This window comes from Platichthys flesus, chromosome 8 (genome assembly GCF_949316205.1).
Source record: "Platichthys flesus chromosome 8, fPlaFle2.1, whole genome shotgun sequence".
NCBI classification, from domain to species: domain Eukaryota; kingdom Metazoa; phylum Chordata; class Actinopteri; order Pleuronectiformes; family Pleuronectidae; genus Platichthys; species Platichthys flesus.
Genome location: NC_084952.1, coordinates 15797133 through 16322102, shown reverse-complemented (window position 1 = coordinate 16322102; position 524970 = coordinate 15797133). Strand labels below are relative to the sequence as shown.

General features: G+C 43.0%; 17 protein-coding genes and 2 non-coding genes across 37 annotated transcripts; 11 read left to right on the top strand and 8 right to left on the bottom strand.

The window, feature by feature from the left end:
* Nucleotides 1-30648: 30648 nt before the first annotated feature.
* Nucleotides 30649-40152, bottom strand: dctn4 (dynactin 4). 2 transcript variants are annotated; one of them, XM_062393904.1, is made up of 14 exons: nt 39946-40152; nt 39242-39312; nt 38964-39142; nt 38191-38234; nt 37920-38027; nt 37232-37252; nt 36742-36815; nt 35530-35642; nt 35334-35443; nt 35156-35229; nt 34988-35042; nt 33949-34056; nt 32370-32467; nt 30649-32044 (listed from the first exon to the last, which is right to left on the bottom strand). In XM_062393904.1, the coding sequence occupies exons 1-14, from the start codon at nt 40078-40080 to the stop codon at nt 31825-31827; spliced, it is 1410 nt and encodes a 469-aa protein (XP_062249888.1). In that variant the 5' UTR covers nt 40081-40152; the 3' UTR covers nt 30649-31824. The 2 variants fall into 2 exon arrangements, with proteins under 2 accessions (XP_062249888.1, XP_062249889.1); XM_062393905.1 differs by lacking the exon at nt 37232-37252.
* A 3748-nt stretch (nt 40153-43900) lies between these two features.
* On the top strand, nt 43901-48293 carry gpx3 (glutathione peroxidase 3). The gene is made up of 5 exons (XM_062393230.1): nt 43901-44062; nt 45641-45791; nt 45891-46008; nt 46787-46886; nt 47793-48293. Exons 1-5 carry the CDS (start codon nt 43916-43918, stop codon nt 48015-48017), a joined length of 741 nt encoding a protein of 246 aa, XP_062249214.1. The 5' UTR covers nt 43901-43915; the 3' UTR covers nt 48018-48293.
* Nucleotides 48294-48412: 119 nt separating this feature from the next.
* Nucleotides 48413-59082, bottom strand: tnip1 (TNFAIP3 interacting protein 1). 6 transcript variants are annotated; one of them, XM_062393223.1, is made up of 20 exons: nt 58704-58892; nt 58193-58259; nt 57935-58035; nt 57657-57839; nt 56932-57096; nt 56727-56812; nt 56485-56544; nt 55727-55936; nt 55262-55356; nt 54654-54840; nt 54376-54468; nt 54191-54256; nt 52761-52892; nt 52339-52467; nt 52091-52225; nt 51878-52003; nt 51698-51778; nt 51016-51231; nt 50685-50769; nt 48413-49924 (listed from the first exon to the last, which is right to left on the bottom strand). In XM_062393223.1, exons 4-20 carry the CDS (start codon nt 57802-57804, stop codon nt 49791-49793), a joined length of 2148 nt encoding a protein of 715 aa, XP_062249207.1. In that variant the 5' UTR covers nt 57805-57839; nt 57935-58035; nt 58193-58259; nt 58704-58892; the 3' UTR covers nt 48413-49790. The 6 variants fall into 6 exon arrangements, with proteins under 6 accessions (XP_062249207.1, XP_062249206.1, XP_062249212.1 ...); XM_062393222.1 differs by lacking the exons at nt 57935-58035; nt 58193-58259; nt 58704-58892 and adding an exon at nt 58945-59081; XM_062393228.1 differs by lacking the exons at nt 57935-58035; nt 58193-58259; nt 58704-58892 and adding an exon at nt 58945-59081 and having other exon boundaries at nt 51016-51141.
* Nucleotides 59083-63998: 4916 nt separating this feature from the next.
* Nucleotides 63999-74920, bottom strand: anxa6 (annexin A6). Of its 4 annotated transcripts, none has more exons than XM_062393216.1 (26): nt 74763-74920; nt 73815-73868; nt 72081-72165; nt 71786-71880; nt 71548-71661; nt 71374-71464; nt 71218-71297; nt 71036-71092; nt 70542-70635; nt 69863-69958; nt 69671-69729; nt 69388-69510; nt 69237-69295; nt 68880-68958; nt 68234-68315; nt 68041-68135; nt 67774-67887; nt 67000-67090; nt 66833-66912; nt 66566-66619; nt 66379-66472; nt 66196-66291; nt 66019-66077; nt 65678-65815; nt 64378-64460; nt 63999-64285 (listed from the first exon to the last, which is right to left on the bottom strand). In XM_062393216.1, exons 2-25 carry the CDS (start codon nt 73815-73817, stop codon nt 64401-64403), a joined length of 1998 nt encoding a protein of 665 aa, XP_062249200.1. In that variant the 5' UTR covers nt 73818-73868; nt 74763-74920; the 3' UTR covers nt 63999-64285; nt 64378-64400. The 4 variants fall into 4 exon arrangements, with proteins under 4 accessions (XP_062249200.1, XP_062249203.1, XP_062249199.1 ...); XM_062393219.1 differs by having other exon boundaries at nt 65693-65815; XM_062393215.1 differs by having other exon boundaries at nt 63999-64460.
* A 4813-nt stretch (nt 74921-79733) lies between these two features.
* On the top strand, nt 79734-85886 carry LOC133958437 (cationic amino acid transporter 2-like). Its single transcript, XM_062393220.1, has 12 exons — nt 79734-79881; nt 80123-80611; nt 81231-81386; nt 81483-81648; nt 81784-81920; nt 82785-83007; nt 83770-83906; nt 84006-84108; nt 84209-84336; nt 84426-84592; nt 84828-84936; nt 85034-85886. The coding sequence occupies exons 2-12, from the start codon at nt 80242-80244 to the stop codon at nt 85174-85176; spliced, it is 1839 nt and encodes a 612-aa protein (XP_062249204.1). The 5' UTR covers nt 79734-79881; nt 80123-80241; the 3' UTR covers nt 85177-85886.
* A 359-nt stretch (nt 85887-86245) lies between these two features.
* On the top strand, nt 86246-90036 carry LOC133958438 (platelet-derived growth factor receptor-like protein). The gene is made up of 7 exons (XM_062393221.1): nt 86246-86787; nt 86962-87128; nt 87222-87364; nt 87449-87600; nt 87729-88022; nt 89122-89261; nt 89666-90036. The coding sequence occupies exons 1-7, from the start codon at nt 86706-86708 to the stop codon at nt 89870-89872; spliced, it is 1185 nt and encodes a 394-aa protein (XP_062249205.1). The 5' UTR covers nt 86246-86705; the 3' UTR covers nt 89873-90036.
* Nucleotides 90037-91041: 1005 nt separating this feature from the next.
* n4bp3 (NEDD4 binding protein 3) lies at nt 91042-115218 on the top strand. Of its 2 annotated transcripts, none has more exons than XM_062393214.1 (10): nt 91042-91434; nt 109713-109993; nt 110115-110283; nt 110882-111088; nt 111469-111590; nt 111702-111897; nt 111977-112069; nt 112166-112417; nt 112562-112814; nt 113453-115218. In XM_062393214.1, the coding sequence occupies exons 2-10, from the start codon at nt 109746-109748 to the stop codon at nt 113854-113856; spliced, it is 1944 nt and encodes a 647-aa protein (XP_062249198.1). In that variant the 5' UTR covers nt 91042-91434; nt 109713-109745; the 3' UTR covers nt 113857-115218. The 2 variants fall into 2 exon arrangements, with proteins under 2 accessions (XP_062249198.1, XP_062249197.1); XM_062393213.1 differs by lacking the exon at nt 91042-91434 and adding an exon at nt 97770-97883.
* Nucleotides 106268-106339, top strand: trnaa-ugc (transfer RNA alanine (anticodon UGC)). Its single transcript has one exon. It is a non-coding gene; the product is annotated as a tRNA-Ala (tRNA).
* trnaa-cgc (transfer RNA alanine (anticodon CGC)) lies at nt 109557-109628 on the top strand. Its single transcript has one exon. It is a non-coding gene; the product is annotated as a tRNA-Ala (tRNA).
* A 1061-nt stretch (nt 115219-116279) lies between the features above and the next one.
* On the bottom strand, nt 116280-122555 carry rmnd5b (required for meiotic nuclear division 5 homolog B). 3 transcript variants are annotated; one of them, XM_062393790.1, is made up of 11 exons: nt 122044-122417; nt 120855-121039; nt 120553-120695; nt 120328-120465; nt 120083-120183; nt 119548-119714; nt 119177-119342; nt 118894-118996; nt 118655-118809; nt 118110-118194; nt 116280-117186 (listed from the first exon to the last, which is right to left on the bottom strand). In XM_062393790.1, the coding sequence occupies exons 2-10, from the start codon at nt 120991-120993 to the stop codon at nt 118131-118133; spliced, it is 1176 nt and encodes a 391-aa protein (XP_062249774.1). In that variant the 5' UTR covers nt 120994-121039; nt 122044-122417; the 3' UTR covers nt 116280-117186; nt 118110-118130. The 3 variants fall into 3 exon arrangements, with proteins under 3 accessions (XP_062249774.1, XP_062249773.1, XP_062249772.1); XM_062393789.1 differs by lacking the exons at nt 116280-117186; nt 122044-122417 and adding an exon at nt 122453-122555 and having other exon boundaries at nt 117284-118194; XM_062393788.1 differs by lacking the exon at nt 116280-117186 and having other exon boundaries at nt 117284-118194; nt 122044-122415.
* A 3138-nt stretch (nt 122556-125693) lies between these two features.
* si:ch73-43g23.1 (serine/arginine repetitive matrix protein 2) lies at nt 125694-134403 on the top strand. The gene has a single exon (XM_062394503.1). The coding sequence runs from the start codon at nt 125765-125767 to the stop codon at nt 133874-133876; it is 8112 nt and encodes a 2703-aa protein (XP_062250487.1). The 5' UTR covers nt 125694-125764; the 3' UTR covers nt 133877-134403.
* A 38670-nt stretch (nt 134404-173073) lies between these two features.
* On the bottom strand, nt 173074-176528 carry hbegfa (heparin-binding EGF-like growth factor a). Of its 2 annotated transcripts, none has more exons than XM_062393982.1 (6): nt 176240-176528; nt 175272-175508; nt 174975-175170; nt 174724-174876; nt 174528-174614; nt 173074-174418 (listed from the first exon to the last, which is right to left on the bottom strand). In XM_062393982.1, the coding sequence occupies exons 1-5, from the start codon at nt 176298-176300 to the stop codon at nt 174542-174544; spliced, it is 720 nt and encodes a 239-aa protein (XP_062249966.1). In that variant the 5' UTR covers nt 176301-176528; the 3' UTR covers nt 173074-174418; nt 174528-174541. The 2 variants fall into 2 exon arrangements, with proteins under 2 accessions (XP_062249966.1, XP_062249965.1); XM_062393981.1 differs by having other exon boundaries at nt 173074-174422; nt 176240-176527.
* A 3888-nt stretch (nt 176529-180416) lies between these two features.
* Nucleotides 180417-187017, top strand: rufy1 (RUN and FYVE domain containing 1). The gene is made up of 17 exons (XM_062393885.1): nt 180417-180772; nt 181048-181227; nt 181501-181618; nt 181706-181807; nt 182396-182519; nt 182625-182686; nt 182805-182940; nt 183055-183156; nt 183241-183357; nt 183970-184137; nt 184217-184314; nt 184408-184527; nt 185032-185161; nt 185472-185566; nt 185644-185692; nt 185794-185871; nt 185965-187017. Exons 1-17 carry the CDS (start codon nt 180442-180444, stop codon nt 186103-186105), a joined length of 2151 nt encoding a protein of 716 aa, XP_062249869.1. The 5' UTR covers nt 180417-180441; the 3' UTR covers nt 186106-187017.
* Nucleotides 187018-187083: 66 nt separating this feature from the next.
* Nucleotides 187084-192688, bottom strand: LOC133958868 (heterogeneous nuclear ribonucleoprotein H-like). The gene is made up of 11 exons (XM_062393886.1): nt 192609-192688; nt 191480-191576; nt 191212-191376; nt 190985-191128; nt 189947-190085; nt 189021-189202; nt 188709-188863; nt 188453-188588; nt 188281-188364; nt 188031-188123; nt 187084-187841 (listed from the first exon to the last, which is right to left on the bottom strand). The coding sequence occupies exons 2-11, from the start codon at nt 191559-191561 to the stop codon at nt 187744-187746; spliced, it is 1278 nt and encodes a 425-aa protein (XP_062249870.1). The 5' UTR covers nt 191562-191576; nt 192609-192688; the 3' UTR covers nt 187084-187743.
* A 2693-nt stretch (nt 192689-195381) lies between these two features.
* ankhd1 (ankyrin repeat and KH domain containing 1) lies at nt 195382-218891 on the top strand. 4 transcript variants are annotated; one of them, XM_062394589.1, is made up of 39 exons: nt 195382-195822; nt 198844-198997; nt 203249-203372; nt 203612-203759; nt 203911-204058; nt 204146-204379; nt 204463-204557; nt 204944-205099; nt 205611-205692; nt 205941-206132; nt 206254-206363; nt 206602-206689; nt 206828-206955; nt 207068-207211; nt 207331-207433; nt 207545-207807; nt 207955-208236; nt 208954-209371; nt 209475-209611; nt 209694-209805; nt 209918-210063; nt 210149-210291; nt 210751-210964; nt 211128-211303; nt 211563-211725; nt 211816-211911; nt 212019-212135; nt 212238-212406; nt 212531-212730; nt 212845-213194; nt 213432-213584; nt 213758-213907; nt 214805-216362; nt 216524-216713; nt 216949-217065; nt 217262-217513; nt 217692-217876; nt 217966-218133; nt 218260-218891. In XM_062394589.1, exons 1-39 carry the CDS (start codon nt 195544-195546, stop codon nt 218317-218319), a joined length of 8004 nt encoding a protein of 2667 aa, XP_062250573.1. In that variant the 5' UTR covers nt 195382-195543; the 3' UTR covers nt 218320-218891. The 4 variants fall into 4 exon arrangements, with proteins under 4 accessions (XP_062250573.1, XP_062250572.1, XP_062250571.1 ...); XM_062394588.1 differs by having other exon boundaries at nt 203597-203759; XM_062394587.1 differs by having other exon boundaries at nt 203216-203372.
* Nucleotides 218892-221744: 2853 nt separating this feature from the next.
* On the top strand, nt 221745-223048 carry higd2a (HIG1 hypoxia inducible domain family, member 2A). Its single transcript, XM_062393890.1, has 2 exons — nt 221745-221964; nt 222479-223048. Exons 1-2 carry the CDS (start codon nt 221790-221792, stop codon nt 222640-222642), a joined length of 339 nt encoding a protein of 112 aa, XP_062249874.1. The 5' UTR covers nt 221745-221789; the 3' UTR covers nt 222643-223048.
* A 76-nt stretch (nt 223049-223124) lies between these two features.
* On the bottom strand, nt 223125-228230 carry cltb (clathrin, light chain B). Of its 3 annotated transcripts, none has more exons than XM_062393887.1 (6): nt 227782-228230; nt 227142-227188; nt 226773-226890; nt 226029-226140; nt 225128-225181; nt 223125-224768 (listed from the first exon to the last, which is right to left on the bottom strand). In XM_062393887.1, the coding sequence occupies exons 1-6, from the start codon at nt 227984-227986 to the stop codon at nt 224597-224599; spliced, it is 708 nt and encodes a 235-aa protein (XP_062249871.1). In that variant the 5' UTR covers nt 227987-228230; the 3' UTR covers nt 223125-224596. The 3 variants fall into 3 exon arrangements, with proteins under 3 accessions (XP_062249871.1, XP_062249872.1, XP_062249873.1); XM_062393888.1 differs by lacking the exon at nt 225128-225181 and adding an exon at nt 225550-225570 and having other exon boundaries at nt 227782-228229; XM_062393889.1 differs by lacking the exon at nt 225128-225181 and having other exon boundaries at nt 227782-228227.
* Nucleotides 228231-229852: 1622 nt separating this feature from the next.
* Nucleotides 229853-263200, top strand: pdlim7 (PDZ and LIM domain 7). Its single transcript, XM_062393720.1, has 13 exons — nt 229853-230018; nt 232593-232691; nt 241299-241450; nt 246410-246437; nt 247322-247518; nt 251703-251857; nt 252233-252269; nt 258139-258191; nt 258435-258678; nt 259484-259664; nt 259782-259902; nt 261643-261758; nt 262082-263200. Exons 1-13 carry the CDS (start codon nt 229989-229991, stop codon nt 262166-262168), a joined length of 1500 nt encoding a protein of 499 aa, XP_062249704.1. The 5' UTR covers nt 229853-229988; the 3' UTR covers nt 262169-263200.
* Nucleotides 263201-264695: 1495 nt separating this feature from the next.
* Nucleotides 264696-460672, bottom strand: unc5a (unc-5 netrin receptor A). The gene is made up of 17 exons (XM_062394356.1): nt 460064-460672; nt 337929-337953; nt 337602-337817; nt 314687-314830; nt 312977-313080; nt 311604-311784; nt 306525-306692; nt 299568-299732; nt 293991-294179; nt 292883-293182; nt 286268-286355; nt 285635-285803; nt 283413-283646; nt 274382-274531; nt 271613-271777; nt 271276-271454; nt 264696-268542 (listed from the first exon to the last, which is right to left on the bottom strand). The coding sequence occupies exons 1-17, from the start codon at nt 460670-460672 to the stop codon at nt 268377-268379; spliced, it is 3252 nt and encodes a 1083-aa protein (XP_062250340.1). The 3' UTR covers nt 264696-268376.
* Nucleotides 460673-524970: the final 64298 nt, after the last annotated feature.

Sequence of the window (524970 nt, the reverse complement as noted above, 5' to 3'; positions counted from 1 at the left end):
GATACATTGCACCAATCTTTTAAACGTTACCTTCATCCTAAAACACAAAGGCCCCCCAGTGAGATGAGGCTCTGGCCGTGAGCACTGGATTACAACTGCATGGCTGGGAAAATATGTACCACCCAGAGTAATATCCTGGTGACCTTTCAGTATATGTTTACTGGTGCTATTACTTGTGGTTCACAGCAGGTTACACAAAGTTTACCAAAGGGGCAAAAAACAAAATCATGGGCATCATTTCTGTATCTTTAGTCATTCCGAAGGTGTTGGCTGGTGTTGGGATTTTACTCTGACAAATGTTTGTCTGAACTTTTCTCCTCAGCACCTTCCCTCACCTGATGGATGGATGGTGCTGCCAGGCGGCTCAGACGATCCATCATGCAGAGTCTACTTACAGTAAAGTCTCAGCGCTGCCTCCGACATCACTTTCCTCCCACTCCCACTCTCCCTCTCTCTGTATTCTTCTATCATTTTCCTCTCTTTCCTCACACGTCTGTCACCAGATTGATTTTTCCTTCTCCTTATCTCTGTGGGTCCTCTCTTCACAGTCTCGCTATGGGCTACTCACTCCAGATTTTTCCCCTCAGTGTCCCTTCTCTCCATCGCCATTCCTGTGTGCTCTCTCCTTTGACCCAACCTCTCCTGACATGTTTGTATATGTAAGACCCCATGCAGCTGGGAGAGCAGCCATTAGCTGCGTCTACGTTTTTTTTCTTCTTCCGTATCCCTCTCTGCATCTCCAGCGGCCGGCTTGGCTCTGCTCCTCTGGCCTGACTCTGAAGGGCAGCTGTGTGTGTGTGGGAGACCAAGGAATTGAGGGGAAATGTTTTTGCACATTCCTCCAGAAGAGGGGCTTTTGCTGCAAAGAGAGGGCCGTGGAATGTCCTAAGTGATCTGGTTTGCATTCCCTCTCAAGTCGGATCCATCTACAGAAGTTATTAAAGAGACTTTGCCACAGCGAAGGCCTGAATTGATTAGAATCATACACAGGCCCCTCTCCGCTTTCTCGCTCACCATGCCATCCCTCGGCACATCCCTCTGGATGTAATGGGATACAGCCGTGGGGCTGTTCAAAGGCCCGGCCTCAGTATAAACACAGTGAAAGGCAGAGAGAGAATGGGAGATTATTCAGCATGCTTGTGGATGTTTTGATGGGTAGATGTTCCTCTGTGATTACCATGGCATATGAGGCATGGTGCGCTTGAGAGTACAACTCCATACCAATTGTGTTCATTACTGATCTTCTGGACATGTATGTAAAACTAATTTGGTGAGGGCGCAGCTCATGTTTCAGCTCTGCCTCTGTTTATTTTCAGTCAAGCAGACATCTGTATTTCTCATATGCACAACCTCAGAGGGTGTTGTGGTCTGGAGCAGTGATGAATAAAGCCTGGTAGATTCAGGGCGTGTCCACTTGTGGTTTGATGATGTATACTACTGTAAGGCCACATTTGAAGAGTGGCAGTTGGTCCTACAATTCCTTTCTAGTATCACTTCATAGAGTTGCCTTATAGACAACTCATTTTAACTGTTGAAGTACAAGCAGGCCGGGATGATTACCTGGCGCCGGCTAATACATTAAAACACACGCAAGCTTTTCTGAATCCAATCTATATGCTAAATATATTCCATGGCACATGTCCCATTACGACAGACTTTTGTGGTCTCAATTTCTTCCACAGGCTGGGAAAGGCTTCTGAGTTGCTTGTGGACCCTGGAGTCCATTTTTGTTGTGTGTGTGTGTTCATTTATGTGTGTGCCAGACTTGGACCCACACCACCATAAGCATATGGCGGGAGCCCCAGTGCATTAATTCACCGACTGAGACTGAGCCCAAACCACAATCAGCTGGCTCAGTCTCTGTGTCTGGGTATACTGTCGAAACACACTCACACACTCACACACTAACTCAAGGAGCCAGCTCTGCTATTTACAAATAAAAAACACAATCAGCTATAGCACCATTGCCTCCTTTAATGTGTTTTTGGCTACATCATTGCTCAGACAGGAGGGAATCAGAAATAATTGCGAGTGATTCTCTGGGGATTTGCCCTGGATTCAATCACTCTTTCCTTCACTAACAGCTCATCTGGATTTTATTTATAATGTTTTAACGTGATAGATTTCTGCAGTTATGTAGTTTAGAATCCCACTCCACTGTGTTCACACTGCTGCAGTGGCCAAAACAAACAAACAGCGGATGTTGCAAAAAGTTTTGAGATTATTAGTGGAAGAACAAACAGACCTGCTGTGAAAATACTGTGAAATGTGATAATTGTCAGCTGAGACACGAATTGTTGATGGGACCCTGCTACCACAGCTTCATCCACCCTATTTTGTCTTCTTTTTTGGATAGTGGGAGCAAGTGGAGACACGTAGTCCATCTTTAAATTCAATCTTTGGACAATTCAGCACCAAACAGACCATGTTAAAGGTCTAAGCTGCATGACAAACTGGATTAATACTCTGGGTCTGTATCACAGGTCAGTGGTTTGGGTGTGAATAGCTACATAACAAGAGGTAGACGTCTTGCACATGTAGTCTGGTTGTAATCTGTACAGGACATTAGATAATTCAATGGAATGTCAGGCAACACTTTTACACCCTTTTTGCTCCATTGTCATGTTAAGTGTTAAAGAATAAGGGGAAATGGGAGGGGAGCAAAAGATTTATAAAAAATAAAAAGTCCAAACATACTCTAGCCCAGACATTACGGACCATTGGGCTTTTAAATCCAGCCCGCCGAACTTAATCAAATATTAATAAAAAAAAAAAAAAAAAAAAAGGGTTATGCATTGGCACTTACTTATAGCACTTTGTAGTTTTACCTAATTTTTGAGGAAATTGTACTTTCTTGCTTCTTGTTGTACCCTCGGATCAAGGAAACGGAAAAGTGGACAATCATTGCAGAGTGTTTAACACGGAGTGGACAACAAAATACTTTTTCACTGAAGTCCAATCGAAGGCTGTACGCCTGATATGCCGAGAAACTGTTGCAGTTTTCAAGGATTACAACATCAGCCGGTTAGAGTCTAACCTGTCACTTTGCTGCAGCCGGGCCCCTTTTCCCATGCTGTGTTGTTCTGGCCAATGAGGTTTAAGCACCAAAATAATTAAAACCGACCGTTTCACAGCAGCATTTATCCATCTGATCAGCATTATGCACAAGCTTATGTCACAAACGATGTGACATTTCCATCTGATTCCGTTTGTCTCAGCCCATTTCCATCTAAATGTCTTTCAGCCTCGTACTGTGGCCGGGCCTCTCCGCAGATGTGACAGGAACAAGGCAGGAATTATTCCCCCAACAAGAGGCTCGCTGTTTGTCTTTGGATCAACGCTCCGTGGAACGTAATCAAAATTTACAAAAACAAAATGCCAAAAACACCGATCTGGGTCACCGCCGCACAAGCTAAGGACTTAACCTGTGTTGCACAAAGCAGGTTTCCTGACAAGATATCATTTCAAACTTACCTCCTGCAAATTACATTAGTTAGTGAGGCAAAAATATCTGCCGAAGTTATTGTGAATTTGTAATGTCAGGGAAATCAGAGGCCCCAGTGTGTGTGAGAAAAAGAAAGAGTCACAGAAAGAGAAACATGAGAGAAAAGCAGTGTTTCTTTTCGTGATCTTATTTCCAGCTCCGGCTCGTTAACAAAACCAGTGGCACCGCACAAGCTGGTTTTTAATGAATTAACATACACACATTTATATCCTGACATACTGTCGTGACTTGTAACAATGTTCATGAGGAGTCTCTCATGGTGGATTAGTGCAGTTACAGTGTGTACCCTCTCTTCTCACACGGCGTCTGGAAGAAATTAAATCCATACCTTCATACCTTCTGCCATCTGGGCTCTGCAGGGCCCTCTCACTTTTTTTTTTAACTCTCTGAATAAAGAGAATATGTTGGATCATTTTCCGTTCTGTGGGCCCATATTCCTTCTCAGGACACTAGAGGCTTTGTTGGTTCAATTATTTTTTATTCGTCTTACCCTCGTTTCTCCAGTTTTCTCAGCGAAAATAAGCCACTGGAGAAGGTTTAAATGTCTCACCTAGGGATAACTCAATGTAACACAAAGAATTGCTGATAAACGCACAAATAACGCAGCTGCAAAAACATTCATGTCAATTCATGTTGCTAATATTGGAGCCACAGTAGAGAATGATTTCATTCAAAATGCAAAAATCAGTTCACTGGGCTTTTTTTCGGTGGGAAACGGGATCAAAGTGCAACAACTGAAGCTCAGTGTCACTTTACCTGCCAGTTAGTTGCCTGGAGGTTGGCCAAACGGTGAGTCAGGCTGTAATAGGTGTTCCTGCTGTTCACATTTAAGCGGGGTCTCCACAGTGTGCTCTGCTCATCACTCATCCCTGCATTGGTTTAATGGTCTCTCTCCGGCCCGCAGTGGATCCCAGAGCCCTCTGAGGCCGAGCGGAGATACTGGCAAGGACAGAAGTCTTTTTCCGGTTTGGAGAAAGTGTCGAAGAGCCTGCAGAGGCCAATGGATTGGTCATGGTACAGCGGCTTCACCAGAGGGTTGGAGACGGTTATTCATGCTAGTCCGGCCAGGCTCAGGAGACCACAGGAGACAGTTTCTGAGGAGGACCCCCTCCGAGCTGTCCAGCAGCCGCTGGACAGATGGGACAGAAACAGGAACACAGACCGCTGCCCCTGCATCCTGGAAAAGACGCACTCAGGACACGATAATGAGCAGCATCAGCTCACTGTCACTGGCTTTTCACTTCTTTCATGAAAAGAAAAAGTTTTCCCTTTTCAGTTCTGCCCCACAGGAAGCGATATGTTGCATTAGGAATGACAGGAGGAGAACATAGTCTTGTTAAGCCCGAGACACAGATGAATTCATGCTTCTCAGTGATTAGTCCGTTTGACCACAAATACATCTCTAACTAGCTATCTCAGTAGAGCGCAAAACATCCGCCAAGGCCAAAGAGTCCCTGTCGCTCCAAATTTTGCAGGCTCATAGATAGCAGTCCTCTAAACATGCCTGATTTTTGGCATCAAGATCCATGACTCAAATATTGCGAAAATGTGGAAAAAATGCCCTAGCTCACAATGTTAAAGCAAGTGAGATTTTATGGGTTCTTCCCTGATCAACACTGCATCCTTCCACTGAGTTTCATGGAAATCCATTCAGCGGTTTTAGTTTAAACTTGCTTCCAATCAAACAAACATACAAACCAACCAACAAATGGGCCGGGGGTGAAAGCATAACTTCCTTAGAGTTGATAAAAGTTTCTTTCAGGGATAGAAATTCAAAACTCGTTCAAGCCCCAGACAGTCTTAGGAAAGAAATTCTTTTGTAAAAGTTACAGGCAACTCGATCACATTTGAGGGAAAGTTTCTCATGAGAGGTCACATGCAAAGTGAATCTGTGAGAAATTCAGTTTTCAAAAGAGAGTGAGATCCCCAGGTTTCATGGGACTTGCACAAAGTGAAAGAATGCTGGAGCGTATTGTGGAAGTGGTGGGCAGCCGCATTGTCAAAGCATTGGCCATCACTCTGGGGTTTGCAGTGCGTGTGTAAGAGAGAATTGTTGTGGATGTGTGTGTGCGTGTGTGGAGGCTGTGAGGATGTGTGGTCAGACATAACCTTCTTCCATTTCTTTAAATTTAATAGTGCAGGATGTGAATACTGTTCTTGGTTGTGGTTTCCAGCCCAAACTCTGAGAACTGGTCTGGCTGCACAGTTTTTATTCATTAGTCAGTGATGGGAACCAATCATGACTCTGTACAGATGTATTGAAATGACTGGCTTTACCCCTATTGTGTGAAGAGAAAATTACTATTAAAAACTTTTGCATGGTGAATGACGTCCCCAGCACAGGGGGGTAATATTGAAAGGACAGTGACTATCTGTGTTTGTATCTGTTGTCTCACAGTCGATTACTACACACCAGAATCTCTATGTGGCTAATCTGGCTCATTAGGGGGCTAATCAGCCTGATTTGCCGTGGTGTGTTGGGATGCTGAGAGGAATTAGCTTCTGTTCTGTTCAGTGTCCTCTTCTCTTGGTGCCAGACACAGCTCAGTGATCGTGTACACACTGGTGACCATGCTCATGATTTACATCACTCTGAACAGGAATACTCGTGTAATCGTCACAATAGACTGTCTCTATGATTTATTGGACACAAGACGATGCTGTTTTAAACTTGTGCTAACTAACGATTGCTGCACATTTTAAAGGAGACAATGTCGGTCTATGAATTATTTGGTAGCGTTTGGTATAGTTAGTCTTTATTGGGGTTTTTGATCTCTATGCAAAATCCCAAACAAGCCAAAACAGGTGCGGTGAGTAAGTGCTATATTTGATTTGTGGTTCCTAAAGATATAAACTGCGGGAGACTCATAGGTGATGTGATGGTTCAAGTCCTTATTTTTGAATTATTACTGGACTTGGGACATGTGTAATTAAGCGGCTACGTTGATCTGTGCAGTATTACCTTATATATCGTAACTGTTACTACTTTTTTCCTGTTATAACCTCTGCCAGGTCAAAAAGTATTTTTAATAACAAAATGAGTAATGTAGTGACAAAGTAAGAACAAGTAGCATATCGTGATACAGCATCTATACCCCTTATCCTTTGAGGGTGCGCAAGGGAAGCTGGAGCCAACCGAGCTGATATTGAGCGAGAGGTGGGCTTCACTCTGGACAGGTGGCCAGTGTATCGCAGGGCCAACAGACAGAGACAAACAATCAGACACCTACATTAACACCTCAATTCAGAGTTGGCCATTGACTTAACTCCAATCTGAGTGTGTTTGGACTGTGGCAGGAAGCAAGAGTATCATGAAGCTCACTGTGCTCATGATGTGCCAGTTTAACAAAAGTAATGGGTCATGCAACCTTTACTTATGCAATAAAATGTATTCCTTTTAATGAAAGTTAAGTGTTATCATCACAGCCCTAAAATATTCCAGGGGAAACACTGGATAGAACTACATGTATAATTGCCTGTTATATTAGGCAGGAGGTTTATTTGATTTATATAATTTTTTCCAGAAATCCCTTTAATTCATACGTTTTGTTTGCCTTACTACGTGAGAAAGATGTAAGAACTGGAGAGTCTCAATATGTCAGCTCTGTCTCCTGGTGTGTGATAAGAGTTACAGCCGCACAGGGCCACTTGTGTGGTGACAGATTTTTTTGTCTTGTTTTCTCTTTTCAAATAAAGTAAGAGCGAAGCAGCCAATGAACCTCCTTCCTTGGTTTTACTCCATCAACTGTGACTCTTAATGACACATCACTCTTTCAGTAGCTCTCTCGGTAAACAAAAGACCAGACGGGACTGAAAACATTCTTCAATGCCACAGGTGCGTGATACAGTCTGTAAAAACATTATGTGGAGGAACATTAACTCTTTGAGGTTGGTGCACCACTTTTCACCAGATCCCCGTGTGAGTTATGCTCGATTCTGGCCAAGTGATTCAGATGACTGGAGCTTCACTCTGCACTGTGTGTGTGTGTGTGTTAGTTTATGAATACATGTGTACTTGTCTGTACATGCACACACCCACGCACACACACACAAACACATGAACACACACAACCCCTGCTGCGCCTCACTGATGGCAGACGTGGCCTCCGACACATGTCTGGATGTCTGGAGAAGATGCTGCCGCTCTGACATCACCGTCTCTTCCCATAAATAGCAGATCCTGCATCACGTCCGCTCCCGCCCCTGACAGGCACGAAGCAAGACAGCACAATATGGAATCAATACTCAAATTATTCACACAGCATGCAGAGGAAATGTCCTCTCCAAGTCAAAGTGAACACATTTGTTGTTGTAAAGAGAAGGTTCCACCTAAGGGCCATCCTCGTTGTTTATCTACGAATGCTGCTCCGGTTTAATCCCATCTGCTCAGCATGTGGTTTTAAGAAGATAAACGCTCTTCGCTGTTTACAACAAGCAATTAAGAAAACATGTTTTTTTACCTGACACAATTTGTAATGGAAAACCAATCTATGCCTAGAGAAAACCAGTCATCCACTACTGTTACCAGCCACCCACCTGGACGATACCACCGCAGCCATTGCGTGCGTGCAGCACGCTAAATGAAAGCAGACACAAGAGGATCTTTTATTAACTATCTCACCAACGCTTGTTTTTCAATCTTTGGCCCAACTGGCATGACTTAATGAGTAGTATAGTTCATGCAAAGTGCTGATTCCCCATAACCTCTCTTGTGCGGATGCCGTGTATAGCCTGCAGCTCTTTTGATTACTGCTCTTCCAGCCATCGCAGACATTCCAGACAGAAGCAATGACTGTGTTGTAAATAGACAAAACATGCTTCAACAGGCTTCCTACATGGTCTCCCATTTCTCTGACAGTTCACTTTTCTCTATATTTTGACTTTTTTCTTGCATTTTTCCTCCTCCACTGCCTCTATTAGTATTCTTACGACCACAGATATGCTCTGTGGACCAAGCCAGTTTGGTTCAGAAAATGGAGAGCCAAGGTCTGAGCAGTTAGAGGTTGAAAACTCAGTGCTGCTTTCCCATGAGTTCTTTGTGCATGACCTAGGGTTGTTTTATGTTAATGGGAGTTAAAGTCCCGGCTCTGTGGTTTTCCTGTCTGTTCGAGTCAGAGAGGATGCAAACAAAGCTTCAGACTGAGACGGTAGTCACCACAAAAGATTGTCACCCTCCAGACGGGCAGATGAGTAACAAATGAGGGAAAGATTCTTCTTACGGATGCATGGCATGCACCCTAATTTGCGCATATCTGTCAGTCTCCATGGGTGTGTATCTTATTCTAAGTATCTCCGTGTGGGGGCATTTGATTGTGTGCTTTCACAAACCTGCATGAGCGCAATGCGTGCCCGACTGTGTGCCCGTGTGTTTAGTCTGCAAGCAGAAGAAAGGAGCTAGTGGTTTGACAAGGACGAGTAGCCGAATCTGTTCCTCCTTTGTGAACGTGCATCAGCACATGATCTCATCACTTCCATTTTCATGTGGTCGGCTGGCTGGTGGTCAGTGTGCTCTGGGCATGCAGGCACTCAGATATACTGCATAATAAGTGGGATCATTGACAAACAGAGGTAGAGGGAAAAGACAGAGTGCGGTCGGCTACAGCGGGTGATTAGATAGGCGGTATGCCATTGTTACAGGACAGAGTGAGGTACTTTGGGGTATTAGAGTGTTAACTAAATGTGCAACATCAGCGCAAAAAAAATTTGCTGAGCAGAGGTAACCGCCTCTGTTGGTGAGAGAAAATCTTGAAACGGAAACTATAACACATACACGGAAGTGGCAGACAACAGTAAACAAAAGCCAAGATTGCCAACAGAGCTGGTCAGTAAGCATCAGTACAAACTCAATGCTCAGAGCTCAAACCTCATGTGCCTAATTCTTCTCAAAAATTAGATTTTTTGTGGAAGTAGGAAAATTTGTTCAGCCACTTAATCCTGCCACTTCCTTTAGCTCTGTTTTAGTCCCCACCAACTCTTGAGGGGAAATGCTCATGACACAACAGGCTCATTAGTTAGCATTAGGGATATTAACAGACACTGCCTCCTCCAGTATGTAGGCTAATTGTTTCCCTGCGCTAAGTACATACTTAAAAATTTTGCTCCTCAAAACGACAAACTGTTTTCAGACATGAACCCCAGAGTATGTTCGCACAATGGCGTCCAGGTTTTCTTCAGCGTCCAGAGATTCTCTGGTCAGATGTGTTCACTACATCAACAAAATCTCCAGAACGTTCAAACGCGGAGTGGCCCAGCATGCAGGAGGCAGGACATAACAGTTGCAACGATCACATATTTTTGTAATCAATGCAGGTATCGGCCCTCATCGGCAAAAACTGTTGAATCTTGTTGTCCTTTCAAGTAGACTTCTTCTTCTGCGTTTTCTATGTGTATAACTCCTCCTTTTCATTCCTCGATAATTGTATTCGCTTTGTTTTTGTCAGATTAATGTCCGTCGCTGTTAGAAACATCATCTACTCGCGGGGAATCCCAGGAGTTTTCCAGAGAAACTCCTGCTGTGTTCTCACATGAGCTCAATCGGACATCAGAGGTTTCACATTATCCGAACATTTATATTCTTACATTCAGACCCTCTCAGGAGAATATCTGCACTTCAGTTCATGTCTGAAAGCAGCTTTAGTCTGCTTCATGCTGGTCAACTCGAAAAAGCTGCCTGCTGCTGCTGTGGAAAACAATGTCATGAGAAATGAGAGTGAATCAAAGCAAAAACAAGGGGTCAAAAGAAGCTAAAGCACTTTTTAAATCTGTGGGGAACTGCAGAGTTCAGTGATATTTGGCTGTTGGCTCATCACTAAAAGAGACCCCCTTCACATTATACATAATCATTTGCTCTTTATAAACACTGTTACTTTAACAGAAAGGTACATCAGAACTATTAATTTCCATTGCTAATATATAGGATCAATAATAGCCACTACGAAAAAAGATCTACAGCTTGTCCCTGTTTACAAGCTAGTTTGTCTTTGCTTCCCCACTGTACAGCACCAGGTCTGTCATTTAACACCACCGCATGACCATGTTCCCAGTGGAAATAAAATCAACTCTAGGCTCACAGCTAATTTGTTAGTTGGCTCTGAAGTCAAGAAGTGTAATTTGTAACTGTCGTTCAGGTCTTATCACAGTTCCTGTAGCCCTGTTGCTCCTCGCTGGGGCTCACTAACATTTCCCGCCATATTCCTTTGATTAGAAGCACATCTGACTCCTATTAAAACTTCCACATGCAGATCCAGGGCTGCCATGGAGCTGGATGGAAAAAGTACTTTTCTTTTTTTCCTTCCACCCAGAGGCCTAACTGAGCAATCAGAAGAGAGGCTCTCAAAGTGAAGCTTGAGGCTACTGATACAGTACAGTGTTTAAGTAAGTGTTTTCTCATCAACACGTTGACATTTTAAAGTCAAATTTAATCATTGAGCTTCATTTAGGCTTTAACCAACACCATACACGGATGTGGTTTTGAAAGATTTTATAAGTGCTGTCTGCCTTTGGTCACACATGAAAAGTACTCTGCCAAATGCCATTCAAAGCCTGGGAATAATGTTCCAATGGATGACAGTTCCATTGCGCTCCAATTTCTCAATTTAATTTTCCAACAGTTTAATAGTAAAGGAAAAAGTAAGGGGAAAGAAAATAATTTTGACAGTCGAGGACGTGTGCTGACCGTGGTTTAACCATAAAAGCGGCCGTGGACAAAGGAGAGCTGTGGCTTAATGAGCCACTGCCTGGCAAGGACAATAGGAAGTGATATGACTAATCCATGGATTCCAGGGAGGAAATGACACACTGTGGAAAGCCTCAGAGGCCTTGAATCCCACAGAATATCAGGCGACATGGAGTCCACCCCTGAAGGAAAGGAAGTTATTTCACAAACTGGGCACATATTTCGATTCCTGTGTAACTGTCCCTCTGCCCAGATTGTCACTCTGATAATATACAGTGCTTGATATAAGATATAAACTGGGATGTCTAAAGATGACACAACATTGGCTCAGCTCTGTAACTCCCTGCTTTTTCCTTTTCTTCTACATGGTCCAACACTTTCATCCCAGACTGAGATATCTGGATTGTATTGACATTACAGTTTATCTTGGTTAATCAGGTTGATGTGGAATTTTCACTCACTCATCGTCATCCGCTTATCCGGGGTCGGTTCGCGGGGGGAGCAGCTCAAGCAGGGGGCCCCAGACTTCCCTTTCCCGGGCCACATTGACCAGCTCTGACGGGGGGATCCCGAGGCGTTCCCAGGCCAGTGTTGAGATATAATCTCTCCAACTAGTCCTGGGTCTTCCCCGAGGTCTCCTCCCCACTGGACATGCCTGAAAAACCTCCCAAGGGAGGCGCCCAGTGGGCATCCTTACCAGATGCCCGAACCACCTCAGCTGACTCCTTTCTAAGTAAAGGAGCAGCGGCTCTAATCCGAGTTCCTCACGGATGACTGAGCTTCTCACCCTATCCCTAAGGGAGACGCCAGCCAACCTTCTGAGAAAACTCATCCCGGCCGCTTGTACCCGCGATCTCGTCCTTTCGGTCATCACCCAGCCCTCATGACCATAGGTGAGTATAGGAGCGAAGATCGACCGGTAGATCGAGAGCTTTGCCTTGCGGCTCAGCTCTCTTTTCGTTACAACGGTGCGGTAAAGCGAAAGCAATACCGCCCCCGCTGCTCCAATTCTCCGGCCAATCTCACGCTCCATAGTACCCTCACTCGCGAACAAGACCCCGAGGTTCACTTGGGCTAAGGACTCATTTCCTACCCGGAGTAAGCAATCCATCGGTTTCCTGCTAAGAGTCATGGCCTCAGATTTAGCGGTGCTGATCCTCATCCCAGCCGCTTCACACTCGGCCGCCAGCCGATCCAGTGAGTGCTGAAGGTCACAAGCCGATGATCGAATGAGGACCACATCATCCGCAAAAAGCAGTGACGAGATCCTCAGATCACCGAACTGCAACCCCTCCCCACCACGACTACGCCTCGATATCCTGTCCATGTATATCACAAACAGGATTGGTGACAAGGCGCAGCCCTGGCGGAGACCAGCACCCACTGAGAACGAAACTGACTGGCTGCCGAGGACCCGAACACAGCTCTCGCTTTGGGAGTACAGAGATTGGATGGCCCTGAGGAGAGACCCCCTTACCCCATACTCCCGCAGCACCTCCCACAGTTTCTCCCGGGGGACCCGGTCATACACCTTCTCCAGATCCACAAAACACAAGTGGACCGGATGGGCATACTCCCAGGCCCCCTCCAGGATCCTTGCGAGAGTGAAGAGCTGGTCCGTAGTTCCACGTCCGGGGCGAAAACCGCATTGTTCCTCTTCAATCTGAGGTTCGACGATCGGCCGAACCCTCCTTTCCAGCACCTTGGAGTAGACTTTACCAGGGAGGCTGAGAAGTGTGATACCCCGGTAATTGGTACACACTCTCTTGAACAGGGGAACCACCACCCCGGTTTGCCACTCCTTTGGCACTGTACCCGACTCCCACGCGATGTTGAATAGGCATGTCAACCATGACAGCCCCTCAACACCCAGAGCCTTTAGCATTTCTGGCTGGATCTCATCAATCCCTGGGGCTTTGCCACTGCGGAGATGTTTGACTACCTCAGTGACCTCCACCAGGGAAATTGACGACGAAACACCATCAACCTCGAGCTCTGCCTCCAACATAGAGGGCGTGTTATTCGGATTCAGGAGTTCCTCAAAGTGTTCCTTCCAACGTCCGACGACCTCCTCAGTTGAGGTAAACAGAGTCCCATCCTTACTGTACACAGCTTGGATGGTTCCCCGTTTCCCCCTCCTGAGGTGTCGGATAGTCTTCCAGAAACACTTTGGTGCTGACCGAAAGTCCTTCTCCATGGCCTCTCCGAACTTCTCCCACACCCGCTGCTTAGCCTCCGACACGGCAGCAGCTGCAGCCCTTCGGGCCTGTCGGTACCCTGCAACCGAGTCCGGAGTCCTCCAGGATATCATATCCCGGAAGGCCTCCTTCTTCAATCGGACGGCTTCCCTGACCACCGGTGTCCACCACGGTGTCCGAGGGTTACCGCCCCTTGAGGAGCCTAAGACCCTGAGGCCACAGCTAGCCACCGCAGCTTCAGCAATGGAGGCTTTGAACACCGCCCACTCTGGCTCAATGCCCCCAACCTCCACAGGAATGCCAGAAAAACTCCGCCGGAGGTGTGAGTTGAAGATACCTAGGACGGGGGCCTCCTCCAGACGTTCCCAGTTCACCCGCACTACTCGTTTGGGCTTACCAGGTCTTTCCGGAAATTTCCCCCATTCCCTGATCCAACTAACAACCAGATGGTGGTCGGTTGACAGTTCCGCCCCTCTCTTTACCCGAGTGTCCAAAACATGCGGCCTCAGATCAGATGACACAATCACAAAATCGATCATTGATCTTCGGCCTAGGGTACTCTGGTACCAGCTACACTTATGAGCACCCTTATGTTCGAACATGGTGTTTGTTATGGATAATCCATGACTAGCACAGAAGTCCAATAACAAACGACCGCTCGGGTTTAGATCAGGGAGGCCGTTCCTCCCCACCACGCCTCTCCAGGTGTCTCCATCGTTGCCCACGTGGGCGTTGAAGTCACCCAGCAGAAGTACGGAGTCCCCTACTGGAGCCCCATACAGGACTCCATTCAGGGTCTCCAAGAAGGCCGAGTACTCTGAGCTGCTGTTTGGTGCATACGCACAAACAACAGTCAGAGTTTTCCCCCTACAACCCTTAGGCGCAGGGAGGCGACCCTCTCGTCTACCGGGGTAAACTCCAACACCGCGGCGCTCAGCCGGGGATTTATGAGTATCCCCACACCCGCCCGGCGCCTCACGCCCTCGGCAAACTCCGGAGAAGAATAGAGTCCAACCCTTATCCAGGAGTACGGTACCAGAGCTGAGACTGTGCGTGGAGGTAAGCCCCAGAAGATCTAACTGATAGCGCTCCACCTCCCTCACAAGCTCCGGTTCCTTTCCCCACAGCGAGGTGACGTTCCACGTCCCCAGAGCCAGCTTCTGCCGCCCGGGTCTGGTCCGTCGAGACCCCTGACCTTTGCTGCCACCCATGTGGCTGCGCACCCGACCCCAACGGGTCTTCCCACAGGTGGTGGGCCCATGGAATGAAGAGAGGGGGGGTGCCACGTAGTTTGTTCGGGCTATGCCCGACCGGGCTCCGTGGCAAACCCGGCCACCAGGCGCTCGCCATCGAGCCCTCCGTCTGGGCCTAGCTCCAGACGGGGGCCCCGGGCTTCCTCCGGGCCGGGTCACATCTCCTCTCCTTCCGTTATTCATTGAGGTTTTTTGAACCATTCTTAGTCTGGCCCCTCACCTGAGACCACTCTGCCATGAGAGACCCTACAAGGAGAACAAGGCTCCAGACAACACAGCCCTCAGGTTCATAGGGACACGCAAACCTCTCCACCACGATAAGGTGACGGTTCCAGGAATTTTAAATGAGACGTAAAAACGCTTGTCAGGAATGTCTTTATATATTTTACAAAAATGTACGTCCTCCTCAAGATAAATTGTTACTCAGAAATCCCTTTTGGTTCTTATCTAACACAATCAGTTCAAATTCCCTTTGACCAGTTTGCCTATTTAATAACCATTTACATGTCCAATACTGGTTGCATTTCAAATTGGCAAATGTAAGCATGCCACCAGGTCTGTAGAGGCTGTTGTTATGGTACAGTGTTGCATTGAGCTAAATGCCAACAGCATGCCAACATGAACACAGTGACATTGCTAACATGCTCGTGTTATGGCACAATGTCAGCCATGCTAACCATTTTAATTCAGCAATTAAAACCAATTAACATGAACATTGAACATGATAAAAATTACGCCAATACATGAGCAGCTTAGCATTGTCACTGTGTGCATGTTGGCATGCTGTTAGCATTTAGCTTAAAGCAACACTGTACCATAACAACAACCTCTACAGACCTGCTAGTATGGCTACAAAGTTGAGAATATTATTCTCAACTTTGAAACATTCAAACCATCTGGGGTTTAATGACAATATTTTGTATAGAGGACAATCTTGACAGGACTCCCTTCTCTATGTTTGAATATTGTAAGAATGCATAAACATATATATCTACTCAGCTATATGCAGATATATGTACATGCCTTAGATTAATCTGGGTTTGTTTAATAAATCTCGACAGGAGTCTGACACATTAAGACTCTTTTCTGGATTGATCAAAGTGAGGAACACCAGATGGGATATATTACCATTCACGCCCTGTTTCATGTTGGCTACCAACCCCTGTATATCATTTCAGATTCATGGCCCTGATAGACCAGCAATTTTAGGTCATGCACCCCTGCCACAGCAGCCCAAGCATGTTGTAATTTGAGCCTGTCGCCAGGAATTAATTGTTTGCTTTTTTGCCAGAAAACATAAATCAGTTGTCTGCATCCTTTCAGTGTCAGCCCCTTTTGCACAGAGCAGCAGCCAGGCCTGTGCACTCCTGACAATTATAACGCTGGGGTGAGCCAGAACCAACCATGAAATCAGCGGCTCAGGATTTTCAGAGAAGAGATACTAAGGAGGGAAAGGTGGGGTCCAAAACCTTAGCTCTGTTCTCAAAGATAAAAAAAGCATGGATGGGAAATAGCACGCATTATTATTCAATATGGACGCAGCAAAAAAATCCTTATATTTCATATTCTGTTGCACTGTTATGAATTATTTTCGTAGATTATATTTCATCGTAGTCAAAATGAAAACAAAAGGTCTGATAATATCTGGACACATAATAAATAGTAACATATTTCTAATGAATGAGACATAATAATAATGCCATACCGGTTGCTTGTTTTTATAAGTCCCTATTTCCTCCATGTCTGGCTCTTTTCTATGATTAGCTAAGTGTTTGCAGTGTCCAACTAAAACAAAGATGACGTTGGTAGCCAGAGTACTGCCCTAAACCACAACACAATCTATCTGCTGATCTCAGCCTAGATCCTGTCCAGACAATACCCTGTTTCCCCCCGCTGCACCAATCAAAACACATGCCATTATATGGCAGTCGGGTGAGAGGCCTGGAGACGAAAAACAAGGAGAAGGCAAGGTGAAAGAAAGAGAAAGGGAGGAGGAGGAATGAGGGGAGAAATACCAGAGTAAGCTGTTAGTGCTGACAAGCCAAAGTCATCAAATGAAGAGAGGAATTTGTGTCGTCTATTTCGACCACCCTCTCAGCCTTTGTTTAGTCTTTTGTAATTTTTCTCATGCCCACAGAGCTGCTAAATGCATCGCCTCTTCTCTCCAGTGCTCTCAAAGAAAACCCCCACAGTGAGATGGAGAACAGTCCTCAGATGCTGCTGCTGTGCGGACCAGTGCTCTGATGAAGTGAGGCGACTGGGGCTGCTGGTCGGGGGCAGTGAACTTGGTCCTCCCCCGGTGCTCTCTGACAGAGTCTCTAATCCATATAGGTCGAGTCCTGGCAGACAATCTGAGGTCTGACAAAGCCCAGCTCTGTCTCAGTGATCCAGCCCAATGGGTTTTAAGCTTCTGCAGATGTGTGGAGAAAGTGGGCATGGAGCAGGATGCGGCTGAGATGGCTGGCTAACTGGGCCAAGGGTGCTAAGTCTGCCTTTCAACAACCGCCTGATGATTCTTCTGTGTCTCTTTCTCCTCTCTCCACAGTGTGAATCGGAATCTCACAAACAGACACAATAAACTCAGCCTGCCAGGGCCCGGTGTTTATTTCCAAAACTGATATGGCAAAAATTGGATGTGAGCTTATCCAAAGTTATTTTTGTTGTGTACAGGGGCAGACAGCCAAACGTCTCAGTCCTGATGTTGTCTTTCCTGGTTTCTGTCACAATGCTCTTCAGAAATAGGGGGGCCGTGATGGGGAATGTAATTATTTTGACTCAGCTTCCTACTAAGATCACTGATGGGCAATTGTGACATTGTGCCATCAAGTGAACCATGGGAAAATCTTGAGAATGCATCCTCTCTCCGATCATCTCTGAAGTCATGGCAGCCGTTACGCCAAAAATGATATGGACGAAATCAAAGCAGACAGGAGAAGTTGACTTGGATGAGGACAAGCACATCCACATTATGTCCTGGCAGCTGAATACAAAAAGATTTATTCGACATGATGCTGAAACAGATGTCGGCAGTATGCGGTGCCATGTGTGAATGCCCTTTTGTTTCTTTTTCCAGTCAAGAAGATGAGTGAGGGGGGTGACTGTCATGGCGAATTCCAAATCCAGCTACTTTTTGAATCAGTTTCATTTTGCTCTCATCAAGGACAAACTTGGAGAGACGGGGCACATCATGAATGTATTAAAGTCGAAGGAAAGAAAACAGGATACTCCACTGTATGAAAGTATAATCAGACATAAAGGAGCTGCAAATAGTTATTTCAGTCAAAGCCAAACCAATGAGCCAAGATACACTCCTGCTAGAACGGAGGGGTTAGTTATATGTGACAGTGTTCAGGGGGGAGTAGAGATAATGGATGAAAGACAGGCTAATTAGAATTGGACAGTGTAGACAGAGGGTGTGTCGTAAAAACCACGATGATAGACTGTGGGTGTGTGTTTAAAGAGGTGGACTGCATCAGGATGTGGTAGTTGGCAGAATAAAATAGGAGTGTGTCAGGTATGATGGCAGCAATTTCCGTGTGTGTGTTCCTGGCCACCTGTTTGCCAGATAGCATGAATAGGAAGGTACTATATTAGCGTCCCACACTACACCCTTTCCTCCCCCTCCTCTTCCTCCAGTCTTCCTCCTCCTCATCCTCATCCTCCTCCCTTCTGCTCAGAGCAGTAAAGCACAGACTAGGTCAGACTCCATTTGAGAAAAACAGTAACACGCAAAAGTCGCTCTGCCAAATATTTCCTGAGAAACGGAGCAAGACCTGAATGATGTGTGGGCTGTGTTTTCAGACCTTGGGTCGGGGCCAGCGCGCCTCACAACTCATATGTTCCATTCAGACCATAAACAGTTGTGGAATTAATGTTGAAGAAGTCACTTAAAGAGCAGTAGAAGTTTATCAGAAGTTCAACAGCCAATAAAAAAAATCCCATCTGGCTGCTTAATTGATCTGTCTTTGCTGTTTTAAAGTCAGTTGGGCATTTTGAAAAACAAGTTGATTCACTTTCTTGCCAAGTATAAGATGAGAATATTGATTTCACTCTTAAATCTGTCTGTTCAGTATAACACTAGCCATTGGTTAGTTTAGCTAAGCATATAGACGGACAACAACTAGTCGACGGTAACAAATCCATGTATCACTATCCTCACGAATACATTTCTAAAACAAAATAGGACTTGTCTTTCAGGGTGGTCCCTCCAACTGTAAACCTGTCACGTCACGGTCTGGGTGAAGGAAAGTAGCTGTGAAGACTTATTTATACTCACTGTATTGAGCAGTACCACCAGATATCGTGGGGGGGCAGTGAATCCGATAGTTCAAGCGAGACAATGAGGAAGAAATTTATAAAATGGCTAAACTTTTTTTAGAAGAGACTTTGCAAGTTGGATCACAGCTGTTCACGACTCGGATGCTTTTTCAGCTTTGTTGAGCTACATAATCACAATCTCCTCCACTGTCGGCATGTGTGTTGTTTTCAGATACTCTCGCCTCTGCCTCCTAGTGGATGTATTGTTTAACTACCATCCCAACATAAATGACGCATGAAAGTATGTGGACAGTGATGGTTACAGTGTTTGAAACTGATGTTTCTCTTTTCATACATCATGGTGCAAGCATCATGTGACTGTCAATGAAACAAATGGTAATGCAGAAGGTTGCGCTTATAATCATATTCCTGTCGAGTTAAAAGACATAAAGCAGTGTCTCTTAGTTATGGGGACACACTCACAGTGTCAAATCACATGCTGCAACCAGCTGGATGAGTTGTTAGGACAAATGTAATTAATTATCATCGGTAGGGTTTGTGTGCCCAACAAGCAGCTTTCACTGGAGCGTGCTGTGACAGGGACCCTGTTCTGTGGTGAGCCAGTTAATGAAATCAGTCTTTAAAAAGTTAACCCATTTGGGCCAAGATAATGAACAACATAATGTAGAAAGTAAGCACTGAGGGGCACGGCACACTAATGGGGTTTGTCGTTGTTTTACTAAATGAGTTAAGAACAATTCAGGTGGAAGGGGAAAACATGTGTGTAACTAAGTTACCTGTCAGAGCATTTCCCCATGTTGCAAGAATATCTGGAATAACATTTGAATAAGCTATGAGTCCTTGAGGCATTTGGTTGGAGATTTCAGGACCTGAAATGTAAAGAAAAGAAACTTAACAGATTTCTTTAACCCGTTATTGTTGACCAGCTATTCTGCCTCACCTCTGACATGTACTTAAGATTTGCTCAGAGCTACAACTCCCTCCCTCCCTCTGCTCAAGCTTCCTAAACTGTGTACGTCCTAAGAATTCTGAAGTTTGCACTAGACTTGTATTTACAAAACTGCAAAGACTCAACTCTGCTCAAGACTGACCCACCCAAACCTCGGAAACCAGCTGCGTGTAACATCATCCTCATCACTACCATCTGACATCAGACGCCCCACCAAAGAGAGGCAGTGCCAGCCACAATACGGGTATGTGGTTGTTTAGTAATTTGGTAAGAACCTCTGCAGTTGTTATAGAAACTGATTTGATCTTTGACAGAATCTGTACAATCAAAGAAAGAATTTCTTCTAATCGAAACCAGCACACCGAGTCGGTAACCATCATGAGTGTTCCAATGGTAAATCTAATGACTGGGCTAACTGACAGTTTGGGTTCTTCCATGTTTCCCCTCATAAACCTTTAGTAATGGATGGTCCGACCACAGAAGTCATTAAAACAAGCGGAGAAATGTGTATATGACAAATGCCTCTTTTTGCAGAAACATTCCCATAATATGCAGAGGACGAACGTATTCTGAGAAGAAATGTGTTCACCTCAGGCTATTTGATGGCATAAATAAAACATTGTGTTATGATACAGTTATATATATTTTACGGACTAATACCAGGATTGTCCAGGGTGGATCTTATAAAGGAGAAGCTCATAATTTGAAAAATTTAGCTCAGGTAACATCCTTGGCAGTGCCGTCTTATTTGTAAACAGATCAGGTATTGATATAACAGCCAAGTAAGTTATGAGCGTGTCCCCGGAGACACAACCAAATATAAACAGCTTGAAATAAACGCCTGCCAATATCCCCAGCGGCCGCCATCTGGGCCTCTCTCTCGTTACAGTGCTGAATAAGAAAATGAGAAAATAAATAGCCGGCGGTACCAGGTTCCTGTTCGGGGCTGACTCAAGAATACCAGCTTCTCCTGTTCCAGCCCACAGGTGATCAAGCCAGTGTAAGTGCTCGTTAATGAATTCAGCAGCGCAGTCCCTGGGGTGTCTGGGATGGCGGGGGTCCCGATTAGGGGGGTGGGTGGGTGTCTGACCTTCTGCTTGGATTCTGCAGTTCTCTGCCTAAGCACGGAAAAGCCCCTCCCTGGGTTTCAGTTCCGTGACCCACTTAAAGGCTGAGCGCTGGCAAACGTGCCCGAAAGGCTTTTTTCTGCTCTGGCGGCAGCCCTGGTTTGCTCAACTGCTGCTTTGCCAAACTCACAAGCTTTAACAACTCTTGCCTTATTTTAAACTCCCTTCTTATTAGCAGCTGGTTTGACTGGAGGAGAGAGAAAGAAAGGAAGAGAGAGACGGTCAAAGAAATGAAGAAAAGAGGAGAAGGATGTAAAGATGTCAATAAAAGCTGTGAATAACCGAGAATTCACCGGGAGAATTTAGGGATAGATGATATTTATTCCGTGCAGGAGAAGGAATTCTTTGTTTAACTTTGCATGAGGTCATGTTATGATAACCCTCAGCATGAAAATATTTATGAACTCGGTGAAGTGAGGGAGAAAAAAGGCTCTTAATAACAGTTTGTGCTGGACGTTTGCCGGCAGAAGTTCCTGCTAACAGCGTTGTGCAAGCTGCACCAGAAACATTAAGTCATTGCCGTCCTGAGGCTTCACACCCACACTAAAATCCATCTAAGATGCATGTTGTTTTACTCACTCTCTCAATTTAAAGGAGTAGCTCGACACCATCACTCAAGCCTGACTACAACCACCCCTCAGAGATGCTCCTTCTTTCCAGTGGGAAGTTGCTCCAGCGAGGGAATATGTGGCTCCTGCTTCAGGGTGAACAAGGTCAAGTACACGGGGGTCAAGCTCATCCATCGTCGTGCAAATGGGAAGTTGTCAGGGCTGCAATACTGCTGCTGTGTGGACCTGGAGCGCGCCGCCATTTAGCTGTGTGTGAGCTGCTGTGTGCTGATAGCAGTGAGTCACCACTTTCCATTTCGTATAGCCCTGCTCATGCTGACATTACAGTAGATCGGATGCTGCCCGCTGAATGCCATTAGCACAAATGATAGTTTACAGCTGCTGACACACACGGAAAGAAGGCGCACGTAGGTTTCAAATGATGTGTGTTTGAGGAATTAGGTGAGGAGGCCTTGTTGTTGAGTCTCAAACGTTATCACGTTATCAAAGGAATCAGATTGGTCCCAGACTAAAATATTGCTCTGCTCTGGAGACATAATGTAACTCTGTCTGTCCTCAATCTTCATTATTCAAGCTCTTTGCTTTGACCTCTTTCCAACCTCCGATCAGGTTTAAACACTTCCACTCCCCTGCAGTACAAATTCGCGATGAAAGGAAAGACTGGGTAAAACCAAATTGGTGTTGTTGTCAGCAAAAACGTTTTTATAAATGTTCTCAACTGTGGACAGTGTTCGAGAGTCATAACTCAACAGCAAAAGCCAAAACACAAGTCAAACAACCAAAACACAACTGCAAGTTACGGTACGGGTGCTCGCAGTGCCCAAAAAAGAAGCACCTGTACCGTAAGTTCTCTAATAGAAGAGCATCACGTTTTAACATCTATTGTCACCCCCTTCCGTTGTGATCATGCTTCGGTTGTGTGACTTTTGTAGTTGTGCCGTCACATGTGCCAACAGAGAGGGATTTATCAAGTGTGCAAAGTTATGTAATAATTTGTGTAGGCTGTTTCCACAGCTGAGCCTGAGTCTCAATAAAACTCTTTTGAACACGATGTTCTCATTAACGGAGACAAGGTGAGAGTTAGCAGTGTGCAGCGAAACATCCAAATCACTTTGGACTTCAATAAATATGATCGTCACTGAATCAAAAGGCAACCTAACGACACACGACTGCATAAGAAGATAGATGACTAATTTGCAGGGATTAATGAAATCACAGAATCTCCTTTTGATAAAACATCTGCTCGAAATATACTCTAATTAAGTGTAAAGTGAAATGCTTTATCAATCAATTAGTCAAACATCATTTCCGTAGCATCTTGTAGTTTAGAGACGCTCAAAGGGCCGATGAGCTAAAAACACTGACAATTAAATAAGCCAAACAGTTTTTAGAAATGTTCTCAACTGTGGACAGTGGTCGAGAGACATAACTACAAGAGCCACAACACAACCGCAAAAGCCAAAACACAAACTCAAAAAACCAAAACACAACTGCAAGTTACGGCACGGGTGCTCGCCATGCCCAAAAAAGAAGCACCTGTACCGTAAGTTCTCAAATAGAAGAGCATCACTTTTTAACTCTGTTGTAACCCACTTCCGTTGTGATCATGCTTCCGTTGTGTGAGTTTTGTAGTTGTGCCATCACTTGTGCCACCAAAGAGGGATTTATAAAGTGTGCAAAGTTATGTAATAATTTGTGTAGGCTGCCACTAGGGCTTGGCTAAAAGACAATATCATTAATGATCCCAATTTAATTTTCAACGATAGCAACATCACAAAAGTCCAATATATGTTTTTATATTCATTCTACAAACTCAACAAGGAGATGTAGCACATAATTGATCAACATTAGATTTGTAAAATGTTTTGCCGTTTATCGAGTGTTTGTTATTTTCTGCTCATAAAAAAAACCCGACAACCTACATTCAGGAGCAAAAATATATATTTTCCAGCCCTCATGCCGACACTGACTGTTTCTCATTTTCAACTTTTCCTCTCCACATGTCCAACCAAGTCTTCTCAGAACCAAGTTATAAAATACAAACAATCCAGAGAGGCCTGTCATCCGAAGAGAAGGTGGTGCTGGGGTGTTCTGAGGATCGCAGATAAAGTCTTTGGCAACAAGATTATCTTTCCCGCGTCAGCAGGAAATCCAATCTGTGAGCCTCATCAACAGGAAATTAAAGAGAGCAACATAGTTTAGACAAAAGCCAACGGCCCCAATCTAGCCTGTTCCTCACAGCAGAAGATCGACCAGTGACAAGATCTGGCAATGACTCAGGATGTCCTCACTGTGAGACCTCTGTCCTCAGGCGGGTCCACTTTGCAGATAAACAGCAGCCAGAACCACTGCACAGCACACATCCACAAAAGTGTCTGGAGAGTTCTACTTCTCCATCCTCTCACCAGGTCGGACAAGGCTCATTTCATCTGGATCTATGTTTTGAAAGGAAGTTTACCAGTGTTGATAAACTGTCACAAGAAAAATGAATTCACTTCAAGCACCCAGAGACAGAGAGAACCCATGCAGTGGTTCCGAAACTAGGGCCTGGGACCCCCTGGGGGGTTGTCAGATAAGATCCATAAAATTTAAAGCATTAAGAAATAAAAGTTTTTGTCATTTTAGTTTCAAGAGTTAAATCTAGAAGTGACTATGACAGATTAGAACTAGCATCAGTTGCAGGTCATTTTGCAGAACCCCAGGAAGCAATGAAACATGTGCATTTTATTTAGTTACAATAAATATCCTTTGCATGCTTCAACCAACTCCAGGGATAGTGAGGGTCACGCGTCTCTGGCACCTTTATTATAACCTACTGCGCACACAATCAGGTTGTTCTGATCCCCGTTATAGTCGAGTATCATAAAGTATATATACATATATTATACTATAGTATAATTATATATATATGTATAATATAATTTAATTATGTATAATTATATTATATTATATTATACTATAGTATAATATATTAGTATAAACACATATAACTTTGAGTTGAATGTTCGATGTCAAGTGAACATACAATGAAAACAGATTTGAATTTTGAATTAAAACCAAGTGAAAAGTGGTTGATATTCGAATTTCTCCTTGAGAGTGAATAACTTTTCCCTAATCATGACTTCCCTACGTGTTCCTTGTTTTACTGCTCCAGTAAAGTTCAGTCTGTCTGAAATTCCTAAGGCATGACTTCAAAATGTGTAATTCAGTGCTGTGTTGTGTGCCGTCAGACTCTGCAGGATCTCCAGTCCGACTGTTTCCACAGCTGAGCCCGAGTCGCCATAAAACTCTTTTACACACGCTGCTCTCATTAACGGAGACAAGGTGAGAGTTAGCAGCGTGCAGCGAAACATCCAAATCACTTTGGACTTCAATAAATATGATCGTCACTGAATCAAAAGGCAACCTAACGACACACGACTGCATAAGAAGATAGATGACTAATTTGCAGGGATTAATGAAATCTCTGAATCTCCTTTGGAAAAACATCTGTTCGAAATATAGACGCTAATTAAGTGTAAAGTGAAATGCTTCATCAATCACTAAGTCAAACATAATTTCTGTAGCACCTTGTAGTTTAGAGCTGCTCAAAGGGCTGATGAGCTAAAAACACTGACAATTAAATAGTGTAACAATTGGTTGTATAAGCCATAACAACAATATAATGATATTTACAACAAAGGTCCAATAAAATACAGTAAGGTTTATAACAAACTTAATAAAACAGCCAGTCTTAAGAGAATCATATCAATTATATATTATCCCTCTATAAATATATTTGGTTGTGCATGACTATGGGCACTTTACAGTAGATAAACACATTGAATAACAACTGGTCTCACACTGGTAGGTTAACTTTCAAATAAGATACTGGTTTTACAATATTTGAAAGTGGAAGAAGAACGGGGTCTGCTGAGCACTTCTTTAGGGGTTTGTGTCCACGTGCGAAGCCCCCTCTAATGTCTCTTCATGAGGAAACATGACGTCATGAAGGTGGATGGTTTGAATACAGTGTAGAAATGCTCTGCAGTGGTCCCACATTAGGGCGGTTGCGGCTGTGGTTCGATCCCCGCGGCTCCTCCAGCTCCCGCATGCCTAAGTGTCTATGGGCAGGACACTGAAACCCTAAATTGCCCTCGATGGTTGTTTGAACGATGTGTGATGGAAAAAGTGCTGAATTTAGAAAGAAGAAAATGGGACACATTAAAGCCCTGAATGAAGAACAACAGAAATGAACATATATACAGAGTAAACAGGAATATGTATAATTAAGAATTGTACCACGTTCACATCATATTTTAAAACCACGATCTCAAGCAGCTGAGTGGGAGAAAACATTAACGTCAGCCTGCGACTTCTCATTCTGAGTCTCAGACTTGGTGAATTTCTGACACCATGATATTATGACATCTCCCTCCTGGTGAAAAGAACTGCAGACATGTCAGCAAACTGTGGGAAGAACATTCACAGACGCACCATGCTGTCATTCACTTCAAGTCAAAGCCAAGAGGAACTCTAGTACAAACCAGCCAGCTGATTTTACAGGATCTGTACAATTACACAGCACGTCTCATCCCTCTGGTACAAAACAAAGTGATATTACCTGTGAAAAAACACACAAACACTACATGTTAATAAAAAAGGGGACAACAATCATACGCTCCACAAGCTCCCCCTGCAGGGGTCTTTATTGTCCTCTGTGCTCATGAGGGGCTCCTCAACCTGTGAAATTCAACACTGATAGAGTCCACAGCAAATCCACATCTCCACTTTGACATTTCATGTGCCTGCACCACACACCCAATGAACATCCCATCGATCCCCTGCATCGATTTAACCCTCCCCCGGGTGAAACATTCCCAGCACTGCTCAGCGATGGGAATTACTCTGAATGTATTTATATGCCAGGATATACAGTATCTGTGGTGTGCTGGAGGGGGGGGCTGGGTCGTGATGGACCGGGCCGCTGCGCGATTGGCCGCACGCCACTTGGGCGGCTGTACGGCGAAAAAAAAAGGAGTCACCACTGTCTTGAGCATCAATCCACACATTCTCAGCTGCCAGCGCCCTTTCAGAAGAAGCTAATGGGGCTTAGCTGCCCAAGGAGCCCGAGGCTATACCATCCACTGCGAGCCAGCAACAGTGCTTCTACAAGTGTCGCCACTAATTGAAATCCTCTATTTATTGAACTTGTATTATTGCTGGCGTGTGGCTGCATTTCCGCGGGGCATGTAATTCATTTCGGTAATTAATTAACCTCGTTTTGGGTGGCTACGCGTGGACCACAGAGGATTATCCTGTGTCCCGGACACTGACTTGAGATCTTGAGCGTGGCGGGTTGAAGAGATTCATGACTGTTTTTGCTCTAAATGTCAGGGGGATCTCAAGCTCCGCTCTGTCGGCTAATACAAGCAAATAAACGAGTGTCATTTATGTCTCAGGGCAAAATGTCCCGCCAGTAGAATTATGTGTTTGTGCAGAGATAGGTCTTGTGGAAAGTTCAGGTCAAGGTGTGAGCGGATATTGGCGGCTTTACTGTCTGAGCTGAACTTTATGGAACATAACACAGTGTAAATGTCACAGTAAAAATCTCGTCTTATTAAAAGAATGGTGTTTTGAGAAATACCCCTATTTACTTTCTGGCCAATAATTAAATGAGGACATTGATACCAGGCTCACAACTGCTAAGCAGAAAGACTGAAAAACAGGAACGATGTTGAAAATTGACTTGTTCATATTAAATAGGTGAAGTATGAAACATTAAGCAGCTTTAAGCAGCCTGTACGCTTCTTCAGACATCCTGGTCGAACAGACTTGGGAACCCTTTGTCTTTGCACCTTTACAATGTTGGATTTAAGGGGTATGTCCCACTATTTCTCTACCTTTCCCCAAATTGAAAATCCAACCATTTGATGACATACTTTGACTGCTGCACACACCCTGTGGTCTGAACCATTTCTGATCGAGTACCTGGTCCTGGGAGGAGCTGCTTGTCTCACCAGACAGAACCGCAGGGTTTGTTTTTAACGGTGTTCTGGCTCCAGCCTCATATTTAGCAAACGCATCCTCTCATCGAACTCTCGTCAAACACGTGGAAAAGGATATTTCCCAGAGGTTACTCCATGATTCGATCGCAGTGCTGTCTTCTTCAGGTGAAAGTCAAATGTGTGGGTTTTTTTAACCTGTCATCCAGCAGAGGGTTTGATATTTTCTGGGTGATTTCACTGATATCTACTTTTTGTCTGAAAAAATCTAATGTTTGTCTGGGCTGAAAGGCTGAAACCCTTTAATCCAACATTTCAATTCGTCCTCTATTCATGCCTGCGGGGGTCGGCTCAGTCTGTATAAATATTGCCTTATCGCTCTGTACTGATGGCGGTCATCTGCAGAGTCACAGAAACACTATATCGTGGAGTTACACAGGGCTAAGGTCACACAAACAGTTTAACTACTCCTTTAACAGTTTTATTTCCTTATCCTGACAAGACTAGCCCTGCATTCTTAATTATATTCACTCTGTGCTCTTTTTATTGAGTGGGAAGTTATTGAGTTTCAGTTTTCCTCCAGCTCTGGTGGATCCACTGAGGCCCCAATGTGGGACAATCAGCTCAGGTTGCCGACCTATGACTGCACAGGAAGAATAAAACCTATACATGCACAGAGTCATTGGTGCAGACATACTTGTGCCCTTACTCACATAAAACTCTCAGTGAGCAATTGAGCAAATAATAAATGAAGGCCCAGACTGGGCCTGCAGTCAGGCGGACAGGGGCTCCGAGGGGGTGTTGAGAGTCAGAGCGATCTTTTTCAACCGCTCGTCCAAAGTCAACATTCCACCCAACCTCCAGCCATCCAAGCTCAGACTGAGAGAGAAAGCAAGAGGAAATGGATGGAGGTGGAAAGTAAATGACAAAACGAGCACCGGCGGAGGAAGAGGTTTTTTTTCTTCTCCTCCCTGACAAGCTAAGGTTTCACAAGAGTTGGCCTCCCCAGCTTTTGGAAGCCCACATGCCCACTGTTATTCACTTAGGTACACATCATCAATTACCTCTAATTAACCAGATGATGGTCTGGTGAGCAGAAAATGAAGGAGGTGATTAATCAGTGAGGGCCGCTCGGGGCCCACCTCACAACCTTAAACACGGGGACGAGTGAAAAGGGTCTCTTAGTTCGGGTGCTTCTGGTCCTCCTGCCCACAAACAGAACGGGTCCAAACCCATTGTGGTGCATAAGCAGGTGAAAATCCAGGTTATATATCAAACTAATATGTGTTTAATAGAGAAAACACCCCTCTGTCCTGTCACAGCATGCACAGCTGATCCAGGAGAGGGGCAGTGCTTGGAGAGATATGGTTGGTCAGGCTTCTGCTGTATTCCCCCTGTTTTCATTAGATGGGAGTGGATTTACTGCCTCTGTTGAGGTGAGGCTTTTTCCTCCTCTTTTGCTTGCCCCTGTCATCCTCTGCGGGTGAGTTACCGGTGGTTGGGCCATGACGTAATTGTGGAAAGGTCCCGGGTGCAGTCAAACTTGTAATTCAGTGAGGAATGTTTCATCTGGTCAAGGCTGGCCAGCTCTGTCTTTATAAATAAAGATGTTAGTCTTCACAAGTGGAAAACGGAAGAGGAGGAGGAGGAGGAGAAGTCCTTGAATAACCTACTTACCGACCCAACGCTGCTGATATTAATTATGAATCCCCTGAAACGTGGTCGCAAGTCACATTTCTGTGCTGTTTACAGTGCGAGGTTCTGCAAATAAGAACACGCAGACGCCGAGCATGAAATAATTTGAATTGTGATACAGGAAAATATTATCCTGACGGGAGGCGTCCAGAGTGTGAGTGTTGTTTTTGTGTGTGTGGGGGGGGGAATCACTGGTCATGAGTCAGTTCTGAGGTTGCGTAAATCTCCATCTGCCATGTGCAGGTCCAGTCATTTTCAGTCGCTGCCTCCTCTATTCATTCAAATGAATCATGGCCGTGTCTGTGTGCACAAGTTCAGCGCAGCAAATGTTCATCTTTGTCAATAGAACGTGCATGTCCCAGCTGTGCAGCCACCTCCCCACCAGCAAGAGCACGTGCGCACAGTGGCACCAGTGACAGGCTCCAGCTCCTGCTCTCTCTCTCTCCCTCTCCTGGGCTGGGCGTCGGAGTTGGAGTCCGGGCTGTTTCGCCCCATGTGTGCTTTATTACCTCATCTTCGGGGCTGATTTATGGCTCTCGACCAGGCCACTCTTCTGAGCGGATTATATCTGCGGAAGATAAAAGAAAAATCATGGGCTTTATTACCCAGACAGAGGCGCTCTGTTTGTTTACACAGGGCCGGCCGGGGGCCTCGCTGGAGAGACGCAACAGGCCTTCATCACACGTATATCTGATCCGCCTTTTCCAGAGGCAATAAACTGTCCCTCATGTGTGCGAACCATCATCGCGCCGAGCCGCTGTGTGTGAGAAACAAAGCGTTATCTGCCGGGACACAAATTCCATTACTGTCTGCTCCCAATGTTGAAGGATGTTTTTTTTTTTTTTTCCAGCCTGAAGAAAAAGGCACCAGCTTTGTTTGGTCCTGTGTGGATCAGACAGCGCGGGGTCCAGTGCTGCAGCATCCAGACACACGGCGATCAACAGATGCACTGCTTCCGCTTGTGAAGTCATTTAAGATCACCACGGAGGAGCACATGTCCCTGAACGCTCCAACGTCTACCCCAAATTCTCTGCCGCTGGGCAACTCTCTTTAAAAAACTCTTTGCCTACAGTGCCATCCAGTGGTGGCAATGAAAACAGCCTCAACATGAGAACAGGACATGCAGTAAAGTGGCGAACTGGCCAGGACGCACCCCGCCCATCGCCCAGTGTCAGCTGTGATTGGCTGCAGCCTCCCTGCATAGATACTCAATTGATAAAGGATGGATATAAGACATCCCATAAGTGCTTTACAAAGTCACATCAGCTCTGCGTTTCAAAAACAGTCAGCTGTGATTGGCTGCAGCCTCCCTGCATAGATACTCAATTGATAAAGGATGGATATAAGACATCCCATAAGTGGTTTACAAAGTCACATCAGCTCTACGTTTCAAAAACAAAAAGTCAGGAGGTGTGTTGCAGTATCACATGGTTTTATTAGCCGGTACAGAAGATTAACTGTGTTGCTTTGTTTTTACTAAGTTTACACACCAGAGACCAGAAATGACAGCAGCATTACGATACACACTGAGAGAGGTCAGTGATGCCTGGAAAACAAAACAGATACGTCTTTAGATCAGGTATGGTGATAGTGTCTCAACACGTGAAAATCATAACACTGTAATTTACAGAGCTTCCTTATACATCGTCTGTGCAAGTTCTGACAAGAGTAAAACTATGGGGCAGGTGTCACCTTCCAACCAAGATGGTCAGATGGGAAAGAAGTACAGGATCAAAACTTGTGATGACCTGGTTTTATGTGTGTGATGTTTACTATAGCTGAAGCATGCACGTTTATATGATGCTACTGCAGAAAATGATATTGACAAGGATACACAAGCTAAAAGCACAGGTGTGTGTGTGTGTGTGTGTGTGTGTGTGTTGTTCAGATCGTTGTCAGATATGGTTTCTGATTCTGCTCAAGGACTCCACTTAGTTATTCTCTCCCGTTTCTATAATCTCATTATATTAACGTATGGCCACTCTCACCTTTCAACATAGCTGTTAATGCATTCAATGTACGTTAAGTGCAAATACAGATGCTGGGAGCTAGAAGTTGTTTTGCCACTTAAGAAAAGACTGTTACTGGATGTAACAGTGATAAATCCTTTTATATATTCATTAATCAAAACAACTTAACATTTATAAATAATTACATGCACTGTAGATATAAGCTTTTGCTTCCTGTAAATAAACACAGTAAAACTAAAACAGTTTTAAATGACACATGGTTCAGTATTTAAATTGAGAGGATGAAATATAGCACATCACCACTTTTCTTCATTTAGCATCATTCAAAAGAAACAACAAATGTGAAACCAACTAAAAGTTGTATCGGTCAGTCTGCAGTCAGCCATTATTTCATGTAGTTTTATACACTGAAAGTTCCACAATGTATCTGATGATGCAACTTGGGATAAAACAAGAGAACTCTGAGCCTGCCAAGTAGATCTCTTACTGCTCTCACACACCGATGAGCAGAATCAGAAATCACTTTAAAATTAATGAAATCCCACATCTTAAAGAAACCGGCTCAAAAGAACCCAACACTATGACTGTGGGACTGATTGAGAGTAAATGGAGTATTGACGTTCAGGGAGCGAGGGGTCCCAGCCTCAGCTCGACGTGGTGTGTGAGCCAAGTGGCGTCGGGGGTGCTGTCGCCTCCCTCCTCGCTTGGCCTGATGGGAGCGGCGAGGTTGCGGAAGTCGTGTCTGATCTTAAATGAGACGACGACATCCCCATCGTCTTCCTTCTGGGGGATCACTTTGATGAAGAAACCAATCTTGTTGGATTTCCTGAAGGCAACAACACTGTGGAGAGGACAGAGATCAGGTTAGGAGTTACCGCATACTATCAATTCTGTATTTCAAAGTCATAGGCGACCCTAAGGACACATCTTCTGCCCAAAGACGAGTTGGTTGGGGACGGCTTCTTGAACTAGGGACGAGGGCTATATCTCTAATTAGGTAAAAGAGCTGCTTTTTGGGTCAGTGGTGGAGGCCAGGGTTACTTCAGTTAGAGCAAGGATTAAGGAAAGTGGTGGTTATGGTTCAGGAAATGAGTGCCAATCTATGTAATGTACCCAAAAGTGCCCTGTGGCAATGTGTGTGTTTGCTTGCGTGTGCATTTACGTACTCTGGGTCGTCCTGGAAGTCTTGAGGTTCAGCCAGTTCATCGTACTCAGCAGCAGCATCTTTCCCTGCCAACACCAGCTCCTTGCTGGGAACCATGACCTGAACAGAAAGGCAGAGGCAATATTTTCAGGCTATGTGAGGGATCGATGAGACTTTAAATGAGCCTCTCCCACATGAAATTGTACAGTAAACTAAAGAATATGTCTGAAGGGCAAAAATGTACAGCATTCACCAACATTGCTTGAGCTCTGTCCAGGGTTTTCACTTTTGAAAAAATTAGGTTTGAATGAGTTTGAAAAATTACCGGAAATGCGATTCCAATGGTAGAGCTGATATTGAGCGCCCTCTGCTGGTAAATGAGGCAAAATACTTCAGATGGTCTGATGCACTTCTATGTTTCCTTGAGGAGTTTTTTAAGCAGCGGCAGCAGGCCAATTTATTAAATCTGAGCACTAATTTGAGTCATCAATATTTCAATTTTAGTATTTTCTGCATCTGTCTTGTGCCAAAAACCTTTGCACAGATAATTAACCCAAAACTTTGCAAGAAGTTGCATGAAAAACAACTATTGGGTTATTTTCATATTACAGGCCTACAGTAAATGCAATCATCCGAGCTTGGGGCTTGGACCACAGTTTTTCTATCCATCAGGTGTAACTGCTGTGTCAGTTTTTCTAATATTCACTTATCACTTTACTAAGTTTGAATAGATATTTCCACCGCTCTCAAAAGGACTGAATGTGTATCACATTCATCACAGCAGATGGAATGTGTCCAAAATCTAAATTGGTTCATCTGATTTATGCGTTCGCCCCTCTGAGTCGACCCTCATTTCTGTCTCAGGCACAAGACTAATTAAATATAATTTACTGGTAAAATCAGTGTACCCACACAATCATTAACAACCAATGTACAGGTATGACACAAACAGTAATAGGTGAGTGGAGCATGGCTGGATGTGGTTCTCACAGCCCTCCAGGTTGTTTCAATATCTGATCAAGCAGAATGACCGGACTGTGCACTCTGTTTGGCCATAATGTGAATGGAAATGAGTCGTGAAGATGCTCCGATTTGGCCAGGAGCTCTTCTTTACCCAGTCTGGCCCATGACTTCATCCCTGAAGAGGCCAAGACAAACAGCCTGTAGTCACAGAGGGACCTCGCAGCAACTGCTGGCAACAGGCAGCTCATGTAACATTTTCCACAGGAACACAGCACTCTGAGCTGCGCCGGTGGCAGCTGACAGATGGAGGTAAAAATTGGACCCAACTGCTCTGCATAAGAGACGATGTGCAGGCTGACTATTCCGTCAGTAACCAGCAGTATGAAAGAGCTGACCGCTCTGATCGCTGAAGCTCGCCGCAAAGAAAGCAGCAACACCGGTGGATAAATCATGCAATATTTAACAAGAGGCAGGGGAGAGCTGTGCTAGGGCTTTATATTATTCAAGTAAAAACGAATTATGTTCTTTTCAGCCGTTCAAGCTCTGTTTGTTGATGTTCGGCCACCGTGCGGTGCTGGCTACCAACCCCGCTCACTGACTCACGGCCCTGACATCTTTGTGAAAGTATAGACAGAAACCTTGGCAGTGCTGTTGATGTCATCAGGATCTTCCTCCTCACAAGCGGTCAATGAGACGTGGGTGATGTTCTCTACTGGGTTGGTCAGAGTCAGCAGCACTTGGCTCTCCTAAACAGACATCCGGAAAAACATTTAAATTAACTTCTCACAGTTGTCCAAGTTCATTTTGGGGTTCTTAAAATAAACTAACATGGAGCAGTCTTAATACCTCACTTAATATCTGGGGGACAGGGATACTTGCGGAGGAATGTGGAGCAGCAATTTGTCCTGACTAGGGATGTTTGTGTCAAGCAGCTTCTTTGGACGGCTTAATGCCTTCTTGACTGTCCCCGATATAAGCAGTGTTTCCCAAATATTACTTAAACTGGGCCAGCCCGCCATAGTCTCCCTTGCCACCCTCTGAAAGGTCATGCAGTTCTCAGCAAGAGGGAGACTGCATCCTTTACCTGTCCCTGCAGGCTCTCATGCAGGCACGCACGCACGCACACACAAACAAACAAACAAATACACACACCCTGTGCACAGCTACTGCGACAGATTGATATAATTTGATGGGAAACACTGATATAAGTATATTAGTCTCTTTGCATTAGTGTTTTTATTAACAAACGACGCCATCCCTCTCATCACCTAGTTTCTCAGGCTTAAAATAGTGCAACACACTCTCCATTAGAAATTTTGATGTATCTCTGTTCTTTGTGTACATTAACTTTTATTATCCTGTTCCCAATGTGATTTTGTTTTATTGCTTTTGCTTGTTAATAGCTTATGTACTTTTTTACGGCTTTGTTTTGTAGTCTCATTATTTAAACGGCAGTCTTTACAGCGGTTGGTACAGTCCTATTCATCTTGGGTATAATGTTGTTGGCCTGCAAAGCTAATTCCACCAAAGGACGATAAAAATTGAGACATGTTGAAGTCACTACAAAGTTGTTTCAGCATCATTTCACACACTCAAGGTCACGTGGTTAAGATGATGCACAGAATGAATAAAACATGTAAAAGATATATTCCTGTCAGAACTTGTGAACACACTGACCTTCACGAACCGGAGATTTGGAATGGACATAATTCTCACTTCAGGGATATAACTCCTGTGAGACAGAAGGACAATCAAGACACTGGAACACTCAAACACAATCAAATGGAAATGGTGTTCAGCATCATGAAAACCCTTTTGGACAGAATCGTGATGACCAATACTCACACAGCCACCAGCTGAATCTTAAACTTGATTGAAGTAGGATTAAACTCTGGCTTGCTCAAATTGTGCTCACATTTCTGGTGGAGGAAATTAAGAAAAAGGTTATTACATAATTGTGATATTTGTTAAAGCAATTACCTATAATTGATAGAGAGGACTAAAACCCTGAGGTGGTACTGACCCTGCAGCGCAGTGAGCGCTTCATCAGGAGGTGTTTGTGTCGGGGGTGGAGCTGAGACGCGCCTGCTGGCTGGAAGTCAGGCTGCAGGAGCCGCTGCCGCAGCGTGGTCACTGACGTCGACAAAACACAGATTAAAATAATAATACTAATAATAACTTTATTTGTATACATATAGTTAAGGAAACACAAGTCTTACCCTCCGGTAAACTGATGGGCCTGGTGTAGCAGTCTTCAGGCAGGGGCTCCACTTCATCAAGGGCCTGGGCAGGTTCAATAGTGATCTCCTTCTGGTCCTCACCCTCTTTAAGGCTGGTGGAGTCAAACAAATACTGCTGTCAACAATCTGTTGTATCTATGGTAGTTAACCCCTCATTAAGTATATGATAAACAAACCAACAGTACAGGTGGCTAGGAGGGTTTCAGCAGATTTCTCTCATTATCGTAACCTGTATCAAAGACCCTGTTCAGACCTGGTATTAATATCGGTCCTAAGAGATCTGATCACAAGATGACAGATTTAAGTTCATCTGTTCCCACCTTCCATTATAATGCATCATGAATGTGTCTACTGCCTTATATGCAAATAATTATGTATGTCATTTGTGTTCCCTGAGACCAAGTTATGTTGTTTTCACCCTGTCTGTGCCACAAGCAATTCAACATATTGACACTGAGAAGCTAAAAAATACAAATAAACTCTGGTGGGTCAGTGACTTCACCTTGATATAAGGTGCATTTATGTTCACTGAAATAAAATAATATGTCCATGTGTATCCCCGACCACCTCAAAATGTCTGACTGGCGTCTTACAGCACATTAACACTGAAGATTTTCAAAGGAGAGACATGAAACTTACTTAAGGTCAGTAACCCAGTAAACAGATCTATTATATTTTTAGTAAAATAAACATTGAAGTTGCAGATGGACAGAGACTTTTAAGAAGTCACTGATTGGGAATTCAAAGAAACTTAGAAGTGCACGATTTCAGACTTGACTACTAAAGTGAAAACTCTTCACATTTGCCTCCAGGATCTGACAGCATACTCTGTCAATACACAGTCAATTATACAATTTCCAGATGTCCTTGAATACATTCCAGTGTAGAGGCTTACAAATGATCCTTGCTAACAAGTATAATGCTACAAGCTGATGATGTAGCTTTGAGAAGAAATAAGGGTGATGAACTGCTCGCTGTGATGGATTACCGATGTATCTCAAGCCAAGTTTCAAGGCTCCAAATTGATTTTCATGGCACATTGAAATAAATGAAACAATGGCTGCTGGGGGGTAAGAAATCAATTTATCTAAGTCACCGATATTATACAGTGTGTTACAAGGGGGAGAAAAAAGGTCCACGTGTGGAGTCAAAGCAGCGGTAATTCCCATTATAAGACAAAAGAGCACTCACGAAAGGCCTGCCAGGCTTGAGATGGGAGCTCCAGACCTCTGCCTCTGCAGTCGGGTTCCAAGGCCATATTTTTCCTGATTTAGGAGAAATAGAAAGTTTAGCCGTTTTGACTCCTGATAATTAAGTGGGAGTGAGGACAATATATGAACTGACCTAATCTACAGGTACTTTTCCACATGAGTGCATCTAACATGAGAAAGACAATAACAGGAGCCTTTCTGTTGGGGATAGTAGGAGAGAATCAGCTCTGAAAGAGTTAAGGCTCAGGACTTGGTATGAAAAATATTTGTTATATCTGGTTATACAGTCTCCTCTTTATTCTCTCCCTCTATCCAACGTGAAGGCTCCCATTGTGTGGATATCGGTCACATTTACCCGAGGAGACATTCATGTGATCTGTGAGGTTACTTGGCAACAGATTAAGACAGGAACAGATGTAAAGAGATGACAGTGATACTGACTACTCAAATTTTTGAAAAATACAACTCACCACCACATGAATAGTGTGTTGCTGGGGAGTAAAAAGCAAGAGATCAGAAAGTGCACAAGCAAAGAAAAAAGGAGAGAATAAAGAACCAGGTGAAAGCAAGTTAGCATTCAATAGTGACATGCAACAGCAACAGAAAATCATTAGTGAATGAGAGCAACAGCAGAACAATGCAGCTTAAGTGTTTACGATGGTGCTAAAAAAACACAAGAATGACTACTTTGCATTTAATTATTATAAAAGCAGAACGAAAGAAGGTGTTAAACTGCGCCAACAAGCTCAAGAAGCCCGAAGACCATGTCCACACCAGGCCGACTCAATTTGAAAGTGTACAATAAGAAAGACTTGTGGTTTTCCTGTAACTTAAAAAACAGTAGGTTCATAAGGATCCATAGCATGGACATGGTCTGAATCTTGCACTCCAACCAAAATCAAAGCAGCCACTACAGTAAATTAATGTTATTATATTAATGTAATATTTCTGATGACACCTACACACATAATAGCAGTTTACTCTAATATTACTTAGATTTCAGTCAAATATCTGAATCAAATCGATCCTGAATAAATTTAATCTGTGGACTCTAATAGTACCTACATATTTCATAATAAATAACACTGAGATAAATAGCTGTTTGACATAAAAAAATGTTAGGACATGGAACTGTTGTGTTCTGAGGAAGCAGAATACCGAGAATGCCAGTGGCATGCACTGTCGTCTCCTGGCCAACTTCTTCCTGTCTCTCTCTTGCTTCTCTCTGTGAGCCAGCTGCTGGTAATACTCGATCAGCTTGTTGATCTGCAAAGAACCAAAAGATCAATTAAAAAAAATAATATATTATTATAAATATATAAAACAAGAGTAATTCCCTGCCTTCCCCACATCTACTGAAAAGTAATGCATGATCAGGAATCATGTGAGCAAGTGAAGAGAATGTAGATGGCCAGAGGCAAAATCTTACCCGCTGAGTATGAGAGTTCTCTGGTTCCTGCCATCCACCGCTGGCTGCAGTGAACAAAAACATACAAAAACATCAGACAAATAACCAAGTGCAGCAGTGAGACAAGTTTAAGAGACATGTTCCCTCATCCTGAAGCAAGGTTATATACCTGTAATAAGGCCTGTGGTTAACACAAGCTCAAGATCTATTCACATATTCCTCTGTGATACAAAATACATCAGTAAATACTCCACTTGTAATTTTTTTTAACTATTACTTATAAAGAGAGTTAATGCAAACATGATGAATTAGAATGGAAAGGTTGTCTGGTCACGATGCCAAACACTACATCTGACACATTTCTCAGCCTTTATACTAACACTCACAAGAGGAAAGTCTTATGCAGAAGAGGTAAGAACACTTACTGAAATTACAAAGTGGAAGCTTAATGTGTGACTGTGGCACTGTAGCCAAATATTAGTTTTTTACTTCTGGCAATTGTATTTTGTGTTCAAAAATAATTTATGTGGTGTCTATTTGTGGAGAATGTCTTGCTGGAAAAAGTTTGTCTGTAATAATGGAAAAAATTCCCATTGGGTTTTTGTTGAGGGAACCATTGTCAGGCATATACATCAAGTATACAAAACAACCAAAGCCATCCTTGCAGAGCTCTACAAGAAGCTAATGCAACACAACATTTACGGCATTACAAAAAACCTTCCACACAAGATATGCAGTGCTCGTGGTTTCTATACAAAATGAGAGCTGAATGTGAACGTTACATAAGTACCCACCGACTGATTTGTCAGCCATTCCCACATCCCTGGAGGTCCAGCGACAGAAACCGCAGGCCAGATAGTAGGCCTTCTTCATGGCTGTCTTGGTGGGATCATCAGGCAGAGGAGCCGGGATGTTGGTGGCCCGGGTGGACAGTGTGTGCATGCAGCATGGGCAGTCGAAACAATTGACACACCTACGATGGAGATAATCAGTTGGAAATTAGAGTTGAGATGAATGCAATGAAGTAAAGACACCAGACAGATGGGTGCTGATTAAAGACGGTCAGTCTCACCTGTTCTTTTTAAGTTTCGCCTCTGCAGAGGGCATGTTCTCCAGACAGCTGGGACAATAGTGGGAGTCCACCTGATCACCAGACATATGGGTGTGTGAGAGGAGTAAAAACTATAAGTCCACATCTTCAGGAATATCAGTGTGTCAATAACAGCAACCTCAATAAATCCGTGTTATTTATTGAAACAGAGAGTTACTTAGAGAAAGAGGGTATCTTCAAGGTTTATAGAATTACCTGTCTCATGTCTACAAAGAAAAGTCTCTCTCTATTAATGAGAAATGCCATGGAGGATTAATCTTTTTCAGTCTGGGTGTGGTGTCCATAACATTGAGCCACGTTAACAAGCAGCTCTCTGAAGGTGAGGACGTCAGTCATAATGGAGCAAGGTCCGGAAAACGTTTCATCACTTATCAGATATCACGATCATCTTCAATAGATGACAGCTAACCGGTTAGTTTGATCTGAAGTTGAAGAATAGCAAGAGCTAATCAGCGTTAGCTTGTTCTGGGCAGAACGCGAGCGGAAGTGAACCCCTTGCTTGCTAACCCAATGAGAGGAGGCCACTGGCCTGAGTGACAGGCACCTTACCCATACAACGCGCGAGACGGCTGGGATAGCCCCGCCTACCCGTGACAGCTGCTTCCGGGTAGCCGAACAACAAAGTAGCTAGCAGCTAGCTCGTCTAAAGCCTCGGGTGAACGTACCTCGTGAGACACACACTCCAGAGACCGCAGCTCGCTGCAGTAGCGACAGAAGTAGAGTTGAGATAAAGGAGCCCGGATCCGTTTCTCTCCACGGACCAGATACACAACTTTTTCCGGCTGCAGGAGAGACGCCATCTCGGAGCGCAGCAGATGAGACTGAGCTCTCAATGGGGGACCGACTGCTGCTGCTGTCACCGCCGATCTGAGATGAACCAAGTGTGCTCAATGTCAGCCTCCTGTGGGCAACACTGGAACTGCATCTTCTTCTTCTTCTTTGCGGCCGACTAGGCACTATTTAGCGCATTTCTGCCTCCCACCGGTAGAGAATAATCACATCGTTCATGCACAACACTGATCATTACTTAGGTTCCCATGGCTGTGATAAAACAGCTGCACTCAAGCTGTTGTCCTGAATGAGCTTTGCTAATGAAAGAATACTGCATAGTCACATGCAGTATGCGTTGAGAGCAAAGCATCCTGGTTTAAATGTTACTATTAACACATCTCCTTTGGTACTCTGTGTGCAACAAGCATACTGTGTCAGGGTGAAAATTTAAATTAACTCCACTGCATACAGTACAAGCAACACAAAGGTTTTGTACTAACTGGAGAAAACTTCCTTCAAAGTCGTACACAACACAATATGGATGATGGGTTCACGGTTGTAGCGATGGTAGATGTGTATTCAAAACAATGAGCTGTTAAAAGACCTACCTCTTACATAAGTAACCGTCAAGTAGATAAACTACAGGTATATTTGAAGAATTTAGATAAACCATTAATATTAGAAGAAGAGAATTTCCTTCTCAAACAGAGAAACTGTCTTTGTTTACACCTTTATCCTAATATAGCTTAAAACCCCAAAGCAAAGAATTAAAGCATTTCAACATGCATCAGTAAATATTCAATTATCTGATATAGTTTTAATAAAACATGTACTTGTCAAAGTGTAGGTGTGCTATGTCTCAAAAAACAGAGCTTCAGATTCCAATCACTTGTGCACATGTATCAACTTTCTGGAGGCCAAGTAGGAATTACGAAATGTGAGAATGGATTTAAAAAAAAGAACTCTACTTGTGTAACAGTGTATTGTATATAGGTGCATCATTGTCAGCTGTATAGCCAGTTACAGTTTTTAAGTGGGTCGCATCAATAAGTAATTTCAAGTCAAGTTGAAAAAATAAGAAAATCAAACTATTCACACAATGTGCTTCTGTGCCAATATCAGCAAACAGCTCCAGAAGATTTTGAGGTACGACCAGACACTTTGAAGGGACATCAAATGGAGGGATAGTCCAAAGGAAGCGGAGAAACAAAACATCATGGCATAGCACGAGAGATGGATGGAGTTGATGTGCTAATAGTCCAATAAAACCAAGTATATTTCCTGTCAGCTTCCCTCTTTAGCAATGTGCAATATTCAATTAGCTTGGACACCGAAAGAATGTTTGTATTAAACTATGAAATGGTCTCAATCTCCTTATTCGCCTTCCCTCAATGTTTCTCCTCCCTCTCCCTCTCTCAGCAGCAAAGTGACAGGCGGGAGGTGGGATCACACCTGATACCACCTGATGTGGTACCACCTGATGTGGTATCTGCCAAGTGGCAAACAGAACCTGTCCCGTTGTGTGTCAGAGTGAGGCCATGGCGGGTTGCACTGGGTTGGCATATGCCGTTCCACTCGACGCCGCTGGATGCACATAAAGAGAATTACAAACCTTAACAACAACAACAACACAACAGTTGCTCATAGCAGCATGATGCATATGAAGAGAAGTATAATAACCTACTCATTTCAGCAGCATTGTAGGGACACTTGCTGATGTCACCACCCGTGGCTCCTTGGACAGGCTCCCTGTGTGAACAGTCAGGCGGCGGCTCGCACAGAATTTCCGCCTCAGGTGTGTCCCTGACGTACACCCTGCTTTGATAGACGCGGTTAGAGTCAAAGATGAATCAAAAAAAGGTTAAATTATCAGGTGCACAATTCAGAAAGCACAGCAAAGTAGAGCGAAGAAAGAACAATGTAGAGGTAAAAATCAGCCCGATTGTGGACATCATTAATGTTTATTTTTGTCGACATGACATGATATGCTTTCAGTACAGCTGATTTCAAACTCTTTATATTTGTTATATTTGTTATTTTTATTGTTTTTTATAGCTTAGAATTTTGTCTGCCTGTGTGTGCATCTGTATACAGTCCAAAAGTTCTTGGGGATGCATGACAGTTTGCGTGTGTATGTTGGGGGGGCGCCAATTTGAAATCTCGCCTAGGGCGCCAACGAGCCTTAACCATGTCAATTTGATACCGTCTATTCGAGTCATGGATATTTGTTTAACTGATGCTTGGATGTTGTATAGCTGTTTTCCTCTGATGTCTCCATCCCACTCTTGCTGCCATTTCTGATTCAGCCTCTCACTGATGACGCTACGACGCTCCATCCTTCCAAGTGGCAATTGGACATCCACTGTATTTCTGCCCTATCCGCCACCTCAGTGCCCTCAACTCCAACCTGTGCTGGCACCCATAAAGAACCCCACGCTACTCCCCTGCCTCTCCAATTTAGAGACCATCATTAACATCTCCCAAACTATATCTGGCCTAGCTCTGCTTCCCTCTCCCCCCACCAATGCCACTAGGGCAGATAATTAATCTGTGCACAGTACAACTTTATCCCAGCCTCCATCTCGCCCCACAATAAAGTAATTAACTCTGCAGTGAATATTGAAATCCCATCTGGTAGTCTTCTACTCTGACAGATTTGAACATTGGGGATGTATGAACCAAATCCCACTCTTTTGCTTTCTGGATCCCTTGAACCATCAGTGTTAATATTTATATTGTTACTCCATCGGTCCAGAGGTCTACATGGGCTGCCAGATCTACTATTTCACCTTTCTGCTTTAAGTCTTTAATAGACAGATCAACATCAGTTTCTCTGAAACTGCACCAAGACAAGGCAAGTGGCACCGACCCATACAACGATGACCTCTGCCAAGAGGCTTTTGGCACCTGGTTAATTGAAGAGTGAAAGGGTCAATTCCTACCCTGATCTTTTTCTAAACCAATCCAACCCCAAAAGTTAAAGTTCTACCAGTAAGGAATTTTAGCAGAAAGCCCTGAAGGCAAAATTGTCCCACGTTCCCTGAAGCCAGATCCTCTAGTTTAGGCTGTTTTGTTAATATTCAAAAGACAGACGGAAAAAAAGGTCTCAGTGGAAAATAGGGATGGCCCCCTATTTTACTACAGGAGTGCAGTGCCTGTCCAGCTGGAGCATGACCGCTGATAACGTCCTCAGTGAAATATAGCGAAGTTATCAGTCTGAACTTAAAGAAATCATGCTAAAAGCAGTGCAGCTTACAGTTGAAGGTATTTTGTATAGTATCCTATAGGATGTTGTTTATTTATGAAAGGGCTGATCTGTCGTGGCAGGAGGCTTTTGAACACAGCTAACTATGATCCTTATCCGTGCAAATTCAAGTAAACAAAAATACGATATGGATAGAGTCCTTAAATGCAAACTACCTGTATTTGATGCCACTCTTCTTAGCGGCCATTTGTCACAAGGAATTTGTTCCATATATCATCTATGGAGCAGCTCCAGTGACTCACAACATTTGTCAAGTCAAACACAAAGACATTTACACTTGAAAATACAGGAAATCTAATATTTGTTTGAAATTTGCATTCAAACCAGTTTCTTGAATCCATCCTTCCACGTAACCTGCATGAGATCAGTTTGGGGAACAAACAACGTGTGTCTCAGATGTTGTGAAGGGTTAGGGTTAGGGTTGGAAGATGGGTGTCATTAATTTAGCTTTCCATCCATCTCAGACCTACTATTAGGACAAATGACTCACTCACCCATCCATTCATTCATGTGTGTGTTGTGTGCTCGGTCTGCGTCAGCAGGGGGCGGCCTCCCTGCCAGCTGTGGCTCGCTCCACCCCCCCAACCACCCCCAGGAACATGACTGTTATCCTGAGGGAGACGCGGACACGCAGCCACAGTGAGCGGCCACCGCGTTTGGGGAAGATCGGGATGATGTGGCCCCTCGCATCGCTGCTGCTGCTCGGTCTTCTGCGGCCCTGCACCGCCGGAGCCCCGCTCACACAGGTAGGTGTCCACCTGTTGATGCCCTGTGTTTGATGCCCTGTGGTTTATGCCCTATGTTTAATGCCCCTTGCTGTATGCCCTATGTTTAATGCCCCTTGGTGTATGCCTTATGTTTAATGCTCGCACACAACCCAATGGCTCAGTGTGGATCCAGAGTACGAGCTGAGGTGACATCACTGTTTTCTTCTAACCTGCGCACTGTGAGGATTCATGATGGACAATGCGATCTACTTGTTCTGAGATGTGACACCAGAACAGTTTTAGAGTCATGATTATACATAATGGTTTAAATAAGGGTAGAAATAATAATATACTCAAAAAAGGGCGTGTGTGTTACCATACAGAACTCATGGGAAACACAGCCTGTTCCTACTGAGGCCACAATAAATGTAAGCGTTCCTGGTTAAGGTGAAGGGTAAGATGTGAATTGTGGTCAGGGGGACAAGGTTGGGTATGAAGTGGTCATGGTTAGGGTTAAGGTTTTGGTTTGGCAGTACACAATTAATGGAAGTCAAAGGAAAGTCCTGATAAGGACATCAGAGCAAACCTGTTTGTTTGCTTGTGTCTCTGGAAGGTTCATTTGGGGTGTGTGAGGAAAGAGGGTCAGAATGAGGTTTAGGTCATATAAGAGCTAGGGCAAAGGTAGGACATGCATGATGCCAATGAGTGTCCTAAATAAAAAACTACAAAAAAAAAAAAAACTACACATAATGTGTAGTACACACTGCGTGTGTATTTGTGTACATCTTTCTGAGGAATTGGGAGCGCATTATTAGAATATCTGACGATGTGAGGATGTTTACATTTATAATGTAAGTTAAAGATATAATGGATCTTATTTTTCAGTGTGAACAGATAACCTGACTCTATGATAGCAGCGCACTGCTCTGTTGACACAGGCCTTGTGTTTTAGTGGGGGCAGATCTCAGTTGTGTAACCATCCGACATGTCAACAACAGAGGTAAGAGGAGAGTGTGGCCTGGGGGATAGAGCGGGTGTTCTGCAACAAGAAGGTTGCTGGTTCGAATCCCTCTCTTTCTCATCTGCATACCTAAGTGTCCTTGGCAAGATACTGAACCCCTAAATGGCCCCTCATGAATGATGAGTGTACTAAAAATGGACAAAAGCGTCAGCTAAATGACATGTAATGTAATGTAAGAGGAGGAGGAAAGTGCTGCATCCACCAGTCACCTTAAAAGGTCATGATCTAAACGTTTTTATTAATTATCAAACACCCAACAAACACTTCAGTCGTTTTCTTTTCAAATTTACAAATTTTCTGAAAAGGAGTGGGTGACTGAAATGGTACAAACACACCATTCATGATTCAGCAATTGTGTTAATAGAGAGTAGTCAAATCCATGTAGTTGTGAATCTAAAAGCAAATAATAAACACAGATATCTCCCACAGAATGAGTCCTTATTGAAGGTATTTTCTTTTTTCCACATATCGCAATCTACAAAAGCATCATTTAAGAGCAGAAATACTACACCTCCGAAGACGTGGAGAACTGTTTTCAATAGTTTAAACAAATATAGCCTCCAATGATCTGTGTGTGTTTGTTTGTGTACCTCCAGCACTGTGACTCATCCATCGATGGCACCATATTCAAATACCAGGCAAAGTCCCTGAACGGGAGCCACAATGTGAGCTTCAGCGACTACAGAGGCAGGAGTGTCCTGTTCGTCAATGTGGCGACATACTGAGGTTTAACCTATCAGTATGTGGGTAAGAATCTGCACCTAATCCACCGGCATCCTAATTTACTTTATGCATAAAAAGCTGGTTCTCCACATGAAGACACTTCACTGCTTCTTCCGTTGTCAGAATTGAATGCACTACAGGAGGAGATGGGACCACATAGACTCACCCTTCTTGGATTTCCCTCCAACCAGTTTGGGAAACAGGAACCAGGACAAAATCATGACATCCTGCCAGGTTTAAAGTGAGAAACATTTCCTTGTTCAGTGCTGTTTATTCTCAGCTCAGCCCAAATGAAATAAATAACCGCAGTCAGGTCATAGTTACATGTATGTTTTCCCCAGTAATATAATATATGCTTCCGTGTACGACATGTAAGTATCACAGGTGAAGAAGAAGAAGATGAAGAAAAGAAAGAAGTAGCATCATCTGCAGCATTACCTTGAGTTTGTGTGATTCTTGGGGTATAAAGTATACAAAAGCTAAGTTAAAGATGTAGTTGCATGAGGGAACTTGACATACCTTTACTTTCCAATACCTTCGTTTTGAAAGTATTGAGAGTTTGTATATTTAAAAGCAAGTACTTACTCCAGTTACCTATACCTTACTTCCATAACATTCTCCACCACTGCATGAATCTCAGTCACAAGCTTCTCATAAGACACTACTCATTGTAATGTGAGGTAACGTAAGAAGCTTCATAGGTGAATGTACAGAGGAATTTGTAATTAAAATAAATCCTTGGTCAATCAACAGAGCTTCATTTAATGAGGGAGAAACATCATCTGGACATGAGATTAGTTTATCTTAGCATCCTCTCTCTCTCTCTCTCTCTCTCTCACTCTCTCTCTCTCAGACACAGACACACACAACCATAGAGAATTGATGTCTCATGTTCCATCGTTCATCTTAAATCTATAGCGAGGGCTCTGCTCAGCTTGCACTTGGTGTAGGACAGCTGCCAAGTCACAGAGTGCTCTGAGGCACGTCCACTGATAAGCTGCCCTCTCTCTGGATTCCAGACATGTCAGACCAGGCAACGGATTCGTGCCAAACTTCCTGCTGTTGGAGAAGCGGGATGTGAACGGAAAAGACGAACAAGAGGTTTACACATTCCTTAAGGTGAGTTCTGATCTGTTATTATATGCATAAATCTTATTTCTCTGTATCTTCTACCAAAGACTTGGAGCTATTGTAGATTTTTGAATGAGAGAGACTACTGTGACCATTGACTTGATAAGTTATACTAACCAAGTGAGTGTTTACTGAGTATTTTATAAATATGTTCACACCCTGAACTAACACAGACGAACCTTGCATCAGTTTTCATAGTAAGTAGGATTATGCAAAAACCAGGATATCGTTTCAATTTCTTTAACATTGTGAGAGGTTTTTTTTGGAAATTTTTAGAAATTCAGGGATCTTGATTGAAAAAAAATCAGGAACTTTAGTGGACATTTCGGTCCAATATAATCTGGATCCAGAGAGGTTAATGTGGTTTCATGAGGGGAGTGGTGAATGTTGGACCTTGTTTACTTATTATTTAGCAGGATTAAGTGAATTCTACCGGACAGATTACCATGCAATCTGGAGGAATGATGGGTATTTTTTTTTTTTTTTTTACACTTATTTCCTTGGAAATGATTCATGGATCTTGATTTGAAAAAATCTGACACATTTAGGGAACTAATATCTATGGGTGTGGGATATTTGGTGCAGCCTATTTAAGTTTAAGGGAACTGTTGGGCCTTGGCGGAGGTATGCGCTCTACTGAGTGCCATGTAGATATTACAGCTATTAATAGTTATTGGAGTTTGTCTGAGCAAATGGAAATTCTCACTGGGTTTGCTGGTTGCACTTGAAGTAGTACATTGTATCTTCATGTATATGGTTATTTTATAAAATAAACGTCTTTTAAATCAAATTCAGCCTTTTGTTGTGACAGATCAACAGGATGGAGGTAATTCATGTGTCTGTACACTGTGGCTTTGTTGCTCTTGTTATATTCCTGTGCCTTGTGCCACACAGAACTCCTGCCCTCCAGTTGGAGACGACTTTGGCAACCAGGCCAACAGATTGTTCTGGGAGCCTCTGAAGATCAGTGACATCAAGTGGAACTTTGAGAAGTTCCTGGTTGGCCCAGACGGGAAGCCTTTGATGAGGTGGCACCCAGGTGTCCCAGTGTCTGTGGTCCGAGCCGACATCCGGAGACACCTGCTCCAACGCCGCTACACCCAGAGATCTTACACTTAGATCTTGTAACGATATGTGCTGGCATAGTAAAGGTAGAATGTAAAATGAGAGTAATGTTAACAGATTCTGATACACGTAGGTGGCATGTTGAATGAAGAGGAGGCTTGAAAACAGGAAGTCTGTGGTGCCTCCTCGGAGCGTGGGGCTCGGGGTCAGCTCTTCAGTGCATTCAGGCTGCCCTGCGATCCCACACCACCATGTCATCTTCTCACCACAGGACCCGTTAGCCATTACTGCCTACTTATGAATTACTTTAAATAAATCAAGAATAACTCACTGATGCGCAGCGTGCATTCCTTCTCCGGAAACAACTGTTACACTGCGAGTCTTTCTATCCTACAATAAAAATAGGGAAAAAATATATGGAGATGAATAAGGAGGGTAAACTAATAACAGACACTTAGAATAGATTTATTAAGCCAGTCAAATACAAAAAGTCTCACATGTGCTTTTGCCAACAGCAAAACAAAAGGGGGCTACAAACCAAGAAAATACAACTGCCAGTAATTACAGCGTACCTCTCAAGGAGCAGGTCTGCTAACGTCTCATGTCAGCTCTCACCCATCAGGAGTTTGTTCCCTGTAACTCAATCACCAGTTTGATAAATTCATCTGGACGTATTTTGAAGCCCGACTGCCTGATTTAAATTACTCCGAGGACGGGTCTTCAGTTTGAGATTAATTGACCTCTTTTAAAGTAGTAACATAAACATCTCTGTGCTGTCAGATCTCTTGACAGTGAGCTAAGGCTTTGACACTAGATCTAGGGCCTCCACCTTCCTGCCTGTTTGAGCAGAATCGGAAGGTTTCAGTCCTGCCACCCATTCAGTTCACACGATATATATCAGGTATTTGAGGCGGATGGCCATCTCTGTGTTGGGGCTAAACTGTGGGCGATAGTACAGGATGCAGCGAGATGAGAATGACTATCGGAATGAGCGATCAAATCAATTGTGGTAAAGTACAAGTGTTGTGTTTAATGAGATTAGGTCCATCGGCATGGGGAAAAAAAAGGTTGTGTATGTATTGTGCATTGTGTATTTTGATACAAACATACAATGTCAATAGCTACAATATATTGGGATTACACTAACAACATAGAAAGAACAGCATTACTAAAGACAATGATTTACACTTAGTCAATGCAAATATCAAAACAGAGAGAGTTATAAATAAATTATCAAGAATCACAATCATGTTTTTTGGTATGATAAGATCAAAAATTAATTTCCCCAAAAATATTTGTATTTCAACAACCACTTTTGAACAGTTACACATAAGGGACAGTTCTATTACATCGATGGTACTGAAGAAATCTTCATAAATCAAATCAACATTCACGTCGTTAATTCTATGATTCAATGTACCTATATCATTCATTGTTGGAATTAGTATATGTAGTATTACTGGGGAATGGCTTCCTGTAACCCCACAAGTAACAAACCAAGTGTCAAGTCGTTACAGATTTGCAGGGAGATAATCACATAGGTATATTTCCTGAAAAAAAATAACAGAGCAATGATAATTATTCAAACCTATTTAACAAATGACTTCAGATCCTGAAAAAAACAAAACAGAAAAGATCCAAATAATATTTCATTCAGAATAGCGAAGTGTTTCACAAATAGCCTTATAAAACGCAAGTATAAACAACATTACAATAGGATATCTACAGTTCAGTAGGAAAATTATAGATCAAATCACACCTTGTCAACTCAAAAACAAACTGATTTCATGCTACTACCCAGATCAATCAGTTGGGTACGGTGATGCTTTAGTGCTTTCCAGGGTCGATGTTTTGTCGCTCCCTTTTTCCATATCCTGCTGCGATTGCTGCGGTTGCTGCTGCGGTCGCTGCTGCTGCTGTTGAAGCTGCTGCCGCTGCTGTGACTGCTGCTGCTGACTGATCTACAATTCCATAAAGGAAAAATACCATTTTATCATTTAAAGTCAAAACAAATTTGCTGCGCCAAGCTTTTAAAATTAGATACAGTAGAAATTACCAGTGTTGTTTCATTTAATGATTCAATATGCATAAAGTATGCAGCCATGCCAATATTACATGTTTTTATTAGTGGCATCTAAATCATTTGTGCCAATGACCTTGATGGTCGTCACTGCGTGATGCTCATTCACACAGAGGCTCTAATAGAGAGGACAGGGAATAGTGAAATGCATCATGGACACATGATGCACGAAAAACTTTCAATTAATAATAACAGTGTATTGTTGCTGTTGTTTTTGATTATCTAATCCCAGCAGATGCAGATCATTTTGACTCGCAGTCCAGCAGACATTGTCCTGATGTCATAATATTACATTATCAGGCAAAATGTTATAAAAGTTTAAGTTATTTTTGCTAAAAGTAGAGCGCCCAACTATTGTGTGAAATATATAGTATTTAGCCTTTTCACTAATTTCACTATATATTTGGGATTTATATTTATCTGCATCTTCATAATGGGCCATGGTTTGAGAGTCACATACGCTCCAGTGAAATCAAAGTATTGCGAGATGGATCTCGACTATGACTACATTGTTGGTTCTAATGGAATTTGGCAAAATACAATCTAACAGCCATTACCTTTGAGCTGTGAAACTGAGTCCCAACATTTTGATTTTCAACAGACTAAGCATTAAATATTGTACTGGTTTTCCTGAACTATACCTGCATTCTCTGGTGGTGGTCTTGAACTCTCTCCAACTGCTCTGGTTCCTCGGGGCTGTGGGAATGATGACTGCCACGGAAAACCCTGACCAAAAAACAAAGCATCACCTTACACAGTGTCCTCATTCATTTTAAACAGCAGCCCTTAACTTTGCTATAACCCAACAATTGTAATGAACGTGGCTTGAGTGAGCTGCAGTATGACCTAATTATATCTGCTCGCTGTTCGAAAAGATAAGGGGAGGAGCGAAAGAGGGGAAAAAAAGCCTTGTCTCCTGTGAACAAGAGTCACTCCAGAGACAGAGACAGAGGGGCCTTAGAGGACCCTTACCGGGGTAACAGGCTGGAAGTCTCGTACAGGGGGCGGTGCTGCTGCGGCTGCGGCTGCTGCGCCTGCTGTATTGGGCATCCGGGTAGGGAAGTGTATGGGCCAGCCCTCAAGGCCCTGCGGTCCCACCTGCACAAAGGGACCACAGTAGGGAGGGCTCAGCGGGCCGTTCACTGAGCCTGACGTGGGGTCTGAGGTACGTCTTTTCTGCTGCTGCCCCTACGAGGGATCATAAGTACACACGTGATCCTGATCCCCAATCAGTGCACGGCTGCTACTCTCAGCGAGCACAGCAGCCCTGTGACCTTCAACCCTACTGCCACTGCCTCCCCCTGGTGAGAGTAAATGTTCCACCTGCTGATCCCGAATGCACTGACAAACATGCAACTGGAGTGAGGCTCTTGTCCTGGAGTACCGATTCAATATTGACTGAACTAAATACAGTCAACATCTGAGTGACTGCCTTCTGCCACAAGGGGATGCTAGTGTGCAACTTTTACCACAACCCCCATCCTTCTACAAAACGCTTCCCAAAGGCTTAGAGAGGCGACTTTCTTTGAATGCACTGGCCCTGACTGAAAGCACAGCCAAACATAGCACCTATCCACACTGACAGCACAGCTTCAGTCAACATTTCCCTATGACTGCACAATTACCAGGCTCAGACCTGAGCTAGAGCAAGTACCTGTTTGTGATGCATCTGCAGTCTCTCCAGCTTACATCTCTCTGTGCGTTCTCTCTGACACTCATTCTGTGCCTGATGAAGCTGAACACACAAAAAAGTTAAAAACAGTGTAAAAAGTTTGTTACATGCAACCACATATTTCCTGAATATGCCACTTTATACTGTATACCCATATCTTACCTGATTGGTCAAATTCGTAATCTGACCCTGGAGTCTTTCAACTTGTCGCCTCAGATCCTCTTTTTCCTCATTCATTCGCTCTCTGTCACTTCTCTCTTTTCTGAAGTCTTCTTCAAAGATCTTCACCTGAATTACAAAACAGCGATTAAAAGTCATTTCGGAAATTGACATGCCGTTCCAGTAGAACAATGTACGACTTGTTGCACGTCTAACCTGCTCTTTTAGTACAGCAATTTGAGTGAGCAGTTCTTGTTTCTTCAGGTTATTGGCTGGGTCTGCAAAGTTAGCCTGGCCAGGTGGTTGTTGAGAGGACGAAGGGGTTTTAAGGTTTAAGGCCTCCTCTAGAGCCTGACATAAGACAGACAGAAAGAAATATTAGGTAGAATGAAATGTAAAAAGAGAAGTTTAAAGAAATGTCTCTATTCCTGATTGCTCCTTAATTCCATCTCATCCTCACTCACCCGATTGAGACGCTGGATCTCCTTCTCCTGGTACTCTCTCTGTTTGCTGAGGGGCAGCAGCTGATCCTGCAGGTAGCGAACCTTCTGCTTCAGCTCAGTGGTCTCGGAGTTGAGACATTCCTTTTCACCCTGAAACACCCGGGACATTTTCAATAAAAGATCAGCAAATTAGCCAAACAAGACCATTGTAAAATCTCTACCCTGTCCGTCGACAAGGTTATTTGGTGTCTGAGCTTTCTTCTCTGCAAGATTGTCAACAATCATGGGAATGACCAGACTGTAAATAGTATGTGCGACAGTGAATAGCTCATCCCACCTAGGAGGAGGCCAGGTACAGCCAGCATTCTGTAACATGTTTTTTTCTTCTGCGTTTCCTGGCTTTAAAATGTTTACACCTGCGTATTGAGGCCTTGTATTCTCACCTGTACGTTTTCTATCTTGGACTTGGCTAGCAGCAGCTTCTTGTCATAGTCGCGCTGCCTCTGCTCTCGCTCGGCCTCCAGCTCAAGCACAGTTTTCTGGGACTCCGCCAGCCGTTGTCTGAGATCTGTGATCTGGGGAACAATGTTAAGTATTTAGTTGAGGACAGCATTTACCTAATCCACAAATCACAAGTGTAAGATGCAATTCTCATAAGCACACACTAAAAAAGTGATATCGAGTCTCTGGTAAAGACAAACATCAGCAGGTGCATGTGTATAGCACCCTCAAAAAAAGTGTTATCATATCATAAACGAAGCCACAGCAACAAGGACGTATTTGCAAACATATAGCTTTGTTTTTGTGTTAATACGAACAAACCTACTGACGTAAATGCATATATCTAGTGTTCTGTGGTTCAAAGCCAGCACGATGTCCCTGCCTCAACAAAATGTGAATGTAGGCTTGTTCATGATTGTGGGTGTGCACAGACGTAGGTGTGTGAGTATGCGAGTGTGAGAGTGTGTGTACATTTGTGTCTATGCTGCCCGCTGATTGCACCACAACAGGAAGTCAGCGGGTACCAGAGAGGTGAGGGGAATTCTGGCTCTGAAGTGTGACGGGCCTTGTGGTTGAGTATGCTCAGATAGCGAGCTATTGCAAGGCTGTACCTTTTCCACTGGACAGGCATAGAGAAAGCCTGCACACACATGCATGTACTCAAACAAACAAATACACACAGCAGCCTCATTGCCAACTCATACATCAGTCATTTAACCTCAAAAAAATCTCAACCCTAAGAGCAGAACAAATATATTATTAATATTACATTGATGTCAAAATGCCAAAACTATTATTTTAAAGTCGGGTGGTTTAAGTACTTTTTCTGTTTAGCTTTCAGTAAATTGACCTACATTATTTTATGACCTAATTTTTAAAGATAGATTTGTTTTTATATAAATTAGGTTTATCGAAACTTTAACATAATTGTATAGATAATATTAGCAATCGTAGGAACAAACTTATTTAAAGCAATATTATATAAATTTAGTTAACAGGACACAAGGTGAACAAAGACACCTGCAGCGGCTGAATTGATTTCAGAGGAAGACCGTAAGGGATTAAAAGCAGCCTCTTCCAAACTCATACATTATTTATCCCGAGCAAGGACATTTTTATGGACAAGACAGAATAAAAGCGCCCAGACATGTGAAAGATGAGCACTGTACATATTTAAAAATAAAAAGGGAGACAAAATGGACAAACATACTACACTTTTAGTTTTGATCTTAGACACATTAAAAAAAGAAAATGTTTTTCAACGGAATTTGGAGAGAAGGTATTAACTCTCTTACAAAAGTTCTATATCAGACAAGGACACATCTGGGTCTACCCACAGTATTCATAAAAAGCAGTCAAGTCATTACTGTACCTTCTGCTCAAACTGTGACTTCATGGAGTTCCACTGAATGTCCCACTGCTTGTTCACCTCCAGTACCTGTCAGCGGCACCAGAAAGTGAAACAAATGACACTCAGCCTATAGGAAACTAATACACACACACACAGAGACTTTCCTCTATGGCAAAAGAGGATGATCACTAAGAGTAAAGACTCACATCCTTTCTCTGCTTCTCCAAAAGCTTGATCTTCTTTTCGTACACCTCGACATCACAAGGTTTAGTCGGGGTTTTCTCTGTGGCTTTTCCACTCTGGGGGCAAAAAAACCATACATGAAATCCGAAAAATTCATCAAGAGAACATCACTGAATGCATTTCCAAAAGGAGAACAAAAATACAGTTTAAAAAAAAAGACAAAGTAATTGTATGATAACGGACAGTTTTATTTACATGAATGTATAATAATGATATTAATCTGCTGCGTTATTTCAACTACCTTCTGTGGTGTGACAGCCTCCATCTTAGATCGCACCGCAGCAGATTCCTCCTTCACCGGCTCCTCTTTGGCCTCTGGAGCTTCAGTATCAGATGTTACAGCAGATGATGATGCTGCTGCTGCTGCTGCTCCTCCTGCGGCTGATGCTTCTCCTGTGACGAGCTCCTTAAGTTTCTGGTTCTCCAGTCTGAAGCAGCAAGAAAGTGAAAACGATAGTACATGTGAACAATGACCCTTACTAGAGCTGGCTGTAGTGTTGGGTCAGTGACAGGATGAACTTTGGGAAGAACCTAAAACTCGCTTGGAGATAGGGATGCCAAAAGAAAGGATTGGAGCACAAAAGTAATCAAAAGTAAAAGTGTGGTCATCAACATCTTGACACAACTGTGTGAAACAAGATTCATGAGAAAGTGAGTTCTCCAATAGTTTAAAAATGACCAGAGGAATAAGAATGAGATACAAAGTGCCTGTATTGTTTAGTTACCTTGTAAGAAATAAATAGATATTAAGATATTTTTGTTCCTTAAGATTTTACTAACAATGAGGTTCCTGCTCTGGAAGAAGCAAAACAAAAACAAGTCAAAATAACAGAGAGGTAAAACGTTCACCTCAGGTGTTCCAAGTCTTGATTCCTAATATGATGGTCATCCTCCATTTTCTTTCGAAGGTCATTGTTTTCCTGTCTGAGTTGCTCACAGAGAGTCTGGAAAACAAACACAAGGATCACCATATTTAACAGCATTCTGTATAATAATATATCGATAACAACAACTTCTCTCCTTTATGCCCGGATAGAGCCAAAATCAACTGCCTAGACCACAATGGTGCAATATAGATGTACTGATGTATACAAGTAAAGTTCGCCAAAAATACAAAACTTGGGAGGAATTACTTCATACGTCTATGCCTCAAAATGTATGATTTGGTCCAATAATCTTTATTATCATTCCACAAACGGAGAAAAATAATTTTGAAAGAGTTAGGTTTTGAAAAGAAAGACAAACAAATTATAAAGTGCACAACATTTTTTTTTATTTGTTTTACCTATCTCATACAGTCGCTGTGTTACATACCTGTAGGAGGGAGGTCCTCTGTTCATTCTTTTGGACCTTTGAGGAGAGATGGTGAAACTCCACAGCCATGCGGCCGAGGTGAGCCAACAGCTGGTTCGGGTTTGACTCCTCTGCGAATATGCTGAAGGAGCTCTCTAGTCTCTTCAGCTGGCTCACTAGCTCGATGTTCTCCTGAGGCAGGGGGGGGATGACTCCCGTCACTGAGCCGGCCTGGAGTAAAACCACACAGGTAAACAGGCGGTCGTTCCTCTTAAGCTGAGGGCAAGCTTACAATGACACTTCAACCAGTTCAAGACCGACAGACTAATTTTGTTTCTGTGAAAGACAGCAACTAATATATCTGGAAATTCAAACCAGTTTGTCCTGTTCTATTTAAAGTTGGCACTCAGACTACAGTCTACTTATAAACTCACAACAGTCGTTGTGATAAGTGTCAACTCCAAATGATATGAAAAACTAGTAATATTAGTTTTGCCAACACGTAAGCCTGAAACCTTCTGGTACTGTTACATATTAACACATCCCCTAGGATGTCTGTGTGAATCAGCTGTGTAATTCTATTCAGTTATAATCCCGGACTTTCCCACAGCTGACTCAGGCTGGAGCTATCAGTATTGAGTTTGTTGGTGAGTCACCGCACCAAGGATATGTTTTCATTACGGAGCAAATATGTAAACAGTTCCACAAAAATGGGACATCCTGTGGTTCTCTGGGACATTATTTATCTCATTTTGTGCCAAAAAAAGTAATGTACGTACTGTCAAGGCATTTGGAGTCTTCCCCTCCATATTCCCTTTGTCAAACTCTGATAAGACCTCCTGGAAAGACCAGAAAGTATATTTGTAGCCCCCTAGTACATGCAGTGTCCACACAGTAACTGATTCAATAACCTTGCAAGAATAAAGTAAAAATTTAGTTGAGAGCTGCCAAATGTTAAATACTAATATTTACAGTTGTTTCTGCCTCAAATCAAAGCTCTCACACAGAACAATGTACTTACATTGGGCTTCTCAGGCTGCAAGGTCTTCCCTAAACAGTTTGTCTGCTCCTCCTTCTGCTCTGCAGTCGTGTGTAAACAGGGTTTACCTGCAACAAGCCAAAGCCTTAATCAAAGTTACAGTAAAGTAGAATAGTGTTGTAATATGGATACAATCCTCTACGGATTATGATCCACACATATGTAAATACGCAAATTGCATCTTTACCATCAAGTCTCTGGAACCTACTCGACGTCTCGGATTGGACCGCCCCTCCCGTACACAGACTGGCCGCGAAGCTGGAGGATTTCAGGGCTTCGTTATCTCTCACAAGTTCCTCCACTCGTTGCCGAAGCTTCGATGCCTCCGACTGAGACTCTTCCAGCAAATCTCCTGAAAGTTTCAGACAATTCCTTAAATTTCACTTCATATAGCACTTAACTTATCTTTTAAACATTTATTTTGTCAACACAGCATGAGCAGTCATTGAATAGAAGTTTGGTGGGACAATACTGGCAAGTAGCTCTGCCTTGGTGAAGGACAAAAGGAGCAGCCAGCTTGGTCACAACATTGACACGCAAGTTTTTCAACACACTGCCAAACAAGATCCAGTTCTACTAGATTCTTCTTCATTTACTGTTGAATGCGCTCCCTTCCGCATTTCTATACTTCGACTACGAACTCATTATGTAATTTGTCGTTGTTATTGATGCTTTATTGTTTGTTGTCCTCCCTAAACAATAATTAATTTAGAGCTGCTACAATTGCAGACTGAATACAGTTCTCTGTAGTTTATAAACATAATGAAGAAAACAATATCCATGTCTGTCAGATCTGGGAAATAAAATCCACAGGATTGAAGACAAACAACAGATGTGCAACGCCAAAGAAGAGCAGGAAATAAACTCCATGTCCAGAGCGTTTGGGTAACTCTGCTGTTTTTGGGAACCCACCTAAGCTCTTAAGTCCCTTCATCCGCTCCCTCAGTATGCTGTTCTCCTCCAGTAGCTGTCGATAGCTGCTTCCTCCTCCGGCCTCCTCTCTGGCCTTGACCTCACTCCCACCTGGATCATAGATGCGGTATGGGCCTTTCCCTTCCATCGCCGTTGCTCACTTCCTAAACATGGTCCTCTGAACTGTGAGGGGAAAAAAAGACAGTTATTTAGAACTTGATTTTTTACTACACGGAAGATTAAAAAGCATGACAAACACAAACAAATGAGCCGCTGACCTTTACAGAAAATAGCGCCGATAGTAAAGTCTCTAAACATAGAGGACCGGAATCTTGTTCCTACAATCCTTGGTGACATGAGACGAAGCTACAGAAACAACCTATTTTCGAAAACAAACAATCACAATTGAATCCTAGATTAAAAGCACACCTCTTTATAGTGCCAATATGAAAGTACGAGAGGATCAAATTTCAAAATGAATTTATTCATACAGAGGGAGGTGCTCTACAGAAGCACTGTCTGAACAGACAACAAACCTGCACACATCACCTCTTCATTCTCATGGTCCTACAATAGAGATCCCTTCAAACAATAGCTGACAGCCTAGGAGTAGCACAACCACACAGAAACACAGCAGACGGGGGTTAATGCTAGCTTTTGTTTTGCAGATTAAATAAATGTCATCTCGTGAGACGTCCCACTGTAGCTGCTACACCCACTTTGTCTCAGCTTACAATATCCCACTGCTAAACTAGCGCCGAAGCTAACTGGAGAAAACCCCATGGAATCCAATGAAACAAAAACATAGGCAGCTGTGCGAGGACAAAAGCAGCAGCAGCATCCCTCCCCCCCTGCCAGAGAGGAACATATGGCAGCAATGTGCTAACCTGTGTCAGAGCTAACATATGACAACAGCACATCCGAGAGCGGAGGAAAAAGGCACAAAAGCAGGGGAGAGGAAAGTCAAACGTCAGGTGAACAACGCTAACGGACACCTAGCCGACCCGCTGGAGTCCAACACAGCCCTATGCAGCTAGTGATAGCTACCTCGATTGGCTGGAGAAGGCTAATATTAGTTTTCGCTGTTGTCATGCAAATCGCTAGCAACATCCTCGTTAGCTGTGGGCTAGAGCTAACGCTGGATGACAGTGCGGGACCGGGAGCCGCCGCCTCGCTCCTGTCGCTCGTCCGCGGACGGATAAAGACGCCTCGTGTGGCGCCGCGGTGAAGCGGCCCCGGGAGCGGAGCGGCGGAGCGCGGAACAAAGAGGGCTCTCTGAGCCGGGTACCTTGTTGCTGGCGGCGGCCTCTCGTCTCTCTCATCTAATGCGGAAGTGCTGCTGCTCTGTACTGTAACCTGGGAAATTCCACCTCGCGACGTCTGGTGTGCGGACTGACAGCGGTGCGGGCCAATCGGCGGGCGGCGCTCAAGCCAATGGCAGTGATGTAAACACCGGAGCGAGACGCCGCACGTACTCGCACACACGCGCACGCACGCACACACGCATGGTCACACACACACACACACACACACACACTGAGTTTAACTAGAAGCGTCCCCACATCGTGGTGTTTACGATGTGTGAGTAAAAACCTCTATGTAAGGTTTCATTTAACACAAGGTCATTCAGGTGAGTCGGTCGAATTACAATAACGCTTTAAAGTTATTCTTGTTTTAAACCATAGCCTGTTTACATTTAACCACGTATCTCTCCTTTTAACTCTACAACACCCCCTCCACCCCCAGTTCTAAAAACAACCCAGACATTTTCTCTGAAAGACTTTATGCTTCATTGATAAATGTAGAGTAGGGGCTGTTGTGGGGGGTTTCTGGGATTGCATCACACATTTCCTGTGAACGAGGATGACTGTTGAGGCCCAGGTCAAGTTACATTGAACTGCTGAAGTCCACGCCATAAGTTCACTGGAAACATTTGGTCTGAGAGCCGACAGATGTGGTGTTCACTTTGTGAATGTGGCTGCAACTAATACTTATTTTCATTGTTAAATTGTCTGACGTCAGGTTCAAGTTTCGAGTTGTATTTGTCACATGCAGTGAACACAGGGTCGGGTACAATGAAAGGTGTTAGACAAGAAGAAACCGGTCAGCTCAGCGGTGACATAGTTAAATAAAAAATAAAGCAAGGTAGATAGAGCTCACTATAAAAATGTCTTAACTAAAACTTCATACATTTAAAGGTGGAGTGTGACATGTGTTGCAAAGGATGTAACAACTTTAACCGGATGGAGTTTGTGTGAATACTTAATGCACACGTGTATGTATAGTTATTGCAACTTGTGTGTATCAGTTGTTTCACTTTTTCAGGAGAACAGATGTGCAGAGGGTTCTTAGTTATGAGCTGACTGCGAGTTTAGGACCCTGACAGCCTGCTGGTAGAAAGTGTTCTTTAGTCTAGTGGTGCGTGCAGCCCTGCTCCTGTACCTCCTGCCAGATGGTGACACAGTGAACAGTCTGTGGGCTGGATGCCTGTGGTCCTAGACGATGTTGTCAATTTCTCAATTAAACTTATTTTTGGTCTGACATCCATTTTCTCAATGAACTTCTTTTTTTTTTTTTTTTTTGCATATCATGAGAAAATTGTGAAAAATGTCAATCAGACTTTATTCAAGCTCAGGCCCACACATGCTTAGTTCTGGCTTTGTCCAACAAACAGTGTTTAAAGTCAAAGATAGTTAGTTTAATACCACAGAAGATAAATCAAGTAAATAGTATTATCTGAGAGGGTGATGTAACAAATAATCTCTTGAAAAAAATACTGCTGTGTTTTGGCAGCAAAGTGGATGGCAAAATGTAGAGAAAAGATCAAAATAAATAACAAAAAACGAAATAATAGGTAGACATGCATGTATTACATGTATGTACACATTTATAGAAATACAAACAATCATTTTAGAGAATTATAAAATTGGCCAAAAATCTAAAATTTCCAGGATTGCAGAAGAAGAAAAAGCTAAAAAGTGAGGGAGAGCTGCTGCAACCGGCTGCTACTGATTAAACATCACCTCGGTATGATTTCATGTTGATTTTGTCTTTTTTTAAATCAATGAATAATTTCAGTAATTCCTTAGTTTGTTCATATTAATTATTATTTGTTTCTTAATATATTAGTATATTGATATGTTTGTTAATAAGTATATTTATAGAAATGTTGTTTACCATCTGCGCTCTGTGAACATATTTCTAGGCGTTAGTGTCCAGATTATATTTTTACCTCAGACCACACCTCAATACTAACCTAGTCAAATGAAAAAAAGATAATAACACATTGCGGATAAAATGTAGCATAATCCATCAAATATGAATAAAAGTTCAGGTTTGTGACTTTTTGGAGGGTTTTACAGGTCTAACACTTCTCAGAAGCCGTAGTTACCTGATGCTATTTGAGATAATGTTTGTCATATAAAACATATATACTATGTTTTATTTGTTTGGCACACAGGTTAAGAAATGTTAGTTTAAGAATAGTATGTCACACAGTATAATAATACAACAATATGTCTGAGTAAATTGCCAGAACTTTATTACAGGCCCTGACTGGAAAAACATAAATCATTTAGGGCAATAGTGACATCTTGTGGGAATTAACAGACGAGAGATCTTTGGCCATACTTCTTCCTCATGGAGTTAACGCGACCATTTCTTAGTCAAATGAGAACAGAACTGAATAATCAATTAATTGTGACCACACACACAATATGCTGAGTTAAGGCAAGTTTCTATAAAGGGTCACAAAAACTATTTTGAATACCCAAACGGCTCACATGAATCACAAGTTAAAACAAGTTGAGACAAACAATCGGCCTCAATAATGATTTCTTTCAGCATCAGCCTGAGAAACATTCAGGATGTGATTCACAATCGAACATAAAATAATCATAATCACAGGTGTTTTCTCTTTATGTAGCCTACAGTATTCTACTTCCTGTATGTGCACAGTAATACTGATATACTAACATACAACTAACCCTAACTGCTGTCATAGTAAAAAAAAACAACAGCCTGGTTACAACTTAATGTTATGTTAACTAATTTGTTTCTTTAACCCAATGGATGAGAATGCAAGTGAGAGTTGGTATGCAATGTGCTGTGGGTGCTTTAGCAAACACATTCCTGTTTTAAAAGGTATATAATATATTTTCATATACTAAAATGCTGCTTAGACGTAGTGATGATAAAAGTGATGACCTACATGAATCAAATATAACCCCTCACAACAACTGACAATAACGTGTTAGACCATATAGTGTGGACCAGTGACCACAACAATCCGCTAAAATGTCTTCTACAGAAGCTGCTGCATGAAAAGCTGAACCTGAGGATACAGGAAATGTCAGCTATCCTTTAGTTCTAAGGGCAGCAAACCTTGCATTTATTTTTCTCGTCTCACCCACTTAGAAAAAAAAAAACGGTTTCAAGCATTTGCCTCGCAGCACAAAGACGTAAGAGTGAGCAGATGACATGTGAGAGACGGCAATTATCAGACTGGAGCACACACTGTTGCAAGCATGCACGTCGCCCTGCAGGGACACATGTCCAGTCCGCAGCTGATAGTCATTAGTCGTGAGCTACTTAAATCAAAATGTGCTTTTGTTTGCCGACCACTGACTCCAACTGTCCTCTCTTCTCTTCTTTAAACCAGGGACATCGTCGCTGAAAATATCTCTAATAACAAGTAAAATACATCAGGCAACGCACATGCTTCAGGTTTAACTCCAACAGGCGCTTTGCAGCATTTTTAACGGCAAATGTAAAACCCAGACACCAAGAAACCTGTAATAGCACATTTCTCTCAGGATCATGTTAAATATATATTGATGATATAAATACAGTCTTTAAAAAGTACATTGAGTGTTATTTCAGTAGATATTTCATAGATAGGTAACATTTCAATGGGCTGTGATTTAATGGTTTGCTATAAAGACTTGAAAAAGGAAACATACAAATATACATAACATAAAAAATACAGAAATATTGAACTAGATTAAAAATACAATAAACAGAAAAACACCTTCTAGAATTAAATGTCAACTAGTTGAGATTTCCTAATGCATGTAGAGCACAAATCTATATTTTCCCTGTGCTATACAGTTGGCGTCCATGTTATGCTCCAAACAGGAAAACACAAATTTCAGTGACATCACCAAAATGGTCATAACCTACTTTGTATCTTAAGAAGACAATGCCATAAACAACGATAACACGTCAAATATGTTCCGTGGCTGCATCTCAAAATGTTAAAACAAATAAACAACAACTCACCCACACAGCTTGTGTCGGAGAGGCAATTTTTAAGGAAACTGGTGAATCGGGGGGGGGAGCAATTTCACTGTGAGGCTCGGGGAATTCCCATAACCCAGTAAAATGGCCTGTACTGTACAGTCTGAACAGAACCCGGTGTGTGTCCGACTGTGCGGCTCCTTCGTGCACCAGCAACACGACTCATGGAAAATGTATTAGTAACAAGTCAATATTGTATCTGTATGTTATAATCTGGACATTAGCAGTACGCACACCACACTGCATACAGCAGAGCATGTCAACAGAACTGAGTGACTCGAGGAGGCCACAAAAAACTAAGAGCACCATTTAAGACAATTATGCGTATGATGTAAATACAGTAAAGTACATGGTTTGTTTGCACGATCACATCTCGCCGCCGTGAGACTCAGAGGCTGCAAATTAAAAACGTCAGAGACTGAAGCAACACCCATAGTTCACACTGACATAACAGCTTCAGTCTGTTTAGTTCACGCTGTCCTGAACAACACCACAGAACAAAGTTCCCCCGGCCATCAAAAAAGGGAAATTCAAAGAAGTGTATGTTTTGACATCCCCTGAGTTATTAACAATGTGCCATTGGAGTAATCTCTTGAATCTTTTATAATCAACAGCAAATGGAGCAATTTCAGGTTGGGTGTGCCAATAAAACCAGTGTGTGTGTGTGTGGTTGTGTGCGTGTGTGTGTGACTGCTGCAGACTTTGTTGCCTTGGATTTTGGCATAGTGCAGGGGATTTCCTTGCCACATGCGTTTTTTTTCTTCCCTTTCCTCTTTTAACTCAAAGATGGCCTGACAACAGCTGCACTCACAAATACACAATGAACTGAGACACAAAAAAGAACAGACAGCTGTGTTGTACGTGTATAGTTTACAAGTTCAAAATGTGACACATGAAATTAAGTGTTATAAGCATTAATGACATCTTTTTATATTATATTATATTATCATTACATGTGTAGGTGTTTAGATAACTGATTAGATAATTGAACATCAGCGCTGCTGTTTTATATTAAACATGTAAGAAGAAAGAGAAAATACACCATTCTTTGTTTGATTTATTTATTTGATAACTTAAAATCACAGTAATCATTGGGTGGCCAACAATCTAAAGGCACTGCTTGAGTTCTTCTAGTCTCATATGCTGCACATGTGAAGCTCCTCTCTAAGCTAATGTGGACATTTAAAAGTTGCATATGACGTTGTAAAAAAACTAAAACAGAGACATCATCCAGACAGGTGGGACGATCAGACAGGTGAGCAGATAACTGGCATTGGAAGGCTGGGACAGGAGGTCACAGGCCACCTGGTTTGGCTGAGGAGTGGCAGTAGCTGGGAACAAATAAGATGCTGACGTTAACCGCTGCAGTTTCACTCCGCGATCACTCTTTGTGTCTTGTGGTTTGACACCGAACTCTGCTTACGAAGCTGCAGGGACGTGACGTGTTTAATCTTCCCCTCCGCAGAGCATCAGCAGCGTTTTACGGTAGTCTCCCGAAGTGTCACCCTGAAACAGATGACAAAAAAAACACACAAACACAGGCGGGAGCTTAAACTCATGGGAAACACTACGTTCATACGTGTGCTCCTGACATTCAGCACACAGCTTAAACCAAAAATCTGGTTTTACTTCTCCCTCTCGCACAGAAGCAGAACTCTTGAAGTTACTAATACTGAAAAGAATGAGAGTCATGGGGGAGAAGCAGGACTCAGTCAGTCTAAGACACAAAATCTATTTAAATAAGTGAGTTAAAGCTGGAATTGCCCTCCACATCAGCTGACACCCACACTCCCCCCTTTTCATCATCATCACAATTCAATAAAGATGTTATTTTAAAATGAAACGTTCCTCATTTTGAGAATTGGGCTTATTTGTGAGTTTGGTGAGAAGACAGATCACTCGTTTCTGTGCGGAACAGATATACAGATACACACAGCAGCTGGTTAGCTTAGCATAAAACAATGGAAACAGACAGAAACAACTAGCCTGTGAGTGTGATTTACTACAAAAGACATTTTATTTGTTTGTAACCTCAATTCCTGGTGTGTTTCTCAAAATGTCAAAATGTTAAATTATATTTAAACTTTTTTTGTTTTCTGTTTACTCTGGGAGGTCAGTGACTAACTCAATTTGTGTACATTTGTAAAATTGCCAATTTATTAAATGAATCCACAAATTGCTTGAATCTATCAATCTCAACATATGCTATTTAATTGAAGCAGTCTCTCTGAACAGAGCTACACAGATAAAAAAAACCTCAAAACTTAATGGATGAAATATTGTATTTTTTGTCATTTAAACACTTGAGATTAAGCAAGATATGGCAACCTTTGCTGTTGCATAATCTGAGAATATTCCTGTTCAAGCCAATTCAGGGCATTCTGCTTATTTTTGATGTGTTAGTGTAACGATGATTTCATTCGTGAATTATTATAGAACTGTTTCTGGGTACTTCCTGCCTCTGCGGCTGTCAACCAATCATGCAGCGGATATAGAGAGGAAGTTAAGCATGCAAGGGAAATTCCTAAACAGCTGTGCAGTGACCACAGACCTATAGTCCACCGCAGGAAGCTATAGATTAAAGCACCGCACCACAGCAGCAGAAGAAGGATGTGCATCACACACACAGCTACAGAGCATGACACAAACTCCACAGAGACTCACATGAGATGAGACCACGACAAACCAAACAGGAGTGTTAGTAGACAAGGTCTCGGACTTACGATCATGGTTTCTACCTTGATGAATTCATGCAGGGAGGTGTCGTGTGTTTCCTTGAACTCTTTGCGAATGTTGAAAAGGTCGATCTCACTACGGGACACCAAGATGCGGATCAGAGCTCTGTCGTCTGTGCCAAGGCCCTGCGGGGGAGATCAATTCAATTTGAACTGTGCTCCAAATGAAGAATTCACAGAGTAAGACCTAAACATATTACATGCACCAACAAATCAGACTTTATCACTTGCTTCTAGTGCCAAGGCCCCGGTAATGTGCATTAGGCTAGATATAATAAATATATACTAAAGCGTAAGCTTTCAATCTTTGAATCACTATCAATAAATACCTTCATGGCTTTGTACAAACGGTCGGCTAAATAAGAGGGCTGGTTCTTCACACTGCGAACTGCAAAGCAAAGAGAGAGCAAGCAGGGACTGAGAGGGAGTCACAGAGTCGAGATTGTCAGCAGTTTGAATTGTGCTGAAAATTGTGCAAAAAGTTACATGTCAAAGTTGGTCATTACCTATAGCATAAAAGGAATTTTTCACATCGCCCGACATTTCCTTTTTGATAATCTGTTCAATGTCCTTATTGGTGTATCTGACAAACTCCTGGAAAACTGTGAATAGATAAGAGAATGGTTTTTTTAATATATTTCTTTAAAAATATTGGTTCCTCGCTGTGATCCATCTGTCTTAACCTTTACCTTTCCTGAGATGGGGGAAGCTCCTGGTGCACAGGACACTCATGAACTTTATCTCCATGTCATCAGAGTCAGCGTTGCATGCGTCGGCAAGTTCCTGAAAGAGTTTAGGGCGAACAAGAACAAAACATTTAAACCCATTCTTCTATTACAACATTTTAACACAGTCAAATGTCACAGACTAAGTCACCTGAGCATCTGTGTTGGCTCTTTCCATGTCTGCAGATCCCTCCTCTCTTGCACCCTGAACAGAGTTAAAAAAAAGAGTAATATTAATTTAATTATTCATAGTTAAATATCAGTAGGTCACTGCCAGACTGTTTAGTCTTTTCAATGAGTAATTGTGAAAGAAAATTGTGGAGGCGATCAAATCTGCTACTGTCATCAGAAAGACTGCAGACAGTGAGTAGGTGTGGAAATCAAACACAGTCGAAGTTCTCATGATGGCAAGATTCACCTGCACGAGGGAAACGAGGATGCGGCAGAAGAGGCCTGATGTGTCTGACTGTATGGCATCTTCCAGAGACTTCTTATAGGCTGTGAAAGGATGTATATATAAATATATATATAGTTATCTCAAACAGGGAAGCGACTTTAAAGCCGTTGGTGAGTTTTAAAGCTCACCGTTCCGATAAGCAGCATTCATGGCATGTATTTCCTCGTTGCTCCTGGTGACCAGAATCTCGATGAGAGCGTGTTCGTCTGTCCCGGCACCCTGTTGAAGTCCATTTTTATAAAGTGAGTCCCCACAAAAAGCAAAGAAGTTTCACAGTTGTAAGCCTCCACCGACGAGTGCTTTTTCAGGCTACAGACACAGGCGTCAGAAAAACAAAATTTCACCATGACCTTTGATCACTGAAATGTAACCAGTTGATCTTTGAGTCCAAGTGACAGAAGAAAGGAAGAAATGTCCTTAAGTCAGAGATGAGATATCACATTCAAGAGGCCAAAGACATTTTGACCAACCTAATCTGATAAATGAATCCATACATCTATGTGAACATTTGTGCCAAATTTGTAAGGATACTCCTTTGGCATTGAAAGGTCGCAGTTACCTATGACCAAATTCGAATCAGTTCATCCGTGAGTCCAATTGAACATTTGTACCGAATTTGAAGAAATTCCCTCAAGGCGCTCTTGAGATATTGTGTTCACAATGGGACGGTCACAAAACATGGTGTCTATGGCCACTGGCTGTGTTGTATGTTGATTTGTATCAATGACTTCTCATAAGCATATTCCTCTGAACCCAATTCTTCTCTGTTCAGAGTAAAGGGTGAATCATGGTTTCTATATGAGGAAATGCAGTCAGTGTCTGATAAGTTATAAATCCATAAAAATGCAAATTTATTTGACTTTCAAATTCGCTCTGTGTTTGTTGATTTGTGTCTGCTGTACCTCCATTGCTTTCCTCATCATTTTGGCATCGAACTCTGCGGGAGTCAACATGAGGCCGATGATCAGCCTCTCTAGGTTCTTGGACAGTTCAGACTTCAGGTCCTTCATCAGATCCTGAGACCACAATACAACTCAAATTAGAGACTTGACAGTTTTTGGGATTAAACAGAAGTTTATCTGCAGCAAACAAATTAAGAGGTACCAGATGTGCAACGACTTGAATCCTCATTTATTTTTAATTTATTTAAAAATAATAATTTCTCTCACCCTTCCCAGTAGGGATTTGAACGTCTGCCGGATCTCTTGCCTCTGGGCATTGCTTCTCTGGGCAACAATGTCAATGATTGCATCTTCATCGGTGCCTGTGGTTGAAAAAGAGGTGATAACCGTTTAAAAATGTGTCTTTAAGAAATTTGTGGTACCAGTGTAAATGTGCTGTAGTTTTCAGGGGGCTGCATACCAAATCCTTTCATTGCTTTCCTCAGAGCTTGTGCATCAGCAGCAGGGTCAAAGTTGTGTGTTGGGCCGATTGTTGGCCTTAGCTAAATAGAGAAAAGGAAAAAATTGGAAGAATGAGAATCACTTTTCCACATAAACTCAAATATAATGTGAAGTGGCAAGTTGAGACTGTCAAGCTTGAATTGAATATAGCAGTTAAACATGAAGAGGCCTGCAAAGCATGCAAAGTGTACATTTTAATTAATGGTTTACTGTTAAAAGGGTATTTAGATAAAAATGATCCTAAAACTGCGTGCTAAGCTTTATGGTAATTATCTCCTGACATTTGAGTGGGATTGCACCCTCTTGAGGTTAGAAGCCGCGACACCACCAATAATTAATAGGTGGGCGGACTGAAACCCAAGTCAGTCACGAACAGCGTTCTTGAGATTGCCTTTTGTTGACAAATATGCTGAGATCTTTTTGACATTCACCAACTCCTCGGACGAGGTGACGTGAGCGGTTGCTTTGGGAGAACATTATGACAAAAAATTTTTGTAATGCAAGACGCAGATCACTGAAGGGCAGGCGTACAATTCAGGTGCATTCCACGGCCAAGCCAAACATGCAATGACACATCTAAAGTGAGAGCAAACGGGGGCCCCAACCTGCACTTTGGTCATGGAACTTAATTCCCACATCTTGTAGGCCATCTGAGCGGCTTCAGGGAAGAACTCTCCAGCTAAACTGTAATGATCAGTTTGACACAGCACAGGAGACTCAGCAAAGCCAGAAACCTCAAGTTGTAAAAGGTGGATACATTTCTAGGAAGGGGAGACTATGATACAATTAACTCAACACTGTTTTTACATAGAAAAAATGGCTCCATTGCAATGACGACAAACGTCTCCCTTTGTGATGATAAACAATTTCTGCAGCTTTAACATTTTAGTAACTCTTGAATAGTGGTGTTCTAGCACCCCCCTCTGGTGGCTGCCTCGGTCTGCAGCCTTACTGTGACTTACTCATCATCTCCTCCACACAAATTCAGCAGAGTCCTCTTGTAATCCCCTGATGTGTCATCCTGTTTGGTTTAAACGTAAACAAAATTATATTAGTGTCAAACTTTATCGTATTCTTCGAGCATTTGGAAATCTTGGTAGTTTTTTTCCTCACCATAATCATGTTATAAAGCGATTTCTCGTATCTGAGGCGGAAAAACTCGCGAATGTCCAGCATGTCTAACTCAGAGCGAGAAATCATGATCCTGATCAGGGTGTTGTCTGCTGTGCCCAGACCCTGGAAATGAGGGAGGCAGAATAATGTGACAATGATAAAGAGTACTGACCAATTTCAATACAGAGAATACAAAATGTGTTCTAATGACATTGTAGCTCAGGAAGGTCTGTAAAAAGCTGTAACCAGACTGAATGTCTCTTTTTCCATAGTGTGTGTTTACCTTCATTGACTTGTAGAGGCGCCCGGCAAAGAACATGGGGACGCTCCTTATGCACTGGACTGTGATAGAACATCAGGAGAGAGGCCGGCATTAGTTGACAACTTGACATCACAGACCAAACTCCTGTCATGAAGCGGTGCATTCACTGCAGGAATGTCTGAAGCTTGTCGCGTGTGCTGAGTGTTTCATTACCAACGGCCAGCATCAGCCTCTCAAAGTCTCCAGACAGCTCGCTCTTGATGCTGTCTTCGATAGACTTCTCTGCAATCTTCTCGTATTCATCAAAAACTAAACCAATCAGAATCAGAATCAGAATCAGAATCAGAAAGGATTTATTGCCAAGTAGGTTTTCACCTACCTGGAAATTTGTTAAAAAAGGTGCATACATTGAACATTAAACATAAAAACACAATAAGTACTTCAAAAACACAATAAGTACTTCACAAGAAATAACTATACATAAAACAAAACTAAATATATACAAGATATAAAAATTAAAATGCAAAACAGGAGAGAATGAGGATGTGCAACAACAGACAGCGAGGCAGCAACTGTGTTTCAGTTGTATTGGTTACACCGATGGATTGTTGTCATTTCACTCTTCTACATGTAAAAATACAATCTCTCTTTAAACACAGTGCATTCAAGAAACACAATGTGTTTCACCTAAAAACATCTGTGATGATCATTTTTCAACTTCAGCAGGCCTCAGTAGAGTACGTGTCGCTGTGATGAATTTCACTACTACTTGACATCACTCGACAATTACCCTCCTTTAACCACCTTTAATGAGCCATTACCTCCTGAGGTCAGTGTGGGAATGTGTCAAATGCCTAGGTGTTGTGTTAATTTCCCCGAGAGTCGTACTCACCCATGTGGAGGTGGGTCATGCTGCGGTTTCCCAGGATCATGATGAATTTGGACTCGTCGGTCCCCCACTGCTCCTCTCCTGCTGCAAACAGGTCCTATGCAGGGGTGAGTGAACACAGCATGACATGAGAATGAGTAAGGAAAATAAAGTTAGAGAAAATCCCCTATGGTCTTTCATTGTATGCAGGGCATGTCTAACTTAATATTGCATTTATACAGACAAAAGCATATCAACATCTTTGGTTGAAGTGCCTTGAAGATCCATACTTTCGATTAGTCAATTCAATTCATTTGATTAAGCTTTACTGGAACGACATTTACATGTATTGCCATAGCAAATGCAATATTGAAGACAATGAAAGACTCATCTTAACAATAACAATGTAAATGTATGATGTAACGAGAGAGAGGTTGGATGCAAATGTTTTTTTGTTTGTTTTTATAAAATAAAATGAAATAAAAAAGAATTAGTCATTAAATGTTTCAAATTCTCACTTGTGCATCCTGCTCCACCAGGTCTGCATCCACCACACCTGACTCGTCTCTGGTCCCCTGAAACCATGGCAACACAGTCACCATCAGACAATAAAAACAGCACAGTACTCTGGCTACGACAGGCGCTGCAGGACTGACTGGATATTCCACTGTCGATCACATCAACTCCTGGGTGAACCGACCTGAAGTAAAACAACCAGCATCTTCTTAAAGTGACCCGAGGTGTCCATGACTATGTCCTCCTCCATGTCTCTGCCATAGGCTACAGACAAACACAGATGTCAGTGTTAAATGTTGACAGAAGCGAAACAAATGACATCCCTTTAAACATTCCTTACCATCTTTGTACGCTGCAACCATCTCGTGTATCTGCTTGTTGTTTCTAGATGCCAGGACTTCGATCAGGCACCTCTCGTGTGTCCCAGCTCCCTGAAAACAGAGCATGGCCTCAAAAAATACAAAGTAACCTCTGGAGTATGAGCAAGAATCTGACAATGAGGTAAACGTCTTACCTTTACTGCATCGTGGATCTCTTTGGCATCGTGGTAGGCTGGAGTTCTCATCAGACTGACGATGAGCCGCTCAAACTTGCCTGTCAGCTCATACTTCAGATCCTCAATCAGGTCCTTGTGAAACAACATTAGATTTATGTCTAACAATGAAGGAAATAACTACCTGGCGTGAACAGAGAATTTAGAACAAACTTCTAATTTGGATGAATAACGTGATGATGAGATGTATTTTTGGTACCTGTCCAAAGCTGCTCTTGTACGCTGCAATCGTTTCCTGCCTCTGTGCGTTGCTTCTTGAAGTGACCAGGTCCAAGATGGCCTCTTTGTCACTACCTGAGAAACACAAGGCATCCTTTTTAAGCATCGAAACTCTGATCTCTGATTGTGTCACTGTCAATCACAAATGGGTGCTGTTGGGTTTTTTGATAAGATTTGAAATAATGTATCTTGTGATTTGGCGCTATACAAATAAAATTGTAGTTAATTGTACTGAAGTTGAAAGAGGACCACTCGTGGATCAGCAAGGGACTCACCAATGCCTTTCATGGCATTGTAAAGCGCCTCAGCATCAGCGCTGGCATCAAAGTCTGGAGCATCTGTTATTGTGCCTCTGAACACCTGCAAGGGAAATAGTTTGAACTTTTTTCAGAGGTGAGACATTTCTAAGTGAGAGGAGTCTAAGACAGAGAACACAGTGATGTGACATAACACGTGTGTAGAAATACAACTTTTTCACTCTAAAGTTCTCTCTCTAAAATCTAAAGCTTTGTTGGTCATGTTGGTTTGAACCGCAGCCAGCTGGACTGTGGTTACGGATGTGAGGCTACTAGCCACAGTTTAGGTCATGGCCTCAAAATAGTGGTGGGAAAAACATTTTAAATATGTATGTAGGTCTTGGTATAGGGTAAATATGTTATTTACATTTTTTCCACACTAGCCACATGTCTTTAGGGATGTCCATTCATTCCCTGTGTAATGTGAATTTGGTAAACCCAGTCATGGTACCAAGAGGATAAAACCTAATAAGTTTGATGATTCTGTGAGCATGTTTCATTGTGACCACGTTAGCACTCTGTTACTTTAACAACTTTTGAAAACTCATTCTGCTATCACCCCGTTTGTGGCCAACTTCTTCTTCCCTTCCTTTTTCATATTATAGAGTTGAGAAAGAGGTTGGATATAAACTGGTTGGATATGAACCTTCTCAGGGAATTAGGGTGTCTTTCAGGGTGGGAGTAGAGGACTGTGTAAAAAAGTGGAAGAGCCAAGGAGAAGAGGCCAAGTCTGCCATGACAGCAGCTGCTGTATGTGTATGCATCTGTGTGTGTGTGTGTGTTTGTGTGTGTGTGTGTGTGTGTTGAGGTGGGACAGTGGGTGTGTACGAATGGCAGGGAGTCAGGTTTCACATCTCTTTGCAGGGGTCTGACATACAGTTGCTCAAATACAGTGAAACAAGTCAGAGTTTACAAACACACCACTGATAATTCAGGTTCCGCATAAAGACGCTGTGTTAAATATAAAGTTACTGCTCACATTAAGACATTTTAGTTATGAGTTAAGAGCTTTGACAAATAGGAAAGCTTGGCCTTTACGTGCAGGAGCTCAAACTGCAGCTGCTGCCGTAGAGATTACTGCATTGAGGCAAACTGCCAAAGTGTTCCCTCCACCCTGCACATGCTCTGATCCTCTGCTTCACGACAAAGACCATCACTCCTCACGACAGCTGGGAAGCTTCACCCACATAGTACCAGGAACACAATACAACCGCCAAGCAACAGAGATCTCCGCCCTAACGAAGATTTAACATCGTGCAATTCATTTTGATCCATTCCTTCCTTCCTTCCTCTCTGAGTGTTGTTTGTCTCCTCTGTTGCCAGGGCCGCAACTTCCCAGAATACATTTACCGGCGAGTGCGTTTTTCACGTCAGGTAGGAGAAGAATGGCGGCGCACTGACCTATAGCTTGGACAATAACGCTGGATACCTGCCAAATGGTTTTAAATAACTCTACGAATCCATCAACTTTGCTAAGGTGCAGTCAGGTGTGTGGGCCGCTGGTATCGTTGACACCCTACACTGCTGCCTGTATGAGGAGGAGGGCTCACATGGTGACAGGTGGCAGAAAAAAGACCTGACTCTGTCCCAAACCTCATTCAAGGGTGCACAAAACCACCAAGGTTCCATAGCCACGAGATCTGCTCTGCAGCACGATATACATTCCACATCATACTTACATAATGCAAGAGGAGAAAGGATCAGATCACTTACCATTTCTATATTTGGTCTTCTGTGTCAACACTGCAGGAATCAATAGTTTGAGGCCTGGAGAGAGAGAGAGAGAGAGAGAGAAAAGCTGATGTAGGTCTGGGTGACACCCTTTTCAAATCATCCATCTCTGATCGAAGGTGTCCTTCTCCTCCGACGTGTGGGGAAAGTGTGTTGCAAAGAGACATGGAGATGAAGCTAATAAGGTGGTCCTGTTCAGTGTGTGGCACTAACTCAGAGCAGGAGCACGGCACCAGGAAAAGAACAAGGAGTTTCTCTTATACTTCACCTCCCATTCACCTAAAATGGAATTAGCAGTAAACCGATTGGCAGGGAAATTGTCTCGCCCCTTTTTCCGGACACACTCAAACCTATAGTGCGGCCTTTCAGGAGAGTATGGAGGCACAGCTAGTTTGAACAAGCTAGTTCCAGATCAGCTGACTTTCACATATTACACACATTAGAGTTATAATGTAAATCAATGAAATCTGGATGATATCAGTATGACACATGTTTGACTCTGTTCAGATTCTCTAAGTAGAGAGAGGGGGTTAAACTCCATGCTGGGTTTAAATGTTGTACTGTTTGTTTAAGAGAGAAGATAAGCTCTGTAAAAATAGCTTGCACACTTTGAATTCATGTCATAACCATGGTCTGCTGTGGGGGACCATGGGGACTTGGCCTCTCTATACTCAGAGCCACACCCTTCTTCTGTACCCCACTTTGAAGAATAAACTCCACATCCATATATCTAACTAAAGATGTCTTTGTCCCCTACTTGTATGTTTGGATACACTAGAACTATCACTTTTACCTATAATCCTAATTAAATCAGGGGTATGTTGCCGGCTGCAGCAATGCATTGGCACAGACGGCAATAATGACTCATCAGCAAACTTGAAGAGGCAGCCGAGATACGACTGGTGAAGAATCACAGATGTGAAAGCTTACCTTCGCTGTACAGGAGGTGTGTTGGGTTGTAGTGGTCCTGCTGTCTCTGCTCTGTCCCCGCTAACCCGCTCTGTCTGTCTGTCTGTATGTCTGTGGGCCTGTGTGTCTCACAGCTGTGAGGTCCCGTTACGTGTCCACCTACTCCGTGACGCAGCGACTGCAGCGCACTCTCGCGGCGCATCTCCAAAGTGTGCTTGTGTGTGTGTGAGTGTGTGTGTGTGTGTGTGTGTGTGTGTGTGCGTGTGTGTGTGCGCGCGTGCGTGCGTGTGAGTGTGCGTGTGAGTGTGTGTCTTACACAGTCAGTGTGTCTCAACTAAAGTGGAATACCAGATGAGGCCGGCGCGCCTGAATTACGCATGGTTTTACGCACACGTTTTTCTGCATCTTAAAAGACGCAGACAGCAGCAGTTGCCTGTCTTGCTTTCTAGTTTCCCCTTCCAACTGAAGACGTGAAGCAGCAGTAACTCATAAAAAAATGATCACATTTCACTTTCCCTTTGACACATGACAGACCTTAAATGTAATTTTTTCACGGGGGGCGGGCGGGGGCACCGATTCTGCGTGCTCTATTTCTGTCCTGTCATGCCCCTATTCCAGTAAACGGGGGAGAGACATCAGCATAGCCTGGTGGGAGGGGTGGGGGGAGGTGTTACTGTCAGCATTGTTGGCTACAGAAGGCTCAAAGTACCAAATGTGAAAGAAATGTTCCAGTAGCTTTCACAACCCCACTTAAACGCTCAGTGGTGGTTTGATGGAGGTCACAGACAAGACATATCCCACAGTTTAGGTCTGAGGGGCTGAGACCAGATAGAGATGGCGCTCTTCAGGCAATGATACAGCCGTTCTGGCCTTTTTGTGGCCCACACGAAATGGACATGGGCCTAAAGTGGCCTCCGTTTAAAATACCAAATAACTCAAAAGCAGTGTGGGACTTTTAATAAATACAATTATTTGACTTCTTTCTCCCTTTATTCTGATGTCTTCGTCTCATACTATCCCGGTGCAACTTTAATTTTGCCTCCGCCTGTATTCAGACAGGGGACCATATGAGGTAGTGAAAGGTAATTGTTATGTACTGCCCTCTTGTGCTTTGAAAATGCATTGGACGCATCAGGAAAGCCATTAAGGAAATTGTTAGGGCCACCGCATATATACAGTAAAATATAACATAGTTCCTTGCTTGAGGTACACTGCATAAGTCAGTCCTTCAGAACAGTGCTCATTGGCTCTACCAACAGGATTTATTATATTAATGTTGGTAATATTCAGGTGAAAGGGATCTATTGACAGAAATTGTACATAAAATAATGAGTGACCCTTACTCCTTGTGCTAGTTGATGGGAACAATATGTCATTTATTTGATCACCGAATATAAACTATAAGGTTTTGCATGAATTTTCAGAATTATATTAAATGAAATGTGTCCCACACTGTGATTCTTGTAAGGCGACAGAAGCCATGATTGGATACTGGGTTATTCTCTGACAATAGGTTTTTAAAGCATGTTAAATCATCCACTATCTAAAATCCCAAAATATCAAAGTAACTTTTAAGTAAGGCTGTCAGATATATGTAGTAAAGTAGAAAATACAAGGGTTTTCTCTGAAATGTGTCTCAAAAGCAGCATGGAATGACACAGACACACTCTCACACAATAATTCCATGTCCATCTTCTTACTGTGCTTAGTTTCTCATGGGAATGATCAGGTAATCCAATCCTTAATGGTAATGTGTAATTTGAAAAACTGGAACTTTTATGTTTTTTGACACTTTTTCCAGAGTTGATCGATCAGTTGTTCAATCAGAAATGTTCTGACAACCAAATTATTGACTACTGTTGTAGCTCTTAGATATTACCGTTATGAAATCAAATATATACTTCAACCAGGATTGCTAAACCCTTAAAAGTACCAACTGTAAAATACAATTAAAAAAAATTCTAGGACTGCAAAGCAGCTCTGAGCGAGCTCAAGCACATGCATTTTGAAGCGTTGCATGTGTTTTGCCTTTTGCCTGAAAAAATAAATAATAATTACAACAACTTTATTTTCACACTGATCTTTAAACTTTTTTACTTATTGACTGTCCAAAAACGTGATGTCTGTCTGCTTTATCTTCAAAGGAAATGTGTGCAAATCAGTTTCCTATGTCTTAATTCCTGTCTCAAACTGCACATACAGAACCAGTCTGAACTGGCTCAGACAAACAGCCTTAGTTCTTCTATGTATGATCCTCACATTTGACTGTTCCCCATCATCACTCTGAGATCACTCTGAGATCACTCTGAGATCACTCTGAGGTTTGTGTTGATCTCATGATCAACACATTACTACATATGCCTCTCTATATTGTGTATATAGTATTATTATTATGATTTATTACATTATATCGGTACACCATTAGGAGTAATAGTGGCTGTCTAATTTCAGATACTCCCTTCTCTCCATGCTCTATCTCTAAGCTTTATCATAAAGGCAGGTTTTAAGCCTACTCTTAAACGTACCGAGGGGGTCTGCCTCCTGTACTGAAACTGGGAGACGATTCCACAGGAGAGGAGCTCGATTGCTGTAAACTCTGGCTCCTACTCTACTTTAGAGACTTTAGGATCAACAAGTAAGCCGGAATTCTGGGAGCACAGATCTCTGGTAAGGTGATATGGTACCCAGAGCTCTTCAGTGTATGATGGTGCCATATTATTTGTGTTTTACTTGTAGGGGAGGAGTACAAACATTTTAGGCCACGTGGGAAACCCCAGACATATTCAATGTGACTTTACAGAGCAGGGATGAGAATTAATCTCTGTGAGAGTTGCTCTCAATTTATAAGAATGAATGTCCTCAATGTATGAAATTCATCTCTTTATGAAAATGTTTAATTCCAAATCATTTAAATTCAGGTCCCTCTTATTGCATTTACCTTATTTTATCAGATTTTTACACTCACTTTTGTCAACCACAAACAATTTATTTTATGAGTGAAATGCCACTCTATTGAAAGATGTCCAGTATGATCATGATAAGACCTGTCACATGATCAGAGTCCAGGCCTGAACAGCTCCATTTGTCAACATTAACTCAGGGTCATAGCGCCTCCTACTGATTCGCCATGAACAGGAGTTTTTTAAAAAGTCCATTGTACATTGTCCAATCAGCCCAAAACCTTACATTTTCACAGTGTGGTCTGCACTTGATGGCATGGACTGTGTTGCCTGATTATGCATCTTTTTGCATAGTTAAAACAGCAGCATTACACATTTCTCCTAAAATACACATTATTTAACATCTACTTATCCATGCTACAAACCTATACATTTGAAAGTGTTGAATCAAAACTCATGAAAACCAAACAAAATAACAAATGGAGTGAGCACAAAAGCATTTTTGACATTCTGAATAGGATTTGCGGTTCACAGTTCTCACCCTGTGCTCTCAGTGCAATAATGAGCACATTATGATCCCAAGTGGTCGGCGGCGAGAAAGGCTACTTTGTAAGTAAATCCATTGAGTGGGAGGGTCACTCAGGCCTGTGTTGTAGATATCGCAGTAAAAATCATGTTTCCCTCATCGGAGTCAACAGAGTGGATATTTTTGTACCAGTGCGCTGTTTACAACTCACCAGTTACCAGTAACTCCTCGTGGACCTAAGGACAAGGTAAATATCTGTCTATTTGAATATTATAGCCGCAAGCCAGATAGATTCAAGTCAGTATCTTGTGCTCTAATCTTCGTCTCTTACTTTTATGTTGTGCAATATTACATCTGAGCTGTTTCTTTAATGTGCTCTGGAAAGCGATAAAAAACACTTCATTGACTATTTACTGATCTTCACTCTGATTACCATCAACCCTCTGATCATAAATCGGCACAGCACGTGTGTAGTAGCTGGTGTAAAGTTAACTATTACCTCCCCATTGTCCTTCTGGTAACAGTATATCAAGAAGCAATATCTGCAGATAGGTAAGCCACAAGCTTTATGTTTGGTCAAAGGTACTTTGGCCGTGGATGCAGGCGGCGTTCCCACTCGCCTCCTGCCAGCTGAGGTAGATGCCAGGAGGGATTAGGTGAGCCCAAATCCCCTGATGGGAGATGAGAAGGTGAAAGCTGCCTCTCAAAGAGTAAGTGTGCAGCCTGCTGCATGTATGTAAGCCATGAAAGCTGCTTTGTCCTCCACCATTTCATTAACTCACAGTATGGCGGGGGTCACACTTTCAGGTAGAGAATTGGACATGGCAGGAAAAACTCCAACATAGCTGCAGTGATAAGTCCCCAGTCTTGATTTTGAGCAACACATGTATGTAAACATACAGTGACAACATACAGTAGAGTTTTTAGGGGCATGATCTGAAGAGGAAACAGTTGCAGGCTTCCATATGTGTGTACAAAATGTTTCTATTATTGGTACAGACTTTTTAACTGGTTCCCATTGTCATAGAAGAATCTGTAACATAAAGTCCCTAATTATCTTGAAGTCCTAATCATGCGAAGATTATCAAACCAGCAGCTCTCACTTGTATTACAAGTTGCCCACGGGACTAGTCCCTTTCCTTTTCTGTACATAAGAACCCAAAGAACTAAAACAAAAACTGTCTTTTTAATGTCATCAGAGGTGAGTTGCTTTTCTCTGTTTCATTATTTTCACCAAACCCTCCCACTCTTTAACCCAGCACAGTGTGGAGGGATGAGACGGAAGAGCAGGGGACAGGTGTAACATTCATTTCTAAATTGTATTCTTTCCACTTTTCCTTTAGCTCTGACTGACCTCAAATTACTCCGAGAGGAGGGATTGTCTCGGACAAGATGCTGCTCCAATGACGTGAGAGGACACTTTGCAAACTAAATCTTTTATTTTATTGCCAGGTGAAGAATAAAATGACGAATGTTCAGGGAAACATAATTGTGTAAGGAATTAAAGGTTGAGTAAAGTGCAGTTCTCCGGGAACAGGGGCGTTGTTTTCTGTGTTGTGGGCGGCAGTGAAAAGTCAAGGCATCAGCACTATCATATCAGAGGGGTTATAAAGAAGGACACGTATAAAAGAATATTGGGATTTATTGGAGATACGAATCCTATTATTTATTCTCTTCCAAGCACACCTGTGAGGCAGGGGACCACACAGAGGAGGTGAGTGAATCCATTCATCTTTTTATTTTTATTTAAAGTCGTAATATTCGTATCGCATGTCATTTGAGTTACATTTATATCTTATTAGTCCTATTTTTCCAATCTGCCTTTTGCCTGGGGCCACTGTTAGAGTAAAAAAAGATATATTTGATTTGGAAATGTTCTACCGAGAGGATGACCTGACAATAATTCACTGACATGTTCACTTATCTACCCGTCCTTCCTCATTCCTTTCCCCCAGCTCTTCCTTCCACTCACTCTGTCAACAAAAGCGACCCTCGCTCCCACCTGTCTCGTCCTCCACAGTGTGATTCCCAACATCTTTCACACCAGATATAAACCCCCCTCCACTATAGGAGCATGCCGTGCGGCTGGGTGAAGTCCGTTCTGGTGAGCCTGTCCCAGAGAAAGCCCCTGGAGCCCGAGGGAGAGCAGTCCACTTTTGACCGATGCCTGACCACCCTGGACTTGGTGGCCCTCGGTGTGGGCAGCACCCTGGGGGCCGGGGTCTACGTCCTGTCTGGAGAGGTGGCCAGAGACACCGCTGGGCCCAGCATCATCATTTCGTTCTTCATCGCCGCTGTGGCCTCTATATTTGCCGGACTGTGCTATGCAGAGTTTGGCGCCCGGGTTCCCAAAACAGGCTCAGCGTACCTCTATAGCTATGTGACAGTGGGAGAACTGCTGGCTTTCATCACCGGCTGGAATCTCTTACTCTCCTACGTCATCGGTGAGTTTGATACACAATAATTATTTATCATTGAGAAAAGATTATACAGTCTTTCATTTGCTAATATGAGAACTAGTCCTGTTCTAATCATTATTGCGCCGAATCAAGATTGTTTTTCTTTGTCTTCATGTACAAAACTATTAGGAGGAAATCATTTCTTCAACCTAGTCTTTTTCTAATATTGATATATGTGACTTGTGATTCCCATCCTCTGAAAATAAAAACCTGTTATTATCCTCTTATGTAACATGTTTGGTTCATGGGAAGCCAATAAATGATCAACATGAGACCTTTACATGCTCCTTGACCTTTTACCAGCTGTCAAAACAGACTCTTAAAGTTACTTCGTTGAAAAAGCATATTGGAAGTTTGACTATTCAAGTATGAACATTTAGCTTTCATCAACTCAAAATGCTATTTGCCTTTTTTTATGATCTGCATGGGATTGCATGTAAATGACCACTAAAAATCTGGTGAGTGGTTTTAAATGACTGAGCCATAAAAGTGTGAATCACGCATGAGAGGGTAAATCACCATGAGTGTTTTCTGTTTATGACTACAGTTACACAATGACTCAGGGTAATTGCTTTATTGCATGTGTCTCTCACCATCTGTGCAGGGACATCCAGTGTTGCACTGGCATGGAGCGGGACATTTGATGACCTCATAGGGGGCGTCATATCAAAATTCTTGGAGGCAAATGCAGCCATTGGCCTTCCTGGCCTGGCACCTTACCCAGATGCCTTTGCTGCAGCTCTCGTCTTGCTACTCTCAGGTAAAATGAAGGCGCCGGTGTCATTGCGATGGTGATAAGAGGGTGTACTCCAAAAATCATACACCTCATTTGTTTGGTTTGGTTTTTCGTCTGAAGGTGTTTTGGCCTTTGGAGTGAAAGAGTCAACGACAATCAACAAGATCTTCACAGCAATCAACATCCTGGTTCTGCTGTTTGTGATCATCGCTGGATTCATCAAGGGAGACATCTCCAACTGGCAGATCACTCAAGAGGCTCTGATAAATGCCACTGCAGAACTCGAGTAATATAAGAGTGATATAGCCCTGTGTGTTCTCCAGAAGGCAGAGCCCTGTCTTACATGATTACAAGAGCATTAGTATCCAGGTTATTTCTCATTGCAAATAACCACATTGTGATACTGTCCCCCTCTGTGCAGCAACCTGAACTCCACTGCTGGAGTAACAAGTGTATTTGGAGACGGTGGATTTTTCCCTTATGGCCTTTCTGGAACCTTGGCTGGAGCTGCAACCTGCTTCTACGCCTTTGTTGGATTTGACTGCATCGCTACCACAGGTGAGAGGAAGACTTTTTAAAAAGAGCAAAACTGACGCTCAGTATGATTTTTATCAAATTTAAAAGTATGCCCAACTTTGTAACAATATTTAATTGTATTTTGTAGGAGATGATGAATGGAATATTTGTTATATCAAAAATGAACAGCAGAAAATAATTCCCAAGCAATGTTTTCTGTGTAATGTAAAAAATCCACCAAAATGTTATGGATTCTATTCAGTGAAGGAAACACCTATCAATACTTGACTAGAAATGAATGAATCATTTAATAAATTCCTAGAAAAAGGACAATTTACTGGGAATTTACAAAGCTTTCAGCCTCATCGTATGGCCTCAACTTACTTTTGATGGTAAAAATCCTTCTGTTACCTTAATGTGCATTTTTGTTCTTGCGATAGCGAATTGTCTTACATGGTGGGGAAATGTGTGTATATTATTTACAATCACATATAAATAACATGAGCTAAATCTCCATGATAAAGACCATGGGAAGGTGTTGACAGCTCCAGAAACCCTCATTTCACTCATTCATTCAAAGGCCCTTTGCAGACCATCATTCAAATTTCACCACAGTCACACATCAATATTCTAAATACCTGTTTTGGTGTCTCATGATACTCAGTTAACTCAAGTTTATGTTTTAAGCACATTTAAAATAAACACATTTGATTAGAAGTGTGTACAGTAAAAAAAGAGGAAATATAACAGCATGACAAAAACAAAAGACACAACTTAACAAAACAATATGAATACACAGGCATTACAAGCAGATTTTTTATTAACTATCAAACAAATATGTGACAAGCAGCTGAAGAAGGACCAACATTAAAAGAGTCACTGACTTCTTGGTATCTTGCTCCACAGGTGAGGAGGTGAAGAACCCTCAGAAGTCCATCCCTATTGGCATCGTGGCCTCACTGCTCATCTGTTTCGTGGCCTACTTTGCTGTGTCCGCTGCGCTCACCCTGATGATGCCCTACTACCTGCTCAGTGAGAAGAGCCCTCTGCCTGTGGCCTTCGAGTATGTCGGCTGGGCTCCCGCCAAATATGTCGTGGCAGTGGGATCCCTCTGTGCCCTGTCCACCAGGTAGGAAGACACTGGTGGTGTCAAACCACTTTGGTCCTAACAGCACATTGATGCGAACACATTTAGGTAACGTGTGATTTATAATACTGTACATCACCAACCAATATATCCAATGAAAACCAAGTGAGACCCACATCTGAACACATGTGGATACGGAAATATTAGATGGATACAGTCAGGAAAGAATGAGGAGTCATAATGAAATGTTCATGTTCAGGTGATTGTGTGTTTCTCCAAAACTCTGGAACATTTGACCTTTTGACAAATGACTGGTTTCACCTCCGCAGATGTGTTTAAACTGCAGACCCATGTGTTCTCTCAAGCTTTTGTCTGTTCTTGGTTGTTTTTTATTCACTTTTTTGCATTTTGTTTACTTATTTCTATTGAATTTTATTCCTATATTCCTGTTTATTTATTATACATCAATTTCAACTTTGGTGTTTTAAAATGTGCCTTATTATTTCAAGTTTAGGGGGAAATAGTACAGCCAGCAGTAACTGTACCAACGACTACATCAACAAATATAAATAAACTTGACTACTTGACTTAAAGAGCCATCACACATGATGTTGAAATAAAGGGATCCTTTTTAAAATCCCTGCTTGAGTTCTAGGTACTAACTAAGTGTGTTCCTGTCGCAGCAACATTAACTCAGAAAAAAAACTTCATGCAAAACCTGGAAAGCATTCAGGGCTGCTACGTGTGTGCAAAGGGACACAAGGACATTTGACATCATTCATTATATTCTTCTCGTGTGTTCAGTCTGCTAGGATCCATGTTCCCAATGCCCAGGGTGCTTTTTGCAATGGCGAGAGACGGCCTGCTTTTCCGGCCCCTGACCAAAGTCACGGCCAAAGGCAGCCCCGCCATAGCTACGATATCATCTGGAATTGTGGCAGGTACAGATGTTCCAGCTGTTCCTCAGGGTCTGTGCACATGTAGTGAGGTTTATGAACTTGGGAGTTACTCTGTATTTTCTGTTTCGTCTTCCTCTTTAGCCATCATGGCTCTGCTCTTTGACCTGGAGGCCTTGGTGGACTTGATGTCCATCGGGACACTGTTTGCCTACACCCTCGTGGCTATATGCATTTTAATACTGAGGTAGAAAATGATTTGTTTATTCTCCTGCAGCCTTTACAGAGAATGTTGAGCTTAAAAATTCTCATATTGTTTTTATCCTATATTTCACTTTGCAAACAAGGTACCAGCCAAGTCCATCTGAAGAAACAGACCTGCAGGTCAAAGAGTCGAACACTAGCTTCCTGAGGCCTCCATCACTTCCTAACTCCTCCACTGGACGAACAGTCACTTACATGACCGTTACCGCAGGTAAAACAAAGTAAAACACTTGATCTAGTATCTTTAATATCTCTGGCCCACAAACCGACGTCTCTCGTTTATCTCATCTTTTTCTGAAGTTGCGTGTGTGATTGGACTGTGCGTCACCCTGTCTCTGGGCCTTGGTGCTCTGTCCCGTGTGGAGCCATGGAGTGTGGCGCTTGTTTGCATCCTCGGCGTCAGCGTGCTGCTCCTCTTATTCTTCATCTGGAGGCACCCACAGAATCCAACCAAGGCATCTTTTATGGTGAGTATTTTCAATTGTGTATGCTCAGTCAACTAGAACTGCACATTATTGTTAACCAATTGCACACTTGCACGCTCTATATCTTTATATTCATTGCGGTTGGATTTTTTCTTTATATCTATCTAGCTTTCTACCTATCCAACCACACACCAATCCAACATTCAACTGATCCATCCAATCCACTCAACCATCTCGAAAAAGTCTTACACACTACACCTTTTTTCTCCTTTCATAGGTCCCACTCCTTCCTGCTCTGCCGATAGTGAGCACATTCATCAATGTCTACCTGATGGTGCAGTTGGGTGCAGACACCTGGTTAAGATATGCCATATGGATGTTAGTGGGTAAGATACAATTTCAGCTTGAAGGGTTTAATGGAGTCATATACTGAAATGTAACAAGTGTAATGAATATAATGGCCAATCTCGGTCCTCTGCGCAGGGTTAGTCATCTACTTCGGCTACGGGATTCGTAACAGCGTTCAGAAGAAGCGTCTCTCGGGCCGCCAGGTGAATATTGAAACGGTCAGCGGCGTAGAAGACAGTTCATTCAACCCAAACGTCATTAAAGAAGAGAAATTCTGAGCCTGTGTGGAGCCAAGAGAGTCTGACTCAGATGTTACAGTGAGTAACTGGGCTTAAAGTTTGTAAATATGATCTGCTGCTGCTGACCTGTTTCTGCAGTGTTCAGTGTGAGGGGGACAGGGTGACAGGTGTACAGTGTTCAAGGATGAAAAAGCAAATCTGCTAAATTTGAGTGCGCACACACTTTCATATATGTAGATGGCGTTTGTAATATATGTGATATTTTCAGACCTTTGATTCATTCAAGGGGGGAATTGGGCTACGCGTGCATGAGTCATTACAGATCTGGAGGCACAGATTTGAGAAAATTAAACCTCTCTGCACATTTACATTTATCACATTTACCTGTATGGGTATCCTGTATCAGCTTCACAGCCATGTAAACCTACCCCCATGTTTTAAAATGGCTCAGAGTATTTCATAACATATAATCAACACGTTTACACTTTTCATATCAATTGTAAATGATAAATGGGCATTTCAAGTTTATACAATCGTAATAATGATTATAAATGTGTTTTTTTTTACATATAAATTCATACCATGAGACTGATGACGTCCTATTTGTGAAATGTAATATTTTGTTAGTTTAAATGTTCGCTTCATTAATTACGTATTGTTTCAAAGTGTAAATATGAAAATTGCTTGTTTTTGTAATTATTTGTTATAAATGTATTCCTTAATTAAAATTGAAATAATCCAACCTTTAAGGCAGTCTGCAGTTCATTCATCTACAGAGCATTATTGATAAAAGAAAGGAAAATAAATTCAAGTCACATTTATAATCTCATGGATGAAGTGCCAGAGACGGCTCAGTACCCAGAGTTCACAGGGAACAAAAGGACCTTTCACAACAGCTTACCTGTGTCATGTTCTAAATCGAGGTCCCTGAAACATCAAGGATTGCGTTGTTCACCCTTTTATAGCTTTTCCTTTGCAGAAACATGTCATTCATGGGGGGCAATTAGAAAATGATGGTGTGTGTTACTTATCTCTGAAGGCTTTTTACAGTGGATAGTTATGTTTTTTTTAAAGTTGGTTTAAGCTGTGACCTTGAAAGCTTGTGTTTTTTTCAACCTGTAAAAAAAACATTAGTGTCAGAACACAAGGTTTATTGGGCACCAAATGCTTTCTAATTACCCTCTGCCCACTGCCCCCATCTGGGCTGGGTGGTGTGTTTTTCGTTCCTCGCACACTTCCAGTCCAGCAGCTAAGCAAACAGGCAACGCGATTCCACACAGTTGGGGCCTCTGCCTCTGGACCCTCATTGGTCCGGCGAGGCTTGAAAGCCTCCATTGAGCCAGTCAGGAGGAATTTGGGGTACTAATGCCACTCTCAGGAGGAGGAATTTTGTGTGATTCTGGTAAACAGCTGACGGCTCACTTTGCAAGCTCGGCTCTCCTCCTCCTCCTCCTTCTTCTCTCTCTGTCGTTCCTTCCCTCCTTTGGTTTCTGCAGTGCGTTCTCTGTGTTGAACTGTGTGAACTAACAATCTGTACAGCCCTCTGATTATTCACTCATCACTGAATCATGCCTCTGGTGAACTCGTATGGATCAAAGTGGAGGCTGCTGCTTTGCACTCTGCTTATTTGTGCAGTAATCGTCGAGTTGGGTAAGTGACTTTATTTCCCTTTGCTGAGCCGTTCTGTCAACATGTGTTCCTGGAAGTACCAAGATGGCTTAATGCATGACATGGCTTACTTTAGAAGTTACCATCTGATAAAATAAATCATAGTGTTACCACCCACTGCCATCTCACTGTTTGCGAACTGTTAACCCTGTGTAGCTTATTGCCAAAAAGATGCCCAGAAGCAGAAGGCTAGCCCGGGGAGGAAGTCCAAGCCGAGCAAAAACAAACCAGAGAAGTCAACAAACGAAGGGTCCAGCACTACAACAGCCAAACCAAAGACCAAAGCCACACCTGCTGCCAAGGCACAGGCCTTCCTCACACAGGTAGTTCATATACGCAAGACCTTCGACATCAAGGGTGCGTCAATTTATGGGATTTCATGTATAACTGTTTGATTTTGTATCTAACACGTGAAGGTGCTAAACAGAGGGAAGTTTAAGAAGGTGGGTGAGACTATAAGCGTGCAGACAGGAGATACTCTGGAGCTGAGGTGCAGGGGCAAACCTGTGCAGTGGGGCGTCCCCTCATACCTGGAGGAGGATGATGAAGGAAGGCTCAGGTATGCTATTCCATTTTTATTGATTCATAAATCCGATTGAGATTCTGTATGTCCCTTGACTTGGTCCTGTTTTGGCTTCAACAGGATTGTCCAACATGAGCGATACGGCGTTCTGACATTAGTCAACACCACTGGCGCAGACACAGGGGAGTACACCTGCTACCCAATGTACTGCGAAGACACAGACTGCAGGAAGGAGTACGACAAAGCTATCAAGATCTTCGTCTTCTTTCCTGGTACTATTTATAAACTTTATTGATGCAGACACACGCCCCTTTCACCACCATCTTGATAGGAAGCCTTTTCACATCCACGTGATATCTTATCGTCAATTTGCCATATCTTCATGTTCTGTATCAACCAGACCCACAGGAGCTATTTGTTCCATCATCGGACTACTATAAGGCGATTCAGCTGAGAACCAACTGGCCCACGGTCCTCCCCTGCCAGGTGACGTCACCGGAGGCCAAAGTGTCTTTGCACCGCGAGTTTCCACCTCTGGAGGTGGCGGTGGACGGGAAGGAGATCTCCTTTAATGTCAAGAAAGGCTACACCATACACCGACCCCGGCCTTATCACGCTGGAGCCTTGTATTGTGTTGCCAGTCTGGGCAACCTGAGGCAGAGCTCCACCAAGTACATGCTCATCTATGTCAACTGTGAGTTGTCCATCTTTTCAGATATGCTTGTATTTGTTGTTGCTTTTACCTGCTGATTTTTGTTCACAGACATAGCTCATAGGAATCCCAGAATGCATCAGGCAGACAGCAGGGAAAACTAAGAGGCAACCAAACTAACAAAAGGCTAAAAGAGCAGATGATCACAATCACACCTGAGTCACAGAGCGACCAGTCAGTCTAACTCAAGGTTGTAAGAAGTGTTATAACTACTGGTCCATTATTATCATGCAAACAGGCCATTGAAGTCAACCTCCTTTCATTTTTTGAAAACCTATACACTTTCAGGATCACCAGGATATTTCTTCCAGCTCAGAACTTCAACTGAATCTTTTTCTCCACTTTATTTTCAGCCAAGACTTTATCAATCATCGATCAATCAAATTTAATTTATTTTGAATCACAATCACAGTTTGTCTCATAGGGCTCAACAAGATGTGACATCCTCTGCCCTTAACCCTAAACAAGAGTGAAGCAAAACTACCAAAAACAAACCTATTAACAGGGGGGAAATATTAGTAACCTCAGAGAGAGCCACGTCCCTCTCCCAGGACGGATGGAAGTGTAATAGATGCCACGTGAAGCGGAACTAATCTACAAAATAACAAGATTTACAACATTGATAAGAAGAAATGGTTTTCAATTTGAATGGTGTGTCAATCATTGACGTACTTATGCATAATAAAATGTCTGATAGAGATGATTGGAGCAGCACTGTCCCCTGCTCTTAAAATTGACTGTTCAAAATTAACACATAATTTCAATCACGAGTTCAGCTTGATATGATCTGATCCAGATCCAAACCAAAATGAATGTGTTCTTCTTTGGGTCATGCCCCATCCCTCCTCGAACTTTCAGGAGTATCAAGTAGTTTTTGTGTTATCCTGCTTCCAGACAAACCAACCAACAAACAAATAGATTAAATACGTGTGAATATTTTTATTAGCACTCATATTACTGTCATTGGGTAGTTTTTTATGTACATTATGTACACTTTTACATCACGTAGTACTGCTACTTGACGAGGGTACTGTAGTTATTTATTGATTTTCTGTCACATTTTAACTTCGTTTTCCATTAGACCCCATGGCACCTCCTGCTCCAGTGATCCAGGCCTCATCCAGTCAGGTGGTTGTGGGGGAGAACTTGCGTGTCAGCTGCAGTGTGGTGGGAGAACAGGATGTGGTTGTGGAGTTCACATGGGACTACCCAGGACAGCAGGTCAGGCACTCCTGGAGACAGAGATATTAAGCTTATCATCTTGATAACACAATATACCTTCAGTGGCTTTATCTTACGTGGTTAAATGTTAATAAGTCATTTATTAATTCTCTACACATCAGTATTGAGCCATGTAGCCTAATGAAAAACATGAATTGAAGTTTGGTTGTGAAACAAATTACACAAAGGATCCGTACAGGTGGTCTACACCCTCTGTCCTTACAGCTTACTGTGTGCTAGCTCATTATCAGTTAAGAGGCATCCAACCTATGGACTGTAGAACATGCAGGTCTACTGGATCACTAATATGTAAGCTATAAACTGAATGGCTTGTTAGTGAAGAGGTAATTTCCTGTTGTGGGGTATGTGTGTATTTCTGAACGGAGCGCCTCTGCTGGTTGCAGATCGGGAGGCCTCTGTACACACAGGAGAGCGTCACTCCGGTCGGCGGAGGAGCGGCTCGTCAGCAGTCTCAGTCTGTCCTCCTGGTGGACGAGGTGAGGGACGTGGACCAGGGGACATACACCTGCACCGCTCAGAACCTGCAAGGAGCCAAATCAGTGTCCGCCACTGTCAAAGTGGTCCCCAAAGCCAAACCTAAGAAACCGTGACCCACCACAGCTATTTCACAACACCGAGAGAGAGAGAGAGAGAGAGAGAGAGTGAGAGAGACATAGCATTTTCCTCTGCCACAGAACTGAAGTCTTTTATCATCTTTGAAAAGCTACTGTAATCATACATATATTATCTTCTGAGCTTATAAAACATTCTTTAACATTCAAATCATACAATCAATCTGTTGTTTACATGAATGTATGAGGCACATCCAGTTAATAAATGTGTTATTAACATTTCCAAGCATTAATGTTTTATATACAGACAAGATGACACTATAAAAATAAAAAAACGAACTGTTGATTGATTTCACATGGTTCATTTTTCCTCAAGTCAGACCTGTTCTATTCATGAGTCACTTCATCTGAAATATCATCATGTAGTTGCAGTATGTGATATTTTGTATATAATGTTGTTCTAGTCTCTAATTATGAGGAACCAACTTAATTTTGTCATAACACATGTAATTACATAAATTGTGCTCGAAAACAAATCCAACCTGATAAAAATAATTATGACACTGATGTTTTTCAAACTATTTAATTATGGTCAAACTAACCTGTCAGGTGACAAGGGCATACAATGGCAGGCCCCTACTGAGGCAAAACGAAAACCAAAACAAATCGTTACATCTACTACTATCTATATACAAATAAATAATGCATAAATACATAAATAAATAAATAATTTTAAAACAAATAACGTGTAGTAAGCCATGTAGAGCACATGGCTTCCAGGGGGTACACGGTGTGGTGTTTTCTATTTAGAGCAAGAAAGTACAACTTCTTCAAGAAAGCCAAACTACTAAGTGCTATAAGTAAGTGCCATTTAGGTGCTACTAAGTTGTTAGTTTAAACTTTTATTCAAGGTATAGTTGGAAGAGGTGTGTTTTTAGTTTGCGGCAGAAGATGCAACAGTTGTGAGTTTGTTGAGCAGCAGTTCCTCATGATTCTTATACAGAAATATGAGATGTTCTGTAATAAAGCTTTATAAAACTAGTGAAATTATAATGTTGGACTTAACTCATGTTGTATTGTTTCTAGATGCACCAAATAAGCATATGTCTATTTAAACAAATAATATTTTATTTAGAGGTGTTTAAGAGGTGTTATCACAGTATTATGACACATGGAGGGACCATGTGTCCCCTACATTAACCGATGAAGGTGGGACAGCTTTATCTCACGTCGCGTTCATGTGACCCCAGGGTCTCCTCTGCATGGGACCCATGTTCTAGCCACTTCAGCTGAAGCCCTGCAGATGGCGCTGTCCCGCTGTACAAATCAGACAGTGTGTCCGTGCAGTCACCAGGGGGAGGTCAGGCACACACCTCCCATGTTTCTCTCTCCGCTGTCTCCCCCTGTTCAAACCTCGGAGAGGGAAAACACTGTGTCCCAGTCAGCGCTGCTCTCCACACCGCCAGGCCGCCGCGCCGAGCCCCGTCCGCGTCCTGGAGGAAACCACCACGTCAACACACTTTTCATTATATAACCAACGAGGGACTAAACCGCTGCAGAGCTCCGCTGTTGACCGAGAGATGTTCTGCATGCTGGACATGGTGAGGATTCTTTTAATCTCATCTTTTTCGTGATCCGCTCCCCTTGTGTGCACATGCAGCGCTGCAGCCGGGCCGGGTATGGTGCATGGTGTGTGTGTTGTGCTGCGTGACGGAGGCACCTTAAAACTTTGTGCAGAGTGAATGGAACTTGAGGATACATAAAGTCGACTGTGCAGATTAAGAGCCTGTGAGCTGCTGACACATCCAGCTGGAGCACAGAGTTAATGGGCTCAGGTCAGCCTTGTTCCACTGTTATCCCGACATTTGCACAGCGTTTTCTCTGTTGTGTGTGTTTGTGTGTGTGTGTGATGTGTGTGTGTGTGTGTGTGTGAGTGAGTGAAGACATGCATGAACAGGGTTTTTTCTTCTGCCATGTATCTCCTGTCACTATGCAGCACTGGTGGTCTCCAGCACCTCCACACTGTATTGAAACGTGTTTTGTCCCTCTGGGCTGTAAATGTTTTGGTTGTTGAAGCTCACACTCCAGGCTCCCCCTTTGATTCGCAGGAGTCTGGGTGGACAAAAGCTGTTTCTGTGTGTGACTGTGTGTTTGTGTGTGGGTGAGAAAGGGGGAGTGAGACTCCAGCTCCCAGTTTTGGGGACTGCCTTGGCTGTTGTCGTGGCGACCAGAGGCCACAGGTGACCTGTGACCCTGACCTGAGGACTCATGGAGCGTTCCAAAGAACAGTCCTTTTTAGTTTGAGTGTGGTGGGTATGGGTGCGTGCCGATGACGCAAGTGAAGGAGCGGACCTGACAATGGAGAGACAATAGATGTGTGAGCTGACGTTTGGACGCTGCGTGGTGTTACATTCCTTTTATTTAAAGGAATGGTTAATAGGAGAATTGAGAGAAGGGGGCGGCAGTGGGGTGGTATACACTTCTGTCTCTGCTTGTGTGTGTGTGGATGACTGAACACTGAGTGGCAATCACTTTGACAGCCTAAGTATTGTTTGGGGTTGAAGTCACCGTGAAAAAATGCATCTCTCCATCACGTTCCAGCCCACGTCTCCATGACACAGAGCAGGTCACTGAGGGCTGGGGCCAGCAAGTTTGATTTTGTAATAACAACTCCAATATCCATAATGGCATTCTCTTATTTACCATAAACATTGCAGATAAGTTTGGGGTTATTGTGCAGACTAAGTGTCTGGAATGTCTGCAACCACACCCTCATGAAGATGAGTCAAATTTAATTTCGCATTTACTCCATAATAATTAGCTACAGGCATGGCTAGATAGTGTTATCTCAAAAAATGTGTTTGTGTTATATCAGTGACCTGGCCCTTTAAGATTCAATTAAAGCAAAGTGGGGTGAATCCACTTTAATTGATCGGAGCTATAATAATAAAAAAAATCATTGTTTATAAACTCTAAACAATAGACTTGTGATTTTATAATACAATGATTATTTTTCAAAACAGACTCCAATATATTATTGTAGGAACCATCACTTCTTATTAAGTGTCTCCGTATTTCTTCATAAACGATTTGTTAATAATTTATAAGTCTAAATAAGCAATTACCTCCATCAAGGCAAAAAAATATCCTAAATATCATAAAACGTCTCTCCTGGCACATGTCCCATCGTTGCATGAAGTTTCTTGGAAATCTGTTCGGTCATTTTCTTTGACCTTTAATTCCCTGTGGTGACCACATGTTGTCATTTGTAACATTTCGTAGACTGATAATCAATCATTTCATAATAAAAATCCTTGCTATTTATATATCTCGTCAAAACTCACTTGAGATGTTTGCTTAGTCAATATGGCAATGTCCTTAATTTGGTCAAAAGACATTTCCAACGACAACCCTAAACGCACAGTTTCTTTACTGCTCTTCACTCAGCAGAATCAGCCTGACAGCTGCTGTGATGTGTTCCTTCAACTGTTTGAGATCCCAAAGGGGGGGCTGACACTCCCCTGTGTGTGTGTGTGTGTGTTTGCTGCGCTCGCATACATGCGTCCTCTTAAAGCTCAAACAGCTGATGAAACACAGATTCTGCTGACCGTCAGGTATCTGCTGACCATTTGCTCGGTGTTGCCTGATTAAACGATGAGAGGAAACCGGCTCCTCCTCGTGAAGTGGATGAACTTCACTCCTCCGTGCTCCCACTTTATGCTTGTTCTCATTCGAACGTTCACAATAGAGGCGCCTAAATGTTCTGCCTTGCCCGAGTCCAGTAAATCAAACCCTGTCCCTGTCACTACTTTAAACTGCTGCACAGTAACAGGCCTCCTGTCTTGTTGCATTGCATTTAAGTGACGGCAGGTCACTCATGCATACTACAGTGTAGCAGATGGTGCAGTGAGGAGAGGGCGGCCATAATGGCAGTGCACTGGTCGACAGAGTTTCTCCCTCAGGCCACCCGGCTAATCAAACACTAATCAGCCCTTCTTCCCCTCAGTGGTTTCAGTCAGTCTCCCCCCTCCTCAGCCCTGTTTCTTTCTCTCCTCAGTCCCCCCCCCCCCCCGCCCCCTTTTTAGCACTGTTTGCTCCTAATCTCGGGATTATCCTGTTACACTATTCTTTCTCTCCTGCAGTCACTCGTAGACTCTTCATAGACAAAGCCATGCCTGATCACTCTGAAGAGAAAGTGTTGTGCTCATAGACTTAGTGTTTTAAAGCCTCAGTCGTCAGATCCAGGCCGTGACCGGCCGTCTTGATCCGCTGTCTGGGCCGTCTGTTGCTGCGATTAAAGTCTGACCAGGTTAGGAAAATCACTGCGGGGCCTGGCCGAGCGCGGCAGGGTTTTCTGCCTTTATTCTGAATGTAAGCGTGTTCAGCTTTCAAAGCTCAGAGCTATCCCTGTAAATCGTCAGCGGAATCCAAAAGACAGCGTTCATCTCCGTAAGTATCTGCAGGACACGTGTAATTCTGCAGCAGATGTTCAGCTGTGCAGCCCCACAGACCAACCAGTCCACACTCACACGTGGTTAACCTCACGCTCAGAGTCTCAGCGCAGCTAGGATTAAACAAGCCTCGATAAAACATTGATATATTCTACACGGATGCAGCCGGGTGACGTCGCAGAGGTTACAAGCTTCAGCTGAGTTATTTACCAAGTGCAAAGACAGAGGACACACCTCAGTTAATCATTTCCCCCAAGTGACAGGTGTTTCCTTATAGCCGGAGTTATGTTGACATAACGAAAACATCAACTTCATATATGTAGTATTTTTTTTAACAGCCGTCATATATCGTTCAGAAACTACAAGCTTTTGATCAAATCTATCTACTTCATCTCATGGTTGAATCAAGGAGTTGCTTGTGAGAAGAATTGTCTCCAAACAACAGGTTTTCTTCTAGCAGCAGAAACCAAGCTGTAATCAAACCTCTCTGTGAGTCTCAGGAATGTAGCGTAACAATGTTCACCAGCGTGCAGGTATCTCTGCTCCGATCGCCTTTCTTTCCATGGAATATTTGCCGACCAACTGGAATGACGCCTTGTCTTAGCGGCAGTTACTATATGTCCATCACGATTGAGTTCTGAACGCATCAAACATTATCTGCCAGAAAACAGAGGCAACTTTATACAATGTTAATATAAAAAAAAGTTATATCACACAGACTCTTATACAGTTTTTATAAGAGTCTGTGTGAGTGATGAGTGTGCATGGGTGGATTTGGCTTAACAAGGAGATAGCTCTGGGCCCACACACTTATTTCTATCAATCAAAATATCTCCCACGGCCAGATTAACCACCTGCCAGATTATTTAATCATGGTAAAATCTAGTGTGCAGCCGTGTTTCCTGGGTTTTCACTGTTTCCTTGGTCCTCTGACCTTCCACCTGAGGGCTGAACAATGGTGACATCCTCAGGAGACGGGCGGGACCCCCTGACCTTCAGAGGGGAAAGGTCTGAGAGTGTCGTAGGCTGGACGGACCCCATACGGGGGCCTTTGTCTCTGAATGTCACCAGCTCAGGGACAAACGGAAATAGCTGATCTCTGCCATTAACTCCGGCAGAATCTCCTCCTGGGACCATTGTCTTGTTAACGAATGTATAGCTCTTTATTCCTGTGAGTCAGCTGTGGTGTGTTCGCCTCAGCTCGGCCTTATCGTTTCCTCGTGTTTGTTTATCCGCATATTATATTGTCTTATCTCCCCGAGAGGAGCTCCCACAATCTCCTGCCCCTCTGTGTGTGTTGTGTGTGTGTGTGTGGGGATGAATTATGCGTGTGCAAAGTACTCGGCCCTTGTCTCTATCTTTCAGTCTGGAGAGTCGTAGCGCTGTGGAACAAAAGGCCACGAGGTGAAGCCCTCCTCTGCGAGTGGGCACTGTTGCTTATTTATATCTGCCCGTGCGAGTTGTGGCCGTCGAGGCAGCTGCAGCGTTCTTCTCTCCGACAGTATTTCAGTTTGGTGCCACATCCTGTTCTTTTACATAAAATCGATACAGATATTTTAAAGGTTAGAGTCAGTTACAGTGACCTTCTCCTGTCTCATGGTCACAGTGGCACAAGAACTGGAAACACAACTGGGAACAAAACCTGACCGCACCATTTTCACACTTTGGATTTGGTGTAAATTAAACATATGAATAATAAATTAGTTTTGAATGTTCTGGTAGGAAGGTTTTCCTTGGATGACTGTTGAAAAACAGCTGCCAAACACATAGGAGACACTGACGAAGATCTTAACGTGAAAAGACGAGTTGCGAGAGCTCAGCAGCAGAGATTACACGTCATATCCTGCCTCTTGCACCACCCCTCAGGCACCACCCTTCACCTGAATATTAAAGAAATGTTCCTATTTAAACGTGTCTGACCTGGACAATCTCCTGCTTCGCTCTTTATATGTGAAAGGAAAATGTCTGGACCCAATTTCCTTGACATCTCAGTCTAAAAACAGGTTAAAATAGTCAGACCAACTTCTTTACAACAACTAAAGCCAAGCTAGCAGATGCACTGAGCTGAGGCGAGTGTCTGACCCTGCAGGGTAATGTTATTTCGGTAGTTCCAGACAGCATGCCTCCCATAGCTGCTTCCTGCGATGTTATTGTCCTCAAGAGCTTATAGGCAGAGGAAATGAGTCTAGCCCGGGTTGTCGTCTCGTTTAGATGTCTGGTCAGACAGGTACAGTATCTGTAAGCAGGCTCTGACTCGTCCCGCTCAGTCACTCCTGCCTCTTTATCTCCCATCTGCAGTCACTTTTCCATCCGTTCACACACAAAATGCACCAACATGAAAACACCTCAGCTGCTCTGTCCGCTCACTGGGAAACTTCCAACGGAGAATCTGTGGAATCTGAGAATGGACGTGCCCCTCGGGCCCGGAGCTAATGACAGGGGTACAGCAGCACCTGCTCAGGTGTTAGACTGGGCCGGCTGGCTTTGATGGGGTCATCCCCGCTTTTCATTTTTCAGCAGATTTTTCTTCAAATTGCGCTCAGCGGGCCAGAAGGCACAGTAACACATCACATTCTTTGCCGTGGAATGTCTTTCATAGCTTGCCAATCTCTGCATCTCTGGTTGGCAAGGTGCTTTATTAGCTGAGAATTCTTGTGTGCCCACCTATTGGTACCAGCTTAAAGACGTCCAGATACCTCCCTCACTCGCCTCAGCTCTTTGGCCTGCATCGCATGGTGAAGACAGAAAAAAGGGGAGTCGCTTTCCTCTGGTTAAGGAGCAGAGAACAATGTCCTCTCTTTTCTCTATCCTCAGATGCGTTTGAGTTATGTAACTTGATACGATGCAGAGCCTGTCCAGTAACTCCGCCTCAGGAAGGCAGACTTACACTCAGGCTATTGTCCTGACGGTCAGCGCGGAGACAACCCCCTGCCAGCTCAAATTTTCCACTCCTTCCTCTCTTCATTTTTTTCCACCCCTCATCCTTCTTTTTCTGTGTACCTGCCGCCTGAAGTCTGTTCCCTCATTATTGTCTGATTCATCCACGAGCAAACAAGACGCATTGAGCTGTCACTGTTTGTTTGGTGATGTGGGCTCTGGGTATCAATGCAGGGTTTGGATTGACCGCCTCAAAGCCGGTCAACAAGCTGGGCTTTTGTTTCTGGAACTGGGAGAACAAGTCCGACTGCGCCGGCCCCTGAGTCTCAAAGTGCACAAAAAGATGAATGGGTCAGGAGTTAATAAGAAGAGGTATAGGGTGAACAGGGAAGTACCAGGCTCTCTCAGGGGAGTAGAGACTGACAATCAAGCCAAACTTCCACATTCCAAACAAACAGGTAAATTCCCAGTGAGTGGAACTGGCACGTTGCTAAAAAAAACAGCCTTGTCCTCTATTTAGATCAATGCAATGTCATCCTGTTGTGGCCTCCAGGTTAGTTGGTGAGATCGGGCCGCTCCCTCCCCTCCACACTCCTCCCTGTACTGCCATCACAGAGCGAGAAACAGGAAGTCATGTGGCAGGATAATGAGAGAGACAGAGAGTGAGAGTGAGCGTGGGATCAGGCTCAGGGCAGTGAAGTCTCAGGTGTGCAGACACACAGGTAAACAAATGATCTCTTATTTTCCTATCTGCCATGATATTCAAATGATCCTGTGATACATCTTTGCATCTCTCATGTCATCGAATAATTTGGGTTTTTATTTGCTTCCACCGTGTGATTCTCTGTGATACTGGGCATCGTATCAAAGTAACAACCAATGTGTGTATATTTTGTAAAATCTTCTGATCGCCTCTGTGCAACTTTGAATTATTTACATGCTGGCAGGCTCAACGTGGTCAGGAGTCACACTGTGATGTAGCTGGTTCAAAGAACAGCTTAAACTGCACAGAGAAGAAGAGGAAAGCAGCCTGATTGTTAATTAGTCCGCCCACAAGGGTGTTCTTCTTCTTTGCAGTGGAGCTGAATTGGAATTAGTTAACTTTTTAACTAAATCTTTTCTCCTGGGCGAATGACGTCACGCTGAGCATCCGCCTCAGCTTCTCTTTTCACTGTCACAGCACAGAACAAATATGCTAATTAGCCATTGAATGTCTCAAAATGGAGCCACGCAGTTCTTAAAGATTATCTGCACGGCTGAGTGGGGCCTCTTGGTTTGCTGAATAAACCCTCTTTCCACTTCATCTGTCGTTTTCTCTTTTAATGACTCCTGGTCTGATGGTCTACTTGTGTTCCTGGAATCCCCTCTGAGGACTGATTATTGTTTTCTGTTGTGCACCCCAGCTGAGCCACACGGTTTCATGTATCTGACTTTCTCGTTGCGGCTGGGGTTAAAATGTCCCTGATGCACTGGGTGAAACTCGTCCTGTGTTGATGTTTCACTGTCGCTTCCAGTTGCGGTGTTGTCACTGTAAACTCTGCAAAGGAAAGCGGAACAACGCGGTGTCCCACTGTGCTGCCTCCCAGCGCCAACAAACAACAAACATTGACTTTATTTACAGAGAAACCTTACTGGTGGAAAAAAGTGCTGATGGTCTGACTCTGGATCAGCGAGCGTCAGCAGCACCAGTGTTTACTGGCTGACGTGCTGACATGCAGCCCAGCTCCTTCTCTGCTGTGTCGGAGTGCAGGAGATCCAAGCAAAGATTTTTATCTATTGCATTTTTTTCCGGCCTAGTCACACAACGGTTATTTCATATGTCTGTGTGCCTTTGATTACCGCTCGCTGTTCCTCTAGCAGTCCACACGTTTTCCTGCAGCAGTACCGGTTCAGGTGTGGGTCGATGTGGGAACTGCTCGCTTTCGATTGCTGTGTTCACAGAACAGTGACTCCTACATGAACCGCTCCAGGAAACAAAGAAGCCACAGAGAGAGAAGAGAAAGAGCCTCAGCCCCTTTCCTCGCTATAATTAATTTAAAAAGAAGCTGTCTCTCCTGTGCTTTTGTCTTTATCGGCTCAATTTAACACTAAATGGCTCTCTTGCTCTGGTGAAATGATCAGTCTGATATTGCGCTCATGGGAACTAAGGTGCTTCGGATTATACACATGACCCACACCACATGAGGGCCTGGAGCGGAGCGGGGGCCGTCCACTTCGCCCGTATCAGTGGCTTTTTATCTGTTTATGTTTAAGGCGCATTAATAATTAACCGGCGAGACATGTAAGGAATGTGAGTTTGTTTCCTCACAGCGCTCTCTCGCTTTACATTCCTCTCTGTGAAGGTCTGCTCTGCAGGGAACATGGCTCTGCTGATAGCGCCGGTTGGCAAACACTGCGCAGGCTTCGCTCCCTGACAAGGTGAATGAAATCCAAATGCAGAACTTGAACACGATTAGGGCTGAGGTTCAAATAAACAGCGTGTCATCCTGTTGTTTGCTCACCCGCAGATTCCTCTGACGCTACTCAAGGGAAATGTTTTTGCCATGAGTCCGTTTTCCCAGACTTCCTGGGTGATGAGACATGTGTGAGGGTGTTTATCCTGTGGGAAATCGGACTTTGCAAGTGGAATCGGGTAAATAAACGATCCGGGGGGTAAAACTGGAGGAAAAAGGAAAACATCACTCTAATATTATGACAAGGTGTTTACTTATAATACTCTTATCCTGAGAGGCACTTCACGTAAATTACCATCTAAGGTCAGGATAAGGGAATGGCAAGTGGATTTCACTTAAACAACACTGGGGTAATTTACTTATCCTTATGCTGCCCACACTAATCTCTTTATCACACAAACACACACACACACACACACAAAGCGAGGGATTAATCAATTAATCAGTCCTATTTCACACCACAAGTTGAAGAATCTTTGATACTTACACTAAACAGACTTTGTACAGTGTGAGCAGAGCAGGAGCAGCAGGACTGTTGTTTGGCCGTTGATTGATTTCCCCCATACTCGACACTAATAATACATTTTGAGATAAGACAAGCTGAACACACTCACTGTCATCTTCTCACACTGAAGCCGCTTTATGTAACAACCGTCAATTCCCGATCAATGAGGTTCCATGAATCACCAGTTCAACCAGTCACCCCAGATGACCCAAGCACGGCTTACAGTAGAGTCCGAGCCAGTTATCGAATTTTGTGCAGAAATGCAATACAGTAATGTCAGCAGTAAAAGTCCGAGGCCCCACACTGCCATCAATAGGCCAACAGACACAAAGTGAGGAAGGCCACCTGCACGGGTCCACCCCAGAGGGAAAACGAGACAGCTGATGTAGTGGAGTGAGTCCAGGACCAAGCCAGTCATCATGGTCAGGAGTGTGAATTATAATAATAATGAATAAGGCTGCTGTGGAAATTATGAATGAGAATTTGTAGCATTCAAATTGTAGTGTTTTATTTTCTCAAAGAATTATCATAAACAAAAAGGGTTCTACTCTACCAAGTTGTAAACGACATGTCTGGCAGCATTTTGGAAGAGAGCATTTGTCCTTAGGAAGCTCAGGATGAACTTACATAGATAGTGGCTACTTCTGTTAATTTATGATAGATTTGATCCATCCTTCCATCTTCTACACCGCTTATTTTTGAGGGTCAACAAAGGATTGGAGCCATTCCCAGTGGACATTGGCTGAGAGGTGGAGTTCACCCTGGACAGGTCACCAGTCCATCACAGAGCCAACATACAGGGAGAAACATGTGATAATCACGGTAATGGACTTTATTTATATAGGCCAGTGTTTTTCCAGTCTTACTTACTACTCACAGTGCTTAAGTGTCTTGCCTAAGGACACTTCTAAATACAGAATTTATCATCTCCACAGTGTACATTTTAATGTTCTACAAAACACTCGTGCTTTCAGCTTTGAGAGGACACATTCCTGTAACCAATCCATTGGGAGTCTAATTGTTAAATATAGTGAATAGATGGTAACATTTCTACAACCCATACAGAGAACAGCTACTCTTTCTCTTCGTCTGACTTGTCGGAATAAAACGTCTGCGTCTGCTCTCGACTGTCTGAGTGTTCAATAGCGCTCTGTATCTGCGGCAATGGCCAAATAAGCCCTTTGACCTCCGTAAAGACCGAAGTGTTTGTAATCAATGGAGACAGTGTGAGACCGAAACACTGTGCCCTCAGCTTCTGCACCACCATATACAACCGGCAGTGATTTATGAGCCATGAGACCGACTGCCACGAAAAGAAAGTCGACCTTGCTCTTACATTGAAAAGTCTGACCAAATCTTTCCACGTTACCGTCGCTTGTATGTATGTGACATGACACAAACTCCATTCAGACGCAGAGAAGAAGGAACATTTCATGGCCATTTCTTTCAATAATCTTGGCTCCTCTGAAAAGCCTCAGGGTGGAGAGGAATGAGCACTGTCTGCCTGATCGTCTCCCATCCATAATGAATAACCTGTGAACAATTAGAGGGCTTCTACCGAGCACTCCTCTGCTGTCATGCCCCACAGCTAGAGACACGCTCCCACTCAGTCATTACATGCTTGTGTGTGATATTCAATCAGAGAGTGGAGCGCTGTGCTTCACGTGCAGGACGGCTGCTTCCCAACGCTCGCCCTGCTGCCTCTGCTGTTGAGGACAGATGAGATCGTCGACACTCATTCATATCAGACCAATCGCTCCTTGTTTTACAATAACAGGATTTGCACCTGAGTCGTGTGATTTTCATCTGCAGTGCTGATGAAGACAACAACTCCCACGAGCCCCTGCAGGTCTTTTGTGATTGTATTGTTGCCACCTCTTGTGAATGGTCCTCCAAAGGTCCTATTTCTCTAGTTATTAAGTTATTGTTCATACTTCGATGTGTTCAAGTGCTTTGATTGTGGGAAAAAAACATATTTAGCAACATGGGTGATTTAAAGTGCTCGTAACAAAGCATGTATTGGCTAGAAAGTGTGGCATGCTTGATTGACATGCATTTGACAAAGGTTTGTTGTTTAGACTTGAGATGGCGCTCACGTGAATTATTTTCCGGTTTGGAACAACTTTTTTCAATTATTCAACATCACACAATGCACAATTCATCTTTTGTGGGGGAAGATGTTTCCACTTCTTACATTTTGGACACTTATTTGGTTGAGAAGAAGTTTGGGTTTCTGCTTGACCACAGTTCACAGAGATCCCTGAACAGGTAACAAGTACAGAACCTGTGACACCGCAGGCCTTGTTTGCTGATAGGAAGTGTCCTGTAATGTCAGGCTGTCGGGGCTATCAGTGTGGGAGGCAAATATAAAACCACAGGCCTCTGTAGAATAGATTAAATAAGGATTGTGGCTGATTTGGTAATCGCTCCGTAGTGTTTTTCAACTAACAGCTGTGAAAGCCAGCGAGCGTTGCTTTGATAGAGCTTATATAACATAACAATGTGTGTGCTGTGTGGGAGTTGGGAGATGTAACCTGCAAAGTTACCCCACAAACGTAAACAAACTTTGATCGTGGAGCAGGGGAAGAGAGAACGCCGAGGGAAGAGGGCAGAAGATCTGGCGCTGCGAGCCGAGCGTATATATATATATATCTGTTTTCGGGGCCGTGTGGAGTGACACACCAGTGTGAGTTAGCGTCCGTGGGAGTGAGAGCGTTCTGCATTTAAAAACAAACTGACGAGCCTGAGCTTGTGTTCTGTGAAGCATCTTTGGAATTTTGCTTTCCATGTCCTCTCCTGCGTCACAGTCCCGGTGCTGCTGACCTGTGTGTCTCTGAGGGGACGAGGTGTCCTCTCTCCACGCTCAGGCATTTCGTTGAAAGCTTGGTTTTTCTCACAGATGATAGCCCTGATGATGATGTTTTAGGAGAGAGTGTCCTCGAGACCCTCCACTTGAACCCTCCACACACAAGAATCTTTTATTTTCTGTGTGACGGTAGTAAAGTTGTAGTTGCTGCTGCTTTTCCAGAGGAGTGAGTTTATCATCCTGAGAGGACTCACATCAAACCTATTGGATCACTGAAGGGCCTTCGGAGGAGACGCACAGCTCCCAGCAGCCTGTTCATATTTTTACCCTGTCGTATGCACTGCTCTAAATACTTAAGAAAATAAAATTATTTTATATCATGAATTATCATTTCAAGGTCATTGTAAGTAAAGAATTTTAACTTCCCTCAACAACATTGTTCCTACAACATCCTAATCTTATTCCCATTGGTCTGAGCAAGAATAGAAAGTTCATATTCAAGGATAAAGGTTGTTAACTTGTACCTGAAACATTTGTATCTTATTTGTTGAAATCCTCTTCACGTCCCGACAGCGATAAATAAATTAAAGTGTCTGAAAAAATAAAGAAAAAAGTCGCAGACCGCGGCCCTTAAAGGACTGTTATAATAGTTTCATTTGGACCAAATAAAATCATTGGACAGATGCACGTTGATCTGTTTTTCGGGGGCCGAGGTTTGATGAGAGGGCTGATGGGAGGGGCTGGGATGTGTCGTTGCATATATTAGTGTAGCTTCCTCCTGCTGCATTTTCCAGGAATACCCTTTAATGACCTTTTCAGTTTGGGAATTACAGTTGGCACCGTTTCGCAATCTCAAGATATATTTTACACAATCTTACAAGGTAATCATACTGATGTTCAGCCTAACAGTTTGAGCTGTCTAGCTATAGTCAATAAATCAGCGAATTTATTCAACTTGCACTTATACTGTCGCCGGATACATGGCCACATACCCAGGTGCAGTTTGTGTTCATCTGTGCCTTTGCAGCGCAGCACTTTGATTCACTGATCAAACGTTTACATGTTTCCATCAAAGTTAGCAGCTTTTCCAAAAAAAGCTCATCATTGCTTTGAAAGAAGCATAAATCAAGAACAGAACAGTTTTCAATTAGACTGTAGCTGTTCAAGGCCGGTTGTACATATGGCTTTGATCCGTGTGTTTGTGTGTGTGTGTGTGTGTGTGTGTGTGTGTGTGTGTGACTGTGTGTGTGTGCGCGTGTGATTTAAGGAGGTGTGTTGCGTTTCAGGGCCCCCTTGGCTAGTCACGGCTGGGCTGTAAATCTTGCCGTGTCTCCTAGTTTACTTGGGGCCATAAACTAGTTGGCAATTATAGAAAACAACTGGATTCAAGATTTCTTCAGTCCTGCAGGTTTTGTGGCTGCAGCCTAAAAGGATTTTGACTCTCCTATCTCCCAAGAAGGAATTACTTTATATCTCACCCCCGATCCCTTTCCCATCAAACAACGATTGACCTCTCACGTCTCGAGACCAAAACTCAGTTTAACAGCGGATATAAAAAATCCTGCGTCAGACCGTGGTTCGTGACCATTAGGTTTGTCACACTCATGATTTATTCATGTGGTATCAGACACGCACACACTCAACATGACTTGCATTGACTCACATCCATCATGTCTCACTTTAACCCTGAAAGCAGTAAGACAGTAAACACTGAGATATACTTGCTGTTAACTACGTGTACGTGTGCGCATGATGGCTGCCTCGTGTATCCTGCTCCTCAGAAATGAACGCTACGTTTGAATCTTTTTTCTGTCGTGATCTAAAAATGAAGTAAATAGTAACCTCCTCGAGTTTTGGCATGTTTATTGTTTACTTCATTCAAATCCGGAAGTTCCGAATGCTCTGATTTCGCCGGTGTGCCCTCTAGTGGTATCCTCCGGTAACACACATATTATGTCGGCAAGTATGTGAACTACTACGTTCATGACGCAGCAAGTTGTCTACACATGTTTAAAAAGAAAGTATATATCCGTCCTAGTTCCTTGTTGGACAGCATCAGAGCTGATACACTGATTCATAGAGTGCTCCATTATATTTAATTATATTCATCATTGCGGTTTATCAGGTTCCTTTGCTCAGTCTGACTTCAGCCTGTGTTATATTGGCTTATTAGGAGCCGGATGCTTTAGTGGAAAGTTTTACATTGGGGGGAAATAGTGCCTCATGAATATAAACATGAGCAGCTTGGGCTGGTTTGATCTGGGCCTGGCCGAGAGCCCTGAGTGTGGAGTGGGCTGGAGCTGCCGGTGCACAGCTCTCTCTGCCTATTTTAACCATTTGCATAATTGTTGTAACTGTCGAGGCCAGCGGTGCAACACACTTGACGAGTGTGGATTGCATCAAAAGCAAGAGGAGATGACTCTGCAGGAGCCTGTTCTCTTACACAGGGGATTTGTGTCTGATGCTGAACGAGAGAGAAATTGCTTTAAGGTGGCGTGTGCGCCTCAGGAGTGTGTGTAGACACACAGGAAGCATGACGGCCCATATATTAGGCGATATGACGCACAGGTTTGATCCCTCAGGGGTCCTCCCATGATGACATCAGTTCATTTCTGACATGTTTATATTGGATGTTTACTAATTCATTACTTTTTACTGAGGTTTCTTATTTCACCATCCCCTTTGCTGCTGGGACAAATTTCATCGTAGTGGGACTAACAAAGGATTATCTTCTATTATCTTCTCTTCCTTAATGCTAATTGAAGAAATCCTCACCAGTGTACTCAATAAGGAAGCTCAATTCACATGTATGTTCTGGTTTTTCATTCCCAACATCTCCATTCTATAAGGTGATCAGCATGTGACTGTCCTTGTCACCTAAAAATGTGTTATGTTAATTTTATGTTGCCATCAAAATCATTTTGACCATTATTAATTATTAACAGTTTTTTTCCTGGCTATGGTCTTTCAACTCATTTTGTTCTTCTCCTATTTACAGACCAATATGATTCCATATCTTAAATCATATGTACAATTCTGTTTCGGCTGTATAGATTCTGTTTACTTTGTGTCAGGTTCTATCTTTTTTTTTAACTAATCGAATAATGAGAAAATCATCCAGTGTAATCAATAACAATCCCCCTTTCCATTAAGTTGTTCCTTGCGGTTTCTGACCAGTGGAATAATGGAATAGCAACAGGAAACAGTCTGAAAACTCATTTCGTTGGTGCACTTAAGGTCTCCCAAACAGTATCCTAAAGTGAGCTGGTCTGAGACACACATAATATTTTACAGCATTAATGATCTGTTGTTTTTACATCGATAAATCTAGACAGGAAGTGTGGGGATGTAGCTCAGTGGTAGAGCGCATGCTTTGCATGTATGAGGTCCTGGGTTCAATCCCCAGCATCTCCATTCTTGTTAAGGAGTGACTGAACTTGGTATGGTACTGGTGACTCACTTTAGTCAAAATGTATTTAGGTATTTATATGAAATGTTGCTATAGAGAGGACTGTCATCTTTGTGATCGTTATTAAATATAAACAGGTTTATATCTTGATATGGTTACTCAACTCATTTTGTTCTTGTCCGGTTTTCCACCAGATCTTAATAATTAAATATCTTAAATCTTATTTCCAATAAATACTGTTTACACTGTATATATTCTGCACATCTTATCTTATCTGCACATCTTAACTTATCTGCACATATTGCATACATTGTAAACTGTACTGTTTTTTATCTGAAACTTGCTTGGAATCAATAATAAATCCACACATGGGACATTTTATTCCTTTACTTACATTACATGAAGTAATACCTTGTTGTTTCTGAGCAATGGAAAAATGGAATACCAGCGTTCTACCTAATGCAAGGAGATTTCTGATTCACATAATATTTTACAGCATTAATGACACTTTATGTTGACTCTTTTTACAACATACCTGTACAGTAAAGTGTTTTTTAATAGCCATATCTCAAATATCAGTTGTATGATCTCTTTGAATGTTTTACTGCTAAAATAACATATCTTTGGGTTACCTTTAAGCGTGGTTTTAAGAATTAACGTAAAACCAATAGTTGTCTATAAGGTAGGAAATTACCATAAGATTTGTGGTCGGGTGGTGGTGGCTTTCAAACTTTGTTGTTAACGTGTTAAAACACGTGCAACGTCTGCTACAGCCCTTTAAACTTTAACTGTTCTGTGGGTGCCACACACACGAGCACAAAGGGAGAATTCGCCTCCTGCGGGTTCTGTTTATAGTCGGAGAGGTTGCAGAGAGTGTGTGTGTTTTATGGTCTGGAGAATGTTATATGGCTACCGGAGGTGTTTATGCACGGAAAGAGAGAGAGAGGGTCAGAGGGGTGAAATCAATAGTTATCCTTAATGAGGTTGTCTGAAAAGAAGGAAGAGAAGGGGATATGTGGGTGATTGGATGACGCCGGTTGTGTGGAGGTTGTGCAGAGACTGTTTGCTGTGTGAAGCTGAAGAGGCTCAAACGGAAGGTGACAAGACAATAGTGCCTGGTAGGTAGGTGTCGGGGTAACTTGGCAACAGGATTAGTATTGTGAAAGTCGAGAGAAAGTGGTCAGTCGAGAGAAAGTGGTCATCGTTATATTCTTACTTCGCTCTGTAGGATGTTTCCTGCGGCCTGGACAACAAGCTCAACTGAACTCGGATATCTTCTTGTTATCTGCGTTCAGTGAACCTAACATCAAGCTGTGGTTGTGATGTTTTTATTCAGTGAATATCCTGAATGGTAGTTTTAAAACCAGAGGGGACGCATGAAAAGTCTGGAACAGCTAAATGATTCCACCCATTTCTAAAGACATCTGCTGCTCTTTATTATTTCTATCTCTAAACTATTTTGTCCCTGTCAGGATCCTGTAGACCACTGACTTTGATTTTCCACTGATCTGATTGGTCAATAGTTGGGCCATTGACAGTTTTTGACCTAATGACCTCAATCTGCTCTGTGTATCAGGTGAGCTGTTCAGCAGGAGTTACCAAGGTGAACCAGATTCATAGGACCAGAGTTAAACCTGACGTTACCGCGATAACTGCATATCCTGCTTTGTGGCTCAGGCCCCTGTTGGAACTGACATCTAATGTAATGCAAAGAGCGATCATATCTCTACATGTTTTCAATTCAGGTGCCTGAAGACATACCTTGAGATCAGTACATTAAATACACTTGATTAACATGGGAGAAAGGACATTTGCAGACTAAGTCTCCATAGCACTTGATTAAATCAATGTGTATATGCCAAAGCTTCTCCATGTGTTTCTTTTTCTTTTTTTTTCAATGTAGCCCCCCTATAGTAACCACATGGAATCAGTGTTATGTAACAGGCTTACAATGTGACATATGCCGCCCTAACTCAGAGTGAACAACGTGACCCTCACAGAGTCCACGGTGCAACCTGCAGTCTTTTCATTTGCTGTTGGGACGAGCTGCAAGGAGATTCTGAGAGGCAACAGAGACTCTATGTGGAGGCGTTCACAGCTCTCCTGTCACAGGGGGGTCAGTCTGTGTGAGTGTGTTTGTTTTGTGGTAAGCTGAGGTGCTGTTTTGGGAGTTATTGTAGCTGTGCTTGGAGACAGCTGGTCTGTGCGGAGAGACACAGCTGATGAAACGTCTCACAGCTCCCACTGTTCCTCCGGAGGTCAACATCCATTCAGGAGAGTAGAACAACAAGAGGTGGAGGAAACACAGACGTCTTCTACATCTTGTCTTACAGCAGCACGGCCTTAAGGATGGTGATGTCACTCAGTCCACAGTAAAATACCTCAAATACTGTACGGACTGGTGATCCCCAGACCATTTTCTGATATTTTTCAGGAACAACTAATCGATTAGTATCAGACACTGTGAAAATCGTTTTGTTGATTCAAAGAAAACATTTTTGTGGGAGGATGGGATATGACTGAAGGAGCTTTATATTTTATATTAATTCTACATATATATATATATTAAATACATTTTATACGAGTTTCATTCACAGGTTCAGATGCAGGTGAATGACTTCTTATTGTTTTTTTATTTAATGACATGTATTGATCAACGCAAAGAAGATAGGAGGTGGACGATATTGATTTAATGGAAACATTGTGAGTGAGTGGGGTCTGTCTCCGCCCCTTCTCCACCACCTTACTTTTTCCTACTGTCTTGCCATTTCTTGCTTCTGTTTCTTAACAGGCTTGTTTGAGATCATCAGCCTTCAAGCCTCTCTCCCCCAAAAATGTCAGCACCATGCAAAACTTCTATCCTTCTTCCAAGTCAGAGGATGTGGGCCTTTTGGGCCACCGTAGGGATCCCTTACTTGTGACTCCTTGGAGTTTGTTTTTTTTCCCCCCTGTTCAAAGTTTTATCTCACTCTAGTCAATGACTCATTAAGGACAGAGGATGTGGTACCATGTACAGATTGTTGAGCCCTAAGAGGCAAACTGTGATTTGTGAATAATCATCATCTATATCGCTTTTCCTCTTGAGGGCTGCAGGGGAGCTGGAACCAATAGATTTATGAATATGGGCAACACAAATACCATTTGATGTGATTTAACAGAAAATCCTCAGCAGTGTAATCATTAACGAGCGACAGAACCAAAGAACTTCCTGACGGGAAATGTGGGGATGTAGCTCAGTGGTAGAGCGCGTGCTTCGCATGTATGAGGTCCTGGGTTCAATCCCCAGCATCTCCATTCTTATTCGGCAGGATAATGTGTCACCAACATTATTTTTCACTTATTTATAATAATTAATTGTACATTTCCCCTTTCCTACAGATCACCTCATCCCTCACAAGAGCCCTGTAACCAATGGCAGCTTCAGTCCAGACTCTTCCTCTGACCCGTGGCTCCGACAAAAACTTCCGTAACCCTTTCCCAGCCCCGCCCCTCTCCTCCCGTTACGGCATGGGAAGCGTAGGCAGTCTGGTGGAGAGGCCCGATGTGTCTCCGACTAAAGGCAGCCGCGCCGTCCCCCAGGTGAGACCCAAGCAGACCAACGGCCTCCTGAAGAAGGGCTTCACCCAGAGAGAGCTGCTCAACTACCTCAACATCACCAGGTGGGTGCTGTGTCCCACTGCGTTTCACATGCTGCAAATGTGAAGGCGAATAATAATTCTTTAAGGTACGACGACATGTGATCTCAGTTGACCTCAGCTGACCCTCTATGCTCTCAAACAGAAAAGAACCTAAAACCCACCCAGGCAGGGATGGAAAGACGGATATTATCTCAGGCCTCAGCTCTGCCAGTGGCCGTGAAGATGACATATACGCCAAGGTTTTCCATAAAGACGGCACCGAAGTAGATCTGACAAAGAACTCACTGCCAAGTGGGGGCAAGTATGAAAAGGTGAATTTTATTAACTCCATGTCTTCGTTCATTCGTTGCTTTGTTTGATAGTTAGAAGGATTGTACAAAAACTACAGACCTCATTTTTGTGGGAGGGTGGGACATGACTGAAGGAAGAACTTTCAATTTTATATTATATATATAAATATATATATATATATAAGATACATTTTATACGAGTTTCATTTACTGGTTCAGGCTCAGATGCAGATGAATGACTTCTTATTGTTATTTAATATAAATGACACATAGCCTGTGGCTGGTTGAGACTCTTTTAAATTGATCTATATCACATTTGCACATCTCTGACAGGATAAAACATCCCTAGAGTCTGTTACCTGCATAAATCAACCTGAAATCATTTGGAGCTCAACAGCACAGATTGAGAATCTGCCACTGGCTGAGTTAGGAATTTATAGCTGCAATCGAATCACTCTTGTTGTTTTTTCGCTTGGATTGATCAACGCAAAGAAGATAGGAGGTGGACGGTATTGATTTAATGGAAACATAGTGAGTGAGTGGGGTCCGTATCCCCCCCTTCTCCACCATCATTATTTTTCCTACCATCTTGTCATTTCTTGCTTCTGTTTCTTTACAGGTTCGTTTTAGATCGTCGGCCTTCAAGCCCGTCACCCCCAAAAACTTCACCTCCATGCAAAACCTCTATCCTTCGTCAAAGTCGGAGGATGCAGACCATGTGTCCAACGGGCTGCACAGAGCTTACGCTCATGTCTCTAAAGCTGTTTCCACATCCTCCTCGTCTTCCTCACCCTCACGTCCTGGACCAACATCCAGTGGTAACAAGGTAACTTCATCCAGTTCCCAGTTATAACGACAACTGATACATTTAACTAATGTTCACATCAAAACAAAGTGAGTAAGTGCCAGGAAGTATCATTTGTTTTATATCCAGAGACCTTTTTATTTGAAATTAAGTTATTATTTGCCTGAAGACGACGTCATTGTATTTGGATTGTAATTTGATGTAACACTACAGCTCATTTCGTTTTCCATATTTTTGATACGACTGCAGTAAATACCAGTTACAACCACATTTACCACAGCTGCTTTAGACTTTCTACATCTACACTCTGTTATTCAGCCATAGTTTGTATCTTAGATATATTTTTTCTCAACTTCATTCATGTTAAACTGAGGAATAACAGCGTAAATATGTGTGTGCAGGCCGTCTCTACTGTGCGTGGGCTGAGCCAGGAGGATGATAACCTGTCAGACTCGGGTCATAACTCCATGAGCAGCCTGCCGCCCTACCGACCTCCCTTCCGCCCACACCTGTCTCACATCAGGTCTGCTGCAGCCTTCTCCTCTGAGCTCTACTTTATATTCAATGGGGCGTGGCCATTATTTGAGACATAATGACATTTTAATGGCTTTCATGTTTGTTTTTTTCACTCTAGTGCGTCCATGGGACACATCAACACCATCGGCTCCCTGGATCGCACCTCTATGAAGGCGAAGGCCATAGGGTCAGAGGGCGTGGCTGTAGGGGAGGTGGTGTGTCGGAGCATGGCAACCCTGAGCCGTCTGGCTCCATACGGAGGGGAGGCTCCACCCCCTTATGAATGGACACTGTCCCTGTCTGTGGAGGAAGTGGTGAGTACTGGTCAAAATGGACGAGCGGGTTGGTGCGATTTACAGCGTGCTCAGTCAGTTGTTCTGCTGTCCTGTCCAGGTGCGGGATCTGGAGGAGCGGCTGGTGGAGAAAGAACATGAGCTGAAGCAGATGAAAAGAAACCTGGACGAGAGCGAGGGCGCCATCGTTCAGGTGAATCTCATTGTGTTTGTCTGTTCTTCGCCATTAATCTTTATACGTGTCTGCCTCTTCTCCGAATTCTAACCCCCATCTGCTCGCCTCATGCAGGTGTTCGAAGGGAAGCAGCGTCTGTGGGAGAAGGAGGTGGAGGAGCTGAAGCGCCTGTACGCCGCCAAGCTGCGTCAGGTTTCCCAGCATGCCCAGCGTTCCCAGCGCAGCCTGCAGTTGCAGTTGTTTAAGGCCCAGCAGGAGAAGAACCGACTGCAAGAGGAGCTCGACGGCCTGAGAAAGGAAAGGAGCCAGGAAGCTGGAGCCACAGTAAAGTCAACCAGCCCAACCCTGGAGGAGACGCAGTGGGAGGTGGGTCCCTACTGACAAAATATCTGAATTCCTTCCTTGTTTGTTTGTCCTGTTAAAATACATTACAACTAGTTCTGTAACATCTGTAAACCTCTGTTTCATCTGCCTCTATCACTTCTTTTCCCATTGCTCCGTCTCTCTCAGGTTTGCCAAAAGTCCGGGGAGATCTCCTTGCTGAAGCAGCAGCTGCGGGGCTCACAGGCAGAGGTGACCCAGAAGCTGAGCGAGATCTTCCAGCTGAAGACGCAGCTCAGGGAGACGCGCATGGAGCTGCGCAGCCGGGAGGACCAGTTCGACTCCCTGAAGCTCGCCCTGCAGGGGACACAGCGCCGCAGGTGTTCCTCTCAGAACGGTCGTGAAGACGGAAAAGGAGCGGAGGAGACCACTTCTGCTACAGGTAGTTTGTATGTGTCGGTCAGTAAATGTTGCACTGATGGTGTCAGGGTCATGTGATTTGAGGATTTAAAGGTACACAGAGCCCGGATGAGTGTTGACATTGCAACCCATTTCCATCATTTGCCAGAGCCGTCAGCAATGCACCCACTCGTTCACAGCGAATATTCCGGATAATCTCCAATGACATTTGCATTCTGTCAGACAGCCCCTCTGGAACACTTCAGGAGATTATCAGTGGATGTCTGAAAGAAGCTATAAAGACTTACGTAAAGCTTAATACATCTTACTGTTCAACACCAAATCATATCAAAATATAGTTCATGGAAATCTTGTTACAAAACCATAATTAGTTGTTATTTAAATTACGTAAACCTGCAGAAGCCAAGTACATGGAAAGTGTAAAGAAGATGATATTGACATGCTACAGATGTGCCTTGCAGGAGCTTGTCTGGTTCTTCTGAGTTGGAGTGCTCACACGTTTGCACCCAAAATCAGGTTATTTGAGTAACCAGGTCGGGAGCAGGGTTCACAGTGTGTATATATGTGCGTGTGTTTTAAAAGCAGCCTTAGTCTTTCATTATATTTGCCCTATGGCACTGCCGGACTGTAGTTGAAGCCATGTGAACCTCTGTGTTGCAGGAGGGTGCGGGGGGCCCACGGAGGAGCGACTGCGGGCAGAGCTCCTGCTGGAGCGACGCCAGAGCGAGGCCCAGGCCATGGCTTTCGAGGACGAGAGGCACACATGGCAGACGGAAAAGGACAAGGTCATCCGTTACCAGAAGGAGCTGCAGGCCGGCTACCTGGAGATGTACCACCGCAATGAGGCGCTGGAGAGGGAACTGCACCAGCTGAGGGCGGGCAGAGAGCAAGGAGCAGGAGCAGGAGGAGCAGAAGGAGGAGGAGGAGGAGGAGGAGGGAGCAGAAATGGAACATTGGAAAGAGAAGTGCCAGAGCAGAGGAGTGAGAGTGTGGGAGAAGACCAAGAGCAAAGACCTTCCTCTGCTCTGCCGTGGATAGAGAGGATCGAATCCTCTGAAATTTGAATGGGACACATTTGCGATGCAAACTATTTTCTCGCTGAAGTATGGAAGCTACGGAAGAACAGGTTACCAGGAAAAGAAAAAAGAACATCCAAAAATATAAATGAAATCTGTAAAGACCAAATTTTACTTGAATAATTAGTAAAGAAAATTGTAGAAATTAGGAAAATTGAGGATCACAACTTCCTGAGAGGAGATTATGTGACTTTTACAGACTGTAAAAAAACAAAATTAATGATTATTAGTATCAATAATACTAAAATTGTACCTAAAATACCCAAAATCATGAGTAAAAAAATAAGAAATAACCAGATAAAATGAAAACATAATAGGTGATAATAAATTAGAGTTAATAATGTCAGTCAAACAATTTGACTCAAATTAAATGTAAGTAAAATTAGGCACAATCTCATTGTTATGACCAGAAAGTCAACATTGTGACAAATTTCCCCTCCTTTTATCTGAAATCATCTTTGGATGCTCTCACTCTCATCATCTCATCCTTTTCTTGGTGAATTACGTTTCTAAGGGTCCTGCCAGCTTCTGCCTATGCACCCTAGTTTATTGTTCAATGCTGTTTCCTATAAGCTCGTACAGAAACACAGCAATGGCTGAACAGGAGTACAGTCTGTGCCTCGTCTGTAGAGTTCCGATTGTGATAGCATCAGCTTTATATAAAATGCTGCTGAGCTCCAGCAAAGCCCCTCAACTGTCCCGCTTCAGACTTCTGTCCAAATATAAATCTGTAAATGTACTGTGACTGATTTGTGTTTATTTGGTTGCTACTGTTTGGTTTGGACGGTAAACTTAGGATGAAAAGGGAAGCGCAGGAACACCCCTGCTCCCGTGTGTGCAGTCGGTCAGCTCTGTGGATTCACCTGGGCTCTGGGAGGAAAGCTGCGTCTCTGGGTTAAGTATGGAGGATTAAAGCTGTCTGGTGCCAAGGTACTAATGCTGCCTCTGTTTAGCCCGCTGAAGAAACTGGAAATGTCCGACTTCTGATACCAATATATTTTGTACATAACTGTCGTTTGATTTGCCTTCTCTCATTGTACAGCACTCTGTTGTCTTAAACGGACCTTCTCCATATTTTCTGATTGCAATGAAAACAATCAGCAGATTCAGATGATGAATACGACTGCTCTGCTTATTGGGGCGACCTGTTGCACGTCGCCGAACCAACAACATAAAATGCATGACCTGGGTGGAGTTGTTTTTATCGTATTGTTTATCATTAATATAAGAAAGTTCAGAAACCAGCTCTCAATCCGCCTTTCAACAAACTGTGACTCTCGTGTGTTTACTGTAATTAAAACTGTATTCTTTCTAACTGGATTCATAATAAACTGCTTTGAAGTGGTGAAACAGGAGTTGAGTTGGTGGCATTTCTGGTGTCAATCAATGCTTTACGTTGGACTCATCTGTCTCCTGAATATAACAGCTAGAAATGTCAAATTGTTAGAGGCCTAACTGATGGCGTTCACCCTCCGAGACGCCCGGCTGATCTGAAGGGGCTTAAATCTCCAGAGCGTGCCAATAAAACCCAAGGACGGGAGCTTTATGGTGGAATGGACAACAGAGCGGCAGAGGCTTTTGGGACTAATGTGGCTTTTAGAGGTTTAGCCCTGGATCCTTATCTCTGCCTCTCCCAGTAAGGCCCTCCCTGCTCCACCCCTGCCAGCTCTTACATACCATCCTCTGCAGCACAGACGGCAGAGGGGTGGAAGGTCGGCTGAGATAGGAACACAGGAAGATCCTTAGTTGCTCAGGAAAATAAGCACTTCAATGGAAACCATCAGATGTATAAACCAGAACACAGCTTCAGAGAGAACCTGGCAGCAGCGAGGATTTAGATTTTTTTTAAAGGTGTTGCATGTGTTGTATTTATGGGTCTGCTCAAGTAAGCATTTATATAAACATTGCGTGGACAGTGTGAAAACACAAGCAAGTGTTTTTCTTTAGGGTCTTGTTAACTGAATAGTTATGGGCTGTGTCTGACTCACGTCCTTCTACCTTGGCATTTAAAACATTATATAAACTGGGGCTTAATATAACTGCACAGATCAGGAGAGGTTGAGTGACTTACTGAAGTGGGATGAGGAGAGATTCTTAGCAGACGTGTTATCACTCCGAAGGAGGACAGCAGAGCTTAACGGCGTCAGCAGGACTGCTGTTTATCTGATGAAGTGACAGTTGTTTAAAACTAGTGAATTATTTATTAATACAAATGTGAAAACTTCCATTAGAAACCCCTGACTTGAGATTTATTAGACTCTGAGGCTGTAACTATACAAGTGTAAATGCACTAGCGCCATCAAGTGGTGAAGATGGGGAAAAAATGGCAGCGCACCTGTAGTCAAGTGAGTCATGGTAGGAGCAGTCCACCACCAAAGGCCAGTCCAAGCCTCTAAAACTGCATTGGAGTATACATTTTCATTTTTTTTATTTTCAGATGCAAGTATATGAAACAGGGTCGAGGATAAATATTTACAATAAAGGCTGCATAACACACAAAAAGCAGGAAATGCAAACATTCGACAAAAACTTAACAGAATGTATGGAGTGCTAACAGTCGATCCAAGGCAACACCCGAGAGAAGCGATGAATGACTGTAAACATAAGGGGGGGAAAAAAAACAATGTGGGAAACTAGAGTTCCACACAAAACAAACGTTAAACCAGGATTCGTCTATCTTAAACTGTCACTTCAAACAAAGCGTAATGTTGCAATAGTCGATTTGAGCCGTGCTGGTGCAGTGCTTGTTGAACAAATTTGCCTCACTGGAGTGTGAGGGGACATCACCATTTTCAAGAGGACACTTGCACAATTAGTGTGAATCACCTTAAATGTATTGTACATCCAGAAGCCTCGCTGGTGACACCCTTTCCCAAAGTGTTGGCTTCATCACCAGATGAATAATATATACAAACTCCCAATCTATCAGCCTCAATAGTGAAATGTATAATGTTTCTTGTAACTGCCAGGTGTGGTATGAACTGTTACAATGAGCCCTGAGGAAATGTATAGATTTTTTTTTTGTAATTCTTCATCTCTTCTGACTTCAACTCAAAGAAAAGGCAAACCTATGCAGCAGAGGCATTTTCTAAGTATATATCAAACAGCCATAAAGATCAGAGGACCCCACCCCCTGCACCCCCCCCATCCAAAACCCACCCACGACGAGTAAAGCTGAATCACAAGCCTACAGTCACTGCAAGTCAGGCCGTACGGCTACTGTCACACACTTCACATCTCTAAGTCACATGGCGTGCAAGCTCAGGGAACACGATGCGGGGGTCAGACTGAGGCGATGGCGTGCTCCAACCATTAGCTCTGAAAGTTACACAGGAGAGTTGATTACACACGTGGCTCCTCAGTTTAATTTACATGAGCTGGTGCTGCCGGTTGCAATGAAAAATAGAAACGAAGCACATTTCACAGTAGTATATATATTTTTTGTTTCCTTTTTGTCATCGTTTGTTAAATACATACACAGAACAAGACACATGGCTTCTATAATGAGGGAGATCTTGCTGGTGCAGTCAGTCACAAAAAGAAAAGAAAAAAAGAGCTGATCCTCCATTGATGAGTTAGTTAATCATTCCTCTGATCAAATGGATACATCATCCGACTCTCCAGCTACGAGTGGCCTGTATATCATCATGGAGGAGTAATCGGTCAACAATCAAGACTTTGATTTCAGACCTCCACAGTCCTCCCTCGCCATCAAATAATAAACCTACTATACAGTTTGTAACTCTGTTGTTCTCATGTGTAACAGAATTTATTACCATCCTGAAGTCAAAATCTGCTTATCTATGCCTTTGCCCCCCACACACCCATAGTCATTTCACTGCTTCCGTCAGGAAAAAAGAAAAAAGAAGCAGTCATCCAACTCAAGCAAACAAACACTATAAAGTATTACATATTTAAAAAGATAAGCCAATAACTCTGCAGGCATTTGCAAATGAGTATCAATGAATGATCCTTTTTCAGAGGTGCTTCTTTGTGAGGATGCTCTCATGACTGAGAGACTCCTCACTCTACGACAGGTTGTAGTTCTCGCTGGAATCTGTGAACTACGCAAACTTGAGGGTCCGAGGTGGAAACGGGGCGGCCAAGGCTGTCCAGTGAAGCACTGGGGCAAAACCTTAATGCTTACAATAACAGGCCCGAGAGGCCAGGGGCAGAGGATAGTTGCCAGAGCAAAAAATGGTCCTGGAAATGTGAAGAGCTCCAGGGAACTTCATCCTTACTCGTGAGTAGAGTGAGCGGTATCAAAAGTAGATCTGCTTGGCATGTGACGGGTTCTGCTCCATGGGGCAGTACGGGCATTTCAACCTGAGGAGGAGGAGCACAGGTACAGGATGTTAGATCTTATACACTTCATATCACCTTTCCTAAAGCAATTTGGGATTCTCCAACTTAAGGTTGGTCTCAATGAAGAAATGTATCGCCTCTTTTCTTATAACTTGATTTTTTAGGATGCGTTTGTGTTCTTGTCTCTTTAATGTGGTGTCTCTATTTGTATATTTTTCTAGAGTGTTGTCTAATAGTGGCTATTTCCTCTAATTTGAGTCACCTGCCCTGTCTATTTTGATAATGTGCCCATGATGTCACTTGACCTGTCACCTAATATCACCCAGGCCCATATATGTCTTGTTCTTCCTTTGATTCTGGTTAGTCAACCTCATTGCCATGCATTAGCCACTCTAACAGAGGTTTATAACTTTTTCCACATCAAGATGGCATTAGTTTATTTCCTTTTTTGCACAGGAAGCCAGCTGCATCTCATACTTACTTTCCAGCGTTAGTCAGTTTGTTGAGGGCATCTCTGGAGATGACGTGGCCACAGATGAGCTTCATAGGAGGGTTGCTCTCTGAGGTCTGCTGCCGAAGGATTGGACAGGCGAAAACCGAGTGGTACCAGCATTTCTTCCCGAGGTCAATTTCGATCTGAATGAACAGACAGGGGTGAATTTAGTGAATGCTGAAAAAACAAGATCGTAAGGTCTTTGAGGAAATCCAGAAGAGACTCACAGGCAGCTCGTCTTTGTGTGTCCAGACTCCGCTGCACTGTCTCTGCTCTATCACCTGCTTGATGTTCATCAGCACTGGCAAAGCCATACAGCCTGATGCAAAACTGCAGAGAAATATCAAGCAAACAGGATAAATAATGCTGCATAGTGACAATGCAGTAGTATTGTTTATGTTTCATCTGGACCTTACAAAGAAAATTGACTAATTTTCTGTTTCAACTTTAGTCTCGACTTTGGTACGAAGGTAAAGATATTACAGGAGATCCGAGATGAGGTCTTCATACCTAACACTAAGTGGAGACTCTACTGAGAGGCCCAGTAAAGCGCAGGCATCTCTGGTGAAGATGTTGCAGATCTCTGCCCACTGATTTGTCTCCAGCAGACTGCGGTACGGCGAGTTGTCGATGCCATGACGCAGATACACCAGACTGCCCATCAGGATCTGGATGTCTGAAGGGACAAATAGGGGTGTGTACAATAAGGAAAATAATTAATATTTCATCATGAGGAAGGCTTTGTTATTGTGATTGCTATTCAACGAATACCAAATAATTTCATGGTCCTTTATTCTTTAAAAAAACAGTTCAACTGGTCAAGCATCTTAAGTGGTTGTGTGGGGAACGTCACAGTGATTATGGCTCTATTTGGCTCCTACCTCTCTGGTGCTGAGAGGCGAAGGGCTGAAAGTGCCTGGCATACTGCAGGGCCTCCATTTGGTTGCCGATTCCTCCACTGAGCAAACTAATGAAGTACAGGCGGTGCAACTTGAACTCTAAACTGCTGTTTAGGTCCAGGAGGCGCTGCCGATTCGTCACAGCCCACCTCGAAAGACACAAACATGAAGTACAGTCAGATTTAAAGTCAATGGGTTGGTTAGGCGTATCATTCTAAAGTTAGTAATTTATCAGCATCACTATCATTGGTTTAAATGTAATATATTTGACATTAAACAACTATCAATCATAGATTTAGAAATTCTGTAACTGTGTTAATCGTCTAGAGTCCACTCCATTATTTGAGCATACAAAAAAAGTATCATAGAATTTTTTAAACTATGAATGAAGTTATTTTGTCTTCCTTTTCTGAGGCATACAATTTTGATTCAACAAACCTATACAGACTCATCTCTACATCTCAAGTGTGAGAAATCAGTTAAATTTCTTAACAAAGCAAACATAAAGAAAACATACTCTAGTGCCGGCCGGAGGTCCTGCATCCTCAGAGCTTCCAGGATCCTGTTCAGCTCCAGGAAAGGCTGCTTCATACTCATGTCTATAACTACACCAGACTCCTGGAAAATGACACAACTTATATCTTGAGAAAAGCAGTGTCAACATTGAATTTAACTTGCGACATTCAGAAGGAGGTTATCGCACAGTCTTGCAGGTAAGTTTACACCAAACAACATGACATTAAAAGTATCACTGTTATTTACCTGACACAGATCCTCTGCTACACTGAGCATCCCTTGTCTGTACAGGTGTTCCACAATGGTCTCACTCAGGTATTTCTGTCTCTCTGGGGTGTCCCACACCGTCTCTGCCACCACAGCACTGATTTCTGCATCAAAATTCTGTAACGATGCATTTCAGAAATGAATCTTTGTGTAACGAACGTGTTCGATTATTAAGTTAATTATGAAGTCGTTGCCTGTCCTTACTCTGTCAATGGCTTTGCCCACTTTTGACACACTGCCATGGATGTCCTTATGTCGGGAGGCGAGCAGCTGGACTGTTTCTTTGATATTCTTACAACACTGGGCCATAGTCTGAGACAAGACCGACAAGTCTGCATCTTGTACTCCTAAGAGAAAAAAAGGAGACATTTGCACCGTTTACAATAATATGTGTCGGTTTTGTTATGATGAACAAATAAATCCCCCAAAATTTGATTTAATGCATTCAACTTACAAACGTTGTATCTTAAGTATTCAGTCACTGTATGTGTCCAAGATTTTCTTACCAAAAGCCACTAGTTGTCCTCGGATCTCACAGACGCTGCGCAGGAGTTCGTCTAACCTCTCCTCAGACTGGTGGCCGTACATAACGAAGCGATGGAGCACTTTCTCCAGCTCCCGCTCCACACATGCACACTGTTCCATGATTCAGGCTGGAACACTCACACACACACACACACAACACTGACACCTAGATTTAAGAGGAAAGGGTTCATGGAATTACCAGCATAACTCTACTGATGCAGGACTTTTGACATTTTTCAGTAGCTATGTGTTCGATAACAGTATATCCGCTGATGCTAAGTACTTCTGGAACAACATTATATTTATTATATCCATTTTCATTGCAGACATGAATCTTCTAGTTCACACAATTTTAGGTGGATGTCTTCCAATTACTTGTCAAAGGTTACATGAGAAAGAAACGCCAAAAATATTTACTTTAACTCCTCAATATGAGGTTATTTAAAAAAAACCACTTGTAATTTACCTAATTACATTAAACAATAAATCATTTTTTTAGTGATTCATGAAAAAACAAACCTACAGTCAAAGAATATCCTAATTAAATTACTTAGTATAACACATCAGACATAGGTTTGGTATTTCCCAACAACAATATCCTCTCTCCAGCCCAGCCGATGTCTCAATCAGGCTCTAGATTGTGTTGTTATTGTTTTTTTCTTTACAGTTTATGTGGTTTGTAGTTTGTTGCAACACAAAATAAAAACGTACGAATTCGCTCCATGGACCTGATTTTAGGATTAGGGATCCCATTGTGTCTTATACAGAGTTAAAGCCCATGTTGAAATGAACTGATATGTTATTGCCAGCCTGACTGTCACGCTGCTGCTGTCAGAAGCCCTGAGGTACAGTGATGCGTTTAAAGACAGTTGACAGTCGTTATTTTCAGCGGAGATAAGGAAAAGACGAACTTATCATTCGCTGCCCTGATTCAAAGTTTGGCCTGGTGTGGCTCCACTAACAACCAGCAAGGCCTCAACATAATGACAACCAGGCACACAGTGTACTCTGCGGCCTGGTGTTTACTAACGTGAGCCGCCGCTAGCGTCTCAAAGTTTGATGAAATCCCGAGGCAGAGAACGACAAATTGACCTGGGATTAAGTTGTTATTACTGCCGTGTCATGTCAAAACTATGAATCGTTTCGGGCTCAGCTTTGCAGTTAACTCACCGTCTGTGAGCTCAACACGGAAAATGTCCACCTACGGCAACAACACAAACGCAAGCAGCACTGATGTTTCACCGACCAAACTCCACGTTACGTAGTTTTACTAACCGCTACTAATGGTAGACTTGAAGTAGCACCAACCGCCGACAATATGTTTGTTTTCCACGCGCACATTGACAATATTTAGCAACAGCAGAGCTAACATAAACAAACGCTATCACGGTCTCTAGCCACAAAAGCTCGCCATTGCTAGCGGCTAGTTAGCTAGTTGACATTAGCAGCTGCTCCCTGACACGGTCCAAATTATTTCAGGAGAGAATGACAACCCGCTCTTTTCGTATCATCCTAACATTTAAAACATCCTGAGCCGTTTAATTCATTTTTAAGATGTGGTGGAATAAAAAACACTCACCTGTCGTGCTGATTAGTTAGCAAACATTAGCGTTAGCCACTTGCCTGTAATGGCAACTCTTCACCAGCAGTTGTAATGCGGAACTTCCGGTGTCGCATTCAGCCTCAGCTGGATGTTTCATAATAAAAGTCGTACTTCCTCCGGGACATTTAAGGCTAGTAGCTTTCATCACGATTTTTTTCTCACACGTGAAGTCATGAAGCTGTGTCAAAATCGACTCCCTGAATGTTGCAACAGGATATTGAAGCATCAGTGTGTAAATATCCTTTTCATTTTGTATTTGGGCATAACAAATGCAATGGATCTTATTTGTAAATCAATATCATTTAACGAATTCATTAAAAAAATTACTTGCAATTACTAGTAGCATACTACTGCTACAAGCATAATAGTAGAAAATATTCTAGTCCACCAAAATTAGAATATAGCCAATATTTTGGATTGTGTTGCTTGTCTAGTCTTTGCTCATGCAGATCATCACACCCTAAAAAAGCAACTAGGTCAGTTAGAAAATACAGAGTTGCAATGTGATCCTATGTTTATATTCTTTGTGTTTGTCATGAATACTAGCACCTAAATAACTCAGTCATGAGTCTGGACCCTTGTTGGGAGTCAACAACCTCAGACAGAGCCTCTGCAGGAAAAAGCAGCTGTGATGAATTTCTAAAAAGAAAGTCATGTTTATTTATCTTCACACAAGGAGGTGTCACAGAACATAAGCATCCCCGCCAAAACTTTGTTCACTAATAGCTGCCCAGGCACGGCTTCTTGGTGTGTGTTGAGGGTGAGGCCTTTAGACTTGGGGCAGGCTGGTGTGATCTAATCTCTCAGCGATGTAGACTAAAGCTCCCCATTGCTGAGGTGCTCATCATTCTTTCCCCGTGAGTCCTCCTCCAGTCTGCTGTGCTGCCATGACCACAGAGGTTAAAATGTATCAGCACCTCTGTGCAGTTTAGTTTGCACTCTCTCATAACTCCGTACCCATCTCATGTATATACTGTATGCATTTCATCCTCTGTAACCATTTGCAACTGTATTGTGCTCAAAGGCAACTGTTTTACACTTTTACGCCATAGTACCCAAGTGATACCAATGTGTATTTACAAATCGCAATGAAATATTGTGTATTGTTGTTTACTATACACGCTTTAAATCCATCTACTCTACTCAGACTTCAGAGGGTTGATCATCCCCGCTTGTCATGCCGTTACGGCCTCCAGTGAAATCTGAAAATACTTACCAGAAATTTTTGAAAGTGGATCTGGAGTCTATAAACATCAATTGATTCAAAGAGAATGAATGGTGAAAAGACTTATGTAGCTGTTGACAAGGTCTGCAAGTTAAAAGACGTTGCAATAACCGCACCAAGGTCAGAGACTCATGTCCTGACAGCTACACCGACAATGTATGCACTCGTGACAATGTTGGACTCTTCAGAGAGAAGATTCGGCCAAATTACAAATGCATGATGACACACATACCATAGCTTGTTTCCATACTACAGAAGTAATATACCCACAGTGGCAACTTTATGCAACATTCAGTCCGGGCTGCAATCGAAGATTTTCCATCGGCTTGTCATGAATGACTTCATAACTGATGATGAATGGTAATGTTATGAGGTGTTGGGTTAGGGACAGAGGCCTAAACTCAGTACCATCAAACATGTTCAGACAGACTCAGTGGGGCGAATAGAGTACTGTTATTCTCAAACGTACAATAACTGTTGTGACCCTATTTGTTGTGACCGTTTTGATTTCATGTGTTGTTGTGCAACAGTCAGTCAAGCTTAAGTGTGAAAATTGAAATTATATTTTGACTCTTGAAAAAAGAAGATATCCAGACATTGACAGAAAAATGTGAGTGCCACAACATAGTTATGCAAGTGTTGCTACCTTTGGAGTTTATCATGTGAGCTCTGTAAGTCGGGTGGTCTTTCTTAACCTTTGACCTGTTGTACATCAGTTACACCATAGCATTCACACCCTCACCCATACACACACATATACACATATGCATACATGTGTACAATAACTGTAGCGTTGAAGCGTTGATGCTTAATATAGCCTCTTAGTAGTAGTGGTCAAGTGGACAATGTGTGGCTGCACTTTGAGTCTGGTATTTCCCCCTTCTTTCCCCACCACCGTGCCCAGCTAAAGCTATGGCTATCATGGCCCTGATAATATGGGTCTATATATAGAGGAGCCCTGTGACTGAGCCGGCCCTAAGTGTCAAATTCCAGGCACACTCATCCGTCCTGGCTGGATCAGCACCTGCTTCTAACTATAAACCCACCCACCCCCTGCGCTGCACCCCAGGCCAGCTCCCACTGAAAAGCCAATGCCCAACCAAACTCCAGTTTGGAGAAGAAAAAAGATCCTGGTTAGAGTCAGTGAGTGCTTACCCTGAGGCCAGCTTAGAAGGGAGGGGCAGAAATAGAGATGGGAGCATTGGAGGATGTAACATGTCTGAGCGAGATGCCCGTGTTTGCTTTTTCTATTCAAGTCTGATACATGGCAGCGTGGCACTGCCAGACTGAGCGGAGCTGCTCAGTCCTGGATTCTGCATATGCACTGAGGTCTCGTAAACTTGGAGCGTGCTGGTGATTTTGAGAGGCAACTCACTGGATGACAGACAGACATTGCAACACAGAGCAACTCAATGCCCATGGGAAAGATTCATCATTGGCCAAAGGTACAGTACCATTCATTCTGTCTCTCTCTACTTGTGCATTGAGCAGCCCTTCTTTCTTTTGTCAGTCTCTCACAAAGGCAACGTGGAGAGCACCTTGGAGAGGTATGTACAGTATCTGGCAGAGAAAATAATGTAAGATTAATTTATCTCAAATTATAATGTAATTCAAATTGATATAATATGCATTTATATTATTCTTATATATATAATATTATCTTGATGATTAAACTTGTGAACCTTTAAGCACATGTGGCAAAACACTACATATCTGGTATGTTACTTAAGTTTTTGACAACTTTTAGTGAACATTTGTATATGCTCTTCAGTTCATTCATTTCAGTTTGCCTGCTGCTGCTTTTTAAGGCATAGTGACAGAGTGAGTTATATTTATGTTCTGAACCCCTTTTGGAGGTTGAAGATATTATTTTACTGCTGGCAACTAAACAGAAACACTTGTCTGCACCGTTGCCTGTCAAATGTTGCTCTTGGTTTATATGAATGAGATACACATCCTCCAGGTGACCATATCTTCTTTCCAGTCCAGGAACAGATCCCAGAGCAGACTCAGAGAGTGGAATGGACTGGCCACAGTGATAATTTGAATTTTGTGGACTAGCGATGGACAGCTGGACTCTTCAAGGAGACAGCTACTCCTTCCTGCGCAGTGCGCCCCGCACCTTTACCCTTTGCCATCGTGACGGCACCCCCAACCACGTAGAACTTTTTGACATCATCAACGTCCCCACTCAGCGCAGCGCCATCTCTGAGACCACTTGCCTGTGTGACATTTTTGGAGACGACTGTGAGTCGCCCTCCCTCTCAAGCAGCCCTGCTGTAGGGGCCTTTGTCCTTTCTAAGAGGGAGGTGGACGGGACAGCTGCTGCATCACCTCTGGTGGATGATCTGAATGACTCTGGTTCCTACCACACTGCACACGGCTCCAGTGAAGGAGAGGAGGGATCTGAAGATTCAAGAGAAAGGTTTTACAGCCCCCCGTTGCAGAGCCCGTCTTCAGAGAGGTGTCAGTTAGAAGGAGAGGGACTGAGTTCAGAGCTTCTAGACATCTCTGAGGACAGTAGCCCAAATTTAGAACGAAAAAGCAAATCACCAGTCCCTCAGCTTAGTAGAGCTAGCCCGCCACCTGAAGCCCTCAACACTGGTGAGAGAACGCCCTTTCCTGGAGATAAACGCTCCTACACCATTACTCCAGAGGGGAGAACATCCCCCTCCTCTTCTTCTGCAGAGGAGATAAGACATTCACCGTCACCACCTAGTCCAAGACAAAATCAGTTAGAGGCTGAACCAAAGAGACTCACTCCTGTTTTGAAAGACACACACAACAGCCCTGCACAGCAATTCTTAAATCCTAGTCCGTGCTCTGAGCCGAGGACCAGTGTCAGCTCAGCCTCCACTGAATCAGTGAACACCCAGTCTTCACTTGACCTCAGGGTGACTCAAAACTCACCTCATCCGAGGAACGAACAAAGCAGTCCCTTGCCCAAGTCCACACCCGAACATTTTTCGCTAGATTTTGCACAGTCAGCCTTTGAATCTAAAGCCCATCTTTCATCTCCAATACCTGGATCCAGTAGTACAGAGTCCCATTCAAGAGAAACTTCAGTCACACCTGAGCGGAAGAATAAGCAATACTCCCCCAATACTCAAGCATCATCTCCTTTTCTTGAGCACAGTAGGAGGGTTTCCCTGCCTGATCTTTTCAGCAGAGGCTACACACCAGATATAGAAGAGCCTCCCCAATCTCCTGAGCTGATTTTAAATACTTCATCTGCAGAAAGAGACACCACAACTACACCTGAGAGGCCAAAAACAGGGTTATCATTTGAAGGAGGCAGCACTGTTTCTACACCTGCTCCACGATACACACCTCCCTCACCTGTCATTTCAGTAACAACATCTCCTGAGCTGTTGGAGACCAGTGTCTCACCTGAATTTAGACACAGGGCTCCCTCACCTGGGTTGCTCAGTGCTGCCTCTCCGGTTACCACAGGGACGAGATCTCCCTCCCCTGGCCCCTCACCGAAAATAAGATCCACTTCAACGTCTTCTGCGAACAGGAGCCAGGTTTCCTCACCTGTGGTAAGTTATACTTTATCTCCTTCACCTGGAGCTAGGAGCTTCTGCTCTCCTGTAGAGCACAGACACACCGCTCCTTCACCTGAAATCAGGATTACAGCCTCCTCACCTGAGCTTCTCACTCGCTCTTCCTCATCAAGAAGCCTCGACTCATCCCCTCACATCACAGGGATTTCTTACAGCATTGTTCAGCCAGAGGAGAGGGACACACCACCTTTTCCTGAGCTCTCTCGTCTCTCCACCCCTGAGCCTCACAGGACACTTGTGTCCCAAGAGGCAGGGAGCCGTACTCACAGCAGAGGCAGTGTACAGAGCAGCACAGCAGGGTCCACTGGTACGCCACGAGACTCACCTCATACATCAGGCTTCCCAAACTCTGTCTTGCAGCCTGAAATTACTTTGTCATATGAACCCAGGTACTACACACCTTCACCTCAGCCACAGCAACAGACTCCAACACCTGAGCCAGGATACCAAACCCCTTCATCTCAAAAGCATCAAAGTCCCTCACCTCAGCATCTCCAAGGTAAAGAGCTATCACTTGTTTTCCCCTCTCCTGAGCAGAGATCACCAGCAACCCTATTCGCAGAGTACCGCTCTCAGCATACACAGCCTACTACTCCTCTGAGAAACACACCAGAGTTCGTGAAAGAGTCCTCTTCAGGGGATATTACAGAAATACAGTACCCCACACATTCTTCAAAAGACGTGTCACCCTTGTTTGAATTAGACAAAGGACTCACAGCATTTCTTCCTGAAATCAAAAGCAGTTCGCCAGTGGTCATAGTTAGTTCACCTGTATTTACTTCACCTTTCTTAGCAGAGGACGAGATAGCAAGTTCATTTGCGCAACAAAGCACAGAGATAGAAGCACAAACAAAGGAAGTAAACATTCACGATAACTTGAGTTTAGTCTCCTTCTCTGAGGAAAAGCAAAACTTGAGCTATAATTTTTTTCCTAAGGAAGATCGTTCTAATAGTCCAACAATTGAAATCAAGTCTCATTCCCCTAATGTTGTAGTCTCGAAGGACAGGAGCCCAATTATTTCACCTGTCCACAGGGCTACATCCATCTCACCTGTGCAGAGACTGGAAAAACCACAGCCTCCAATCACTTCTCGTTCACCAAATTCTGAAAAGAGCAGTTTCTTGAAATCATCTTGTACACCTGAGCTTTCAAGAAGACATCCATCAACAAAAGTTAAAAACAGAGAGAGTTTCACAGAGAACATGGCCCATCGTGCGCACAGAAGAAGGACTCCCTCTCCACCACTCACCAGGTTTACACCTGTTCACATCATAGCCCCTGAGAAACCATACCGACAGTGGCAGAACAGAAGCCACAGCCCCTCTCAGGTTGTAGCGTCCTCACTTAGTGGTAATTTGAATACAGCGGTGACAAACAGGGAAAACCCCAATGTTGCCCCAGGTGACAATAATAGCCAGGCCTACTGTGGAAGAGGAGGGCCATTGGAGATGGATAGGGAAATGCATCTGGAGGAGGAGAGAGCAGTAGTTAGGGAGAGGCAAAGGGATAGGGAGATGAAGAGAGAGAGAAAGAGGGAGGAGCGCGTCCCTGAAAAGGGGGAGGGGTGGCAGGGGGACGCCAGTTACAGAGGGGAACAGGTTGAGCTGTCATTCAATGCCAGGAATAGAAAAGGGCCTGCGAGTCGCAGTGCAGCTCCCACAAGCAGAGAGACCCGTCAGGGACTGCCAACAGTGCATTCCTGTTCAGAGAGCTTACTTGCCACCAGACAGCTACAGCAACAACAGAGTCTCCTGAGACTTTCCTCTCAACAGGACCCCAGAGGTGGTGGTCCAGGCAGACGGCTTCAACCTCCTACACACCAGAACAAAAAAAGTGCTCTAGGACGCACAGCTGCAAGCAGGCCCTGCAGGAGTTCCAGCTCCAGCATGGGAAGTGAGCTGGATGAAGCAGATGATGAGGTGAAATGGTTCACAGACTCGGCTTTCCGCAGCCTGTCAAGTCCTGAGGTAGATTACCTTGACATGTACAACTCCAGCCACCGTTCATCAACCAACATTTCTCAACCATCTACCCAGGAAAGCCCCGCCGGGGTAAATCCCACCTGGCAGGCATATGCTGACTTCAGGGGTTCTGCTCCAAAACTGGACAATGATGAACTTTCCTTCCAGCAATCATCTGCATACTGCTCAGATGGACTAGATCCATCAAGGCGCTATGAGCTGGGCAGCTTTGAGTGCGTAGATGTGTCTCTGGAAAGAAACGACACCAGGAAGTCGAGAAGAGGAGTTCCAAAGAGACAGATCCAGTTGATGAGAAAGAATAATGCTGATGGGAAGCAGGATGAGAGTAGTGAAAATAGTAGTCCTGGAATACCAGTCATGGTGGAAAGCCCGTCTCTAGAGAGTCACACCAGAGAGACACTCATGAGACAACACAGTACACCAGCGGTAACACAAGATCGCTACCGCTCTGAGTGCAGCCCTGAGCCTAATCCAAAAAATGAGAGAAGATTAAAGCTCCAAAAATCTGCCTCACTGGATGAAACATGCTCTAAAACCAAGTTGGCCACCTGTCTAATTAAGAGTGTGTTGTCCAAGAAGATGCAATGTGTTGACAAAGAATCTGATGACCAAGCAGAAGACGTGAGCCCTGCTTTTGATGAAAACAGCCCACCAACAGAGAGCACAATACAGAAAGTATCCCCAAATCCTGACAGGCATAATCTTAGTTCCACGCCACTGTCAGATTATGGTCTCTCACCTGAGTGTCTTCCTTTGAGAGGAGATCCAAGCACAAAGGACGAAGCCAAATCACTGAAAAGCTTTGGAATGAGAACCAGTAACAGGCCAAGTTCATCCAGCAGCAGCAGGAGTGTCAATTTATCTCAGACTGACAGTGAAGATGCTGATCCTCAGAGCAGGAATGCAACGGCCTTAAGATCTGACATGAGATCAGAATTGAAAGTTCCATTTGATAGTAAAATGGCTAGAAATGGAGTACAGCGAGCAGATGGCATAAAAATCTGTGAAGAAAGGGAGGGTGGTGACTCGGCAAATTTCGCTTCCGGGAACACAGGAGCTGCTTTTGCTACTGGAGCTGGCAGCAGGCAGGCCAGGACGACAAACAGAGACCGGGAATGTGAAAACACAGAGGACCATAAACAACTTCAGGAGGGGGACGAGGCTGCCTGCACTTCAAGACCACAACAGCGTACACTCAGAGCTGTGGAGAAAAAGAAAACATCTCTAAATGTCTGCCTTACACCTGAGGTAGAAAACAAACTTCAGGCTCCTTTACTGGATATAACTAACAGGGTAAAGGAGGACAGGGCAGAGACTAGTGTGCCTGAGAAAACAGAAGAAGATGAAGGAAATGCCAATAATAAAATTAAGGCCCCCATACACAAAGTTAGAGACGTGAGGCAGCTTGTAAAAAATACTTATAATCTGTCTTTCAAGGCACCTCCTGCTGGGTTGCCATCAGATGTGAATGACGAAAAGATGGAAACGTTTATTGAGGAAAGGAGGGAGGAAGTAAAAGAGAAGAGGAGGAAAGACGTCATTGTAGGGAACGAGCATGGAGTAAGCCAAGAAATCAGGATGGAAGAAAGGGAAGAGGCATACAGGGCGGAGAGGGAAGAGGAAAAGAAAGAGGAGGTAAAAGATTCAAAACTGCTAACCTTTCCTCCACCTCTTCAAAGCAAAGCAAAGCCTCTGCATCGTCCTCAGCCAATGCAAATAGAATACAAGGCTGTTTGCTGGAAAGAAGACAAATATAAAATGTCATGCAGCAAGAAAGCAAACCCAGATGACAAACCTCAGGCTTCTCCAGAACGTGTCACTGAGGTGAGCAGAGAATCACAACGAGAGAAAAACACAATAGGAGACACAACAAATGGCAAATCCTGTCAACATGGTCTAAAAAAGGCAGCAGAGACACAAGAGGCTGTGGCAGAAATGCACAAAATGCCAGACAAAGCGGTGGAACCTATTGTTGTGACCACTGACAGAAAACCTCCCCTGCTCGGAAGCCTTCCCAAACCGCCCATTAAGGAAAGAGAGGTGTCCACTGCTGTGGTGTTAATAAGAGAGGGATCCAAAACATCTGCATCTCCAGTGCAGGAAAAGATTCCCACCCCAATCCAAGTCCCTGCTCCTTCACTTTCACCAGGGCCCACCACCCCTGGTAGCAGGGGCCACTCAGTCTCCTTGTTATTGAAGGAGAAAGGCTACCAAGCTGATATTGGAGCAGTGGTGGGGGGCGATGTTCAGAATTCTGCTGGAGGGAAAGGGCCGCCCCGTAAGCATGTAAACTGCATGGAGATCCCCCTTCAGACCACCCTGTCTTCAATTGGTGGGAGAGGCGAGTCTCAAAGAGAGAGGACGTTCTCCTCATCCTCCACCATGTCTGGCCTCTCATCGGTGTCTGAAAACACAGACACGCTTACAAATACCATAGAAGCTGAGGTAGTTAACATTAAACCTCCAATCAGAGATGTAGGAAAACAAAAAAGCACTCCTCCACCACTGAGGTATTTGCAGGAGCAAACGCCATATCTCACCAAACAGAAGAAGGATGTAGGAGATTTTGAAGCAGTGAAAAGACTAGATCCTACCTTCCCCCCGAGGTCCCCCGCAATAAGGAGATTCAGACCACAGCCAATTGAGGTGAAGTCACTGTCTACAGAAACACAGAAACAGGAGATGCCAACAAACACCACGGTAAACAATAGACTTCAAACCATTGAAGTTAAATCCATAGCTAAGAATTCTGCAAAGCCAATTGTGCCTCCAAAACCAAGTTGCAAATTTAAACCTGCTGATGTAGGAGCAACACCAAATGAAGCAGTAACAGTAACATCGACTGTGAAACCACAAGTTGAAGAGAGGGCTCAGACAATAGTGGTGTCCTCACCGACTATTTATAGAAAGATCTCTAATGACTCCACAGCAACATCAAACTATACACGAAAACTGGCTGTGTCTGCAGTGTCCAGCCTCAAACCTCCACCAAGCAAAACAACAGCAACCACCATCTCCAATCTCTCAAACCAGTCGACAGCACCAACAGAGATAGAAGCATGTAATGACAGAGGACAACAACAACCTGCTGCCTTGCCTCAAAGCTCCAGATACATTCAGAGACCTACAACCTTAGCTCAAACATCAACCACCAGTCCTGATTTAACCTCAGGTCCAATTTCTGAACTGATGCCAAGCCAAATCCCTGGACCTACCTCAGCTGGAGCCAACCAGCCAAGCCAACCAGCTGTTGTTAATCCAGACAGCCAACCAGTTCATCCTAGGATGGCATGCCCTCATGAACAAACTATGCCGGCTACTTCAAACAATGTGAAACACCCCGCTGCTGTTCACATGACACATGTACCAGGATACACACGCCAATCGTACCGCAGAACACTGTCTGGCGAGTGTACCAACAGAGCAGATGACCTACGTTTTTATGCCTCGGATGATCCTCCAAGCTACGATGAAAGAGAAAGCTTCAGTCCCCTCATGCTCCCCGATCTGAGCCTCAGGAGGTCAAATCGCTATCAGCCTTCCTCCCATCATCCTCCCTGCTCCTGCACAGCTGGCTGCCCTTCCCACCCTGGTCTCACAGCTCCTCACCATCACCACAGCCCTCACAACCTCACGCCCCCTACCCCTCCTCACTCTCCGGGCCAGGCACTGCCTTACCAGGGGCCACAGCCCCCTCTTCGCCCCCACCAGTTCAGACCTGACCCTCTGCCAAGGAGCTATCAGCCCAGTTCCCCCAAATCAAGTCCTCTTGGTCCAGGCCAGCCATCTACCCAGTACCAGCCTCTCCACCAGCCTCCTCCCTGCCCTACCCACCCATCACTCATGCAGGCCTGCACTGCTGATCGGCCACTGCAACCACCGCAGCATATTGACCTCAGACGAGGCCCTATGCACAGGTCCCCCCAGCAGCAACCACCAGGCATGGCTGGGGCTCTTTACAGTGATCCTGGCCACAACCACTCACCTGGCCTCTCTACTATGGATCCCCAGTACTTGTGCGGTCCTCAAAGCCTGGGGCCTTCCTATGGCTCTGATTACGGGGGTGACAGCTCTAGTTTGTACACCGAGAGCAGCTATGGACAAGCACCTCGGAGAGTGCTCCTAGATCCTGAGACTGGGAAGTACTTTTATATCGAGGTGCCTGTGCAGCCCCTAAGGAAAATGTTGTTTGACCCAGAGACTGGCCAGTATGTAGAGGTGCTCATCCCACAGCAAGCAATGTCCCATTCAGGCCTGTATCCTCCATCAGCAGCCCCTTACCAATCTCTCCACAATCCCAACATGTACGCCCCTGCTCCCCAGTACATGCCCTATGCAGCTCCTCCTCCCCCAGCTCACACCCAGACTCAGCCTCAACCACCTCGCTATCCCGAGGCCTCTGCTGAAGCAACCATGCATCCAGGTGGGCCTGGGGTCAGCTATAGAAACCGCTCTGGTCAGGGGTCTAAGTCAGATTCCCAGAACCATCCACCATTGGACCAGAGCTACCTGGAGAGTATGTATTACGTCCCGACAGGGATGAATGCAAGCCCAAATCCCACCCCACCAGACTATTACCACAAACATCCCCCCAACCTTCCCCCAACAGGGGGGAAAAGGTCTTGAAATAGAGGATAGAGGCCGCCTTCCTGGAGCCTGTTGGGTTTTAAATACGCAGTATATAAAGGGGGTGTCTAATGTTAGCCTGCACTGTTATTTGAGTTTTCACATTGCAACTTAAGACTGCGATTCTTTGTTTGTTGATTTGCTGCTGCTTGTTCTGTGCTCGGCTGCTTTAATCAAAAGAAATAGATTTGAATACAAGAGTAAGTGTAAAGTAAGTAAGTGATTATTACTGCCTATCCTCAAAATGGTCTATAAAGATTTTTTGTCATTTTTGATACAGGGTAAGAACAGCACACTGTTACTTCACCAGTAAAGCACAGTTGCTATAAATCAATAGGTTTACTAATTAACTGATGCATGTACTTTCATAACAAACATCTCCAAAAAACTTGAAAATACTGTTTTAAAAGAACCTCATATTTATTTTATAATTGTTATCTCTAATATTGAATGAGTGAGTTTGTGCAAAATGTGTCTGCAACAACAACAATGCTAATAAAATGTGTCACTTTACGCATGGCTCCTTTTTCTTGCTTAATGTGAAACATTGTATCTGTGGCCTCTGTGTGTTAAAATACTTATTGATGAATTCAGCAGCTACAACTGAGAGTTTCATCTTAGGTTGCCTCTGCATAAGAGCAATGTCCTAGTAAAATACAAAATAAGAAAAAGAAAAAGAAATTAGTTAAATAAAATAAAGCTCAATAACGATCTAATTCAAAATATGAGTAAATGAAAATACTCAATGCATCAAACATGTATATATACAGTATATAAATGATGTCCATACAACAGATTTACAAAAGGTGCAATGTTGGTTTGAGTAAACCAATTCTGAGAATTATTAATCTTGAATTATTGCTAGATATTAAAACTGTGTTGCAGCTTTGAAACCAGCAGCAGCATCTATTATCTCGTGATCTCTCTGCCACTAGAGGGCGGTCTACCTCCAAACAATGTGCAGCAGCTATGAGTTGAAGGATCACTGTGAAAATCATCATTCAATCACTACCGTAGGGGTTCAATATTAAGTTGGATTCACTAGGTCACATAAGATGAAAATGAGTGAAAATGTATTATTACATTCCCATGACAGAGAACACTAATATTCATATTATTTATTTATTTGTTTTTGCCTTTTTTATTGAGTTAGCACATTTTGCATTGAACAACACCATGGGGAATCTCGTAATATTCCATGTCAGTCCGATTAAAACATGTGATTGTGACAAACGCATAGCAAACATATCAAACTATTTTTAAAAGGTTTAAGAAAATAATAGGAACACCTACAGACAAATATATTTACGAGGGCGATGACATCAACACATGATGCAAATGCTGGTGGTCCATATAAGCAGTAATGAGAGTTTGAGGCAGGGGATTGGACCACCATGACCACTAGAGGGTACCACAGACCACTGCAACAGTCCCCATCCTGAGGGTATGGCGCCTTTTCGTGACAAGTTCCAGTAAAAGACAGAAGGATGATTTCTTAATCAAAACCTGACCCTCTAAATAGAAACCAGAGCCTAATTATTTTAACCCAGAGGATCAAAACTAGCCTCCCACTCTCTTTGATGTGGATAGTAGTAAAAAATAATGAGAGGTCTGACCAGGAGCTGCAAGGGCCATTTAGTTTGTATGTGTATGGTTGTGCGTCTCTGTGAGAGTGTGTGTGCTGAACAAGACACTGTTTCATCTGTAAGAGGAGCTCATGGCCTTACAGGGACACAAGAGTTTGTTCATTCACATCTGGTGGGTTTATCACACTGCAGCACCTGGCAGAGTGTGTCCTCTCTTTATGTAGGCCACTTTCACCAAAAGAAAACTATACTACCAGTGTGCTCTGAAACTAACTCCTACATCCTTTATCAGTAATGTGTACTTAGCCCTTTGTTAGCTATTTCTGGTGCTCCACTTTCCTACAGTGCTGCCTGGCCCAACATCTATTGCTTCTTGCCAGAAGCTGTATTCTTTCAGCCTGGAAATCTCCGGCTCCACCCTTGCACTCTACCTGGCCCAGTGACAGATTTTTCCTTTAGCCGGAGAAGATAAAGTTTAAACTTTCTTTTTTTACAAAATGTAGCAACAATTTCTTACATATTTAAAAAATCTGTCAGTCATCCCTCCTGATTAGAACTTATAGAACCTACACGGCTTAAGTCTAAGAAGAGAGGGTCACTCAACAGAAGGCCTGTGGTTTGATCTGTGATTCCTCCATTCATCAGACAATCAATCCAATCCAATTCGGTTTTTTGGGGTAAGTGACTGTTAATGTTTTATGTGATTAAGAAAACTAGTACTCCCGATATCACTTGCACTCTGCACTCGTATCGATACAGTGCTGAAACTGTCCACTTAGCCAAAAGTGACTCTGGGATGTCCCAGTGGTAAAACAATGTGTTACTAAGGAACGACAACATGTAACAACCAAACACAAGTGATATCATTCAGCTTTAAAGATAATTTCATTTTCAGAATGACCCTGTGTTCATGTTCACTCAAAATAAACTTGGACCAAAACCTCGTTAAAAAGCTTTAAAATCTTCTTTTAAAATGACAGCTGGAATGCAAAGCTTAGTCATTTAAGTTTATTGCCATCATCCTGTATTGTCAAAACCCAGATAACGATTGGAGACGCACCTTAAGAAAACACCGTAATCTGTATAAACTTCCTGCTACGCCTACTGAATATCACCTCCAGACAAACACACACCTTGGATCTGTTCCAAGAGGGTTATCTGAGTTGTCTTAATATATCCTAACCTTTATGCTCACTTCTGATGTAAAATGACCTGTCCTGTGGTGTGTTTTAAGGAATTTAGCAAAAATGCTTTGTGGAAAGGATTCCACTCTTATGTGGGTTTATTGTTCAGTGGGCCAAAGTTCACTCAAAATTGTAAACCATGTCAGACTCGTATTAAGAGAGTCAAACTTCAACAGCCTCTGTTTTCACGGAGAGCGCTTCGGATCCCTGGGACAGCAACAACAGCATTCCTGTAATTCACCTGTTCTTCAGTGTTTTTGCTTGAAATTATATCAACATATCAAATTGAATAATGTTGCTTCTTATGAACTTAGTTAAGTTAGTTTATTTTGAACATTTAAGATAAAGTATTTAAGATAAAGTAAAAATAAATTATTGGAAATTAAGCACAAAAAACATAAGCGACAAAATTAGTAATAGAAAAAGCAAAACACATCACATATGTACTCAATAACAAATGAACATAACTTAATATTTCATATACTGTCTGAAAAGAATTAGGAAGAGGAGCAACATGCTTCTGCTCTATCATATTCTACACTAAATCATCATCAAATCAGTTTTCTATACCTCTCTTTTATATCTATATAACTGTATTTAATATTTGGCAATTTGCCTTGCTTTCCGCAAAATCACCTTACAGATTGATACGCATATACCCTTGAGATTGTTTATTGTATTTAAAATAAAATTACCCTTTTCAAGTCATAATCCCCCTCCAAAAAAACTTTTTCCAGGAAATAATTGTTTATCGCTTTATACACTTTTTGCACCGTTTTAACATAACGCAAATGTAATCAACATCTTCTCAATGTTGTGAGACAGTGCTGAATTCCAATCATATATACGAACACATACAAAACAGACATCATGACTTCATTAGGAGGGCTCTGGGCTCTTTCCACTACGTCTGTTATTGTTATGGTTCTGTGGCCATTTTTCTAACCCAGTCTGACACCACACACACACACACACACACACACACACACACACACACACACACACACACACACACACACACACACACACACACACACACACACACACACACACACACACACACACACACACACACACACACACACACACACACACACACACAGTGTAGGACTCCCATCAACCCTGCCGCACCCAGGAGTGAGTGGGTGAGTTTGACTCCTGCAGCCTCTCAGATGTGGACCCACTGGAAGGCTGATTGTTCAGTGGAAAACTTCTCTCTGCATTGTCTTTCTGGTATCAGGAATGTGATGAAGAGTGGGTGGCATGGGCCAGGCTGCTCGATAACAGTATTAAGGGATGATAAGGAATAAATTGTGCCGTGTGCTTCATGACATTTTCCAGCCAGTGCCTTTCCATGTGATTAGATGTCAATAGTGTTACACATTTATAATTCAAACTAATGGTGACTGTAGTGATGTCTCAGAGTGAAATAAGGAAGAACCTGGTTTGCCAGTCAGTCTGTCCATGACTGTCTACGTGTGTGTGTGTGTGTGTGTGTAATGTATTGATGAAATGGAGGAAACATGAGCTCAATGTGTGGTCCCTGACACTGATATTAGTAACCTGTCTGGATGGAAACCTCTTTACTGGACATGTTGTTGTGGGAGGTTTTGGAAAGGCTGCCAACATTGATAACTCCGTAATTTAAATGAAGCAATGTGTCATAGATTGTAGGCATACAACATTTCCACCTGGGTTAGGGCTAACCCTTCCCCTCAACTTAGATTATTTAATTTCAAAAAACTGTTACAAAGGCAAAAACATTCCAGCGACAAAAAGTAAATAAGTCAAACCGTGTCAAAAGAGACATATTTTTTTTTAGGCAGAACATTTTTCTCCCCTAATATGGCTGTACACACCCCTTTAGGTTTATGTTGTGACCACAGACAGGATACAAAGATGAACAACACAACTGCTCCCCAAAACTGAAGCTAAAAAGCCTCTATTGCCGCCTGGTGGCTACCTCCAGTGTAGATCCTAAATCCTGCCTCCTCCACGTTGATGGACCAAACTTAAATGTCAAAGTGCACCTTATATAGATTTTTCAAAAATATGATTTCTGTAATTTTAGGTACTTTGTACTTTATTGTTTTGACTTGAAAGCTTCGTCCATCTTTATATGCAGTGAATATGACCCACAGGAGGGCATCTTTGATGCCTAGGTTTGGGAAACAGTGACCTGTTACACCAATACCTTCTATCAACGCCCATATGAGCACTGACTTTTATGCTGCAGAAACCAAGACGTGCCAGTAGACGTCTGATCTGTGTTATGATCTTCAGACTGCCTCCCTTTCCATCTGTGCCCTGATGCTGCCATGACAACCAAGACAAACACGGGATATACTGATAATGATGATCCATAAAACGGTCTGGGAGACCTGAGTCTTCTTCACTCGTCCCAGTGCAGCTAACACAACTTTATGTGGTTTTGCCTTACCTTAGCTCATGCCCATAGAAGGCTTTCCTCCAGGAGGAAGTGGGCGTGCCACGGGCTGAGTGCCTGTGCGCACATGTGAGCGCTTGATAAGAGAAAGGGTTGTGTGCAACGCCAGAGGAACACCTGAAAGCGTAGCTTCCGGCATTCACCGTGTTGTCTGGCAACAGCAGAGCATAATAATGTCTGTGTGTTGCAAGCGCTCGTCCTGTGCCTGTGTCCGCGCGCGTGTGTCACACAGCCCTCAGTATACACCAGGTGGTGTGCCTACCTGTCACATCTCACGTCATTTCCTGTGATTGCTTCAAACATCTGTAATGACATTTATCAGCCGGAGACGATGGAGGTTTACCGGCCCCACCTGCACCGTCACCACAACATTAGTTTCTAATTATTGGTTCTGGCCAAGTGCTAAATCACAAAGAGAAGATCTCCGCTCAGATTACTGTTTTACGAGCTGCAAGTGATACATTATTACGGGCTAAAAAAAGATCTCCAGAGAGAAATGTTTTCATGTATGTGGAAATCATTAGTCTAGACTAGTCTAGTCCTTTTAGTGGCCCCAGGACCCCTCATGTCTAGGAAGGAAATTGTTACTTAGAGTATGAGTCTATCCATGTCTCCAGTGCTGAGGATGAAGTAGCCGAGGCATGATGTAATGGCCTGATCACTTTACCCGTCCTCCTCCTTCCATGAGCTGGATTGCAGATCGATGAGGAATGGAGGGAATGAGGAGACACAGAGCGACTGAGTGCATGTGTGTGTAAGCGACTGGTGAAAGAGCAAGAGGGAGGGAGAGAGAGAGAGAGAGAGAGAGAGAGAGAGAGAGAGAGAGAGAGAGAGAGAGAGAGAAAAGAGCTATTGACAGGAACAAGCTCTTTGCTGCCTCCATCCTGACTCACTCAGGGCTGATGACATGTCTGAATTCTTATTGATATAATGTTGTGTCAGATGTTCACTGCTCCTTGAAGTTCAACACATTAAGCTGCACAGCGACGTTAGCCCACACAGGCTGCAGACAGCTCTGGTAGCCTTGATATGGGGGGGGGGGGGGGGGGGGTCTCCTGGGAATCAGCCTTTGGTCTCATCCAGTGATCAAGTTTGTTTCTCTGTGTGTGTGTGTGTGTGTGCGTGTGTATATGCGTGCCCGTGTGTGTGTGTGTGTGTGTGTGTGTGTGTTGGTCACCGGATTCCTCCAGCATGAGGTAAAAGTGATGAGTCATGCACGAGTGGCTTTGCAGACTGTCGACATTTAATATTACAACTGTTAGACATCATAAAAAAGGCATTAACTTAAATGCATCACTCAGCCTTTTTTTAAGGAAACAGTAATATTTGTGTTTCCCTCCTCTCACTTAAGAAATCAAATCATAAAGAAAGTGTGTGTGTAATATGGTCCAGACAATCCACACCATGAAGAGGACTTAAGATCCTGCTGTACATCAACACATCGGCAACTAGGCAGCTTTACCACTGGTCAACGCCAGGGCCAGCAGCATGGACTTTGAGCAGTTCACTGAGTTCTAAGTATTCATTGATCAAGTGGGGCAAAGTTTACAGTGATTTATGAATGTGTATTCTGACATTCTTTAAATGGAGAATTTTAAGAAGAATTAACTGAATATGAAATTTCGTCAAAAAGTCCCCAGTTTAGATGGAAATAAATCAATAAGTAGGTTTTTCTGATTCAAAACATTTAACCCTTGGGAGACCCGCCATATGCTATTAATCTTTTCTAGATTTTGCCATTGATCTGGTATCAACATTTCCTATATCACCAGACAATATATATATATATATCTTTTTGTTTCCTTTATTTCCAAAGTAAATGTAAATAAAGGTTACAAATACAAAGATATAATTGTAAAACAGATGCAATGTCCACCTATTTGAACAGAGAGCATGAGTAATCATAGGTGGGGTTTTTCTTTGTAGCTATGCAGCTTTTCCAAATTTACTCAGTTAGACTAATAACTACAGATACTGACTACAAACTTTGAATACTAAAACCAAAACAATAATTTGCTGAAGCATTAACTTTATAGCACATAACTGGGTTTGATCCATTGTTATTGGCCACAGCCACTTGAAGGAAGACGACATTTTGTAGATTTATTTCCAAATGTTAGTCATAGAAATGCTGTTTGTGTTTAAACATGTCATGTAGTTCTTCTTTTGCCACCCTATTTACAATACAGACATGAATTCCTGCATTCCATTTTAAAGTTACACATTCATCACAGGAGTGAGCCCTTCGGATTAGATCTTATAACCGGTCTGATCCCGTTGGTCAGATTAATTGTGGCAACGACAAGACAAGACAAGCTGCAGGAGAAACAACAAACAATACGTGTGGGAAACTCCACCTAATAGTTTTGTGGACTGGATCATTTGTCATGCAACTCTTTGCCCTCAGATTGTTTGTGTGAAGTGAAGGGGTGTCACTGTATGTGTGATTTTTTCCCCCATCCCTGAGCCAGGGTGATGTTTTGTTTACAGGCTCCATACCACATGTTCATAGTGTGTTAAGAAAAACAAAAACACAGTGTGTTTATGTAGCCCTGTATAAAATCATTAGGATACAGCGCATAAAATGTATCTCAAAATAGCATAACAAATGTTGTATTAAAAGAGAAAGTTCATGATAAGTAGATAAGTTCATATTATTAAAAATAGTAGTTAAAATAAGGTTAAATACGGGATAAAATGTAATAAATATAATATGTACAGTTAATAAGTTTAGCTATTTACAGTTGAAAAGTAAAGCAATAAATAGATGTGTGGTTAAAAGTCTCTGTGATTGAGAAGATGAGAAACTTGATTTGAGTGCTTTTAATGTGAAATCTAACTTTTTGTCATTCATTCAGTTTCTGTATTTCTCATTGGGTAGTAGCAAATTCACAGCCAATCCAAGTCTGGTATGAGGAGGGACATTAAGTGTAGGATGAGGTTAAGCATGCTTTGAGCAGGTGAGTTAAAGAGAGAGAGATTGTCCGGAGTCCTGAGGAAAACGTGTAGTGCCGGGGGAAACATTTAAGAGGTGTCATCGAGGTCGACTACTTGTGGTCCTTTTATATTTCTCTTCTATGTAACCTGCCAAAGGTAAATATAATGTGTATGCCTTAAATTGTGAAGCTGTAACTTAATGTTGTAGTGAAAAAGACAGAACTGTAATGTAGTTAGCCACCCGCTAGCATAGTATCACATGTTTGGATAGCATAGCTTTAGCACTGTTGTAGTTTCAATGCTAAAACGGGCTAACGTTAAGTCAATACGATTTAGCGTGATGATATTTTGACTCAAAGAGTTCATGTAATTAAAGGAGACGGACGTCTGTGAAGAGAGGGAGAGAGAAATTGAGATGGTTGCTGGTGGATGGACCCTGCTGTTTATTCTTCCCCGGATTTTTCGTTGCTGTGTGCTGCCTGTGTTTGGATTTTGACTGCCATCACCCCTGTCTGTGACTGTCATTGCCCTATTGCTCCTCGTTTGGACCTGTGAGTATTGAACTGAGGTGACAATGCACGTGTTTTTATTTTATGCTCTTGACTGAGTGAAGTGGCCATAATAGTTTTCAGGCCTCACCGAACCCGAGCATCACTACAGGCCTGCAACTGAGTTTTGAGTTTTATCATTTCTGGTCCGCATGTGATGTTTGTGAGTTAATTTAAAGTTGATTATTGTTTTGTTTTGATTCAGAGACCTGTGAAAGGTAAAGATTTTATTTAACCCTTTTTCAGTGATTTAAAGAGTGAATTGAGAATTCGTAGGAACGGGTTAAACAATTTAAAGAGACCCTGTATTTTATTTTGTGTATTTGAGAACGGTTATATTTCATATAACTGTTGTGCATTTATTTTATTTTGTAAATATTTTACTTCCTGAGAGAGGAGCTCACAATAATTTCATTTATTTTATATTGTAAATAAACACCTGTGAAGGTTTTGACTTTTAAAATACAGTTGTGGTGGTCTTTAATTTTAATTAGAGGAATTAAAATAAAAGATAAGTTTCTTTTCAAATATTCTTCTGAGATCATATTCATTTTTTGTGTTTACGAACTCAGGCCCAGGAGATCTGGGTTACATTTATGTTTGTTAAAGATGAGAAATCACCTGTAATCTCCTGTATGATAGTTAAAGTAATTTGCTCTAGAAATAGGAGAAGACAGAACACCAAACATCACACGTCAGGTTTTGAAAGTTGTCATGATGTTGATGGGTGGAGGTCTGATGTGATAACAGATTAATGGGCTCTCTGTCATACTTTCCCCTAGTAAGCTGCACTGCCAAGGCTTAGGACATATTTGGCAGGCTTACCAGAGCCAAGCGAGGAAAAACAAACAGAAGTGAAAATGTTATTTTGGAAAAATGTTATGCAGGCTCTTATCAACCACAAAATGAATTGTCGATCCTTATCACAGAAGACATTTTGACCTATAACAGTTAAATGAACAAGGCTGTGTAATAAAATCGTGATTGGCTGAATTATTTAACAATGAGACGTTCTGGGACACAGCGATTATTAAAGAAGACATCTGTTGTCTATTTGATGGCATTGCATTTTTCCCAGAGGTCCCACCTATGTTCCAGACATACAGGTGGGGGATACAATGTCACTGCACCATGTAGGCAATAATAAACTAAACATGTGATTTGACTTTGCAGGAATGATGCAAACTGTACTTATTGTGGTTTTGATCAGTGACCACATTAATGTCACAGCTTTGAAATCCTCAGTGTCTGTTTCACATTGCACATGAGAGCCCATCAAATCCTCTCTTTGAACATTTTGAGAATACATAAAGCTGCCCAATGAGGTATTTGACCACTAGTGACACTATGGATAATAGCTTTTATGAGTGGGTAACCGTTTTGTGAATCATTCATGCGTAAAGGATTTAAAATATTTGTTAAAAATGTCTTCATCGCACGTTTGTTACATTTAAAGGCTTCTGCTCTGAATGGAAACACAAGTTTTTTTGATGCTTACATTGAGGGCTCCTTTAAATAGCCTATTTTCCAGTATGCCATGCTCAAAGCAGAGAAAGAATTGCTGTTGGAAATTAGGGAAAACAGCAGCCAAGTGACCTCAGGTGTTCATATAATCATTTAAGACAAGCTAATGTGAGTTTAGTAAAATGTTTGAAACTGTATACTTTCTTTTGCGTTCATCTTCATAGTAAATAGGTCTAAACAGCAGCGAAGTGGAGGACGCGGGGACATGTTTGGGTGATTGCTGCGCTGCGAGTCAGCAGGGTGGAAGCAGGCGGAGAAGGCCATCTATTGTTGCGGAGAGAATGGAAATTCTCACACAGCCAGATTCCATCCTACCAGTGCGGTCAGGGTGGCAGCACTCTGATAAGCGTCTTATGAACCAAGACTCTGTTGTCCTTCCCTAACAGATCAACATTATTTCACTCCCTTTGAATACCTCCTTGGCCTGTTTTTAAGACAACAGACACACAGACGTGATGGCGACACACTGTCCCAGGCTGAGTTTACATTGATGGCTACCTGATCTGATAAAGCCTCTGTGTTGAAAGGCCACCTGTGTGAAGTGTCTTTGTTCTTCTGCTTGAAACCTCATAAAGCAGGTGTGGTTGTTTGAAGCCACGTAGAACGATCACACCTGAAATAACTCTCGGGTGCCGCTCGAACATCACGGCCTCTCCACTTGCGTCACTCGCTGTGGTCGCCGCTGGCCGCCTGTCTCCGTTTCTCCACCCACAGCATCCATTCCGCAGTATCAGTGCATATGAAAGAGTTTGGATGGAAACCATGGCAATGACTTGTTACCACAGCAGTGACTCGCCACCACTGCCACCACAGCACTGGGCAAAGTTTCTGTAGACAGTGGCAGAACCACAGTGTTTTCCCCCACTGTTCTCAAACTGTATCGCTCTGTACTTTCTAAGCTTGTTGGTTCTGCAAACCTTAAACCATGTTCTTTGCTTCATTACAAAACAGCATTCTTACTCTTTTTTTCTGTGTTGGTTTTATGCGACAAACTGTCCAAACACCAGTCGAGAATTGAATCTGGAAGTATTTATTTTGGATGTATATTTAGCTGATGACCACCGGCCTGGATCACGCCAACCACGCTAACTAGCTGGGGCAGGGCTATATTTACAGAGGGCTGGGCATCCATCATCGCAGCGCAAAATCACAGACGGCCAGAGAGCGAGGAAGGGAAAGTGTGGCCCATCAGTCAGCACGGTGCAATCTCAGGGCTTGCCTATTTAAATCACCTCACAATTTGACAACAACAGTGCCACAGGTCACACTGTAGTGCCGCTCCTACAGCACAGCAGTAAACATCTTTGTCCTTACACCTGAGGTGCACATGTGCATTCCTGTATGTTTTTCACACATGTGTTATTCATCCCCACAAGCCTCTAAAGGTGTCCGGTGATGGACGAAAATGCACCTGGGCTTTCTGCCCTGGCACACTACACCTGAATGACATCACTCAGACACACAGACAAAATAAAACATCATCTGTCAAACACAGACGGGTTCGACAGTCTGATACTGCAAATAGACGACCAGACAGATAAGCGGGCACCCAGCCTGCAATGACAGATAGTGTAAAAGAAGATAGACAGATGGACAAGGTCAGAGACAGGCTGACAGACGGACAGACATGCTGTGTCACTGCAGGAGACAGACCAGAACTGAGAGCACGTTTCCTGCATTGGGTTTGACCTGACCTGTTGGACAGGTGTAGAGCATGAGACCTCGCTGTATGTTGAGAAACTCCAAAAATGCACAACTATATTGTACATCTTACAGAAAGAATATATTCCATTATTATTTCAATGCATTTTGCAGCAAGTGCAGTGCAGGATACTTGCACAAGGAAACTGTAAGTGCCCCAGCAATAAAACAGCAAAAGTAACATTGAGACAAATAGGATAAAGAAAACTTTCAACTTGGGTAGTTTCGAAATATTTGGATGTGTTGTTTTATTTAATTTATTTACTTGAAAAACTGACAGTGCATATTTGCTCTTTGTTCAAGTTTATTTGTGGGAGCTACCCAGTGCGACAGCAGTTTGCTGTTACCGACCGCTGAGCAGTCCCAGTGGGCCGGTTGGGGTTTCAGAACCTTGCCTACCAACAATAACCATGGTTGAGGTAGAGGACAATGGTTGTCATCCATCCCACACAGAGGGTCCCATGCAGGTTCCTCTGGGGTTTAAATCAAATTTAATTCCTTTTTATGTGCTTTATGTTCAGCGCCCAGTGTGCATCTAAGTTTTGTTCTGAGTGATCATTGCCTTGTATGTGGACATGCATGCGTTCTTGCACAGGATTGTCGAGGTTGTACCGCCAGAGCTCTGCAGGAACAACTCCTAAAATAAATAAATGAATCAGCATTTTTTAACTTCCAATTCCCTCATCCTGAAGTCAACAGTTTTTTCAATGGGTTTTAAATAAAATAAATCAGTAAACAACCCTCTTGTGATTATTTTAAGCTTTCACATGGAATAAAAACGCAGTTGCAAACATGTGGCTAAATGAGATTTCAGAGGCTGTTGGAGAGAATAAAGATCATCACGGCAAAAACTGAAGCACTCACAACTCTGCCTTTACAACCTCTTCCAAACCTTTTGTAGAAGAGGTGAGCACGCCAAGTCAGAAGCGGTTGGAGGGTAAGTGATGCTGATACTGAAGTCATGTGACAACATTTTTATCACCTAACTATAGCTTTTTACTTCTGGCAAATGTATTTAGGCCTCAACAGTCTCAAAAGTTTCATTGGTCCCAGAGCTTATTTTCTGTAATAATCCAAATGAGAATGAAAAATCCCATTCGCTTTTTTCCGTCCCTTCGTCTACACGCTAGCATCTGATGGGTTGGCAGCTTCAATCAGGAGATTTTGGCAATGTTGGCAGCAGAGGAGAAGATACCTGCCATATAGGGACATTTGTCTGTGAGTTTTGAAACACTGAAACCCAAGAAGGCCCCCCAAATCCCCCCAACTGAGTGCCTCTGGTGTATTAATAACACATGCACACTCCGATCCAACTACTTATTAACAATAACTCCATCTGAAGTGTTTACGCAGACAAGCGATGAGAAAAAAGATCTGGAAAATCGAAATAAATTTACCTTTTCACCTTCTCCCTGCTCCAGACGCACTTTCTAGGGAAGGAGACGCTTCAAAAGCAGAGTGCGGGGTTCATGTTAATGTTGGGGTCAAGTCTGGGCTGTGACATGACTGCGAGTAAGTGTCTAGTTTAATGACATCATGTTAACTTGTAAATTAGCCCCCTCAGCTGCGTGCTGTCCCCTGACCATGTGAATGCATCAGCCTCCTGGATGGTGAGGTCATGAGGGTCTGTAGATCCTTGTCATAAAGAGGGGGGTCAGCGGCTAAATACAGAGTAAGGGTGGGGGGAATGCTGGCTATGCAGACCCAGTATACTCTATATTAAGTATGGTTCCCCCAACTTCACCTTTTTACGCAGTGCACCCGCTCACAGCAACTACTGTGTGTGCTTTATCTCGAAGCCGTTGCTGGACCTGCTCTGCATGTTGTGTATGTTTTAGATGCGCTGAAATAAAAGACTGTCGATGGAACATCAAAAGATTAGATTGTCTCGACAATAAACTTGAGCCCCAGCTGCTCCAGTCGATGAATTTCTGTTTTATGGCCACTGGGCTATGAACAGGACTCATCCAGCGGCTCAGATACAGCAGTGCTGTAAATCATGCATGTGTTGACAACTGTTATCTATGATGTGTGGAGGTGGTTGGGTCACTATAGGCTCTAGAAACAAGACGACAGAGCGCATGAAATGCAGGAGGTGAAGAGTAAAAGTGAATGTCGTTATCCCAGAGGATAGGGTTACCATAAAAAAAAGTTTATTGTTTATCAGCCCTTTTTGTGTTGCATTGGAAAAGTACCCCAGTTGTGTTTTGGAAAAGTACTGCTGACAGGCTCCTGGAAGACAGGGAAGCCTGCGCTGCATTCTTGAGTCATGAGAGGAGCAATCAGTCAGTGTGATGTCATGACAAGTTCACATGTTGTGCGCCCACATGTTCAGACAGAACACCGATGTCAACACCCCTCCACACACCTTCAGGCAGGAACATTTTATTTCCTCTAAATGAGCTGTCCTTCCCAAAGAACACAACAGTCACGAAAATGAAGATGAGTAAAACAGGATAAATGACTATATAACTATTGCATTGTTGCTGTGACACTTGATTTTACCCACAGACTATGTCTAAAGTTGGTCAGCATGACAGCTCCCGAAAAGTAGAGCCCCCTTGTGGCTGGCTGCAGTAAAAGTCTAATCCCTGCCACCTCCATGTTAAGAGATCGAACCAAAATAAAAAATCCCATTATTCCAACGATAGTGTTTGTCATTTAAGGCTTCATATATGCACAGTGGGAGGAAAAGGAAAGCGTCACCATCTTTATGTACTGTCTTAGATGTGACCACATTAGTTTTTAGCCCCATTAGCGGTGTCTCAGCAGCAATTGAACGGATGGCTAGAGATTTTCTGTGAGAAAAGAAATCCGTTGAGAGGAAAATGCAGCGTGTCTATACGACCAAAATTATCTGGCTGCGACTCAAGCAGCATTTTCGAAAACAGAGGTAAAATATTATGAAATATATTGATGTTGGCAAGGACACGGCGACTCCAGAATTAATAAGGGGCTACATATTTTTTGCGGAGTTGACTTTGGGTTGAGTTTTGAGTAGACGTCTAGGAGCTAGATTTAAACCACTAGACGCACTCAAGTTCACAGCTGACAATGGGAAGGAATCAGTTCATCCAAATGCTTTTGTATTATTACAACTCTTCTCATTTTTCCCATTTCGGTTGCTTCAGTAGAACGCAGTTTCTCAAAGACCTTGACTCACAAAAATCTCCACAGAACATGAATTGCCGCAGAGAATGGAAATTGAGGATGCAGTCAAGACCCGCCATGTACACTTCTGAAAGTTCAGCTTTATTTAGTCTCTAGACATTGTTTGAGTTGCCGATGAAATTCTCTTGTGCATATTTCATGCATGTGTGTTTAATCTACATGATAAAGTGGTGTATAGGAGAGATTTGCACTGGTATCATTTAGTTTGAGGAGCTGAAATTAGATTATTTGGAAAAAAGCTATATGTGCTGCCATGATTCATGATATGGATCCGCAAAATTCCAACATATTGCGTTATGCATACTATAATACTGTTGGCACTTTGAGCACATCATATCCCAACATTGCACTAGCGATGATGCATATATATTGGCATTTGTGAGTTGTTGCTTGTATGGTAGGTTGCAAATAGAAGGACGGTATGATTTTCGCATAGAGCGGCAGAAGTGCATGTGCCGGTCCTGACTATGAGGTGGACATTTGTCACTTACTTGATTCTTGATGTTCTGGGTTTGTTTCCTCATGGTTGAATGCACTCGTAGTAAGTCGCTTTGGATAAAAGCGTCAGCTAAATGAAATGTAATGTAATGTAACGTCCTTTTGAGTGTATTAGCATGTTGACGTTAGCCTTTAGCTAAGAGCAGAGCCCAGATCTGTCTGGTTGGCTCGCTGCTGCAGGTGTAATCTTATGTGTTAAATTAGCTGTGATGGATGTGAACTTGTAACAACAAGTGAATCAGTGTTATATCAATTGTATAATCTTGCTGTGTGATGTTCAAATCAAAACATTGTTCTAGCATCTAAAAGGTCAGCCATGTAAAGTTTAGACTTGTGTCTGGAGTGACAAATGCAGACGCTGATATAGTCTGTTTAATGTGAGCGATCTCTCTGTCGTTATTTCATCACAGCGGTCAGCTCCTGTGTGTGAGCAAAGTCATCAGACTGTCTGTCTGCTTGGATTTGTTTTATTTCCAGTATCATTCCCGTCAAACAGAATATGTCTGTCTCCCACACATCCTCTGCATAGTTCACATAATCCACGAGACGCAGCTGAGACCATCAGCATATTCCCTCCCGACAGGACGTGAGTGTGGTCCACTACAGAAAAATAAACAGGGCTTTTCATCATGGGAGGCATTGCTCAGTCAAGGAAACCCGGGCAGACAGACTTGTCTCACTCGTGACAAATGGGTTTTCTCTCGCTTTTTTTGTCCAAATCAACACAATTCTGCTCTATGAAACCATTGGATGCTGGTTTGTGAAGGAGTAAAAGAAAAAAACACATTGTGGAGAAAGAGCCTTCAGACCCATGGAAAGTTTGCTTGTGTTGGCAATGCACCATTTAATTGCTGGGCTTCTAAAGAACAGTTTTTGTCTGAGGGATTCCCCTCTCCTACACACCCACACACACACACACAAAGAGCGACTGACTGGCTTGTGTGTAAGGACATTTAGACTTTCAAAAGCAGTATTGTGTGAAGGTCAGGAGAGTCTGTGGCATGGAGATCTAAAGTGACATTCTCCATTCAATAAGAAGGCTGGACATCGAGCTCCTATTACATAGGCACCAGAGGTGTGTGTGTGTGTGTGTGTGTGTGTGTGTGTGTATGTGTGTGTGAGCACTTGTGCGTGAGTCTGTCTGTCTGATAGCCTAACCTTTGGGGACATTTTTCTGACTAATAACCAGTTATTTGTCGCCCCCCCCCCCCCCCCCCCAAAAAAAAAAAAAGTTGATTAAAGGTTCAAGTTTAGGTTAAAGTTGGTTAAGTGGTAAACATAAGTTTCCTGGAAATGAATGCAAGTCTTTGCAATGTCCCGACATGTGTGTGTGTGTGTCAGAGAGAATTACAGACAGTGACAACTGAGATACTGATCTTGTTGTGACTTTGTGCGGTTCAGACACATCCGAGATGAGTGAGTAAAACACAGGAGTATCAGTGATGTTTTCCTTCAAAGCATGTGTTCGCAACAAAAGAAACACTCATTCAGCACAAACCACTTGTTATGCTGAAACTGGCTCTATCCAATATTAACTGAAAGTGGGTTGAACCTCTGTCTTGATACTGAACTTCCTGGCACAGAAACTGTGTTATGAGCTAATCCTGATGAGGCCATCAGTTCTGTGAATTTATACGACACAATATCAGATTGCTGCAAAGTCCAGCAAGACAGCTGCCAATGCTCAGTGTTACGTAGTTCAGTGTTTGACACATGTTTGTGGTTACTGGGTTTATTTTTAAATGAGTTGATAGCAATTATCTCCAAACCCAGGAAAATACCACCTGACTTGTCTTCATGCTAGATATTCTATCTGGCATAAATTAAAACGTTTTTTCGGCAATTATGGGTGGGATAAACATGTGTCGTGTTTTTTGAGAAACGAAACCACAGGGAGGTCAAGGATTTGCAAATATGTCACATTGCAATATAGAGAAGAACCAAACCCTCCCGGTTTCACTTGTTTTCTCTCCGTATCTTCCTCTTTTTGTCCTCTCTATTTCTTTTCACTTTATCTGATCTGTCATGAACCTGGTTTTCCTGTCATCCAAACCGTACTGTGTCTTTCTTGGTTGGCAGTAGATCAGCTCAGGATTACCTTACAGGGATGGCACGCAACTAAATAGAGCTGACAAGCAACAGTATCGATCTCTCTTGGCTGCAGTCTTGCTTTCCTTTTCTCTGGACTGCTGCGATCTGATAACCCCATTAGTGCACCACTGTGAATCTTCCCTTGACAAGAGAAACGGCTGTTATTTGTCACACCGCACAGAATTTATTTAGAAGAGCCATGAAAGCCGTAAAGCAGCCATCCTCATTAAGAGTTTTGCAACCCAGGAATACCGCTGATGATACAGGTATGGCCAGTGGGGCTTCCTGCAGGTGTGTCTAAGCCCATTTAAAGTACCTGAGTCACTGGGTCATCCTGTTTAACCCCACCTTAAACTGTAAACTGACAAAGATGGGAGGGAAAATGATTTTACCTTCTGAGACACCCGTCGTTAGAGCCCAGACCAGAACTATAGCAGTCTATTCAACTATGCGGAAAGGTATACTACAGCTACACATGTATAAGATTGTGTTGTAGTTTCCACTCCACTCATTGCCAAAAATATCCCCGGAATTTTTGTGTCTCAACATTGAACAGTTGAGTCTTAAAGAAAAACATTAACTCAGTGGAGGGTGACTGCTAACCTTGGAGCAATGTCAAAGTTTGTATGGGCATGAAACTCTCCCTGTTGAATCATCATTTCAAAAGATGAGGAACTGCATTACAATTTTTTTTTTTCTTTCTTTGGTAATAACACCATGTTGGATTTGACCTCAATAAATGAAGTTGATTTTTTCTCTAATGATGCATGAGGGCGATAAATTCGGCTCTGAACACAGTGCATTAACACAGTATCTGGTGTAATATGTAAAATCCCAATGGCATGCTCTCAATTAGCTTTTATGGATCCAGCATAAAGTTATAGCATTATTGAACTAGACTAACACTCGTGGATTCCTCCTCCAAGGTCCACCGAGCCCTAAATATGCCTTATTTCCGTCAAGATCATGTATTTTTTCCTATTTGTGCCATTCAGAAGTAACTGAAGGAGAAAAATAAAGACGGGAGTAAAAACATCTCGTATGGCTTGTATAATGAATTACCTTTGACCTTCATGTGCATTGTCAAGTCACTAAGCCATACCCCTTACCCTACTGATGTGCCCTCTGTACACCATGTCTTTACACATCAGCGTAACATCTTTTTGAGTTGTGCCACGTTACTTTCTCAATGTCACTGCATTGCATCATATCACTCTCCCGGTGTGATGCAATGCGAGTTGTTTTACAGCACCATCCAGGAACCTTTGAGTGGCCCGTGATAGTTTCAGTGATGTGGCTGTCGCATATGTCCCACATACCTGCCGTGCTTTTGCAAGGCCAGAGACAAACACATGTTGTCGAAACAATTTAGATAATCCATGGATCGTATATGGAGGAATGCTGTGCAACCTCTAAACTATTCCATGCTCTCTATGAGACATTCAGGAGTGCTCTGCCCTTTGTTATTGTAAGTACCTGTGGACATCTTGCCTATGCTTTATTGTGCTTTCGCTACATTTGCCAGGTGCCTCGCTGGGAGATCAAACTTCACAAAAGCCTCACATGATCACAGCAGGGTCTTCACCTGGTCGGGAGAGTCAGAACACACAGAGGCGCGATCAAACGGTTCACCGCTGGTTCTGTCGTGTTGAACAAAAGCAATTAAACACAGGCTCTGACTGAGAGCTGCTCAACATTCCAGCAGAGAAATGCGAAACATTTCCTGGGAAAGGAGCTTTGAACTTGGGTGACTGCTGCCCAGTCATAGGTTTACTCAGGTTACTACAGCTGGCTCGCAAGGGGCTTCACATGTGGACACAGAGAGGACAAAATCAAATCTGTGTAAAACAGAGTAATCACAGTGAGTCAGGCCTTCTTAAGTAAATGATGTCCCTATTAGGTTTTACCTGTACAGAGGTAGAAGAAGGTGGCCCCAGGCTACACTTGCCACACTTCCCTTCGGTCCCTCCCTCCACCTTCTGACTCCACCCCTTACTGAGAACATTCTTCTGTTTTCCTGTCACAACCTGCATCTGGACTGAAACACTGTCAGTATGTTTCTGTATGAGTGTGTGGTCTAGGTATTACTCATGTTGAGGGGACCTGTTTATCAGGTCACATTATGTCTTCCTCATGGGGATAAAAAGTTGGAGTTACGGTTAGGTTATTATTTGGTTAAGTTAGGGTCATATTAGGTTAGGGTTAGTTAATATAAGGTTGGGTTAAGGTTGTTTTGAGGTTAGAGTAAGTCTGTAGGAAGTCAGGGTAAATAAATGTAATGTCCTCTGGTGGGTGGGTGTGTGTGTGTGTGTGTGTGTGTGGTCCAGGTATTACTCATGTTGTGGGGACCTGATTACAATGTCACATTATGGGGACTTGTCTTCCTTATGGGGACAAATGGATGAGGTTAGGATTAGGTTAAGGTTGGGTCAAGGTTAAGCTTAAAGTAGGAAGTCAGTGGAATTTAATGTAGTGAGAGAGAGAGAGAGAGAGAGAGAGAGAAAGAGAGTGTGGAAATTAATGTAATGAGAATGTTTATAAACTTTCTCTATTTAAACCAAAATACTGCTTTTCGATGTACTTTAAAATTTTCAAAAACGTTTGCAAACACAACAGCCGAATTGGCAACAAGCCAAATTCAGACACACGTCCGTCACAAAAGTCAGGTTTCTTGATAATAGTTAAAGCTAAAGGTCAATTCAATTAATCAGAATCTGTGTGGCCGTAAAAAAATTGTTTTACTGTCTCTTCTAATAATAAAGTGTCGGCAGCGAACTTTCAAAATAAAATCATAACCTGAAGTCATGCAACATAAAGCAACATAATTTTGATACTAACGAAGCTTAATGAGCTCCCATTACTTTAGTTTTTTCCAATGTCCAGTCTATGAACTTATTTAACCTGAGCATGTATACGCACAAACATATTTACCATAACTGCATAATATATTCAGCTTTGAAAGCCCTGGTGCCTGGCCGTCTCCTCACATAACAATGTTACATAGTAATGTTGCTTAGTCATGTTTGGCATGCCAGCAGTGTGTTGGCTGAAGTGGCAGCATGCTTAGAATAAAACAAGGCCCGCACAGGATTTTACACACATTCCATAGAAATAAAACAAAAACTCATAAAGTAAAAGACTCAAACGGGAAACTCGGCTCTTAAACCTTTTTCTGAACAAGGCGCTTTCCTGCTCTGGAGACCAAGAATGCCAAAAATGACCAGGAAGTGTGTTTCTGACTCCTACTGTATGTGTAAAAAAACGACATAAACCTGAAATAGCAACTTCCCATTGGCTGTGCCCGTACCCAAGGGTATTATGGGAAAGTGCTGCTACGACCGCATGTACGTCTTTGTGTGTCTGTGTATTGTGCCAGGCAGTGCTTTATTTGAAGGTCGAACGCTTACTTTGATGAGGCCAATAGACAAAAAGCTGGATGAAACCCCCCTCCCTCCTCTCATCCTCACAACAATTACACTTCCTCACTTCAAACACTTTGTTATTTCAGCTTCTCTGTGTTTGTAGCCTGAAGAGCCACTGATGTATGAGGAGCTAATGAGGCCATATCCTCTTAAATTCTACTCTGCTGTTAGCTCCAACCATCTATAAACATCAGCCCCACTGTGTTTATAAGGTTTAAGCTGAAAATGACCGTGCAGCGCCTGCGTCGGGGCCACCAGCGTCTCCATGGCATCACAGGAGCAGTGACCTGACCGGGCCACCCTCTTTTGACGTCTCTTCTCTTTCTTTCCTTCTCCGGTGTCAGTGCTGTTTTGAGACGGCACACAGGAACTGGTCAGGGGTGGAATGTTGACGGCACAGCAGCATGACACAGCCAGAGCACCCACACAGACACGATAGAATTGGAAAGAGAAGGAGGGGAAAAGAATGAGAAAAATGCATCGCAGGGGGCGATACGCGCCAATGAGATACTGGGACTTTCTGACTCAGTCTTTCAAGTGAAATAAAGCGTAGTTGTCATTGTACAAAGGAAGTTAAGTTATTAATGTAACTGCAACGGTTAAAATAAGCAGTGGAAGTGGTTTCTGTGTGGTCTCCTACATTCCGTTTGTCATCTTTCTGAAGAATAAAAAATCATCCAACCGACACATGAACTATGACGACTATTCATTGACACGTCCATACGCACATGCAAATGAGTGTGAGCATGTGTGTTGTTGTTTTGGCCCTTTACAGTGACTCAGGACCCCAATTATGGTTTGAGGTTAAACGAGGGACCAAATTGAGAGGCCATTTTTGGGGAGATTATTTAACTGTGGGTGACAAACAGCTTTAATTTTGCTCCTGCTGGTTCCCTGCATGAGCAGTGATGTTGCATGTAAGTGTAATACAGTCACTGGTGCGTCATATGGCAAAAATGCAATGACCAACACGTGTCTTTCATTTTATCATCGTCTCCCCAGTATGCATAACATGTACATGTACATTAGATTCCTGGTCACATTGTGGTCTCGTGACCCTGAAGGGGAAAAAACATAAAAGTGGTATGTCAGGAGAACACTGGACTTTGTGGACTTTTGGTGAACTAGGAGAGGCCCATTAACTGCCGCAGATCAAATGCTTCAGGGTCATTACTAGAAACTGATTACCCTGAAATAATACATTTCTCCTGAAGAGGTGTGGAAAATAGCAAATAGCTGTAGTGACCATGCAGCCACTGTCCAGCCATGTTAGATGAGTCTGTAAGAAACAATTTCAATAGCATCTGCTCCATGTTTCCAAAAGGTTCAGCATGTGCACCCACTGTAAATATCGGAATCCATCTCCCCTGGCCGCTGTGTGTGAACTGTCGGCAATAAACCAGTTCAACATTGGAGTTGAACTTGATCGCTGACTTGATCTCTGAGTATAGTGGGCGCAGTGGTCTTACCTACATTCTAGTAATATGCTTTCCTATAAAAATGTGTTTTGAGGCATGATTTAAAGAAAGGTAGGGAGTTGGCGAGCCTAATCTCGTCAGTCAGGGAGTCCCAGAGCCTCGGGGCCCTGACCAAGAAAGCCTGGTCACCCTGATAAGTCAACCTTGACCTAGGGACAGCTAGCAAGGACCGGCTGGCCGTACTCAGGTTGCGACTGTGATTGTAAGGAGTCAAGAGCTGCGAAATGTAAGTGGGGGCCAGCTCCACGGAGCTTTGAAAGCAATCAGAAAGCAGGAGCAGGAGAAAAATATCTTTTACTTCAATAGCAACTGGCCTGCAAGTGTTATTTTGCCAGTGTATTTTGGAAGGAGGCCGAAAAAGTTAGTGACGTTTCAAGAGCTGATCATTGGACCAACCAGCCAATCATCAACAACAGTAAGCCACACACAGCTTGTGCAGACAAAAATAGTCACAATTTTAGAGCTACTCACCAGTCCAATTACAAACTGGCTGAAGGTTATGCACTTGAAATGCGCAAAGAAGCTTATTCTGTTTGCTTGCACTGTGTAAGATAGATAATTAATGTTCTGACACAAAGAATTCAAAATCAAGACCAAACATTGTTCTAGTTGGAGTGAGAACATGTAGTTAGTAATAATGAAAAGAATACAACACACATACTGTACATGTTTTCCTCATTATGTACCCTTTTCTTTTTCCTGAAAAATATTTGATCAGAACAATTTGAAACATGCTTTAATTACAAAATATTTATTTTCTTATTGAGGTAACACAGTTTCTCCTCCATAAGAGATAATACAGTGCAGAGTCATTGTAGGAGGTTCTGACAGATCTGTAGGAAACTGTATCTGCAAAAGTTTGACCTCAACAACAGTAATAAGAGAAAAGTGACAGTTCATAATAAAAGGTTAAACAAGTAGAAACACAAGTAACCATGTATAATCACTTCAGATGTAATCAGTTGACCTCAACTTTTGTGCAGCATTTGTTCACACAAAGTGCATTGTGTGTCTGTTTGTGTGTGTTTCTGCACGCTGTGACTCTGAGCATTAACACAAACTAAACGTTCAGACATTAGTTTCTATGCCTCCACATCCTCTTCTTCCCCCGGTTTCCGTCTTTCCGTTTATTTTTAGGTCATTTCAAACTCTGTATTTTTAGTGTGTTTGCTGTTACTTCAGGCTGCTAACACCCACTTGTAAAGAAACCCTCTGAAAATAGTGCCACTGACAGACCGATGGAGGGAAACCTAGCTACGTCGGTATGGCACAGGGTACTGGAAAAAAGGCAAAACAAAGAACAATCTTAGCAAGATGGGCCTTTTTTAGGGTGTACGGGGTCAGTAGTGTGTCATCTGACTGTGTGTGTGTGTGTCTGTGTTTCCATCTGTGGTGCTCATGACCAAGCAGTAATCAGCCAGGAGGAAGCGCCTGTCCAACTGCAGACACCGTATCTCCTCCCGCTCAAGGATCCACCCATTTTCACACACAAGGAACACTCACACATGCACACGAACGTACATGCAAAGCACAGATGCCTTGTTTGACAGACTATGGGCAACAATGTGTGGGACTCAGATTACAAAAGTGTGTGAAATACCAGGAAGAGGCAAATGAAAAAATGTAAGTAAACGCAATAGGCAAGTGGCAGAACAGTGTAGCACTGTTTACTATGACATAAATAGACACAATGCTCTTGACGGACGGGTTATTTTTGCCAACTGCGATGAAACATGATATCGAGATAAGAGAATGGAAAACTGTGTCGTAGAGGACAAAATGGAGAAATAAGGAGGGCCTGTGTTTGGGAGGGGTGAGGTAAACGTCAACAAAGCAAAACCCAAATGAATTCCTGCTTTAATGCCAAGCTCTGTCAAGAGTTGTGTGTTGAAAATGATTCCTCTGTGGTTTCTGTCTTTAGTTCAGCTGTTGCCTGGTGATAATCTGTATATAAGCAAAAGCAGATCCTAACTGTTTGTTTTGATTATTGGGGGCTCCTTGTTTGTTTACTTTTAGATCATGAATATTGTCTTTAAAGGCCGAATTATAGTCCTCCGACTGCAACCGTAGAAGGCCAGGCAGCTGCATCGACGGACTCGTTTTGGTTTATGCTTCACTAACGTGTTGCGCGTTTTGCAACGCAATTCACCGCCAGAACACTAGGCGAAGTAACGCTGTTTGTCGAAGACAAAACACACAAAGAAGAGACGTCTTCTTCTTCGTCGACTGTTTATTTACATCGCCACTCCGGCTCCTCATGTCATACTTTCGGATCTCTTCTGCTAAGTGCTCATCTATTTGGTCCATATTGGTTCTTCTAAATCTTCCGTGATTTCCGCGTATTATGGGGCATGAAACCGGAAGCTAGACTCCGGACGGGATGTAGTAAGCAGATTAATCACAAACCTTGGGGGCTGCGTGAGGCTTGCGTCGCTTTGTCACATAGTTAGAAAAATTGGCGGAGGCACGCAAGCCGCCAGAGGGCACGAAAGGGGCGTGTCTTGCGTGCATTCGTGCGTGAATGCAACCTGACTATAATTCGGCCTTTAGGGCTCGACATTAGTAACGTGTACAGAAAATGATGGAGCCTTCGGTCCATACTCTGCTGTCATTCTGTTAGTGTTTGCGCACGCCCTCTGAAAGTGTACCGATTCAGAGGAAACACATGAAATTCTAAAGAGGTACATATCACAATCTCCTCCACAGCCTTGTTTGTAAAGGAAGCATAAATTAGCCTTAGGACATCGAGAAAACTAGAGACCATCTTGCGAAAGTGTTGCACCATCATAATTTCTACATAATTACATGAGTATTCAGCACTCATGGGTCAGAGCCATCTTTGAGCTCAGCTTTCATTTCAATCTCAACTACACACCTGTTGAACAGATGAACCCCTAAGTACTCAACTGCCTCCGTGGTCGTTCCCGGTGCAGTTGTTGTCTCAAGGACCACATTTTGCCAAAAAAAAACGAAAATGCACACAGAAAGACAAAGTGGAAGCTGCTGTGGCGGCTGGTAAATTTGGTTGAAATCCAGGAAACATCTAAAGTATTTTTACTGTTTGAAGCTGGCTTACATTTCAGTATAAAAATGTATCTTAGGCACTCAAGTTGTATTTTTGTCCACCAGATGATCATTGATGCGTTGTTGAAGAGTGCTGCTTTAAATTCACCTCAATACTCATTTTTGTTTCTTCACTGAGGGAAACACCATTTCCCCGATCTGATTCCAAAAAAGAGAGAACATGTCTTAAAAATGTATATTTGACCAAAGCCTTCCCTGTAGCGTGTCATATAATGGAAAGTTGCTGTTCGGGACATTTAGAATCCCACATTGACTCAGCGTTAATGAAAATAAATTGACAAAGCCAAAAACAGCAGGACAAAGAAATTATTATATTCTGGCTTTGACAAATAGAAAGTGATAACAGACAACAGACAGGGTGTGGGAGCCCCTGACGCTGGCTGACTAACCTGGACCAGGAAAAGTGTAACCTCATCTTCACTGTCTCCTGCAATCCTACTGTGACACATGAGCGCACAAAACATTTCTTTCAGTCTCCCAAAGAGAGAAACATCTGCAATCAATTACTCACTCCCACCCAGCAGTAGAGTCCAATAATGACTGTAAAACCGAACAGCAATTTTCTTTTATGATGTTGTTTTCCCTGCTTGGCATCGCTTACAGTAACTATAGAGATGGTTGGCACTGACTCGACAGAATAATGTTTGATTCAGTGTCCGTAGTAGGAGCAAAGAAAAACCTCCAACATCACTGAGTGTGGATGCACCATAGGTGGTTTACACGGCCTTCCCAGTCAGCCCTATATAAGGTGCTATAATGAGGTCCTAAACACACACACACACACACACACACACACAGGAGTGACAGGAATCTCAGCCTTGGACACTAGCCAGAACCTACTCACTGCAGCAACCACTCCACAGACACGGGGCCCAGCACCGTTCAAAGTGATTCCATGGGGAACCAAGCCTTTTACACAAAGACTTATGATGTGGTGATGTCACTTCCTGGTACACCGTAACTTTCTTTGATGTGGGGTCTTTGTTGGCGGACGAGGGGGCGAGCCGCTTCCCCACTGTGATGGACGTAGGTTGGAGGAGAGCGGAGAGGAAGGAGGGCCTTTAATGAGCACAGAAGCAGGAGGATGTTGTGGTTGGTCACAGTGCGGCCGCATGGTTTCACAGACTCATTTCCTACTTTGGTTTCTGCCAGAGCTGAGAGATTTAATCGTTCAGCTACTCCTGACCTAAATGTTGGTTCAGAGAAAAAAGAAAGATAAGGAAGGAGTAGCTGAGGAACGATGGATCCAGTGACAATAAAGACGCCAGTGAAGAGTCTGTAATTAGTGTGAGGGAACTCCCAGAGTTACAAACACACCTGCAGTCTCAAACAATGACAACACTGTCTCAGAAAAGACAACTGAGGCCTAAGAGGGAGGCAGCTCAGGCGTGCGTGCGTGTGTGTTTGTGTGTGTGTGTATGTGTGTGTTTGTGTGCGCGTGAAAGAGAGAGAGAGAGAGAGAAATGAAAACAGGTGGAGAGCCGAGATTGAATTCCAGAGATGACAGTTCTGAAAAAAATAGAATTAAAACAAACACAGACAAATGCACGCACACATACAGGTTTGTGCATCTATTTTTGTTAGGAGTTTGCATAGACCTTCTGTCATTGTGGACAGTCTAACCAAAACCTTATCCCTAACCATGACCAATTCATGCCTAACCCTAACCTTAACCTAACCACAATTCATATTTGACCTCTAACCTTAACCAAGACCTCAGAATTTATGTTTTCCCTCATTTGGACCATGGTTTGGTCCCAGTGAGAACCACTAATCCTGACAAGGTCAGTGTTTCTGGTGGAAAAGGTACTAAGGACGTAATAAAAACAAAAACAAATACATACACACACACACACACACATAAATGTACACTGTCTGTTTTCAAGGTCTACCCAATAGTTTTGATCCTGGATTTAGTGACCTCGCTCCCAAACAACAGTCTTTGTAAAAGAACCATAAGAGACATGCAATGCAGTTCAAAGACAGTTTACCTTGCTGAACCACAGACACGCCATCCAAGCTCACAATGAGGTCCGAAGGGTTAAATTTCACTTAGAGCCGTGACACACAATCCAGCCTCAAAGAACCAACACAACAAAGCTTGACCTATCAAATGCTTTGGTTTGCCCTCTTATGGCTCGCGACCTCTTTTAAAGTTGCATTTGAATGCACCGCACAAAAAAACATACAGCCAACGGACGCACGCAAGCATTCTGCTCGTCGTTTGATAAAATATGAGTCAGTATAAAACGAAACACGAGCTTACCCTTTTTATGCTAAGGTGAACTTGTGAAAACTGTCTTTTCTTCTCTTGGAAAACCAACTTGGGGTCTTTTGAAAAGTTGTGGCTAGAATAATGACAACTGCTACGTCCATACTGATATGTTTTCAGTATCTTAAAGCATAACTTTCCTATATTGTCATGACTTTTCAAGGCCTAAAAAATCATAAACAGACAAATGGATACGATGACATAGACACCAGCATTTGCTTGCTTTTTCACTTATTTTTCATTTTTGCTCTTCCTCGTACAGAGTAGCTGTAAATTTAGCTTATTTTCTGCATACACAAACACAATATGCTTGCTGTATACACTTCCAGGTGCATGCCCAGTGTACACGAAAGGTTGTGTGGTGTGCATTAGTAGGTGTGTTAGAAAGGATGAAGATTGTTTCTGATAGAGAGTTAAAACACTGGTCTGGCTGGAGATATATTTAGTTTTTCAAAGCCAGTTTAAAATAAAAAAAATATTTGGGGCTATTGGACATAGCCCCACACCAATTCCACAAAACCATCTCTTTCCCTTCCCGCTTGTTGCTGTGAGTGTATCGACACATCTATAATCTTTCAAAGATTTAGAAACCTACTACTCTCTCCAACAATGTGAGACTTCGTGACAACCATCATTTATTTGTTGTTCTTTTTAGACAATGGATGCACAGAGAAGTAATCTCACAGTTTCTAGTGATGACACAGAACGTTTTTTTTTTTAAACTGGTGCTGACACAATTTCCCGGCCCGCCAGCCATTACTCACCTTTCTCTTTTATTTGGTTATTTGCCATACACGTCACTACACTGCAGTTGCATAAAGCTGAACTTTTTCAAAACTTCAATCCTTCCCTTTTTCTGGGATCACATGCCAGTCCCAGACCACATCCTCACAGTGCCCTCAGTAGCATTACAGTGAAACCACCATACTCACCACCTTAAGTCTCGAACCCTCACCTAGAGAATCCTTCACCCACCTGCACTGAGAGTTAATTGCGCTTACTCAGCTATAGCAGCCAATAATCGACAGCCACTGCAAAACCTGTGGCCGTCGGTCAGCCACAAATCTTGGCAACTGCCAATCTTTGCCTGATAATCAACTGTTAGCTTGATGTAACAGGGCTCAGATTTCTGAAACCAGAGTCAAAGGTAGCGCTGTATTCAAAGTTCACCCACAGCGTCAGTTTAGGTTGGGTTTTAGAACTGTGTCCAACTAATCCAGCCCACAAGGGGAGGATCAGGGGACATATGAAAACAACAAGTGCTCCCACAGGAGATGTGTCACATTCACATGGGGGCCCTATTGTCCCCCCAACAAAGCTTCGGTATGTCTCATTCCCGAAATCCACGCTGTGGAAGGGGGCTCAGGGAAGGAGAGATATTTATCGCACCAAGGCATAAAGCCGCAGAGCGTCGGCCTCCATGACTCACCCATGGGGAGGAAAAGGAGCTGAGTAATCACAATAATAACCACCATCATCCTGCCGTCTCGACAGTTGCTACTAACCTGGCGTTCTCGCCCAATTAGTACACTAACACAGAATCAGATCACTCCTCAAGATGAGACAATATCGCTGTGAATCAGCTGTGAGCACATGTGTGTGTGCTGAGAACGCTAATAGTAGTGTTACTAATCACTTCCATCTCTCAGCGAGTAATGGGGTTGATTTTAGCAGGGCTTTTCACATGGCTGGTTCCTCTAAAGTGGCCCGCCGGGACTTAGCTTTGCTGCCATGTGCAAAGCTGGCTGTCGTGTGTGGTGTGAAAGAAAGAAGGAGCAATCTGGATCTGGATATTAGCTGTGGTGTAATGGGCAGAGATGAAAACTAGATGTCAACTCACTGCCAACCAAGTGCTTCCAGGCTCAGCCCTTTCTTTCTTTGAGAGTGTGTGAGATTGTGTGTGCGTGTGTGCATGTGTGTGTGTGAGTGTGTGTGTGTGCTGGCAGAGGGAGGTCAGGGGCGCGTCTGCCACGAGCTCAGCTCTCGTTCTGAGAGAAGCCATCATCCATGACCTCATCCAAGGAAAAATCCCCCTCTCCTCTCTGCCTCCTCTCCTCCAGCAGCTGAGCTCTGAGCGCTCCCTTTGCATTCCTGCTCTCTGAACAGCTCCCACACTGTCTCGAGGCTGTGGAAGGAGAGAGGGAACACACAGAGCAACAGTGGGTGGACAGATAGACGGAGAGCGGCGGAGGGGAAAGTCTCCCTGAGGTCACGGTCCCCACTAATAGCCTGTGGGCTGCTTCAGTGGCCTCACACAGGATAATGTAAATTTATTTGGGAGTCAGAGAGATGAATGCAGATGGATGAGGAAATTGAAAAAGTGGGAAATAATTCCATAATTTGCTTAAACTTCAAAGGTCTTGGTCTAGCCTGTTCCACCTTACATTCAGCAAATGCCAGGGAACACCCTGGATAGCTTGACAGTCTACCAAAGGGCTATAGCTGTAGACAGTCTAACACATTCAAACACTTGTGGTGTGGCTTGGTTAGTTCAGTTGGCTCCCACTTGGTCTAGGTTGTAAAGAAAGATGCATGGCCCATCTCCTCTTATTCCCACAATCCAGCAATGACGCCAAATACCCCATATACAAATGTTGCCACCTTGCGCATTTGAAGCCAGATTCAGCGATCAGCGGATGGAGCCATTGTAGCAAGGTCGCACCGATACATGCACTTGAGCAATCCTGAAGCTATAAAACGGTCAAACTTATATTTCAAACTTAAGGGAAGTATGAACACTGCAACACAAGAAAAGAACTACCTAAAATGCAAGAAACCATCTTTTAGAAACTTATTTGACATGGAGCATATTTTGACTTCTTAGTTTGGTCCATGTCCAGCCCATTAACATGGAGGAGGGGGGATTGTTTGGAGCCGCAAAAAAAAACATATCAGATAACACAGTTTACAAAGTTTAATATATAGTTTTACTCAGTATTGTGCCAGTTCACCCTTGAAATTTATTAGTTCAAAGTTTAGTTCATGCAGATGAAAAATAACTATTTCATGTCCATAGTTTTTTTTTTTAGTTCACCTTCATTTGTTCCATTTTTTATTGGTATGATTTAGGTGATGAACGTATGATCATGTGTTTAGTGTTTAATTGATGGTGTAGGATGATATCTGCATGTCGCTCCGCTCATCTCAGTCCAGACTGTGAGCTTCACTTCTAGTGTTGTACTGAGCACAAAATGTTGACTACGTCATTTTTCATGATGTATAAATGCAGTCTCAAAAACTCTGAAGAGAATCAAACAAGCACAGTTAAAGTGAGAGCAGACCAGAGATGAGGAGGACACAGAAACTCCAGCTCGGTAAAAAACAACTGCAGCTTCTGCTCTGATCACTAAGCAGCTGTGACCCGAGAAAATCTGTGTTTTCACTGTTTCCACTGTTCTTCAACAAAGTCACTTACCGACTGCTTCATGTGAACGAGCTCCGATCTCACTGCGTGTGTTGTCTCAGCGGGTGAGTGGGGGTTGAACCTGTGTACATTGTCTCTCGCTCCTGGTATTTCACATGATGGTCTGATACATGGTCATTGCTCCTCAGTCCTAATGACCATTGTGATACTTAATAACACTTTCTTCTACACCTGACAAGGTTGCCTTGTGAAGAGAGTTATCAAAATGTCCCAACAACTATGGGATAGATTGCCATGACATTTGGTACAGACATCTATGACACCCTTGAGGCTATTCTGGTGAACAATGACCTTAGCACCACCAGCAGGTCCAGATTTTAAACTGTACAACACTTAAAGTGATGTTCCCATTACACTTCATTGTGTTAATTGGCAGGTGTTAAAGCCAGTTAAAGGAGAGTCATCCGCCACTGAAGCAGAGACAACAGCCAGAAATGAGCAAGTCATGGAAAGGTGTGTGCGTGTTCATGTGTTTTAGGGGTGTAGCTTCGACTATCACCGATGGTAGGGGTTGGGGTGTATTGGTTGCAAGTGTAATGTGATCTTTTCCAGGATTACCATCCCTTGCTTTTATTTAACTATGTAGGTGAACATGATACATGTAAGCCTGACAAGCATTGTCACTGCAAGCATGCTAACATTTACATTTTGCCTAAGGTATTGCTGAGCGTAAGCAGAGCCTTACAGACCTCCAGTCATTTGCTCTACACTTTATTTTTTTATATCAGTTGACTTTAGCTCAAGTGACTTTGAACCATAAACTGAAACTGAAGTAGCAGGAGCTCATATACAGGGTTCAGCGCTCTCACTCCACTTACAAAGAACAAGGGTCAGATATCAGACATCGTGTCAACGGCCACGATAACTCCTAAGCTCCTGTCACCATCACAAAGTCTGATTAATATAACAGCATTCTTAGATTTGTTCACCTGTTCATCTGGTATTGTGTATTTTAACAGTCTTGTCAGGTTTCTGGGATCATTTCCAAAAAATTGCCTGAGAAAAAGAAAGGACTATTCTTGTTTTAGTGGCTCTTTGAAGGGACAGGGAGATTCCTCGCCTGCCTGTGTGTCAAATACAAATATCTTAGGTACGTAGACGTGTTTCTCCACAAGGGAAAACCCATCACTCTTTCCCAACAATCCTTTCAGGATCAAACTGGAACAATAAAGATTGCTTTAAATGTTTGCTTTCAGGGTGAGGGGAAGTAGTGGCGGTGAGGGTGGTTGGGGTGGTGGTGGTGGGGGCTGATGTTGTTTTTTCAGTTTCAACACCAGCCGACCACAAAGTGAAACACACTGAAGAAGAATGCCTGGAGCCCTCTCCTTGCAGTAACCAGAGCCCACTGCCGTCTGCTCTGACATCCGTCCGCCTCTTCTTTGTCATAATCTGTGGCGTCAGCCAGCGCAACTGGCCAGCACGCGTTGGGCTGATCCTCTCAAACCACCATTAGGCCCCTGCACACACACACACACACTCACACACACACACACACACACACACACACACACACACTCACTCACCCACTTGTACACACTGGGCGGATATGGGAGGTTTTTTCTTTTATTCTAGAGAACCGCAACTGTAAGGGGCAGAGAAAACAGATGAGTCAAGGATGCAGTCATCCAGTCTTCCTGCCTGTTTGCCGGCATGCTGTTATTTTGTTGTTCATTGTATGTGTGTATGCGATGAATGGTGACCAGGGGGGTGGTCAATTACAAGCAGTTTCTTCCCTTGCTTTCCCTTTCATCATCCTCACTTCCTTCCTTTCATCCTGCCTCCTTCCCTCGTCTCCTCTCAGCCCGACAGCTCTCCATCGCTGTCTCTCCCTCCCTCTCCCTCTTGTCTCCTCTTACCCAGTAGGTAATGCGATGCCACCATCATCCTCCTTGGGGCCTAAATAGACCTCAGTGAGAATTTAATAGTGTGACCATGATACATAACAAGTTTCTGTCCAGTTGGGTGACATCAGCAGAGGGGAATCTGCTGGTATCCCTGCCCAACTCCTGCTGGCATCAGGAGCAAGTGCAGAAGGGCAGGACTCTGCTGAGCTGCTTGTTCAACACCACTAACATAGAAAGCTGTGGTGTTGAACAGGGGGCTGGCTTTAAGATGCAATCCTTCAGATTTGAATGATATGAAACAACATTTGTTATATGGCACTAATATTGTTCATATATCCTATGCTATTTTGTACTGGATGTTTAACATGTGGATGGTTCAGTGTTACCGAAATCTTACGTTGCTATATTGAAATACGTAGGTGGCTGTTAGTTTTCAGTTCTAATTTTAGGCTTCATGTCCTTGTTTTTATGATCGCGCGCTAGCTCTGATGGACCAGCAAAATGAATCTACACTGGAGTTAAAGCATTCTTCAGGCAGTACAAACTTCCATCGTAAAAAGGTTAAAGTGATATTCATTGTCCTGAATGACCCTTCTTCCTGCATGTTGCAAGTAGCCCTTTTTGCCAAAAGGTATTTCAACAACAGCCACTCAGTGTATGTACGCTCTGCAATGCAATTACAAGACAGTAGTTCTGCTCCTGGCAGAGTCCCAGCTTGGAAGCATGGTACGCAGCCACACAATTTAAGTTAACAAGGTATGTAGGAGACAGTAGATCAAATTCAATCTGACTATCAACTGTCTTCATTTACATCTGCAGTATTTAGAAAGGAACTCTGGGAAATCTCTCATTAATACTCTGCAATTTTGAACTACAATCTTTAAGATTTTCTAACTTTGTAGGAACCAATTTTTTGGAACAGGTGCTTTCTTTTTTTTTTTTGAAGTACTTGATCGCACACCGTGTCCCAATTTAGGGGCCGCATCACTGTCAGCTGCATTCTTAGACTGATTGCGTCACAGCGGCGCAGCTAGACTGTCTAGATTCGAAGTCTCCACCAAATGCAGCAGACAAATGTGTCTTTCCAGCCCCGGGCAACATATCCCATTATTCATCAACTGTTTTTAAAGAGGTAATGGCGGCAAAAAAAGCAAGCCAAAAACATCAGGAGAATTTATTTTAAAGATAAGTACTCGACCGAGCAGCTAAAGGTAAACATGTTCAACATTTTGGCTGAAGCTTTGTTGATTGGCAAGGGTTGTTGTGCTTAACCAAGCTAAGCTAACTGACCACTGGTTTTCGCTGCAAAGTTGACACACAAACATAACTGTGGTATTGCTCCTTTCATGTAAGTCTTTGTTTGCAAGACGACAAACAAACACATTTAAATGTCAAATTATTACTTTAATGATGCAACTCAGCAAAGCCCGGGTATGGAAATAAAGGCTGAATGATGAATGCCGTGGTAATTTTGTCAAAAACATGATTTTTTTGATTTCTCTTGTAGCTTCTGGTAGAGCAGTGTAAGAAACATGTGTTTGAGGTTAAGAGAAGTCGTTGAGACTGATGAAGTAGTGGAGAAAGTAGACATGAGTCTGACAAATGAAGGGTGTTGGTCAGTGAGTAAATATCTTCTGAATTAATGAAATGTGGGTTTTCTTCACTTGATATTTCTCATTTTATGGAATTCTCTGGCTGCCGGGGGAGGGTTTGAGGCAGTTGTGTAGCCACATGGTGAGACCACCTCTGAGCACATGTCTCAGTTTCAGAAGTTGAAGGAAGAGGAAGAACAAGAACAAGAAAAGCATGAGGAAATGGAGGAGGGGATAGGGATGTGTGCTGGACAGGAATAAAGAATAAACAGGCCAACTCAAAGGATCTGAGGGGAGAATCAAAGTAAAGGGGCCAGAGAAGGAAGAGTGGCAGCTCTGAAAGCCAGGGGCTGGGACACTGCTGCTCCTCTAACACTTTAATCTGTTTGATCCACATGTAGGCGAAGACAAGTCAGCACCCTCTTAAGTACAAGTTCTCACCTTGACCCGTTCTCCATCCTCTCTTCGTCCCTCCCTCCCCTTCTCATGTTACCGTGTCAACCTTATCTCTCACCCCTTCTCTTTCGTTCCTGGCATCCTCCTCTTCGACTGTCCGGCGACACTGTGAACTCACTGATCTGCCGCAGCTTCTTTTTGCCACGCTTCTTTTCGGTCATGACTGCATCCATGTCATCACCTCATCACTCAGGCCTGTGTGAGTTTGTGCGGGTGCTTCATTTCCACTGTGAAGGGGCACTTAGGAAACACTAGGAAACACACATGCATTCACATTTTATTTTGGGGAAAGGCAAATGTCATATTTTAAGCAGACTGACATCCTCACACTCATTAATTCCAAGTAATAATGTGTTCCGGCTGATGATATCCGGTCAGATGATGATTATATTACCAACTGTTGGTGTGCGCACTTCCCAACCAATGTGGAAACTACCCATTGTTGCTCCTCAGCGGGACAGGAAGCACCTTTCACAACAAACTCACACTGATTCATTCCGATGCAACTGCTGAAACATCTGATTACTCACATCTATTTGGCAATATATTAAGACAGAGTGGTAAACTTTGTTATGGATATAAATCTTTTCATTAAAGCTTCAGAAAATCTGATTAAATGGCTAAACAGTATCCAGCCATATGCTGCACATATTCAATATCTGTAATGCATAGTGGACTTTTCTTCTGTGTAGGCTTTCATTTGTTCATCAACATACATTTTGTGTGGTTGGCCAAAAATGATACTCATGAAAAGTCAACTAAAAAGAATATTTGTGAGAATAGCTTGACATAAACAACTGAGGACATAGAAGTTTCAATAACAATAGCGACCTTGGCACACCGGTAGATCCCACGGGAGTTTGCCACTCAAGTAATTATGCCACTTCCAAATGTTGTCATCCTGTAAGGAAATGTCTTCTGCAGTATGGAAATATCCTCCTCACTTCTGTCTAGGAACAGTCAAGAACTCAGAAGGCGAGGACGAGGGACACGTGGAGATCCTGCGGAGCCGTGTTTCTGACCCTACAAGGTAAATTCAGGAGTGGTGCAGCACTGGTGCCTGATGATGGGCCACCATGCTGGACAATTATTCCCTGGCCGTGGTCCACCAGACCGCTGAGAAACAGAACACAGCGAACTCCCTTCTCCAGCAACATTCTGGCCCTTTGGTGGCCATCAGCCCCGGGAATAGCAGCTATGTGAGCATGACTGCAGGGCACTATTTCTGTGTGCTGGGCTACTTGACATTGAGAGGCCGGGATTAGGTGGCTCCACTACTGTAAATGACTAACCCCCGTCTCACATACGAACACACGCACTCATGTGTGCTTTTGAAAGTATACACACGGTCATATGTTAAACGTATTAAGGGGACAAACACAAAAATTGGTGCTTGTGCATTGATTTGTTATGGAGGAGCCCCAGTTGTCAACCTATTGTCGCTGTTCCCAGAACATTGTGTATTTGGCGTTACATTAACTTTTCACATGTAAATCAAAACAGCTCAGCTCAGTGACAATGTATTTTTAGTGGTTTAATTAGTGAAATTGAGAACTGAACCTCAACCCATGAGGGAACATTTAATCTACTGGTTTGTTTGAAAAATTCAAAATCACCAAACTGGGAAATTTGGTTTTCATTGAATATTCTATTCTCGCCTCACAGCAAGAAGGTTCTTGGTTTGAATCCTGGTCTGGGATCTTTCTTTGTGGAGTTTGCTTGTTTTCCCGTGGGTATACTCCTGCTTTCACACTTCAAACACATGCAGGGCTAGGTCAGCTTGAGACTATAAATTCACCACAGGTGTGAATGTGAGTGTGAATTGTTGTTTGTCTCTATTTCTTTCTGTCTCTAACACTTGTGAACTGTCATAGGTGCACAAGCCCCCCCCCCCCCCGAGACCCCTACGATATAAGCACCATAGACAACAGATTTTATTTTGATGTTTACAAGCCTCACATCACTCCTCGGTGAAATCAAGTTACATCCATCCATCAGCTATCACTTCAATCCCAGCTAACATTTGTGGAGAGGTGACGCTCACCCTGGACGGCTCGCCAGTCTATCTAAGAGCTTCAACTCAAATTGCAGATAAATATTCATCTATTAAAGGTGCAACATGAGCGAATGTAAGCAAAGTTGACGCAATTGCTATTTTCCCCCTGAAAAAGATAAATACTCAACACTTCTCAGTTTCTCAAAAACTAGTATGAGGAGTGCTGAGTTCTGAATCAGGTACCACACCCTCATGGTTCCGCTGAACATCTGCCCTCAACTACCATCCCCCAGTGTGAGCATTAGAGTCCGTCGGCATCTTGTTTATCCAGTATATATAGAACGTAAGGGAATCAAAGCCACAAAAAACAGTGTTGAAAATAATCCCATAGTGAACATGGTAAACATTTGCTGTTTTTCTGCAGATTTTAGCTCGCAATGGTTTGGTTAACCCACACAGACACAGCAGCAAAGCATTACCCTACCGCATTTCCCCTCACACACACACGCTCACACACGCTCAAAAACACTCACACAGTGTAACAACATCCGACTAAGAGGTGACTTCAAGGGATGACTAACATTTGGTTGGATCTCAGCCTGCCTTTGAGTCCAGCTGGGTCTTTTGACTCTCCTTATCCCCCATTAAAGCCGCCTGCAGCATTCATGACAGCATTGTCCTGCTAGTATTTGCTGTATGTGGTCTCTCTGAACTCTGTGGCATTCAGGGTTGAGGTCTCAGATGTTTGGGCTGGTGGTGTGTCTTTGAACATGACATCTGTTGGCTGTGTGAGTAATGGTGTGTGGTGCTGTGGCGTGATGTGCTGCGGCTGAACATCAGGTGCTCCCGGGCCCACACGCCGCACATCTGTCCCGCGCGGCTTGGTACACACACACAGCTGGTAAGTGAGTCCCGACCGCACTCAGCGGGATTGATCTGTTAGTGATACTGTTGTCGACACATTGGACTGATAACGTAAGTTGGCCTTATCAACAAGGCCCGGGACCCCCACCTGACTCTTTTATTTTGGCCCCACACCTCAAGGATGTGTAAAATTAAAACATTATCTTATATTATATTATACTGCATTACAGTGCATATTGCAATCTGACACTGTTCACTGTTTTGCATTTTGCATGACACTTTTTACTTCACTTTTTGTCTTTTATCTTCTATATATTTTTATTTAGATATGTTTATGTCTTAATAAATGTTACTTTGTATAAATATTTGAAAAAGTGAGTAAATAAGAAGTAAATAGTGAGTAAATATATACTGTTTCTTTTTATTGCTTTTCTTATGTGTGTTGTATTTATTGTGTTTTTATGTTTGTATGTTTCTATGTTCATTGTATGCACCAATAACCAGAGCAAATTCCTTGTAGGTGTAAACCTACTTGGCAATAAATACTTTCTGATTCTGTGTTTAGCGTTTGCTAAAAGGCCTTGGAGGAATATTCATTTAGCAAAAATCACTTGTTAAACGGTACATTCTGTGATTAAATGCAGTTATCTCCATTCCACAGCCTGGGCAGATTTTAACATAACAAACTAACAAGTCTTTCTTCCTCCATATTGGTCTTTGCAGCACTGACTAAAAATATTTGTCATGTGAGCAGTGAACATAACGGCACCGATAGCCAGGATACAGGTGCTTTGGTTAAATGGGGCCGATCTCACGTCACCGACAGGAAATAAAATATTATGTTTACTATAACTGGCCAAAAGAACAGAGTGTTATCATCATCCAGACCGGCCACTTTAAAATATCACATTAATATGCTCTCCGACTCAGGAAGGGAACCAAAGAGTGAAAATAGACCTGACCTTACTAAGCCGATCTTTTCATTGCAACATCGGACACTCCTATCAATGCCTAAATATCACAGTGTGATATTCAGCTATTCATTGCAGAGAGAAATAATGAAGGTTAAGACTCAAAAATCCAGAAAAACTTTTTTTATTTTTGCTTGCTCTGAAAAAAAAAAAAAATCACATAAATAAAAATCACTTCAAAACTGCAGGACAGGATTTGAAAGGGTGGAACACTTGAATTCACATTTTTTCCCATGACAGCTTAACTCGGATGTGAGGGAGGTTCTCCTCCTCTGATGATGATAACGATAAGACAACATGACAGTACAAAGTATTTATACCAAATTCCTGCTACAGTGCATGTTATTTTCTTGACTCCTTTTCAAAACGTTTCTTAGCAATACATACGCTGAGTGCACAGTGTTAATGTTGCCTATAATCAATACATAGCCAGTAAGCTGCATCATAATGTAATGACACTGACTCATAACACTAAGCCTAAAGATCCCCGAACCTGCAGGATACATTTAAGTGGGGAAAGTGAAAGAGCTGGGCCTCGCCCCTCTTCGCTCATTACCGTTACCTCTGTGCCTTTGAGCAAGGCGCTGAACCCCCTCCTGCTACGGTGGAGCTGCTTAGACACTGACAGATTCAACTGGCAGGAGTTTTCCATGTGCATTACTGTGTGAGTGGTGTTTTGCTTTAATTGATACCCCACCGAATAATAATAAAAAAAACATTATATCGATTCAATGATCAATTTATTAATCACAGTACGATCGATCATCTATTGAGTGCCATAAATTTAAGGTGGTTGTACATCATATCTCTTTTCTCCATGAAATACCTAATATCTACAGGAGCTTTCATGTTTTTTTGCTTTTTTGCTTATAAATAAATATCGTCCAATAAGGAATATAAAAACAACTGTAACATCATTATTTTTTAAACTGCAGAGGGCGGTTAAAAATCTCTATAAATACAGTTAGGTTAAATAAATAAATTAAATCATAAATATATTGTTTACTGTACACAAAAAAAAGATGGACTTCTGAAAGAAAAACAAAAATTCCAGGTTGAGCTCCCATTTTCCCGAAAAAGAAAAAAAACGTTTCTTGTTCAGTTCAGTCTGAGATGACTTTTCACACAGTCAAGAAGCAGCACAGAGTCTAGACTTGTCCCTTCCTCTTCTCGCCCCCCCCCCCCCCCGTTCCTTCCTTCATCTTCATCACCTCACACTCGTCATGTCTCCGCTCCATCGTCTGGGGGCCATTGAGTATTCCAGTAACAGACGGCCCCGCTTTTACTTCTGAGTTCTACAGGGACAGGTTCGCCTGAAAGTCCCCAGGAGGATCACACAGACAACATCCTCTGTTCCTTTTCTTTGCGTACGTTCCTTTTTTCCTGTAGGACCTCCTCTTTCTCTGGTTCCCTTCTCTCTTTCTATTTTGAGGTAGAATTTCTGCATCTTTGCCTGACTTGAAAAAAACAGACAGAGACAATAAGCAAATTTCCTTCAGGTAATCAAGAGGAAAGAAAAATGGTTGTCAATGTTTGTGAATCTTCTCCTCCTGACCACTCACCTCTCATTGTCTCTTCAGTGGTTGGATGATAACCCCAGTTTGACCTTCTCCTCGTTCTCTACGTCATAAGCCCCTCGCTTGTGAAACCTGTGAGAAAGCAAAAGAAAAGGAGCTTGTTCAGAACATTATATTCAGAATACATACTTTATCTGTATGTCAATAACCGAGAGGGTGTGTTTGTGTGCGTTTCGCTCACCTGAGCATTAATAAAAGACCTATGATGGTGAGGCACACGGACGACAGCACCACGGCCACCACAGCCAGAGCCGTGGTTCGGTTGTATCCCTCGGGGGAGTGCACAGGCAGCGTGATGAACTCACACCTTTCGCCAGAATAGTTCGGGTAACACCTGTAGAATGAAAAGGAGAGGGAAACGGTTAGGAGGTTAATAATTCAGTGGATGGTTAGATTCCTTAATAGAGGGCGGGTTGCAGAGCAGATACTTACACACAGGTCGGTTGGCGGATGCTCCTCAGGTACTGGCAGGTGCCATGAATGCAGAAATCCTTGAACTTCTTCAGGCACGGGTTCCTCTTTCTTCCCTTTCCTTTCGCCCTCTTTCTCCCCTTTCCTGTCCTCTTTCCTTCTGTGCTCTCACTCTCCAGGATGGCAGACGGATCTTTGGGTTGGCTCGACTTGGACACTGAAACCCAAAAAATGGAGCAAATGCAAAATTACACGTCATGGTCTGTGTGAGAAATGTGAGAAAATTAAGATAAAAAAGAAGTAAGTGACTGCCTTTACCTCGTGGCACCATGTCATAGTCTCCAGACATGCTGTCTTCATACTCGTCTTCATAGTATTCATCGTCGTTCTCCTCTCCCTCGCCTCCCCAGCCATACTCCACAGTCGTAGCCCTCGTGATCACATCCTCTGACCTCCTGCCTTTGGTTGTGTCCATGAAGTTGATGACGGCGGTGTGCCGCTGCCTGTCACTCTCATACCTGTCCACCGCAGCACCACTGGTCGGCCTGGACACCACTGGAGGAGAAAGAGAGAGCGAGCGAGTGTTAAAAAATGTTTGGTTTAATAGCTCAGACTTTAAAAGCACCTCAGACACTCTTCTTCCTCTAGAGGGAACAGTCACTGAGCACAGGATACTGTGCCAAAAGGTGGGCGGACCTCTACGGACAAGTTGTAACATGTTGTGTAGAAGGGAGCACCATGCAGGCCACAGTTGTGGGTTTGGAAGCGCAATCCTGCCTGAGCCCTGTTGGGAAATGCACAGATGCAATGCATGATGGTCTCAGGGGTTGATGGGTAGCCGCTGCCTTGCTCATGAGCACTTGGGTATAGTAGAGAGGCGCCAACAGGGTGGGCCAATTTAAGTGGGAGGTATAAGGGGAGGCAAATCAAAGTTGGCGTATACCCCCACTGTCACATACACACACGCATACAAAATGCATGGACAGACAGTTAGCTAATGTCAGGCAAGAATATGAGTTAAAAATAAAGGTATCCAGTTACATAAAGCATGCTCTAAAATAAGAGAGATGACCCCATTAGCTCCTGAATAGCCTGGCATCATGAAAAGCTCCGCTCCGAAGTTTGAGAAGACTCGTTGGAAGCCTCCACAGGATTATTGCGTCTTACGGAACCAGGAGGAGCCCGCGTAACTCCGGTATTCACAGAAATGATGACACATGATCCGGATCCCGGTCAACACACAAATAAACACACTCGTTACACATGTGAGCTCACGCAAAACTCACCCAAGGTGTGAACGAGCATCAGGAGCGCGGCGCAGAAAATCCTCATCATTCCTCCACCCATAGCACCTTCCGGTCACTTTTAGTTGTTTTCAAAAGAAAAAAAGAAACCAACAAGTTGTATTCCTTCCACCTGTTCCGAGCTCTGAATACTCCTCCTCTCGTGGTTTGGGTCGTTTTCTCGGTGTGCTGGTTTGAATGGACTCCGTCTGGTTGGTGTTTTCGTGTGGAGGGAGAGAGACGGAGGAGCGCAGCGAGGAAAAGAGCGTCTCCACAGAGGCACAGCGGTATTTATGGGCGACTTCAACACGCCCACACTGTTTGTGTGTGTGTGTGTGTGTGTGTGTGTGTGCGTGTGTGTGTGTGTATGTGTGTGTGTGTGTGTGTGTGTGTGGAAGGGTGTGTGTGAGGGTGAGGGTGTGCTCTGTCAAAATTGTAGACTTATTTACGTTATAAAGATATTAGGACTAGTTAGGAATTAAGTAATAGTTGCATAGCTCATCATTTTTTTAATCTTCGGTTGGAGCCACAGTAAGTTCAAATGGAAATAGGATAAGGCCAACTTAGGTATTGATCATGTGGAGGATATGATTTTAACTCCTATAATAATTATGTATTTTTGTCATCCGTGGATCAGCCCAAACACTTATTCGAATTAGTGGCCCCACTTGCTTAACATATCTTTCCTTTTTCAACAGATTATACTCTTTTTGAAGATATATCGTTAAGACTCACGGGATGTTATTTGTCAAAATGCATGATTCCAAAACTTGAAAATAGTTTTTTCTCTTGATTTATTTGATAAGTGTAAATATTATTTTGTGTTTCTGTACTTATTTTTTACTATGTGAGCATCTCTCGCATGTATAAATGTGTGTGCGTGTGTGTGGGTGTGTGTGGGTGTGCCTCGCCTTGCACGGTACAACCTGTATTATTAATATATATATTCATCTGTTCCCATCCTCTTCTTAAAGCGTTAACCTATTATAATATATGATCGTCTTTCTGTGGTTTTGGTTGCTGTTCATTTAAACTCATTTTTTCTTCATGTGGAGTGCTTTTTCAAGCAAAGTGAAATATAGATACATTTGATCTTCGTCATACCATCACTGCTCTCGTTTTGGAAAGCCGTTCCCTTTTTAAATTCGGAGGATGTGAGAAAGAGTTCTAAAAAAGTAATTTGTGTAAGTATCTAGATAGATAGACGACGAGACAACCATAGTGATGACTGCCTGTCGAAACTGGACTGAAGCATCTTTTGAGAGGTACCAGCAGTGAGAATAGTAAAGATTGTTTGCGCCACCACGTGGTGAAAGAAGGAAGCTGTTTGGTCATTAAAAAAGATTGTTGTATCATTTTGTCTTGTTCCTTTTGTTGTTGTTGTTTAAACATCACTGCAGGAAAAAGCACATCCTGTTTTATCATAATTTTGAACAAAACCCCATCTCCCATCAATTAATTTTTTTAAGAAAATAATTTATGTATGTTTTCTGTCAAACATGTGTCAACTGTTAATTTGTAAACTGATCCATTCACTCCACTGAGGGAGTCTGAATAAAATCTCCCACAATAGAGCTGATGTTTAAAGTTACTTACCAGCAAGTAGAGGTCAAACAGTGCAACAGGTCCAGCTTAAGAATGGCAAAAACTCGAGTCCATTCCCCAAACCTATCACACCAAAAACTATCAAACTGAACCTTAGTCCTCGAGAGGCTAATCGTGGGGGAAACTGTTACACCTCTAACTCAGTGGGGTGTGAGGTCAACGGCAGAGTGCTCTACCCACGTTCACCACAACACTATAATTGAAACAAAGGATTCCCTCAATAGAATATGCTGTCTGAAACCAAGCAGGGGGAAAAACGCCCAAAAAAACTACAGCCTTTCTTTTACAGCCAACACCACAAAAATGAGCTAACAGAGACTGACCAACTTCCCTCTCAAAACCAAATGTCGATTGTGGCAGAGGATAAACCTTGAAACATTCCAACAAGGAAAAGTTCAACTTAACCACCTGATCCACACTCCAATGTCTGAATGTGCAATGTCTGCTGCCACGAGGCCTGCGACCCACCAACATCCATCATCTTCCATGATATTGTTACACCAGCTCTTAGCCCCAACTTAAAGGAAAAGTTAACTACATGGTTGCTGTAAGTAGCACCAAGGAAGCTTAATGATACTTTTCTATATACTGCACAATCTTTGAATGCATGGCCGAACTGTTGAGTTGAATGACACAAAATAATATATATGACATAAGGAGCTTTCTTGTCAGAACTGCACCGCAAAAATTTTTGAGGAAAAATCAAGCATCACAAGCAAAAAGATTTGAAATTGAGTTATTGGTGGCCTTTAGATGAGCATAAGGACAGAAAACAGGGTCAAAGGCCTTGTTCTGTGCAAAGCTAATAAAATCTACCAGCACCTCTAAAGCTCATTCTAATTTCTGCAAACCTCCAATGGTCCTTCATCTACACCTAGCTGTTAGTTTTTTTTCGACCGCTGATAATATAGGTAGTAAAACCACTTGGTGGTAAAAGGTCAGTACCAGGAATCAGGAATTACATTCAACTATGGGCCAGTTTTTATAGAATTTTTATGGGGGCATTCATTTAAAAAAAACTAGAAAGGCAGCCAGTAGAGCAAATGCGACATCCCCTTTATAAAACAACATACAAATGTTTTAAAGTCCATTAGATCCAGACAGGTTCATGATAAAAGTTCAAGAGGCCTGAGGTTTGATTTGATTAATGAATAATGAGTGACCCGTACTCCTTGTGCTAGTTGATGGGAACAATATGTAATTTATTCGATCACCCAATATAACCTAGAAGGTTTTGCATGAATTTTCTGAATTATATTAAATTAAGTGTGTCTCACACTGTGATTCTTGTAAGGCATCATAGGCCAAGGTTGGAAACTGGTTTATTCTCTAACAATAGGTTTTTAAAGCATGTTAATCATCCAGTTTCTAAAATACAAAAATACAAAGGTAACTTTAAGTAAGGCTGTCAGATATATGTAGTAAAGTAGAAAAATACAATGGTGTTCTCTGAAATGTGTCTCCAAAGCAGCATAGAATGACACAGACACACAAACAATACTTTTTCCATCTTCTTACTGTGCTTAGTTTCTCATGGCAGGGCCCTATAGGCGAGATTTCAGATTGGCGCCCCCCAACATACACATGCAAACTTTCATGCATCCCCAAGAACTGTTGGACTGTATACAGCTGCACACACAGGTAGACAAAATTGTAAGCTATTAAAAGTAATACAAATATATAATTAAATATATCAAAAGAGTCTGAAATCAGCTGTACTACCAGCCTGATGGGTAGAATTGGTCGTTTTCCAACAATAAGGTTGAACCCCCAACCTGCTTGTTGGAGATCGACCAGGCTTTCTCATCTGCATGTTGAAGAGTCCTTGGCTCGATACTGAGCCCCTAAAATTGTCTGGACTTTAACCGACTATTCATTACACAATATCTTACATTAAAATATATTAAAAAAAATATATAAACATATATATAAACTGCACAGGAAGTGCGTGGTCCACTTGTGCGCAGGAGGTAAAAACATTTTTTTTGAAAAATAAATAACAGAAAATAAATGAAAAGTAAATTTTTACCACTTTCAAATTTTCTGCAAATTTTGGTAATTGTTTGAGCATGTTAAAGAGCTCAAAAGCCAATAAATGTTCCTGAAAAATAATAATCCTGTTATGTCTGTTAGTGCCTGTCAGTGCTTTGGCCCTAAATATCAATCCTATAAACATGATGACATTTTTTCATCAAGTTTTTTTTAATTATTCTGTAAGAAATTGTGGACAATGTCAAAAAGAGATACTCCTATCTCGTAATTTCCAACAAAACAAAATCCTGGATCCGCCCCCTTGTTCACATCCCCACCAAATTAATATGTTCTCTCCTGACCAATATTGCATATTTCCACTAAGTTTGGTGGGAATCCGTCCGGTAGATTTCGAATAATGCTGCTCATTTACAGACAAAACAGAGAAAGCATGACCCCCTTGGCGTTGGAGAATACTTCTGTCCATAGGTGGCGGTAACAAACTCCTGAACTAACTGACTAACCGCCAAAAGCCCAAATCTATAGAAGAAGAAATAAGCTCGAATGACATGCCTGATTCGTCTCCTCTGGTCACATGAGCACTGGGGCGTAGGGGAGGGGGCACAAACATGGCCGACGAGTCGGAGGAAGTAAACACAGCTGCAGGGGACGATGACACTGATCTACAGCTACACGAGCCCCGAGCTTCTGCAGCAGAGACCGACAGCGACTCAGACGGCCGCGATGCGCCGGGCCCGGCGGAGAAGCCGACTCCGGCGGCGGCAGAGAGCAACTGGTCGGCCCCCATCCTGTCACTGGCTCGGAAGGCCACGGAGACGATTACCAGCGGGGTGAGCTACGCTGCCGGCCAGAGGAGTCATTCTCTGGGATCCGCTGCGAGCTCCCCGACGGAGAAGGAGCCGGAAAATGGACTCAGTCCTACTTCTAAAAAACTTCCTGGTACGCTGCGACTGTTTGTTAACATTTGATACCCAAGTTAGTACTTTCTATTGAACCAAAGTTTTTAAAAACATCACAGTCAGGGTCGATCTGCGTGACTTCCTCTCTGCTGTCAGCTGTCAGGTCATGTGACCTCACGAGTGAAAACCAGATTTTACGGGTTATGTTCGCACTTTGTGTTTATCACTACTTGTAGTGTTTATGGGTTGTTTCTGATATCCCTACCACGTTTAGCGTTTGTTTGACTGATCCCAGTTACATTGCATCTGTTCCAGTCCTGCCCCCCAAAGACCCCACGGCCATAGAGAGGTCCAACCTCCTCAGCATGATGAAGCTGAGCATCAAAGTGTTGATTCAGTCCTCCTTGAGTCTGGGCAGGACGCTGGACTCAGAGTACCCTCCCCTGCAGCAGTTCTTTGTCGTCCTGGAGCATTGCCTCAAACATGGCCTGAAAGGTGAGACAGACCAGGGAACAGAATTTATTTATATTTTCCGGTTATGTCACAATATGGGGGAGGTAACATTGATTCACTGGAGGTGCCCCCCAAACTTTGGAACAGTGCTCTCCTTTTGTACATATATTTAAGACCAAACTCCACATCATAGCATTTGTATGCTTATTTTATGCTTGTTAATGCTCTTTTTAAATTTTGCATTGTCTTCTTTTTTTGTACAACAATTGGTTGTTTTCAAATGTGCTATATAAATGAAATTGACTCTTTTTTCAGCCAAGAAGTCTTTCATTGGTCAGAACAAGTCCATATGGGGACCCCTGGAACTGGTTGAGAGGTTGTGTCCAGAGTCCGTTAACATTGCAACAAGTGCACGAGACATGCCCAGCATTAGGTATGCTACTGCACAAAGTTGTTCAGTAATTCTACAATGTGAGGTATATGCTTAACACCTGTTATATATTCATTTATTCTCTTTCAGGACCGGTTTGGGTAGAGGAAGGGCTTGGCTACATTTGGCGCTCATGCAGAAGAAAGTAGCTGACTATATGAAAGCTTTGCTGGACCGCAAGGACCTCCTGAGGTTAGCTAGACCCATTTCAGACCTGCGATTAACATCTATCCTGATCGATCCTATCACAAGTGGTGACTGAAGTCACCCAAATGCCTCCTCAATGCGTCCTGAGTTCTGATAACTCAAACCACATGGAGAGGCCGCATCTGGGATGCATGCCACATCCTTTTCGCTTTCTGAACGTAAACACGTCCTGGACCACATTCTAAGAACCGCAGACTCAGCTGACATCCCTGTACCGCTACAAGTCATCCACACTTTTACCTTTCAATGGTCCACACACCGATTTGTAATCAGCCACAATCTCTCTCTTGCCGACACACACAAAACACTGTTATCTGACACATCTATAAACTCAAAACAACAATAATTGGCGATATTTAAAGTCGTGCTTATTTGCATTTTGAGCGGTGAATTGACATTTGATTTCAAGTGGTCACAGGAGATATTCAGGACACACCTTGTGAGATCTCTCAAGAAGGATGTTTATGCCGGGTCTGAAGAGGGCCTTAGACGTATCAGTTGTGCAGGTTAAGCACCAAGCATTTTACCCTGACTACTTGCAGATCATTCCATGTCTGTTTTCCCATGTTCTAGTGAGTTTTATGACTCTGGAGCGTTGATGATGGAGGAGGAAGGGGCGGTCATTGGGGGACTGCTGGTGGGCCTCAACGTAATTGATGCAAATCTCTGTATTAAAGGGGAGGATCTTGACTCTCAGGTGAGTGCTTAGGGCCGACTCATCCCAGCAGTCCCACACCTCATCTTCTCTTGGAGAAACAGGTGGATCTGGGCACACAGTGACTGGTTTCTCTTTCCCATTTAGGTGGGAGTCATTGACTTTTCCCTTTACCTGAAAGATCCAGCCAACAGTGAGACTCAAAAAGAGTAAGTGGACTGAGCCTCTTATCCACACTGGGTGTCTTCCTGTTTTGTTCATCTCCTGCATGATAATCATTGGATTTCAAACAAATCTTTTGCCTATCAAACCCTCTGTCTCTGTTAGTGATGTAAAGATGACAGCCATATTGGATCAGAAGCACTACATTGAGGAGTTGAATCGTAACTTGAGCGGCACCGTCACTGACCTTCAGGCTAAGATGGACTCTATCGAGAAGACCAACTACAAACTCGTGGAGGAGGTCAGAGGAACTGTGTGCAAACTGTTGTGTGATTACTTGGAGTGGCAGCAGCTGTTTGCCCTGGATTGTGTGTTTTTCACCTGGCTCACGACTGTTTGTTTTTCTTTCTCTCAGCTGACGGCAGCGACGGACAGAATCAACTCTCTGCGGGAGGAACAGGAGCAGCTGAGAAAACACAATGACTCAATCCTGCAGTGCAGCCAGAAAAAGGAAGAGGTCTGAAAAGGAACTGTGGCTAGCTCAACCGCTCCATAAATAAATAACATACAAACTGTATGTTTCATTCTTTTCTCTTTTCAGGCAGCTCTTCAGGACAGCCAGGTGGAGCTGGAGACATACAAACAGACCCGCCAGGGCCTGGATGAGATGTATAATGTGGTGTGGAAGCAGTATAAGGAGGAAAAAAACATTCGCCAGGTCAGTTTTCAACAGCTAGAGGACGAGAATATAACGGGGATGTTCTAGTGAAATGTGACTCAGCTGCTCTGTGTTGCTTCTTGGGAGGATGTGGTGAAGGCAGAAGATACTTGATGAGCATGAGACGGGGATTAGAGCAATTTACAAGTTAGCCTCCACCCTATCATTTATTCATGTATTAGAAATGCATGAATGAAAGAGAGCCAGCGTCAGCCCTTATCGTCAACAGCTCTCAAATCTCATTGTCATTCCAACAGGACACTTTTTCTTCCTGAGATATTTGTATTCTTTTAGCTTTTTCCAATTTTGCGTACGCCGTGTTAGAAACATCAACATCCCATTCGCTCACTGTGAATTTTCCTGACGTAGTCTTACACAGACCCACTCAGACACTTTACAAGGAGGCTGGCAGGAAAAGTTCCGAAAAATGTCTGAACTGGTTGACTTGGTCATTCGCATTCTCACTTACAGCCCATTTGGAAAATGTCAGGAAGATGTCTGGCATCAGTGCATGTCTCAAAGCAGCGTCAGTTCCTTGTCAACAGAGGTTTCACAGACTGCAGAAGTGAATTAGACTTGTGTTGTTTGTGTTCCGACAATGTGTGATATCAGGAGCTGGAGCGTGAGTTGGAGCTGCAGGTGGGGTTTAAGCAGGAGATGGAGGTGGCCATGAAGTTGCTGGAGAAGGACACGCATGAGAAACAGGACGCGCTGGCAGCCCTGCGACTTCAGCTCGACCAGGTCAAGACGCTTAACCTGCAAATGGTCCACAAAGCTCAGGTAGACCCACGGGCATTTCTCTCACTTGTACATCCACTCAGACAGAACCCATGTTTATTCAGCTTATGTGACTCTTTAGGACTCGCAACGAGAAGCAGAAAGAAAGAAGGCAGAGGCTGTGCAGCTTGAGGAGAGGATGAATGAAATGGAGAAATCAATGGTGGAACTAGAGCAGAGGTATGTGTATGTGTGCACATGAGTTTATGTGTGTTTTATAATGACTTTTTTCCTTAACAACTGTTCTGCTTTTCGGTCTTTTGGGGGCCACAGACTCCAGACCTCGGAGCAGGAGCGCAAACAGAGCGACCAGTCTGACAAAGACATGCGAGTGGAGCTGGAGGGAAAAGTAGATGATCTCCAGAAACAACTGACCGACCTGGATACACAAAGGTTAAGAGGAAAAAGTTTATGTAGCATACATTCACAAACTAAAAAAATGACAGATTATACAGAGGAATAACATTACAACCATTAAGTTTTCCTGTTAATTGGCCTTATTAGGGGAAAGGAATGTCACTACCCAGGTCAAACAGTGACACACTCATTCACATTCAAAAATCTTACAGGTCCTTAACACATTATAGACACTTTTAGAAAACCAGTCCACTAACCAGCAGATGTTTCGATCCCTGTCTTCACCAGTTCCCATGCCTAAATGTCCTTGAAAAGGCTACTAGACCAAATATTTGTGTCTCTATCAGTGTGTGTTTTATTTTAAGATAAATTGTCATAGGAAATAAGAATATTTTTTTAATCTGAATAAATCAAATAGTTTTCTTAAGTAGCTGGTGTAAAAACTCGGTTTTCCAATCTTTAAATGGTTATTTTAATAAATGGGTCCTCTATAGTTATTGTATGCTCAACTTAAGATCCCATGTCCTGTTCTATGCACAGACTGGGTTTGGAGAAGGAGCTGCGCACTGAGAGGGAACAGAGACAAGGTTTGCAAAAAGCTCTGCAGAGGGAACAGGACAACAGCATGGAGCTCCGAACACAGCTGCAACAAGTGCAAGGCCTGCACACGGTCAGTGTCACACAAACCAGGGTTGGTGCCAGTTAAGGCTGGAGGTGGATTAGGAATTATGAAAACCTTTTTATACTATAATGAAAAGTCCATATACACATCAGATACGTTTGCTCACTTGCCAGTTTTGTTTTAATTTTTGGGTTCCATCTCAAACCTGCTAATTTGTTTTACTGCTGTAGTTATTGGTTCAACAGCCTGAGTGATACATTTTATATCCTATTCAGGTTTTTCTAAAATTAGCTAATACTTGATAAATCCATGGACTGCTGTGATCCTATGGTTTGTTTCCTGTGGACTGATGATGCAGGAGCTGCAGGAGTTGAAGCAGGAGAAGCAGCAGCTGCAGCAGAGGTGCGAGCAACAGGAACAGGCTCTACAGGAGATGGGACAACATCTCAGCCAGTGAGTGCTTTTGACCTCATCTTTTTTATTGGTCTATGTTATTATATTTTCTTATGTTGCATTCATCTGTATCAAAGGTCTAAACTCAGTATGGAGGATTTCAAGGAGGTCAACAAAGCCCTAAAGGTAAAATGTGATGGTGTGGATGGTGCACTTTTATTATTGATTCTGTAAGATCTGAAAACATCATGGGAAACCTTGTCTTGTCCTTTCATTGCTTGCATCAGGGCCACGCTTGGCTGAAGGATGATGAAGCCACTCAATGCAAACAGTGCCTGAAGGAGTTCTCCATCTCACGCAGAAAGGTAGGCTTCTTTCTTATTGCATCTCATGTATTCCTTCTCTGTATTGTGGACCACCAGTCATTTAAAAGTGGTGATGTATATTTGTGTTGGCAGCACCACTGCAGAAACTGCGGGGACATCTACTGCAGCAACTGCTCCAGCAATGAACTGGCCTTACCTTCCTACCCTCGGCCTGTGCGGGTGTGCGACGTGTGCAACGCCCTCCTGCTACAAAGAAGCTCCAAAGGCTCCTGACAAAACACAAACGAGTGTCACGTGTATCTATGAGCGCCCTCTACTGACCACATGCTCATCCACTATCATTGTTTTTAAATTATGAATGTTAAAAAAATGTCAAGTCTTTAGGGAATTGGATATGTTCAATTTCCACTTAACCTGAAATTCAGCACGATTCTGTCGAGCTGTTTTCAAGCGTGAAGAACGCAGGAGGAGATAAGATCGTGTAGAGCATGTTAGAGGAAGGACACTAACAGACTGCAAATTCAAATTGTCAACAGCTTTGAAAGAGACGCTGACTTCTTCTGCGTCTTCTTCATGTATTGCTTGTCTTTTTTTTCCCCTGGAGGTGTTTAGTTTTTTTTTTTTCAGTTTTGTCTTTATTGCTTCCAGTGCATTTTCCTGCTCTATTGTCACACAAGCTCACTTGGGACATTTCACCAGGGGCTGACAGGAAAAGTTCTGAAAGTGTTCTAAGCAACCGACTCAGACGTTTGCGTTCTCACATACCTATAATATCCAGAGCATGTGTGAAAACAGAGTGCTTCATTGCGGGCCACCTTTAACAGTGATAGGATGAGCTAATTAAGTTTGTGCAGACTTGATATAGTTTCATTATTTAATATTTTCTGGCTGGATTAACAGGTTTCACATTTTGGCACTGGCTTGATAAAGTTATCAAAAGTGTGTAGTTTATGTTGACGTCTCTTGAATGATACTGCTGGTGTTCTGCTTTAGTTGAGGGTCACTGGTGTTGCTGGTTTACAGAGAACTTGTGTACATCAACATTTCATCTTAATTTCTATGGCTGTTGCCTCATGCAAAACTATGTAAATGACTGTAGAATGTTAACAAATCTGAATATTTTAGAATGTATTATAACATGGTTTTTGTGGATTGTCACAAAATAAAGCCATTTTCTTAATTTGAGGAATGGTGACAATTTTATATCTAGACATTTGATAAAAATTAATAAAACCTTTTTTGAAATGTGTGTTTCAATTAGATATTCCAGACTAGTTTATTCAAGTTGTGCACAGGAAATACAAATAACATTTGAAGTAGAAACCTACATGTCAGCAGATTCCAAATGCACATGCTGTTGATACAGCCCTCATCCAGACAAAGTGCTCCATCAACAGTCACACCTTTAGAAAACAAAACATGCTCCGACCATGTGAAGTTTCAAATTCAGATTAACACTTTAATTGGAAATTAAAAGCTAGAAGATGAAACGAGGTCAAAACATAAGCTACCAGAACAGATTTGTTTTGTTCATGCACTCAGACATTGAAAATGATGGTAAAGCCACCGGGACAGGATGAGTTAACCTTGAGGAACAGCCAGGTGTTGGGTGAATAAACACAAAGAACACATTTCCTGGTATCAAAATTTTAAAGCAGATTTTCTGTGAGATCTGAAAACTGAGTATTGGGGAAGACGAACAGTGCTTCCGACAAACTTCTTGACACAAGATGATCTCGCTTCGGTCTGAAGATCATCCACTTAAAAAAAACAAATACAAACCCTACCGCTCAGTATTTTCAGAACAGCCTCACCTGACCCTAACGTTTTAATAGGTGACTTACATTTCCAGTCCTTCCAGCAAATTGCTGAGTTAAAAAGAAACATCAAATTAAGGGGGAGAAAAAAAATCTACATTCCCCATCCCCCACCCAGTCCATTCATGGAGCCTCTGCTTCCTCCTCCTCCGCTGCCGCCGTAGTAACTGCTTCCCATGCCGCCCTGGTTACCTAACAAGAGAAAGAGAATACATACTATAGGACCGGGGAGTTCAAGAACAAACAAAATCCTGCACTTGTGCCCTTAGATAAAAACCTGCCAAGGCTTTTTTGCTATTATATATCAATACTTAAGAGCAGGAAAGGTTCTGATTCAGGGTGAATGTGGACAAATCCTGTTGTAACAGAGCTGACACTCACTATAGTCATTGTAACCGCCCATGTTTCCTTGGCTGCTGTATCCCCCAGAGTACCCTGAGCTCAGCTGGCCACTGCTGTAAGACGACTGGTTACCTATGGAGAGGAAAAATCATATCAGGTGTAAGGAGACATTAAATAACTAGGAAATACACTTGTTTTATAATGATGTGCTTTTTCTTATCAGAGCTTATAGAATACCTAACAAATAACAGAGGCAACTATTTTCAAGACATTTCAAACAAATGCTCACCCATGCCACCCATCATCTGGCTGCCATAAGCGCCATTACTGCCACCTGCTGTTGAGTTCAAAAACAGCTCCACGTATCGATGCTCTGGGGGGACAGAAAAAGGGAGTGAGTGACACTGAATAGCAAATACTGCTATATAGGGTTGAAGTAAAGACAGACATTCGTAACTCACGCATGTTTGCTTTGTCTTTGGACATAGCTGCCACAGCATCCTCGTGTGTTGCAAACTCTACATCTGCCTCCCCGGTTACTCTGCCATCGGGCCCGATCTCAATATGGACCCGCACCGGATTCAATGGTGAGAAAAACTAAGAAATGCAAACACAACAAAGGATTAACTCGTGCTAAATTGCTGTCCACCTGCAGCCTGCATCGAGTAGATTGGAATTGAGCAGTGCATCTGTTTTGTAGTTATTCTTCTGTCTTACATTGTAGATGTCTGTCTCTGAGGCTCTGTACGGTAGCCCCCTCATGTGGACACAGTGGCCTGTTGTACTCTGGAAGGAAGAGCCTCCGCCGCCGCCGCCACCACCACCGCCGCCACCACCACCACCGCCATCTCCATACCGTCCGTCCGATACACCTGGATATACATTAGGAAGATTAACACAAAGTCTTATGGGGACTTTACATCCTAATCTTATTTCTGTGCAGAGTTAGCATGAAGGTACGAAGGGTGAGTGATAATTTAAAACAAGTGCACAGGTTAATTGATCAGCAGATGTGATTTTGTCACCCACCTCCTCCATATCCTCCTCCACGACGCATTCTGTCATAAGATCCCCCTCGGCCCATCATGTTGTAGCCACGACCACCTGAGGGCCGGTCATAGGGGCCAGGTCTCTGCATGCCCATTGGTTTTCGCTGGGGTTCATAGTGGGTCCGCACTTCAGCGCGGCTACTCTTGAAGATCTCAATGTACCTAAGAGCATATAGACACCACATTTAGGGCATGTAGAATGGATCGATAGTGCATTTGCTCAATACTGATGAAACTGGGCTATTTAGATGCTGTCATGGTGTAGTCCATAGGTGGTTATATCTTTTGAGGAATTAATGAAAGTTGTTAATGAAATAGATTCAAGGAATCAACTTATTTACTGGGCCTAAATTACTTTTACCCTTTTCTCATGGTTACCTGAAGCGATTTACAGATCTGATTCAGTGTGTTGTGATGTAGCATCCTGTGTCCTTGCCATGACAGCCATAGTTCTGATTTCAGAGGGGTTGAGAGGGCACCAGCCCTTCTGCAACCCACTCTATGCATTACCTGTGACAGTGGGCCCCAGATCCTTGTGTGCAGTAGCCCTCTGATTTTACCACCAGGGAGACTCCTTACCATTTATCAGCCTGGACTCATGTTTAGTGCGGAGGCATCATATGTTCTCAAAATTAAACATGTACTCAAATTGGGGATGACTTTAAAAATATACATGTATAAAATAAGAATGGTGCCCAAGCAAGCTTGTGTTCCCACAGGACATTGTGAATGTGTGGTCTATATGGAACTAACATGGCAATAAGTGTATGGATTTGTGGTAAATATTACATATATGCTTGAATAAGCCAAGATTATTGTATAGTCAGATTTGCATTTGGTTTTGATGTTGAAGGTGCACACCATAAGAAAAGCAACTTATCCAGCCAACCAACCAACCATCCCCACCTGTGCCCTATTCTTTCCTTGTGTTTCTTTAGAGCCTTTTCAGCTATATCCTGTGAAGCAAACTGCACGAAGGCCTCCCCCGTACTCCTCCCCTGGATGTCCACCGGCAATGTTATCCCATTTGGCACGATTTCCAACCCTTCAACCCAAGGACAGATAACCCCAGCAGGGGACACATTAAATCACATTCCCAATCACAGAGAGAAGTTTCTCTAAAGAGAGAGATATCAAACTTATGGAAAACTCTACACAATCATCACACATACCAGTTCAAGATTTAAACCAGTGACTGGCCTTTAACAACGACTTACATTTACTGGATTTTGGGGTAGAAAGGAATGAGAGGATAGAGGAAGAAATATGGAAAAGGGCACTGTGTGGGAGATCGGGCTAGTATTGGTGTGTTGATGAAGAGAGAAAAAGATCCTGGTGGGTGACATGAGTCTGATTACTGTTCGTCCATAAGAAGCTCATATAACATTTGGAACATCAACGGGAAAAATTATTAAAAAGACAAGGGTGTGAGGAGATGGGGAACAAGACAAATGGGGTTAGAGACTTTCATATCAGTGAGGAAGGGGACCCATTCCATTATTAGCAAATTACCATTAGGCACTGACAGCTTAAAATGTAGCTAAGCTGTTTTACTTCTAACAGACCCATTTAAAGAAAATGTGATTAAAGTGGGTTCAAGATAGTTATGATGGGCATAGATAGAAAAAGTGTTTTCGCATAAAATTTGCCCCTTGAACAAACACTAAGTATTAGGTGTTCAAATTTTCTCAATAAAATTTTAACTGCCTTCCTTTTCCGGCATAATTTTCTCACTGTTCATCAATCCAAGAACATATATCATTTTTGTAATGCAAAATTACACAGTAGGTAATTATTCTCCCATGTTACATGGACCTTTGTGTAAATCAGAGCCATATTTAGTGTACATTCAAAAAAAGAAACATGAAAAACAAAAAGTTTAAATTGCCGCTACTACTTTGAGGAAGTTTCCTATTAAATCGCAGAACCGAGATCTAACCTTACCTGAGAAAAACTGTACTATCTCCTCTTTGCTGCAGCCAAAGGGGAGACCTCGGAGCCGAACGAGCCCATCTCCTGCTGTCTCTGGACAGTTTGGCCCTGTGTGCTTCATGACCCAGTCCATCTCCACGTTGTTGGATTTAAAAACTATATTGCAGGACACAATGCAATCAGTTATCACAGCTAAACAGTCATTACCAAGGATTTATCTGTAAAGCAGTTGTACACACCTTCCACGTATCTGTGACCCATAGTTTCTCGGTCTTTCTTCACTGCAATCTTCAGGTCCTCCTCTGTCTCCAGCTCCACAAATGCCTCTCCACTGGGACGCCCCTCTCTTGTGTAGGTGAAGTGGATTCCACCTCCTCCATTGTTGATGACTTTACAATCGGCTTCTAGGGTTCAAAAACACAAATGCCCATTAAAACCATTTCCAGCTACTTCAAATTTGTTTTTCCCTTCAAATTAGATCTAAATATGTGCATTAAAAAAACCAACCTGCGAAAAACCTCTGTACTTCGTCCACTGAGCAAGACCAGGGGAGACCCCTGATGCGTACAACATATCCTTCGTCTGCCATGGCTGGTTGTGTTACCTGAAGAGAAATACAAAACTAGTATACATGTGGGAAATTAACAGGCATAACTTTATCGGGTCAGCTCATACATTCGTATCCTGAATATTGGCTCTGTCCATATAACTAGCATTCTTTGTCACAGCCTCACAACAACATCTACCAGCAAAAGGTGATTTTCAAATAAACCACGTCTCACATCTGCCTGCACGTTGAGTCCCCAAACACTGACTCTTCATTCTGATGGGGAAACATTGGCCTACATTTCTGGAGGTTCGCTGCACGTGAGCAACATACGTGAAAATTGGAAATTTGCCGGGGCCGTAAAAGCCGTTTAAAACGCCATCTTCCCTCTGAAAGGTAAAATGGGGTCACGTTCTTGAGCGATCACAATGGTCTCTCGAGTCTGTAGCGTGGACGTAGTGCTAGGAGTATGTGATTTTGTTAGCAGCGCCATCTTGAGGCCTTTTCATTGAGGAAAACCTGTAAGTACGAAATCTTAAGAAATTTCGGTTTTCCGAATTGTCCGTGCGAGAACGAGACCCGTGGTCTGGGAGAAGGAAACAGGGAAACTGTGGCTAATAACCAGTTCCCCGCTTTTTCAAAACACAAAGGCTCTGATGCCCACTTAACAAAAAGCGCGAACCAGACGAGTTGGTTTCGGGAAGCTAGCAACACAACAAAGCCGAGCTTTAGCGGCTCCTACTCCCAATTAGAAAACATTTCTGAAGTTTAGATGCATCGATTGATGTAGAAGAGACCACAGAGGACATGATGAATTAGTAATGAGGGCCCTCGTTTGTTTCAGACCGGGTGCGGGGCCTGCAGCGCCTTCACCACCGCACCCAGACCCAAGAACAAAAGCGGCCCTCTCGGCCTACGCCATGTTATTAGCTGCTAGCTCCCAGGCTAGTATGTGCTAACTAACGGTAACGTCAATGTGATAGAATGAAGAGTTCTTACCGGAACCTATTCAATGAAATAAATCCAAGCTTAGTTCAAGCCCATGTTTTAGCAAGATTAGTTAAAGGAGAGCTCCGTATATGAACTTACCTGATACAAGCGTAGATACAACACGCCGGAGTGTGTGTGACCAGACCTGCGTGATGCGGAGGAAACCTTGCGCAGGGTTGCCAGCGCCTCCCCTTACCGTCCCCCTTTCAGGAAGTGTAAAATGACGTGCTGAATAATACACTCCGGCACAATTACACTATTTCACAACCAAACCCTTACAATTAAACTTCTAATCAATATATTTGTTTTTAAATTTAACGAAATAAAAAATATATAATGTTTTTCTTTTCTACTATGTCAGAATTTACAGAAAATGTGGGTTTTTGGTTCATACCTGGCAACCCCGGCTGTAGAGCCAAGCGCCTCCGGCCGTTTGTGAGTCCACGATGGTCCACGCCCTGGACCGATGACGCGGCCGCCCGAGGCCCTGTGCGGCCCGGTGGCGTCTCCTGGCCTACAAACCTCAGACTGGATATAACCAGAGGAGCCGCTCTCTCCTCCATGCTCTGCAGATTGAATCGTGTGCAACTCACAGGACACCTTCCACAGCAACACCTAACAAAACACATTTACATTACATCACCACCAAATATCACCATGTCACTAAATTCATGTACAAACGGTGACTCTCCTTAGTCGTGCAATCACCCTATGCCACTGCACTTTACGTTATAGCATCAGTACAAACCAGTATAGTAAAGGTTTATATAATGTATATACTCCGAACTTTTCATATATTTTTTTTCTTAATCTTTTTTATTTTCTTGTCCGTGACTGAATTTGCATTATGTGTGGATAGATAAAAAGTTTTTTCTTATGTCTTATCTTAACATACAATAAGCAACACTAAATACCAGTTCATAAGACATACAAATAAGTAGCAAATCACAGTAGATAATGATAGAGGTTTTTTTTGTATGATGGCGTGTAACAGTATCAATAGTATTAGCTTATTTAGGTTTATCATTGAAACAAGGATACATTGAAAACCCCTGGCTACTATAAATGGAAGATTTGCAAAAACAAATTCGCAGAGGTCAAGTGCACAAGTAGCATTTGTAACCATCTAGATCTACATCCAAGATGGTGGTTTGTTGCCCGGCCAAAAGTAATGAATGCAAGCCGATTATAGATCACTTGCTGAAATTAATCAGTTCCGTGAAGGAGTAGCTTCATTCAACAATTTCAGACTTGCCCCTTTGTGAGGCCATTCGAATCACTCAGGAATGCAGCTCTGTACTGGCCATGGACATGAACCCTATAAATAATGACCAAGCTCCAGAATTTAATTTGTTTATCTATAAGAGGCAGAGGGTCAACAATTACATTAACTCTACTGGTTTTATTCAGTAAAATTTTGAAATAGTGGTTAATTTGTGCTTCTTATTCCTATGATAAACATCATTTTGAGTCTATATGTTACACTTTTTGGTTTATAAAAGACCTACTTGTTACTTTAAATACAGCTATTCAATCCGACACATACATGTATATAATTTCAATTGGCACTGCACACACAGATATATAAGTATAATGATTATAATTTCATGTTCTATAACAGTCATGACAGCAATTCACTTTGAATCCAAGGTGAGTTTCAGGTAATGCATGTGTACTTCAACATCAGCAAACTTACAACTGCACAAGTTTTCAATTTACTATCTTTATATTGCTGTTTAGTAGATAAAGGGTTTAAATTGATTGATTTTCCAAAAGCAGTACATGGATATAAAGTTTAGAATGATAAAAAAAAGAGCATGCGATCCGTATAAAGATGGACGAACTGCATCTGTGCTCTAAATATTACTGCAAAAGGCAGAAACCATATTTTTGAGTAGTTATCTTGTGGTTGAATTCTCACTGAAATCTGTTCACAATAAATAAAAAAGAGCAACACCTGTTGTCAATGAGAAAATTAATGAATGGAGTAGTTCAATAAAACATTCTTTACATGAAAAAGTAAATATGCGTAATGATAGAAAATACAGTGTAAATTCTTTCTAGGAACCTTGTAAATAAGTAACGCATTTTTTTTTTTTTTTAGGTAGAACCAATTGGTTTGTTGGTTCATGGTGGACAGGTGCCAAATCATCTGCCCTCTAAAAGGAGTTTCTGCACCACAGGGTCACTTCAATATGTCTGAAGAAGTTTGAAAAATACGTTTTGGAGTTTTGTCACTGGTGAAACAATGGTGTTTTGGTCTCTACTACCTATGTCACTATGCCAGGCATACAAAATAGGTTCAAATATTTCATGGGATTTAATTTGTGTGTTACTTTAGAAAAATGTTTGCACATGAGAGTAGTTAGTTTAAATGAGAGGTGTAGTCAGAGTCTCGAGGTTATCTGATTTAATCTCCCTCCTTCTCTCTCTTGTCTCATATTCCTGATTCTTTATGATATTATCCTGTATTTCTACTGCTTCTTATAATTTGTGATCCCTCCCAAATGAAAGCAATAAGTTTGTGCAGCTTGTAAGGTTCAGTTATCATGGTGCCATGTAATATCACATTCAATGAGTCTTTAATACACACAACAGGTACTGACATGTTCCGTGGGATTTCGCACTGAGACTTCACATGAACTAGTAAAGCTAGCTACCAGTTAAGTTGGTCTACCATGTCATGTCTTGACGTTCGTTCTACAGCCTCGTGATATTGGTAAACCTAACATGACGTTGCGGTCTCATGTTTGACAAGCGGTAATGTCGACCAATGGGAAACAAAGCTTTCCCCCGCTCGGCCAATAGGATCCTCTGGATTTCCTACAGAGGCGGCCTTTCTGAGAAACAGTGCGTATCGGGTTAGGTTGTTAGAAAGTTAATGGCTGGGGGAAAGAGATCCTCCTCAACCCTCGCTTCGGGAGAGTTTCTGGATTCCCTGAAGTAAAATAACGAAAATATCCAAACAGAAAGAGCCTGGACGGACGTTCAAGTCAAAGGATAGCTCGTTAACACACGCATCGTGAACACAAGTATGCAGGATGCAGTAACCGGGACGGCAATGCTGACGGACGGCTTCGAGGACGAGATTGACTCGGTGACTCCTCGCTCCCCAGTGGCAGGGATGGGGGTAGGAGCGACACCAGGAGGAGTCGGACTAGGGGGCATTGGGATTGGTGTGGGTGGAAAGAAAGTACGTTTATACGGCGAACCAGGCGGACCTGCAGCAGAAAAACTGGATTTCAAACTGGCGGCCGCGGCCGTCCTCTCCTCGGGTCCAGGATCCGGCAGCGACGAAGACGAGGTTTCAGAGGTAGCTACGCTAGGCTAAGCTAGTTAGCAAAGCCTAACCAGAGAGCTAGGCAACATTCCTCTCCTAGCGCGAGCTGGATGCTAGCTAGCTAGTTAGCTCGCAGTTGGCAACCACCCCCTCCCAGGCCGCTGAAATTACGTAAAATAAACCGGCACTTCAGTCGAATAACACCTTCTGTCAGCTCTGGTGCTCATGGGGGGTTTGATGTCGTTCATGCTTGGTGAGACACGGGCAGTTGGTGACGCTCACCGGCTGAAATGTTTTATTTATGCAGCGCAGGCTGTGACCAAGGCCTAGTTCGGGTGGTAGCGACGTCGGCCTCGCTCGCTGCTGTCGTCTCGCAACACCCATCACAAGTTTGCGGCTCTCCCAGCAGCTCTCCAGCCGCGGCAAATGGAAGATGTCCGTGAAGCCACGGACGCACACGGATGGTTGTAATATCCGCCATATCGTAGTTATGGTGCAATTACGTCACTTTTCTCCTCAATCATGTAAATTAACTCCGATCGCGGCTGGGCTAACTTTTCGATACGTGCAGATTATTGCTGATCTGCGCGGAACTGCACGAGTTTTCGACATTTGGTGTTGACAAATAAGCCAGCTGTTGTTTTTTTCCTCCCTGTCGGTTCCGATAGCCACCACCGCTGTGTCAACTCCGTTGGCCTTGTCAGAAACGAGAGCAGCGGGAGTTCATGTTGAGAAGTGTCCAACTTTCCATGTGCTGGCCGCTACACGGGGTCAGGTGTGATGGCATCTCCTCACCTCGGTTAAACATACTGCGGACATGTTTGACACCCGTTCAGATGGACACACGGATTTAACCATGTATCTGTTTCCACAGCCCTAGTTTAACATACTACTCTTTTAGGTAACAGTGCGATGGAGCCAACTGAGCTTTTTTATTTAGATTTATAATTGAGATTATTAGTCAGTGTCTAACCGCCGGATCGTAACCAAACCTTGTTTTACGGCTTGACTTGTCCTATGTCAGCTGTCAGTTTGAAGATGTGAGCCATACTGTGGTCGGGTAGTTGAGTTTACCTTTACATTTGGCTGTAGCAGATGCAGCAATGGGACTCCTCAGACTGTTAGAGGACAAATATTTGACTTGCACACACCTGTCAAAGGTCCCTTTTATAGTCCAATGGGATATTCATGCAAAGCTAAGTTTCATTGTCATGTAAAGGGTGATGGAGTATTTACACGCAGTAACATTACAAGGAGTTAATGGGTGTGGAGAGAAATGCCAGTACCTGTTGAGCCATCTCTATTATTCTTAACTAATATCTAACCTAGGAGGTACCTTTTATGAACAATGCTAAAGTCATGACTGCTAGACAAGTGAGGATGACAGCTGTCGCCAGTGACGGGGTAATTTAGCAGTGTCTCTGTGAGCATCAGCTGTGAAGTAGCAGAAGAAGGTAAATATCAAGTTTGACAACTTCATCTCAGGCGGTTTAATTGAGACACGCTGCGGGTGTATGTCCGCTGCATCATGTTTCCCCACTCACCCCGGCTGCTACATGAGCCTGAAAGGGAGCATTTGTTGTGGTGTTTCACTCCATTGAAGAGCTCGCAGCTCTGGGCAGTAGCTAAAATCTGAGCCCCAGGATTAAGCAGATGCCATTCTAGGCCGTTCCAGCTCTCTGGATACCAACACTCTGGGAACTGTAGTTCATTAATAGTCAAGACTGATGTCCATTGTTGATTATAAAGGCCTTTGTAGAACTACATTCCCCATGGGCTGTTGTGCTCTATCGTATGGCTGAATTCCTCCACATGCTGTGTGCTGACTCTCTCACAACATTTGCTCTCGCTAAACCGGGCCTTAAAAGCCTGCTGCAGCTTATGGAAGGACATAGAACAGGGTTGTTACTTTATCACTTTTTGTCAGGTCGTCTCTTGCGAAATGTTAACTGACAGAATTTATTTTACTGATCCTACATATTTAATCTGACCACCCAGGTAGCCTTTTAACCAAAGTTATGTGTGTAACTTTTAGTGTAGAAATTGCTAATGAATATGGCTGGTGTTAAGTCCAGGATAACTGATTCATGCAAAATCAGTGTGTTTAGTAAAATCTAATGAAGTCACCTACATGGAGTTGTGTGAATTGGCTATCAGTGTATATTATATATTATATTGTAATGTGATTTTGTCTCACTAATATTGCAACTACATATCAGTACAACTATGATCGAGCCTATTTGAAAACCAAAACACCTTTTACTTAAGAAAGTTTAAAATAGATACATTTTTAGAAGTTCACTATAACATTTAGCTACAACTGATACAATGTGTTTATCAAATGTGAAAAGTTCCCTCCACGGAAATTAAAACAAAACACTTTTGTGTTCATATTGCTCACTGTAACGTGTATGAAGAGTAGAATAAGTCATAACTCTCATAAAAAAAAATGTTATTGCATGAAAAGCATGACATTCTCATGTTTAATCTGTAAGGTAAACTGTAATTTACAAACAAAATTATTGATCAGCTTTACAGGACCAGCTATAGTGAATACAACATTTCAGTCACATTTTATAAAGCTGATTCAGTGGAGTTTCTAGGAAGAATACAATTTTTATAAAAGAGACTGCAATTCACAATAGCCAATAGAAGCAAAGCGCAGGTATGATAGTGTGGTGCTGTACTTAGGCGGCTGATTCTCAGCTGAACCTTTCTATGTGTGCAGAGGTTGTAATTCCTGACTGTAGCACTTCCTGTGCTTTTCTGATATAAGAAACTGTAAATAAACAGGCTGTGTTCTTAGTCTTTTTTAGTATGTGAGAGGGTCATTTTTGTAAACAATAGTATTAGTATTATGTGATATATTAAGCAGTTAATTATAAATGTTTTCTTTCCACCGGGTCGCCCTTTCGAGTAGGGTATTTATTATTTGAGAAATATGGATCAAGGTGTAGACTTGATGTTAAATACAGTAGTTGATCAGAAACTATCATGAAAAGAGCCATCAGGTCTAATTATCCTACTTTTATCCTCCCTCCCTCCCTCTTCCAGGTGGAGTCATTCATTTTGGACCAGGAGGACCTTGATAACCCCATCATGAAGACAGCGTCAGAGCTGCTTTTGTCAAGCGCCACAGACGGGGTCGATTTAAGGACTGTAGATCCAGAGACACAGGCACGACTTGAAGCTCTTCTGGAAGCTGCAGGTACGACTGCTTTGTATGAGCTTGCGTCAGCTTTTCGAGGCTTCACACATGTTAATTTGCAATGGATTAGTCCCCCACTGGTCACACCCATTTTCCTCCAACCTATCTTGATTTGTGTTTTAACCTATTTTAAATAGATAAAAACACAACTTTCAGCCTCAGCTTTCCCCAGTAACCAATTCTCAGTACTAACAATGGTTGTAGAGGTCAGGGTTTGTATGAAAGCCTGAAGCTTAAATAACAATCCGGAGAACCTGCAGGATTTGCAATTGTCATATTGGCCCATAGTACGAAAGTGATTTGGGTAAATGAGTTTGATTAGAAACTGTAATCTAGGTGTAAGAAAGTCTGTCTAGATTATTACATTGGGCCTGGGTGTCCTGGCCTCGTTCGGGCTTATGAACATTACCGGGCAGATTAACACAGCAACACGCTTGAGCCTCCACAGCTTGCAGAGAGCCGGTGTTGAACTGCTCATGGCTAATCTCATTCTATCCCCCTTTCTCTCTGACTAGTCGTAACCGAAGAGATGGCGTTTTACATTATTTGTTTGCTTAAGTCTCAAGCTTACATGGTAAAAAAATAACATTTTATTTGGAAGATTTGGACAGCTTCTGTTTCCCAGCATTCGCAAAGCAGCCGAATACCAGGCTTGTCGAGACCAACACCAGGGAGACCCAAGATATATTTCTTCTAAATCTAACTAATCCTAAATTTTTAATTTTTTTGTTAGCCTGATTTATGCTGTGTGCACGATGCAGCTCTATGATCTAGATAAGAAAGCACTGTATCACATACAGTAGACCTCAAATCAGCCTTTGTGACAAGACTTTAAATAGTATTTAGGCAAAATAGCCTAAAAGCCACCCAGATTGTGACCCAAGTTTTTGTAACTAACCTGTGACCAAGTTGTTCTGCAGCAAATGAACAGGTTCGCACATATGTAAATGTTTCCTGCTAGTTTCTTTTCTCTGTAATCTTCTTAGTTATACTTTCATTAACAATTACCCCATCATGACCACCATCTTTTTGTGTTGATTATTTCACTACAGCTCCTAGTGGAGTTTGTGAAGACTGGTGGTTCTGTAGACAACTTGGAGACATTTTGTGATTCTCAAGTCCCTAAATTGTTGCTGACTACAGGTGTACACACAAGGATGCACATACATGCCACAAGCGTGAGATGATACTAATTTCTGCTGACTGCAGCAAGTGGTAGAGAGTATCGGCAGTTGTTTGTCCTGTGAGGGTTAGCGTTTCTCAAAGAGTAATTGGAATATGCTGGTCTAAAAACAACACGCGTTGAAAACAATTAGAAAGGAGACGTAACGAGTTAAGAAATTATTTTATTTCATAAATAAGTCCCTGAGGGTATGGATGTCATTGGAAATAAACAAATCTATTTATGGTAATTACTCCTCAGGGTCCTTTTTTAGAGCTAAAACCCTTATATTTCCTCCTGAGGTCCCTTGTTGCTCGCCATCAAGTCATTTGGGCATGCTGTCATGATGCATCCACAAATAGAAAGGTCAGTTTGTCACAATGTCAGCCTCAGGATTAATAAGATTTATATTCCTACCTGGCCTCATAGCTTGGCAGTTACAGTGTTTATCTTTTGCGAATGTTCCTCCTCTGTCAAACAGTGTCAATGTTGCACAGTACTCGAACTTAGACTAATTCCACTCAATACTGTCGATGTCCATATTTGCTATCTTCATAGCACAGTGACCTAACAACTTATACAATGTAAGGCAAGTTAATTTAAGACAATCTCACACACTAACTCAAACGAAGTACTGTACCTCTGATAAACAGAGCAACAAACTCATTAAGAGGAAAATACAAGGATTTGAAGTACAAGACAGTTAGACACGGACACAGTCTGGTGCAGTTATAGTCCCAAAAGTCCTTATCCTACAAAAGTTCAAAGAGACCATAATCATTCCACTACCTCCACTCACCATGTCCACATGGTGAAGATGTGTGTGTTGGGTACAGTCAGCTGCATACTGCCCAGTCAGGCACACAAATAAATGTTCAACTTCTAAGAGAGAAATATACAGCTCACAAAAACTGAATACATGGTTGGCATAGTTAGCATGTATTAGCTTGGTGGGATAAATTGACGTTGTTTAATTAAGTGATTACCCTGATTGTCCCACCTAGAATATTGGTATAGACAGGCCGAAGATGATTTTCTAAGTTGGTTACAAACGTAACTTCCTATTTTAAGTCACTGTTAAAGTTATGCTCAATGGTAATGCTTTATTATAACCTGCTGATAAACAAAAAAAAATACAATAACTGGTAAGCTAGTCCACAGCTGACCCGTGTTCCCAGAACTGAAATCGTCTTCATCAAGTACCAGCCAAAGGAGGATAGTCAGGAAAGTTTTTGAAAAGGTTTCTGAGACAAAACTACGCTGACCTATTTGTATATCAGTCCCGATAACCCACTGTAAGAATTTGAAGCACCTTTGAGTTATTGCGGTCTACGCCTTAAACTGATTTCATGTACCGTGTACTGTGAGACAGATCATAGGGTGATCTGGATGCAATGTGTGCGTCTTGATATGCAAGCAATAGCTAGATGCTACAGAATATTGATAAATTTCCAACGTTTCCAACTAAATTAAAATTCTGCTTTTTTGAGAGATACAATATTTTATGGCTACTATGCAGAATATGACTTAAATGCACACTGACATTTTGTTCTAGCACATTTGATAGAAGTTGATTGTGTAAACATGTCAAAAAGAGTTTGGACGGAGCTATTGAAAACGATGCTAAGACAGGGTTAAACCCCGAGCTGAAGACACTGTGGCCATTTGAAAAGGATATGATAGGATGACAAAAAATATAATTTGTATTCCTATTTACCTAGTGAGCAATTTGCTGCATAAGAAATCTTGTATAACTGCATGTTCTCTGAGTTTGCTAATACATTTTAGAGTCATAGTCAGTGTGCTTTAACGCTGACTTGCTTTCAGTTCTGTTTCAGTGGAAATTTAATTAGCAACTTGGATAAAAGTGTTTACTTAGATTGCAGAGTGTGTTGTTAGTACAGTGGGTGTATGCAGCTCAGCTTTTGCCAGTTACTAGTTTCAGTTGAAACAGAAGAAAAACATCTGCTTGTATTTTAAATCAGTCTTGACCTCAATAAGAGCTCAATGTCCATATTCATCCCATGAATAGGTGAAGGTCTGATTTACAGTGCTAGATACAAACATTGTTACAAAATGATTAGACTCATTTGCAGTGATTCAAACTTCTAAAGTTGAATTGTTGCGTTTCTGTCACTGCGTACTTACAGTCTCTGTGATAAACATCATACAGTAAAACATTAATGATCAACTTCCTCAACCTCTTGTTTCCCTCTGCCTTGGGCACCATTGCGAAATACCCGTCCGAGAGCTGTACTAAGTTTAGCTCGAGTCACAGAACCTAGTGGTGAAAACACAGGAGGACCACAAGGAGCTCACTCCTGCCTGGCTAATGGATGTGTTGAGGCTGAGGCCGAAAGGTTCAAAGCTCACACTTTTGTTTTCCTTCTTTTTCAGCTCTTCTGTTGTTTTATTGGTTAGGAAATGATCCCTCTGAAGGAGATCTTAGCAAAAACAGTTTTGCTCGATTACTCGTGCCAGCTCTCCACTCAAACACTCAAACACATTTTTCTCATATGGCATTTTGTTTTCTTCCCAGCCATGCTCTATCCCTTACTGACCACTGTCTCAAGTTTCAGTTTCTCTCACATTCACTGCCTCTTACCCATCTATAATTCACACAGGATGGCCACCTTTTCTCTTCGATCATTCACAACCTTGAACTTATATCAACTAGTATATTAAACTTACATTACCTCCCTGAACGTATTCATTCTAGATCTGCGCTTTCCTGGACCATCCCATAGTTGCCCAATGGATATTGTTTCGTAGCTCTGCCTTTGACCCAGTCATTGTCCAAAGTAAAATACTTCAGAATCAAAGATGGTGTATTGAAAGTAGTGAAGACAGATTTTAAGCCACATTAACAAATGCTTGTGTGTGTTTTCTGTGTGTGATGTTTTTGTCTTGTTTTTTCTTTTTCCTCTTGTGTATGCTGCTACTAACTCTGGATTGGATTGGCTCGACTGGACTTGCTGCTTCATCTGGTCTGGTGTGATTATGCTCCCCTGTGGTTTGCCTTGCCCTTGCACCTCTGCCCTTTTGGTGTTCGGTAGGCATCGGTAAACTGTCCACTGCCGATGGTAAAGCTTTTGCAGACCCCGAGGTGCTGCGGCGACTGACGTCATCTGTGAGCTGTGCCCTGGATGAAGCTGCAGCAGCCCTGACACGTATGAGAGCAGAAAACACGCTCAACGCCGGCCAAGCCGACAAGTATGTATCTTGCCCACACTGTTGACTGCATATTCCAATTTATCTTGTACACTGTTTAATAGACTGGTAGATTAATCGATTCTGTACAAATATAATCATTTTACCCTGAATCTGAGCTGCATATACACCATGTCTGCCCTTGAGTGTGTTTGCTCCCTCAACGTGATTATTTAATTGCAAGGCGTATGTGTGTTCACCTGTCACAGTGGCAGTAATTGTAGCAGTCTGGTTATTTTCAGCCGTAGTTTAGCAGAGGCGTGCTCAGATGGAGACGTCAACGCTGTGCGCAAATTGTTGGATGAGGGACGGAGCGTCAACGAACACACAGAGGAAGGGGAGAGCCTGCTGTGCCTCGCCTGCTCGGCTGGCTACTACGAACTTGCACAGGTTTGTAAGAGGAAGGTTGGAGTGTGAATTAACTGTAAACTGAAGTATGGTCTCTGCAAAGGAAAAGATAATGAGTCTCACTATATGATTGTTGTCGGACAGCCCGCCTATGCATGACTCTTAATCTTATCATTCCATCTTTCATTTGAAGGTGTTGTTGGCCATGCATGCCAACGTGGAGGACAGAGGCATCAAGGGAGACATAACGCCACTCATGGCCGCTGCCAGCGGAGGTTATGTGGACATCGTAAAACTACTTCTGGTCCACGGAGCAGATGTTAATGCACAGTCCTCAACAGGTACTACCCGTCTTCATTTCCCTGTCAATTAACTATTTCCTTTACTCCATGTTCTGCAGCCTCACTTAACTCTCCACTTTGTTTCAGGCAACACAGCTCTAACGTACGCATGCGCCGGTGGCTTCGTGGATGTGGTGAAGGTGCTGCTCAAAGAGGGTGCAAACATTGAGGACCACAATGAGAACGGACACACGCCTCTTATGGAGGCGGCCAGTGCTGGCCATGTAGAGGTGGCCAGGGTACTTTTGGAGTATGGCGCCGGCATCAACACACACTCCAATGAATTCAAGGAGAGCGCGTTAACACTCGCCTGCTACAAAGGTCAGAATGCCTTACACATATTATATTACTAAAACTCTAGTGATGCAAGGATTAGAAAACTGACTTTTGTTTGTGGGTTTCAGGTCACCTGGATATGGTGCGTTTCCTGTTGGAGGCTGGAGCAGACCAGGAACATAAGACAGATGAGATGCACACAGCGCTAATGGAAGCATGCATGGTGAGCATCTGACCCAAACTGTAGCATTACCTAAATATTTTATTTTCGGGGTCAGTTCACTTGTTTAAAGATGTCAGATTTGACTTACTTATTCCACACAAATAATGCAGAACTTTTATTTTTGACTCATTCCTGTTCAAATCTACAACTATGGATTTTAATTTCTTAAAGTAACCTTGTAAAGCTGTGGACTTTCTTTTGTCCCCTGTGTCCCATGATCATCCTGATAATAACTTAAACAGTCTCACCGTACTGGTTAAAGTTTTATGGTGGTGTCTGTCCCATAGCATCTCTTTCCAAGATCGTGTCTTGGTTAGATGATCATTGATCCCGTGTATGTATTCATGTGCTTATCTCTACATTCTTTGTGTGTCTCGCTGTCCCAGGACGGCCATGTGGAGGTAGCACGGCTGCTGTTGGACAGCGGCGCTCAGGTCAACATGCCAGCGGATTCCTTTGAGTCGCCGCTGACCCTCGCAGCGTGCGGAGGACACGTGGAGCTGGCAGCCTTGCTCATAGAGAGAGGAGCCAACTTGGAGGAGGTGTGTAAAGAGACGGACGGAAAAGACCATAAAACATGAGAGGATGAAAGTTTTCTAACTGCTGTCTTACTTTCTTTCCAGAGCTGTGTCTCTAAATATGGATTAGATAGATTGCACACCTACCGTAGTAGAGGTTTAATCTATAAAGAACAGTGCTTTTGTCATTTCCTCTGCCCTGCTACTATTGGAGTATATTGTATTAACACAATTACAGTCAGGTTTCTTTTTATTCACATTTTAAGTGCAAGAAAAAAATAAATGTATTATGCAACATTACAGTGCTGTTAAATGTTTAAAAAGGAAAACACTCTTAGCTGAGAGTGAGTTCAAGTTGAGATGTCATGCCAAAATAACAGCTTCAGGTTTTAGTGTTTAGTTCTTTCGCCTACAACACAGTAAAAATGACTAGTCAGTGGAAAATGTCTTTCCTCAAGGAGAGTACACACACACAAGTGACAGGCTTCTACACCACCGGTATGCTTTCTTATGTGCTGCTTGTGTTTGTGGCCAGGTTAATGATGAGGGCTACACCCCCCTGATGGAGGCAGCTAGAGAAGGCCACGAAGAGATGGTAGCACTGCTACTGGCTCAAGGTAAACAAGCTTTTCTCCTTCATCTCTGAAATAAAAATAAGAAATGTTATGCCAAACCAGTGAGGTGTTAATACTTTAGATGAATTTGCCTGTAAACAGTCCTTTTCTCACATCTAGTCTAACTTACTAAAAAATATCATAACCACACATCAGTGATATTGAAACAATTTTAATCCACAGATTTTCACATGATTTTCTAATTTTGACACCGAACCCATCAGTAATAACTGTTCTTGGTCAATATCCAGGTGCTAACATCAACGCCCAGACCGAAGAAACCCAGGAGACAGCTCTGACTCTAGCATGCTGTGGAGGCTTCTTGGAAGTGGCTGACTTCCTCATCAAGGCCGGGGCCGACATCGAGTTGGGCTGCTCTACTCCTCTAATGGAGGCTGCACAGGAGGGCCATCTGGAGTTGGTCAAATACCTACTGGCTGCAGGTTAGCAAGACAAATATATGCAACATCCTGCAGATCTGAGAAGACAAAGAAGATATTTAGCTGAAATTAGGAATTTTGTAGTTATGTGCCAACAATCTTAAAGTTTTTTTTCCTCTGTCAGGGGCAAACGTTCATGCCACCACAGCCACAGGTGACACAGCACTGACGTATGCATGTGAGAACGGTCACACTGATGTTGCAGATGTGCTGCTGCAGGCTGGAGCCAACTTGGTATGGCATACTCTTACATCCTCTGTGTCAGTCATGGTTGGATGGCCTTTAGTTTCACATGAGTTTAGATAAGCACCAAAAGATAGATGTGTCTTTCGTTAGCAAATTCAAATTGATTAAACTGAACGGAGTCTGCTATAAGCAAAGCTCAGTAGCTGTTTTCTGTTAAGTCATTGTTTCTTAATAAATATATAACTCATCACTTTTTAACTAACATAAATTAATCTTTGTCATCAAGGAACACGAGTCTGAAGGGGGCCGGACGCCCTTAATGAAGGCAGCAAGGGCAGGACATCTCTGTACTGTGCAGTTCCTTATCAGCAAAGGTAGGTTATCAATTAGTTAAGCGAAACCAATTTATAAGTGTGTATATAAATATATATAAGTTTATTTACTCATATTGACGTATATAGATTTGTGACACATATTATGCATAGTGATTTAATTTGTTTTCTCTTTCCCAGGTGCTAACGTGAACAGATCTACTGCCAACAATGATCACACAGTGGTGTCTTTGGCGTGTGCTGGAGGACATCTGGCTGTGGTGGAGTTGCTGCTTGCACATGGAGCGGATCCTACACACAGACTCAAAGTAATGTCCACACACTGGATAATATAGATCCGACCACATAGAATGTTTGATCTTGTCTATTTGTGTGTCACAATAACACAACATTTTATTAATTAAAATGTTCTCTCTGTAGGATGGTTCGACGATGTTGATAGAAGCTGCTAAGGGTGGCCACACCAACGTGGTGTCCTACTTGTTGGACTACCCCAACAACATTCTATCTGTCCCAGCCCCCGACCTCTCCCAGCTCACTCCCCCCTCGCAAGATGCCTCTCAGGTAAACACATTAGATACCACTTTTTATTAATGTTTCTCTTAGAAATTCATCTGCTTTGAGTAAGAGAAATGCCTTATCATGGTTTCTGCCTTAACTAAACATGTCTTCTGTCATAACAGGTTCCTCGTGTCCCGATCCAAGCTCTCGCCATGGTAGTGCCCCCTCAGGAGCCAGACCGAGCCCCATCAAACATCGTCACACCCCCACCCATCTCCAGCAAAAGTAAACACTGCTACATGTCACCCATTTAGTGAACTCAAGAAATAGTTTCAGACTTCACTAAATTATTGTTGTTCACAAAATCTAACACTCTTGAATTACACTTGAATCCAGGCATGTCCAAACAGAGACAAGCATCCCTTCAGCCCGGTGTCCCCACCTCAGTTGGACGGGGGCCTGAAGCGGAACCTCTGCCGCCCTTCCACTTGTGCCAACCTCTAGAGTGCATTGTGGAGGAGACAGAGGGGAAGCTTAACGAACTGGGCCAGAGAATCAGCGCTATCGAGAAAGCCCAGCTTCAGTCACTAGAGCTCATTCAGGGGGAGCCGCTCACCAAAGACAAGATTGAGGAGCTGAAGAAGAGCAGAGAGGAGCAGGTACAATCCATCAACCAACTAAGATCTGATTGCATTATGAATGTTCATTTAAGTCAAGCAAATTTACACTTAAATTTACTTGTGCATGCATAGCTGGTTATCGGAAGTTAAGTTGGTTAAACAAGGAGGTGACAATTGCCTATTTAGGTGCAGAAGAAGAAGAAAATCTTGAAGGAGTTGCAGAAAGTTGAGCGACAGCTGCAGCTGAAAACACAGCAACAGTTCACCAAAGAGTACATGGAGGCGAAGGGCTTAAAAGAGGAGCAGGAGGTTGGACTGAGCCAGGGCCCGGGGCCTGGAAGTACGACGTCTGCTCCAGGGTCTCTTCCCACTACACCAGGTGCCCAGGTACACACCAGCTCCGACACAGATGAAGAGGCTAACAAGGATGGAGAACTAGAGGAGCAGCTGGGGGAGGATGGGGAAGAGGTAAAACTCTATTTATTTGTATACCTGCATTCCAGTGACCGCAGTCATTGTGCTTTCGGCTTGTCTGTCCCATTCCTGTAGCTTGAGGATATGTCTTCAAATTTGGTACCAATATTCACTTGGACTCAAGGATGAACTGATTCGATTTTGGTGGTCAAAGGTCAAGGCCATAGTGACCTCATAAAGTGTCTTTTTTTCCTGAACGTGGTATCAGCTTTAATGGAATTTTAAAATGTTTGTAAAACAATTTACTATGGTAAAAAATTAATTAATTGCATTTTGATTGTAAAAGATCAAGCTCACACTGACCGTGCCTTGTTTTGAACTCAATTTATCAGGAATCGTGTACAATTCACCTGGACTTAGTGATTTACAGATTTGCTTTTGGTGGTCAAAGGTCAATTGGATTTTAAAAACATGTTTTAAGATTCTTGAAAGTCATATCTCAAGGGTGCTTGAGAGAATTTCTTAAGATTTTGATCAGTTGTCACTAGGACTGAGACTTTCAGATAAAGGATTACTTTTCAGTGGTCAAAAGTCCCAGTGACTGTATGAACCTTGGAAAAAAAGTGTTAAGTAGAAAAATGTACACGGAAACTGCGCTGGCTGGCGGAGGCACACAACCACAGTGGGGTGATTCTCGTTTATAATACTAGTCCCGATTTCTCCAACACTGTTTGTTCTAAAAGACAAAATGTGTTTTCTGTACATTTTCAGGAAGAGGACGATGATGAGGAAGATGATTGTTCAGAGGATGAGGCAGAGGGTGAAGAGGAAGATTACCCCAAGCTCCCTCAGGTGGGTACTATCCTCTACCGGGATGGATCACAGCCACCACAGCAGCCTCCTCTGCCCCCTTCGCCACAGGCTCAGCCCCAACCTCCTCCTCCACCTCTTCAGGCTGCCTTCGTCCCCATCCAGCCCCTGCCAGACTACAACCCTGCAGACTACCCGGGAAGTACCAGCCCGGAGTTGCAGAGGGTACTGGTGGGGCAGCAGATGCTGGGCCAACAGCAACAGGTTCAGAGTCAGCTGTTGGCTGGGTTAGGCCAAGGAGTGGCCATAACCCCAGATGGGCTCATGGTCGCTACACCTGCACAGACGCTCACAGACACGCTGGATGACATCATGGCAGGTGGGTTCATATCTTTTTTTGTGCTTTAAAATTGTTAGTGTTGATGCTAACTCTAAAACCTGAATGCATTTGCCTAACTTTTTTTTATTCTTTCCTATTGCAGCTGTGAGCAACCGCGTACCCATGCTGAACACTACGTCACCCACACCCCTGTCCCAGCCAAACACACAGTCGCCCTCAAACATCGCCTCGCCTCCTTCAGTCCTGCCCCTCTATCCCTCTGTTGACATCGATGCACATGTGAGACACATTTTCATTTGGAAGTAACAGAGATCTAACAATTTACAATTCAGACCTTACTGACATGTTTGATTCCCCACAGACGGAGAGCAACCACGATACAGCTCTGACGCTGGCATGTGCGGGGGGACATGAGGAGCTTGTGTCTGTCCTAATTGCACGGGGAGCCAACATCGAGCACCGGGACAAAAAAGGTATTGTATTTCAGTTAATAAAGTGAACTGTGAGGTTGGGTGAATCAGTAAGTTTCTTTTCTGTTTTCTTTAGATAACCAGTTAAATGTAATATCACCTCTGCACTCCTCAGGTTTTACCCCTCTGATCCTGGCTGCCACTGCTGGCCACGTAGGTGTGGTAGAGGTGCTCCTGGACAAAGGGGGTGACATTGAGGCTCAGTCGGAGAGAACCAAAGACACACCCCTCTCCCTGGCCTGCTCGGGAGGACGCCAAGAGGTTAACACACCATATCTAATTTTACCTTCAAGACAGTGACTGTTTGTTTTCACTGCACTAACTGTCGCGTAACTGTGTTGGTCAGGTTGTCGAGTTGCTGCTGCTTCGGGGAGCCAACAAGGAACACCGCAATGTTTCAGACTACACGCCTCTTAGCCTGGCTGCCTCTGGGGGTTACGTTAACATCATCAAAATACTCCTCAACGCTGGAGCTGAGATTAACTCCAGGTGAGTGACCAAAATATCAGATTTCCCTTTAGCCCCTCGATACGAGCAAACCATTTCTATCCAATTGAGTTTCATTAATAGGATAACATCTTTCTCCATAATCTGAACAGCATGATTGTTGTAGTTCCTGTAACTGAACAAAATTTTACTATTTCTTCTTTGGATACTAAATTGCACAGTGGAACAAATACAGAGGCGTAACTGCACCCTAAAGTGAAAGCATACTTATTATCTCTGTTATAAACCAGGAGTGGGAAAACAGTAAGGCAATAACTTCCCAGTCAAGGTTTTAATAGCAGCTGCTACTTTGATTACTAACTTTGATTTAATACTGCCCTGCAAAGAGGGGAAGTACCTGTTAGTGAAACCAGGAAATATATATATATCCTGGTGCAAAGTTAAGACTTAACTGTTTTGATTGAGTTTTTGGTGTCTAAACTGTTTGTGTTTTCCCTCCAGGACTGGCAGTAAGCTGGGAATCTCTCCTCTGATGCTGGCGGCTATGAATGGTCATGTACCGGCAGTGAAGCTGCTGTTAGATATGGGCTCGGACATCAACGCCCAGATTGAGACCAACAGAAACACAGCACTGACCCTGGCCTGCTTCCAGGGACGGGCTGAAGTTGTCAGTCTGCTGCTAGATCGCAAGGCCAACGTGGAGCATCGTGCTAAGGTGAAGAGGCTTCCACATACGTATTGAATCTGTGATTCTATAGCTGTTACTCATCTTTTTTTTTGTATGTTGGGCTAAACATATTTTTGCCCCATTGTGGCAATCTTTGTTTCAGTTGTGTATCTGCTGGACATCTTGCTAATTCATTTCTCCGTTCATGCAGACTGGTCTTACTCCTCTGATGGAGGCGGCCTCAGGAGGTTATGCAGAGGTGGGCCGAGTGCTGCTGGACAAAGGTGCAGATGTAAACGCTCCCCCAGTTCCCTCATCCCGAGACACTGCCCTCACCATTGCCGCCGACAAGGGCCACTACAAGTTTTGTGAGCTGCTAATCAACAGGTGAGTGGTCCAAGGTGTCAAGAACTGTGAGTTAGTTTTGTTTTTCATAAAACAGTTTTCCTTAAGTATTCTCAATAAACTTGTGTTACTGGTTTTATTGCAACAGCTGATAGGGCACAATTTTTTATTTCATTCAAATCAAGTTGGACATCTTTGGTCATTTTAATCAGACATGGGTAAACATTCTAAGTGCCACCAGATCATCCTGTCACTCAACCCGGTCAGCTGCATTACTAAAAGCGACCCTTCCTTTTTACAGGGGTGCCCATATCGATGTACGAAACAAGAAAGGGAACACTCCTCTGTGGCTGGCAGCAAACGGTGGCCATTTTGACGTGGTCCAGCTCCTGGTGCATGCCAGTGCTGATGTGGATGCAGCTGACAACCGCAAGATTACCCCGCTCATGGCTGCTTTTCGCAAGGTGCCATGTTCACCGATAAAACGTATTTAGACTTTGGAAAAGTTACACTTTGGCAACACTGTTTACTCACCATTTCCTTTGACATTTCAGGGTCATGTGAAGGTGGTGCAGTATCTTGTGAAAGAAGTCAACCAGTTCCCATCAGATATTGAGTGCATGAGATACATCGCCACAATTGCTGACAAGGTATGCATTGATTTCCTTTTCACTAGGGTGCTACATTTATTGGAATTGACAGGAGAGGTTAAGATGTTTAGCAGAGGTCTAACTCCAGCTGTTCTTGCTTGTTGCAGGAGCTGCTGAAGAAGTGCCACCAGTGCATGGAGACCATCGTCAAAGCCAAAGACCAGCAGGCGGCCGAGGCCAATAAGAACGCTAGCATTCTCCTCAAGGAGCTAGACTTGGAGAAGGTAATGTCTGGTTCTATTGCTGTTCTTTTGGTCAAAACTCCTTAATACGCGGACAGGATGTGTTTTTGTTTATTCACATAGCCTCCGTGTTGTTTGTTTCAGTCCCGAGAGGAGAGCAAGAAGCAGGCTCTGGCTGCCAAGCGCGAGAAGCGTAAGGAGAAACGCAAGAAGAAGAAGGAGGAGCAGAAGAGGAAGCAGGAAGAAGAAGAGGGGCAGAAAGTCAAGGAGGAGTTCTTCGAGATGCAGGAGCAGAAGGAGGACTCAGCCGATGGTAACTTTCTGTGAATGAGGGAGATAGACTGATACGAAGTGCATAGCTTGCTGATACAGTTATGTTGTGCTCAGTCAGTAACCCCTCCTGATTTTAATTTGACCTTTTTTCCCTCCTCTTTCAGAATCTGATGTTCCTATTGAGCCTCCCAGTGCAACCACCACCACAACCATTGGTATATCTGCCACCTCTACCACTTTCACTACAGCTTTTGGAAAGAAGCGAGCTAGTGTGGCCACTACCCCAAGCACCAATCGTAAAAACAAAAAGAACAAGACAAAGGACTCCTCGCCCAACGAACCAATCATATTACAGGATCCACAGGTAGGCAAAACTATTCATGCTTTCCCTTTTGATAACCTTGATTTTATGTATAAAGCTAGCCACATATCTGATGTAAAAGAACTTATAATGACAATTGTGCATTTTGCTTTTTAGGTTGCTCTAGCACAGCACAAGGCTGACAAGAACAAGATCCACGGTGAGCCGCGGGGTGGAGGAGTGACGGGTGGCAACAGCGACTCAGACCCCTTGGATAGCACAGACTGTGCCAGCGAGAGCAGCAGCAGCGGGGGCAAGAGTCAGGAGCTCAACTACCTCCCAGACCTCACCTCTTCCGCCTCATCCTCCTCCTCCTCTTCCTCCTCATCCTCCTCATCCTCAGCCCCCTCCTCAGCAGCAGCCCAGACTCTCATGCCCGGTCCCGAGAAGAGACACTGTCCTCAGCCACAGACTGATGGCAAGCTGGACAACAAGGTCACAGTCTCAATCTCCAAACCAATGCAAAAGTGAGTCCCTGAAGGAGCAGAGCACATTTATCATCTCTGTGGGTGTGGGGGTGGGTGGGTAGTACAAGCTCAGTTTTAAAGTTCTTTTTATGGGTGAACTATCCACAGAATATTGTTTACCTGCAGCGTTATATTCTCACTTCATCCTCAACTTATTTTAGGTGAACTAGCAAAACAAAGAACCGAGTATGTCTTGGTCATTGTCTTCTAACTGAACTTGATCTTGTGTTGTCACAGAGCTCCAGACATGGGTGACTGCATTTCCAACTCCCTGCCCTCTCCATTCAAGACCATGGCTCTTCCCATCACCTCACCCAACAGTAAGCTCAGCCTCACGAGCCCCAAGAGAGGCCAGAAGAGAGAAGAGGGTTGGAAGGAGGTGGTCAGAAGGTCAGTTTATTTCTGCATGGAACTTGTTTGACAGATTCCATTACTGAGCTAATAAAGTTGTATAAGTAATTTTCTGTGTATGTATCAGTAAATGTAAATACAAATCGAAAAAAGAGTATCTAAAAGACAGTACAAACACAGTCATAAAAACGGAAACGTTTTCTTTTTATCAGATCAAAGAAGCTGTCTGTGCCAGCCTCCGTTGTGTCTCGAATCATGGGCAGAGGCGGCTGCAACATCACAGCCATCCAGGACGTGACAGGAGCTCACATTGATGTGGACAAACAGAAAGACAAGAACGGGGAGAGGATGATCACCATAAGGTAAAAACAAAGCCCCCTGGTGGCCTGTAAACACAACTGCATATGTACTTGGGTGCAGAAAACACGTACACCCCTGTTAGATGATGTCATTCATTACTACTGGCCAGTCCCACAATGCAGCAGTCCAGCACTTGCTTTTAATATATTGGTGAACTGTCTTTAATGCTAGGTGACTTCAGGGAGATTACATTTTCTACCGTCTTTCATCTCAATGTCATTAGATACTGTAACTCTTTCTGGCAATATGTCCGATGTCCTTGCCCATATCAATGCCATACAAACAAAAACTGCTCAGGACAAGCGCTGCAGGGAGACTGAATAACCGTATAATGGTATAAATCACCTGCGTGAAATGATCAGCACTCATAGCTAGCCAAGGTCAACGAAGTTGTTGTCCCTGTTCGGTAGGTCACACCAGTGTCCGCAATGAGATGTGTAGCACTTATTGGATTTGGTGTATTTTGGTAATTTATGTAACTAGAATTACACTCAGCAGACCGCACACTGCTGTCAAGAGCCAACAGTGCCCTTAAATCCAATGAAGTGTCACCAAATTGCATTCCTAGTTTTAGGTTCCCTAAATTTGCCTTTTAAAAAAATCAAGACCCATGTATAGTTCCTTTGGAAAAAACTGTGAAAATATTGAATAATACCCTATCTTGCAATATCAAAGAAAGTGGAGAAAAAAACTCCCGCCCCCTGATCCAGATCTGCATCAAAATTTTATTGTTTCTTTCCTGACCCATACTGCATCCTTCCACCTAGTTTTTATTTTACCCTGCTTTCTAACAAAAAAATGCATATAAAAACATTATCATATTGATTGTCAATATTTTATATGTGTTTATGTTTTAACACAAGAGTGTAGTCTAAAGGAAGTCTGCCTTGTTGTTTCAGAGGAGGGACGGAGTCGACAAGGTATGCAGTCCAGCTAATCAATGCTCTGATCCAAGACCCAGCCAAAGAGCTAGAGGATCTTATCCCGAGGAATCACATCAGAGCCCCGGGCTCCAAAACGACATCTGCTTCCTTCTCGAGTTCCACAGGGATCCCCAGCGGTTCAACCACTGGACCCAAGGCACTGAGCTCGCTAGTCGCCTCCACAGGTGTCTCGTTCCAGCCCTCCTCATCCTCATCTTCATCATCCTCTCAGGCAGGTGGAAAGATTGGTAAGGGCCTGTCGTCAAACGTCAGACAGCCGTTCCCTGTGTCTTTGCCCTTGGCGTACGCCCACCCTCAGCTCGCTCTACTTGCTGCTCAGACCATGCACCAGATCAGACACCCTCGCCTACCCATGGCCCAGTTTGGAGGCACCTTCTCTCCCGCAGCCAGCACCTGGGGACCTTTCCCTGTGCGCCCTGTGAGTCCAGGCAGTGCTAACAGCTCCCCCAAACACAACGGAGGAACCAACAGCACTGTAGGCCACGCCAGACCCAACTCAACTCACAGTGATCACAGCAACACAGCCAGCTCAGGAGCCCAAGTAACGTCAAACAACAACACCACCAGTGCTCCTAACGCATCGACGGCTTCCGCCTCGCCTCATACCCCCAACCCTACCCCGTATAATCCCCAGCCGAGCATCCCCACTCCTTCCTCTGTCAGGAAACAGCTCTTTGCCCCTGACCCTAAGCCTGCTGGTATCACCTCGGTGTCTGCTGCTGCAACTGCAACCAGTGGCACAAATGCAGTAAGAGGCCCAGGATCTCCTGCACATCACAGTTCCACTGCAACTACCGCTAATGCCTCTCAGCAGTCAGTCGGTCCTATCTCAACGCCCTCTGCCCAGTCAGCTAAAACAGAGCCCAGTGCCGTGGCACATCCTGGAAAAGACAAGCCCTCTGGAGAGAACCAGCCTGTTTCTGTCAGCGAGAGTATCAACTCTTACGCTGCCCCTGCCATGGCTCTAGCTCCCAAGCCAGAGCACCGACAGCAGTTGCCTCCCCCTCCCTCCTCTGTGCCGTCCACAGAGGCTCCACCGCCCCTCCTCAACCCACAGCCCAGCTCCCATCTCCAATCAGCTCCTCCCCCTGTCCTGTCACACAATGTTGCACACCACAACAACACAGTCCCCCATTTCTCAGCCCCTGCGCCCAGAGTCTCCCATCGTATGCAGCAACCAGGGCCTTACTACTCCCTTTCTGAACAACAACAACAGCAGCAGCAACAGCAGCAGCAGCAACAGTCGCAACAGCATCAGCAGCAATCTGTGTTTGTGCCCTTCAACTCTCAGCAAGAATCTCTGAAACAGACCCAAAACCAGACATCCCAGCCCTCGAGTTTGCCTCCACAAGCCCAGTCCCAAGCCCAAGCACAGGTCTCTGCTAACCTGGGGATGATTAACGGTTCCCAGATGCAGCATGTTGCCAATGCAGGCAAACCTCAGCAATTACCTCCCAACTTTGGTCCTGGAGGCCTCTTCAACTTCAGCAGCATCTTTGATAACAACAGCCAGGTATGTTAAATGATCATTTTCACGCCGAACATTAGTCCGACATCTTATTTTGACCTTTTGCGATAACTTGAAGTGACTTGAAAGAAGGATGAACAAACATTGAGATCAGTCCTGCAGCCTGTGGTTATAAAGCTATCGTTCTCAATTGTGCTTTCCTGCAGGTTGGAAACAATCAGGTGTGGGGTGCATGCCACCTGCCTGCACGCTCACCTCCAGAGCAGTCGTACTCGGCCCCACCCGCCTATATGAGCATGGGCCAAATGGAGAACATGATGCCCCCACCTCCGCAAGACAGCTCCAAAGCCCCTGGCTACCGCTCTGGCTCCCAGAGGATGCTCAACAGCCCCATTGGTACTTTTCTTTTCCTTCATGCTTGATTTTAAAAGCATCAAATTGGGACTAGTGAATATTTCATTTTATTGTTTTCAATAATTAGTAACAATTAGTGTAATCATACATATGCCTTGCAATGGAAAATGTTGCAAGGCAGGAACATGCCTTTTACAGAGGTATTTTAAGGTGAAGCTCTGAGTAAGTATGTACTTTGTATCGAGCTTTGAGTCTCTTTATGTGTCTGCACCCACAGCCTTGTCCGGCTATGCCACAGGCAGCCCTGTGTATCTGCACGGTCATACAGCGGTCGGCACCCCCTCCTTCAGCAGACAGCACTTTTCTCCTCACCCATGGAGTGCATCCACATCAGGTACCAGACTCGCACTGTAACGGTCAGCCTCAAATGATCCGTTAAACATTTAGAAAAGGATTTTTCAGAACCTAGCATAACCCTTTTTCAAATTCACGGTTTAGTTAGTTAAGTTCAAACCAATCTATCAATACTGAAATCTGGGATTCTGATCTGCTTCTGACTAGTTCTTCCTCTATTGCTTCTTCTCCACCAGGCGAATCTCCTGTCCCACCTCCTTCCACAGTGTCATCTTCTGCCATGTCCACCTCCGCAGTGGCCCCTCCCCCTCAGCCTAAGCAAGGCAACTCCTCGCAGCAGGACCGGAAGGTTCCGCCACCCATCGGCACAGAGCGGCTTGCCAGGATTAGGCAGACGGGTTCGGTCAACCCACCTCTCCTTACCACAAGCTACACGGCATCCGTTGGACAGGGAGGCATTTGGTCGTTTGGAGTTGGCAGTGCTTCGGGTAAGAGCAAATATCGCAAATATCAGTTTTGGTGTTTTCTTTTTCTTACAATTAAGAGCATGGGAAAATGGTGTAAATGCTAAAATGTGTTGATGTTCTTACAAACACCTAAAACAATATATTTCAGTGTCAGTAGTTGTGATTAAGCTCTAACCCTGTTGTGTGTGGCTTTTTGCAGAGGCTATGTCCGGTTGGTCCCAGCCCCTGATGAGCAGCCACATGATGCACCCCCAGCTCCAGGCAGAGCAGTCAGCCTTCTCTCAGCACCAGCCCATGGAGCAGGACGACACCGGCATCGCGAACCCTGCGAACAACTACCACCAGCCGCAGCATTTGCCCAACAGTTACATGGACTTCCCAAAGGTAACACAACGCCACGGTTCTGTAGAGGATTTAACCTCTGTTCCTCTCATGGACCAATGTTTTAACAGGGACCCGATACTGTATTTCAGGGGATGCCTATGTCTATGTATGGAGGAACAATGCTGCCCCCTCACCCTCCCATGGCAGAGGGGCCAGGGGGACCGATGTACAATGGTTTGCACGCTGGTGACCCTGCATGGAGCCCCATCATCAAAGTGGTCCCAAACAATGCAGATAACGCTGACCCACAACAGCAGGTGAATATCATATTTTGTACACATGTGCCTATTGATAGGCACTTTAACCGTCAGGCTTATTGTTCAGACACAATATTTGACAACCGTCGTCTAACATGTTCCTCATGTCGTTCCTCTCTCCTTCAGGTGTGGCCTGGTACCTGGGCACCTCATGTGGGCAGCGTGCACCTGAACCACGTCAACTAGACGGCTTCCACAGCAATCAAACGCACACAGCATGACCCACAACGCAAACATTAAATACCAACTGACGAATATGACCAATTGAGACAAAGAAAAAACAAACTTACAACATGTTAACTTTAGTAAGAGACCTGAGAGTGCAGAGCAGAGGTTGAAGAATTGGAAGTTATCTTGACGCCATTCTTTGATGTGCCTATCTCAGACGATGAAAGATGACATTTTGCGAGAGCTGTTAACAGTATCCTGATGATGCAAACAAACATGCGCGATCACCTGTTTAACAGGATCCATTCTCTGCGTAGTTTAGCGATTTTGACTTAAACCCACACACACCGTTCTTGGGCGGCAGGGGGCTCAACATGAAGTAGCTATTTAAACTTGGCCCAGAACTAGATGATGATTACCTAAAGAGAAAATCAGAACCTTTTAGAGTGGTAAATACATGTATAATTGTTTACATACTAAAAAGGGTTAAAATGAGAGTAAATTTCATGTCGTATAGTGGCTCTACTTTATGTAGCCTGTATTAATGTGAAATATTTACCTTAATATTCAATAAAAAGATTGAAAAGTAACTGTGTCCTGTTTGAAATTAAACCATGTACTCCACGATGTCTTTTTATTGAACATTTAACTTCTGAACAAACACATGTAGCACATTTAGTCAAATATTACTTTGGCTCCTTTTTAGGTTTCATCTGTTCAGCTGTCCTCACAGTGGGGGTCCTTGTGCAATCTTCGAACTTCATGGTCAAAGTTTCCTGTAAAGCACAATCTGATTTTAATTAGATACATGTTTCTTCCTTAATTGTGTATGTATATCGTTCATTTTAGATCACATGCTTGTTAACGGAGCAAGCTGGAGGGGATTCAATGAAACCTCAACAGGATACTTTAGTTGTAATCTGACCAAAGATGAAAAAGAGAAGCCAGTGCAGTCTCTCGTTATGCGATTGAAGGTTAAGGTCTCCAACCTAAAATACCACATCTCTATTAATCTATTTTATTTTCAGTAATGGTTGGAACTCAGAATTTAATACAATACTGCCACTCAGTGGTAAGAGTAGTGCTCGCCGGGCAAATCATAGGCAAACACTATGACTTTTGTCACAGCTCAAATATCATTCAACTTCCTGTTTACGACCGTGCTGATGTTTCATGACTAGACAAAATGACCCAGAAAATGGTGGATTGTTGTTCCCTAGGGATATAGGGATAGGAACCTTATTAACCCATCCATCATACCCTGAAGATGCATTAACACTTAGACAGGAGGTTTAATACTTTCAGCAATGAATGTTTCCTTAAACCTTCATGTATATATATACAGTATATATATATATAGTCCTGAAAATGCATTAAGTTCTGGAATAGTTTATAATTCCCAATGAAAATATAAATAGTTAAACAGTTGCAAGAAATAGCCAAAGATGCTTCATTTACGATATAGGGCCATCTGTGATTAATGATTCATTATCGTTAATTAAGACTAATTTTCTAAAAAATCGAACTCAGTGCTAGCAACCACCTAATGGCATACATGTTATAAATATAACATTAGAATGGAATATTCCGAATTTGGTCGGTTCTTATATTTGGATAAAGATTTTATACATACTTTTTCGAAAGGAGACTCTTTACAGAAGACACTTTAATACTTCTATGTAAAATGTGATGTGTCGCTTTCATGCATTGATGCCCTTACTGAATGTTGGATGTCTTATCCACACATGGCCGTCATCATACACCAGCAGGCAGGGCTGGCCCTGGCAATGTTGGCGCCCTAGGCGAGATTTCAAATTGGCGCCCCCCAACATACACACGCAAACTGTCATGCATCCCTAAGAACTTTTGGACTGTATAGTTGCATGTCGACACAAATAAACATTAATGATGTCCACAATCGGGCTGATTCTTACCTCTATATTGTTTTTTCTTCTCCTCCTCAACTTTGCGGTGCTTTCTGAATTGTGCAACTGATAATTTAACCTTTTTTTGATTCAACTTTGACTGCCGCCTGACTGTTCACACAGGGAGCCTGTCCAAAGAGCCACGGGTGGTGACATCAGCAAATGTCCCTACAATGCTGCCGAAATGAGTAGATATTATACTTCTCTTTGTATGCATCATGCTGCTATGAGGAACTGTTGTGAGGTTGTTGTTGTTGTTAAGGTTTGTTTTTCTCTTTTTGTGCTTCCAGCGGAGTCGAGTGGAACGGCATCTCGCCATGGCCGTACTCTGGTTCTGTTTGCGACTTGGATTGCTGCTCTGGCTGGATTCGCTGCATGGTATCTGATGTGATCCCACCTCCAGCCTGTCATTTTGCTGCTGGGGGGGAAAGAGAGAGAGAGAGAAAAGCAGCTAGAATGACATGAACACACACACGTGCGATAATTTGTCCATCAACTTATACTGCTTAGTTCGGTATGAGAATCAGCAGGTGTTGTGGCCTAGTTGGTAAAGTTGCTGGTCTCCAAAACAAAGATCCTGGGTTAGATCCCCACTGTCTCCCCTCATTATGCCGGTAATATATTGATCTCTTAAAACTGGCAGTGATTTCAATCATCTAATAATTACAAAATATCTTAAACCATGTCAATTTTAATTAATTAAATAAAAAATCTGAAAAAGAAAAAAAAAATTAAATTAAATGGGCACACAACTCCTGCGCAATGGGCTTCTGCGCAGGATGTGCACATGAGCTTCTGCGCAGAATGTGCGCAATGGGCTTCTGCAGAATGTGCACAATGGGTTTCTGCGCAGAATGTGCGCAATGGGTTTCTGCACAGTTTATTTTTTTTAAATTCATTTAATTTAATTAAATATTATTTAATTTTAATTTTTTTATATTTAATTTTTTTTTGGGGGGGGGGGGCATTTTACCTCGCCCATTGAAAATTTCACCAGAATCCATACATTTTCACCAACACACCTGGTTGGCCCTAATCAAAATCCCCCCCACCCTCACCCATGACTTCGGACCCAGCTCCACTGGTGTCCTGCTTCCGTAGTGGCTTGGAGCTGGCTCATCCCGTAAATGATGCTGGTCTTCACAGGTGACTGACCTACGCAACCTGTAGCCGCCACCCCCCCACAGCGAATTTATGTGCTTGTGTGGCCGCGGCGCTTCCCGGTTCTTCCCGGCACTACGCTGCGGGTGCGAACAGCCAAAGTATTTTACATTTGGCGAGGAAAGGAGGCTGAACACTTTTCGCTGCGCTCCCGGTGCTGCCGGTGCGTCCCGATCATATGATATGATAAATCAGTCTCTTGTGCCGGCCTCTCGGCAAATTGCGCCCTAGGCAACCGACTATGTCGCCTGTACCAGGAGCCACCCGTGCCAGCAGGAGATTCGCCCTAAACGGCATCGATTTACTCCTCGTTCCTGATGTCTGAAGGGCACGGGCTTTTATTGTGAACGCCAAGCGGAAGTGCAGTCCTTCACTTCCGCGGCTCACCGAGATTCCTCCAGCATGGCGGCTGTTACGACACCAGCGGCTCCGGGACACACAGCTCAAGCCCCTCTGCCAGGGTTCGATGACGGACCCCCGGTCATTGAGGGGTTCAACCCGTCCATCCTGACCAGGGACGAGACGTTCAAAGAGAAACTCTCGAGGAAAACCAAGGAGAACCCGTTTGTCCCCATAGGTGAGTTACACAAGTCACTGTCCTTCATCATGCAGCCCGGTTGGATTGAACCACACAAACACACACAGCTGAGGTTTGTAGGAAACGGTCACAACCTGAGCCAACACCAGAGAAACTGGCTAAGCTGCTGCAGTGTGTGTGACATAGAGTTGGTTCTCACACACAGATTTATAACCTGTGTATGTGTGTTTGTATGTTTAGATAGCCTGTACATTAACTTACAAATTTCCTAAACATATATTTTAAAATTGTGATGCTGACTGGTCAAGACTGATGTGTTTAAAATGACCCTTTATTCTTGAGACCTGACTTTAAGCTCTATACAGTTTTGGTGGTTTCCTTTATTTGAATAAGTCCAACCCAGACTTCACTTGTACTTGTACCAAATGACGTAACAGTAGTATGTTATGCCTTCATCTTCTCCCTGTATGTGACATTATTAGTTGCAGAAGGTGCTCACCACTTGTCCTGTCAGATTCAGTCTCTAATCTGCCACTTCCTGTTTGATCACCAGGTTGTTTGGCAACGGCGGGAGCTCTGATATTTGGTCTCCGCTCCTTCCAACAAGGGAAGACCAGGCAGTCCCAGCTGCTGATGAGGGGACGTATCGCTGCTCAGGGATTCACTGTAGTTGCCATTATTATCGGTGTCTTTACCACGGCTCTGCGATCCAAGTAGCGGATGCCACACCTTGTGCCATTATTGATTTCATTTTACCACCACTCGCAGACAAACCAGGTCCAGCTCAGAGCCACTGAGCAAAGTATTGTTTTCAACATTGTATTTATTGTTGTTTGAAAACAACTCATGGTGGTAAAATAATTTATTTCAGGATATCACTGTGGAGAAACGTAATACAATATGATTCTGACCTGACCAAGGAAGCAAGGATGATTTTTTTTATTTAACGATGCTTTAATAGCAACAAAGCAAAATTACAAATAATATGAATGGTTTCTTGCTTCTTGCTCTTCTTGAATCACCACTAGAATTATCTATACAACACCTGACCTTCTTCTGATCTATAAATGTAAATCTCAACCTGGTGTCCTGTGTTATCAACAATAAAACATCACACTCACAACGGTTGTCTGGGGACCTTTTTTTCTTAAACAACCTTTTATTAAACAAGTTATTTAAATTAATAAAAAATCGAAGTGGACATTTTATGTGAAGAGTTTTTATTTGATTGGCTGGGGTGAGCAGGTTAAAACATTAGGTCTCCAGACAAAGACTGACCCAGTCTAAACGTCCACTTAAGAGTCTTGGACTCAATGAAAGTCATTGGATAGGGAGGGCTCCAAATAAAGATCTAGGAATGACACAGCACTTTGTGACGTTACCTTATCTACGCAGAGGCATTCTGGTGGCTAGTTAAGTGTGACTCATGAAAATAAAACAAATCTGCATCGTGCCTTCAAAGAATAAGAACTAGACATGACGTGTTCCTGTGCACTTCTTGGTCCAATGATTGTGTCTTTTTCACATAATGCTAAAACAAGTGTTTAAATGGAATTCAGCACTTTTAGCAGCACAGTCCAGGAGTGAGTCTGATCAAGTTCAGATGGATGTTGGCATTGGGCCACATGTAATTTTAGCTCCTCTCACACCAGTGGAATAAACTGGGATTCCAGTGACGACCTCCAGGGTGTTTTTGTTTGGCAACAGTCAATAGCCGGTGAATATTTTTAAGTACAGATAAATTTAGGGGATCGTACTCAACCGTTTTATTTTCCAGTTCCCTGGTAACATTCACTTCTCCAGTATTCATTAAGTCCAAATAGGTGGAAACATGTGAAACAATGTGCAGACATCACTGTTGAAACTGACACCTCATTGACGGCTGTTTTAAAAAATATAAAACACATCGACTGTGACACAAAATGGTGCATAAAACGTCAGCTGAGAAAACCGGTGAGATGAGAAAAATACCAAACAATGTTTAATGATGTGAACACTGGATAATTTCGATGCTAGAAGAGATCTTTGGTTGTAAATGTTTTTTTTTTTTGTTGCCTAATTGAAGAAAGAAAAATCCCTCCCGCTGAAAACCCAAGCTGCAGTAACAGCAATATCAAAAAGGCCACAAGCTTATGTAGGTGAAAGAGGAAAATATGCAATCTACCTTCATTTGGGTTATAAGAACAAAATGTGAACAGAGAACCAGTTATGGTTGATGAGAGGCATAAGTGGTTACAATGTAATCCCTAACAGTGCTCAAATAATGTAACGCAAATTTATAAAAACTACTAAAACATGTGAATCCAAAATATTGGCAGAGACATGCAATAATGTTGACCTAATAAAAATGTATAAGTTAAAAGGGAAGGAAAAGGCAAAAATGTTTAACTTACAGTAACAATATTTTCTCATGTAGTAGCAGTGAAAGAACTGATCAGCTAAAGGAGCAGTCCATCTTCTCTCAGAGGGGTGAGGCTAAGTATAATTACTTCAATATAACAGGCATCGAGAGAAGCAGAATTTTGAGACGGTTATAAACATACCAGTAATCTTATGGAAAAGGGCGTACAAACTCTTTGTGGTGTGAATGTGAGGTTAGAACTGAAAAAAAAGTAAATGTTTCTCGAGGAAGGCAGCTCGCTAAAGAGGAGCTCTCCCTGCGACCTCCTCTTTAGCGAACTAGAGGCGTCTGTTTGAGAGTGATGAGAACCGAGCGCATTCGAGAAACATCCTTCGCCTGTTTGTTGGTTTTGGGATTGAAGTCACAGAGGCGGGCGACTCGCTCCCATTCCGATCCCGGGCTGTCGCCGTCACTCTCGGCCAGGAAGGCCTCCTCCGATGCTCTGCGGGCGGCGGGGAAGACGAGCGGAAGACATGAGTGAGTTGCAGCCATTTTCAGAACAGTTTCTACAACAGCAAACCTTTTCTGAGCCAAACATGGTTCTCAACCGCAAACTTCAATCATGTGGACCCTGTGCATACAATCCACAATTATTTCATGCATTTCTTCATAATAATCAAACACTGATCGAGACATGTAAAATATTTGGAAATCAAATTGGAAAAAGCAAGAAATACAAAATTAAACCTAAAAAAAAAATCAAACTGGTCATTTTGGTGTTCAGGCATGCATTTGGATGAAAATCATATATTAATATATAACACTAAACAACACTTAAAAGCGAAAGAACTCTAAACCTACACAAAGCCTATAACATCAGAGTTGGGCTGTTTGTAGAAAGCCTTGTCAGCAATCCTAGTACGCAGGCAAGGCCAAGTAAGCAGGGGAAAGACGGAGAGAGGAGAACAGGATCAGTGTCAAACAACAGGCAGAGAAAAGTTAGGGTCTGCATTAGAAGGATTACGTCGGCGGCTGAGAAACAATTCCAATGAGGTGTTGCAAATAAACAAGCTTGGGAAAAACAGGTCAGTGACACACGAATGCTCTCTGCCGTTTGCATTCTTTGCAGGTAGCAAGCTTCCCATTTGGTTTTCCATGCATTTTTTAAACTGTACACTAAAATCTTGACTGATATCTGATCAGAGGTTTGTCTCTCAGTGATTTCACAGGCAGCAGAGGAAAAAACTAGCAAACACTAGAGAGCCACAGATGCAGAGAGATACCGTGCCAGACTTGGACAGAGTCTGTTGGAAAGTGTGAGAGAAGCACCGGTTAGCTCGGTGAAGAAAATGGGAATAAAAGTCTGAGATATTGTAAACATAATGTCAAACAGGGACTTCAGCTGACTTTAATGCTTTTAAACATGAAGCAGGTACATCATAAGAATCCCTCTGACATTCGATTCTTTGGTGCAGTAAGTACGCCCAACAAATTCAAGTTTACAAAATATTTCAAAGTTCACCCAATACATAATCTTGTTGTCATGGTGATTCTGTATCCACACAGTGCAGATGACCTGACCTATAATCAAAACCACATTGAATGAGTTCTACTGAGAAAAATGACAATCTGCCAATACGGCACTTGGAATTGTGAGGCTGACAAGGCAGCGCTCCTGTAGCGATTATGGCCTCATCAGATCATAATGATAATCCAACTGTTCCATCTCTGCATGTTAACAGGGGGCATGTCAGACACTAACCTGTTGTTGGCCTTGTTCTTCTCCATCTGGTCGTTCTGGTGCACATGCCAGTCCTCCAGCTCCTTTTTGGCTTTCTCTCTCCACTCGGCCTCAGCGGCCTTGGATGCCGAGTCTGAGTGAGGGACGAGATGGCAGAGAGCAGAGTCGCCAGCAGAGGGGGGGGACAGAGGAGGAGAACAAATGTAAAATCAGACAGTGTAAGGATGTACACAACAAAATGTCACAGTCACAGTGACACATTACAGCTACAAGCTCAGGCTACAAAGGCATCTACAAAGAAGAAACAACAAGTTAATAACAATAAAACATAAGCAGAGAAAATAGATAGAGTTATTTTAAAGATTAATCCGTATAAATAAGAGTCAATATCAATCATTTCAGACAAATGTTCTAAAAAGGGATGAAGCAGGAGAGCTAGTCTGAGTTCACCGGGCTCTGAAAGCAAAGGCTCGATCAACCTGTGTAACAAGGTGAGACCTGGGATCAGCAGCAGGGCTCCATCCACAGATCATAGCAGTCTACAGCCTGTACCCGGTCAATATATCTGAAAGGTGCTTTGGTGCAAGGCTATTTAAAGTGGTCAATAGAATTTTTAAATCAATAGGACATTAAACAGGGAGCCAGGGTGGGGAGGCAGACACAGGGGTCATGTCTTTCTATCCCAGTGATGCGCCGGGCAGTGAGCACTAACTGGAGACCAGTAGACGGGGTGGTTATTAACCCAGTGAAACCATGTTTGCTCACCTAACACTTCAAGGCGTGTCTTCTGCTCCTCTCTCCACTTGCGTAAACTCTCCGGCTCTTGTCTCTGAATGTCGACCTGTGCGATGGCTGCATAGCTGTCTGTCGGGCCATTGGACTCCTTTAGGGACGAGAAACACTGACTCCATTACAAACTGGTCTGTGATTTAAATATTACGTAGATCGTAAATCCATCACACACACACAATATGAAAAACACAGGGAGAGTGAAACCAAGTATTTGATGGAGCACACAAACACTCACATAGACACACAGACAGACTAACACACACACACACACACACACACACACACACACACACACATACACACACAGTGTAAGAGACAGGTTGAAGGTGTATGGACTCTCACCTGAAACATGTCCCCATTCACTGTGGTGGACTCGTCCTCGAAAGCGTCTGACATCGTGATGAGAAAACAAGGTTTACTGTTATTTAATGGTAATCTGGACTTCAGTTCAGCCGCTCTCCCCTGTCCCCTGGGCTAACTGGTGTAAGATCGGGTGTCTGATCTGATCCTGTCACAGTTCACAATGAGAGAATGCAGCAGCACCTGTTTGACCGCTGATGTTGTCACCTCAAAGGACTGGATTTTCCAGAATGGTGCGAACAGCTAGCTAGCATCATTTAGCTGTGTTGTAGCTACACGACCTCACGTTATTACATGCTGGTTAGTACAGTGTTGTAAAGGTGGTGGCCCCAGCTTCACTTGTCCAATGATCTGGATGATAAATCACAAACATGTATAAACACTATAGCTCTCACTATGCAAACAAACGCACCATGCTAGCTAGCTAAACTGCAGCTAACGTTGCTTTAGTTAAATCAATAAACAGACTCGACAGTGCAAAGTGACTGAACCACACGACTGCACCAACCAGTGATGATGTTATAAACATATTGTGACGAAGCCATTGTTCGCCAACTCTTTTAGTTTAGCCTCAGTTCGCTGGTTTGCTTGCTAGCCGCGGCTGAGGTTAGCACAAACTTGCCATAGCTGGCCGGCTGAGGCTGAGGCTCGGGCGGCGCCGGCTCTGGCTCCGGCTCCGGCTCCAGCTGCTGCTGGCCGTTGGCTCCTTCCAGTGCCCCGAACCCGTCTCCGTCGTTCTCTATCCCCGCGATCTCGCTCTCCTGTTGGGCCAGGAAAGCTGCGGCCGGGTCCTCTTCAGCCGCTGGTGGGGCTCCGTTGTCAGCCATCTTTCACAAAGTGTTTACAAGTTGCCCTGCGCCTGACAGTTCTGCTAGCTAATGTCAAAGTGCCACGAGACAGATTGGTAACGTCAATTAAAAACTAGCTCAAGATGTACTATATCCTCTCGGATATCAGTTATGTCAAGCAGCACAGGTAATGAAAGCGTCTGTATTAAACAATGACAGCTTCGAGCTGGGGCCTCACTGATGATTCATGATTTCTTCACTTGTTCTGCCGATGATGAGGCAGAGCAGCACCCCAGGGTGCCACCTCCGCTTTGTTGGGGTGTGTCTCCATCTGCTGGTCACCTCATGCCACTCTTCTGTGTTACTACTACTAGTACTACTTCTACTACTACTATTACTACTACTTCTACTACTACTACTACTACTACTACTACTACTACTACTACTACTACTACTACTACTACCACTGCCACTGCCACTACTACTACTACTAATTATAATATTAATAATAATTATCATCAGTGCCTTTTCAAAACGTCAACGTCTCTTCTCCACTCTTCTCATCTCATCACATACCAACCCATTGTCCATCCCTTTACTGGCTATACTAGCCCCTTGCACATACTTTTACGTTTTACATTACATAATCTTATATATTTATATATATATATATATATTTTGTTGTTTTATATTTATATATATATATATTTGTTTGTACTATACACTCCAGCAGCACAACACTTTCATACACTTTGACACTGACACAATCACATCATTGCATTCGGTACCATAGGGTCGGACCCATTCATGTACCTGTATCTGCAATGTTCTACCTATGTATATGTGTTTTATGTATGTATGTCAGTTACGTGTATAAGCTACTGGATGACCTACATTTTCAATGGGTTTAATAAAGTATCCATCTATCTATCTATCTATCTTACACACATACATCAATTTTAACATTCAAAGACAATATTTATAAAATTGACCCACAACCTCCATCATTAGCAAATCGTATGAATAAAATGCAGCTCTGCAAACAAATTGAACAACTGTTAAGCTACCACTAGAGGGTGATGCAAAATGTTGTCTTTAATCTGATAAATAATGTGTGTCAGTTCTTTCAGTGGCATTGTGGTACATTCACAATATGGCAGAGTCACAAAGAAGGAACAGGTTATTACATATCTATAACCTAACTACCAACAATAGTAAAGTAATCCTATCTCTGCCCCAATAACATTCTCCATTGCAGATAAAAGTCTTGCATATCTGAGTTATGTTCAATTATATCCAACATGTACATAAGTTTCAAAAGCATGTTAAAATATAACCTATGAGAAAGCGGCACTCAGCATTTGCACAATACTTCCCACGTGTTCCACTTATTTTTTTCTATCTTTAAAATGTGTCAGATATAGTGGATGAAAATGTGCTTAACATTATTGTTGTTGAATTGTTTAAAAAAAAAAAAATCTATATTTGAATGTATTTCAGATATTCCGTTCACCACAGAGTTATACGGATCTAAATCAGATGTAAGAGGCTTTATTTTAAACATTATTTTATTATAATTTACAGAGATCGTGGTCTAGTATCACATGTTCTTTAATTATAACTCACAGGCATCGTGGTAAAGTATTATATAATGTTTTATTATAACGTACAGAGATGGTGGTAAAGTATTACATGTTATTAGATTTTGACTTGAAGAGATTTTGGTCAAATATTATGATATTTTATTAGAATTTACAGAGATCGTGCTAGAGTATAACATGGTATTAGATTATAACTCGTGGTAAAGTATTGCATGTTATGTTAAATGCAGAATCTTCAGAGTGAGGCCTCCCATGACTCCCACAGGGAGACGGATCTGTCACGTGACCTGTGACGTTTCCGCCGGGGCTCAGCTAAAAGACACTTTGAGGGAAGGAGGCTGCTGCTCACCAGGGATCCACGGCGGCTTCAAGGAAGTCCAAGAGCCAACCCGCTACTTACCCACTGAACTTCTTCTCCTCTACCGGCGCACCGAGACGAGATGTCCGGCGAACACACGGACGGAACGGAGGTAAGACCCCCCCCTCTGTCCCGGACGCGTTTGAATTGCATTCCTCCGTGAGTTAGTGTAACTTTTCCCTGTGTGAAGGAAACTTTCTCCTCCGCGGTGGGAGTCATTGAATGGGCTGTGCTGAGCTCCGCACTGTGCACGGTATAGCGTTGGCTGCTTCAACCCGAGGCACCGGGAACTACTTTGTTACAGCCCAGACTTTGTCTTCTCTTTTGACTTCTTTCTTCTTCCTCTGTTGTGTTGGCTGTTTATATCTCAGGCTCTGCGCTGTAATGCCGCTGATTCACCGCTCTCACCGTAGCCTTTAATTACCTGTTGCTAATTATTGTCTTGGACACGCTGGAGTCGTTTAGAAGGAAACTACACAAACTAATGGTTGTGTGTGCAGCAGCCAAGAATCCTGCGTGTTCGAGGACAGTGGGCTGTTCAGCACTTCCTTCACAAAGTTCCTATAGATTCAGTGTGGGGACACCAGAGGGGTTTATAAATAGCCGGACCATAACCAGGGATAGCGTCACTTGAATTAATACGAACGTACATGCACAACAGAGCAGTTTATTTATATCTCTCCACTTGCTTACAGAGAGTAATATTTTAAATGAACTGAAATACATCCACACACACATGCTGTTACTTCCATTATCTCATTATAATCAATTAAAAGTACGACTATAAACTGTGGACCCAAGTGATACAACCTCCATTATCTGTTGCCCTTACTGCTTTTTGCAATTATTATGATCTCAGGCAGTCTAACTTTATAACAGATTTGCTTGGTTTCCTGGACTTAACACATGATATGGCATAACGACAGTAAACTAATCCAATGAACCCTGTTGCTTATATGCTCTGGAAAGTTTTGACCCTGGTGCATAGACACAACAACATGGAAAGTCCTCTCTGTTAGGATTTGCAGGTTTTATGGATGGGATCATTTTGGCTGCTTGGCTGGTTGCTTTTATAGCATTTGAGACAGGAACCATTTCCCCCTCTTTCGCCCTCAGTATGAGCTATAACCTCTTCCCTGGTTTATTTGACGTTGTACTTGTAAAGTGAGGTCATTTGATGTTAATATGAAATAACTGCCGGTGTGGTTGCTCTGTGTTTCATGGCCTCCACAGAGAGAATGTGGACTTCCATATTGGTTTAATTCGTCCGTGTCTGTCTGCTGCCTCTCTTGTGCACTCTATTCCTACGGCCTCCATATATCCATTTGGCTTTTATGTCGCAGGCGGTTGCCAGAATGTCGGGGTGGTTGACGTTACCTCGTCTCCGTCCTCCTTGGCCCCCCCCTTACCCCACCCCACCCCTGCGCTCTGTGACTCATGTGGGTGTTGGGCTGAAATAGTTTGGTGTAGTTTTACATTCCTTATATAGCCTCTGAGGAGCGAGGAGAGGCTAAGGCTTGCCTGTGTCACGGACGGTGTTCAGGGGGGGGGGAGCAGGGTTTGCCAACGTTGAGGGAATCTGCTTGCCCTAGCTTACTGACTCTCTCTCTCTCCTCGCTGTCTCCCAGGTTTGGGCTAGTGGCCTGCCCTTGAGGACAAGGTAGGTTTTCGCGTGGTGGCATCTGAGGGTTTGCTGGCAGCGTGTGTCAGGAGGAGCAGTGAATGACACCTGGTAGGGCCAGGGCAGGATGAGTCGGGGGTGCAGGTACAGGGGTCAGTAGCACAGCAATAAGGGCAAGTGACGTAGCCCCGGGTGTCAGGTTGCCTCGGGTTCTTAAAATTACCTGGTTATTTAGTGCCGTGCCATCCACTGTCAATAACTGGCTGTGGTGGGTGAAATTGTGTCTTCATGGTTGCACCGTTCTAATAATTATGCAAAATATAGAAGATGTGTGCGTTGTGGGAATTTGGGCCCATGTTTGATTATAAATAATTGTTGAATATCACTGTTGTTCTTATTGTCCTGGTGATTTACGACGCAGATGTTTCCTACAGCGCTCGTTCTGCATGGTAGCACACTTTGTTACACTCGGCACCGGGGCCTGGGTGTAAACGCTCCCCTCACATTACGATGCAAAGGATGACAACCTATTAGTTAGCACGTTGATAAATGTTTGAATGTTGTGTCCCAGTAGCACCACTGGTATTTCATTGTCTTGTACTTTATGCAAATGTCCCGTCGCAGAGAGAAATTTATTATTTCTGCCAAAGGACGCCTTTAGTCTATTAATGCAACATGGTTATTCTTAAAACAGGACACGCGTTTGTGTTGGAGACAACTAGCAGTAGGCCGATTTTCATGTAATCATGATGTTTAGCTTTTGGCCTAATTAACACACAGTGTCGGCCCTGGCTGAGGGGTAGAGTGGTCGTCCTCCAACCTGAAGGTCGACGGTTCAATCCCCAGTCTGACCCATCTCCATGCCGAAGGGTCCTTGGACAAGATGCTGAACCCTGAATGGCCCCCTATAGAATAACAAAGTACTGCGATTAGATGCTGTATGAATCTGTGTGTGAATGTAAAAAATGTACTGTAAAGCACTTTGAGTGGTCATCAAGACTAGAAAAGCGCTATATAAATGCAAAACCATTTACCATAACCATTTCCTCCTTTCTCTCCCTCAAGGCTATGAATGTATACTCGGTGACCCTCAGCGGCCCGGCGCCTTGGGGCTTCAGGCTGCAGGGTGGCAAGGACTTCAGCATGCCCCTCACCGTGTCAAGGGTAAGAAACTTGTTTTGGTTTGGGCATCCACTTCAACTCCTACTACTCTGCCGCATCCATCACCGTGGCCTCTTCACACCTTAGAGAAGATTAGTGTTGAAGATCATCCTGCAAAGTCGTTTATGTCCGCACAAGCTTCTGTGTGAAAAGCCTTAGCTGATTTGCAAGTCTTTGAAGAAGAGTGTTCAACACAAGCTCGGTCACCACATAATAACCCCCTCTGAGCGCGGTCATCTCTCATTTGTTCGGCTTTGCATAGTAAAAGGGGAATTTCATTTTTCCTATCACTCTCATTTGATGCTGTGTATACCAACCCCTTATCCAGTCGGGGTTAGCATGCAGCACCTTTGCATTGACATCATTCTCCGGTCACAGCGACTGGCTGTTGTTAGTTTATTCCAGTGCTGTCCTACTCTCCATGTTCGGTCACTGCCTCTTCACTGAATGCATTTTCGAATAACTCTGTAAACTAACGTTGCTGTTGAGGAGAGCAGCAACCCACTTTCCAGGCCTTATAAGTGCAGTGCTGCTTTGCCTGACAAACACACAGCCTCACACTCGCAGTAGCACACGCGTGCGCACACTGAAAAATAATTCCAACATCGCTGCCAGCTATTGCTCACACAGATCTGGCATTTTATCATTCACTCACTCTCCATTGGTCATTATTATATTGCTAACTTCAGGGCTTGTGTGATCTATTAATGCTAAACTGATTTGCGTTTATTAATTCTGTCAAATATTTGCTGTGACCTATTTCAGAGATAATTGGGTGTTAATTAGATACTAAATATGGGTCGGTCTTGTTCTCAGCCGGACAAGGTTACCCCACAGTCATTCAAACACTGTAGCTGGGCTCTCTATCCTTTTGTTTCTTAGTTGTTACTGTCAAACAGTTATAATTAGGGATGGGCGATATGGCCACAAATCATATCAAGATAAAAAATGGCATACCAGTTGATATCAGTAGATCAAATTAATGTTGCATTATTATTTCTTTCTTGAAATTTTTGCTCCTGAGAGAATATTGTGGTTTTATACTCTTCTCTATGAGCAGAGAATGACAAACACTTAATAAACAGCAAAACATTAAACAAGTCTGAGGTTGTTATAACTCCTTATTGTGATTGGACAATCCCTAAGCAATTTATAAATATGCAATGAGCCTTAGTTGTGTTGCTATTGATGCAACTTGTTTTGTGATAATGATTGATGTTTTTTATTGCCCGGCCCTGGTTATAAAAGACGAAAAGCAGCAGTAAAGTCGTGAACTTTTGTGTGTTGCCTGGGCTGGTTTGGTGTTCAGTGTATACAAGGTTTTGTAAGTAGCATCACACTGCGCACACTGTGAGTGTAATCCTGTGGTGAGGGCAGCAGTTATCACCTGCCTTGTCAGTACACGTCCTGTATCTGCTCTGCTCTCCGGCAGGCACAGCAGTCAGAAACACAATGTTTTCCTTGGATTCATGACAAGAAACATTTTCATCTTCCCATAAAATAACAAACTTCATTTGACAAATGGGCCCCAGAACAAAAAGGGGATTTTTCGGCAGGGCACAGTGGCTGGCTTACTGGAATTTCCATCTAGACATGGGCAAGGTGTACTGTAGGTGAAACGTCAGTGGGTGAGTCATTGTTCGTAGGTGAATTATCTTGATTAATCAGCCGGTGCTAGGATCCAGTTTTTCTGCAATCCAGGTACACCGGTTTGTGCTGATTAGTTTACTCTCTGAGAGAAACTAGAAGGGCACTTTGGGGCGTAGACCTCCGCCGAGGCCCAACAGTCCAGTTACAAACTCATTTAAATTCACTAGATCCAGATTTATTTGGGATCTGCTCCAAATTGCACAAACCAATACATGTTTTATTTTCCGAGATCCATGAATAATTCACTGAAACATCAATGAAAATGTCTCAAAATGCAAAAATCTCCTAATGATGAGGAGTTAGGGAAAACGATTCTTGAATCCCCCCTGGACCAGATCTCCAACAACATTTAATGGCTTCTTCCCTGACCCACAGTGCATCCAAGTTTCGTGGTCGTTTTTGTGTTATCCTGGTAACAATCAAACAAAGGCAGATGAAGACATAATCTCCTTGATGGAGGTAGTATCGTTTTTATGTTGTGCACGACCTGCGACCAGGTTGGTTAAAGCAAATGGTGTAAGATTGATTGTTTCTCACAATCTGTAAAAAAGCTAAAAAATATTTCTATGGCAGGAGCCTTAACAACTGGTCAGTGGCTAATATCTCTGTGGCTTGTTCCAGCAGCCCGTGCAGGCCTCGGGGTCCAGGAGTTGTAAAGATGTGACAGGCTTTCTCTCTTTACCTTTCAGAGGCTGCCGGCCCTCTTGGTTGTCATAAAAGCCTCAACAGTGAATCACACAGTTGCAGAGGATGAAAACAGCCCAACGAGGGGATGTAAACCTCCAAGATATACAGTATCCCTTAGTAACAGGAAGAAAAGTCAGACGTGCACTCGCTGGGCTTAGATTGGATGAATTTAGTGGGTGGTCTTTTTTCGTAACTGGCTTGTAGCCGATGAGATAAGTATCTCAGCCCCAGACAGTCCGCTAAAAGCTATTACAGAATGACGAGCATGTGGAGTGACAGGACAAAAGCCTCAGTAAAATGCTGCGAGGCAACGAGATTGTTAGTGATAACTGAGCAAAGATCAATGATCTAAGTGTTTTTGTAAAGATTACATGATAATTAGTGTGGTTTTCGAGGGGATTTATTTAGCGATCATTATTATTTAAAGAATCTGGGTTTGGTCTCATTGTGACACAATCAATAACTATTTGAAGTACTTGTAACTGGGGATTGTGATCAACTTGTATTGATTTGGACAGTTTTGGGTCTTTGACTTGTTACCTGGTGTGTGTTTGTCTGTGTGTGTTTGTATGTGTGTGTTCTTTAGTAAATGGTTTCCACGGTCTATGAATGCTCATGTTTCCTTCCTCCTCTGTCTGCGAGCCTGGAAAGCTACACTTTCTCAGCATTCCTGAGATTTTTCTCGTGTCCACCCCGTCGCTGACAGCAAACAATCGCCTGCCTCCTGTCTGTGTCCACTCTTCCACACTCACTCTCCTCGTCCATATGATCGACTCCCCCAAGTCCCTCTGTGATACTTTCCAGTGATTTCAGAGGATCGGAGATCAGGCCAAGAGAAACCATTAAGTCACTGTATAAGGAAAAATAAATGTTTGACGTAACATAAATAGACCCATTTATTAACTCAAAAACATTTATTTGACAGTTTTGAGTATCACTCTTCCTTGGAAATTTCCTATTGTCATTTTAGTTTAGTGGTTGTTTTAGAACTTCTATCCTGAAAACGGCCTTTCCTCATCCCATGAAGGGAAAAGGACACTATAATAGATTAATCAAGAAAAGGCCCATTTCTCTGTTTAACTAAAATGTCATTCTTTTTCACACTGACATGGTGATAGCGGTCACAACCCTACATGTCAATATACTTAAAATTGCGAGCTCCATCTCTATATCATGTTTGAACATTGGTTGGATGCTATTGTGCTTTGGTGAACAAACATGTCTATATGTCTTGGGAGTATATTGTTACCGGCATTTGAATTGTATTTAAACGTTTTCAGACAGAAACAGCACAGTCTATGATATGATCACATCTTTTCTGGTTAGTATGAGTCACTTTCTAAAACAGTGGTTCCCAAACCAGCAATTCTCCTGTGTGGCTGTGAGACTCCATATTTGTTACAAACTCTGAAATATACATTTCTCCAGGTGAGTCATGAGGTGTTTAGCGACAGCATCAGCTACAGCAGTTCAGTTTGAAGCACAACAGGATTTCTTTGGTTTTCTTTATTCTGTGGGATAACGGGGGTCACTAGTCTTGAATGGCTTTTTGGGAGGTCATGGGCCAAAAGGTTTAGTAACCTCTTCTCTAAAACACTGGACATATCCCTCAACGCTGCTCCACCCTGACATCCCTTTTAAAGAACCACATCTTTTAAATTCCTCACTTCCAGTTTTCAATAAAAGCCTTATCTTATAAATTTGTTGTTGGTGTGGAAATGTAAGCTTCAATAACCCTGATGATATTAACAATATTGTTTTTGAGTCCCCAAGGGACAGTCGACATTATACAGATGTTTTCCAAGAAAGAGTAGGACCTAGGGCATAATTTACAGGGGGTTGTTGTAACCCCTCCCCCAGTCCCCCATAATCAATCCAACCTGCACAACCCCCCCAGCAGTCGCACTGAATGAAAAGCGTTGACTGTTATAGAACATTGTACAGCGGTTGGTTTTCTTGACTCAATTTGATTTGCTGCATGAACAAGGTTACAACTTTGGCTACTAGCTAGTTGATATAATCTGATATGTATGACCTATAAATGGTATTTATTGCTAAAGTAGAACAAGCGATCATTCATTAGTTAGAAATAATGATTGAGCAGAATTTGATCATGTCATTTGACCTTAACCCCCCAACGTTCAACCCACAGTTACGCCCTTGAGTATTTCTAATCATGACTAGTAAAATCACAAGTAATTGACTAAATGGAGGAAAATTCAAATGTAACTTTGTGTAACAGTTGTACCGACAGTAATAGTTTATAGAACTATATATGCGGTCTAGAGTACCTGATCCTCTGAGAGCTGTCTCACATTAATGTGTCAAACGAGGGTCAGACATGTGTCCAATTTGCCCCTAGTACCCTTTTCAGACCGACCTTCTTGTTTTTGATATTATTTTCTCTTTTGAAAGGACGCCAGCCCTCCTAAGTAGAACTGCATGTCTCTCCACATGTGCCAACATCCTGTTTCAACAGGAAAGGCATAACATTTAGGAAGCAAGATGTCTTCGAAACTCTGTTTCAGTTGAATGGGCCACAGTCGGGGGGGGCGGGCAGCCAGCCTTAAAAGAGCCCCTCTGAGGACTTCCTCCATATATCTGCCCCAGATCTTGTGCCACTGTGATTCCATAAACAATATGATACTACAACAGAGCCTCCTGAGCACCATCTGGTTTCTGTCGACAAACACGAGCCACGCCACTGAAATCAAATGTTTGGAGGAAATTGCAGATGATGTCATGTCAATAAGCGAGGGGGTAGATTTGTGATCCTCTCACCGCCACCACAGCTGGATGTGTCAATGATTCTTGTCTATGTTTGTCAGTGTCTTTGTCTTGACTTGTAAGCCATCTGTTGCTTCATCAGTGGTGTACTCTTAAGCATGGCCTCACTCACGTACAAACTCAGGGAAAAGAGGCCTTGTTGTTCGAGGGTGGAATTAATAATTCAGACCTGTACTGATGGATTGCCTGCGGGGGGCATTTCTTCTGTGGCTCTTTAGGGATGAATGCCTCATGTTGTGATCAGTGCAGCACTGTTTTAAGGTGAGTTAGTGCGAGGTGTTCCACTGCGGTCGTTACGGGGCAGCCTCATGCTTGCAGGTTTGGTTTTCCATTTCTCAGAGGGATATTTATGGCTTTGCATCAGCTGTGCTGTGTGAGTGATGTAAGGACAGACTGTCTCTCGGCCCCCAAATAGCCATGGAAAGAATAAAAGTGAGCTGGTGCAGAGTTACAAGTTCAGTATATCCACAGCTGTAGATAAACTCTAGTGCCTTATTGGTTTCTCCAAAGAGAAGAGAATCCAGCGGAGAGTGGGTATGAGGCCCTGGCTCACCTGGAGGGACAGCCACGGAATCACTTCAGAAGTGAATTCAAGATGTGTGTTTTTGAAAGGTTGGCTAATTCTTTGAAATATGAGATTACCAGAGCAGCCCTGCTGCTGTGCTCTGCCAAAAGGCCTTGAAACAGGCGGAGATGGTAACCCAGTCATTTTGTATTCAGTTGTTCAGGCATAACGGCATCGGTTTAAAATTAGGTCCAAATCACATTTGCACAAAATATATTAAGACAGGATGAGGCTGAGTCTTGATTATTTACGTGCACCAGAGGAACTGACTCAGTTCCCAGATGTTATCATACATCACGGCTGCCCCTTCATGTTCTATGTGTGGTTGTTGTGAGGACTAGCACAGCGAGTTGCATTCAAGAACATGTTTTCCACTGTCCTTCGCTGTATTGACAAACTGCTGGGGGAGGTGTAAGGTTTCTGCCGGCCCCCACCAACCAAAAGACTGAGCGCAGCAACTTTAACTGCTGCCTTCTCAAGTGAGGGAGCAGCTGCGCTCTGAACCTGAGCCAGGAGCACAGGTGTTTGTGTCCATCAATAACTCCACTCGTACAGACACACACACACACGCACATATACAATCTGCAGTCTCCCTGCCTTCTTATACTTTTCCTTTCCTCACCTTTGCATTAGCGGTCAACAAGCAGGTAAACGTGTGGGTGAGGTGTTAGGCCATGAGCCTCCAGAGCTGCTTCAGTTATCCTGCGAGTCTGAAGCTCTACCAAAGAGATGACACCATTTTTCAATAAAAAATACTCATTCTTCTATTGTTTTGATGAAAGCAGTTGCTTTAAAATCTATGTTCAGTCGGATTAGATCAGTGATCCTTTTATACTCGGTACAACAACATTTAAAAGACTTTTCCTCCAATAATTTATTCAGATTTTCACTTAAATTCTTGTCTGTTTTTATCAAAGTCCCCACTTCAAGATAAGCCTTGACCAGCTGTTTTTTTAAAGTGTAATTCTCAAATCTTTGATCATTCTTTAAATGCTGCTGATTTCTGTCCACATTCCAGCATGGGTATCTATTACTGAACTGTCTTGTAATATTTTAAGTCCTTAATTTTTCGCACAGTTTAAAGACTGTTTGTTTGTTGAGTTACCATTTAACACCTTTCTACAGCTCCCTCGAGGTTTGCGATGGCGCTTCTCTAGCTCCAACTAATGGGATATTCTGTTGTATAAAGCTAAAAAATAATTGTCCTGTTTTTTGAAAATGGACAAGGTGCTCAAGTTTTACTAGCCTGTATGCTAGTAAACCTCGCTGACACTGTGCCAGGCCGTGCCCCCCCTTTTTAAGAATATGTCACATCACATGTGTCCGTATCATTGTTGTTTTCCTCCAGTGGAAGCTGTTGAAACTCTCTGAAGTTCCTTTTTTAAATTGGAGGAATTATTTATTTTTTAACCCTTCTAATTGCTTCCAGTGAGTGCAAATCAAAGGCAATTAAAGTGGTGTTTGAACTCGGCTGTGAAATAAGGGTAGCCTGCATCGCCTCCGAGGAATGCTCCCCCCCCCCCCCCTTATTTTTATCTCTGCCGTGTTTTGATTCGAGGCAGCCTCCAACTTAGTCGTCTTTCAGAGGCGCAGAGTCGCTTCTCTCAACCTGAGCTGTCATCGTTCTTCACAGGGCACATTTCCTCCCCGCTCACACGAGTGTTTATGTTTAATGTACGGAAATCAAAGTGGCAAGTGTGATAGCTTAGCTGAACGTGGCAGAAAACTATTGATTGAACCGCTGAGTCCTCTGAGCTTTTGATGAGCTAACGTTTGCAGGGATCCGTGACATCAGAGACTAATCCTAATAGGGTTTTTGCCCCAAATCCCAGCACTCGCTCCCTTATCTGATGCCCAACACTTTGTACTCCACTTATCTGAGAGTTTGACACAAGTCTCGAGTTTATTAAGCCGCACGGCCAAGCTGACTAAGCCCTTACTAAACACGATGTGGTATTGCCTCTGTGTATATTGGCGTTTTGAGAGTTCATGGCAGACAGTGTCACGAGTGCTAAAAACCATTACTACCTTTACAGACTAAGTTCTTTCTGTGTGTCACAAGACCGCACCCTGCTTCACTCTGACTCAGTACGTCTGCATTCATTCGGTGTCAGCGTGAGAGGATGATGTCAGTCGTCAGTGACACAGGTCAATGACTTACCTCTCTCGATTTGGGGGGGGGGTAGAGGATGTTTTGTTCCAGTAAATGATGTGACTCTGTATAACATATGGTTTGTGTCTGCGGCTTTCACGAGTTCCATCTGCAGTAAATTATATGCTGATGACATCATGATGACATGTAATGCCTGTTCCTGGTAGTGTTGAGTGAAATCTCTCGACGGGGCCGTCACGCCCAGACACACAGACTCCCTGAGCTGATTATTAACTGTGGTTAACAGACGTTTCTGGGCATTTCTGGATATTCTATATCTTTGTTTTGAGCTTCTCTTATCTGTATGATAGAAAGGTTGGTAATGCAGTTTTCAGAAAATAATTATGTATCTTCAATATCTCTTTAATGTGTATATTAATATATATATATATATATATTTAATACATCATTATATACATCACTGACCAGGATAACAAAAAAAAAGTTAAATTGAGGAAACGCATCAAAAGTTATATTTCATGTTGTTGAAATAATCATTTTTTTATTTCTAACATTTAGGCAGGGTTATACAAAAACAACTCAACCCGTTTCCATGACATTTTGTGTAGGAACTCAAAATGACTTAAAGAACAAAACAGTTCAAGTTTAAGTTTCGTCTAGTTGTGTGTTTGACCAATTCCTCGAGCATCATCTTTGTATTTTTATAAACAGTAAAATTATACTTTTGCCCTTGGAGATTTTACCACTCAGTCTCCATCTCCCCAAACACATCTCCCTAACATCCGGTTTCTGTTTTCTTTCCCTCCAGCTGACCCCGGGCGGGAAGGCCGCTCAGGCTGGTGTCGGTGTCGGCGACTGGGTGGTGTCCATTGGCGACACCAACGCGGAGGACATGACCCACGTGGAGGCGCAGAACCAGATTAGAGCAGCAACAGACTCCCTCACCCTAACTCTCAGCAAGTAAGTCACCTGGCGGCGCCTGAAGGATTCTACAAACCTCCATTTTAGCTTGGTCAGCAGCATAAATCACCACAAAGCACACATCCTCCTTTTTCCTTACTTTGAGAAAAATGAGATTGCATAATGTCCTTGAGTTGCGGCCCAGTATGACAGATAGTTGCAAAATACCTATGAGTTACCATCTTGCACTTTCCATTATCTTACTGTCCTGATGCTTGCCTTGGTTTTAGATTTGGATCTGGATCAAATATCTGCTACTGGGTCAAAACCGTGCCAGAAAAATTGCTTTAAAAAGTCAATATTTCTGCAGGGGAGGTTTTTTGTTTTTTAATCCATTTTGTCTCTGTCTAATACAGAAGTAAACGGGTTGTTTCAAAAACCACTGAACAAATTTGAGTGGAATCTGACCTAATATCGCTTCGTAAAGATCATTCACAATTCAACACACATTGATTTAATTTTTGTGAACTCTTTGTACAAATTTGATCCACTGAACTGTAACAGTGCGGAACACATTGAGGTCTGTTGCTGGGTTTTCTGTTTATAAAATGCTCTTTTGGTACAAACGCTTGCCAAAGTCTTGCTGGGCTGTGCCTGGTTTAAACAAATTGCAGTGCATTTTTCAATTGGAACCACACTCAGTAGACAAGTGCACATATTAACCCAATATATGACAGATTTCTGCTTGTAGGGGCAATTTTTAAGAAGTTGAACAGCGATAATATGACAGTCAAGGAGTCCTAGGATCATCACTGTCAGGTTTAAATCCTCTAGACATTATTATTTATTAAAGTAATAAGAAGATTGTGTGAAGCTGCGAGATCTTAATTTCTTTCTAGCTCAGTATTACACTTATATCTGTCCTTTTCAGCCGTTAAATAGTGAAATAGTCTGCAAGACGACTGCTGTCATGTTGAACCACTGGCTTGTGATCAGGTGTGAGACCGTTTACACAAGAACCCATGGGAACCTATACTTTAGCTTTATAATGATATTAGAGAAACAGTTCCTTTTAGATTTACAGCATTCTGTTGTTCAGTATGTGCCAGCAAAATCTATTTTCAAATTTAAATTGAATTCTCACAGGATAACCTTCATACCTGCTCACATAACAGCTGCCAGAAATTCCTGACTGATAAAGTATCTCTGTAGACTACAAGCCAAATGTTTCATCACAGGCTTAATTACAGGAAACAGATTCCCCTCCCAGAGAAACGCAAAACATAACCATCCAAGAGCCCAAAGCCTTTGGAAAACGAGAAGCTATTGACTCGCTAAGTAATAAAGATGTGCCTCGCTGCCGTCATGGGACTCATTTTGATTCTGTGATACTCATAAGTGTAGAGGTTGTGATCACAGCTGTAACTGAGCTATTTTCACTTCCAGTTCATTTTGTAGTCTCCTGCCTGGAGACTCAGCTGTTAAGTTCCTGACAAATGTTCTTTGTTCACTTGGTTTGTCGAGTCAGAAGAGCCACATGTCTTTTCTGTTACCTTCCAGATGAAAACGGAGTCAGAGTGAAAAAATGAAATAGTCTCAGATTTAGAGAGAGATCCCGCTGAACGTCAGCAGCAGTCTCCTCCTCCCTCATTCACACAGCATGGATTTCTCTGCTCGCGTCACTAAATCCAGCCGATCCACAACTTCATGTTTCGTTTTTCTAAATAATAATCTAGTATTAAGCTTTTCACAACTAGAGACCTGGGAGACAGGAAGTCGATTAAGTTCCAGACGAATAATCTTTCTGGTCTCTTTTTAATCAAAAATGCCAGACATTGGCGGGCTCCTCAGAAGTGAGGATTTTCTTTGTCATACGGGAGAGGGAGGTGAAAATAATCGGCAGATAAATCTATAATGAAAAGTAGTTCTTACTTGCAGGCCCAGCATAAAATCAATGTCAAAGAGAACAGATGAGTGTTGGTATTGAAATCAATACATGAGACATATTATGCTCTGCTAAAAGAGCAAAGATTAAGCTATTTTATCAGTTTTGTTCAGATGGAAAAGCGAGAGAATAATGGAGGAAAAGGAGAGAGAGAGAAGTAGGTAAAGGGGGAGGAAAGCACAGAGAATGTTAAATTTAGCAGAATCACTGTCTTACGTCCACTGTAATCTTGTGTGTAATATGTAGCTTAAAGTCACTAATTATTGCAGCAGGTTATTTTAGGTAACATTTTAAAACATCCGTCTCTTTCCGAGCAAAGAACTGCAGTTCACCCGTTGTATCTCCATAACGCCAAAACACATTGCTGATGTTGCACGTTTTCCCCTGCAGATAGAGGTCACACGCTACTCTCCGACCTACTAAATGCCTTAAAAGGAGTGTGAGGGAGAGCGAGGGAGCCGCAAACTCCCAGGTTGGAGTTTGAGAGAGAGAGAGAGAGAGAGAGAGAGAGAGAGAGGGGAGGGAAAAGTGCAAGGGGAAGAGTTAGAAAAAAGAGAAGGTGAGAATTTTGTCGGGTTTGTGGATAACTGGGGATAAGAACCGAGCACAAACAGAAGATTTGGCTGAATTGTTGTTCCTGCACATTTAAATACAAAAGTCCTACATCTATTTAATCCAAGAATGTTTTTTATTCTTCTTTCACCTTTAAGACGCAGCGAGTGGTGATATATTTTGATAGTCCTGTAATAAACCCGGCGTGTTTACTTAACTGCGGCCGTACTCTTCCAGCTCTCTGCGGTTTGCCTCCTCTATTTCTCATCTCCTTGTGGAGTCCGGGGATGGTAAACATTTCACATTCTTCCACTCCCGCCCTCTCCCATTGTTGCCTGCGTTGTAAGACAAGCAAACATTGTGTCCCCGTTACACTTATCAGAGAGGAGCTATTGTCAGTTTTATTCACTCGTATCTTGGCTGCCATCCACGGCTTCCTTTATGTCAAGAGAGGAGGACAGCTGCACGGCGATGAGCCGAGGTGCCATTGTTTGCTTTAGTGCCTCATTTTGTTAAAATCCAATGATCGTGGTCTGGATAGTTGTGGTTGGAGGTTTGATTATATTCGCGGTGTGTGCGATGGGGTTAATGGTGCCGTGGGAGTTCTCATTCCTGTAGAGCAACTTCACGTTTTATCTGAAATCAGCTCAAAGCCCAATATGCATCATCTAAACTAAGTGACCCGTGAAATGAGGCAGGAAATGATCTCATGCGGCGCTCATATTCCGTTTCAGCGCAGGTCAAACTTATTCCATGCTGCAGTGACTTAATCAGTTCCGTGTTTGCTCATTTAAGCTCGGTTTGCCAGAATAAATACAGAGATGGAACAGCTGTCGTACACATTCCTCATATCCCCCGATTTCAGCGGTGACTCATCAAATTGTTGGGTAAGGCGAGCCGAAGTGCTGCGAGTGTCACATTTATTTGTCTTCCAAGAAATGTGACGTGCACAGACATGTCAGTGCGCCTCTGCTCCTCTTCTCTGGATCTGCCCTGTCGTCATCCGGTCTGTAATGGAAGCACTGTTTTGTGTGTGAGGCCGTGCTCTGAAACAAGGAGGGCGACAGCAGGAAACGCAGCTTTGTGTAGAATGTACACACTGTGGTCAGGGGACGGTGATGCTTGATGTTTGGTTGCATCTGGAGCCAACACCACTGTAAACCTTTTTAAGTATATTTGATTTTTTTAACCATCTGCTGTGCTGCTCCAGCCAGCAAGGGCACTGAGATAATGTCAGTCGTGGGATTAGAGCGGTGATCATCACTGGGCCACCTGCGGTATGATATTAGCTGGGTGGTGGTTGATATGCAGCTAAGAAAAGTAGTGCGTTTTAGAGAGTGCATAATGAGAGGAGAGCAAACTTCAGTGGTTCTATGACCTGATTCTTTTCGCACATTATTTCTGTCTTTGTTTCGTCTGCTGATTAGCATAACCGCTGAGATATGAGCAGACAGGGAGCTGGCTGCAGATGGTGGGTGTCCACGGGGCATTGGAACACAAGTGATATCAGCAAACATGTCCAGTTTGAACCCGATTATCTTAACCACAAGTTCAGATATAAAGACAAAGGCGCAGTTCTAACCCAAACTTGATATGTTTTCAGTGCAGGGCTACTTTTTACTTCTTAGACGAGTGTAGGGGATATTTTGTGTGTTTTCTTTCTATCTGGCGTCTCTGAGTAGTTCAGATAAGTGGGTTTAACTGGACTTTAAAACCGGTGTGATCACTTGTTTTCAAAACCCATAATAAAACTGTCTCAAGCATTTAGCAAAGAGACTGAAACTCCCTGTTTTTGGAGTCAAAGCATGCAGGTTTTCTCCAAAGGGAACTTCAACAAAAAGACACAGCCTGTAAATTATAGTGGGGTCCAAAGGTCTGTCACCACTTTCCTCTTTTGGATCCCATATCTCCTCTCTCTGTTTGAAGGAGCAGGATTACACAAAAACCCAGCATCTGATTTCCATCAAACTTTGTGAAAGGGCGGGGGTATGACCCCAGACAGAATCCATATAGTTATGATGCAGATTCCAATTGAGGGCCTGATCGAGGATTATTTATTTTTTCTTCACTTTTTGTAGGATTGCATTTTTCAACAATTGTATTGATCTTTCAGAAAATAATTCCTGGATCTAGATGAAACAAACCAAACTGATAATTATCATTGTGTGCGGTGTGTGTGCTGATCCAGGTACAAATCTGGATCGAGTGAACTTGAATGTAGTTTGATAAGAGGACTATATTCACTCCACTGACCAAGCTATAGCTAAAGTAGCATTCTCCAGTTTGTAGTCTCTATTTTATCTATTTGATGTATTTTCTCATTGTTGGTCTTGAAGTTTCAATTAATTACAAACATTCCTTTTAGAAGGAGGCTGTGTGAAAAATATCTTTTCCTTTGACTGAAACATTGCAAACTTTGGAGATTTAGAAATCGCAGACTGTATATTCAGACTGTGACGTAAACATTTTCCAGATGAGTTTAATGAAACCATGTTTTAATTACGGTTCTTTTCTCTCCACAGAGCTTACAAAGCAGGTGGAGACCAGAAGGTAAGACTATAATTGCCACTTGGATGCTTTTTGCATGGTCTGCTACTGAACTACAGGGAAACGTAATTAAATCTGAAACTTCCTTTTAATCATTGTCCACCACTGGCCTCACCAGTGTGTTGTGTCACCGGGTGTTTAAATCCATCTGATACACCTGTCAAGCTCACACAGAGTCCGTGTGCTGTGCATTAGCTAAGCACCAGTGAGTTGCTAAATGAGATGTTTGCTGGATGGAGTGTGTCGTGAATCTTCTTTTGAAATTCCCTGCAGTGTGTTTTTGTAATGCCTTGCACAATCCCTGATAGCAGATGAATACTGATTCTTTGAGCTCCAGTGCCAAACCCTCTGGAGAGTTCCGTGCCCAGCTGATTACAGTCTGAATGGCACAGTGGTGTCTGGAACTTCTTTGTGCTGCACGCTGTTCTAGTGAAACAGCTGGAATATAATTCTCTCACAAAGTCAATGTTCCATTTTAGTAGGTGTTCCGGCAGGCTGGGCATAATGCTCAGTGTGGCATCTCATTAGTGAGTCATGTCAGTCAAATATGACAATTTCTCTCCTTGAACATTTCGTTTTTGGGGGTTTTTACCAGCAGCAGCAGATTACTTTGGCCAGTCCCTGGCCGACGGCCAACACAAATAAAATGGCTGTGTTCACACTTCTTACGCACTTGTGCAGAGAAAAGCCTGCAGGCTTTGACAGAGCCGCTCCTGCAGCACAGAGTAATCATTTGCCATGAGAAAATATTGGGCTGCACGGGAAGCTTTCTTAACGTACCGCTTGGGATTGTGCAACAGCAGAAGGAACTTTTACTGTGTGTCAGAAATGTCTAACTGCATGTTGTGCACTGTGCTGCATTGTCTCCCTCTCCCACACCCTCATAGGACTCGCTTGCTCCGGCTTCTGTTCAGCCAAAGTACTCCTTTGCCCCCAGCACAGCCATTAACAAGATGGCGAGGCCATTTACAGCAGGTGGTGTTAGTGCCAACTCAGGACCTTCTATTAAACCTGTTGCCTACTCGCCCAAACTTAACACGCCTTGCTCGCAGGGCCGTGCCAGTATGCAGCAGCCACAGAATGGGTAGGTGGATGAATAAACACTCTTACCTTCTGAACCACAATGTGACTGATGTGGTTTTAATGGTATTTTTGACATCTCATTATTCTGGTTTTACACTAAAGGGAAAATAACCCCGTTGGGATTCCCAAACTGCATTACGTCAGGAACTGACTTCAATCACGGCTGCAGCCTGCTGCCAAAATGCTGTCACTGATTTTAAGAAGCATTACAGACCAGAACAAAGACGAATTAAACATAACAAATGCTGAGATCCAGTTAATCGACCCAATCTATGAAAATTAGTAAGACGAAAAGCACATGTCGGCTGTTTTATTACCCTGTGCTGTTGTTCTCACCAACAGTACCAGTAACCTACCTCATATTGTGTCGTGACAGACGTCGACCATAGAACCATTCAGTCAAAAAGGAGGAGGTTGTCTTGGTGCCTTTTGTCAAAAACAGATCCACACTATCTTGTTTATCATAGTTTGGTTCAGACAGATATTATACTGTCTTCCTCAACACTGGATTTTATCAGATGACACAAACTCTTTTTACAGAGATTAGACGTGTTGATCGTCACTCACACATTTCTGGTCTCGTAAAATTAGTTTTTTTCTCACTGTGCGGGTGAATATCTTTTGACGCTGCAGAAGTTGTCATTTATTTTTGTAAATATAGATTTATTTTCCATCAAACCTCCCCCTCTAATCCCCATCATCCTCACTATATGTGTGTGTGTCTGTGTGTGTGTGTGTGTGTCTGTGAAACAAACCAAAATGTAAGACTTTACGGTCTTTGAGAAATGAATCATCTCTCGCAAAACAATCAACCTTTTTCAATATTGTTATTTACTGGCTGTGATTCTTACCTCTATCTAAAACAAATTGAAGAATTGATTACATTCAAATCCATGGCAATAATTTAGAACTCGATCGGCACTAAACTGGCAGGGAAATAAAAAAACATTCTGTAAATACCACAACATAATTTTCAATAATAGCATTATAACCAAAGTCAAATATATATAAATAAAATGGTTATGCGTCGTGCACATCGAGGAGTTATAACACGTAACTGATCTACCACAGATCTGTAAAATATTTTCTGTTCTGATTCTCTGCGCTGGAGCAAAAATCGTTCTTAAAACTCTAAAGAAATAATAATGTGGCATTTATCGTGATAATTATCGATATGAGAATATTTTTTCTTGATGTAATTTTTGGCCATAATGTCCAGGCCTGCTCCGGACAAAAATTATTTTCATTGTTGTATTGTTAGTCATGTTTTGTCTTCAGTTTCTCTTTCTGAAGAAGTTACATCAGAGTAGTAATGGAAAATCTTGGTGGATGTTTTTAGGACCTAAAAGCTGGAACTGAATAATCACTGAAATACATTTGATGTTTTTCAAGTTAAAATGATTCCTCCCAGGTCTGATGTTGAGTCCCTCAAGTTAACTTCTGCTCTGTTGTGTTGAAAACAAAAACCGAATCTTTGATTCGGCTTCGAAAAGTTTCACTTTGAAAACTTTCTTGATCAGTTTGGCTTCTGTCCTCTATATAATGCAAAAAACTAACTTGGTTCAAAAGATGATTTTAAAGATGCAATAATTTCTGCTGTGCATTAAAATGGACCCAACTCTTGCAGCTATAATTACCAAAGAGATAAACGGCAGTATCCTCCAGTTTTATTTTACCACTCAATTTTTCAGATTTTACAAGGATTGCAGGACATATTTTAAAGGATCCTCAAACTGGCTCTAAATGTCATGACACGGTCTTCAGGAATAGGCCCGTCTGGCTCCTGTAATTTGGGTCATGGTGGTGGTCGGACTGCATGCAGCCATTGGTGAGATGTGGTCTGTTGCCGTTTTTAGCCCGGCTCATAAATTCTGCCAGGTTCCCACACAGCCTTTACGGTCCCGTCGCTGGATTATTTAAGCAGCTTCACTCGCTTACCCCAGGAGAGGCGTCACATGCTCGTGAAGTTTCTCTGCAGATGGCGCGGACGCATTCCCCAGGCCTTCTTTGAAAAGAATGCAGCCTAATTAAAAGTGTCAGCCGGGTTTGATGAAGACATTGTTGGATTTCCTCAGACCGTAAACAGTTTGCTGCAAACGGCGTATGACTAATGTGTCCAGACGGGTGGCATTGAAACAGGTTTTGTGTGATGTTGTTTGTGCAGAGCTTATTCCAACATCATAAGAGGTCTCTGCCGTGGCATTTGTGGGAGGAAAATTAGACAAACTGCAGCGACACACAAATCAGGCAAAAGGGCTTTTTTTGGCAAACGCACAGGGATTTACATAACACTGACAAGGATTTGGGCACATGGACGAGAGGAGCAGAACGGCGAAGGTTTTGTGCCAAATGTCGGGAGTCATTTTGGGTCAGGGGGACAATAGAAGGTTTGACAGGCTGACAATCCCCTCTCTCACTGTCTCACTGAGCTGTTTGACAATGACAGCATGTCTCGTGTCACCTCCTGCTTGTTTGTTTTGCATCCTGCAGTATTTTTTAATCTTCTGCTGTGTAAAACCTCTGTCATATTGACGTGTTCTGTTTCTCATTTAACCCCAAACTGAACTCCTTCTCCTTCCTCCTCTGTTTTTTTCTACTCCTGTCTTTTAACTCTGCAGATGGAAACTCTTGACAAGTTAGTATATTTCTTTGCCTTTTTAAATTGTTTTTCAAACTTGTACATGATTTCCATCCCTTATCGTAGTGTTTCCCAACCTTTTTGTGTTGTGACCTGTTGAAACAAAGCCTGTTGTGGGCCAACCCTCAGGTTTGGCACAACTGCTCTGGTGGCTACATCCACACTACCACGATTCCTTTAGAAAACACTTTTTTCAAACTAAAACCCTCTTTCTCAAAACAAGTTTGGCTCCACATCAGTTTCAATTCCTTTCCATACTAACTTGCCTATAATAATATATCACCTGACTGCTCACTTACACTGGTCATGCGTGTGCTGGTGTAAATAGGAATTCTTCTTCTTTTAATGAATTAACCATGTTGCGTTCCACACTGGTAGCCGAGGCTTATGCCGGTTGTTTTCTCCTGGAAAGGGTTTGTGTGAGAGCAACCTGATGAATCAGCTAAAGCTACGCAGTGGCTGAAAATGTATCAACCAATCAGCAAGTGAGTGACCTGGACAATATTTCGAAACGTCTCCGTTTCTGTCATTGTAGACTAAAACGTAGCCCTGAGTTTTCAATCTAAAAAGGGTTGAGCAGTGTTTCCAAACTCTGGAGTAGTGTGGACGCCACGTGTATCCGTAGCAGAGTTGTTGTGTTTTGCATACAAACACATGGCAGTATGGATGTAGCCTTAGAATCCATTTCACCATTTGCAATCTCACCAATGTGGACAGGTTTAAATGATACACAGACCAGAATTACACATATATATATATATATATATATATATATATATAAAAAACATCTAATAAGATAAAATCAATCTCTAATATTTGCTTGCAATCTGTTCTTTGTCTTTTCTCTGCTAACTCCATACATTCTTTGTTTGATCTGTGGTCCACTCTACAGGGGTGAAGCTACTTACTATGACGATATGTACCTAGACTCCAAGTAAGGGGCAGCTGCATGCAGGCTCGTTTGTCAGCAGTTTATTATGGCCGAGCTCATAATGACGAGAGAAAAGTGCTGATGCTCTTGTGTATATTCAATGATTGGATTTACAGAACAAAGATGCCGGGTCGTTAAAATGAGATCCATCTTTCATCCTCTTCTTGCTTTTTGACAAACGCATGCTGCAGTTCACCTACAAATGTGTTGGGGGGGAAAAAAAGAGCTTGAAATGAAAAGCTGTGCTGCTTCTTGAGTTGTTTAGCACAATCAAAGCTTTAGTGTGTACTAAACGTCGTCCACAATCAAGGCTAGATGCTGTAATCCTGACAGCTCTTTGCCCATTGATTTTAATGACCGTTATAAATACAGTTTCTAATGTGTTAATGTCCATTTATGAGTCTACAGTGTGCCCATGAGAAATCTAAGTAATGGCCATCCATTAGCTTGCTTATTGCGTGACTGTGATACTGAGCATTACTCTTAAGTATTGCATGATGTGCTTGGGGTGTCCTCTATTTCCAAGGTCACTTGATTAGTTGTGTGAGTGGGTCGTCCCTTAATGGGGTTGTGTTAACTGGCCTGCCGTGTGCTGCTGCTGGGTGTGTGTGTGCAGGCACGGCCTCAGGGTGGACAACATGGCCTGTTTTATCCCCAACGACCGCAGCAAGAAGAGGCTGATTCAGGACACTGAGGACTGGCAGCCCCGCACCGGCACCACCCAGTCCCGCTCCTTCCGCATCCTGGCCCAGCTAACAGGCACCGACTTCAGTAAGTCAGGACTGAGTCCTGCAAAGTGACATTGCAGAGATGGAGGCCTATGAGTGAGCTGTTGATTTGATCATAGTCACTGTCAGAGTGAGCGACACAGTAAAGGTGGATTACACAGAGGGACTATTTTTCAGCTGTGGATGGGGGACTCCACTGTCAGGTGGCTCTTACTTTTCCATGACTGTAATCAGTCTGAAAAATCTACTGCACGTCTACATGTTGATCATCTGTGTAGGAGCCACCTGTTCATGTAATGATTGTTATTTGTATAGGCTCAACTGGCTGTTTGTCTGTTAGAAAGGCAGAAGTAAGTGTGTGTCAACTTTTATCAGCAAGACATGATGCTGATGTGTGTGTCTCTCCTGGATCTCTCAGTGCAGGACCCAGATGATGAAAACATGAAGAGGTCCAGGTAAAAACTGGAGTGGCATTGATTTGATCAGTTGTGTGTTTGTGTGGAAGCTTGAGTTTGAGTCTTATTTTGAATTATATCTCTTCTTCTACATTTGAGATAGTTGTGTTTTGCTGTTGAAATATTGCTGCTTTAAACACTGGCGTTTGTGGTGTGATTTGGATTTACTTTACTATCATTAGTACAAGAATCTGCTCTGTGACAAATTAAATCATTTATATTAATAAAACATTTGAATAGATTTTCCAGCTTATTTGCTTTCATGCCGAAAGTTGGATGAGAAGATGTATAAACACTGGGCAAAATATCAGTATTGTTAAAAATATAATTTATTCAATAGATTTGTAAAATGTTTGAAATTTTTTGTTTGTGATTCTCTGCTCATAAAGAAGATTTTAAAAAACAAAACATTCATTCAGGGGCAAACAATCTTTAAACTTAAAATAAATAATGAAGTAACATTTCTGTCGATAATTAGATATCGACTCATGAACATTTTTATTATTTTATTTGGCTCAAAGTTAGCATCTACTTAGCATAGCATAAAGACTTGGAACAGAGTTCTATAGCTTGTCTTTCTTCTCATGTATCTCTCGCCAAGAAAGCAAAAACATTTAACTATTCCTTGGATTCACTTTAGAATTGACCTCTTAACCCATCTTAGCTTTTCTGTTTCTGTGTTGTTTCATCTGCTTCATCCCTTCTGATACTATTTCCCCTTTTTGTGCACTTTACTCCACTTCCTGCTCTCTCCTGCTCTTCTTTTTCTTTAATTTAACTCCTCTCCCCTACAATCTATTTCCTTCCTGTCTATCTCTGTTTCATATCTCTGTTGCTTGGGGCAGGGAAAAGTTCCTCACCGAGATTCAGAGTCCCCGCTATGCCCGGCTGAGAGATTGGCACCACGACAGGTCTGCCCGTGCCCTCAATATCAAATCCTGAGCGACACCCCAGACGCCATGAGATGCCGAGCCCGGCCAGAGCCTGCTAGCGATAGCCACACCGCAAACGACTACGTGACAAAGACGACGGAGGTAGCTGACCGTCCAATGGCAGTTGACAAATTCGCCTCTCGGATAACAGATGGGGGTGAAAAAAAGAAGTTTGGAGAAATAAAGATAAAGCAAAGCAATAATACAAGAAATGTAGCCTAGTTCACAAAGCCCAAAGTGGAACCTTGCATACTGAGCCTAAGTGGAAGATCTCCCTCTGAATGTCTGACTTGATGATTGTTGACAACTCTGTGGACCGCTGTGTCTGTAGACCTATTTTCCATTTCACACCGCGTTACTCGGAGTCAACGAGTGGGAAGGTGGGAAGGGGGTCTCAGCGGTGGGAAGCACATTTCTGTTTGTTAATTCTTCTTTTGATTTTGTGGTTCACCCCCTCTTTTGATCATTTTGTCTCTCTCTCTCTCGCTCGCTCTCTCTCTCTCTGCCTGCTTCCATTGACTGAGTTCTTCATCTTTTAGAGTTTTCATTTCTGATCCCCTCATCTTGTAGACTTCTCCAACCATTTAAAAAGAAAAGGAAGATAAATCTGTACCTTTCTTTCCTGCTGTCATCAAAAAAAATATATAAAAACACCTGAAAACAGAAACTCTTGCTTCTTTGTCCTTTTCTCCTGTGTTTCCGTTCTTCTTGTTTATACTTATTTTCCCTCTTTCTTTTGCTGAGTCGCAACACTTTCCTTATTCACCTGTTGTACAGAACAAAAATGATTATGTAGAAACAGGCTTTTCCCTGCTATTCATGGAGGTCTGAATTAATGGGGTGTCCTCTCAAAGATCACGGTTCAAGGTTTATTTTTATTGCCTCAGAGAGAAAATTGTTGGGTAGTCGGGCATAAAAACAACAAATGAGCACAGGCGCGCATGAAGTAATACACATTCCCGAAGTGCACAATGTGCACATCGAGAAAATAAAGCCTTTAGTCTGTTGCAATTGCCTGAAATAAAAAAATTCGAAAGAGTATTTAAAACCTAATGAAAATACCAACATTTTATATTTAGAGTTCAGCTGAGCATTTCAACTGAGCAGTGAAAGTAAAATGGTCAGACAGCTCTATACAAAACATTGAAAATCACCAAATCCGATGTCATAAAACATTTGATGGTCAGATATTTACAAGGATATAAAACTGTATAAAAAGACGGCTGTGAACTATTCAGAAACCATCCCCGTGGACACGGCACAAAATGTACAATGGCTCTTAGGTGTCCAGGAGAAAAACATGTTGATGATTGTGATGGAAACATGGCATCAGGAACTCGGCAGATGAAACTTGGAACCAACAAAAACGTGAGCTGAGGGGAGTGAATGAGAAATGTCTGGTAGTGGTCGTGGCTATCGTCGGTTACGTCTTTGATATTCAGGGATTTGATGTTGCTCAAAATACAATGAGATTGGTTAAACTCCGGTGATCACGAGCTGTTCTTGCTGCTTATTCCCCCCATAAAGGTTTTGTGTATTTTCAGAATATTAAGTATTTTTACTCATTAAATTAGGACTTTATTTTCATAATACTACGAAAAATACTTTCCTCCTACAACAATGTTCTTGTAATATTAATCTGTTGTAGAAAGGGGAAGCATGTGTTGAAAATGCAAATTAGGAGCAGTGTAGAAAGTTATTGGTAACTTACTGCTAATTAGTGATATCACATAACTACCTAAATAGGCGAAATCAATTTTGTAGCAATCAGTCAATCCAAAGGGCGTTAATCCAGGACGGTGTCAGCACAAGCTTAATATCAGATTTAGATGATTAGCACGAATCGACCATGACAACCATGTGTAGGAATTTCAGCAGTAACAAATATATGATGATGGGAAACAAAGAAAATGTAATAGTTTGTAAAAAAAAAAAAGGGAGAAATATCACTTTAAACATGGTGCATGTAAAAAGAGTCTGCAGCCTTTGCACATGTTTTCTTCACACAATGTGCCTGGTAAACAATAAGGACCGATGAATGACAGAAAGAGGTTGTTAATTAAAACCCGAGCAGTCTGTAGCACACAGGCTCCCTCTGCTCTCCAGGACGCGTGCCACCATTCTCTGACATCTGCCTCCAGTTGTCACAGCCGGGCTCCCGTTTGCATCATCGTTACCGTCTCACTGTGGAGGGTGACACATGTCAGAGGCTTCTTGCTCCGGCTGAAATCAAAAACCTGCTCCCTTCTTTCTGCCGGCTGCTGAGCCGCCAACAAACTCTCTGCTTTCTTCCCTGCTCAGTTTGATGCATCCCACAGGGGACGAGGCCCCGAATAGGAAAAATCATAGGTGTAAAGACACAGCAAATGTCAAGGAAATGTTCCACGGGGTGCTGTGTGGAGCGTCTGTGATGCAGGAATTGTGCACCTGCAACACTGGGCCTCTCGCTGAGCGTACAGAGGAGGAGGAGGAGGAGGTTGTTGAAAGCGTTGAAAATGTCAAGCAGACATGATCCGGCTGCTCCGGGTGGGAACAAGCAGCTGTAGAGGATGTTCTCCAATTTGCACCTGCAACATTCAGCAGTGAGGCGCCGCCAAACAAACGTCTCAGAGGTGAGCGTGAGAAGTCAGAGCCACCGGCCGTGTTGTGATGTAGGGCAGCATGGCAGGGGAGCGTAGCCGGGGGGGGGGGGGGCAGCAGACCCAGTGTTGACCAGGATGTTGTGTTGTGAGTTGTTAGGTGGCGCTCCAGGAGGCAGGAATGGGTGGAGGGCAGCTGACCTTGGGTCTGTGAGTCAAACAGGCTATAACAGGTTTGTTCTGTCCTTTGTTTGCCCTGAGATCCCTCTCATCCAGCCTCCTTTTGTCCCTTTCTCTGCTCTGCTGTAGTTTCAATCCTAAAATCCATCTTTAATGGGGGTCTTACCTGCCTGGGATTGAACTTCCTCTCTCCGTCACCAGCCCTGCAAGCCATCTTCCTGCTATTGCAGGGGGATTTGTTCTCCTTTTATTATTCAGAATATGCTGTTTGGAAAGCAGCATAGATCGCTTGGTTGGATGCCTCCCAGTTGTGTTTCTGTAACTTCTCCTCCCTCCGTAAGGTTTTGTGTTTACTGTTTTGTGTTTTAATTGATAGGCGGATACAACCCGACACAGGCGGCGCTATAGAACAACGCTGCTGCGGCGTGATCCACTTCACATCTGCCTCTTCTTCCTTTGCAAATGAGGAAGGATTTCATCATCTTTCATTAGTGTATTGTAGATGATGTAAACATGATCGAAGCCTAAGGCGCTGTTATATTTTTTTCTCCCAAGATGAGACGCCTCCAGAGCTCGCTGACTTGGTTCAGAAGTTGTTTTTCAATCTCAGTCGGATTCTCTGAATATGGTGACGCTTGCTGCGGGTAACATCACTTTCAGATGTAGGAGCAGCTCTTTATTGCTACACTGTGCTCACACGCAGGCTTGAAGTGAAACTCTTTTGCATTCAACTCTGATGAGATTTTTTCTTTCCTAACTTTGCCTGTGATGACGTCAATCAATCCGAGGCGATGCGCAGGTTTCCTTCTGCTCACATACTACGAGTAAGACGTGTTTATCAGATCCACACCTTCATATCCTCTGTTCAGTATCAGATTTGTATTATCAGATAAAACGGACTTCCGAGACAAATAGTCCATTGTCTCGTTAGAAAAATTCTGCTGAAATTATGTCATGAAAGCAGTTTATCTTGGCACAGCAGGTGAGGTCATCCTGTTGATTCTAGAGCCCAACCATTACATCAGTTGGCCTGCATAAGTTTTCATATCAGTAAACATGTGACAGTAATACCTGCATGCAGGCCAACTGATGTAGATGCAGGAAATACATGCAGGTATTACTTTCACATGATATGAAAAGTTTGACTTAAAAGAATGAACAATGCAGAAAAAATGTGCATTAATTACATTTGAAGGAAGAAATTATGTTCACCCTCCTTAATAAGTCTCGATATAGTTGGTTGTGTTTGTTTCCTTTTCATATATAATTATTAATGATACAGTTTATGCGTTAACTGTAAAACTTCTAGCCACAATTACATTTCTTTGTCATAAGGGTTTGATCTAAACATTTTAGAAATAATTAACTCCACTTACAATTTTTTTATTTGTAAGTGGGATTGCAGTAACTGGATTTGACTTGGGACAGAAAAATCCAGCCATTACATTTTGGTGTGGAACCAGATCCAGGATCTCTTTTTACTTTCTTACACATTGTGAGAGTTTTTTAAAAACCCTTTTCACTGTTTTCTCAGGTGATAATTAATGATGTCACTGAAAAAAATCTGGCACATTTATGGATATGAATGTGTGAATTTGGTGCAGTTTTATCAAATTTGAGGGGACTGTTTGTCCTGGCGGAGGTATGCGCTCTTAAGTTCTATTCTATTTATAATCTTTTATCTTATTGCCAATTTAAAAAAAACACATTTATATCTTTATTTGAGATGTTTTACTCAATAATATAATCAGCACTGACTAATACAAATTCATGTTGTTCTGGCTCTGGTGGATACTGATTAATATTAATGATGATGATGTTGCCTTTAATTGTTAATACAAAACATTATCTGTGGCACAACATAATGGAGGCAGTCATGGCCGATGATCTCCAACATGATGCTCATGCATTGAGTAGTAACCATGGCTACTGAGGTGTGTGTGTGTGTGTGTGTGTGTGTGTGTGTGTGTGTGTGTGTGTGTGTGTGTGTGTGTGTGTGTGTGTGTGTGTGTGTGTGTGTGTGTGTGTGTGTGTGTGTGTGTGTGTGTGTGTGTGTGTGTGTGTGTGTGTGTGTGTGTGTGTGTGTGTGTGTGTGTGTGTGTGTGTGTGTGTGTGTGTGTGTGTGTGTGTGTGTGTGTGTGTGTGCCCTTTTTCTAATTAGTCATTTTCTCCCCACAGCCTTGCGCCAACTCCTTCACCTGCCAAGGCCCGGGCAGCAGATAAACCAGATGGTGAGTTCATGCTCCTGCTGATGCGTAAAAAGAAGCCCAGCACAGGTTGTGTTAATAGATTCTTATTACGTGTCAATACATGAGCATCGGCAGCAACAACATGACAGGCAAAACTGTCACAGCAGCCATCATGCATATTACATAAAGAGTCCCCTTCCTTTTGTGGAATTATTCCAAGTCGCAGCCAAGTTTCTCCTCCGTGTCCTTATTCCAAAACAAATCACTGTGCTTCCTCTGGCTCAGGCTCAAAGACCACAGCTGCGGTGGCGGCCAGCTCAGGTCCCTCCTGTCGACCACCCTGGGTCACCGACCGTAATTTCGCAGACCGCTTTCGCCCGGACAGGACCAGCACCGTGGTGACCCAGCACCAGCAGCCGGCCCAGCCGACACCGATGCAGAGCCGCAGCTCCATCCTGCAGGCGGCGCAGCATGGACCTGAGGACAGTGGGAGGACCCCGCTCTGTGGGGCCTGCAACAAAATCATCAGGTATAGGATGAGGCAAACATATCTACGCTGACAGTTTGATTGATACATTTTTGGGGAATAAGGTCTAATCAGTGTTTGCTCCTTTAAAAGTTCTATTAAAGAAATGACAAATCAGTGAAGACAGTTAATATAAACAGTGTCAGACTGTGTGTCTGCAGAAAATGAAGTCAGTCAGTGTAATTAACGGTTAGGAGACGTCTTGTTATCACTGGAGACGAGCATTATGCCTGCTTTTAAATCTCATTTCACACATTTCTCAGATAACACCGAAATCTGGGTTCTTATTTTGGTCACTGTTCCAGAGGCGATTTATTTTCCAACAAAGGACAGCACAAAGTCAGTAGAAAAAAAAAAAAAAGTATCTCAGCTTTGGGTCACAAAGGTAGCGTTGTACCTCGGTGGGAGTTGTTAGCCTTGGGTTGAGCTGATGTTTCCATTGTAGCTCTGTTGAGTTCGTTCAACCTTTATTTTCTCCTCAGAAATACGTTTACAATACAACTGAGTACAGGAAAACATTTCCAAGATACCAAGAAAACACAAAGACATAAATATGTATTAGTCAATACATGAACTTTCATTTCAAACAGATGAGGCAATTAAAAAGAAAAAACACTTGAAGGTAAAAATAGGTATAGAAGCTGAATAAAAAGGGTTGAGCTTTAGATTTCTATGTATGTTTTTCCATGCTGCAGATCCAACCTTGTCATATGGATGAATGGTTGTTATTACCAGTAGTGAATCTTAAAGCTATTTAGCAGTTTGAAAAATTGAATTGATTTGTTGTTTGTGTGTGTGTGTTTTTCAGGGGTCGGTACCTGGTGGCACTGGGGCGCTCTTGGCACCCGGAGGAATTCACTTGCTCGCAGTGTAAGGCGGTCCTGGATGAGGGGGGCTTCCATGAGGAGAGAGGGTCCGTCTACTGCACCAAGTGCCACGATAATCGATATGCTCCCAACTGTGCCAAGTGCAAAAAGAAGATCACCGGGGTAAGAGCGACTTTATCGCATCGAAGCATACACACTGGAGACATTTTACACCTGAATTTGTTCAGTTTCAGAGCAGAGACTCTACTTTCCGGTACAATACATTTGTCTCCTTCCCAGGAAATCATGCATGCCCTGAAGATGACGTACCATGTTGAGTGTTTCAAGTGTGCAGCCTGCAAGACTGCCATCAGGAACCAAGCCTTTTACATGGAGGAGGGCGAACCCTACTGTGAGAGAGGTGAGAGACTGAGCTGTGGCAGTTGAGCAGCCTGAATAAAAATGACAAATTGTCTTGCTTAACAACTGGAATAAGTACCAAAAAATGACAGAAAACAGGGCTGAAAGAAAAGGCAGCAGCAAATGTGTATTGTGTGTGGAGTAGTTTGACTTTGTCGTATTTTAAGGACACAAAAAACATGAATTGTTTCATGTTTTTGTCGTGTCGAGCATGAGGTGCGAGAGTAAATTCAGCTTGATAAATGTTTTCATTCTGCTCTTCCCAAGCAAACTGATTGCCTGCAAACTGTCAAATCCAACAATAAATGTCAGTGATGGCAATAATGTAAATATAGAGTAATAACAATCAGTATTTATTGAAAACAATAATCTTGCGTCGCGAGTCGTCTCTGAGTGTTTAGTAGGAGCGTGTTTCCGCTCAAGGTCCCTCGCTCGTATAATCAAATAATACAACAGTTTTTCTGTCGCACATTCTTGAGGCTTCATCAAAGAGATGAAGGAGTCGTCATGGTGAAACTCCTCCGCTTCACATAAAAAGGAAACATGATTATTCAGGTCGTTTCAGGAACAAGAACGGAGGGAGAACTCCGCGGTTAGCATCAATGGAGCCGACAGTGACGCTCATGGAAGTGGCAGGTCTAGTGGAAAAATCTATTCAGAAAACCGTGCTTAAAGATAATACTTAAGGAAGTGACATCCCAATGCACAGCATTCAGATTGTGATTGAACTTGTTGGATGAAATATATTTTTTACATTAAATGGATGCACATTGCAGAAACTCTATGACTTGGCTATGCGTTTTGTGATTTTGTGACAAAAAGCAACAACCTCACCGGGGGTTTCCCCATTTCTAGTTTTGTCATTTTCATTCCATCAAACTATTTGTAAAACAAACAGCACGTCTGTTTTCTTCCTGGGTTTTCTCACCGGCCGACATCGTGAATCTCTCGGCGCGCACCGCAGTCAATCATAAAGTGTGATGTTTTCATCTGCTGTAATCTATTTAGCTCCACTTTACGTCATACATCTCTCTATTGGATTTTATGAATGGCGTGCGCTCTTCTATTATGCTGTAAATGATTTAGCGAGGCGCCGCTCTTCTCACTCACTTCTGAGGCCCTGGCGCCGCTCGCCGCTTTAGCAGAGGCGACGCCAGAATCGGAGCCACCGCACTCCGACTAATGCCTGTAGCTCTGATAAACATTCTGCTGCCTCAGCATCTTTCAGGGGATTGTGTGGCTCTCACCCCCTCTCTCTTGAGAAGCTGCATTATAACCTGACACATTCCCCCAGAGACCCTGTAATGAAAGAGACTAGCAAATCCAGTTAAGTATTTGGAGCAATTTCCCCCTCGTCCTAATCCCAGCCCTCCACTCTGGAAAGGCACTCGTGTACAGTAGGTGGGGAAAAAAGAGGTAAACACCAAATGGCCAATGAGGAGAGAGGAGAACCAACGTGTGTGTGTGTGTGTGTGGTATCTCCCAACTTCAAGATGAAAAGCCTGAAGCTCTCTTAAAAGATGAAAGAGGAGGACACCTGTGGGGCACCCGGTGCTTCAGAACATGTGAGAAGTGTTAAGTGATGTTTACATACGCTGAGAGGTCGAGGAGAATGCTTGACCGGATTTTCGAGGGTGATAAAAGCTCGTTTAGAATTTATTTCACTCTGATGGAATTTATTCTGATCCCTCACTGCTCACAAACCTCTCCTCTCCCACCTCTGCCCTCTCTCTTTCTCCAGACTACGAGAAGATGTTTGGCACCAAATGCCACGGCTGTGACTTTAAGATTGATGCCGGGGATCGCTTTCTGGAGGCCTTGGGCTACAGCTGGCACGATACCTGCTTTGTCTGTGCTGTAAGTCATTTTGATTGATACGGCTCCGACCCCCTATTTCTCCCAACCCAGTACCACCTGAAAATCTGGCTCCATCTTTGGACCCCGAGCTTTACCTCCCCCCTCTGTCTTTCTCTTTAAACCTGTACCCTGCACCCTATCACCTTCTCCGTCTCACTCATTCTTTGTGAAAGCAAACGCTGTCAGGTAAATAAAATGTGGCTGCTCCGGCCGAGTAGGAAACTCAGTAAATTCACATCGACAATGTTGAGGTCTGATATCTGCTCTGCACTGGTTTTCAAATCTGTCCCTCCGTGTGTCTGTCTTCTTTCATCTTTTTAAAGCTCTGCCAAATCAACCTGGAGGGGAAGACGTTCTACTCGAAGAAGGATAAGCCCCTGTGCAAAGGCCATGCTTTCGCTCCAGTGTGAGAGATGAAGCTTCATCTTCAGAGGAAGGAACACTTCGCTCTCTCTCTCTCTCTCTCTCTCTCTCCTCCCGCCTCTCTAGCCCTCTCCGGCCTCTGGCTCGCTCGCTCTCACTCCACATCTCCTCTTCGCCAGCACCACACCTTGTTCAAGTCGAGTCTATTTCTCTATCCTGCGGCCTGTTTCTACATTTGAGGCTCAACGCCAGCGCCACATACTGTAACATTAGCGAGACACTTCAAATGGCCCTGCCTGCAATGCTTAGTACTGCAACTGGAAGTATTCGAGGGATTAGTTCATATCATGTCACAAACCTGTTGACGTCAAAGTCAGTGTAGAAAGTGGAATGCAGGAGAAGTGCAGCTGCAGTTCACGGAGAGTCCCTCAACGCGTCTAATCTGATCCTCGTTCAGTCGGCAGTGAGATCACGTCGGTGTCTTCCGAGTTGGAGGAGTCATTTAGCGTCTAATGATTTCACATATTGCAGTAATGACCCATCACTGCTCGGCGTGGAGAGGTAGTGGCCCCCGCTCGGGACCCCGGCCCACTCACGGACTCTCACCACAGTGCCTATTATCATAATGGGGGTCCAGTGGTGCAGAACCGAGGGGGTGTCCCATTTTTGCTTGACTGGACCTCTTCACACAAGCACTAACTGCTGAACTTATCACCCTAGCTCTGGCTAATCAGCGAAAATACTGCAGGTTATATATTTAATTTGAGTCGTATAATAATCCTTAATTGATCTGTGTGGGCGTGGGGGGGGGGGGGGGGGGGGGCTGATATTGTATTTTAATTTTTCACTCTGTTAAGGCAACGAGCTTCAAAGCTTTGAAATCTTTTATAAGACATTTTAATATAAGGAGAAAAAAGATCTTATGGTGTTTGTCCATCATGTTTCTATGTTTTCTATTGTGATTCTTCCTTCGAGTACTTTCAAGCCGTTGTTGAATATGTATTTATATTCCTTCAGAATGGCCCTGTAAGTGTTGTTTGTTTTGTAGTTCCAAATAAAAATTGTTTAGTATTCCCATGTGCTGCGGCAGAACCCTCTGGGTGGAAGTGTGTTTCAGAGTTCATCTTCTTTTATTCTTTTTTTAATCGACCAATGATTTGCTCTTACTAACACCTGCTCCCTAACAACAGGATAATTGACTTTTCATGTCTTTTGCGTTGTGAGTACAAGAAGTGCCTTTTATAAAAAAATCTAGTTTTACACAAACTGATTCGTTTTCTGCTGTCACAAAGACCCTAGTGAATTTCTTTAGTGTACAACATCTCTAGATGTAGAAAGGAAATGAATTTAACATAGACATGCGTATGTTCATGATGAACGGAGCCATTTAATCATTCAATAAGTCATTTTACCTATTTGCTTTCTTAGCAACAGTTAGCGAGGTGACTATAGACTGGAAACACAGGATATTTAATTTGATTAAACTTTTCACGAACAGATGGAAGATGGATGGGTGGTTGTGAATTATTGGGAGCTGCTTACTCATAATTGAGAACCTTGTTCATTTAACCAGTGTAAACGCTGCGCTGAAGCACTGGCCAGGTTATGAAATGGATGTTTGACAAGAATTATTCACAATTTGAAACCAGAGGCCTTTCAAATCACTTGTTTGTTTTGGAATGTCTGATCTAATACTACGAATGGGATTGAATGATCCACCTTGTTTCTCATCTTCATGGGATGCTAAGCAAACAGCTTCCTGGCTCCAGCGCAGTGGTTCCTAATGTGAGGATTGGGGGGAGGAAATCTGAGGGTTAACATTAACAAATAATCGAATATATGGCAGTAGATTGTGTAATACTACAGTTTTACCTCATCGCATTAAAATGATACAAATTAAATTATGATAGAAATTGTGTTAGCAGTGAAATTCTTTCTTTATCTGACCTGACATTTGGGATGAATTATCTTAAGCTCTAGTTCACCGGCTGGATTTTTCCCACACTCTTTCTCCTGTTACCACTTATACGGAGTCAGCAACGTCCATGTTTAGGTAAACGAGTTGAGGGAAGCTGTTGGATGGAGTGAAGCCCACATACTGTAAATAAAGATGGACGACATGATGACTTCCCAACAGTTGCTGACTGTATTTAAATCCATAAACACCACTTTCTCCAGGTTAACGAAGGAACATGAGCCAAACTAAAGGGTAAAAATACTCGTCAAGAGTTTTCATCTTAAGTAGCACATATCACAATGGTTAATTCATGAATTAAGTGTGGTATTAGTTAGTTTTTTGATTATTTTAAAAACAGATTGACAGCTGAGACGGATTTATAATTGGTCAGGCATATATCTTGGCTTTTGGTCGTCCATCTTTATACACAGTTTATGGTGAAGCGCTGGAAAAATCTGTGTAGATCTTTTTTAAGTGTCACATCTCCACATATGTAACCTGTGAAAAGGAATTTCAAGTAAGACTCTTTACAAATTAACTGTGTATTTCATTTTTTCAAGCAAAAGATCCAGTCCTTCATTTAACAATATATAATTTATTTACAACAATTTCAGGTTGAATTACTATACATACCTTTCTGAAATGTCATAGATAGATATATATATATACATAAGGCCAAGTAAATACTTGAAAGCACTTAGAAACGAATTTCCAAAATTCTACCCACAAATCCAGATCATTGTCCAAAAAAGTACAGGAAAGCTCCCTCAGCAGAAGTTTCCCCATTGCCACAAAAGTTTTGACAACAATTTACACTGACGATAAGGAACACAAAAGGTCAAAAAAACAAAACCAATAATAAAAACCATAAAAGGATTATACAATTGCATAAGCGCTGTGGCATGTAATAAATACAGCATTTTTGACTTGCAGAAAAGGCAAGGAAACATTGAATCAAGGAACTTAATAGAAAAAACATTCACAAGTACGGACGTCTAATGTTTTAGTTCACAAAAGAAAACAGTTCAGAGTGACAGGGTGGTATGCACACACACACAATCACACAATCACACACAACCACACACACATTCACACAGAGAGATGTTTCCTTCTGCTACACAGGTGAAATGATAAAGCCTTTAAACAAACCTCGTGTTTTACCGACCACTGAACTATCAGACCCGGGTTTCATCATGAAGGGGAACAAGCACGCACAGTAATTGCAGATTTGTCGGACAACTCAGATGTGGCGATAGATGCAAAACCCCCCCCGGTGGCTGGTGAATTACATTACTGGAAATGTGCTTAGACAACACATCCAAGCCGAGTACAGGGGCGATAACATTTCACCCACAGTCAGACTGCACAACTGCCGTTTCTCTCTCCGTCCACGCAGCCACCACCGGGCGTTACGTCTCGTTTCCACCTCATCTGTAAATGCTCACACTTAAGAGAAACCATAAAAATAGACAAAGGCAATGTAAGGATGAACAGAACGTGTATAGAAACTCCTGGACAACAGTCTCTAAAACCCTTAACACTGCGAAACTTCTTCACTGCTAGATCGCCAAAGAACAGTATATAGGCAAACACGTCACGGTTTAGACTTGACAAATGCTGCGCCAGTTAAGTGTCTTTTTTTTGGCTTTATATTAAAATATAATTTACATTTCTTTACAAAGTGGTCAAATAAAACGGACACACGTCACCGCTCGGAACAGACAGCGTTAAGTTTGCCTCAAGACAAAAGCGAGGAGAGTAGATCAAAGCAATGACTCCATAGTGACTAGTTTCAAGAAGAGACAGCGACTCCGACTTGTTCTCTACTAGCGGCAGGTACGACGACGCTGGAACGATATCTGAATGGATACAACGCGAGGATGTAGTGGCCTCAAACGATACTCAGAAAACTTTGGTTACCAATTCTGCTGATATACATTATGCAAAGTGACAGCACAGGGCTGGTATAGAAAAAGTATTTACATATCCCACGCGACGATGATCCATTTCAACATGAAAAGAGTCATTTATTAAGGTGGTATCACAATTCGATCTGAAAGGGGCTTGATTCAAAGGTTTGGTAATAGGAATAAGAAAAGAAAAGGGTGGGTGGTATCTCATCTACATCGAAACACAATGCAGCGATTTGTAAAAAGGGTCGCGGGTCGAGAGGAGGCGTGTTCGATGTGGTTAAAAAGAGGCGGTTGAGGATTGTGCAGGTGCCGAGATGTCGTACAAAAACAAAACGGGGGGGGGGGGGAACTTCTAAAAGTGGAAAAACAGACGCGCTCCGCCAAAGGGGGAAACAGAAGTGTACATTCCAAATATCTGACAATCATAAAAGAGGCTCCAGGTCAGTGTTAAAGATTGGAGCCACAGGAGCTGGCGGGATGGGCGGTGCTAGCTGAGGAGCGATAAGAGGGGGTTTAATGACGGGTGGGGGGGGCTCCCTCTACAACTTTGAACACACACCTTCACATGCGACCCTGAGGCAGACGGAGAGACTATGGCTAGTTTGGGATTGCTGATGCCTTTTTTTTTTTTTTTTTTTTTTTTTTTTTAAAGTAATTACTGAACCAGTGGAGCTCAAAGATAAACTGTATGCAGCTGCCTGGCTTGACAGATCCATTAACCAAACACTGTACATCGACGCAAAGAAGCAAAACGTAGGAAAATAATCGAATGTGCAGTTGCGGTTTATGGTTTGATGTGAGACTAAAATGAATCTTTTTTTTTTTGTTGTTGTTGTTGCCACACTGGCTATAAATGTCAATAAAAAAGAAACCCACGTTCAAAGCAAATCTTTTGTGAGGCGGAGGCGTGACAGTGCGAATAAGCCACTCTTAACTTTCTCGGCGAGACACTGCTCTGATACTATTTGCCACACAGCAAATAGGGACTTGCTTTATGACTTATCAAAACAAAGCTGCGCAATCAGCCTTTCCACGCGAGGAATCTGGTGACGACTTTTGAAGAATCCGCTGGCAGCTCTTCTGTGGGAAAGTGCCCTGCATTATTCATGTGGGATAATAACCCTCGTGGCCAAGTTTTTATGTCTTACATCTCAGAAGCCATGTAATCAAGGGGAAAATGTCATTTTGCAAATGAGTTTTCAGGACAATCAGTGCCCAGATATACATGCATGTGTCTGCACATGCAGCTGGAACACCTTGTGGCCCTATGGCTCCTCCATTAGCCGTGGAATCTGAGAGGAAAACAAAAGGCTTGGGAAAGACTCGGAACGAGACTGGACGGATCAAGAATCCCAGGCTGTAAATAGAGATGGCTTCTGAAATATGACTTTAGTGAAGCTATTTCTCACTCTTCCCTCAAAAAAAAAAAAGTTAAAAAGAACCCGAACCCCACACATATCGATTTAGAAGCAGGAAGGCTGCGAAGCGTCTCGCTAAATCAAGATGTCAAGATGTTATATTCACAGTAGTGATACCGGCTGGACTTAGAACAAAAAAAAAAAACCAAAAAAAAAACCAAGAACACACACAAACAAGATGAGACAGGTTTTTGGGGCTTTGACGTAACAATCTCTTTTAAACCTGCAAGTCCAGGATGTGCTACAAGCCGCCTATGTGTGTGTGAGTGTGTTAAAAAACAACACATAGGAGCTGTCCATCTGTACAGTGTCAGTGTGTGTGTGTGTGTGTGTGAGTGGACAGGAGGAGACGTTCACAGAGAATGGCGTTCAGCGTGAGATGACGTCATGGGACGAACCTGCCGATTGCATACGTCGCCTCTTGAACCCGGAATGAATGGCTCCTTTCTTTTGTCACATCCCTTTCTATTAACCTTGCCTCAGAAATGATTGGCTGAATTTGCGTTGTGTCGCACATGAGTCGTAGCATTATGTTTGCATATTGCTCCTCGTTAGCCTTAAACGGCTCGTTTGTGTGAAAAAGGCATGACGTTCATTTAAAGTGATCTTGAAAGTAGAAGCAGGGTGAGTACTAATTTCACGTGGAATCTTTGATGGAAAAATAAAGAGTATTTGTTTTCTGAGCTCATGGATACATTTCCCAGAGCACTTGCGCTCTACCTTTCACCTCATTTGGTCAGTTAAGGACTTCTGAGGAGGGAGGGAAATGGGGACTCGACATGTCACACACCATTCACTATCTTCTAAAGTGGAGACGAGGGACACTGGGACTCCATTCCGTTCTTCCATTCCTGCTGTGGTAATCCTTGGGGGGGGGGGGGGGGGGGGGTTTTGTGTCGTTGTTGTCGTAGTTGTGTACTTTTTTTTCCCCCTCTCTGCACCAGTCTTTCTTTCTCCGTTTTCCGGGTTAGCACTCGCCATCGGAGACCAGGAATATCATGGCCTCCTGTTTGCCAATGTCAGCCATGACCGCGGCCAGCTGGTTGATGTTGCCGCTGTGGAAATGTTGCGCCTCCCACAGGTCCAGGATCATCGAGGTTGGGCTCGCTTTGGATGCAAAGAAACTCATGTGTCTGCAGAGAGGAGGAGGAGGAGGAGGAGGAGGAGGAGGAGGAGGAGGAGGAGGAGGAGGAGGAGGAGGAGGAGGAGGAGGAAAGCACAAAAATAGCAGTGAGGAAACATTTGGACAGCCTCACATTGACGCAGTCTTAGGAAAACCTCTTCAGTTGCTAGTCTATTTTGCCAGCGCTCCTTGTAACTCTGTCAATGTCAAGTTTTATTGTGTTGTACTGCTACGTCCTGATGTGCCCGGTTGGAGCACTAAGAGGGAAATAGATGATGAAAGGTGTAAGCGTACGGTCTGGCTCTTCAAACCATCACATACCCAATCTCTGGCAGTTTTCGTCTGAAGCTTTAACACCATAAGCCTCAATCCTCGTCATTTGATGTCGAAATTGCCCCTAAATCCCATACAGTGAATCCTATACGGACTTTCACAGCCAAGTCGGAAGTGACCTTTTCCATTTTTAGGAGCTGGAACCTTTACGATCAGACCCAATCAATGACAACAAAGCTGTGGCCCCAGCCGGGCTGTATATTTGATGTTGAGTGGGACCTAATCCCCGCGGCACACCGGAGATGCTTGTTTGATTTAATGGCCTTTTCCTGTTCTTCAAATGTCTGGGGCCTTAACTGTTATGTAGAGCACACATGACACAGGGGAAAAAAAAAACAACAGAGAGTGGTGTAAACTCAGGGCACAAAGGGGGTGTGTTGCTGTGTGAGTGTTTTTGCCGGGGGGGGGGGGCAGGAAACCTAAAGAAAACCAAGAAGTTCCTTTCACCTTGACAAAGGTCAGACAGAGTCCAGTACTCCCTCGCATCTTCCGCTTGCCTAGTGGAGCGTTCTGTGATGGCTCCTCTGAACATGCGGCTGCTTTGCCAGTGCACAAGCAGGGAACACAGTGCACAGCGGCTCTTTTTGTGTCTATTGGATTTCATAGAGCGCACACACACCCCGCACACGCACACACACTCACACTCAGGGCCCTCGCTCTGCGTCGGGAGAGCACAACAAAGGGAAGTGTTGGTCGAAGAAGGGAATGAAGCTCTTTGTCATTATTCAGATAGAAAGAGACAGAGCTTAGCGTCCCGACGTGTCAGCCCACGCTTATTCACCTCGCTGTGTGAGACACGAGCTCATCTAGTGTCGGCGCCGCGTCTTGGGGGAAAAGGATCAAGTAAAAGGTTCTTGGCATTTTTAGGTTTTATTGATTGGTCCCGTTCTGCTCGGTCTGGCCACTTCACCCACACAGAGACAAACTGAGGAACACGGCGTGACAGAAAGCCAGGCAGCCGCTGCCTTCACAGAAAAAAAACAACAACAACAACAACATGTTGTTAAGGACGGATCCAACAACAAAGCAGTCGCTCCTTCCTGAGGCCTGAATGAGAATTGATTATGTTCGGCAAAACAATTGCTAATTAAACCCACAGTGCATCAATTCAATTTGCGATTAATTTGGGTAAATAAAGTTGATTGGACAAATTAAGTGCAGCTATTTGATTCCATTACAACGCAGAAATGAAATTGGAGGATAGGGGATCAATGCGGGGCTGCAGTCTGTTACAGGTGCCGCGGTGATAAAGAACAGTTACTGAGGTCGGCACACATCCAACAACACTTCATCTTTTGTTGCCGCTGACGGGCAGCTCGCTCACTCCCTCTCCAATTACAGCTGTTAAGCAGAATGCTGCAGGTACAAGTTTAGCAGAGGAGTCTAAGCTGCTTACCTGAAGAGAGGGGGGGGGTGCATGTTTTCTTATGGAAATGACGGCTGTATCCATCTAGTCCACATTAATCCTCTAACGTTAGCTGTGTCGGAGGATTAGTTTGTCAAGGCAGGACCTTGTTTACCTGAACTTCAGGGAAAACACTCCACTGTGGTGGAGTGGCACTTCATCGTGATTTCTTAAAGTGGCTGGAGTCTCCCAGTTAGTCTGACCCTTCACAAGCGGGTGATCGTCGGCTTCATTTATCGACCACTTCCAGAAATCTCTGTCTGAAAGTGGAACGCATGTCTCCGTTCATCTCATCAGCTTCACACTTGGCATGTGTGTTGTTAAGGGCCCAGGGAAGTGCAGTGATTCATTTGGTGACTTACTTTCAGTCTTAAGAAACTTTGTATAAACCGGGGACCAGGGCTCTGTAGCAGCAGCGACTGGGACTTAAGTGACGTTGTTGATTCTCCCCATTCTGCATTCCGAAGTTTCCAAGACATTGAACCTAAAGTCGCCCCTTGCCATAGAGAAAGTGCTGCACATAGATGCACTGTATAAATGTGTGTGTGTTAATGGGTGAATGGCAAAATAGAATGTACTGTAAAGTGCTTGAAGTGGTCATCAAGACTAGAAGGGCGTATATAGAGTATTACAAACACAGACCATTTAGCGTTACTGATTCTCCAGTTCAGGGTTCTGTGTACTGAATCAAGCTTGAATGAGCTTTGAATAAACGGGTGAGGAGCTCTTAGTGCAGCAGCGGTGGAGCAGCTGCAGGTCTGAACTCGCTGCGGCTCAGTCACTGCAGGTCACTCGTACAGTTTCAGAAAGAGAAGCTGCAACCAGCATCACCACAGGCCAGACACCTGTCAAGAACAGGGCACCGAACCAATTTAGTGCAAATACTGCGATGCAACTTCTATTCCCAACGGAGTTCAGGGGCTCCGGTGCAAAGACCTGCATGTTCCTGCTCGCTCCAATCAGTGATCGGATGAGGCCGTGTGGTACTGTGCAGTTGCTGATTACCTCTCAAGTTTAAGTCTTTGTGCTAGCATTCTCCAGTCAGCTCCGTTGGGACAGGGGGCATCCAGGCTGCTGCAGATCTTCTGCCTGATGAGGTACGGGATCTGGAAGGCGCTGGGCCCTGCCAGAGCCGTGGCGTTGCTGTCCATCAACAGGAACTCAGAGTCCAGAGCTCGGGTGTCCTGTCAGGGGAAAGCAAACATTAAACTTGTTTCTCTCTCTCTCTCTCTCTCTCTCTCTGCACAACATAATTACAGTTCATTTATGGCGTTATGAAAATGCTGAGTCATGGCGGCCGTGTAATCAGTCGCAGCTCGGGGCACTTGATGCTGAGAATTACCTTGGCGATGTTGAAGTCCAGGCTAAAGCTCTGCCCCTCCCCCTCCACCTGCCACACACACAGCTGGCAGGTGAGCGCGCAGGTGCCGAGGCTGAGCCGCTCCAGAGTGAACGTGCAGTGCAGGTACCGCTGGGAGCCGTTCCAGATGTGGTAGAACGGGATCTCCTGCAGAAGAGAGACAGGGCGTCACACACACACACACACACACAAACACAAACACACGGCATCTCAGCGGGCCCAGTCAGAACTGCGTGTCCCAAACGCGGCTTCGACAGCACCGCCCGCCTAGAACACACCGCGCTCATTAATTACACTGACATAAGCTGCCATTGTTAGGTGAGACGGCTAAATCTATCCGAGGCAGCAGACTGACATCACTTAGGTAAGTTCAAGGGAAATGATTGTTATTGTCAGAGCTACTGTGAAGGGAGTCGGCAGCTGCACACCAGGTCTGACATGGGAGTTATTCTCTACTCAATGTGTTTCAGTGGATTCAGCCTCTCTCTCTCTCTCTCTCTCTCTCTCTCTCTCTCTCTCTCTCCCTCTCTCTCTCTCTCTCCCTGAACGTTCAGTTTTAGCACAGCTACAAATGATGCATATATTTTACAAGCTGAATCATCACTCCCCTGCTTTACATGTGTGCATTATGGGCTTTAGCACCCCCACTGTACAGGACAGGACTGTGTGCCCCAAGTGCCCCTCTGCATCTTTCCCTCTGCTGCTCTATATTCATGTCTCGTTTGCATATCTCAAGAGAACCAGACAGGTAGAAAACAAACAAACCAGCACCCTAACGCCTGGCTTCACCTTTGGTTAAACAGCTGACAAGAAGTCAGTTTGAGACTGGAGTGAGGGGCTGCAGTTCACCCTGCCGACCAAACGGGGGCACTGTTACCCAGGCTGACTTGCAGCAGAGGGCGCTGGGTGCGAAAACGTCTTCATGGGACCCCGGGGAGACTAAAGGCCTTTTTTGACCGCACTGCTGAGGGGGGAATAGCACTTCCAAATGAACAGGCACAGTCCGGAGTAATAAGCCTCTGTTCTGGGTGTTGTTGCTGCCACTGCTTGCTTGGCACAGCCCGGCGTGCTCTTCGGGGACCCGGTGCTCAGTGCTTACATAGTTACAGCCAGAACGTTTTTTTTCTAGTCATCTTTGAAAGGCTCTTGTGTCTCCGTCGCCTGGCTGCAGTGCGGTGGACCTCGCAGGTGTGGGGGGTGCAGGACGGCTTCCAGGATTCAGGTGGTGGAGCTCCAGATATTTACATACGCCTCTATATTTCATCTGCGCTCCCTTTGAGGGAGCAGGCAGCTCGGATAATCAATCAGCTCGCGGCTCTGGGTTAGTGCACACACACCCCAGCTCCCCGATATATGCACATGTATACACCTCGTGTGCAGGCTCGAGTGGGCAAAAACATGCACACTCTATCCACAGGGGTGCACACACACACACACACACACAGACACACACACTCACACACAAAAGGCTCCCAGACGCTAACAAATGGCTTCAAGTTGCACACAGTGCCAAACGAAGAAAGGTTATTGGATGGAGGAGTATTGCAGTAACAGACTGAAAAAGACTCCTTTGTGTGATCAGCTGGAGCCGAACCAAAACAAACCCAATTAAAACTCTGGACCAACTGAAATGAAAACAACTTTCCAGGGAGACAACAGGACGGTGTGAGACACTTCTCATCTGCATCACCAACTTAACCTCTTTGCACACCAAGTTCATATTTTGATACACATGTTTTAGATCTATCATCCAATAAAAATCGTTGGGCACATAAACACTGAGCCCGATGCACTTTATATTATTGTATTCATATGTATTTATCGATATGTTCCGAATGTTTATACAAAGAGTTAAAATGGAGATGAGCATTGTGGATGATTTTGTGGTTCTCTCGATTCTGGAAAAAACTAAAAGAAAACATTTTGTCCATTGGATCCTGACAAGCTGTCAGGAACAAGGGGAATTTCATCTGCTGATCAAGGAGCTGCGAAATTATCCCGATTGCTCTCAAGTCTATTTGGGTTTGATATGCTACCAGCACTGAGACCGCACATTAAAAGGAAGAGAAGACATTTCTGTGATCCAATTGAACCCTAACAACTGAAACAACCCTCTGGAAACGCAGCGAATCAAATGTTAAATCACGGACAAAAGTTTCGGCCTCGGTGTGCAAACGTCTTTGACACAACGTGAGGTCTTATTTATTTAAAAACGTGTGAGAATTTCGGACGAAAAAAGGACTTGGTGTGTAAAGACCTTTACTTTAAATGTTGTGACTTTCAATGGCGGCCGAGGAAGGAGGACACTGAGCCAATGGCAGTGGAACTTCCGTGTCCCATGACACAAGGGGCACAACCAAGAAAGAAACATTTTCCAGGCAAGTGAGCGAAGCTGATATTTTGACGGGGGAGGGGAAAATTCTAGCGAGTCGACTACGTACACTTAATAAAGTATCTGCTGTGACACAGTACGATAATAATAAAAACAAGCTACTGAAAAACTATTGATTGCTCAGTTGTATCAGTCTTGCCAACACGTTCTCCATTCTTCTTTGATTTCTCTCAATGGCCAATTTAGAATAACAAGAGAGAGCATTGGTTTTAAATTGAGTATACAAAGAAACACTTTGTAACAGCTGATGCTCGAATTTGACGGATACAGCCAAGCACTTTGTACCACATCTCCATGCTCCCGCTCTGATCTGCAGTGACTCCCTGCCCCTGCGGCCCCCCACGGCCCCCCCAACACACCTGGTAGCCGGCTAGCAGCTTGCTCCTCCAGTGCGCCTGGGGCATGTCGTGGATGGACAAGCGCAGGTTGTGGTAGCTGTCTTTGAAGAGGAGGACGTGAGGCTCGTCAATCAGCCGACCCCCGAGCTGCCGTTCCATCTGCATCACCTCCTGATGAAAGAGAGAGAGAGAGAGAGAGTGGCAGAGGAGAGGAGAGGTGTTAGAGGAAACACATTTACCATCACAGTCACAGAGGGAAGTGAAAATGTGCAAAAACAATCCATAACTGTGTATCTACCTCATAATTCACACAAACAACTGCACAGGTTGAAACAAGAAATTTGTCAGGAAATTTGTCACAATGAACACACACACACAGGTTTGTGCAGCCATCCTGTTATGTCCGCCAAGGAGGTTTTGTTTTCATTTGCATTTGTATGTTTGTTTGTAGTCAGCAGGATTAAGCAAAAACTACAGAACAGATTCTTTATCAAACTTTGAGGCAGGATGCGTAATGAGTCCTAGAAGAACCATTTCATTTAGTCTCAGATCCAGACCAGGATTTGTTCTCCTCACCTTCATCAACGTTCAGAGATAAGTCTTTTTCAACATTTCCCTGATTTCTCAGGGAATAATTCATGGATCTTAATGAAAAAATCAGTCCTGTTTAGGGGACTGATATTGTCTTCAATTTGGTGTATATTAATGAACTAAGTGATCTAACCACAATTCACGTCTTAGCCCATAAACTTAAGTTATAAAATTGTAGTATTAGAAAAGCGTTAACAAAATATGTGTACACAGACTCAGACACAAACGCATACAGCGTCAGACACACAGCGTGAGCACGAGGCGGGGGTACAGCACATCTTAGGACAGGATGATATCATCTCTGCATGCGGCTGCAGAGAGCTGACTTTAATGTCACCACAAGGTTGATCCCTTTCCTCGGTGTGTGTGTGTGTGTGCGTGCGTAGGCCCAGATTGTAGCAGCCGCATTAGCATGCGAACACTCCAGTCACTCAGGCCTACTAGCTACCTGGACAGTGATGAAGTCAGCCAACGAGCCATTAGTCAACTGCTCATTGTTCGCGCATGGCGAATCTCCTTAATTTCCTTTTTGTTTTTGTGCCAGGAGAGATTTGTAAATGCATGCTTAATATTTTAATCTCTGTGGGACCTGCTCACTGGACCATTTGTTGCTGTCCAAATGACCATCTGGAATGGAATGATAATATCCGCCGCATTTTCCTCTGATCTATCACTTCGGTTTTTGAGCTGTATGCTTTTTGTGCCGAACGAGTCCTTAATCCAGCTCTTTGGATGGCGTTCACACGTGCACACCTCCCGCTCTATTCAGAGGAGCATATTGCAACAGAGGGAAAACAGACCTCTGGAAAAAGCAGTGTGAAAAGACCTCGGAAATTAGGTACGTTCCTTTAATCTGTCTGTGGAGGGAAAACAAGATGGCAGCACGAAGAGAACAGGCAACCGGTACAAGCCTCTGAGTCGGGGGGGGGGGGGAGACGCATCTCGAAGACGCGGGCTCCTGGAGGGAGATGCGGGTATAGATAGCAGCCATATGTTGAGTGCTGGATGCCAGCCTATGCTATGATTTCAGCAAAGACATCTAATTAAGGAAGAGAATGGCAGTAATTTCTAACTGCACAACGCTGATTCAATTTTCTGCCCTCTTTCCCAGGACCGGGCTAGACTGATTCCAATTATAAAAGAACGGAAGCTGTTAATTATCCATTTGGAATCTCTACCTGCTGTTGTTAGTTGATGTGCTTCTCTTCTACATCCAGTGAGCACTTTGCTCAGCTCGAGAATTGATTTGTCTTGTTTGTTTGGCGCGTAGCTAATTTTCATGTTTGCTTGATTCCTTATCTTCACGTTAACAAGGATATTATGCCCCCCCCCATGTGATTATTCCTGCATCTACACTAGTTGTAATTTTTCCGCCCGAACTTCGCCAAACAATGGGTGGAGCACGATGCCCTGAGTGTAGGTGCCTGTCTGGAATAATCTCCCTACTGTACTGCCACGCCAGGAGCCTTGTGATGTTACCGGCCCACTTACTCAGCGAGAGAAGGTCAGACAAGGGCTCTAAATCACAGCATTGAGGTCTACTGACTTAATAACAGGGGACAGCGCATTCTCCGCAGAATCAAAAGCCCTCGGCCATTATGTCTCTAATGCAGACAAAAGGCACATTATGAGGGCTTCCAGAGGGGTTCATTTAAAGCAGTTGTTAAGCGCAATTATTTGTTGGGGTTGATTAGCATTGCAAATCGAGGCTGGTGGACTTTGATCAGGGCTTTGACCTATACCAGCGGATCTATAGGCCTGTGAAAGAGCACAGAATGCCAATTATCCTATTATCAACAGCGAGGGACTAGAATGAATACTAACTTGCCCGGCTCGCAGTTTGTCAGGTTCAAAGCTGACACGGCAGGATTACAATCAAACAGGGTCTAGGACATGGCACCCCTGTTATTTGACAGGGACACCGAGCTCGACGAGGAAAAAAAAGGGGGGGGGGGGGGGGGCACAATGAGGGATGATGCACTCGCTCCTGTCCTCGCTCTCAAATGACACCGTATTTTTGCTCGCATATTGTTTGTGTGTGTGCCTGAGTGGCTCGGGGTGTGTGTTTTTGTGCAGGATTTCAGCATATGTTCTGGCCCGGGAGAATAATGGCCCTCTTTACGCCCCATTATCCCGTTAACAAATGGCAGCGTGAGGGAGCTAATTGATGAGGAGCTAAATTTGACCGTATTATTTACTCTTTCTGGGGGGAAAACAATGCGGCGGTTTTTGAATTGGTTTATCAAATCACATATTAATCATCGACTGGGTGCCAACATTTGTGTGTCCATTTGGCGGAGATAAGAGGGGGAGCGGCTTCTCCTAACACACCGTGACCCCCGTACATCTGCGGAAAACATTAAGATGCATGAGACGGGCAAGAAGTTCAAGTACTGCAGGAGAAAAACCCCTTTTGTTCTGACGGAATTCGTGATGGCCCGTGGTGTGTGTAAAGACTGTGAATTTAGAGTCAGACAGAGCCAAGACCACCCCCTGGCATTCAATGAGGCCGGCTAAAGAGAGTGAGATGGAGCAGGGATGGAGTGAAAAAGAGCAGGAGCGGGAGAGAGAGGAGAGAGACAGAGGGAGCTTAACATTTGTGTCTCCGGGTCACTAGAGTGGCCGGCTTTAGCAGGAAAGATAACAGGATTACTGCAATCACGGCCACAGTTTTCTATGACTTCAGCCCCCTCCCTCCTCATCCTCCCTCACCCACCTCCCCCGCCCCGCCCCCAGCCCCTTCTTGCTCACCCCCATCCTCTCATCCTCTCGGCTCGGACCACAGCCGGGACTGTGATGGACTGGGGACGGGCTCCACCAGGGGAACAAGAGACACTCACACAGCTAATCTCTTCAGGCTGGTGCTGACAGAAAGAGGTTAGCGGCTGCACCAAACTCCCTCGCAACAAAAACAGGCAGGCCAGACATTGGACACAAACAATTCAAACTGAGGGGCAGCTATATATATGTACTATATTTATATATATATATATATATGTGTGTGGCTGTGTGTTTTAACTTGACTGGATCAAAGCTGCATATTAAAATATTCTACTTTCCTCCCAGCAAGGTCACACTCTTACATGTGGTCGTCTTTTGTTCTGTCAAGCTGCGTAATAAACTGATTAAGTTAACGGACTCTGACAGGGATTATAATACAGAGTTTGATCAGTTAATTAGTCAAGCTACGTGTCAACCGCAACACGGGAAGCAACGCACAAGCTTTAATATTCGCATCAACTCGTCCTCACCCCTCCACTCGCAGCGACGCAGCGTCCTCGCGTGTGCTTAAAAATGTGCATTCGGCGCGATGATCCATTTACAGAGCTGCTCTTTTCCGGCAAACGCATTTGTTTATAGAGAGCAGTCCGGCTATGTGGGCTCCATAAATCTGTGTATTTGTCAGCAGGCTGTGACAGGCTTTTCCTCTCTGACTGAGAGTCTATCAGTCTGAGCTCCAGTGGCCGTGCCCGCTACAGTCAACTCTGATTAATAACTACAAATAGAAGGGACTTGTCTGCTCAGTTATTAATGGGGACCGTGTTTGCGAGGAAAAAGATGCACATTCCCCCCCTGATAAATCACAGAGCGGCACTGGAGAAAACAGCACACGGGAACACAGGAATATAATATAGAAACAATTTCTCAGCTGGGCACGGTGATAAAGCTCAGTGTCTTGTTTAACTTAATGCCAGCGATTACTGGGCGCTGCTCTTCTGCTCGTCTTCCTGGAATTCCTTGCCAGTAACTATTCTGATGGAGGAATCACCGAAGCTGTTCACATTACACTACGTGTGCTGGGCTCCTCTGATACATTAAAAACAAAAAGGGTTCTGCTTAAATATAGCCCGCTGCTCAGGAACTAGCGAGCAAATGTCATAGCACATAACCAGTTTATGAGTCCTTTTAAAGGCAAATAAGAATAATAGCTTGAGGTCACAGGGGGTGTAAAAGAAACCAAGAGCCACTTTTAATAACCAGTGACACACCAATTAAACAGCCATTTAACAATGAACATACATTTTTTACATTTACGAGACAAAGAGCCGAATGTAGTGGCCTCATTACATGAACATTAGTAGAAGTGTACATTTTGACATCTGAAATACATTGTTTAGGGTTTATAGGCTTTTGTTTGATCGTTTGAAAATTTTTTGTGGCCATTAAGTGTCACCTAAACTCAACGGAAATATCCTCTGCAGCAGCCATGACAGTGAAACTGTGACACAGTGCTTTATAGCTATAACATATAGCTATAACAAAAACCCCTCCAAAAGTTTGATGACACAATTCAGTCTGCACCAAGGTGGTGGACAGCAAAACTTGCACGAGGTTGGTGTTTGCTTCAATTGAAGATGCTGGGAGGCGTTAGCAGTTATTCTAGACTGCAAAGGCAGAGACTGTAACATCAAGTGTATCTGGAGGTATTAAACACATAAAGCAAGACTACTGCAACTTCCTCCTGGCTGATCTGCCTGCTAGTGCCATCACACCTCTGCAGCTCATAGAGAATGCAGCAGCTCGACTGGTCTTCACACCAACCTAAGCTCTCTCACACAACACCGTTCACTGGTTACCAGTGGCTTGCAGCAGCCTCGTTTCGACGCCCAGCCAGTCAACAAAATCACGACTGTTTACTTTCCTGGCTCTAAAATGTTGGAACGAGCTCCCAATTGACCTGAGGACATCAGAGAGTCTTCACATCTTCCACCACAGACTAAAGACACCTCTCATCTGACTACACCTCGGATTGGAAGATGATTTCTAAAAAACATCCTCAACTCTGGTGTTTATGTATGGCACTTACATGTAGTACTTTGTAGTTTGGCATTTCTGAAGCAAATTGTACTTACTGGATTCTTGCTGTTCTGTGTTTGTACCCTTATGGTTGAATGCACTTATTGTAAGTGGCTTTGGATAAAAGCGTCAGCTTAATGATATGTTATGTGATGTAAAGTAGTATAAATCCATATCATGTAATTTTATTTCTTTCTTTCACAAGAACAACAAGAATGGTCTTCTCTGCCATACTTACAAAACTTGCGGATCACCGTACAACACACCAATGTGCACACAACGTTTAATATACAAATATGTGCCTTGTTTTGTCCATTCATGACTACAAATGTTCATGCAGCATACCTTTGTAATATAATTTTTTTCCCAACACAGTGAAGGAGAAATAGGAAACATGGTGCACGGGTAGGGTAATGCCATGCAGTAAATGGTCGAGGCGGTCAGGAGTCAAACCGGCAGTCGCAGCTCAAGGCGTATGTGCCTTAACTATTGGGTTGCCCCACCCACAGAGATCTATAAACAAAGATTACCATATTTGAATCTTGAGACACCAGATACCATCAATACTATGGTGCCTCAGAGAGGCTACAGCTTATTATGGGAAAAATGACTTTCTGCTTCGACCTCTGAAAACAATAAATCTGACAGAAAGTGGGTGGTTTATAAATCATTCTACATGTTTCTTTTACCAGCACACTCTCAAAACCCAGACTTGTGGGTGTATACGCAGAACATTTTGTTAGACTACCAATAAACAGCAACAGTTATGTTATTGTTGTTCCAGTAAAAGTAGATTATGCTCACGCAGCAGTGATTTGTCCTTTATTTGAAAATCTGACTGATTCTGAATATCAAAGCTAAATATTACAAAAGTAGCTAAAGCGTATTCCTGTCCTTAAACATGCCTTTGTCGGCACCCTTCCAGTTTAATTAGACTTCGGTGTGTCTCTGTACTGAGTCGCAGGCTCGGTTCACTGCAGGTGTTTCAACCGGTAGTGGGATGGCAGAACATCAGTGATGCTCTCCCACAGGTCTAGCTGGGAACAAGCGAGTGCACAGCGAGGGTGCCACCAAACGCTGATCCTGTCTCCTCTGCTGCTGTGCCAGCCTTGGCTGGGCCCATCAAGAGTGGGACACACATTAAATATTAACTTAATTGGTCCCAGCAGAGTCCTGCTACCATACGGCACGCATCAGACGGAAATGTCACTGTTTCCCCGGAGCCCCCCCCCCCCCCCCCCCACTTTGGATCAAAGACAATAACATTGGTTCTAATCTGCTGTAATTGGGAGATAAGAGATTGAATGGTACGGCCTGTGCATGCCTGTGCTCCCGTGTTTGTGGGTGTGTGTGTCTGTCAGTCTCGCTGATGGAGGCTTGACAGAGCCGGCTGACAGTCAGCGATGTGACTGGAGAGAAAACCTCCAGTCCTTCCTGCCACTGAGCAGTCACCAGAGAAGACAGACAAATGCCCTTTTCTGTTCCTTTCTTCATCTCCCATCAAAAGTACAGCCTGTTTTGTGCATGGGAAGTTGACTTCATGTCTGGGAAAGAGGCGCAGTTGCCTCAGAGGGCTCAGAGTACTGTCATAAAACTCAGATGTGCTGAAGGTGTACTCTGCATCTCCGCCAGCATTAAACCTGCTGCTGCACTACTGCACTGTACCCCCTACTGGTCCTCCACCACTGTTCTACACAACAATTAGCTCTAATGGCCGCCATAGAGAAAGTCTAATCATAAATGGTGCATTTTAAAGATAGTGATTAGTGATTAGACCGAACCTCTCCAGGGAAGTTTAATCTCCATTCAAAGTGGTTAATGTACTTGCTAAATGAACTGCTTCCTCCATTATAGCACCAAGAGCAGTGTGAAATCAGGATTACTAAACAGCTTGGGCCGAGTTCTAAATCACTCACTAAAAAGTACAGAGCCCCGGAGACGCCGCGGCTTACCACAGGACCAGGTTGTGAGGGAGACGGGGAGTTAATGCACTCAAGGGCGTCGAGGGAGCCGCCGAGTATGGCAGCACAAGTGCCGGAGTCAACAAGCTCAGATGTCCTTTGCCTGACTAAGGGAGCGAGAGAATAGCAGAACAAGAGCTAGCCAGAGGCGGAGGAAGAGAGACAGATAGAGGTTTTGTGCCCAAGCAGCCTTCCTGCAAACCAACCCTGGACACACAAGGTCATTGACAGTCACACTGTAGCAAAACATCACAGGGTCACCCGATGATCTGAATATAAAAAAGACAGCCCTATCATTGGAACTGCTTCGGTAGCAAGTAAACAACACACCGAAAAAGCCACAGTGCAGCCTTTACCTTATGTATGCTGCATATTTGCATTAATCCCTACGTCAGAACGCAGCCGAATGTCAGCAGGCAATTTTTCCCGGACACTCCTGCAATCATGCAATAGCTGTCAGAAACAGAGAGAGATGGCAGCTGAGGCGTAATTGAGCCACAAAAAAGACAGATGTAAGCCGGGAGGTTGTGGTAATTCCCACCCCACAGCTACAGCACCGTTCTCATCTCATCCTCAACTCCCTGAATGGGAGAGTGCTAATTCCGGACCATTGTTTATGGCCCACAGCTATCCATAGATTGTGCCGGTGGCGACCCTCTGCACAAGGAGGTCGGCCATTATAGCCGGCAAAAGTGGACTCGAGTGGGAAGTGGCACTTGTGGCTGTAGGTGGTGTCAGATGAAGAGGAACAGCTTGGAGTGAGAGAAAGGGAGGTGCGGGGAGAGAGAGCGAGAAACAGAGAGAGAGAGCGCATGGGGGGGGGGGGGTTGCTGGGAAAAGATTGGGACAGGCTCTCTCCTTTTAATTTACTAATTAACCATGCAAATGAAATCTTAACAGGCTACTCAGAGGCCGTCCTCGGGGGAGCGGGCAGGCATTAGTGCTTGATTATACTCTGTCCGTGTGGAGAGCAGAAAAAGAGAAGTGAAATATGCTGTTGAACAAAGTGATGGGGAACTTCTCGGCCCACTGCAGCCGAGCAGAACCCCTAACAGCGTGAAAGGAATGTAACATCTTTGCAGGCACGCAGACACACAAACACAGACTGTGCAGAGCACTATGCTCAACCTGGACATATGCTTTGTTTCAATACACATCCGCCCATGTGTAACGGAGCCTGCAGTTTTCTTCAATTCCTCATGGCCATGCCTAACTCCTACATCTCTAGCTATCTAGGAACAACACGACCACAATGGAACCACACAATGGAAATGCAATCACAACAGAAGCGAGCAGCAGCGGATGTGGACAATGAAACAAGCAGAGTTTATTGATGCGATTAAGCAAGCAATTTGATGCTCGTCTATTCAAGGTGTTACGGTACAGGTGCTATTCTTCCTTGCGGGCGCTCCAAGCGGCTGCACCGTAACACCTCTAATAGACGGGTGTCAAACTTTAAGGGGGGGCTAATTTGTCCGGGATCTCACAAATGACGGCTCACTTGACCCCAGGAAGTAACTCTGCTTGTGTATTGTCAACATGCCGTGTCGCTCTCCCCTGTAGTGGTTGTGTGAGACGTCTCGGCCACTGTGGTCTACCCATCACTCAGCTGATGCTAAATCACCGGATCTGTGCAACTTCAGGTCTGAGAAACCGCCGGCCGAGCAGAACAACATGGGGGCTTTGCATTGGCCACACTTTACCTTGAAGACGTCCTGCGTGTCGTCCATGCAGTACACCCTGATGTTGTACTCCAGCGTTGAGCAGTACGCGTCGGAGAAGAGCACCAGCCTCAGGCGCTTGGCAGCACCCATGTGCAGGGACTCTCCAACCAAGGCGAAGGTGCCCAGCTGCTCGGAGAACAGCCGGCACGTCTCGGCTTCAAGCTGGCAGTAATAGGGCTCCGACACCAGCTCCTCCCCCATGAGCAAGACATCCTGGAGACGAGGCAGAGGGAGAGAGAGGGAAAAAAACTGGATGAAGATGGAAGGTTGAGCACCCACTTTAGGAAGGAAGGGTTTGACTGTGTACCTGATCTGCGTGTGTGTGTGTGTGTACCTGATGTGTGTGTGTGTTCATAAAAAGGTTGTTAGGGAAGTACGTCGGTGTAGCAGCACAGCCCAAGACTCTACTCTACTCCTGAGTGACAAGTCACAGCTGAGCTAAAGGTCTTTAGTGTCTGGGTAACAGTTTAAAAAGGGGAATGCTCTGTTCTTGCTTCAAATTCCCTTTTCCCCACAGTGCCCTTACTCCACACTGACAGAAGGACACACATCTCCACATACAGAGACACACGTCCTATAGAACGCCATCAATTTACTTAATAATGCATGAACGAGGTACTCAATTGACATGAAAGGAGACTCGAATAGATTCCTGGCAAGAATAGATGGTTCTGCAGAGAGAAAAGACTGGAGGTGCAGTTAATATCGGATTATTGGGATTTCCAGAATTTCCTACAGCCCTTTGAGATTTGTTAAGGAAGGTGAAAACAACTAGCCAATACGGAACAACATTGTTGCGTGACCGTGAATGTGAGTGATAACAGGCAGCACCAATTCATTGCTGCTGTAATTTGCAAAGAGTGGAAAAAAAGGACATAACAGGGATTTAAACACGTAAGAGAAGCGAGGTCTCGATATTTTTTTGCTGCATCACAAGCGCATCCATGGACTTGTGAAAACATCCCATCCCATCACAGTGCGAGATGACTTTATGAGATCATTCCACCACTCCGCGGGGCTAATTTGATGGCGACAAATTGGACCCAAGGTGGCAACATTTTCTCTGAAATCCCATCATGCCAGTTGACTGACTCGTCCCATTAGCCAATGAAGCTGAAGAGAGCATTCCGCCTGCCAAATGCCCAGCGAGCCCCCTGTAGGATCGATTCAACCAGACACCGACTACATCAATAGAATTGGTATTGACACAATTCATTTGCAATGCGACCACAATGGAGTCTCACTCTTTCATCATCTGAATATTTCTTCACAGTCGAGCCGAAACAGTGAGGTGGCTCAATTACACCAACGAGCGCTCAATGCACGAGCAATCTCTTTCTTTTACTGCTTTTGCATATCCAGGTCTTTTTTCTTTTTTTCTAAACCATGATTCCGTTCCCCCTCACTTCCCCGTCATTCCTCCACACCCACACTGTACCTGCTTGTCGACTTTGTCTTCCCCTCTTTCATGAACTGGGCCCTTTTTCCCCCGCTGGGCTAAATTTGGTCCAGCCGATGATTAAAAGAGCTGGTCTAACCTCTGCCTCAGACAGGCCAATCCATCCCACAGACACCCCACCGCTGCCACACGCGGAAAGGCTGAATAATTTATGCACAATATCGAACATGAAAAAAGACCTACTAACACTCGAAAGCCCATCAGCACCCTATCTCTCCGGATTGTTGAGATGGGTATACCGCCTCAGACCATTGGTTTGTGTGGGATTTTTTTTACTTCCATCCTGTTTGAGTCTGGTAGTTCTGGTTACTTTTAAATTTCGTGGACGGAAAAGAACTAGGGATGGAACTAAATAATTGGAATCAGTGGTCAAGGAGTACCCTGACGAGCACTTTGAGGATCAGTCATTTGCTTAGAGGATTTGTATTTTGAGAAACATGTTGCCTAGCAGCAGAAGCTGATGTGAGCCGGTGCTTCCAGGCTTTTGTTCCAGCCCAATGAGAAAACACCTGATGGTCAATACAATTTAAATCCTATGGAGTGGATGAGTGCTCAGCCAGAGCTCCCTCTGCCATACAGCATCGAGTGCTCTCCACTGCATGTTTCAAGTCACTGCTGGGCAACTCTGTACTTTTTGAAGTGAAAGCTCCGAATGAGTCCAGTAAGTCTTTACAAGTTCACTGGGTGGAAACTTTTTCTTTCTGCGGAGAATTTGTGTGCTCGAGTGTTGGCGCTCTCTCACCTCCCAAGTGCCCTCGTAGTTCTGCTTCTTGAGGCGGACGGCCCAGTTATCGAGGCATGCGTCAGAGCAGTGGTCCATGCTGAGGATAACCGGCCGGCTCAGGACCACCCCCGGAGGGCCACAACTCACAACGGGGCTAAGCAGGGTCTGGCAGCCTGCCAGGGGTAACCTACACCAGGGAGAGAAGCGGGAGGCAGGGGGAAAAGATCGAGATGAAGAGCTTTTACTCATCCGAGTTATTAGAGAGAATTTACTACTCTCTTGTTAGCGGGATATGATACCGCCACCTCTGCAAATTATCTCTCAGCTGTAACAGAGAATAATAAAAGGCTGCTGGACCCGCGGACTAGCTGGACCAAGTTGTGAGTGAGTGAGTAATAACAGAACATCACAGCATGCTACAATGACTGTGCCTTCAGAGAGCAGATGCAGCAAGCCAGATAAACAGTGTTCTGCAAACAATTCATTCAACTTAAACAGTACACATCCTGGTAAGAGGCTACGTTATTTATTTACATCCCTCCTCCTCAGCCCAGACTTAAGCCTTTCCTAATGGAACAGAAGAGCATCAAAACAAACAGCCTAGTGGCATCCAGGGAAGACTGCCAGTTAGGCTGTGTTAAAGAGACCCACCTTAAATCTTCTTTCCTCTGAACAGTGAGATAAATCTCATAGATCTTCCCTCTGGGGATGGCCTCGGGAGGAATGAGCAGACTGATTCCTAATGCAAATAACGACAAAGGGAGAGAGGGGGTTAGGGAGGAGGAGGAGGAGGAGGAGGAGGAAGAGGAGGGGGGCAGGCTCATTTGTTCTGACTGAACAACACTTTTGTCATCTCACAAAAGGAAGCTGGCCCACTCGACAGAACTGTAAGGCTGCAAAAAGAAAAAACAAATCCATTCTGAAGGTCAGAGGCATCCTCCGGCAGGTGCAGCAGATGCAAATCTCTGCACCGGCAGCCGAGGCTGCACACGTCCCCGTGGTCGACAATTAGCTGAGACAAAAGCGCACGCTGCATCGCAGTTTAAATGTCCTCCGTATGCCACCAAGTAGATAATTGAGACCAAGGAACACTCTACTACAGGAAAATTGTGCATCCCCAAGAGAGTGCAGGAAGGTACCTTGGAGAGAAGAGAAAGCTATTGAGGTAGTTTGAGTGTTGTGGCCTTTATGTTGTGATTCTGAAGCCAAATAGGCCACTTAGAATCCTATTTAAAATGTAGCACAAACAGCGCCTACGTGACACAATCCCTACAGTGTTTGGATTGTAAAGGGGATCTGTTTAGCATAAAAACATCTGTTTGAATAAGGCAAAGGTGGCTGAATGCTCACCACCAAAAAAGTAACAGTGGCATATAATCCCTTTACTGATTTCTCTTCCCTGTCCCAGTGAAAAACTGATGGCAAAGTGTGGGAAAGGCTTCACAGCTTTGAGTTAATCTATTCACAAAATATCTGTTAGGAAGCAGAGGAGAAACGAGGCAAAAAGAGAGGAAAGGAGAAGAATACAGGTAATAGAGATCCGGACAGTCTACAGTAAGCCAAGTGAAAAGACTGTCCACCACTTTTAACTCTATACTCAGCTAATGTGGAGAGGGGAAGCAAAATAGGGGACTAATGATGGCAAGCTTCTTATCCTACCTCTATAATTGGAGAGTAGTTTGTGCAGGTGTCTGTCCCTGTAATTGCTCTGTCTAGGAAGCAGAATTATTTTTTTACTTTTTAAAGGGACTTATTTCTAAATTAGGGATCTCAAATGACACGAAGTTTGCCCGGTTATCTCGTTCCCCCGTTCTGGGATATTCAACGAGGCGTCTGGGCCCAGTATAAATCTGTGAATCTGAGGTGTTTTAGTGGAGGTCTACTTTGCTACTGTTTTTATACGAATAAACACCGAATATTTTATCAAACGCAAGAGATGTATAGGTGGTAACGAATCTCCAGAGAAGACAGGTCATAATTCTTATGTTAAGGAGAAATGAGGAGATAATAACAAGGGATGGGAATCGAAATCCTTCACAGCCAGAGCCTTCAAGACAGAGAGGCAGACATCGGTTTCTGAGCTAGTTGCGTCGTTAACATTAGACTGAACTATGGAGGAAACACATTCTCTGCATGGCTCTAACATTAGCTAGTAAGCTCGTAGCTACCTCGCACTCGAGTCATCACCACGACAAATTACCTAAAGGTAAATGGTTCTGGCACCGGTACCATTTTAAAAGTATCAATTTAGCACCATGGTCAGAAAAAAAAACCCAATACCAAACCCTAGTAATAACAGAAAATACTGCAAGTATCATAATACTTTATAGCAGAACTATCAACAAACTTGGAGGAAGAAAACATCATTAAATATAAAGCGAAACTATTCAACAGTTGTGTGTGCTTTTACACATAAGTCCCATGCACCTTTTGCCACGTCCTTTCCAAACTAACTCAACAGGAAAACATCTTCAACGTCTGCCTTTTTCAAGAGACATCAGGGGATCGGGGGGTAAAAGCAAAAGTAAAGGTTCAGACGAAGTACGTCCAAGAAAAAGTACCAGACCCAGGGGACGCTTTGTTCTAAAACTTGATTCTCAAACTTGCCGCCTGTTTGTTTGTTACAAACTAATCATTGATTAAGTTTTTTTATTCCTCTGTCTGCGCTCCTAGTACATCACTGACACTTTTGGAAGTGAGCAACAAGTTCAACCAGCTAAATCCTAACTGAATCTTCAGAGTAGAACGTATTTGCCACGTATTCTTCGTTTTATAGTCGGTAGTGTTTATTTTGACTCTTCCGGCTGTGCAGCATGGATGTGGGTAATTGATAAAAACATTTAACTGGATCATGCATTTTTAGATATCTGCTTTTTCTTTTTGGAATAGTAATCTTTTTGATAAATGAGTGACCCTTTCACTCACGATCCTTCTTAATCATGAGCCCTTTGTGCGGTCCTGGTGTCTCATCTTGTTCCCTATAATGGTTGTAAGCTCATTTGTATCACGGAGGGAGAATACAGCCTGTTAAATGAGCTGTTTTGTATGAGGCACCGAAAACACTTTTATGTGTGTTATCCTGGTGCAAACCCATTAAGAACCCAACATGCACCAGATTTAAGGGCTGAATGCTCTGGGTCGGTTTCAACAAGACAGTGAGACGTTTATGGGACTCAGCTGTTACTGATAAATTTTCCTTGTTAATGTCCAGTCAGGGGCATTAAAGCAGGTGTAATAAAAGTTTCTGTAGATGTTCTTTTTTATGTCGGAGTGATGACAGTGTATGAAATGTGCTCCACAACCAAACCCGAATTGTTCCCGCAGTATTTCTCCATTTAGCAGCAGATGTTAAATAGTTTTCGATGGAACTTTTTCTTGTGTTTGAAGTATAGCGGGGAGACGCAGAGGATTAGTGCAACCTCCCTCTTACACAACACAGACTTATGCTGACTAATTCCGTGTCTACTGAATAATGCTTTCAACTGTCCAACTGTGATACCATAAGTCTGTTTAGTCACCCTCTTGTCGTCATTTTTTATAAATCACATTAACACACTACTACTGGAAACAGTCCACTTTACTGTTGCATTTTAGTTCTGGTCTGGTTCCTGTTTCCTTGCTGACTTGATTAACTAACAGCCCATAGAGAGAAACCATCATGAACCTGCAGCTGAGTCATCGGTTGGACAGTTCTGGCCATCATCCACTGGCATCATTAGCACTACATGGACTGACATCCCTTCAGGTTGCCCTTTACTGCTCCTTATGTTCCCCTTTCATTATTTTCATTAGTCTCATTATTCAAATTTGCATGTAGAGCTCATGTGTCACAAAATATTGGACAGAAGAGTCTTGTTCTGTAATATTAGACTGTATAATGTTGTGGGGGTTGCGGTGTGACCCCTCTAATATGCAGATTATCATATATGTATCCCTGGTTACCAGATGATCTTGCATAAATACATTCTGCATGTTTCTTACATGGACTGCTTCTCTGCCAGTTCTGACAATCAGCTGATTACTGTTCAGACCAAGAGAACAAGGTCCATTGTTGTCTTTTAGCTCTCATCTCGTTCAGGGCCTGTTCACAAATTAACCAGGAGCTGTACGCTTCAGGTTATGCAATAAGTGAAAGCAAAGCTGAATGGCCCGAGGATTTTCTGAGTGCAGAGTAACTCAGGGATAAATATCATGCCATCTTCTAAAACTGAAAAAAGGATTTTGTATTTTCTGAAGAGAGGTTTTAATTATTAGCCATAATATTGTTACAGTCCAAGGAAGACTCACCACAAGCTGCGATGTTGTGAAATTAGTGTTGGAGAAACACTTCAAAAGGAAAAGGAAAATTTAACATGAATTAATTTGGTACAGTTTGTAGAACTTTGATTGCCTATCAACATATTATATACATTTTTCAATTCGAATTTAAGCTGTCATCCAGCTTCAACCTTGCAAATCCTTTTTTCCAGTTTGGCATTTTATTTATATCATAAATAGCAAGAAAAAACATGTGAACCCCTTGGAATTATCCTTATTTTGTGTAAAATTGTCTTAAGATATGGTCAGATCTTCAACTAAGTTACTATAATGAACAAATTCACCACGTTATTATTGTTCTTGTCCAAATCGAACACATTCTTCTGAAAAAAAACTATTTCCAGTCAGGAGTTAGCAGACCTGAAGTCCAATCAATGAAAGCAGATTGGAGGCGTAGGCTACAGCCATATTTTGACTTTTCCTGACTTTTTCAGCAAGCAGCATCTGCTAATGTGAAATGTGTCTCACAAGAAAACCTACAATCTGGAATTGTGGATTTGCATAAAGCTAAAAAGGGTGACAAAGTGATTTAAAAGACATTTAAATATTCATCAGTTCAGAGTTGGACAAACTCTCTATAAGCGAGATGATTTAGTTCTGTGCCTACCTTCCCAAGCAGTGGGCGTCCTGCTAAGGTGAATCCAAAGACACTCTGCAGAATGCAATGTGTGAAAACTGAACTGTGGAATAACAGCTAAAGGTTTAAAAACATTACGAGAGCTGGTTAACATTTCTGTTCATGAGTCGACCTTTAAACAAATCATCAAATCGCTGTGGCATGTTGTATGGCGTCCTGTCATGGAGATGTACTGGTTTGACAAAGACGCACTGAGACTGAGACCCTGCTGGAGAATGTTTTTTCTTTGGCCTATGAAACCAAGGTTGATTTGTTTTGGAGGAAGAAAGAGCAATAGACTACATATGGTGTAAAACAGGAGACTGCATGCCAAGATGAAAACATTATCCAAGTGGTGAGGCGGGGTGGAGTGAGCAGCATGAAGCAGCCTCAGGGTCTGAAGCTTTACCGTCTCTAGATCTGGACCATAGACTGTAAATAAAGATGAAAGACATGACAGCTCACCCAAAATGAAGCCAATCTCGTATGCCACAGGGTGGCTGGCTACAGTATTGATCATAAACCAAACCTCCTCCATGTAGGTCTATGGGACATGATCCAAACCAAAAAAACAAATATGTAAAATATTTTTTTCTCGAATAAGGTTTAGGTCATCTTAGGTAGTTATTATCACAATGATGTTGTTCAGACAAACTTTTTTTATTAAATTTGGCTCTTAGATTTTCGGGTGAAAACATCATGATTGATAGCTGACTCTGGATTGGTCAACTGCGTGTATGGGAGTGACCTCACTACCGTGGCTCTGCTTCTCAATTGAAAGATAGCAGGATACTTTGGCTTCATCTCTGGATGATAAGGTGAAGACTCGCCTTTCATCTTTATATACATTCTAGAATCAGGACAGCTTAACATCATCCAGGTGAAAATTACTTCCTCAAGTTTATCAAGGCATTTTACAGGGTAATGTCAGGGTGGCGGTCCACCAGAAGAAGCTCAGAGGAAGCAGGATGATGAAGCAGGACAATGACTGTATAAATTTAAGTTTATGTCAGAGTCAGAGCCCAGACATTAAACCAGATTCAATTCAGACTGGACGTCCTTCAAAAAGAAAAGTTCAAAATTCCTCCCGTGCAAATCTGATTCAGCTAGTGAAAGAGTGTTTTTCAGGTTATTGTTGCCAAAGCAGTTATTAAATCTAAGACTTCACTCCTCTGTGTTCAATAAAGACACAAATGATTATAATTGTGTGTTAGCAGTGTAAGCATATTGTTTATGCTTGTGCCCAAGATGAAGATCAGATTTTATGACCAATTAATCCTGAAAAGCAGGTAATTCTACAGAGTTTTTAATCTTTCACTGATTTAATCTTGGTTTAATCAGGCTGTTTAATTCTCTGAGAGAGACCTGAGAGCCTGAAACAATCACAACAAACACAATCAATAAACAAAGCAACATTAAACAATAACTATAAGGGACTGAGAATAAGAAGAATTAAGAACAGCAGTCACAAGAAACATCAGAGAGTGAAGCTTAAAATCTCATGGGGAATCAATCTAAATGTAGTTTGAAGGTAGGTTCATTCCAGTTATATTGTGCCTATTAACACCAGTTCAGCCAATGTTAGTGTGTGTATGACGGGTATAGGTTTGAGTAGTTACTGGCTTGTGTACTTGTACATTAGTCCCTGGACGTGGGGATTGGGGTTATGGGAGTCACATTGGAACTGTAATAACCTTTATTATAAATAAAAAAAACACACTATCTCAAGATCCAGCAGGGGGAGCTCACTATCAGAGCTCCGGCGGCGTGTGGGAGTGTTTCGTGTTCTTACCCGCTGACGGCAAAGTAACACACAAAGGTGAGGCGATTTGTCGTCTTTGAAACCACGCAACTGCCACTGCCCTACTCTTCGACAATGAATCTGTGGGATAACCTGTTAGCGTTCCAGCCAAGTGAAGCAGCGGAGGAGGCACCACCGAGGAGCGGAGCGGACGAACAAATTGAATGCCGTGTAAAATGACTTTGAATTCGATTTTTGGAGAAGGGTAGGAGGTAGTTTGGAAGATTGGACCACTGAGCTTCACCAGATGGCTATTTCAACTGTAAGAGGGTCCAGCCGACAGCTTGATACAGACAATGGTGAAAAGTAGGATATTTGACATTCGTGATATACAGAGTTTTAGAGCTTGAGGGTTGATGGGACAACATGGAATTCAATATCTTTAACAGACATTAAGATGGACTCAATTTATCCTTAATGAAATAGTTGATGAGAATACAAACTGGATTCCAAGTAAAGAAGCAGCATGCTATCTCTCAGTTCTTTTGAGCTGAACTCCAGGTGTAAAACGACACCTAAATGAAGAACCCACCTGTGTTGGGGATCGTCAGCCTCCCTCCCAGGAAGTTGAAGGTCCCATAGGAGGTGTTGGCCACGTCGCGAGTCAGCGTTTTGAAGTAGCTCTGGGTTGACAGCCGGCTCACAAACTCTGCAGGGTCCGAGTTAAGCTTGCCATTGTGCAGTGTGTGTGAGCCGTTGGGGAGCGGGTCCAGCAGGGGCCCGTTGGTCATGGAGAACTTGCCGGCGGTGTCGTGGCGAGAGCGCAGGGTGCCTTGGTAACTGGTGGTGGTGGTGGTGAGATCGGGGTGGATGGTGAGCAAGTGGGAATTCTCTGTTTAAAAATAATAATACAAAAAAAAAGGAGAAAACAGACAAAAGCAAATGTGTGAATCTCCATGAGTGGCAATCAAGGCAAAGGGGGGGGGGGGGGGATTATACATCAGAGAGACAGACCTCACACTCTCTAAAGCTGTCGCAACACAAACAGAAAAACCGAAGCAAACACAGAAAAAGACACATGGTGCGGAGAACACTCACACACACTCTTGACAATACACAAACACAAATTCCACCCAAAGCCAGTCAATTCCCCTCCCCTCGCTCTCGCTCTATCTCTGCCTGTCTCTTTAGCAACCACACAATCAATTCCAAACAGAACTCAGATACAGCTTAGCACCGGGAATGTATAAAGGCTTTTTCTCCCCCTTCACGGTGCATCACAGGCACTGCAGCCCGGTTCCCCATCTCCATCCAGCTCAGACAGTTGTATTTCTATTACTCTCTGGTAAACCTCAGAGGCTCCACACAGGCAGTAAACAGAGTGGGTACATTTCCTGACAATGAGGTGGTGGCGAAACATAATGTATCAGGCAGGAAAATAAACAGCACATGCGCGCCGCTCACACACACACACACAGAGACACACACACGGAACATAATACGTCTTGCCTAGACTACAAACCACTGTAAACACATTCACGCCAACTCTACGGCCACAAACAACAGGCTCCGTGGTACATGTAGATGAGTGCTGCACGGTCACGGTGGGCTGACGGACAGACGCACAGAGGAGGGTAGAACAAAGAATAGTGTCCTACTGCTGTGGGGAGGGGGCCTGCGTGGCCGCGGTGCCCACACACCTGGCTTGCTGGGCTTGATGCCCATGGGCTGGAAGCCAGTGGTGAGGATCGAGGAGTCCGCCACATCGGCGTCCAGGCCTTCTTTCTTGCGGCGGTACACCAGGACGACCACGATGAGCAGCAGCGTGAGACACAGGGCCACCGCCACCATGCCGACGTAGAGCGCCACGTCCTCGGAACCACTCACAGCTAGAGGAGGATGACACAGAACGACAGAGGAGACATTTTTAAACCCAGGTGGAATATTTCCTGTGGTTTAACATTAGCACATATAAGAAAACTTTCACAAAACTTCAATGTCAACATGTGGATAATCGAAAAGGAGAAAGAACCAGTTTGTGCAGCAGGGTTTTGTAGCATTACCTTGCACTGGATATTATCTTATTCCAGCATTTTCCATTTGTCTTATTCTCTAAGCACTCGACACCTCAAGAGAGACAGTGGAAAAATTGCAGGATTTGCTTATGAAATCCTAGCACCTCTTATTTAACGTCTGTCTCTTTCAAAAGCAGGGGAGCATCTTTCTCCCAAAAGTACAGTATAAAGATGACAGCTAAGCCCAGAGCAGCTCCGATGTGCGCTTGCATCAGTGTGTATGTGCTGTACGTGTGTGTGTGTGGGTCTGTTTTGCAGGAGAATGGGATTTGCTACGGCTGTCTCCCCCGGGCCGGGGGAATTTGGTGGCGGAGGTGGAGGATGCTCCTGAGGCCCTTTGTGGAGGACCATTTTGCCGGGGAGCCACGGGGGCGTATAGTGCTGTCAACTGAACACAGTCGGGGAGGGGACGCGTAGAGCGGCGCGGCTTTGAGGGACGGAGAACAACAGCAAAGGTTAGAGTGCTGCAGGCTGCCATGTGGCGAGTCGACAAACAAAATGCAGGAGGACGGGAACAGGAAGAAGAGAAGAGAGAACGCGCAAGATTAAAAACTCAGTCTGTTACTGACCGCAAGCACGATTTGCATTTCAGCAACGAACAGCAATAACACGTCCGAAATGTTTGTATCCAAATCAACCCGATTATCATTAGACGCGACACATTTTGATGAATATCTCCAGAGTGTCGTTGTGTTTCTCCACCACTGCGCAAACACACCACCTGACAGCAACCATGCTCAGCCCTGGAAACAGAGATTTGACAAGTTTTAATTGGTGTTGTAAATCCGTGACATGGGGATGGCACAATTAAATTAGCAGGATCCAATCAGTCAGAATTGAAAAAGAAACACGTTAAAAAAAAAAAAAAAAAAAAGTTTCTAAAAAAGTATTCTGTTTCTTTCCTCCCGTTTCTCCGTCTCACTTTTCATCCATTTGTCCTTGCCTTATTCTTTTGCTTTGAAAAAAAATCAATTTCTCTGGACAAAGCCGCCTGCCACAGCCCACGTCTTTAAGAGAAATGCCAGAATCTATTTCATGGGTGATTATCTCAGTACAATCTGATACCTTAAGTAGCAGGATTATATGCAGCCGGGCTCTATGGCGGCCCTCGGCAAAGCCAGGAATCTCTTGACATGTAATCAATTGTGAATGACTGACTGAAGATAAACACAAGTTCGCCTGTTTTGTTCCTGACATGCTGATGCACATCTGCAAGGTACATACATGAAGAGTCTCATGAGATCCAAACACCCGTCCGCCACCTCTCAATCCCCCCCCCCCCCCACCCCCCCCCCCCACACGCCTCTGCCTCTTTCAATCCTCAGGGAGGCGTGAGTAAAAGGAAGCTGCCTGGCTAAGCCTTCCACGTTTTCCCTATGAGCTCCAAAGAAACGGGGGGGAGGCAGAAGAGTCCTTGACTGAATCTCTTATTAAAGTTCCTAAATCCAATTGTCTTGTTGGGTCAAAGGCCAGACGAGGCTGTGATATTTGGACGCGTAGCGCCGCAGTCGACTGGGAGAGGTCCGGTCCGACTGGAGACAAAACAACGGCCGTCAGCAAGGAGATGGCGGGCGACCGGCTTCTGTTGATTGGATAAACACAGCCTCAGAAGGGCCGGTCGCTGTTTACTTTTCCCGAGGGCGAAGCAAAGTCACCTGGCTCACCTCGGATGCAAAGTTCCGGTATCTTGACTCTTCGTTTTCCACCGTTCTCGCAGCCAGACAATGAAGTGGGTCAATCAGACACCTCTCTCTCTCTCTCTCTCTCTCTCTCTCTCTCTTTCACTTGATTCCTTCCTCTCTCTCCCTCCATTCTGTCTTTAATCTCTGGTGGTCTATCAGACGATCAGCGAGTGAAGTTTTATCTGACCCGCCAGGTGTCACAGTGAAACAATCCTGATGTGCACTGCGACCCTGACCGCCGACTGGTCTCGGCTCCTCCTGGCCCGCGCTCATTGATTTTCATGATGCCAGCCAATAATTGAAAGGACATCTATCACACTTTAATTGACATAGCTAATCGGGTTTTATAATTGGATGAGCTTTACTTTAGAGGCCCCTCTCGCTCCCTCTCTTCTTCTTCTTCCACACACACACGACCAATTTTCTCTCTGTCAGCCCATCGCTCCATCGCTCATTTCCACTTGACGTGATTGCTGGCGGAGAACTTTTGATTCTCTTTGAGTGTGACCTCTCTGGATGATTGGCACCTGCCGGCGGATAATCTGTGAATGTCGGAGTTGACCCCCAGGCTAGTCTCTGTTTGTTCCCCCCCCCTGCCCGAGCTTTCAGTACATGCTCCTCACACACTCGCTCCGGGCCTGGCGGTTTCAGGATCAGTTTCTGACTTGTGATGGGCCGGAGCGGACTTATAATTCATCTCCTCGGAGGCGATGCACCTTGCACCATGTTCAAGTTTGGACTCCTGCTGCATTGGCAGTCAGCACAATGTCTGCACCTGATAGTCCTCAACTCACTCTACCTGCTCCGTTCTCTCCCCTGCATTGATAAATAAAAGCTTGGCAGCCTCCCGCGCCTCTCCCCCAGGCATTTATCAAGAGGCCTGAGGATATATTTCATCCCATGGCCAATCCTCTAGTCACTCGCCCGAAGATGAATAACGGTGAAGTTCTTAAGGTCAGGGAAATATGGCTACTAAAACTCTCAAAGTGAACGTGACCATTACTATCTCCACAATACAGTCATCCCATCCCTCAGCGAGTCCCGATGAAATATGGCCCAAAATAAGCGTAGGGCCATTTTTCATGCAGCCCGTGACCCCGCCCTTCTGACAAACAATCCCGCGACGAACTCATCCACCGCTTTCGCCGGCAGATTAGCCTCCAAATTCAAAAACACACTTAAGATGGATTAATAGTTGTACGGGCTTTGCTCAATCATTTGTGACATCCCCCCCGAAACAGGATGCTGCTGCAAATGAAGCTAATTAACTTCATTACGCACATTAAGCCAAATAATTGTTGTTATGTTGCCCCTAATTTCCCGTACCTGAAAATAGCAGCACTTTTATTTTTGATTTTTTTTTATGTTGTGCCCTCTAACACCTGTCTGCTCTGGCTGGCTGCCAGCGTATTTATCATTTCCCCCGCACAGATTATTGGTTGCTTCATATTAGGCTCCACTTGTTTGCCTTATGAAAACGATCCTGCCTGGGTCAGATCTGTTTATTTTAGAGCTGTAAAACAAAGCACTCTGCCGCACGTCGATTCTCATTCATACGATACCCTAAACAATAACCTCATCTAACGTTATGCCATTTCTGCCCTAATGAGGGAGATTACAGACGTGCGAGAGCTATTCAGACGGAGGATGTCGTGTTGCAGAGTAACTACGGCATACTCTGCACTTGCATTGCTCGATTACACAGGGAGGGAATGGGGCGCCTTTTGTTTCAGGGGGGAAGTTTTCCATCTCAGCTAATAGCCTGCAGACATGGTTGAAGTATGAGAGTTGCTGACAAGCCAAAACCATCTCGCTATTTTGCTTATTATAATACTTCACACAGCAATTGTCTATGGAAACACATCTGCTGGGAACAGATTGGGACAGGCATTCTTCAGAGGCCCGCGGTTCGCTCTGCGCTGTCAGTGTAAATACTGAGGGTCTCGCTCTCTCTCTCTCTGTGTGTGTGTGTGTGTGTGTGTGTACACTGGAGGAACAATGACTGGCATCTTTGTGTATATATCTTGCCTCTCTGGGGAGGAGCTGCTGACCTTTGATGATGGGCCGACTGAGTTCCCTGGTTCACTGCACCAGCCATACTCAGCTATTGGTGGCAACACTCTCATGCATGCACACACACACACACACACACACACACACGATTGCACACACTGCTTACATATGTATATATGAATACACAGGGCATCATTCGCATACAGTAGCACTCAGACGCTCGCTCTCCGTGCATCGGTCTATCTGATCACGTCAATCAGTGCAAAATACATAATTCAGTTTATTAATTCACTGGCCCGTGTCAACTGCATCCCATTAAAACGCAGTGTTTTCCAGGCAGGTCAGCCCAACAGCCGCACTATTAATAACATTTTCTTTATGAGATGCCACCCAGAGACTCATCATCTCTTGATGGGAAGCCGCAAAATCTCTCAGTCTTTGATATCTGTGGGGAGCGACAGAGCTTTGCCTTCATGTCCATCTGGTCGGAGGAGGACCCTGTGGTGGAGCTCTCCACTCAGTCTGCCAACTCGGGCTGTATGAGGTTTGCGTGTTCTCATCCTGACAGTATGCACATGCCCTATTAATGACACATGTGGGGCGGCAAAACAACACAGCAGAGGCTGATTCACTAACAACAAAAAGGAATACACACTGGCTATGCAGCTACATATGTTGATGCGCAACAAATATATGCACGTGGAGAAAAAAAAAAAAAATCACAGCACACATGCATACCAGCCATGTCTGTGTTTTCACGGCTGATTTGCCCCCAGCACTTTATCTGGCAGGTTGTGTTTGAACCACAAGAGAGATGCTTTAATTCTCAGATCTATTAATAGGTCAGAGAGCATCGCGGTGTAGGCACAGGAGAGATTGCGTATTATCTTTGGAGCAAGTGCCATACTGGTGTTATTTAGAGCGGATTGTCTGAAAAGGTCAGACAAGTGGGAACGAGCCAGCAAGAGGTCCGCTGACGACTCTTCTGTCAGAACAAGGGTCGCATGAGATGGACGCGTTTCCTTTATGAACCATTCTTTACATCTATCACAGGAAGCTGACACTATAAGGAGACATTAAAGGTTTATTTGATCGGATAAAAAGAGGAGGACACTCTCGAGGAAAATTAAATCGAAGAAGTAGGAATAAGGACAAGGGGCAAAGCCTTTTTTTTTTCCCGGGGCCGACTGATGATCTTTGCAAGACTTTCCAGTTATGCCTGTTATCCCTGAATACATTTTCCATTTTGGCCTCGCACTTAATTATTAGAATTGTTTTAGTTTTTTTCTGGCTGCAGCTCTCAGATGTTGCTTTGAGCACATGTATTGATTTTTAAATGTTCCTCTGCAGCCCATCGGCGGAGCTATACGAGGCAAATACAGAACTTCACTGCATTCTGCTGATCCTGTTCCAGAAAAGTGCGTCGTGATCCTGCATCGTTCCTGTTGTTCCAGTGAGTTGAACAGCGAGAGTATGGTTTGCAGCGTGTGGGCGGCGGTGCACTCACTCTGTGGGCACTGCTCGCTGGTGCAGTTGAGAGACTGGAGGTCCAGCCCCTGGCAGTCTTTGCCCCCGGTGCCAGGTGAGGGCTGGGAGCACTCCCTGCTCCTCCACATCGAACAGTCGGCGCCGCACGCTGACCACTTGCTCCACTCGCTCCAGCCGCCATCCACTGCAAGGACACAGAATACAAAAAACATGAGTCGAGCACACATTGGCGTGCACACACAAATACCCACACGCAGCAGCAAAAAAAGTCAAACTGATTCCCTTCAAACACGTTTTAGGTCAAGGGATAAACTATTGATCGGAAGTCATGCTGAACAGTTTCTATAAAACAAGCTATAGATTCTTTTTTACAAACAGCGGAGGTTCAGAGTTCAGAGCACTTGAGTAAAAGCAGTGGTGTATTTGCGTGTGAGATGAGAACAACTGGTGGAAACCTCTCTTGCCCTCCTGTGCAAATTCACTCGCTCTAAAATGGAAACCGGGTAGGGAAAGCATTATAAAAAGACATGCAAATCCACTTGCTCACACTCAAATCCAGCAGATGCACAAAGAAACCAAAACATGTAAAACTGCTGAGGGGAGCCATATTGTCGCTATTCTACTTTCTGTGTTTATTTTCAACATGGAAATCAGATGCAACTAAGCTAAACCCCATTGGTGCGTTGTGGATAAGGGTGCTGAGGCCTGGTAGACCCAGCTGTCAACAGGAATATGCAGAGGGAGAAGAATCTGACCCCTGGGAAATCAGTCCACTAGTCTACTATTAAACATGCAAGCAAATATGTTATTTAAAAAAATTCTACTTAAATCATTTGTGAGGGAGAGCAACTCTGCCTCCGTTTTGAATTCTTTCTCAAACAAGCTGTTACTGTAGCAACACGAGCATTACCTGCGGTGCGGCTGAATGGAAGAGACACTACGGGTATTACCAGAGATGGATTGTACAATGTACATTGCACCTGCAGCCAGGCCAGATAACTTTAAACACACCACCACCATCAGCACGGAAAGCAAAATATGAAACGAATGGAAATTGGCCTGTACTAGATCTGAGCGTGCACCGCTGCGAGAAATATCTGCAGCTTTGCCACACACAGAGCGGGATGCCATTTTGCAACGGTGGGGGTAATTTGCCAGTGTTCAAGGGTGGGTGGGAGTGGTGGTGGTGGTGGTGGTGGAGGGGGGCTGATATTGAGCCTGGGGAAGGGTGGCCATTGGGCTGAGGGGAAAAAGGGCAGTAATGAGCTCTCATGGGAGAAAGAAACCCTGAGACAATGGCGTTTTTTTTCTCCCAAATGTAAAGGGTGAACGACACACACACACACACACAGACACACACACACACACACACACACACACACACACACACACACACACACACACACACACACACACACACACACACACACACACACACACACACACACACACACACACACACACACATCCCTCTATGACAGCAGCAACCTTCCACCTGACCGATCTAAGAGCTAGGGAAACCTTAGTGCTCATTAATCCTATCAATAAAGGGTGCAGGGGTCATGACCTCCAGAGAGATGGTCTGACCGTCTGCTGGTCTGAGACTTTGGTTCATAAAACATAAGTGCGATGGCGGGGTGTTAATGGTGGTAGGATAACTGGATAACCGAAATTGGAAAAACAGCTAAGAACCACTGTGAGCACCGGAGGCACAGGTGTGAAAATTAGACCCTGCTAGCACACTTTTCTCGCCTATTTATCCATGTGTGGCCTAAAATCATTGCTTGAGCATGTGTGTGTGTGTGTGTGTGTGTGTCTGTGTGTGTGAGTGTGTGTTTGGTGGGATGCTGACACAGCTCGGGCCTTTTTTGCAGTCAGATCCATTTGGCAGAGAGAGCAGAACCAATCAGATAATTGTCCTTGTTTGGCATTGAGTGGACCCATCCGTGGGCCAGTGGGCTGATTATCCAGGCCGGGAAGGCGAATGATTGAATAGCGAATTACATCCTAATGAATACGTTATGTCACCCCTCAGTTTGTCCACACCACTGTGAAATAAAGTGATGAGATCAACATCTGCCCTGATGAGGTGATGAAATGAGACTTCTCTTTTCCAGCACAAAGCAAGACTAATGTCCATGCAAATAACATTTCCAAACAAGGGGATTGGAGTGGAAACGGGACGCTGCTCATGAGAATGTGGATGAGGCCCAAGCACTGCCACAACCAGGCCAAGGGGAATCAAAGAGAGATGAAGATGCACAAACAGTCCTTGATGGCCTGTTTGACTCAGACATATGTAGGAATGATGAGGCAGAGGAGGCTTTTCACAGAGGCAGAGACCAAAGACAAGTTTGGACATTATTATAAGAATTGGCCAGATAGTAAGTGGTTACTAGAACAGCAGTGAAGCGAAAAGAATTGGCTATTTATTTGATTTCCTCTTCTCCAGACTTAAAACTGAAATACGAAAACAAACCTTGTCCTTCCACTATTTTTTCTTTGTTCAGAAATCCACATTAGAAAAGTGTTATCCACAGCCGCAGCTTTTCTTATCAAATCCCCGGAGAGAGATTGTTAGTGCTGCTGAAAAAAGGCACCGCAGCTGATTTTCAATCTTGCAGCACCACAGGTTTTAGGTCAGGCGGGTCTCCAAGGAGTGGCACAATAGCCAAATGGCAAGCCCCCCATTTGGACATGTTGTCAAGGCGGGAAGCAGGAGGAAGCCGACCATTCTTCGAATGTCGGTGGGAGGGCCTGTTTGAGGCTCCGCTGTTCAAAATGACAATGGCTGCTGATGGACACAGGCCGAGATCATTGGACACCAACAGCTCCTGTGTCCTTGAGGGGAGCATGAGGAGGTAGACAAGCACCACTGTGACCAGCGGGCCGCCCTTCTGCTCCCACTGTCCTGTCAACACGTATGTGTGCACAGTAGCCACCCTAATCCTGATGGTCAAAGCCTGATGGGGGGAAAAAAGCCACAGAAAAGACCCATCAAGTGGGTTGATAGCTTACACACCGAAGTGGGATTATTTTATTCTCTAACTCTGATACATTTTATTTTGAGAAAACGGTTTGCCTTCCTGTTATTGACGGATATATTCATTAAATAATATGGGATTGGTAATGAACGAAACGCAGTCCACTCCCTTCTGTTAACTGAACCAGTAGAACAAACCAGAATGAGACAGAATGAGATATGAAGAGGGTGAGCCAAAACAAATGGCACCAAATGATTAATAACGGCGCTGATGCAAGGCTGTCACCAGATGGCCACCGTCTTTTCACACTGAACTAATGTGTTTTTCTGTCACATTTATTAGCCACAGCCTCCGTTCCTTGGATAAAATATGTAGGCTCCAGAACAATCTCTGAGAATATCCAGGCACACGCACAAATGCTTACTTACACACTAGAACTAGACACTTGCCTGCAGTGCAGACAGCAGACATATGGGCTCCAACTTGCGTTCGTACGCCGCGCACATGCACAGACACACACTTACAAGAGAGCGCGTGCACAAATACACCAGCCTCGAGTCTGTTTGTTTTCCGTCTCGTAGAATTCTCACGACTCCCCTGGCAAGCCGGAGGGGTCCGTTTAATATTTAAATAATTCGCACAAATTAGAAAATTTCTCGGGGTCGTTTCGCAGCTTGCTAACACATCAGGCAGCCGTTCAAGTCGTCTGTGTGAGGTAGGTGTCACAGTGCTGCCTCCAAAACTGGGGTCCAGCTATCTTTTGTTGGCCAGGCTCGTGTTATCTTTGTTGGAAACATTGGCATGATTTGACATTTTGCCCCAACTGTTGGCTCTGACCACAAGTCGGCTCCGGGGCAGAGGTGATGGAGAGGTGTGGGATGGACTGCAGAATTATGTGGGATGCTACAGCGAGGGAGGCCATGGGATGGAGACAAAGGGAAAAGGAGAAGCCAGAGGAGAGGAGAGAGAAATGGAGATTAAGCTCTTGCATGGCTTGGCTACTCGCTGTCTCAAGTGTTGATCTGCTCTGCTCTGAGCCTCAGGCTTTAGCCTCAGCCGCCGCCTCCTCCTCCTCCTCCTCCACCTCCTCCTCCACAGCTCCCTGCGTCTCTCCCAGCATGGAGCCCATCTGATCTGCCACACAGGCCTCCGCCAACTCTCATTAAACACTTTGGAGACAGACAAAAATACAGATGAACCTCTCTGGCTTCAGAATTTCCTGAAGCCAGGTGGGAGCTCACATTTAGATACAAAGAGTCACCATGAACAGACATGTGGAGAGTTCTGCTGCCGAACAGGCCGGTGTCGACCGTGTCAGTCTTTGGAAGCTTGCATGAAGTGTGCGCGTATGCAAATCTGCCTCTGTGGTTGAGGATCAGCACTACACTGCAGGGATCATGCTACTTTTCATATTTGGAACAACACATGGCCATCGGCATTGCAACAACAAATGTATATATAGACTTAGCCGGGCAAACGTAGAGAAAAATTATAGCCTCTGCATGTTGTTGCTTCCAAATTTAAACTGATTAGTTTCCAGTGATTTTTCATTCAGTCGACAGCATCTTGTTTATCCCCCAGAGGAGGAGTGCGGCAAATCCATCAGTGTGTGTTCTAGACAAAGCAGAAGAAGACTGTGGCTTTAAATCACACAGAGTAAGCTGCAAAAACAATATTTAATATTTTTCTGTAACCCATTTCAAAGATCTAATGCTGTAAGTTAAATGCACTAGAGAGCTAATAATCAACAAAGAATATCCGTCTAGATAATTAATGAACTTCCGACACAAGACCAGCATTAAATCATGCAGCTTTTATATCCCTTGTCAGACAGAAAGGCACTGTGGAGGAAAAAATGCATCTCAAGGCTGAGTAAAAAAAAAAAAAAAAAACTACTTCTGAATCCAAATGTCAACGGTGCCTAAACAAATAACATGGTGTCCATCTGCAGCATTACAGCTCCCCGTGCTATTCATTCTCCCCCAGACCCTTTCTTCTGAAATGGGTTGAAATCACTATCTACTGTACATGTAGTGGATGAGACCTGCAGAGGCTAGAAGCACAGGGATAATTATCCCTGTATTATCCAGTATTGAAGAGAGCTCTCTGCCAGGCTGGTCTCATCTGTCTCCCCCCCCCCGCTGACCACGCGTGACTCTTATATGAGAGCTGCTATTCAGGCCGATGACTCATATATGTGTTAATCATGTATATGATGAATCAAAGTGAGGATTTGGATGTATTTGGGGCTTGTTGTTGCTAGGCCATGTGTGTGTGTGTGTGTGTGTGTGTGTGTGTGCTGGAGGACAAATGACGGCAGGAGTCAGTTCATCTTGGGGGCTTTCAGAGGCATGTCTGTGAGTACACAACAGAGCCACTGTGCCACTTGTGATTGGAAACAACAGCCCATCATCCCCCTGACTCTGGCGTGGCGGACCTTGGCCTTGAGGGGAACCCTCGCCGGGCGCCGACAGCTGCGGCTGTCCGTGCCACTGATGCTCCGTCTGAGACAGGTAGCGACAGAGAAGAGGAGACAGAGCCCACAACAGGACTGATAGAGGTGTGAGCGGGGTCACGTTGGTGTGGCGCACCTCATCAAGAGGGAAAAAAACAGGAGTTCATTTACTCCCAACGTTTGTGCTATCTGTGTTCACAGGGCACAATGCAATTTCTGTCACAGCACCCTAAGGGTTGAAATTACACACTTTCTCCTCGCGGGGCAAGAGACAGATAGAGCAGGGTGGGGTTCAGTCTAACAATAGCTTGGACTGACACAAATCTCTTTAAGCTCATAGAGGTCAGTACCCTGCCTTGCTGTGGGGGAATGTCAAGCATCCCTGGACACCCCTGTAATTCCATTACTCGTTGCTCCAGCGCTAATAATTCCAAATCTGTCCAGAGCGCGTCCTAACAGAGCGTCACACATTTCTGTTTCCTTTGTCTTCCTCCTCCTGCTGCTGTATTCCAGCGGGCCATGTTACTCACACTCATGCTTGACATCTAGTGATGTCTTTACATGGGAGATGTGTAACACAACACCATGATTCACTGAGGGAGATAACCTTTGTTTTAGACAGGGAGAAGCTGCCACTGCCAGAGGTGTTCGATTTCCCTTTCTGCTATTTACCGAGCGTGGGAGATTTCTCCTGCGGTCAGCAAGGCTGCAGTGCCCCCGCGACAGAGTGTGTCCACACACCGATCTGCTGACAGGCAGCAGCCAGCTCTCGTACACACTCAGGCTTTCTTTCCTTCTTTCTCGGCTTTCCTCTTCGCTCTCTAACTCAGGGCTTTGTTCCTGCCCTCCTTCCACTGTATCTGATTCCATCTGTCTCTCTCCCTGCTTCCCCCTTACACCTCCTGTTTTCTCCCTCTCTCGCTCTCTCTCCCTCCGTCAGGGGGCTAATGTGGGCCTGCAAATGAAGCAGCTTGACTTCCATCTCAGGCTAGTTGGGATCGATATGAGTTGCTCAGTATCAGGCAGGGCACTCTGCCTCTCTGACGCGCTCACAAGGGAGAGCGGACAGGCAAATGAAACGCCCTCAACTCCCCACACGTAAACATGGCACACAGGTCGCCATATTTCAGCTTTTTATTGCCCATATTTACTACATAGCTTGAGCAGCAAACAATAACAGATGTACTGGCTGATCTGACACAACGCCATGGCAGGGACCATGTCTCTTAAAACAGACAGGTCTATATAAAAGCAGGGTCTGCGTAGATAAAGAGATATGTGAACAAAGCGTGATGATAATAAATCACTCTCAGGATGACTCCTTGCTGTGAAGACTAATAGGCTTTGGCGTTGCTGTGTAAGTGGCCTAATTGCGGGAAAACAAAACAGAAGCACTGACATCTGAGAAAAGACGTGCTGATAGTAAAGGGCAGCCAACATAAAAATGAATTGATGACTTCTAGATGCAAAGAAAATGCGAAATGGAAGCCACAGGAAGCCAAGCGCCACAGGACACACAGGGTTGCCTGGGAGTTACCTGGACAGGTGGCCACGCAGGCACTTTTCTGGACGTTCTGCCCCTCACAGGATGTGCCTCCGTTCAGTGGCGTGGGGTTGGTGCAGCTCCGACTCCTCTTCTGCCAGCCACGCCCGCACACAGCACTGCAGGACGACCAGGTGGTCCACGTGGACCAGCCGCCGTTGACTGTCAGACCAGCGCCGGAGGCGTTGGAGTGGATGGAGAGGTGAGGGGGGGAGGAGGTTGGAGGCAGGGGGGGGGGGATGGATGGATGAAGGGACAGAGCAGCCAGGATTACCCGACATGCACCACGGAGTAGAAGCGTGTTGCGCAAGAATAATTGTGACTGTGCTGTTACACTTGTTGGTTCAACACTGCAAGGTGGATACATGTAAGAGCAAGAGCAGTGGAGGGAGGGGGGCTGCTTCCTGTGTCCATGTTGAATTTACAGCCAAACTGACGAGGACACACGCTGAGTCTCAATTTAGGTACTGCATCCTTCAGAGGATGAGGTCTACCCTGCCCACGAAGGAGAAGATCTCCATGCGCAGGGTAGACCGGGTATTCCACGAAGGCCGAACTGAAATGAGACGGTCTGGTCTGCAGAAGCTTTCTGTGATCAGCTTCACAAGCTGGCCCCGCCCTTATTGCTGTTGTCTAGCAACATTGGTGACATGGGAAATGATAAGAAAGTTGGAAGATTTGTTTCTCTAGGATTGAAGGACGCATTTGGCTCATTCGACAGAGCCCTCGAAAAAGGAAAGTCTAGTGCTGTGACACAATCGATCTTCAAATGCAGCCTCAGAAGGATGCGGCCCTGAATTGAGACAAAGCTAAAGTTGCTCCGACTACGGACTTGTGGACTTTTTTTAATATCACTCCAAATTTAACCAAGGAAATTAACCAAAACCCTCAATATAAAGTTAGAATATAATCCCAGTTCAGAAATTCTAGTGAAATCCCAGTGTGCGCATACTCATAAACGCATAACAAATATTCAAAAACTTTACAGCCTTAAACATATAACCTTAGAGGTTTTTCCAGTCCACTTCTGATTTTATACCATTACATGTCATTCATCAATCTCAAGTGTTCTCTGAATTGCAGAGAACGGCACTATATAATTTATTTCTCCCTTATATTTGAGACTGAGAGTTCAGGCAGTTCACTGAGTCTGCACGCAAGATTCCTATAATTTGCTGTACCAGCCGCTCGTGTTCTCAAAAATCAGAAATCATTTATTGGGGCATAATTCATGGCGTATCGCTCGATCATGGCAGGTGATTACATCAAATCACGCTGATTTAATTCTAACCAGCTCCTTCCTGTATCTACTGTGTTTGCTCGCGTTTACAAGACAGTGAGATTCCTGATTTATTGACTCGAACAGCACTTGTTCCTTCTCTGTACACACTCCGTTCCTAATTTCCCTCTAACTCTCCCCCGTGCTTGTCGTGGCTGAATCATTTCCTTGCCCTCTCTGTGCGATTGATTGCCCGCCACCGCGAGGTAAATTACCAGGCAACTCGGCCCCTGATTACCTCTTATCACAGAGTGCAGTCACATCAGCCAGGCCTTGTTAAAATGCAACTCTGGCCCCCTGTTGAACCCCACTTCGAAAAAGTAGCACTTATTATGACTTGCTACTGCTAGCTGGATCCGCTGTCTCGCTGGACTGTGACGCTCTCAGCTAAATTCATTATTTTCTCTACAATAGAGAAACATAAGCGAATAGCCGTAGCACATCTTTATCTTTAAACAAAAAAAAAAAACCTTCTTTTATCATGTGACCTCAAATAATACTGCAATTGTGATATTATCAAGCACAAAGCACAATGGGAAGAAATGAAATTGCGCATGCAAGCACCCGAGCAGTTTATTCAGTTTTTCTTGGGTCTTCAGAGTGAAAACGGTTTGTTGACTGTTCGACGACACAATAGCGTGAATGCTTTTGCCTCCCCAGTCACTTCCAATCTGGATTTCTTCACAGGCTGGGCAGACCTTTCAACAACCAGCTTATAATTTATAATCGACACGGGAGTAATTGTGCTCTTATTCTTACGATGGAGGCTTGAAGGAGTGTGTGTCATTATTCCTGCTTTTGAATGCATGCTCCAAATTAATACGTTTGAAACCATCGCCATGGAAGTGAATATTCTTAATAATTTACTTACTGAAGTATATTTTCCATGTATCGGTACTTAACTTTAATTCACTCCTCTACATATATCAGCGAATACCGGTACTTTATTTTTCCCTTCATATTTATAAAACATTGCGATACACGTCTCTGATCAGCAGTTTCTCACACAGCGAGCGTGTGTGCTGCGGAGCTGTCTGGGTTTCTGATATGACCTCAGTACGTCCTCTAATAGAAAGTAGCCTTTGTGCTCTACTGAATACCAGGACTCTACGGTGTGAAGTCATGCATCTTCCAGTCCTGCAATAACAATTCAAACCTTGATAAAACAAAGGAAAGGATTCAGTCAACAAAAACACTCGAGAGCTGTTACTTTTAAGTGTTGGTAATATCTAGATTTGTGACATATTCGACAGATAAACATTGAAACGGTGTGGAAAGATCATTTTCTCTGTCTATTTTGCTGTGAACCTTACGGCATGTGAAAAAGACAAGTAAATAGGCGAGACCCCGACTCTCCAGAAGAGCAGCTCCAACAGGCTGCTCTAACCTGATAACAAAGCAAGACGTTCTTCAGAACTCGGGCATCATTTTTGAAATTTATAAATAAGCAAATTGGTCCACTGATCCAATCAGAGCTAGCAGGTAACATTAGACCCCGCCTCCTTCAGAGTGCCCCTGCAGCAGTGTCACTGGTGAAGAAAGGATTACAGTGGATTTGAGAGAGGCAGATGAAGTCAACATTCGGGAATAGGCTACACTCAAAGTATCTTTAGATTCAATACTTTAGGTATATTTAAAAGAAAGCACTTATTTACTTTTAGACAAAGTAGAAAAGGGAATGTGCTACTTTTTCTTTTGTATGTTTATTTGTACTTTTAATTATGAACAATGTTAAAACTATTATAAACAATTATATATTTTATCATTATAGAATAAAAAAACAAAAAACAGATTAACACAAAACTAAAGACTGGTTTCTCACTAAGATATGTTAAGTCTTCCCCTTTAAAAGAAAATGACCCACATGTGTATTTTTTTCAATACTGTAAGAGAGAGAGAGGATAATATCTTCTTTAATAAATCCAAACCAATCCAAAAGCTTTGTATTCATGATCCTCACGTTTCACACTTGCTAATGTTTCTTAAATCTGAATTCATCTTATGCCCTGAAATCCACAGAGACGTTTTGTTGGCTGAGAATCTGGAGTAACTGCAAACCGAAGTAGCAATTAATATTCAAGTAGCTACAACCACAAAATGAGAACAGCATAAGATACAGAATCAGATCAAATAATTCCCACTGACAGATTATACAAGGGATGAAAAATACTTAGAATAAAAAACCACATGAACTTCACAAATGTTAAAATACATTTTGTGTGATAAAATAATCAATATTTATAGATAAATAAAGAGTTAAATAATTCAATTACAAAAATGATTGTTATAGCAGAACAAATTAAAAAACTGAAGAGGTGTGCAGACATTTACAAAGTGCTGTATATGTGTGGCATATGGTGTTTTCTCTACCGACACGATAATAAACAAGAATTGCTGCCCTGACTTTACAGCGCATCATAACATCGACTTTTTTCTGGCAGCCTCCACGAGAGCCGGACCAGGTGTCAGAAACCGTGCCAGATTATACATTTCCTTACACAAAGTCGCTTTCATGATTCATGTGATTTCCATTTCCTGTTTGCATGTAGCCGAGAATTAAACCAGGCTGTAACGTATGCAAAACTTTGGTGGTGCTGTGCCAGGAGCCGTGGAACCCTCTGTGACAGGAGTTATGCTTCTTTTCCCCTGCATTTTTAATAAAGGTCAGTCTGCTTATCAAGCCAAGTCATTATTTACAGTTTGCTGTTAATTCAATTTTTTCTTCTCGTATTGGATCCACTACAGAGGAGGAGGAAGATGGCAGCCCGAGATCAGAGTCTGCCAGCTTTGGCAGCCGTTAACATTTAAGTTGTGCTAATTAACGTGCAGATATGCTACTACCTCTTTATGTGCTTATTTATCATGATGTAATCCTTTGCTCGATGCAGAAGAGGGAGAACTCCTGCAAGCTGTCCCCATATGTCACATGTGTGTATCACTGCATACCAATATTACAGCTGTTCTGTGGGATCTGAATATGTTATTCCAACTTCCTCGAGTCAAAGTGAGAGAACATGGACAAGGAGGATATGCACAGGACAACATATGTTTTTTTTATTCTATCTTTATTCAAGGCAGTTTTAGAGCAGGACTCATTGATTTCACGTTCAGATTAATGCTTTCACTCAAAACCCTGTGCCTACACTTAAATATACTTATACTTGTACTTATATTTCTTGCGCTTCAGCGATCCCGCTGCTTCTGTGCTCCTGTTAAATGTCTTCTTTTGCATTTCTCCTCTACTCTGTCTTTTTTATTCTGCACTTCAATTTTTTTGTGCAAATGAAATGACCCCGCCCTCGTTTTGGTAACTTTTGCCTTGGGGGGAAAGAAATAGAGCTGTTTCTCATATTCTCTAAATGAAAACACTTGATCTCCTTGATTTTGCTGCTTCATGTCGACCGGGAATCAGCAGAGCTCAGGTTTTGTCATGAGTGCATGAACCCGGTTAAAGTAACCGCCAATACAGGACTCTCAAAGATCTAAAGATAACACATCACTGAATTTGGTGCTATTGGTTGGGGAACATAGGAATAGTATGAGGAGCTGAAGCTGAACGAAATCGAAGCCCAAGCAGGGTGTGTTGGACTGAGAGCATTATATAATCTGAACGTGAAATCAATAACTCTTCAAAGTGAAATACCACGCTCTTGAATAAAGATGTGGGCAAAATGCAGCCGAAACCTATCTACAGAGCTGATTTTATGTTTCTGTGTTTAGAATCCTAGGGTCCAGACTCCTTATTAGTCTCCACACTGAGCTCTGCCTTGCTGCTGAGAGAAGTCGTCACCTACCGTAGACCAGGACCGTGGCACTGGTGCTTTTTCGGCGAGCGACGATGTTCTTGGCCACACACGTGTAGTTGCCCGTGTCGGCCAGCCGGGCTTTCCTGATGAGGAGATTGTGGTCAGCCGCGATGAAAAAGTTGGGGTCGCTCGCCGGCTCGATCAGATCCTCGTTTCGCTGCCACTCCACCTGAAAATAGGTGTCGGCGGTCAGAAACAATGCACTGCATCTCAATAGAAAAGGGCGCAACCCCCCCCCCCCCCCCCCCCCCACCCTCCCTCCCGTGTTGAAGCTCTTCTGGGACCAGACACGCTGCGGATGAGAGGTTCTCACGAAAACAAAAAGCTGTGAGCTAGAACTTCTCTGATGCCATCACACATAGTAAAAGAGGAACAAATGAAGCTTGATATGGTGATGGAATTTACTTATTTATACACCACACTGGATGTTCATTTTTTTTTATTTTTTGTTTAGAAAACACAGCCTTTATTTTGTAGTCGCCTCTGTAGCTGTTGGGGGTCTGTGAGGGAAACTGATCATGCTTTGTGTAGTTTCCGTTCCCTCTTGCAAAAGCCAAATCTGATGGTGTACTCTCAGATTGGCTTTCTTGTTTTCCTGCTCTCACTTGACCTTGTGCCGTCTCGAGAGGAGCTACAGTATGCGGCGGCATTGTTGTCGGTATAACTCGCCGCGTGTAATTGGGCTTTCTTTCTCTTACACTATACCCCTTTTTTTCTCCCAATTGTGACTTCTGCTCTGATGTTCTTTTCTGCTCAGCTGTGGACGGTACCCCCCCCCCACCCCCCCACAAACTGTCCCTGCGCTGTACGGCTGTGGTTGGCTAGTGTGACGCTGTGGCCCGACCTCCTCCGGGGTTGTTATCGGAGCCGTTAGTGCCTGTCTGGGAGCGCGGGGGTGCGGCAGGTGAGGTGAAACAGCCTGCCCCTGCCCGGTCCTCTACACACAGACACACACCACAGAGAGACAGAGACTCGAGCAGAACAAGGAAGTGCATGAGTGCATGAGAGATACAGGACACGGAGAGAGACGGCAGAGAGATAGAAAGTAAGATAGCGACAGACTGAGACAAATAGAGCCATTAATTATGGATAGGCCTTTAGAGATGTCAAACGAGGAGTGAATCCTCCATGCCCACAGTGAGTGATGTGACGAGATGATGTGATATACGGCTTCTCAGAGATGTGAGCGATAATAAATCAATAAGGGGGAATAATTAGAGGCGTAATTTATCCGTGCAGGATTGTCTGCTCCGTGGTGGAGCTCATCCAGAGGCACTTCTTGCTCTTCGCCCTCCTGGTGAGGAAAGGGTAAATGGATGCGGTACGCGGGCCTATAAATATCTCCTGTATCCCTGTCTCACCTCGGCTTGTGGCACTCCCTCGGGGGGATGGCAGCGCAGCAACACCTCCTGGTCCATCGCCACCTCTTTACCCTGCGGCTCCTCCTCAAAGTTCTTTCTCAGGTCTGGTGGAAGAAACACAACCAATTAGGATATTTGCGCTCAAGCTTGTGAGGCTTGACTGAGATACTGTTATCCGCAAAACTTGGAGCAGAATGTTTCTAAAATTCCCACTCTTTAAATGTCCACCCATCGGCTCGCTGAGCGTGTCGCACTCCAGTTGGCCCCTAAGCCAGACGGGGGGGATCGGTGGCACCAAACATGTTGCTTATTACAGGCTGCCTGGCTGGTTCAGAGCTGCTCGTCTGCTGCCAGGGGGGCTCGGCATCAAGCAAAAGCAATTGCATTACCCCTCACTCCTCCGCTCCCACCCATTCTGCTCTCTCCCGCATCATGCAGCCTCCAGCCTCCATCTGTATGAGGGCTTGGAGCAGACACATGAAAACAAAGCCCTGCGGCGCCTGGACAAGAGCTCCTGCAAGCCTGACCGACTGCATGGGGCTTCACATAACGTCTCAATGAATACTCTTACTCTTTCTCCAACCCATGCTAAATATTTGTCTGTATGTGAAGGCTGTGTATAACGCAGGTAAGATTTGCAAAGCGTTTTTTTTCTTTTAGGGGAAAACAGGAATGCAGGTCTATTTGTATCTGATGAGCGAGACAGGCAGCTGATAACAGGCGGGTCGGTGCAAATCTGATGCGTGTTCACCCCGGGTTTTGACTCAGAGCGATACAATGTGTTATTGTGTTGAGAGGGGTTGGGGGTGCGGCTGCGAGCCGCCGCTGGATTCCTTTAAACAGATGTTGAGCCTGTCCCGTCCAATCATACGGAGAGAAACGTTAAGACGAGCCGAGAGTTTCATGACATTCGATTTAATTGAAGGCGATACAATGGGACTGGAGGAGACGTGGGATATAACAGTCCTGGCAGGCTTAAATCTTTACGGATGTGTATACATGTGCACGTGCATATCTGAGCTACAGCATCCTTATGGAAGCGTGCGTGTGTGTCCTTATCTTGCATCCAACTGACTTTGTTGATGTCTCAAACAAGGTTGGATAATGAAAGTGTGTTTTCCAAACATCTGGTGGTTTGGAGACACTGCTGTGCTCCGCTCCGTCTGGAATATTGCATATTTATGTGGGAATTAATAGACAGAACGCTTTAAAAATACTCCGATGTAAAATGGCTTCTTCTAATAAAGCTTTTGAGGCTGCAGCGGGGGATGTCTCTGCGCTCCCCGGACGGATTTATGATTACTGCACAGCAATAAATTTCAAATCTGTTTTTATTCCAGTTACTTTCATAGGGATCATTGCTGATACACTGTATCCAATGAAAAATATACTCATGAATACTCAAATTTAGAGTTCACTCTGCCTTCAAGCAGACATATTACTCTCCGTGTATCCCTCTGATATTTTCTTCACAGAGAATCACAGGGAGAAGATTTAACTAAATTGTAATCGTAGCAATACACGGTGGTGCATCGCATCATAATGGCCTCTGGGCGAATTGTTAGATGAAACTTGGTCCCTGTCCAACCACCAAAAAAGTCCTCCTGCTAACCTCCTCTTATTACACACTGCTGTGCATTACGCAAGCGCCTTGTTAGCCAGTGTTTTGCCTTTGGAAGGACGCGGTGATCATTTCTAGAGTTCACTCACAAGCGATCCGGATGTAGGCTTTTTGGCTCTTCTGTGTCCCGGTGGTGCTCCAGGCGACACACTGACACCAGTACTCGTCCAGACCGAAGATCTTCTCCACCTGCTGTCTGGTGATGTCAATTGTCACCTGCATGACTGGCAGCGCTGCAAAGAGGCAAACACAGAGGAGAACAACCGTCAGAGACTGGTGAACGAGCGACAGCAGGTTGATTCCCATCAGCTCATTCGACGGCAGCGAGGAGTGAAATGGAGTGAAAATATTAATCGATGGAAAGAACACACACACACATGCACACGCGCACACACACACACACACACACAAACCCCCCCTCTCTCTTTTTGGGGATTTTGTACCTTGAACCAAAGCAGCAGAGTAATTTGAAAAAGCCAGGCTGAATAAATAAGCAGAGACACGTAATCATATATAAACAGAGTGCTTGTTAACTGAGGAGAATGAGACAGAGAGCCTCTCAGCCATCCTCAATATAATTTGGAGCGAGTTGAAACAGCAACAGTTGGGAAGGAGCAGGGAAGCCTTCCACAAACCCCCGATAAGATAAGAATGCTTAGCGCGAGCGGCCTCACGATTATTAAATCCAGGAAGTGGGAAGAGTTCACCATCTTTGGAGCGTTTTCCACAACACTGTTGATATGCTGCAGCAACACGGTGCGAAAAATAGATTTATCGCTTTTCAAGAAGAGAGCAGAGACAACTCTCCTCTACACAACAACATGGTGTTGTCGGGGGCTCGTCTTTTCTATATTAAGAAGCTATCTTTCATTTCATTTTTATTTGACCTCTGATATGGAACCTGTTAGCCGTGGGTATCTTTATATATTGAGCCTCGACCTTGATCCCAACTATGTGTCCTATTTTCTTTTCACAGATGATGAAGAGATTGCCACGTTTTCCTTCCAGCCCCCTCTCTCTCTCTCTCTCTCTCTCTCCCTCCCTCCCTCCCTCCCTCTCGCTCTCTCCGTCTAATCTCTTCTCTCTGGGGTCTTTTGGGAGTGAGGGGTGTTGAACCTTTCATATGAACACAGAGCAGTTTCACAGTCACAGAGGACACATCCCCAAGACGGATGCAGCAGCGTGCACAGTTCCGTGTATTGGAGTCTCAATGGAGAGCCGCTCTTCATCGGCGATTTCCATAAAAGCACTTTGTGACACTCTTGCACTCCCTTCGCACACTTGATCCGTCTGCAGTGATCATTTCCAGCCCCAGACTGAACCTGACGTAAGCTCCACTAAGTGGCACCTATCAGGCCATCAAACCTATACAGCAATTACATAAAGCACTTGTGCTGATACAGAGCATTCATCAAAACCCCAAAAAAAGGGTCATCTTTCATGAACAATTTGAGACGGACGTGTGTGTGTGGATCCTGCAGCGAGAGTGCGAGCCGGCCCGGCAGTGACAGGAGCCGTCAGGGAGAGAGGCGAAGTGGCTCCATCGCTGGCAGCCACACGGTGATATGTAGCTCTGAGGGTCGCTGACAGACCCCCCCCCCTTCCAGCCTCCCATGCATTAGTGGTAGATTTTGCTTTATGTGATCACAGTGAATGCGAGTACACGTGCAGCAAATCCGGCCCCGGAGCCCCGGAGCGCTTATGTCCATGTGTCCGACTCACATGTGCAATCAATTCAAAAGGAGGAAAAAGTGATATCTTTGTGTTTATAATTCGGCTTTAATAAAACTGACAAAAAAGAAAGGTTGATCTATATTGAGATGCGAGGCTGGATCTTTGAGGAACTTGCCCTCATTTAGTCTCTTTGTTTCTCCCTCTCAAATCTGGCTCTTCTATCAGATGTGTGTGTGTGTGTGTGTGTGTGTGTGTGTGTGTGTTTGTCTGCAGAGAGTGTGCAGCATAGGCTGAAGGAGCACCTAAAAGCTAAAACAAATGGCTAAAGTAACAAAATGGGCACTACAGAGAATGAACAAATGGAGCAGAAGAACCCCCTGCCAGAGGGTCCCCCCCCCGCCTCTTTGCTTCAAGTCAGCAGCCTGGCAGCATTTGTTTCTCCCCAAATGACATAGGTAAGGGACACCTTGTACCTTATACAACGGCAACAACACCCGAATTTCCAATGTACACAATCTAAAGCACAGTTGTTGATTCAGTAACATTTTGTGTGTTCGGAGCAAAAACTCCACCACAGCATCAACAAACAAAAACAATGAAATTAAGTCTAACGCAGCAGGAGAGTTGGTTAAATATACATCTGTATTTACAGTGCAGCGGCAGCGTGCACATTATGTCTTATACACTCGGGAGGGATCCGGGAGGGGAATTGTTATATTGGCATTTTTGTTGGTTTTTATGTTTGTGTTTGTTATTAATGGAACCCTTAGAATAGGAAATATATACTACATATGAATCCATTACTGCAATAATAATATTACAGTTGCAGTGTGCCTTGTAAAAAAACGTATGAAATCAGTCTGAAGAGTGCCCTCAAACCCGAAAAGTTAAATTAAACTAAATTGTGAGAAATCCTCACAGGCTGGAATGTGAATAACAATGGGAACATCTGATGGTTTTGATTTATGTGCTCATAACAATTTATGCATGCAAAATCATTTGTATTTTTGAACACATGCATTTGAAATACAGCAGTGAGCCACGTCCCGTGCACTTTGCATGGCTTCACTTACAGTAGCAATTCATTTAATTAATGCAAACCATCCCTCTTCTTTGAGCTGGAGGGTGAAGGGAATAAAGATCAGCATGGAGATGCAAAGCATGAACAATGGCAACCTGAGGTGAGAAATCCTAAGAAGAGCAATTTGAAGCTCGGCTTGCCAGGGTAATTGCATTCTGTTTCCTTATCTCTTCCTGTCTCCATAATTACCTGCTTTCTGTGTCTGACACCTCCCAGTAACACTGCTGTGAGTCAGTCTGTCCAATTTCACTCCAATTAATAAGTAGGACAAAATAATCTCATCACTTTGTGAACAAAATGGGACTGTAATTTTATAGCTGTTAATAATAATTGGACAGGCTGCTATTTAGTGTTGTTTTCCAAAGTCTATTCCACAGAGATGGCGAGAGGTAAAACAAAACTTTGCGCACATCACTCATGAATGATACGGCGAGAGAAGCATTGATTCATAGAAAAGTGTCTCTTTCTGAAAATAGGCCACTGACACACACACACACCTAAACACACAAACCTCAACTATATCGATATCGACTCCTAATAGTATTTTGAGTCGCCTCCGAGGTGTTAAAATCTAACAAAGAAATGAACGCCTCCTTTAGTGTGAGATAGTGAGCGTGCACGTAACATGGCTTTATAACGATAATTAAAACATGACACGACTCCCTCACTTTCCCATTTGATCTGCAGCCAGTTTTACAAATGAGCTCATATCCCAAAACCTCACTGAAATCACCAAGAAGATTTAATGGGGCAATTATGCGATTGACACTGTATGAATAATGGACTTACGGCTGGAACCCTGGTGAGTTCATTTTTTATTGAAGTGTAACTAACTCGCTTGTATTTTGAAAATACATATTTACAGTGCACAGACAAGAGATTCCATGCTTCCAAGCACCTGAAACTCTTGTCCTTCAGTAAAAACTTTCTCTACACAACATTTTCTTTGTATTTAAATGGTCAATGCGGCGGCAGTGGATATTTAACCACACAGAGAGTTTGAGGAAGTTTTTTTTTTTTTTGGAATAGCTTATTTTTCACAGAAAGGTAGTTGACAACTCTGAGATCTGCCATTGTCAAGGTTAAAGTGGAGCTGTGATATTTATTTTGTAAAAATACCAAAACTCCTATGCTTATCCTGAAAATAGAAACAACCACTATCTGTGTTTTCACTCTTTCAACCTATGGTCAGATGTCTCCTGTGTTAAGGGGTCAATTGCGTGACGGACACTCAAGTCCTTTAGAAATCAATTGTTGCTTTTGTGTAAATTAAGTTATGATGTGTTACCTGCTGCATTATTAAAGGTATTACCTACTTCCTAAAACAACAAAAACCTCCGGGCACCACTTTGCAGTTCCCACCCGGCTCTCATTTGATTTGAGGATCAATTCCTTTGTATTGCACAATGACAGTAAAGCACTTGAACCTTGAACTCATGTTGGTCTTCAATGTTTAGGGTCCTTGATAGAGAGAGTTGATACTTGATGATAAATAACCTAGTATTTCCACCTTAAGTTAAAAAAACAACAAATCATTCAGTGCTGCCTGTAAGTGGACACAGAGATTTCAGTGAGTAAATCAAACTGAGACTGAAAGTAGGGAACAGACGATTTTGATGTCATGTGACATTTCTGTTAATCAAAAGGTCTTTGTTAGTTGTACAGTGTACACAGAGCCTGGATCTGTAAAGCATTCAATCTGGAAACTCCCTTTCTGCCTCGAGACTTCCTGAGTTTTAACAAATGAAACATAAAGAATAAATAAAGACTAGGAGAGATGCAGAGAGCCTGAGTTCACAAACTAAATGACCTAACTATAGCGTGCTGGAGCCTGGTGCAAAGTCTTCAGGCAGTCGAGTACAATACAAGCTATTACCAAATCCATTGGCACAAACATGCACACAAAGAAGCACACAATCATTCACTGTAATGTGTTTTATTCTAATCTGTGGCACAGCAAGACTATTTTCACATCAGAGGACGCTGCAGCACACAGGCCGAGGAGGTTACTTCTCTAGTTTTGCTCAGGATGAGAAAGAAAATATAAAATATAAAAAAAGAGTAATTGGTTGAAATAAATCATAAAATCTCTGAATAGTTTTATTTAAATGCTTTCTCTCTCTCCTTGGGGAAAAAAAAGCCATTATTGAAATCCTGATTGAAGAGCATCAACAGGGACACTTGCAGGGGAGACAAGAGGGGGAAACACACTTTTTTCATGCTAAACTGTTTTCGGTTAAAATGCGCAAAAATAATGATGCTGAAGAGGAGGCTGTTCTTCCTGACCAATCAACAAGCAGAAAACAATACTTATCGCACGTTGGTACAATCAAAATGTCCAAACTTCATCTTCGATTCTCCACCACCGTTTGCATGAGAGTGTGGCAGAAGTAGAATATTTGAAAAATGATTAAGATGCAAATTGCAAACTACTTTATAAAAACTTTTCAACAGAGTCCAACATTTTTTCCTTCTACTATTTGAATCTTTTTTCTCTTAATCAAGCACTAGACGCATCGGTTACATTTGGTCTCTGGGCGACGGCAGCAACACATGGTGTCTGTGATTAGACAGAGAGCTCCGGTTCACCACTCGCCTCCTCCATGATCATGGATGGGACTTGGCCCAAACGAAAAAGTCAAAGCACGAGTTGAACGATTGTTTTCTCAAAGATGGTTTCTGTCATTTGACTTAGTTCTCACGACACTGGTGTTTTTTTTTCAAGTGCTCATTTTCCAGCAGTCTTTGATTTAATTAGTTAATTGATGCTCTCTTGCTGCTGGTAAACTAGATGCAACAATATGCCTCACAGGGTTAATTATTAATCTTGGATTTCTTTTTTTCCTTTTTTTGCAAATTATCATTGTTTGTGATACTCCCTTATGAATCTACTTAAAGTGATCAGCTGATGTCTCACCCCTTGTTGAACTGAGAGGCTCCTTATGTCACACTGGATGTTTGTTGAACATTGAGTAGACAATAATGAACCAATGTAAAACAACATGAAGTTGTGTGTTGGTTCTCCTCCTGTCCTCCCCAGTTTTTTGAGTCACCAGCTGCCACTGTTAGACATGCACAATAACACCCAACAATAGGACAGAGGTCACACTGGGTCAAGAGACAAGAGCATCTCTCTATAATTGAGTGTGGGTGTGTGTGAGGGGTGAATCTTCCCCTGAGCCAACAGGGGCTCAACACACACAGGGTAAACGTCATTGGACTCAATCCCGGGCGAGTCGATATTGGGCTCGCCTGAGTGTGGGACTTTATTTTTCTCCCCCGCACTCTTGTTTTCGCAGGCTGTGACCTCAATTCCATAGGGGTCATTTGCTTATCAAAGGCAAGGACTGGAACTCGCAGGTCCCGAGTGTGTGTTCATTGTGACCAAGGAAACTCAATTAGACGGCATCCCCACCGTGTGTGTGTGGCTGGGATTCATCAGTGGATATAGTGGGATTAGGGTTGGGTGACTCTACATCAGGGGAGTGCACCATTTCAAGGGAGAGAGTTCACAATGGTTGAGGAGAGACATCACAGATGAGCGCTTTTAAGAATGCACTGTCGGCTCAGCCCGGCGAGCAGCCAGGAGCAGCCTCTAAGTGTTTTATTTCCTCCTGTGGTTCTTCTTTGTACTGGGTGGCATCAGTGTCATCATCAGCTCCACCAGTGTCCAGAGCTTCTTTTCAAGAGACCCAATGTGCTCTTCCCCAGACCAATTACTTAACCTCTCCTACATGAAAGACCCGGTACATGAAAGAAGCCGGGCCTGTCCAAGAAAACATGACTTTTGGAGCTAAGCAGCAGGAATCAGCCGGAAAACAGGAACACAACAACAAGTAGAGACATTGCAGCATCGCAAAAGTCTCGATGAAAAATACCTGGTCGTGGAATCAACACGTATGCGGATCTACATACCGATCTGATGCCACTTCTCTAATGAGCAAGGGTTTATAGGTTTCAACCAGATAAAACTGCAGTGTTCTTTTTCCAAGAATCGCTTCCTCCTCACAGCTTCAGTACATGACTCCCTGGAAGGTCCAACAAGTACAACACATGCAAGACTTCAGTTTGAAGGGGTTGTACTAGTGTGGCTGGAAGAGAGCACGAGGAGCATTCCGAGGCAAAAGGGGAAAACAAGACAAACTGCAGCAGCAAACTTTGGAAACTGCATCCGAACCACACGCTAAGGTCTTCCTCTATCAGGGTTTCCCCCAGCACTATCTTGTTAAGGCGGCCGCCTTAACAAGACTAGGGCCCCGCCTTGACTACCAATGTATTGAAAAAAAAAAAAAAAAAAAAAAAAAAGTTGAAAAAAAAAAAAAAATGGCATTGATAATACTCAGGTAATACTGTTTACAACATTAGTCGTGCCAATAAAGTTTTTTGAGTGTAATTGAGACGGCGACATCTGGTGGTTGAATATATTGTTGCATAGTCTATCATAGTCACCTGTCAATCTACCGCCAGTGACGTGCGGTGAGGTCAGTGAGTGGGTAGGCACTGAGTTCTGAAAGCCAGATTTCTCTAAACCTATATATTGTTAAATCAAAAACAATAAACAACAAACAGGCACGCACGGCCGATTTCAAATAAGTACTACTTCTATTCAACTTAAAAAATAAAAGACAGCATTCATCATTATGTAGGACTACAGCATAACGGACAGATAGGGCCGCCTTCTCCAACGTGGAACGCCCTCTCCGTGCCTCTCCGCGGCTCCTCGGAGAGCTTTTCGTGCAGCTCTCCTTTTTCTAACTACACGTCGAAATGGCGGAGAGCCCACGGATAGCCCTTGGCTGTGATTGGTCCGCTAACGCCAGCATTTCGGAATGGAAACTTCCTGTTCCATTCCCTACATCACAATTAACCAAAATCACAACTACGACTATATAATTAATGTGACAAGTGTGTTAAGCCAGCGGCGTTGTCCGGCTGACGGTGGCTGGTTAGAGCACTTGCGGCACGTGTGTACGGTCACATACTGTTATAACGAACTTTCATAACGTGGCTAGCGGGCTAACCACCATGCTAACTGCGGTGGGAACAGCGCAAAAACCCGCTGACTTTAATCCCACGGCTCATGACACTCTTTCTCAAACACCGTCAGGTTAGAAGCAAACACTTTAGATCGATACTAACTAACGGTAGTAGTTAGTATCGGGTGTCCCTGCTGACTGTGTGTGGAAGCTGGGGGGAAGCTAGCTGCCTCCGTGTAGCTTCAAGCTGTTGCAGCTGTTGAATTAGCAACGCAGTTTGGAAACAAGACCGGGGAACCGCTGCGTTAAGACACGATAACACAAGCATTATGACCCACTGGGTGTCACTTTATTCAGCAAAAACTGTCGCGTCATCAACATCCTTTTTCTGTTAGCTGCCATCGTTCACTGTGTGTGAGGAGCCGGGAGGACGTAAATAAACCTATCGTGGACTTCTTCTATATACCTCATGAGGTAGGCTTCTCTAAGCTCGACTTCAGTTGCGCCATCTACTGTTCTGGCGGTGAATTGTTTTCACAACAAAAAGGCTCGTAGAACTATAAATCAAAAAGGGTCCGTCCGCTCCGTCCGTCCGTCAGTCCGCAACGGACTCGGAGTAGCATACATTGGCCTTAAGCTGCGTAAATGTCTAGTAATATCTCGATTTTAATTGGTCCATGAATGATATGTAACGTAAAGGCTTATGTGGCATACCATTTACGTAAAAAAGGCACAAAGAATGATGCTTATTTGCGTACATGTTAAATCATACAGAATCAGGTGCGCATGCGCGAAAACTTTTTTTTTCTTGCCGTCCACAATGAATAGGCGGTTAATTTGAACGGAATCCGACATCACAAACTGTCATCTTCCGAGGCAGCTTGATTTTTCTTAAAAACCGGCTTAAACCCTATTTTGTAGTGTCTGCATGTTTTCCACAACATTTGTACCTACTGTTGTTTATTTATATTGAAATAAACAGTTGTTTATTTCATTCATGCGTACTGGCATCTTTGAGCAAAATACCCCCAAAAATTTTCGCCGCGCCGCTACGCGCCGCGCCAACAGCACCGCCACCTGCTTACCACCTTGACTGAGACATTTACTGGGGGAAACACTGCTCTATTATGTTAGAACTTGGCCCTTAAATATAACCAGATTTAATACCTTTTATTTTGGTTCATTCTTCTCTTTTTTGGTTTTGCGAAGCACTTTGTATTCTTGTTTAGATAAGTGCTATACAAATAAAGTCGTTATTATTATTATCATTTTTAAATTGGACAAAGAATGCTCTAAAGCAAGAAAGGGTAACCCAAAAACTTGTTCATTGTTGTGAATTCTGAGATTTACTTATTTGAGTTATTTTTAGGTTACCAGAGTTATGAAACAACATAATAAAGAAGTTATATTTTATTCATGCTCTGTATTACTTTTTCAAAGTGTTTGTGGCCATCAGCAATGAGAGCATTCATCACTTCCATACAGGGATGTTATTTTTTTTAAATGCATTGGTATTGGCTCTATACTCTAACAACCAGTTACGGTAGTTCTATGTTTAAATATTACAAATTCCAAAGTTAACCCCAGGTCACAAAGCCAAGGGCACCACTTCTTCATCATCCAGTCCTCAGACTTCCATTACCATGTTAAGCAGCGGGGTGATGGGTGGCCCACGCTTCCTGATGGGGAGTGCTAAGAATGGCAGGTGGTGCCATAAGTGTCTGTCTCCTAACAAGGATATGGTGGCCTTCTGAGTGAGGCATGGCTCTATTAAACAGCAAAGGAGACAGGAAGAGGGGGAGGGAGGAAGGGGAAGGGAAAAAAAAAAGAAGCTCTGCCTCCACAGTGAACGCAGCAGTCGGGCCGCCCATTCGGGGACGTTGGCGAGGTTGCGACTGGAGTCAGTGGGACAGCGTTCTGGGTCAAGGCTCTGCCTCCGGTTATGACCAGCTATTCAAGAGCCTCTTTTGATTGAGCTGTCCATTCTCCACAATGAATGCACGCTGCAAGGCCCCTGTTGATGCTCTGAATGTCGTTTCAGATTATTCATGGCTGACAAACAGGCGAGCAGGTACCGCTCCAATCAATCCAGGCTAGGTTCAGCCCAATACCACTCCAAGGACACTCGGGTGGTGTCTCAGCAGCAGGGCGAACAAGTGCGAAAGGTGCAGGACACAAAGAACGCCATTGAAAGTCGTGGAGGAACTCGGCTGGTTTGACTCAGACCTCAGATCTGCATATGCAAGAGGGGGAGGAGACTTTGAGGGAAAAAGCTTTGGGCTCAGTAGCAGTGATAAGGAATAATGATGTAAACACTTTGAATGCCACGGGAGATCGAGATCTTCACCCGGCGAGACAATTCACTTTCCAGTATTTGTCAGCAACACAACACCTTGCACACAATCTCACAACAATGCGGCTGAGCTGTGCACACAAGTGATGCTCAGATCGTGTTTTTAGTTGCGCAGGTGTTCACAGGTTTGGAACGCGATAATGAATTGATGCACAAAGCTTCAGAATAGCTTCTACGTGCCGCTGAGCGCAGACGTCAGAAAATCAAATTCGCTTTCCATTTATGCATTCCACAATTTCGCAGGCTAACAAAACAAAAGCCAGAAGTGATAGCATCGAATGGACATTAATTCAAAGCTATGGATCTTTCTATTTACACTGTCCCCTCCATAATTAGTTTGCCTAACCTTTCGTTAATAGCACACACACGCACATAGACATCCACAGAGGCGGTGCTGTGATTTACCACAGTGCCCTTACCAAAGGGGCCCTGTTGTAATTACTCTCCATCCTATATCCTGACCCCGATGATTGGCAAGAGCAGAATCTTGTGTATGCCACAGTCTTCAGGCCGGGAGTGTCTTGGACCTGCTCCTTTATCTCCCGCACACACCTTGTCCTGACTCGAATGAGAACACATCGGAGGTGAAGGCCTGGAGCACTTTGCCTCTGCTTCCATTACATTCTGCAGAGTGGGAGGATCTGATAGAACGGTAACCACATGAAAGCCGTGATAATTTGCTCGGGCTAACATGTTTCTCTCCCCCCCCCCCCTTGTCTGACATGGCCTTGGGCGCTGAAGTAAATAAGGAAAGCTGCTTCAGGTAAATCCGCCTGCCTTCCATCTGGTTGCCGAGTGCACCGTGCCATACAAATTGCATTAGGGACCCCCCTCCCCCCTCCTCTCAATCGGTCAGTCCCTGTTGGGCCTTGGGTCGGCGGTGTTTGTCTGAGTTAGAAGGCAGAGGTTTTCAATAATCCAATGAAGGTATGTGGGCAAATGTAAATATTCAGCACAACAGCACACAGCGTTCAGTAAACACCCTGGAGGGACACGCAGGCTCTCTGCAGCACGCAACACAATTTTTTCGTATTTCTGAACCATTTCTGAATTTGTTTCTAATATTTTTTCATTTGAAGAATTTCTTAGTCTTTAGTATTTTGTCATAATGTTTGTAAGTGAACTAATTTGCTATTTATATTTTTACCTTATTTTCTAATTACTGCAAATGTTTTGATTTAAAGCAATGTCGATTTGTTCTACTCTGTAATTTACTATTTGTAACTGATCTAACAAACAACCCTTCATTAACAGAGTTTATATTTGCTTTGATTTTTAAACCATTTCTATCAAGTAGGAAAAAACTCAGATGAATGATAATATTTACCTTTACAGTGCGTCAGTGACTAAGATTTAAATTCAGTCTTTCCGAGCAGGTGGATATTTAAGCAGTTTAACTTCTAACTAAAGTTCTTCATCTTACTTTAAAAATAAACCATACCCTGCCTTATGGCACATAACCAGTGTGCAGCCCTTCCTGCATTCACAGGACCCGCTTAACCTTGCTAAGAAATGAGGATGTGCTCACAATCTGTAAAGCCATGACTGACAAACAACGACTTTCCACATCACGAGAAACCTCTGGTTGTGATGTCGATACAGAGCAGTGGTGTGTCTCGGAATCAATCCTTCCAGAAGATGTGTGGGACAAAGTAAACACCCACAAGTCTTATCCTCCACCCTCGCACCACGACACACAAGATATTCTGCAGGAGACAGCAGCAGCAGAAAAGGAACCTACTACACAGCCTCAAAAGTATAAATAGAAGTTTATGAGGAATGTGTCTCACGATGTAGCAGATGTTAAGTTTTATATATTTAAACTAGCGCTTATTTTCCTGGCATGATAAAAATGAGTATATTTAACATAACATGCATTGTAATAAATAAAAGATGCATTAATACATTTTTTTTGTGTATGACACTGAATCCGCATGGTTCTCCTTCCAGCGTGGGCCGTGTCGTCAAGGTTCAAAATCAACTATAATGTGAAGCATGGGGGGGGGGTGAAGTGCTGTAGACCAAACAGGGATTGAGCCTTTAAATATTTATTTCTTTGTTCAGATGTGACTGTATTAATTATTAATAGTGTAGATGCAAGACAGAGAATTGTGGACTTTATAAATAACCCGACGCTGAAAATTGAGAGGAAATAAAAAGGAGTGAAAGTACAGAGAAGACCCCTGAGCACTGGATCGATATATCCCAGGTAGCAGGTTCCCGGAAGGTGGAGCTGGAATAACGTGCACATGTGATAAAAATGTTGAAATAGGACAAAAAGCAAATATAACTGATGTATAAAGAAAAGAGATATGATGATCCAAAGGTGTGGTCCTCATTTGGATTATTTGCTTAATCAAACAATATTTGATTAATCACACGTTTACATTGTTTCTTTTCCCTCATCAAAACCCAAAGTGACAAGATTTATTATCACATGAGACACAGAAAAGCAGCAATCGATCACAAGTGAGAAGCTGCGATCAATGAATATTAGGCTTTTCTTCCTTAAGTGACTGCATTAAATGTCTAACACAAACCCCCTGAGTATAACAACAGAAACACATCCCAATATTGATTCCCAAATAAAGCTTTTTGTTCAATTTTTAAATAAATAACACCACCCTGAAAGTTAAATTGATTGAATCCTGAATCTCTTCCCTTTTGACTGCCCTTTAAATGCATGATGCTCTGAGGTCTCTTGAAAGACGGGAGAAGGAAGATAACTAACATCTTCAGAAAAACAAACACATGGTCGAAAAAACAACGTGGATGAATGAATTATTAATTTGAATCACATAAAAATCCTAAAGGTTGCTCCTGATGGCTCCCAGACCAGGGCGGCTCCTCTTGTTGTTGTCAACACGCTTCGATGAACAGCCGCTCTGGCGAAAAAAGGTTTTCCTCAAACACGTGCGCCGTCTGCATTTTCCCTTTTTTGTGTGTTTTTTTTTGTGGTCGCAAGGTTTACCACACAATTCCAGGAGTGCTGCATGAGGGCAGGAACATGCTGAGCGTTGACTTGTGCTTTTATTCCTTGAAACATGAGGCGGAACACAATTTGCCTGGCTGTGTTTCACTCTGTCACCCTCCCCTGACCCAAAGTGCATCAGCCGGCAAATTCATGGTCCAGCTCTTGATTTAGTTGAGGCCGTGCAGCAAATTCTCAAGGTACAATGTAATCTTTACGGGTTTACATACGTTTGCTGCATCCAGCCAATCCAAGACTGCAGATGTGCTGCACTGCCACTGGCAAGTGGTGCTTTTAGAGAAGAGAAGATGGGATGTCTAGTAAGGTAGCACAAGCCAGAACTAGCTAAAATGTCAGCAAATTGGTTGTATTCAATGCTGGAAAGTCGCTCAAGTAAAGCAGTGATGTGTATCATATGCACGAATTTGCAAACTTTATTCTTATCAAACAATAAATTTGTATTGCTATTGACAACCACAAAGCAAGAAACTAATTTTCTCGTTGCTGTGTTAAGGAGCACAGTTTAATTATGTTCAACATTACGTCTGCGAGTTTTAAAACCACAACTTGAAATAATTGAATGTACGTTGCATATTTGTAAAAGGTACAACTCCAACTCTATGTTTCCATCTTGTTTACACCAAGGTCAGAACACTCCACATCTTAATTTGATTAGTGTTTATTCAAAGTATGAGTTTTATTTCGGGATAAGGCCAATTAGAAAATGCAGTTTACATGGTAGTGTCTTATTGTGACAAGTGGCTTAATCTGGTTAATATGGGAATATTGTGAATGTAGTCAGTAATAACAATGATCCCTTTCATACAGGCCTAGTAGCATATACAGCTGCTAATATACATTATACGAGTTGTTATTGTGTTTAAATGCACTGGGTTGCAAAGTCCAGGTATCGAAAAAACTGTTTGGGAAAGAATAATGGTATCGTAACATCTCTATTTGTGACATATTTCCATCTCTTACACAGCACTCCATGAGAAGATCGAAGCTATTCTTCTTCCGTCACTGTATAAATAGTTCTCTCTCTACGCCGCCACGTTCCCATACCCAGGACACCCTGCAGCTTCGAGTGGAAAATGGAGGAGAAAGCGGCGAGTTGATGTTTGTTGGAGGAGTCTTGCAAAATACCTATACGGGAAGTTTCCTTGGGGCCCGAACACACAAAGCATTAACTGTCAGTCACTGAGTTGCTCTGCCTATCAAAGATCTCGGCGGACTATTTAGCTGTCAGCTCCCGCACAACACCCCCCCGCCCCACTGTTTCTGAGCAGAGCAGGTGCTGACTGACACCACAAACTCCCTCCGTCTCCCTCAGCGAGCACAACACGGACGTCTTTTATTTCCACGGTAAGCTTAAAGACAAAATTACATTACAATGAGAAGAAGAGTAAAATGAGAAACATATCAAACCTTGTTCATTGCCTATAATCAAAGATAACAAGGCGGGGAGGCAGTTTACTGGCTGTACTCTGCTCTTCCCTCCATTCCGATTTCCCACCTTGTTAAAGCAGAGCGATTTGAGGAACGTCGTAAAAAATCCAAACACATTTGCAACTCTGGCCTCTATTTGCTCAGCACAAGTGGCCCGGGTGATGCCTTCGCTGCTTTTCATTGCTGCATTCAGAACAGATTTTATTCAGATGTCACAGTTAGGGCATGGAAGGCCTGGGACTGCGGTTAGAATGATGCAAGCAAATATTTCCACTTTCCAGGAAGACTTTGTGCATCACTAGTGAAAGGTTTGAATGCAGAGCGTTATGTGGCAGGAAGAAGCAGTCATCTCATGTTATTCAAAAATGATGAATTCGACATAACATATATTTTGAAATGCTTTTTAGCAGCACATGCTACTGAAAGCCCCACAGGACAACTACAAAGCTTGATGGTCTGTATTGATAACATGTCCATATTTACCAGACGCTGTAAATAAAAAACTGCAAGTGTTCAGAAGGACAGAACCACTGAGACTGCTGAATGTATTCCAACTTCCAGCAAGGCCACAGCTTTTGTGAGACTGACAAATGCTAAATGAGTCGAGAGAAGGCAGAGCGTGAGGCTGACGCTGGATATATTTTGGTGGGAGGACAAAAGCTGTGAGTGTGGGAGATTGGAACGCCCGCGTTGTTTGATTGACAAATGGTAATTATTTTTTTTCTCCCCACTTTTGTTCCACTAATTGCAGTTAATTTTGAAATGCATTATTCCTGCATGTCAAGACCGACTTCAAGGGACGAGACCCTGTGCACTTGAAATTTCCAAATAAAAACACGACCCGTGCAACGTCGGAGACACGGAGGGGTGCAGCGTTTTGTCGGAGTCTATCTGTGGGATCCATCAGCACAGCTGCTTGGTGTTTAATCCTTCCTGCCTCCGTTCCCTCTCAGGGCTCCGAAAGCACTTGCCGTTGTCTCAGAGCCACACCAACACAGCCTTCAATCAAATCCACTTTGACTTCCTGCTCACTGGGAGTCTGGTGCGTGGCTTTGAGGAAGGTCTGCCTCGACACACACGCAGAGACAGACGCGGCGCTGACCCGCCTACGAAGCCTAATAGAACACGTTGACAGATGTGTCACGGGAACAATTCACCTTGCCATCTGCTTTTCGGTGCTTCACGGCCAAATCCTTCCAGCTCTGTCCCGCAATCAAGGACAGGATGAAATACAAGTCCCATTATGGGGTTGCAGCAAATAATGCATTATCAATTAGTCCCCTTGGCTAGTGATCGATGCCTAGCAGGTGGTACAAGGCCATTTTGTTCATTTAGGACTCTATAGTCCTCTTCCCCCCTGATTCTCTTATTTCCTTCTGTTCATTAGATCCTGGCTGGCCGACCTATCAGGTTTTGCTTAAATTGCAGCAGGACTGTTCTTCAATATTCCATTAGAGATCCCGTTTAATCACTGTTGTGTGGACCAAAAGCTATTAGGAGGACTGGCCTGAATCAACCTGACTTTTGATGACCACAAAGTGAGAGGGAACTCGCCACTGCTTTTTACCAAACATCATGTAACAGGAACCCCTATATGTCTCCTATTTATACCTCCATGCTGTTGATGGAAAGGAAAAGAGGGTAAGGAAATGTGTATTGCAGGGCCAGAGAGAGGGGAGTGTGGGCGGGAGTTTGTGTGAGAGACGGGATTGGCTGCCGTAATACCAGGGATAAGTAATGCGGTATTAGAATAAAGGTTACAGATCATTTCAGCTGAGCCTAGCTTATCTCCCCCTTAGATCAGAAATTAAATATGTCATCACATTACAATCCAGGATCTAGTCAATCAGAAAATACATATTTTATACAAATGAATCCTGCCTGGTTTGCAGATGGAGGGGGTTAGCCCTGTGAGGCGACAATACTTTATTAGTTCTGTTCAGAGAGCGATAGATGGTTTTAAAAGATTTACCAACCACGTCATAGGAGGTATTTCGATTTCAAAGGATTGGCAGAGGACAGGAGCTGGTGCTGATAACTCAGGGGGTAAAAGCATATGGTTATATTCCTTTATGGCAGTTCTGCAATGAGATGTGGTGTTATAAAAGAAGAATATTAAAGAGTTAAATTTATATTGCATTCATGATTCCACTGTAAACTGGAAAAAAAAAAAAACCTCATGTGTAGCGTCAGATCATCTTCTTTTTCATTGTCGAAGCCTCGTGAGCATCCGGTTCAATCAACAAAGAAAATATAATCTCCCCCATCTGTATAAAGCAGTTACCGGGGGTTTATTATATTAGGAATGTGAAATGCATGTATTTTCCACCTGAGAGGGTTTGCGGCACCGGTGACAATACGACACGTGGATCAAAATCGTTTCCATCAGCGGTGGCAGATGAAATGCAAACGAAATCAAATCAGTCTTGCCCATGCGATGCTGCGCCGCTCAAATGCCAATCTCTCTTCTCCTCATCATGTGTCTGATGAGAAATCAGTGTGTGCGAGAATCTTCTAATCTATGCAAACACACTGTCAGCATTGATTTGTTCGGAGGGGATATGTCTTTATTAGGACTCGCCAGACGTCTCCGTTCCTCCTGTCCTATAAAGGATGACCTGGGAAAGACACAGAGCCGGTTGGGCCTTGTGGAAGCAGTTGCAGCCATAACAATTGAGATAAGTTACTGAGGACTGGTAATGAGAACCGATAGACTCGAGGATGGATCAATAGCGGACACTGATACCAGGAGAGGAAGGACAAATTGTGACATCTCTTTCCTTTTCCATGTTCAAAGGAGCTTTAGAGAAGTGGTCCTGACTCTGTGTGTGTTGGTGTGTAGGAGGAGTCCTGTGTGTTCACACAACACAAAGGGGTGTCAGTCAGTCTGACTAACTGTGTAGCGCACGCACACACACACACACACACAAACACACACACACACTCGCACAGTGAGATCCAGCAGCTCTTTTCGTCTTTCGTGCACAGAATCAGTTTCAATAAGCAGACCTGTGTGATGAGGGCAGAGGTCACTTCTGCTGTAGGTGCTTAGCCACGTGTCATGTTTTCTGCTGCCGGAGCTTTGAATACCGAGCAGCAGGTCTGAAGCGTGTCTGGCCATCAGGCCTCGGTCAGTTGTTATCCTTACACCCTGTCAACTTACTCTGACGTTTGCCCGAGTCTGCCGGGAGTCAACTTGAATGGATTTTGCTGAATATTGCCTCGCCGTACAGGGACAGACCAATTTATCTTTGCAACAGCCACGTTTCTCCGATATTACTTCATCTCAGTTCTTCTGCGTGAAGGTGAGGGGATTATCGATTCAAGCGTCTGCTCTCCTCGACCAGTCTGTTTTTCCATTTGATATCCTTATGAAAACATGCACACGGGTCATCTGGAATCCATCCCCTCAGCGTTCTCAGTGCAGCTAAGTGTTCACCTTCATCATCTGGTGCAGACAAAAGGCTTGAGTCTGTTTCTCTCTATTGTAAAAGTTTAGAAAATAACTCATACTTAAGAAGCAAAAGTGAGTGCACATTATTTTTTACCTTAGCATTATTACTGTTTATTTAAAGACAAAAATATGGACACATCTGTTTATCATGTCGTCATTTTACACTGTGCCGTCAGTTTGATGCAGTAAATCAATATTTTCTAGAAAACTCAACAATTACATCATTTTTTGTTTTTCTGGTGATTTGAATACCAGACAGTTTAAGGGGCTTCTTCACACACAATCCCTATAAAACTTCCATAAAGCAGTCCTGTAAGAGATGCTAATGAGAACTGGTTCCAGATTTTCCAAAGCACCAGATCCAAATAAAAATCTGCATCCGGTGAATTTAAATGCGTTTCCACGAGGGGACTGTTGGGCCTTGGCCGAAGTGTGCCATTCGATAATGACACTGGTATCATCCGAAAACATTACCAACACAAGTCTAATGCAGTAAAAATTGCAAGTCTAGAAACAGTGGGTTTCTAAACATCTGATGATATATTGTGACTTGCTCAGCACTATTTTATTATAATTACAGCTTTTATTCACCCTGGTTAGATTGAACATTATACAGCTCAATTTTACTGCTGTGATTCAACATTAAACCGACACTGTACAGTAGCACTGACACTGTAAGTATCTTAAAGTGGGAAAATAAGCTTTTACATGTGTTGCTCTGTTGGCTCCAATTATATCTAAAGCTGCTAAATTGTTTTTGACTGATGAAATCAATTCATTGCTGCCGAAGCTGGACAGTCTCCGTTCTGGCAGCTGATGTGTTGTGGGTGTTCAGAAACCTTGTTTCCTGGTCTTCAAGTTATTGATTTGGATTGGTCATGGTTATTATTATGGTTTTAGGCGATTGGTTCCATTTGGTACCCTTCAGATAATTTTATAAAATGTCCTGCATGACTTTTATAAAATGTATTCGTGATTTCATTAGTGCTTTTGATATCTGTCACATTGTTGTTGTAATAAAACATGATTACCTCTGCCAGGAAACCAATAAAAGACATTTGTGAATCATATATATTAAAATATAATATATATTATCTTTCAATAACTGCCGAGCATGCGGTTACAAACCAATTACCTAATTCTGCAGAAAGCTTTCAATTTTGTGGAACTGCTTATTATACCACAATGATAATTACTATAATAATTACTGAAGATGTCTTGTTGAGGGACCACTAACGGGACAAAGACTGAAAGAAGCATCATGTTGAACAAAGGACAACAGAACACGTGTGTGAATCATCTCCAGCAGTGACTCTTGACTCTGATGGGTCCACATGCCATTTAAATTCAGTTTCTGGAATTAAGAGAATTAACGCCAAGGCTTGACTCTTCATTTACATAACTAAGGAAAGAGGATCCCTGATGAGAATAACAATCAGTCTGAGAAGACCAATCAGTGAAATTGAGCCTGATATCTTTAGGCTCATACTTACATCCACGTCTTTGTTCATGGAGGGAAGGAGCCTGTTTATAGTGTAAAGCTTGTGCAGAGACCACCGCTCTGGCAGGTAGGACCTCCTTCAGGGTTCCTCTCAGAGAAATAGGTTACTTTGAGGAGGCGATTTTTCACTGTTACACTGGGTATAAATTGTCGATCAATTTTTGTCAACTTGGGTATGTGCCCAAACTCCTCATTCCTCCCTCCTCCAGGCGTCGTGTTGATATCGGGGAGCTTCTGGTGTGACAGAGGTCCTGGTTGCTTGGCAACAGGTATAGAGTACAGAGTCCAGCGTGACTGTGACGACCAGGGTGAGAGGAGAGGCTGACAAGCCTGTGCCACACACACACACACGACCACACACACACACACGACCTAACACAGAGACACACACGCACACACACAGCTTCACCACAATTGAATGTGTGTGCCTCACATGTTCCTTGCAGGAAAGGGGATTAGAGGGAGCCATCAGTAAACTCCTCAGGGCAGTGCTGACATTAAACAGCACAAGTGTTTGAGAGATCGATGTGCGTCCCTTGGAGTGGCCATACCTCCGGACAACCACGTGTCCTTCACCAATGCCCAGCCCCACATATAAAGCATTCATCATCAAAGACAGCCGGACGACAGAGTGACCAGGAGAGCTGTGAGGAGGCTCAGGAACTTCGCAGGGTTCGAAAAGAGGCGAGGCCCCTTCGCAGCCGCACCCGGCACCACAGATTTGTTTCATAGACATATAAACGCAGACTATAACGGCTCATAAGCACATGGCAAATAGTCCATCATCATTAAATGCTGGCAGAGGGACCTCGCATTGGTAATACGATTTTTCCCCATAAACTCTGCAGTTAAAGGTGCACAATGTGCTCTTGACAAATCTTGCTATTGACAAAACATTATTCCTACTCATCGTATCAAAGGGAAGCATGTGACTTCACGACACCAGTTTGCACTCACACACCTGCAAATAAAACGTCAGACAAATGGTGCGTTAGCATGCAGCTAAACGAGCAGTTTATTCAAAGAAACCAGGTTCACTGCTGAACGTGGTCTACGTGCACTGTAGTGATCTGGATCTGCAGTCTGATTTCTACCTGGGCTGGACGACATGGCAAAGAAATTATATCAAGATATAAAATTCATATAAGTTAATACAGATATAAACATGATGAATGCTACATTATTTCTTAAGTTTAAAGACATATTTTTCCTCCTGAGTGAAGCTTGTGACATTCAAATCTTCATGAGCAAACACCAACATTTGATAAACAGCTAAATATTTTAGAAATCTGAGGATTATATTGATATATTGGACTTTTGTTCTATTGCTATTGATAACAATTGTATTGCAATAATCATTGATATTGTTTTATCCTACCTTTAACTTCATAGCATGGCTTTTATTAATGTCACTGTATTAGCAAGTCTACACTGTTGTGAGAGGTAGAGTGAAGCTTTCCCTTACAGTGATAGTGTCATCAAATGAAAAGACATTCTGGGGGACAAATTTTAGTTCATCTCAATTTCAGTGGAATAAAAACTAAATCATCTTCGCACTGGGTCTCTAGTCCGCCGTCATGCACATGTGAACATGGAAAGAGCTGATAAGAAACCTGGATATGTGTAAACATGGCAGACATATTTGCTCTCCCCAGGACAACTGCACCTGGGGAAACCAGATTTCTCTAATCTCCTGCCCCACTTCCAGAAGCCAGGTTTCTTGTTTAAATGGCATTTAGGAAAGAAGCTTAGTGTAGAACTCTACCTACAGTGCAAGTAATCACACTTTAATACAGGATCACTGTAACTGTAAAGATAACACAATAATTATCTGCTTAACTGTATGTCAGGGCTCACAAGTGCTTTACCTTTATTTGTTGGAGCAGTTCAGGAGCCAAAAACTCTTATCGGTCAGAGGAGTGTTGATATTGGCAACATGTTTATTTGCAGCCCCCTCAACGACTGTGGGGAGAACTGAGAGAGCAGAACCGGTATTGAGGCAACGCAAGAAGGAAGATAGCATTGGGAATTGATCTGAGTTTATCAGTGTTGACTTACTGACAATTTTCACTTAATGATCCGAATCCTCGAGCACTCCCCGGTGTGTTAGCTTTCTGTTCACCAATCAGGAACAAGAATTCACTTTTCACACTCTTTTTATTGCTGTTATTCACAAGAGCCTGAATGCAGGAGGAAGAACAAATCAACCAATCAAATCAAACAGCTGAAGTCAGGGTGTGACCGGCTGAGAGGGTTGTGACACGAGGGGATGAGCCTCCACTTGTAGACAAGAATAGAGACAAAGACTCGACTCTGCAGAAACACAGCCACGTTTTAGTGTCTTCTAACATCTGCAGCACAGAAACACAGCTCCTGTTCTGCAAAGAGCTGCATCACAACTCACTCACAGTGTCTCAGAGTCACTCATGCAGCAGGGAACCCAAAAAAGAAATCCGTTTTTCAAAAAAGATCTAAATCTCTGTGTGGGTGAATATTTGTTTTTGTTCGTGAACTCCATCAGAAACCCTCGCTACAAAGGGTGGAATCGACACTTAAGTTTCCTTCATGGTGTTTCTTTTTTGACAATTTTGTTCCCGTCTGCTGAGCTGCTGGATGTTAATGTTAAACCTTAACATTATATGTGTATATGTGATATGTGTGAGCACGGCGAACTCTTAAGCTGAAATCAAAAAGTGATTGTTTAGGAATTACATTTTCGTGCTTCGAACACCTTCCACTTGTATTTTTGTGTTGGAAATGTGGTCATTTTAACTGATAACACACAAACCATAGTTTTGTTCTTGTCCATACTGAAGACGCGATTAAATATTCAGTGTAACTGGGAAAACAAGATGACGGCCCCATGTTTTTCCTGGTTACAGGCAGAATTCCAGTAGATAGCTCAGGGAACGTGACCAAACACAAATATTGTTTCAAAATGATTTTCGACAGATTATATATATATATATATAAACAAATCTGAGCCAAGGTTTGAGTGCGAGTGTGTGCGTGCCCACTCCCCCCAGAAAAACCTGTCATTCTCACGTTTTCCTGTTCCCAATCAGTTGACAGGCTGTGAATGGCTGGTTTGAATTTGCGGGATCGCTGCTGAATCACACCACATCAGTGTCAAACATGTTTATGACACCGATGGCAGAGGCGGAGGTGGGGGGGGGGTGATCGCAGCACAACAGCGAGAAAAACAAACAGGTCTCCAAGGTGATTGAAAGATTTCCGAGAGTGAAACCAAAGTGCTTATTATGAGACTGGCAGAGTAAAGAGGCTGGAGGATGAGCCAAGAGCCTGATGGAGCACAGTAATCACGGGGAAATTGCAAACCTCAGTTTCAGCACGCAAACACTTTACATAATGTATCGAAGGAGCCACGCGTGTCACACAGCTGCGGCGAACATCCAACACCAGGTGAAATCCCAGAAAAACACGTCCAGGAAGAGACAAACTAGAGCCCGACTGAGAGGGAAGTAAATGATTCAGAGGGTGTTTGTGTTTGTGTTTGTGTTTGTGTCTGTGTCTGTGTTGTTTACCTGTGGCCGGGTCAACCGACCGCTCGATCAAATGGTCGTCCTGGTGAACCCACTCGCCGTTGCACTTGAAGTAGATCTGCGTGGCCGGGGTGGAGCGGCAGGTCAGCGTCACCGGCTTGTTCTTCACGATGAACTCGTCCTCCGGCTCCACCAGGAAGTGAGGTAGCAGGTCCGAGAAGGCGCCGGGGAGCGTCGCCGTGGCCGTGTGCTCGGAACCTTTGGGGAATAGAAAAAGCGGAAGAGGTTTTTAGAGGCATGCCAAAAGTGAAAAAGTGTAAAAAAAAAAAGCTTTTAAGTTCTCAAGTTGACACGAGGCAGGAGCTGAACCTTCGCCCCTGCTCTGCTGTTGTGACTGGGCAGCGTGAGAGTGAAAATGCATCAGACGCCGAGTATCTAATGCATAGATTCAGTGTCCTTGGAGAATCGGTGCTTCTACAGTAAGAATGCAAATGAGAGAGGCCGACAACAAGACAGATGGACAGACTGAGTGACAAAGAGAGACGGAGCTGCATGGAGGACAGCTGGCCCTGTGCGCTCATGACTGGGATTGGACCCGTAGTGGAGTCCGTGTCTTAACTCCAGCTCTTAATCACAGCCCTTTAACATCACCGCTGACGGACCAGCGGCCATAAATCCCGGTCTCAGCGTCTAGGCCCCGCCGCAGTGTGTTATAGGTCTCTTCAACCGGGTCTCTAACTCTACCCACATTAAGCAAGAAAGGGGCAGTGAGGCGGGGAGGATGGAGAGATGACCGACAGCTAGACAGCCAGTTAACTTGAAATCACATCTCACATAGAGGAGATGCTGTATTTTTTTTTTACTCCTCCGGAATCTCACGTGACATGTATGAGATGTGAGGGCAGAGGAGGGGAGGACACACACATTCTGAGAGATGCGGGAGCTGCTCTTCAGTGGGACAATACCACGATTTACAGCACTTTTCTTAACGCTCGGTGAAAATGCTCAACACAAACACAGGATGACACAGCCGGAGCCTACAGCATGATGCCTCCTCCGCGAATACAGTGTCTCTCCCTCTAAACATATTAGCCTTGTGCGAGAGATAAGTAGAAACGGCGAAATAACCTCCTTACACCGCCAGCACTCAGGGGAGACCAGTAAATCCCAAAATAAAACCCCTTTAAAAAGGAGTGTAATATTAATTTACTGCCCTGAATCCAATATGGCTGACAGACCAGGCATTAACAGCCTTCTCCATCACTCCCTGTGCGGCAGGAGAGCACGGGAGTCCACATCTCTCATAATGAAACGGCAGCGCCCTCGCCGACCTCTCTCTCCCCTTGCTTCCTGTCCGCCCTAACCCCGGCCGGCGTTCATCCTTGCAGCTTGCTGATGCCCAGGTCAGGGATAATATTAGGTTGTGTCATAAACACCAGTCTGTCAGTTCCTCCCCCATCACACACACACACACACACACACACACAATATCTCTCTTTCTTCTCCCTTTATTTCCTTTTTTTCCACCCGTGTGCGGAGTTGCTAATTCATCAGGATGAGCTACAGTGAAGCACGTCCGCCGCTGAACCCCATTAATGTTTTGTGTACATGTTTAACTCTTAATGAAAACTAAATGTTCTGTGTCCAATGAGCGACATACATCACAGGCTGACACTTTGGCTTTTCTCCCCCCTATTTTCCGAGCACACTTTATGATTGCGGCGCATTTGCCGCGAAGAAAATGTCATTAATGTGGCAGCTCTCTATATTCAGGACAACACAGCTGCCTGACATTATTTATTCTATGTATGTGAGAGCGTGTCGGGGAAAAGGCCACAGTTCATCATGAATGGTGAGTATAATTGCTCTAACGAAGGGCCCAAACTTTGCTAATAAACAGCGTGGGACCAGCGGGTCAGGTTATTTGAAAGTGCGCTGGTCCTAATGATGGCGGCCTCTTCTAATGGGCCGCCTTCCAGCTCTGTGACCACGGCTATTAGCTGGCCGGGCTGACCCTCTGTACTCCCCGCAGGCTGAAGACGACAGCTCGGTAAAGCAGTGGGCGAGCCTCACCTCACACCTGCCGGGTTAATCATCTCACAGAGAACGGATGATGTTGAAACAGAGAGCGGTGAAACCGTGGCCACCGGAGACGCCCGACGAGCCGCCACGACGGCTGTGATGAACTCATGATGCTGTTAACCCGCCGCCAGCTCCTCATTTGCGGAGGTCACATTCAACGGCATCTCTCAACTTTTGATGATGTTTCCAATTTGTGTTTGTGTGTGTTTATGTGTGTGTGTGTGTGTGTGTGTGTGTGTGTGTGTACTTGTGCGTGTCAAAAGGAATGGGGTTAGTCTTCCATTTTAGTACATGCACTTTAGGTTAATGAGGTTAAACACGTAATTTCTTTAGAGAAATAAATTGTCATTTTATGAGCAGGGGATTCCAGTCACGTACTGCTTTATATCAAACCCATAATGGAGGACTGATGCGTAGTAAATTGGCTGAGATTATTGTCATGACACAATGTACTTCAAAGTCAACGTGCACACACACACACACACACGTGCACGCCCACACAGGGAGTATCAGCTACTTAACAGAGTTCTTGCGGGTCAATGCACAAATCAAATAGACGTACAGCCGCACTACGGGCACTGCATTATACTCCACTGAATGTAATAGGCTAAAGCGGCCATTAATTGTTAAATGTATCTGAGCGCATTGCCGGATCATTTTGTAGACACACAAACAACCGACGCGGCACGCTAAACGTCTCCCGTGCCGATCGTTGGGCCGATGAAGATGATTTAATGGACACAACATGCTGGATGTGTTGCTGGGGCCCAATAACCGTAACACAGCTCTGCGTGGCTTCCTGCACTTCTGCAAACAAGAATCCAGCAGAATCATTTTGATTCTTGCACTTAAAAAATACAAACATTCGAAGGTTGCGACCTGACAGTTGTGTCCAGCTGCCATTCCCTCCCGAGACAAATCAACTGACCTAAAAGCGACGCACGCACAAACAGAGACCCACACACATTCGCGGACACACGACAAGGCTGCAGCAGCTGTCAGTGCGCTGAGCCATGATGGCCAGGGCAGAATTCCTGCAGCACACAGACCCCCCCGTCTCATCTGTCCAGCTGACCACATCAACTCCAAAGTCTCACCCTAACCGGCACGAGGAGGAGGAGATGAAGAAGCCACGATGAAGTCGAGCACACTACAAAATAAACTGTATCTAACTAGAAGGGCACTCAGTAGAGTCCACACCCCCGCCAAGGCCACAGCAGTCCCCTTATGAAACCACACATAGTTCACTAAATACAGAATGTTATTTGGATCTGCACCAGGTTGCACACGCTCATGAATATCTGTCCCCTCACATGCGCTGGAGCTGCCCAAAGGTCCAGGAGTTTTGTTCTGCCACACACATCACGTACCGAAAAAAAGACTTGGCTCAAATATCCCTTCCTCCATTGCTCTGTTTATTTTGGGTGACCCCTGTGCATTGTGTAAGTTTGTTAAGTGAGTGGACCAAGACGGCCTTTTTGTCACTTTCCTGTTAAAGAATGGAAATCTGCTTCGACCGCCGTCACCATCACTGTGGCACATCCCTCTTGGTACCTGCTGCCCCAGAACCATTATCCTATCGGCTACTGGATAAGGTGGAGGACTGTGACTTGAAATGAGGCCTGTACCACTGCTACACCTCAGGCACTTCCAGCTCATTTAAAGAACCTTTATTCATTACATCTCAAATAATTATCAGATATGAGTCTACTCGAGAAATATATTTTGTCGCACATTTGTTTTTATATGTATTTTTTTCTCCTTGTATGGATGTCTTTTACCTTTTTTTCATGGAACTATTCCTGTAACCGCTGTAACTGTATACGTCCTCACCAGGCATGGATTGGATTTTCAAAAGTGTTGCAGCTTTGTAAAAGTCTTCTGTTACCGACCATCTTCAATATTTGACAAAGATTTTTACTTGAATTTTCCAGGAGTAAGTGTGTTTTTTATGTACACATACGAACCTCAGGTCACACTTTGAAGTTGAAATCCCGCCAGTGATTCTTCACTTCCCTCGTGACGGTGAGCCGTTAATTTCTGTTTTCACCATTTGGTAAAACAAGCATTTGTTTTTTAAATTTCGCTCCTTATCATCTAATCGGAGAACAGAATTACTGAAGGCATGAAGAATGTCAGCGGGGAGGAAGAGAAACCATAGCTGCAGAGGAAATAACCCTCTTTTGTGTTCCTCTCTCATGGCACTAACACGTCGTGTGCCCTTTGGAGCCAATTACTTTGTCTTTTTTTTTTTTTTGCTTCTTCAACAACGTCATGTCCCCGAAGAAAAGCATCATTGAGCAATCACTGGGCATAATTTACATCACAGTGATGAACAGCAGCTATAACAAGTGTTTTATGACACAATCAGCGCCTTACAATGTCCTCGGAAATTAATTCAATTAAAATTACTATGCGGAATATTAACTCATTCCATGTTGCCATTAAAAACGAGTCACAGCCACCTTGTTGATGTTTTTACCTTCAGAGCTCAAGTTTGCTTAAGTGGTTTTCTTGAGGCTCTTTGAACCACGTCAAGTGTCAATTTTTAGCATTCACTCCAAATGTAATCTATGGAGCTGTGCGTTATGGGAATGGGGGCATCATTGCTGTATAGTTGAAAATCTTAAATATGCCTCTGACAATATTAACACTGGGAGTGATTGTACACACACACACAGAGAGAGAGAGAGAGAGAGAGAGAGAGAGAGAGAGAGAGAGAGAGAGAGAGAGATATTCCATCCAGCATCATATATAACCTGGAGCACGCCTGACTGATGTATGTTTGTCCCCAGATGACAAATATTTACTCCTCCACATGTCTGGGATTCAGAATACATTTTTCATTGAGACAACCATGCTTCAGCGAGCACTCCCTCAACCACAAACACACAAACACACACACACAAACACACACAGCGACCCACCTACACACACACACATTGTTACAGGTCCCTTTTGGGAACAAATAACAGTTTGTTCCCCCTTTGTGTCCATAATTAACTGGTCTTTAGTCTGAGATATACATATACATAAATATATATATATATATATATCACAAAAGCTAGCCTATGACTGAAAACAGACAAATTCACATAGACATGCACACATTTGCAAAAAATCGGGCCACATGCATGAGAAGAGAAGGCTGCTCCCATGTGTATTTTTTTCTCAATCAATAACTGATGTAGAATTATGCACACAAACAAAAACGCATGTTAACACACACATGTTTAAACACCAACAATTCAGCGTCCGTCCAATAGCCACGCTCATTAAGTTTGCTCCGGAAAAAAAAAAATCAATCAATCACTGGAAATACTCTCGAATAGAGGAACGCTCTGATGCATTTAACTACGTGTAGGGGAGAGGGCACCCATAGAAGCCCAAACCCGCATCCCATCACATTTCTATGAGTGGAGGCTGGATACTTAAAAAAAAAGAAGGAAAGAAGGTATTGAAGCACAGAAGGAGAGGAGGGGACGGGGAGGACGAGGGTGCATATGCAAATTATCCTCACACATGCCACATGGGATGTTAGTACAATCTTCTCCCATTTAAATGAATAGAAAATTGGCTGCTAAGCATGTACATGGATGCGGGGCTGTGCATCTGTGTGCATATATTAATGCAGGATGCTAATACCCCGCTGCCTACAGGGCTCCCCGACGAGAACATTTCCACGATAGATGTGCCACCGGAGCGCAGGTTACATCGTCAACTCGGAGAATTTTCTTCAAACGCCGGTGACATGAATCGTCTCTCCTCACACGGGCAGCACCTTGGATGATTAAATGCTGTTTTTTGTCGTTAAACAGTTTCTCAACTAAAGACAACAAAGTTGGAGCTGTAAGTTGTAAATACGGTGCACAGCTCAGCCTTACACACTTGAACAGGAGACTCGCTCTGCTTATTATATATATATATATATTATATATCATCTTTTCCCTCTCATCTAATTGAAGGAACACCTCAGCAGGGGGGTGGGGGTGGGAGGCCGAAGCAGGTGAGAAATCGTACAAAAATACTAACTTTATTTGTCTAGCACTTATCTAAACAAGGTTACAAAGTGCTTCAGAGAAAACTCCATGGCAAAAAAATTAAAAGAATGAATTATAATAAAAGTAATCAATTCATTTCAATTTTAAGGGGCAAATCATAGCATAATAACATTTTATAGAGAAACTCAACAGTTCCCGCAATGAGCAATCACTTTGATGACTGGGGATAAGAAAACACTCCCTCAGTAACTGAGAGAAACCTCGAGTGGAACCAGACCCAGTGTGGGCGGCGGAGAGAAAATGGGGGGAGAGAGGAGAGAGAAGAGAGAGACATAGAGCGACCAGGAACAGTTGTTTAACCATCTGATTTGAGATCTGTAAGACTGCGTGGGGTAATGAAAATAATAATACTATTCTTCAAATGTACCTTTCAGCCTTTTTATCACAATGACGTTAAAAGCCGAACCTGAGGGTACGTTGAGGATAAAGGTGAATCTGACTGGCTACTGGCTTGTATGGTGGTGTTATGAAAGCCATGTGGCGCGCTCTGTAGACCAGACGTCATTACCTCGATGCCCTTTTTTTTATTAACTAAACTAAATACCTTCTCTCCTAGGCAGCAGAGTCCAAAGCTGTCTCTCCCTGACACCTTTGCTTCAGCTCCTCTTTCAAGGCAACAGCGTCTTGAAAAGCATAGTCTGCCTCAAAACCTACAAGGCCATTTTAAGTTCCCGTTAATGGGATAGAGCTGACATTTTCAGAGGTGTGAGAAAGTGAGGGCGCCTGCATGTGTGTGTGTGTGTGTGTGTGTGTGTGTGTGCATTTGTACAAATGTAAACGGCTGAAAAGTGAGGTCTAACAACATCAACAGCTGGGGAGTTGGAAATGTGTGCACAGGAGAGCCAGAGTGCAAATGTGAGAATATTTTTATCTCGCTGATTAAATAGTTACATGGTTAGAAACTACACCCAGGAGCCTGTGTTAAGTTCAATTTACCCTGGACACGTTTTCGTTATCTGGCTTCACCTTACCGAACATTGGCCGTCCTGAATATCCTGCACTACCACGTTGTTGGTGAACAACTGTCTCAGTTAATTCTGGTTTTTATTATTCGGCAATGAGCGGGTGACAGAGTCAGAGTCGTGGCTTTGAGCAACATCGTCAGAACCATAAATAAAAATGTTAATATGATATATAAAGAAATGCTGATATCTGCAAAGTGAGATATAGATGATAATCAAATAAAAAGAAACTGTAGATATGAAACTGTATTACTCTTTAAAGTAAACAGCTAAAGATTAACTGTAAATAAACAAAGGAGTTCTATTGAGGTTATAACTGAATATATAATAAGATGTCAGACTCCTCTTGAGACAAGAGAAGTGGAAAATGTGTGATGAGCTCACTCGGACAGAAATCTTTATTTATAATCTTGGAAATATTGAACAATGTGTGGATCATATGTCTAATAAAATACAAAAGAGGCGTTGTAATGTCGCTTCATGTTATCCTGATCTGTAATGATATGATAAAAGATAACGTCAAGAATCAAAGAGCCTTTGTTGAATTTAAATGCAGCTATAATAGTTGTGATGTAATTATTTATTGTGAAGAGTTCTTTGTTAGAAGATGAACAAGTGGAAAGATGAAGACATCTGCAGATATTTCTCACTTTACTGTAATCTAAACTCCTTTGTCCCTGTCAGGATCCTGTAGAACAAGGACTCTGGATTTCCAGTGATCTGATTGGCCAGTAGTTCAGTCTAATCTCAAACTCAACCTGCTCTGGATCAGAGTGGTGGTCCAGCACAAGTTACCATGGTGATTTACCCCAGTCAGTGAATCAGCTTTGTGGGGCTGAAGAACGTTGAGTTGGCGTTTACCCAATAAACGGAAAGTCTACAGGCCTCAGATGTTTGCCCCGACAATCCAATTTCAAAGCAACTCAAACAATTTGTTTTTGTTTCTAGCAGTTCAATAATCGATTGGGTCTCTTCAATAAATCCAGTATCCTGCTCTGAACAATCCAGGGATATAAACTTGGGTATTTTACTCAAGTAAAATTTAACCCGTCCTCTTTATTTACAAATTGCAATATGAGAGCACTTAGCCACTTTGTGATAAAATGTTGTCATGGCCTCAGATTAAATGGTGTCTCCTCAAGAAATGAGGAGCTTTGTTTAAACTGAAATACATAATTCAAACCCAGAGGACGGCTAAAAAAAATCAACTTGCATTATTTGTTAGCGCAGTGCACAAATATGTCTGGCTTTTGAATTGGGATATATTACGCGGGAGTAAGAAAAACATCTTTGCTTGGCTTTTAAAGAGTAGCGATGTAATGTTCTGTACCCTCAGGGTCTAAGGTCACTTCAACTAGGCAAACTAATCGGCTGAATACAGACAAGTCCCACACAAACACTGCAAAGAGCCCCTCCGCAGAAGGTCTTTAAAAAAGGAATTCATCTCAAGGGGCCACAGAATATTTTGAGAAATTCATGAAGCACAAACAAATGCCCTGCGAAGTCTGCCCAGACCCGGGAAACACTTGATAGATTTGGTTCATTCGAGAGGAAGATTCAAAACCGCCTTTGCTGGAGCAAATCTGGGGAAGTAAATGCCTCCGATTCTTCAAAGCTGCACCTGTTTGGTGGATCAGCGCATCATGTATTTTTATTTGAAAGAGATACAGAGATTTAACACATTTTGACTTAATAACTAAACGCAATCCTCTGAGGAGCTGAAGATATCCCGAGCTGTCAGGAGGGGCAGAAGCAGTCGCGGTGTTTGCCATCCGAGGCACGCTCACGCTCACGGATTTGTCGTCCCCGTACACTTAGCCGGAAACGAGGTTATCCAGAAGCGAGCTGATGGCAGAGGCACGGGAGGAGAGAGAAACGCAGAAGGAGAAAGGGAAGAAGGCGTTCTTCAAATCTTTGAAATGGATGTTAGGAAATAAAGGGAGGAAGGAAAAGACAAGAGACAATTTAGATTACCCAAGTTAATCCTTTAATTACTGGATATGCCTGCGGCGAAAATGAGAGGTTTCACACGCTGCGTTTTACAACAGTGGAGCGATTCCAACTGCAGGAAGTGAGGCAGAGTGCCATAATGATCAAGAGCTAAGAAGCTTAAAATAATGGAATGTCAGTATTGCTGGTAATCTATGTTGTTTATGATGTTGGGGGGGGTGAGAAACTCTCCCAACAAAACACTGCAAATATCAATTTGGCGCTGCAATGCAACTTGCTCCACGTCCTATCGCTCATATTACAAACCTTTGTTACTTTGAGTGCTTCCCACTTCCATGAAACAGTGTCTCCAACAACATGTCCTCACAGAAATCCAAAAAACACAGGTTCAATTGGGCAACATGACAAAACCGGCAAAGGGAGAGAATGTAACCGCTGATGTCGGCAGGAGCTCCTCGCACTCTGGTTCCGAGGCCTCTGACACAAACCGCTGGAAAATGCGAGGCCCCCTGCGACACTCGTCAACCATGTCACCCCCCCCACCACCACCTCCTTCTTCTTCCTTCGCCATCCTCCTCCTCCTCCTCATTTCATAATTTATCCCCCCTCCCTGGCGACGACCCCCCTAGACAGAAACGGAGGGTGACTCGTACCATTTAATTAGTGTGACGGGGCATGAAGGCTCCTCGGCATCAGACAGCGAATTAGAACACAACACGAAGATACGGCTCACATAAAGCATCACCTGTTAGAGTCTAATTACTGTACCACAACGCCGCCGCTCCAACTTTCCAATTTAACGAGCCACCGGCACTTACGCCGGCGATGACACATTGTGCCGCCGGGCTGGTTTTACAGTACACGCCACAGATTGGAGGAATACATGCTGACACACGGTGAGGAAATGATGCAGTCACATTAAACTAGGTTTTAATCAACGTCACTGGCATTAGCATGTGATCTGTTTGTTGATGCCCCGTCTGGGTAGAAGAAAGAACACGTGTTAATTGTCAGGTGTAAATGCGCACACACACAACACTGGGAGCTGACGGCCTGGTTTGAATTGTTGTCAGAACTCAGGGAGGTGTAAATGCAATCAAGTCCACATTCACAAGTCAACCCTGACTCTTACTCGTAACAGCCACTCTTTTTTTCTTTGCAAGAATAACACACCCAGCAAACACAATTCAGCTGCTTCAACGTATTGAAGCACTTGTCGACGTCAGACTTCCCCTGCATACATCAGCTCTGTGCTTGGTTTGGCCGGTGACAGGTTCCGATTGTTATTATTAGTGTCTGACAACATTATGGACAGGGTTCCTACAGAGACAGATCTCTTTCCTAAAGTAGTATCCTATTTATTTTACTACAAATGTCATTGCGTCGCTCAGTTCAAAACCATCAGCCTCCACTGTAAACACAATAAACATGATTTGACCGTGCAGAGTAGGGTTAGGGTTAGGGTTGGTGTAAGGGTTAAGGATAGCCTTAGGGTTAGGGTTATGGTTAACCGAGGCATTGATTGTATTCATTTTTTTATTTCTGTTATTGTGTGAGCTTTAGTGGTGGAAGAGATATTCAGATAACAGCACACAATACTACAAAGAGCAAACAAATACAAGAATGCATCAAATTTAAATGAATTCATAATCAGTTTATCTGAACTGCAGGTTAAGTAGGCTTTTCATACAAGCGGGTGTGGGAGGGCAAATCACTATGGTTACATACACATACTCACCAAATCGAGGGAAAAGCAATTATCATACTCGTGAGAAGATTCTCTATTCTTCAGTTGAAAAATAAGAGAATGGGATATTTTTGATTACCAATGAATGGATTAACTGATTGATTGATTTGTGCCTTAATATTTTGTCTGGGATTAAATAATTACATGTTGATAATTTAAAAAAACATCAGTACTGAATTTAGTTTAATACTTGGATCATTAGCATCACTCCGATACTGATTCATTCATTAAATCAGTATTTAAGAATTCAAAGGATTTTTTTGGACATATGTAGAAACAAGTGCAATTAAATTATTCCATTTCTACATCTGTACCTACGTTTGTTCGAGTTAAACTTGTGTTCTTTATTGCTAAGTTGACCTTTTTTTGAGTTAGTGCCCTTCATTTTGTAGCCCTTTACTAGTTTCGTATATTATTCTCAATTTATTTAATTTTGTAACTTGCTAGCAATTTTCACTTCCAATATTAAAGGAGAAAATGGGGAATTTTGAATGTTCCCTGACAAAGAGACGATGTCCGTAGTGCATAGTGGAGCAACATTGGATTGGTTTGAACTCACTCGTCAGCAGTTAACAGTTTAACGTACAGACTGACTCTGCAGACTGTGACGCTCCCAATAAATAATTGGATTCTCTCATTGAACAAGTTGAGGTCCACTTGGTAAATGAGAGAATTTGTCTTGACAGGAAAAGACAAGACCACTGTGATTTAACGATGCATGAATAGAAATACTTTTTTTATTGGAAGGAGCAGTGCTTTAATTGCCGAAAACGCACACCCCAACGTCCACTCCAGGTTAATCTGCCTTAAAAAAAAAATGTTCGAGTTTTCATGGTCAATTTGTGACAGCAAAAATGCAAATGATGTCTGTGACTTTGGAGAGTTAAATTTAGCTCGGAGTGTTTGACAGCAGACACATGTAGCAATCAGTAGCAGATTGTTTTTTAAATATAATAATAAAAGGAAAAACACAGATCCAGATCATTTCCCATCAAATCCTCAGCGACAGCAGCTGGTTCCACAGCCTCCTCGCTTTAATGAATATTCCTGTATTTGTGAATGACACGTGTTACTTGGCCCTCATCTGCGCATTAGTAATCACTCCTGTAATTCCAACTAATTAAACAGTTGTCCCGACAACCCTGAACACTGACAGGTCAATAATAACAATAACAACACAGGTCCCGCGTGCAGTCGCTGTACACGTCACTGAGGCGACAGTGAATGAAAATGCACTTGGTGTTTCTGCAGTCTTCTCTCCGCAGACGGTCTGATTTATTTTACTTTAACAACCCTAAAGCTGCTATAAAGGAGCGAAATGAAAGAGACGGTAACACACTTGAGCACAGAGCTTGTTCTGCCTTAACCCTGCAGATCAGATGTAATGTTAAAGGCTTTAAGCTACTTTGGGCCCTGACTGCTGATGCTGACACAATGTAATTCCCCCACACCTGTGAAACACAGCTAGCAACACTTTGTCCTTTGCCGCTTCATCACTTTCTTTCACCGAAAAGCTAAATGAAGAGTTGAGGGGCTGATTGGAATTAATAATGTCGTAAAGCAGAGAATCTGGAGGAAAAGGAACCACAGTGATTAGCAGAATTATGATGAGCGTTTCAATTTGGACAGTCAAGGATATACAGCTGTTTTCGGTGTGGTGGAAGTGTGGTGTTGCAATAATGGGGCCGGTGATATTTTAGAATTTGGTTCCTGTCGAAAAAATCCCAAAGTCAAACTGTCTTGGTCCATGTCTCATTTCTTTCAGACTTCCATTTCCTGTCTTTGGGCTTAGGGTAACACATACGCAAATGTAGCAGTGGTGAACCTTGGCCTCATGTCCACTTCCATTATGTGAGAGCGAGTTGGACGATCAAACGTCCGCCTCTGACCCTGATAGAAGTGTTGAACCAGCCGGTACTCTGTGATGCCGGACATAAGAATATATATATCACCGCACCACAAAAAACCGAATGCCTGGCAGAACTGGAAAATGCTCGTCTAACAACAACGGACTACGGACCACACAACTGATGTATGTGTGCATCACAACCCGCACTGCTCACATTGAGCAATCACAGATAGTTAATTTGCTTCAGCAGGTGATTAACATCCGCCTGCATTTGAATATGGTGTGACCGGGCCCTAATTCAGACAGTCCCTCCTAACAAAGAGGTAACTCAACCAACAAACAGATATTTTCATATTCTACAAAAGTATCATACTTCAAGATGACCACTGTGGGTAATTTGAATTGTGATCTATTTTCGGAAGGAGTGAATATGGTGAATATATATTTATGGCCTCAGAACACAGCATGTGTGCTCAGAACAAACTACAGTGCTCAAGTTCATGACAACGAAAGGACACATCACCCTGTGTAACATTGTGGCTCACAGACGTGTTTTTAATAGGTTGTGGAGAACAGAGGAGCTCTGGGGCACAGAGGAATCAACAGCAGTGTGTACCCCTTATGATATAAAGTCAATACTGGGTAGTTTTCTCTGGGTTGTGAACTTTTCATGGGATGAGAAAATTCTGAAGTTTCACCAGACCTGGTCTGTAAAACCTTTATTCATGGATCACAATGCAAAAGTTCACGGTGGAAAGTAAATCTGCAAACATTTATATAAAAATTACAATATTTATTCTGAACAATATATGGGATTGGATCCAGTCATTCAAAAGGGGAAGGGGTATAGAGAAAGGATGGATGGATATTCAGAAAAATGGAGCCTTCTCATGATGATAAATTATGTATGTTTTCACATACATAATGTTTGCAGCATTTTAATGTGGTAGTAGTAACTACCCCATATACTCTGTTCTGTTGCATGTAAAATATAATGTGAAATAGACTTTGACTACAGTTTTAATAAAGCAAAAATAGATTCATATTACTATGTACCAGTACATCAAAACCACACTAGTATTTGAGTAATTATACTTGGTTCCTCCCCTTTTCTCCCAGAGGATAAGCGGGTGTGTGCGTCTGGACCAGATAAGCAGCGAACAGGGGACCTTCTCACTGGGCTGATGATCTCCTGACAGGTGACGTGATGAGGTGGGACAGCGCCGCTACGCTGCTAATAACACCTCACCACAAATAGGATCTGAGCACATCCGCCGTGTGATAACCAGGGAGCTGCTCTAAATGTACAGGGGGCACTGGGAATGTTCTTCATCTTTCCTCTCAGTTTCTACTCTGCACTCCTATCTGATTGTGTTGGATGTTTTTGTTCTATGTAAATAGAGCGATCTGAGAGTAGACAATATGTAACAGACTGAAAATGTTTAAAACTCAAAATTTGCAGTTCCATAGTTGAAAAGTTCGTAATTATTTCTCAGCAAAGGACCCCAGTACAAATACAAATATTCTGTGGACCCCCTCATGTACCGTATTTGTCCTCTGGAATAATTTGACAAAGCCTAACTTATTGCCCTTCTACTAAATTAAGAACAATGAGAGAAACGAGATAAGGGATAATTGAAAATATTTGAACGAACACAAAATACAATATCATGATAATTATGACGGACGACACCCTGGTGCAATGAACCACTTGTAGCCTGCAGACCTCCAGACCTCCATTTGAGAGCCGCTCCCACATAGCAAAAATGTATTGGCGCAGCTTTGGCTCACACTGTCCCAGTGCCACACCATTATCCTGCCCACATACCGCATGAAATGATGGCACTTAGAAGGTCCGCTCCTGTTTGCCAGATCTGGGCCACAATAAGCCACAGCCATACAGCATGTCAAGCGAAGGGGCCAAAGGTGAATTTGTTTTGTGTTAGTTACACTGTATTCATCATCTACCACATGGTCTTTTTAAGGTTCATATCCAGATTACTCCTCGCCTAGAGCACCGCATGTTTGCCAAAAACACTGTTTTGGGATAAATGGGCTATATTTGCTTTTTCACAAGTGGGCAACTACAGGTTCACATCCATTTTGTTCGGGCCACAAGAAGGCAATAGGTGCTGCATCATTCACTGAAGAGGTCCATATCCTTATGCTGGCTGGGCAGCCGTGTTTCAGTAAAATGAAATTTAAAAAGTTTAACATTGTTTCTCTATTCGGTGAAACTAAACATAATTTACTGCTCAATATGCTAAAAACGTCTGGATGTAATATCATCTCCAAAGTTCAATCCACTAGAAATAGACTAACTACAAATACAGCAGATGACTACTTTGCCGCCCACATTTCATTCTGCTCTACAGGCTGCGTCTTCCAGCTACACTCTACAAAATCTAAAAATCACCATAAATGTGAGTCTTTTTCTGGAAGAATAGCAGTCGTGTATCGGTAGTAAATGTATTGTTTCCACGTCACTGTCAATACAATAAAGTCGTCAGCACAGATGTAACAGAGCTGCCAAGCTACAGCAGCTCCGCTGGCGCTGAGGGAAACTCAATATATCACCACAATGGTCAACATCTCCCCCCCCCCCTCACTCGCATCTGCAGAGAGGTTACAGCATCCCGAACAATTCACAGATTCTTCGAGCCGTCCTTGAGCTCCTCCAAAGAATCCAGCCTTTCAATCTGTCATGTGTGGATGGAGAATACTCACTATGAGGACAAATTCAGAAAGTTGCCTTTGTTGTTCTACATGTGGAGCTCAGCGGAGCCTTCTCCTGACTTCCCCCCCGCAACAATGGCAACAATAGCTGTTCTGGGCCTTTTCCTCCTGCTTGCTTTCCCAAATCCATAAAAAGCCTTGATGTGCGTGGTCTACATTACAGAGACAGAAATGGCTTCCACATCCAACCCAATAATGTGCACAAACAATAGCAAAGCATTAGGTGCCTGGCAATAAATATCTGAAAAGAGGCACTTTGCTGGGGGAAGAATATACCAACCGAATCCAAGCCATGAGCCGGTAGGAGACATTGTATCACGGCTGTCATCCAATGGTTATAAAAGTGTGATGAATGGTTTGGAAGTGCTTTAAAAGCAAGAAAGATCATTATCTACATTAATAAGAGCACTTTTTTATAAATTGAGTCCCTGTGTTCTTTCTTCTATAGGGTACGAGGGGGAAAAAAAGCCGTCATGACTAACTGCAATTAGGCCTATTCTTTGACTGTAAAAGTACCAGGGAAATGGGAGTTAGAGACTATAGGCTCACACTGGGAGCATTTGAATGTCGTTTGGATAATTGAGTGTTATTCAAGGTTTTATGGGGGGAACTGCTTTGAAATGCAAGGCAGGTGATGACCCTGACGGAGCGCCTGTGAAGGAACCACCTGGCGAATTTGGTTTTAATGGCAATTCAGAATTTGAAAGAGGGGTAAATGTTAGTCATACTAAATTTAACATGGCAGGCCTTGTTTCAGTTTGAGATACTCTGTGATGGGCCACTTATTCCTGTAGAGACGGATGTAGTCTAGCTCCCAGGTAAATATCCACATTAGGGAAAGTGTGGGCGGACCACTGCTGGTCTTTTCAGAGGTTTAAGAAAGCAATAAAAACTAAAAACAATATATTTTTATATCCGTCAGTGAAGCAAATGTTGGATTAGAAACTTTTTTTTGTACAGACCACCTACTGTTTGCTAGGTGTTCCTCTGTTGTTTGTAACATACTGTAGGAAATAGCTTGTAGTGAAAATTGAAATCACTTGTCTTCAAGCTAATTTTTTTAATCAAGCATCACTGCTATAACAACAAAGGATAAGACTTCAGCAAAAAGTAATCGAGGTTTGGTCATAAAATAGGGATGAATGTTTGAATGTATTTAAGCATATTAAGGATCTTCTGTGAATTAAAAAAAATATTGAATTTTCTATCATACAGAGTGTTATAATATTAATTTCATCTTTCTGTAGTCGGTAACATACTGTGTAATTGGTTAGGCTTAACTCAAAGACTGGAGGCAGGAGGAATCCTATAATCTATCTCCAAAAGAATATTAATTTATATATGACTCCATCAATTGCAAAACTGTCTTATTTACCTGTAGGTTGATTATATCGATCTTCTTTCAGTTCAATTTGTTATTCTCCCATGTGGGACGTTGGATTGCAACATGGCATAAAGCTGGTATATCGGATGAGGTGCAGATTAAGAACTAGCAACAAATCAATAAAAAAAGTACCGGTAAACTAAAACAAGTAAAAGCAAGTAAAGGCACTAATTTGAAACTACTGGAGGAAAAGAAAAACAGCAGCGACGACTGAAACAACAGCGAGCAAGGACAGCACCTCAGGGCCAGAACCTGCTGCCAAAATACAGTGAGTGCAAATGAATTGATTTTACTGTGCACACTAAAAAGAAATGTTGGACTCTATTACACTTGGCAATGAGGAGTTTTTAAACTGTGCTCGAGGAGAAGCCGCTCACACTCTGTTTTACTCACGGTGGGAGGTGATTTGTCATTTTCTTTGAAAAGATAACTGACAAAGCAAATCATCTTCTTTCAACTCGTACAGCTTCTGTTTGCTTTTCAGCCACCAGCTCCCACTCATCTTATAATAATATAAAAATCAACTTGCAGAATTTACTATTTATGTGATTAAGACAGCTGAAATACGGTGCATAAAAGTGATCGCATGTTGAAGAAAAATAATTTTAAATCCATTAAATGTATCCAAATAAAACTGATAGCATCCAGCGTGAAGATGTACTAGAGACATGGAGTAGTGTGTTGAGCCAACACACTTATTTGTACTCTGAACTATTTTTAGTTGTGACATATGAAGTATGTTATCGTAACATATCCCTGCTTCCATTATGATTTTTTTATTCTGATATGACCGACACTGGCCTCACTCAATTTAATCAATGGCCCGTTCTGTGGATAAATATGAGCCACCACAGCTGTTTTAATACAAAGGAAAAGATGAGTTGAGGGAGAACAAAGAGCGAAACAAAGGTATTTCAGACAGACTCATGTTTCACACACAACACTGTCATGTTTTATATATATATATTTGTACTGTTTCTAAGATCCTCTGGACAAATGACTGAATTGTCAAAGCACCTGTCACCGTGCTGCGGCAGATAAAAGCTGATTGTACCCACTCTTTTCAGATTTAGTATCAGCAGAAGATTTCTTACCCTCGAAAATGTAATGATGAAACCACACTGACATTAAAAAACACTGTTGTGTTATAAGTACAAATCCATATTTTTAATAAATGTATCTTACCTATTATCAGGTCTGAGCTGTATAAATTTACTCATCAGGATAAATTGACAAAAGGTTTTGCCACTGCACCAGTGAAATAACACAGGTGGTAAACAATGATATAAGTATATTTATTTAATCTGTTAATCTGATAAACCAATTTCTGAGGTTGCAGTCATGTGTTCAAACTGACTTTTATTAAGTCAACTTACTTTTAATAGAGATGTTAGGGCTGGAAATGCCAGGTCGGGAATGAGCAAGTACGCAAATATATGTCGATCTGATACTTCTTTTTAGTCTATTAGGTTCTCACAGATAAAACTAAAGATGTTTTGACCTTGGAATAACTTACATATCATTTTAGATGAGTGATATGTGTGATTTCCATTTAATGGAGCCACAATGAGCACAACTAAACTCTTCTTTATTTCATTTTGATCAAATTACTTCACTATATGCACTGTAAAGAAGTGTGTGAGTAGGATTTAATACTAACTAGACACAAATTCAGGGACAGAAAAGCATGAGAGGTGTAGTACAAATGAGCGTGTGTCTGTACCATGAGGACTGATGGTTAGTGACACATCCAGCCGCCCGATGCTGAGGCTGAACATCAGCCCAGCAACCAACCTGCCGCCTGCTGCCTGCAGTTATTAGAGGGAAAGTGCTGCTGCTCCACGTTATGAATGTTTGTCGCTGCGTGAAACGGCCCTTTTGTTCTTCGTCGTGAAGGATCAAAGTTCTGATGTCCGGTGGCAACGCAACACCCCCCCTCCCCCCCCACAACATACCCCTCCAGCCGAAAGACAGATTGCCTATTTTCCTATCACCTGTGCTGGTGCCGGGCCCGTGACGCCTGCTAGGCGAGCGCGCTTTAGTGCTCGCCCTGTCAGCTAACGTATGGGTCTATTGATGTGCTGTGACTGGGCCGGGCTGATCCTACCCAACACGCATTAGAGCCAGCTGCTGTGCCTCATCTGTCTCCATGTGCATCCCGATGGCCGCAAAACAGACAGTTAAAACAGGCTGCTCCAAACATAACGCCCCATCTCCCTACAACCTGCGTCCCGCTGCTCTCGATAGCATCATCTCCCCGGATCCTGGCTAAATGACTGCAGACGCGCTGGTGTTAATCGAGTCCAAGAATGTGGCTGACGGGGGAAACGTTGACTCACTGCAACTACGGTAATTGCTTTCTTGATTACACACGTCTCAGCCACTAATTCTAGGATTCAAGAGGCCTAATGGAATCGTCTGTGCAATGGTGGTCTGAAGAGTTAACAATAAGGTAAACACAACAAATTACACGCTGCCCTCTTTGACACCGATGATTAAGGTTAAAGAAGTCAATGATGATTACAGTGAGTGCATGGAAACCAAGGACTTTAACAGATACATGGGGAAAACAATCCACGTTAATCAAGTCATCAGCTATAAAAAAAAAAAAAAAAGCGGCGGCATTATAAAAATCTTATCTCGCGGATGTCTCGGCATTCATTACCGGATGAGGTGAAGCATCAACATCAGAGACACGAGCAGACGACCCCGTGGAGGAAGATGAGGGAGACGCCCTTTTCAAAGTTTGAGCCCGTGAACCCCTGAAAGGTCTGTTTGTGCCCCTGCTGGCATGAATAATCACCCCCGGCTCCCCTCTAATGTGCTGCGGATGATATATAGGGCCACATTTATTACTGTTCCACTTCTACCTGGCTAGAAGCTGCAAATCCTCCATTAGTAAAAAAAGTAAAAATGAAACATGCCTGCAACTAGATTCCTGCACAGCCGAGGATCCACCCTTAGGGTAGCGTGACCTAATTGGTTCAATTTGAAGTCATGGACAGCTTCCATTTTGCGTATAAGACCGCATGATATGTAGTTCCCTTTAGTTCTTGTAGTAAGTCTATTCAGAAGTTAAGGCTACTCGTGCCTCTAATCCTTGTTCACATTCACGTCAGTGCTCATCGTATTTCTGTCACCTCAGAATGGAAGGAGAGCAACAGTCCAAATGAAGACACATCCAGGCTTTAGCTATAGACGCACATATGCAGGACGTGTTGTTGGTTACGATTGAAGATTAGTCCGACAGGATAACACATTCTTATTTGAATGGTAATATGGGATTAAAACTGCCGGCACTTCGCAGTGGTTTAGCAGGATTAAAGAGCCCTTACATGCAATCCTTTCGCTGTCAAATTAATTGTGCAAATTTGCCCCTTAGACAAACATGTCAGAATAAGGACTTAAAAACAACACCGATGGTTTCTGACATAGGCTCTTGACAGAGTTCAGTCAAGGAAAAAGAGAAGCAATGTTCACGTCACGAAAAGTTTTGTATAGCAGAGCAAGTATCTAAAGTCTAAGCAACACAAGAATAGGTTTAACTTTTTTCTTTTGGAAGCAACCGTTGCAAAGCCAGGGGGGGCGATGGCCCCAGCTTAAATTTGGTTATGCCTTTAAGTCAGTTACAAAAAGACTATCAATAAAATGACAATGCCTATTATAATTTTTTTTATATTCAAGGATGTGCAGTCTATAAAGCTAACAGTAAGCAAGGAATGACTTAAATGTGCAGCTTACCGAATCAGGAATTTAGGATGGATGTTGGACATGCAATTTGTACTTCTGTGTAAACTGTGGCCCCTTAATGGCTACTGTTTTAGAAAAATCCAAGATCCACCACTACTAGTTTCAACCGCATTACATTAATCATGGGATGTGATAAAAGTTAATAACAGTTGTTATAGTAATATTCAAGGAATTGATGCACTTCTTCAGAAAAATCTTCCAGCGTATTTGGTAGATTTACAGGAGGTTGTACACGTCCCACCTTTTCCTACAGTATCTGAAGATTTATACATTTTTTTCGCTACTCCCGCCTTTCATTTCTCTACCTCTGACCCTAAATGCTGCAAGTATCGCAGGCCTGTAGTTGATAAAGGTCAACTTTGATTAAGTGCCTGTATGTATGTGAGGATAGCCTTTAGTATGACACCACTGCCGTGAGCCTCAGCCTTGCACCGCTCTGAAATAATGTCACCACAATGGACAAATGTTGCACAGCAGGTTGCGGATTGGATGCAGACCCATGTGTGGTGTTTCTGTGCCTCTGTGTGCATGAAGCAGGTGTCTGAGGATACATGTGCGCCTAGAGGTCGAAACATGAATCAATTTAAATCCAACTTCTACACAGAAATTACTCATTTGTCCAATTTATTACAGAGTGCTCCATTCTATTGGGAATGGCCTGGGAATTCAAACACCTCTTGATTTAAATGATTGCCACTGGGAGAACCAAGCCAACATCCTCCGAGGGGCCGCTATTCTGAAAGTGAGTGAATCATTGATTTTCAGCAGGAAATCATCAGGGCGAATCTATGGTAAATGAGAGAGTGGCGATGGCAAACTGGTCCGGTTCAGCAGGATATTCAGTTATCACGGTATTCTTTTATAGACAGGCCACAGCTTACACTTATTTCCGAGCTCACGGCTAAGTGAAGACCAGAAACCCTCAGCGTGGGTTTGTCCCTGCGCTTTGGTAAAGTGCAGATGGAGAGAACCCTCGACCGAGCAAAACTGTGGGAGGACGAGTTTGAAGGAAATTATAATCTCGCCAGGAATAAAACACGAGACAAGAAAGCAATAACATCCTGAACCAACAGAAATCGTATTGTGGGTTCTACGCCGAAAGGGCTGCTCTATGAAAATGAGCCGCTTTGATGTTTGATTAAAAAAATAAAATATCCTGCTGCTCTGAAACCCTGTACGAATTGTTTGAAAATGAACAATGCTGGAATTAGAAGATTGAATAAAGGGATGACAGCTCAAAGACAGTCAAATGTACACCATTGACTAGTTCATCATGGAATAAACAGACACGACTCTTTGACTGCTAAACAACACATACATGTTTCCTTAATGTGACTTTTCCCAATGGGAAAATAATTTGATGTCAGACAGGGACTCAGTACATTTCTTTGCTGAATGTGAAATTGTAAATGTGAGGTAAGCAAAACAAATCAAGCAATGAAAGAAGCTGCAGACTTGAGAGTTAGGTGTTCTGAGGCTCTGGTGCTGCTGCTGCTGACAGGCAGAGATAAAGATTAAGGAAAAAATAGCTCCTTGTTCTGGGTGTGGATGCCCTTGGTATGGAAATGTTTTTTAAGGCTAAAGCCTCCGGGGTGATAATGGGCGTGAGGCCGTTTTTCCTCCCATGAAATGTTCAGATGTCGGCTTCTGCTTTGTCGCTGGCTCCGTTTTCATCTGTTTATGTTAAGCATAGTGGAGGAAAAAAGGTCGTCTCGGAGTAAGACTGTAGAAAGCATCTGGTTTGTTTGCCAGGACACACACACGGAAACCGCAGGAAGCAGGATCCTCCAGCCCTCTGATGATGATGTTTGAAATTCAGTCGATATCATAAAAATAAACTCGATGAAAGGCCGGTTGATGCAAACTGTGCAGCCATCAGTAATGGCTGGAGCTGCCAGTGCATTTCAGGCTGCTTTACAGCTCAGTATAAAAACATATTTGGCCTGAAGTTTCGCATCAGTTGTGACTCATCTTAAACATTCATCTAGCTGTGTCAGCCCTTAACATTTTAAGATTACACAACTGATTGACTCGGCTGGCCGGCGGCTACTTGTTAGGGAGCCGCGGTGGACCCGAGCCCGACCCCGCCGAGAGGAAGCAAAGACAACATTTTGCTCAAACGTCCGAATGCGGCGGCACATCAGTGAGTTAAACACTCGCCATCTAAAAGGTATATTTTCTCCTGAAGGAAGCCATCAACAGGACAAAGAGCCGGGTGCTGCACTGCACTGTGGTTTATCCCCCTGCCTGATATGAACAATAAAAAAGCTGGCACCGCGTTAGGGTGGGTGAGCGTGTGTGTGTGTGTGTCTATGTGTGTGTCTATGTGTGTGTCTGCGCACAGACATCCGAGTGCATGTGTGACTGAATCTCCGGAGCAGCTTTAGTGAAAAGTGATAAGCAGTAGAAACAGCATTCTGCCTCTCACTGGCAGCTTCCAACGATCGCTGGGAATTCATTGCTCTCTCTAACTGTCAAGCAGGAAGAGAAGGGGGGAAAGTGTATTTAAAGGATTTCCACAGTCCTTAATGCTATTTATTACACCTCACCGGCTGCAGCAAGGAGTGGCTACATGTAATTGCGGCCATAGATCTTTTGGCCTGAGGACAACCAGATGGATTCCTTTCCTGTTGCAGGGATTGACCGCAAGAGAATCCCAGTGACTTAGAGATGGGACATTATTTAACATGGACCCAGAGTGACGTTAAGGAGCATTAGGTTCCGGGGGTTGTTAAAGCACTTGTCACACTCCAAAGGCATCCATCTGCACAGCGCTGGCTTCAATCAATAGATAAGTAATCGGCTGCAATGAGAGGCAGCATGCGGCACTGCTCCCTGACTTTGTCCTGAAACAGCCCCAGCGTCCAGCAGACAGAGGAGCAGCCGGCGTGCAGCTTCATCACGGAGGAACTTATCTTTCACCCGAGCACGACGCTATCGACAGGCCAGAACTAAGAGCGCGATCGCTCACTGGGATTGTGCTTTCATGTTGCAATCTCTTCCGGCTACAAATAAAAATGTGAGACATCTTACCTTCACCCCACTTCAGAGGAACCCCTCCTGTGATACGATCTACAAAGAAGTAAATCATTTAAATGTTGCGCCGGTTTCCAAAAAAAAAAAAGAAAAGGAGAAATGAATCATGTGACCTCAGTGTTTAGTGAAAGGAACAGAGCTTCACCAGATGTGCTGTCGCTGCCGCCTTTGTTCTCTGCTAGGTGCTGTGAGGTGCTGCACGGGGAGTGATGGGATTGCAACTGGCTTGGAGAAAGCCGGCGTGGGAAGCATGTCGGGGGAAAAGCTGGAATCAGTGAAGGCACAGAGCTTGTGGAAGACGTAGCACGGTCCCGGTTCATGTTAAAGATCCATAATTGAAACTCAACTACGACTATTCTCTCTTATATCTCCACTTTCTCACAGAGCATGAAAGCTGTTGGCATAGTTTAAAGTAAAAGCTCACAATTACCAGTTACTTACAACTGCAGGTTGTGATAAGGGCTGGAGGATATTGGGAAAACATGCGATATGCGATAACCTTGTTGAATATTGTAATGCGTATACGGTTTCACTGGGAACATAGAACCAGTAGAGTAAGCGTTCAGCGGAGTCCATGTATGTGTGTTTGCGCTGTTACTTTCCCTCAGGTTTTGGGATCATAAATAAGCTACAAACAGTCATGTGATGAATTTTACCCGGGGCAAACATGATCACTTGAAGTTTCCACAAAAGAATATAGTCGAGGGGAGGCGGAGTTAGATTTATCGCAATTCAAGCAGTCTTTGGTAATATGTAAATCGTGCATTGTTGATATTGCACTGACATTTACGATACATTTTCAATGTATCGTGCAGCCATAGTTGTGAACTTCCCGTTTTAATATGAATAATATACTTCAGTGTTCGGCTGCTGTATATAGAGACACGTTCAAATTATACTTCTGGGATTATTCTTGTACGGAAACTAAAAGTAGGACAGACGTAATTCCTTTCCCTCTTTTGTGTAGCCTTTAAAAAGGTCAGCGTGCGAGTGACGAGGAGATTCTGACAAAAGCATTGCACCTACTTTACATTTATACTTTGCATCACATGATACTTTATACTCACTAATGATGCATAAAGTAGCTACAAATGATCCAAAGTTTGTTTCAGCCGCAATATATGAGCCAACAATCTCCTCTGCGAACAAGGACTGTGCAGTGACACAGAGAGAGAGAGAGATAATTAGCTCTTTAAAAGTTCAAGACTTGTTTCCTCCGCTCCACTTTGTGCCTTTAAAAAAGGCATTTCATTAAAAACAGGAAACACAACGATTTTTGATGGCAACAGTAATGTGAGAAAACAACTAAAAAATAAGGATTTAATGCAAAAAGAACTCCCAGTGTTGTTAATCTGCAGGAATGGACTACAGCTGATATATTGATTCTTTCACTGCTGGAATGAATCTCCAATGCAGCGAGTGAACTAACTTTTGTGGAAAAACTTGGTCGACAAACTTGTTGAAAAACCCGCTTGGAAACAGCAGCGGAGTGAAAACCTCTCTGTGTCCTGAATGAACGAAGGCACGTCCACGGGCGTCAGACAAGGTGGCAGCGGGGCCTTGAGACTTGAGCCGCAGCCAACATGGAGGGAAAATGAGTCTTATTAGCAAGAAGCAAATGGCCTCAGCTTAGTGGGGGAGAAAAAAACCCTGACAAGAATTTAACAATCAAAACAGGGATATGAATAGTTTCTGAGGGGAAGCAAAGGTTGGCTGCTTCGCCGCATAAGAATGCAATCAGTCTTCACATGTTCTGCATACTAACCTCCTTCCCCACAGACGTGATTACTGCAGACCGGAGCGCTCACACCTAGGGCCTGCAGCATTAGGAGCATATAGTGTTGTGATGTTATTCGATGATGTTAAAGTGTGTGTGTGTGTGTGTGTGTGTGTGTGTGGCATTTACAGATCACATTTCTGATAGCACTTAAATACTTAATCATCCCGAGTTGTTTTCCAAATGCACAGTAAATTAATTTCTGTCCTTTTCTTGAAAAGTACGTCACCCACCTCAAACAAAGCATTAGCATACAGCCATGGTATAAATCAAATTAGTGCCGTGATAAAGGTCCCCTGCTGTGATTTCTCCGAGCAGACACGGACAACAACACAGCTGGGAGCTGATGCGCTCGCCAATTTACTGTGAGCACAACAAATATATGCACGAGATCCTCTCACAGCAAATTGAATATTTAGTTTATTATTGGAGTGGATTACCAAGGTGGAATAAGGTTCGAACACTCTTCTTTCAAGTGTTTGTGTCAAAACATCAGCACTTAATATTTTCCCCTGATCTTTGGCTAATTTATTTTTATTTGAGATGGAACAACCGTCTTTGACTTCAAACTAGGTCAAGTGAGCAGTGCCAGATGTAGTTTTTAGGAAGTGCTGCTGTTTGTTCAGCCTGTGGTGATGATGGCTGCTGCTTTTCTTTCTGAAACTGTAGAAGTGACCTGCAGTAATCGAGCCACAGCGGGACTCAGTCCACAGAACCCTGAAGCTGCACCACCGCTGCCATACAAAGAGCTGTTCACCTGTTTATTCAAAGTTCAGTGAAGCTCGCCTCAGTGCACAGAGCTGGAGAACCAGTCGTCACCACTGCTGTCGTGACCTCAAACGTCACTTAGGCTCATTAGTAGTGAACGTATTGTGCGTCAAAACTGCACCAAACTTAACAATGCATGTTCTCGAGATATGTGAGTCACATGAGCTGTTTTCCCGCAGGTAAAATCCGCAGAATGGGATCCAGATATCACCCGCAGTTTGAAGGGGAGGTTTTCTGCACTGACGCGTTCACAACACCATCAAATCCTCCACCTCTCGCCAATATTGAGGCGAGAGGTGGAGTAGCCGGGTGCAACAGGCAGGGGCAGGATGTGATGTATTAACTCTCCTGTGTTGATCGCCTGATTTGACTTGACAACACACAGACACCGGTGTCAGCTCTTATTAACACAAACTGTCTTGAAATCTTTGTCAAAGTTTTCTACGAGCCTGTCACCGCTTTTTCACCTGGAGATATTTGTTATCTTTTTGTCGTCTCATTTTTGCATCTGTCGCGTGTTAGAGGCGTCATGTGTGTTCACACATCGACTTCTCCTGGATTTCTAGACACTTTATACCAGGAGGCCAGGCAGAGGTCCACAGGAACTGCAGAGCATCTGATTTTGACATTTGCGTTGAAACATCCTCAAGAGAAAATATGGAGGAACTGCAGAGCTCTGTGCATCAGCTATACAGACAGATAATTCTGGAAATAGCAGATACAATTTACTACCATTTAATAACTTTAAATGCAAGACAGCTATGAAATGTTGTATCTATTAGTAAAGTAATATAATTAAATATACCAATAATATGGAAGGCCCTGGAGAGTTGAGGTTATATTATTGATGACAGCTTTATGCACCAATAGTGTTGAGTTACTGTAAACTAAAATTCCTATTTTTATCAAACATACCTCATTTTCATTAAACCTACAGGACAACAGAGATCTCCGCCTCGCTTTCAGTTTCAGCGCCACACACGACTCAGTGTCTGTGTTAAGAACTAAAACGCAAAAAAGCCTTACACCAAACACATGGACTGGTCTTCTTAATGGAACAATTGGGCTCAAATTGTTATCTGGCTCTGCTCCATTTGGCATATTCAGTAAAGATATGTCATTCTTCTGGTGACAGTGGGTATTGATTTTTTCGGGCTGGCCTGCTCTAAATATCCCCCTCGTACAATAGACGGGGCACAAAGGCTTTTCTCTGAATGAGAGTGTTACATTCAATGACTTCATGGGGCGCTGCTCGAGAAACATGTTTGGTGTGATTCTGAAGCTGTTCAGCAGACGTATTGTTGCTTGCCCAGTGGTATGTATGTGGAGGAGCTTCTCTTGTGCTGAGACAATGTAATAAGGGATGATGATGTGTTAATGCAGGGGCTGGGGCCCTGAGGCTTCTGGGCAGCATACGACCTCTGAGACCATCTCATCTGAGGTGATTGATAAATACAAAAAAAGAACTCAGACATTGTAGAAATCATGAAAGCCATTTTCTTTCGGCGATGAAAGATAATATAGACCGCAGTGTCCTTCAGGGTGGTTCCTTCTAGCTGTTTGCCTGTCAGGTCACAGACAGGGTGAAGGAAACATGTCATCATGGCGACTGTCAAGAAAAGAATCTTTATCAATGTCAATACAGCTGAAAACATGCAAGTGAACTGGATGAGTTACGTTTGCGTTAAAAATGGTAACATGGACATGAAAAGAACATGGCTGGCTTCATGATTAACATGCCATGCTAGCTATCAATACAATGCTAAAGAGAAGTACACTGGAGATATAATCCACAGATGAACCTACAGCAGGTTCACCGGCTGCCAATGCCCGATCCTCTGTTGTGTTTTGCCACAATTTGATTGGCTTGTGCGTCCGTACGCAGTGCAAGCATCGGAGCCACAATGCAGTTCGGGGCAACACATCACGTCACCCGGTGCTCCTGTGTGAGTCCTGCGTAAATGCTTTTCAGTGAGTTAATATCAAGGAAGCTTAAACCTCAACCAGAAGGAGAAACCTTGTTGCTGTAGCAGAGCTGCTAGAAACTGACAAAGTCAAATTTGTTCGAGAGTATTAGTCACGAAGAAGCATCACAGAGCAGATATAACACAAGATATAACAATGATGGACACCACAAGGAGGCCTGGCATGTAACAAAAGGAAAACATCCCCCATACTAGACATTGTTTTGTGTGCGAGGGATCCCTGTCGCTCTCGACCCCAGGTTGGATTTGTTTAAGCAACTTGTTTTGGCTCAAACCTGCTGACATCAGACGCCTCGCCAACGAGAGGCAGTTCCAGACATCGCATTAGAGATGTCAGGTTGAATCATGTGTTCAATAATTTAGTGTGGCCCACAAAGGACAACATACAAATTGAAATGGCCCTTAATAGAAAAACAGGTTCCCCGCCCTTAGCTAGAGCGAGCTTGTGACTAGCAGAAGCATCAAGGCCTTGAACCAGTTGTGTCCTCTTCTCCACCAGAGCAACCCCTGCTCCCAGTCCCCTCCTCTTGTCCTACACTCAGCTCATCACCTGAGATCCTCTTTCCATACGTTGCAGATATTTGATTACTGGCCATTTTACAGCTCATTAACGAAGACGTATGCTGCATTTGTAATAAATGTGTCCTGGTTGAAACATGATCAAGCTGAGTGCTTCTCAGATGATTGCTTTCACCTCTGTGGTTGGTTTCACTGGTGTGGCAGGAGGAAGCAGTGGAAAATGGAGAACAAGAGGGGAACTGTAGCAAAGGAACCAGATTGCAGAGGTTTTCTTTTTCAGACGTCACAGAGAAAACCTGCAGGACATGTTAGTTTTAGAAATGGCGAGTTGGGAAACATGTGATATGTTAATGGTTGTTACATTTGAGAGCAAACAAAGGCGTTGCCAAAACCTACAAACATTTCAGTACGCTGCATGAAAAACTTTAAATGCTTGGTTTCATATTTTGTAACCACACCAGCTTTTACCAAAACTGGTTATCACCCAACAACAAGAGCACTCAACAGCTGAAAAGCCAAATATTCTTTGACGCCTTTCAGCCAAAATCTAGCTCTATTCAGACTCCGCAGATGTGGCTGTTGACGCACATCAGGAGTATTCACTGGAGGCAGGATATCGGCGCTGACATCCATTTGCAGCCCGACTCCTTGTGCCCATCACTCTGGGTTTATTGTCATCAGTATGTTCAGTAATTGCAGCTTATACCACTTGTGACGTTTGCAATTGGAGTCTTTTCTTCGCCTTTCGTGGAGGCTTTCATTTTTGGGGGCTCATTTGATTTTTAAAAAACAAATGGAAACAGCCTGGTTTCAGAAATCTGCCTAGCTATGATTACCATACATGTATATGCAAATTTGTCTCCATTTTATGTTAACACAAACAAAATCAGTAATTCATGATTTTAGGTGGAGTTATTGCTGGAACTGTACATTTGTATTATTCGTGTAATATATGCTTCATAAATTATTTGACACGTCTTGGAATTTAAACCATATATTAAGCAGAACTCTGAATGCCATGTCAACATGGTGTTAATACATCCGACCGGCAGCATTATCTGGGTTGAAATGATTATCTTGACTCCCCACCCCCCATCTCTTGGTCTGTTCCTGGAACGCTCATTTGCAACTTTAATTCCACAAATGGACTCCAAAGCTGTGTTTACACAGAGCGAGACAGCCTTAGCAGTGACAGCTCAAAGGCAGCTTCCTCATAATAAATAGACTAATGCTGCATAATCAAGCAACATGTACACAGTAATGTCTACTTGAAAGCTCTTTAGAAGTGCATGTCGTCGACTCGTCGCAGAGTCGTATTAAAAATGTATCTTATGTGGTTTGTTTTCTGTACTTTCCCAGCCTGCATATACTGTACGTGTCACACACGGGGAAGCACAGGGGTACGCGCGGTGAAAAGAAAGCGTCGTGGCGGCTAATGATTCTAAGCTGTAGTGCAAAATGGGTCAAGAGTGTACAATGGGGAGTTGATCGCACGTGTTTTTTAAGTTGTGCAAACATAGCAAACCACCGGCTTTGTGCACACGCGCTCCCTCGTCATTCACTGTGAGCCGGCTGCTCGCGCCAGACAGTCATTTATTCTTAAGCTTTTGAAAAGAGTGGTCAGCAGAGGAATTGCTCGGTGAACATCACCGTTAGTAAATATGTCAGACGCCGGCGGTGGCAAGACCCAAAATAATACAAGGCTATTTTGTCATAACTGCCACGTATGCCGGCCCCCGGTTTCCTCACTGCTAAAAGTCCAGGGAGTTTGGAGTTGAAAAGGTGTGGCGAATTTTGTTGATGCATGTGTATGTGACTTTGAGTGTGCCAATGGGATTGGGGGGGGGGGGGGGGGGGAATGATGCCCTGATAGTGAGGCACTGAAGAGGCGTTGGCATCCCACGCTGGAAGAAAGTGTGGAAATTTGCAGAGCGGAGAGAATTAGCGACTCCCCGCTGACCCAAACGGCTAATGGGTGCGGAAAATAAAACAAAAAATGGGTGGGGGGTACTGCACGGAGGTGTTAGACAGTCACCTCTGACGGGAGAGGAGTGAACGAGCGGTATGGGAGAAGATGGGTAGTGTCGGTGGGGGTGGGGTGGGGGGGGACCTGCCTTTGGAGGGATCCAAAGGCAGGTCACCTTCTCCAGAGAGAGCAGCTGTGAACACACCGCCCCTGGGAGGAGGGTCACAGTTGAAAGCTCTGTATCTTCTACAGCGAAGCCCGGTTTCTCTCCGGCTGCCTTCCCCCTGCACAGGTCTGCAATAACAAAGCCAATTAGGAAACCCAAGAGGGGAGCGAGCGCCGTCTCACCGTCGCCTCTCGCTGACTTGGCAACAAGAATTATAGCTCGGGAGAGTTCCTTTAAACGTCGAATATAGAGAATACAGCAATTACCAGCGAACACCTCCATTTTCCAGCTCAATTTCACCAACTGATGCTGTGACTCATAAAGCCATTTTTAATTTATCCCAGATGCATGCTAACCTGACACACTAAAATAATGGATGCAACAGAAATAACACTTTGTGTTTTAAGTACAAGCGGCGCTAAGCCCCGGCAGAGCACGTGTTCTTTTTAGAACCATTTGCCAGACGTGGGCTTGTGCTTATTTACTGTACGTGGCATTTCAGCCGGCATTTGTTTCATCTGGATGTCGGGGCCGCATGACATTAATTCCGACTCAGCAGCAAGAATCAATGTCACGGTATTGTTCTGAAAGACACACGGTGCATGGGAGGTTTATCTCTGTTGCACGTCCTCTATTGTCCGGGAACACAAAGAGGAGAAAACAGCTACTGTTATCTTCAGGTGCTGTATGTGCAGATGAGGCTGCCACACCTCTGTGATGTACTGTAAAAAAAAAAAAAAAAAAAAGAAGAAAGAAAGAAACATTGATCTTTGGATTTTGTTTCCCAAGCCGTGGTTCAGGTCACAAGGTTGCTTATCATTCCTCGCCATATTCCTTCTGCTCCCACATATTGCTCTCACATAGCCTGTCTCTGGAGCGGCAGCCCTGTATATATATGAAAAGGTGATTGTGAAGAGTGGATTCGGGGCTGGATCCCTTTCTTGGGTGGCCAGGCTTTGACTATGTGCTGCTCTGTAACTGTCATCTTGTAGATTTGAAATCCCTCCCGATCGATCGGGCTAAAAGCTCTAATCTGATTGTTAAAAGAGCTGATTTGACAAAGCTGTTATCAAACTGATTTAAGCACCAATCAATACTGCATTATGCGTGGGTGTCTTAATTCTATTCAGGGTTGGGGCAACTCTTCCAAGGACAGGTTGAGGAATGGCTTTCACGCCTTAAAACCAAAAGGAAACATGTTTTCACCGAGCCTCTTGCAGGGTATAATCACATCTGGCTCTTCGGGAAAAGTAAGAAGAAAAATGCATAATTGCTCGAGTGTGGAAATGAATTTTGTTTTGTTCGCATTAACATTAACTGGCAGCCTGTGTGAAATGGCTGCGCGCTCTCTCCCTGTTTTCGTGTGTGATTGTATATTTCAGGACAGTGTAATGGTCCATGAACAGTTGTGTAGTCCCATTGAAAGGATCATTTCTCAGTGAGAACAGGAATGAATGCACACAGAGAGCAATTTGAACTGCTTCTCCCCTCTGCCATCTTTCAGCAATCACTCCGTACACATATTCAAACATTAGATGGCAAATAAATTGATTGCCAGCAGCTGAAGACACTAGAGACCCCGTTACCCAACCCAGGAAGCACTTCATTGCATTGATGCTTAACAGTAAGGGGGGGGGGGGGAAGGACCACACGCTGGCGCGACACCAGCAAACACAGGAAGACCAAGATGGAGTGCGATACAATGATCAAGACCTCCAGGCTAAGCTGTGTTCATTAGCGGCAGCAATGCGGAATGAATGGAGCTGCTTACTTATTCAGAGAGCGTCCTGGTGAAAGTGAGCGGGCAGCGGCGGCGCTAGCCTTAGCCTCATGCTTGCTTGGGTAGTGATGGCCAATTAAGCCGCTCTCTGATGAGCCATGCAGGGGCCCTGCGAGCAATTAGGCAGGGCCAGGAGTCTCTGCTCATTATCGCCGCAGAATATCCAGCATTGTTCCGACACGCGTCCACGCCGGAGATTCCAAAGATGCCTTATAGATGTTGGTTTATCTGGTTCAATCTGAATAAAATGGGAGATTGTCCTGCAATCACTGCTTTAATGACACAATGTTACGGCAGTGCCTTCAGCGCCTGATGGGAAAACATCCGTATGAAGGTGTGTGTGCACAGAAAGCTTCTTTTGATTCGCCATTCAGTATCGTCTTTTCAGATGTGATTTGTCAATATGATGCAGATAACCGACGAAGGAGTTGACGGGCACTAATGCATTGGAAGTGATATTGCCTTTTGACTGACAGCCAGCTGCCTGCGGTATTGATTTAACTCACATTTCGAGGTGCGTCGCTGTGCGCATGGGGTCAGAATCCAGTTCTAACACAGTCAGGAAGCCAAAGCTGGAGCTTTATTGTAACTGAGTCTGATAATGAATGGAGCCAAGAGAGGAGCTTTGAATGCAACGCAAACACAACTTTCCTTTTCTGCATCAGAGGTCAAAGTGCAAACAAACAACAAGATCCATCTTCATTAAAAAAAACTAAAACTATGGGATCATTTACAGATAGGGAAGATAGCGATATGGGAGCTTCTCTGGTTACGTAACAAAGGCAGAAGATAAATATTCTTCTACACATCTGACTTCTGTTTTGAATGAATCTATCTTTAAAAAATGCAAGAAAAAAAGATACACCTGCTGTAAGCAATGATTTATTATTCAGAGAGATGACTTTTATCGTAGCTGGCACTTTAGTAGGAATAATTGTATGCTAAGAAGCTGGAGTGCAAATAAGTATGATTCATTTTTAAGTGCTCTGTGTTTATACGGTATTTTAAAGGTATTATAATTGTTTGCATTTCATAGGGCTTGGGGCAAAGATGGAATAAATGAGAGCCGGAGGTAAACTAAATAATAGTAGTGCGCAGCGGAATTACACAGAGGCCCAGAGAATAACATAACCCCGCTAATGTTGAGGCAGACCCGGGCTCCACCGCTGAAAGGCTTCTGAAGGCCTCATGTGGCCCAGCCTCACACAGCCAACCAGAAGAAGTCCATTAAGTCAGTTCAGAGACTTTGTGATTTCTTGCTCTCATGGCAGCCAAACCTGCCTGCCCCCCCACCAGTCTCATATTCCCATTCTCCCCTGCCTAGCACCAGAGGCAGGTGGCGGTGAGCGCTAACCATATGGCTGCTGCCGTAAGAATAACAGTGAGGGATCTGCTCCACCGGGAACCGAGGTACACCGAGATGGAGATCAATGATAGGCATTTATCACACGAGCATGGGCCTCGTGTGGGTGTGCTTGTGATCTTTACGGACACTAGTTTACGACGGAGTGCGGTGCAGGGGGAATGAGCTGCATCAGGCCAGAAAATAACAACATAGAATATCAGTGGCTCTGTGATCCGGGGCTGAATCAAACACGGTGAAGTTGCTGGTCTGGATGTGCAAAGCTAGTTTGATCGGGCAACTGGGAATTGTATGTGCAGAGAAACCATATGTGAACAGAGGATGTGGCTTTATCCCCAAGATATGTTTTTTTCTTCCCTTGGAGGCTCTTCACTAATAACCAACCTGTGGCAGGCTGCACATACGTGACCATATTTTATTTTCACCACACACACACACACCATCCCACTCACACGAGAATGGGAACAAATCACATTTACCCGCATTACGGTAACTTTGCTTTTATGACTAATCACACACAATATTTCATCGCAGACACACCCAATACTCTGCATTTCAAAGCACATCCAGGTTTGTTAGCTCTCCAAAATCATCGTGCAGGAAACTGGCAAATCATAAATTGCATATGTATTAACGTTGTACAAAGACCGGGCATCCAGTTAAATAACTTGGAACACAAAACACTCAAATCTATCAAATCATAATAGCTCAGCAATCAGCCAAAAAGCCATCCATTTAGCTCCAATACAGCTCTATTAGCCTGGCTGCTGTGTGTGAGTAACTACACAGGCATCAAAGCAGGACGCCTCAGCAAAAAATTACACTTCAATGGCGAAATCAACAGCAAAATACTGCTTTAAAAACATTAAACATAATGTTGAAATAAAATGTCGCATCAGAAATTTATGGAGAGTAAATGACAAAGTGGATGAGGCAGCTGCGGGACCAGTCCTCCGCAGCTTTCGCTTCCGTTGCTTTTTCATGGCACACTGAATAAACTGCCAGTTGCACTCCACGTACTCGTTGGACCTCATTATCTTTCCTGAGTCTTCAGAATGCATTTTACATAGACTGCTACACACATGCAATTAGTTTCTCTAAAATTAGCCTCTTGAGTGAAGACTGGCAGCTTGGTGAGCCTGGAACACTGAGTGAATAAAAGTTGAGGGAAAATGGGTGAAAGTAGAATTACTGCCTCTCGTTTGTAAGCCTCCGTCAACCGGACAAGTCACAGGGAATACGACTCACATCGTCCCTTCTGCCGCAGAGTTATGGTGACGGCCAGACAATAGTGTATTTTAGCTTTAACTTGATGTCAAAATGCAGCTGATCTGTCCGTGATCCTATTAAACATTTATCTGAAATTGTATCATACATTAGTGCAGTAATCCATGAGTTATGGCCAAAAAAATGTTTCATGAAGTCACAGTGACCTTGACCTTTGACCATAAAAATGTATCAGAATCCAAGTAAATGTTAATACCATATGTTATCAAACGTCTACTTGAATTATTATACAACATGTACAACACATACACAAGAACTTGAGGTCAGTGACCTTTGACCACCAAAATCGAACAAGTTCATCCTCAAGTCCAAGTTTGTTCCAAATGTGAAGAAATCCCCTCCAGGCGTCCACAGGACAGTTTGAGGGATAGGCAAACCGAAAAACCGAAAACACAATGCCTCCGGCTATAGCTGGCACCAGCAGAGAGGCATAACAACTTCTACATGTACTATCAATGCCTCAATTTGTGGTTTCAGAATACACTGTGCTTTTAACTTTCATGGCTGACCTTTTAAGGACAAGAGTGAATATCCTGCCGGGGTAGTGTTACAGTCCCAATCGGCCCTGCTGGGTTTTGATAGCTACCGACTGACATATGACCGAATAGTAGCTCTGTGTACAGGGGAGACCACAGCCCGCTGCAATTGTGAACATATGGACATTAGCATAGGCTGTCGGCAGCCTGCTGGCTCTCAGACTGTGCATTGGGACCCGCCTACCTGAAGCTGCGCAGGTTCTGATTCAACATCATGCATTGCAGGCTGGTGGGGAGGGGGGGCTCCAGCTTGGACTGGACAGCTAAGAAGCTGGACGTTGTCCAAGGTCGTTTGTGGACACTCCACTTAATTGACATACAGTGGAGAGACACAGCTCACTTAACGAAATATAAATGACCAACTTGAGAGGGACAGCACTCAGTCTAAATGTTGCGGCTGCCAACAAAGCCTCAGCAGCACAAAGTCTTTCTGCTGCCACCATATGTTCATGAATAACTTTATCCGTGCGAAATGGAACTTCGCCCTCTAGGGGTTTCACACTCAAAGCAACGAAAAACCTAGTGGGATGACGTTGTGAAGCAGCGTGGGATAGTTGGAAGTTGACCAGTGCCAATAAAAATGCACCTGACCTGACTCAGGTAGATGTCAAGTTAGATAAGGAAATATATAAAAATTATAATCATGTTATGCAGCAAAAACGCAACAAATAATCTTGATCCATTAAGTCTAATAGCTAGTAGCGTATTTTTCCTTTGCAATACGTCGTTTGGCTCAGAGGTTACAGCAGAGTCGCGGATAAAGCTGAGATGATTGTTGGAAGTATTTTGGATAATTAAAGAAAACAAGACAAGACAATTTAAAACATTGGTCCAGTTGTTTTTAGACATTTTAAAGAAGAATTGTTGCATACTATATCTTTTAATTTACATCGTGAGGCTTTTGTATTAGTCTCTATTTACTATTACTATTTCCTGCCAATTGAAGGATGGTAACGCAAGGAGACAGAAAGCATTATATAATTCACGGTACTAATATTTATAAACAAGTGGACTTCTGATCTGACTCTTTATGGTAGAAGCTGCTCAGAAGTGGTCAATTTGTGCTGGCTCTTTCGGGCCGACTGGTATCTTTCTTTCATAAAGTCTGAAAACAGAGTTACAGCCTCTGGAGGACATTGTTTGATACAAGCTGACTGAGCAAAAAAGTGCAATTAAGACGGGTATCATCTGACCCTGGAAGTAGAGCCACTGGAGATGAACATGTAACTCTAGGGTTCATTCTGCGGAAGCTCTGCACAACATTCACTGTCAACTAATAATCCAACTATACATGGATAAACGTCTGTCTCTCTGTATTTCAATATATTCTCCTCAGACGCTCATCTGAATGACTTCAACCTTGGCAGGCGTATTGCTGAGGACCCAGGGAAGAGTAATGTTGACTGTTACGATTTTAAGAAGAGATGTTGTTGAAAATATTTGATAGACAGTGATGTCTCCATTTACTTTAAACTGCACTTAATGTTACTTGTGAGTGAAATCGATTGACACAGAGGAATAATGCATTTGATGGACATGGATGTTTATTTTCGAGTAATATTGCAAGAGAGAAACAAACCATCAAACTTGATAACACGTGTCTTTACAAACATTGCCTGCTACTTATAAATTATCCTCATAAAGATTTATAGGATGTGTTGTTCACATTTGTCCAAAGGTTTTTCTGGTTTTGATTTGTACAAAACTTGTCAGCGATCCACACAAACAGTAAACAACATATTCAAGCCAAACTTAAAGAGGACTTGAAGAGAATTTTTTTTAATATTTTTAAACTGCAGCTCTAAGTTAAAAGCTAAGTGGAGATATAATCACAACTCAAAAACAATATTTCGAAGCCAGAGCTTAAACAGAATTCTATACAAAAGATGAAACTTGAAGTGAACATTTGACCAAAATGCTTCGAACCATGTAGAAATCAACAACAGTCCAGCTTCATAATGGAGTACAGTAGCTTGCAGCAGAGTCCAAAGGGAAAACTCCCCAGACACAAGCCGCCGGATAACAATGCAACGTCTCTCCATCCCTTCATTGTGGCTGAGGTTCAGTCAGAACCTGAGATCTTCGATAGAGCAAATCTTCCTCATGCAGAAACACGACAACTCGTGTCAGCGTAGTCGTGGAGAAGCACAACGTCTCGAGCCTTCTTCTGACAGAAATGCCACTACGAAAACAGCCTGTGCCGCCTACGTCTTAGGAATGCAGAGTTCTTGTCTCGAATGTAATATTTATCTTGTAAATGTCTCGCAGGCTCGGCTTCCGCCTCTTACCCCATTTGATATGTGTGCTTAGCTGTGCAGCTCAGCACTCCATCCATGCCACGTTAGGTGCTCTATGCCAGAGATACACAACCTTAAACGCAGACATTTCAGAGAAGACATTTCGACATCAGAGAGGCATCCGTTCTGTCTTGCACTCACTCCCCTTCCAATGCTGTGCTATCAGCATTGGAAGATAAACAGATACAACCCTGGGGTACTGGAGTGGGCCGGAATATTCAGTTGCATATAAAGGCTGAAGTCGGCAAAAAAAACCCTCCTTGGGGCTGGTGTGACTTATCCACATCGAGCTGGCTTACTTCCACCTCTGGATCACTCGAAGCCTCCATGCCAAAGGGAGGATAATTACATTTCACCACGAGTACAATAACAACGAGGGGCTCACAGTTTGGAGGGTGGGAAGCACACACTAAAGCAGCACTGTATTTTTTTATGCACCGGCTAACACATGCTTTGAATGGCCCAGATCCTAACCCAGAATATGATCTCACATCCGTCAAGTCTCTGTGGCTCAATTGTCCAATTCTGCATGCAGGCGATCGCATCCTGCCCCCGTGTCACCAAAGTGTCTCCGATTTGCACCTGCACTTAGCCTCCCTGCGAAGATCGTGACTAAATGCAAGATGTGATCCCCGGTTGCCGGTGTCTTTTAGATTTACATTCCATTAGATGGCTTGATTGAATCCACCTGCACCGTGCACCCGCTAATCCAGGCAAACCTGTGCTCCAGCCATCGGTCTGACTGGGGGGGGGAGACAGGCTGGGCCCACTGAGAGAAGCTAGACGTGATGTACAAAGAAAATATGCTTTTGCTCGGTGATTCGTGCACCACCCCTGACTTTATATTATGTGATGCATTTATTTTTACCCATCTCCATTGTGAATCAATGTCTTTAATCTGCCTGTGACAGAACTCTGCGGGATATTCATGTGGGAGGAACACAGTTCATAAATAGCATCTTGAAAGTTTGCTTTCTTTTCAGCATCTGAAGCTGACCTCGGTATGAGGAGCTTTTGGGTTGAGTCTAAACACTATATTTTGTAAAGAGGTGATGTGGAGTTTGCTGAAATTGATGCGTGTATCTGGAGAACTCAACTGAATCATGGAATGATATGATGCAAATTGTGTGTTTTTGGATTAGTAGTATATTTCTTTTCTCTTTTTCTCCAGTTTGTAACCCAAATTGTCATCTCTTACTTAAACTTGAAATTAAATGTCGTATCATTCATGAAATCTTGTCCCAAGACCATATTTATCTAAGTTTGGTGGATTTCTATAGTGCAGTTCCCTTTGGACACGTATCTGTAAGGAATGGGCTGTTTGCCTGGTTGCAACTTCTATCTGAAACTTTAGTGACCTGCAGTCATTGAGCCGCAGCGAGGGAAGACCTGCTGCAGAAGACTGAAGCTGCATCACTGCTGCAGCAAAAAGAGCTGTTCACCTGTTTATTCAAATTTCAGTGAAGACTTGTTTCAGTACGCTAAACCCCGAACTAGAGAATCAGTGATCATCCATTTTCGTGAGCTTGCTGTTGTCTTGATGTGCAACAATGAGTCCCAGCCGCAGTTTATTGATATTAAACAAATCAAGGGTCCATCAGCAATACACATGCCAAATGTGAAGCCGATGAGATGAAGGTTTCTCGAGATATGCAAGCAACATACAGATGGACAGTAATTTCTGAGTATAAATGATTCTAGCAAACATTACAGAGATTATTGTTAATGGCAGAGCGGCGCTGTCGCTGTAGTTTATCTGAACTTGCTTGTTAATCATGACAGGAAGTGAAAACACCTCACAAGCTGAGTCTGCCCCGCGCTTCCACCCCCACTGTAGAGTTGGCAAGGTGCTATTTGACTATTTACTCAATGTTTACAAATATTGAACATATTGCTTGTCCAAATCACAACAAATTCAACAATTGCACTTTGTGAGCCCTTAACAATCCACATGACATGTGTGAAGCCGATAAGATGAAAGGTTCTTGAGATATGCTTTTTATACACAGACCGTCAGATTTCTTATTGAGTAGCTACAGTCGATATTACGAGAAAAAGGAAAATGTCCAAGCCAGCTGAGTTCTACTTTGTACCACTGTAAAAATCCCTCCTTCGGTTAACTCTTCTCACACCAGCTTCACCTTGAGTAAACAGTAAATATTTGTCATGAACATCTTGCTGAATAACCCTATAATTCACTGGAGGGAACATTGTGACAAAAAGCATCTTAAAGCACATCAAACCAGAAGCAGTTTTCTTTTTCAATCCTCAAAAAAACAGGTGTGCAGTGAGCAGAGTCATAACTCAAACAGTGGGGATCCTCTCTGCTTTCCGTGTTGTTCTCCCTTTGCCTGCATTCCTAAACTAAACAGCTATCGAATCGAACAGATGGTTATTTCCTGACAATGGTTTCGTCTCTTTTGACTGCTCTTCCATGAAATCTGCAGAAATAGGCGAGTCAATCTCATTTCACTCGATTTAACCTCTGGAAACTTGAACTTGTGAATTATAGAGTTTACTTTTTTTTTTATAATACAATACTTAAAGGTCCCATGTGCTTTTTTCCTCCTGGGCCAGACTCAATTTATTATGTTCATGCACTATTTGATAAGATACAAGAGAGGTTAGCGTTGTGCAACCAAGTTTGACCTTTTCAGGAACTGCACGGCTCATTCTCTTGAGAATTCAGGAGATTCCATAGAGACACGAGGAAAGTATATAGAATATTCACCTGCTGGGTTTTAAATGGCTTTCAAAACTTTATTAACAGCTTCAATAAATTATGGGGATATAATTACAGCCTGTGTCTTCCCCGCGTCATTAATCCTGGAGATAAATGTTAAGATCAATCACACCAGCATTCTTGACAGGAACGATTCTGAAGAAAACTAACTGGTTTCAGTGGAATAGGTAGAATCTGGATCTGGATGGGTAATGCATAAATTGTGGAAATTATTCCAGACAAAACAGAAGCTTCTCTCTGGTGAATAGAAATGATGAGTCAATTATTTAATCAATTATATAATCCATTTTTGGAAATGACACCTTATTCTTACTGGCCTATTTTCTATGACCTGTTACACAGGTAATTGAAAAAAATTAAATTGTCCCTTTCAATAACCAATGTAAAGAATTACATTCCCTAATTTAAGCTTTTCATGGCTGGGCAATTACTGCATAGTGTTTGTAATGTGATCTATAATATATTTAAGTTTACAAAACAACCTTATTTAGTGACATTATATTGTGCCGTAGGAAATTGAGATGCTCATTTAATAGATCATATCATTAGTTATGGATTCCAAAACTTGTGAAACTACGTTACAAATCACGAGATCTGGATCCCGATGTTTGTTTGCATAATCCTGTTGACCATCGAACAAACAAATTGAGATGAAAACATAACATCCTTGGTAAAAGGAAATATCCACAGTCGCAGCCCTACACCTTATATTTTCGTGGCATTATAAAGTACTTGTACTGTGTCCACCACCCTTGTGCATGCTACATCAACAATCATCCCCAGTATAGAGGAGGACGGTTATCAGGAGCTGTCAATCCTGAAGTGAATTCTACAGGGTGATATGACTTGTGGAGGCAACATCCCTCAGGCGAAGGTGCAGCCATGAGAAGATTATGAAGCATGGCATTTACCCTAAGGCCTGAATGGAAGATATATGTGGGCAATTATGATTTATGATATTTACTTGTACGCAGGTTGACCTATGCACATTAGGAGGCATTAGGAAACCATTTCTTAGTGCATAAGGAGGGAATGGTGTTTGTATCTCTAACTGATGTTAATGACTCGTGGCTGCAGGAGTAGCTGAAGCTTTTCTATTTTGAAAAGCTTGTGGTGCCAATGTGTTTAGATATTTTATTATAAACATGCTGATTTGGTCTTGACACACATCTCCTTGAACTCAGATGTGGCTGTATTCATGGAGAAGGTAATTAAAAGACTTGGCTTTATTCGAAAGAAAGTCATTTATTTTATTGCTTTCTCCGTCTAGCTGAGTGCAATCTGTCTGAATAAAGAGCATTATAGGAAACGGCAACATGGTGAGACGGTGACATCAGTGCTTGCCTATTGATCACTTACAAGCGTAAATTTGTATGAAATAAGTTGAATAAATGAGCTAAAAGAAATTAGAAGAAAACCGAATTAGACAGGTAAGAGCTTCACATATCAATGCGTTATTCTTTCGTTTTACTACTTGTGAAACACTTAAAATATTAACATACTGTTTACATGTCTTTCCATTGGAGTCATCCTGCCGGATACTTAAACCTTTTAGCTAAACAATGGGATTAGTGGGTGTGAGTGGTCATTAGAGAGCCCATGTAAAGTGACTCCGTCGAGCACACCTTATCCTAATAATAGCTTTAAGCTCAAATCCTTGAACCAGTTCCAGCGGCTCAGAGCAATCCCGCTGAGGGTCCTGATCCCCGGTTTGTCTCAGGCACAGGAGCATCATGGTCCATGAGACCTGGGTAAATGTTTGTGCACAGAGACCGAGTGAGATCATGTTCACAACCGCGGAGGCTTCTCTGATTTATGAGGCTGCATTTACTTCCCATAGAGTGCGATTGCATACAGCACAGAAAGTATGCAAACAAAGGCTCAATCCTATTTCACCCCTTCTCCCTATCCTTTGTTTTCGAGGGGTTATCTTGTCCCTTGAAACGTGTGGGTTTGAAAAATCTACTTTCGAGGGCTGTACAGGCTGAACACTTGCCCCTTCCCCTCCATCCCACCAAGAATAGGGAGACACTACCTAGAGGCGGGTGTGGGTCCTCTCCTATAATTTTTTTATTCGATTTAATATAATTTGAAATCAATTTCCTGCCTTTTTAGCACCATCTAATTTCTTGTAGTGACTCAAGAAACAGCCACCTGCACTAGTCTAGACAAGTAATGGTCGCTATTAAAAAACCCAAGATTGCATCAGTAAGACCATAACTGTCTGGATCAGGAAACAGGAGACGGTTATCAATATTATTAAAATGTTGGACCTGAGGGTTGCCTTTCTCAATACTCACATGGCCGTCTTCAAATTCCAAAAACTGCAACAAAGTGGACGAATAAATCAGCTTTCACTATCTAACTATCTCTTTTCAATGGTGACTGTTTATCTAATGCACAGCCCCTCGAGTTTAATATTTAATTAACGAAAATAATTAATCAGGATTTCTCGAAGAGATCATTGTAAATGATCATTGAATATTCCAAAAGCAACAATACTGATGCATATAGAGATGCCGAGATCGGATAGGCAAAGACATCGGCACATGAACTTAAGTTTTTGTGGATTTTCATACAAATTACTCACAATTCTGTTTGTATTCCCACTGTTATCTCTGCTCTCTCTATGCAGCTCCACTCCTCTTCTCCTTACAAGACCACTGATAATAACACAGACAGGTGTCAGTCAGTAACTGACAATGAAGCAGCTTGTACTTACACTCTTCTACCTTTTATAAGGAAAGTCCGATAGGCCTATGCCCTTGATGCATTTTCTTTTGATTGACACAAGACTAATCAATAAGACAGACAAAACACATTGTTCAAACATGTCTAACGTGCACATACTAGAAGGTTTGAAGATAATGGTACATCAAAGACACACCCACACACACACAAGGTTTGCTAAGATTAATGTAACAAAGAGTGGATTGACTTCAACTCCACCGTCTTGGACTGTAGTTCTTGTTCTGCTCAGGTGGAGAACTGCTGCATCACACAAACCTACTTTGCAGAGGCTGCAGAGCAAACACTGCTGTGATGAGCAGCAGTTAATGAGCTAGCAGTTTAACAGGAAACAACCGGCTGGTTAGATGTGACTGACCGGAATAAGATTTAAATGTAAAATATGGAACCTTTTAAAGATGCAATTGGTACCATTAATCTAAATAGTATCCTGTACGACATTTACCACAGTATATCAGGAGAAATCCTCCATCGATGTTTTCATGACCAATGTTTTGCTAACAGACATGTGATGTGCAGAATCTAAACCTGCGTGTTTTCTTGGCTGTGGTGATTCTGTTTGCAGCTTTTCTTTCTGAAACTGCAAAAAGTGATCTGCAGTGATGAAGCCGCAGCAGAACCCTGAATCTGCATCACAGCTGCTGCACAGAGAGCTGTGCACCTGTTTATCAAATCGATGTGGAACATAGAACCCTGAACTGGAGAATCATTTTTTTTTTTTGAGAACGCTCTGTAAATTTGCGTCCCAGCCGAGGTTGGAAATCAAAATCGCACCATGTTTGAAACTGCGCATCCTACACTGTTAATGGAATAAGTAGATTCAAATGTTTCAATCTGGTTTATTCATAGATGATTCTCAGCAATGTAACTTGGGGCTTAATAGAGACTTGAAGGTTAAGATAACAGACTGAGTCCCACCTCGGGGATGTGAGCACTTTTGATTTCTTACAGTGAAATCTAGCCAGAAAAAAAAACTGGAGTACATGTGAAGGCCTTCCTCCAACTCTAATTTAAAGAGGTCACTAAAGGTAATCACATTTCAAAAAAGATATTCTTTGATGGCTGAAAAAGTGGCTTTGTGAACTTGCAGAAATGGAAACGTGCCACACCATTTGCTTGATAAATTCCATTACCATCAAAAGCAGCAGCAGCGGCAGCAGGAGAGGGCCCTGCTGATGATCCTTAAGCTGATTGAAATATGCCGCTCATTAGAGTCAATTCAAAGAATTCATGAATCACGGTAAGACAGACGACAGTTGCCTCACCTGTAAAAAAAGGTCCCTTCTATTAGCAGGCAGATAACCATTGTACAGAGGAAAATGGCTCAATTTATTACAGCCTTCATATGTATGCAAATGAGTCGCAATCAATAAGTCCAAAATCTGACGTGTCGTTAATAATAAGTAGTCAGAGAAAAAAGTGAAAACAGTATTTCTGTAATACCAGAAATCATTAAGGATGTGCATGTAAAGGACTATGAAAGGGGCAATTTTACACAAATATAATAACAATCACAGTTGACTTATTAAACGAGGGAAAGCACTTTTCTGAAAGCACTATTAATCTGGAAAGTGGTGTCAAAGTCAATGACAAATAACAATACCTGATGTTATTACTTTATTTTCTGTCATCAACATCTAAAAAAAGCAAATAAAAAAATTACAAACTTCATTAAATTAAGAAAAGACGTCAGCAAGTCAACCAAGGTGAACAAGAATCCACATCACCTTCCCTCCCTCTGTCTTCGGAGTAGTCTAAAGGCCGTCGGAATTACAGCTTTAAATAATGTAATTTTTTTTTCTACGTTACAAAGACGAACACAATCCTCCGCTAGCTGACAGAACCACCCATGGAACCTCACCACTCATTAAACCGTAGTAACACAAGTAGGAGCAAGTGCATGCTGGGAGATTCAAGGTGGCAGCGGAAAAAGGGTGGAGTGAGAGATTTATGCTAAACGTGTGCTGACTGACAAAGCAATGTCTTCTCAAGGCTCTGCAGGAGATCGGCCTAAATCCGTCTCATAAATTTTATATTAATGCCAGAGGTAACCAAGGCTGTTTTGTTTTTTTCAGGGTTTTTTTTCTCCCACGTTTCTCCAGGTCCATTAAACACACCTAATATATTTCAACATTCTCCCGTTTCCCCTTCTAAGCAGCTCGACTGAATTGCAAAACTTGTACATAAGAGAATGTTTATTCCCCGCCCAAGTCTGATGAGAGTTCAGTGGCTTCGCTCCAGGGCTGTGCTCGTCTGTTAAGGTTGACTGGTTTAAAAGATAAAAAAGCCAACGCGCTCACCTTCCTCTGCACCTGTAGGTACTGTAACCTTGCCATTTTCAGGGGAGATAATAAGACGAGCTGTCTGAGGAGGGGTTGGGGGGGGGGGGGGGCTGGGGCGGGTTTGTAATCTCCCTCAGATCTCTCTCAGCGCTCTGTTGTTCCTCGGGAGGGAGAATTCAACGTGATAACAAGTAACAAAAATCTTTTATTCCCGGAACCATGTGAGAACTGTCGATCAACGCTGCGCTCTGAGCGAGTGACGAGAATGAAAGAACAGGTTCATTTTGTTTGCAGTCTGAGCAGCAGGCTGCGCCGGTGACACAAAGTTTCTGCTCTCACACCTTCCTTGACTGGCCTATTTTAAGATGTGGAGAGCTTTCCCTGCCTAATTCCCAAAGTAAATCCCAAAGCGACAGACTGCAGCCACTGCCATCAAATGTAATGGCTGCCATGGAAACCGCACTGAACTCCAGTGTCTGTATCCTACATACTGTAATTAACTAGATGATAGTAAAAAAACACTAAAATAGTCTATATCCCCGGCACACAGTAAGTCATTAACATAATGTGCCACATGAATAATAGGCCTACATTCAAGTAATGAGGTCTTCATCCCTTGGTGCAAAGCTATACTGTGTTCCACTGTTTTTCACTGACAAATATATTAGCACATCACTTAATCACAGAGTCGGACGCATTTTAATACGACGCTAACCAAAGTGGCACGAGAGCGCGAGACGTTGAATGAAAGTTTAAACGTACGAAGGAAGTACGGTTCGGGTTTCGACATATGACGACGTCTCCTCAGTCAAAATGGAGGCCTCTCGCTCGCACTCACGAGCAAGGACGGGGGGGGAAAAAAAAGTCTCCCAGCTAGACAGGAGCAACAGAGTCGGTTTGATCTCTGCCTGAGCTCCACTTTTCAATTGCTAGTCACCAAGATGTAAGAGCATGTGTCTGACATTTAACAGCCGTGAAAAAGAGTCAGGCGAGGAACTGGGGGAGCGGGAGACGGCGGTGACTTTATTCCGAAGCATCACTGTCTCAGATGTCAAAAAACACGCTGATAGACAAAACATGCTAATAGGCGCACATGCCTGCATCTGCACACACACACCACAAACACATACACACACACACAGAGACAATTAAAAAAAGCTCCGGAGACTGCAGACTGATTGTTTATCTGCGTCGTGGCATGGAGAATTGAAATCCACAGTCACAGATAAGACATCAATCTTCCTCAGTGGGCTGCGTAAATAAATCTGATTACGGACGGAATCATTTCCCCTTCGGAATTGTTTTATCTGCTCATTCCACGCCTCAGTACCGGATAAGGCGGAAAGTGCTCTGCACAAGGTGGCGTCTGGCCTCGCACTCGTCTCACATCAGTGTCACAGGTCTTCTGGCCGGGGAAATGATGTCACATTTGTTTAAAACCTCGAATGACTTATAATGGGTGGAAACTAGTCCAGGAACTAATTAAGTAGTCATTTATATTATCAATTATTCTGCAATTACTGTTACTGAAATTTGCCAATTGATCATATGGTCAGTTAAATGTCAAAAACTAAATTGTGTGAAGTGATGATTAAAACCAAACCCAAGGTGACATTGTCTAAAGCTTGTTTCCCGGCCAATAGACCAAAACCCAAAGAGATTCAATTTGTTATCAAATACGATACAGTAATACAAAACAAAGCTTCTGTTGAACAAGAAATCAAACCACTAAGTCTGTGTTGCTTTCTTAAAAAGCGGCTTAATAAATTATTGAAACAGTTTTCTTGCTGTAATTCCTTTTCATCAGTCGACTAATTCAGCTCTGGTGGAAACGTGTTTATTCTCCGTTGTACGGCCGGAATTTCAATGGAAACTTTGATGTTGAACCAGCTCAATCCAAACAAACAAGATCCAATCACTTTTGATTCGACATGTTTGAGATTGAAAGTTGACATATCTATTTCAACAAGATTGTGTGACAGAACTGAACAGACACTCACACGTCTACAGATTTAAATAAGGAACTTCTAACCTCGTGAGCTGATGTAAACTGAATTTAACTAATCACAACCCTGACAATGAGATGTAGCGACGTGAAAACATTCTGATTATGTGCATAATTGCTGTAAAATTCTCCATTTGTGCCTGTAAGAGGATTTAAATTGCATGTACATAAACGTCGTTCCTACTGCGCATCAGCTCATAATTTCAATACAGTTTCAGGCTTGTAAATATTTTACGCAGCCAAGGAAAAACAAATTCCTCACAGATTCGGATAAAAGCGATAATGTGATGCTGGAGCGTACAGAGCTTTTTACACACTACGCCACAAATCCTACAGTTTGTTTTCCCGTTGTTAATGTGTTAGAGTCTCTTTCAACCAGAACAGATTTGCTTGTGTTTCGCTGTTAGATCTGATAAAGAATTAAAGGCACTCAGACTGAGGTCAGCTCACTTGTGGGATTTGAATGAGCACAGCGAACTCGGGCAAGACGGGGAATCCAGCAGCCGGGCTGCGTTCAGCGGACAGGTGCGGTGACAAAGCATCCCCCGAAAGATACAAATTGTGTCCACTTTTATGCTGGAAGGATTCTTATCTCAGAATATAAATAAGGTCAAAAAAGAAACCGGTGACACAGCGACTGATAAGATCCTGGTGGAAAAACAAAATAAACCCCCAAGAACCCCTCTGGAAAATGAGTTATGCCCCGGATCCTTGTAGATGTAGTAAAGCCTCTTATTGCCATTTACCTCCAGTGAGGACAGCATGAGTCACCGCAATAGAGGTAAGTAAATAACTGATGAGGGCAATATAAAAAGAAATGCAGAACTTAGGCTTATCGATAACAAAAACAACAGAAGCCAAATTTGTAGTCGGGGGCTGTGATAAGAGAACCGGTCTTCAATGGGAATAATAAACTTGATCATGAATCATCACAGACTAAGTGTTAGTGCAGTTCTTCTACAGCAGGAAATCGCTGCTGAGAACTGACCAGGGACACTGGGAGTGAGTGTGTGTTGTACATCAGTGTTAAGCAACGAAAACAGACCCTTGTGAAAAGTTGAGATTCATCAAACTGTTTGACAGATGATGTCATGAAAATGACAAAAAAAATAAAAAAAAATGCCAGAGCCTCTAAACGGAAAGACTCCGATCTCACAGAAGTTGGGTTCATGTCCTACCGGCAACGAGCCGAGGCGGAGAAGCGGTAATGAAAAAAAGTGTTTCCATCAGCCGAGCCCTCCACCTGTCTTTAGATAAAAGGGAGGAATGAAAGATTACTGCAACACAACTGCCTACCATGGATGAACTACAACCCATTACAGCAGGATACCACTCAGAAGACAATGGTAGATCACAACACACTCTCAGCTCTGCGCTGGTTTTAAACATGCACTGAAGATCAGAGCTGGTTGAGCTACTGACGTGGGGAAAAGTGAGGAGGAAGGGCTGTGTGACAAGTCTTTCAGGAACCACTTTCAGCTCTATAGAGTGCGTACAATGTACAAAACTGATTTCACATTTCTGTTACTGTTCACCAGTGCTGGCAATGGTGCAGCTTTACTGCATCCAAACATTTTGATGGTCTCACTGTCCTGTACAATAATAACTCAAGGATGCATTAATGCAGCTATTGTCCTGATTATGGCTGTGACTTACAATTCTAACTATTATTAATTCATTTCTCAATTATACATTTGGTCTATGAAATGTATGAGCTAACAATCACCATACATACAATAAAATGTTAAATGTATGATACGCTAGCACTCCAGAACGTTTGCGGTTTTATAAAGTTAAAATAATGAATTCATTAACTGACTAATTGATGTTTTGGGTTAACACTGCAGCTCCCGTCATGAAAGCCCATCTGGGGACATTTCCACTGTTGATTTACCATATCGTAGTAAAAATGACAATTGAAAACATCTCATTGGTCCACACACGTGTGATGTTCAAGTTACAGTTTAAAGGATTTCGGTCCATCTTTTATCTTATGTATCTGTTCCTATGGAACTTTTATCAATGTACCAAAGGTTTACACCTCTAACAAGAGTTTAAAACATTGTGCCCGGGGAAAAAATATTTTGCATTTTCTTTTACATTTCCATTCCACTCTTCATGCACAAATAGAAATCGCACAGTGTACTATTGGAACTTGGTTTTTATTTTACACGTCTTATCTATAAGAAGCAAACTCTAGCCCTCAAAATTCAAGGTCGCTCTATTAGACGTCAGAAATTTGGGGCTGAATCATTTCATAGACCATATGTTTTTTCAATCTAATTTTGTTAATCCAGCTTGTTGTTGTGCTTTTGCACCTCTAGATTTACAATCAAGCCTGATACAGATTTTGCTCAGTAATTGCTGATGACTTTGTAGCCAGTGATGTAGAAGGAAGCTCTGAGGGACCAAACCTGGCTTTGAAAAATCAATAAGCAGAAGACCTTCCTGTTTTTATACAGGGCCAATTTAGAACCAGCTCTCAATGCTGAACCTATCTACTCCTTCATACCCCTGACAATACTGCACGTTGTCGAGTTCAGAGATTTTCTTTCTGTGTTGTCAATGAACTCACCAATCAACTCATAACCATTAGTTTTGTAAGGCCAATGGACAAATCCCCACTCGTATAATGGATTGGAAGATCAGATCAAAATGAATATTTAGAAGTGTTTCAGTGGTAAGTCATGTCTGCCAACAGTTTTTTTGCGAAAATACAAACTAATTAGTCCACTTCAGTGTTTATGTGCACAAGTCAGAGTCACACAAGTTCAAAGCTTGATTGTTCATCACTGGCTGGAGAGTCGAACACTTACAGCTGCAGGAAAATAATAACAACAATTAAACCCAAGAAACACAAGTGGTGCACAGATGCACGGCAGCGGCAAAGGGCATCAGGAGGAAACCGCAAACTCTCGGCCGCACCATTTTTCACAGCTGCTGCTCGGGAGCATCGACAGCAGCAGAGCCAGCGTTGTGGTCCGCAAAATGAGATGTGAGGGGGAGAGCAATTTCCCCTTGTTTTCAGATGTGCATGCATTAAAGCACACAAACCACACAGTAACCAATATACGGGCTGCCACCCCACGTGATAAATGATGCTAATGCAAATGACTATACGCCAAGGTAGCGACTTCGTTTCACCTGTGGCCATTTGTTTTGTGATTGCCAGGAGCATAATGAACAACTGCCACCGTGTGTGAGTCCGGCTGATTTGTTTTTGCCCCCTGTGTTGCGTTATCTGGGCGACCTATCACAGCCGTATCACACGGAGGTTTATTGGATTTGGAGACCAGGCTGTCGCGGGGTTCACACCCTCTGCCCTCATGGGTGCTGATCAGCATTTCCTGTGTGTGTGTGTGTGTGTGTGTGTGTGTGTGTGGTTGTGTGTGTGTGTGTGTGTGTGTGTGCGTGTGTGTGTGTGTGTCCTCTCCAGTGTCTCATTGCAAAATTGTCCACTTTGACTGTACATGCTAATGTAGTTATGATATTGTGGAAGCTAAATTAAGGATTGTTTAGCACACATGCTATATGGCCAATCATATGTAGACATAAACATTACACCTAGAGCTGGGATATAAAACATATATAATTATCAAACAACATAATTTTAAAAAACAGCAATATAACAAGTGGCCATTGTATATCGATATATTGCTTATGCATAGTGTAAGCACAGTGTGGAGATATAACACATAACTGATCTGCGTTGGATCTGTAAAATGTTTTGCTGTTGATCAAGTATCATTCTCATATAGGAAATACTATACTTTAAATAATAATGTGACATTTATTGTAATAAATTAACTTTTTGTTTTGGGGTAAGGGTTTTTGGCTATATCACCCTAATAACACGTCAACGTAGCAGTTGCAAAAATCATGGGCATGAAGATTCTCTTATAACAGTTCATGAGAAGGTTTTGGAACAAGATTTTGAAACAGGAGCATTGGTGACGTCGGCCCCGGGTGATGAGCTCTGTCTGGCACCCGGGTGTTCCAGTTCGTCCCACAGGAGCACAGTGTGGTTAAGATCTGAGTGTTGTGCTGGCCGTTGGTTTTGAAAAGCAAATGTGACCTAATGAGCAAGCTCAAGCTCAAATATAAAAATAAAATCATCTTGTATTTGGTACATACCTCTCGAGATCGTTTTACTATTCATTCAGCTTAGCGGCTCTTAACTGCCTCAGTCTTATAGCAGCAGGTCAAACCCTGGTTGGGGACCAGTGCTCTAAGTGTCCGTGTACACTGAAGTACTATGATTTAATTGGAACTGCGGTATGGAAGCCTATAGGGGACCGTATTAAAGAGATAATTAATGTATTGCAGAGTAGTCAGCCATTTCTGACACCCATGTGGAAGCGTTGGTATTCTCAAATTTAAGAGAGGTAATTACATTTTACATTTCTCATTTGATTTAACTGCTCAGCATCGGCCCCGGTGACAGGCGGACACTGATAATTCTGGTCGGAGCGTGAACTCGGCCCAAATCAGGTACAAGCTGTAAATGTTCATAAAGCAAATGACTGAACGAGGAAGTGACTGAACTCCCGCCTTGATGAGAGGACTGACAGATAAATACAATAGACCTTTTTCTTGTCCGTGGCATTTGAATAATGTTCACAGTGCAGCTCGATTTCTTTCTCTTTTCAACGTTTTCAGTCTTTGAATATGACATTTTGAATGCAGTCTTTTAAAATGTTCTTATCATTAGAACATGTCATTTTAAGGCTCACATTTGAAAATTGTCTAATACTGCACAACTTTGAAAATGAACGGTAAACAGCTTTGGTAACCGGGTTTGGAAATGTGCCAATTGGAGTTAAAACTTTTTCCATTTAAATCTCTACTCAAATAACGCACACAAATAGTATGTGGACCATTATAATGCTGCTGTGGAATCACATATTGATTTTCAAGTCCACACTATCATTTTAATATAGTCTCCATGCCTCTGGGCTCAGCCAAAACTTAGGAAAACAGATACAAATTACACAAGGAAAGGAGTGTCGACATTTCTCACCCATCTGTGCAAAGTGCATTTGAATACTTTTGTTCTCACAGCGACTACCTGATTTGTTGCTGGATTATGAACACTGCAGTCATGCTTTTTTTTCCAGGGCCACAGGTAAGCTGCTTAACTTCCAACTCTCGAGTGGGACTATAGAGTGAGGGGTAATTCAATAAACTGCAGCTCTCACAAAGATCACGCCTTCTGGTCTTTCCCTACCCCTGCAAAGCCACGACGCGGCCTGAAACCTACAGTGACAAAATGGACAGCTGTTGACTGGGGACGTGGCATTGAGGAGAATCAGGTCCCGGTGCACAGGCTCATCCCGGCGCTCCCGAATCATTGCAGTGACAAGCCTCGGGAGCCACGCACTGACTCTGGGGGGGGGGGGGGGGGGGGGGGAGATGGGAACATTAATGCATCATTCAGCCCGAGCTCCGCACCGTGCCTCCGCTGCAGTATGAAAACATAACTGTAATGAAAATCCCATCGATTGGAGTCGCTTCCTTTTAGACAAATTGCACTGTTTTCCCTGCCTTTCAATTGGTCGGAAAAGGCGAATGTGAAGAGCAAAGGATGAAAGCCCTGAAGACATCGTTGTCAACGCTCCGTCGTGACAGGCGGAGCCAGTATCAACTTCAGCTGCAGACACACAACAGCCCCAGTGAATCATTACTGAGGAAAAGCGAATGAATTATCGTATTCAACGACTAAATTGGCCCTTCAAGTTCATAACGCAGCACAGCACTGACACCGATTATGAAAAACATGGTGTAATTTTTCCAAGGCCTGATAAGATAATGGGTACAGTGTGTGACATCCCATTGAAGAGGGGATATCCAACTGATGGCAAATATGTTGCGAAATGTCTTCCCTTCTGTAAACCTGCGGCAGTTCGGTCTCTTCACATTAACGTTTCGCGGCCGCTGGGAACGCGGAGCAGCCCCGCAGCCACACCCCATCTCTTTGAATCCATCCACCGACACGTATCCGGAGACGGAGGAAGCCCAGTGGTTGGAGAGAACACCTCGGCTTTAATCTGCCGACACCCCTGCGGAGGTGTCCTGGATCAAGAGGGGGAGCTGCACCTGCACGCCCCTGTGTGCTCACCTCTTTGCTGCAATGCAAACACGCGGCTCTCCGAGGGAAAAAGCACATTTGAAAACAGCATTGCTCATGTCAGTGCACTGAACACTCCTCACCATCCTTAAAGCCCTTCTCTTGGTTAGTTAGCCCCACAGACGTCTGGTCTCAGAAGGCCCCGCACGCATCCGGATAGAAATTTTCAGAAATTATCTCTGACATCATCACCCTTATCAGGGGTCGGTCATCAGGGAGAAGACAGCGAAAGAAAAACTATTTTAGTTGAAGTACTGCAACACAGGCAGTTATGCGGCCCCCAAGGAAGCTCTTCAAGAGCCAACATGCATGAAGTGACGAGACAGACACTTAGTGCAGATAAACATCTCACCAGTGTGCAGTCCTCCTGAATTTCTAAATTAAAGATAGGAAGATACGGCGCGGCCCCGTATCTCTGCGTGGGATCTCCATTCTTTGGGGAAGTAGAAAGACCGGGAGGATATAGATCACCCCAGCATCTCGGGGTCAGGGCTTTATTTAATGAAGTCATATCAGTGATGCCTGCACCTTCTGGTTAGGATTGGATGGCTTCTATATAGAAGTTCATATAGTTCATAATTTGACTCAAATTATTTATGTTGACTGCTATCATTGTTGTAAGTCCTGGCTCGGTTTAAACCCTTTAAAAACCAAATAATTACACAGAATGAATACCATAGAACTATATTGTCTAGTTTGACGGTCGTAACTTAAAAAATAACAAATAAATATATATAGGAATTCACAACATCTCTCGAAACTGAAGTCTCTAGGAGAAGTTTCAGTTTTATGTGGGTGAAATGAATATACTCTTAAAACATGGTATCCCATCAGTGCATTGATTTGCATACTCGCCGATGCCCACAGATATAAGTAAACACGTTTTGCATAAACCAAAAATGTACCATAGTGTTTCACCACCAAGCTTCAAAAACCTTATTAAAGAAACATAAGAAGTAATTCCAGGTCTCACATTGTAAAAGTTAGAAACTAAATGATTAACCGAGCATCAGTGTCAAATTAAAATACCAACTTAATAAAAAACTCTGTTTCCACCGCTGCACAACCAACAGCTCAAGGTGAATAACACAATGCGTGGGCGGGGACAGTTAGAACAATCCTGTTTCTATAAACATATCCTTATCAGGGGTATGAGTACTCTGGCCCGTTGGTGGAATTTTAATCTTTTCGGAAAGACGGACTAATCAAAACCACTGATGACCCCCCCCCCCCCCCCCCCCCCCCCCATGGACCCTTTGGATCTGCTTGTGTGTCGACGGGTGGGGGCAGTCGTGGAAACATGAAGCGCCGAAGTCATCAGTGAAAATGAAAGAATAAGCCCGAATCGAGTATAAACCGACACAGGAGCTTTGACAGCAATAACCCAACACGTGGAGGAATTAACCAGGATATTACAGTTAAACCAGTGGGACTCCGCAGCTTCCATAGGGAAACTCAGACACACACACGCTGTGACCTTGGAAATATGGCGGATGAAAGGATAATACCTTCCCCGCCTTTGGAGAAAAAAAAAAACAGGTCATATCTTGTGGTTTTAAAAAACAGCGGTGCTTTTTTTTTTTAATGAGACATCATTAAATAATTCAATAACTGTCTTTAATACTTTTAATTCTGTCAGGTTCATAAGCAGCCCCAGCACGGAGAGAGGGAGGTTTCTTGACGCGGGGAGGGCTCGCGTTTCCAGGCTCGTGTTTTGACTCCGAGTGTCACGGAGATGGAGATTAAGTGTGACACCGCTGATGCCAACCGTTGTACTCCTGCAACGCTTTGCAGAAACATGGCACTTTCATCGCCGCGACTCTGCACACAATATTCCCCGAGACTCAAATTAGCTATAAATGGAAAAAATAACATTTCTGTACCGAATAGTAAAAAAAAAAGGGAACAGAGAAGTGGCATCTCTCAAAGAGGGGGGGGGGGGACATTTTAGTTTGCGAGTCAACCTCGGACAAAAACAGTGGTACTCTACCAAAGGGAGTGGGACGACGAGTTCAGCCACCTCCTGCAGACTGACACCGAAAAACGAAGCATTACTGTCACTCGTCTCCTCTTGCTCTATACGCGCCGCTCAGAATAATGAACATAAACAGTTGTGCAAAAAATAAAATGGCACAAGGGCTCGTCTTCTAATCCAATTAGCTTCGTGTTCAACTGCCAGTGAAAATCCTGTATATTAAGATTGCTCTCGAAAAAAAAAGACCAGAGCGATACAAAAAAAATCTGGTTTTGATCATATTTTCTGTTTATGGACTCGTAATTAGCAGCTGTGGTTTAAAAAGAAAAAATGGACTTAGTGCTGCTGTGTTTCATCCCCGTCTTAAAGGGTTTACAAGGAAAAACACACCATATGTTCAGTTAAAGGGATAGTTCAAGGTAAAATGAAAATTCACTAATTATCAACTCTCCACTATGCCAATTTTGCCCCGACATATGAATGTCGGGGCGTGCAGACACTTGGATGACACCACACTAGAAAGGAGACATGTTGTTTGATCTGTTGTTTCATTAGGTCTGAAGAAGAGGTCGCCTCAGCTGCAACTCTTTTTACCCCTCACTGACTCAAACACTTCACCCGACCCTCCACCGGCGTAGTGGTTAGTAGATGATGGGTGAATTATCATTTTATCTATCTAACTATCCCTTTAACCTCCATGTGAGAGAAAGCACGGCGGGGTACAGAACAAGTCAATACACACCCGCTGGTCAACTTATATTTTAAAACACACCAAACATTACTTTTCAGATCGATTACTGGCAGGATATCAACAATTAGCATATGATTAAAAAAAAAAAAAAGAACTCAGAGGCAAGTGTTCACCGGAAAAAATGATTCAGCTCGAGTCAATTAATAAAGAGTTTTCTCCATAGCCACAGGAAAATTACAAATTATTCATCATAACATTTCATTTTCTTGTTGCTCTGCACACAGTTGGGTTAATGGGCTCACCTTTTACATTTCACCTCCTGAAATAAACAGCATAGGAAAAGAGGGAGGAATAAAGCGCCAACATTAGATTTTTCTCCTGATCAGTTTTACAAATGTTAAGGAAATAATAATACGTGTGTGCCTGTGTGTGTATCCTTGTGTACAAGCATGTGTCTTCTCTGCTAATTCAACACTCTTCTCCTTTTGGTGACGCGGCTTAGCTTCAAGCGCATCAGCCTATAATTGTTCATTGGTTCATATCTGTCATGACACTTCTATAGGTCCGCAGCCACTGTCACAGACCACGGCCTGCAGCTCCTAATGGGGGTCGCTCTATTTTTCTCCACGGTATCTCGTCCAACCAGCCTTTGTTCCTCATTGCACAATCTGGAGATGCCATTAGTGCGGACGGAGACGGTGATGTTCAGTGACAGCGTACGACTCCGCTGGTCAAGAGAAGTGCCCTTGAGTCACACACACACCCCCCTCCACTCTGACGGACTCCAGCCTCGCCTCCCCGGGTTCACCTTTGTTCTGGCTATCTGAAGAGCGGAGAGCTAATTGTGTGACAGGGGTCGGGGTGGGCAGCACCCGCGACACCCCGAGTTGTGCCACGGCGTAAAGCTGCCAGCCCTTCTTGTCAAACACGCTGCAGCAAAATCGGACAGAAAAAATTAAGCGGGGGGGGGGGGGGGCGCTCATTTTGCTGCAAGTGGCAGTTTTTGTCTTTGTGTCCTGTTCGTGACTATTGTCATCACAATTTAGCGCTGAGCTAAAAAAACATGCAGAAATTCTGCAAGCTGCTGGGTGGGATGATAAGAGGGAAGCTACACGGCCTGTTGGGAGCCGATAACTCACACTCAGCACAAATCAAACACCTTCTGGCGATTCATATAATTTGTACAGTTTGGCATCACAGGTGGAGAGGGGACAGAAGAATCCAGGGTCCGGGAGGTATCGAGCCTCGACGCCCCGGAATGAAAACGCTACTGCAGCCTCGTCAAATTTTATCTTCAGAGTGAAATGCTTATAGTGTGATTAACTTTATACTGTATACAACTTATTTTTACACTCGAAATTAAGTGCAACTGCTGTTTTTTTTTTTTACAGCTACTTTCCAAATGTTAAATGATGTGAAAAATGTTATTTCTGCCAACATTAGTTACACAATAAGTGAAGTGTTGTCTTGGCTCTCCTGCAGTTATTCGAACAAAGAGTAAAAACCAGCTTGTGATTTGTGGAGAGCGTCATGTGGAGACACCAGCACAAACGACTCCATAGGCAGTTAATGGGTTTACTTGGCTGCCTTGTACTTGTGGGACTTTGGGTCCGACTTGTTTGCTTTAGGCGCTGGTGATTTCCCCCAAGCTGTGCAGGCTTTATGCACCAGAGCTGGATTAAGACAAAATGGCAGCGTGTTACAGACGATGGGCAAAGATAATTCATGAAAAAAAAAAAAAAGTCTGACACATGAATCTCAACCAAAGTGTGCTACTTATCTCAGTGCGAGGAATGTGTTTTACTGACAAGTCATAGTTTTATGGGGACAAAGTCGACAGAGGACGAGACAAAAAAAATGAGAAAATCACATTTCCAAATGTGTCAGCTTCTCAGGATCCTCTAATGAGTGAGGAGAGCTAAGGCACGTCGCTGATTAATATAATGGAATCAGAAAGGTAAGACAAGTCTGATAAAAGAAGCTGAAGGCTGCCAGGGGAAGAGAAAAGCACCTTTGTAAGTTCTTAGAAATGTTAGCCAAGTAATGCAGTCCTTTTTTTATACATGGGACTGGCTACAGAATTTCATTTGATCCTTGGAACACAAGTGGGACAAATCCTTTCTTACAAATCTGGACAGCGACGTGAAGACTTCAGTAGCAGAGTGCGCGAAGATATAAAGAGTTGTTGTGTAGCAAATGATCTTAGAGAGTACTCTGTATGTAAAAAGCTCAAGATTCCAGTGAAAATTCTGCAGAAAAACATTTAAAAAATATCAAAGAAATGAGAAGTTTAACAATGAAATTCTCAGAAGCGATCCGACACAGCCACAAAGGGTATTATTAAAATTATTTTAATGAAAGTAGAAGAAAAAAGTCGGTATGACGCAGACCAAGAAATAAGAAAATAAGTCCAATTGCATTTGGCTTGTTATGATTCAGCCTGAAACCAATCTGTCGGGTAATTTTAAAACCTGAAATGTGAGTTTAAATAATTAAACCCAGGACTGTCCAGTCCTACATTTCCCTCAGTGACACTTCCATCACACATTACAGGGGTGATTCAGGGACATGGTCTGACTTCTGGTTCTGGGAACTTATGAAAGACAGGAAATAAGATGATTCAAAAAACAAGCTTTCATCTGAGAAACAGCAGCGACAATAGAAAGATTTCATTCTCAGGGTCGTAACACTGCAACACTTTTTTTCTTTAGTGAAAAGCATGAGATGACTTTGTATGCACCAGTACATGCAAGACCTGACACTGTGTACTGACTGTATCAGTGAAATGTAAAGAGTAATGTTATGGGTGGTACAAACAGTAATTTGGTTATATTCTTGATCACACAGTACCACGAGGGAGGCGTCTGATTGGTCCCACGTTCAAACATACAGCCAGAGTCAGAGAGACTCCAGAGACAAGAAGAACAGGTACTCCTGCAAGAGACGCCCTGTCCTCCACAGAGTCCTAACTTCACCTCCACAGAGTCACACTGGGATCACATGAAGAACTGGTGCTGTTTTTAAGGCCTGGTCTGAGGCTGGGCAATACAATAATATCAGTAATTATTGCAATGTAGTATTCAACAAAAGCAATACCATCAAGTTCAATGTATCTTGACATGTTGCTTTATTCATTGTGCACTGTGAGGAGGTACAACACATATTTGTGCTACTTCAGATTTATAAGATGGTTTTGGCTGGAAATGTCCAAACTCTGGCTCACAGTGAAACCAGGATGTTATTTTAACTGGAGACAGTGACCCTTAGCATCAGCTTAAAAAATAACAAGCTGCTGCTGATTATTTTCCACATGTATCCCTGATGTTAATTGTCAGTTGCGATGTTTACCTGTTCACATCCTTTTGTGTCAGTTTGACATTCGCTAACCCCTATAATTACAGTTAAGAGTAGGTTTTCTGTTTATGTGCCTTCACATGTGGATGATATGTGCAAAAATAACCAGAAAGGGTTGGTGTATAAGGTTATAGGCCAACCTACAACTCTAGAATAGAGGCTTTTCACTTTAACTACCTCTTCTTTTCCCTCTTTAACTTTTTCCAGTGGCATTTTTATATATCTCATTCCTTCTTCCCTTTACCTAATGAGACGATAATAAAGAAGGTAGAGGAGGAATCGCTTTCCTCCGGTCCCCTAAGAGGGTGTTGCTCAAAGTAAGTCAGACTCTGCTTCCCGCTTTTACACAAAAAGGAAAAAAAAGCCCCCAAACCCTCCGGAGAGAGCCTGCTCGCGCTGGATTAATATGCTTCATGAAGTTGTCATGTCTGGCAGAGATTAAGGGGACCTGGACCTCCCTCCCTCCCTGGACCGAACCACATCAATCCGGCCCAGTAGAGCCCCCTGCTGTCCAGTGGAACAAAGCACCCCCAAATCTCTGAGAGTCCAATAGCGATATTGGAAGCAATATATAACAATAAATATACAAAAATATACATAATTATAGTTATAGTGCAAAGAAACAGATTAAATAAACAAGGGACAATAGATAGATAGTTTAAAGTGTAATTTCACCCCTGATCAGTGGGGCATAAGGCCCACCTACCGATCTCCATACCATCCCTCCTCCATCGCCTCTGGGGTTCCCTGATGGCCAACACCCTGCTCAACCCGTGCCGCTGGAAACGCTTGCAGTCGGCCGGTGCCAACACAGCTGGGGCTAGACTGTGTCTGAGGACACGCTGTGGTCCTGAGCAGTTTGAACCGACGCTTCAAATGGTCTGTATGTGCATGAGACGGCCATGGGTTAGGAGAGGGTGGGGGCTCTCTCTGAATGGAAGACTATGTGGCGGTTAAAGGTTAAGTTAAAGCATAGATTTGAAAAGGAGTGGTGGCTGCTGGCAGGGGGCCGCCTACGTTCGATAACAGGGTGTTGGCTTTTTCATAAATATATAAATGTATCGACGTAGAACTATCCCAAATGGTGGACTCAAAGCAAGCAAGGCCCCTGCAAGGTCTGCAACAGTTATTCAAAAATATGGTCAGAAATGTGAAACCAGCATTAATGTGTTTCAAAGAACAAAGATAGACTGGTTTATTGCCCAAAAACACATTTAAAAGTGCAGTATCCCTTATTCTATACTTGCTGTAAGTTTCTGAACCCAACTTCACAGAGTGAGGCAGATGCTGTATGACTTCAGTACAGAAATTAAAGCTCTTAAGTCATCCAGTCAAATACTAGATCTGTGAAAGGATAGAATTATGTAGTTTAAAACCGTTGCATGCGATAACAACGAAAGGGAAAACCCACGGTATCCTGCTGACACTCGACATGTCACCAACATCAAGTGATTTCACGCAACTCCATCTGGACACCAATCAAAAACTGTGTAGGGGAAAAGATGTAGACTCGGTTTGCTCCACATCACGGTAAACTCCGATGGCTATTGTCAGCACAATTACATGCACAACAGGTGGCAGCCACTCGGATCCAGAGTGACTTACAATGCTGTGCAGCGCTCATGATTGAAAACGGCATCAGATCGAGCGAAGACAGGCATTTGGCGACATTTGCGACCACTCTCGGGATGACTCGGGGCGTGGGCAGATGTCTAGACATGCTGAGGACACTAAAAATGATTATGGCTACGAGTTTATCAGGGTCTTTAAAGCCATGTTTATGAGCTCTGAGATGCAACAAATCATCTTTCACGGTGTCTTCATACACCTGCTGTATCCCCACCGCATTTTCAGCTCCAATTAGGCAAATCCGGAATAATAGAGACGAATAATCCTCCGTAGTGTCTTCATCTTCTGAATGATGGGATGTTCCGAACAGAGGGTAAAGAATTTGCCACAGTGACTCGGAAATAAAGGATGGATCGGGTCATTAGAGGAGCTGTTAACAATATCCTATGAACTGCGCTCGGTCAGAAGCCAGCTTACATTCAATCACTGCTGGAAATTGGACACCGACTCGCATCCATTACACGCCATCTCCATCCAACAAATAACTCCTTAGATTCTTGTTTATTGGTCAGCAGATGTCTGTCCGCCCCAACTGCAACGTTAGGCAAATTAATTGAAAGAGCAAACAGAACTGAGCTTTGTTGTTTTGTTTTTTTTACTGGGGGAGTTGAACGGAGCCAACTCCCAACACTAGCAAAGGCAAACTTGTAATTAATAACCCGTAAAAGCACTTTTAAGTCTATAAACGGTACACGAGCAAACACATTATTTAGTGTCCAATTAACCTGAAGGATCTAAGGAAGTGCCACAAACTCTTGCATCCACCCACGCCAGGATTCAACACGATGTCAGATTATAGCTGTCGATTGACTGCACCCAGAGGAGCTGTCGTGCACTAATGAAAAGGTATATATACCATGTACCAAAAGCTTTTTAATTAAAAAGATACTTTATGCCTGAAGATGTGATTGAATTCCTGTTTGCATGGCAACATGCACGTGGAACTGTTGCACACATATTCAAATATTCATTACCAGTGTGGCTAAATGGAGAGAACAGTGATTATCACCTGACCAAAGAGGACAGAAGTTCTTAACTCACTTCAAAACAAATGAGTTATTTCCATGACAACTGAGCTAACTTTATCCACTGATAAAGACCTTGGCATGCAGGTGAAACTTATTGGGAAACATTTGTTAGGTGATTCAATTTACATATCTACATTTAGGCCCAATCCCAATTCAGCCTTTCTCCCTACCCCTTATCCCTGGCCCGTCCTTGTTGGGATGGAGGGGGGAGGGCCACGTGTTAGGTATTTTTCAGACCAACACTCCAAACCGAGGGCTATGAAAATTCCCAGAATGCCATGTGGATCACCGGCAAGATGATGACAAAAGTAGCATTTTCTCCATTAATGAGAATTAAAAAATTACGATAATGATTGTAATAGCTTAGTTTATTATCACGTTAATGGTTTATGGTCAATACCTTTGGCTCATTTGGGGAAAATGTGTTCATAAAAGAAACTATGAGCCTGTACAGAGATTTTCTCACAAATACTCGCCATTCACAAACCACTTATCATTAAACTTGAATTCTCCATGCTCACAAACTAGCAGGCTGAATAAAAAGGTATTAGTTTGATGCATAAACTTAACCTCTTAAGGAGTAGAGACATTTTCACATGACCTTCAGTCTTTTTATCTGTAAAATTGAATTGAAGACTTTGTATGGACCCTGAAAGAAAGACATTATGTTGATCAGTAAAATCCAGTGTTTATCTTTCAAACTGCTTTAAAGCAACCCAGACCTCTTAGTTCCGTGCTCATCGTGTTTTCATGGAACGGGCCTTATGAAAACACTCAGATTCTATTAATGTGACAGTATGGTATCTAAATAATTACTACTTTTTGAGGGTTGTAATCATCAATGTGTAGCTGCACTAAACATAACAATTACGATAAACTAATTCTAATTACTAATTCTGCCTGAGACGTAGGATTTTAAATTGCTAACTAATTAACTCAAACAGGGCCAGAGCTGAGCTGCTCTGTACTCACCTTTTGAAATTCAAGTATAGGTGACAAGGGAGCGCAGGTATGAAGACACACTTTGATTCCACATGAATGCACTGTCAGTGGACATTTAAATCCATAGAAGCCATAATCAAGGCGTGCTGTAAAAAGGGAGCATCTAGCCTCAACGGTAGCTGTGTTGTCATGATTAATTCTATTGAAGTAAGGACATGAAGGCGTTTTCCGTGAGCCTAGCGTTTCTGATGGCCTTGCCAAGAAAATCTGCTGCTTAGCTTTAAGCTTTGAATCCGTAATGTTCAGACCTCATTTCACATCGGAAAGTGGTTTGTTTGGGGAAAACAATAACAGAGGGACCTACATAGATCAGAGAGGCTGTTCTCTTGCTGCTACACATTTAGGGGTGGATGATAAATGGTTCATGTTTTGTGGGAATCAACATGCACGCCGCAACATCACCGTGGCTTTTGCAGACGATTGCAGGTAAAAGTGGGGAAATGGAGGAAACGCACAAAAAAAGAAAAACACAGGATCTCTCGGTTTGCTTCTCCTCATTTCTATAAGCAAAGGGTGAGGGCAGAGGGGCGACACAAAATGACATTAACAATGTTGTATCAATATTGAATTATTAACACGCTCAATGCTAAACCCAGCATATTCTAACCTTACATCACGCGTGCCTGAATGTGCTCCGAGAGTCAGCGCTCTGTTGACTCAGTAGAATTGCTTGCCTAAGGCATCAGTGCCTGGACACATACACATAATTAGGAAAGGTCACCGTGCCTCCCGTCTTGTCAACAAAATCACTTCAAGATGACAAATTCTGGCTCCGGCTGTGCCAGACCTCCCTCGGATACCCTTGCCAATCAAGCGCCGGCAGGCCTGTCTGGGTAGCCTTAGGTGCCTTCTAATTACGTCGTTTACATGCCATGCAAAGCAGGGGTAAGCATAACAATGAGCCATACATTTGGTTGGAGGTGTGTTTTCTCGTCAAGGTTGAAGGGGCAGATAAAAGTTTCATTATCTCATAACCCCGCACTACAAGCTCCTGAGAAACAGCCTTGTGAAAATTCAAATGCTCTCACTTCCCTTTAATGCTACAACAACCTGTTAATATACAAATGCATCACTCTTGACCTGCGGAGGTTTAAAGTGAACGTGGCTGCCAAAGAAATATATGATCTTAATCACACGCAAAAAAAAGAAAGGTTTCCACTCATGGAATATAAAATGACACGCCAAATGCCAGCTCACATCAAATGACCTTCACACCATTTCAAAGTTCCCGTCTGAAGACGTGCTCCTCAGACTTTCTGTCCATCCACTCCACTGTGTGATAAAGTGGAAGTGGCTTTCACATCGCTCCCCGGTGGCCTCACTAAAGAACTATTAATCCATGGCTCTCCATATTGCATTCAACCCCGCCATCCCCAGCCACCCCCCTGGTCTAAAGCAAAGGCCAGAAGAGGACCCGGAGGACTGGACAGTGTTATTATGAGCTGCGCTGAGACACCTCTGGGTTTCTAAGCACTTCCTCTGACAGTGACTGATGGCCAATTAACCATTTGAAGAAGAGTATTGATCACTTGGAAAACAGGAAGAACCAGGAAACATCTCCTAACACACCGCTATTTACACTGTACAAATCCGGAGCCGTGCAGCGCATCATGGTGAGGACAAAAATAGAGAGATGAGAAAGAGAAGCCCAGTACAGACCAACTGACCACAGTATTTGTTTTCTGGTTAACATTAGTAAGCAAACTAATGCCTGAGAGACTCGAGGGCAGGAATCAGCTGTGTGTTAATGCAGAATCCAAGGTTCAAGGTCAGCAGAGCATGTTCTTTCTCACCATGAGAGTGTAAGGGAAAAGAAAATGACCCAGGGAAAAGGACATTTGATTAGACCCTCTGGGGAAAGAGTCCGGAAACAGCTCAGGAACCAGCTTATACCGACCTCTCATTGGTGGCCCTCGGATATATACCAGGCTGGTCGCCCGTATGGGATGGTTAGCAGCGACAGACTTACATCAGCCGAGATTGGGGGCAATTTCCCCAACTGCTGATACAATGTCAGATCCTGTGCCCTTCCATGAATTATGGGCCAGGTTTTCATTGAGACGTAGGAAAATCTCATCCCACATCAGAGTTGAAAGGTCAATTTCATGCTACCCAGATAGAATAGCACTGTTAGGGACCAGGGCACACTGCATTTCAGGGGGGAAATAGCCCAACTTCAACCCCTAAGCGCTCTCACATAGACCTGAATCATAGAAATAGGGTAATTGAAACAAAAGGGCAGAGTTTGACAGAGACGTAGTGCCTTCGCAGGGCCTCTGCACAGGCTGCAGAAAATAACACCTAACTCCTCCCCTCCGCGAGGTTCATCCTCCATGTGTCCTCGGCAACGGCTGTGTCCTTCCTTCCCTCCTAAAGATTGCCATTTGCAAATGATAAGCGCAGGGACACGTCCTCCTGAAAGATAAGCCGCCCCAACATTTGTCACCAAATGGAGCGTGCTCCTCGACTGTTTAAACCTGACCTGTGCTGACATGCACTGTTTACCTTTTATTCATTTATGCTGAACTATTATCTCCGTCTCCATTAATCAATGCAGCTCCAACAGAAGAAATTACATTTGGCCAAACTTGGACAGGAAGGAGATTTGATTCAATTGTGTTATTTCTTACAAACAAATTAGCGTGATGGAAGGAGAATTGAAAATGTAATATGTTTGATCAGCTCTGTCCTGCAAATAAGCAACCCCAACTCTCTTTTTTAATTAGGATATTGCCCAATTCAAATTCTGCGAGCAGCAGAGGATTCATATCAAGCATTTATTCTCAGAAGAAGTACCATTTTAATGTTTTACCATGCAGTTTTTCTAAATGCCTCCTTGCATGATAAACTCTGCAGTTGTCCATCATGTTATTTTATTGGTATCAAAAGTTGAAGAAATGCGGAATATTATATAAACCACATTGTTCCTGTAACTTGTCATCTGAATTCATCTTCCATGACTAGAGGGAATGAGAACTCTTTCTGGCCGTAAATTATCTCTTGCCTGTAAAACACCATATCCCTGCAGATACGTGGCGATCATTTACCATGCATTAGCCATGGGACAGAAACAAAGTGGTTTTAAATTCCTTTGACCAGAAGGCAACTTCCCCCAATAAATTATGTTAATTCCAGCTTTGGCTCCCCTTATCGCATTCTTGAGTGAGTCAGTGAGGAGACTAAACCGGGTTTGACAAAGACAAGTCTGAGATCATTCTCATTAGAGTTAAGAGACAACCGGCAGAAGAATATCCCTGATACCACTGTACCAAGACAGGGAAGTCACTGTGACTGTATTACGCAATAGATTTCAGCTTGTTGTCATTTAATGGCCATCTCCTTGCATCATCACAAGGTTTACACCCCGTGGAAAATGCTCCGAGGTGACTGTTCACTCAAGGAGGGAGGTGTCTGATACCAAATCCCATGCTCCCTTCGCTGAACCAGACAACAATTGCTTGGCAACACTCTCCCTGGGCAGAGTGGAAAACAAAGAAAAGTTCAGGGTTTCTATTCTCTCTGCATTGATAGCTGCGTTTTGGATTTACTTTTCTTGGGGGGGGGGGGCAACGAAAGGAAAAACAACAAATTGACAGGCAAGTTTAAATAAAAATGGGAAGCAACAGGAGCAGGAATAAGCTGCAGACGCACATGTGGAAGAAATGCATAGATGCAAATTCTTGCTGAGCTCTGCCCCTGTGTGCACACGGTGCAGCACGGCCTTTTGTTCACCGCTCCTTTCTGTTCCGTCCGTCAGATCGCTCACAACACGGTGCAAAGGAAAGTGCTCCGCCAGCTCGAATCTAGATTGACAGGCCTACCTTTATTACTGACTGAGTTATGTTTCCCCGCAAAAATAAGACGGGTTGCCTTTTGATAGCAATGAATGCAGAGTCAGCACCTTGCCTCTCTACGGAGGATAACTTAACTGATCTCAGCTGAGACTGTCCCAGCCCTGGTGTAGAAAGAATTGCCTGGCAAATTACTTTTTGATCCATTTCTGGAACTCACTTTGTCCATAAAAGTGGCCTGTACGCCGTGATGGCAGCTTATAAGGATGCGTGTACTGACCTAATAGGTGATAGACAGAGACAGACAGGGACAAGGAGAAAGGGTGGGCTCAAAGATCTGATACAGAAGACAGAGAGGAATAAAACATGTGGCCTTAAACCCTGTATTCATCCACTTCCTGAACTGGCTCATTACTATTCAGGGTCACAGGGGGGCTTGGAGCATATCCCAGCATGCACTGGGAGAAAGGCAGGGAAAGACCCTGGGCCCTATCGCCAGTGCATCACCGAAACAAAGAAAACGCACACAAACAGCATCACACCTGTGGGAATTTGGAGTCTTTAAATTAACCCAGAGCTGCAGATGATCGGACTGTGTGAGGAAACCAGAGCGTCCAGAGGAAAGCAAACACAAACAACGGCCCCGCACAACTGAAGCACCAATGACTTACCACAACGAGGCAACAACGCTGAACCAGACACCCCACTCCAGCCATATAACCCAGAAACCCTATCCACTCTCAACATGCATCATAAAATGACTTGTAAATACCATCGCACTGCTACTTACTTAGGTTGATATATGAGGTCCCTGGAGCATGACTGTTTGTTTAATCCTAATATATTCATAATTACACACTAATTAATGCAAGAGTAAAGCCCTCTTAATTCATCATCCCGGTGTCCTGAAGCAAGAGACACAATTACACCAACTCTAACATGTTTGCCTTCTGTCCAAAGCAAGGTTAACAGTTCGGGAAACAAGCGCACGAGGTAAATGATGTGTGGAAATTCTAATGTTTTGGATCCTCACCAGCGGCTTCCAGCTGTGAAGCTGTGTGGGGGGGATATCTCATACCAGGGAGGACGAGTAAAGAATGTGTTTGTTTTTTTAAGAAATAGTTGAAATGGTGAAATTGATTGCACCAATCATGGACTCGATTGTTTAATTAGATTGAATGTGCACCATAGAACATGTGATATTAGGAGGAAATAACCCAAAATGTGAGTATCATTCGCACTGTTACTGTGAGGATGTTCGATTTTCAAATAAAATACAAAGTTTTGACATTTATTTATTCCTGCTGCAACTAAGCAGAGGGGACACTTATCTCCAAGCCATGTGTGCTCGGGCTCGCCCCCTTCACTGAAGGATGATTGTTTTGTACATCGCAGCACATTTGCATGCAATCGGGGGTGTCTGGCCAAGAGGCTTCATCATAAAATGCAACTCATCAGTGCGAGTAGGGTCGTCTACCAACTCCGTAAAGCTGTCACCATTCTGCAAATGCAGCAGGAAGGAGTCCTGGCCGGAGAGGAGCCTGGAGCATCCTGCGTGTTTGCAGCCCCGGTTAGATGCAAGCACCCATGCTACAAATATATATATATATATATATATATATATATATACACAGGCTGTTATACTGTTTTTGTCCTCGCTCACAGCTCCACAGCTCACAGGTTTTACAACACAGAAGAATGAAGTGAAGGTTGCTTATGCGTAAAGGATCTTCAGGTTACTGAGCACTGCCTTGTTGTATTGCTCATGGGCCCGTGTGTTTAAACCTCTTCCACACACACAGGTTGGCTCTGACTCCTTCCAGGCAGCTGCGGAGCCCCAACTTCCCGGTGTACAGCCGCCACAGTGCGGATAAACCCCCATGCCGCTCACCCCCGTGACGCTTATTCCAGTAAAATGTGTTTTATTCGAAACAAAAGCCCGATAGTGAGAGGTGATGCTCTCAAGTTGGAACCTCGCTCAGAAGCCACAGACTCTCCCTTTCTCTCTCTCTCTCTCCCTCTCTCTCCTGTGTAACCTTGAAGGTGCGGGGTGATTGATGGGAAATTAAGAGAACAATAACGACATGCCAACAACGTGCTCTGTCACGCGTGGCTGCGTGTCAGCAACAACCGAATTGAAGACAGAAAGACAAACCATCAGGAAACAACTTGTCACGTGCGGGGGTTACGGTGTGCCTTGCCGCATATGTGCCGAACACTACAACACGATTAATAAAAATAATAAAAAGAAAATCAGAAGACTCCATCCAGGGAAACTCACCAGTGCAGGTGAAGCCAGCCAAGACGAGGCAGAGCGCACGGAGGAGCGCGGCGCTGGAGCTGCAGCGGACAAAGGGGCCCGGGAGTAAGGGCATCTTCGTGCGGGTGGTGGTTCCTCTTCTCTCACCACCTAAGTTTCTAAACAGGCACGAGGAGAACCGCGGGCACGCCGAGCTGCTCTCCGGTCAGGATAGTGTCCTCTGAGGCAGTAAAACGCCTTTTCTCTTCCAAAAAAAAAAAAAAAACAACACAAAAAAAAAAAAATCACACCGCCCAAGTCTATTTCCTCAACACATATCCCGGTGCCGTAGCGTGGCCATCAGTATCCCGCGTCCTCGCAGCTCAGAACCACGCATCAAAGGTGTGGTGGGATAAAGTGCTGGCTCCTCTGCCTTCACCGGTGTCACTGGGTTGTAGCTGTTCTGTTTCGTGTTCTTCCCAGAGCCGGTACCCGTCCCTCAAACTCTCCCCCGGTCACCGAGCCCTGGATCGAGAGGCAGTTTCTCGCCACTTTGCAGCCTTTGCGCGTAAAGAACACCTTCTCCCCGCGAAATGCGAAAACGGCGAGGAGCTGGCATCAGAGAGGCAACATCTGCTTGCACAGCAATGCTGGAGCGTGGAGAGAGTCAGCGAGGGGAAGGTGTAGCCTATCGCTGCGATGAGCGGAGCAGCAAAACCCGGAGCGGAGTGTGCGCGCTCGCTGGGGATGGAGCGTCCTGAGCAGCGCGCACTGCTGCTGCGTCCTCTCTTGTTTTGTTTTTTCTCTTTGGGAAAAACCTGCCCTCGTATCTGGAAACGAGCATAATTTACCGCATATTGACAAGGCACGACAGAGGGGGGATTAGTTCACCTCGCATCCCCGCGAATGAGCCTTTTTCTCACATCCTCCAGCCATACATGAAAATGACGGATATGACATCCAGTCCTGCATGATGGGAATCAGACCGCTGCTTTGCATGCAAATGCGCCCAGATCACATCTGCATGTCATTGAGTTTCAATTAAATGCGCCACTGCTTTTTCTTGAGGTTTTATTTCTCCATGAGTGTGTGTGTGTGTCATGTGCAGTGCAACCCTCACAACTTACAGGCGCTCACAGATGAAGAAGCGTGAGGATTAAAGCTCCCATGAGAGTGTACACCTGTCACCAAACTCTGACCAGCGGGTGACTTATGTTCCAAATAGGGTTTCCCTTCACCTTGTGGATGTGTCAGCGGAGTGACAATCAGCCCGATCAGCCAGGCCTTTTACAACTCGCCGGATCGACAGCAGATTATTAATACACTCAAGACTGAGGGTGTTAGGGGGCTGGGGGTGAGTGCTGGGGTGATGGGGGTGTTGTGTCTTTGTTTATCCATTCCTCCACACCCACACACCAGTCAGCAGAATAATAAGTGGACGCACAGAAGTAGACCAGTGTCTTACCGGCTAATTATGGGGGCTCGTCTATAGATGGATGGTCCCTCAGATAGAGCTCAGCTATTATACAATCTCATTAAGCCTCCTCTCCATCCAGCATCCCTCGCTAAAGGTCAAAGTCACAGTCAGAATGACAGTAGGATTCAAAGCGCAGACCCACACACACACACACACACATACACACACACATACATGCAGAAAAAGACACAACCCAGCAGCCATACAGTTCACATTCAACTCCTGACAGACACAGTGGATGTGAAGGGTTGAGGAAGGCAGAGGCGCGGCAGCTAAATGGAAGAGGATGACTCAGCCGCGGTCACTTGTGAGGTTGCTCGTAATGATCTCTCTCATTCTGCTAATCGGCTCTGTGTCCGATCAGGCAGAGCAAGCAGCAGCACTGTGTCTCTCCCAGCCGCAGTATGTGATGCTTTTGCTAAAATAAAAACACAGCCAAGCAACGTGCACGGATCTGTGGATGCATGTTATCCTCGGACAGGGAGGGGGTGTTCCTCGCTGTTGATAACAGTGTGTTCTCTTGCTGTGATGTGTGTTTGCTGAGTCAAAGCAGGCCGCAGACCTCCACCTCAGCCTCCTCTGGGTCCAGCATTCTGCCCCCCCCCCCCCCCCACCATGTGCTCCCTCAATGAGATTGCATTGAACAATCACAGCTCTTTGGGGAGTTGACACATTCAGTTGTTCATCGATTTGCGGCGTTGTAATTAATTTTCTCTCCGTCATTGGCTCGCGCTGTAATGTCCTGAGATTTGAAGCAGCTTGTTCTGCTGCAATCAATCATGAGACCAGGACGGAGCCACCGTTTGTCTTGTATCATCTTGAATTATTCAGCAGCAGCTATGATCCAAAGAGACTAGATTCAGGGGCCGATAAGTATTAAGAAAACATGAGGCTCATTTGTATGTTGCACATTGTTAAAGGGACTGTGGTCATGGATCCTTTCATAAACCAGGCAATTACACTCCCAACACGTGCAACCTATAAAGACAACTGATTCGCCTGGTCGATAATCATTGATCCGATGGAAGTGTCCTGCATGAAATTAATATTATTTATTGTTTACAAACATCACAGAGGGTCCCTGGAGGAGGAGGATGCAGCTCCGGCTCTGACTGTCTGCATTCCAGCACAGACGTGTGGAGAGAGCGGGCGTATCAGCTTCCACCATGACCACAGCTTCACAGCCCCTTGCTTTGTTTATATCAAATTAAACTGCAATGCTACTCCAGAGAGATATAATTGACCACAGTCTCAGATTAAATGACTGTAAAGATCTTAATAAGCCATCAGCGGATTGCATATTACATTGCAAACCACTTATGAGGATGCAGTCCAATGAGAATGAAATTGAGGTTCAGATTTGCATGCCACAGCATTTTAGCCATTAATTACCATACAAAATGACTGTATGATGATCAATAGTGTATGAATTTAATTAAAAGGAGCTAAACAAATCCCAGTTGGAACCGAAGGTATTAGTTTAACAGCATGGCCAAGTCATACTCCGTGCACCCCTGTCTCGGAAATAACACTGTACACATGTTGTGTATCTCTATCACTATCTCGGTAAACACAGTTTATATACTGTATATATGGGTAGAGGATGTGCTTCTTATTTACTGTCTCAGTTTCTGTCTGATGTATCCATTCTCTCTGAGAACAACATATATATATATATAGAGATGAGGAGTGGTATATATATATATATATATATATATTAGAATATAATGGAAAAATATAAGTGAACTGCAAGATCAGTTAAGATAAAATGAACATTTGTGTTTATGTTTACATATGTATATACATGTGTTCACACCCATATTTATATATGCACACTATATTTATATATATACATATACATTATCGCATAACACTGTTATCTATAAGTACTAGTAAGGCCACAATCATCTTTTCATAAGTAACCAAAATACATTGGCTGCTCCTCCACTGTGACTCTAAATACACTAGAAAAATGTTAGGATCGTATTATGAGATGCAAAGCTGTGACTTTGTATAATTAAATAATTTCACACAAATGGAGATAAAATAGCCTCAGTGTGATCTCACCATATCTGGTTTGGCTGAGTGAAGAGCGAAAGAGGGAGAGTTTAAAAAACAGAGAGGCAGAAATTGGAGGGAAGGGTGGGTGGGTGGGCTGGTTGGATCGGAGGGCTGGGGGGGGGGGCTGAAGGAGCCCACTGAAGGTCTCTCATTTCAGTGGCACAGACTGCTGATGAAGCTGAACTTCCAATATCCCACTGCTTCAGCTCTGATGATTTCTCAATTTTACAGATATGGCCAGAGAATGTGATTTGATGAAAATGTAAAATGGGATAACCACCAAATCATACGAAGTGGGCAACATTTTACTCCTTGACTATAAATCAAACGGAGACACTCTAAAAATTAAAGTTTATTTTGGGTCTTTGATTCAAAGTACAGCTCTCCAGACTCAGAAGAAGAACGGATGTCCTGTCACACCCTCTAAAATAAGATTTCACTCCATGCAGATCATTTGTAAGTTCAAGAGCTCCATGGTTGAAAGGAGCCCGGGCGTCGTTTGGGTGCCGCGCTCCAAGAGTTGTTTTCGAACAGCAACTTAAATAATTTATTCATAGAGTGTGTTTCTATCCCAAATATATTCTCCTAATATAAAACACCGGTGAGCGTTTGGAAATATATGATGATTTCATTTTCCCCCAAGTCTCTGGAATCATAAATAAATTTGCATCCCGTCAGCAGAATGGACTAACTGACTTGTAATCCATCAAACTCACTGCTTAGCACTTAAACAGTTCAACACATGCTAACCTGATTATTTTTTCTCTCACAGAAGAGCCTCACAGCTGTGTGCTGTAATAGGTGAGAGGAAGAACTAGTAGCACTTACTTTTTAAAGACCTCGTAAAACAATGGAATAAAGAAGAGCAATGGACTCAATGAATGACACTTTTTCAGGCAGACTTTAATTCTGGGGAGAGGCATTTGCATAAAGAATGGTTTTTCGTTTCTCATTTTGAATGTAAATGTTGGGAAAGCTCCAATGAAAAAAAAAAACACTTTAGCTGTGCAATCGTGTCTAAATAAGGTTTCACATGCTTCTCAGAAAAAGATCCAATTCCCTTTCCTCTTAGAACGACATCCTATTAATTCAGATTCCTGTGCGACAAAGAATAATATGAGGACTTTATTGAAAACCAGCCTGGAAGTGTGAATCATTGTACGAGTGTTTGATATACCTCTGTACCAGACAATGGGTGACAGTGAAAATGTGTCAAACTTAACAATTTTCCCACCAGTTTTTTTCCCCCCTTACATTTCATTATTCTCAAAAAAAAAATGTTTCCTGAAATATGCTTCCTGGAACGACATTCTCTCGTTGTTTTGAATGTGACATTGTCTAAGCGTGCATGGGAGAGAGGGACTTTGAATGATGTTGAATGTTTTATGACTCCCTGCTTTTGTGTCAGTCCTTCCCCTGTGCTGCTCCGAGCCTCTGATCTGAGAACCTCATCTACGGCTGCAGGATCTGACAGCAGGAACAGGAGGACAGGGGGAACACGGAGGAGAGCCACACTTAACATTTGGGGAGGTTCGTTTCAAAATGCCATGTATCATCGGTGGGAAAATGTTCCCTGAAATGTATTACTGAATATCAATCTTTGTAAAAAAAGAAAACGCATTAGAAGAGTTTTAGGTCTGCATATTTTTTCAGCTTTAAAATCTGCTGAATGTATTGTATATTACCAGTGATGAAAAAGAAAAAGTACATTTACGAAATGGCGGCACATAAGTAAGTTTACCCCTAATGTCGAGGTACTTTTATGTAATTCACTGCATTTTTCTGACAGTCTTGCTTCCTATTCCCAAGTAATATGAACCATAAAATACTGTCTATCTTTAGATCTGACTATTGTTCATAATTATTCAATTAATCATCTGATTTATTAAATGTTAAAAACTAGTCTGTGATACTGACAGTAATGTCAGTAAAGCTATACTCAGTTAACAGTGACATAAAACAGAGATTTATTATAATTTAATATAATGTTTCCAGTTTTTTCTTAATTAAAGCTCAGTGCTGTCAGGGTTCATTTTTCATCCATAAACTTGTATTATTTTTGATACTTATTGAGACTCATAATTATCTCCATTTACTTTTGTAACATTTCAAATGCAGGATTTCTGTAGAATAAAATGAAGTTCTGAACTAAATGTTAACTAACATCTCTAAAGTATTTGTGCGAATAGAGAACTGAATCTGGCTGCATATGAGCTGTAGCTGCGACTGCGTTGATATAACAGAAACATCTTAAACCTGCTAATAACTTATTTTTCACACCAGCAATCATTTTGTTACATTTTACACGTAAAAAAAACATAGTGTCCCTTTTAACATTTCCTTTTCAAATCCAATGAGTCATAGAATTAACACCGGAGATGTTACAACAACACAACTGCCTTCTCTCGCACATTTTCAGCACACACAAAAAGAAAAAGAAAGATTGTCATTCATGAGACATGATAGATTTCACTGATAAATCCAGCAAATGTAGAATTATGCTTGTAATTCAATAAGTAATGACCTTCAATGCCTGAGCTGCAGGAACTCAAACTATCCATGCAAGCCCGGTGAAAGTATCATGTAACAAGAATAAAAGAGACACGTATTTGTCAAATCACAACTCAATACTCTTTGACATTTGACATGCAAATAGATACAGTTACTAAGTTAATGGAATGAATGGATTTTTCTGTCACGCAACCCACTCTGTTCACTGGCACTTTGATCAACTAATAATGTCTGAATGTGAAGGTATAGACAAGCTCTCAGATTTATGCTGCACTCGCAGTCAAGTATATTTCAGCCAAAAATGCATTTCTTGGATACCCAGTTCAGCATATTTTGACATCGCCCTAATGTGCCCCCCCTCTCTGCCTCTGACGGGGCTCATAAACAAGGGCCGGTGGACAACACACGTACAGTAGCCGCTTAAATCTTTATTTTTGCCTGTCAGGCTCTGTTTGTGAGACGTCCAATCTATTTGTCTGAGCACATTCTTGGAGAGATGTCAGAATGGTATTGACAGAGACCAATCGTAAGGCGAGTGAGCATATTGTTCACTCTGCACACATCCTGCTCATTCAATTCCTGGAAATTGCTATGCCTCAAAAAAAGGGTTGTCATTATTTTGTCACTCGGCGTCCCAGGTGACATTTACGGAAAATAACCTCACAGGCAAAGAGGAAACCCACAGAGAAAAATATGAAGTCATGTTTTCGACTTGAAAAGTGTCTGCACAGGGAACCAAAACATTGTCTATAGCATGATTAATAAACTGTGTAGCCAAAACACTAGTGATGGAAAATCAACACGTTCTGTAATAGATACAATTTTAACTGTAGTATGAACCTTAAATAAACGAACAATCGAATCAGGATTCCCTTTATCTTTTGGGTTAATTTTGGGGATGAAGTCATTTGATCTCTTTAATAAAATGATGTCTGTCACGTTCCTTCACACGTGTCCTCGTGATATTGACGTGGTGTTAGAAGACGAGGTGTAGGGTGTTCTCAAGGCCGGGCGAGTGAGTATTTTTATCTGACGTGGCAACTTTTACAGTTTTGCTGCTGTTAACTCCGTATGGATAACGTCTTTCATAAAACTTCAGTGGATTCCTTCTGAGTGCTGCGCTCATGAGTCCTGTATTGTATCTGCCAGAGTGACAGATGGCTCTGTTAGTGATCAAGCCAATTCCAAAGATACGGCCTTGAGTTTGGTGCAGGATAGTGGGGATGGATAACTCACAGGACCTACACACAGGGGACACACAGACCCAAACTATATATATATATTAAATACAGTCTTCACATGTGTATTTATACATGAATTAAATTCTTATTATCTCAGATGTCGAACAGATCACATGACTCAACAGTTTAAAATCATTCCTATCCCACCCAACACTGACCCTGGTGGATTTCTAACCTGGATAATGATTTTCTCAGAGTTATTGCGAACTGAATACACCGCTTTAGATTATTAATGAAAATTGGAAACACAGACCCCAGCTGAGGAGCGTGTGGTCCCGGTCAACAGGCATCAATGTTAAAACCCCTCTTTCATTAAATGAAACACTTGAGCCTCCTCTTGGGGCAAATCCCTCCCCGTGTTGAACCCATGACTTCGTAGGCATGTCACTCTAATAGATGGCAGCTCGACTGAATAAGTCTTTTCCAAAGTACAATGGATTGTATCTGGCCTGGAAATAGATATACCAAGATGCTTGTTTTGTTTTTCTTTTTTGTAGAACGCAATTAGACGCTGAGCAGAACAATTTGGATGGAAAACTGGAAAAGCAAATATAAGTCCTCGTGTTCAAAATCAATCAAAACACAGTCAGTCATGTCTTGATTATTCCGAATTTTATGAAGCTTTGCTAAACGCAGCAAAAACAATTTTCTATTATGTGTTTCAAAACTCTAACAAAGAAAACAATGTATTATTTCTGATTGTGGTTTAAGAAACCTATTGAACACATGGATTTTCATTGGCTCTATATGTGCACAGCCAAATGGATGTTTGAAAATAAAAGCCAGGAATTAGTATCATGTAGTGTATTATAGAAAAATAATCATATCATAATAATAATCTTGTCAAGTGGCCCAGGGATAGAGTGGTCGTCCTCCAACCAGAAGGTTAGTGGTTTGACCCCAGTCTTTTCCATCTGCATGCAAAAGTGTCCTTGGGCAAGATACTAAACCCCATAGAAAAGTGCACATAGATGCACTGTTACAATGGGTTGTGAATGGGTCCATGGAAAACTGTACTATTAAGAGCTTTGAGTGGTCATTAAGATCCGGAAAGCTCTATAGAAATACAAACTGTTTGATCATTTCAGAATTAAAGCAGATGAAGCAATGTGCCTCAACCTTTTTGTTGAACAATATTTGTCTAATGCGATTATAAAAAGACAAAAACAAAAAACCTATGCAGCAGTAATGTGAACCCCCCCAAAATGAAATTGTCAAGGTAAATACTGTAAAATAGCCACAGGCTCAGAAATAAAAAATATAGACACCAAATGAAAATACATTTCTGACAAGTTTCTGTTATAGCATGCAGATTTATTACTATATACTGTTTATATATTATTTATTTTAGTTTCTTAATAAAAGTCTTAATAAAAATCTATTTATTTGATGTTGCAATGAGGACTTTTTCTCAAATAATTGCACAAAAAAAATCTTGAACTGTATCTAGTCAAAAATGAATTAACCAAATGTTACAATGTATAAATCTTTAAAAATATAAATTAACTTTTGTAAAGAAAGCAACAGCTCACCACATTAATTTAATATTATAACCCGTCTGATTGGTCATTCTTAAAATAAAAACTATTGTGTTCATAAAACTGGAACACTGAATAAGTGAACATGGGTTTTTGTGGTTTACTGCAAAGAATCCCCAAAACTGGAGGAGAACAAATTCAGACATACAGTTACTACATGGTACTACATCGACATCCCAGAGTAAAAAAGATTCACACTCTTTGTAAGGCTGTGCAGTGAGGTTGTCTTGGAGGAGTCGGACCTCCCAGCAATCATGGAAAATAAGGCAGTAAAAATAGTTCAAAGAGCCATTACAGCGGTTCTCTGAGAATCCCTTTCATCATTTATCTGCCGAACCACTCCATCAGCAAAAAGTGCTTTGGATGTACTGTACCATCATCACAAACAAAGACAGATTTAGCCTTAAAAAAAAGTGCCTGTGATGATAGAGTTACGCGCTCCGGAGCCAGGGATGGTGTTGACAACCCTGCAGAGCTCAGCTCCTCTAGCCGTTGATTGAGCACTGCTATGGTAATAGTATGTGATCAGCTTTTCCTAACCAATTTCCTACTTTCAACACCTGGAGCATTGAATTAGCAGGAGCCCGAAGTGTGGCCTGTGCGAGGAATGCCTGTGGGACATATTGAGAAACGTCTGCGAGCTATTGAGCTGGTGGGGTATCAGCTGCAGCCCACAAACAGGACTGAAATTGATGAATGATGCAGCTTGAAAGGACTTGTTTAGAGTTCAGTGAGACGAGCTGTCCCGAATAGATTCAGAAGATCACATGTCAGCAGGATACAGAGATATTCTTACTGGACCAAGGTTGTGTGTGTCAGAGACATTTTATCCAGCTTCCTGATGGAGTTCATTTTTCTCCCTCATCTCTCTGCTCATCTCAGGGAATTTACGAGAGGAGATGACATATCAGGACAAAAGTTACAGGTACTTTGTGTTGCTCATGAGCAAACAGAGGCAAGACAAAGACTGTCTGGTGTGTGTGTGTGTGTGTGTGTGAGGAGGTCCATGCTGCAGGGCAGTTTTTTGGGGAAATTCAGCCACAATGTGATACTAATTAACAAACAGGACAAAAAGTTGGTCTGCTACTGCAGGTATAAATATGTAAATAACCCTAACCCCACAATGCAAAACAACAATTCTTGAGTGCACTGTATATGACTTTATAAAAAACTTATGTTTGAGACTGTTGTTATGTAATCTGGAATCAACTCAACCCAGGATTCTGAGTTTATTAATTACATCATAATTTTCATATAAGGTGTTTAGATTATGTGTTTAAAGGAGTTCAGGACTTTTTCATGAAAATGAATATCCATTACTTTCGAGCCCTCACCAAAAAAAAGTTCACACAATGCTGATTAATCCTTTTCACTTTATCAGGTAAACGTCTCTGTGGTTCGCAGTGTACCACGGTCTTTAGACCTGGTGTGTGTATGCATAACAGCCCTTTTAGCTTCAACCAGCACCAACTGGTTTTGTGAAAATTGAAGAGGGGAGCAACCATAGCAACAGAGACACAGTACACACATTATGGATACTCAACATTCAGAAGGAAAAAAACAACAAAGTGATCTTTTCCCTCATTGGACAACACTGAAGGGAAGGGAAAAAGAGACATGCATGTCCCCTAACTGCTCTTGGACAGGGTGGCATTTGTAAAATATATAGGTAGAAGAAAAACAATTACTGCAGTGGAAGATTGGTCGTTTCTCTGTCAAACAGTGTTTCAGTAATTACTCCCACTGCCAATGGGGGGAGACAAAAGGGCTGCAATCATTTCAATATTGTTGGATAAGCCATTTAGATGATGGATGTATGGACGTTCATGTGGACGGATGGAATTTTTGGTGCACATGGAAATTAAACTGGTAAATGATATTGAACCTCTGGTATAAGGTCATAGCTATAAACCTAATGCTGATAATGCAACATTTATTAAGGGTCCTTATCCAATAACATGTTTGATGGTTAATACATAATTAATAATGTATCGATTACAAGCCACTCAAAACAACATATTTTACGTTGCCAGGTCGTGCACGTGATTCATCCCTATGCCTGCAGGAGGTTTAATTTGCCTGATCAGGGAATCAGAGTCCTTCAGTTGGTTGTTTGACCTCTGATCTTCTGAAAAATGTCCCATGTCAAATGTTTATTATCATAACAGCTCTTCATTTTTCTATTATGCAATATGATAACATATGTAGGGTTACCCACTATCGAGAGTTCACAGAGGAGACTCCTCTTCATCTCCATAATAAGAGTGTTTTTATACATCCTCCTTGATGGCATGGTAAAAAAGATATAATTCATACCCACTAATGTTGACTGTGAACCAAGTAACACCTGAGACCTGGAGCAGTGAAAGACTCTAAATCAAAATATTTGACCGTTTGAGACAATTCCCAGTCTATTAAAACCAATATATATGCAACATAGTGTGTCAGTTACAGCCTGTCGGTGTGGCTTTGCTGTTGCCTGCGTCAACTGGGGATCTCACAAATCACATCTACACTGTTCAGAATCTAATGTAACTGAGAAACTTTAGAGCTGATTCCATCTTAATTGTCTCGACTGTAAATCAGAATGATTCATGTGAATGACAATGAAACCAGTTTATCTGCATGTGACGGAGGTGTGTTAACCCATACATGAGGCATGGTTTAGTTTCTATCCTGTATATCTATAAGAGATGAATAGAATATTAACCGTATAATATAAATGCAGTTGTAGCAAAATATATGAAATTATTACAAATAAGTACTTATTGAGTCTTTACTAGTGGATTAACTGATGGTTTCATGGACATGTTTTTAAGATTTCTAATCTAGAAAATGTTTGGGCAGGATATAATTAAGAACAATACAAGAATGATAACCAGTCGAGTGTCTGTAGTGGAGGTTTGTTTATTGATGGACATGTGGGATGATGCAAGATTGTTTTTGTGGTCAAAATTGGCAATTGCAGGAGAAGCCAATGAGAATGAAAATAAACTGTATTCTGATGATATTCTACCTTTGAAACACACAGACACACACACACACACACAATATATAATGCTTTTATCATGAAAAGTAAAAATAGTAACTGTCTGTCTTTTTACCTGTCAACCTGCCAAATCGACAGAGTCAGACCAGAGTCTCATAAGCCAAAGTCTGATCAGAGCGGAGGTCAGAGAGGTCAGAACAACTGAGCGCTGGGGGGCTGTAAGCTTTTTAAAAAACTGCCTCGTAACATTTGCATAGTGCAGCTCCAGTGTCTTACTCTCCCTTATCACCTATTTTATATTTCAGACGCTGAATGAAGTTTGCAGAGTGTCGGACGGAGAGATATGATTGAAGTCTCCTCGTGGTAGACGTGATTGGATATTGAGTCTGAAATGTGGTGACAAGTGACTGACATGTGCTGCACACACAGCAGGGCTGGTTGGAAACAACATCAACAATCTATGCATAATCACAGTGACAACACCGTAAGCCCCCGGAGTCTGACGCACCATTTTATATCCCACATTACACCATCTAGAGCAGCGGTGGGGAACCGTTTACCTATCAAGAGCCTTTTCCATTTTACAGCATCCTTCAAGTGCCATATTAAATTATTTAACACATGGAGCTGGTTCTTCTTGCCGGAACGCCTGACGTCAGATGGTAGAGATGGCGATGCCTCTCACAGCTGGTTTTAGCTACAAAAAGATTGCTTTGAAAGTCTTCACCTTTGGTAGAGATGTATATGGGTTACATGCCTCGTCGTATCAAACTGAACACTGTCTAACAATAAAGAAAAGTTTTTTGTTACATTGTGGGTCAGAAAGGAAAAGTGATATTTTCTTGATTTCTTTTACTTGATATTATTTTCTCCAGGGTTTTTTCTGTATCTCATAGCGTATCATTATCCGCCCCGTGATGGTTCATCAAGACAAACTGACACTAGAGCAATTTTGTGTGGCTCTACCAGGAGTGGCGTGGTGGTTCAGTGGTTAGCACTCTCACCTCACAGCAACCATGTTCCTAGTTTGAATTACAGCTTGGCCGCAGTCTTGCTGTGTAAAGTTTGCTTATTCTTGCCATGTCTGCGTATATTTTCTCTGGGTTTTCCTGCTTCCTCTGCGATATGAGGGTGACCTGTCCAGGTTTAACCTCACCTCTGGTCCAGGGTAAGATGGAATTGGATCAAGATACATACATGGATCTAGCATCTTTTCAGAAGCTCCTTTACAAATTCTCCTTTTGAATGAGGTTCCAGCTTAAACTCGATTACCAGAAATATTGCCTGCATAACATTGTCTCTGTCGGGAGTCTTGTGTAAGCTATTTTGTTCTGCTGCAAACGCCACCTAAGAGTATTGAAGTATCTAAGAGCATTCGTCCAGGCAATGAATCCATTTACTTCCTTTTCTCTTGGACATTCTACGTCTACTCAGCACCACAGTCACCATAAGGCAAGCCAGCGATGGCACCTATTAGCTACAGACTCCAGTGTTTCCAAATCCAACTAGGACGACCCAGATGTACTACTTTATTTTCTCAAAGAAAAATTGATTGATGTCGCGAAAATCGTTTTCATATTATTCAATTGCATCTTATGTTTTTATAAATTGTCTCATGGGCCAAATCAATTTATCAAACATGCAACATACCACCCAAAGGCCAGATGTTCGCTACTCCTACACAATATACACAAGTAATTGCTTTTTGTATTAATCAAGTGCATTTACAATAAGTGTAAGTATTGTTTCGGAGAATATAAGTTATAAGTCCAGAGATGTGAAGATAATGTGAACAGAAAAATAAGTGCTATTTCAAGCCCATCTGAGCCAAGCCCAAATGAACCACTAACAGTTTGACCTACTTCAGAACCAGCGAGCCTGATTTCTTTTCATATTTGCTGATGAAGCCAAAGAAGAAAGACGCATTTAGTGGAGGGAAGGAGGCAAGTCTTTGAAAAACAAATAAGTAAAAAAAAAGTGAATAAACAGAGCTGGCAGCCACATACATGAATAAACTGTAAAGGCCTCCTGACCTCAGCCTAATTGGCTTTAACTGATTAGTCAACATGCTTTTAAATGACGAATGATGTGAAATGGAATGATTTTGAATTATAATGTTTACATTTAGGATATAGAATAAAAAATATGGTATTATAGGCACAGGAATTCACAGCTGAACCAAGACCTGAAATAAAAAAATACCTGACACAAGCCTAGACGGTTCGGCACTGTGAGGATAATCTATATTTCATAGAATGGATGCCGACAGGGATTTAATTTTTATTACTGCCAGGCGCCCAGTTTCTGCGTCAGATCTATGAAAAACTAATATAAACACAAATGTGCACACACACACACACCACTGAAAGTAAACAATGTTTAGGAAAAACAAACACCACCGCAAGCCCAGAGAGGAAATCGAGGCTCAGAACTAAAGTCTTGGATGTGGCGGCACTTTCCCTAACGGCAGCCCAATCTGCTGGAACCTATCCCTATGGAGGATTTTTTCATGAGCCATGTGATCTCAGACACACACACACACAAGCACTACGCACACGCACGCACACACACACGCACGCATGCACGCAGACACATGCACGTTCTATTACTGGAAATGTATTCATCAGACCGTGGTGCCATTAGGACCAACTCAGGTTAGCTTTTTCAGGACACCAGTAAAGGCAGGCATCCATCAGCTGGTTGTTATGCACACTTCACTGAAGGTTCCCAGAGGTAAACTGCTTTGTAGAATTCACAATTTGATGTCTCAGGTTGAAGAATTTGTTTTAGCCATCACCTGTGTGACAGTTTTACAATAAAAAACCCAATCGAGCTAAGATGTCAAATTGGGGACCGGAAAGTTTAGTTGCAAAGCTGCGTGGACAGATGCTTGATCATTTCATGTCTTTTATATGACAGAAAATCTAATTTTCTTCCCCTCAGGACACAAGTCATAAAGCCCTGCATTAACCCTGTTAACCCCGAAGCAGCCAGAAATAGCTGAGCCACATTGTGTGTATAATAGGACACTTCTGCTTTAGCCACACATCACACAGCAGTTAATTTAGTTATTACAGGGCTGACTGTAAGGGTTTGAGCATTACTTGTCTGTGTCACTTAACAAATACCGTATTTAATTACTGTTCAAGACCTGCACTGCGGCTGTCTTCGATTGAATTATTTGTTTTCACTTTACAGCTACATGTCATCATCTATTATTTGGGAATTATGTCTTCAATTTTGAGATATTGTGGCTGTTACAAAGCTATAACTAAGTAACAATCATTGTCAGTTACTGTGTCAATGTATTTACTAGAGACTGTATGTAAAGTGACTGGTGTGTAAGTGTAACAAAACCGCAGCAGACACCTGTTATTGTGTTTTAGGATTTCTGGGTATTTGTCTGTGTTTTCCTATAATCTCCGCAAAAGAGGTTGATTTTCTTCCTAGTTTGTTCGTTTTTTGTTGTTTGTTTGTTTGTATAAGCAAACCAGATTACTTTAAGACTACGGATTACCATGCAACCTGGTCGAAGCACTTGGTATAGGTCAAGATATAACCTGTTCCACTTTGGTATGGCTCAGATCAGAGGGCGGATCATATTACCTTTAACATTAAACATTTTCATGGATCAGATAAGAAGTCATGTATCCTGATGAAATACACCAGACATGTTTAGGGGACTAATAACTATGATTGTGAGCAGTTTGGTGCGGATCTAAATATAAAGCTGCATGTTGGGCCATGGCTGAGGACTGCGGTCTCTGAGTGCCATTTAACTACAATTACTAAATAACCTGTGTAACCTGCTTATTATAACACTAATCAGAACAATAACAGGCAATTTAAGTTCAAGAGCTTTCATGCAGAGGAGATGTGCATATTTCTTATATGAGTCATCCTACTACACTATGCATATTTCTATAATTTGAACATATTTGGTAACAAATCTGAAAATATGCAAAAGGTTAGTATTAATTCTAATGATATAAAGTCTATTGATGATACAATTAAAGTTTATGCTATATATGTTTGATATCTTTAATAGGTTTATAAGTTAGGATTTTCATTATTATGGGGTCAACCCACTTTTATATCTGCAGAAGAGACCTATGTCTTTAGTTTGACTTAACATTCTTTGATATTAATATGACTCATAAGACTGGTATATTTCCATTTCATACATTTTCCTGATACTGAAGTTTCACCAGTCTGGTTTCTGCAGTCGCCCAACTTAGGTATGTTTTTTATATACATAATTATATCTCCATTACAGTTATGTTCCGAAACATGTGGGGGTATCAGACATGATCCCTTTGATCATACCACCAGGTCTAATATTAAGCTGGGTTACAGTCATACCCAGCATCTTCATCCCTCAGGAAAATGAAAAGTAGATAATGAAAGAATGAGCATCAAATAACCAAGATCATTTAAGTATATTTTCCTTATTCTTATTGAATAATCAGAAAATTCTGTACTTTCTTTTCAACACAACTGCACTATATGGTTATGTTGCAGTTTCCTCTATACATTGAATCTACTTTATTTAATAAAATTGTTATGTTATAAATTTGGAATTCATTTGTAATATAATAGACATTAATTACTCACTAGGAGCTGTACAAACTGTAATATTCAACACTCTATAACCAGTTTCCTCACAAATTTCTCCAAACGTACACTTTTCTCCTGTCAGTAAACACTATTTATATATCTCAAACAAGTTTTAGTAAATGTAAAATCCTTTATTCATACACTGAACTCATTATCATTTACTCAAAGGGCACCCTCTCCTCCAGGTATAAACACAAAGCTACTTATTCAGTGACACACTAATCACAATCGCAGGATCCTCTAAATTTGTTTGCATGTGCTCTGGAACAATGGATCCGAATCCCACTTAGGTAGAAGACAGAGAGGAGGCAAAGGTCAAGCAGTGTTAGCAGGGCTTTGCATGATGACCATGAGGGAAGGTGGAGAGATGGTGCATCTGCGTCACCGCTGCATCTCTTCAGCTGAGAAACATCACGTACCTTGCTGTTGTACATGTATACACATACAACATTGTCTTGGTTACGTTATTTATTGTATCCTTCGTTGTAAAAGGCTACAGGCAAAACACTGGTACACTCTGCCTTTAAGCAGGAACTCTGACATATTGACAGCCCAACATTTCTAGTATGTACTGGCAAACACAGCTTTCTGGGTAAATTTCCTCTGGTTTGTTGGATGAATCCACTCCATCTGTAGTGCTACGTGCGCTTTACTACGGTTAACTACATTGCGTTTTTTTTTATTTTTAATTAGACATGTTTTTATTACAGTAGGCTTGAGTTTATTCACATGATTGTATTAACATGCATTTTGTTAGTACATCGTTATTTGCAAATTGCAATCAGTCAACAACAAACGCAAACAAGTTGGTCACTTTTCCAAATTTAAAAATATTGCAGACTGTCAAAATGATGACATCATAAAAATACATATTTTGGTATTTGTCTTTTTTTAATTGAACTCTCGGTGTCTAGTGTTGAGGGCAATGTGTGACTCTAACCAGAACTATTGGCTCCGGAGTTAACACAGATTAAATACTCACACATCTCAGGGTTAACGCTGTTGGGACCATAACCACACATGATTCAATGAGATTTGTTTCTATAACAAACATTCATCCATAACTTTGTTGTTTAATAACAACATGTGAGATTTGAATCAGACACATCGTAAATAACCCAGCTTTAGACAAGCCTGAAGACGAGATTTGAAGTTCAAGAATCCTGGGTGAACAGAGGGCGAGAATCAGTTTAAAAATTCATATCCCTTCTTATTTATTTTCAAACATCAGATAAAAAAACCTTATGTCTGATGCCCTGGAGTTGGATGTGTCTACATTCAAATAGACTGGAGCTGCACTCTAAATATTCCAGCCTGACACTGTGTTGTGTCAGTTGGAGGGGCCATCTGGACAATCTGGAGGATTCCTGAACACTCAGTGCATGTATCACTGGCCGCCACCTGGTCGATGTGGATGGACACGAGAACCAGACAATCAGAGACAGTGGCCTGTGGCTCGGACTACTGGCCCAGGTGAGTGAAAGCAGCCATGTAGGAATAACACATCGGTCATGATCACAAACTGTGCTGAGAGCGTAACTCAACGGCTCATGCTCAGATAAGTGTAATCTCTCTACTGTTTATCCTTTTCTGTTCCTTTATCGCCCTATTGTAGCACACTGATAACATTAATTAATAAGGATTGATTTGGAGGGTTTGGCAGTGAGTCTCAAAGTCGGAGCCAGTTTTCATTTACAGTGCGTTCCTGATGTAATCCGGACCAGTCAGCAAACAAGAAAATGACACCATCAAAAATCAAATGCTCTAGTGTTTTTGGTGTAAAACACAAAATCCAGTTCGTTGGCAGCGCTGCTCTCCAACACACACCCAGAGGTGCCAGCGCTGCTGACTGCCTAGGGCACTAAAAGCTGTAAAAAATTAGTTTTTTCTACTCAATAACTTTCACATTGCATGGCACTCAGGGAAAGGGTTCTGTTGCTTTAGCTCAGAACATTTTCCTATTTCATTTCCACAGCCAAACTCATTAGAGCTCATTTAAAATCAGCCACAAAACTCTAGCACTTGATTACATTAAGAGTAAACAGGAACCCCAGTTGGCAAAAATACGAGTATTATTAAGTCCAGGAAGGAAATAACAAATATTCGTTTAGAAACTCAAACTCCTGCAGTCCTGAGGCAAAACATGTCAGAAAATGACCTTTGAAAATACCTCCAACTTATCACTGTATAAGTCCTGTCTTAGTATATTTCCCAGGGCATGCATCATTTTGTGGGTGCACTGACAGGAATTTGAAAGAGAAGCAATGCAGCACAAGACAGCTGCCAACATTTTACTGGAAAGCTCCTAAGTAACTCAGAGCTTTTATGGTTATGTCTTTTCTCTGTTTAATGATACTGTCAATTTAGGCTGACAAGGTGCAGAAACAAAAAAAATCCTGGTCAATGAATCGTTGTTCCTGGTCTATGATTGGAGCATTAGATGAGAAAGTGAATTATGCCAGCAAACATGGCGGATGGGGGACCGTCAAGAGAGCAAGAGTCTCTCCTTCTTTTCTCTCATTTTTAAGACTTTACATTTAACAACTCTGCGGAATCGTTTCATCGTCTCACCATTTGCCAAAATGATCGTTGCTCGGTTTCTGATTCAAGTCGTATTCAGAACAGAACCTGATAAATCTGAAATTCCGGGGGCGAGCTCGCCACACCTGGGAATTCTGATCTCACAAGATGTTTTTTTTCTAATTCAAATTAGTTTCCTCCCTTCCTCCCTGAAATCCTGTGGCAGGGGAAGTGTAATGTTATCAGCGGGGTGTGGGTTCAGGAAGAGTCACAGTTGTCTGGGGAATTTTTCGATATGAAGATACAATATTGGGCTCCAATTTTTATTTTTTTACAAGAGCTGTGCACAGTCGAGCCTTGAGACTGTCATCACTGGGGGCTCATTAAAAACGTACAGGAATGTATGGTATCTTACTGCAACGTGGAATTTTCTCACCAAGTTTTATTACTGAATATAAACTCTGGGGATTTGCAGTTCAATCTGAATTCAGTGCTGCTTGATGCAGCTGCTTTGTGCCTCGGGAATATTTGGGGTTTTCTGCTGGGCCTGGTCATTACTAAATGACTTCACAGCCAAGAAATAGACCCAGCAATGCTTCTTAGGCTAATCAGGTCTGCAATGCATTATTTCTTCATTTGTTTTAATTTTACAGTGAATGAGCATAAATTGAAGACGCTCACCAGCATGTTGAGTTTGGGCTCTGATGTGTTTTGCTGTGAGTCATGGTTGACCCACAAACATGACCTAATATTAGAGACAAAGTTGTGTCTCTGTCCTGGCTTCACACTTTTTCTCTGGTTTAAGTAAGCTCACTGCATTTTAGGTGAATTACCCTTATACTTAATTGCTCCTTTAAAAAGTAGAAATGTTACTTTGGTCATTGCCTGGAATCAGTAGTAGTAAGTTACTTCACTTGTTATAACATTAGTTATATTAGACTATCCTTGTACTTTGTTAGCAGCCTTTTTGGGCTCTCAAGTTCAAGTGATTAGTAATGGTAATTAATATAATCCCTTTTTTGTAAATTGTAATTCTTTAAACTACTCATTAAAGGGTGAGGTTATAATATTACAACAATACATTACTAAGTATACATTACATTACCAATATAAGTATTGTTTTACTGCAAAATACTGCTGAATACTCAATATTGTACTGTTTTGTGCCCATGTAGCTTTGTCTATTAGTGCATGTTTTTCTCTTTTTTGTATATTATCCTATTGTGTCTTCATTGTGTGTGTCCTATTTTCTCTTTGTTTTCTCTTATTTCAATGTAATTAAGCTATATTTAGTCTTTTGAGCATTTGGCCAACAAATAATTGATCACCAAAAAAAAATCTACCTGCTAATATGGCAAAAATTACAATGCCATCTTGCTGATGTGTAGCAGTGGGGTTACGCTATGCTCACCAAACTTGAGCGATTCATCATTCTTACTACAACATAAAACAATTTACAGCTCTGAATGAGTTTTGTTCTTTTAGATGTCCGGTCATCAATCAAGGTGGACAAATTGAAATGTTGCAGTTTAGTGAAATGGCTACCTCAATGTGTCAAAAAAGAAACTGCAAAAACCTTGTGGCTATATAGAGGGTTTGCCTTGGGCTACGTTTTTCTTCTGCTTACTTAGCCAGGTCTCCTGGCTATAGCTTCATATTCTATAGAGAGATATTGATTTTCTCAAATAATTCTTCAATTATGTTAAAAAAAACTGATTTCCTGATTGCGGAACAATTCCTTAACAGAGTTGTTATTCACATGCAGCTGCTGAGTGACAATGTAACCAATTCTGGAGGCAAAAAAAAACAGGAAAAATAAAAGTTTACCCCCTCAGTAACAGCAGGATTGTTAAAGCTACCGGATGCTTTTGAAGTTGGCAAGATGACTAAGCACCGTTATTAGGCCCAAGCTAACAGTCAGAGAGCTCGGGAGCTCGGAACAACAAACAGACATGGATCTGTGGATGTGGTATTATTCCTCTGCCTCTTTTGGAGCCAACCACCTGTTCCAGTGTTTGCTTGCCAGACTCTTCATAGATGCAATAATCTTCGGAGACAAGGGGGCTTGTACTATACCAGACATGCTACTCGAGCTAGTGGCTGCTGAGGATCAATCTGCAGAGAGATCATTGCAGCAAAGAGTCAATGAAAACAAACACTTATTTCCATAATTATTCAAGTGAACATGGAAGTGCTTCACTTTTTCCATGTAGACAAAGATAAGCTGCTGTTTGTTGATTCTCATGGAGAGTTTCAATTTTTGACTTTTGTGATATTCTTTCTATTACCATTTGTTTCTTCAAAGAGTATTCCAAGGTTAACTGAAGGATCAAGACAAGGAAATAGTCATTGAATGCTTGGTCTGCTCAACATGTTTTCAGCTCAAACTTCCTTTGAAACATATCCTGGTGTCCCTCAGATGTCGCCTTGAAAAAGTGACTCAGTCACAGAGCGCTGCTTATTAGCCGACTCCCTCACCCTCCTCTCCGTCTCCCGTGGAGTGGAGCTCAGTTTTTCACCTGCCATGCCTACATGGCTTTTGGCAATGAGCAGTAGTGCTGTGATTTTCTGGCAGGCATGCGTCAACACATCTCCGTCTTTATCTTGGTGACGCTCGGTTCTCACGGATGGCGTGCCAGAGAGCGTTAATCTAAGAAATAACATCACCGCTACAGCTTGCCTTGAGTGAGACAGTTTTTTTTGTCCCTCCCACTGGCTCAACTCAGACCCCAGGAAAACAAGAGATATTTCTCGATGATATGCCAGTAACACACTTATTCACGAGTTGCGCTATGAGTTGAATAGCACTTAGAGGTAGAATAATAGTTATTATAATGTTCACAGCCATTTCACACCATAGCAAGAGCGGGATGTTTACTGTTAATTATAATCATCAGTTATCACTAATGCACATTAGAATTAAATTGGATTCAACAGGCCGCTGATGGTACTGTCAATGAGCCAATTTCAAGCTGTTGAAAAGCTATTTGATTATTTCTGATGTAATATCTTAGATTGACCCTTTTTCCACCTGTGCCATAATGTTCCAATGTTAAATAAAAAGGATAACAAAAAAAAGGCCACACGGTTTCTCTGGGTGTTGTAATCTTACAGTAAAAATGGATTCTGTAGTTTATCTTTTGTTATATAGTACCACATCTTAAAAAAAACTATAATACAGTATGTTTACTGTGAAGCATTTGTAATTAGGTTCTCCAAAAATATCCCTTAACAATATAAATCAAGTAGGAAAAGACCTTCACCTTTACCTCAGACAACAATGGATTGATCTGTGTGTTAATCACATGTCATAGTACTCAAACTATCACTTAAAACAAAAGTAAGGATTCCAAGTATCAACTCGATCAGTGAAGATAGTTTCAAGAACTTTTTTCGTTCTGTTTACATCGTACCCCGATGTGCAGAGGATGTTTTTGTTCCCTCAGGGGTGAGAAGAAGTTGAGGACGTCTTGTCATTGTAAACAGTAACCTATGCAAAGCATGAGCAGTGCTAATGTAAAATAGTCCAAATAAAATCCTTACACACACTCACTGTGGATGGCAGCATTTGCCTGGATTCTGTGCAGAGGAAAAAGGTTCTGTACATCCTTGACTTATATTTGGACCCAGGCAATCAATGGGAACAGAATTATGAGGCAGTGAAGCGTGTGATTCTAATCTGGGACTAAATATCCAGTAGTGGATTAGTTTCAGACAATTTCAAACCTCCAGAGCTCTTCATGAAATATGGATAAGGAAGGGGAGAGAGAGGGGGATTATGAAAAATAAAAGCATTTTCCCAAACCTCCTCCTTCGATGGAGGCCAGATGAAAAGTCTTGCAGTTCGGCAGCTGGAGCATTTCTTGCCAATTTTGCAGAGCAGATGCACTGTCTCCCACAGCCTTGGTTTGGGCACCGGTTTAATTAGAAAGACCCCCCGGTAAGATACCTTTCAACGTCCTCGGTGGAGTTCCTCAACATGAATAGATTTCTCCTCACTGTGTGATGTCTCATGGCCATTGCTGCTGATGATCATGGGGCGTGCAGATAAACAAAGGGACGAGAAGTGAAGATGTGAGAAGGGTGATTGACACGTAAATGTTGACAGAAATAGATCCAATCATTTCTATTTCAAATATGGTTTGTGCTGTGGTGTTGGTCAGTAGACATGAATTAATAAAGACAATCAACACGTTTAGAGTATTATTAATAATCCAAACACATGTAAATTCAAGCCAGAACACACATGCTCACATACATGATGCATGGGAAAGGATTTTTCCAAGGTAAACCCAACTGACTCTCTGACGTCATGCAGTTTCTATAGCAACTATACAAGCTTCATGAGCAGCTGGCGCCCAGTGAACAATCCAGTGCCCTCTTCTGGTTTCAGTCTTTTTTTTCACCTTCTGCATTAAACATGGGCTTTTTAAAGCCACTTATACCATCATTGACATAGGGCCTTCATTTGGTATTTATTGATTTGAACTGACTCATGTATTTTCCAATCAAAGCTATTAGCTACAACTTCAAATTGATTCGTTTTTTATAGTTGGAAATATTGATTACTTTTGTTCATTCATTTTCTTGTATTGATCTTACTGTTCTGTTCCACTTGAATATGTTCTACAATATACTGTTAGAATAAATGTTATTGTGGCATTATGTTTGACTCACCATTTATTTAATCTTGACCAGCGAGACTGTGACTACTCTAACCCCCCTTATTACCACAGAGGATTCAAAGTGCGGCAGGTTGTGTTAAACTGAACCATCATTTCATATTCAAATAAAACCATTTTATTTAGCAAACATGACTATGTGGCAAAGTTGAACCCCAAAAGACCAGAGGGTCTTCTCTAGATTACTAATCATGGTGGATGTATTGCTTTACTACATATTCTTGTAAGTCGGAATCCTCAATTTCATTCCCTCATCTTATTGTTATTTTCAATGTTATATTTGTCAGACCAAGCTTTAATGTACATTTTAGAATAGAAACATTGGGCTTGGACAGAAATGATGGAGGCGAATGGGTTAATAACTAGTTGGTGAACATGGTGGAGTTTTCAGCAGCTTAAGAGGCTGATAGTTTTGTCAGGAGCTGGAAGAGACCACCTTAACAACTTAACACTAAGAGGTACTGATTTATCAGGACTGTGTTCACAGCTGGTTTCCATTGCCTCAAAGTGGCCAAAAAATCAGACACTGCAGCTTCAACAAATGAAAAAAAAAATCGTAGCGAGAACAGTTTAATAATTTCCCTTGAATGAAAGAAGTCCATCTGTATTTATTATCAAATTATTCACACGAAGCTAAAGTGACCCGTAAGCCTCTTATACCATTGTACTAAGCACACAATAATCATTGTTAAGATAGACCAATTAGACACCATAGAGTAGAAATAAAATGATTTAAAAAGATTTTTCTACATTTTCATCCTTTTTTTTTGTTGGGGAAAAAGTTAGCTGTGGAAGATGTTTTTGAAAAATGTACTGAACTTTTCTTTTACAAACAATAAAAGAGCTAATGGCTGCTTTATTTTGGAAAAAACTAAATCTTTCCCTAATAACGTCCGATAACGAAAATATTAAATATCATTCCCTGGGAGAAGGATTGTGCTTTCTAGCTGCTTAGAGGGGGTGAGTGTGTGCTGACTCCATGAACTTCACCTTTTTGACAAAAATATGGATTTAAAGTGCTGTGGTTGCTGTAACCATGGGAATTGCTAAGCAAAAATATTTAATTAATGGGTCGACTTCACTTGGTCCAGTTAGAAAAGCACTGAGCTACTTCTTGATGTGTGAATGTGCTGTACACCAGCTACAGTAGCGCACCGACTGATGTTTGAGTGCATACTATATTTGTCTTATAATAACCCCTTTGACAACTGTTAAGATACAGAACTACAGAGCTCAGCGCTCCCTGCTGAGCTCCCTCTGAGCACAGACGAGCGTTACAAAATCAGAAGTGAATGACAGTCAAAGGATTAGTAGAAGATGGCGATCTTAATGGTTGATTTGAGAACAGTCTGGAAGTGAAAATCGCACAGATCTTCATCGGGCCTTGCATCTTAGAGCGTGAGATTAGACAGTAACACGATCCTTGATTGTGAACATGAGAAATAAGTCACCGTGATATTTATCACCAGGAGACTGAAAGCTACAGGACAGATAATCAGTGATAAGCTGATAAGTGTCATAACAGAACTGAGGTTTCTGATCAAATCTAGAGATTATTGTATTGTTTTTTGTTACTGTTGTTGTTTCTTGTTTTTGACTTCACTGAACCGTCTCACTTCCTTATCTGATCTTTCAGTAATTCACTTTCTTGATAAGATGTTTCAGCTGTTCCTTATGATTGATGGTGTCTATGAGAGTAACAGTTAGGTGGTTTAAATAATGAAATCAAAAGAGAATCTACCGTAAAGAACTAGCGTGACATCCCAGGACTTTCACTTTATTAAATACTTTAATATACACTGGTGCAGCATTTGAACTAAACCTGCCTGTTTGGAATTAATCCTAGTTCAGTGAAGCTCGACTCAGTCCACAGAATACATGAAGTGGAGAAACACTTGTTACTGTGGTCCTGATCAACAATGTCAATTATGTGGACGAGTCCCAGCCACGGATGCTACAGATCGCTGGTCACCCGTTTATCCAAAGTTTATTATTGTTGAATATATCGTGTGTCCAAATTGACTCTGGATTGTTCTACAGATATGCATTCCACAGAGGGACAGACACACAGACAGAGATTTCAGCAATATGAATAGATCATATAACACTTACAATTATACATTCTATATTTTATAAGATGCAAATACTGATTTGTCTACAAAAAGTAAAAAAACTATTGTTACTGTTATGGTTTCCTGTTGCAGTTGTGTGGCTGACTGGTGGATATGAGCAATGTAAAGTCAGCCAGCTCCTGGCCCCAGATCTATAATCTATTTACCCCACAAACACGAGTGAGGCATCAATCTTTTCATCTACCTCTCACCATCTACTATTCCTGGAAGACTGGAAGAGGAACACCACAAGTATCCTGAAATACCCCTCCAAAAACGTCTTGTTGCCGTGTGATCTTAAAAATAGAGATTCAACAGACAGTCAGATCTGTATTTTCAATGATTGGATGACAAAACCTGTAGTAAATATAACCCACAGACAAGTATTTCCTTATTTTCTTTACTGTGAAATGATCACGGTTGATGTACAGATTATTTGCCTGCGATTTAACTCGCTACTTTTTATATGAACCCACCCGCTCTCATTAAATCCAACTTTTAAGTTCAATTCAGAGTTCACCTCAATATTGTCTCGTCAGCAAGTATAATCTTTTTTAACTTATCTTCAATAATTAGGGGCATGTAAATAACTGCTGCCTCCTAAGCAGCGACATTAACCTCTGTTGTTTTCATCGTGAACCTTTAGAGCGTTTATTAATGGCGGTGACGTTGAGATGGCTCCAGATTTGTAGATGCCTCCGCAGTAATTGCCCAGGTCTTACAGCCTCATTTATGTGTTATTGAGGCAATCAGAAATTATAGATGTGGCGTTTAATGTTTGTCACCTGAACTATTAAGCATTTTAAGGGAGCGTTTCCTTAATGACCAGTGAGCCATTTGTTACACTAATTACAGCCAGTGTCTTTGTCTGGACAAACACACGCCACAGCTGAGCTCACAGGTTACATGAGGACAAAGGAGTTTCTAAAGAGGAGCTGCAGCCTCGTCCAGGTCCTGATGAAACCTTTTGGTAATTACATAAACCTTTCACATAAAGAGATAATTAGGCTTCAAAATAAAATTTTTGGAGGACATTTGGTAACACTATAGGTACACAGTGATTATTCTAGATGTCCAAGGGGCGATACCCTGTTCCTCTCGCTGGTGAAGCAACGCTGCCGAGCCCTCGTCAGTGCTGCATAATAAATGCCCTTGATAAAAACATACACAACCGTCCGCCTGCCTGTGATGAGAACTCCCCTGACCTTAATAAGCCATGCTCATGGCATCGCATGAACCCATTATGGAGACTTTAAAGCATATCCATTTCATTTCTCCCCATTTGTCTACCCTTCTGGTTCCACTAATGAACTGGGAGGAGGAACGGGGGGGGGGGGGGCAGCTGGGGGCTGTAAGACAGTGACCAACCACAGTGGGAAGAGCCGAGAATAACCTGGGTTTACCAAAGCGTCACGATCGCCCCCTGGTGGCTGGCTGCAACAGCCTATAGGTCATAAAACCCAACTCCTTTCTTATGGGATGGGACATTGACCAAACCAAAATCCTTCACAGATGATGCAGTGCAGTAATTACCCCCGGGGTCTGGACAACTGGTGATGGTTCATTCAGTTAATCAATCAAATTTTATTTGTATAGCCCATGTTCATGAATCCCAGTTGGTCTCATAGGGCTTAACAAGGGGTCACAATCCTCTGTCCTTAAGCCTGAACAGAAACCTCAGAGAGAACCACATGTGAGGGTTCCCTTTACAACATTGATTAGAATAAACAGTTTGTAACATAATGGGAAGCGAATGAATTGAGGGGTTATAGTCAGTAATGGTAGAGCATCTGAGTAGGCATGTTGTACATCAAGCAGTCTGGTGGAAAATAAAGGTCCACATTCAGTTGTCACCATAATCCACAATCCATCATCATGATCCACTGACACTGTGGGGATCCATCACGGTGATCCGCCATCAGCTGCCAAAGCCATACAGGATCCTCCAATACGATCAGGATCGGTTGAGGTTGAGGATCCAGATGAGATGACGATGATGCTGATGAAGGCTACAGGAGATTGGGGTGGAGGTGGGTTGTGTGCGTCTGATTGGCTGGGATAGACTGTGGCAGAATCTGATTAGCCATTTAGAAACGCCCACAACCAGCTGATCGACAAGCATAGAGAGAGTGACAACATGACTGCTCCTACAAAGTGAAGCCAATGTCAATTTTATCAAACTGATGCACGTTCCAATACTCTCTTTTCATGTGAATATTGCTTGAGTTATTAATGTCATGCTATTAAACAGGCTGGAATGTCATGATTGACAGCTGAGACTGACTTGTGAAGCACGAGTATCGTCCGGAGCTCGATACCACTGCTCCATCCCCGGATCCTTACTGCACAGACTCTTACTCCGAATGCACAAGATGACAGCTTTCTTATCCAAGAAATTTGGGCTTCATGTCTGGATAGTGGGAGAAAGTGGAGCTGCATCTGTCTTTATTTACATGGGGTCAACATAGACTGATACATGCAAGGATGCACTGGACTTCATCGACTGTGGTAACGTGAGAACTCACATTGCTTCATAATTTATGATGCAGCGCTGTAATTATGCCGATTGAAAGCATTGGCACACTGATGTGCAGAATTGTGATTGTTTGTTATGCGGTTATTTGTTTGCATTTATGTGTGACTTGTAATTGTATTAAAGGAGCAGAATAATTTTTAGACTTATTATTATGCCAAAGGAATAAAACCTCCATGTACACATACGCACATGTGATCCTCCTGTGAAGGCTCGTTCAAGGCAGCGCAGAGTTAACATGCATCTGTGCAGACAATCCACCATGTTGGTGTGTGTGTGTGTGTGTGTGTGTGTGTGTGTGTGTGCGACTGTGCGTGTGTGTGCGACTGTGCGTGTGTGTGTGTGTGTATGTGTTTGTGTGTTAAAGGCAGAAGCTCAACAACCGTCCCAATATCAAAGCAGGTGATACTTCAGCTGAAGATTTCTCCCCCCGAGGTGGAGTGAGCATAGTTGACCCCAGAGTGGCCATCCATTGCATTCCTTTGAGCACACTCCAGCCATAATAACACTTCACCGCCTCTTTCATCTATCTGCACCAAGCTGTGAGGCTGCTAACTTCGTTTCCTGCCGAACGCGGCCGCTAGTCAGAGAAACGCAGACAAATAATTCACTGTTTCAAAAAGCATGTGTCTGTTGAGTTTTTTACATCTTTTGAAAATAAAAAATCTGTACTTTTGATGTGACTGAATAAAAAAGACATCCAATACTGACATGACCTTACCCGGTAGAAATTGTTTCCGTGATTCTGTTATTCTTGTCATTGCCACAAGGACGTTAACAGCTGCTGATAACAGAGGCACAAGTCAGGAAGCAATTTTTTGTCTCCTTGCACAAGGAAGCGAGCATCAAACATTCAGAAGCCGCGCGTCGTGACAAAAAATGGAGCTGCGCGGACTGTAATGGAAAATGACTGACAGCGCATGATTTTCTGATTACATGCCTGACAGCTCGCACTTACCGAAAAATGACGGGGACAGATGTTTGCTCCGACTCACATACAATTAGGTTTTGACTTCATGAAAACGAGGAATTAATTGAAAGTGAAATATGGAGAAAAGATTGTTTTTCTGCTCAGGCGGGATGTGTGTGTGTGTTTGACGTGAAGGCGTGAATGACTCCTCTACACGGCACGTCTCTCACCCGAATTAACATGACGTTAAATTGTTCCGTCTTTAGAAATGGCACTGGGGTTTTTTCAGAATGAACCCAAGATATCATGACTATAATTATGAACATTAGTGCAGCCAGATGGTGTTGTGTATTAAAAGCACACAAGTCATAATCATATTAAGCGTGGTTTTATCTGAGAGTTTTATGAATTAATTACCCTGTTACAGACGAGCTGATACTCCATATGATGATTTTTGTCAATGAAGTAACAATAGCGTTATATTTTTATCCTTGGAAGGAAATTTGAACCGTAGACAAAAAACAAAATCGAGAGATAAATATTTAAGGCCGGTATTACCCAGAATTCCTTTAATCTGTGCACCATTAAAACAAATAGCAAATATAATTGCTGCACTTATTTTCCAATGTGTGCAATAAACAGCAATTTGCTTTGAAACGTGAGGCTCCCTTTAGACAGGAGCTGTGTTTATCTCTGACGTCTGTCACTGCCTGGAAAAAACAAGCTTTTTTCAAATCCAGTAAATAGGATGTTTACTCAAATTCCTATGGCAACTTTTGCTGTTAAGGAAACTCTCCACTCCCACTTGCAAGTTGGAGGAACACCAGCATGACACTGTTGCTGCCGTCCCCCTGGGCTCGGAGCTCTTTGGGTGCGTCCTGATGACACCGCGGCTCAAGGGGCCCCGCGACCGGATAGCTCAGACAATCATTGCGGACGGGGAAATAAGGTGCTTGGTGTCAGTCGGGTAATTTTGTTTACCCAAGAACTTTGTGTGCATGCGGTGCTGTTGTGATGATTATTGGTGTTATGATTGTTGTTATCCACAGAGTCATTGTGTCCAACCCGCTGTCAGTTTCAATTACCGCTGTCTGTGTTTCCAAATCCTCGCACAAGCCGCACGGCCGTCCCTGACAGTCTTATAACCATTCAAAGGAAATCCATACACATCAGGTTATCTTTGTGTCTTTGCTCTCTAAACACAACACGACAGACACGGGAGGGTGAACTCATGTTATGCCTCGTGGGTCATCAAGGTTCCCGTGTGTGGACCGACTTTCCCCCCCTCGGGGTTTTTGAAAGATACAAATGTCTCTTGCTTCGAGGACGGCCAATTCAAGTTTGAAGTTCAAGTAGCTCGCCTTTGATGTGCGGCTCCGGCTCTGGGGATGCAGCGTGGGCCTGGAGTGGCAGGTGTGTGTAGGTGAGCTCACTGACCTCTCAGCAGACATAAGACCTGCCAGCTGTAATTGGTCTCTGTTCCATTTACTTTCTTATCTATTTGTCCGCCAGTCTCTTGACAGCCAAAGACAAAATATTGATCTGCACTTTGAGGATATAAAGGACATGTAATTCTGCAACAGAAATTCAGCACACAGCCTGAGCTGGATGCACGGCGGACGCTGTAAGCCGTGCAGGTGATTCTTGTTAAGTACCTCCGCTGGCTCATTCCTCTGAGGAAACAGAGAAGATGACCTGCATGCTAATTCTTAAGATAATGACAAATGAAATAAATGTTCCCCTGTGCAGCGGCAGTGAGTGAAGAGATCACAGTACATAGCTTTGCTCAGCTGGTTTATTTCCCTATTAGGACCCTTGTAAGTACAGGTACAAGACAAGCTTCAGCCTAATTAAAATGAGGAATAATTTGTCAAATGATAAAACTTCTTATTCTCACATATGGAGGTTGGTTTTTATTTTTCTTTCAAAATAATATTTTTTTTTCCAAAACTGTCCACTGTGAGAAACTGTGTCTGCTTTTTTTCCCATTAAAATGTGTTTAATTGCATTTGTGTATTTTGCCCTGCGGCAAGGTTCACCCACAACGGATTAATCATCATACAGGGGAGTGGAGTGAAACATACATATATAATGCATGTGCTGAATTGCACTCAATATGGAAAGTAATTAAAAAGAAATCATTTTAATTCCGCGCCCTTATCACAGCAGGTTTTTGAACCTGCTGCAGACAGAGATGATTGAAGGGGAAGGTGTGTGTGTGTAAGTGGGGGAAGAGGAGAAGGGAAAGAGGACAGATAAGGTGGGATTGGTACTGTCACAGTGTCACATACACGGCAGGTAGAAATTGTCCTGCACCAAAACACAGAGACACCCCCGCATCCTGCACCGTGTGGCTCTACACAATTCACTAGTACACACACAGAGCATCAAACCCTGCTGGTTACACTTACTGCTTTTAACCCATTCATGTTGAGGCTGTAATAAACATGCTTTATGTCGCACCGCAGACATATTTATTATCATCTTACACCACCCAACTAAATGTGAACGCTTGAAAAATATTTAAGCACATTTGATCGTTTCAAAACCATTAAAGCAACAAGTAGCATCCTCTGAGTTTCTGAGGTGTGTCTGCTGAAGGTGCTGAAACCACAGCTAACCCCATATCTGCTGTTGGAGGAAGAGTGGGCTGTCCACTAGCAAGAAGGTCACAGTTTGATCCCTGGCTTTTCCTGTTCGCATGCAAAAGTGTCTTTGAGCAAAATAGTGGACCCAAAATTGCCCCTGACGTCTGAGGCGGCAGTGTGTGATCGAAGAAGCACAGCATTTTCAGCACTGTATGAATGTGTGTGTGAATGGGTGAATGTTACCTGTGCTGTAAAGTGCTCTGAGTGGTGGGTAAGAACGAAAGCATTGCACTTACACTACTACCTGCTGATGCTGAATCAAATAAGACTTTCCACGTTTGCCGGGTAATGGGTTTAGTGGGTTAGAAGGTACATGCTCCACGGAGGGCGTGTGGTCCCTCAGTCCATGTTTGCACACAAGACCCACGGCACTGCTGTCACCGAAACAGAAAGATCATGGCCATGAAGGGAGATTCTCCAGAAGTCTTGAGTTCCAGTTCCCTCCAATGAATGTTTTTGTTTAACTGTACTTGCTGTAAAATGGTCAATGTAATGTTTGTGGTGATCATCGGCTGTAAATCAATTTGGGACGATGCATAATCAATCCACATCTCATTGTTCATCATACATTTTAATAAGGAAAGCTGTTCTGCTAATTTAATGCATTTGTAGGAAGGCATAGCTAGCTAGGTATATTACTGTAGGCTGCAGCTTGTAATGGAGCAAGAGAACTACTCATAATTATTTAGAGGAGGGTTGTGCAGTCATGGTTTCTGGCCAACTTAAAATATCCCTAAAAACAAAAGATTCTACTGTAAAATACTGTATAATGTGCTTATAAACAATATTCTGAATTTCTTCTATACACAGACTTTAAAAAAGGATCCTACTTTTCTGGCCTTGTTATGAGACACCCAAACGAAGACATGCATTAGAAAGCTCCCCACCTCATTTGTGGCCTTTCCAACATGACTCAAACAAATGAGTTTGGTTTCCCCCTGGCAGCCACTATTTCTCCATCCATTCACAGATGGCTGCCCCCGGCCTCCCCGAGAGGACTGCAATTATGTATGAAGTGTATATCTTTATATTCACACTCTTTAGAAGAATTAACACGGGGCAATAACTCGGTCATGTCCGATAGCAGCCACAACAGCAACAATAAGGCAGCTCCCTCGTGTCCAGCCGAAAAAGCGGTTTAATATTGAATCGAGTTGCTCAATAAAAAGTTTATTTTCTTTGGTTCACTGGAGCCATTTTGTCACACATCACAAGGGTAAACTAAATGCTATATTGGTAATGAATGTAAGTGTATGACCTACCAGTAAATGGCCTCTCGTGGCAACGCTCAAGTGAGACTTAGTGATTCAGACGTTGTTTCATTCGAAGTTCACTTGTACTTCTCGGTGATGTCACTGGACCTGGACGCCAGAGCTTAAGTATGTGATATATTCTCATATGAATAAAGTGTTACAGTCCCACCCCTAATCTTGATAATGGATAGCCCCACCTGAGCCATGGCCTTACTTTCTGCCAAGAAGTTGCCAGTACACTAGCTGATGAGTCAAGCAACAGCGAAAGGGAATTACAAGTTCAGATCCCCTGGCTGTGGAGCTTGGCCCTGTTAGGGAAGAACATGCTCCACTCTGCTGCCCATTTACTCCGGAGATATGGGCTGCTCAGCTTTTACTGACTGTTTACTCCTCAGGGAATCGGCTCCATCCTGTTAAAGTTCAGGTCACTTCTTCCTCCTGCTTAGCTGGTGCTGCTGCTCTTCCGCCGCTGTAGTCACCGTCCCTTTTTTTTTAGTTCCACACAGCGCCACATCAGCATTACCCCTCAGGTTCGGTCTAAAGGGGGTAGACTTCATCAAAGTGCCAATATTTTAGATACAGGTTTTTATCGGTTCTGGCTCCGTTTCGGAAATGATCGAAATGAGGCACATGGTTAAAAGAGCCAATTTGACAAACAGAGAGGAAAGAGAGCGCCTCAGTAGTCTGTGAGTTTGTCACGTCCGACATGACAGACCGGGGGGGAGGTCAATGAACCCTCCCCCTTTGCTGTTTTTTCAGTGGTGCGATATGTTGGACGTCACAAATGCACAGACAGCAGCAAGGTGAGATAACGCCTCACATGTGAGATTGTGACCTTGAACATGAGAAAAACAGAAAAGCAAACTCTATTGGAAATGGGAAAGGATATACCCTTTTTTTAAGGGGGGGGGGCAAAAGAAGCACATGTCTGTTTCTCTGCAATAATTGAAGTTAATAACCCAGCTCTTTATGTCTTCATGACCAACAAGAAACCGAATGGGAGAGATGAAAAAAAACAGCTGCAGCTTCAGGATGATGTACGCCCTGTTCCCGACACAGATTATGTTCACAAGCATAAATTCATGGAGAATCCACCGATTCGAATTAGAGTGCACATCAAAAAAAAAAAGACAGATGCCATGGCTCCAGCCCACAATGGAAAGTGGTCATTAAAGAATTTGGCCGCTGCTAGAATAAAATAACTTCTTATTTGTTCAGTTGAACATTGAGGCATCACCAGTCGCTCACTGAATGAGCCCTTTGGTCTTGGCCCCAGCAGGGAGTCAACTTCACACACAGGCTTTTCACACAGTCTGCTGGCCAGGACAGTCAGGCACACAGCAAATCTGTTTAGTTACTTCATCAAGCCATGAAGTGTTGCTCAGGGGAGGGCAGCACTTGTCAAAATGGATACTGTGAGAAAAGTCAGCCCTTGCAAGGCCATGCTTCTATGATTCTGTGACCTTTCTTGAAAGTGGCTCATTTAAGTCAAATGGTCTTTTTACAGAGACCACAAAGTTTGACTCGTCTGTAAGACCAACCAGAGGATATTTCACCAGCACTAGCCACGTGTACTATACTCTGGGCTTTACATTAAGCTGCAAATGTATAGAAAGACATATTTATTCGCTTAACAAGTTTTTTTCTTCTTTTTTACGCCTTTCTGTAGCTCGGGGGCTTTCAAATCCCAATCCTCTGTCCACACATTTTAAAGAGAATAAAGAGGCACTAGGTGCATTAGGCTGGCTATGCTAGAGGCAAATGTTATTTGACGTTTGATTATAATATTTTTTCCCCCATCTTACTTGGTATGAATCAATTAGCCACTGAGGTTAGATGGTTTGGTAACACAAATCTTAATTTATAATGATATTGAGAAAGTTATTTCTGTGGCCCAACACGAAAACCCATTCCCATTTGGGCTGAAATGACCTCCAAAGGACACAATGGCTGTCTATTAGGGGCACTCTGGTGTTATAATAGCGGCTGCACACAATGAGGAACACAGCGAGGGTCGTGCAGCTGCAATCAAAACTTGAACGGTAGCCTATTCTGCTGTCCGGCGAGCCATTTAAGTGTGATACAATCATAGAGACTGGTCCCTTTCACAGCGGGAGGCCAGGAACAGCAGTCATTAAAGGTGTTACCTGTTGGAGAGAAAGTGAAGGTATCTCAAACTGCAAGGTTTAGATGTTGGGAGGAAAGTTAGAGGCTCAAAATGATCAGACATTTTTAAAACATCTATATTTTATGACTTGATTTTGTCATTGAATAGCATTTGTTCGATATTTTGATACTTTTCCCACCTCTTAAAATATGGGCCCAAAAAAATAATTTAATACTGTCACCAGAAGTCAGATTTCTAACTGTTTTGAATAAAGATCAGCTTCACTGTTACCTGAAGTGAAAAAGTTTCACGCCGATGTCTTTATTCACACTTTTTTCTATTTGCAGGTAAATTGTGCTGCCTTTTGATGCCGGCTTTATCTGAATGCCTGCAGGTTCCCTGAATTTAAATTAGCTGTTTGTATCTCTGTGTTGTGACGAACTATGTCAGGGTTATGTTAATTGACTTTCAGCAGGCGGTTTTGTGCCATTTTCAGATCCCCAAAATACCAAAAACTGACTTTCAGACGACTGTTCGCCTGGACTTCGTCTTCCTTTTAGGTTTGCCCGCTTCTTCCTCCACCTTAGAAGTCAAATCTGCTATAGAAGATAGTTTCATCCAACTTGAAGCTCGGTGCATCATTAAAGCAGGAGGCTTTGCAATTTAATTTCCAATTTTGGTGCAGCCCTGCAGACTAATCATTAAACAAAACCATGAATAGTATAATTGCGGTGTGTAAAACATGGGTTAAACCGATCTTAACCCCCGTGGATGAGTATGGTTATTCCAGGTCATCCAGTTAAACAGAGATGCTATTTGCACAGAGGGAGGCGGAGCAGGAGAATGATTAATGTGACAGCTAAAAACACAAGAACGTGCTTTGTGGAGAATAGTTGAAACTAATTAGTCATTCAAAATTCATACAAATAATGCAATACAAGAAGTGATATAACCCGATTAATTTGGATGAATATTAAACCATGGATCTCTTGCAGTGCCTGTGATCATAAGCAAACACAATTCTCTCTTACTCCGTTCTGCTGCACTAACAGCAGAAGCTTCAGTTTATGCATGAAAGGAAGAGTCCAACGCTCGGGCCCCCCTTCCACATCCGATGCATTATCTCAGTGTGGAGATGAAAAGGCAGGGCGTGGGGTTGGGAACATTATAGAGACAGATTGTTGGTTGAGATCATTTGGACCGGCTGTGAGACCTGGCCTGTACACAGCTGTGCACCTGATCAGCGATACTGACAGAGGAGAGAGGGCGTCAAAGCGAGCCGAAGAAAGGTCAGGAAATAAAATATAGCTCTCACTCTTCTTGGACCACCAATCAACTCGGCTCGGCTGCCCTTTTCCCGACCGTCTGCCGTGGATCCGGACCCGCTTTGACACCGAGATCTTTCAAGTTGTAAATCACGTGCGCGCTTCTCGGTGAAGGTGAACGCAGCGGCAATTTGCATGGAATTGCGATCGCCGTGTAAGTTGAGTTAACGAAGGAAAATGGGAATTACCTGTGGTTGAACACCATCTCGTGTCCCACATGCAGTTAAAGGTGGGTTCTGTGATATCGCTCTCTGGTAAAATGAAACAGAAAATATCATCTCTCATAGAGCGGCGATGGTAATTGGTGGGCTGTTGTGAGCCATTTCTCCAGCGATAATATCTTGAATTGAATTTACATGCAGGGTTTCCAGTAATTACCACACTGAACGAGGGAGAGCGACACACAGGAAGAGAGAGAGTGTTTTAATTGGATATTTGGCCCCTCTGGATGTGGACTAAACCATGGAGCAGCATCATTATAATCTCTCATCAGGTTCTAATTTGAACCCTGAATGCCCACTCCCCACTGCGCTCCGTACACTTGAAAGTACAGGCAGCCTGCTCAACTCTTTTTTTTAAAGATAATAGTAAAAACTGATTTAGTTTTAAGAGAGTTCATATTTAAATAATAAGAGTAGGTTCATTCATTTCTAATGCAGTTTGCTCACATTTTTTTCCCACTTGTTCAAACAAGTTCTTTGCGGTGTCTTTACCAGCCTTTTGCCGTCTGAATCGCATCATTTTGTCAAATTAGCTTGTCCCACAGACATTTGGTAGCAGATTTGAAATCTGATGCTCACGCTGAACTATTGGCACCAGCAGACAACATGCCCACACCCACAGCCTCCTTCCTTGTGTGCATAAACAATTGAGTTCTACCCAGCGGTTGGCTACTGAGCTACTTATCGCCAAATCACCGCGCTGTGAGGATGTCTTCTCTGGCCGCTGGTTGCAGACGGTGCAGGCTCGCTCTGGAACCCTGAGGCTGTAAGAACACAGCTCAGTTGAACCCTGTCAACGTCATTACCTGCTGATGTGAGACGACCTAATGACCTTTGAATGAAGAGACAGGTTTAAATCCAGCATATCGCCGTATAACCCCTTCAGGTGGCGGCCTTCAGGAGTGAGGAGAAAGAAAACAACAGATCAACATGAGAAATGCCATACATACTAAGAGATTACAGCAGGGAGCCCGGTTTTATACCTGATTATTTTCATCTCTGAGTGTCAGGTTTACTCTGTGAGCTCGTTGCCGAATTAGGTTTTTATCAACTTGGAGACGAGGCAGAAAGCAGACAGCTCTCTCCAATCGATATGCTATAGGTCAGCCCAGAGTCTTGTATCAGTACAATCGATACCCGCACATCAAAGTAGTACGCCTTCTACACTCTTAACAAGTGCAAAAAGGCCAGACCCTGGAGGATCAACCCAATAAGTGGGTCAGAAAAACACTCCAAGTGGGTCAAATGAAAATGTGCCTCTGGATGAGATTCCTCCTCGCAATGCAGCGCACGTGCGTTCATTTACGTTCAACCATGTACTTGTTTGATCAATGTGTGAGTGGCCATTTTACATTAACATTGATTGTAGCAGAGGTGGAACCGCACCCCCGCCAGGGAACGACCCCATGCAGCATAAAACCTGGGATTTCTCACCATTCAGCATTTCCACGCAGGAGACCGTGTGTAAATGAATCGACTCAGCGGAATGAGTGCTGTATTATAAACCTGCAAATGTCTGCGCTAGCCAGGCAGGTCAACATAACTGATGCAATAGCAGCAATTTCATCGGCCACAAAGCAGCGAGCTGTTCTGCCAGAGGTAAGATGTCACGAGGCGCCAGCGGGCTCAGAAATGATTATTATATGTTTTGTCTGTCTGAACAGCGCAAACAGCTGATCACCGGTGACTGATAGGAGCTAATCACAGTGGAATCTTATCAGAGCGCTGTGTATTGCAGATAGTGTGGGCCGGCCTCTGTTATCTGCACGCAGCACAGGAAGGCTGAGCGTTTGTTTCGCCCCCCCCCCCCCCCAGCGCTGGCTCTCTGTGCACCTTGGGCATCCAGATAATTTCAGGATTTGTAAGCGTTGAAGTTTCAGCCCAGCGTAGGTGTACATGTTAACATTTGAACTTGGCTCGTAACCGAGGATTTTCCTGCCTGAGAGGCACAGCGAGATAAGGACGCTCTTCGGCGTGTTAGAATACAGCAGCTCTAGATGAGGGCAGCTGCATCGATCTGCTCAATTCAACTACCAACTAAGATTAATCAGATTAAAACAAGCTCTGTTGGGTCCATCGCATTAGAGCCTGATGAGAAGTGATGAAGAGGAAATGTGTAAAGACCTATTTGCAACAAATTATTTATACGACGCGGAATACAATCTACATCATTAATTAACTACAACTTCCTTATTGTGCAAGACGTGGAAAGGAAGAGAGTGTTTTTGAAGTCTGTGCCCTTTCTCACATTTACTCTTTCTACTCCTATCAAAATAGCTAATTACGTTTTTGTTGAAAAATGTTAAATATCCTGTGCTATGGAATCTGTTATATCCTCAGAGGCTTGAAGGTGGCACTTGTTTCAATCAAGGACAAAAGGTGTGTTTAAAGGCACAGACAGCCACGGAAATGTTCAACTTATGTCATTAACGCTACTGCACTGCATTTGTGCATTGCCTGTTTATCTATAAGGTTAACTGTGTGCTCGTGTGTGGGAGCAGACATACTGACTGTGTGTGTGTGTGTGTGTGTGTGTGTGTGTGTGTGTGTGTGTGTGTGTGTGTGTGTGTATGTGTATGTGTGTGTGTGTGTGTGTGTGTGTGTGTGTGTGTGTGTGTGTGTGTGTGTGTGTGTGTGTGTGTGTGTGTGTGTGTGTGTGTGTGTGTGTGTGTGTGTGTGTGGCATCTCTACCTCAGAGCTTTCTGTCATGTCCTCCAGCCTCTCAGTTTGCCACTGTGTGTTCATGAAGAAGATTCATGAAATCCGGGTATAAAAGAAAATCCATCAGATTGTTTTTCCCTATGCACTCTACTGAGTCTAGTCTGTGTTACTCCTTTAAGGTTCTTTTTAAAAGCTTCTTTTCTTTTATTGTCTAATATTACTTTTTACACTTTGTCATGATGTCTTTTAAATTTGATGTAACACACTTTGAGTTGCCTTGTTAAAGGTAATATACAAATACATTTGCCGAGCCTTGAAAAGTAAAAGATTTGACTTGATTGTGGCACTAAACGAAAAATTTAGGAATCGTTAAAGTTTGTGATTTATCCTCTGGTGACAATGAACGTTCAGTATCATACCAGTCCATCCAATAAACCAGTTGTTGGTTTAATCTGGACCAAAGTGGTGCACTGAGTGACTGACGTCACCATTCTGCTAAACACTTTAATTTCACATATGTCACATTATGTGCAGTGTACATGGATACTATAATAGTGTCCTTCGGTGGAATCTTCCCATTCACCAAAATACAATCCGTGAACTTGGCTGACATGTGAACGTGATGGTGTGTGTTTGTGTTGTATGTCTGCAGCATGTTATCGTGAACACATCCTTGCAGATTGGATCACACCAGAAGAAACATTCATCTATAGTAATAATAAGGAGAGACGTGTTTATATTTTTATTTTCTTGCCTTCTTGGTTTATTATGATGTTACCTGTCCTTGGATCCACTCCCTCAACTACCCTAAATGGTTATGCCTATATAAGGTTTCTATGAAATATGACCAATCACAGTCCGGAAACATTCTTCACAAGCAGGAAGGAGTTGGAAAATGACAGGGTTGTGGCTGATCAGCCGCAGATATATATAAATAAAGAAAGTCTAATAGAATCGGATTGTATGATTTGTGTGGCTCAGTGTCCAGGCTTGGAAAGTGTGAAAGATTCTTTGTCGGGCCACCGGCTATAGGGACTTCAGTATATGGCTTTTTTGCACTGTGCCGAGATGTCACTCACTTCAGCTCCTGGAGCAGCTTCTATGGCAGCTAGGCATTCCTCGGCCTGGTTGTTGCCTCAACAGCAGCACCGTGGCGATGGCATGTGGCCCTTACTCCAGGAGAAATTTTATAATTAGGGCAGGTACCCAGACAAAAATCTGTAGCAGCTGACATATGGCTGGCAGTGTTACCTGTTAGAGCGCCTTGGCTATAGACGCTCTATAATTGACTCCCATCACTCCCGAGGCCGCTCTGCAGGCCGTCTCCTCGCATTTTCCCCCCGACTAGCTAGTTACACTCCTGTTGAGGCTCCTAAAATAGCACATATTATTCAATAAATTCATACAGCTCCGCACTCATCTGCAGTCAACAGTTAGAATGCCCTGCTCGTTAATATGTAATACTACTAGTGCAGGTTTAGTCATTTAGGCACCACTAAATAAGAAAAATAAGGTCCTGGAGTGAATTCACAATGTGTGAGACGATGCCCTGTCAACCTGAGACGATCATTATCCTGCATTGTTTGATTGGTCCCTTAAAAATGTTACGTGAAAGGGAGAAAAATATGGTTTCTGCACAGTGTTAGAAGCGCCTTAATAATCTGGCGAATGAGGCCCTGAGGACAACCCTTCTTCCTTAATGGTGTTGTTAGCAGTCTCTTGAAAACCGCGGCCAATACTCCGGTGTGTGTTGTTTAACGTGGGATATTTCTATTCCCATGCATGCGTGGCGTCTTTGGGCGGACGGGGTCTCTGGACATCTAGATTGACAGTCCCAGCCGGCAGCATTGCTCTGGGGAATCATTGATTCCTTAAACCAACCTAAAGATAACACAACATTTACATATCTACCTAATTACCTTAATCAGTCGGCACTCGTTTATCAAGCAAACGTCTAAATTGCTTTTTGCCAAGGTAAATTAATTTGAATTGCATTTTGACCTTTATTTTTTATGATTTTTTTCAGTCCCTCTATTGCTTCTAATATATTTTGCACAACATCTCAGTTTGCTGTACATCTGGTCTCATATTTGTGCATCTTGTATGTATGACACACATACCTACATACTTTGGGGTTTGTATGAGAAGGATAATTCCTGTTTCCCGATGTGCTTTCAGAGAGCGTCTTTCCACACGCTCAGCAGAGGCAGCGTTGCCCGGCTGTGTCTGGCTGCTTCTCCTCTGAGCTCTCATGCACCAAAACCCTGAAGATGGTCTGGAAGAAGACTAATTAGCCCACAAGTGGCGCTGGAGGTGCACAAGGAGGTTTGACATGCAGGAGAAATATTTACCGAGTTTTAAATTGCAGTGTCAGTATGTATACAAAAAAACATTAGATGCCGAACAGAGTGTTATGTTCTCCGACCGCTAATGACCACATTAATTGATTTAATCAGTCTTTTGGTGATCTAATGTTTTCCGCTAAGGAAATGGACGCAGATCAATGCGACATGAAACACTGACAGCTACGATTAGATTTTTGATGAACGGATACTTGCCCGTTCCTCGACCAGACTGGCGCACAGCTCTGAAATGCATATTGTGTGACCCACGCTGCACATGTCGTACCAGGCATGAAACAAAGCTGTTATCTGACAATGAGAGCCTCTTTTCAGGCTCATTAACACTTGCATGGCACATTTCTCGCTCTTTTAGATTCAAGGAACGTAGAGGGAGATAGTGCTGAAATAAAGACGCTATTCTTACTCTTCTTACGTGGGGAACGTATGTGGAAAAGGAACACGTGATGAAATGTTTCCTTTGAGCTCATAGCCGCTCTTTAAATTCTTACTTGCTCCCTCCATTTATTCAAAAGAAAAAGAAAAAAGAAAATCATCTGAGGCTGCCTCTTTCATGAGAACAAAACTTTGCGATAACTCAACAATGACCAGGCTAATCTGCATCTGTTATTCCCACACAATGTTAATGGGGTGCGTGCAGGGTTATCACCGGAACTCAATGGGATCTATTGAGCTCAAGAGATGAAAGAATGCGAATGTTGTTAAGAATGAATGGAATAATTCTATAGATGATCAAATATGAAGTGTGAAACTGTTTTATTAGTACAGGCTTGCATGTTATCTATGATTTAATATGTAAATGCTGTATTATTTACCATGAATAAATAAGTAACAGGACTTTATGATGAACGCATCACATATACGTTCAGGATAATATCTTAGAAAATTAAGTAATGCCATCACAGCTAATTTAATATAAGATATTAAAACAAAAAAAACAAGGTCTTCTTAGATAAGACATTTGGTAAAATTCACATGTCCATAAAACATTTTATTCAAAAAAGTATTTTCATGTCCAAGCCAAAATCTGTTTTGAAAGCTCCGTTCTGCCCGTGCCGCTTTAAACAATGGCCGTGTTGCTCTCTGATGATGACAGCCTCATCAATGAAATGATCCAATCCAGCAGCATTTTGTTTCTTCGTCTTGGAGAACCTGTGCCCGAGCCAAACTGTCACCGCTCGGCACAGACTCAAAGGCCGCCGAGATGTTTTGAGTGCAGTGCAGCAGGGTTCTGGCACAAAGACGTCAGAATCTCAGGATTATTTCTGTCGAGAGCAGCACTCGTGATCCCGTCTAAAAGCCCTTGTTCTAATATATGTCCATCACTGCGGCTATCCATCAGCACTCTCCTGTAACAAAGTACTTACTGCGCCATTGTTGAATTAAAGTAAACAAGCTTGTCTGCCTGGGATATGCATGTAAATGAGAGACAATAGATAGTCGGTGCATAAACAACAAGGATTTATTAGAACAAACGTGCACACACACACACACGTATACAAAATACGTGCACAAAAATGGCTGTGCATGCTCCCACGTGCACTAGATTTACATGTAAATTTGCAGAACTCCGGCAGTTATCATTATAGCTGTTTTCAGTAGGCACTTTGATTGCTTTAATTACAGTTAATTGGCAGCCTCGCACTGTCGATCCATCATTACCAGTTATTTATTTGTAGCCAGATTCACAGAGCGTCTGAAGTTACTGCAGCTTGCCGGGGACTGTGCTCTCTCAGCAGGTTACCTGGAAAGGCTTTTTCGAAAAGTTTCAGCATTGCTCCGCGAGCAGAGTGGCTCCATGTAATCACAAATGGCTGGGTTATTGTTTTACTGACAGGAATGCTCAGATTTCCAGATTTGCGCATTAAACATTCAGCCTTATAAAATATTGAGGTGCGCCGCAAATGGCTTACTGTCTCAACCTGGGAAAAGAAAAAGGAGATCCAGATTCCTCGCTCTTTACCTCAACACCGGCATGAGCTCAAGATGTACCTTGTGTGGCTGGGGTTTCTGTTTTCATGTGGCCGGGAAACTTTGCAGCCGCCTGAAAGCGTGTGTTTGTTAATATTTGCGAATATGTGGCCGGTGTCGGATGTGATTGATGATGGGTTGTGCGATTCCTCTAACTGAGTACCATTCATCCTCGGAGATATGTTAAGAGATAGACAGCTGGATACATTAGCGGAATGTACCCTCGAGTGACATCCCAGAGACAGAGTACCTTGCCCTATTTCACTCAATCAGGGAACACATCCCCTTGGCAGAGCAGTGTACCTAACTCTGAATCCGAGCTCTGGCTCCCAGATTTGCTCACGACTGGAGACAAACAACTCACAAGTATCCATTTAAAAATCAACAGTTTGTTGTAGCAGCTTCCAGTTGCCGGATCTGTCGAGGTGTGACATTTCTGCGACGCAGGCCAACACATGTGCCGGGCTTTATGGGATTTTGTGTGTGTCTGTGTTGAGAATCCAGGACTTTTTTTTGCAGCGAAGTGAAGCATGACGGTTGTTTTCTTTTCTCCCGTGTGTGCCCAGATGTCATTGTGTATGTTCAGACCAGGCTTTGCAGGAGCTCTCCAGCAGATCTCCACTTCGTGCAGGCTCTCTCTCATTCTGGATGAATGATCTACGCTCCAAACTGCCTGGCTCCCTCCATCAAACCTGGCCAACACTCGTAATAAATGATAGTGGGGGACAATGCCCTATTTTCACAGCAGAGTCATCTGTCATGCCAGGCCAGACAAAGCCTCCAGAGTTTCATCATTTCCAACGATTGCTCACACCAAACACAGAAGAAAACCTTCATCTGCTAACTAATGGCTGAGGGATACGTTGAAAGCCTGCTTTAATGTTTTTACTAAATCAAACACATTTTGCCTGGTGGGTTCCACCTCGAGTTTGATACCTGAAGCCACAATACCTGCCTTTATTTTTGCTTTGCGAGGAGCCTCGTCTCTCTCCTCCTGGTCGACGTCCCATTACACCGGTTCTACATTCAATTTCATGTGTTAAGTGCTTAATTAACCCCTTGATTATATTAGGTGGCGTGTCAAGGCGGACTCTTGATGCTCAATGTCAATTTGCAGGTTAATCAGGTCACCTTCTATCATCTGCCAAATGCAGCAGAGGCCCCGTGGTCTTGTCGTAATGGTTCGCCAGAGAACTCCTGAGACTGCAGCTCAAACCAGCTCCAGCTGCGGTCCACAGTGAAACGGTTGTGGTATACATATTATTTGATGGGATGTAAGTATTGGACATTAGCAGCTGATCGTTCCCTCTCTATTTGTCCCCAAAAACTAGCTGATGTCACGTTCCCTTTTAATATAAGTATGTATTTTTGCATCTGGGGATTCTCATATGAGGAATGTCTCGCCCACTTAAGCTTTTCAGACATGAATTCTGAAAATTGAATCCAGACGTTGTTGGGAGTTTTCCATTCACAAATGCTGCAGGAGCTTTTTCCAGTCAAATCAAAATTATTTGGAACATCCAGGTGAGGGGTGGCTTCTGGTTAGCTAGAGGATGCAAGGGTCAAGATCTGCTGTAACGATTCCTTTGGATAAATTATGGTTTTGATTACAGCACACTGACGCTGGTGTAATAACCAAAAGCTCTTGAAGTTAATGTATTTCCAAATTGACGTCTTCCTCTGCAGCCTCCATAGCTCTTGTCAATTCTGAGATATTTCACATCCTTCTTTTTCAAATTTGTTTCCGCTTTTAGAAATGTCGTAAATTGTCGACATTTTCTGGACATTTTCCTGACACAGGCTCACTCTGACATTCTCTGACATTTTAACTTGGGCACTGCTGGGAACAGCTCTGGAAAATGTTCTTTGCAACTAACTCAGACATTCGTGTTCTTGTGTTTAGCCTCTTAGAAAATTTGAGGAAAAAGTGCATTTCTGAAAACAGCTTCAAATAATGATCTACCATCTTATCATTCATTAAATGCAACTGCTTTGGAGTCAAACTCCAAATCTCTGTTAGATCACAATAATATAACTGGGTCATATAACCTGCAGTGGTTTCTTTCTGTGAAAGTACACGCTGAAATAATAATTAGAAGTGACGGTTTATGTTTGAAATATTTCTTTTAGATTGGATGAGGGGTGTGAAAAATCAGCTAACGCAAATTATCCACACGGTTCACCAGGCAGCCTAATTAGGTATTCACTGCTCCATCCTGAATCAGAGGAGGAGGACTGATTGCAGAGTGGGATTTAACAGATGGAGAAAGTGATGTCACGTTTGTCAACGATCAGTTTCCTTTCAACTTCTCTCACGTGGGAACGCAGAGATAAGTAGTAAGTGAGAGTTGTTCTTCTTATGGTTGTGCCAAAATGTCATAGCTTGTCAATGGATGGTTCTTGTTGCCCTACCCTCACTGGGGCAACTGTTGCCGTCCCCTCGTCACTGCCCTGCACACACTCAATACTGATTGGTTGATGGTAGGTGATCAAAGTGTCATTGAAATGATCAGTCATTGGTCTGATACACAGTCGATGTCTGCAACTTTCACCAGAGCCTAATGTCAAGTTACCACTTCCTTTATGTAAGTAGACTGTAAATAAAGATCAATGACTGGACAGCTCCCCAAAAGTGATCCCAATTATCTTTATCTCCCCTGGTGGCTGACTGGAGTATAGGTTATATACTCACCATCCTCCATGTGGATGGATGGGACACGGACAAAAATAACAAGTGAATTTCAATCACTTTTCTAAAAGATTTGCTGTCATCTTATCACAATGATGTTTGTTCAAGTGCATTTCTGATGAGTTCAGTTTTATTGGATCCTATAAATATGATGGGGTGTAACATCGTCATCAACAGCTGAGACTGACTGTTGATTGGTCGAGCACGTGTATGAACGGGACATCGATATTTTTAGTTTTGTACAGGAGACACCTCCTCCATCTTTATATTGTGTGAACAGTTAAAACCTTCCAGTTACACGAGGTAGCCTTGTTTGGATAAAACACTTTGAACTGAAGAAAGAATAAGCTGAAAAAGCATCATGCAATGCCTTTTCCCTCAGCACCACTAAATGCAATAACCTTCCTCTGCTCAGCACTGCTGATATACTGAGGTCCTCCCAACCACTTTGACTCCCAGCTGGTAGAAAAATGTATAACAACCAGATCACATGATTTGATATGGTTAGTATTGTATTGTACGGGTCCGCTGCTTTAAGGTATAATTAAGTTTTACAGAAGAATAATTGGATTCTTCTATAAAACTGGGATGAAAAGCTTATTTATAGTTATAATATGTTGTCGGTAATGATTTTGACCTTTTACCATTTGTTTATTTGAAAGCAGTTAGAGTCGTGTGGGTCAGACATGCTGACGGAACAGGCCTGTGGCAGCCCATGTTAGATGTATCAAAGCTGTTTTCCTCCTTGGGAAAATAAGGGATTTAATGGCTGACCAGTGTGGAGAGTGACAGAGGCTTAATGCATTTCACGGTCCATTACCCCTGCATGAGTACATCCACTGACAACAGCCAAACCATTTTTTTTTTTTTTATCAATATAATATTTTGCAACGAGTGTGACATTTGCTCTCGGACAAACACATCGTTGCTCACACACGCACATACACACAATCTTTAAAAAATCATTTTCACACTGCATTATGCAAAGCATGAACAATCACACCAGGTAACGGGTGACCAACACGCAAGTGCAATCTTTATGTGCAGTCTGACAAGTATCTGCCCCCCCCCCCCCCCCCCACATCTCCCCCCACTCCCACCCGCCCCACCCGCCGCTTCAACCTGTTCTCCAGGTGATAGATACTATTTACATGGGAGAGGAAGTGCTCTGAATGCTTTGAGTAAGGCACCTGGGCACTGGCAGGCAAAGACAGAGTGCCTTGAGATAGAAATGTAACAGCACTATCTATCTGGGTTATTAGAGTCTCCCCCTCAGGATCCTTTCCACCAGAACACTGGCCATTATGTAGGCCACAGAGAAACAATGCACAGCGGGAAAAAAAAGAAAGTCTGGCTGTAGTAACACAGCGGAGGAATTAACTCTGGAGCCCTAAACACTCTGCGTCCCTCCCCCACAACAACCCACCGCCAGCACCAGACAGCATAATAAGAGAACGTGAGCATGTGTGTGTTCGGGGGCGGCAGGAGGAATCAGTGCATCAGCACCTTTCATACAATTACAACGTCATGACGAGCACATAGCAAGTTAGTATCACACTGTCTTTAAAACAAGTACAAATGATTAGGTCTACATTGGATCTGTGGAGTGTTGCTCCTTGTGATGCCCTGTGGAAGGAAGAGTTTTTAATAAGATGGCAAGCAGAAGAAACAAAATGAATGTACTTGTACTGATGTTTGCGTGACGTAGTAGACTGGGACAGCAGCTGAATGTCTGTAATTTATCTTGTTGCTGCCTTGCTGCCACCTGCTTTGAATGTTCAAAAGGATTAGTCCTCACGCTGATGGATTAAAGCAACGTGGGAGGGAGAGGAGGGTCCTGTGAGGAAAAGAAAGAAATGAAACACAGGCACACTAATCCTCAATTGGTCTGGTGGTGCTTCAGAATAATGGCACCTCGCTAATGTTGGAGTGATGGTGTGCATGTTCCCATGCTACCCCAGCTTCGCCCCCAGCGTTCCTCTCACTTCCCAGCTCCTTGCTGTTTACTTTTGACTATTGAATTAGTTGGTTAAAAATCTCATTAAGTAGCCTCCACCATCCACTCCCAGGTTTGCACACCACCTTTTAATCAGAGGGGTTTTGCTGGTTCATATAAAGTCTCCACAGTGACTCCAGCATCCCTAACTCAGCGGCAATGCAATTACAGACATGCTTGTTAATGAAATAAGGGTGTAGAGCGAGTTAGTGTGTGCGTGTGCGGCTGGGATTTTCAGGCACAAACCGACACACATATTGTCAAAAACATAATCACACATCAAAATATCATCATGCTGTAAATACACACAGCACATTACTTCTAACCACCTCCCACGTGCACAGGCAGAGCTCACCCACCCAGAATGCACGGCAATCCAATACGCCAGTGTGTGGGCGCAGCCGCCCTTTCACGCATGCACACGTATGTGCACCAACAAGACAGCAAAGCAATGCTCAGACAGGGAAGTCATTAAGGGAGCATTTAATTAAGGCCGGGAATAAGGTCAGTGTTGGAAGGACAAACTTACTCTAATAAAGTGTGGGTGTGTGTGTTGCACGAGGATCCCACAGCACTTATACATCAGGCTGGGCTGAGAAGACCACAGCTCAATTTTGTAACCCAGCTATTTCTATGCAGATTAAAAGCTCATTCATCAATTCCCCTGCACTCTCGGTTTGATTATGTGTCTCTTCTCTTCTCTTCTCTTCTCTTCTCTTCTCTTCTCTTCTGTTCTCTTCTCTTCTCTTCTCTCCTCTTTCTCCCCTTCAGGCGTCATAATACCACAGGAACAAATCGGCCCCCATATCCTTAATTAAATCAATCTGCAGGGGGGCCAGCAGGTGCATCCTCTAACCTTTGCTGCGACTCACTCAGGTCGATGCACTCAGACTGACCTTGATCATGCTAATCTGCCGCGCTGTACCTGCTGGACCGTCAGACAGAGTCGGGTGTCAGGTGATGACAAAGAGGGTCACAGAGGATCGCTCTGCCACGGCAGCGTGTCAGAAGAGCTGAAGCGGAGAAAAACTGCAGAACAATACTCACCTCCAGGACCAGGGTGTTCACTATCCAGCCTGCTTGACTCTGCTAATTAAGATTTATTTACTAAATAAATAAAATTATAAAAAAAACATTGTTGTGGTGGTTTGTTTTCCGGCTCTTCCACTATGTGTGTCAAAGTCTCTGGGGGCAAGATAATGATCCCACACTAAATACAGTATATTTAACATTTATTTTACATTGCAATCAGAGCAATCAGTAAATGTTTGTCTAGCATGGTTGAGAACCTACATCGTTGTGGGTCATACATGTATGGTCCGAGAAATCAGATACTTCATTAATAAAGGAAAAGAAACCAAAAAATACAAAAGAAAAGCCCCTTGACCGCAAATCATCTTTCCCTTAGATTAAATACCTTTAAAACAGAGGACTAACATATTTTAGGGTTTTCTGAGTTAAGAACACTACATTGTGTAATAGTTAAATCTGTGTAAAAATGATGGACGAAATTTAACATTGCAAAAATTGACAGCGGACTAAAGAAAAAATTCTCTAAAGAGGAGGCTATATGCCATGGCTAAATACAAAATTGTCCCCACATCGTGTGACTCGATAACAAAAATGAAAATGGACAAACAGGAAAAACAAAGATATTTGGCCTACGTGAACAATCCCAGCAAATTAATGACTGTCCAAAATAAATTGCTGTTATGATAGAAACTAGTTTTTGGACTGTTGACAATTTCAAAAGTAAAACTTTAGATGAAACTTACCAAATATATTTTACCTCAAGTTGTGACTAAATGAACTTGAGCTTTGATGAATTTTCCTTGTCAATATGTAGAAGTGCATCTTACATCTTAGTGAAGGGATAAAGATTGTATCTCACATGTAGCATTTCAGCACTTTGTCTTTGTTCTACTTAGAATGTTCTGTTTTTTTCTGCTCATAAATAAATAAAGAATGACCATGAAAGTAGAATCAACTTAAGTTTGCACACTCTCGGTGTCCCTTCTCTCTCACGTGTATATCTTTTAAATGGAAACGTTATCTGTGTTGGCTGGATAGACAGGAGAGAAACAGAGATTACTCCAGAGCCAAAACATACTGTACACATGACTTTTTAAACACGTATGCTAGACCTGCAAACAGAGTAAATAATGTAATGCGCTACACTGTGAGCTTACTGTAAGATGAATTAATTTCCCGACACATCTCCTGGCATTAAATAAACATTTCCAGAGGCATTTGTCCGTCCGTCATTCGGTCCCCATTTGACTTATAGAGATAGAGAGAAATGTACATTTTGTACAGTGCAGCTGTCCTCATTGTAAAGGCTGTTTCAATCCTACAGGCTTTAGAATAAGAGCCCTGATGCATGTGCAGTGTATTGCTTAGCATATGTTGCAAGTTGAAAAGACAGATCTAATCAGATTATTTCTGTGTGTAGTCTTGAAGGACTGCCATCACAGAGAATTTCAAAGTAGGATAAATCCATCTCAGGGTGTTCTCTTTAAAGGCCCAGACAGCGACCATAAAAGGCATTATGAAACAGGAATTATGAAAGAGCATTTTCTATTTGTTTATGGCAGAGGTCTTCAACAGGGGGTCCGCGACCCCTAGGGGGTCTGCGGAGGTACTGCAGGGGGGTCGCGACATATTTGGTTGAGATAATTATTATATTTTTTAGAATTTTTCCAAAAAAATTTTCCCCACAAATTTAAATGACTTAAATTGCATCCAACATATTATGAGGCTGATATGACCCTTTCCCTGACAACCTCTATCTGTCCAAGGTTAGATAAGTTGTGTGCTACCCATCACGGTCCGACATCTCACTAATGTGGGAGTATGTGTGCCGTCCACAGATGGCTTGAGGATTCACTGTCTCTTCTACATGTATGTTTAAAATAAAAACATGAATCTGTGAATTACTTTAATAGCTCAGTGTTGTATGCAAGATGTATGTTTATAAATGGCAGTGGCATGGCCACCCTGTACCTTGCACATGTTTTATTTAAAAACATGAACATATGAACCCGTGTAATATTTGAATAGTTTAGTATTGAATGCACAATAGCAGGATAGCTATGTTTATACATGGCACTAAGCCCAGTTTAATATAAAACACACTTTTATAGAATATATATAGTAGTGGGTCCCTGCTCCATCTTTCCAGCAGTTTGGGGGTCCTTGGCCTGAAAAACGTTGAAGACCCTGCTTTAGATGATCATCGTTTAGACATCAGAAGCTGTGGGACAAGATTCATGTCTTTACTGTTTCCAGTCTGAGGAAAATGTTCCAGTTTTTTAATCTTCACTCTCCTTCTTGAGAGCTCTTTCCAGACCTGAGCTGGAGCCCGGATGTTTCCCTGAAATGTTCCAGAGGAGCTGAATATGGATCTTCTCCTGCAGCCTCCTAGTAAAACATCTGTCTCATGTCAGAGTCTGAGTGTAAACAAGCAAACAGTTGTTCAGTTCTGAGAAACGAGGCAAATCTTCAGTGTCTCTGTTTGTGATTCAAATCGTATGCTCTTCTCGTAAAAATAAAGCAACAGCTCCTCAGCTCTTGCCTCCGCTGGCAAGCATCATGTCAGACAGGTCATGGTCCTCCAAGAGGCGGTGGAAGCATCTGGAGATGCTTGAAGATGAAACTTGTCTCATCCCCCTCAAAGGCTTCTTCTGACTTATGCTCAAATTCTTCTCTTCGCCCACTTCCAAAATTTGAGGAAATTGATCAGTCTTTTCCACCATGTTATCTTCTTTTTTTTATCAGGTTTTACCTCAACTGAGACCTCTAGTTCCTCAAGTGAGACCTCAGATTCCTCATCCGAGTCCTCTGAATCCTCTCCTGAGTCCTCCGATTCCTCATCCGAGACCTCTGATTCCTGTTCTGAGCACTCTGATTCCTCATCTGAGCACTCTGATTCCTCATTAGAGACCTCCGATTCCTCATCCGAGACCTCTGATTCCTGTTCTGAGCACTCCGATTCCTCATCTGAGCACTCTGATTCCTCATTAGAGACCTCCGATTCCTCTCCTGAGACCTCTGATTCCTGTTCTGAGCACTCTGATTCCTCATCTGAGCAATCTGATTCCTCAAGTGAGACCTCTGATTCCTCATTAGAGACCTCCGATTCCTCATCCGAGCACTCCGTTTCCTCTCCTGAGACCTCAGATTCCTCATCCGAGTCCTCTGAATCCTCTCCTGAGTCCTCCGATTCCTCATCCGAGACCTCTGATTCCTGTTCTGAGCACTCCGTTTCCTCTCCTGAGCACTCTGATTCCTCTCCTGAGTCCTCCGATTCCTCATCCGAGACCTCTGATTCCTGTTCTGAGCACTCTGATTCCTCATCTGAGCACTCTGATTCCTCATTAGAGACCTCCGATTCCTCTCCTGAGACCTCTGATTCCTGTTCTGAGCACTCTGATTCCTCATCTGAGCAATCTGATTCCTCAAGTGAGACCTCTGATTCCTCATTAGAGACCTCCGATTCCTCATCCGAGCACTCCGTTTCCTCTCCTGAGCACTCTGATTCCTCTCTTGAGACCTCCGATTCCTCATCCGAGACCTCTGAGTCATCAACCGACAACTCAGGGCTCTCTGAGTCCTCATGATCTGAGACCTTTTCCTGGTCAAAGTCCAGTGCGTGGGTCTTGGCTGGCAGAGAAGGAAAGGAGGCTGATTTCTTTAGCTGGTTGTTGGAATCCTCTAACTCTGTGATCTTTGTGTTGAGACACAGAATTGTTTGGTCCTTCTCCTCAATAATGGTCTTCTGTTGAGACACTAGCCTCCGTAAAACCTCTACCTTCTCTTTAAATTGGGTTCCCTCCAACATGCAGGGAATATATTTGGAGCAGTTGACCAACGGTTGAAGTGATATCTTCAGCACATCCTTCTCTGCTTTTTCTTGTTCGTATTTTGCCTCCATACGGTGCAGGTCCTGCTGAAGCTTTTTAATAAGAGCGGGCATCTCTACACCAAGGGATCTCCCCCCCTTAATGGTGGACACCTCACGTCTGCCTTGGAACAGATAGTCCTGGGTGGTTCTTGGTTGCCTGTTCCATGTTGCCATCTTGCTTAAAAATAGAAGCTCTTCTTCTTGTTTGTAATGGTTAGCAAGTGAATGAAGTGAAGTACCATCACATGCAGTACACATGTTGACTTCCTGATCATAGGAGAGTGCACTCCAAATAAAGGATTCCAAAGATCATAGGAGTCTGCATTGATCTCTGTCTCTCTCTGACCTTCTCTCTCTTTCTCTCTCTCTTTCTCTCTCTCACTCTCTCTCTCATTCTCTCTCTCTCTTGGTAGTTATTCAAACAGAGGGCATCTGTCACAAGTCATTTGTCAAACTGAGATAGAAGCAGGAAATAAAAAAACTACAAAGTGAAACGTTTTTCATCCAATAACTAAACAGTCTTTTGCTCACAGAGAGTTTCTCATTGGTTTAGTTTCACACCTGGTTTGGTTCAGAGCTTCAGACTCTTCAGTTCAGTGTGAACCTGAACATCAGGTGTGAACGGTTCCTCACAGCAGAAGAGGAGTTCTGGGTCTGGATCAAACTGAACCAGGGTTCTGTCTGTTTGCAGTGAAAACACTTTGTTGGAGAGTTTGTAATTTAGACCAATCACAGGAAGTAGATACAGAATTAAACAAGAGAAGAAGAAGCAGATGATCGTCTACCGTCTACAAACCAATCAGAGTCAAAGTACAGGTAGACTCCGCCCACGTAGGTGATGACCACAGGACGTACGTAGGTCAGACTAAACTCTTTAGACCCTAAATAACAAAGTGGAACCAGAACTAACAGATCAGATGAAACCATGGAACAAACATGAAGCTTCAGAGTCTCAGAGAGAAGATGTTCTCAGTCCAGACACGTGCACATTAGGTTCATCTGCGACTCTATATTGACATGAATGTGAATGGACTTCATTGGCGTTACCCACCCTCTCGCCCAATGTCATCCAGGGTCGCCTCCCCCTGACAAATGTCTTTAGGGGCCACAATTTACACCGAGGGCCCCATGGCTCCGACATCTGTGCACAGTTCCTGATTCAGTAAAGTGCACATTTAAGTCATCCCTTGTTTAGTGTTAGTTCTATAGCTTCCAGCAAACGTTAGTAAAATAAAGTCTCTTTACAAATCAATGTTTTTGTTGTTACTATTTTTAATAAGTAATTATTTTTTTAAATATCACTGACAGGTCTTTCAGGGGCCAATCAGATATCAGTTCACCTTTGGGGGTCCTTGGCCTGAAAAACGTTGAAGACCCCTGGTTTATGGTATAGCACTACATATAAGCTGCTTACGACGGGATCTCAGCAACGACCTCACAAAGAAGCATAGACGTGTGATTGGCTGCAACACCTGTCAATCAAATTAACACATTTCTCTCAAAGCCTCCAACCCCTCCAAACATTTCAACATTGGGAAAATTAGTACACCATTGTCTCAAGGTGCCTCACTTACTATTAAATCATTGAGCGCATTTGCTATTTTGTTGTGTGAACTGCGAACATCCACACCCAGACATTCACATCCTGTCCACTGTCCGTCTAGCATATGAGTCGAATGTTTCTCTGCACGAAACACAAACATTGATACTTTTTGTAGGTGTTGTGGTTCCAGATACATTTAGGCTAATCTCTTTTAGCAGACATATGCATATAAATGGAGATGTATTAAAGAGCTGATGTATGTGTTTGATCAATGTGTTTCGGCCTCTTTTGCTTTCCACAAGGACTGTTGACCTGGATATGTGATTGGTCAAACCTTGGTCTTAAGCTGCATCCTTCCGTGCAGAAAGATTGCTTATGACGTAAACCTAACTCCTAGATTGCTTATAGAACATATAATTTCAACCCATGTCACGAAAGAGGTTTTTCCAAATCCTTTCTACAACACGCAAAGGACTTCTTACTTATTGGAAATGTGCTGTCTGTAGTATTTGAGAAACTGTCAATTCCATTCAGTGGCTTCACCGCCTCAGAATTATAATGTCTGAGAAGAAGTGATACCTGGTAAACTAAAGTCCTGTGTGCTGAAATAATATTGTTTCAGAGAGTTGACAACTGGTCCCTTCTGTGTGGTAATTAAATATTCAACGTGTGTCTCTGCAAAAACCCGCCTGTCACTGTCTTACTTTTTTCCCCCAAGCATTTTTCCAGGTTAAAACTGGAGACTTTTTTTTGTGTCTTAGCTTTCAATCATTGTGTCGAGACAAGTCTCACAACAGTCATGTCTCAGGCTCTTGTTTGACAAGATCCAATTCTGAAGCTTTGAATGGTGACACATTCCATTCAGAGCCATAAACGGTAACGTCGTGGTGAAGAAAACACAGAGGTCACAAAGGTCATTGGCATACGTCATCCACATCTTCGATATAGGAACTGAATTTATCGCAGTCGGTCCAATAGTTGTTGAGACATTTCCGCCTGGACCACAGTGGACTGGTTGATTATCATCCCTAGAGCTACAATTACAATTACAGACCAATGGTATTACATTGGTTGTATATTTCCCCAGAGAGAATATAACATGCACAGCCACTCTATCATGAAGTGGAACGATTTTTTATTGAATTAAAAGTAGGAATATTCTGTTACTAGCGTGATTGAGTTCTTTATACACCATACCTTATACTTTAATTTAAAAATAATCAAATTTATATAATGAATTTGTCTTTTTTTCACCACTGACTTTATACTTGCGGTAAAGTTAAACAGTTTCAATGATGTGACAATGTGAACATCTTGCGGATACAGTAAAAAGTAACATCCAATTTTTTTTTTCTCTAACACTGATCTTATCATAAAAAATAAACAAAATCATCACCATGCATATGTACAAATAATAGTAAAGTCAAACACACTCAAACTCGACAAAAAGCTACACAACAAGGACTTTATTAAAACAATTCATGACAAACATCAGATAAGAAAAATCCCAAAGTGGAGCACAACACCTGAAGCCAGCTCTAACAATATTACCGCAGTCACAGGGAATACCTATGGAGATGAAGCTGCTGGATCGTGTAATGTAGTGATTTGTTATTATAAAGACAATCTTAGACTTTAATGGGACTTGCACTAAATTGCTTTTGGGGGCCCCACTCAATTTGGGGCCCTGGGTAATTACTTGCTTTGCCGTTTGCAATCAAGAATCACTACACATCTTGCACAGAGTAACATTCTTTTCAAAATTTCATATTTTCTCGGAGAACACACAATGTAGGAAATGATTACTTTTGCCCATAATTTCCAGTTTCTTTGCAGCACAGTGGAATAGCATTAGTAAAAACATGGCTGGCTGTGCATGTATACTGGGAAAGCAGTTTTGATTTGCTGCTGGCCTGTTGGTGGTTAGCACTCTGTGTCTTACATTGCATGTGATGTTTCTCTGATCAAATCATTAGGAAGCGACAGACTGGAATTAATCAAGTCCACCTCTTACTAATCATATACATTCCTAAACGCACACAGTGTCCTCACACGTTCCTCCGGCACACGGTGACGTCCAAAAGCCTCAGACCTCTTCAAAGTGGTCTCAGGCTCTTGCACCTCACTGTGTGCAACATGAACACTCATGACTCAGTGTGAGTGTGCCCGGCTCATTCCAACACACATCATACGGAAGGATTTCACTTGAATTTCACTCGGTTGTGTGTGTCTCCACCTTCTGTAGTTATCTGATGCAAGGATTCATGTGCCCCGCGTTTCAGTGAGCTGGATTTCAAGGTTATCATTGCATAACAGCTTTCTGATGAGCTACTTAATGTAAGCTAGGGACACTACATCTGGACAGTTTATCCAATGAAAGGCTTCGTACTTACAGGGATCACACATGACACCGTGTTGAGGGAGTCTCGGAACCTCTTGCCAGTTTTTCCTTGATGAATTAATAAATCACACCTTGTGTTTCTGCATGAAGTACTATTCGGCATCCACACTCTCTCTTTAATTGTTATCACCCTCACTCCTGTTCAGAAACCATGGTAAAATGGCCCACGGCCCACTTCCTGGAGGGAAATATATACATGCTTTGGATGGAAACCAAGGAGATGCCTATTTGTAGTGCTGGTGAGACTCTCAGCCCTTTTTGAGTGTGGAGTGGCGTTCGCCTACAGAGACTGTGTGACATGTGAATGGACTCGAAGGAGCCTGGACAAAGACACACAATTACAGTTAATATGCACCCTCCGCCACCACTTGAAAGGAGACATTCGGGGAAAAGTGCAGACGGCTGTGATAAGGGTGAATATGACAGTTCTCCCTCTCTTGCCGTGCTTTCCTGCTTTGCCTCAACCCCTCCAGCTCCCTCCCTGTCGGTTAATACTCTCTCTCTCTCTCTCTCTCTCTCTCTCTCTCTCTGTCTCTTTTAACACCCCTCCTCCCCGGTGTTTTTTACTCCTTCTACCGCTTCTTCTCTCCCTCCCACCCGGTCTGTCTCCTCTCTTGGTGATGGCTGTCTTCGACACCTCTGTTCAGTCAGCCAAATGTCACGGAACACAAACTGAAATATCAACTTGGCAGTCGATATGGCACGGAAATGATGGGGAGGGGGTGAAGGTGCTCCCATCTTGTTGTCCTCAGAAGGTGCTGTGAGCGTTACCAGGTATTGAACTCTCAGGGAGCGGGTGTAGGGATGACAGGAAAGCAGCTGGGACCAAAGACAAATACTAACTGAAGATCAGTCGAGGTAAAAGGGGCCGTTAAAAAGTATTACAGGGACAGGGAGGTCAGAAAAGTTAGAGGGCTAAAGTAATCTAAGTAAGCTAATGTACAATCTGATTATTTTTAGTTGTTTGAACTAATTTATACCAAACATTAGCCACCAAGATTCACGTGTTATCAATTTTATACATAAATTATTGAGATATAAAGATAATGTGCAGTGATCGGACGCAAACGATATCTGAATGTTTAGCAGCAAAAATGTTTTCTTTCCGTATCAAAAGTTATCCATCTGGTGGTCATCACTGTGGCATTTATCTGTCTAGCAGCCACCAACAGCAGCGGTCGTCATAATGCAGATGTTCTGATGGGTAAACATGTTACAGGTTAAAGAGATGGCGATTCGATGGAAGTTCAATGCTCATCCTCATTAACTTAAATCAGTTTCCATTGGGAGTTGTTTGTCATTTTTCATCATTTCATTAAATATTAAAACCTGCAACAGTTCACCATATGAGCAAAGTTGGGGAACTGAAGAGTCACAGTTAGGGACCATCCGAAAAGTGTATGCTAATGGATTCTCTCTTTCCTTTAATCATAGACACTTCAGACCGAACTATCTAACCTTCCAAGTATTAAAGAAAATTATAAAAAATCACTAAATGCAAATTAGAATTTCCCCAATTCTATTTTTATTCGCTCCATTAACAGTTTTGTATTTAACATATTTTTTGCCTTACTTTCCTACCTGAACATTCGAAGTACAAATGATGTCTTTGTTATATTGTTGACATTTGATCTGGTTAGTTTTAGTTTGACATTGTTACTTCCTCTTGAAATCAGCTATGGCTGCGTCTACCTACCCGACAGTGATTGGTTTGGACGGCTGTGCACTTGACACCAGTGTGTTTTCAAATCTGCCATTGTATTTTCCGACTGTTTGAATGAAATGTGAAGTAAAAAAAAATATTATTTTTGAGTTGAGAAAATATAGAGAAATAGAGCCAAAAAATAGCGACCAGTATGTAAGTTTTGAGAAACACATTTACATTAATTTACTCTGTCTTTGATATCCTCCCCAGCCATTTCCTCTTAAGTCTGGTGTATAGTAAAAATATTTGCCTCTTTTATTTATAGGTAACACAATTTATACCAACTATATTTGACTAGAGAGGAAGAATGTTGCATAAAATATGAGTAAAACTGAGCAGGATCCTGCTTTATTAAAAGAAGCTAGAGTCCCACTATTGTTTGCATCAGGTCCCCACATGTCATAGGGTTTGGGTTAATGACATTTTCTCTTTACACAGAAAAAAACCCACATCCATATTTCACATTATAAATAATCATCTATATCAGATGTGCATGGGGTTTATATAAAGAAGTACAAACTGAAGTATTTACTGTCCTCCAGGAATTGAGAAACATCCCACTGTCATTCAAACAAGTCGTGTTCTGGTTTTAAAATTCTACAGTCATGCATTATACCCAGCCTACTTATTTTTCCATAATGTCCTAGTCTAGAAAGAACTGGTGGGAACCACTGTACTAGTTTGAATGTAAAAACAGATTGAAATAAAAAAAACATATGTAAAGTAGCCCCTCACTACTGCAGAACACTCCACATTTACAAGTTGATGGTGGGAGATCCCCCAAGACCTTGACAACAAGACGGGGCAAAATCAATACTGTGAGAAATCATTAATAATAATCAGAGCATTTATTGGCATCCTAACAAGCTATCAAGGAGTCCTACTTTTTTCACACTGTCTTCATTATGAGTATCCAATTTGCTCTGACCTTTAATGACACAGCATGGAACTGTAGGCTCTGGAGAGAGACATTGATAGACATGAAAAAAACCATCACCAGCATACTCACTGTTAATGATAGAGAACAGACAAATCTCCCTGGCAACAAATCAGCTCCGTTCCTTCTGTTACACTCTCACTCCTGAGCCTGTTCTCAACATATTTCAGTTTATCTTTTTTTTTTTTTTTTTTTTTGCTGAAATGCTTTTACTGTCATTTTATGAAGCTTTATGAAGAGACTGTGGACATCTAAGATCTTCCCACACAGGAAATCCGCAGCAGTCCTCTCATGGTAGTAATTTAGGCCGGATAGAGTTACAGGATGGATTATTGCGAGCACATATAGTCCATTATGAGACTTTATGAATATCCTTGTAAATATCAAATGTGCAAGAGAAATGCAGGTTTATAGTTGAAGCATTCGTCAACCTGTATGGATTTAGAGCCGGTGTAACCTGATGTGAGCAGTCTCGACTGTAAGAATTAAACACAGTGATTTGATTCCACTCCACAGCGGAGGCTTGTTTTTCTGCCATGCTACCTGAGGTTTTGTCCAGCGCGAGATCCACTACATGCTAATTACGGCCAAATTGCTTGTCGCGAGTTGTTCACTAATGAATACCATGCGTGTTGCTGCTGTCGCCTTGATTAGAAGGAATTAGGTGACCTCTCTTCTGCTCGCATCCAAGTGGAGAGGCACAAAACGCTCATCACCCGTTTGGGCTATCGGGCGGTCACACCTTCTAAAGTGCAACTCTGCTGCGTCCAGTGGGATTTGATTTACATGGTGACTCTTTCTTCCTGCTGAGATGCATCTGTTCGCTGGGTTTCTCTGTTGGTCGGATCAGGGAGATGAAGGGTGGCCGAAGAGGATAAAACCCTATGTGAGGTGGGATACCTTAGGGGGGGGAGCGTGTGACCTCCAGGGTCCTCCAATCCTTGCACCATTGTTTTGTTGGCTAATTAAGAAGCAGTGTTCAGGCTGATTGGTTTCCAGTGTGTAATTACTAAACCGTCTGTTGAGAGTGCTTTCCATCTGAGTGCCAGCCTCTCCCCTTTGACCATGAGGAAACAGTGTGAGAGTCTGGTGATGCAGAAAGCCAAGGTCGTGATCCTCATTTATCCCAAAACACACCCAAGGATACTACACAAAGTTGAAGGACAAGTAGATACAACGAGTTTTCGCCGGGCCAGACGGTGCATCAGACCATTACAAGAGCCCTTTCATGATGCTGTTTTTTTCAAACAGCCTTTTTTTGACTACGGATGAGAATAGCAGCCAGTGTTCTCTCTAGAGGAGGATTTTAATCACTCAGTCAATATCACAGTGTAGTTAAACATATGGTATGAGGTTTTATCTGCTGCTATACGGAAGCTACTCAAAAGCCAAAGGAAACCAAGATGAACTAGCTCAGGAGTATGGCTCAGAATATCATGTTGAAGGAACAGTTAGTGGGACTCTTACAGCTGTAGCACATTTACAGTGATGACAGATTAAATAAAGTTCACTCTCGCATTAAAATGCAAACGTTAACACAACTATTACAAGATGTCTAACTACAGTAAATAGCTCATGGCAGACTTTCATTCCAATAAACATTTACCCCCGCGCAGTAATAATGACACAATTGCAGGTGTCAAAGTGTCAACCACACTCTCCTGCACGCGTGCCGGAACACCACGTTCACTGTGTTTGATCTTTACAATGCCGTTCAGTATTCATGAAGCCGCTAAGCAGAGCAGAATGTCTTTTTCCAAGGATGCTTGGCTTGAGCAGCTTCCACAATATCACTGCTTAGAGGGACAAGCCAGCAAAGTCTGCCTTCCAAATGAACAGGGAACAAAGGAATGCTTGATTCCCAGCTCCGGGTTTTAAACTCAAAGAAGAGACTGAAAAGGAAAAAAGGCAAAAAAGAAAAGCATGTATCAGGCCTCAGGAATAAGGAACAAAATAAATGATAACGCTGTGATGAAGCGCAACCTATAAGAATAACTATTATGTCACGGAGAAAATGAACAATTCTAGGCGAGAGATTTGGTCTTTAATCTTCAAAGGTATATGCTCTAATTTACAGATTCCAAATCATCCATAGCCAAGTCTGAAGCGCTCTTAGCAAAAGGAAAGAAAAACCTGTGTTTTTTATCCGAGGCTAATTCATTTTTTGGAACAGAATTTTTAGAGAAGTTATAGTGAAACAGCATCCATTTGAAAAGGGAGCAAGTCCTTGGAGACAACTTTGCAATCAAAAGAAATACAACTAATTGCAAGCATTTATTTTGAGAAAATATCCCATTGCCATTGAATTTACTAGAAACCAACACAATGAGATGTAAAAACAGAGGTATGGAGGATATTCCTCTCTCACAGCTGATTGCCCAAATGTTCCCACCCCTGAGATTGAACACGCTGCGTACAAGTTCAAATACAAACCACGCAGCTGAGTGTAATGTTTATCTTTCAGCACTGTTATGTTATTGCCCCGCGGAGGAAGAAATGGTGATCTATGTCTGACCGGAAGAAAAGCTTTGATATAGAGAAAATGGTATCTGACGAACAAAATCTTTAGATCAGAATTGCTGCCCATAAATTTAGTCGCCGGCCCTTTCCGCAAACATTTGCAGCATTTACCAGATGTTTACGTCCCCTCACATTTTTTCAATGAGTTTGTGTTATCACCTGCCATCATCAGCCGGGTCGTGAATGATGTTGAAAATGAGGTGAAAATATGGAGAACTTGTGGTTGTGGCCATACATGCTGGGATGCATGGAGTACAGCGGCAAGCAGCGCCAGATGCTAAATGAGTCCACATGAGGCTGTTAAGAGATATCTCCAACACAACACTCCATCACCTGTATTTGTGTGTGAGGGAGTGTGTGTGTGTGTGTGTGTTTGTGTGTGTGTGTGTGTGTGTGTGTGTGAGTGAGCATAGTGATGTTGTCCAAATGAATTCTCTATCCACTCCCTGCAGAACGGAGCAGAGCCGTGTGGACCGACATGCTGAATCACACCCAAAGAGCACCAGAGGCATTTCTTTATTTCCCAGGTCTGAGTTGAAAACGTCTAAGTTTGTCTCAAGCAATGACCATTTCAACTTCTCAGGAGCCTTTGCATCACAGGAAGACGGCAACCGCACACGCGTGACCCATATTTCCAGCTACGTCGCAGCAGATGGCCACTCGCCGTTTATTGTCTCGTGCTGGAAATGGATGATGGTGATGATTGACCGAAGCAGGGGCTGTGTGACAGGTTCATCACATGATGAATGCGAGAGAAGACGGCAGGTGGACAGAGTGGTTGGAAAGCTCGTCTCTCCCCTTTTATCTCAGCGTGAGTCCCCTGCACAACATCCTCCTAGTGCTCAAGGGAATGGGAAACACGGAAATCTGTTCTTTCGCCACAGCGTCTTCCTCTCTGTCCTCCCTTTTGTGTGTGTGTGTGTGTGCGCGGCTGTGTTCACTCAACACAACTGTTCCATTTCATCAGATTTTAGTCGCTGCTACCCGTTAAAAAAAAGGCCCTCAAAAGCAGGAGTGCGGCTCCTATTGTCCAGGAGACACTGTGTTGACAGCAGACATTTTTCATGCGAGCTGCTCAAAAGCCCGAGACGCAATCTACAGTGCAACAGGAGAAGAGTGGACAAATCGGCCTGCTATGAAAACAACAAGAGTAAGAGCATTCAGAAACGAAATAAGCAGCTCCAGTTTCAGGATGCGCCGCTGCATTAATGCGCACAGCATTGTGTGTCATCTACATTTCACCAATTACTCTCACTCATGGCACAATGCTCCTGGAGCTATCTGTAATTCAAATGAAGCATTTTCAGAACTATCACCCAAAACATGGAAATATTGACTATTTACTCCCAGGATTCCCGAGCCAGTATCATGCCTAATTCAGAGCTAACATGTCAAGTGAGATTATTCAGACCTCAGTGCTTGAGGAAATCCTCTCTGGCATATTGTGGAGAGTTTAAAGAACCAGTAGATTGTGAATATGAAGCGGGTTATTGTTATTACACATTGCTGGGAGAAATCCATTTATCCAACCGTCTGTAATGGCTATTCATTGCATGAAAGTAACTGGGACGCACATTATGCCAGGCTTTAAATCCCACGGTCCCTGAGCTGAGATCTATTGAATAGGATCCATATTGGTCTTCATCAAACTAACTAACAGAGGCAGCCTGGCAATGTATGGGAGGAGAGAGGCTTTCTAATTAAAGTTTAACTGAAAGCACAAGCAAACACTCTAAATTCTTTCTGGATTTGTTAATAATAATGACTCGAATGTTTACGGCCCCTTTCAAGGGACTCAAGGACCCTTGATATATTTAAGGGACCAGGACATATTTAAATGGTCAACAATGAAGACAAGTTAGTGTACAGAAGTGGGAATAAACCAGGTCCGGTGCAGATCTCTGTTGTACTGATTAGCAGCATAAAGAAGCCATCTAAATTATCAAACATTTCAACTTATTAACATGCCCATTTTGGCTAAAACGCTAGCCAACACACAGTAGCTTAGGTAAATTACTTTACCTACTTTACATGTGAAGGCTTGGAAGCTAATGTAGGCTGTGTTGAAGGTAAGGCATGGTCTGATTGTTAATCAGCATCAATGAGGAAACAGGGAGATTATTGCTTGTACAAATCACACAAGTTCTCTATATAAAGTGTGAAGACAAATACCCAATAGGACTGTGACTGGATAATGTAGTTATAACAGAGGGTACCATGGGGAAATAATTAACTATACATTTCTTCATTTACTGATTGTTTCGGGTCATTTACACAGCGTGAAAAGAAGGAGATTGATTTTGAATGGATTGTCAGCTGAATGACAAAAAAAAATGTAGAGACACAATGTACAGAATGAGTGAGAAAGAGGGAGGGGCGGAGGGAGGGCAAAGGAGACACAGAAAGGGAGAAAAAGGACGCCAGCTGGTTGCTCCTTGACTTTTTCCGACGTTGTCGCCGCAGTCGCTGTCATTTTTCCATCACGAGGGAACAAAGTCACCTTGGAACTGTGTGAGGACGGGTGACAGGAGGAGTGGGAGGCTGCGGCGCTCGGGCCGGCCCCTGCTGACGAGGGCCGGAGTTAGTGGAGGTGACAGGAGCGAGGTGCTGCTCACCGGGGGCCCCTGACATCACACAGCACCTGCCCCAGGAGGTGCGGCGTCAGCACATCTTTTCCGCAGGAAGGACTGGAAAAAGCAGGGAGGGCGAGAACTTATCAGCCTCCTTCCTCTCTGTTTCTCTCTCTCTCTCTCTCTCTCTCTCTCTCTCCCACTGTTCTGTTACTTTAGTTTGTTATTTCACTAAGCCCCATGTGAAAGACAGATAGGTATAAAATATTGACACGACTCATATTGCATTTTGCCATAAGGAGTGTAAGTGCCAAGGAGCTTTCATCGATAGCCTTTGGAGACCGAGGTGAGAAGAAGCTCTGGAGGCGTATTTTTGATCTCTTGTAGAAAGTGAAAAGACGGTTATTGTGTTACTTACTGTCTTATTAGTGTGTGTTAAGGTTGTTTGTGTGTACTTATACTTATCTTTGTCAGGACTATTTGAGCACAGACCCAGTACAGTTAGCTAGTCCTCCCTTTCCTCAAAGGGCTGTTTAGTGGTTATTAGGGTTCGATTTAGGGTATGGGGTCAGGGTAAAGGTTTGGGTTAGGCTATCATTTGTTGTGGTTAAGGTCAGAGGGGGAGCTAGGGAATGAGTGTCCTCACTGATGCTATATTATATTACTATGTTTTTGTTGAAAACCTTCATGCCACATCTGGCGACCTCACTACTTGGAGTTAAAATCGATAAGTTTGGAAACGCCGGGGCTGCATCTTAGTCTTGACGGGAAAAAAAACTGAGATGTTTGTAAACAACAACAAAGACACTCAGAACTGCTTTCTGATTGGGTCGTCGGTCCTGATGTAGCCTATGCTGATTCATCAGTCTCATATCACATGACCCTGTTCTGAGGTGTGTAGGAGACGAGCTATTAAGCAAGCAGTCAGCAACAATCCTGCAACTAAGATTAAGATTAAGATGCATTTATTAGTCCCAAACACATGCACAGACATGCAAAGGCACACTCATGCAGGTAGGGAAATGTAATCTCTGCTTTTGACCCATCTGGTGCAGGACACACAGAGCAGTGAGCGACCATGTACGGCGCTCGGGGAGCAGATGTTGGGGGAGTAAGGTGCCTTGCTCAGAGGCACTAGACAGGGTAGGGAGACTCTTGGATTTTTGGACAGATCAATCCAGGTTCGTCTTTTGTTGTCTCTCCGTGGAGTGGAACCAGAGACGAACCAGAGATCTTCTCTGGCCATAGTCCAAGTTTCTGCCACTAGACCAGCGCCTCTCACATCTAACAGCCAAATGCCTCCTGTTCACACCAGCTCATGCCTGCCCAGTGTGCGTGAATGGTCTTGTATGTTTCCAGGCGTGTTAGTATGAGCAGGGATTGCTCGGGAAACGCTCGGGTGGACAGGTGAATCATTTTCGATTTCAAAAGAAAAATCGGCACAGCAAGGATGTTGCCTTAAACTCAAGTACAAGGTTGTGTGTGTGTGTGTGTGTGTGTGTGTGTGTGTGTGTGTGTGTGTGTCTGTTTTTGTGTGTGTGTGCACTCAGTATTCATTCAAATGCTACAACCAAAAAATAATTTCCATTTGCTCATTTCCAGAAGCCTCCCCGTTTCTTCTCCCCTTTCTTCTCCCCTCTCTCCCCCTCTGTTCTCCCTCCCAGGTTGGCATCCATCACCTTGCAGGAGGCCACCTCTCCTCTGACAGCTTTGTCAATGTAAATTACTGCAGTCTGTCTGGAGTGGTCTCAGCCCAGGGAGAACGGTACCTGCAGGGCTGCCCAGTGCCTGCTCAGAAGAACCCAGAATAATCCACGTATAGGTCTGCTCTGTTTGGACCCCGAACCCCCACCCCCACCCCCACCATACATCTCCTTCTCTCCCCCTGAATCTCTCTCTCACCCTCACTGTCTCGCCCCCTTTACTCTGGAGCTCTCCCGCTTCAATGTTTTCCCCCTAAACAAGCTCACCTCTTCCTTCTCTCACCTCGACTGGTCTCTGCCAAGGAGTGTGCTGTTGTTTTATTGATCTTAATTTTGGCTTTTAACTTTGCAAACAAGCACCGTTACGTGTGTTTTGAAGTCCAGTGTGAAAGCTGTTGCCAGGTTTTATCTCCCTTTCTAACAAAAAAAGAACCTACGAGCTGCCGTCCTCTGAGTAAACATGGTTGTGTGCTGCTTTGATTTCCTCTATTACATGACTGATTTGGTTACATATTTCCCCTATGGAACTTTGCTCACATGGTGGTTCCTCCACTTCGAATTGTGGCCTATTTCCTTCTTCAAATGAGCTCCCTTGGGATTTATTTACTAAATTGCAAAGGACTGGAGATAATTCATATCTCAGTAATTAGGCATGCAAGAAACACATCACAGAACCCAATACGCCTTGTTATTAAAAAAGAAAAGCTGTGGTTTGATATTATGTAGATTTAAAACCCCTCCCAGAGGTTGTTTTTTTTTTATATTCATTAATTATTTCAACATTTTTTTTATTTTTATTTTGTCTGCAAATAGAACACCAGTGTGAGCTGGTTTACACCCACAGTGCTGAGCAAATTAAGACCAAAGATGACAGAGGAAAGAGGTGATGGCATTACTCCTCTCATCTTCAAGAAGTACAGTGCTGAAGGATTAATTTGTACAATCAGCACATATGAGAAGGAGGATGCTCATGTGATGCTAACAGCCTCAGATGACCTGGTAGGGAGGAAACATCTGGCATGTATGTAGCATGTGAGAAGCTGCAGTAACTTGGATGCTGAGTCGGACTCATGTTGCTGTCTGATTGGTTGAAAAACAAAACAAGAGTCACTGTTAAAGATGTGTGTGTATGTGTGTGTCTGTCTCCCTCTGTGAGTTTGCCTTAGTGCACATCCCTGTGTGCATGCGTATACAAGTGATGTTTCAGTGATGTGCGTCTCTGCAGGGGTGAATTCCAAATGAAGGATATCATGTCCATGAAAGTTTTCGCTGAATGATTTTCCCCGGGAACGGAGACCATTTCTGCTTTGAAAGTTAAAGCACTATCGATATGTAAAACTCACTTAGATGCAGGCTTCAGGCCAACATAGTATGAGTACACAAATTTGGGCTCCCATTCATGGTCAACGAAGCAGCTCCGAGTTGTATATCAGCATGTCGTCACAGATTAGAGGAGCAGTTCTTTCGTTTTCCTGCTTTGGAGGACAATTGACTGTGACTCTGCTTTCAAATATCAGTGAGTAAAACTGATCAGAATTCAGCTCCAACATAACAAGACATGCGCTGTAATTACCAAAGAACAGTAAACACATAAATAAACAAAATGCCCAGAAGTGCAGCATCAGTGTCACTTATGTTTGAATGAAGAATTGTCTGGAGCTCACTTGGCACATATGATTGCATTTTGATTAAATCACGTTTTCAAATTAGAGCTCTCACATGCATATATTGAAACATCTCAAGATGTCTGGCCAGATTGAAATATAGCTCTTCATATTTGGCCATAAATAAGAGATGATGTTGTGAGATGTTTCCAGATCACAGCAGAGGAAGGGGGCACACCAGTGGATGGCGGCAGTCAGGGACTGGATTAAGCAGCGCGGCTCTCCTTCAGGCTTGGGAGCACAGCCACCTGTCACTCCTCTTCAGCCCCAGCAAGAAATCATCCAATTTCATCCGCACGCTAGCAGAAGGTCAGCGGGATGGTGGGCCATACTTTGGGAGAGCAGAGAGAATCGCTCTTACTTAGAGCTCCGTCTCCTGGGACCCTTGTTCCCCTCAATCACTTCCCGGGCTCCGGACACACACGAGCCACTTGGCTGTGACTCCGGCCATTACACGTCTCCCCCCACATCAGTTGTAGAGAACAAACCGGTCCGATCCCTTTGTTTAACTTTAAAGAAAACTGAGTAATAGTTCTCTGCATCTGCTTCTGTTAAGGTTCTTTGCAGCAAAGATAATGAGGCATTGAGAGTAAAAGCGTCTCTTTTCATTTAGATCTACATTTCTTCTGGTAGATTGTTTTGGTATTAAATGCAGCTTTGAACCTGTGGATGCTGCAGGAGAACTACAGCCTCCTTAAATGTGGTGACGGCTAAACCAGGTAAACTTTTAGGAGATACATGATGATATTTCTTTTTCAGTTTAAACCATGTGAACACATCCGAACTGCAGACAAAGAAGATCACGCGTACACCATTTACAAAGCTAAAATTAATTACTTGTTTTAGGGAAAACAGAAACAAGTAGCAATCAAAAGGCAATATGGGATATAAAAAATAATAATAAGTCATCATTTTTGCTCTAAAATTTAATTGGATTTATGATTCAGCTACTCAAGCCTTAGTTTGTACCTTGTTAGTCCCATCTGTTGCCTAATGAATACAACGCACCTCTTTTTTTATTATAATGTTATATGTTATTAACACACATTACTATACATATAGGAGATCAACAGAATCAAGTACAGATATAATGGATATCCAGGTTAGTGTAAGGTATCAGGGAATATCCTCATCCTTTTCCTCTCTGGATCAAATCCCAGTTTGGCCAGTTGAGGTAAGGTCGATTGGAGACTCTAAATTGACCTTAGGTTTGAATGTGAGAGTGATTGGTTGTTTGTCACTGTACGTTGGCCCTGGAATGGACACACCACTAATTTATGTCCCCTATGTTTTATGTTACATCACATTGCATGCTCTTTAGTGGATGGGATTCTGTTGGAGGAATTCAAACTTATGACGCGAGTATTTCTAAATCCCCGCACAACTCAGGCAACAATGGATCTGTCACACTCCAGACATGAGCCTGTACACTGTTTCAATTCATATATTTACTGCATGATGATTCATCTGCTGGCTTTATCTGTAATCCCAGTGCAAACATCAGTAAATCTATTTTTCACTTGTTTCAAAACATAAAATTTCAGACGACAATGCCTCCTTAGTGGTTTGTCAGCGCGGCAGAGACATGTCTAAAACCTGTTTGGAAGTCGTTTCTCTCGCAAATAAAAAACTGCCAGCTATTTTATGTTCAAAGAGTTCTTTTTGCAGCGCCGGTGTCATTTGAATCCTCCTGTCTGACACTCAGTCAGACTAAACAGCTTTGAGAGAGCAGCTCTCCTCGCGATGCATGGCTCAATTTGCCTGTGCGGAATCCCTCCTCTCCGTCGGCCCGTCAACTGGTGTCGCAAATCAGTGCTCGTGTCCTCTTCACAGTGACACACAGCATGAGAGGGGGGCGACATAAATAAATTAATGTCGTCCTCCTGCTGCCCTGCATTTTAAGGAGTCATCATCATCGTCGTTGATCGGCAGAACAAGGCGAACGTGAGTTGTGGGGAAAGCTGTGCTCTGAAACACATGTTGCTGTGAGCTTTGATCCGGCCTGACAGACGAGGAAAGCAGCAGAAGACAGGCAAGGCCAACACTGATCAAAGTCAACGCCAACATACCTCTGCTTTTAATATTTCATACAGCAGCATTGGATTACTGAAACATGCCATCATAAAATATATGCCGTTTTTTGATTGATATTTGCTGAATGGGTCTCATCCAAAGCTTGCATGTGCTTTCCAATCTTTGAAACCACATCTGTAGAAAAAGGGGTGAGGAGGAATCATGTTTGCTCTCACTCCAGAGTGATGCAATGAACTCCGTGATCAGTGCTCTACAGCAGGGCGAGCACTCCACTTCAGTGTTTATTATTTATCACTGCTGTTTCACCTGACAGACAAAGCAGCAGTGACGGATGCGCAGAACAAAATACCGAATGGCTGAATCACAGAGAATCCTCCACAGTGACACTGGAGCGCAAAGACAAGACGCCTCTCCCTGAGCAGTATTAAGTGACGGAGTGTCAGCGCTTCACACAGAAAAACAGTGGCTCAATCTTGATATCATGTAAATACAAATGACTGCTCTAGAATTAGCTAATTTAATATATGGAAATATATACATGGAATCTAAACTTTTACTTAAATGTAGTTAAATTTGTGTATCTAAATTGAATGGAGTTGTACGTGGCGACACTGAAATATAATATTATTGGGCAACTGTGACATAACATGTCCACTAAAAGTGTTTTTTTTCCCCCTAAAATGTGGTTGCTGGTTTTTGCTGCTAGTTCTCATCTGTCTTGACAGAAAGAAGTCTCATTTCTTGTCTTGTCTTCTGAGAGTTGAGTTGTTTCAGGAAGACGGAGGTGGAGACCAGAGTAAGTATTGGAGAGAGGAGTTTGGATTTATCTGAGAGAGAAGCAATAATGGTTGAATCTTTTTCTGCTGTCGACAATGTGGATAAAGCAATTGACCTCCATGGCCGCCCCTACTACTCCAACTTATTGAAGAGTGTATTCAGAGGAAGGCAACAAGCAGAGGAGGGACAACGAGCTGCTGAATGGGTGTGAAGCTCTGGAATCTGTCGATCCTAGTTTCCAGACTCTTTCCCAACAAGAATAACAATCTGAACATTTTATTGTTGAAACAAAGCACGATTAGTGGACATTGGTGGACTGTCAGAGGCGAACTACTGGAACGCGTCTAAAAGTTTTTATCAGCAGCATTCATTTACACACACCCGCATTTATAAACAAAGGGCCCTAGAAACTAGCAGTGCAGCAGAACTCTAGAGGGTACTGTAGGTAAATAAGTTTCAGTTTTCCTAATGGCAGACTGCACCAGTAAAAGAACTAATTCATCCCATCTTTCATCTTGTTACTTATCAACAACAAGAAAGAGTACAACTGTTTTTCAATGCTTTTAGTTGCCCACTCTCAACAAATAGAAGAGTGAAATAGAGCAGGTTGTTTTCCTTTTCTTAGTGTAGGAGCATAAAAGTTGAATGTATTTATATGTCGGTGCACTGATGTGCCTTGGGGTGATGCAGTGGCTGGGAGCCAATGACAACTTTCCCTTTGGGACAATAAAATTACATTACCTGACCTTAAAAGTACTATTGCACATCTCCTCCTCAGTTGGTAAATGGGAAAAGAAAATGTTGCCAAGTAATACCTCTCCTTCCTGTCTGATGGTTCAAATGTTTATTTCTGTGTATAAAATCCGTGGTGTTTGCACTTTTCAGATTCCACCTGGAGACACTTTTGGTTGAAGGGGCTTTCTCTGACAGCACAAGTCTTCATCCAACTGTCTCCGTCATGACTCAGATGGAGGGGAATTTTATCTCAGTCAAACCGACAGAGACCTTTGCTTCCAGCTGGATTTCCTCTGGTTATTTCAAACACATTGGAAGTCTTTGGGATTTGATGCTTTTTTACTGCAAACTTTACAGCGTTAGTTTCTGACCTCTGAATGTGTCAGTAAACACAGTAAGATTGTAAAGATCACAGCATATGAAGGATTCTCTCAGAGCATGAATGTCGCCTTACCAAACAATGAGATGCTGCACCTTTATTTTAACTTAAACATTTTGTGCCTGCGGAGGAAGATGTGTTTTTTGCTCAATATTTGCACAGTGATGCCCTATTATATTAAAAGTAGACAACAAGCAAAACAACCAGTAAAACATTTTTTCAGTCAGTGAAATACAACCGACCAAGAGCCGTCGGAATTTCCTCTAATTACCAACAAAACAAAAGGTCATAGTTTCCTTTCAGAGCACAACAGTGGTACCCATTTATTAACAGTCCATTTAAATTCAAATCACAGTTTCTCCAAATTAACTTCCCTCTCTTTAACCATCTGAGATTTAGCTTTGCTATTGCAAAGACAATCAGCGAGGCAGTGAAATCTAATTTTATAGCATCAACAACCTGTATTAGATTTAAATATAATATGCTGTTTGAATGTTTTAGATGGAGCCATAAGCATTTTTATAGGTTTTAAATGGCAATCTCCAACTTGATTCACAATGCCATTTGTTCAACACAAACACCTAAATTATCCTCCACATCGATGGAGAGAACCGCTCGAAGCCATAAAAGATCCTGACAGTGCAGCGGTGACAATAAAAGAAAATGGTGCGCTGTTGTCATAATAACCTCTTTAAGTAGCCCCGTCCGCTCATCACTCACCTTCTCCATCTTGATTTACAGAGTCGTGATGACGCTCACCAAAGGTCAAGAGAGGAACATGGCAGAGTCCACATCGGCAGTTTGTCACATGTAAGCGCTGTAATCCGCCCATTATCTTAATGACGTTGTCAGTGGTCCCTGATGACCTGGCTCAGACGTCGCCCGCTGCACTGTATTAATTTGAGCGGGCCCCACACTGGGGAGGTTCTTTTTTTATTGCGTCTGTCAGAGTCAGATAAACCCCTGCGCGCCATCCATCCTTCGGCCGGGGAAGAGAGGGGGAGGATGGAGAGACACACGAGATTCTCACGACACTTTTCTCTTCCCACTCTGTTTTCATCCTTCTTTCTGTATTTTCTCCCTTTTGTCTTTATTCCTTTTTTCTCCCTCTGTCTGTCATCAGCTTATCTGCCTTTTCACCCACCTCACACTTACACCCATCACACCCCCCCTCCCCCCTGCTCCACATGGAGGTCCTAATATTTTCCCGCAGGGCGCCCACCTCTCTCAAACGGTGATGGATGGCTCTGGCTCCCGTATCGATTTCCAAACCGAAACAATTTAGGGACAAAACAAGTAGCAGTTTATCATATTGATTTTACTCTGAATTCGGTCTCTCGCTTTAAGGTGACACCGCCCATCTGAATAAGTACAAGAGTAAAAGCACAGATGAATGCCTCGCACTCCTTTGCTGAGCAGCGACTTAAGGCCAGTTTCACACACGCCTGCGAGACTGAGCTGTCTCAAAGTGCTTTTTAAGTGAGCAGTCGATGTGGCAGCGGGAATATGTATGAAGACAGGTTGCCAAATCAGGAGTGAAGCCTCCCTTTAAGGCGCACCGTTGACTGGGGCATTTGTTCTGTTCAACGTGAAATGGAGGCGTTAGTATGTGAAGGGGTTGGATTTTATTCAACAGTGGAAATCACACATCAGCAAATCGCACTGAGCATGCTCACTGTGCTGCCGTGCGGATTAAAAACAGAGAAAGGATCATTTGTGGCTCCATTGAAAGGAGCTAAATTCAGTTTCCCGAGGTGAGCCGAGGCAGGATGATCGTCGCGGACTTGTCCACGGTCACATTCTACACGGCAACATTCCCTGTTTTCTTTCTGATGGAGTCAAGTGTCAAGATCGTCTTTTAATACCAGATTGGATTTGATTACAATCTGCTGACGCCGCAGCCCGGGACACACCTGAAAAAGCATGTGGCTCTGCCCTGAATGCATTAGTGCTGACAGCGGAGACACAGGCGAGCGGACGTGCCCTTGGCCACGGCGATCTTAGCCTTGCCCCGAACAGTGACCAGCAACGACAGCCACCGCCGAGCCAGGAAATTGCCTGGGAATGAAAAGGCCCATTAGAGAACTCATACGATAAACAAACAAAACGACAACAGGACGCGGCCGACGACAGCTTGGTATTGCATGCGCCTCATGTGTTTAACCTTGTGTCCTTTCCTCACGCTGGGTCTTTCTCTCAAGCTGCTTAAATTAGCTCGACTCCCAGGAAGTCTGAAATAGAAATTGCTTTTACACGGAACTTCTGCAGGCCGGTGACAGTGGGGAGCGCACGTATTCAGTCGGACAAGTAGCTTTGGAGAATCTATTTCCTGAGTAATGTTCATGGAAAAAGCACATTATCGCCCTTATAAAAGAAATCGCTGTGAAATCAATATCAAAGAAATGAGAAGAGAAGAGGATATTGCTAAAACAGCAAACCCTCACTGTGGTATGTAAATCCTGATTAGATATAAATTATATATATGTTAAACAAAAAGATAAATAAAAAATAAACCCATGTTAATTATATTTTCAGATATATAATGCGATATAAAGCTTAAGGTTAGAAAATAATTACAGTTCACAAAGTTATACCAGGTTTCATTCCTGTTGCCTTTATTGCTCTTAATGAAACACAGCCTGCTTTTTGCTGAAAGGATGTTTGTTCGACCTTTTGCACACAAATGAATCTCAAGCAGGTGTAAAGGCAGTAATAACCCTTGGCCAGGAGGCAACACTATTAATGATTAAAATAAATATAAATCCACTGCTTTTAATAGGAGCATCGTTTTTCGCAGAGTACCAAAAGTTCAGAGGTGGCTGATATAACAAGAATAGAGTTTTGCTTTATAATAAACCACGACAAGTTTCTGTATCAGTATAGTAAACTTTCATATTAGCACAGGGCTGATGGGTTGTGATGTCCATTTATTTGTGCAGTATTTTGGTGCACAGTCAAATTAATCCAAGAACCAAATGAAAATAAACTCTTTCCTTGTTCGTGATCACCAGAGGATGATCCCTGCATGGTTTTTAACACGTTATATCATGTTGTCTTCATCTAGTAGTGGTTGCATTGCCACTACATTGACTGTGGATCACACAGAAGGTTAATGACTGTTCCAATGCCATCCTGTCGATCCAGAAATGGATATTAACCACACATCAGCAGGGCTGTGGGTGCTGACATTGATATGTTATCCGATATATATATCAAACACGTTTCAAATTATGCCAACATCGCAGCCTCAGGGGTGACTGATAACACTTTTAGTTTTGCTATTAGATCCCTCAACAGAGATAAACAAATATAATTTTGAAAATAAAAAAATCACATTTGTCTTGCTGTGTCTTAATGTGTAAGATTCCTTCTAAATGTCTGTTGACTTTGACTGAGACAATGATTTAGAGACACGTAATGGGCCGAGCTGTGGGATGTTGCTGCTGCAACAGGTGTTTGTTGCCGTTATAGAAAGTAATTTATGACTATTTGGTTTATTGTGCACCATCAGCATTAAATCAACCATACAGGCCCCGGGTGAAGCATCATTTCCTCAGAAGGTCTGCATACCTTGTTGTCCATTAGAAATGTCACGCAGGCATTACTCCACAGTATGTCATAGTTAGAGCTGTGCCCTGTAGGTGGCAAACTCATCTGGAGAAGACCCCGTGCTCCTTTTATGGCGTTGGACATTATCAATCTGCAATGTTCCCTGCTTTCCAGCACTTATTTAGTGTTGCAATTTACTTTTCCGTTGACCTTTTTATTACCCTCAACATGTCATCTGCAGGTAACTACGGGTACTTGTAACCTCAATATATTTCCCAGAATGCATTTGGGCTAACCACCAGTGGACGAGGTTGTGTCTCTACTGTATACTGTGTGTGCAGCAGAGACAGGAGCAGAGATAGCTCAGTGAATTACAGTCATTTGTCCACTCAGGAAAAGTGTGTGGAGGGTGAATGGAGGAATAGATGGAAGCAGTAGTTACAGTGTATTCTGACCTGTGTGGCTACTGATGGAGGTAAAAGTGGTTGAACTGCAGGAGGGAAGAGCAAATGCAGTTTTTGAAAGAAGTCAGTTTTAAAAGATTTTATTTATACAGCACTTCTCATACAACAAAAAATCTCAAAGCGCTCAACATACAAACAGCCTTCCCCCGGTTACAAACACACACACCCACATACACACACACACACACATGTTTTTTAGTGTATTAAAGGGAAAATAATAAAGCATGTAAATTTAAAAAAGTTTACAGAATAGTAAAACAGGCTAAAATATAAATAAATGGAGATGAAAAAGGATAAAATCCAACTGAAGGCTGGAGCATTAAGGTGGGTCTTTGCACTTCAAAAAAATAGCATATGAATAAATGTAGACATTTCAGAAACAAACACAAAGTAGAATAAAAAGTTTTGAAGAAAAAAGTCGATAGTAAGAACATATGGGTTGGTTTAAGGCAGAAAACATAGCAGCAACATCACGCATCAGTTTACGGGCCCAGTGTTCATTGATGGCTGCACGGTCAGAACGGGGTGACCTTTAGAGGAGCGCCCACGGCTGTGCCCATGGGCTGCTGTCAGGCTACTGTTGGCCCGGTCTGACCTCTCAGCGCTCAGCGGCACCTCCCCACACCAATATCTCCTGGCCGTCGCACCTCTGCAATTCAAAGACCCAACGAATCATTACTGCTATCATGAGATCAAACAGGGCTGCCAGCACGCCGGCAGAAGAAGTACAGTGGAGCAGCCAGTGCTCTTAAGGTGAACTTTGATTGTTGAGTGGGGCTTTTTGAACAGTAGCTCAATCAAGGGGCTTATTTGCAATAAGAAAATATAGATTTTCTTTCATAACAGCTGAATGAAGAGTCACTGAGGTAGCCTATGGAGTCACATAAGGGTCGTCAATATTTTGAACTTAATAATTTCACAGCTTGTGATTGTCACATTTTGTGTGAATGTACTTGTTTGGCTTTACAACGGCTTTACAACAGTTCTTAAAGAGGCACCAGTTAAAACTAAATGTTTCAGACAGAGGCTGAAAAGAGGAGCTGCAGCAATGGACAGCTATTTACTGAATATTAGAGCATTTAAACCTTTTCAAGTAATAACACAAAATAAAAAAACTGAACCCGAATATGAGCAGAAGACTCATTTACTGTGCTTCATGAATCCATTTGACTGCACTTTTCTCCTCTGTTTTTAATTCACCTCTGATGTGCACTGACAGAGTATGAATTGGATTTGTGTATGTGTGCGTTAGTGAATGTGCCTTGTAGTGTAAAATGCTTTCAGTGGCTGTAAAGTGTGATATAAATGCAGTCAATTTACTCTCTTTAAAAGGTGCGGTATGTCTTCCTGAGAATATAGAAGACAACACAGTGTGTGGCTGTTGAAGTCGGCTAGTTGTATATAATGATCTCTGTCTAAGCTCTGGTGTCTAACTAGTTGCTTCACTGGTCTAATAATGTCAGTCCGTCGACCAGTTGGAATTGATCTGGAGTCTGAGTGGAGCCCAGCTGTAAACAGTTCTGCTCAGGGAAAAGACTCTGTTTTTCTTGGTTTTGCTGACGTGTCCATCTCTCTAGTCACAGTTTGTAGCACAGACGCCCTTCATGGCCTTGAAAGGACATTACACTTTCCCAATCAGGCACTTTATAGTCATTCATCACACACAAGCACTGGGATTGCTGTGATTTAATATGACCAATTCCCTCACGATATATGTGCACGAAACAAACTGCAATGCTCAGATGTGTTTCCATAAAATATCACTTTGATACAGAAAAAAAATAACTTTTGAGCATCAACAAACCTTTAAAGAGTTTCTCTAGCCTAATATTTATTTGCACTTAGTCTTCTGCCAGCCTTTTTTCTATTTTTAATAAGTGTTAATAGATTTTTATTCCCAGCGTTTAAGGTATGAACCGTGTGTTAAATTTCCAATCCCGAAGAACCTTTTTATTCATTACTGTTAAAGCAAATTACAATCAAACCAAACAGATTGCTCAGGGAACATTTAAAGCTACGAAAAAAAGAAAGTAGCGTGGGATCATGGGAGTTGTTGTCTTCAACACCATAACAGATGAAAATCTAATCCAAATTCTAAATCTAACGGATGAGATAATGTATTAAAGTTGTATTCACGTTTCAAAACAAATGAATAATCATAGGAAGTGACCAATACAAACAATGTTATCTGACTAACTGGCTAGCAGTGGGTTTTTCCTTTGTCCTATATTGTTAGCCCCGGAAGTTATGGAGGAGACAGGCCACGCAGATACTACGCAATTAGAAGTCGAACAAAATGAAACCTCCCATTACCTCGAATAAAATCTGGTATATCTCTGTTTTTAAACATTTTGAATCAGTGCACAAGTCATGTCTAGGTCTAATTATTTGTATACATTATCGTGAAAAACTATTACATATCATATCTTTACAAAGATTTATATGTAGCATCTTCATTCATTTATTGTTACTACAAGGTCAACATTATCATTTCCAGCTGTTTTCTTATCTATCAGCAGGAATGTTTCGAATCAGCATCAAGCCTATTTCTCTTACGTTACCTGGGGTTGTCTCCAGCAATTAAAAGCCACGCCATGTATAACCCCTGATTTGCCTCTATCTTTATCTATTCTTAAGTTTGAGTGTAGTTAGCTAAACAGGGAGCCCAGCGGTCCTGGGGCCGAAGCTCCTGGCAAAGAACCATCACCATCCGCCATCAGCAAGAAATCTCTTTGGGCGGCAGAGTCAAATGACAATGGTCTTCAATTTTGAGCTGCAGTGCAACAACCCCATGCATGTATAGAGAATGACTTTTCATTCAATTCTGAACACATTTATCTGAGGATTTACTGACTGAATTTGTTCCTCTCACCTGTTTGTTGTAATCCATTTAGATGGAAATGCAGGTGGCTCATGTATCGTGTTGTGCTCCAAGTTTAAGGTGCAGAATGTGTATCCCTCACAGGGACAGAGATGGATTCCCTATGTTGCAGTGCTCGACCCCTTTGTGTCAGCCACTGCTCAGTGCCACACGCACACACGCACACACACACACACACACACACACACGCACGCACGCACGCACACACACACACACACACACACACACACACACACACACACACACACACACACACACAATCCCTGCAGGCAGCACATACATCCTGCTGGCCTATGTGGCCATGGGTCTGAGGTGCAGCACTGAGCTTTAAACTGAAACAATAGATTATTGTCACCTCGGCCATGTTAGAGCCAACGGTGAAGAGAGCCTTCTGAAAGGGACAATAGTGTATGAATTGATTTATGAGGGTTCAGGGGACAATAATGTGCAGTAGTAACAAGGAATCAATGGGCTAGAAAAATGCCAACAGCAGCCCTTTATGTCCTAAGCCTTTGTCTCATCCAGAATTTAATTAATTTCACTCCTTTTTGGGAGCGAGTGGAGTGGTGATGGAGAGGTGGAGCGGTCTCCTCTCCTGCTGCTGCTTCAGCGCAGTTTATAAACCAGCTCAGGCTGGACCCATGAAAAGTGAATATGACAGATGTGACAGCAATCATATGAAAATAGCTCATCCTATGAGGACCAGATAGATTTCTTTTCCCCTTTTGACTGCTAAGACAAAGTATAAAGGTGAGAGAGGTGTTCACAGTTCTCTCCCCCCCCCCCTTCCTCTTCAGTTGCTAACATGACCCGAGGGACTTCAGAGAAATCACGCTCCAGATGCTCCAGACTGCTAATTTACAGGTTCTTCATGAGAAGCTGTGTTTCACATTCCCTGACTCCTTTTGTTTTCAGTGGAGGACACTCATCAGCATGTCAGCACCATGAGCCTGTATTTCGTTTTGAGCAGATACTGGAGGGTAAAAAGGCACTTCGGCTGTAATTGGATATGCAGCGGTTAATCGCTGACAGTGTGCAAATAGATTTTGACAGCCGAATTCCAAAACTAATAATACACATGTTGTATTTTAAAGCTATAATTCGCTTCCAGTTAATAACAACGGGATGAGACATAAAAAAACACATTATTCTGCCATGACAGCATTATGGAATAAATTCAGCTCCCATTTCTCAAGAATATGCATGAGCCATAAACTCTTTGACAGCAGCTCATATTTTAACCCAAAAGACAAGGAGGAGACCCAGAGGAGAAAAGAAAGCACTGGTACGGTTACTTTGAAATAAAAACTTTTTTGCGACGGCACGGTGTTAGAAGCGCAGTGCAGTAATCTGCTTCAGAGTAGCAGCACAGACCTTACAATCATGTTACATGGCGCTGGAACAAGCCGTGACTCTAATGTACAGTATATGCTATAGGAGCAAACTGCCCTAATTAACCTTGTCATTTTTTTTCGTGCATCTAGACATTTAGACTACGTGACAACCACAGTCACATTTAGCCATACAAATCTCCAGTTTCAAGCGTTACATAAAAAAAACTATGGCTGACGTATTGGCTTTCTGTCTGGAAGTGTTAGAGTGAGGAAGATGTGCTGTACATTAGATGATGTCCCGTATATTGAATTATAGTCGCTGAGCTGTCTGTGAATACACACAGTGCAGCCCCTGGGAAACCGTGGGATTCAGACACCAGCGATTGTCTGAATTTCGTGACAAGTTAAAGGTGAAAAATGGAAATCAAGGTTTTTGGAGCAGGCTTTGCTCTAAGTGCTCGTGGCAGAACAACTAATGACTGCGCTGGACCCGCTGTCATGGCGACTTCACAGCGTGCCCATCATGTCTGGAAATCCAATAATCCTCAGCCCAGTATCCACATACAGAGCTGAGGCTTTCTTACAGATCACACAGGGAGAATTCACTTTGAACTTCTTGTCCGTGTGTGGTTACTGAGCCTCGTCCCCCTGGTTATCAGCTCACTACCTCCCTGGATGACAGGGCCAATCAAGTCGGCTCAAATTGTAAAAGGTCACATTGCAAGTAATGCATACATGGAATGCAAATCTAAGCTGTGGTGACTACTGTACATACTAATGTAAAGCAGGTTTAGTGTAGTGAAAAGTGTCATGGAAAGCAGTTCGGTAGGTTTAGTGTAGTCCTGTCGACCAAAAAACAGACAGACAAGTGTGAAAACTTGACCTTCTTAGTGGAGTGATTTTTTAATTTATTTATATCAACTATTTATTATACTTTACTCTTACTATCAATCAATCAATCAATCAGGGTGTGACATCCTATGTCCTTAACCCTAAGCAAGAGTAAGGAAAAGCTACTAAAAACCCTTTTAACAGGGTAAAAATACGTAGAAACCTCAGAGAGAACCACATGTGAGGGATCCCTCTCCCAGGACGGACAGAAGTGCAATAGATGCCACGTGCAGGAAAACATCATCAATCAATAATCAAAGTCTCTAGCAGCATTTGATGAGGGTAGACATCCCGAAGGACAACCCCAACATGACATGCCAAGCAGTCCCGCTGCAATCACAGTCCATGGTTAGCAACCAGTAGGACCACGATCCACCATCCAGACCATACTGCTATACTATATTTTACTATTTTGCTAAAATGCAATAGAAAAGATTTAGCTACTCAAATCTGAAAAACATTATACTTATTATTGATGGTGGTGAGACTACTCAAGGAAAGAAAACACAAATATACATTTAATACATATTATAATCCAAATTTTGTAGTTTAACCTTCTTTACCACTCAGTTGCCTTTATTGTCTGAGCGCTGGACCATTTTGATTTACTGGTGCAGTGCCGGGTTAAAGCATGTTTCCGTTAGAAAAGGGTTGCTTGTTTGGCCTGTGGTGATGCTGGCTGAAGCATTGTCAAAACTGTACAAAAGATCTGCAGTAACTAAGCCTCGGTGAGAAAAGACCGACTGCAGAACTGGAGAATCATTTACCGATATTGATCGCGTGTCCAGATCACACCAAACTCGACAGTGCACTTCTCTGGGCCTCTAACTTTCCACATGTGTCAAGCTGATAGAAAGAACGGCTCTCAAGATATTTCATTCTACAGACGGATATTTAGGTTTTTCAAATGCAAACTTCAGAAGTCATTGTAGTTGCTAGAACATGTTGGAGATAATGTATGACATATGGTTATATATTTGGTGTTGGCTCTAAAATAACTACAGTAATTACAGATGTTGTGAGAATTTATAGCTGGTGCAGGGCGTATTGAAGTCCTTCCTGAATTGTTTTAACACGTACAATGAATTCAGAGCGATGCTTAGAATAATAGATATTTATTCATGGTATATTTATTTGCATTGAACATCATTAAATATCATATCCCACATACATTAAAAGCCTATTTAGTATAACAACCCCCCTATTTGACAATGGCGACATTGTCTTTTATCTTTGAGTGCAAGTTCAGTTTCCATGGAAATATGTTCGTAGTCGATAGGTAAGAAGGCACAGACAGCATCTCTCAACTCCATCAGACCCTAAGTATATGAGGTCACAGTGGGAAAATATGCAAATGCTTTCAATATTGGAACATGCTTTAAATCAACAAGAAATGATGAAGTGAATGTTTGTCCCTAAGATTAAACTGGAAAGCAGAGAATTTTTTTTTTCATGCTCAAATCCCATCTAACTCACGAAGGCCAGGAAAGAACTCCATTTACTCAAAAGGGTGCGTACATGTGTACAAACACACAGCTATGTTTATTCTGGATAAGCTTGCATCACTCATCGTGTTATTTCTGCGAACCAGCGGACGACAACCCTTTGTCAGTCGAGGTAACAAACAACGCTGTGGCAGCAGCACTTTAAAAAAGCCTGACGAGCATCGGAGGAGGGTAGATATTTAAGGACAAGGTAGAGAAAAATAAACATAAACAATAACAACACTTTCACTTGCAGCCACTGGATTGATGATGATTCTTTCAGGAGAGCAGTAAAGCAGGATGAAATGCAGTGGTACCACGGAGTATTTGACACTTAACAGAGCACTATGAATTGAAAATATATTGACTGCCTGCTGTCTGATAGGCGGTATGTCAGTATGTGTATCCAGGTGGTTATATGAACATTGATTGGCCGGCTGTTTGTGTGTACTGATGCGCACCGCCTGGCCTCAGAGCTGCCAAGAGCAATACTCCCAACAGGGGCCAGATATTTGTGGAAGACAGTCTGCGGTGCCATGAAACACCAGCACTACTACTGTACTGGGAAACAATTGTTGTACTGGCCAATGTAATGAAAGGTGTAGCTTAATGAGGCAAACAACTGGAAGGGGCATTAAAATGTACTGATTGGATTAGTTTACTGTTTTAAATGATTTAAATGGCAATGGTCTGTATTTATAAAGAGCTTTTCTAGTCTTCATCACCACTTAAAGTGCTTTACAGTACAGTTCTCACATTTACTCATTCACACACACATTCATACAGTCACAGGATGTGCAGAAATGTTCTCTATTAGAAGGGGCAAATTGCGTTATAGTATCTTGCCCAAGGACACTTCGGCATTCAGAAGGGGGATAACTTGGATCGAACTGCCAACCTTCTGGTAAGACGTTCACCGCTCTAGCCCCTGAGCCATGTAACTATTGTTCTGATTGTAAGCACCAATTAAAAAATAACTAATACGTAAAATGGCAGTGTTTAAGGACATCATGAAGCAGCGTGGGATCATGCGAGCTGTATTGGCTCATGAGGGAATGCATTAAAGTTTTATGCAGCAAATGACAATAACCAATCATGATCTATCATGTGTGACCAATACAGTCGACTAGCTAACTGGCTAGCACCGTGTTTTTTCCTCCATTTTACTTTGTTTTCCCGGACGTTATAGCAGAGACAGGTAAAGCCTCAGGTTAAGAGAACAAGATGCAATTAAATTTCTCTGAGTGTGTGTGAAAAAGTTGTGGATTATATAACTACATAAGTCAACAATGACTCTGAGGCATTTGAATGAAGAGTTGCTACATATTACAACTTTGAACACAATACTATCAGGGATGATATAGAACAAATACAGCACAAGCTATAACCTAAAGAGAAGTGCCGGATGAAAATGTCCCGCCTGAAAGAGCGAAGGCAGAAAAGCGGGATGAATTTCAAAAGTATTATCCGGATAAACCAATATGCAGGAGAGCAGAGCGTCTAACCAGCCCGGGTTTGTTGTGGCGGGAAGACAGAGCAGCAGAGCGTGTGCCCTGATCTCCCCTTCAGCTCCCCTGCGGTCGCCCCTTCCTGAGGTAAATCCCACCAGGCTACCTGCAAATCAAAACATGTGTGGGTAAACAACACAAGCAAGTCTTGGTTTAAGAGGTGAGTGAGATCGGCCACAATTACATTCTCATAACCACACGTACACACACAAACACACATACACACACACACACACACACAAACAGAGCTACATAAACCCTGTGCTCTAGGTAGCAGGTAACCAGCCAGCCAGACAGCTAAGCCAGCCAGGCATGTGGAGAGGGAAGTGGTGCAGTGAGACTAGCGATATCTCTCCTCTATTTTAGGCAGCTTCCTAATGAGCATCCTCAGACAGGGCTGTAGGGGAGCAGGGCAACTGCTGAGCCTGGCACCACTCACAGCCCGAAACAGAGCAGCCAGCAGGGCTAACAACCATCAGCAGCCCGACCAGCTGCTGCTGCGTGCCCCAGTCCAGGCACCAACACTCCTGGGAGGGCAGCGATCAATAATACCCACAGCCCTGGAAGATATGCGGGAAGAAATGTGTTGAGGCAAAACAGGCTCATTTAAAGCTAAACTGTCCTATCAATGGGGATGGAGCAGCATGCCGAATATCCGTCCGCAGAGCAGGAACGGATGGGATGCTACGTTCACTGTACGCAGGCGTTGGACGGTCTGCATTTTGGAAGGTCAGAGTAATTGGCCAAATGAGGGTTTGCTCACGTATGTCTGCGTCAGAGGAGAAGAAAGAGAGGAGCAGAGGAGAAGTAAAGGAAGGAGCAAACATCTGTTCAGTCACATGGGTAATTTGACAGCGAGAATGATAAGTCTTGCTCCCTGATGCTAAAGCATGTTGGAGAATTTCAATGATTCAACGTGAATTGGCCGATTAATGACCAGACTTTTAATGTCTGGCACAGAACTCAGTTGTTTTATCCATGGGCTGCTTTGCTAAACATGATGCCCTCCTTTAGTCGTTTTCTCAGCTCTGAATTGATCAGCCGTCTGCGATGTTTTAATCAGAGCTTTGCAATGATATCTTGACAAAGAAAGAACCTTTGACTCATTCTTAAAGGGTCACATGGGATTTCAACAAAGAAGGAACCTTTGACTAATTCTTCAAGGGTCAAACCAATTATAGACTTACACAATAATTCAGTGTTTCTATTCATGAATGCATCTGTCTCTGAGATTTCTGCCACCACTCAAGAACAATGGAGAAGAACTGAGGTGAAAAAAGGAACATCTCTCCACCAGCCAAGTTAATTCTGCCACAAAATGTCTTTCCACAAAGACATTTCGATGACGCCTGTTGGCAGTTTGCAAACATCACTTTTTTTAGAAGGACGTGATGTTGAATATTCTAAAATGTATTCTAGGCAGCCGTATCCGTTTGGCAAATTAAAATATTGCAAAACCTAAATAAGATTCAGTCACAAACTCTTTTACATCCAGTCCCAACATTTTGAAAAAAAAACATTTTGGTCCACACCCGGCCGATTCACTCGAAATACACATCCACCAACTACCCTGCTCTTAAAACCTCCTACTTCCTAACATGCTCAAATCTAAAGGTGCAGCATTTTCTAAGATTAAAACTTTTCTGTGATACAAGGCGGAAGCAGCACGATTACACTCCATTCACTACTGTGTGCTGTTTTTAATGAGCCTGCCATGTTTTTCCCCAAGCTTTCAGTTTTGTCACATAGACACTTGAAAATTTGAGCAGCCTGCTGGAACAAAAGAGTCAGATGTCCCTTGTGTTGTGAGTGTGATAAGACGACATATGGTTCTCTTTGGGTAAAAAATCGGCATGTTTGCGACTGTGTGGAGAGACTCACGAGTGTGTGTGTGTTTGTGTGTGTGTGTGTGAGTATGTGTGAGTTAGAGATGCCACGATCTCTCGGCACGTCTGGCAGACCACAGACCTTGTGCTGTCAGCCTCTGTTGAGGAGGCTCAACTGAGGTGGCATTCACGTCCCTGGTAATTATCAGGACTATGATGTGGGAACATTAATGATGTATGAGGGCCCAGCGAGGGGTGTGAGCCGCTGCTTCACAGGGCCTCATTACTAAGAAATACCACCAGAGAGCGAGGCTGCACAGCCACACCCATGCACGGCCTCGGCTGAGCCTTCTCCCACATCTCACTGTCTCTCAGTTGTGCTCATATTCGATTTTTTTCATGTTTGTCACTGTTGTTTTCACACAATAAATAAGCTTCCAAACACCAACATGATTCTGTGAACACATCCCACTTCTTCATCTCCAAGAATAATCATGTGTAGTTTGTCAATACTGACTTATCTGCTCCGTACATGGAAACATCTTTTGGATTAATAATGTTGTCAAATTACAGAAATTGGAGTCAAAATGTCAAATGGAGAACTTTGATCTTAGCAGAGCCAGAGTTTGCCCTCTTGTAACTGGAATGGACAAGATGTCTGATTATCTCTAATTAAAAATGATTAAGCACCTACTTGCTGCAGTCAATGACCATTGATTGAGGGGAATGCTGATGTGGTTAGTGTGGCCCTGCTTTGGACGGCTTCCAACCGGCTTTCAAATTTCTCATTTCAAATCAGAGAAGGTGCTCATTGACAAGATTTAAATCATTAAAGCCATCCACTTCTCTCCTGTAGGGGGATTATGGATCTCTAGGCTCCCTGTGCTGTCCGCTTCATGCATGCTGAGTGGACAGTGGAATAGGGAATGGAGTCAGCGAATAAAGGATTTAGAAAGAGAATAAGGACAGAGGGGGAAAAGTTGATTACATCTGTAGGTTGTCAAACATTTGATCACGAAGTGAAGTCAGAGATCAACGGTAAACCAAGAAAAGTCAACATCTCCACACATCGCCGGGTGGCTGACAGACTTAAATGGGATGAAAGGCGATTGCATGTTTGCAGCCTGTTGAACAGAACAGTTGTCTTGGTTCTCTAGTTGATGTCTTCTGAGTAGCACCGGATCTCAGGGAGATCAGCCCGTCGTGCTTTCCGTCACAGCCAAGAGGGCACGTGCATGACTTCCTGTCTAATCAGGTGTGGTATCCATGGAAACTGAGGTAGCGGAATGTCATGTGCAGCATGAATGCATCGTGTTGTAACACTCTTGCCAAACTGCTAAGGCTGTGGGACCATAGCGACAGAGAATGCTAGCTAGAACAACAAGAACAGCACATCCCAACATAAACACCCCAGAGACTTTAACATCAAATACGAGAGTCTGTATTCTCAACTACACTATTATTCCTGGCAGTGCAAGCCATATACTAACAATTGCTAATATGCACATGTGACAAAGTTGTACAGCTGACACCGTCATGATTTTATCATGATTCTGAAGGTATAATTCTGACCATGAATATCTGTATCCAATTTGGTGCAGTAAACTTTTGAGTATTTCATAGAATAATAGAAACAAAACCTCAAAGACCAGGGTTTTGATTCAGGAAAAGTCAGGGATCACCAGAGGCAGTATGAGTCATCCTCTGGGGAACATGAATGAAGATGCAGGACATGACAGCCTCACTAAGTGAAACCTGTATAGATCATAAGCCCAACCTCCAACTTGCAAACAGATGGGACATAGCCGTAAATAAAAAGTCGAAGTACATGCCAAATATATTTTCCCCATTTTTTTTATTCATCAGTCCTTTACTTTGATCCTTATCACAATAGTGTATGTCTGTGTCTGTGGTTCTACTCCACAATCACTACTGCGCTGACTCTGGATCAAAATTACGTAACAAGCCTAACATGGCGTTTCCTTATCCAGGATATTTTGGCTTAAATTTTGTTAAGTGGGAGGGAGTGGTGATGTGTCGTCCATATTCATTTACAGTCCATTTTGTGGAATACAGTGATGGATTGATAATGTCTTCAATAAAGACACGCAGCTAGCGGCTCTTTTGACCATAAACCAAGAAATATGAAAAAATCGAACCAAGTCAAACATAAACTGAGTTTTCTTATCTGCTAAATATTTCAGAAAGGTTTAATTGATGTGTTGGGGAACCCGTGACCTCCTGCTGTGCTACAGGATCATCAACATCATGAAACCAGCAGTAGATTTGAATTGGAAAATATGAAATAGCCATTCACCTTTGTTTCAGGAACTTCAAACGATTGCTTTCGATATCTGGGTGAGGAATGAAATGATCAAAAGACTCAACTTTCCTTGACAATTCCCTGACTCCACTGGTTGTTTTGTGTCCACAAACAATAACAACAACAATATTTTCCTGATTTTGTTGGTAGCAGTCATATGCAAAAGAGGTTAATTTGGATATTCATATTTGAAAAACACTTAAGAGGACATTGTCATTGTTAGAAGAACACACATTATAGATGTGGTGCTACTCTGTGTGGAATATTAGCTTTAATCTGAATGTGAACAAAGCCCACGACAAATTTACTCCCAGCTACATCCAACTGTTTCATTCCACAGTGGGGTACAATTGCTTTCTGATTGTTCATATCTGCCCAAATGAAGCAGACGAAGGTGGAAAGCACAGCAGGGTTTCATTAATAAACAAAACAGATTCTCTATGAACACAAAAGAACACCCCACAGCTCCTTTTTAAACCTAACTTTGTAAACAAGGTTATAATGGTTTTACTCTCTGTTGACACATGTGACCAAAATATAAATATTTCACACTGAAAACCATCTCGGAATAAAGGTAGTAAGGTTTCCATGCAATCTTTCACAAAGTATTGATATACAGGACAAGTCTACGTCCTATGACTTTGCCAAAATGATGAGAAGATTCAGTGGAGTTAATCCAAATGCACTGCATGCAGGGAGATACGCTAGTGAGCATAATTAAGACATTCTTTCAACTTACAATTTACTCTCACAGCAGCTCTGAAACTGAGAACCACCAAGGTGAAACTGGCAAAAGCAAGACTAAGAAATGAGTCACTGATTAAAGGTCAATCTTTTCTTTCCCTTTTGTTTGAGAAGCGCATGTTGAGCTCAACACAAACACACACCACACTCTTTTTTAAATGCCCTCACCCTGAAATTGTGCCTGGCAAAGTAAAGAAATGTTCATTATTGTGAAAATACCTTCATCAACCCTTTATGAAGTGCAGTGTGAATGGTAATGGGATTTTCTTACCAACAATACATTAGTGTTACATTTTCTGACTATGCAGTGGATGAGAGCTCAGTGGTACACATGTGCAGCAGAGACATATAGGAACCATCCAGCAGCTCTGAGACAATACTGTTGACAAAAGTTAAGATATAATATACATGTCACTTGTATACCTTCACCTGTTATTGGTATAAAGCAGTGTTTTTTTTAAATAAAAAAGTGCTAACTTTATTTCTCTATCGGTTATAAATTCTGCCGAGCAAACATTCAAACTATTCAGTTCAGTCAGACTAACTTTTTTTAAGTTAAGTTAATTTGACATTTTTAAGTTGGTACAATTTGACAAGACTAAGTAAATTCCAACTATAATGAAGTGACATAACACGAAAATATGAATTAAATATAACTCAAGATTAGTGTTTGTGCTTTCCTTTTACAAGGCGGTCAGTTTCCCAAATTTTTACCTCTGCTGAAGAGGTGATGTTTTCATCTGCATTTGTTTGTTAATGCAAAGATTAATGTGCAGAGTACCACAAAACTGGTGCTGATCCAGGAAGTTTTTTTTCCCACTTTCTTTAACCTTGTGAGATAAAGCGTTTTTTCAATATTTTCATTTATTTCTCATAGATTATTTCATGAATCTTAAATGTAAATCTTAAATGTAAAAAAAATCTGGCATAATCAGAGGACTGATATTTATGAGTGCAATTTGGTCCAGATCCAAATAAAAATCAGTTTTTTTAATGAATTTAATGTGGTTTCATATGGGGTCTGTTTTCCTCTCTGAGTGCACTTCAAATGTTTATGTAATATCACTTTGTCAGAGTTCACAACGTGGATATATGTGCACATGAATAAGCAATGTGGATTTTCACTTAAAATTATTTTTCTTAGTACTTCATGTGGATGTAATTTGCAGTAATCACGCTCAGTCTTCTTTACTTCTGAGGAATCTGTTGTTGTCTCTGATCTGCTGACTGTACATTTTCTCTCTCCACTGCATCTCCTCCCCCATCCTCCCCTTCCTCCCCCTCGTCTCTCTGCAGGTGTGGACTTTGCGGTTAAACGTCCTGCACCGGAGCTTCAGAATATCTAATGTGAATCACCAAGACATAACCTTGGAAGGGAAGGAAGCCTGAGGCAAATGAGTTCCAGCCCACGTTTACTCTTGATTGTATCTGTTTGGACAGTATGTAAAGCCTATGGTTGGTAATGAGCCCAGTTCTACTATCAATTAGCATGCAATATCAATTAGCTACCAATCTCACAGCACATTAGTAGGGATAATGGGTTGACCCCTAATGCCACGCGTCCACTTCACTTCAGCGGGTCTCTCCAGGCTACCTCCCAACACTACATGCTACAAGACATTAATTATTGAAATCATCCTCTCCCTGAAATTCAGGTATCAGAGAGCATCACCACAATATGGAGTGTTGCCGTTCTGTAATCCCCGACTCGCTGCAGAGGCACGGTCGCTGCCCCTTATATAGTCTGAAGGGTCTATAAATGTTCTATGCTCTGCGTCACGTGAGTTACAACGCTCAAGGCAGGCAATAACTCACACCATTAAACATAACGAGGGCTTAGGCATCAGCAACAACAAAAAAATGAATGTCTAATCCCACGTTATCCACCAACAGCGAGTCGGGTAGGGAACCCTGCGAAGACGATCCATCTTGCAAGGTCAATTAATCTGATTTGTACCGAAAACAAATGCTATTATCTTAAATGATCTGCGTTAGCCTGTCACCATCTGGTGCTACTTTTGTCAGTCAGATCCTTGCAACAAGTGAAAATTTGTCACGAACAAAAGAAATGGCCCGATCAGATTTACATTGTGCAGTTAGTCAGCTCTTTTTTGATGCAACAATCTTCAGAAACCAGAGAGCTAAAAAAAAAGTGTTGAGATGAGGAGAAGTTCAATAAGAAACCAAGGCTCAGCAATTCGAAAATACTGAAACTATTCTTTAAGCGTAAACAGAAATAGTTCAGATTTGTTTGCAGGGATAAAAATACGAGGTTCAGTGTTAGATGGGCATGTAACAGGGGCATGGCTTCAAAAGCCCTGAAGGTCAAATTCTTTGATGTGTTGCAACATACAGTGTAAAGCGTGTTTCTTAAATCTCTAAGTCATATTTTGGAGTGGGTGCTATAAATCCCACTCGCTTACAGATATGGCAGCTGGTTTAAATTCAACATCACAAGATGAGGATGGGGCAGCTCATTGACATATAAAATACACACAGAGTATTTGTTCAGCTAAGAGTTCATCTATTATTCTTATTCATCCATGATATGTAGATTTATGCCATTACAAACCTTTGTGATTAAAACTTCTTCACTTTCGACAGCGTTACGCCACACTGGGCTGCCGAGAGCAAGACATGTGCAATCGGTTATCTAACGGTTAGAGCCATTCTGTCTGCTCCACATTTCATCCGTTTCTGGCACGACAATCAAAATTCAGCAATTAACCTGCCCCCCCACACACACACACACACACACACACACACTGAGATGGACTGCTGGACTGAGGCTGAACTTCAGAGGTGGCAAAGGAATTTAAAAGGGATGAGGGAGTGGAGGGCGAGCTCGCAAATGAAAGCTGACATCCTATGCTCAGGAGAGACGGTACATATTTTATCAGTACATGGCCGATATTTCAAAGATGCTGTTGGATAAGAGACATCACTTCTGCTTCTTGTGCAAAACACTCATGAGTCAGATTGAACCATAATATTTATTATCCTCTGACACAAGGTTTTCTCTTGATCACTAAATATTAAATTTGACTGGGAACCCTCTGTCTATCCTCTTAAAAGAGCATATCCAGCTTGCATGCTGTACACCCCAAAAACAAATGTTGGGAACACACACATTGAGATGTTCAATAAAAGTAAAAAAGTTATATTATTATATTATGAATGAAGATAGCCCTCTATAGCCCTATAGGATGCAGAAACCCCTATCAATTAATTTTTGCACTATGCATCTGACTTTGTGCTATTATGCTAGGACTTCTTCATGATGTCTCTTATCATTTTATATTATATAGATCGCTTTCGGCTTCAGATCATCTCGCTTTCATTTGCAGAGATATCTTTGAAAATGTGTTTTCTGACCATATTTGTGTTGACCTTGACCTTGACCTTTGACCAATCAGCCCCTGAGAGTTAATCATCTAGAGACGTCCTGCCAAGTCATCAATAAGTTTGGTGAAATCACACACATCCACACACACACACAGAGAGAAAACAATGTGTTGCTTGTGCAGCACATTGTGCAGGCTAATAACTGTAGCAGCAGTTGGACAGTGTTTTCTAATATGGCCGTTCCTGCTTTGAGGCTGAGCCAAATAACATCTCATTTGTTACTTGATGTGGTGGTAAGGGGGGGTGGGGGGGACTCAACAAAACAACACAACACACAATATGCTAATCCTGTAGCTTTCATCAAACTGCAGAGCTATGCTAAGCTTGCTCCAGAAATGTAGCATCATTGTGATGTCTAAATGACTGTGGCCACTTCCATGCCGTTTTAATTTTTTCAGAGAGATGTGTCAGATCTCACACCCACGTTGTTGTCCCTTGCTGGCTGCTGAATCTGTCGGTCCGGACCAAGCTTCTTTATCCTCTGTTTTTCTAGCTAGGGTGTATTTTTGTAAAGAAAGTCCCGGATTAGCTGCAGTTCCACTTGAAGTTGCCATAACTTTGCCATTCATTGGATGTATTTAGACAAAAATTTAACAAATAGAGATTGAAAACAATTTCTATTGAATGCTCACAGACGCTTAGGGTATACCAGGTGTATTGTACTTCAATCCATCTAGCTTGCAGCCTGCTATGATCACCTTTCAAATGAACTCAGTGAAACATCATCACCTTAAAACTGAAAAAGTTGGACATCATACATAAGGAGATTGAGCAAAGGCCAGTGAGAGCAGACACACATCCAAAAAACTAACAACGCAAAGCAACAGACCATCAGAGCAAAGGATGGACAGTGAAGCAAGAGATTCAAAGTCGATAAGGAAAGATAGAAAAGAAGCAGAAGAAGTATAAAAACAGGATGGACTGAGAAAGAACTGCAGGGGCAGGTAAGTAGATATACATTTTAACACTCCGAGTGCAGGGTTTACAGTATATGGCACAAATACATTTAGGGTGTGTTCAAATCCACTTTTGCTGGTTCGATGGCAGAAAAAAGGCTGCTGCTTAAAGTTGCATGGTTCATGTGTGTTGGGGTTGACAAGCGACAAACCATTCAGAACGCCATCTCCCATTCACTTTAAAAGCCAGGAGCACTTGCACCTGTATTATTATTATAATTTTGGATTTGTCAGGTAGTAAGAGAACACTTCTCTGCTGAGGGAATACTTTGTATATGATTCAACCATCTGTTTGTGTGTAGCATCCGTAGACACTTTATGCACTCGCCGATGTTGGTGCATCTTACCATCTCTACAATGCTGCATTTCTATAAAATAAAGTGAAATACTTCACTGACTCCAGACCAGGTCTCTGCTGGACAAAAGTATATTCCCTTTCCTCTGTCTCAAGAAAGCAATGCACCAAAAATGTGCCCGACCACATCTCCTATTTAGATCAACATGCCAGTAGACACTCAGATGGGGGATTTAAACAATGAGGGCAAAGAGACACTAGAATGTATGACCGAGCCTAAAGTTGCAAATCATTAAACCAAAACAAAGACACGAGAGACAAATCTTCTGTGGGGCCAAGAGGAATGAGATGTGTCACAATTATCTGTACAATCACCCCTACAACATAGTCATACATGAGGTTTAAATATCACTACTTTTTTAAGTACATTTTATTTTTATGTCTTTTGTTAGATGGCTGTTTCAGCATGGTTCTTCAAACGAGTACAGCAGGTAAACCTTTGTCTTTGTCAGTCTGCTGGAACATCGCAGCGTGCAGCGGGGATGTTAACGCAGTGGATCAGCTTTCTGTCTCTGTCACAGCAGGGACTTCTTTTGGTGGCCTCTTCATAACCCCGCCGGGTGGAGAGCAGTCAAGGAGGAACCTGAGACTCCAGTTTGTTCTCCAAGCAGCGTTTGAATTACATAATGTGGGTGAAATCCAATTGTCTCCAATCATCTCAGGCTCCCATGTTATCCATCATTTTTATTAGTGCGGCAGTGAGATAAGACTTTGTTATGTTTCACAGAGAATCCATTTTCACATGAGCAAGAAGAGAGATTAAATATGTTTTAACTGCGAGGTTACTTGAATCGCAAACCGGCTGCCCCTCTGTCTAAGCTGCAGCTTCTGGCGCAGGGAAAAAGAGGAGAAGAAAAATGCTGATTTCTTTAAAGTTTGTGTGTTCAAGTAACAAATCTCCTTGCATGGGGGAAATTGGGATGACATAAAGTGTAGAGCAGGCCTGGCAAAGAGTCGGCTGTACAGCACAGGGATTTATGAAATTGAATTTCAATGGCACATTGAGCAGTTCATTGAGAGTGTGCCAAAAGTGAGAATCCTGTGACGGATTGAGACAAATCACTGCCCAAATGAGCTGACAACAAGATGCCTGAGGCATTGCATTACTATTCAATTAGCATTAAAAAGGGCTTTGGGGAGAATTGTTTTGTTCTATTTTGCAGATAAAATATGAGCATCTCCCACAGATTTCTCATTAGGGCCACTTTGAGGGTAACTCTCGTCCCATTTATCTTCTCCAATGTGGACCCCTGGTGAATTGCAAAGCTTCAGATGCAGACGAGAGGAGACACTATTGAGTTATGCTCATTGAACCGCAGTGTGGTAAGTAGTTAACCACTTTCCTTTCGGTTCCTATCTGGATTGGGGGATGTTGAATGCATCGTGGGCGTCTGCAAACATGATTGTAGATATAACAGCATCCTCCCATATTCAATTTGTCGCGGTTTTGATGAGTAGTCACACCTGTGTATTTTGGTCTCCTGTGAAACTCTCAGTGACATCCCAGGCTTCATCATACTATCACATTCAATTAAGAATAATGTCTACCGTCTGTCAGTTTATAACATGGCTTTCTCACATAGCCATGACAGCAAGAGCTCCTTTCTTTATAAATACCCACTTTCACTTTAACACATTATATCAATCCCACCTTCAAGTCATCAATTAACGCCACTCTAATTTTTTTTATCCATTATGAAGACTTATAATGCGTGAGAAACCTTTTCTCCAGTCTCATGGTGCATTAATCACTGGTACTCTAATATGCTTTTGTTCTGTTCGTGGCGGTGGCGAGCCCAGAGCTGATAAACACCGATGACGTCTGGTGAGTGTTCCTCCTGAGCCTCTGTGTGACCGAGAAGCCAAACAACAAAAGAGCATCAGCAGAGAAAAGGCCAGTTTCACGCCTGTGACAGAGGGAGGCTACAAAGAACACAGCTCTATTCAATCTCTACCTGCATGCACCTTTTTTTCCTCCTTACAATCAATTTGATTTTCTCTTTTTAATTATGGCAGGATGATGATGTATGCTGCACTAATAAGACATGAATGGGAAAATGAAAGGTCGGTGAGACCTAGATAAATGACTCCCATTATTTCACCAATCGGATAGGAGCCCCTCTATATGTTCTAATTTGAATGATAATAAAATTCTGAATTGCTTTGTCCTAGCAGGCCACTTTCTCCATGATAAGCAGCATGACAAGGTAACCTTGTCCTGTAACCCAGACTCCCATCGCCTTCTGAGACCTGTAATTGCTTTAAATTAAGGAGCAGAAAACACGCACAGTTCAAGCCGGCATCTGATCCAAACATCAGGGGACGAAATTCTCTCTGGTTTTTACATTTTCCTTTTCAAACAGCAACAAAACAAAACTTTTATGCAATAATGTGCATTTTATTTTCAAGGGAGAAAGGAAATAGATCTGCATCTCTCAAGATCTGGTTTAGTGTATAGATAAATAATATACATGTACTGCACCTCAAGGCACATTATGTCTCTGATGACAATGTCAGACCGAATCAGGCACAAAGCATCCATTATATGTGTTTAGAAGTCCTAAATGAATTGTTTATTTTTAGACGGCCCTTTGACAGAGATGGATAAGGTGGCTTTGGGAGTATAAATAATAAATCACATTGTCCTTGTCTTGGAATACGTTTGAAAAGCAATGAAATGTGATAAAGTGTCTCATCCGGGTTGTCTGATATTTGTGGCAGTCACTTGTGAGCTGACATGCGGTGCTGTATAGGTTACTGATGGCACAGCAGAGCGAGTCTCAGCGGGTCCATAGCACAGGAAAGACGAAGGCAAAACAAGTCGATGTCAGACTGTAACTGTGGAGCACAGCTGCTTCTCGGGTTTAACACATCAGATGCCACATCACACACTGCATACAGCTTCTTCTACTACAAAGACTACCTGAACTACTACCACTACCACTAGCACTACCACTACCACTACTCTGGAAATACTTGCCCAATGAAATTTGACTGAGTCAGTTAAAACATAATTCAGTAAGTTTTTTCTTAACCTCTATTTGAGGTGTTCTTTTATAGCAATTGTCATTTTATAAAGTTGTTGTTTTGCTTATTGTGAAGCATTTTGTAATAGTGTTTTACAAAAGTGCTGTTTGAATAAAGTTTAAGATATTGTTACTACTTCTACTACTATTAAGACTCCTACCAGTTATAATAACATAATCCATCAGGATAGAAACATAGTAAAGCATGATGGATCCCTATCTGACTTTCACTTTTACTTTTACTTTTGAGTACTTGAGGATTTATCAATCGGTAAATCAATCAATTCACAAATCGCAATTTCTCTCATAGTGCAGAACAGGGAGGGACATCCTCCTTAACCCTGAGATGTAGTGAAGAAAATTACATTAAGTGATGTCACTAGTATATGTATCTTCATTTGATTTACTCAGCTATAACTATTAGACATCTGTATATTGGTTGTAAGTTACTGAAAGTATTAATATATCTGGATTTGAAGGGGCAGAATATATTTATACTTTTTACCCTCACTTTGTTAGGGATATGCCAAGTCAAACATCATGACTTTATACAATTGCATCATATGAATATTTCTATATCATTATTAGTTACTAATAATAATTTTGTGTAAATACTTTTGTTACTTTTACTTGAATTTGATTTGGATTGCAGGCAATTTACTTATAAGTATTTTTTGTATTTATTATAAATAATTGGTCTATTATAAAAAGGAACTCCACAATGAAGCGGATACATGTACAGAGGGTGTGAGCTGTATAATATCAGTGATATTCAGTTATCATGGGTCCAACAAATATAATGACTCACTGTTATCACCATGTTACAATACACAAATTACCAAATGATGCAAAATAGAGCTATGCAAATTATAGTGCTGTCAAATTATTTACCTATACATGACTTGGCATTTCTGCAGTATTTAGTGCAGCTATGGAAATGACAAGAGCTTACATTGTTACCCTGGAATTTGCCATTAGAAGGTTCTAGGATCAGTGTGTACTTTCTTTTCATTCTCTCTCCTGGCGTTTTTCTGTTGCTGTAAAAGTGTATTTGATGCTTTAGATTAATACAAGTGAATTTACTCAGTCAGTTATGTAAGGAATTAAGTGCAGCCAGATTTGTGTCATGCCTGTTTAACTTGCCGTAAGAGCAGCTTACGGCTGTGCTCTGTCTCAGCCAATTGGAGGGCTACATTGAGCAAAGCAGGGTATGTCTTTTAATTAACTGGGAGTAACCGGTCAACCCATGGATATTGGAAAGCATAACGGTGAATTGGAGAAATGTGTTTTTGTAATAAATAGCAATGATGTGGTTTTTGCGGATTCATTTATTTTGATTAGGTCCAGTATTGTTCCACTTTATGAAATTAATTGAATTCCTCATGCGTTTAAGTAAACGGACAAACAAATTTATCAAGAACTGGCAAATAGCTCTCCGTTCTGCTGTGCCTGTGTGTGTGTGTGTGTGTGTGTGTGTGTGTGTGTGTGTGTGTGTATCTGTGTATTGTTGAGCATGTATGGTTTTATGACAATGTGCTTGTTTTCCTGACCCCGTCTGAAAACTTGCAGAGCTGGACTGAGTTCAGTGACAGTAGCATCAGTGAGATTATCCCACAACAAAAGTTCTTCATGTTTCGCACACGCTGTGTTTTGAACTTTTGTCAACTTTTCAATATAACTGCATTTACCATGTTTAATATATTCTCTTATATGAAGAATGCATTATCTGCGGGAGAGGCGGTGGTGTAGTGGCAGAAACTTGGACTATGGGCAGAGAAGGTCTCTGGTTCGACTCCACGGAGAGACAACAAAAGACGAACCTGGATTGATCTGTCCAAAAATCCAAGAGGATTCTCCCTACCCTGTCTAGTGCCCCTGAGCAAGGCACCTTACTCCCCCAACATCTGCTCCCCGAGCGCCGTACATGGTCGCTCACTGCTCTGTGTGTCCTGCACCAGATGGGTCAAAAGCAGAGATTAAATTTCCCTACCTGCATGAGTGTGCCTTTGCATGTCTGTGCATGTGTTTGGGACTAATAAATGCATCTTAATCTTAATCTTAATCTTAAAAATACAGACAACAGTCGATTACAGAAAATCGAGCCAAATGCTGAAAACATATAGAAGAAAACCAAACCAATAAAAGTTTCTGATGGCAACAACGAGGTCAAAAGAACGCTTCTGAGTGTTGACTTGTCACCGTGGTTTTCTCGAAGTGTGCATAGCAGTTATCGGCAAGCATGCAATCAGCATGTTAAAAGTGAAGTAAATCTAACTCAGTCATTCTCCAACACTGTCAACACACTGTGAACTGCAGTGAGCTATATTTGTGTGTCTGTTTTTGTCTCTCTATTTGCAGTGAGTCAGAGTGTTGTGTTGTCTGTCCTTGCTGTACTTTTCTGTGTCTGGTTGTATTGTCTGTGTTGTCAGTGTTATTTTCCATGGTGCACATTGCGTTGTCAGATGTTTCTTAATTTGCCAATGTTTTATTTATGACCAGCATTTTTTTATATGCTGCGCATGTGTTGTCAAATTAGGGACAATGTTTTCTCATCCGCTCGTGTTTTGTCTATTTGAACGCGTTTTCTCATGTCGCAGTGTGTTGAGCTCTCATGACCGAAAAAAAAAAATTCCTGCAGAGCAAAATAGTTTAGGCCCAGATTTGGCCCAAACCAAACGCTTTCATCTGGCCCACATACAGTGTAAAATGATTGGTCCTGGTTGGTCCATACCTGCTTGCCAGATCCGGGCCACAGGTAAGCCACAGCATTACCGGATGTCCACGAGAAGGCGCCACATAAACTAGATCTGTCACCAACCTGGGCCTCACTGTGTTTTAGTCTGGCCTTAATCTAGTCCATATTTCATATCCTTATCCAGCCCACATACCCTGAAGAATGATGGCAATGGTCTTCTCCTGTTTGCCAGACCTGGGCCTCAAGTAAACCATAGCAATGCTGCATGCATTCATATATATCTGTCTGTCTATTGTGGCTCGCATATCTCGAGAACTGTTAATCCTATCGGCTTGATACTTGCCATGTGTATTGTTCTGATCCCAGGGAAGTGCAGTGAATTTGATGTGATCTAGACAAATGATAAGTTCCATATTAATAAAATCAGAATAAACAGGCGACCAGTGCTCTCTGGCAGTAGTGACTGGAATTCATCAGCGTAAGTGAAGTTGTCAGCAACTGTAACACAAACTGATTCTCCAGTTTGGGGTTCTACATACTGAGTTCCTCTGAACTTTGACTAAACAGCTGAGCAGCTCTCTGTGCAGCTTCAGGATTCTGGGGCCGGGTCCTGCAGCAGGTCTAAAAGACACTGCAATTGTGTTTTAACAGCAGTAACCTCAATGAAAGATTCAACTATCATCCAATCAAGGATTTGTTGCTTATTTCTAACAATGTTACTAACAAAATAAAGGTGGAAGGAGAGAAGTGCTGTTGGAGACATCAATGGATTTTTTTTTAAAACATCAAAGCAGGTTTGCTCTGAGGTGATGATAGGGTGCTATACCTGTTTTTTTTTTTTATCTCTGATCGCTGAACTGATGTTCTTCTGAAGCCTGCTTACCACTGACACAGCCTTCAAACTATTATATCTCTCCTCGCTTCCTTCCTCCTCATCCCCCACTCCCACCTCCCCCGCCCCAGATCATAAAAAGCACTCTCTGCAAGTCCCTGTCTCAGCAGAAAAATATCCTGAGTTATAATGATCGGGCGACACAGGGCCGCAGGAAGTGGTTCAAAACAAAAGCAAAAAAAGTCAAACTTACTCTTTGTACTCCGCTGTGTATAATTTGTTCAAAACACGGATTTAAAGAATTTTTTGTTGGTTTTCTTCTGATCGGAAAATAGAAACACTCACTGTATGTGAGACGCCGTATACCGTCTCAGCTCGAGTCAAGAGGAGCAGAGGTACGTTTTAATGGAGCTAAATTTAATCTGAGTAAAGTAGTGATTATGTAAATTCCTCCGCACAACAATGGGATCATCAATAAGAGCAGGATGTTCATTAGGCTCAGCCAGCTTTAATATATGGATGTTACGGCTAATACACAGAGCAGATTGGTAAGCAAGCCCACTCATGCATGATTTCTCTGTTAATCGCTCGACACTGTATTCCGACGTGTCAGCCGCAGAGGGATGTCACATCTTCGGCTCCTCTTGCAAATGATGTTACAGCAGCTGCAGCTTACAGAGGCAGCCAATGTAGTAGCTGCAGAAAGGCACTTGGAACTTTCTTTGCCCTTGTAGACTTGTATTTGTCTTTAAGTGTTAATTTTTTTATGGATAAAATTATGAACAGAAGCGATTTATCTACCTTGGAGGAAACAGAGCACCTGCTAAGCACCGTGACATTCAAGAGGTAATTGGACTTAAATTGTGTCTCATTTTGTTGATGAATGCGCGATGAGGCCGGAGTCATTAAGATATCAACATTCAAATTGCAGAAACTTACTTAACCATTGTGTTTTGGTTAAGGTGTTAATGCCAGAAGGGGAATTATAAATTAATGTCTGTTTTCTTCCGCCTCACTGGATGTTTACACAAAAACTCACGTATGGACACACACAGCGAAGTTAAGTGGAAGTGATGAATATATATAAGAGCAGGTTTTGTTTCTGAAGTGTGGGAGGGACACAACAACTATCTTCAAAAAGGGAAAAAACAGCGAGTGCTATTATTCTGTGTTTGTTAGCACTTATATCAATCTGGCAAATAACAGATTGTGATTAAAGTGATTGTTTTGTGACAATAAATCCAGAAGAATGGAAAGCTCTACTCACAATACCTGGATGCATTTATTTCATCTTAGAAAGCTTGATGGCAAACAGCCAATCAAAACAAAATAAAAGCAGCCAACCTTAATGGTATTTATATGAAATCGGGCAGGTGTCACACCTGTATTCATAATATTTACAACAAATAGAAATGTTTTGTAATTTCTTCATTATTAAAGCAACAACCCTTATATTTATCTGTTTATCATGAAAAATGTGGTAGTGTTGGTATGTTTTTACAAAGAGCATTATCTTTACTTGTGTGCCAAGTAGAGGATTTTTCCAAAACCATAGAAAACATAATTCCATCCATTACCTGCACAGCTTATCCTCTGGGAGCCAATCCCAGCTGACATTGGGAGAGCGGCAGGGCACACCGTGGACAGGTCGTCAGCGTAGAGACAAACAACCAGTCAATGTCATATTCACATTTACAGGCTGCATGTCTTTGGACTGTGGGAGGAACCCGGAGTACCTGGAGAGAACCCTCGAAACGAGAACGAAAACGAGAGAAAGTAAACTCCACATGACAAGGACCCAGAGGAAATGGGATACGAACCAGGAACCTCCTTTAACTGTGAGGCGACAGAGGTTGCAACTAGAAAACAACATCTTTTTAGATAATAAAAAAAAAACACACACTGATCTATGCCTTCTCCGTAATCTATAATCTTTCTCTTCATATGGCTCCAACAAGGCTGGGTTGGCAGTCCGAGGTGGATTAGGTCCTCACTGCTTCTCTCGTCTCATTTCGTTTGGAGATATATGTTACGCGCAAATCAATCAAACTCAAACAGTAAAGCAGGATTCTGAAGTGTGAGGCTGATGCTGTATATGTTTCCCCCCCCTCCCCCTTCATCCCCTCAGAGAAAAAATTGCACCCTTGAGTCTGTGTCATAAGAACTTCGATAAAATGTTAATGTCATCCATTTTTTCCCTCCACGGTAATTGATCCCTATAGGAAAACTCTACACCTGGCAATGATTAACATTTTTATTTATCACACAATATACACCAACCAGCCATAACATCAAAATGTTGGGCTGTATTTGATGTTACCAAAAAGCACCTGAACAGCTTTCTGATTTCAAGGATAAATACCATCACCACGACCCCCAAAACACAACCAGTCTCTCAAACCCACAAATGAAACATGATTTAAAGAAACACTACGTTACAATTCTTCATTACAATGTCTCGACCTACGTTAATGAGTTGTGTAGTTAAATGATCCAAAATGTTTCGACCATGTTAAAACACAAGGAAATTTTAATTCAAGGTAACAGGACATTAGCCTGTTTTTTCCTCCTCCTTTTCCTTTGTATTGGTCACTCATAATTGATCACGATTATTTATATTAGTTAGCTGCCTTAGATGAATACAACTATTTGCGACAGGCAGATTTTCATAATCCCACGATGCTTCACGACGTTACAGGTCTCTTGTTATTATTTTGATTCAGAGACCCCTGGTGACCGAAGTTACACATTGTGTGTATAAATATATTTGTACACATAATTGTTGATTTCATATTAAAGATTATATCTACCCTCAAAAGTGGAGCACTAAGCACTTTGGACAATGTTTTCTTTGCATATCTGTGGCAATTTGGAAAGTGACACAACTTGAGGTTTCTCCATCGTTTGATGGCTGAACACGGCAGAAAATAAAGAAGTAGCTGCCTCTTCTCGGCAGAAGTCACTGCAGAGGCAGAAGTAAGCGAGGCAGGCTGAGGGGAAGTGGTGCACCACAAAGGTAATTTACAACACTTCAGTCATGTAGCAGTGAGAGTATCCGAGCTGGTGTTTTTCTTCCCCCTCCAATGTATTGGCTTTACTCACCAAGTCAACGATTTTTCTGGTAGTGTGCAAAGTGTGTGAACTTCCACCGTGGATGGTTTTCAAGCTCGGATACATCCTGTAGTGATCCGGCTGTGTTTTTTGAGAGGAGGGAGACGGATACTTGTGCACGTTGAGAGCCTGATACGTTAGGTTTCTCACGTTGTTCAAACCCTGCCTAAACCTTCCCTGATAGTTAAAGGAGTCTGAGGGTGCACTGCAACTTATCACAGAGTGTCACTAACTACTGTCTAATGAGACCGCTGACCCCACTGGCTGGAGGCAGCTCACCCAGCAGAGCGCGAGCGGTAATTCAAAACTGAGACAGTAATCGGTTAATGGGGGAAAAAATCAATAGGGACAATTTGGGAAGGCTTCAAGAGACAAGAGTGCAGAGTGCTCCGGTGGCTCAACGGTTGAAGCACATGCCACGTAACAACAATGGCCACATTTTGATTCCGGTCATGAACCTTTGTCGCATGTCACACTCCAACATAAATAATCTGAGACAAAAAAGAAGAATCATGAGGAAAATGTTTTATTGAATGCCTGTTAGTTTGATTAGCAGTTTGCTACAGGGATTTTTTTTTATTTGCGCTTTTGATATGATCAGCTTTGACATTGCAGATGTACCCCTCTGCGTTGTCTCACACCCTCGAGCGGCTGACCTCTCTCTTTCTGGAGTCACCAGCGGAGGCGACGCATCCTCTGTTTATTTATTGTCACAAGCAGCAACAGACCCGGCTCCGGCGGCATTTTAGATCTCTTAAGGAAAAAAATGGGTGGGATGAAAGAGACAAGTGAATTCATCCAGCGGCCCGCAGCATCCAGAGTCTGCCGGTCACGTGTGCAAATAAGCGGAGAGGAAAAGAGAAGTACAAGGAGGGGGTTCTGAACTCTCTCTCTCTGTTTTTGAGTGGCAGTATGTCCCCCCCCCTCCCATGAATACCATGGGCAATCGGCTTCCATAATTCATAACCCAGCTGTTCTAAGATGCCCATATTTACACTTATATTGCAGAACCAGCAAGTGGCCTTTTTCCCTTTTTAATACTGTGGCTGCCAGCCCCTCTCCGCCTTCTGCAGCAGGAGGCCCAGTCCGAGTCGCTCTGGGGCAACAGAGAGCGCACTGATGGGTGGCAGGCTGGCGAATTTATAAACAATGCCTGGTAGGATCATATTTGCTCTGTGAATTATTGAACAGAGTTTTATGATGCTTTTTAAACTCCATGAGAATTTGATTATAATTTGATTATAAGCCAGCTACTTCCTGAGGACTTGATTAGGTTATTCATATGGTTTAAACCGCAGCTCTGTGCCTCGCTCGGGGACGTCTGAGGAATAATGAACAGCGTCAAATTTACCAGGCAAAAAAATCGCGATGCAGTATACAACTGCAGTGATCAACAGTCATTACGTGGCCACCGGCCAGCAGCCCAGGCAAATGAATAACACATGAATCCCTGTTGATGAAACATTGGAGAGTAGTTACCAGTACCCAGCTGTCTCATCGAGATTGTATTCATCGCCAAGTGGAGCAGATCTGGTCATAATACAAGCCAAGCAGGTGGTACGGAGGCCTTATGACACCGTGGGGCCGACTGCTAACAGGTTTGAAAATGACTCGGTCCGGCAGCCACGGGCAGATTGTTTCACTTTCTCCATTTCCCTAATAATCCCTCACAAGGACAGAGGCAGTCTGCCGGTGTCTCTTACACAGAGCGAGTTGGCTGATCACAGATATGAACCAGATACTCTCTCCCTGGACGACTCCAGGAGATACTGTGGCAGAGCTGTCCCCGAAGGCTTCAAAAAATCTATGGCCGGCCACTGCAGCTGGAGCTAGTCTGTCATCTGCAACGGTCAGCTTGCCCGTGACTTTGGATTACATCCCCCCCCAATTCTGTTCCACCTTCCCCCCCTCCACCCTTGGGATGAGAACACGGTCGAGAGCGGGGACAGGATGAAGTTACGGAGCGGGACACAAATCTTGTTGATTGTATGTGGTCAGACTGCACAGGAGGTTCGGGCTTAGCTGGAAATAGCCATTTGTTGCTGTTGTTTTTCATCATTTTCCACCAGGGACACCTTCAGCTGACACCATCTGAGAGACTGTAAACACATTCTGATGTGAATTATACACCTATAACACAGGGAAGGATCCTGCGTTCCCTGTTACATTAGGTTTATATGTTACGCGGACACAGCACTCAGACGTAAAAGTGAGCAGCATGCAGGGACTAATAAGGCAACTTTTGTAGACTGTTTGCAAGTTGTAACGAATGTGATGCATCGTGTGAAGGTCGCAACTAAAATCATCTTTATAGATCAGTCCTCTGCTTATTACTCATCTTAATAAGACAACTTTTGGGTTGTGAACACATTGGGTGCCGAATTCATAAATTATCATCTTATTAACAATCATAGCTGTAAGCGTGATGATTTATCAGAAAGTGAGAAACTCATGAGCATTTATTTGTGGATTTGCAACATTTCATCAGTGTCCTGTGAAAACAGTGTGTCTCTGAAACAGCAACCTTTTTGTGGGATTAGATTTATGACGATTCATTTTTCATCTAATTTTGTTCATTATTTATTTAATTAGTGGAACATATTTCTCAACTAATAAAGGAACACTGCCCCAAAAAAACGAGAGCTTTCATTACTAAATAATGAGATTATGATTTGATGACTTAACTGCAGGATTACAAAACAAAAGTAAATACTGTACAATCTTTCCAACATGGCAACCCAATCTTTTTCTTTATCAGTGGTTTATGAAGCTTTTGAAAATGACCTGCCAACAACTGAATTATTACATTAATAATTTTCTATGACAAAAGGCTTCTAATGACGAAGTAGCAGCTTAGTGTATTTTTCCTATTCAAAAAATATACAGCTAAAGTAGAGTGCTTACCTCCACCAAGGCCCAACAGTCCCCTCGTGAAGCCATGTTTAGATTCACAAGATTTTCATTTTATTTGGATCTGGACCTCATAAATATCAGTCCCCTAAATTATTTTGAGTTATTCTCTGAGAAATCAATAAAAATGTTGAAAGCCTCCTTTTTCGCAATGTTAAAAAGAGTGAAAAAAAGTTCCTGGATCCGCCCCCTAATCCGGATCTGCACCAAAATGTAATTGCTCCTTGCCTTGGGTCATGTTCCACCCCTCCAAAGAATGTCATGGAAATCAATGAAGTGATTTTTGCATTTTCCTGCTCAATAACAAACAATCGCAGAAAAAAACCATAACCTCCTTGGCTGAGTTAAGAATTCCTGCTTTTCTTCCTATTTTTGGAGAAGTTGCTGCAGTGCTACCAGATCCCCGGTGTGAGACCCCGAGGAGTAGACAGCTGTACATCAACACGTCGGCACAGGTAAAACCAAGAGGCTTCAGAGGTAAAATGGGTCACGGCTGCTCGGGGGGGCGGGGGGAGAGACAGAGAAACAGACAAAGATGCAGAGATGGGGATACATTGGGGGAAAGGAGGCGTCGAAAGGTGCGGCGCATCATTTGCACGGTGCCGGCTTAAGTTGTGTGGTTTTAATTGCTGTTGTCAGTGCTGTTGCGTCACCGAAGAGCAGTGCAGGTGATAATGTCACGGAGGCTGGCTGGCATGTCGGGCAGCAGCTGCCTCATTTCCGAGGCGTTCCACATTTTTGCGCGTCGTCGTTGAAGGAGATGTCATCTGAGCAGAAACCTATCCGACAGCTGAGAGTGAAATGAGGTGGGAAATCAAAGTCACATTCTATTTGGGAGCATCTCCGCGGGGCCTATCTGCGGGCTGAGATCACCAACAGCCTCCCGTCTCCCACTCCCCCCACACCGCCTTCTCTCTCCTCCACTCTGTCCCTGTGGTTCCAAGTAGGATGGGTCCCAATTCCAGCTCTGTGAAATAACATGTTATTACCGAGCACAAAGGAGCACACAGAAGCCTTCAACGTGCACACATACAGCACGTACAGGCACTCACACTGAGATAATGTATCTGTGGGAAATACGTCAATTTTCCAATTTCTGGTGAAATAACAAGAAAAACAGCGTTGTCCGTGTTTAAAACCACCAGGACTAAAGCCTGAAACATGCTTCTGCGACTGCGTCTGCGTCTTTTCACGCCGCTGTGGCGCAAGACTCGTTTTCATTCATGCTTCCCCAACCGTTGCGCGTCTTACAAAGCAATTCCGCGCCAGAACACTAGGCGGAGTAATGCTTTTTGTCGAGACGACCTTAGAGACGCTTTCTTTCTTCTTCGTCGATTGTTTATTTACATAGCCACTGCGGCTCCTCGTAGCCTTTTTCTGGCGGACAAATCCGCCAGTCAGTGACAGGTTATACAAGTGATCATACTATCGGATATCTTCTGCCAAGTGCTCTTCTATTTGGTCCATATTCGTTCTTCTAAATCTTCCGTGATTTCTGCCGGTATTATGGGGCATGAAACCGGAAATGCAGCTCCAGAAGGGATGTAGAGCAGACCAATCACAGCCTTGCGGGCTGAGTGAGCTTGCGGAGCTTGGCCGTAAATTTTAGAAAAGGGGGTCGACACCCGTCAGCACGTAAGGAGGGATACATAAGCACGTAAGGGACCCGGAAGGGCTCTTGCGCTTACGGGCCCGTGAAAACGCAGAAGCATGTTTCAGGCTTAAGCAGGTAAAATTAATATTTTCCACTGCTCAGGCCGCCTCTGCCCAATGTGAGATAAGTAGATAAAAAAACGTATAATTAACACGGCCTGTTATCTAAGTCTATATTTAGGTGTCATTAATAGTTAAAGAAGCTTCTGTTTGAGCTTGTTTACTTTTAACATGACTTCCCCCCAGAGGAACTTGCATGTAAACACTTTACAGCTCGGCACCAACAGGGAAGTAACACTTTGTTGGGCGGGGAAGCCGGCAGGATGGATCGCTACTTTCACAGTCTGACTATTAGTTTTCATTAGGTGGCCCAGGAAAACCCCAAGATTTATAGTGCCCATTTCCTTTAAATTCAGCCCTGCAGGGTTTTACCTGATTGCTGCATGGAACAGACAATGATCATCTCCCATCCATCTCAACGCATCGCCCCCATTTCCATAAATTCTGTGGGAGAACAGGAGCCTGTCACAGTCTGCAATGTCACAGTGAAAGACATCCACCCCAGCTGTACTTCTAGTTGCTCCAGTCCCCGAGCATATTCTACCGGGGCTTAGCGTGGATCACCGCTGACACATCTGCACCTCGAGTGGTTCACATCCGAAGACATGTCAATCACCACCGCTCAGGGACCTCGTTGACACAAAAAGGACTTTTTTTTCCCACCCCTCATTCCTTTGGTCCAAGCAATATCCGGCAAATTTTTCTAGCATCAATGTTGCAAGCCATTGATTGGCCGGCTGACCCAGCCGAGCCAGCGGGTCAATCAGAGATGTTTGTCGCGGAGGGAAAAGGGTCATTTTCTCAGAGTGAAAATAATCAAGCCCCTCGCTGCATCCGCTGGAACATATTACACATTGTTCCAGACACCATCGACACCGATTTGCCATTATTCAATGGTGAGATGGAATAGAGGGGAAATACTCTCGGAATAATGTGATTAGATTTCTCTTCTTCACTGTGACCAGTTAACATGTTTTTATCGATATTTGTTGTTTCCTGACTTTGAGTAATCATTCCGCTCATCGTTATTCCAAAGTTTTCTCAGACGGGGTGTGATCATTGTCGTTATGCAAAGCGATGTCATACAGCACGTCCAGTGATTAATCTGAACTGGCATGGCGATATAGGATTTCCTCCCCCACAGCGGGATCAATAGCTTCTTGCTCAGCTGGGTAAAGTCTGAGATTTCATTAACCCATTTCGAAAGACCTGACCATCTTCTGTGAGTTATTATGAAAGGGTAAGAAGGCCAAACGCATTCTTTAGCCGAGGCGACGTCCTTGCGGGTTGGCATCTTTTCCTCATTGGCTGTTGGCCGGCAGAATAGAAATGATGACCAAGATTTATATGCATTTCAGTCAATGGCAGAAAAATCCCCTTGTTTAACCGATCAATAATGTTGCGATCCATCAATTGTATTTCACTATTCCTGTCAGAGACGCTCTCCTCCTTTAAACTATATTTGTATTCCCCGCACAGGCTATGAATAAATGTTTTGCTTAGAAATTCCAAACCTCCCGTTTGGTTGGCAGCCATGTTGCTTCAGACCAGCCGCATGTTTTATTCATCCTTCCTTCGTCCACGCAGCCAAACTTAAAAGCAGCAGACGTGATGCATCTGATTCCTCTGATCACTGATGCTCCGAAGCATGTTTTCCACCTCTCCTTCTACTGTTTCATTCAAGTGGACTGGACTCCATCCTTTTCCACAACATTAGGCCACATCCCATTAGCATCAGAGGGGTCTGTCCGTTGGAGGCTGTGAACGAGGCAGGCTGCGGCCGTCATCACGTGCGTCTGAAAGGCTCGTCTGCGAGTCATTCCGCCCAGTGAGCCGCTTCTTACGGCCTGTTCTCGGGGCGAGCAGCTCCGCTTCCCCGTCTGATTGTTGCTGCTCTGGAGCTGAACCGCCTGCTGTTCCCATTCCTGAGGGACAGCCGGCTTCATCCGAGAAAATAGAGAGGGAGAGAGTCAGAGAGGGAGAAGGAGCGAAAATCAATTTCTCATTAAACAAATTTGTAAAAGCTGCATCAAAAAGGTGGTCAACATTTGCACTGGCGGAGCTTTCGGTTTGATGCGACCTTGAGAATCCGATGAGTCTCCTGACAAATAGCGCGCACGCCTGTTGAGGATGAACGTGTTGCTTTTGTCCAACTCCTGATTGATAGCTGGGTCGTCGCTCGCTTCACTCTCCACCATGCTGGAACAACAGCTCAGCGGCTCGCAAGTCAGACGCCAAGTCGATAGTGGGGCGTGTGTCCATGTGACTCGAATCCGATGTGAATCAAATCCAAAGAGTGAATAAGAAATAAGGAGGGAGAGGGAGAGAAATCCAGGGGAAACTCTGATGTCCCGTCACAGGCCAGAGGAGGGAATGTCATCTTCTCCACGTCCTCTCTTGGCAGAGGAGTGAAATTATCCATCCCAATGTGCTCATACATCTTTTCTTTTACAGATGACCGGCTTTCCCCTCTGGAATTGACAACCTCAATTTATACTCATTTCACTTTCTCTCCACGGGCCACACAAGGGCTCCCTCCTGAGGTGTACCTGCCACGGCTATCAATAGAGTGAGTCGTCATGGGCTAGCTAATGCAGCCCACTCCCACTGAGGTAATCCTTCAGAGGCGTCCCGCGGCCTGAGAGAAATGTCAGAGCGCTGCTGCAAGGATCCGTCTACCCTTGCATACAGAGACGGAGATATATCTTATTTAAGCCTGATTTAATTTGGGCTGCTTGGCACCGGCGAGGGGAAGTGTTGTGTGTGTGTGGAACAGGCGGTGGCCGCTGGGGATGCAAAAAGTCGGTCTTTATTTAGAGGCTTCGGTACAGCACAGGCCAGATGCACCACAAACTGAACTGACAGACGTAGTGGTCACAGATATTTCTGAGCCAGAGTGACGGCCCGAACGCAGCTTCCACGACTGACTTTATTCCGCCATGTTGTATGGAGGTAGCTGGCAGTGTTTGAAAGTGTTCCATTGATAATTCATGGTGCTCAGTGGGGGCTCGGCTCTAAACTTATGAATAAAACTTTCTGAAACATCCACTTTCATCACCTGTATTCTCTGGTTTCCTGTGGTGAGAAGGTTCCGGTGGGATCCAGAGCTGGTTCACATTAGAGTCGTTGAACAACCCACCGGTGGAAAACAAAACGGATACCAACGGTTTAAAATCTTTTACCTCATTAACTACAAATTGAGACAACCCTAACTATATTCGAATGCATGAATTAGGTCGTTGGATTTATTTATTTTTACCCACCGAGCAGCCGGGTTGTTTCCATTTATAAGGAGCAAACTCTCACAGTGAAGAATGTCTCACCTCATCATTGTTGTTATTGTTGTACTGAGGAGGAAAGCTGGTCCCTTTCTCCTCTCGGTGAAGCCTCAAGAGAACACAAATCAGTGATCGACTGCCAAAAGCTACTGAGCTGTCAGTAAATGAATCCCCACAGCAGCAAACATGGCCGTGGTGAATAAGACTGGGTGGATTTGGCAGCATCTTACTGTAAATGTACCGACAGGGAGATTATCATTTAAACTTTCTTTTAGATTACATTAAGAATATTATTAACAGACTTTGCTTGATAGGATTGGCTGGATTTGAAGGGTGTCAATTTTAAAACTCCAGCCTACATCTTAGTGGTTTTTGTCCATATCAGCATGGAGGCTCTCCATCGTCATAGTAACGATACCAGGACCCGTAGGGGCTAACCAGCGGCAGGCACACCAGACATTTATCACCATGGTAACAATCATAAACACAAAGTTAAGGCTGGGGAACTGTTCTGTCAAGGTTTGGGAAGAAAATGTGTTTTGGATCACGTCGCAAAATAAATACTTCATTAGCCTTAGATGACCTTTGTTGCCATGGCTACTGTAATGACACTGGTAGGGCTTGAAAAGGCTCATGGGAAATGAACAGTGATCCCCTGTGTGTCCGTCCTGTGTTTTGTCAGTCGGTAAATCTCAACCTCCTCCCAACACGGACTTTGTCTCTCACCTTAATTCCCCTCATAATAACTACAATCGCTAGAGGTCGTCAGAGAATAAAACTTTGGTTTGTAATAAGCTTCTTGCACCGTTGAGTGTTTACAAAGATAAAGAACAACACTTCTCCACGTCCTCCCGTTGTCTAGAAATGAAGCCAGCTACCAGGAGCCGATCCAGACACTTAGGCAAAATACCAATTAAACATTTAACATCAATAACAACTCAGAGAATCGCTAATTCAACTTTTTTCCTCAATACTTGTTAATGCTTCATAAAATTGTCTTTACTGTAAATCGTCTGTCTCTTCTTCAGGATTGGCGAATCTGGTTAAAACATTTGTCTTGCACCGACAGTTCATTCTAACAGAGACCTTGAAAACACAAATCACAAACCCCTGCCGTCATTAAATGTGTATAACTAATATCGAAAGTAAAGTTTTATCTGTTGCACGCATGGCTGCGGACACTTCATGAGTTGGGGGAGGAATGGGGAGGTGTGCCCTGTTTCTGATGTTTTCACAGCTCACTACTTTCTAATCCACTCTGACAGAGGAAGCTCGGCGGGAAGGCAGCACAACAGAAGCTCGGCTGCTCTGTCCTCTGCAGAGCGAGGATCCTCCCTCCTACATTCTAATGCCTCAGCAGAGAAAAAAAATCTTTCTCACCGAATGAATAAATCAATCAAATGAACTAATGAATTCTTTGCTGATCCCCGCTACTTTCTTCTGTTATGTATTTATGCAGTGGAATATGTAGTGTTAATGCTCAGAGGTCACTAAGAGCTTGATCCGTCTATGTCTCATGTCCTCTTAATGAAAGTGCGAAAGGCGTTCACCCTCACTATTGACCTCGCTGTCTGGCAGATGGCTTCATAGCTGCTCACACACACGGCTGCCGGGAGGAGAGATGATGCCTCAACGCAAACAACACTCACAATCAGCTCTTTAATAGCTTTTTCCCCCCTCCACTGAGTCGGCCATAGTAACAATCCTGTGTAATAACTACAGATACATTAGAGAGAGCAGGCGGGGGAGAAATCTCCAGCAAAACAAAGAGACCCTGTCGGCGGATGCAGTCATCTTCAGGAGCGAGCGTGGGTCAATAACAGACGGAGGAATGAATTGTCAGCCCTGTTAGCCGTGAGTGGATCTGAGAGAGGGATGAGCGTTCTCAGCGAGGGTAACACATTCCGGTCCTAATCTCGCAAAAATACTATCTGTATCACACAGGGAGTGCTGTATGGTGGCGATGAAAAGGATCCAGCATGAATGCTCTGGCATGCTCCCCTTCCTGGAGAGGATCAGCCGTTCAGAGGCAGCAGAGCCTCGCCTAAACAGAAAATCATATTATTCTATTACATCCCCATCGTGAGTGTGTGTAATGTACGGAGAGGTAAACAAATCAATCAGCACCTGCAGTCGTGGTCACGCAGGAAGGAAATTCAACAGGAGGAGAAGAAGAAGAAGAAGAAGAAGAAGAAGAAGAAGAAGAAGAAGAAGAATTGAAGGTTTTACAGAAACAATCTTTCCCTCTCGCCTCATTGCTCTCACACACACCCTGAGATATTTGCGGTACTTTCAGACCTGTTGTCTGGGAGACCATTCCTTGTTTAGATGTGTTGTCAAGGAAACAAAGATGGAGAGAAAAGCTGTTCAGAGAAATTTTTCGAGAATCCATCTGCTCGGTTGGAACAGGGAGAAAAGTAACGCTGCAGCCTAGTTGGACGAGTGTTTCTTATCAAATATAACTTCCAAATGGAAAGTTTTTTTTTATATATATTGATTTTGCTCCTGTGTTATTAATATCGAAAGGGAGCATGGTTGTTGTAATAAGCCCAGCGAATTCCTTTTATTGCAGTCCTACTGAACCATTTATCTATCAGGTATCCCTCTGTTGTACAATTACCACCTTACTGGGCCCCCCTCTCGATAATTCTGGATAACAGGACGTCCAAATGCTTATAATCGCCTATGATTACCGGTGAAAGGTTAAGCTGCTTCAATCCCTCAGTCCGCTTGGCAACAAAACCCCAGAAAATACTACAAAGACTGGGGGATTTGTGAGCCAGCTCGTCAGGGAGGCTGACTGATCAGGGTGAATAATAGCTTGTTCTGCATAAGGAGTCACAGCGTTGTTTCTTTGCAGTTGTGATACCCAGGAGAGCGACAGCAGCTGGACATCTGAGGTAGCAGACATGGCACATATTGTGCAAGCGATAAAAAAAACTCAGTGTGGCCTAAATATCCTCGGCAGCCTGGTTTCCTCCCTTTTCAAACATCCCCCGGATTCTGTCACATCCTCACTGTTCTCCTCCACTGCCTCGATCAACTCCCTCGCTCTCTATCTCCCCGTTCCACGTTGTGTGTTCAGACATGTATAATGCAGTCCTTCAATGATCATCTCCTCCCGCTGATAAACCTCGCAAACACAAGATTCCATCTTCCTCTGGCCATCAGAATTTTTTACCGCGGATGAATCATTCATTCAGCATAAGAATTCCCAGGCCACAGGGTTCAGGAGGTTGCATGCTTGGGATTCGGGCACCGCCATGACTCCCTGGCGTCGCCCGGTGCTGATCTTTGCTGATGGGAGCTGACAGCAGCAATCAGATGGGAAAACCTGCCCACAGGGGATCTTAGACTAAATCCCAGTGATCGGGCATGAACACAACCCACCTCATCAACACAGCAGCAGTAATTGTGCAGGTATTATTTGAGGAGCCTCTCCAGAGGTTTGTGTTGAGAGCAGAGGCTGAGGTGCCATCACGTGCTGTCATGCCTCAGGGTGGCCCGGGACGTCTAGTCTTCCCCCCAGGTAGCATTCTAGTGAGAACGCCCTGTCAACAGGCCAAACACGAGGGGCTCGTCTTAAGGGGTAAAGGGAGAAAGAGCAGGGAGGTGCAGGGTGACAGAGGGAGGAAGGAGGGAGGAAGCAGGAGACGTCCAGGTCGCAGTGGGTTCTGACAGTGGAGGGCAACGCTAAGCCTCATTTAGAATTCACTCCCTGAGAAGCAGCTGTTGCATTTTTTATTAAAGGAACAAAGGAATGGCGTGCTATGTTCATACGAATGTTCTTGAGAGTCGCATCTAAAGGGACGAGAGGGAAACAGGACTGTGTGTGGGAAAAACAAAATCCTCATTTCAGGACCACAAAGACAGCCAGCATGCGGCTCATTATTCAGTGCTTGCTGCTCGCTGCTTGTTGTCTCCAGTGCAGGTTCTCACCCTGTCATCGTTTGGGTCAAAAGCCACCTCAGATGGATGGCCAGGAGAGTTGTCTCCAACACAAATCAATACCTGAGATCCAGGTTTGATTTCTGCAGGAGCCCTCTCTCTTTGAAAATACATACTTTTGCCACTCTTGTTCAGCCTGAGATCCATTTAATTAAAACAAGGAATCGCTCGAGTGTAAATTCTAATTACCGCAAAACATTATCTGAGATGCCCACAACGAAAGAAAAAGAAAAGACGCAATTGATGTATTAGTGTAAAGCAAAGAAGGCTTTACTCTCAGTCTCTGGAAATGGAAATGGAAATTGCAGTTGCAGCCTCCCACTTTTGGTCAGCGACCGTGATTCGAAATCTCATTATCATTTTCTTTGCTTGGCATTTTAATGCACTGTTAGGGTAAATAACAAGATGGACCACGGCTGCCTAGAAGGCTTTTGAGCAAATGTGTCTCCTTAGTGTCAGGCAGATTCGCTCCGAATCAAACAAGTGAACAAAAGAGAGGAAATCAAGGAGCTGCCAGTTTCTGTATCCAGCAACAAGCCGTAATGATGTACCGTGCCAACCAATAACACTGTAGTTTTTCACTATATTCAGACTGAGGTTGAATAAACTAAAATCCTGGTCTGTCTTGTGTCCTGGTTCTGAATCATGTTTTTCTGCAATGATCCTCTGTCAATGAGCTTTGTAACAGAAGCTGTTTCATCATGTTGCTGTGAATTGGTTCGACTTTCCTCACATGTTAATTCTAAAAGGTGAATTTTCCAAATCCTCTCACCAAAGAGCACTTGTGTGATTACACACCACAATGCGTGCTACACACAGTACTTTATCATTATCATTTAAGAGCTGTATTTCACACCTGCCTCTTTTATTTTCCGCACATGAAGATTCCTGAAAAGAAGGATATCAGAGGTGGGAAAATGTAAGAAAAGGTTTCTATCTCTCGGGCAAGTATTTCCACTTTTTGGGTTCATGAAGGAAGAGGATGAGAAATATATCAAAGGAGCTCAACACGGATTGAGCATCGCACTCCCTGCTGAAAACACAATGGATTTAATTGTACTATATGTAACTTCAGCCGCGAGGGCCCCCTTTATCAAAACAATAACATAATACCTGGACTGATGACGTTGTGAAGCAGCGTGGGATCATGGGAGATATTTTATTCATCACGATTGCCAATAGAAATCTACCGGTCGTGGCTCCGGTGCAAATAATGTTCATGTGTGAGGTAACGTATTTAAGTTTAACGCAGCAAACAGCGATGAATAATCGTGATCCATAAAGTGACCAGTACAATCGGCAGTATGGTTTTGCTTTGTCGTAAGTCTTTTGCCTTGGAAGGTTTGGCAGAGACGAGCAAAGCCAAAGGTGAAGCCGATATGACGCAAATAAAAGGCAAACAAACCAAAACGTCCCATTACCTTGAATAAAATGGTTGATTTCACAGGGTTTGAACATTGCTGTAAACATCTTATTTAAATGTTATTACACACGTCAGCAAAATATACAACATAGGTCCAGGCATTTCAATGAGGAATTGTTACATTGTTATAATCGTTCAATAATCAAAAATTCAAAAGCATGGCTCCTACATTACCCACAATGCAACTTTGCCACTAACAGGTCCAGTTTAGTCAGAGGTGAGGTGTGCATTTAAATAACAGCTAATGTTTCCTAGCATTTAGCCTCGAGCAGACATCAGAAGGAGGTATAGATATGTGCAGATCAGCTGTTTACAGATTTCAGGATTCATACTGAAGTGTCGAAAAATGAGTGGAGATCCAATCGAAGGCTACTTGCTCTATTTAAAGGTTTTTTTTTCAGTTTTAAATGCAGGGATCTTTTTGAATTTGAATTTGACCCCCCCCCCCCCCAACCCCCCTCTCTTTGTTTTGTAGATACGTTGTTAACGTGTGAGCATGGCTATCTCTAACTGCAGTGAGGACAACATTGAATTTGACTCCTGCAAAATTTAATCCACCCTGTGTTTCACCACCTGCACTTTTAATATGAACAATGTGTGCAGTGGGAAACGTTCAGTTTGCATTAGCACTAATTTAATACAGCCCTGAGACGGCATTAGAAGAGAGGCTGGCATCAGTGAGATAACATTAAAAGACGGGGAAGCTGGATTACATTCATGTATAACAATCCCTTGTGTGTAGGTGGTTATAATTTGAACCTCACAATGGATACGATGGTGGACAAGGACACTGCTATACAGAATGCAAATGTGATATATGTCTTTTGCAGGAGAAATGATGACCATAA

Excerpts from the sequence above, each read along its gene's own strand:
- higd2a (XM_062393890.1), top strand. The coding sequence starts at position 221,790 with ATGGCGGCTGTTACGACACCAGCGGCTCCGGGACACACAGCTCAAGCC. Across the intron at positions 221,965-222,478 it reads GAACCCGTTTGTCCCCATAG|GTTGTTTGGCAACGGCGGGA; the intron begins GTGAGTTACACA and ends TTTGATCACCAG.
- LOC133958438 (XM_062393221.1), top strand. The coding sequence starts at position 86,706 with ATGCCTCTGGTGAACTCGTATGGATCAAAGTGGAGGCTGCTGCTTTGC. Across the intron at positions 87,365-87,448 it reads GATGATGAAGGAAGGCTCAG|GATTGTCCAACATGAGCGAT; the intron begins GTATGCTATTCC and ends TGGCTTCAACAG. Across the intron at positions 87,601-87,728 it reads GATCTTCGTCTTCTTTCCTG|ACCCACAGGAGCTATTTGTT; the intron begins GTACTATTTATA and ends TGTATCAACCAG.
- si:ch73-43g23.1 (XM_062394503.1), top strand. The coding sequence starts at position 125,765 with ATGGACAGCTGGACTCTTCAAGGAGACAGCTACTCCTTCCTGCGCAGT.
- cltb (XM_062393887.1), bottom strand. The coding sequence starts at position 227,986 with ATGGCTGACAACGGAGCCCCACCAGCGGCTGAAGAGGACCCGGCCGCA. Across the intron at positions 227,189-227,781 it reads GCCTCAGCCGGCCAGCTATG|ACGCTTTCGAGGACGAGTCC; the intron begins GCAAGTTTGTGC and ends TCACGATGTCAG. Across the intron at positions 225,182-226,028 it reads AAGAACAAGGCCAACAACAG|GATTGCTGACAAGGCTTTCT; the intron begins GTTAGTGTCTGA and ends CCTGCGTACTAG.
- rmnd5b (XM_062393789.1), bottom strand. The coding sequence starts at position 120,993 with ATGGAACAGTGTGCATGTGTGGAGCGGGAGCTGGAGAAAGTGCTCCAT. Across the intron at positions 120,184-120,327 it reads TAGCAGAGGATCTGTGTCAG|GAGTCTGGTGTAGTTATAGA; the intron begins GTAAATAACAGT and ends GTCATTTTCCAG. Across the intron at positions 118,195-118,654 it reads AAACTGACTAACGCTGGAAA|GTTGAAATGCCCGTACTGCC; the intron begins GTAAGTATGAGA and ends CCTCCTCCTCAG.
- dctn4 (XM_062393904.1), bottom strand. The coding sequence starts at position 40,080 with ATGGCGTCTCTCCTGCAGCCGGAAAAAGTTGTGTATCTGGTCCGTGGA. Across the intron at positions 39,143-39,241 it reads GCGAAACTTAAAAAGAACAG|GTGTGTCAATTGTTTCGACT; the intron begins GTGAGACTGACC and ends TCTCCATCGTAG. Across the intron at positions 38,235-38,963 it reads AATGGCTGACAAATCAGTCG|CCAGCGGTGGATGGCAGGAA; the intron begins GTGGGTACTTAT and ends TGTTCACTGCAG.
- unc5a (XM_062394356.1), bottom strand. The coding sequence starts at position 460,672 with ATGGCAACATGGAACAGGCAACCAAGAACCACCCAGGACTATCTGTTC. Across the intron at positions 285,804-286,267 it reads CAGAGGAAAGAAGATTTAAG|GTTACCCCTGGCAGGCTGCC; the intron begins GTGGGTCTCTTT and ends TCCCTGGTGTAG. Across the intron at positions 283,647-285,634 it reads ACTACGAGGGCACTTGGGAG|GATGTCTTGCTCATGGGGGA; the intron begins GTGAGAGAGCGC and ends CCTCGTCTCCAG.
- hbegfa (XM_062393982.1), bottom strand. The coding sequence starts at position 176,300 with ATGGGTGGAGGAATGATGAGGATTTTCTGCGCCGCGCTCCTGATGCTC. Across the intron at positions 175,509-176,239 it reads GATGCTCGTTCACACCTTGG|TGGTGTCCAGGCCGACCAGT; the intron begins GTGAGTTTTGCG and ends TTTCTCCTCCAG. Across the intron at positions 175,171-175,271 it reads CTATGACATGGTGCCACGAG|TGTCCAAGTCGAGCCAACCC; the intron begins GTAAAGGCAGTC and ends TTTGGGTTTCAG.
- tnip1 (XM_062393222.1), bottom strand. The coding sequence starts at position 57,804 with ATGGAAGGGAAAGGCCCATACCGCATCTATGATCCAGGTGGGAGTGAG. Across the intron at positions 55,357-55,726 it reads AGAGGACCTCCCTCCTACAG|ACTCTCTGTGAGCAACTCAG; the intron begins GTATGTAACACA and ends TTTGTTTTCCAG. Across the intron at positions 49,925-50,684 it reads ACCACCACCAGAGAATGCAG|ATCAGTCAGCAGCAGCAGTC; the intron begins GTATAGTTCAGG and ends ATGGAATTGTAG.
- pdlim7 (XM_062393720.1), top strand. The coding sequence starts at position 229,989 with ATGTCCGGCGAACACACGGACGGAACGGAG. Across the intron at positions 241,451-246,409 it reads CTCACCCTAACTCTCAGCAA|AGCTTACAAAGCAGGTGGAG; the intron begins GTAAGTCACCTG and ends TTCTCTCCACAG. Across the intron at positions 251,858-252,232 it reads GCTAACAGGCACCGACTTCA|TGCAGGACCCAGATGATGAA; the intron begins GTAAGTCAGGAC and ends TGGATCTCTCAG.
- LOC133958868 (XM_062393886.1), bottom strand. The coding sequence starts at position 191,561 with ATGGCAGACGAAGGATATGTTGTACGCATCAGGGGTCTCCCCTGGTCT. Across the intron at positions 190,086-190,984 it reads GATAGTACAGTTTTTCTCAG|GGTTGGAAATCGTGCCAAAT; the intron begins GTAAGGTTAGAT and ends CTTGGGTTGAAG. Across the intron at positions 189,203-189,946 it reads AAGGAAAGAATAGGGCACAG|GTACATTGAGATCTTCAAGA; the intron begins GTGGGGATGGTT and ends ATATGCTCTTAG.
- rufy1 (XM_062393885.1), top strand. The coding sequence starts at position 180,442 with ATGGCCGACGAGTCGGAGGAAGTAAACACAGCTGCAGGGGACGATGAC. Across the intron at positions 182,941-183,054 it reads ACTACAAACTCGTGGAGGAG|CTGACGGCAGCGACGGACAG; the intron begins GTCAGAGGAACT and ends TCTTTCTCTCAG. Across the intron at positions 183,358-183,969 it reads AGGAAAAAAACATTCGCCAG|GAGCTGGAGCGTGAGTTGGA; the intron begins GTCAGTTTTCAA and ends GTGTGATATCAG.
- anxa6 (XM_062393215.1), bottom strand. Across the intron at positions 71,881-72,080 it reads CAATGCCATGAAAGGCATTG|GTAGTGACAAAGAGGCCATC; the intron begins GTGAGTCCCTTG and ends TGTGTTTCTCAG. Across the intron at positions 66,473-66,565 it reads GAGCCAACACAGATGCTCAG|GAACTTGCCGACGCATGCAA; the intron begins GTGACTTAGTCT and ends AAACTCTTTCAG.
- ankhd1 (XM_062394586.1), top strand. The coding sequence starts at position 195,544 with ATGCAGGATGCAGTAACCGGGACGGCAATGCTGACGGACGGCTTCGAG. Across the intron at positions 198,998-203,215 it reads AGCTCTTCTGGAAGCTGCAG|GCATCGGTAAACTGTCCACT; the intron begins GTACGACTGCTT and ends GGTGTTCGGTAG. Across the intron at positions 207,808-207,954 it reads AGAAGAGCAGAGAGGAGCAG|GTGCAGAAGAAGAAGAAAAT; the intron begins GTACAATCCATC and ends TTGCCTATTTAG.
- LOC133958437 (XM_062393220.1), top strand. The coding sequence starts at position 80,242 with ATGCCGTGCGGCTGGGTGAAGTCCGTTCTGGTGAGCCTGTCCCAGAGA. Across the intron at positions 81,921-82,784 it reads TGACTGCATCGCTACCACAG|GTGAGGAGGTGAAGAACCCT; the intron begins GTGAGAGGAAGA and ends CTTGCTCCACAG. Across the intron at positions 84,109-84,208 it reads ATATGCATTTTAATACTGAG|GTACCAGCCAAGTCCATCTG; the intron begins GTAGAAAATGAT and ends TTTGCAAACAAG.
- n4bp3 (XM_062393214.1), top strand. The coding sequence starts at position 109,746 with ATGGCAGCTTCAGTCCAGACTCTTCCTCTGACCCGTGGCTCCGACAAA. Across the intron at positions 109,994-110,114 it reads AACTACCTCAACATCACCAG|AAAAGAACCTAAAACCCACC; the intron begins GTGGGTGCTGTG and ends GCTCTCAAACAG. Across the intron at positions 111,089-111,468 it reads CAACATCCAGTGGTAACAAG|GCCGTCTCTACTGTGCGTGG; the intron begins GTAACTTCATCC and ends ATGTGTGTGCAG.